Consider the following 506,984-nt stretch of genomic DNA (forward strand, 5'->3'; position numbering starts at 1 on the left):
TTGCTTTGCGCATTCGCTTCACTCTCTTATCAGATCCTCCTTTAGCTCCAGCGGGCGGCGCCTGCATGAAGACAGATGAAAAAGTTAATAGGGCCGGGGTCCGTTACCCATTTAATACAATGATGAAAATAAAAAGTTCAAATTAAAGTAATTGGATGTCTGTCATCCTGTGATGAAAAGGCTTTGCCGGCCCTTCCTAAGTCTGTACTCTTCTGGTTTCAAGCATCTCCATCATCTCTGTTGAAAACTGGCTTGTCGGTGAACATCAGTTCCCAGCAACATCCCTCTTTTTTTTCTTTTTTTTTTATATTTTTATTTTATTAATTTTCATTGTAATCATTCCATACAAACAGATCAATTTATAACCCAACAAAATTGAAGACAAATCAAACCCCACCCCTGAGAAGGAGAGCTTAGCTAAAGGAAAATTGCTTAGGGCTTTTTAATAAGGCAACATTAAACAAAAGAAAGGGAGAAGTAAATATATAGGTAAATAAGAGATGGAGAAGGGAATTAAATGCGGTAATAGTTATTTCTCTTATTCCAAAATAATATTGATTAGATCCTGCCAGGTTTTGAAAAAATTTTGTACAGATCCTCTAACTGAGAATTTGATTTTTTCCAATTTCAAATAATATAAAACATCGGTTTCCCACTGACTTATCAGAGGAGAGTTAGGATTCTTCCAATTTAACAAAATAAGTCTGCGAGCCAAAAGTGTAGTGAATGCAATCACCGTTTGCTTGTCCTTCTCCAATTCAAGTCCATCTGGAAGAACGCCGAACACAGCTGTTAATGGGTTAGGAGGAATTGTGACCCCAAGGCTGTCTGAAAGGCACTTAAAAATTTTTGTCCAAAATGATGTTAGTTTGGTGCAGGCCCAAAACATGTGACCCAGTGAGGCAGGAGCCCTGGAAACATTTTGGACAGTTTTAAGCGAGACAGATGAGCTTGATATATAATTTTTAGTTAAAAAATTCTATGCTTTGCGCATATAGAACTCGAGTGAATTCTCTGCTTTGCTACCTTCCACTCCTTTTCTGATATATTGATTAAGAGATCTTCTTCCCAATGTCCTCTTGGATCTTTGAAAGGTAGGGACTCTAATAAGATTTTATATAATGCGGAAATAGTGTTTAATTCCTCGAAATTGAGCAGTATTTTTTCCAGCATTGTGGAGGGTGTGAGGTGGGGGAAATTGAGCAATTTCTGTTTAACAAAATTTCTAATTTGAAGATAGTAAAAGAAATGTGTAGCTGGGTATGTTGTCTATATAAAGATCTCTGAGCATTTTAATCCCAAAACTTTTCCAGGTATTAAAAACTGGATATACTTGCGAAGGTTGAAAGAGGTGGTTCTCTTGCAGAGGTGCCACCGATAAAAGATTTTCCATCTTAAAATGCTTTCTAATTTGGTTCCATATTCTGAGTGAGTAAAGCACAATTGGGTTATTGGTATATTTGCGATAACTTGCATTTATTGGAGAGCAGAGCAAGGAGTATAAAGAAGTACTACAGGATTTTACTTCTATTGCGGACCAAGCCTGTGTATGTTCATTTATTTGTGTCCAGGTTTTTATGGCTTGTATGTTTGCTGCCCAGTAATAAAACTGAAAATTAGGTAAAGCCATGCCACCTTCTGCCTGAGGTCTTTGTAGGGTCGCTCTTCGGATACGTGGGTGTTTTGAGTTCCAAATGAATGAGGTTATTGTTGAATCTAACTGTTTAAAAAACGATTTATTGATACATATTGGAATGTTTTGAAATAAAAAGAGAAGTTTAGGAAGGATATTCATCTTAACAATGTTAATTCTTCCGGCTAAAGTGAGATGAAGAGTTGACCATCTATGCAAGTCTTGCTTAATTTTTTCCATACAGACGGCAAAATTGTGTTGATAAAGAGCTTTATGTTTACTTGTGATATTTACCCCTAGGTATTTAAACTGATCTGCTATGGTAAAAGGTAGGGTGTCTAATCTAATATTATATGCTTGTGAATTCACTGGAAAGAGTATACTTTAATTCAGATTAATTCTAAGACCAGATATCTTTTGAAATTCTGTTAGTACTGTTAAAACAGCAGGGACAGTGTTTTCTGGGTCTGATATATATAAGACCATATCATCTGCATATAGAGAAATTTTCTGTTCCAGTCCTTCTCTGACAATCCCTTTTATCTGATAAGAATTTCGGCAGTGAACCGTCAGTGGTTCAGTAGCGATTGCAAACAACAGTGGCGACAAGGGACATCCTTGTCTGGTACCACGTTCTAGTTTAAAGTACTCTGAGCAAATGTTATTAATACAAACTGAAGCTTCTGGATTGGTATACAGTAGTTTGATCCATACACAAATATTCGGGCCAAACCCAAATTTCTCCAATGCAGTGAAAAGGTAGTTCCATTCAGTCATATCAAATGCTTTTTCTGCGTCTAATGATAGTAATATCTCTGGGGTGTTTGATTTTGCTGGTGAATATATAACATTAAACAAGTGTCGGAGATTGGAAGATAGGTGTCGGCCTTTGATAAATCCAGTTTGATCCTGTGATATTATCGAGGGCAGCACTTTCTCCATCCTTCTAGCTAGGATTTTTGAGAGTATCTTAACATCATTATTCAGGAGTGAAATTGGTCTGTATGATGCACATTGTAACAAGTCCTTATTTTGTTTAGGAAAGACGGTGATTAATGCTTGTCGAAATGTTTGAGGTAGTATTTGGTTGTCTGTAGCTTCTGTAAATGTTGCCAATAAGAGGGGAGCTAGCTGAGTGGAGAATTTCTTATAAAATTCTACGGGGTAGCCATCAGGGCCTGCTGATTTCCTGCTTTGTAGTGACTTTATAGTAATTCTGTTAGTGTTAGAGGTTTATCCAGTTCCTCAGCACTTAAAGCATCTATTTGTGGTATCTGTGATGTATCCAGAAATGCATTAGATTGTGTGTTGTCTTCTTTGGGCTCAGTAGAATATAAAGACTTATAGAATAATCTCTAAATGTGTGCATTATATTTTTATGGTCAATAATTTCTTCTCCATTCTTGTTGGTGATTACTGGTATTGCATTGCGAACTTCTTGTTTGTGAATTTGTTGAGCTAAAAGCTTATTAGCTTTTTCTCCGTGTTCATAGTAATGATGTCTAGACTTATAAATAAGTTGTTCAGTTTCTTTAGTTGTTAAGATGTTAAGTTCTGTAAGTTCTGTATGCAGGGCCTGCCTTTTCCTGTGGAGAACTACGTTTGGATGCCTGGCTTGTTCTTCATCTATTCTCGTAATTTCACTTCTTAGCTCTGACACTTTCTTGGTTTCTAATTTATTTCTGTGGGAAAGATATGAAATAATCTGTCCTCTTAAGAAGGCCTTTAGAGTTTCCCAGAGTGTTCCTGCAGAAACCTTTGTGGATGTGTTTGTCTCTAGGAAGAAGCTGATTTGTTTGGATATAAATTCTGTGCAGTTCTCGTCTGCCAATAAAAGAGGGTTAAGACGCCATCTACGAGGTGAGTGTGAGGGGCTTAATGATTTTAGCTCCAAGACTAGAGGGGCATGGTCAGAGATAACAATTGTGTCATATTTGCATGATTTAATTGTAGGCAGGAAATTATTATCTATAAAAAAATAATTAATTCTTGAGTAGCTATAATGCACTGGTGAGTAGAACGAATATGTTCTTGAGTTTGGGTTAAGAAACTTCCAGGGGTCTGATAAGTTGTGATCATTTAAAAACTGTGTAATTATCTTTGCAGTATTAGATGTCGTCCCCCCTGTCACAGGAGTCCTATCTAAGAGTGGATTTTAAACACAATTAAAGTCCCCAGCCATTATAATTTTATGAGTGTTCACATTGGGAATGGATGCAAATAGATTTTGCATGAATTCCTTATCATCAACATTGGGTGCATAAACATTTATCAAAATCATTTTACTGTTATATAAGTTGCCCATGACCATCACATATTTCCCTTCAGGGTCCGATACTACATCTGATGCTACAAATGGAACTGTTCTGTGTATGAGAATTCCCACCCCTCTAGTTTTCTTTATAAAGCTAGAATGGAACATTTGGCCAGTCCATTCTTTTTGTAGTCTGAGCTGATCCTTGGTTAGTAAGTGGGTCGCCTGTAAAAATACTATTTTAGCGTTTAAGCCTGTTAGGTGTGAGCATACTTTCTTTCTCTTTAATTCATGATTCAGGCCTTTCACATTCCAGCTCACAAAGTTAACTGTCCCATCATGAAGACATTGATTCTGAGTTTTTAATGTTATTTTATAGTTTTAATTGGTAATGAGGCAGTCTTAATCTTAGTTTCAAGATTCCCCATGAGTTATTGCATTTTAGCCTGTTGTTGCATTGATATTTATAATTATAAGGATTACAAGAATAGATTAGATATAACCTGCTCTCCTTCTCTCCCCCCTTTATCACCCCCCCCCCCCCCCCTCTTTTAATGGGTCCCAGAATAGAAGCCTCATCTGTAACATTTTCTTACTCTAAATGACAAAAAAACTGAAATTGTGTGTTTTGGACCTTCTGATCATTGTGCTACAGAACTTAATCTTGGCCCCTTGACAACCTACTGTAAACCCTATGCAAAAAAAAATTGGTGTGATTTCTGATCATGCCCGCAAATTTGATAAACAAATTAACTGCGTTGTTAAAGCCTGTTTCTATCAGCTCTGGGTATTGGCTATCGTCAGGCCCTTTCTTTCTATACAGTGCATGATTTTGAAACACTAATTCACTAAGAGACTAATTGTCTCTTCTCAGCTTGACTGTTGTAACTCATTATACATTGGAGTTAATCAGTCATCCCTTGCTTGTCTTTAGCTCATCCAGAACGCTACTGCCAGACCTCTAATAAGCACACGAAAAACAGAATCACATCACATCACACCAGTCTTAGCTTCTCTTCACTGGCTTCCTGTTCACTACTGGATTGAGTTTAAAATTTTACTGTTTGTTCTTAGGCCCCTGAATGGTTTAGCCTCCTTTTATCTTACTGACTGGTTATACCCGTACTCTCCTTCATGATCATTGAGGTCCTCTGACCTGAAGTTATTGGTCATGCCAAGATCTTGATTTTAAATTAAAGTGGGCCGTGCTTTTGCAGTAGCTGCCCCTAAGCTTTGGAATGGTTTACCTTTTCATATTAGGTCAGCACCAGATTTGGTCATTTTTAAATCCCACCTGAAAACCTGTGTTTTTGATTTAGCTTTCTAAACTTGCATGCAAGTATTTATTTTTGTTATATTTATTTACTGTATGTATATATATATATATATATATATATATATATATATATATATATATATATATATATATATATATATATATATATATATAAATAAAATGTGGCAGACAGCTGGGTCCCATGGGGGACTCCCCTTCTGCATCTGTTCCAGGGGAGCAACCATGGGCAGCTCAATACCTCCCCCGGAACGCTTGGTGGCAGCCTCCCTGTCGGACAGTGATCCCCCAACTTCTCACATGGCTCCATGGGAGATGGAGTCCTCCACAGCCTGGTTGGTGGCTCGGATGGCCGCTAGGGGGAGCTGCATGGAGTCAGCAGCCCAGCTGGATGTATCTTCAGCCCCACCTGGAAGGGCAATTAGGACCAGGTGGTCAAGCACCTGGAACGCTTCCGGGTGGGATATAAAAAGGGCCAGCCACCACCACTCGAGGAGCCAGAGTTGGGAGGAAGGAGATGAAGCTTGAGGAGGAGTGGTGGTGAAGGGAGAGAAGAGTGTTGTGGTAATTGTGCTTGTGGACTGTGTATTGCCTGTGGGTAACGGGGAAGACGTGTGCCCACGGGTGAAGAAAAATAAAAGTCTTGTTTGTTTATACGTGCCTCTGTGTACATCTGTGTTGGGTCGGGCACCTATACAGAGCCTTTGTTACAATATACTAGTAAGCCCGCGATTCGCCAGCGAATCGGAAATCCAAGAATGGCAATCAGTTTCTGTTCCGTCCGATATCTGGATGGATGACATATCATGGAGGGTGGGTGCGTCTGGGGAAATGTCATTTAATTACATACGCATATCTGTAGTAAAGCGGTCTCGTTTTGTGGAGACGTGATTCCGTTGCCTTTGCTGATACCGACTGCTGGCAGAGTGGAGCACAGCAAGTTCAGCCCTGCGCCCTGAGTCCATATCCGGTTTACGCCGTGTAGTTTGGACGTCTGGGGATTCCGTACTGTAATACTGTAATGTGATTCACATATGCGCTGAATCCTCTCGTTTTTGTTTTCTCTGTGGACGCCACTGCATTTGACTCTGGACTCTGGGGCAGGCGCCAAACTGAATGACCGTTGTGTGATCTACATTACTGGCACAGTGGATTAGAACAAGTCTAGTTTACAGGTGGCGGGCTCATTGCAGTGCAGCAGTGCGCGTGAAATCCGGTTTACAACCTTCTCGTTTCTGTGTTTTCTGTGCAGTGCGGCAGTGCGCGTGCGCCTCGATGTGCCCTGCGCCCAGCGCCCTGCGTCCATATCCGGTTTACAACCTTCGGATAGTAAGATGGATATATATATATATACTGTATATACAGGTAAAATTCCATTACAAATACAAAGAATATCTTTACAATGAAATTTTCATTACAACAAAGTATTTTTATGGTCCCGACTGTTTCCCCATATGACACGAGTCTATAGAAATCTCGTTACTACAAAGTACATTAAGCAGATACTTTCATTACAGTGAAGTGACCTTGAAATGCTTGAATGAATCATCCACCGAGCAGTTAGTTCAGTGGCCACAGCTCAGTTGTGCACAACGATCCCCAAACAGAAACATTGTAAAAAAAAATTCTTTCTTATAACTTTCCTTGTACTGTTTTTTTTTTGCTGTTTTTGTTTTCGGTGGTTTTCAGTGATACTTTTTGCTTATTTCTCGTCAACATTTGAAAAACATCCATTGGAATTTAACTCATTGTCACCCTCCTATAGAAACGGCAGACACGAAAAAACGACAACAGTTCATATTAGAAAAAAAAAAACTTTACATTTTTGCAGCTCTCGATTGCGGCAAAAAGAAAAAAGACGTTGCCAGTGAATTCAGAATTTCGCCATTGACACTGTCAACTTTCTTGAAAGACCGAGCAAAAAAAGAAGAAAAATCTCGGGTTGCAAACATATGCGAACTGCTGCATTTGAAGATGCCGAAAAGCCGTTTTTATGTGGTTCAGTGACACTCGTTTAAGAAACATTCCTATTAATGCGGCACTCATTCAAGAAAATGTAAGTTTTCTAAACTCTCTTGGGACCTCCCTCAACTAGGCAGCAAGCTGAAGAGCGTCCCGAAGTGCGATCACCGCATCTGTGGAAGACTGTTTATCTGTTGCTGGGGCAACAGTAGGCTCACAGCTCTGCTGCGTCTCTTCACTGAAACAAACAGAAAAGATCTCAATGGGTGATGCAAGGAACATTATAAATACAGGGAACAGTATTTCTTGGCCACTAACCTGGCCACGACTCTGCCTGATTACTGTGTCTGTGTATAGCAGAGTGGTAGATCCTGCTACAATAAATAACCCTGCTGTTCCTGTTTCAAGCTGAATAAAGTTGTTTTTGCTAAAATACTGAGACTCAGCCTCATGTTTTGGGGTGCAAGACAGGGTCTCACACGTCACAATATATATAGTGTGGCGTATGGCCGGGGCCTTTGCCCTGCCGGGATACCTCTGCGCTGGAAGGAGCGGGGCTTGGAGCATATCCAGAGCATTACCTTCCTCGGATCACTAGGTGGCAGCCCCCCTGGTTTGCAGCAGTGCCTCGGAATCCTGCAGGGCTCCATGGGATTTGGAGTTTAATGCAGCCCAGTTGGGTTCCGTGGGTACTGCCTGAGGGTGCTGCAGCTGCTGCTGAGCCCTTAATTGCAGCACTTCTTCATCACATGAAAGTCATTTTCTAACCCGCTTAGTCCTAAACAGGGTTGTGGGGGTCTGCTGGAGCTAGCATAAGGGTGCAAGGCAGGAACAAACCTTGGACAGGGCACCAGACCATGGCAGGGTGAACACACACACACAGCAACCACACACTGTTCCCAATTTAGGATCACCAATTCACCTAACCTGCATGTCTTTGGACCACGGGAGGAAATCTTAGCAGCTGGAAGAAACCTATGCAGACATGGGAAGAACATGCTAACTCCATGCAGAGAGGACTGAGAACACCAAATCCTGGTTTCCTTGATGCGAGGCAGCAGCACCACCGTGCCTCCCCTAAAGTGAAGCTCTTCCTATAAATTTTGAAAAATATCTTGCCCACTCTGACAACTTACCAAACACATCCATTTTTTAAGCCAAGACAGTTGACAAGTATCAATCCACCCTACTGTGTTTTTCCGACACACCACATGGTATGAAAAGGCTATTGTGATTTGGTGTGTCGGGAGAAGACGACCTCCCATTGAGGTGAAAGGTTGTTGCGGAGGGAGACCAAGTGCATCTTCTTTTAAATCTCATAATATTTGTGTTTTTTGTTCAAAAATGACATGTATAAACTATTTTACAATGTATGTGTGATTGCAAGACGAAGATTGATACTGAGCAACTGTCTTCGTTTGAAAAAATTACGTTTTTAAGCTTTTCCTCCATGCCCAGCTATTTGAACTGTTGACTCGCCAGACACAAAACACGATTCCAGTGAGCTACTCAACTTATCAGATGAGACCGAGCCCAGAGAAGTTGACAGCACTCCTGGACTGTGTTGATTGATGGCTTCTGCTTCGCATTGTAAATGAAGCCTCAACTTGCATCTGTGGATGGTGTTGACTGACAAAGGTCTACTGAAGAATCCCCGAGCCGATATCATGATATCCATTACAGATGTTGATGATTTATAGCCTTCTTAGTAATATGTTTACCCTGGAAAAACAAGTCAAAAACTTTGAATTTTTTTCAACAATAGAAAATGTTATTATGTGTATTATGTAAATGTCAAATTTCAACCTAATACAGTAATAAATGTATGTCTAGTGTCCACTAGAACTTTAGTGCATGTCCTGCTTATGACATGCTTTGAAACAGTCAGCAACGCACAGCTCGACATTGCAATTGGGACAGTAAGTGTGTTTTTTTTGCACTTTCTTATGATATATTAATAGAATGATGCATGATTGATGTGCCCTGTGTGTTATTGTAAGCTATTACTGTACAGTGCAAGGCTTAGTGACTTCCACATTTCCTCTGACACGAATGTTGACAGTTGCGACATTGTGAATGGTGCTTAGGGGGCTAACGTCTTTCTTCTCCTTCTACTTGATTGAAGTCATTTTGCCTTTTTGCCAAGAACCTTCTCGCACCACAGTGAACCCTCAGGTGGCCGATTTCAACAGGCATATCACTGGCCACATACATCAGTTTCACTGTCCATGTCCACGTCTGATGACCAATTCACATTATGCTTGGCTCAGCTAATGGTTCAGTTTCAGTTTGTTCTAAAACTGGCTTTACATGCCATTGTGTGTTGGCTGAAGGTTCCGCCCCACTCATGAATATTAATGAGTTACCTTGGAGTGCAAAAATCCTTGGAAATATTTGTGATTTTTTGTAGCCTAAAGTTATTTCATCCACTCGATGGAAACAGAATACTGTCCTGAGAGTTATTTGGGCTTCACATTGTAAAGCAGATCATTACACGTCACCTCGAGTCTGATTTGGGCTTAACAACAAACATTTATTTATATAGCACATTTTCATACAACAATGTAGCTCAAAGTGCTTTACAAGATGACAAAGAAAAACTTACAAGAAATGAAAAACAGAATGAGTAACAACAATACAAAGTAAGGTCAAATAGCAGGAAGGACAGATAAAACAATAAAAAAAAACTGGAGAAAAGGATGGAGAAAAAAAAAACAAAATCTGCAGGGGTACCAAGGCCAAGGCCCCTTCTGGGAATTCTACCTAACATAGTGTGAAGGACAGCTGGGTCCCATGCCCGGCAGGGACGCCCCTGCTGCATCTGTTCCGGGGGAGCCACCATGGGCAGCTCAATACCTCCCCCGGGACGCTTGGTGGCAGTCTCCCTGGCGGACGGTGATCCCCCAGCCTAGCTCATGGCTCCATGGGAGACAGAGTCCTCCACAGCCTGGTTGGGGGCTTGGATGGCCGCTAGGGGGAGCTGCATGGAGTCTGCAGCCCGGCTGGTTGAATCTTCAGCCCCAATGCAATTAGAACCAGGTGGTCAAGCACCTGGAATGATTCCGGGTGGGTTATAAAAAGGGCCAGCCACCACCACTCAGAGAGACAGGGTCAGGAGGAGGAGGACTATGCTTGCGGAAGAGTGGTGGGAGAGGAGAAAGAAAAGATTGTTGTGTGGAAAAGAGTGCTTTTGGGACTGTGTATTGCCTGTGGGTCATGGGGAAGACGTGCGCCCATGGGTGAAGAAGAAAAACAAAAAGTCCTTGTGTTTTATACGTGCCTCTGTGTCCTTCTGTGCCGGGTCAGGCACCTATATAGCGCCTTTTCTACAATAGATATTCCTAAATAAATCATCTTTGTTTTCATGCTTCACATGATAGGATTTGATGAAGTTAGTCTCATGGACAGCCAGCTGAGATATTCGCCTTCATTCCATCATCTCAGGGGGCTGCATGGTGCCTTGATCAGGTGGTGATGGTGCAGATCACCAACTGAGTAGAACCAGATAAGACAGCAGAGAATAGTAGGATTGAGGATCCCTGAAGAATATGATAATCCTGCACCCATACAGTTTATTAGGAATACGACTGAAATGTAGCTACAAAAAAGCAAAATTAAAATAATGTGTTTTTAGTATTTTTTTTAATGTTCCACAGTGTTAGCCTGATGAATTTCTGAATTTCCACCTCACCACCTCTTTTAATCCTGCCTCTTGGAATTATAAGCAGACCACCATTTGAAGATCTAAAGTTACAACTTGGGGTTTAGGGGGGTAAGCATTCCAAAATGTCTGATGGAGCAGGATTATTTAAAGCTTTATAAACCATTAGTAGTATCCATCCATCCATTTTCCAACCCGCTGAATCCGAACACAGGGTCACGGGGGTCTGCTGGAGCCAATCCCAGCCAACACAGGGCACAAGGCAGGAACCAATCCTGGGCAGGGTGCCAACCCACCGCAGCATTAGTAGTATTTTAAAATCAATTCTAAATTACACAGGTAGCCAGTGTAATGACGCTAAAACTGGTGTGATGTGCTCAGATTTTCTTTTTCTAGTTAGATTGTGGCTTCTGCATTCTGCACTAACTTTAACCGATTGATATCTTTCTTAGGTAGCCCTGTTAGGAGTGCATTACAGTAACCTAGTCGACTAAAAACAAAAGTATGAATTAATTTTTCAGCGTCTGATAAAGTTTTAGGTGATCTATCTTTTGCTATATTCCATGGAAAAATCCAATCCTGGTAATCGTGTGATTAAAAGTTTAGGTCCAAGTCGATGATTACCCCTAAAATTCTTTACCTCTGCCTTAATTTTTAAACTTAAGAGATCAAGTTTATTTACGTAAATACCTTTGATATTTCCATGTTTGCCAATCACTAAGATTTCTGTTTTCTCCTTATTTAGTTTGAGAAGCTACTACTCATCCATTCAGAACTACTGCTAAGACACTGGATCAGAGAGCCAAGAACGTCATGGTCATCAGGCGCTAGCAATAAATAAAGCTGTGTGTCATCTGCATAGCTGTGGTAGCTCACCTTGCGCTTTGAGATAACTCTAATTATATAGAATTCCAAGCCTGAGTGTCACTTGGGGTTAACATCAAGGAAGTGAAGATAGCACTGTTTGAGGGATTGGATATCATTGACATTCATAAGTGGTTTTTGGCCTTGTCCTTTGACAAGATTCCTTGAAACTTTTAACTATATTGTGTACTGAAAAAGGTGAAACACCCAAAATCCTATCGATTTGTCTTTGGCGGGTGTTGTTCTTGAAGTGCCGGATTATTCACTGATGCATCTGTTGGCAAATTGGCAAGACTCAACCCATCCTTGCTCTTTAAGGACTAGACCTGTTTTTGGAGGCCCCTTCTATACTACAACAGCTGTTTCACATCACTTTGTTATTTCTCATCATCCTAATGCTAATGCTAATTTGGCCCTCAATGTGTGCGTATTTAGCTGTGCTGGGAAGGCTCCAGGTCCAGGGATTGTTCCTGATTTGTTCTCATTGGTTCATGGGACAGAAAACAGGATGGTTAGACAATTGAATCTTAAAGATTGGTATTCTTATTTTTGCAGACTTTAATATTTTGATCAATATTGCTCTCATCATAAATTTGACAGATACACTAAGTATGAGAAGATGAAGTGTGTTTACATACATTGTCCTGATAAACGTTCATTAAACATTGTGAGGGATTGCCGGCCATATATCCCGGCCAACACCCCCAAGCCGCCAGATGGAGCCATCCCTGCAACATGGAAGGGCCCCGAATTCCAGCAGGGCATCATGGATATTGGAGTTTTCCTTCACAGCCCTGCTGGATACCTTGGGGGCCAACAGAAGACACTGCAGAGAGGCCCAGAGACTCTAACGTGCCCTATAACTCGGAAGTACATCTTAGTCACAACGACAGGAGGAATGACGTGCTTCCAGGATGAAGAAAAGGACTTTTTATCTGACCTGGAAGTGATACGAGGTCACATGGACTGAAGGATTGAGAACACTTCCGGGTCAGGGATTATAAAAGGACGATGGGAGATGCCAGATGTCGAGCTGAGTTGGGAGGCAGGGTGGCTAAGCGTCTGGGAGTGGAGGATTGAGTATTGTTTATTGATTAGTGTTATTGTGGATTTATTGAGTATTGTGGAGAGGAGTACGCTTTGTGCACTTATTTATAATAATAAATATTATTATTGGACTTTTATCTGGTGTCTGGCGTATTGTCCGTGGGTTCAAGGGAGCGAGAGTGTCCTAATCTGTCACAACATAAACGTGGAGATGAATGTCCAATGTAAATGATCTGTATATGCACATCAGTAATATGTGTGGCTGAGGGGGGCTGCAGATTGAGAACCCTGGAGCTGACCTGATGTTTGACGATTTCATTTTCTTAACTGGCACCACCACAGATTGTACAGAAAGCAGGTGCCTTTTAAACAAGCCCCCACTTCCGGACTTAAGACTTATTTTATTTATTTATTTTTTGTGAGTGCTTTTGTTTGTTTTTAATTGTTTCTTTGTGATCCCACCCACAAATGCAGATAAGCTTGTCGATCCATCAGGATGTTTGTAAAGTGTGAGTCCGTTGTTTGGGCTTTTTAATACAGTTAATCTGGCATTGCCCATGGCAACTAATGTAGGGGTTGGCCACCAGGGACAATGGATAACTTATTAGAGGTCAACAAGCGGGTGCTTCTGTGTTATAAGTGGGCAGACTCCAGCTCCTTACTAGTGAGGGTCCTCACTAGGTGGGGTTGCATTTCTGAGTGTTACCATTTAGTGTTCTCGGCAAGCCCTAACCTTCCCTCCTAAAGCTGCACTGACTTCATGGCACTGCGCCTCCACGGATATGATATTTCTAGAGCGGTAAGGGATGAAATTTACCCTTGAGATGAATAAATAGACAATGTCATTAAATAAATAAAGTACAGCATTGTGAACAAATTGATTAAATACAAATATATCATCATGCATTCTTTATATGCTTACCTGTATGCATTGCGCAGCCAGCGGAGGATTACTAGATAATGAGGGATGCGTCTGATATCTGACCCATCAGTCCCCGCCCCATCACATGTTCTGCAGCGAGGGGAGGAGTCTCCTTTCTGTTGTTCTTTTTGTTTTCATTAGCAATTTTAGTGAGTAAAGGTTTACTAAATACGGGAGGGGTCTCACATCTGAGTCTACCTACACAAGTCCCTACCTCATCACATGTTCTGCAGTAAGGGGAGAATTCTTCTTCTTCTTTTGCTTCTTCTTCTTTCATTTGCAGTTTAAGGGAGGAGAGGATTAATAAATACAGGTGGAGCAACTTTAGCAAAGTTCCCTGGGGAAGATCTATACCAAAGTTGTGCAATGGAGGAGCCAGCTTTTGGTCGAGCCTTGAATTTAGGAGAAACAATACGGATTTCATCCCAGTTATGGAACGCTGGAGGAGCTTTTTACCCTTAGACTCTGGAGGGTTCATGGAAGTACACCCAACCAGTCCATGTGTACTTTGTAAACATGGAAAGGAAAACGACCATGTCCCGTAGGTTGTCCTTTGGGGATGCTTTGGGAGTTTAGGTTACTATGTCTGCCATTTGGTCCCTGTACAGCTGGAGCAAGATCTTAATTTGTATTACCATCAGTAAGACAGACAAGTTCTCGAGTGGTGTGACTCTACCAGGGTTGCCATTTGTCAACAATTCTGTTCATAATTTTTATGGACAGAATTTTTAGGTACAGCCAAGGGGTGGAGGGTGTCCAGTTTAGTGACCTCGGGATCACATCTCTTTCTTTTGTGGATGATGCGGCCCTGCTGGCTTAATAGTGCTATGACCTCAGACACACACGGGTGATGATTACAAAAGAGTGTGCTACAGTCAGAATGAGGATCACCACTTCCAAATCTGAGGTCAATGTCCACAGCTTGAAAAGGGTGGAAGGGATTCTCTGGGTTGGGGATGAGGTGCTTCCTGAAGTGGAGGAGTTTAAGTATCTTGAGGTCTTGTTTATGAATGAAGGAAGGAGGGAGTAGGAGATCGAAAAGCAGATCGGAGCAAAGTCCACAGTCATGCAGACCTTGTACCGGTCAGATTGTGGTGAAGAGAGACCTGAACCAAAAGGCAAAACTCTCAATTTAACAGTCGATCAATCAATGTTCAAACCCTCACCTATTGTCATGAGTTGTGAGTAGTGACTGAAAGAACTACAGTAGATCACAGATCCCTGCAGCAGGAATGGGTTTCCTTTTCAGAGTGTATGGGCTCAGTCTTAGAGACAGTGGAGGAGCACAGACATTTGAGTAGAGCCTCTGCTTCTCTGTATCAAAAGAAGCCAGTTGAGATAATCTGATTGAGGTGCCTCCTAGACGCATCCCTGGGGAGTGTGTTGGGTATGTCCAACCAGGAGGAGACCTTATGACAAACACAAGACATGCTGGGGAGATCTCTGTTCTCCTGGGAATGCCCCAGTATATCCCCCAGGAGGAGATGGAGGGGAAAAAGGGAGGTCTGGGAATCTTCACCTAGACTGTCGCACCCACAACTTGGACCCAGATAAGCGGCAGAAAATGGATTGAGGGGTAGACGGTTATATATAGTGTAAGCTGGTTTACTCAGATGCTATATTTTTTAATCAATAAATTAATAATATTAGAAATAATATAGTATATCTCCCCAATACTGAACCTCTTAAACCCCGATACTCCATTTTAAACAAATTTAATTCTTTCACCAGGATAGATTGACCTGATTTATATAAAATAATTTTTCAACTGAGACCCTCCATCTGCGTCCTTGACCCAGTACCAACAAGTTTTTTCAAAGAAGTATCGGGCGTGCTAATTGATAGTATTCTTGACATAGTAAACTCGTCATTAGATACGGGGGTCTTCCCAGACTGTCTTAAGACTGCTGTACTTAAACCAATGCTCAAGAAAAATAATCTCGACTCCTCTGCTATTGAAAATTTTAGACCTATTTCTAACCTGCCTTTCTTAAGTAAAATTCTAGAGAAGGCAGTCATTATGCAGCTTAATGATCACCTAAATAAACATGCCATTCTTGATAAGTTTTAGTCAGATTTCAGAACAAATTACCACACTTACTGCACTCGTTAAAGTAGTAAATGACTTGCGTGTTAATGCAGACAGAGGCCGTTTATCTGTTCTCATCCTCCTAGATCTGAGTCCTGCATTTGATACTATTGATCACAATATTCTTAGAAATCACATTAGTCAATGGGTGGGCCTCTCTGGCAGTGTCTTAAATTGGTTTGAGTCTCACTTAACAGGTAGAAAATTCTTTGTTAGTTGTGGTAATTATACTACAAAGATACATGATATTCTATATGGTGTTCCACAAGGCTCTATCCTGGGTCTGCTGCTCTTTTCGATTTACATGCTTCTGTTAGGTCAGACTATCTTGGGGCATACGTGAGCTACCACAGCTATGCTGATGACACAAAACTGTATTTATCAATAGCGCCTGATGACCCCGACTCTCTTGATTCACTGACACAATGTCTCACTTGTGTTTCTGAATGGATGAGTAGTAATTTTCGCAAACTAAATAAAGAGAAAACAGAAATTTTAGTGATTGGCAATGATGGATATAATGAGGTTATTAGAAATAAACTTGATGCATTAGGATTAAACGTCAAGACAGAGGTAAAGAACTATTGACTCTGACCTGAATTTTAAATCACATATTAATCAGATTACTAGGACAGCATTTTTTCACTTAAGAAATATAGCAAAAGTTAGACCTCTTATAACATTGCAAGATGCTGAGAAATTAGTTCACGCTTTGTTTTCAGTCAGCTAGATTACTGTAACACCACCCAAAAAAGTCATCAATCGATTGCAACAAGTGCAGAATGCAGCTGCTAGAATCTTAACTCGGAAACGAAAATCTGAGCACATCACCCCAGTTTTGATGTCACTACACTGGTTACCTGTGTCATTTAGAATTTTTAAAATACTGCTTATGGTTTACAAAGCCATATCTCGCTCCATCTTATATTTCGGAATGTCTTACACCTTACACTCCAAATCGTAACCTTAGATCTTCAAATGAGTGTCTGCTTAGAATTCCAAGAGCTAAACTTAAAAGAAGTGGTGAGACGGCCTTCTGCTGTTATGAACCTAAAATCTGGAATAGCTTGCCAATAGAAATTTTCCAGGCTAATACAGTGGATCACTTTAAAACACTGCTGAAAACACATTATTTAATTTAACATGGCTTTCTCATAGCTTCATCTTAGTTTAATCCTGATTCTATTTATGGTGGCTCCAAAATCCATACTTTCTCTTCTGTTCTTTTTCTGGTTTTCTGTGGTGGCAATCTGCGCCACCTCCACCTGATCAAAGCAGCATGATGTCCCTACATTGATGGATTAAAGGCCAGAAGTCCACATGACCGTCATCATCAAGTTCTTCCATGTGAACCCTGAATACCATGAGGACTGATTGTGAGGTCATTTATGTTAGGTAGAATGCCTAGAGGGGGCTGGGTGGTCTCGTTGCCTGGAACCCCTGCAGATTTTATTTTTTTCTGTTTTTTCTGTCCTCCCTGGCCATCTGACCTTACTTTTATTCTATGCTAATTAGTATTCCCTAATTTTAATTCTTATTTATTTTGTCCTTTTTCTTTTTCTTCATCGTGTAAAGCACTTTGTACATTCATACATTCATTCATTTGTACATTGTTTGTATGAAAATGTGCTATAGAAAAAAATGTTGTTGTTGTTGTTGTAGTAGGATGTCCATAAACGCTTGTGGAGTGCACATCCGACTCTAGTGTGGAGTGTGAAGCCATCTCTAATTAATGGAGCTAATTGAGCTTTGGCCTCAACTGGCAGGAGGTGAAAGGGCCAGAGCAGAAGAAGGGAAGAAGGGGCTTGGTGGTGACCCATGGAGTCAAGCTTCATAGTTTTCATTTTCCTTGTCTTCATTGTTGTACATTGAGTTCCTCCTATTGTTCATCTCCATCCATTGTCTTCATTTTTAAGACAGGTGCCTTTTTGTGTTAGAAATTTGGGCTCCTCAACGGCTCGGGAGCACCTCCAATTGATCACACATACCAAGTGCTTATTGAGTTGAGTCCTAAAGCTTGCAGAAGACCAGTTGAATAAGTGAACAGATGGATGGAGGAATGGAAGGCAAGAATGGCATTTGAGGGTGGCAAGTGGGGCGACTGGCCCAGGCCCCACACCTAAGGGGGCCCTGCTTTTGATGTCCCATTTAAGTGGATTTGTCAAGTTATATTCTCCAGTATACAGTATATATATTTGAGATGCTTCTAAGAGGAACCCTTTGAAAATCCCTCTTCAAGGTTAAATTCCGTACATATACGTCTTTGAAAACATTCCATAGTCCACTTTCATCGCCCAAAAAGGGTTGCCAGTATAATCCCTTCCTAAAATAGGTATAACCCATTAGTCGCTGGGTTGGCTTCTTCTATCTATAGAAAAAGACATTGCGTCCAGATTAGACTACGAAGATGTCATCAACGACTTTTCCAATCGGAAGGCCTGAAAAGTGGATTTTCGTCTCTGAACCTGGAAACCGGTAAGAGATTTCATGATGATACCTCTAAGTTAATTTCACACTTCCTGATGAAACACTGAAACTCACATTAACATAAACATGTCCGAATATTAATGCACAAAAAACGTGTATCGTTAGTGATAACCGGCAGACATGACATCAACGTCAGTTGTGACTACGACATCCTGTGTTTCGAGACTCAGAGTATACTTTGCAATTTGGGGACTTTTCTAGAAGAGGCCCAGCTAATTTCCGCATTACACCACATCACATTTCGCACTGTCGTGGTATTATCATGAATTATTAATTGCACTTTTTAAATAGATTATATTGTTATATTTTGATAAAGTCTGCATGTTATCTTGCTGAATTTATCTTGCTGAATTCTGTGATGAGAAAATCTGGTGTATGTTAACATTATTTTTATTAAATTCACGTGAAAGTTTATACAGTCCACACATACTGGTAACAGCGTTTGATGTTACTGGCCCTGCGTGGGGTTAATCAGCCCAAGACCCCACACACCTCGAAGGCCGCCACTGATGGAAGGATACAGTAAATGGATGGATGCCTAATTCTTGAACTTCTTTGAAAGCAAAATGAGTTGGTCCTGAGTGCAACTCAGTGGTAGCCGGGATTAAAACAGTTGTCTCAGTTGGGACCACCCACATTTTTTAGCTATTTCAGATACACTTTATATTTACAGTGCTGTTCTCTTAAGGCATGGCTGTCAAGCTGAAAAGCAGAAAGCTCCAACGTTCTTCACAATCCTGGGCTGCCCGCGGAGGTCACATACCATGTGCCTCTTAGGGGTGTGTAGTAGCAAATGCTGTAATTATTCTCTTTTGAAAAAGCCATGCTGTCCTTTTAAAGACACATCAGTCCCATCGCGGAGAGCAAAGAAGGCGCTGTGAATGCCAGGCACTTAAGCTCTCATTATAAATCTGGTTTCACAACATACTGTAACAGTGGGCCAACTATGCTGTGGCGTCTAATGGTATTTGGATTGAAGCGTTAGTGACCCACCCAAAAAAATACATAAAATAAATAGTGTAGCAGACACAACTGTTGACTGGTTATAGTGGATGTGGATTAAAAAATTGGGATGGGAAGATGTTCACGAAGCTGGGATCTTTTTAGAGGGATGATGCCACATTTTACAAATCACAATGAACGTGTTGCATCCAGAGGTCTAGAAATGAAGTGCAACGTAACACCCCTAGGGTCCTTCGTCGTCAACAGAATATTATCTTAAAAGTTTCACAGACATGGGACTTGTTCTTGTGCAAACATATAAAGGCAACGTTTATAAAATTACTCAGTAATAACAAGAAGAAGAAATGAAATTACCCTGAGAACTGACGGGGTGTGTTTTGTATCGAACACACATTCCTCAGGTTCTGTTGGCAAACACTGACCTTCAGGTCCTCCGCAGGCGTGTTTACATACAAAGCCCATTTCAGGTGATCCAGCTGAGGATTTCCACTGTGTTGATGGAGGAAACATAAAACATGTGACATCTGCTAACATTATTATGTTGCGTTTCTTAACCCTTGGGAAATATTTTGCCTGTAAGCGCTGACAAGTTGAGTCTTGTGGCCAAGATAATTGAAGAGCACCCACCTGATTAATGATCTGATTTAATTTCACCTTTAGGGCGCTTTCTGACTCTGATGAGAAAAACACACTTAGAGCTACCGTGTGGGTGAACTTGGTGGAGTGACCATGAAAGTGAAGGAGTTGGGGTCTTGCCGGGCTCCTGATTGCCTCATCGGGACTTCACAAGTGCAATGAGCACCAGTCGATATAAAAAGAAATGGGGGGTTAAAAGTTAAAAGGAGAAACATACAGAGATACTTATTAGGAGTAATAGGCCTGGGATATGGGCTACAGTCCTCAGCATTCCAGCTCAACATGGCATTATGGGGCAGTCAATGGGGTACAGTTAAGTGGGAGCTACAGCATGTGGGGGACTGGCAGCCCCTGCCAGTCTTTTTAAAATCTGATTAAAGGTCTCAGGTACAGTATGTGCCACGGTGATATCGTTGATATATAGTGCTTTTCACATCTATCTATCTATCTATCTATCTATCTATCTATCTATCTATCTATCTATCTATCTATCTATCTATCTATCTATCTATCTATCTATCTATCTATCTATCATATCTGCCTGTTATATAGTGCCTTTTCATGCCTATGTGTACCTTTTGTGGCTATCTATCTTTCCATTGTATAGCAGTCTCCATATTTATCTTTTTATAGTGCCTTTTGGGCCTATCCATCATTAACACATTACCTTTCCTATCTATCTATCTATCTATCTATCTATCTATCTATCTATCTATCTATCTATCTATCTATCTATCTATCTATCTATCTATCTATCTATCTATCTATCTATCTATCTATCTATCTCATAATGTGCCATTCATATCAATCAATTTAACTATCAATTATATAGCGTCTTTTGTGTCTATTGTATTGAATATATTCTATCTATCTATCTATCTATCTATCTATCTATCTATCTATCTATCTATCTATCTATCTATCTATCTATTATAAAAGTTTAGTCAAATATTTTTAATTAATACATGATAATGGTTACAATTTAATAAAAGTATATACTTAGATTAAGTTGTAGCAATGGATTTTTAAAAACCATGGGAAATAACTAAAGATAACTAAAGGGTTAACTAAAGGCTGTTGTAAGCCGAGTCACGTGTGGCTTTTGCCTTATTTAGAGGGGCCACCAATGTAATTACTAAGGTGAAAATGAAGTAAATGAGTAATAAACACCCCCTTAAAAAGGTGAGGACAAACTAGTGGGAAAGTCTAAACACCCCCTATTATGAGGTGGTGATAAGATCAATGGGAACACCCGTAGGACACCCCTACTAACGAAGCGATGTTTAGAATAATGGAAGAATCGCTATGTACGCAAAGTTACTGGTGGCTGTAGTTGATTGGCTAAGATGAAAGAATTCTGCATATTTAGATAAGGTAATTGTAATAGAAAAATATAAAAGAAAATTACTTGTATTATTGATTTCTCACTTCATGGACTGTGACATTTGTGAATATCTTCGTGCAAATTAATCATTGTTCCGCATTTCCATCTTGTCTCCGAGAATAACTTCTTTGAAACTAGAGGAAAGTTTTTTCCACAACACTATCTATCTATCTATCTATCTATCTATCTATCTATCTATCTATCTATCTATCTATCTATCTATCTATCTATCTATCTATCTATCTATCTATCTATCTATCTATCTATCTATCTATCTATCTATCTATCTATCGCAGCTTTCACTTTCTTCTTATTTGCTGTCCCATACAAGATGCCACCTGTTTAGTTTTGGTCGCAGGTGTCATTGTGGGGAACATGGTCATCAGACACAGTCAACATCCTGCTTATCTCTCACAGCCTTTGCATGTGTGGGGGCTACTCAGATAAGAGGGATCTCGGCACTGAGCAAATCTGCATTATGCATGATACAGTCATATGAAAAAGTTTGGGAACCCCTCTTAATTCTTTGGATTTTTGCTTCTCATTGTCTGAGCTTTCAAAGTAGCAACTTCCTTTTAATATATGACATGCCTTATGGTAACAGTAGTATTTCAGCAGTGACATTAACTTTATTGGATTAACAGAAAATATGCAATATGCATCATAACAAAATTAGACAGGTGCATAAATTTGGGCACCCCAATGGAGATATTACATCAATACTTAGTTGAGCCTCCTTTTGCAAATATAACAGCCTCTAGACGCCTCTTATAACCTTTGATGAGTGTCTGGATTCTGGATGGAGGTATTTCTGTCCATTCTTCCATACAAAATCTCTCCAGTTCAGTTAAATTTGATGGCTGCTGAGCATGGACAGCCTGCTTCAAATCATCCCATAGATTTACGATGATGTTCAAGTCAGGTGACTGTGACGGCCATTCCAGAACATTGTACTTCTCCCTCTGCATGAATGTCTTTGTAGATTTTGAACTGTGTTTTGGGTCAATGTCTTGTTGGAATATCCAACCCCTGTGTAACTTCAACTTTGTGACTGATGCTTGAATATTATCCTGAAGAATTTGTTGATATTGGGTTGAATTCATCCGACCCTCGACTTTAACAAGGGCCCCAGTCCCTGAACTAGCCACACAGCCCCACAGCATGATGGAACCTCCACCAAATTTGACAGTAGGTAGCAGGTGTTTTTCTTGGAATGCAGTGTTGTTCTTCCACCATGCAAAGCGCTTTTTGTTATGACCAAATAACTCAATTTGTGTCTCATCAGTCCAAAGCACTTTGTTCCAAAATGAATCTGGCTTGTCTGAATGAGCATTTACATACAACAAGCGACTCTGTTTGTGGCGTGAGTGCAGAAAGGGCTTCTTTCTCATCACCCTGCCATACAGATGTTCTTTGTGCAAATTGCGGAATTGTAGAACGATGTACAGATACACCATCTGCAGCAAAATGTTCTTGCAGGTCTTTGGAGGTGATCTGTGGGTTGTCTGTAACCATTCTCACAATCCTGCTCATATGCCGCTCCTGGATTTTTCTTGGCCTGCCAGACCTGCTGGGTTTAACAGCAACTGTGCCTGTGGCCTTCCATTTCCTGATTCCATTCCTTACAGTTGAAACTGACAGTTTAAACCTCTGAGATAGCTTTTTGTAGCCTTCCCCTAAACCAGGGGTGGGCAAATTCAGTCCTGGAGGGCCGCAGTGGTTGCAGGTTTTTGTTCCAACCCAGTTGCTTAATTAAAAACCAATCCTTGTCAATTATTTAATTGCATGGCTTGCTAGTGCTTTAACTCTGCCATGTCAGGTCATTCTCATATCCTAGATTTATTTTCCTTTCTAAGGATATCATCCAAATGATTTGAAGTCTAAAACAGATGAGTAATTCTCAGTGCTTCACTTTTTTCTCTTCACTTTCCTTCCAAGTATTTAATTAAACCAAATAGTGCGTGATAAATACACACAGGTGTAAATGGTAACAAGCTAAATGGAGAAATGCTGGTCTCTTTTGTCATTTGCTTGTTATTGCTAATTAGGAACAATTAAAAACCAAGAATACAGCTGTTTAAGACTAAAATAAGCAATAAGGGTTCAAAATCTTAACGAGCGAGACAACTAAAGTGAAGCTGAAGTGTTACTTGAGCAATAAGGTTTCTTATTAAGCAATTGGGTTGAAGCAAAAACCTGCAGCCACTGTGGCCCTCCAGGACTGAATTTGCCCACCCCTGCCCTAAACCATCGTTTCTCAACCTTTAAGTATTTGCGACCCGAGTTTTCATAACAGTTTTAATTGTTCCCCGCCTAACGTGTTTTTGAGAGGAGCCCAATAATACCTATTTGTTCTTTTTTAATTAATGATATATCATAGATGCATATTTTATTATACCTACTTAACTTTTATCTACATTTATCTAACTCTATATTTATTTTTCTAGTATCAGAATGTAGTTTAAGTTAATTTGTTTTGGTTTCAATAGATGTACTTTTCATATTTTTGATTCTTGTTTTCTTTTTTTCACATCTTCACGCCTCACGTTTTGTTACTTCACACCCGGGGCCCGCCCCAGAGATTGAGAACCACTGCCCTAAACCATGAGACTGAACGATCTTTTGAGAGTTGCTTTGAGGATCCCATGCTGTCACCTTTTAGAGGAGAGTCAAAGGGAAGCACAACTTGCAGTTGATCACCTTAAATACCTTTATAACTCCTGATTGGACACACCTGTCTATGAAGTTCAAGGTTTAACCAGCTAATCCAACCAATTTGGTGTTGCAGGTAATTAGCATTGAGCAATTGCATGCATTCAAATCAGCAAAATTACAAGGGGACCCAAATTTATGCACAGACAGTTTTCACATTTGATTTAATTTCATACAACTAAATACTGCTTCACTAAAAATCTTTGTTCCTAAAACACCCCAGTAGTCAGATGTACCTAGGAAATGAAAGACATACCACTGTTATCTTTTTTATTGAAAGGAGAGTCAATTATTATGTAGATTGAGAGGGGTTCCCAAACTTTTTCATATGACTATATATATATATATATATATATATATATATATATATATATATATATATATATGACAGAGAGAGAGGATATGTAGGCCCAGTCGTTGCTAAGACTAAGTGGCCAGAGTGCACGAGCACGGTTGTGTCCCGGAACCCTCCAGGGTGTCTTGCTTTTCCAAGGGCAGATGTCCGATATTCGCTCCCGCTTGTGAATACAACAATCCAGCGCTTGCAACGATCGGCTGTCCGTTGTGTATGCACTGGATGTGTGGGGATGTCCGGTATGGTCGGTGATATCTTCGGAGGCGTGCAGATTTGCAGTGTGTTTATGGAAGTCCGTAACGCGTGGCCCCGCATTCACCGGCTGCAAGTCTGGTCCCGTGTGCTGCACTGCGCTGTCACAAGTACTCGCACTGTTTGAATGCGCCCTCGCAGTGACGCTCCAGTGTCGGTGATTCCACATCCCTCCCTCCCTCCTTTCGCTCGCTCGCTCGCTTGCTTGCCCCCTCCCTCTCTCTCTCTCCCTCCCTCTCCCTCTCTCTCTGTTTCACTCTCACACTCTTCCACGGCGCGTCTCCCAGCTCTTCCTTTCTCCGTCTTCGGTCGGATCTCTCGGTGTGCAGGAAGGAGCGCAGCAGTAGCAGCAGCACCAGCTGGGCGGTGGCGATCTGGATTGCAGGAGCCCGGCCAGGCAGCGCGGACCGCTCGCTCGATGAGCCACATCTGGAGAGCCTGACAGTCCGATCCGTCACCGAGGTAAGAGTTCGCAGCCTTCCGGGAGTTGACTCGCTGCCTTTGGCAGGGACGTGAAAGCAGCACCGAGTACAAGAAGTTAAAAGGTGGATCAGCAACAGCGTCGGCCTCCTCGTCCTTATTGCACCTTACCTGCGCCACCTCCTCACGGAGCCCCCCGCGGTGCGGGCAGGCAGGTGCAGGCTGAAGGGGGGTAGGGGGGTGGTGGTGACGCAGGAGCAGTTTTGGATCTGGCTAGCTGTCAAAGACGTTCAGCCAAGATTGGGCAAGGTGACTGGTGCTGTGCTGAAGCAGAATGGAGGGCATGGGTGTGGGCGCGGGCGCCGGAGTGCCTTTCGCCGTAATCCCGCTGTGTTGACTGAATTTGGTCGCACCTCATTTTTCTTCTTCTGCCTGGCTGTGTGCGAGTGCTGAGGCCTGCCATGCCGAGTGGGGCACTTTGTCAAAGACAACAGAGCTGGCGTGTTGTCTTCGTGTTGAAAATGAATTAAAAGTGAACATCAATTATGAGCAGCAGATGTGGTTCATCATGGAATGGGCACCTGGCTTTGAGGTGTGGGGGGTCCTGATTGACATAATCAAGTAAGCCATTAGAAGATTGTAATGAAGTGGAAGGACAGGGCAAAAAATAAAAATCCCCACCTATCTAATTTAACACCTTCTCCAAAAGCTTTTTTTTTTTAATTCATTTTACGACTTGTGCAGGGCGGGGGTCTCGAATGTGCTTTCAAAACTGTGAAGGAGGTGGGTGCATATCTGAAGGCCTCCGAAATGTTGAATGCCAGGCTCAGGGAGACCCACATTGATCATCTTTGAAAAGGCAGATGGAAGGTTTGTTCTTTTTGCAGAATTGGTTAAAGGGTCTATCGAGCAGACTCCCGTCGCCGTCTTCTTCCTCCTCCTCCTCCTCTTCTCTTGTGTATTCTTCATCATCTGCTCTGCCTGCCAGCCCCCTGTGATTTATAGACGCCCTGCCCGTTCGCCTTTCTGATGAGACAGAGCTGCAGCACCCCGGGAATGAGAGTCGGTGGGCGACAGAGAGGCACCGCCGCCGACTCTTTAACCCTTTCCCTGTCCTGAAAGCTCATTCCGGAGCTTAGGAGCAGATTGATCATCTTGACGTTAGCTCTGGGAATTGCAGCTCGGGGTTCTCTTTGAATTAAAAACAAATAAATAAATGCATCCATTTAGAGCGATGCCCACTTTGCACCCACCTTTAGCTATCGTAGAGCACTGGCATGTCATGCTGCCCTCCTATGTTGCTCCTCTGAAATCAAAGCTCAGTTTGATAACACCGTCAGAGGTCTGACCAACCCCCAAGAGGAAGACCCAACCTTCCCTCCAAACACACACTTCCCCGGTCCAGCAGGAGCCGCGTGCTTCCAGTCCTCCGTGAAAGGTCCGCTGATCACAGGCTCCGCAGGCCCGGTGTGTCAAACCGCGCGGTGTCACAGCACGCCTCCCTAGCCTGCCAGCCAGTCTGACAAGAAGGTGACAGGCAAATCCGGGGCTTGGCAAGGAACGACGAGGCACAGATCTCTGTGTGTGTGTCGGCGCCTAGGTGTGCGGACACATCGAGCGAGCGCTGCTGGCCACAGGTCTCGTCACCAGGGTGCTGAATGCCTCACACCTCGGACTGGCCAGTCGGAGCCGCAGTCCGCCACCCCCCACCCCCCCTTAGTAAAGAAACAAAGCAGCAGTGAAGGCAGGCGCCGTGCCCGCGGTCAGCCCCCCTGCACTCCGCCTTTTTGTGTGTCGAAGGTTGGAGTCAGCAGTGCGGACGAGACATCGAATAAAAGTTGGCGGAGAAAGAGGCGAGCGCGTGCTGGCTAAGCGCTGAGTGGGCACGGCGGCGTAGCGCGTGTGCGGCTCTTTAGGGTTGTGGGTGCTTCTCGTGTCTTGTTTGTATGGGGGGCTGGGGACTGAGGGACCCCAAAGGGCCTGAATCTGTGCTATTTGTATCCACTTGACGTCTTGCATTTGCACTGATGATGTTGTCGGTTGTTGTTCTTTGTGTCATTGTGTTCCTGTCCTGCATCTGTGCTGCGTCGTTGTGTATGTCGCCGTGTCATTGTGTGTCTCTGTTGTGACTGCTTCTGTTCTGAGTGCTTGTGCATCGTGCGGAGCTGTACGTTTTGTTACGTGTGTGCGCGCCTGAGTCTTGTTGGTGTGCCAGCTGACGTTTGTGTGAATCCCACGTCCTGACTGTGCTGCCTGCTCTCTTTGTGTAACGATCTGAGTTTTTTTAGAGCGCAGGTACCACTGTGTGTTGTGTTTGTGTGCGTCCACCTTTCAAACTCAAGTGTTGTGTGTGTCTGTTGTGTTTGTTTGTGTGACGTTGTGAGTTTTTGTAGAATACGTGTGCGTCATTGATGGGGTTTGTGTCCTGCATCTGTGCTGCGTCTTTGTTTGTCGGTACTCCATTGTGTGTTTCTCACTTGTGAGGGTTTCTGTGCTGGATGTATGTGCAGTGTATAGTTGTATGTTCTGTTTTGTGTGTGTGTGTGCACCTTGGTTTTCGTGGAGTCTGCTGGCTGAGTTTGTGTGTGTGCGTGCAACGTTCTGACTATGCTGTGTGCTCTGTTTGTGTAACGTTGTGAGTTTTTCCAGGTTATACGCCCGCCTGTGTTTTGCATCCAAGTTGCTGAATGTATTGTGTGTGTTGTGTCTGTTTGTTTGTGTGATGTTGTGAGTTTTTGCAGAGTATGTGTGCGTCATTACGTAATTGGGTTTCTGTCCTGCATCTGTTCTGTGTCTTTGTGTTTGTCGGTACTCCATTATGTGTTTCTCACTTGTGAGGGCTTCTGTTTTCTTGGAGTCTGCTGGCTGAGTGTTTGTGTGTGCGTGCAGCATTCAGACTATGCTGTGTGCTCAGTTTGTGTAACGTTGTGATTTTTTGCTGAGCATAGGCACACCTGTGTTTTGTGGTTGTGTGTGTCCACGTTTCTGACTGTATTATGTGTGTTTGTGTGATGCTGTGAGTTTTTGCAGAGTGTGTGTGTGTCATTGATTGGGTTTCTTGTCTTTGTGTTTGTTGGTACTCCATTGTGTGTTTCTCACTTGTGAGGGCTTCTGTGCTGAATGTTTGTGCTAGGAATGCTTGTGTGCCTGTGTTTAGTTGTACGTTTTATTTTGTGTGTGCGTGCGCCTGGGTTTTGTTGATGTCTGCCAACTGAGATTTCGTGTGAGTCCAATTTTTTGACTGTGCTGTGTGCTCTGTTTGTGTAATGTTGTGAATTATGGCAGCACACAGGCACAGCTGTGTTTTGTGTCTCTGGGCGTTCAACTTTCTGACTCTGAGATGTGTTTGCCTGTTCGTTGTGTTGTGTCTGTTCGTTTGTGTGATGTTGTGAGTTTCTGCAGAGCACGTGTGTGTCATTGAATGGCTTTCTGTCCTGACTGGGCTGTGTGCTCTGTTTGTGTAACGTTGTGAGTTTTTCCAGGTTATACGCCCGCCTGTGTTTTGCATCCAAGTTGCTGAATGTATTGTGTGTGTTGTGTCTGTTTGTTTGTGTGATGTTGTGAGTTTTTGCAGAGTATGTGTGCGTCATTATGTAATTGGGTTTCTGTCCTGCATCTGTGCTGTGTCTTTGTGTTTGTCGGTACTCCATTATGTGTTTCTCACTTGTGAGGGCTTCTGTTTTCTTGGAGTCTGCTGGCTGAGTGTTTGTGTGTGCGTGCAGCATTCAGACTATGCTGTGTGCTCAGTTTGTGTAACATTGTGATTTTTTGCTGAGCATAGGCACACCTGTGTTTTGTGGTTGTGTGTGTCCACGTTTCTGACTGTATTATGTGTGTTTGTGTGATGCTGTGAGTTTTTGCAGAGTGTGTGTGTGTCATTGATTGGGTTTCTGTCTTTGTGTTTGTCGGTACTCCATTGTGTGTTTCTCACTTGTGAGGGCTTCTGTGCTGAATGTTTGTGCTAGGAATGCTTGTGTGCCTGTGTTTAGTTGTACGTTTTATTTTGTGTGTGTGCGCCTGGGTTTTGTTGATGTCTGCCAACTGCGTTTTTGTGTGAGTCCAATTTTCTGACTGTGCTGTTTGTGTAACGTTGTGAATTTTGGCAGCACACGGGCACAGCTGTGTTTTGCGTCTCTGGGCGTTCAACTTTCTGACTCTGAGATGTGTTTGCCTGTTCGTTGTGTTGTGTCTGTTTGTTTGTGTGATGTTGTGAGTTTACGCAGAGTACGTGTGTGTCATCGATAGGGTTTCTGTCCTGACTGGGGTGTAACGCTGTGAAGTTTTTATGGACCACACGCATGCCTGTGTTTTGTGTTTGCGTGTTGTCCAAGTTTATGACTGTATTGTGTGTGTGGTGATGTGAGTTTTTGCAGAGTATGTGTGTGTCTTTGTGCTTCTGTTTTCTGGGATTGTAAGTATGGTTGTGCTTTATCTTTTGCATTATCTATTTCTGTGTCGTGAGTGCTTCTGTGCTGCTTGTATTATTTTTTTGTGTTTTTCAAAAACGCAGTTGTGTTTTATTTGTGTCTGCAGGCTTGGGGTTTGTGAGCATCTGAGTGTGTGACTCTGTTTTGTGTTTCTCTCTGTGATGCTGTGGGTTGTGGCAGGTGGCATTGTGTTTATGTCTTGTTTTTCAGCACTTGTGGTACATCTTTGTGTGCGTCAGTGCACTGCTGTGTGTTTCTCAATTGTACGTGTTGTGAGTCCCTGCGCGCTCTATTTACTTGTACGTTTTATTTTTATGGGCGCCACCATTTCAAATTGTGTCAAAAGCTTCAATGTTGATTGCACCCAGGATTCAACAGGTTGTGTGACACGTGTGACATCAACGGAGCGACAGGATGAATCCCTGTGTTAGTGTGCCTAAAAAACTTTATTTTATACTAGCTGTGTAAGCCCGTGCCGTGAAAAGCCTGGGGTCCTAGAAACTACTGAAATGAAATGTAGACATGTCAGGTAACTGAAAGGAACTACTCTGGGCATCTCTCTCCTAGGAGGTTTCATTTTGCTAACGTGCTCACATCACTTGTGTATTAGCGGCGGGAGGAAAAGTTAAAGGGATACCTTTTTGCTGATGTGCTTGCCTCGATTCTGTATTAGTGGTGTGGAAATATTCAGACACAAACAGGCAGACACAGAATATCCCAAAATACACACGGTTTATTCTTAGGCACCTGCACAACACAACCGCAGTGCATCAATCACTAACAACAGTCTTTCAGACTTCCTTCCTCTTCTCTCTACTGCCTCCAACTCCTCCGTCCTCTTCCACCCGACTCCGGCTCCCGAGTGGAGTGAGGCGGCCTCTTTTATACGTCACTCGGATGTGCTCCAGGTGCTTCCTGATCTTTTTCCAGTAGCACCTCGTAGTGTGGCAGAAGTGCTGCTTTCCAGGGCTCCATAATTGTCTGGGCGGTGACCACGGGCCTCAATAGGGATGAGCTTCCAAGCTCTGTTCCTGTGGTCCCCACGCAGACCAGGGCTGCTGCCCTCTCGTGGCCTGGGGAAGGTATTGCTCCTCTCCCGGTTCCTCCGGGTGTCTTGGCTGGGCAGGACCGCCACAGTGGCTAAGCGACTTTGTCTTTCTTCTGAGGTTTCATTTTGCTGATGTGCTCACCTCGCTTGTGTTATTAGCGGCTAAGCGAGTTCTCTGTTTCCTCGGAGGCGGAGCCTTCACCCCGACTCCACCTCTCACTTCCGGGCCGGACAGACAGACAGACAGACACACTTCCACGCGTAGACGTTTATTTATAAGATTATCCTCATGGTTATGAACTTAGAAACTTAAAGCCCAGGGTTAGCGGATTTCATTTTGACAAGTGAGTGGGTGGATTTTTGGCTTTGTTGCTGACTGCGTTTCATCCCTCGGTTTTTACCACTCAGACATCAATATTGTCTCACTCAGTGTCAGTACGTTTGGGTTATGTTGTGAGTTTTGTGGAGTATGCATGTGTGTGTGTGGTTGTGGGTGTCAGATTCCTGTTTTTCAGTGTGTTCCATTGCGCCTTCCTTTGTTGTGAGTGTGTCCGTGTTATGTTTCTGCTTCTTTTGTATATTTGTACCCTCAATCTTGGTGTGTGACTGTGTGATTGGGTCTGTTATTGTGCTGGGTGGGTGTGTTTGTCCTCGCTTTTGTGTATCTTGGTGCGTTGTGTCAGCGTGTGTCATTCCGTGTTGGGTGTCTATGTCACAGTATGTGTCGTGCTGGTGTGTTTGTGTGTCTCTGTTTCTGTGTGTGTTTTGACACTTTTAACACGGAATGTGTGTCTACTTCTTTTGTGTATCTTAATGTTGTGTCAGTGTGTGTCATTTCGTGTTGTGTGTCTGTGCTCTGTTTTAGTGTGTGTTCATGCTTTTTAACACAGAGTGCGTGTCTACTTCTTTTGTGTATCTTAATGTCGTGTCAGCGTGTGTCATTCCGTGTTGGGTGTCTGTGTCACAGTGTGTGTCGTGCTGGTTTGTGTCTGTTTCTGTGTGTGTGTTGATGCTTTTTAACACAGAGTATGTGTCTACTTCTTTTGTGTATCTTGGTGCATTGTGTCAGCGTGTGTCATTCCGTGTTGGGTGTCTGTGTCATGCTGTGTGTTGTGCTGGTGTGCTTCTGTTTCTGTGTGTGTGTGGATGCTTTTTAACACAGAGTGTGTGTCTACTTCTTTTGTGTATCTTGATGTTGTGTCAGTGTGTGTCATTCCGTGTTGTGTGTCTGTGCTCTGTTTTAGTGTGTGTTCATGCTTTTTTATATGGAGTGTGCGTCTGCTTCTTTGGTGTATCTTGGTTCCGTGTTAGCGTGTGTCATTTCGTGTTGTGTGTCTGTGCTCCAGTGTCACAGTGTGTGATGTGCCGGTGTGTTTGTGTGTCTCTGTTTCTGTGTGTGTTGATGTTTTTTTACACTGACTACGCATCGAAATCTTTTGTGTATCTTGGTACTGTGTCATGGCGTGTCATTCTGTGTCCTTTTGTGTGTCATTGCAAGTGTTTCTGTGTTGTGCAGGTGTGTTTGTGTGTTTTGCTGCCACTGTGTGTCTGTATGTCACCCCTGCCTTCTCCAGCACTTTGACTGTCACCTCATTCACAAACACGACATGTGGATGTTGCCGGTGAGGCGTTTTCCATCTTGTGAGGTGCATCTTTGTGTGCGTCAGTCTGTGGGGGGCACCTCTCCCTCTCCCTCTCCGTCTCCGTCTCCATCTCCCATCTTTCTCATTTATTAAGCACTCATCTCCTTGCTTCTGCTCTGGTCTTTGCCTTCAGTGTGCTGCTCTTTCAGACTGCAGGCTCCTGGTTGGGGTCCCGAGTGGCGAGAGGATTGTAAGGGAATGCGCGCCCCTGACAGTGTGGAGATGGGGATGTGTGCATTTGAACTGAGGTTTGGGGGCCGTCCTGCCTGCCTGCCTGCCTGCCTGCTTTGTTTGGGTTGTTTGTGCCATGTCTGCTGCGCCCGTGGGAGCCTGGTGGGGCTGAACTGGGTGTGGCAGTCTGTGACTGAGTGTACCAAGCAGTTGATCAGATACAGTGTCCCTCCTGAGTGGAAACACAATGGAGCACAGACTCCCGTGGTACGGCAGTCCTCGAGGGCGGCAGCGATTGACGCCTTTATTTTTAGGCGTCTCTTTTGGGTGCCGCCGTGTGAATGAAGGATCGTGAGGATGACGCAATAATCCGAAAGCCGGAGCAACCAGACTGAGCTTCTCATGGCGACCATGTAAAGTGCGCCAGCGGCACAACCCCCCCTACACCCCCCACCAACACCTCACCTCGCTGTTTGTGTTAAGACAAAGCAGAAATGTAACCGTGGGGCTTTGTTCGGGTGCGTGGGTTTGGGAAGGCACATGATGAAGTGCATTATTATTATTATTAGTATTATCACACACTGTGCTGACATTTGTTAAGCCACAGCTAATCATTAAAGCACAATTCTGGGCATCTCCATTGTCTGTGCCAGCTCCAGAAAGCATGGCGCCAGCTATTGAGAAAGCGCATCAGGTGTGACACACCTCAATGATGCACAAAGAGATGCCAGTGATCTCTAACTTTGTCCTACCTTCCCATCCCTCCATTTCAATACTAATTTAAGGTCGCTAGGTGGGAAGTGGGTGGCACGGTGGCACAGTGGGTAGCGCTGCTGCCTCACTGTACGGAGAAATGGGTTCACTTCCCAGGTCCTTCCTGTGTGGAGTTTGCATGTTCTCCCCATGTCTGCATGGGTTTCCTCCCACAGTCCAAAGACATGCAGGTTAGGTGCATTGGCATCCTAAATTGTCCCTCGTGTGTGCGTGTGTGTGCCCTATGGTGGGCTGGTGCCCTGCCCGGGGTTTGTTTCCTGCCTTGTGCCCTGTGTTAGCTGGGATTGGCTCCAGCAGACCCCTGTGACCCTGTAGTTAGGATATAGCGGGTTGGATAATGGATGGATGGATAGGTGGGAAGCAACACCAGGTGGGCACCACTCCACTCCTATACATTTATTTATTTATTTATTGTTTGTTCGGTGTCCTTGAGTTCTCTGAAAGGCGCCTTGTATTAATAAAATGTATTATTATTATTATACCGTTTCTTCATGGGACCAGTTTAGAGCCACCAGTTAGCATTACCTGTGTGTCTTTGGGGTGTGTGGGGAGAGCATGACGACCCCACATTGAGAGTAGTGCAGGATTTGAACCCAGGACTCTGGAAGTGTGAGGCAGCAGGGTTAACCGAAATCCAGCAAAGGAATAAAATGAAAGATTTTTAAATTGACAGGAAACAGACATACTTTGGAAGGTATCAAAGGCCACGTGTGATAGCACATTTAAAATGCTCATCAACCTCCTTAACGTTGTGTTTGCCCCTGAAAAAATGAGTCAAAAACATTAATTTTTATTTAACAAGAAAAAAATGTCATTATGTGTAAAAGAAATATGTACATTTCAAAATGTCAACGTAAATACAGCAGGAAAGGTATGTCTGGTGTCCACTGCTGTACCGATGCAGATTTAGTACGCGTCCTTCGTGTGACTGTTTTGAGACAGTCACTAACGCACAGCCCGACGTCATAATTGGGACATTAGAAGTGTGTTTCTTTGCACACTCTCTTTTAGAATATTTGTTTCTGTTGCTTGTACGTGAGAGAGTAGAATGGCAGTTCCTGATCCACACGATCGACTTACCCCCTCATGTTATTGTAGGCTACCACAGTGCAAGGCTTAGTGACTTGCACAAATATTGACAGTTGCCGCATTGTGAACGGTGCTTAGGGGGCTAACGTCTCTCTTATCGTTGCACTTGATTGCAGTCATTTTGCCTTTTTGCCGCGATGACTGAATTCCCCGGGTTCGGTGGCGTTTGCATCAGTTTCAGTATCCGTGTCGACGTCCGAAGACCATCACGTTGCCATCACTATCGTTTGATTTGAGCAATGGTTCCGTTTCAGTTTGTGCTTAAACTGCCTTTATGGCTTTTTGTTTGCCTCCCCACTCATAAATATTCATGAGTTACTTTCGAAGAGGGTTTTGTAAACTTTTGTTTTCTTGCGACCTAATATTGTGCCTTTCAGATCTATGATTGTTCTCCTTGAACAGCTGCTGCTAGGGTGTCCCTTCGTGAATCGTGGACTGCTTTAACGTCGATTGCTTTAACGTCTACAGTGACCCACAGTGACACACTTTGCAAATCGTACAATACCCATTCCCATTAAATAAAGCAGTGACTTGCGACCTTATGTAACCCAAAAGGCAACAATTTGCGACCGATAGTTTCATAAACTCTGCCTTAGACTTGGCGTAAAGTGACAGAAAGCACATGTATGATGTTAATCTGCATCCAGCCCTGCAAGCAGGTCCTCCAACTTACAAGTTAAAACCTGGGGGTTGTTGGCAGGATTGGCACTTCAGCCACCATAAAAAACTTCACACTGTTCCAGTGTGGTGCTGAGGTGTCGCCCGCTGCACTCGGGTCCCAATCCAGGTGGTTCGTTGTGTGGTGGGTGCGGCAGTGCACTATCAGTGGGATTTTATTTTACCCACTAGATGGCAGCTAGATACCGTCCTGAGAGTTATTCAGCCGTAACAATATAAAGCGTATCATTACATGGCTCCCTGAGTCTGACTCGGGTTGACTCGTAATTGCATACAATTCCAAGCCAGAGTCATACCCAGGATTAACACCAAGACGGTTAAAGTTTTTTCCCTTTAAATAAAATAAAGGATCCATTCTTAACAGACCGCACCTATCACCTACAGTCCCAACAGGGCACATTGTGAAAACCTGAATTCCTGATGTGGTCGACCTTGTGTGGCCCACACTTCTTTTAAATTGTCTCTTTCCATGGCTGGGACTGGATGGCAGCTTTTGTACAATATTCTTTAATGAGTCAGCATCATTTAGCACAAATCACAGTTTTTTGATTGAGCAATGTAAATTAGTTTTTTTTAAAGAAATGAGGAATATGTCCTCTGATCTTTGTGATAAATGAATGTGAGGGCTGCTGCACTTTTATCAAACATGGTGGCACACGGGATGGACGGGCATCCTGGACAGGAACCAGGAAAATCCCTTACCCAGACGGCAGGCCCTGAGGGAACATGAAGGCATCCCGGCCAAGAGAGGGAAGGAAGTCTCACCAATAGATGGACAGACATCCCAAACAGAACTGATGATTTCTTACCTGGTTGGGAAGCCCCAAACAAGTGGACAGGTATCCTGTCTGGACATGGGCTTAATACTTTCCCTGGCCATGACTAAAGAAGAGGACAGGGAAAGATGTTTAATCCCCACCAGGCATTACATGGCAGTGGCTCTACATATCAGTGCCCATTTGGGAACCAGCAGGGAATGCTGGGAGTTGTAGTCCGGCAGCAACAGGCCTGCTGGGGTCCATGGGTGCTACAAGGGGGTACTGCAGGGAGATGTGCTCCCCAATTTATGGGACTTCCATATGACCCGGAAGTACTTCCATCGGGCAGTGGCCCTGGCACCAGAAGTACTCCCGGGTCCTCAATAAAATGGGGCCGAGTCAGAGCTGGGAGGACGTGGAGCCACACTCAACTGGAGGAGGGCAGTGCTCTGGTGAAAAGAGAGGTGATTTCTGGAGAGAGTATTGTGAAGACAGAGAGAGAGAGATAACCTGTGCTTGTGATTTTGCTATTTGTGGCGGTATTGTGTGTAATAAACACACCCTTTATTTGAACCCGGGATTGTGTTCACGTGATCATGTTTGGGATTGGGGCTTGCTGGACAACCAGATCCATCACAACCCATAGTCCAGCATCAGCATAGAGGTGATCTGTAGGGCTTGACCTCGCCATGTAACAAATAACAAATTTGTGTTTTTAACAAGAAACACCATTTTTTCATAATCTCTTTTGTGAGAGAGAGCAAGTCGTAAAAAAATTGCAAAACAAAGTGCAATCATACGAGTCGGTGGTGGTGAGCAAAAGGGCCGAGTTTTATTTCACATACAGTTTTGTGAAATTGACACTGAAATTGGGGAATGTGAAATTTAACTAAAGAGGATTTTTGGGGGGTTTCAAAGGTGCATTTACTCCCGAAAGTCAGCTTCACACGTCTGCAATTTCTGCAGCTTTGTAATGCAGGTTCTCTGCAGTAAAATGAATTGTATTTTATGTGTGTGACTCACACCATTATGGTTGAATACAAAGAATTTTTTTAAATTGCGACATGTCGTATATGAAGATGCACCAACACATCGTGTAGGAAAACACACTCGACGGGACTCGCTACTTGTTACTTAGCTAGTATTACAATGGTAATGTATCCCACAATGCAGCGGAACAGTGAGATAATCTCATTATCAGCGTGACTGTATAAAGGTTATTTGAAAGTTAGAAAATGTGATTTATTAGAAAATGTAACGAACCTTAACAAAACTGATCACGTCATTTCTCAATGTTGTCTCCACTCTTCTCAACCTACCTGCTTTTTCAGCAGAATCAAAGGTTTTATCTTGTCCTCGCCACCACTTGTGCACCCGAGTTATTGTCGAACACGACATGCTGAGGGGTACTCCAGTCACGAGTGCAAGTCACTGTGACTTGCTGGAGACCAATGTGACGCCTGCTGTTCGATCCAAGAAGCAGGGACTGCGGTCTCAAGGAGTGACACACACTGCCAAGAACACCAAGGCTTGTCTGGAGAAACTGAAGTTTGAGGTATTGCCACATCCTCCTTATTCGCCACATTTGGCACTGTGTGATTTCCACCTTTTTGGACCTCTACAAAAAAAAAAAACATCCGGGTGGTTGTTGATTCAACATAGACGACGACGTGAAGAAAGCGGAGCACAAGTGGTTTGCGAGGAACGAGGCCAGAGCTTTTATTCTGCTGGGACTCAGGCAGGTGGCGCAAGTGCATTGAGAAGGGTGGAGATGACATTGAGAAATGACGTGATCAGTTCTGTTAAGGTTCATTCCATTTTCTAATAAATCCCATTTTCTAATTCTAGCTTGAAAACCACCCTCGTATTTGCAAACCATGTGCTTTCTTTTGTGAATTGTCAGGCCCTGGAGTTTGATTTTGAGTTTTTGGGTCTGCGTTGCTATTTTTGTTGTTTGGTTTTGACTTTTGCTAGTTTATTTCTTGACCTCATCTTTACTCCCAACCTTTCCTCATAAAAGTTTTCTGGCTTTCATTTTGAAAGAAGTGCAATCCCACAGTGGAAAGTCATCAATGTGGTACAACATATGGTGATTTTTGATTGGTTGTCCTAATTAGAAGGTCTTCTGCTATAGTATTACATGAGACAGAACACACTATATATATTTGTTTTGATAAAAGCACAATTTTTTTAATATTAAATATGAAAAAATGCCCATATTTGAGCAATGCACACAATTACTAAACATTAATCCATGTCCCAGGATGCCATAGGTCGCAGAGATCTCCTTAAGGTGGGACCTGTGTCACCCAGTGGCATATCTAGGGGCGGGCGGAGGGGGCAGCACATTTTTTGGGGGCGGCATTATTGGCCAAAAGGCTCAGAACACTTCATGTGTAAGCAGCAGGGTTCGGAAAAATATCACTCATGAATGGAAAAAAGTCAAACTCTCTGATTTTCATCCACAAATGCTTCAAAAATCATTTTCAGACGGTCCTCCTGTGACGGCATCAGACACGGCAGTTGAAATTTTTTGAGGCAATAACAAAAATAAACAGAAATATTACACCGATAATAATTTCTAGGAAGATAAACAACTAATTCACAATGTATAATTTCGTTTCGTTATCAATCCAAATGCATGCTTGCTCATCCCCACCACACCGGTTCTGGTTTTCGCAGCGTAATTATATCTTAATTCATAATTCGCCAGCCTCCTCACTCACTCACTCACTCACTCACTCACTCACTCACTCACGTCCGTCCGAAGCCGAATGCGCAGTCGCCTTCTGTGTAGCTGCCTGAAAAACCTTACGAGACTGACATCGTGGCAGGCGGCGGATTTACGGTCATGAAAATTCAAAGAGAAAGGCGACTTCGATTAAAGCTCTAGAGGCCTGAAAGGCGATTTCGACTACAGTTCGAGGCCTAATTACGCATTCTGATTCAATTACGCATTCATTCAATACACCTATATCAGGTTTGTGGTGCTTATACTTATTACTATTCCACTCATGCCCGTTTCATCTTACGTTGTCGAAACAGGCTCTTTGTCTAGTTAACCTAATAATCAGAACACGGCTTATCTGTGCGTCTGTACTATATTCTTGTCTAGTTGATGCTTATAAATAATTATATGTGAAAAAAATATTGCTGTTTCTCTATATATAAAGAAAAGCCAAGCAAAATGACACCTTTTATTGGCTAACTAAAAAGATTACAATATGCAAGCTTTCGAGGCAACTCAGGCCCCTTCTTCAGGAAAGATATAAGATGATTAAGATGATTACATCTTGCCTGAAGAAGGGGCCTGAGTTGCCTCAAAAGCTTGCATATTGTAATCTGTTTAGTTAGCCAATAAAAGGTGTCATTTTGGTTGGCTTTTCTCTACATTCATAATGGCTAACACGGTACAACACCCTAGTACTACTCTCCTATATATAAATAAATCTATGCAAAATGTATATTAATTTTTCTCAATACGTCATTTTAATTTTCTATTTAAATAAGGTAACATATTCAGGTACCTTGGAGGGCGGTAAATTGAAGCCCCGCCCGACTGGCGCGAACTCGAGCTACGCCACTGGTGTCGCCTTGTGATTCAATGAGTATTGATGAATATTGACTGGCCTCTCAGTTTGTTGATATACTACCGTGTCACTCAGAGCAGACAGTACAGCTCATATTCCAAAATTTATTGAAAAAACAATCATTCTGCTGTGTAATTGTATGCATTAAGTACGTTAATCCAACTACAATGTCCCAGAATGCAATTATGTACCATCCTACAACACCACAGTGCCATTTACTGATTGACCGTACAAGTACACACGTAAAGATCTCTGCTTGTCGCCTATGCATTGACTTGAAACATCACAAGCCGCTTGATGTTTGTTTGACTTATTAATTAAATAGCGGAACTGGCACAGAAGTGCAGCAGTTAGGATTGCCAACTCACCACAACAGATGCCAAGCTGGGTTCCTTCTGTATATAATTTAGGGGTTCTTCTTCCTGTGTTTGTGTGCGCTTCCTCTAGAGGTGTCAGAGTGGTGACTCTAAACTGGCGCAGTGTATATAAAAGTGAGAGGGTCAGTGAATGGGGTTGCTCTGTGATGCATTGCCATCTTTTCCAGGAATGGTTGTGCCATGGATATGCCCACCTGTAATCATGTCGCTGCAGAGTATCCTGTATGAATCCCCCTTGGTTTTCTGTATTTTATCAGTCAGTCATTTTCTAACCCACTTAGCTGTGAACAGGGTCGCGTGGGTCTGCAGGAGCCTATCCCAACTAGCATAGGGCACAAGGCAGGAACAGACCCCGGACAGGGCGCCAGTCCATTGCAGGGGAGAGACACACACACACCTACACCCCAACTACACACTAGGGCCAATTTAACATCACCAGTTCACCTAACCTGCATGTGTTTGGACTGTGGGAGGAAACTGGAGCACCCAGAGGAGACCCACACAGACACGAGGGAGAACATGCAAACTCCACGCAGGGAGGACCCATGATGTGAACCCTGGTCTCCTTACTGCGAGACAGCAGTGCTACCACTATGCTGCTGTGCTGCCCATTCTGTATTTTGTGCTTTGTACAATTCACCAATATGATTCGATATGTTGTAGGTTCTTATTAGGTTAGATTAGATTTGATTAAATTAGATATACTTTATTTTTTCCCAAGGGAATGTAAAAAGCATTTTAAAGGGCAAACATGCATTTCCTTAAAAAAAAAAAAGGCACGACAACAAGTTACATTTTGCTAAAGTATCCCCTGTGGATAAATTCTGAATTCATAGAATAAGTGAAGATTCTGGAAATGAGGTAAATATTTAAGCAAAGAGGTTACTTTAAAGTAAAGAAACCCAGCAGCTGGGGCTTTTGGGACCAGGCGTGGAGACTCTCACCATTTTCTTTGACCGCGTTTACCTGTTTAGAACACACAGCTCAGATCATTTCTGAATTGTAGAAGGAAACCAGAGTTCTTGGAAGAAACACCTCATAAACACATCTAGCAGACACCCCAGGCAGGAACAGATCCAGTATCCCAACTGTGTGAGTAGTCAAAATTAGAAAAGGGACTCAAGTCGCAACAGAAGCTTTTCCCCGCTCTCACGGTAGGTTTCTGCAGCCCCTTCCGTGTCCCTTCAGCCGGCCTGACTGTAATTACAGTCATTCACTTTTAGTTCCCTCCCGTTTTGGGAGCAAATGATAAACTGCTGTCTGTGGAAGGACTGAAAGGGCCCTGAAGATCAATCAAAGGTGTAGCCAAAGCAGGGAGGAGGGTAATTACCAATCATTAAAAGTGCCAAAGTGACTGAAAAATGACCAGCTCTGTGAAGAGGCTAGCCTCTCCAGCATCTCTATCATCCTGGGAGTATCACAGAAAGCTCTGAGTGGCCAAACCATCTTCTTCACAAATGACACAGACATATGTCTGTTGCGCATGTTTCTCGGCGGCTGCCAAAAATTCTTTGTGCCATCTGAAAGAAATAATGAGTTTATATAAATTTCATTGCTTGGTTAAAATTATGTGTAACCCCAGACAGTCAGCCCCCTGGGTTATTCCTCCGTTGGCCCCTCTTGCCAGTGAATATCTCTGTGTGTTGATTGATCATCATCTTACTTTTTATTAGGCCTTTCTTGAAAGTTCTCTGAAAAATTGAGATTGCTTCTAGAATGTAAGGTCACAGTCATCTATATTACTAAACCACAGTTAATTTATGCACGGCGGACGCACCGAAGCGCATGCGCACTGCGGCGTGGCACCCCAGAGTCAAACGCAGTGGCTTCCCAGAGTCAGTAGGTGGCGCCCAAACAACACAACCTGTAAACTACGACCTATAAATGAGCCCGTATGGATATAAACAATGAACAAAAGTGCCCACACAAAGAAAACACTTTAGTTCAAATAGGGTTATTGAATTAAATGGAAACTTTACCATGCCTACGACCTGTGAACTAAACCTGAGGTGAAGCGTGCACGCCAGGTTGTACAGCCGCCCGGACGCGACCACCCACACCACCGCATATATATGACGACACAGCCAAAAAAAAACAAACACGAGACTGCATGAAGAAAACTAATAACAGAAGCGCGTTGAATTGAACTGTCCCAGGACGCACCCACCCTCCATGATATTTCATCACGCAGCGGCTTCCCACCGAGGCGCATACATTCTACGCCGTGGCGCATGCCCCAGAGTCAAACACAGCGGCTTCCCAGACTCCGTGGCTGGCACACGAACACCACAACCTGTACACTAAACTTGCTGTGCTCCACTCTGCCGGCCGTTGGTGTCGGCAAAGGCAACAGAATCACGTCTCCACAAAGCGAAACTGCTTTAGTACAGATATGCTTATTTAATTAAATGACATTTCCCCAGACGCGCCCACCTTCCATGATATGTCATCCATCCAAATATCGGACGGAAAAGAAACTGATTGCCATTCTTGGATTTACGATTCTCTAGAGAATCGCTGGCTTACTTGTTATTACCTAAAACCCCTGTGGTCGATGGGCATTGCGACTTGGAGTCAAACAGGCGGAGAATGGTGTCCTGCGGCACATCTACACAAGCCACACGAATGTTTACACCTCACCCTAAGAAGGGCGGATTGAGAAATGAGAATGACCCGGAGAGGAAACAAGAAATGAAGAAACAGTGGAGCCCATAGGTCTGTCCTTCATTTGCCGCTAATAAAAGGCCAACCAAAAGAATCGTAGTAAGGGGACAAAATAAAAGGTCAGAAACCAGAGAATCTAAACCACAAGAAATAAACACGCACACACTTAAGATTGTTTGAGAATATCCACAAACTCAAATAATGATTTACTCGTATCGACCCATCGATTACGTAAATTATGGTGTGTGCAGAGATGCACTCTGTAACAACCGAAACTGTGTTGTAATGATGGCAACTTAACATAGTGGTGTCCATAAGAAGAACAAAACTGGGACAGAAATGGCACAATTATTATTATCATCTCTCTCTCTCTCTCTCTCTCTCTCTCTCTCTCTATATATATATATATATATATATATATGAAATTCAATGTCTGTCTGTCTGTCTGTATGCCTGTCCGCTTTTCACGAGAGAATTACTTAACGGATTTAAATTAGGTTTGTTGCTATAATTTTCATGAACATTCCAGTTGATTTTGCGACTTCTCTCATATCGCTAAGCATCATAGTTCCCTCTCGGTACCGGTGTCTTTGCACGAATCCGAGAGACACGCAGGGGGCCGAGGAGAGGGGAGCGGGGATCTCCTCACTCACGCGCCAGCCTCTGAGCGTACCTTGCCTCTGCTAAGCTAGTGAACGAGAGAACTACTTAACGGATTTTTTTCTATAATTTGCTTGAATATTCCGGTTGATTTTGCGACTTCTCTCATCGCGTTAAGAATCATAGTTGGCTTTCAGAAGCGATATATTCACGCTAATCCAAGACAGAGGCTGCAGGCCGAAGGGAGGGGGAGGTGTGACGTCAGGAGTGGGGAGCCGGGCAGGGCCCCCCTCACTCACTCGCCAGCCACCGTTTGAGTCGCTCTACCTCGGGCCACATTTTGGTGCGTACCTTGCCTCCACTTAGCTAGCGACACCTGTTTGTTCAGGAGATATTATCATCTACAGATGGTTAAGGAGTAACGTTTGACGTTTTTGAGAGAGAGATCAGAGCTACGTGTGTTTTAGAGGGTAACTGCTGATTGCCAGAGATATCACGGCCATGTGCTTTTCTCCCCACGTGGGGGACGCTCTCCCACCAGAGCTGAACACGATCAGATACAGTGCCGACGTTTGACGTTGGAGTGTACCTACCTTCTGCTTGGCCAGAATTGCATTTCTTTTTATTTTTTTTTATTGATTTTTAAAGTTGACAAGTTTCACTACTACTGTATATGGGCAGAGCCGCGGTGGACAGCTAGTTAGCTATAAACATTAAATATTAAAGCATGCAGAATCATAACAAAATGTTCTTCTCTAGGTAGTGTGCCTTGGTAAGCACTGGTGTGTCAATACAGTTAAGTCTGGGCAGCATGGGAGTCGTATGTTCAGGGATATCAGTGGCACTCCTACTGTTATAGACAGATTGACATGGCGTCTCAGCCCTCTAAGCTAGTTATAGTTCATATATAAGTCAAGTTTTATAAAGATGTGGGTAGGACATGCAGGCTTGACGTGTGGGTGGCGTGAGCATGCAGCATCAAGACCGTCCACATGGACTGTGGTAAGTGAAAGGCAATCTTTACGGACGGGTCCTGATGTGATGATTCAGCCCCAAAACACAAGCATGGCTCCATCTCCATCTCCCGCTTTAGTCGTTCTGGTGTAATTACGAGCTTGTTAAGACTCCGCTGAGGACTTGGTGTTATCGATTTTCTGTTTGCTCTCTCCTTACTTCTTCCTTCCCCTCAATCCTCGTGCTGACAATAAGAGAAAAAGGGAATCTAACTGATTCATTTTCAGCTATTCAGCAACACAACAATTCAAGGTCACTGATAAAAGCTAAGTGGAAAAAGTGCAATTCAGGCTGAAAACGTGAAAAGTCACAACGCCTTCAGAAAGGACTCAGACTCCGCTGTTTTTACGTTTTGTTACGTTGGAGCATTGTCCTAAAATTGCTTGGATTCGTTTTCTTCCCACATCAAGCAACACTCAATACCCCAAACTAACAAAGTAAAAACAAGATTTCAGGAATTGCAAATGTATTAAATGTAGAGTAGATGCCGGAATTTTCCATTGGCAAAAGCATTCAGACTCTGCTATGACATCTCTGAGATGTTTCTACCCTTTGTTTGTAGTCCACCAGTGGTCAATTCAATTTATTAAATATGATTATGAAAGACACACACCTTTCTATAGAAGGTCCCACAGCTGACCATGTGTTTCAGAGGAAACAGAGGAATTACCCGCAGGCTGGATTGTGTCAAGGCACAGGTCTGAGGAAGGCCACCAAAATAATTCCTGCAGCATTGAAGGGTTCCCAAGAGTTTGACTGCCTTCATAATTCTTAAATGGAAGAAGATCGGAGCAACCGCAACTCTTCCTTTAGCTTGCCGTCTAGCCAGACAGAGCAATCATCAGAGAAGGACCTTAGTCAGACAGATGACCAAGAACCAAGTGGTCACTCTGGCTGAGCTCCAGAGAACCTGTTTGAAGATCAGAGAAACTCCCAGAAGGACGTGCATCATTGCAACTCTCCACTGACCTGGGCTTTATGACAGAGTAGGCAGACAGAATCCTCTCCACAGTAAAAGACACATAAGAGTGTGGATGGAGTTAGCATAAAGGCGTCTGAAGGACTCCAGACTGTGAGAAACAAGTTTCTCTGGTCTGATGAGACCAAGATAAGCATCAGGACTAGAGAAAACCAGGCACTGCTCACCAGCGTGCACCATGCCGTTTCAATAGTGAAACCTGGTGATTGCAATATCATACTGTGAGGCTGTTTATCAGTGGCATGAACTGTCAGAGTTGAGAGGAAGCTGAACAGAGCAAAGTACAGAGATATCCTTAATAAAAACCTGCTGCAGAGAGTTGTGGGCCTTTGAATAGGATAAAGGCTCATCATCCAACAAGACAATGACCCTAAGCACAAAGGAGAGACAACAAAGATGTGGCTTAGGGACACCTTTGGGAATTACTCCAGACTTGATCCCCATCGAACATCTTCTGGAGCTGCCCACTGACGGTCTCCATCCAGACTGATGGACCTTGTGAGGTTTAGCATAGAAATATGAAAGAAAATCCTCAAAGCCAGTGGTGCAAATCTTCTTACTTTAGGCCCAAGGAGACTCCTGGGAAGAACTGTTACCGAAGGGGCTTCAATGAAGTAATTAATTAATAATAATAATTCTTTGCATTTATATAGCGCTTTTCTCACTACTCAAAGCACTCAACAATTGCAGGTTAAGTACCTTGCTCAAGGGCCCAACAGAGCAGAGTCCCTACTGGCATTTACGGGATTCGAACTGGCAACCTTCCGATTGCCAGTGCAGATCCCTAGCCTCAGAGCCACCACTCACACAAGTACAGAGTAAAGGGTCCGAATTCTTGTGTCAATGGGATATTTCTTTTTTCCGTTTTTAATAAATTTGCAAATATTTCTAAAGCCTTGGTTTCACTTTGTCATTCTGGGATATTGAGTGTTGCATGATGAGGTGAAAAATTAATTTAAATGATTTTAGCACAAGGCTGCGGAGTCCCATAGCTGTCGAGCAAAAAAAAAAAAAAGAAACAGTTTGGATGAATTATTAACTCGTTCGAATGAATTAGTAACTTGTTTTTATTTTTTTCTCTGACTCTTATTTCATTAGTATGGAGCCCCATTCCGTATTTATTTTTTCGAACAGAGTAGAGAGAGGTTAAAAGCATGTGCTGCACCCTCCACACAACGAACCACCTGGATTGGGACCCGAGTGCATTGGCCATTTTCATGTCCCTCCAGATATTCTATGTGGTTTAAGTCAGGGATTTGGCTGAGCCACTCAGGGACACTCGGAGACTTGTCCTGAATCCACTCCAGCGTTGTCTTGGTTATATGCTTTGGGTCATTATTCTACTGAAAGGTGGACAGTCACTCTAGACTAGGGTTGTGTACACTCTGGAGCAGGTTTTCTTCAAGAACTCTCTGGGTTTGGCTGTATTCGCCATTTCCTCAGTTCCAACCAGTCTGCCCATCCCAGCCATTGAGACGCATACCCATAGCACGATCCTGCCACCACTATTCTTCACCATAGAGATGGGATCAGGTAGGCGATGAGGAGTGGTATTTGCCAGACATAGTTCTTGGAGTTCAATTTTTGTGTAATTGGACCATCGTCATGTTTTGAGAGTCCCTTAAATTTAATTTGACCAGCTTCTGTCTAGCCATAATCACCTTATTGAAAGAGGGCTGCTGAGGTGGGCAACCTTCCAACAGCTTATCCCATTTCAGCAGTGGCCTTGTAAAGCTCTGTTATAGTGACCATTAGCTTTTTGTCACCTCCCTAGCTAAGGCCCTCCTTGACTGCTTACTCAGTTTGCCCAGATGGTCAATTCAAGGAAGAGTCCTGGTTGTTCCCAACTTCTTCCATTTTACAATTATTCAGGCCACTGAACTCTTAGGAAGACACAAAGCTTTAGAAATGGTTTTATCCCCTTGCCCTGATCTACAGTATGTCTCACCACAATTTGATCATGAAGGTCTACAGAGAGTTCCTTGGACTTCACAACTTGAGTTTGGACCTGACGTGCAGTGTGAATTGTGAGACCTTACATGCACAGGTGTGACTTTCTAAATGATGTCCAGTCAATTCAGTTAGCCACAGGGGGACTCCAATCAAGTCCTAGACACATCTCAAGGAGAATTAGAGCAAACAGAGGATGAACCTGACCACAATTTGGTGTGCCACAGGAAAGGGTCTGAAAATTTAAAGGAAAGAGAGATTCCAGTTTTTGATTTTTAAGTAAACTCGCTTTGCTCGCCAGCCTGGGCTACGTGCCAGCCACTTCAAGTCTCTGCCACTCGCGCATGTGGATTTCAATTTCACCAAACAACAAATCTTTTAATTCTTCTGGATACGCCTCTTCATTGGAAACAAACATTACTTTTCCCTGATGACAACACGAATTAGACGACTTAAAGTTTAAATCCAAACAATATATTTGATCTCTTTTCGCTATTCCGTTATTTCACCGAGTAGTAATTTCCATTTGTTTGCACTAATGCGATCTTTACTATCATTTTTTTGTGACTTTCGAATTTTAGTACTTTCATTATCTCTAACCTGCTCTGCATGTGTAAAGCGCAAATGTTTTTGAATTCTTTACGACGTTCTACTTTGTCATCTACTCTTTGTCTTTTATTTCCCGCCCCGGGTGTGGTTAAATCGCTTGGCACAAAGTCTCGTCTCATGGGACGTGAAAGTGTCTCTCTGAAAAAGTCACATCTCGTCCCAGGCTAAAAAGTCTTGTCTCATCCCAGGATTTTTTTTATTATAATAGAGAGATTTGTAAACTTTTCTGAAAACATGCTTTTACTTTGTCATTTTGGGTTGAGTGCAGATTGAGGGACAAAAATGGCATATGTAAACATTTAAAATGAAATCTGCAACACAATAAAGTGTGCAGAAAGTGAAGGGTTCTGAATCTGCTGTATACAAGCTGGACCTGCAGTCCTCTTTAATGGGATAATCCAGTTGGCAGCCGGGCAGGACAAAGGCATTAGGTGTAGGCACCCCCAGTCTGCCTTGAGCATGAACAGTCCAGCTGTAGTCCTTCCTTATATTCTGCATTTCTCGAGTCCCAAATTAGCAGCTGCAGCCGACTCATTACCCCATTAAACAGCAGCCCGTCCTCATCAATTATACAATTAAGGACTCTCATACCTTAAAATGTCTGCAGTCGGCAGCAGCTAGAATATACTGTGAAGACATGATGTTGCAGGCACCATTTTCTCTATAAGCAGGTTGATGTTTGCCATGGCAGTGGAGGAACTGATTACAAATCTCGTGACGAGAAAAGACCATTGAGCCCAAAAAGCTCGCCAGACCTATTCCCCCTAAAATAACATCAAATCGAGATCTGAGGGTCCCTAAAGTCCTACTCTCTGCCACACTACTTGGTAATTTGTTCCATGTGTCTATAATGAAGCATGTGTGATTGTAATTTTACTTTGATGAGTCCTTACTTTCCAAGATTTAAAATTTGACTTGATGTTATTTTGGAGAAATTAGGTGAACAGGATTGGCGAGCTTAGTCAGGCTAAATGGCCTGTTCTCCTCAAGATTATAGTAATGTTACTGTGAAGATTGTAGTACTAGGGTGTTGTACCGTGTTAGCCATTATGAATGTAGAGAAAAGCCAAGCAAAATGACACCTTTTATTGGCTAACTAAAAAGATTACAATATGCAAGCTTTCGAGGCAACTCAGGCCCCTTCTTCAGGCAAGATGTAATCTAACCCTAACCCTAACCCTAGCAGAATATATAGATTATTTCCTCAATCCATTATCACAATTACATAATAGTTATATTAAGGACACTTATCATTTTTTACAAATAATTAAAAATCTCAAAGTTCCTTCTCACTCCCTTATGTTCACCATGGACGTAGAGTCACTGTATACAAACATCGATACCACTATGGGTTTGGAGGCGGTGGCCCGACTGTTGGCGGATAATCCGGCTCCGGAGAGGCCGGATCAGGCTATCTTGGATCTCCTTAGCATCAGTCTTTTGAGTAACGATTTCGTCTTCAACGAAAGATATTATCTCCAGGTGCACGGGACCGCCATGGGAAAAAAATTTGCTCCTGCATACGCCAATATTTATATGGCTTGGTGGGAGCAAACAGCGTTTCGTAAGTGCCCCAGGCTTCCATTTAGATATTTCAGATACCTGGATGATATCTTTGGCATCTGGACCTTCCCTGCAAAAGATTTTGATCAGTTTGTTAGGATTTTAAATTCACACCATCGTTCAATTAGATTAATACCGACAGTAAGTGAGACTTCTTTAAACTTTTTAGACACCGAAATTTATTTTGATATGGAATCCTCAACAACTAAAACATTAAAATCCCGTATTTATTTTAAACCTACAGATACTCACGCTTTATTATACAGGACTAGTTTTCACCCTAAACATACATTTAGGAGTATAATCAAATCTCAATTAATACGATTTTACAGGATCAATACGGATCAATTGGATGCAGAGAAAGCAACACACTTACTTTTTCAGACCCTCCGTAAAAGAGGGTATACACGTCGGTTTCTTCGGGAGGTCCGGGCAGAAGTCAAAACAACTGTCTCCAGGTATCTGACAAGCAGGGGAGTAGCATTGAACGCTAAAACGGGTATTCCACAACTTCCTCCACTGAATGATTGGGACATCTCCAGGCTGGCAGATGCCTTATCAGTTTATTCCAATTCCTCTTCAAATATTTCAGTGTATTTTGATTCTGATTCTTTCTCTTTCCAGTCTCCCGTAGTAGATAATCCCTTCAATTCTACAGTCACTTCTGTGGATCAATCAGTGAATAATTTAGGGATTACGGACTTACAGTATCTTCCAGTCAGGGAGGCGGAATTCAGGTCGTATCATAATATCTCTGAAATAGATACAATAGACCCTTTTACAGACAAAATAACAGATTATTTCTATAAATCTCAACAAGTTAAAAATTCATTTACCAGCTCTTACTTACCTTCCTTTTTACTTACATTTCAGGATTCTTCTTCCGCTACCTCTTCATTTTTCTCCTTTTTCCGTTCTTTTATTCCGGTCCGGGTATGGAATCTGCAATGGGCATCCTGTGGGCAAAACATCAGGGATGAAAAAATTTTATTTGGCCATGACCCTATAAGCCCAGTGTGGGGCAACCCGGAGGGTGAGAAATTCTCTCTCTCCGGACTAATAGACCAACTAGCCCCCCCAAATCCTTATCTTAACTATGGGGGGAATTGGGGCCCTCGGGTTAAGGACTTTGGCCCTGGGAGCCGCGGGGACCAACCCGGCCCCCCTGGACCTAACTTTAATTTTGATTGGAAGGGGGGCTCCGAGGCTAATAATCTTGGCCCCGTGGCCCTTGAGGATCAACTTGTCCACCACGGCCCTAACCTTAAAAACTTAGGGGTGGGGGGCTCGGATGCTAGGACTCCCACTCGTTGGGCAGCTATGGATCTTCCAACCCTCCCTTGCCCTAACCCTAAGAACGTAGGGGTGGGGGGCCCTGATGTTGAGACTCCCACCCCTGGGGCAATTATGGATCTTCCAACCCTCCCTTGCCCTAACCCTAAAAACTTAGGGGTGGGGGGCCCTGATGTTAAGACTCCCACCCCTGGGGCAATTATGGATCTTCCAACCCTCCCTTGCCCTTACCCTAAAAACTTAGGGGTGGGGGGCCCTGATGTTAAGACTCCCACCCCAGGGGAAACTAGGACTCCACCAACCCTCCCCTGCCCTAACCCTAAAAACTTAGGGGTGGGGGGCCCTGATGTTAGGACCCTCACCCCTGGAAAAATGGGGGACTCACTAACCCTCCCCTGCCCTAACCTTAAAAACTCAGGGGTGGGGGGCCCTGATGTTAAGACTCCCACCCCTGGGGCAATTATGGATCTTCCAACCCTCCCTTGCCCTAACCCTAAGAACTGAGGGGTGGGGGGCCCTGATGTTGAGACTCCCACCCCTGGGGCAATTATGGATCTTCCAACCCTCCCTTGCCCTAACCCTAAAAACTTAGGGGTGGGGGGCTCTGATGTTAGGACTCCCACCCCTGGGGAAACTAGGACTCCACTAACCCTCCCCTGCCGTAACCCTAAAAACTTAGGGGTGGGGGGCCCTGATGTTAGGACCCCCACCCCTGGAAAAATGGGGGACTCACTAACCCTCCCCTGCCCTAACCCTAAAAACTTAGGGGTGGGGGGCCCTGATGTTGGGACTCCCACCCCTGGGGAAACTAGGGCTTCACCAGCCCTCCCCTGCCCTAACCCTGAAGACTTAGGGGTGGGGGGCCCTGATGTTGAGACTCCCACCCCTGGGGAAACTGGGGCTCCACCAACCCTCCCCGGCCCTAATCCTAAAAACATGGGGGTGGGGGGCCCGGAGGTTGAGGATGTGGGAATTGGGACAGTTGGGGTTTCCCAGGTTGTAGGGCGGGGGGGTGGGTGTTGAGGGGTCCCCGGGTCGGGTTCTGGTGGAGGGAGAGGGGGATCGGACCTAGGTCGAGGGTTCGCGGGTGGAGCGGACATCAGATATGGATCCCAGTTGCAAAATCCCGGTCGTCATTACATTTTCACACTATGCTAGGACAGTTATGGGTGTCCTGCGTTCAAACTTTGTGGGGGCACAGGGCACCCATTTACCATTAAAACAATTTCAAATTATTGCTGCGTACAGGAGGAATAAAAATCTAAGGGACATCTTGGTTCATGCAAGGTGTCCTAACAAAAAACACAAAAACAGAACTGCTTGGAAAATCCCCTTTGCCAGGAAGAAAAATATTTACAATAGACTGGCAAAGGTGGACAAACCAATTCTTCAAACATTTCACCTTAATTACAGAAATTGTGTATATGGGATCCAATGCTCCACCTGCGGATTAATTTATATTGGGGAGACCAAGAATGCTCTGAGGGACCGATTTGTACAGCACCTCAGACTCATCGACAACCAAAAAAAACAGATGGTGTTGTACTCCCACTTTGGGATGGAAGGTCACAAACCAGTGATGTTTGGCCTGGAGCAGCAGGGGAACTGGAACAAGACAAGACGGTTGAGGGCGGAACAAAAATGGATGGAGGCTTTGAATACCTGGGTCCCAATGGGGTTAAACGAAAAATGAGTTTATTTATTTATTTATTTATTTATTTTTTATTAACATATTTATATATTTATTTAATTATTTATTAATGAATAGGGGGAATCAGGGATTATTTATTTATTTATTGACTTAGATATAGGTTTTTAGGTATTTATTATGATAGGGATAGAATTTTTTTTAAAAAATTCCTTTTGTGGGGGGAATTTTTAAAGGGGATGATTAGTTTTAAAGGGTTTTGTTAGTGTATTTATTATTTTTTAATATGTAAGGTTTTTTTATTCAAAATAAAAGATTTTTTGAATCTAATTTTCTTTAATTATTTATTTATCTATTTATTTATTTATTTATCCAGTTTTATTTTCTAGTAGGGGGTAGATTAAAACAATTAAAAAATTAAATAATTTTTAATATCAAGAATTGTTGTACCTGGGCGTGCCGTAATGGCCATATCCCCTACCCTAAGCCTAACCCTGAAGAAGGGGCCTGAGTTGCCTTGAAAGCTTTCATATTGTAATCTTTTTAGTTAGCCAATAAAAGGTGTCATTTTGCTTGTGAAGATTGTCATATTTTATCACTTTTTGTAAATTTTGTTATTTTTTTACCATCCCCATGTTTATCCTCTTTTTATATCTATTGTAATATTTTTAGTTTTAGTTTAGTAACTTGCGTGTGATTAGGGTCATCAGGTTGTTCCGCCACCACGACTTGTAGTGGTACGATCAAACCCACTGCTTTAATAGTGACAGGTACATGGAGAAAACATAAATAGATAGATAGTTGGTAACTTTTGTTTATTTTTTTATAAAATAGCTTTCCGTCTCATCCAGTTTAACTAGCTTGAGTCATAACCCTCGGGCCCTGAAGAAAGAATTTTAGGAAATGTTTTGGCCCTGGTGATAGATTGTTGACTTCTATTTCAAATTTCCATTATGTAGTGTGTTGCTGGTCTGGGGTTCATTCTCAACCAATTTACATTTCCATAGGGTCCTGCAAATCACCTGCCAGGAAAACCTGCTGACTACGCCAGTTGAGACCACCAGGGGATGTAGCAGCATCCCAAACCCCCAGAGACAACTACACGACACAGTCCTGGACTGAAATTTAAGGGTGAACAATACCCTAAAGAAATGCAAAAAAAAGTTGTGGATGAGACTATGTGGGTGGTGCGGAAGAAGAAAAACTTAACTTATTACTTTGTTGTGTAGCCTGAAAAAGAGGAAATTTGAACCCTCTGGAGGTATTGTGTGGAAAAAACACTTTATATTTGAACCTAGGACCGTGTTGTGTAGTTGCGTCTGGTTGCTGCTAGGCCCCCGGTGGGTCACAGTAGTCTTGGGAAATACGTCACTTTTCTGAATGTGAAATTGTAGTACTTGGCTGATACCAGAGACATTAAATCGTGTTTTTCACATTATCTGCACAGATCTTTTACTTTGTATGTCTTTCTATTCTTGTTGATTTTTCAACTACCTTTGTTGAACAATTTGCCTTACCTGTTTGTAGCACCTTGTGTGACCACTGCTGAGCATTGCAGCACCTAGAACCACAGACACAACCACAGCGACACAAGTCCTGAGTTCAAAAGTAAGGTTTTTATTTCAGTAAATTATCCTAACAAAGGCTCCATTGTAATAGTAGTACCAGCACAAGCACAAACACAACTCTCTTCTTCTCTCTTTGTCCTTTGCTTTGTCCTCTTCCACCCGACTCCAGCCCCCTGAGATGAGGTCAAGCGGCTTCTTTTACCTTAGACCTGAAAGTACTTTTAGGGCATGGTCCGTTTGAAGCATTTCCAGGTCAAGCAGTAGTCCCCAAAGCAAGGATGACAAATCCTCACAGTAACCCCTAGCAGCACACTCATGGAACCCAGCAAGACTATTGCATGACATTATAGTACCCAGCATGCCTTGTGGGTGTCCATTTGGGTACTGAGGCCCAGGGCTGCTGCCATCTAGCGTATGAAGTCCTCCCTGATCGCTCCATTATGTTGTCCTCCTGGCTGTGTAACGGTCCTTTATCCACCACTCCTCCCACTTCACAAATTGTTGGCTTCTCATGCCAACCACTTGGCAAAGACAGGAAGTGTCCTGCCATTTCTTTCTAGTGGCTTCCCAACCAGGTAATGGACTGGGACTCATCCTGACAGGGACGCCAGCCCAGAAGTGCCGTCCATGACACTTGTTATATATTTTTTGTTTATTCAGTTATAATATGTCTTACTGCTATTCGATATATAAATGATACTTATTGTCTGTTGTGTTGATTGTTTGTACATAAAATAATTATACTTATATATGTTTATAAAGATTTCTATGTTTTTAATGGACAGGCTTTACTGATAGCTACACACCTTAAGGCTCTATAGTTGTGTTCAGCGCCTTCTATTTAACAGCCTCTTTAATATGTTGTAGTTCTCTTTATTATTTATGATTATTATTTGGTAACTGCATAGGCAGTTTAATAATAGTTGGTCTCCTGTTCCATTTTTCACAATAAATAAATAAAAGAGCCTGTGACCAGCACTTCACTCTATACACAAAACAAATCTCAGATCTCAGCCCACACAGCAATCGGCTTGAGACAAACAAAGTGTATTGAGGGGTATTATCATTCAGACAGCTATACAAATACCCACACTGCAGTGCTCCCACCCTCGAACACACATCACATAACAGATAAAACATCAAACCCAATGACTCAATTTCATGCCACATCTCGTATATCTTCAAAAATGCATAAAACATTCACACTGTCCCATGACTCATAGGTTTTTATGATTATCGAGTGAAAGCAAAGGGTCCATCATCAATCTGAAATGTGCAATTTTACCCACCGTGAGCTCTCCGGTTTAACAGTTCGGATCTCCTGGGCTGCCAGCAGAGATGCGTCTCCATTTGATTTGCCTTGTTAAAGAATATCTATGCTCACAGTGTTAGAGCATCCTTGGGAGTCTGCGTCCGCTGCGTCCATTTCCACCGTCCCTTTCCACCCAAACAAAGACTCTGTTTACCTTTGTTGTTTACAAAATGAGATCCCAAGTGATGATGGAAGCAGCAGAGCAGAGGAGAAGAACATAAGAGACGAGCCTTTTGAATTCAGTGCATATATTGATCGAGCGCCTCAGAGTTAGAAAACAGTCTTAACTGGCTCAAAAAAGTGATGCAAATTTGGTCCTACATTTAGGAGTCAAAGCATTGTATAAGTTTTTCTAATTTAAGGAGCTACTCCTAACTTCTCCAGGACTGAGGAGAGCTCATGAGCTGCCAGAAGATGGCATTCAGGCAGGGATCGGCACACACATCCTGGGAAAGGTTGAATATTCTGGAAACAATGGACAACAATGAGCTCATAAAAAACATATTGATTTGACAGAGATGGACTAATATTCCCAACAAATCTTGTATGTCATGTGATCAGCTGAAATTTGGTAACGTTACATTTTTTTAGGCAGAAGGAAAATACAGCTTTACAATAGCAGCAATTTGGATCTCTCACAACCAACCATTTCTTGAACTTCGCACCAAACTTTGAACATCTTTATAACATGTGAGGAAATATGAAGATTTCTATATTTTTCTCCACCATTCCACAGGTGGTAATGTTAAAAGCAAAGCTGCATTCATGCAAATCGCTAGGCCGCACACACATCAAGATCATTGCCCCAAGTGTGGATGGACATACATTTGTAAATCACAAGCAATATGAGAGTATTAACTCACAAGTGCTCATCATGGATGTAAACTTAGGAAGCCAGTAAATTACACTGAAGATACGTAGGTGGGGCTGGATGGGTGATTGACAGTAAAGTTTCACAGAACTACACTGAGCTTTGATTTCCACAAACCTTTCCATGGCCTTACAAGATTTGGAAAGTTCAAGAAGGCGGGGGAGACTACCAGGTTATTAGATGAACGGAGCCTCACAGAAAATAAGGAGGATCACATACAGTAATCCTTCACTTATCGCGGGAGATAGGTTCCAAGGCCGACCGCGATAACTGAATTTCCGCGAAGTAGGGACACCATATTTATTTAATTATTTAATGTGTATTTGGACGTTTTTAAACCCTCCCTGTATTGTTTACAACCCACCCTTTACTCTATTAATAACAGGGACAACTGCTAAGCAATATGAAATCGGTAGATAAGTTTACACTCACTGTATAGCGAAGTACACGTAGCTATATATGACGTGATGATGGTGATGAATATGCTGCGCAGTAAAAATGATGACAATGAAGGTGATGATGACTTTTACTGCGCAGCCGATGACTGTATTTAACGTCTCTTCAGACGGCAGTGCCATTTCCTGGGGCACCTCCTCCACGGTTTCCGAAGGTGTATCCATAGTAGTAGTAGTAGTAGTAGTAGGAACTGGCTCTTTTTTGCGAGGCTGCAAAAACATTGTGATCAGCAGTTGCTGCCGCTGCTTCTTGTTCCAGTCAAAGAGCAGCTTGTAGGCGGTCATGACGTCGTCGACCTTGTTGCAAAGATTCCTAAAGCAGATTCCATCCAGACTACTGCCTTATCACGTCCACTTGCAACTCGTTTTGCGCCCTGGTTAAAGGACACTGCGGCCGTAGATCTTATATGCTTTTCCTCCTTTTTAAATAAAAAGAATCGGGGACTCATTGATGCTGTGATGGTGTCCTGCAGCGGTGTAGCTGTTCCCTTCCTTCAACATATCCAAAACTTTTACCTTTTCTGCAATCATTTGCATCTTCTGTTGGCGCTTGGACACGGCCCCTGAAGCAGGAGCACGTTAATGCTGAATGAGTGAGATGAGACTTCCTGGTTAATGCAGCACTCCGTCACTGAGCCAATCAGCAGCACACAGGAACTTAACTGCGTGCTCTGATTGGGTAGCTTCTCAGCCATCCGCCAATAGCATCTCTTATATGAAATCAACTGGGCAAACCAACTGAGGAAGCAAGTACCAGAAGTAAACAGACCCATTGTCCGCAGAAACCCACGAAGCAGCGAAAAATCCGCGTTATATATTTAGATATGCTTACATATAAAATTCGCGAAGTTGTGAATCCGCAAAAAGTGAACCGCGAAGTAGCGAGGGATTACTGTATAGGGGGATGGCACAGCATTGTGGAAGGTGATCGGGGAGGGTGAACCTGACTTCAGAAACAGAGCTGAAATAGCCATGGCTAGTTTCAGTAACTGTTATTTTATTGTAACAGCGGGAAGGTGATTGCTTTGAAAGTACGGCTAAATAAACACGTCCGTTACTGGGCTTTACTCTCATTCGGCGTGTGTGCACCTTGGTCTTTCCATCTTAGTGCTCGTTACAGTATTATTCTTGATGCTGTTGTGAAGTGGCAATTATGTACAGCTCAGAGCAATAACCTAGCTTATTATGTTTCCATCTTGTTCTTCTTGTTCTTCTACATTATTATTATTAAATTTATTATTATCTTTGTGATGAAGCCTTAGCTTTAGTTTTAGAAAATTACAAAATATCATCCCAGGAAACACCACATCACCTTCCTGAGATGCAGCTCGGGGTGTCGTAAATCGTGAGGTAGTTCATTCTGAAATGTGAATTCCTGCTCCTTGATTGGAGTGGGAGTAGGATTCTTTGTAACTGCTTCTCGTGTCCTATTCTGTGGTAGGACAAGTTATTATCCTATTCTGATTTTAAGTGCAATTCCTAGGAGTAATTCTGAGATGTTTGATAAATACAGGTTCAGATCTCCTTTCACATGGGGTAAGTTTCTTAGTCAAGCATTTGAACATTAGAAAACTGTGAAGAGAACAGGCCGTTCAGCCTAATAATCTCATCTGTCCTGTTCACCTAGATTGTTCAAAATAACATTGAGTCGAGATTTGAAGGTCCCTCAAGTCCTAATTAGAAGGTCCCTAAAGCTGAGTTCTGCTGCCAGAAGGTTTTCTTTTGTGATTTTTAGGGAATAAATTGTACCTGCTAGGTACTCGAAAGTTTCTACTTGTGCTGGAATTGAAGTCTATCCATCTGTTTTTGAATCCTGCTTATTTAAATACAGATAGTCATGGAGCTGGAGCCTGTCCTGGCAGTATCAGACATAAGGCTGGGACAAATCATGGACCTGTTGCCATCCAGTCACTCTTTTTAGAGGCTCTCCTGGTAAAAGAAAGACTATGCTGGAATGGTGCAGGATGCTATTTTCAAGGTTGTTCTGTCATTATACTTCTTTAAAGTTGTTAACTTGTCTCTTGACCACAGGTCTGAGGCAGCTGTGTGAAGGAATTTTCATTCATCCATTCCTTCATTTTTCAGACTGATCCTACCACAGAGTTAAAGGTGTTCGTCTAATAATGACAGTGGGCAGGAGTGGCACAGTTATTAAAGTTGCCTAGGTTAAAGTCTGATATGAATTCTGTATGTTCTTAGCCTTTGGTTTGTCTGGGTATCCCTTAGTTGCATAATAAGTCCAGTACCAGTGAATGTGCCATGTGGTGTTTGTTTTTGATTTGTTCCCGAAGCTGGGTGGTTTCATGCAGAAAATGTACACATAGGGGAACACTCCAAATGTGAACTGAAGAATCTGGATATTTGAGACCACCTGAAAGAATTAAAAAAAGTGGATGCTGGAGGACAGTGGTGGTCTAGTTGCTGGACCTGTCAGGTGAAAAGACGCCACCCCACTTACTAAAAGAAAAGACAGAGAAATGAAATGCCTTTAGTGAGGCCTCATTTTAGAGAGCTGACAACAGGGCAGCATTCTCCCACCATCTACAGTATGTCCAGAATAAAATACAAAGCTGCCCATCCCAGTTAAGCCATGGCCATCTTGTCTACTTATTGTATAATATCAAGTAAAGGCAGACCCCTCCAAACCCTGCTGACAATGAACAATTCCACCCCAGTGCCCATCTGCCTCAAAAGTGCTTGACAGTTTAGTGTTCCATGAAGTCCTGGCACAGTCCCCTGCTCCTCGCCCAGAATGTGCCAGTGTAATTCCCATCACTGACTCAACGTTTTCACTGACGCCTTTCAGGCGATCTCAAGGTCACATACTGCCATGTCATAGTGAGATGGCCTGCTTCAGCAGCGCCATCCTGGATTTTAAATACTTGAAAAATAAGGAAATACTAGCACAGTGGTTCTCAATCTGTGGGGCGGGCCCCCCTAGGGGGGCGCGAAGATGTGAAAAAAAGAAAACAAGAATCAAAAATATGAAAAATACATCTAATGAAACCAAAACAAATGAACTTAAACTACATTCTGATACTAGAAAAACAAATATAGAGTTAGATAAATGTCGATAAAAGTTAAGTAGGTATAATAAAATATGCATCTATGATATATCATTAAATAAAAAAGAACAAATTGGTATTAGTGGGCTCTTTCAAAAAAACGTTAGGAGGGCGCAATTAAAACTGTTATGAAAACTCGGGTCGCAAATACTGAGAAACGCTGGACTAGCAAATGTTCAGAAGGATCAGAATTTAAATTTGCTTTGTAACTGCTGAGCTCAGTTCTGCCTGGTAAAGGTCCATGGCTGGGCACGATGACTGCTTCGTGGCTGCTTTGGCATGTGTAATCCTGTGCTTATTTACAGTCCGCCTTGGGGCCAACAAAATTCTTAATGCGCATTTTAATGATAATTAAAAACATTGGCATTCCTCTGTTCCCCCAGTGACCCGGAACAAATTGCAGGGCATGGCAGTACATGACGGCTCTCTGGGGACTTTGTAATGGGATTTTCACGCTGCAGTGGCAGCTCATCCCGGATTCGGCCGGACACGACTCCCCCATGAGCCTGAATGGGAGCATGAACGTTCCTGACCTGAGTGGGATGGACGACTGGCCACCTCAGTGCTCTTTACGGACACTTGCGAGAGAAGATAAGTCCTTTGTGCTTTATTAGTCGAGGAGATGCAAACAAACACACAACTTTTATCTTGTATAGTGCCTTTACTCCAGTGAAGAGCATTGCCTGGTGATATACTGTACATGTGCCTACCTATCCACCATTTGATCTTTTTTTCATTTTACCTAATCCACTTCAGAGTCTATTCTAGTCTATAGATTGGGATGCCAGCCCATCATAGGCTAACCTAAATTTCGTATCGCACCTCTGTGTAGGGGTGGTGCAGTGGTAGAGCTGCTGCCTCGCAGTAAGGAGACCTGAGTTCACTTCCGGGGTCCTCCCTGCGTGGAGTTTGCATGTTCTCCGCGTGTCTGCGTAGGATTCCTCCCACAGTCCAAAGACATGCAGGTTAGGTGCATTGGCGTTCCTAAATTGTCCCTGGTGTGTGCCCTGTGGTGGGCTGGCTCCCTGCCTGAGGTTTGTTCCCGCCTTGCACCCTGTGTTGGCTGGGATTGGCTCCAGCAGACCCCCGTGACCCTGTGTTAGAATATAGCGGGTTGGACAATGACTGACTGACCTCTGTGTAGTAAGTACCGCGCCAAGGGACTTTATAGATTTACAGGTACAATATAATTGTTTACTTGTGCTTCTTTTTTAAAATGCACATACAATTAAACAAATTACAATGTTCATTTTACATGATGAATACAATCCTAAAACACTTTATGATTACAGAGCTGTAGAACAATTATTCACTTACATTTGTAGTACGAGCCAATTAACAAGTCAGCAATCCTTACTTGATATAGTGCCTTTCTGCAGTGAACACCAGCCACTTACACTTTATGAGTACAGAGCTATAATACACTTATTTATGTCTGTTTATTTTTACACCTTTGTTTTATATGGCGTCTGCCTGTAATGAATGCAATCCCACAAAATTTTGAGTGTGATATGCTGATGAATTGTGTGCCATCTTCTTATCTAATACGCTACCGTGGCCAGGCCCGCACCTAGGGGGGGGACAACCATGACACTTGTCAGGGGCCCGAGCTAGATAGGGGCCCGTCCTTTTTCGAGTTTTTTTTTTTTCTCGAAAGGTCCTTTATTATCAAGAAGGGGCGCGTCGACGTCATACAGCGGTTGCTGGTGGGTACGATCTCGGATCTAGCTGCTTTGAGTTTGAACTCCATTTCCGTCATCCGTCGAACCGTGGAATAATGCAAGACCGAGAACATCAGAGGCATTCTCATAAAGGCTGTCCCATGTCCGTCATCAAGATAACATACGCAAGTCAGAATGAGTGCCGGTGATGATGCGGCAATGTTTATGTTTAGTCTCCACCTTTTGCCTTCGCGAATCGCGGAAGTTATTCATTCAATGCTGGACAATCACACTCGCAATCATGTGAGTATTAAGAGTTAGGGCCTACTGTTCCGTGCACGTTTAGAGTTAGACTTTACAAAAGCTTATAATTTGGCATTATTTAATTATTATGTGAACAGTGAAGAGAAGCACCTATCTGCGTTAATTTTGTATTTGGACGTTTGGTCTTAACAGCGGCTGTCATCAGACTCACTCAGCAGTCAGAGACAGGTACGCACGCTATTGTGCAATACATACATTGTAATTTAATTTTGTTTAGTTCACCAGTCCAGTAACACGGACATGATATAAATTGAACTAGCGTGTTTTGTTTACAATATATTTCTAATACCACCATCGCTTATCGTTATTTTACATATTCGAGTCCTGCGGAATTTTGATTGCCAAATACAATACAATACAATACAGTTTATTTTTGTATAGCCCAAAATCACACAGGAAGTGCCGCAATGGGCTTTAACAGGCCCTGCCTCTTGACAGCCCCCCAGCCTTGACTCTCTAAGAAGACAAGGAAAAACTCCCAAAAAAACCTTGTAGGGAAAAAATGGAAGAAACCTTGGGAAAGGCAGTTCAAAGAGAGACCCCTTTCCAGGTAGGTTGGGCGTGCAGTGGGTGTCAAAAGAAGGGGGTCAATACAATACAATACAATACACAGAACAGAACAATTTCTCAATATAGTAAGAAATAAAAAATGTAAATTTTAGAAGTACAGAGCAGAATTTAACAGTAGATGATATATCCCATAATAAGATTTGGATTTGTGTAGAGTCCTGGAGACCTCATCCTTCAAGTTGCCTCCCCCATTTGGCCATTCCACGGCTGAAACAGTGCTGGGCCAGCCAATCCGATGAAAGGACCCCTCTTTCCCACGATTCCTGCGATCCTCCATCTGGGATGACTTTTCCTTAGGCAGGCAAAACAACTTGGCAGGTGGGCCGTGGCACCAAGTGCCACATTTGAGTACCGAGAAGAAAAACAGAATAGGTGAGGGTTAGTATCCAATTATAACTGTCATGTTACTTATGTTTAAGTGCTAATGACTAACAACAGAGATGCAGTCTGTACAGTTAATCAGCAGCTCTAGTCAGGATATGCTAAACTGAAGTAGTGAGTCTTCAGCCGGGATTTAAAAGCTGAGACCGAAGGGGCATCTCTTATAGTAGCAGGCAGACCATTCCACAGTTTAGGGGCCCTGTAACTAAAAGCTCGACCTCCCACTGTTATTTTATTAATCCTTGGAATCATAAGCAGACCGGTATCTTGAGATCTTAATGTGCGCTCTGGTTTGTAAGTCATGATAAGTTCAGACAAGTAAGCCGGACCTCGACCATTTAATGCTTTATATGTTAAAAGAAGGATTTTGAAATCTGCCCTAAACTTAACCGGGAGCCAGTGTAAGGATTTAAGAACTGGAGTTATGTGTTTGTATTTTCTTGTTCTTGTAATAATTCTTGCAGCCGCATTTTGGATTAACTGGAAGCTGTATAAAGAACAGCTTGAACATCCAGTGAACAAATACTCAAGTGATCTGACTACTGACTTGAAAGGAGAGTTGCTTCACATCAAAAATGTGTATGATGTGACTTTCAAAGATTGTGGTAACAGTTGTCTTGATTTACTAAACTCGATATTTGAGCTTGGACTTGAAGGCATATATCCAGAACTTTGCGTAGCATTGAGGATATTTTGTTGTCTCCCTGTCTCTGTGGCACAAGGGGAAAGATCATTACAGCAAACTTGCAATTATAAATAATCATTTGCGGTCGACTATGACCCAGCAGAGGCTGAATGGTCTCGCAACGTTATCCATTGAACATCAACTTGCAAATACCATAAGCTTTGATAAAGTCATTGATGATTTTTCAAATATTAAAATTAGAAAATGGTCAGCAAAGCGTTAAGGGATTAACCCACCAGCCAGTAACTGCTGATTACCATGATGTTTACACCATATGGAGAGATATTTTATATTCAGAATGAGTTTTTCAGAATAAACTATTCCTAGTTAACCATTGACTTTCAAAACCCTTCGTCAAAAACCAGGTTTTCGAAATTAAGTGGCGTTTTAAAATATACGCACATATTTGAAACACGAAAGGGGCCCGGACTCTGTCAGCTGCCTGGGGCCCAGAATTTCCTAGGTGCGGGTCTGCCGTGGCTGTTCACTTGTCTGTCCAGGATTTTAAATCACCTGTAGCTCACAAACCGTGGGACCCATTGACCCGAAATTTGGCACACATATACCGGGTGGCGCACGAAAAACCGAACTATCTCCGACTCCAACGTTGATGTACATTTCTTAGCCCGTACATGAAACGAAAGATATGCAATACAAAAATCCAATTGCAATTGTTTGGAGGAGCCACGTGCAATAAAATAAATACGTTTTTCCTTGTCGTCGTCCTTCAGTTCTTGGACACAAGTCATTCTGTACGGCTTCATTTGTAGTGAGTGCAACACACGTTAACAAGGCTTGCGCAAAACATTTGCTTGTTGTGCCAATTTATGTGTCGATTTCCTAGGGGTTCTGGCTATCCGTTCCTGAATATCTGTTACGACCGCAGCTGTACAAACGGACGGGCCCCAATTCTTTTTGCAGTTTGTAACTGACCCAGTCTTATGCCACTTCTTCACCAACTCGTGAATACTGCTCTTTACTGGTAGGTTTACACCAGGAAACTTCTGTGCAAAAATATTCCACGTTTCCTTAAAAGAACCGGTAGACACATACGCCTCCATTATTACAATCCTCTGTTGCAGAGAAGACATCTCCCGGATCTGTTTCACGCACGTCTGTACCCACTGGCTCACAGCTTCCTTACTAATGTACAGTTAGGGCTGGATAATAACTCGAGCCAGCTGGTCGGAGATGGTTCGGTTTTTCGTGCGCCACCCTGTACTACGTGACGTCTACTATCCACTTTCGGGGGTGATGATTGACCTCCAAGGTTATTCCTCTTTTTATTTTAATTTTATTGTAGAGTGAACTCTGGGCAGCAGGGCGGCCGTGTGGCACATGTGTATGGGCAGTGGGGGTTCCAGACCAAATTTACCAGGGGGGCCAGGGTGGGGCCAGTGTTTTTTCATGGGAGCACAGAACAAAAAAAAAAAAAGGGGCAATATTTAATTGTTTAATATATTAAGTGAATTTATTTGGAGCACAAACAAAATGAATTGAACATTTAACAATAAAACATACAAATGAATTTCAAACAAAAGATTTCACATACTGTACATATGCACAATAAACCTTTAAACAAATTTGGACTTTTTGTACAGTAACAGTTCTCTTTTTTGCATGCAAGATATTTTTCTTTTTATGTAGGTATGTATTTATTTTGTTATCAAGTGACCTTTTTACAGCATGAAACTTCAATGTACACTCACATTTTCTGTTCAGTAATCTCTCATCTACTAGCACTGGCAGCACAGTAGGCTGTAACATTATAATAACAGTATTCTGCATTTGTGATTTCTTGCATCAAGGTTCAAAGCCTTGGCTCTTCTGGATTCAATGCTTAGCACCCCTAGATTGCTGAGACGCACATATCACCGTAAGTAATTAATTAAAATTTTATCTCTTCAGCACAGGGGCCATAACAGGGGCCAGGGACAGTTCTACAGGGGCACTGACCCCTGTTGGCCCCTGTCTAAAACCGCCACTGTGTACGGGCGCCGTTCTCATCTCTACCACCTTCGCCGTCACTTCCCCTACCTCTTCATATCTTAAATCATTCTTGAGGCAGATTGAAGACTTAAGTGCCAGCTTAAGTGAAAAATGAAAGAAAACGTACTAAGTAATTGCAATACAGTAATCCCTCGCTATGTCGCGCTTCGCCTTTCCATCGCGGATTTTATATGTAAGCATATTTAAATATATATCGCGGATTTTTTGCTGGTTCGCGGATTTCTGCGGACAATGGGTCTTTTAATTTCTGGTACATGCTTCCTCAGTTGGTTTGCCCAGTTGATTTCATACAAGGGACGCTATTGGCAGATGGCTGAGAAGCTACCCAACGTACTTTTCTGTCTCTCTTGCGCTGACTTTCTCTGATACTGACGTAGGGGGATTGAGCAGGGGGGCTGTTCGCACACCTAGACGATACAGACACTCGTCTAAAAAGTGCTGAAAGATTATCTTCACGTTGCTACCTTCTGTGCAGCTGCTTCCTGAAACGACATGCTGCACGGTGCTTCGCATACTTAAAAGCTCGAAGGGCACGTATTGATTTTTGATTGAAAAACAAACTCTGTCTCTCTCTATCTGTCTCTCTCTCTCTCTCTTTCTCTGCTCCTGACGGAGGGGGTGTGAGCTGCCGCCTTCAACAGCTTTGTGCCGCGGTGCTTTGCATACTTAAAAGCCAAACAGCCCTATTGATTTGTTTGCTTTTCTCTATCTCTCTGACATCTGCTCCTGATGCGCACTCCTTTGAAGAGGAAGATATGTTTGCATTCTTTTAATTGTGAGACGGAATTGTCATCTCTGTCTTGTCATGGAGCACAGTTTAAACTTTTGAAAAAGAGACAAATGTTTGTTTGCAGTGTTTGAATAACGTTCCTGTCTCTCTACAACCTCCTGTGTTTCTGCGCAAATCTGTGACCCAAGCATGACAATATAAAAATAACCATATAAACATATGGTTTCTACTTCGCGGATTTTCTTATTTCGCGGGTGGCTCTGGAACGCAACCCCCGCGATGGAGGAGGGATTACTGTACAAACACTAACTTAATCAGTTTCAACGTGAGAAGATGCCAACGGAAGAAGAAGAGAAAAAGCGGGCCGCTAGGGTGGAGAAAAGAAGAGCTGCTCAGGAACCAGCAAGCGCATCAACCTCTGAGCAAATGAATGCTAAATGTACAGAGAAAGAGAATGAGACTAGGAACGCTCAAGTCAAGTGGATTCACTGCACGTTATCGTTATAGCAGTGCGCCATTACTGGTATTTTTACATTTTACTAAATCACAGAACAGATTCTGGCACCCTGTCCAGGGATTGTTCCTGCTTTATACCCAGTGCTTGCTGGGAAACTTCTCTTAACTGTTTATCTCAACAGTTTTAGAAAATGGATGGATAGTACAGAGTTAAAAAAAAAATATATAGCATCTTTCACTGAACTTGACCATACTAAGGCACTTTATACGTTCATAACTACAGGACAATTGCCACATATAAGTCTGTAGAATTAAAGCATGAGCTGGCTAACAAAATTTTTTTAAAAAGCAATAATGTTTATTTTATAAAGCACCTTTCAGTAGGGATTTGCGCCACTCCGTTGGCCCTTAACCTGCAATTGCTCCATCCGAGGTATGACGTTAACCTGCACCCAGCCCTGCAAGCAGGTCCTGCGACTTCCAGTTAAAACTCAGGGGTTGGTGGCAGGACTGGCACTCCAGCCACTGTAAAAATAACTCCCACTGTTCAGCGTGGTGCTGAGGTGTCACCCGCTGCAATTATTTGGGATTCCGAGGTGGTTTGGTGTGTGGTGGGTGCAGCGATGCTCTGTATCAGTGTATGCTCCCTATCTACTACTTTCAGTAGTCAGTGCTGCACAGCTCTAGTACACTTTTCCACATGCTGATTTATTTAGTTTTTTTTAACAAGTGTAAGGGTAGCGTAAGCAGGTTAGCAAAATATAGTGCCTTTCCATAGTCAGCACTGCTGCAAGGTGCTTTATAAGCTGGTATGAGTAAATTTCCGTTTTTCTTATCAATGGTAGCACATGCTGATTAACAAACTAACAGTAATAACCTGTGTTTTTATATAGCGCCTTTCTGTAGTCAACTCTAAACCAAGGCACTTACTGTATATCGATATGGTACAATTGTTCACATGTATTTTTTTTACAATTAAAACACATATAGATAGATAGATAGATAGATAGAGGGTGAGGCAGAAATAACTCCCACATTTCAAAGGGGGATTGAAAAAAAATGGTACGAGGTATCACCAACAACTTTTTATTTCCCAAATGTGGATATAAAAAAGTTTTTTTACTTTAAGTTTTAAAAATGATATTGTCCAAATGGTGGCCTTGACGGCTGATACACATTTGGAGCCGTTCTTGGAAGTTTTCCATCACTCTCACTAGCATGTCGGGCAAAATTCCTTCAATTTCTTCTTGAATGGCCTCCTTTAGTTGGTCCAAGGACCGAGGACGATGTTTGAAAACCTCGGCCTTGAGGTACCCCCTTCAGTGAAGATCCAGTTGCCCTTACTTTTTGAACCCATAGCAAAATCATTTTCCGGTCTGGAGCACTTTCATTAGCACGTAAACGGAACCGCGTGCGAAACGCCCTCTGCGTCGCAGTTACAGATTCACCATTTTTGAAAAAAGCCTCCAATACAAAGCCTCGATGCTCACCCGACCACGGCATGGTGACGACTGAAAACTTTATTATGTACCCTACCTAACGGAACGGACCGCACCCCTCTACCTGCTTTGGGGAGCCCACAGTGATTTTTCGAAATTGAGTTATTTTTGCCCCACCCTGTAGATAGATACTTTATTAATCCCAAGGGGAAATTCAGAATTGATTAACAGAGTAATATTGTTTTGCTTTATATTGTACCTTTCCATAGACAACACAATTCCAAGGCATTTTTGCTATAGTCTTATTTTATTTTTTATCATTATTATTTTTTTAATTGCATTGCACATTTGGATACAAATTATAAGTGTCCTGTTTTCCATATTCAACACAACACCAGGCTGCTTTAGCTATGGTTCAGTTTTCACGGTTTGTGGATTTTTAACTTTAAAAACTGGTTCATTTTTTTTAATTGCAGTGCAAGCTGGGTAATAATCTTTATTTTTTGCAGCATCTTTATAACACCTTTTTATAGTCAACACAACATAAAACATTTCTATGGAACATTTTTTTATATATAACTGCACTGCACACAAAATAACAAAACTCTTTATTTTCTATATCATCTTTATAGCACCTTTCTGTTATCATCTGAACATCAGGGCATTTTGCTGTGCTTCTATTGACAACACATATTTAAATTTTTTAATTTTGTTTTTTTAGAGTCAGAAAGAGTGCATGCTGGGTACAAATGCAACGCTAGTCTTTATTTTTTATAACACCTTTCTATAGCCAATTAAACTGAAGACATTTTTGCTATAAAACAGTTTTTAACATTTTGTTTTTATTTTATAATTGCAGTGCACAAGTGGGTACAAAACGGCAATGCTCTTTATTTTCTGTGACACCTATATAGCACCTTTCTATTCTCAGCTCAATGCCAGGGCAGTTTGCTTCACTTCAGTTGGCAAAATCTGTATTTTGTTTATTGTTTTTTTTTATAATTGGAGTGCATGCTGGGTAATAAACTAACAACAGTCTTTATTTTTGTAGCACCTTTCTATAGCCAACACAACACCAGGCATTTTTGCTGTAGAACAAATTTTATTTTTTTTATATTTATTATTATATTTAATAGCAAAATATGAAAATTGCAAAATAGCAAGAAAATCAATTATATTTTATATAGCACCTTTCTATTGTGAACACAACAATAAAGGCATTTTGCTACTGAACAATTTTTAACACTTTTATTGGTAATTTTTAGTTTCTTATTGCAGTGCAGACTTGGTAACAAAATGTAAATAACTTTTATTTCATTTAGTCAACCCAACACAGAGGCATTTTATGCTATGGAGCAATTTCATTTTTAATAGATGTATTGTTTTAATTTTTATAATTACAATGCACACTTGGTAGCACAATAACAATAATCTTTATTTTAACACCTTTATAGCACCTTTCTATAATCGATGCAATGCCAGGGCATTTTGCTTCAGTTCAACTGGCAAAATGTTTTTTTTTAATTTTTAATTTTATTTTTTTACAATTGGAGTTACAAAATACCATATTAATTACTTTATCATCTATATTGCACCTCCGAAGTGTTTTTGTTGTAGCAGAATATTCAGCACAGCATATGTGGTTTTTAAACTTTTTTTCTTTTTCACTACTGCAGTGCTCTGAGTAACAAAGTAACACTAATCTTATTTTATGTAGCACCTTTATAGCGCCTTTCCATGATCAATGTGACAGCTGACAGCATTTCCAGGTTGTTGACCATGGTGCTATTGTTCAGATGTTGTTTATTAATTTAAGCGGAATAATCTTTATTTTGTAGCCCCTTTCCACAATCAGCCACACACGGCCTAGTGTTTACCCACTAACTCGATGGCTCCAGTGCTCTTGTCCCGTTTCCCGTTGTATTTGCTGTTATCATGATTGGAAGCACAGGCTGCTCTGGTCTGTCGTGCCAGGAGGACTGTGATAGCCGAGGCTGCTGTTTTCTTGTGTTTGTCATAGCAGCTAGTTCTTGAAGCTCAGTGCCATCACCAAAATCTGTGCCACCACCTTGCCTGGCTCCCTCAGTCACTCTGGCCAGTGTGAAGCCTTTGCATTTGCCCGTCTTCAGTTCCTCTCCAGAGTTTAATTAAAGATGTGCCAGTCACTCCAGCCTTATCATTTCTTCATGTGGGCGGCCGCCCTTTCGGTTAACAAGTTGGCCGTTGCCCTCCACCCTCGATTTCAAATGGCAGCTCTGTCAATCAGTAACCGCTCATTTCAAGGACAGGGCAGGTGCTGACATCAAAAAGGACGTCAGATATCAGGAGAGGATGCCGTTCTGTGCAGTTCTTGCTCTTTTATTCGTTGGCTTCTTAGGGAGAGCCTGGACACGTCTGTGGATTACGCTTCATGTCTTGAGCTTCATTTTGTGACAAGAGTTTCAAAAATGGAGAACGGTACAGCTGATCAAATGAAGTATACTGGAAATCAAACGAATCCAAGGAAAAAGCCAAATACATAGCGAAAGCCAAATGTCAAAATCCAAGGAAATTCAGTAACACACACACATATATATGTATATATAAAACGAAAGCCAACAAACAGGAGATAAATGGCAAGATCTGCTCCTTCCTAAGTGGCATTGAGGAGGTGTCAGAATGAAAACTTACACAATGAGAAATTTTTCTCATATTAAATTCAAGACTTCCTAGGTTCCTGTTATGTCAGGGTTTATTATTTTATCCTCATTTCTTTATAAAATCATATCATTAATTCATAAGGTATTATTTGCCATTTTGCTGCAATACTATTGTGAACTTTCGTCATCTAAATGCAATCACAGGTAGCGAGGGGGTAGCGTTTATTGACAGTCATGCCATTCTAACGTCTCTGATTATCATGGTGTTCTTTTTTGCTCCACACCTGAATTTCTCGGTTTACGACCTCACGCTCCTTTGACTTATGATCCTTGATTCTTGTTTATTAGCTTGCACTTTCTTCTTTTCCCTTTTTGACGCAGACAGCTCCTTAGCTGCCTCTTTGAGTGGTCCTACCCCCTTCGGTACAAAATAAAGGACATAGGGCATAAGAACTATTAAACATACTACTATTGTCAAAGAATGATTTTTTTATTTGTATACAATAAGAATAAGAAGACCTGAGGTGTAAGAATAAGAAAATACCAAATAAATTCCCTTAAACCCTAATCATGACGCCCTTTGGTAGAACAAAATGAAGGTGCTTGACAGGTAGGATAGTGGGTCTCTGAGCATCTCTGGGGTTCCATAGCAATTTTCATTTTGACATTGGTGTGTGTTTTTAAAACTGGCAATGTGAGAAGATACTCTGTGTGCTCTTAACTGAATGTAAATGTAGACGTATCATTTGAAAACAAGCAGTGTGAGAAATTGCAGTGCCTGCAGTAAGCTTGCTGCCCATCAGTGTGTTTACACAGCCTGCATGGTCATTTGGGATAGGAAAAATACTATTTCATGCCACCAAATTTATCCTTCAGTGCATTATTGTTTCTGTGATAAGCTTTCCTCCCCATGTTTTCATAACATTTCAAGTACTGAAAAATAATTTATCTGTGAATGGAAAGAGATTTCTTGATATTTGTAAAGTGTTACTGCTAATTATTGTTTTCATTGACAAACATTTTGAAACATTGAAGCATTTTTGCATTAATTTGTCAGGTGAAAATAACAAAAAAAACCCAGGAAAGTTTAAATAATTATATGGAATTAATTGCTAATGATGGTGATGGTGATCAGTAAATAACCCCTTCTTCTTCTAACAATACAATACTATACAATTTATTTTTGTATAGCCCAAAATCACACAAGGAATGCCACAATGGGCTTTAACAGGCCCTGCCTCGTGACATTCCCCCAGCCTTGACTCTCTGAGAAGACAAGGAAAAAAATCTTGTAGGGGGAAAAAAATGGAAGAAGCTTTGTGAAAGGCATTTCAAAGAGAGATCCCTCTCCAGGTAGGTTGGGCGTGCAGTGGGTGACAAAAAAATAGAATAAGTACAAAACAATACACAGAACAGAACACAAGTAATCCTCAATATAATAAAATAGTGCAATAGAAATATTACAAGTACAGAGCAGAATTCAACAGTAGATGATATCACATAATAGGATTTGGATTTGTTTAAAGTCCTGGAGACCTCAGCCATCAAGCTGCCTCCCCCTATTGTCCATTCCACAACTGAGTCAGCACTGGGGCAGCCAGTCCAATGAAAGGACCCCTCTACCCGATGATTTCTGCGATCCTCCATCAGAGATGATTTTACCTTAGGCAGGCAAAATGAATTGGCAGTAGTGCAGTTGGCACAAAGTGCCACATTTGAGTACCGGGAAGAGAAACAGAATAGGTGAGGGTTAGTAACAAATTTTAACTATCATGTTATTTATGTTTTAGTACTAATGACTAACATAAGACATGCAGCATGCACAGCAGCTCTAGTCATGGTGTGCTAAACTAAAGTAGTGAGTCTTCAGCCAGGATTTGAAGATTGAGACCGAAGGGGCATCTCTTATAGTAACAGTCAGATAATTCTACAATTTAGGGGCCCTGTTACTAAAAGCTCGACCTCCCACTGTTATTTTTATTAATCCTTGGAATCATAAGCAGACCAGCATCTTCAGATCTTAATGTGCGTTCTGGTTTGTAAGTCATGATAAGTTCAGATAAGTAAGCCGGACTTTGGCCATTTAAGGCTTTATATGTTAAAAGGAGGATTTTGAAATCTGCCCTAAACTTAACCGGGAGCCAGTGTAAGGATGTAAGAAGTGGAGTTATGAGTTCGCATTTTCTTGTTCTTGTAATAATTCTTGCAGCAGCATTTTGGATTAACTAAAAGTTGTATAAAAAACAGTTTGAGCATCTTCTTCTACTTCTTCCGTACCTATTCCTATTTTTATATGGGGTCTCTATTTTTCTGACTACACTTCTCCAGTAGAGGTTTCATCATGATTTTTATTGCCGATGCCTTACTTGATGCCAATCCTCACCATTTTTTGATCTAAATGACCCCATCAATCTGTAGATGGTGGAAAACGTTGATTTCAGCCTCACTGGTGGAAACTTCATTGGTGTTTTAAAAATGCATAGACATCATGACAGTGACAGGGACACTGGATACAAGAACCCGTCCCAGAAGGAGATGACCCTGAATGGAATGCTATTCCTTCGTGGGACATGCCACACTGGATTAATTTAAGACGCCAATCCAGGTAATGCTTCATGAAACTTGGTAGGAAGCCTTCAAGGACCCGGTGAGAACATACACATTCCTCAAAGACTGTCTAAATAATAAAGCAAATGAGCTCGACTGGACTGAACCGGCGTATACAGGTAGTTGGTGCGACAGGCACTGACGTGTGACTCAGAGGTGCCTCATGGGTAGCTGCTGATAAAAATTCCTCCAAACATATATCGATTTAAGAGAAAAGATTTAGGGCATGGGTTTCAGCTCCAGAGACAATAGACTTGTGAAGATGGACTCATCCAAAGGCTGTGCAGTGTAGCGGCTGTGGGCTGTCAAGCAGATGTGGTGGTCAGTTTGAAGCAAAGGCAGTATTTAAGAAAGAAATGAAATTACTAGAATAGATGAAGAACAAGCCAGGCGTCCAAGTGAAGCTCTTCACAGGAAAAGGCAGGCCCTGCATACAGAACTTAACATCTTAACAACTAAAGAAACTGAACAACTTATTTATAAGTCTAGACAGCATTACTATGAACACGGAGAAAAAGCTAATAAGCTTTTAGCTCAACAAATTCATAAACAAGAAGTTCACAATGCAATACCAGTAATCACCAACAAGAATGGAGAAGAAATCATCGACCATAATAAAATAATGCACACATTTAGAGATTAATATAAGTCTTTATATTCCACTGAGCCCAAAGAAGACAACACGCAATCTAATGCATTTCTGGATAATTCACAAATACCACAAATAGATGCTTTAAGTGCTGAGGAACTAGATAAACCTCTAACGCTAACAGAATTACTAGACGCTATAAAGTCACTACAAAGCGGGAAATCATCAGGCCCTGATGGTTACCCCGTAGAGTTTTATAAGAAATTCTCCACTCAGCTAGCTCCACTCTTATTGGTAACATTTACAGAAGCTAAAGACCACCAAATACTACCTCAAACATTTCGACAAGCATTAATCACCGTCTTTCCTAAACAAAATAAGGACTTGTTACAATGTGCATCATATAGACCAATTTCACTCCTGAATAATGATGTTAAGATACTCTCAAAAATCCTAGCTAGAAGGATGGAGAAAGTGCTGCCCTCGGTAATATCACAAGATCAAACTGGATTTATTAAAGGCCGACATCTATCTTCAAATCTCCGACGCTTGTTTAATGTTATATATTCACCAGCAAAATCAAACACCCCAGAGATATTACTATCATTAGACGCAGAAAAGGCATTTGACTTGATCGAATGGAATTACCTTTTCACTGCATTGGAGAAATTTGGGTTTGGCCCGAATATTTGTGCTTGGATTAAACTACTGTATACCAGTCCAGAAGCTTCAGTTTGTATTAATAAAATTTGCTCAGACTACTTTAAACTAGAACGTGGTACCAGACAAGGATGTCCCTTGTCGCCACTGTTGTTTGCAATCGCTATTGAACCACTGGCGGTTCACTGCCGAAATTCTCATCAGATAAAGGGGATTGTCAGAGAAGGACTGGAACAGAAAATTTCTTTATATGCAGATGATATGGTCTTATATATATCGGACCCAGAAAACACTGTCCCTGCTGTTTTAACAGCACTAACAGAATTTCAAAAGATATCTGGTCTTAGAATTAATCTGAATAAAAGTATACTCTTTCCAGTGAACTCACAAGCATATAATAATAAATTAGACACCCTACCTTTTACCATAGCAGATCAGTTTAAATACCTAGGGGTAAATATCACAAGTAAACATAAAGCTCTTTACCAACAAAATTTTGGCGTCTGTATGGAAAAAATTAAGCAAGACTTGCATAGATGGTCAACCCTTCATCTCACTCTAGCCGGAAGAATTAACATCGTTAAGATGAATATCCTTCCTAAACTTCTCTTTTTATTTCAAAACATTTCAATATATATCAATAAATCGTTTTTTTAAACAGTTAGATTCAATAATAACCTCATTCATTTGGAACTCAAGACACCCACGTATCCGAAGAGCGACCCTACAAAGACCTCAGGCAGAAGGTGGCATGGCTTTACCTAATTTTCAGTTTTATTACTGGGCAGCAAACATACAAGCCATAAAAACCTGGACACAAATAAATGCACATACACAGGCTTGGTCTGCAATAGAAGTAAAATCCTGTAGTACTTCTTTATATTCCCTGCTCTGCTCTCCAATAAATGAAAGTTATCGCAAATATACTAATAACCCAATCGTGCTTTACTCACTCAGAATATGGAACCAAATTAGGAAGCATTTTAAGATGGAAAATCTTTTATCAGTGGCACCTCTGCAAGGGAACCACCTCTTTCAACCTTCGCAAGTATATCCAGTTTTTAATACCTGGAAAAGTTTTGGGATTAAAATGCTCAGAGATCTTTATATAGACAACATATTTACATCTTTTGAACAATTACGTTCAAAATTTAACCTCCCAGCTACACATTTCTTTTACTATCTTCAAATTAGAAATTTTGTTAAACAGAAATTGCCCGATTTCCCCCACCTTGCACCCTCCACAATGCTGGAAAAAATACTGCTCAATTCCGAGGAAACAAACACTATTTCCGCAATATATAAAATCTTATTAGAGTCCCTACCTTTCAAAGATCCAAGAGGACATTGGAAGAAGATCTCTTAATCAATATATCAGAAAAGGAGTGGAAGGTAGCAAAGCAGAGAATTCACTCGAGTTCTATATGCGCAAAGCATAGAATTATTCAACTAAAAATTATATATCGAGCTCATCTGTCTCGCTTAAAACTGTCCAAAATGTTTCCAGGCCAGGATCCAACCTGCGAGCGCTGCAACCAAGCTCCTGCCTCACTGGGTCACATGTTCTGGGCCTGCACCAAACTAACATCATTTTGGACAAAAATTTTTAAGTGCCTCTCAGACAGCCTTAGTATCACAATCCCTCCTAACCCACTAACAGCTGTGTTTGGTGTCCTTCCAGATGGACTTGAATTGGAGAAGGACAAACAAATGGTGATTGCATTCACTACACTCTTGGCACGCAGACTTATTTTGTTAAATTGGAAGAATCCTAATTCTCCTCTTATAAGTCAGTGGGAAACTGATGTTTTATATTATTTGAAATTGGAAAAAATCAAATTTTCAGTTAGAGGATCTGTACAAAATTTTTTCAAAACTTGGCAGGATTTAATCAATATTATTTTAATATAGATATTTACTTCTCCCCTTCTTTTGTCTAATGTTGCCTTATTAAAAAGCTTAAAGCAATTTTCCTTTAGCTAAGCTCTCCTTCTCAGGGGTGGGGTTTGATTTGTCTTCAAATTTGTTGGGTTATAAATTGATCTGTTTGTATGGAATGATTACAATGAAAATTAATAAAATAAAAAATATTAAAAGTATTTAAGAAATTTTATTCACAAATGACAGACAGCAATCTGAAACGAATTCCTGCTTGGATGTAAGAAGGAACAAGCTCAGTCGTTTTCAGCTCTGCTAATTGCTCTTTTTTTTCGGCTCGACGTTTCTGTGGCAACTGAGACAAAGCCGACTTTTCAAGTCAAGGAATGCAATTCTGTACTTTTAATATCAAGCACATTCTCTGATCGGATTAGACAGGTTTCCCAGATGTCGCTGTTGCGTTTGACACAGTAATGACACTGTGGTTCAGCAGAGCTGCCCCTTGGGGATTAACACAACCAAACTTTAAAGGGGGTGGGGGGGGGGGCATATGGTTCTCATTATAAAAACGTGTATCACTGTCTGTACAGCTTCAGCAAGCAAGCTCTGCACCGGGCGACCTTGTGTATCTGCCACCAAACAAATGAACAGACATTGTGATAGCTTTTTAATATTTTTGTTTTCAAACATCTCCTAACCTTCTTGTTGGTCTGATTTGCAAGGAACTTGGTTAACACAACAGGTGACATGTGGAAAGAAAAACACTGCAAAGAAAGGATTCATCCATCCGGAATGGGCGTACTTGTTTGAGGGGTGTTAGTACCAGGTGAAACTCTCACGGTTGGTCATATACTGTATCTAACTAGGAATTCTTGTAGGTGCCAAAGACTGTCCTGTGACGCCTCGCACCAAGGACTGTGCGACTAGTTCTGGAGGGAGACAATTAGTTGTGAAAGATATGGAGCAGATTCCATGTTCCACATGAGGCGTAGTTGACGACAGGGTGCTGACATCATGTAGCCTTCCTTTGATAAGACGATATTGAAAGATGTTTACTCCACTCTAAACTAGGAAAAGATGAGACTTCTTATGATGGAGACAGCACTCCCCACTGCCATGATTAGTGATGGGAGAAACAATTCACAGGAAAAATTTGTGAAGCATCATTAAAATTTGGACCATTAGCACATATATATTATCCTCTTATCTGCAACCTTTTTCTCCCTATTGCAAAAGCACAGTAAAAAATGTATTCTGGTACAGAGAATGGAAACAGGGATGTGGTTAGACAGTACTTACCTAGAAGAACTCTAGAGGCACTTCTTCATTGCTAAAATCCCTTTGGCGGTGTGCATGAGTGCCAGCGAGTCTCTAACGATCCTGGTTTGGATCAGCTTAAAGAGTTGGGGAAAGTTGTGTTACCTCATACCACAAATGAGTGGTGTGTGGTGGAAATGGTGGCATGTGTAATTGAGAGTGCATAGAACCCATGGAAGAAACAGTGTAAGACTGGGGCAGTGGCAGCAGCAGTGGAAAGTGGCCGAGGAAGGAGACAACAGTTTCAGCCATGGAATAACCCTTAGGTATTATGAGGTAACGGGTTAATTATATTTTGCTGTTGTTATTTTAATATTAGTATCAAATTGAATTCCATTTTGGTCCAAGGAATAAATTTCTCTTAACAAAATGATGTTTAATCACTTTGCTTATATTTTGTATTTTTAATTTGGAACCATTTTCGCTGCTATTTTGTCATTTGCAGGAGTTGCTATTCTGTGTACATGTTGTCTGAGATGCTGTCGCAGTTACTGTGGGCATGGTTGAGAAATTTGTGACCCCTGAGAAAATTCACAGTGGGTTAAAAGTGTGCAGTTTTGCTTTCTAAAAAATCCCTTTGAATCTCCTGGTTAATGATCTTGTTTTCTAAGCTTTTTCACCTTGATTTTTGCCTGACGTCTCAGCTTTGGTTGCCTGTGCTTTCGATCTCCCAGTTTTTAACTTTTTCTGATGTTTGAATCCCATCTTATGCTCTGAACAGCATCACAAAACTTGCCTCTGCTATTTAAAGGCAGAATATCATGGAGTAGTATTGCTTGATTTCCAGCTCACAAAGCTTTAAAATTTTCTACTGTTTATTCGGGTCCAGGTTGTGGGGTAGCAGTCTAAGCAAAAATGCCCAGGCATCCAATTTTCCCTGTAACCTTCTCCAATTCCTCTGGAGGGATACTGAGGTGTTCCCAGACTGGGCTAATCTGTCCAGCGTGTCCTGGTCCACCCTGAGACCTCCTCCTGGTTGGACATACCCAGAGTACCTTCCAAGGGAGGTGTCCCATCTGCATCCTTATCAGAAGTCCAAACCACCTCAACTGGCTTCTTTAGATGTGCAGGAGCAGCAGCTCTACTTTGAACTCCTCCTGAGTGTCTATGCTTCTTACCCTCTCTAAGGATGATGCCAGGCACTCAGAGAAGGAAACTCATTTCTACCACTTGTATTCACGATCTAGTTCTTTTAGTCACTACCCACAGCTCATGACCATAGGTGAGGATAGATCAACCAGTAAATTGAGAACTTCAGTTTACTGATAGATGGTTCCTCTTTCACCATGAAAACGTTTTACAATATCCACAAGACTGTAGACACTGCTCTGATCCACCAGTCAATCCTTCATTCCCTTCTTCCCTCACTTTTGAACAAGATCCTGAGATACTTAAGCTCCTCCGCTTGAGCCAACACCTCATCCCCAAACTTGGCGAGGGAACTTCACCTTTCTCCAACTGAGCACCATGACCTCGGACTTTGAGATACTGATCTCCATCCTGGGTACTTCACACTCATGTCTAAGTTCACAGTCTGATGAAGCCAGCAAGGACCACATCATCCACCAAAGACACAGATGCAGTCCTGAGGACACTGAGCTTTAAAATCTCCTCTGAACATTTTTGTGCAAAGCGTATGCAAAATTAATTTGAAGGTCAATTTTACAAACCCGTATGTGAAGTGAAACTTTGCTATTTTGCTCATCAATAGTCAAGATTGAAAAATTGATTTTGTACTTTGTATTTTTTATTTTCTTACCATTGTTATTGATCACAATTGCCTCCAATTTATGTGCTGGTTGATATGACATTGCATGCTGTCAGGCATGTGATCTGTGCAATGTGTTACGTGTCATTCATGGCACCTGGCGATCTTAGATGGAGCCAAGTGTTAAAGGGCATCTGAATTTAGGTTTTTAAAAAAAGGAAAGACCCCATTTGAGAAATTGCTTTTTAAAAGCATAAAAAACCTTTAGGGAAGTATTTCAGATTTAGACTGAGCTAACATTTACATCATCAAGATTTGTTTCATGCTAAGCAAGTTTGCTGATACCAGATGTGACCTGGGAAAGAAGAGTAGAGTCGCTTTGAATGTTGGGGTGACGCCACTTATTAACTGAAGTAAACAATGGCACAAACACAAAGAAAAAGATGGCTAAGTGACCCAAGCAATGGGAAGTGCACGGACTGCTAAAGAGCGATGTCCAAGTCAGGTTCCAGGTCCAAAGTCAGACACCATCCTCTGGAACATTATGATTGTATAGAGCGCCGACTGGAAGGGGTAGGGGGCCAGCTCTGGGCACTGTGACCGAGGTTAGTTGACATCACTGGTGGGTTCTCAGACCTGTGGGCATAAAAGGAGAGACTTTTAGCGTGAAAACTCACTTTTGTCCGGAGTGGTATTGCTTACCTTTGCAGAGCCAGGAACGTGATTCCTAGGTGCACAGGCATGACATGGACCTTTTTGTGTTTTGACACTTGCTTCTGTCTGGCTTTTCTTTGTGGTGTACCACTCAGATCTCACGTCCTGATCCTTCATCTGAAAGTGGCATGATGCTGATCAAGCCAACCGACTTGAGAATTCTATCTGGTCGTTTCTGTGTACAAATCAAGTATTCAGTCAACCATTATGGAAGACAGAGACTCATTGTTTAAGATCACATCATAGTTTGTGATGGCAAGCAGTCAATGGTCTGAAGTGTTACCTGACATTCTGTATAAATGGTGGAGACTATCCAAGCATATTCCATGATCTATAAGTACAATGCGATTGCTGTCGTCGTTTGACCCATGCAATTACTTCTTGACTGGGGTGAATGTTGTGTAGCCATCATCTGCGTCCTCTCACAGCCAAAATCAAAGCCCAACATGTGCCTTCATACGCTGAGATGACCTTCTGTCCTCATAAGTACCGTTGATTCATCCCTAGCAAAATTAATTCAGCCATATATTTTGATAAAATGTGGTAGAATATAAAAGTGATGCCATTGTTTGTAGATCTGATGAGGGTGTGATTATACTGTAGTGACCTCCCCAGGTCACCATTAGTCAGCCCTGTCTGGGCATCACCATTTTCACAATGAATCAAGTATGCCTCCCTCTAGTGGTAGCTGTAAGCCTAACAGATATTTAAGCTTGATTATTTATCCTTCCACTGATTCATTACTGTCCCCACTGAATCCAGGTCAAGGCCCACAGGGAAGCCTGATCAGGTGAGTGTAACGTCTCTGTAAAAGTCATTTTCAGGTTAGCTGCCCCATATTGAGCTTAAAAAGAAGAGAAAGGTTTTGAGTCCTTACACCTCAGCGCTATGCAGGTTATTCATTTTCATGTTGGTGTCACATGGGATCAGTCGATTGTGCTGCTTTAATGGAATAACTTGACAATGACGGTGTTCAAGGTGCAGGCATGGAATCAGTTAACCATTTCAGAGGTCTCAGTTTTGGTTTCCCATTTAAAACTAACCTAGAATGAAGTCTAGATGTTGATGTGCCTTTTGAGGTGACAGATTGGGCACAAGACCTCTGCATGAGGGTAGGTGTTTGATAATACACTGGCAATAATACATTTTGCCTTGTTAGGCTACAGCAACCCTGATGTGGGTGTTTTAGCCTCTCTGCAATACAAACTCCTTCAGGGTGGAGTAGGAAAATAGAGAGGACATGTGTTGGGTAATTGAGAGTCTACTTACATTCTGTTGTCCTTGTCAATATGGTGGACCTTTAGTGACTGTCAGGCATGAAAATAAATGAAATAGAACAAGATGCACAGAACATCTTCCCTTAAACCCTACTGCTTAGCTTCCATGGCATGTCCATGGATGACAGTCCATATATCCAACCTGTATACAAACGTCCACTCGCTCTTTGTGCAAAACTCCTCTGTCTGCCACCTTTTCAAACAACAGGACCCTGCCACTTAACTTCGGGTCTCCCTAGATCCGTTAAGAATAAATGTCAATGACTTTCTCATAATTTCCTTTGCTTCTTTGAGGGCAGTGAGTCAAATCCCATCAGATTCTGTTGGTTTATTAACTTGCAGTGCGGGCTCGTCATGACTAAATGAGATATCAGTGAAACACTCCTGTGTTGGGTTTGTAATCTGCCTGCCGCTCTCAGGTGAATACCTCAGCAAAGTCATTACTGAAAAGTCAGGCCGCTTCCTTAACGCCGTCTCCCAGCACAGCCATTCAGGCTTCTCTTAGCCTCTAATACCCTTAATGCGTCTGGCAGAAAACTTTCAATCTACATAACTTAATCTAACAAATAGTGCTGTTCATATCTATCTATCTATCTATCTATCTATCTATCTATCTATCTATCTATCTATCTATCTATCTATCTATCTATCTATCTATCTATCTATCTATCTATCTATCTATCTATCTATCTATCTATCATGTAGTGCTTTTCACATCTATCTATCTATCTATCTATCTATCTATCTATCTATCTATCTATCTATCTATCTATCTATCTATCTATCTATCTATCTATCTATCTATCTATCTATCATATAGTGCCTTTCATATCTATCTATCTATCTATCTATCTATCTATCTATCTATCTATCTATCTATCTATCTATCTATCTATCATATAGTGCCTTTCATATCTATCTATCTATCTATCTATCTATCTATCTATCTATCTATCTATCTATCTATCTATCTATCTATCTATCTATCTATCTATCTATCATATAGTGCCTTTCATATCTATCTATCTATCTATCTATCTATCTATCTATCTATCTATCTATCTATCTATCTATCTATCTATCTATCTATCTATCTATCTATCTATCTATCATATAGTGCCTTTCATATCTATCTATCTATCTATCTATCTATCTATCTATCTATCTATCTATCTATCTATCTATCTATCTATCTATCTATCTATCATATAGTGCCTTTCATATCTATCTATCTATCTATCTATCTATCTATCTATCTATCTATCTATCTATCTATCTATCTATCTATCTATCTATCTATCTATCTATCTATCTATCATATAGTGCCTTTCATATCTATCTATCTATCTATCTATCTATCTATCTATCTATCTATCTATCTATCTATCTATCTATCTATCTATCTATCTATCTATCTATCTATCTATCTATCTATCTATCTATCTATCTATCATATAGTGCCTTTCATATCTATCTATCTATCTATCTATCTATCTATCTATCTATCTATCTATCTATCTATCTATCTATCTATCTATCTATCTATCAATCATATAGTGCCTTTCATATCTATCTATCTATCTATCTATCTATCTATCTATCTATCTATCTATCTATCTATCTATCTATCTATCTATCTATCTATCTATCTATCTATCTATCTATCTATCTATCTATACTGTCTTGCTGTTGGTGTGTCTTTCGATTAGTATGGTCTGGGGTGGGCGTGTCTGAGTGTGGCGTTGGCGGTCGGAGTTTTCTGTCTTCAGTAAGTTTTTTTGTTTTTCTTTTTTTCTAACTCTAATTTCTTATTTTTCTGTATCAGGGGGGTTTTATCGAATAAGACGCGGCTTTGGCGTTTTAGCCATGGCCGTGTCCAAAGGGTCCTTACCTGGTCTAATGCCTCAGTTTTATGAGAATCTTTCCCGCCGACATGGGGCTAAAGTATTAGTAGAGCCGCACGTTTCAGCTGAATAGTGTGTTGTGGCTGTCGGTAAAGTTGTTGGTTATAAGAATGTCCGTTCGGCCTCAAGAATGAATAAGGCGGTGGTGTTTTTTCTTAATGAGGAATCCCTGGTTGATAAACTTGTAGAAGAAGGGGTTATTGTTAATGGCGCTTTGGTTCCTGTTTTACCTCTATCGGCACCTGCAAAAAAGATTATAATTTCAAATGTCCCTCCGTTCTTAAAGAATGGTGTTTTGGTGCAGGAACTGCGCCGCTATGGCCAGGTTTTATCAGACATAGTGATGATTCCGTTGGGCTGTAAAATGAAAGAATTGAAACACGTTGTTTCATTTAGGAGGCAGGTTTTTATGGTATTGAACAACATGAATGAGGACTTAAATGTTGCTCTAAGATTCAAAGTTGATGGCTGTGATTATGTGGTTTTTGTTACTTCGGACTCGATGAAGTGTTTTAACTGTGGGAGGGCCGGACACACGGCGTCTCAGCGTAAGAATGAGACTATTTCCTCAGTGGGCCGAAGCGCTGCCCCTGCCTCAGAGAGCGATGAGACGGAGTATGAAAGTGGTGAGGAGGTGGACAGTATGGAGGATGAGGAGACTGCAGAGGTAACCGAGCTCGTAGCCGAAGCACAGGTTGTGAGTGATTAGCTCCCCACTGCAGTGTTAACAGTCGCTCCTGAGACGAGCCTGCTGACTACTGAAGGGAATGCGTCGGCTGAGCCCGGCGATCCTGTTAAACACGAGTCTGTTCAAAGTGCTCAGTGCGAGTCTGTGGATACTGAACCGACTAAGGATAAGCCGGAGACTGCAGAGGTCAGCAGCGGTGGGGATAAGACGGCGATGGTCAGCACAGAGACTGCCGCGCCAGTCGGCCCCGCTGTGAGTGAAGCTATGGCTACTGACGTGGCTGCAGAAACACCGGTGTGTGTTGACGGGCGCCTGGCTGAGCGCACCGAGACGGGCGCTATGGAAGGACAGAGCAGTGAGACTGCAGTGGGTGTGAGTGGCGAGACTGTTCAGAGGGAGAGTGAAGGAGTGGGGGGGTGTGAGGAGAAATTTACAGTTCGCACTCGAAAACGTAAAGAAAAATCAGACACTAAAACATCTGCAAAGAAAAGTCACGTAGCTGGCGAGCTATCTCAAGGGTGTAGCTGGACTCTTAGAAGTCAAAGTGATTGTCACAGCGACCTGAGTGATCGTGAGCACGACGGTGGTGACACTGACGTCTCAGTAAGGAGTACGACCTCGTCCCAATACAGACTCAGTGGCGGGTATGACACTGAGAGTATTAAGAAGTTTTTGGACTTCATCGAAGGCAGGAGGGGTATCAGAGTAGAGGATCACTTCCCTGACCTTCCATTGTTTGTGGTGTCCGCTCAGAGAGTGATGCGCAAAGCGGCGCTTCTGGGAATGGACCAAAAAGAAACTACCAGGCTAAAAAATGTGATTAGCAGGGTGCGAAAGTCCATTTTTCAGAAATAATGTATAGTTTCTTGAATCTTCTTTATTTGTGGTTGACATGTGCAGTACTGTTCACTCCCATCTGTGTCTCATCAATGCAGTCTTTACACAGTTTAAATGTGAATGGCTGTAGGGCGACTGCAAAGAGAGCCGCTCTGTTTGACTTTTTAAACCAAAAGGCTCTTCAGGTCACTTTCTTACAGGAGACTCACTCTGATGTTAGAAATCAGCCGGACTGGTTGCGTGAGTGGGGGGGTCAGGCTGTCCTGAGTCATGGCTCACACGTCAGTGCTGGGGTGGCCATACTAATCTCAAAAATGGCAAATTTACAAATCACTAACATTAGTGAGGTGGTGGCTGGGCGCCTTTTGGTAGTTCAGGTGAAGGATAAGAACCAAGATTTAGTGTTTATTAACACTTACGCTCCAACAAATGGAGGAGAGAGACTTTGTTTCTTTAAAGCTCTGAGGAAGGTGCTGGAGAGTTTTGTTAATGGGGAGATCCTGTTGGTCGGAGGAGATTTTAATTGTACGGATAATAACTTAATGGACTGTAATGGTGCTGAGCCTCATCCAGCATCTGTCCGAGCGTTACGCTCCTTATTAGGACCACTCGGACCTGGTGGACATCTGGAGAAGTAAATTTCCATCAGATAGGCAGTACACCTGGGTTAAGGGGGGGCGGTGGGTGCATTTCGATGGCGCGTTTGGACCGTTTCTACTGTCTGAGGCACCTACTGAACACAATCACAAAGGCATATATTTGCCCTGTCGGATTCTCAGATCACTCTCTGGTGGGAATAGATGTCTCTGTCCCTGTTAAACCTTTCTCTAAATCTCTTTGGCACTTTAATGTCTCCCTGTTAGAGGACTCTCATTTCCTCAAGTGTTTTGAGTTTTTCTGGCTGCAGTGGACACAAACCAAGTCCAGATTCCCATCTCTTCGGCAGTGGTGGGATGTGTCGAAGGTGCAGATAAAAGCCTTTTGCCAGCAGTACACTCAGCATGTGACCAGGCGGTGTCTTTATGAGATGAAGAGCCTGGAAGAGGACATCACAAATCTGCACAGCCTTTTACAGGACTGCTTTAGTGAAGAAACGCTTGCTGTTTTAACATCCAGAAAAAAATCTCTTTCTGAACTCCTGGAGCTCCGTGCCCAAGGTGCCTTGGTGCGCTCACGTTTTCAAACTTTAAATCACCTGGACGCACCTACGAAATTTTTCTTTAATCTGGAAAAGAAAGAGGCAGAGAGTAAAGTGATCCACATGCTGCAGGATGCTGAAGGTCGAGAGCTGCACACCACAGAAGACATCAGGAACTTTGCGGTGTCTTTTTACTCGGGTTTATTTAAAGATGGTGTAATTGATGATTCGGCCATGTTGGACTATTTGTACGGATTACCCAAACTTTCAGACACGGTCAAGCTGAAGCTGGAGGCTGACATCAGTCTTCAAGAATTCTCAGATGCACTGGCTGGTTTAAATACTGGAAAGGCACCAGGAATCGATGGCATCCCAGCTGAATTCTATAAACATTTCTGGTACCTGTTGGGTGCGGAGGTGTACGCGGTGTTCTTTGAGAGTTTACAGGACGGGGAACTGCCGTTGAGCTTCAGAAGAGCAGTCGTCACTCTGCTGCCTAAGAAGGGAGACCTTTGCCAAATAAAGAACTGGCGCCCTGTGAGTTTGCTGTGCACGGACTATAAGATCTTCTCGAGGGCCCTGGCCAGCCGCCTGAGGACTGTGATGGACCTGCTTGTTAGTCCCTGTCAGACATACTGTGTGCCCGACAGGACTATTTATGACAATATTTTTGTATTGCGTGATATCATTTCAGCCTCAAATCTTTCTGGGATGGCTTTAGGAATCTTATCCATTGACCAGGAGAAAGCTTTTGACCAAGTAGATCACCGGTTTTTGTTTAAAACATTGAAATGTTTTGGGTTTGGTGATACTTTTGTTCAGATGATTGCAATGCTGTACACCAATGTCTTTGGGATTTTAAAAGTTAATGGCACCCTGAGTGCACCATTTCCAGTCAGGAGGGGAATTCGGCAGGGCTGCCCCTTGTCCGGCATGCTCTACGCTTTGGCCATCGAGCCGTTTCTTTTTCAGTTGAGGCAGAAACTACAGGGGGTGACATTTCCGTCCTGCCCAAATATTAATTTCAAATGTTTGGCCTACGCTGATGATATTATTGTTTTTATCAAATCAAAGGGTGACATTGAAGTTTTGATTTCTTGCCAACAAATTTTTGAGAGCATATCATCAGCAAAAATCAATTGGACTAAGAGTAACGCCTTCTTACTGGGCTCCTGGTCTGGATGTCCTTTACCAGACTTGCCTGGTGGCCTGACATGGAACAGGAAGTGCTTCAGGTATCTTGGTGTGGTCATGGGCAGTGAGGGGGTGGACGAGAGTAATTGGGAGGGACTTTTAGAGAAAGTGACCTCTCGTCTGAACAAGTGGAAGTGGATTGTACTTAAACTGTCATACAGAGGGCGGGTGATCGTCATCAATAATTTGGTGGCCTCAATGCTGTGGCACAAAACTCATGTGTGGTGACCCCCCCTCTGGGGCTTTTGAAGAAGATCCAAAGAGTTTTGGTTGATTTCTTCTGGGACGGATTGCATTGGCTAAAGCAGAGTGTGCTGTTTTTACCATTGGAAGAAGGCAGTCAGGAACTTCTGGATATCCCCTCAAAAGTCGCAGCCCTCAGGCTCCAAGTCCTGCAGAAGCTTTTCTGTGTTTCATATTCCCTGAGTTGGAGGGAGTTAGCACTAAGTTTCCTTCATCGTGTGGGTGGGCTAGGGTTTGATAAAGCACTTTTGGTAATAAATCTACAAAAAATGGACCTTTCTGTGTTGCCAAAATTTTACAGAGGTGTCCTTTTAACTTGGCATTTGGTGTTTAGGAGGAATTTTAACACAACTGGCTGGCTACAAAATGAGCCTTTAATTTTTAATTCTGTCTTTTCATGCTCTCTCTTGCACAGTGAGAGTTTTGTCTCAATTCTTATTAAGCATCAGGAACTGAAACTGGCACAGATTTATGATGCCAATACCAAGTTATTTATTGATGCTGAAGTCTTGGCTTCTCTTCTTGAAGTAAATTCAGTCAGGACGATTCAGCACCTTCTCTCCTCTGTTGCTAAAGACTATCACTTGCTAAGTGACTCCATCAGCTCCACTGGTAATAGTTTGGATGTTTGCCCCGCTGTGGACCTCTCATTACTGCCAGTCCATTCAGTTGTTAAGTTCACCAAAGGAACAGTGGTGGGCTTTGACTCACTGACCAAAAGAGAGCTTTATGAGTACTGCGTTAAGGTGACTCACTTCCATGCATTGGTGTCTGTGCTGGACACTCCATGGAGGGAGAAGCTGGGAGTGGAAGGGCACAGGGGGCCTGCATGGAGGGAGCTCTACAAGCCACCAAGCAACAAAAAAACTGCAGATTTGCAGTGGAGAATTGGGCACGGGATCATTGCCACCAACTCCTTTTTGAACATTATTAAAGAAGCGGATAATGATTCTTGCATATTCTGTGGACAAAAAGAAACAATTTTTCATTTGTTTTTGTATTGTAATCGATTGGCGGGATTCTTCAGGTTCTTTGAAGCTTTGTGTACCAATTTGATAGGAACTTTTAATGAAGTCCTGTTCATTTTTGGAAGTAAATATAATAAGAAAACTCAATGCAGGATTCAGCTGTTTAACTTTCTGTTAGGTGAAGCAAAGCTGGCCATTCTCAAAAGTCGAAATAATAAGCAATGTGGGTCAGAACCGACGGATATTTGTTTAATTTTTAAGTTGAATGTTTATTCAAGAATAAGACTGGAGTTTGCTTTTTATAAACAGATAAATAGAATGGGGGTGTTTGAAAATGTGTGGGGGGTGAAAAGGGTGCTGTGCTCAGTCGATGAAGGGGAGCTGAAAATGAATTTCTGATTTCACTGTGGTGGGCAAGAGAAAGAAATGGTGGGCAGCAATACCATGTGATTATTAATGTGTGGAGTTGGAGGAGCGTAAAGGGGGAGTTATGGTGGTCTTTGTGTTGTAATGAATTATTAACTGTTGCTTTTGTTATTAATGTGCGGAGTAGGAGGGGCTCTGTTGTTTATTCTGAAATTTGGTTTTCTTTTCTATTGATTGTGTATGTTTATGTTTGAGTTTTTTGCTTATGTTTACAATAAAGGTTACTTTAAAAACTAAACTATCTATCTATCTATCTATCTATCTATCTATCTATCTATCTATCTATCTATCTATCTATCTATCTATCTATCTATCTCTCTATCTCTCTATCTCTCTATCTCTCTATCTATCTATCTATCTATCTATCTATCTATCTATCTATCTATCTATCTATCTATCTGCCGTAATTGCTGTGCACCTTTCCATTATTCCAGTCTGTTTTGCTTGGATGACAGACCATGATGTAGTGTAGTCAGGTGCGCCACCACCATCTACCCAAAGCACCATGATGTTCCAACAATGATGGATGGATTAAAAGCCAGAAATCTGTATGACCATCAGCATCAAGTGACTCCGTGAAAAACCCGAACTACAAAGAGGACTATTTCATTTATGTTAGGTAGAATGCCCAAAGGGGACTGGGTGGTCTCGTGGCCTGGAACCCCTACAGATTTTATTTTTTTCTCCAGCCGTCTGGAGTTTTTTTTTTGTTTTTTCTGTCCACCCTGGCCATCGGACCTTACTCCTTTCTATGTTAATTAATGTTGTCTTATTTTAATTTCTTATTTTGTCTTTTATTTTTCTTCTCTCCATTATGTAAAGCACTTTGAGCTACTTTTTGTATGAAAATGTGCTATATAAATAAATGTTGTTGTTGTCATTTATATATCTGCATGTTTTTCAAACTACTATTATTTCCTTACTTACTACTAAAATTTCTGTTTTTTCGCCACTGGCAACTGGAGCTTATCCCATCAGTATGGAGTGTGGGACTTTGCCCAACCTTACATGAAATGCCAGTCTGCCGCAGGGCACAGTCACACCCACACCCTCTCTCGTTTGTAGTAGTTGCCTAACGTGAAGCTAACCTGCTTGTCTTTGTCTCGTGGGAGGAAACTGAAGCAGGGAGAGAGAAATCTACCAAGATAGACAAAGCCCACACAGACCAAACCTTTGACCCTGCATGCTTTTGAGAAATGAGAGGAACTCGCTCTTAAACTCAGGTGCCTGTATCGGGGTCTTTCTGGTTTTCCTCTTCCTCTGATTTTCTGTGATATGCATTGCAGCTTCTTTACGACATAAACCCGTCTCTTCACGTGCAGTTGCTTCTCTCCTTTGACTCCTTCCAGACGGCACAAAGTGAAGAAGGCTGAGTCTGGAATGGTGTCACTCATGCCATTGTCGTCCACTATCATCAGCTGATTGGTTTCCTTAGACACAGCTGCACTAAAGAAGCACTAAAAAACAATTTGTTGGCCATTGTCTTTTAAAAAGTCACAAAAAGCCACAAGGCATAGAAAATAAAAGTGGCAGTTTAATTACACTGTTGTCGCTCAATAATTCATGGGCACCACACCTGCTGCTTTATACACAAGCTAAATTAAGAAAGGCTTTATACAGCAGTTTCATGTCTTAGGCAGACCTCTGGAGGGCGCTAGTGTACCCAGAAAGAGGCCTCTGTGTGACAAACTCTTACAATCTCGTTCCGTCTTCTTTATTGTTTTTATGCATTTTTTCTTCCCATTTGGGGTTGTATTGTCCTGTTAAAGAAAACTACAGAACTAGAGAAGGATAATGAATGGACCAGGCAGAATGGACCAGGCAGCCCATGATCGGAGGATCAATGTGTGTGTGTGGGGGGGGGGGGGGTTTACAGACCTCTGTGATTGAGGAGCTCTGCTGGACAGCCAATTGGTGGACACATTTCTGTCGCTTGACTTGAGTCAGATAACTCCCACAATCCGAATCTTAATCATAGTGTAACTCGGAGTATTGTGTGACAGCACTGACAGGGAATATAAAGCAACAACCTTCTCAACGGAATGGAGCAGTAAGATTCACTTGTGGGCACGATTGGGGTATATTGCTGTTTCACAGAACATCAAATTAACGTCATTGACTGTCACCTGTTGTGATCATTTTCCATTAAGGACCAGAGAGATGGCTTCAGGTAAACACCAGTCAGGAGTGCAGAAAAGAAAAACATGAAAGCATGAAGAAGCAGCTTGTTCTGCACTTGCAGATGTGTTTAGAGGTCTAAATTTGTCCAACTTCCAGTAAGCTACCTAACATTAATTCATTTGCTAGTACACTAAAACTAGTGGTTTACTGGAGTAACAATGGAATAACAATACATTATGTGTAATTGTTTTAGATATCGGATGATTTAACAGGTATAATCGGATATAACAGTTCCTAGCTGACACACGGCTGTGGATTATTTATTATCACATTAGCTGCGTGTGGTCTGTGGGACAAAAAGACAACCTGAAGACTCCCCCCCTAGTGGGCCGGGATGGGGCGTATCTCGTCCAAGGGGGACGTGTGGTCGAGTGCAGCTGTGGCACAAATTGAATGGAACAGGCTGGAACCCGTCACAGTAAAAACGTATAGTAGCTCGTTGTGTGAACGTACAACATGTATGTACCACAAAACTGAGTTTGTCTGCTGGGGTTGAATGAGAAGTGAGGTGCATGCAAGCGCCAAAATATTTAAAAGCGCACACATATGCCATCACACCAAGTTCAAGTCACACTTGTGTAAGCTTCTAGATCTTCCATAGACTTCACACCACCTCCTGTGCCTGTGGTTGAATGTGAGCAGAGCAGACTGCTCCATAATCACTCACACACACACACAGGTCTTTCGTAGTGTAGAAATAAAGAGACAAAACTGCACATAAAGGTTTGGGGTTTTCCGGCCCCGTATACTGTACAGAATTTGCAAAAGAATTATAAAGTCCAGAGTACATTCAAATCCACTACTGAACGACCAGATGGTGTGATGGGGGAACATTTATAGAGGGGACTGGAAATAAACAGAGGAATGTTGGGTAACGAGTTGTGGTGCATTCTGGGATCCTAACATCATCAGAGGGAAGGATGATGCGGAAGTGGAGGAACGGGAGGCGGCTCAGGGTGTCGGCGTTTCCTTCTTTCTGGGAAAATAGAGAGAAAAAGGTTAGTTGCCTGTCCGTCCCGTATGGCTTTTGGTTTTTGCGCTACTTCCCGGGTCGTTCTGCGACTCCCCCGTGCGTGACAGTAGTGAGAACAGAGGTGCATACAATCATCAAAAAAATGTAAAAGTGCATACATGTGTGCCATCTCACCAAGTGCAAGTCACACTTGTATAAGCTTCGGTATCTTCTGTAGAATTCACACCAACTTCCATGGGTGTGGTTGAGCTTGAGCAGAGTGGATTGCTCCACACATCTTTCATAGTGAGAACTGAGCTTCATGCAAGTGCCGAAAAATTAAAAATTGCATGCATGCGCCAACTAGTGGCTGTAGTTCAGCATTAGGAGAGCGGACTGCTCCATATGCACACACACACACAGGTCTTTCATTTATCAATGGCTAAAGTCACAAGTGATACAAGTGTTGGCTATGTCAAGTAACACAGAGTAACAGCACATTGATTCTCTGGACCATTATTATTATTATTATTGTTATTATTATTACTAATTAGGTCTTCATATATAAAGGAAACAAATCAATTGGTATATCATTGCCATTAAATACCATTAAAGTAAAAAGCTAAGGGTTGCCCACCAGATTTCGGTAACCCTTCCAGTTTTTCCAAACTTCAGCTCATCGAGAAGGTCTAAGCAGCTGAGCTATCATCAGCTTCCACATCTGACCTCGCAGAGCAGCACTCATCATTGATGACTTAGATATACTGTACCCTGGAGGTGCTGCCTGAACCTTCATCCACAATGGCCAACATCACCTCAGGGGCAGAAACCGTCAGAAGATGAGGGAAGCTGGGTAGGTTACTACACACAAAGTTTGTCATTTGTTTGGAGGATAATCTTTCATGGGACACAATTACGTATCAATATGGAGAACACTAAATGTCACTAGGTCTAATCGTAGGTTGAATACTACATGGCTTAAAGAAGGCAGAATGAGTTATCATGCCACTCTCTGTCTTGCATCACTTCCACGTCTTTACTAAATGGAGAACTGATAGGAAGTTGATGGTATTTAGTATTGTGTGGCACACAGACCAAATCATACAAAGAGGAATTTTGCTCTTTCTAATGTTTTATTTTGTGAAAAGTGAAGTAGAACTGAAGGTTAGGTAGTGCCGTGTGACCTTTTGCTTGGGATGTTTGCAGAGTCACCTTTTTATGCATTTCTATTTTAACTTTCAGATAAATAATGGTATCGTTCAGTCAAGCTTCTGAAGCATTTGATAATACATATTATGATTGGTATTCATTATTAATTATTTGAATCTATTTTGCTCTTCTTGTTATTGTGAACAGTAAAGGACAAAGCCAGAAGAGGGTTGGGGTCCCAAAGTATGCCCTGTTTAATGAAGGTGTCAGGAGGATAAAAGAAATGCACGAAATGTGCCTGAACAAAAGTATAGCTAGTAGCCGAGAGTGGAAAAGGCTTTGACTGGAGAGGTTTTGTCGTGTAGTGATGGATGATTTCATGAACAATTCACTATTTTTGCCTGACTCTTTCCAGTGAATTATATGAATTGATTTGTGAGCAGTGGAACTCAATGGGAATGCTAAAGTGCCTGTGTCTCCTATGTTTGGCAGATGTATAGAACGCATGTTCAAGAATTGCATCATCTGAGTCGTGGGTAACCAAATCACTACCCGAGAACCTGTCTTATGATTCTCGTTCATTTGCATTGAGAACAAATCACTACCCGAGAATCAATCGTACGGTTCTCATTTATTTGATTTATAAATGAGCCACTACGTGAACACCGGTCTAATGATTCTCATTCATTTGATTTGTGAATGAATCATTACAGGTGGCGCAGTTCTCATTCACTTGTGATTCTGTAATGCAACATCTTATATTAGTTATTCATTCTAAATGTGTTGCCATCCTTTGTGTATGGAAACAGGATAATAGCATATTAATTATCATGTTAAATATATAATTAATCATATATTTATAAATAATTGATTATATGTACTGCAGTGGTTTGGCACCCTGCCCGGGATTGGTTCCTGCCTTATGCCCTGTGTTGGCTGGGATTGGCTCCAGCAGACCCCCGTGACCCTGTGTTCAGATTCAGCGGGCTGGACAATGGATGGATGGATGGATGATTATATGTAAATTAATAAACCATGATATTTTTATATATGTGTTGTGGCGGTCCTCACCTGGCCGGGACACCCTGATTATGGAAGGACCAGGGGAGAGAGTATTTTCAAGACCGTTACTCCCCCGGACTGACAGAGGGAAACCCCCTTGGTTTACAGCGAGGCCACGGATTGTGGGCATAGAAGCTCAGCCCTGTTGGTGCCCGGGGGCTCATGGACGTTTTCAGGGCTCTGTTTGGCAGCATTTCAGCCAAACACAGATGAGCTACTGGAAGAAGTTTGCTGAGCACCTGGAGTTTTTCTGGGTGCCCTGTAAAAAGGGGCCAGTCACCAGGAGTCAGCATCCAGAGTTGGGAGGAAGAGGATGGACAAAGCCTGTCAGGAGGACTGGAGATGGCGGCAAAGGGACTGTGTTGGTGTTTTATCTTGGTGCTGCCCCTTGTAAATAATCCACATGCTGTGTGGCAAATAGTGTCCTGCCTGTCAGTGTCGGGGTTAGGGCGGCTGTACATGCCTTTCGGCATCACAGTATATACACATATAATAAAGATGACAAGACAAAAGACAGAGTTGAGGCAACACCGCAACCTCATATATTATCAAGGCAAACATTTTAAGGCTTTTCAGCAAAAAAGAATGTCCATCAGGACGCGAGTCTCGGATTAGACTGGCTAAGATGGTGACACTTCCCGTTAAGTACAGGTCAGGCAGGAAGTGACGGGTCCAGGGGGATGGACACCGGATGTGACGTCAGAGGTGGTCAGGTTGTCAAATCATCCAGTCTGTAGCAGGAAGAAGAGAAGAGGCATTGGTATATGCTGCCATCTTGTGGATTGGCATTGAATTACCACCCACAGAGCCTTTAAGCTGTCCCCAAGGTGCACGTGTGTGACAACATATTCCATTATATATATAGTAACTAGACAAAGAGCCCGTTTCGACAACGTAAGATGAAATGGGCACGAGTGGAATAGTGATAAGTATAAGCATCACAAACCTGATTTAGGTGTATTGAATGAATGCGTAATTAGGCTTCGAGCTGTAGTCGAAATCGCCTTTCAGGCCTCTAGATCTTTAATTGAAGTCGCCTTTCTCTTTGAATTTTTGCGGCCGTAAATCCGCTGCCTGTCGCGATGTCGGGGTTGCATGTCGGTCAAAGTCGCCTTTCTCTTTGAATTTTCGCGGCTGTAAATACACCGCCTGCCGCGATGTCGGTCTCGTAAGGTTTTTCGGGCAGCTGCGCAGAATGTGACTGCGCATTCGGCTTCGGACGAACGTGAGTGAGTGAGTGAGTGAGTGAGTGAGTGAGTGAGTGAGTGAGTGAGGAGACTGGCGAATTATGTATTAAGATACGACAAAAGGAGACGGTGAGAGAGCTGGGGCATCCGTAGGCAAACCCCGTATAAGTGAAATAGATCAGAACAAAGGAAAGCAAAAATTGAGTCTTCTCAAACTGGAGTCCTATTCCGACTGTCCAAGATTGCAGTTCTGCCGGTCAGATGGCTTCCAGGCAGGAAGAGGTGGGTCCAAGTGGGAGGATACCAGAAGTGACATCATTAGAGACGAACTTTCAATCTTCTGGTCTGCAGAGAAAGGAAAAGAGAGAACATTATCACACACCCCCACCCCCTGCATTGGTGGGGAACTAACATCACCGGAGCCCTTCAACTGTCTCCCATGCACACGTATGTGACAACATATAAATAACTTACAAATTATGAAATTGCATATTTATGATATGAGCAGAAGGACCCCATGGACTTCCCTTATACACCAGACTACGTGCATCAGATGAATCAATTCAGTTAAATGGGTATGTTCAAAGGAATCGAATTAGTAAAATGAATCGAGACTGGAAAGAGAAGCTTGAGGTGACTCATGTGAAATAACGTGTAAAATAAAAGCACAAGAATACAATATTAAGGGTTGGGGAAACCGTCCCTGTGTACTGTAGATGAAAAGGTTTTTTATCATGGGCGGTTCACAAAAGGTGCAACACAGACATTGAATGGGAGACAACACAGAACATTTATGAGGTGGGAATGGAAATGGGATAGCCAGGAAAGGAGGCGCTGGGGATCTTGGAATGCGTGATGTCATCAAGGTGGACTGAAGGCAATAAGGAAACCCGAAAGGGTTTAGCAGAACAAATTAGAACATATATTATCCTTCATCGTATTTTCCTTTTTCCCAAAGCCCATAAAACACTTCCCTTTCTGACACTGTGCACACATAGATTTTTTTGGAATCCAGAATTCAGTTCTGTTGTTTGTTTTCTTGATAGAACATTGTTCTCAGATTGTTTGGAATTTTTGTGTCATTTTGTGACACCATCTTTCATTTTGCAGCATTGTTGTGGCTACGTTGATAGTGATGTAGCGGCGCTACTGGGTAAAGAAACTTCAACTCCCAGCCGTTCCAGCGGTGGCTGTGATTGGTCGTCTGCTGAGGGTGCAGGGGCTGCTGGGGACAAGGAGGCCGGCTCAAGATTTAAAAGGAGGCCAGTTCTACAGAGAAGGAGAGTTTTTTGTTGTTTTGTGTCTTGAGTTGCCTGTCTGTTTGCCTTCCCATTTACTACCGGTGGGTTCTTGATTTGTCCTGGATCATCTCCTATGCATGTGTATGGACTGTCTGGTGTCTGTCTGCTGCGTGAGGACTGATTTGGATTCTGTGTCGATCATTCGTCCCATCTTCAAATAACGGTAGGACTGTCTTTACATTCATGTACAGCGAGCTCATCTCTGGACTATCCTCCTCCATCATTCCATCAGTTGCCGTTTTCCATGGACTTCATCGTGTGTGGTTTTTGTAAGTGGCTTGTTATTGTTGAATTCGTGTTTATTGTATATTGCCATAAAAGGACCTGAGGTGGGATCGTTTGTAGTTTGTGTAGTTATATTTAATTTATTATTGTTTAATACAGTCTTCCATTTATATCTTATCACCGGTTGCTTTTTTGTCTCTGTGAGAGAGTGTGCATGATCGGGACAAAGCTGGGTGCGTTTCTGAGATGCCCACTGAAAAAAGTAAATAAATCACCACCCTATCGACGGTGTGAATCTTAGCTGGGTTTTAGTCTGCTACAGGTAAGTAAGTCAGAAGTGTGCAGCCGTTACATCTGAGATCGTAGGCATAAAGTTCAGGACAAATGCTTCCTGTTCATCGGAGTTTGCGGATAACTCCAAAGAAACATCTGAGTGATAGTTGTTGGTGCTCTTGAGTAAAGTTATAGACCTCTTTTTGTGTTCGACATAGATAGATAGATAGATAGATAGATAGATAGATAGATAGATAGATAGATAGATAGATAGATAGATAGATAGATAGATAGATAGATAGATAGATAGATAGATAGATAGATAGATAGATAGATAGATAGATACTTTATTAATCCCAAGGGGAAATTCACATACTCCAGCAGCAGCATACTGATAAAGAACAATATTAAATTAAAGAGTGATAACAATGCTGATAACAATGCAGGTATAACAGACAGTAACTTGGAATAATGTTAATGTTTACCCCCCCCCGGGTGGAACTGAAGAGTCGCATAGTGTGGTGGAGGAATGATCTCCTCAGTCTGTCAGTGGAGCAGGACGGTGACAGCAGTCTGTCACTGAAGCTGCTCTTCTGTCTGGAGATGATACTGTTCAGTGGATGCAGTGGATTCTCCATGATTGACAGGAGTCTGCTCAGCGCCCATCGCTCTGCCACGGATGTCAGACTGTCCAGCTCCATGCCTACAATAGAGTCTGCCTTCCTCACCAGTGTGAAGGTGTCTTTGGTGTCTTTTTATTAGCTCCTTCGATGTTTCCTCTCCCGGTCACCTCCACTCTTCTGAAGTTTACTCCATGTTGGCAATCTATAACTGTAAAGAGATAGAAGTCTTCTGTGGGATATTCACTTTGTCCGCTACTGATGCTTACAGCCCAAGTAAGATGGAGGGAGGACCATCGATTGATATGTTAATATCTATAGTTTGATGTTACCAATCATTTTATCGAAATTTTGCTTTTTAAAAAGGTGTCCTTGTCCTCTTGTGTCATGCAGATACATGAGATGAGCTGCCACGCCACGCTGTTGCAAAGACTCTGAGAAATATATTGAGTGACAGAATTGCCTGAGGCTCATCCATTTTAATTGTTAAGTCCGAAAGATTTCCAATGTGAAGAAGATTCTGGGAACACATTGGCTTCCTAGCCATGTCCAAATTGCAGAATGATTTATTTTTGTTGGACTCTTTTTTTTTTTTGTTGTTGATATTTATATACCTTTTTTTTTTCATTTCTAGAGCCCTCTCAGTAATTTGTAAACTGGTCTCCTGTCTGCCGGCTCATGTTGACTGTGCTTTCCAAACAGCTGCTGCGGCTCGCACTTTCTCTGCTCCTTCGCGTTTCTTTTTATTCGGGCTTTTCCTGATTTGCCGACATTAAGCTCTCGCTCTGCCTCGCCGCAGCCGCTCTCACTTTATGATGGATGCCTGGCACAAAGGAGATGCGGCAGGCGATGATTGATTGGCTGACGGAAGGCCCGTACATCTGGGAATCGGTCAAAAGCGCTTTGCTGTGTCAGTGGATGGAATAATTCCAATTTATCTTCCCCGAGTCCAGGCTGCAGGGTCACAGCGCACACGGCTTCTGCACTTTTCGATCCATTAAATAGCCTATATTTCAATTTTTTTTATTCTAGTGTTGATATTGGGATGAAATGGCTTAAAAAAAAAAGGCTGCGATGCTAGAAAAGTTGTTAGTTTGGTTGATTTACCATCCTGTAACGGGACACCGGGTGAGCGCAATTAGAACGTTTGACTTCCACAGCTGCTTGGGGTGCAAACGCATGACTTCATTTTAGATTAGACGTCCCTTTGGTGAGCCTCTTTAATCCAGTTTTAAAGAGCTGAAGTCTAATTGGTAGCATCAAGGTCAGGGCAGGCACCAAAACTACTGTAAGAAAGCACAGGGCAAGTAACAAAGAGTTGGGGGTCCACCCCGTATATTGTAATGAGAACAAGTAGTCAATTGAGACTGTCGAGTTCCAAACCAGGACTGACTGAAAGGAAAAATGGCAGGCTTTTATAGTAGGGAGACAAGAAGGGCATGTTTGAGGAAAAGGAAGTGGCAGGAGGGCATCTCTGGGTGCCGGTAGTGATGTCATCAAGGGGCTGGAAGTGAGGTCAGGAACAGGTGGAAGTGACGTGTTTAGTTAATAATAAAAAAATAATACGTTTTATATGGGTGTCACGGTGGCACAGTGGGTAGCGCTGCTGTCTCGCAGCGTGGAGTTTGCATGTTCTCCCCGTGTCTGTGTGGGTTTCCACCGGGTGCTCCAGTTTCCTCCCACAGTCCAAAAATATGCAGGTTAGGTGGATTGGCGATCCTAAATTGTTCTTAGTGTGTGCCCTGCAGTGGGCTGGTGCCCTGCCCAGGGTTTGATTCCTGCCTTGCGCGCTGGGATTGGCTCCGGCAGACCCCCGTGACCCTGTAGTTAGGATATAGCGGGTTGGATAATGGATGGATGGATACATTTTATTTATATAGCGCCTTTTCCATGCTCAAGGCACTTCACAGAGTTTAAGAAAGAGCGGCAGGGTATACAGTATTTAGCATTGTACTAAACCAGATAAATAAATAAAGAAGAGTAAGGTAGTAACTTCAGAGAAAAGCCTAACAGACAACATAACTGATGGTCTCGCACACACACACACAGATTACATGAGCATCTTGACAGAGACGTAAACTGAGAGAAGGGTAATAAAGTCACGTAGAGCTAAAAGCCTTCCTGAACAGATGAGTTTTGAGTTGTTTTTTAAAACAATTCATGGAGTCAGCTGATCTAATTAATTTCGGTAGGTCATTCCAGAAGGCCCTGCTGTCACCCATGGAGTGTAGATTAGTGTGGGGCACAACAAGATTGGCAGAATCAGAGGACCTTAGTGGGTGGACAGGCACATAGTGATGGCGGAGGTCACTTTCTTCGAAAGGTCTGTAGTAAGAGGAGAAGAAGCATTGAGGCATTGAGTTTTGCGACTCAGCACCCCGATTTGAACCCTCTCACTGCCTCCCAAGTGCATGTGTGTGACACCACTTATTCAAGCAAGGGGCTTTAAAACGAATGTAGGCCACATTTCATATTAGCAGGTGGGGCCATGCAGCTTTTCTTTTCCTCTGATTATTGCTTTAGCAGTCAAGATATTAAATCGGGTGCAATTTATGTCACTTGTGTGCCTCCCGGGTACGATAAAGTAATTACACAAGCAAGGGTGCAAGGGGCTTAATCATGTACAAGACAACGTGTAATAAAATAAATGTACACTGGGGTTACAACAAAAAAGCGTTATGTTTTACTAAAATGAAACATCAGTGCTCATAGTGTACATTACATTTACAATGCAAGTGCACAAGTGGTCTGCGGTGGGTTGGCACCCTGCCTGGGATTGGTTCCTGCCTTGTGCCCTGTGTTGGCTGGGATTGGCTCCAGCAGACCCCCGTGACCTTGTGTTCAGATTCAGCGGGTTGGAAAATGGATGGATGGATGGAGTGCACAAGTGGTCAGCACTACAGCTTCTGAGTTCTGGGTTTAGATCCTAGTCTGGGAACTCTGTGTGTGGACATCATGCCTTCTCTCTGTATCCTCCCACATCCCAAACATGCGAGTGCTCTCTTCATTGGCTGCTCTGAATCACGCTGGTGCACGTGACTGTGTTTACAAGTGGACCCACCCCACCCAAGGGGGTTTCCTGCCTTCCTCATGATGCTGCTAGGATAGGCCCTGCGCTCCTCTGCTGCATACGAGCATAAAAGTGTTTGCTGGTGGATACTGGGATACATGGACACAACAATGACCATCGTACCAGTGCCCCTCTTTCGATTCCTTTTGTGTGGCTTGCTGACTAACTGAAAAACTCTGAAATGCGGATGGAGGCGCACATTTCACAACTTGTAGCTGCTGCTCAAAATGATCCCAGTGAACCTTTTAGTTCATTTTCATGCAGCTGGGTTTGTCTGTGGTGTTGCAGGTTTGCTCCCTCATAGCAAAGATGTGCTTTGGCAACTCCAAAGTAGCCCAGTGGGATTGAATGGGACTGATGCCCCCTACCCCCCCACCCCCACCCTGGGGATGGCACAGAATCTGCACCATGGGCTGCTGGGATAAGCAGTGGCTCCTGACATCCCTAACCTGGATATACAGGTTCAAAATGGTGGAACATATATACAGTGGACCCCTGACTTACAAACTCAATTCGTTCGCGAGGGCTGGTTGTAACTCAAGTTGGTTGTAAGTCAAGACTATTTTTCCCATAAGAAATAATGGAAATGCCCTTAATGTGTTCCGAACCGCCCACAGCAGCACTTACTTAACTTTTTTTAATAGAAAAGGGTTGTATAATGTGCATAATTTACCAAAAACACTAATGATTTTTCTAATGTAAGTGCCTAGCCTACCAGAAACAACAATTTCATACTGTACTCACCATTTAAGTTGACATCTTTGGGCTGCAGGAAGGGAGTAGGAGGAGAATGAAATGGAAGGTGGTTATTGTTTGGAAGGAGTTTCCGTATACAAATCTTTTCTTTGTAAAATTGTCGAGAGGGTGGATTTCGACATGCTGTACATATTAACGAGATCGGTCACATGAACACCACTCTCATATTTCCACACAATTTCCCTCTTCGTTTCGATTGTGATCGCTTTCTTTACTTTCGTTACCTTCGCTTCCTTCCTTAGTAATTATCGAAATAAATTATATAAATCACTGCACTGACCAAAATTACGTCCACAAACACACGTATCTGGGCTCCGACTGACGCTTACAAATGCTCTCGGCTCTTTGTTTACAATCGCACAAGCGAATACACGTGACCGCATTCGGGTTGTAACGCAAGATGTTGGTCGTAATTTAAAACAAACATTTTGGTCGTAAAGCACGTTGTTCGCATGTCAGGCCAGCATGGAGGATCGCAGGAATCGTGAGAAAGAGGGGTCCTTTCATCGGATTGGCTGGCCCAACACTGTTTCAGCCGTGGAATGGCCAAATGGGGGAGGCAGCTTGATGGATGAGGTCTCCAGGAGTCTAAAATTATCCAAATCTTATTATATGATATCATCTACTGTTAAATTCTGCTCCGTACTTCTAAAAAATGTTTATTTTTTATTGAGGATTTGTTCTGTTCTGTGTATTGTATTGTATTGACCCCCTTCTTTTGACACCCACTGCACGCCCAACCTACCTGGAAAAGGGTCTCGCTTTGAACTGCCTTTCCCAAGGTTTCTTCTATTTTTCCCTACTAGGTTTTTTTGGGAGTTTTTCCTCGTCTTCTTAGAGAGTCAATGCTGGGGGGCTGGCAAGAGGCTGTAAAAGCCCATTGCGGCACTTCCTGTGTGATTTTGGGCTATACAAAAATAAACTGTATTGTATTGTATTGTATTGTATTGTCATATATCAAGGGTCGACTGTATACAGTATATGTGAATATATATAAATATTTATATATATATATCTTGTATATAAACATCTACGTGTGGAAGTGTGTGTTTCTGTCTGTCCGAGGCTACAGCATGAAGCGGCCCCAAGTTGACGAGTCGGAAGAAGAACGAAATACGAGGCTACAGCATGAAGCTGAAAGAAAGTAATTCTGTCACCAAACTGAAACTCGCTCAGCTGCTGATAGATGAGGGGGCGAGTACGTCTGCAAAACGAGACCGCCGACTCTGCATTTCAGTTTTTTTTTGACGATTTCAATAGTTTCTAGGAGCCCGGGCTCTTTACCGCACGGGCTTACACAGCTAGTATATATATATTGTGGACACCGGGGGGCGTATAGCTCCCCAAACCCCTAACAAAACATACGCAGAGTCCACAAGTTCAGCACAGCACACGTTTAATTCAGTGGGGAAGCGCTTTTCTCCTGCTCCCCACAACACAGCACAGTACAAAGCACCAAGCAGAATAAATAAATACGCAGCCCTTTCTTCTCTTCACACTCCTCTTCCACTTTCACTCCTCCCCCAAGCTTCGTCCCCTTCCTCCCAACTCTGGCTCTCTGAATGGAGTGAGGCGGCTCCTTTTATAGAGCACCCAGAAGTACCCCAGGTGTCCCATGATCTCCTTCCGGGTCTGATGGTAGTCCTGCTGAGGAAGACTCTGCCATTCCCACTGTACCCTCTAGTGTTGAACTTTAACCCCGTGGCACTGTGGCAATGTAGCAAGCCAGGGGGGCTGCCCTCTGTCGTCCTGGGGGAGGTATTGCCCAGTGCAAACTCCTTTCCTCCATCCTTGCCTTAATAAGGCGCTTGGCTGTCCACCACTCGCTCGCCAACCCCTTTCCCCCACGCCCCCACCAAGCGCTACACGCCGTTCTGAAGAGGGGAGCTGAATGCACCCCAAGGAGACGCGGTTGCTCTTCCGAAACCCCCTCTTAAATGGTTATACAATGGGAATCCAAATTCAGTTGTTTTTTTATTTAACTCCTCTTTGCTCGATCAGCTGCTGGCTTGCTGCTGCTGCTGCTGTGCCGCGTGATCTGTACTTTGCTCGCCTTTGTCTTCCCAAAACACCGCTAGCGCTATGTGCCGTTGTGAAGAGTGGGGCTGAACGCACCCCAAGGAAATGCGGTCGCTCCTCCAAATTCCCTGTTTAACGGTGATACATCAATCCATCCATTATCCAACTTGCTAAATCCCAACTACAGGGTCACGGGGGTATGCTGGAGCCAATCCCAGCCAACACAGAGTGCAAGGCAGGTAACAAACCCCAGGCAGGGTGCCAGCCCATCACATGGCGCACACACACACACACACACAAAGTACACACACTAGGGACAATGCACCTAACCTGCATGTCTTTGGATGGTGGGAGGAAACCAGAGCACCCGGAAGAAGCCCACACAGACATGGGGAGAACATGCAAACTCTACGCAGGTCTCCTTACTGCAAGGCAGCAGTGCTACCCACTGTGCCACCGTGCCGCCCAATGGTGATACAATGGAAATCAAATAGCAGTTGGTTTCTTTACCTCCTCTTTGCTCGATCAGCTGCTGGTTTGCTGCTGCTCCTGTGCGGCGTGATCTGCATTTTGTGTGGCGCTTCAAACGTTTTAAAGTCACTGCCTTGTCTCTCTTCTCCCCCAGCCATCCTCCAGCACTATTCGATCTCTTTTCACTGTTCCGTTATTTCACCGAGTAATATTTTCCATTTGTTTGTGCTAATTTGAGCTTTACTCTTATTTTCTTGAGACTTTCGAATTTTCCTACTTCCATTATCTCTAACCTGCTCTGCATGTGTATCACGCCCATCTCGCGGGATGTGAAAGTGTCTCTCTGTCTGTCAAAGATCACATCTTGTCGCAGTCTCGTCCCAAGTTTTTTTTTATAATAGAGATGTATATATTACTTTATACTTTATTCTTAGTGCTAAAGCACAGAAAGACATTGTAAAGAGTTGAGGGCAAGTGACCCTTTTTAACTAAACAAATAACACTCCGTTCAATTAGAACGCCTTTTCATAGAGGGGGTCTTCTATTGACTCTCCAGCTGTGGGACCTGTCCTAGGCCTAAACAAATCTGTGAAAGCCTCCATGTTAATGTTGAGCCATTGTCATGGCTCAGCCAGGGTTCCTCCTCTGTCTGGGGTTTTATGTCTGTTATGTCTGTTTTGGATTATGTGTATCATTGGTTATTTTTTGGATTTTTTTTGCATATATATATAAGCTGCTATTGTTACGTTCCATGTGTTTTGTGGGTGGTTCCTCAAGAGGCGGGGCCACCTGCCAATCACTGCCAGGAACTGCCCTCCAGCCTATAAATCCAGAGGGTCTTCCACAGTTCCTGATTAGTTCATTGTGAATGCGCGTGGGAGTTGGTGAGTGTACTTGTGTTTATTGTGAATTATTGGATCTCTGGCTTGTCGACTTTTTTGAACTTGCGTGTGATTGCGTTGTGATTGGAATCCTTTTTGTGAAGAATAAATCTTTTATTCTATAAAGATTCAGTGCTTACCCTTATTTGTAGCCAGGGTTTGAAAGTGATATCCCCCTAACGTGTGCCGTATTGGAAGAGTTTGCGACTACGTGCTCCGTCATGACACCTTACAGACTCCTTCTTTTGGGTAGAGCCTGTTTTCTTTTTTCAGGTTTGTGAGTCGGCAAATCATAATAATAGATAAATTTGTGGATGGTGGAATGTCGGAGGTGGGCATGCTGACTGTTTTTTGGTTCTTAACCAGAACATAAACAAAAACATTGTGAAAATATAATAAGAATAATAAATCTTACAACAAAGAAGAAGCTATTGAAAAACAATTAAATCTACAAGGACCCAGATGAAGGTTACAACAGGTAGATGGATTGGCTGATGTGGCGCCACAAGCCTATTTTTTGTAATAAATGTCTGGCAGCATCACTGACAAAGCAATTCAGCTGAAGGGATGGCAGGTTTTGAAATATGGGGAGGTCTAGAAAAAGTGACACCGCATATGAGGAAAACGTTTAGATGAAAAACTAAGAACAGCAGCATCTGTTAGTATCTGCGTAATGTTTAATATATGTAACCTTCTCAATCACTGCGTGTCACTGAGTTTAGGCTCAGTTACACCACCTAATCAATTATTACAGAATTTTACATCATTTGCTGATCAGTTCACAATTTTGTATTAAGTCAATCAATTTGTTGTATTGAAAGTAAAAGAGCATCACGACCAGGAAATTGCTGAAATATCAGAGGTTAGGCTAGATGTAGTGTTAAGTCTTTAGTTTGAATTTGATAAGAATGGAGAAACAGACATGCAGTATGAAGTTATTGGTTAAGAAGGAAGGTGATGATTAGTGAGCAGTAGTATGGTTTCATGCCAAGAAAGAGCACCACAGATGCGATGTTTGATCTGAGGATGTAGATGAGTTTAGAGAAGGCCAGAAGGAGTTGCATTGCATCTTTGTGGACCTGGAGAAAGCATATGACAGGGTGCCTCAAGAGGAGCTGTGGTATTGTATGAGGAAGTTGGGAGTGGCAGAGAAGTACGTAAGAGCTGTACAGGATATGTACGAGAGAAGTGTGACCGTGGTGAGGTCTGCAGTAGGAGTGATGGATGCATTCAAGGTGGAGGTGGGATTACATCAGGGATCGGCTCTGAGCCCTTTCTTATTTGCAATGGTGATGGACAGGTTGACAAATGAGATTAGACAGGAGTCCCCGTGGACTATGATGTTTTCTGATGTCATTGTGATCTGTAGCAATAGTAGGGAGCAGGTCAAGGAGACCCTGGAGAGGTGGAGATATGCTCTAGAGAGGAGAGGAATGAAGGTCAGTAGGAACAAAACAGAATACATGTGTGTGAATGAGAGGGAGGTCAGTGGAATGGTGAGGATGCAGGGAGCAGAGTTGGCGAAGGTGGATGAGTTTAAATACTTGGGGTCAACAGTACAGAGTAATGGGGATTGTGGAAGAGAGGTGAAGGCAGGGTGTAAAAGAGTGTCAGGAGTAATTTGTGACAGATGGGTCCAGCAGGAATGAAAGGGAAGGTCTACAGGACGGTAGTGAGACCAGCTATGTTATATGGGTTGGAGACGGTGGCACTAACCAGAAAGCAGAAGACAGAGCTGGAGGTGGCAGAGCTAAAGATGCTAAGATTTGCATTGGGTGTGACGAGGATGGACAGGATTAGGAACGAGGACATTAGAGAGTCGACTCAGGTTGGACGGTTTGTAGACAAAGCCAGAGAGGTGAGATTTTGCATTGGTTTGGACATGTGCAGAGGAGAGATGCTGGATATAATGAGAGAAGGATGCTAAGGATAGTGCTGCCAGGTAACAGGAAAAGAGGAAGACCTAAGAGGAGGTTTATGGATGTGGTGAAAGAGGACATGCAGGTGATGGGTGTAACAGAGCAAGATGTAGAGGACAGAAGAATATTGAAAAAGATGATCTGCTGTGGTGACCCCTAACGGGAGCAGCCAAAAGAAAAAGGAGAATCAGACATACAGTGGATTCAGTGAGTATTCAGACCCTTCCACTTTCTGCCCACTTCATTGTGTTTTAGATCTAATTTTTAAAAAAAAAAATGAACATAAATAAAATAAATAATAAATAGAAGTAAGATTACATAATCACAATGAGGAAACCATCAGTGTTACTGAAGGTCACAGAAAGCAAGTGAATAGAAATGAGTCTTTAATCTTGTTTTAAACAGTTCAATTGTAGACGACTCCTTTATGTGGTGAGGTAAAGAGTTCCACAGGCAAGGAGCAGCAGCTGCCAAAGCCCTGTCTGTCCCCCTTAGTTTTACACTTGGTATGAGGGACAACAAGAGACAACTGACCAGAAGATCTAAGCTCTCTAGATGACTGGTGTAAAGCACACAATTCAGATAAATAGGCAGGAGCAAGCCCATGTAAAGATTTAAAAACTAGCAACAAGATTTTAAAATCAATTCGAAAACTGACAGGCAGCCCTTGTAAAGAAGCTGATATTGGAGAAACAGAATCGGACTTTCTTGCCCCAACCAGAAAGCGAGTGGCAGCATTCTGGACCAACTGTAATCTGCATATCAGGGATTTGCTAATCCCAGAATACAGCGAGTTGCAGTAATCAAGGCGAGAAAAGATAAAAGCATGAGTAGCTTTCTCAAGATCCCTAGAGGATAAAAAAGGCTTGATCTTACCTAAAAGACGAAGCTGGAAAAAGCAACTCTTGACTACAAAAGAGAGGTTACTGTCAAAGATAACACCAAGATAGCGGACTTGAGGTTTGCAGAAGACAGAGAAAGAGCCGAGAAGTCCAAGACCAATTTGGGCTTTAGCTGATGGACCCACCATAAGGATCTCCATTTTATTTTGATTCAGATCAAGAAAATTATTAGCCATCCAGGATCTTAATTCAAAAAGACAGTTGTGCAGTTGGGAATATAAACCGGTGTATCATCAGCATAGCAGTGAAAAGAAATGTTAAATTTCCTAAAAATAGACCCAATTAGGGTGAAGGTATATAGAGAATAAAATAAGACCCAAAATGGATCCCTGAGGAACACCACATTTAAGAGGAGCAGTAGACGGAAAAGAGGAATTTAAAGTCACTGAAAAGTGTCTACCAATTAGATATGACCTGAACCAGTTAAGAGCAGCCCCTTTAAGCCCAACAAGATGTTCAAGCCGCAACAGCAACATCTCATGGTCAATAGTGTCAAAGGCAGCGGACAGGTCCAGGACGACAAGGACTGCAGCTCCGCCTGAGTCAGCAATAATAGAGATGTCATTGAATACTTTCAGGAGAGCCGTCTCAACACCATGATAACACCTAAAGCAAGACTGGTAGATCTCAAATAAATTATTGGAGTTATGGTGATCAAACAATTGATTATATAAGTAATTCTTTCTAATATTTTAGCCAGAAATGACAATTGGGAAATCGGGTGAAAATTGGCTAAATCTCCAGGATCTAATTCTGCATTTTTTAGACATGTTTAAAAATGAGGGCACAACCCCCTCACTAATAGAACCAAGTATTTAAGTATTCAGTATCTTGTAGAAGCCCCTATGGCCACACTTACAGCTTTGAGACTTCTTAGGTAAGTCTCTACAAGCTTTGCACACCAGGATTTGGGCAGTTTATCCCATTCTTCCTTGCAGATCTTCCAAACCTCCGTTAGATCGGATGGGAGGTGTCAGCGAACTGCCATTTTCAGGGTTCTCCACAGATGTTTGATGGGGCATAGGTCTGTGCTTTGGCCAGGTCACTCAAGGACCATCAGAGTGTTGTCCCGATTGCACTTCAGCATCGTCTTGGCTGTATGTTTCAAGTCTTTTTCGTGCACTCTGGAGCAGGTTTTCTACAAGGTCCTCTTTGTTTTTGGCTGCAGTCATTATTCCCTCAATTCTTTCCAGTTATTCTTTCAAGATGGTAGTAGGTAGGTTATGAGCAGTGCCAGCTCTTCACCAGACTTTGAGCTTGAAGTTCTGCCCAGAGAGTTTACTTTTTGTCTCATATAATCAGAGAATCTTTTTCCTCCTGCTCTCTGAGTCCTTTAAATGCCATTTGGCAAACTCCAAGTGGACCATCATATGCCTTTTATCCAAGAGGGGCTTCCATCTAGGCACTATCCCCTAATTGCCTGACTGATGGAGTGCTGCTGAGATCCTTCCAACAGGTTCTTCATCTCAGCAGAGGAATTCTGAAACTCTGTTAGGGTGACCACTGGATTCTTGGTCACCTCCGTGACTAAGGTCCTTCTTGCCCAGTTACTCAGTTTGGCTGGATGTTCAGCTCTAGGAAGAGTCCTGGTGGTTCCAAACAGCTTCCATTTCACAATTACTGAGGCCATTGTGCCCCTAGGAACACTCAAAGCCTCAGAAATGGTTTGATCCGCTTACCCTGATCTGTTCCTTACAGAGGCCTTGAACTTCATGGCTTGGTCTTTGTCCTGCCATGCAGTGTGAATTGTGGGACCTTCTATACACAAAAACATGTGAGCCTTTCTAAACTGTCCAATCAAGTTGCTTTGCCACAGGTGAACTCCAATCAAGTTCTAGAAACTTCTCAAGGAGAATTAGTTCTTTGAGGTCTGAATATTATTTTCCAAAAAACACATTTTTTTTTTAAAAGCACACAAAGCAATGGTTTCACACATAACTCAACATAAAACATCTGTTGCTTCATGCTGCGCCTTCTCTTGTTACTCTAGCCGTTCAGCAGGCCGGCTGCCAGACTGACTTCACATGGCGGCGGTTCAGCGGCAGCAGTCGCAGTGCAGCACAGTCTGGTTTGTACCTCTTGTCATTGTAAGTGGTAGTCCTCCCTGGAGAACATTGCCGTTGGCACGTCAGCTACACAAACCTGCTCAGCACCATGATCAACTATGGATGAATCAGCTGGGGACCTCACATTCGCTTTCGATCACTGGTGTCAACATCGGAGTCCAACAAGTCAGAGTCAGATTCAGCAATAATATGCAAAACGTCGTCCACGGAGTATTTTGCTTTACACATTCGCTTCGATCTCTTGGCAGATGTCGATGTCATTGTTTCCGTCACTTGCTCCACGCTACTCACGAAAGCACAGGGAATCTTGGTCAAACCAACATAGCTAGCATTCCTTCTACCAAAGAGAGTGGAACAAAAACGTAACGATGAGGTTTGTCACCGTTTACAGTTGATAACCGCCGTCAGCCACTCCTGTTGACAAACGTCGACAGCCGTCCTGAAAGGGTTAAAGCAAACAGGATACACCTGAGCGCAATGTGGAGGGCCGCAGCAAAGGGTCTGAATACTTCGAGGAATATATGAGAGATTTTGGTTTTTGGATTTTTAAAAATTTTGGAATCCTTTTGGAAAATATGTTTTCACTTTGTCTTTAGGGGTTATTGAGTGCAGATTAATGGCAAGTGTATCAATTTAAAATGAAATCTACAACACAGTAAAGTGGGCAGAAGGTGAAGGGGTCTGAATCCCTTCTGAATCCACTATTGATACAAGTCCCAGTTGGAATGCTTCATTTTTGGCTTATAATGTTATAGTGTTTTTGAAATTTCGGGTCGACATCAGGACACCTCCTCTGTATGTCAATATTATGGGATGACTCCATTGAAGCTCTGTGCTTCCTGATGCTTCAACTGAACTCTCTTCCACAGTCCCAATGAGGTTTTCTACAAAGGTAGTCAGCTGATTTTGGACAGCTGGTGTGTTGTATCAGGAAGCTCAGGGTTCACCCAGGGAGCTCTGGTGAATTGTCATGTACACGATAAAATATTAAAATGTGTCTCTCTGAAACAGATCATCAAATCTTTGAAGTTTGCCTCTTCACTGTTCCATTGTTTATTGAGAATGATAAAATAGAAAAGTACCACAATGTCAGAGTAGCCACTGTAAAGTCCCAGTGTCCGTTGGAGTCAGTTGGTTCAATTCTCATACCAGCTTCCTGACACCCTCAAAAGGATACCTAATCACGCCATCAGAGTCATTCATGGGGTCCCAACACCTTATGAATTTCAGAGGCCAGTGTAGAGCCTTCTAGGGCCAGTGGCCCTGAGCTGACGCCACGGTTTAAGGTTGCACAGTCTGTATTGGACAGCAGAGTCCTGACTGTACTTTTGCTTCCAGATGCAGTGGAGCTACCATATCATCCTAGCAAGGGGAGATCCAAGATGCGAAATCATCAGTCACATAGCAGCAACCCCCTCACTTCTGTGTATCGACAAAACACAAAATAACTGTGCTTACAAGACAAAATGCTGGCTAAAAATAATACAGAATGATAATAGTAATGTAACAATAAAAATAAATACAAATTAAACGGATACAATTTAATGAATTCTTAGTGAAAAATGAAAATTGGTCTGCAAAATAAACAAAATTATGACTAAACCAAACTTGTACCCAAAAGTCTAAGAACATTTGTGACAGGTGACTCTGTTTACCTAGTCCGACAGGACGACTGTTCATTTTATCAGGAATACTCAATGTCTCCTCATCTTTTGAGGGTATCACAGAGCCACCACCAAAACATCACCTTGGACAATTGGTCGGCAGAGATGGCATCTCCACATTCCCAGTATCTGTCACTCTCTGACCATCCTGCTACCTGCTGTGGAGAACTTTTCACCCTATAGGCTTGCAGGTAGGGATCAGAACTTTAAATAGTAGATACTGTAGAGTCATTCCTGGGGTCCCAACACCCTATGAATTCCAGAGGCCAGTGTAGAGCCTTCTAGGCCAGGGGTCCCGAGCTGACGCCATGGTTTAAGGCTGAACAGTCTGTGTTGGACAACAGAGTCCTGACTGTATCTTTGCTTCCAGATGTAGAGGAGCTACTATATCATCCTAGCAACATTAGGTTTAAGGGCTCTAGATTTGGGATGGGGGGCGGGGGTTAAATTAACCTTCTGATCCATAACAGGCCTACTTATGGCGTCTGTGTGTTTCTAATACAGAGATCTACCTTTGGTAATTACTTTATAAATGCACAAGGGGGGCTCCGCCCCCTGCTCGCTTCGCTCGCCTACCCCTGGCGCTGGGTATCCTGAAATACATTAGTCGAGCTCGTTCGTCTTGGAGCCGTGCCCGCTTTGCTTGCGGCATTTCAGACGCGCGCTGTAGACACCTGCGTTCATTGATTTTATCCTGCCGGGCTCGTGTTTGTATATCCATCAGTCGAGCTCGTTCGTTTTGAACCCGTGCCTGCTTTGCTTCCGCAGTTTCAGACGTGCGTAGTAGGCACCTGTGTTCATTGATGTTATCTAGGTGGGCTCGTGTTTGTATCGTTGAGCTGTATTGTGTTTGAATTCGGTGTAAAGCGTTCAGCGGTCTGTACAATCCCAAGCAGCACATTATTCCTAACTTCACTCCGCAGTAGTGCCACTCACAATATGGCGGTGACGCCTGCGCCTTCTGTACTTTATGGACCCGTGGGGCCTCCGTAGCCTCTTCCGTTTGAATCTGGGCTGCAGCGCAGTGTCCTCTTTTTTGTTTGCATGTGTTGGTAGTCGTTACCTATGGGCGCGTTGTTGCTTCATTTCTCATTCACGTCAGTTGAGCTCTTTCGTTTTTGGGCCGTGACTCCTTCGTGCGCGGTGGATACGACTTCGCGTGCGGTTTATGAGACACATGCTGTACGCGCCTGCGCAGTACGTCTCATGGTCCCATCGCCGTGTACCTACGTCCATACCATCCGGTTTACCATTCTTGGTTAGTAATATGGATGCCTCTCATTACTCTCATTTCCCTCAAAACTGGATACTCTGCAGGTACCTCTATCTGTCCTTTGACGTGTTATCTCCTGTCCAATGTTACCCTAGGGTCACTTTTTCACAATCCTAACATATTAATGATGTTCTACCAAGTACAGTAAAACCTTGATTATCCATCACTCGATTAACCGTCAGGGCCAATGGAAAAAAAAAATTATGCACGCCAGCGCCTACCTATTTCTGTACTGCTGTGTGGCACACTGTGAGCCATGCTGCACTTTGGATCAACTCTCCTTTCTGCTAGCACGTAGTGTTCTTCCCCAGCACCACTTGTCGGGCCGCATTTTGAAATCAGTGTCGGTTATATGCCTTTAGTTTTAATATCATTTTGTAGCTTTTCTCTTTTTGTTATTATTAATCTACTATACATTGTTACGGCTGATAAACACAAGGGTGTGATGTTGGAATTGTCACAAAAAATTGAAATTATTAAACGTTTACAAAATGGCAAAAGCGCTCCAAGTATTGCTTCAATTTACAGAGTAGAAAGAACAACAGTGAACGATATAAAGTGTGATGGCGACAAAATTGAAAAACGTGTTGAAAATGGAAACCACTGACGGTAATGTTATTCTGTTTTAATGTTAATGTTTTGTAATATATTGCGATGTGCAGGCAGCTTGTGATGTGCTGTTGGGGAGCAGAAAGTGTGGAAAGAATGCTGTAAGTGATGGGACTGGGTGAAGGGCTTTTGTTCTATAAGAGGTGGACAGGAGAAGTTAGGAGAAAAAGGAAGGTACGGCAGAAGGACGTTTTGAATAGGGAGTCAGGAGACAATTAGCAGGTATAGAGAGAGACAGAACATGAGTGGCAGAAGATAAACTGGTTGGTAGGGAAAGCTGTCTTGTATTGTTTTGTCGGTGTGCTGTGTAACCCAGATAACAGGGCACCGTCTGCTACAGAAGTAAACCGTAGAAAACTTCAGTACCTCTGAGTTGTGTTTGTTTACTGTATTACGCTGGTCATTACAATATTATATGAATTAATTAATTTTGTTAATAAAGGGTGGTGCAGGGAAACGAGAAATGTTCAAGTGATGTTCAATGCATGAGTAAACACATTACAAAATACATTTAATGATGAAACGTATTGTACAGGATATGCAATTAATGATGGTAATCAATATTCATTTTCTGTTTTGAAGAAAATATCATGAAGGTGTTGTCCATTTCTCCGTACACATTCTGACAGCCTGTTGTGGAAATTCTGCATTGCTCGACATAACATGTCAAGAGGAATGCCAGCGATTTCCTCTTCAATCTTCCTTTTTAGTTCAGCAGTGGTTGCAGGACGTGTGTGGTACACTTGGCTTTTAAGATGTTCCCACAGAGAATCACAAACAGTGAGATCTGGGGATCTCGGAGGCCATGGATTATCACCGTAGCATGAAATGCACGCCTTCTAAACAATCGTCGAATAGTTGCCATTGATTGTTGGGCTCCACCTGGAAACTTCTTTTTTAACCCGTTTCTTTGAAATTACACACCCATGTTATAATCGCATCAGCAGATGGAACACGATCGTGATGTCCTAACTGGTAATGATGCTGAAATTCCCTTTGCGCAGCAGTCATGCTATCACCGTCCTTATAAAAGGCTTTCACATCACACCACTCCACCTCTCCATTATAACTAATGGCAAGGGGTTCTAAACGAGGCAGCATTCGTCCCAACCAACTGCAGACACCCCAGGGTCGCCAACACCTAGTTCCAAAATTTCCCATTTCCCTGTGCCACCGTGTAGTATATTATATTTTGTTTTGTAAATAAATATGACTATTCACTAATCTACAGTATAGTATATCATTTTTAAAGTAGCTGTTCCATTATCCATCTTTTCTCGTATCTGTCATGGCCTTAGTCCTGAACCCTGATGGATAATCGAGGTTTTGCTGTTATTCTGTTGCAGGAAGTCTGACTCTCCTACATGCTTGTTGGAACTCTTCAGCATATTTTTAGTGACTGTTTAAGAGCTCTGGATGAAGTGTGCTACCATTAGCAGCATGGACAAGTTCCGAAGGTCAGAGATGATACCATCTCTAGTAGAATTAGCCACTGTATTTGCCTTCACTTAGAGAAGAGCACCATCCCTTCTAGAGGCCACTCTTGCTGCCAGACCCACTGCCTCTGGCCTTCTTAGAACTAAGATTGGCAGCTGAACAATTTAAGTTCTCCGTGTCTGTTGTGACAGCATCACTGAGGACAAATATGGAGGTTATCATCTTGGAATTTACCATCACCTGGGAAGATTGAATCAAGGAGGCCAAATATGCAGAACTGGTGGAACAGTGTTGTAGCAAATGGTGGCAAGATAGGTATGAGCTCATCAAAGTGGGACTCAGGGGGCTCACTGGCAGGTTCCTTTGCAGAGTCTGCCACATGCTAAGCATCAGAGGGGCCAGCTGGAGAAGGGTCATTAGGGAAGTGACAGGGTAGCAGAAGTTGCCTCCAGGTGGTTGAGGTTCACGAGTTGGTATCCATGGGGGGAGTTAGTGGTACCCTTGCATAAGCCAGAGTTGCCTGGTGAGGGTGTCTGATGTCGTGAGACCAAAAACACTCATTGACCCCAGAAAGCAACACTGACATCAGAAGGTGTGTGCTTAAACATGGATCTTTGAAAATGGCCTTTTTTTAGGTCAATTTCTTATTATAATAGAAAGACTAATATAAAATGTCTATGAAATAGAGAGAACTATCTTAATACAGCATAGTAACTAGTAATGGTAAAAGTATAAAAAAACGATTCAGCGCTGAGTTGTGTCATTTTTTAAATTTTGCTTGTTCCAGCTCAGGGGGTACACGGCAGAGTTTGTCCTTGCATGGCTCACCAGTCCTGGAATATGAGACCACTGTCCTGAAGATGTGAGGCCTCAATTATAGTAGAGATGTACTCTAAATGATCATTATAATAATCGATACTAAGTGCAGCATGTTGAGACAGTGGTTAGCACTTCATCTTGAAGGAGATGGGTTCAAGTTTCATTCCAGTGATCGTCTCTGAGGAATTTGTGAATTCTATCTGGTTTTTGTTCCCAACATCTCAAACACGTGTGTGTGTCTGTTTAATTAGTGACCCTCGTGGGCTGATGTGAGTGAGTATTATGGACATGTTAGTGATGCTGCCTCCTAGCGCTAGAGTCCTGAGTTCAGATCTAAGCGGAGATCTCTCATTCTCTGTGTGTTTTTTGGTTTCCTTCACCTCATGTTTATAGATTAGCTTGATGTTTTCTATGGTGAAATGGTTGACAACATGTTAATTGGTTTAAATTGAAAATGGAATAGTAGTTTATGATATTTGTAAAACTTGCATGTGGAGAAAAATTATTAAAAACATGCAGTTTCCTTTCAATGACAGCATTAACATCTGCCAGACTTCAGGGCCAACCGCAGGAATGCAGATCTGACCCGAGGATGCCGTGCCGCTCACATGGCTGTTACTGTGGTATTGATTTCCTCTGCTACTGCCTTTCACCTCAGAGTCCAATCGTGGAAATTTGCTGTTAATGATCCGTAAAGGCCAGGCCACATAATCTCGTGTACAGCACTAGGGTTTAACTTGATTGGACGTTCCAGAATGCTGCCTGAATGTGTCCCTTGTTGAGCAGCATGGCAGCTGACTGGCATTATGCCTTTAGCCGGCAAACTTCAGCAGCTAATATGTTCATCTCAGTGAAAATCTGCCCTACAATTAGTTCATCACTCATCTGGAATGATACTGTCCAAGGACCTCGGTCCTGCCCGGCATCCATTGTTAGCTTCAGTGACCTCCAGTCCTCTCACAGATGTGCTGTGCAGACTGTGCAATACTGAAACAGCCGTCTGGGCATGCTTTGGGATGGTCCTGTCCTATGCCCACCACTGAATCCAGTAACACAAGACAAAAGGCAGGAATGAAGAGTGAAGAGTGGATGCAGGTAATGGATAGACAGGTGTGAAAGGCACGATAGATAGATAGATAGATAGATAGATAGATAGATAGATAGATAGATAGATAGATAGATAGATAGATAGATAGATAGATAGATAGATAGATAGATAGATGTGAATGCTAGGTGGCACTGTTGCCCCTTTAAACCCAACACACAGACACTCAGGACACCAGGTAAAACACTAAGAAGATCTTTAATTCTTTTTCTTCTATAAACAGTGCCTCCAAGCACCACAGCCACACTAAACAGGCAAGCAATTCACAATTCTCACTAATCATTACAATTCTCTTCTCCTCCACACCTCCCAGCAAGCTTCGTACACCGCCACCTGACTCTGGCTCTCTTGCTGGGTTTATATGCAGTCCCTTATATAGTGTCTGACCCGGAAGTGCTTATGTTCTTCAGTTCATGTGACTTGCCAGCACTTCCAGGTCAGATGGAGAACTCACGTGTTCTTCAGCCCAGAAGTACTTTTGGATTTCCATCCTCGTGATTCACTAGTACTTACGGGCTATGAGGGAAGCATGACTCCCCAGGTCCTCCTGCAGCATCTCCTGGTGGCACCCACAATACCCAGCAGGGCTGTGAAGCTGAACTCCAAATCCCGTAGTGCCCTGCGGGAATCCAGTGCACTGCTGCACTGCAGAGTAGGTTGAGCTGCCAGCCACCCCTTAGATAGATAGATAGATAGATAGATAGATAGATAGATAGATAGATAGATAGATAGATAGATAGATAGATAGATAGATAGATAGATATTAGATTCTCTTCCCATTTCTTTTTCTTCTCCATTTATCTTTATCCGCCTATCGAACTCATCAGTTTATTTATTTTTATTAGCTTTAAGTTTTACTCCAATGGCTTTGCTCTCTTTCTCAGGGGTGGGGGTTGATTTGTTTTCAATCCTATTTTTTGTAAAAATTGATCTATTTGTATGGAATGATGACAATAAAATCGATAAAATAAAAAAAGAAAAATCAGCTCTTGCATGTACTGGTAACCAGTGGTGGGAAGCTAGAATGGGTGTTATGTACTCAGATCTTTTCATTTTTGTCAAGATTGCAGCACTCTGAATGAGCTGAAGACTTCCATCCATCCATCCATTTTCCAACCCGCTGAATCCGAACACAGGGTCACGGGGGTCTGCTGGAGCCAATCCCAGCCAACACAGGGCACAAGGCAGGGACCAATCCCGGGCAGGGTGCCAACCCACCGCAGGACACACACACAAACACACCAAGCACACACTAGAGCCAATTTAGAATCGCCAATCCACCTAACCTGCATGTCTTTGGACTGTGGGAGGAAACCGGAGCGCCCGGAGGAAACCCACGCAGACACGGGGAGAACATGCAAACTCCACGCAGGGAGGACCCGGGAATCGAACCCAGGTCCCCAGATCTCCCAACTGCGAGGCAGCAGCGCTACCTACTGCGCCACCGTGACTTGCAGTGGCAAAATTAGGAAGACCGGAGAAAAGGGCAATACAATAAGTTATCATAAGTTATTATAAGTTATCAACATTGGCCTCCGTATCTTCTGATGTCTTCTTCTCTGTATAAAATTCACCTCTCTCTGTATGTGTCAGTTAATGGAATTCATGAAACCAAACGTGGCCAACATCTGGACATCCCTACAAGCAGACTTCATTCTAAGTCTACATGCCCACACCATGTGAGAATAAGTCAGTAGACAGAGAGCTTAAGCGCACTAAGACTGTCGGCTGCCCATTGTGAAGTTACAGTATATCGTTTATACCCAACTTGCTTTATCTTTTTGTTTTTTTTTTACTGAATGTGTTTCTGACCAAAAACCTAACTTTTGAAGAGCCAGTGTTTGTGACGTGACTGAGTTGGTGTTGTTGGGGTCTGGTTCTGTGCAGAACATCAAGAAAGCAGCCCACGTCACAGTGGGAGCCACATTTCCATGTTATTATTCTTTCATGTGGGTGTAGTAGGCCGGCGTCTCATTCCATGTTCAGTTTTTTACTGGCGTGGCCGCATCTCCTTACAGAGTCCATCCATTCATCCATCCATCCATCCATTATCCAACCCGCTATATCCTAATTACAGGGTCACGGTGGTCTGCTGGAGCCAATCCCAGCCAACACAGGGTGCAAGGCAGGAAACAAACCCCAGGCAGGGCGCCAGCCCACCACAGTCTTACAGAGTCTGACCATGAAAAAGAAACATCGAGAAAAGTATGCAATTACAAGATCACAGACAAAACCAACAGAAATAACACAAAGACATAATAAATACCTGCGGTGGGTTGGCACCCTGCCCGGGATTGGTTCCTGCCTTGTGCCCTGTGTTGGCTGGGATTGGCTCCAGCGGACCCCCGTGACCCTGTGTTCAGATTCAGCGGGTTGGAAAAAAGAAATGAAAGAACATAATAAATACTAGCTCAGAATTAGCAAACACAACAATAAAACATAAAATGCACCAAACGTCAAGCTGATCCATAACTGTCTGCCTGTCAGTCCGTCGATATGTCTGTTCACATGAAACAACTCGACTCCCAGTGGACCGATTTTGTTGAAATTTGGCTCCCTTGTTCTTCTGTTTTTTTGATCCTTTGCTTTATACTTTCATTTTGATTTTTGCTTAATGCTCCGTTTTTGTTTTTCATTTTTTTCAGTTTGATCCTTTGGGTTCTCACAGTTTCAACCCTCATTTTTTTTTTGGATCACGTTTCATCTACTGGTCATTATCTTTCTTTCCGCATGACAAATGCTTTCTGTTTTGATAGGTGGTGTTTTGAAAATGCCTTTCATAGTCTGCCGCATTTTAAGTATTTTACATGTCTGTGACAGTGGTAGCTCTTATCAAGATTAGAAGACTGTTTGGCCATGTAGGGGTCTAATGTGACCCTATTTTTCCCCTTTATATTCTTTATTGTGTTGACCTTAATAAAATGCCTCGGATTCTATATATTTGACACTCAAAGTCAAAGTCAAAGTGAGCTTTATTGTCATCTCAACCATATACAAGTATACAGATAGATGAAATTGCGAAGCTCAGGGTCCGCAGTGTAACAACATGACGTGCAAATAATAAATAAAAAATAGAATTCAAATTTAAGTTTAAAATTAAAACACTGTGTGGAGTTTGCATGTTCTCCCCGTGTCTGCGTGGGTTTCCTCCGGGCGCTCCAGTTTCCTCCCACAGTCCAAAGACATGCAGGTTAGGTGGACTGGCGATTCTAAATTGGCCCTAGTGTGTGCTTGGTGTGTGTGTGTGTGTCTACCGGTGGGTTGACGCCCTGCCTGGGATTGATTCCTGCCTTGCGCCCTGTGTTGGCTGGGATTGGCTCCAGCAGACCCCCGCGACCCTGTGTTCGGATTCAGCGGGTTGGAAAATGGATGGATGGATGGATGGATGGATGGATTAAAACACAAACAAGACAAGACATTGTGCAACGACAAGACAAAGAAGTAGCAGCAATATTGACGTGTAATTAACAATATGAACATTGATGCAATGTATGGTATTTGCAATCTAGATACATAAATATAGTCAATAGATATGTAATATAATAAATAAAAAATAAATAATAGATATACAGTGCATCCAGTTTTTCCACATTTTGTTATGTTACAGCCTTATTCCAAAATGGATTAAATTCATTTTTTTCCTCAGAATTCTACACACAACACCCCATAATGACAACGTGGAAAAAGTTTACTTGAGGTTTTTGCATATTTATTAAAAATAAAAAAAACTGAGAAATCCCGTGTACATAAGTATTCACAGCCTTTGCTCAGTACTTTGTCGATGAACCTTTGGCAGCAATTACAGCCTCAAGTCTTGTTGAATATGATGCCACAAGCTTGGCACACCTATCCTTGGCCAGTTTCGCCCATTCCTCTTTGCAGCACCTCTCAAGCTCCATCAGGTTGGATGGGAAGCGTCGGTGCACAGCCATTTTAAGATCTCTCCAGAGATGTTCAATAGGATTCAAGTCTGGGTTCTGGCTGGGCCACTCAAGGACATTCACAGAGTTGTCCTGAAGCCACTCCTTTGATATCTTGGCTGTGTGCTTAGGGTTGTTGTCCTGCTGAAAGATGAACCGTTGCCCCAGTCTGAGGTCAAGAGCGCTCTGGAGCAGGTTTTCATCCAGGATGTCTCTGTACATTGCTGCAGTCATCTTTCCCTTTATCCTGACTAGTCTCCCAGTCCCTGCCGCTGAAAAACATCCCCACAGCATGATGCTGCCACCACCATGCTTCACTGTAGGGATGGTATTGGCCTGGTGATGAGCGGTGCTTGGTTTCCTCCAAATGTGACGCCTGGCATTCACACAAAAGAGTTCAATCTTTGTCTCATCAGACCAGAGAATTTTCTTTCTCATGGTCTGAGAGTCCTTCAGGTGTCTTTTGGCAAACTGCAGGCGGGCTGCCATGTGCCTTTTACTAAGGAGTGGCTTCCGTCTGGCCACTCTACCATACAGGCCTGATTGGTGGATTGCTGCAGAGATGGTTGTCCTTCTGGAAGGTTCTTCTCTCTCCACAGAGGACCTCTGGAGCTCTGACAGAGTGACCATCGGGTTCTTGGTCACCTTCCTGACTAAGGCCCTTCTCCCACGATCGCTCAGTTTAGATGGCCGGCCAGCTCTAGGAAGAGTCCTGGTGGTTTCAAACTTCTTCGACTTATGGATGATGGAGGCCACTGTGCTCATTGGGACCTTCAAAGCAGCAGAAATTTTTCTGTAACCTTCCCCAGATTTGTGCCTCAAGACGATCCTGTCTTGGAGGTCTACAGACAATTCCTTTGACTTCATGCTTGGTTTGTGCTCTGACATGAACTGTCAACTGTGGGACCTTATATAGACAGGTGTGTGCTTTTCCAAATCATGTCCAGACAACTGAATTTACCACAGGTGGACTCCAATGAAGCTGCAGAAACATCTCAAGGATGATCAGGGGAAACAGGATGCACCTGAGCTCAATTTTGAGCTTCACGGCAAAGGCGGTGAATACTTATGTACATGTGCTTTCTCAATTTTTTTATTATTAATAAATTTGCAAAAACCTCAAGTAAACTTTTTCACGTTGTCATTATGGGGTGTTGTGTGTAGAATTCTGAGGAAAAAAATGAATTTAATCCATTTTGGAATAAGGCTGTAACATAACAAAATGTGGAAAAAGTGATGCGCTGTGAATACTTTCCGGATGCACTGTAGATAATACAGAAATGATCAGTGTATGCTAATAGTTGTTTAAGACGTGTAAACAATGACAGGTCGGAATGTTTCACAGCAGAAGGATATAAAGATAATCCTTAAAGATCAGTAGCAGATTTTCAGTTCTTCTCCACATGCACACTCGTCTTTGCAGGACAGTGGCTCACATGTATAAAAGTTCTGTTTTTCAAGGTGGTTGAGGCCGTGTTGAAGATCTCAGGGGGCAGCCTGGTGTTAAGGAGTCTAACAGCTTGGGGGTAAAAACTCTCCTGCAGCCTGGCAGATGTGGCTCTGATGCTGCAGTATCTCTGTGGTCAGATACACGACTTTAGTTCAGCACTTCCTGGCCCCTTCCCTTCTTTACCAAACACCTCAGGTAAATAGACAGAGTGAAGGAACAGGCAGGACAAACAGCGACACTTTCAACTATATAATACAGCTGATACGTTTTATTGTGACTAGTGCCATACAAACAAATAGAATGTGGCTTTGTAAACCAAGACCATACAACCTGATAATCATACTGTAGATGTGAGGTGATAGCAGTAACTTCCTGGTCAGCTCATCATCTGCACAGGCCCAGGTAGCCTGCGTTCTTCAGGTCACCATCTGGTCCACTTTCATCAAGATGCAACATGGCGGAGCGAGGGAGAGTAAGCAGGCCTTGGTGAGCCTCTCTCTTTATCGTCCTGACACACACCCTGTCCTGGGCCTTTCACCAATGGAATAGCTCAAGTGTGGCTTGTAACGGTGCGGGTCAGCTTCTTGCTCCCTCTTCGCTTTTGGGAGCCTCTTGAACCTGACACCGTCAGTACCGTAACCAAGATGAGCTTAGCAGATGAGGAAAAAAAACACACTGGGAGCAAGGGGAGGGTGTAAAAGTGATCAGTGCTTTTATTAAAAACAATTCTCAAAGCAAGGTGTCCAAAATTAAATAGTGCAGTGCTTCAAAACTGTCCATTAAATAAATAATCCAATTAAAACAAAGGTGAGGTGGAGGTTTGAAAACAAGGTTAAAAATCAACTGGCGGGAAACTGTCTTAACTAAAAAGCTCGGTGCCTTCTTCCTCAGTGGTGGCTCCCCTGCTTATCCCATACGGGGCTTGCAGCAGAGGAGTAGTCTTACTGACAAACACACCTGACCTTCTGCAGGTCCAAGTCCCTGCTTTCCCATGGCTACAGTAAGGCTTGGAACCCCAATCGCTGTGGCACTTATGTTGAAGCATCCTCGACACCTGCTGCCTTCCCGTTCTTCCACAGCGAGTCGCTCCTTTTAACACAGCCAAGAGCAATCAGCCCTTCAGCCCCTGGCGTCAGCCTCTCGCTCCGCTCTAGGGGCTCGCCTTTCCAGCTGCCTGCCTTCTATCCATCAAGCCTGCTTCCTTCAGCTCACTCGCACCGGTGGCTCCTTCCACCTCCTCCCTTCTCTCTCTCTTTAACCTCCATTCATTTCTTGTCTTTTTTGATTGTTGATTCCTTCCCTCTCTCACTCGCGCTTCCCTTTTAAAATGGGGACGTGGCACAGCTTTGGTAATCAGCACAGCTCCCGGCATCAATTGTGAATTTCCCCTTGGGATTAATAAAGTATCTATCTATCTATCTATCTATCTATCTATCTATCTATCTATCTATCTATCTATCTATCTATCTATCTATCTATCTATCTATCTATCTATCTATCTATCTATCTATCTATCTATCTATCAATCAATTGGACCGTCCGCGCCTGCATCATGAACAGGAACCTCTCTCACCGCACTGCTAAACCCCACCACACAAAGACAGGAGTGTCACGATCATTTATTTAAAACACCAATCGGCTGCGGACCCCTCTTTACGACATGGTCCTCCATCTCAAGTCAACATCCTTCAAACAAACATCTCAGAAAGGAAATGCAAATAAGGAAAAGCAATAAAAACAGGCTCTCCCTGTCACAGATAGCCAGTGATTCAGTCATTAAAACCTGCATTCTTAAAGTTCTGGAGATGGAGAAAAGAAAAAATGGGGTTGTCCAGTTTCCTTGCTCTTTAAACATTATAACAAGCAACATGCTAATTCTATAAATAAAAAAGTGCACAATATTTATCATCTTCCATCCATCCATCCATCCATTGTCTCCCGCTTATCCGAGGTCGGGTCGCGGGGGCAGCAGCTTGAGCAGAGATGCCCAGACTTCCCTCTCCCCGGCCACTTCTTCTAGCTCTTCCGGGAGAATCCCAAGGCGTTCCCAGGCCAGTCGAGAGACATAGTCCCTCCAGCGTGTCCTGGGTCTTCCCCGGGGCCTCCTCCCGGTTGGACGTGCCTGGAACACCTCACCAGGGAGGCGTCCAGGAGGCATCCTGATCAGATGCCCGAGCCACCTCATCTGACTCCTCTCGATGCGGAGGAGCAGCGGCTCTACTCTGAGCCCCTCCCGGATGACTGAGCTTCTCACCCTATCTTTAAGGGAGAGCCCAGACACCCTGCGGAGGAAACTCATTTCAGCCGCTTGTATTCGCGATCTCGTTCTTTCGGTCACTACCCATAGCTCATGACCATAGGTGAGGGTAGGAACATAGATCGACTGGTAAATTGAGAGCTTCGCCTTGCGGCTCAGCTCCTTTTTCACCACGACAGACCGATGCAACGCCCGCATTACTGCGGATGCCGCACTGATCCGCCTGTCGATCTCACGCTCCATTCTTCCCTCACTCGTGAACAAGACCCAGAGATACTTGAACTCTTCCACTTGGGGCAGGATCTCGCTACCAACCCTGAGAGGGCACTCCACCCTTTTCCGGTTGAGGACCATGGTCTCGGATTTGGAGGTGCTGATTCTCATCCCAGCCGCTTCACACTCGGCTGCGAACCGATCCAGAGAGAGCTGAAGATCACGGCCTGATGAAGCAAACAGGACAACATCATCTGCAAAAAGCAGTGACCCAATCCTGAGCCCACCAAACCGGACCCCTTCAACACCCTGGCTGCGCCTAGAAATTCTGTCCATAAAAGTTATGAACAGAATCAGTGACAAAGGGCAGCCCTGGCGGAGTCCAACTCTCACTGAAAACGGGTTCGACTTACTGCCGGCAATGCGGACCAAGCTCTGGTACTGATCGTACAGGGACTGAACAGCCCTTATCAGGGGGGCCGGTACCCCATACTCTCGGAGTACCCCCCACAGGATTCCCCGAGGGACACGGTCGAATGCCTTTTCTAAGTCCACAAAACACATGTAGACTGGTTGGGCAAACTCCCATGCACCCTCCAGGACCCTGCTAAGGGTATAGAGCTGGTCCACTGTTCCGCGACCAGGACGAAAACCACACTGTTCCTCCTGAATCCGAGGCTCGACTATCCGGCGGACCCTCCTCTCCAGGACCCCTGAATAGACTTTTCCAGGGAGGCTGAGGAGTGTGATCCCTCTGTAGTTGGAACACACCCTCCGATCCCCTTTCTTAAAGAGGGGGACCACCACCCCGGTCTGCCAATCCAGAGGCACTGTCCCTGATGTCCATGCGATGTTGCAGAGGCGTGTCAGCCAAGACAGTCCTACAACATCCAGAGCCTTGAGGAACTCCGGGCGTATCTCATCCACCCCCGGGGCCCTGCCACCAAGGAGTTTTTTGACCACCTCGGTGACCTCAGTCCCAGAGATGGGGGAGCCCACCTCTGAGTCCCCAGGCTCTGCTTCCTCATTGGAAGGCATGTTAATGGGATTGAGGAGGTCTTCGAAGTATTCCCCCCACCGACCCACAACGTCCCGAGTCTAGGTCAGCAGCGCACCATCCCCACCATATACAGTGTTGACACTGCACTGCTTCCCCTTCCTGAGACGCCGGATGGTGGACCAGAATCTCCTCGAAGCCGTCCGAAAGTCATTCTCCATGGCCTCCCCAAACTCCTCCCATGCCCGAGTTTTTGCCTCAGCAACCACCAAAGCCGCATTCCGCTTGGCCTGCCGGTACCTATCAGCTGCCTCCGGGGTCCCACAGGACAAAAGGGTCCTGTAGGACTCCTTCTTCAGCTTGACGGCATCCTTCACTGCCGGTGTCCACCAGCGGGTTCGGGGATTGCCACCACGACAGGCACCGACCACCTTACGGCCACAGCTCCGGTCAGCTGCCTCAACAATAGAGGCACGGAACATGGCCCATTCGGACTCAATGTCCCCCACCTCCCTCGGGATGTGGTCAAAGTTCTGCCGGAGGTGGGAGTTGAAGCTACTTCTGACAGGGGGCTCTGCCAGACGTTCCCAGCAGACCCTCACAACACGTTTGGGCCTACCACGCCTGACCGGCATCCTCCCCCACCATCGAAGCCAACTCACCACCAGGTGGTGATCAGTTGACAGCTCCGCTCCTCTCTTCACCCGAGTGTCCAAGACATGTGGCCGCAAGTCCGACGACACGACCACAAAGTCAATCATCGAACTGAGGCCTAGGGTGTCCTGGTGCCAAGTGCACATATGAACACCCCTATGCTTGAACATGGTGTTCGTTATGGACAATCCGTGACGAGCACAGAAGTCCAATAACAAAACACCGCTCGGGTTCAGATCAGGGGGGCCATTCCTCCCAATCACGCCCTTCCAGGTCTCACTGTCATTGCCCACGTGAGCATTGAAGTCTCCCAGCAGAACGAGGGAGTCCCCAGAAGGTATGCCCTCTAGCACCCCCTCCAGGGACTCCAAAAAGGGTGGGTACTCCGAACTGCTGTTCGGTGCATACGCACAAACAACAGTTAGGACCCGTCCCCCTACCCGAAGGCGAAGGGAGGCTACCCTCTCGTCCACCGGGGTAAACCCCAATGTACAGGCTCCAAGTTGGGGGGCAATAAGTATACCCACACCTATTTATCATCTTGTACGCAACATATCACTCAACTACAAAGACAAAAGAAGTGCAGTCAACTCTTATTATCTGCAGGGGTTGCATTCCTAAAAAAAAAAACCAGTTGATATGGAAAGCTCAGATACTGAAGAATATATGGTGGTTAGGGGATGTGGACTTGGGGTGAGGAGTATTGGGTGGAGACAGGATTGGGCAGACGCACCAGCACTCCGCTCTCACCTCTTCTTCCACACCTTGATACGACTTCTACTTCAATAGTCAAGTTCGATCGACAGCGGTTGACAGCAGCAGGGGGCCAATTTGAGGACCTCACAAAACCCTTCTATTATCAGTAGCGACGAGCAGTGTTTATAAAGGTCACGGACTTAATCGGTGCAAGCTTACAACCCATGGTTACTAGGAATTCCTCATTTGTGGTGAACAATTGCAAGCAGTGCTCCCCATCACGAATGGCGTTCAACAGCTTAACCATGCTTCTCTGTCCCAGTTAGACACACATTCTGATCCATTTCGCATAGCTTGCATGCCACCCTTGACATCTCATGGCACCACCAACCTGTTTTTGCTCAATTGTTCTGTTATTGCTCAATTTTAAGGTGCTGTGCAATAAGCATCCTAGAATTTGTCTGCTACATATGACAGCAAATTGTTGAGAGTAGACCGCAGGTGTCGCAAAATAGGTTAAACTTTTGTAAGAGTGGGATTAGAATCCATGGATAGCGATGATTCAGCATATATTGCTTTATTTAAAAGTGTTGTAAGTGCACAATCCCAACCTCACCTCTGTCCTACCACAAAAATGTGCTTAGAATTGAAAATGATTCTATAACACTAGGATACAAAATGAGAAAATGAATCATTTTAATGCTGCAATGTTTACGCTATTTTCACCTCACCAAAAAAAAAAAAAAGCAAAAATAGAACAAGAACGTTTGATATTAAGCCAAGACAGTGCACTTTGGCATTGGCGCACTCTACTTATTTAACCACACACTCTCAGTGGAGTGGCTAACTGATCACTAGAGACACTGTGCCGCTGAAAAGGAGCTTGAAGAGGGCGGGGTCAACTGCAAGGGTCATGTGGTAATGGAGTTAGTGGGTGGAGTCAAATGAAAAGTCCCATTGATTTACACCTCACTCTCTGTTTCTACACATTTCACATCTCCATCTCTATATATATGAAACCCAACGTCTGTCTGTCTGTCCGTCCACGTTTCACGAGAGAAGTACCTAATGGATTTAGATCCGTTTTTTTTCTATAATTTGCTTGAATATTCCAGTTGCTTTTGCGACTTCTCTCATTGTTCTAAGTATCATAGTTTGCTTGCAGGAGCGATTTATTCGTGCTAATCTGAGACAATGGCTGCAGGCTGAGGGAAGAGGGAAGCATGACGTCAGGAGTGGGGAGCCGGGCAGGGCCCTCCTCACTCACGCGCCAGCCTTCATTCAAGTCAGTCTTTCTTTGGCCACATCTTGGAGCATACCTTACCTCAATGATACCTGCTTGTTTATTGATTTTTAGAGTTTGTCCTTATTCACTATAATGCGGGCGGAACCACGGGGGACAGCTAGTATTTAATAAGTAGAAATTAACCATGAAATGTATGTCGCTTTAAGTAAGGGCTTACTAATGTATATGTATCTGCTGTGTGCAGTGCCAGTAGATGCCATGTATATTTTAAACACTGGAAGATGTTTCATGATGTTTTGTTATTTCCTCAAAGTGGCGTTATACATTAGCTTCACTTTAAAAATTAACGTGACTCAGAATTTCCTAATCTCTTCATACCCTTTCAGCATCTAAGTGATGGAAGCTCTAGGGATGACATAAACAAGGCAGGCTCCAGGCTCTGAGGTACTTTATTTTAGTTCTGCATTGCCATCAATTACTTTAGACAGCTTTCTTCTAAACGGACTGGGGGGTGTCTTCTCACTTCTCTAAAAAGAGGAAAGTTAGTTAAACTCTTTATAAAAGATATGGCATTGAAAAACACCACATCACTCAGGCGGCTCTGGATTAAGAGCAAGTGAAGCACTGCCAGCAGATGGCACTGATATGCAGAAATGAAATATGTAGTCTTCTCAACTATTTAACATATTGACGTACAAGTCAAGCAAAATGACACCTTTTATTGACCTACTGAATAGGTTACAATATGCAAGATTTTGAGGCAGCTCATGCCCCTTCTTCTTGTATTCCTGCAAACTGAGTGTTGTAATTGTGTATGGTTGGATTCCTTATCAAGATGCTTTCCGGGATAAGATTTTTCTTTTTGCGTTTTGTTAAGAAGATGTCACTGTCCAGGTGTGGTAGTTTCTTCCATCAGGTCTTTAATTCCATATAGAAGTGGTACATTTCGATGCTGTTTGTCTAAAATTACTAGGGTGTTGTACTGTGTCAACCATTATGGATGCAATGAGAAGTCAAGCAAAGTGACACATTTTATTAGCTAACTGAACAGATCACAATATGCAAGCCTTAAGAAGGGGCCTGAGCTGCTTTGAAAGCTACCCTGACAAACTGGGTGGCAGAATTCCTGGGCTAGTATGCCTATCTGTGTTCCTGCAGTGCATGCTGGGAGTTGCAGTCCTGAAGGGCAGCCCTGTTGGTTTTCTGGGCTCCCGCCTAACCTGGGAGTGCTTTCTCTTTGGCAGTGGAAGTACTCACAAGTCCAGCATTAAAGGAGCTAACCCCGTTCACCTGGGGAGAGTGTAAGAGGAAAGAAAAGGAAAAGAACAGAATGGAGATGCAAAGAAGAAATAATGTTGTATAGAGAGACCTGTAAAAAGGTATGTTGTTTAATAGAACAGTCATTTTGAGTCCGGGATTGTAGTTGGTGTAATTGTCTGAGGTTTGGGGGTCTGCGATGTCCCCTAGTTGCCACAATGGATATTTCACGGTGGCAACTTTTTGACACCACTATCTGACCATTACCTCAGTCGATTGGTATCCATGTGCCTCTGCCATAGCATTAGCACTTCTTGCATGTTTTTCTAGACATTTGTTACCCCTCACTCTTCGAATACGTTGAGCATTTCATGCGTGTTGTGCAGTGAGCATTCCTCACTTCAGGAGTTTCATGTTGTCTCAATATCCATCACCACTCTTGGCCAGTTGTCCTAACTGCCTTTTGGTCAGGTCAGCCCTACTTCGCCTCATCCTTATGACGCTGCCACATTGTCTGCTGTCAAACCATTAATTGTGAATGGACAAGCACACAGAGAGACAAACACTTGTTGCTTTACATATATTTAAATTAATAATTTGCTCAGATACAGATCACAGGTGTTTCTTAAAAGTAGGACATGATTATTCTTTTTTTTCTGCTCAATGAAGTTTGGAAATTTTAGCAAGTTTTGTGGGTTTGCTAACTCTGAAGAGTGACCACTGGTTTTTAGTTATTATTTCCATAAATTATATCTTAGATTTAGCATAATGTCTATGACGATAGTCTGTAAACCAGATTTCAATCCCACCGCTGACACCATATCTATCTATCTATCTATCTATCTATCTATCTATCTATCTATCTATCTATCTATCTATCTATCTATCTATCTATCTATCTATCTATCTATCTATCTATCTATCTATCTATCTATCTACAGTATCTCGTTGAAAAAATGGCAGCGAATTTGTGATATTTTGCTAATTGTTATGGCCACAGGCAGTTGCTGAAAATTGATTTAGGAAGTATGGATATTACGAAATGACACAATTGTTTATTTTATTTTTCTGTTCCACAATGCAGGCCCAGTGAAGTTTCAAGCGGGAATGTCAGGGTGGTCTGTGCTCATAAGTGACATGATTACTAATCTTATTTCCTGTTAGGGTTTCCCCCTCACAATTGTAAGCAAGCAATGGCAGTGAGTTTATGATAATTTGCTAGTCACTGTGGCGTTGTGCCAACACAGAAAAGTGATTTAGGCATGATTACAAATGTTTCCCATCGTTACGGGTTGTCCCTGAAATGTTTAAGTGTAGCAATGGCTGTGAATTTCAGAGAATTTTCTAATCACCGTGACCACATACAAAAGCTGAACAGTGATTGATGGTCTTGCCGCACTTACTGATTTTCTCGTCTGCATCACAGGGCCAGTGAAGGCTTAATTGAGGAATCAAAGTGGTCTGTTTATATTAACAACCTGCATGTGACAACTTCTGAAAAGTGCTGGCCGCATATTTGTAATTTACAAAAGGCAGTGGTGACGCTAAGCCTAGCAAAGGTTACGGGGGGTATGTTGATAGTCTCTGGGTTGACTGATTCCTACACCTCAAGCCTGGTGTATCTTTTCCCTCTTTACTATTTTACGCATGCGGCTTTCCGAGTGTTCCGCCCCGGATCCTCATGTCATGGATGTGCTCATGCCTTGCCTTTAGTGATGAGTAAGTAATCCATTTCCATGCTGTGCTGCTGGCTACGTTTCCATCAGTCTGGCTCTGTGTGGCACAGATAATGTTTAGGAGCAGGTGCTCAGATCCAGTAGGAGTAGAGCGCTGAGACCTGAAGAGCAAATCATTCCTCATTGTTAAAGCATGCAGTAGCACACTAAATGTCATCATGGAGTTGATATATTTTGATTAATCATTCAGTCTATTTTCTCAATAAGCTTTTGCTTTTCAGAGTGCCAGCGTTCCTGCTAGCACTGAGCTCAAGGCAGGAATCAACTCTCCATGACACTCACACTCGCTGTTAGGATTTTTAGGACCACCATACTAATACTGGGGGGTTTGGGTGGTGGTGGTGGGGGGGGGGGGGGGGGGGGGGGTTATGGGTTCTAATTTTGCTCTCCAAACAGCCTTAGTTCTTCATGGTATGGATTCACAAGATGTTTGAAATATGAGATTCTGGTCCATGCTGACATGATTACTTCATGTAATTTATGCAGATTTGTCAGCTGCATTTTCTTGCTGTGAATGGTCCATTCTACCACATCCCACAGGTGCTCTGTGACTGGGAAGGTCACTGAAGAACTCTGAATGCATTTGCGTGTTCATGAAATTAGTTTGAGATGACTTTTGCTTTGTGATGTGTTGCATTATCATGCTGGAAGTAGTCATTAGAAGATGGGTAAATCATGGCCATGAAGGGATGTACACGGTCAGTGACAAGACTCAAGTAGGCCGTGGCATTCAAGCAATGGTCGATTGGTATTAGCAGGCCCAAAGTGTGCCAAGAAAACATACCCCATTGGGTGCATTAATTCATGCTGTGGGCACCAAATTCTGAACCTACCATCTGTGAACCTCAGCAGAAATTGACATTCAACAGAGCAGGCAGCAGTCTTCAAATCTTCAGCTGTCCACTTTTAGTGAGCTGGTGACCACTGCAGCCTCAGCATTCAGTTCTTGGCTGACAAGAGTTGAACCTGATGTGGTCCTCTGCTGCTGTAGTCCATCTGCCTCAAGGTTACAATGAGTTTTAAATCCTGAGATGCTTTTCTGCTCCCCCCAGTTGTAGAGAGTGGTTACCTGAGTTACCGTAGCCTTTCTGTCTGCTCAAACCAGTCTGGCCATTCTCCTCTGACCTCCCATATCAACAAAGTCTTTCTGTCTGCAGACATGCCGGTTACTGGATATTTTGTTGTTTTCCACACCCATTCTGAGTAAACTACAGAGACTGCTGTGTAAAAATCCCAGGAGATCAGCAGTTGCACAAATAACTCAAACCAGCCCATCTGGCACCAACTATCAAACCACAGTCGAAACCCCTGAGATCACATTTTTTTCCCCATTCTGGTGTTTTGTGTAAAAATTAACTGAAGCTCCTGACTTGTAACTGCAACTGACAGGAAGTACATATGTGTTATTATGTGTAAATTATATATATATATATCCATCCATCCATCCATTTTCCAACCCGCTGAATCCGAACACAGGGTCACGGGGGTCTGCTGGAGCCAATCCCAGCCAACACAGGGCACAAGACAGGAACCAATCCTGGGCAGGGTGCCAACCCACTGCAGTATATATATATATATATATATATATATATATATATATATATATATATATATATATATATATATATATATTTGCAGTTGGAGATCCACGAAGGGAGAAAAAAACGAATCACGTATCATAAAATAGTTTTATTCTTGAGCTTTCAACCCCTGTCAGGGGTCTTCATCAGAGGATAATGCTTAGACTTACAAGAATCAAAGGCAATATATAGCAACACATTCAGTATGGGGGGGGGGGGGGTTTTGGAGGTGACTAAGTCAGTATGATCGGGGGGGGGGGGGGGGGTTGTATAGTTTAATCATTGTGTATATGTCCTTCTTAAGTTGGCATATGCTGGATTTATGTCCAAGTGTCTGTTGGTGGTGTTTTCATCTGATAGCCAAGACTCGGCCAACTCTCTGGCGCTTTTTGTACTGGCTTTAAATTTTACTTTTACGTTGTCCCAGTTGAATGTGTGTCCTGTCGATTTAGTATGTGCATATATCAAAGATAGTGCGTCCTTTCTTCTGATGGATAGGGGTTGAAAGCTCAGGAATAAAACTATTTTATGATTCGTGATTCGTTTTTTCTTCCTTCGTGGATCTCCAACTGCAAATATGCAAACCGTATCACAGACCTTCTCTTCCATTTATATATATATATATATATATATATATATATATATATATATATATATATATTGTGGAAGCTGGCCCGGACACAGACAGGCGGACACGTTGACGTCACCCACAACACGTTTATTATGCATATTTCTATTATTTACAAGTCAATAAGTGCACCACAACACCCTCAAATACTCCCCCAAAGTCCTAACCAACACAAATGCCTTTCTCTCCTCTTCAGGCTGAATCTTTCCCTCTGCACCCGAGCTCTGTCGTTCTCCTCACCCGACTCCAGCTCCCGAATGGAGGGAGGCGGCCCCTTTTATCATGTGCTCCAGGTGCTCCCCAGCAATCTTCCACCGGCACTCCCCAGTGTGGCGGAAGTGCTGGCTGCACACCCGGAAGCACTCCGGGTGTCCCCGCTTCTCTTCCCCCCAGCACTTCTGGATGTGGTGGAAGTGCTGAGGTCCAGGGCTCCAAAGGCATTGGGGCTCCCCCTGGCAGTGACCACGGGCCCCTACAGGGTCGAGCTTCAAAGCTCTATACCCGTGGTCCCCATAGCAACTAGGGTGGTCGCCCCCACGTGGTCTGGAGGAGGCGCAAGCCCTCCTCCGGTGGTCCTGGGCGTCCCGGCTGGGTACCACCCCCAGCCGTGTGCCACAATATATATATATATATATATATATATATATATATATATATATATATATATATATATATACTAGCTATCTCTGTGGCTCTGTGAGACAAGACAAACTTTAAAAATCAATAAAAAGAAATTGTAATTATGGCCAAGTGGAAGGTAGGTACACTCCAACGTCAAACACTGGCACTATTCAGCTCTGATGGGAGAGCATCTCCCACGTGGGGAGAAAAGCACATGGCCGTGATATCTCTGACAATCAGCAGCTTCCCTCTAAAACACACGACCTCTGATCACTCTCTCAAAAACGTCAAACTTTACTCGCTAACAATCTGTAGATGATAATGTCTGCTGAACAAACAGGTATCACTAGTTGGGTACACTCCAACACGTGGCGAGAGGTAGAGCGACAGGCAGTTTTACCACACAGCACACATTCATTTTAATTGGGGAAGCACTCTTTCTCTGCTCCCCACAGCACAGTACATAAAGCACTAACAAGCAAAGTACAATCGTTTCACCTCCAGGCCTGTGGCCCCAGTGTAACCCAGGAGGGCTGCCACCACGCGTTCTAGGGGACGTAGTGTGCATTATGGCTGCTCCCCCAGATCCAGTGCTAAAGGGACGTCCCCGGCCATAATATATATATATATATATATATATATATATATATACAGGGTGAGTCAAAATTATGTTAACATTAATGGTACTGTTATCTATATACTTATATACAATTTTTGTGGACAATGTATGTGCCACATATGGTACGTGTGTTGAACATGATGGCAGACAGGTTGAGACATTCCTGTAAATCATCTTACACATATAAAGTATGTTCTGTGAATAAATTGTTTCCGATATTCAAATGTTAACATCATTTTGACTGACCCTGTATATATATATATATATATATATATATATATATATATATATATATATATATATATATTTATATATATGAGTACTCTACATACAGTTTATACTGTATATACACATTAGATGTATCCAGCATGGATATTGCAGCTCATACTCACCCCTATACATATCTTCCATATATATATATATATATATATATATATATATATATATATATATAGCTGGGATGTCATGATAGAAGGGCATGGATGGACAGGCATCACGACCAGGTTGGTTGCCGTTACCCTTCTTGGTCGAGTGGCCATAACAGAAGGACAGTGAGAGACTACTTCCCGGGCCCGTATAATCGCTCATACACAAGATGACAGCATCCTTCTGGTGGAACTCCCATTTGTTGGTTAAGGATTCGCTCTCCATCCCAGTCAGGTTGCCAGTCCATCCATTGTGGCATTCCCAATATATAGGCTCATATACTCCCTGCCTGTTAATGGTGGAATGGCATATGTATGCCTATCACTGAATAATTTTTAATAAATTACACATTACAATATAGAACACAGTACCATAAACTTTTCTTTATCTCAGAAACTGAAATACGTTGTCTTAGTTTCCCTGTCCTTGTGTATCATTTTGACAGAAAAGTGGCTCAGACTTCTTGACAGCATTTGGTTGGAAACTTTATTGTATCGATTTACATTTACAATATGGTGGCACAGGTGTTAGTGCCCTGAGTCTTCACGTCTTCCCTGTGCTCAGCCAGTCCAGTTTCTAATCAAATCCCAAAGACCGGTGATTCTGATCTGGCTCTGTATGAAGGACTGGGTAGGTGGGTGGGATAGACTGGTGTCCTGTGTATGGTTGGTTCCTTCAATGTTTTTTTCAAGAGTTTGCTGTGTGAGTGAACTGTCACCCCATCCAGCACAAGTTCCTGCCTGGTTCAGGACGACTTATGGATGTACGGGTGTCTCAACTAGGGGTTCATGGCTGGTTCTTGCTTTATGGATGAATTGGCACCCTTTGCTTTACTGATGGACTGGAAAACCATCCAGGGATGGTTACTTCCTTGATGCCACCAGCATCATCTTCATTGTCTTGAGTCTGTACAATCTGATTCAATGAAATCAGCAAGCAAATGGCTGGATGGAAGTGGAGTCACCAGTGAAGATTCTAGTTCTGCACACCAAACAGTAGTCACAAACAATGTGAAACCACTCACTCATCTAAAAACTAAATTCCATACCGATGTCATTTCACAGAACAAACTCCCAGAGTTCCATTCCAGTTCACGGTAATGACAGTTGGTCCATGTCAGATACCACGGCAGAACTCCAGCAATGCATGTCCTTAAATCCATGGAGGGTGACATAGAAAGTGTTGATGCAGACTCTGTTATACCCAATCTCAGAACCCTTTCTGCAACCCCGTGGTGTTGATCCTCCATGTTCCTTCCTAGAGCATATAAAAGCTGTATAACAATTTCCCTTTCCAATATGCCACAATACACATGAAACTGACCATCCAACCATAGGAAGACCGATGTGTTGTCACTGATTGCTCTCTCCCTCTTGTTCTTATGACTGACACATGCATTGTCAAAGCATTTTGGGTGTCCTGTAGCCTCCTGAAGTCCCGAGGATTCAACCCAAGCCTGCTTGGTGCCCTCTAGTGGTGGTTATGATTGTCTGTCCATGTCTTTCTCTCTTGCATTTTTAACTGTCTGGTCTGCTACACACGCCAATCAGTGCACTCACTTTTGCTTATTTGTGTTAGTCTATCCAGAGAGCTCTCGTGGCTTTGAGTCAGCTGAGATCCTTCGAAGTGTAACGGGTTTATTTTCTAATTCATTTTTTTAAGGACATGCCAATGCGGGGATGGCTGCACAGGCACAGTAAAAGCATTGTGCTCGGGCCTTCATTCATTCTTTCCTTCCCCTTGCTTTCCTTTTCTCATTGCCACACTGTCTGTGAAAGGCTTGTTTTCATTTTGGGCTCGCCTCCCGTGTCGCGAGCGTGTCGACCTCCCTTGCGGGGCTGTTATTTCAAGAGTGAATGCCACTGCCATTATTTGCGCTCCAGTGTCATTGTTTCTGCAGAGCTGCTGGCGAGGCCTTGAGATTTTTTTTTATTTTCCCGGATTTGTTCCTTTTGTTCTGCTCTTCAGTTTTCAGCGCCTGATGTTTTTGCACCGTAGAACGCGAAAAGTGCCGTTTCAGAGCAGCAGACAAACCTCTGAGGGTCATCCTTAGGTGTTGCTATGGAAAAGTGTGTCGACTCAGGCGCCGTTAAAATTTCATTAGCAGAAGTGCTTGAACATTGAAAAGCCTTCATGTCAGCCGTGTGACCCAACTCTCACCGTCTCTGAACCAAAGTGGTAGAGCTTCTCTCAGTAGCCGTGCCATGGCCCTCAGCAGTGTACATATGCTCTAGACATATGGCAGAGCAATCTCTAATCTGCATTGGAATGGCCCCAGCACTCTAGATCCCCAGAGTTTCCTGGGTTTCAAGGTGTATTCTCTTCATTATATCAAAGGGAATTTAATTACCTCATTCATTGTGGTGATTGGCCACCCTTGAGAGGTGTAACACCATCTGTCACCACTGAAGATACCATCTGATAGAAAGCACGATCTGACCCAGAGCTTGCCTTCACTTTATAATATAATATGCAGTAAAGTCATCAAAGGAGATGTGTAACTGACTGGAATCCGTCCTAATCTGCATTGTGTGAGAAAGAAGCCAACTCAGAGGCACGTAGGGGTGACACAGAAGTTTATTGTGTCTCCCTTTCCAGAAACAAAAAAAAAAAAAAAAAGAAGGTCAGGGCATCAGTCAAAGAGCTTCACCCCTAATAAATTGAACTGATTGCAAATTCTTATAAACACAACTATTAGTACAAAATGAATAGAATAAGATCCATCCATCCATCCATTATCCAACCCGCTATATCCTAACTACAGGGTCATGGGTGTCTGCTGGAGCCAATCCCAGCCAACACAGGGCACAAGGCAGGAAACAAACCCCGGGAAGGGCGCCAGCCCACCACAGGGCACACACACACACACACCAAGAACACATTAGGGGCAATTTAGGGTCGCCAATGTGCCTAACCTGCATGTCTTTGGACTGTGGGAGGAAACTGGAGCACCCGGAGGAAACCCACTCAGACACGGGGAGAACATGCAAACTCCACACAGGGAGGACCCGGGAAGCAAACCCAGGTGTCCTTACTGCAAGGCAGTAGTGCTACCACAGCGCCACCGTGCCACATAGAATAAGATTTAAAATAAAAATGAAAACCGAAAATATATACATGGCCATGTTGTACACCATGCCAAATTCTGAATCAAAGTAAAATGGAGGTGCTTATGGTGGGTCCATCAGCTAAAGCCTAAATTGGTCTTGGACTTCTCGGCTCTTTCTCTGTCTTTTGCAAACCTCAAGTCCGCAATCTTGGTGTTATCTTTGACAGTAACCTCTCTTGAGAAACAGATTCATTCTGTAGTTAAGAGTTGCTTTATCCAGCTTCGTCTTTTAGGTAAGATCAAGCCTTTTTTATCCTCTAGGGATCTTGAGAAAGCTACTCATGCTTTTATCTTTTCTCGCCTTGATTACTGCAACTCGCTGTATTCTTGGATTAGCAAATCAATGATATGCAGTTTACAGTTGGTCCAGAATGCTGCCACTCGCTTTGTGGGTGGGGAAAGAAAGTCTGATTCTGTTTCTCCAATATTAGCTTCTTTACACTGGCTGCCTGTCAGTTTTCAAATTGACGATTGTGGGCAATCGTCTCCTATTCTCCGTCTGAGTCGGTGTGCCTCACTCATATAGTCAACATCCGTACGAGCGTATACTGTTTACTACAGCATTGTGACTGTGTGCGTGTGTTTGCACCCCAAAACACGAAGCTGAGTCTCAGTACTTTAGCAACACCAGCTTTATTCAACTTGAAACAGCAACAGTGCGGTTATTTATTGTAGCGGGATCTGCCACTCTCAAATACACAGACACAGCAGTCAGGCAGGGCCCTGCGCATTTATAATGTTCCTTGTTCCTTGTATCACCCATCGATGGCAGGCGCTTATAGCATGTCCGCGATCTTTTCGGATTCGCTTTTACGGCGAACTGCTACAGCACTGGGAGTGTCACAACACACAGAGTGTGTCACAACACACAGACGAATAACACATGATGGCACATGTGAAATGGTCCTGAGGTTTCTTGGTTAAAGTAGCCATAGAGAGAAGTTACAATGTGTGTTGAGACAGCGTCCCCATAAACCATTCTGTGAATCAGGGAGACCAGGAGATGTCACATCAGACAGGTGTGTAATGGGGGAAAAATGTAAAGATCAGAATCTAAAGGATAGAGATAACCAGCGAATCAAACACGAGGGCGAATTGAAAGACAAATCAGGGACAGAAGAAGGTTAAAACCAAAATTAAACCAAGCACTAGGCCTACTTGGAGGTGAATTAACTACAATATAAGGTTTTGTTTCAAAGAATATATCCACTAGGGGATGCTAAATTGTGGAGTCTCCATATTTACAGCAGAACTTCCGCAGATGTCTGTCGTGAAGTGGGAGTCTCACATAAATCCCATAAATACTTCCAAAAATTTCCTTCTGGAGGGGGATATTTCGCAGCACATTATCTGAGTTCAAGGGAGACCTTGTTCTCTGAATCTTTGCCTTAAAACTCAACATTGCAGTTTATGGCGCTGCCCGATCTGAACTGTGGATGTGGATAAGCAACTTGTAGTATTTTTACTTGAGGGGTACATTAGCTGACTGTAATGAGAATATTATGAAAATGCTTTGCTGTTCTGCCTACGTTCATCGTATGTTGTGTCTTCACTGCTAGATCAGGAATGTTATACTCTTCGCTAAGTGGTGCAGATTGAGTAGTGACACGGACAGCCCCCTGAGTATATAATGCATTGCACGCTGCGAAAGTGTTAATTAGTCGTACTGATAGGAGCTCAGGAGACACCGAGAGAGATGAAGATCTCCGAGTATAGTTTAATCTCAGGGAGGCATGGTGGTTCACTGGTTGGCACTGGTGCCTCACAGCTCAAGTCACATTTTTGGCCACAAATAGCAGTCCAGCATAGCAGTCAGAAGCTTCCCTAGCCCTACGGGACACTTAACAGATTTTTGCACTATTATAATCCACTCAAAACCAGTTCAGTTTCTTCTTCCCCAATAACTTCAATGCATCTCACTGAGTTTGCCAAAATTCCCAAATCTTTCCGAGTTTTTGCAGAATTCAGGGTGAGGCGAATTCAGGCAGTTTGCTCATTTCTAACGCGCACAAAACAAAATTTGGAATAATATCATTGAAACTATGCCCTTTTTGACTAGCGATTTTGGCATGAGGCAAGGAAATCAGCCAACCAGCTTCTAAACTACCCAGGTGACACGTAGTTGTTTAAGATAAAGGATTTATTGCTGTGGATTTATAGGTTCTGCTGTGTCCAATGACCTTTCAGTTATAGTCAGGTTCAGGTCAGGTCAGGTCATGTTGATGAGCATGCACTGGTATAGCACGTTGCCGCACCCACCAAATGACGAAAAAGCTTGGGATCCTGGTTAGCAGCCCCCCAGGCAGACACGCGGCCCAATCTCACCCTCCGGAAATGACCATCTATCTGCTGCAGCCAGGTATAATGTGGATGTCCCCTTTACCTGGTCCAGTCACTCAGGTCCTGAAGAAGGAGCCGCATCACCCTCAAAGAATCATGTCACATTGCCGTATTGTCGTAACTGACGCTCCCTCACAATGCACGTAATGTGCCTCATTCGGGACTCCATGAGCAGCACAAAGTCAAACCAGCGGTACCAAAGGATTCTCCGAAGAGACACAGCACTGAAGGAGTCCAGTCTTCGTCTCAGGTCACTGGATAGCGTCCATGTGTCGCAACCATATAGCAAGACAGGAAGCACCAGGACTCTAAAGACTTGGACCTTCGTCTTTTTACTGAGATATCGCGAGCACCACACACCCCTTTCCAGTGACCTCATTGACCCCCACATGCTCTCCCAATCCATCTGCTGACTTCATAGGAAGAGTCACCAGAGAGTGCCGAGGTAATTAAACCTCTCGACAAGGTTGACACTCTCTCCGCAGACAGACACACTGCTGATGGCTGTTCCCAAGTTATAATGATGACCAAAAATGGTGAATAAACAATTCAACCTGGTACCTTTTATTTTTTTTGGTGTTCTTGAGGTGTAATTTCAATTTAAAATTAGTATTTTTGAATTACACAGCACATTTGAAGACCTTAGTCAACATATACAGTACATTGAAAGATAAGGTGTATACAGCAGTGGCGACTGCTCTAAGACTACAAGGGAAGCTTTGCTTCCTCTACTATGTCAGAAAATAAATGCTCATATATGCACTGTCGTATTTATATTGGTTTTAATAAAAGTGCGCTAGAACGCGTTCAACTTCATGACTAGCTCGTTCAGAGTCAGGTATTTATTGTAGATTGTTTGACGCGATTTTCTTGTCATACATTTCCGTGCAGCACAGCGTGTTAAACCCTCCTGAAGCCCAGCTTCACTGGAGCTCTATGGGCAAGTACAGAGGAGTTTTTTTCACTGCAGAAAAGCTGGACGGTAATTGGATAAATGCACCAAAATCGTCACTTCTGGGAGTGAATGGAGCAGTGGGCGGGCCAGGACGCTGGGCTGCTGCATGATGATTGGAGGAGCTGTTTAAAGGGCGGAACCCCTTTTTTGATTGACAGCATTTGAAAGTGTGCTGAAAAGTTATGGCCATTTCTTTGACTCAGGGAGACTGAGATCTGAACTTCAAGTACTATATTCAGGAAAGGGTGGAGTGCCCTCTCAGGGTTGGTAGCGAAATCCTGCCCCAAGTGGAGGAGTTCAAGTATCTCGGGGTCTTGTTCACGAGTGAGGGAAGAATGGAGTGCGAGATCGACAGGCGGATCGGTGCGGCATCCGCAGTAATGCGGGCTCTGCATCGGTCTGTCGTGGTGAAAAAGGAGCTGAGCCGCAAGGCGAAGCTCTCAATTTACCAGTCGATCTATGTTCCTACCCTCACCTATGGTCATGAACTATGGGTAGTGACCGAAAGAACGAGATCGCGAATACAAGCGGCTGAAATGAGTTTCCTCCGCAGGGTGTCTGGGCTCTCCCTTAAAGATAGGGTGAGAAGCTCAGTCATCTGGGAGGGTCTCAGAGTAGAGCCGCTGCTCCTCCGCATCGAGAGGAGTCAGATGAGGTGGCTCGGGCATCTGATCAGGATGCCTCCTGGACGCCTCCCTGGTGAGGTGTTCTGGGCACGTCTAACCGGGAGGAGGCCCCGGGGAAGACCCAGGACACGTTGGAGGGACTATGTCTCTCGACTGGCCTGGGAACGCCTTGGGATTCTCCCGGAAGAGCTAGAAGAAGTGGCCGGGGAGAGGGAAGTCTGGGCATCTCTGCTCAAGCTGCTGCCACCGCGACCCGACCTTGGATAAGCGGGAGACAATGGATGGATGGATGGATGGATGGACTTGCAAGGGAGCAGGGGTAAGCTGTGTGATTTCTTGGTGTTTTTTAAAGACATGGAGTTGGATAGTGCAATGCCTCAGCTATACAAGCTGTTGTCGTTAGTGGCAACAATTGGCGCTACATCAGCAGGTGTAGAGAGGAGCTTCTCCTGTTTAAAACAGGTCAATTCATACACCCGCAACACGATGGGCCAAGATCATTTGGGCAGCCTTGCTCTCCTGGCCATTGAGAGGAAACTGGTTAAGTCCCTGGAAAAGACGGCCAATTGGTATGACAGGGTCACAGACCATTTTCTGCAAAAGGAACGGAGGGCAGGATTTACGTACAAATAACATAATGAATTTTATGATGAAGGCCTAATATGAGCTTCCCCTGTTTCAAAAGCTAGCAGCCGCCACTGGTATACAGTACGTAGCACCTCAGGCTTGGGCGATTGCAAAGGCGTCAAGTTAGCTAAAATCTCCTTTGGCTTTGTATCTTTTTGTAGCTTTCAAGAAAAAAACAAAATGTTAGCAAACACATCAACTGCAAGGGATTTTCCCAGTGACATTTGTGAAATGTTGCACGAGTAGAGCACAATCCCTGAGCCATACGTGGGGCCATACGTTTGTTCTGTCAGCATGTGACTTGAACCAGAGCTGTAGGAGCCATGAAGGCGAATGAACACGAGAAGCACCAGCATATTTTGTGTTCCTGTACACCCAGGCGCAACTACATCTAATGAAAAATAGAAGCTGAAACAACCACATGCCTTTGAGGAGACAAGCAAAATGGTTAGTTACAGGGAAAACAATTCAGGTAAACACACTAGAAGAAATGTCAGCAAACTGTAAGCAACGAGTGAAAAATGAACTTTTAAGAGTGGGCAACACATGAAGTGAAACAATGAGAGACTGAACGAGAGGCCTCAAGCCTATTTTTAGTCCCTTTAAACCTACCAGCAGATACATCTAATCAGGAACAGTATCTAAAACAAGAATGTACTTGATGATTCATAAGAAAGTAAAAGTAAAAAAGGAATTCACCTAAATATGAACCACTACGGCACCATCACTGTGAAATCTCGACCCCACAAATGTGAAGGGTCTATTGTATTTGCTGATGGGGCAGAATGATGGCACATGGGGTGTCACATTTGGATGGAGTGCCGTGGTGAAATTTCAAGTTGTGCCAATTAGTTTCTCTGGCAGCTCCTGGACCTTCCAGACCTCAAATGATAAGACAGTTTTCATTGGCCTTGTGTGATAACGGTTTGGGGTGTGTGAATGTGACCTTCAATGACGGCTTCTGTGCCTTTGCACTTTGTTAGCAAGATAGACTTCGGTTTATTTTATTCACGACTGGGAAGTGCAACTTTCCAAAATGCTTGTGACGAACCTGCAGGTCTATGCTGCAGTTCAAGTATTCTTAGAAACGTCAATGAAGAAAATCTGACAAAGACTTCCCATGGGACTTGACACGTCCAAGCTGGGCTTTGACAACTGCATGCCACTCTGCACTGCCAATTGACAAACTAACCAAAGCCTGGCAAAAAAAATCAATATTCGATTAATGTGAACTAGGCCAAGGTTACAGTAAAGTTAATCCTATGGAAGCAAATGTTGATTTTCAGATCAAAAATAGATTATTGAAGCCCACAACATTAATTTCATTGTGAAAACACATACATTTTGAGGCCTTGATGAGCCTCTGGTCATTACAGCAGAGTTAGGTTGTACACTTCCAACCCTCACTGAGGATGTAGCATGGCAGAATGCAGGCAGAGATTAAACAACTGGTGGGGTTCCTTAAGGGCCGCTGCAGCTCCCTAAATTCCCAACACAACACAGGCTCGGACACAAATTTCCAATGAATCAGGATTTTATTGTGTGAAACTCTTATAGGGAAGAGTTTCCCACACCAGCACCACAATTACAATTATAATGCACAGTAGCACTCTCTTTAACTCTCTGTCGTCATCTTCCTCTCTTAGCCTCCTCACAGCAAGCTTTGTCCTTCTCCTCCCGACTCTGGCCCCCGATTGAAGTGGGGCTGCTCCATTTATATACTTCTGGTGTCGCAAAATTGTGGCACAGAAGTACTTCTGGGTGAGGCTGGAGCCAGACAAAGTTGGGCTCACTGATCCTTTCCATGCCCCCTAGCAATCTCCACGGACCCTAACAGGGCTGAGCCGATGAACTCCAATTCCCAACGTGCCCTGTGGGAATCTGTGGTGATACTGCAGACCATTGGGGCTGCCACCTAGCATTCCGGGGGATTCAATGCCCTGCACAAGCTGTCTCCCCCTGTCCTTCCACACAATGGGGTGTCCCAGCCGGGAAAGGTTCCCAGTACAACTCCAACCGGGATGCCAGTCCTCCCATGGCATCCGTCACACTGGATGGTATCATTTCATATTACATACATTTCACACCTATCGCATATTGTAATCTTTCTAGTTAGCCAATAAAAGGTGTCATTTTGCTTGGCTTTTCTCTACACCTTATCACAGTAATTCAGTAGCAACTCCTTCAACCTGCTCGACATCCGTTACTGAGATTTGAAATCAAGCACTGTAAATGTGCACAGTACATTTTGACAGCTGGTTGCACCCCTCTGAGGGTTTACTCCATGTGCTCGAGGTCTATGAGAGTTAGTGGAAGAGTCACTGCCCTCTCAAGCACAAAGTTGGTGGTTCAGTCCTCACCCTGAGTGATTCAGGACACATCTGAAGTGACCAGGCCTCTTACTATAATGGCTTCATAGCACAAACATTTAATTCTTGTGAAACATCTCCCTCCTCCTCCGCCTTTTTGTCCTCCTTCTCTATTCCAAGTGAGATTCTATTCCTATTTCACTCCCATTTCCAAGCTCACCATCCGAGCTGGACAGGCTTCTCTTTTAACACCAGATCCAGGACTACCTTTGACACGTCAGAAGTGCAGCTCAGAAGCATGTCTTGATAAGATGGATTTTCATGCTGGCCTCCTAACAGATCAGTTGAGAGCTCCAGAGGTCCCCAACAAGCCAGCCTGTTCAAACTACATTTCCTATGCTGCCATGTGGGAGTCCAAACTGGAGTGTATGCTGCCAACCAGCATACCATGTCCACTGCCCACCTAATATTCTGGCTTCCACTCTAGGAAAGGTACCACCAACCACCCTAGCCAGTTTGACAGTCCATCATATTTCTCCCTCACCGAGACCCAGATGATGAGGCAGTCAGTCCCATGAGGTACGCAGACCACATAAAGTTCAGATTCGAGTACTGATGTCCACAGATGGCATCAACAGCCTCCTCTGTCTGAAGTAAATCAGACATGTCAGGTGCTTCAGGCTGCTGGTGACTTGGTGCCGTGCACTTACTGTCCCCGAGTTAGTGTTCTGAACTTCTCTGAACAGAGCTGTGCTGCCATTGATGACCCTCTTCTCTCTTCCCCAAGTGTTTTTATTCAGCTTCCTGAAGAAGAGAGGAACTTCTTGATTTTGGGTTCCTTTCTGCGGAGTCTCACCTGCCATTCAGACCTTTTGAGAAGGAAATGGCCTGTCTGTTTACTTTGGGATGTCCACCCCTCCCTTGTTTGCCATGGGGTAATGAGGCTGTGATTGCTGGAGACCCCTGAATTCATCTCCTAGGAGAGTCAATTAGATTGAACTTTCTACTGGGCATGTGGATGGTTTGGAGCACTCATGGACAACTTACTTTCTTCATGATCCGCTCACAATACCCATTATGCCCTGATTGCATAAGATTAGATGGGCCTTGCTCAGCACTCAGTGGCCCCCTGCTTACCTTGACCCATCCTCTAAGTTTAGCATCTTCTTCCCAGTTCACCCCGCTCACACTTGGCCACTCATATGGGCACCATGCCCCCCCAGCTTCTAGTCACTAGGGTGCCTGTATGCTCTCTATTCTGACTGTGTACCACCCCAGCATCAGATTCAAGATGGCATCTGTGACTTGAGTTCAGTAAAACGCCGTTCACTGAATCCCGCTTGTCATACGGCTCAACTGGCACTCGGAACTCTGAGGTGACGCTTCAGGTGTGGCGCAGCAGGCCGAAATCTCAAGCAGCCCGCTGTCTCCTATGCTGTTAATTTTTCTTCTGCACTCCCAGGAACAATGCGCCGTCACCTCCCACACTCCACCAGTTGGCGCGTTGGTAGAAGCGGGGCAGTGGGATGTGTTTGTGCACAGGGCCCTCCAAGCCAGCGGCCTTTGCCCATCAACGCCTCCCCTCCCAGCTGCCTTTTCCAAGCTTTCTGAACTTCACTTTCAGAAGAGTAGCAAGCCGCGACTAAGTGAATCTCTGTGGTCGTCTGGGAGAAGTCGGGATCCTAGTGCGAGCTAAGTGCGGCTTTAAAGCTCCTTCTTGGCGTCTCCAGTGCCCTCAGTGAACTGCAGTGCATTAGCAGGCCGGCTGGCAGATGCCTCATCTATTTTGCAGTTGTACCCTCGGGATGATCGAGCATCCGGCATTTCATTGCAATCTGCTCCTTATATCCTTCAGGTTGGCAGGCACTGTTTGCTGTGACCGTCTCCATTATTCTGTTATTCATTTTTTCTTTATTAATATTCATTACAAGCTGATTGTTTCATTCTGCTGTACTGAATGTATTGCCTCTTTTACTTCATTACACAGAATTCCATAGTCAATTTCATTTTCGGGATTACGAATGGGAGGCTTAGTGGTGGGTGTCTCTGCCTGCATGTCCCAATGATCCTAGGAGCTCTGTTGTCCGGGGCTTTATGCCCCTGGTAGGGCCACCCAAGGCAAACTGGTCCTAGGTGAGGGATGAGACAAAGAGCGGTTAAACAAAACCTCCTATGATGGAAAACAATTTTGGACGGCGTTTTCCCTTGCCCGGACGCGGGTCACCGGGGGCCCCACTCTGGAGCCAGGCCTGGGGGTGGGGCTCGATGGCGAGCGCCTGGTGGCCAGGCCTGCACCCATGGGGCTCGGCCGAGGCACAGCCCGAAGAGGCAACGTGGGTCCCCCTTCCCATGGGCTCACCACCTATGGGAGGGGCCAAGGAGGTCGGGTGCAGTGTGAGTTGGGTGGTGGCCGAAGGCGGGGACCTTGGTGGTCCGATCCTCGTCTACAGAAACTGGCTCTTGGGACGTGGAATGTCACCTCTCTGAAGGGGAAGGAGCCTGAGCCTGAGCCTGAGAGGTTCCGGCTAGATATAGTCGGACTCACCTCGACGCACAGCTTGGACTCTGGAACCAATCTCCTTGAGAGGGGCTGGACTCTCTACCACTCTGGAGTTACCCCCGGTGAGAGGCGTCGAGCGGGTGTGGGTATACTTATTGCCCCCCGACTTGGAGCCTGTACATTGGGGTTTACCCCGGTGGACTAGAGGGTAGCCTCCCTTCGCCTTCGGGTGGGGGGACGGGTCCTAACTGTTGTTTGTGCGTATGCACCGAACGGCAGTTCAGAGTACCCACCCTTTTTGGAGTCCCAGGATGGGGTGCTAGAGGGCATACCTTCTGGGGACTCCCTCGTTCTGCTGGAAGACTTCAATGCTCACGTGGGCAATGACAGTGAGACCTGGAAGGGCGTGATTGGGAGGAATGGCCCCCCCCGATCTGAACCCGAGCGGTGTTTTGTTATTGGACTTCTGTGCTCGTCACGGATTGTCCATAACGAACACCATGTTCAAGCATAGGGGTGTTCATATGTGCACTTGGCACCAGGACACCCTAGGCCTCAGTTCGATGATCGACTTTGTGGTCGTGTCATCGGACTTGCGGCCACATGTCTTGGACACTCGGGTGAAGAGAGGGGCGGAGCTGTCAACTGATCACCACCTGGTGGTGAGTTGGCTTTGATGGAGGGGGAGGATGCCGGTCAGGCCTGGTAGGCCCAAACGTGTTGTGAGGGTCTGCTGGGAACGTCTGGCAGAGCCCCCTGTCAGAAGTAGCTTCAACTCCCACCTCCGGCAGAACTTCGACCACATCCCGAGGGAGGTGGGGGACATTGAGTCTGAATGGGCCATGTTCCGTGCCTCTATTGTTGAGGCAGCTGACTGGAGCTGTGGCCGTAAGGTGGTCGGTGCCTGTTGTGGCGGCAATCCCCGAACCCGTTGGTGGACACCGGCGGTGAATAATGCCGTCAAGCTGAAGAAGGAGTCCTACAGGACCCTTTTGTTCTGTGGGACCCTGGAAGCAGCTGATAGGTACCGGCAGACCAAGCGGAATGCGGCTTTGGTGGTTGCTGAGGCAAAAACTCGGGCGTGGGAGGAGTATGGGGAGGCCATGGAGAACGAATTTCGGACGGCTTCGAAGAGATTCTGGTCCACCATCCGGCGTCTCAGGAAGGGGAAGCAGTGCAGTGTCAACACTGTGTATGGTGGGGGATGGTGCGCTGCTGACCTCGACTCGGGACGTTGTGGGTCGGTGGGGGGAGTACTTCGAAGACCACCTCAATCCCATTAACATGCCTTCCAATGAGGAAGCAGAGCCTGGGGACTCAGAGGTGGGCTCCCCCATCTCTGGGACTGAGGTCACCGAGGTGGTCAAAAAACTCCTTGGTGGCAGGGCCCCGGGGGTGGATGAGATACGCCCGGAGTTCCTCAAGGCTCTGGATGTTGTAGGACTGTCTTGGTTGACACGCCTCTGCAACATCGCATGGACATCAGGGACAGTGCCTCTGGATTGGCAGACCGGGGTGATAGTCCCCCTCTTTAAGAAGGGGGATCGGAGGGTGTGTTCCAACTACAGAGGGATCACACTCCTCAGCCTCCCTGGAAAAGTCTATTCAGGGGTCCTGGAGAGGAGGGTCCGTCGGATAGTCGAGCCTTGGATTCAGGAGGAACAGTGTGGTTTTCGTCCTGGTCGCGGAACAGTGGACCAGCTCTATACCCTTAGCAGGGTCCTGGAGGGTGCATGGGAGTTTGCCCACCAGTCTACATGTGTTTTGTGGACTTGGAAAAGGCATTCGACCGTGTCCCTCGGGGAATCCTGTGGGGGGTACTCCGAGAGTATGGGGTACCGGCCCCCTGATAAGGGCTGTTCGGTCCCTGTACAATCGGTGCCAGAGCCTGGTCCGCATTGCCGGCAGTAAGTCGAACCCGTTTCCAGTGAGAGTTGGACTCCGCCAGGGCTGCCCTTTGTCACCGATTCTGTTCATAACTTTTATGGACAGAATTTCTAGGTGCAGCCAGGGCGTTGAGGGGGTCCGGTTTGGTGGACTCAGGATTGGGTCACTGCTTTTTGCAGATGATGTTGTCCTGTTTGCTTTATCAGGCCGTGATCTTCAGCTCTCTCTGGATCGGTTCGCAGCCGAGTGTGAAGCGGCTGGGATGAGAATCAGCACCTCCAAATCCGAGACCATGGTCCTCAGCCGGAAAAGGGTGGAGTGCCCTCTCAGGGTTGGTAGCGAGATCCTGCCCCAAGTGGAGGAGTTCAAGTATCTTGGGGTCTTGTTCACGAGTGAGGGAAGAATGGAGCGTGAGATTGACAGGCGGATTGGTGCGGCATCCGCAGTAATGCGGGCGTTGCATCGGTCTGTCGTGGTGAAAAAGGAGCTGAACCGCAAGGCGAAGCTCTCAATTTACTGGTCTATCTATGTTTCTACCCTCACCTATGGTCATGAACTATGGGTAGTGACCGAAAGAACGAGATCGCGAATACAAGCGGCTGAAATGAGTTTCCTCCGCAGGGTGTCTGGGCTTTCCCTTAAAGATAGGGTGAGAAGCTCAGTCATCCAGGAGGGGCTCAGAGTAGAGCCGCTGCTCCTCCGCATCGAGAGGAGTCAGATGAGGTGGCTCGGGCATCTGATCAGGATGCCTCCTGGACGCCTCCCTGGTGAGGTGTTCCGGGCACGTCTAACCGGGAGGAGGCCCCGGGGAAGACCCAGGACACGTTGGAGGGACTATGTCTCTCGACTGGCCTGGGAACGCCTTGGGATTCTCCCGGAAGAGCTAGAAGAAGTGGCCGGGGAGAGGGAAGTCTGGGCATCTCTGCTCAAGCTGCTGCCCCCGCGACCCGACCTCGGATAAGCGGGAGACAATGGATGGATGGATGGATGGATGAATGAAAGATACTGTATTACAGACAGATTTGAATGATACCATATAAAATGATTCTTGAATGAAAGGCACTATATTAAATAGACAGATCTGATATAATTGGCTCTTCTGCTTCTTTTTATTTGTGTGTTGCTGGCCTTTTTCACATGAATGTTGTTCATTAGATTTGACACACAGTGTATAGTGCCTTGGTTTGCTCCCAATGCCTTTTGTCTGAGACCCCATGCTTGCTGGCTCACTTCACTGATATCCCCCCTTCATAGCCGCCTGCTGCGTCTTGAGATGTTTAGACTGGCTGAGGCTCGCTAGTCACAAGCATTTCTCGGTTTGACCTCCTTTAACTTCTCCCTATTTTCAGATTCTGTTTTCTGCTGTCAGTGCTGTTAGCTCCCTGATTGCCTCTGGAACTTGTTGGTCTGGCGCGCTGCCTGAAAAAACTAAAAACCTTATCAGCTTGGATAAAACGATTTTGTGTTTGCAAAACATTCCAGTTTGGCAAGGCGGTGAAAGGGAAACTCGAGTTTGTGCTCGGCTGCTTCTCAGTGCGTTTGTCTGGTGAGGTTGTTTGTTTTTTTTTTTTTTTTCGTATAGGTTTTCCTCAATTAAAAGCTGTTTTTAAAATATCAACTGTTTGTGGCACAGTGGTTAGTGAGGGTGGCATGGTTATGCCCCACAAATCCACATTCCTGGCTGTGAATCCCCCATCTGTATGTGTGGCGTCTGCATGTTTGTGCTTCCCTCAGTTTTCATGCCAAATCCTCCAAGACGTACAAATACAAATTTCTCTCCATTGTAGATGTGTGTGTGCCCAGCAAGAGACTGGCACGCTGTGCAATCCTGCCACATTGTACCTAATGCTGCCTTCTCCCTGAACTGAATTAAGCAGGTTTGAGAATGTTATGTTAAGCTTATATTTTGCAATAGCATTTAACATATAAAAATTATTGTGCTTACAAAGTAAGAGGGTGTATAAAATAAGAAATATGCAGGGTTTGGTAAAGAGCCCCAGAATAAAACTCACTTCTATGTTGTATAGTCTTTGGGTGTTTTTGAAAGGCACTATATTCAGCAACGTAAAACAGTTTTGAACAGCATTGGTATGAAAGTCATTTATGTAAGACTAAAGTTGTAACACTTGTTAAAGATTTAACATTCCATGAAAAGAACAGCGAGCCTGTTCTGCCAAAGCAAGGCGCTATATAAGGGATAAAGCACGTCATTTGTATAGAACAAGGTCACCCATTGAATTAAAGCACTTCTGGCACAGTATATGTGATGGCGGTCACTATGAACATCTCTAGTCTGATAGCGCTGTGATCACTGCTTGTGTCTCTCTTGTGGCTCCACACATCTGGGGTCACTTGCAGGTACCCCTTGTGATCAAGTGGCCAAACACATGAAGGGCAGAACGAGTGCCCCCTAAGCTGTGGTTTGGCAGATAGGTGTTTCGTCAAGGACTGCTTCCTGTCATGTTCAAACGCTTGTCCCTTGTTCACCTACGTCACTAAGTGACTACCGTATCATTTATTTTGAGGAGCAATGATGCCCTCCAGACTGGCATCAGAAGGTGGCCGCTGCTCGAATCTCGTGATGCCACCTCGTCCAAAATTTCAAGTGCCTTTCAGATTCACTTTGCATAATGCATGCCTTACCTTGCTATGAAGGTTGTTCAACATGCCCCTCCAATACAAGCCCCCCTGCTTCGACATTAAAGACAATGTTGAACAACAAGGGGTGACTCTGCAAAATGACACACAGTTTAGCACAGGCCCAAAAAAGAACCTAAAGCTGAGGTCTTCAGGTCGAAGGTTAAGAACTAAGCAATCGTTAGCTTCTTTTCCAAGTAGACCTGGCCTGGCGTCTGAAGTTCTCAGGATGGTGTCACCCTTCTTTCAGTCCTCAGTATTTCAGTATTCTGAATTTTTCTCAGTCCTTTGATGTTTGTCTTCCTGATTTGGAGCTGTGACTCTCCTCAATCTCACCCTTTTGCTGTGCTAATTGTCTTCTGGTTTACTTTCTTCTTGTAATCATTTTTCTGTATCTTATTGTAACTAACAGGTAGAAGATTGCCTCTAGAGTTTGGGGTAAGGCTGATTTTGGATGGTTGCTCCATAGAAGTCTACTTATGAAAACAAAGCCTGAAGTCTTGAGTTTTATAAGCCTGAGAATCAGAACAGCTGAAGAGTGTGGCATTTTATGGCAGGAGTTTAGAGAAAAAGTGGCCAGAGGATGACTTGAATGGAAAAAGTTGGGCTAATCTCATGTTTTATTGTGGGGGGTCCAAGGGAGACCCTATTTCCTTTAATTCCTCTTTATTATTTTGACCTAAAGAGAATGCCTCCAACTCCATACTCACAATCTTTGAAGGTTTATTCTTACCAGCCTGGCCACTGTAGTTCAGCAGTTCTCCATTTCTTTTATATCCATAATCCAATGCATTTAGCTTGAGGACAAAGACACGCTAATTAATCATGAATTACAGATAAACGCCCCAAATAGCAGAGTACAATGAGAGTTGGTTAACATAATACTACCTGATAATAGGCTACCAGGTGGCTCTCTGACTTTTTAGGTTGATTAGTCTCGGGTCTGGTTTGGTCTTTGCGTCCACATAGCCTTTGAACCAGGGGTGTAGACAGGAACAGATTTTACGGAGGGCCTGTGTCAAAATGGGTGGTCTAGTTTTTAGTAGGATATATAAGCATACTTTTCTAAAAAATACATCTATTCATACTGTGGTACATTCCCATAACTGAATTATTAGGGCCATGCAAAAACTGAGCACAAATTATCAAGGCAATCAAACATTTGGCCTTTGCAGAACATGACATCTTTCGCTATGTTGTATTCGATCCATTTGAATTGTTCCTACCATTTTTGCAGAGAAATGTCAAGCCTGTCCCGTTATCGTAGTTGTCGGAAATGAATGGAAATGATGGCTGGTACGTCAATGACTGACAAATCTTTGGGTGGTTCTGTCACACCATATTTTTGTCTTTTGGGACAGCTAAAGCCACAGTCTCCTCAGATGAAGACGCGATTGAAATGTTTCAGTCATTTTCTCAGCCGCACACTGTTGCATATTGTGTGTCTGATTTGTGCCCGGATGTTCCTCTTCATCTAAATGGGGCTATTTGAAAAACCTTGGCATTTTTGTTTGCTTCACCAATTAAGCAACTTAAAGTTCTGTGAGCTGTCTAATGACTATTACCAATCAGGTTACACATGCACCGTAACACTGCCCCCATTTATTTATTTATTGAAAATTTAGTAAACCAATAGGATTTGACATATTGCTTTGAAACCAAAGGAAAGATAAAATAACAAATACCCAATCAATTACAAAATTTTACAGAAAATGTCATATACAATGCACTGATTGACTGGGTCTGTGACCAATCAGGGTGGGCCTGGCTGAGCCCACGCCTCTGCTTTGAACTGAGTGTCATAAGCGGGCAGCATGGTTTGTCTGAATATGACCTCTAATAGAGATGGGCACTTCAGGATGGAAAACGGCAGAGAGAGAGAGAGAGAGAAGTCTCTGTATCAGCCTTAATTTAAAGGAATTCTGTCGCTTCTTGACACACCTTCTTGATTTGGGACGGAGGTGCATTCACCAGTGACTGAGCTCAGACAGATTGAACCCCCTGGTCCAGCCCACCCCTCAGTGCAGTCCATGAGTGTTCCTGTTCTCTTCAGTTTCAACGGATGTACACGTTTAGTTTCAAAGGATGTACGGACACACGTTTAACTGGGACACAATACTGAGGGTGCTACAGAGCTGCATGAATCGTGGCTATCAAATCAAAATGCCATTAACAGACACTTGAACTTGAGCCCACCATATGCAGGCTTAAAAAGAAGAACATCCAAATAATAAAAAAGGCCCTCCGAACCCCACCTTTTTAATCCACCCCTCTAGCACCCACCTACCCCCACTTCCTCATTTGCTATATATTGTCGTTGATTCCTGTATGTCAAATCATTTTCCTCTGATGATGGCACCTGATAGGTTTTGAAAGCTCAGGAATAAAAGACTATTTCATTTTCTACCTTTGTGGATTTCTAGCTATAACTATGGAAACCGTATCACAGACCTTCACTTCTACAGGTAATTAAATCATGATCTGCCTTCTAAAACCTGCCTTCCAGTCCACACTTTCTTCCTGGGAGTCATAAAATGTACTGTGACTTCCATTCCAGGCTATGCTGGCCTGTTAATCCCCTACCATCTCAGCCCACCTGTATTCCCCCAGGCCAGCTGACCAGTCAGTTTTTGAGATATTATATATACTAATTCTAACCTGTGGCAAGTACAATTAGTTTATAAAGCATTATTTTCAATGTACATATTTTTATTATAATTTTATTACACCATCCTAATGATAGTCCTGTAGCTCTCACTGCAAGGAGATTGCTACTGAACCAGATGGTGCAGGTTCATGACTGGGCACCAGCAATTACCATATTACAAATGTTTGAACTGAGATGGTTTGGGTTGTGAGTCAACAGTAATTCACTTGGCAACGAGGATGGGATTTTCACAGTGGATGGGTGGAGTGTAGTGGTGACACTCTGCAGAAAAGTAGAAGGCTAACACAGAAAGTGATCTGCTAATGTCACCAGGAAGTGCTCCCTTAGATGGTCTCTACATGGCTGACTAATGGAGTCACTTCTTTAGGTCACACTATAAGGATCATTTCTGACTCAGATGGTCACCAGCAGTTACCATAGTGCAAATCAATATCTAACTGATATGTTGTGTGGAGTGAGTGAGTCCATAGCAATTCATTTTGTTACCGAGGAGTCAAATTATTTAATGTTGTAGCAAAAAATCAAAGTGATTTCAAACAACATACGCAAAAGTTTTGTTCGGATCCACAACCTCTAATAACCAGGATGTGCACTCTGACCTTTATACTGTTGTGTCCATTACACTCGTTGTGCACTTCTGGCCATTACCACATAGTAATGTCATAGCACCCATAAAATTTAAATGTTTATAGCTATTTAAAAATGCCATTGTGGAATAATGTAAAATAAGTCTTAAGTACTTGAATATGAAATCCGAACTAAAAGAAATGAATACTGTGACCTGGAAACCAATAAAGAAGTCTTAAAATGTTCTTAGGGAATATGAAAAAATAAAACTGAAACTCAAACCATAACACTGAGTGTTTATCAGGATTCGATAAATACTGACTCGTCTAGACACAGCTGCTCAAGAGTCACCAGCCTCCTCCTTTGGGTCAGAATTAAGCTCTATTAAATTCAGTGCTTGAAGGGGGCTGGTACACACCGCTACTCCACACTGGCATTGCCCTGTTCTTACCTTATGAGCACCAGTAGTTAATGTATTTGTAATGTCAGTTCGGACCACATTAGCAACACTTATTTCTGAAAACAATAGGTCTATTCGCACGTTTAAGGTGCACCCAAACCCACACCCCCACCTCACCCTCCCCAATTATGATATAGATTGTACGCATTAGCATGTCTATGGACCTCAGAAGGGATACCCCATCCCCCATTTCCATTTCAAGTACTGTCTAATGTAATAATTACTGGAGGAATTCTGTAATTTTAATACGATCCAAATTGCTGAAATGATGGAATTTTAATGACAAGTTGATTCACTTGAGAGTAATGTGAACCGGAGGCTATTTTTTACAGACTTTTTATAAACGTTAAATGGCTCCTTAATCGCTAATGATATGTGAATATGCAATCTGTAAAAAGTGTGGTAGAAATTAAATTGGAAATATATTAAGCTAGGACCACTTTGAGTCAGGAATCAGGCAGGAGGAAACTTGTTCATTACATCATTTATTTCTCTTCAGCATCCTGTACAGCAATCTACTACGTGACAGTGCCCTGGGCAGAGGCTTTCAGCAAATGGTCATAGAATAAAAGCAAAATGACACAGTTATAGTCAATTGAATTTGCATTACAGAACTGAATTAATGCTTACACGACATCTGACATTTACTCTGATTGGTTCATTAACTTAACACATCCAAATATTTCCCAAAAAAAAAGTCTCGTTTCACTACATTCTTGTCTTTCCCAGTACTTTTAAATTCATCTCTTATTCTTTTATGGGGTGTTTTTGTAGATGTGAGACTATCAGAGCTTACTGGGTACATGACAGTCAGCCACTTTTGAAACCATCATCCAGAACCTTCTGGTTCCTTGTCATTCACTTGACCTTTATCTGGTTTTCCTGATTTGCTTAAACAAGTTTCTGCCATTTATTAACCCTTAATGCTACTTCTAAGACAGGTTAATGGTAGTTTGGGAGCAGACTACCAATTAAGAAGCAGGAAGGTCAATTGTCAAATAAGTATATTTAGTTAACCCAACCTGTATTAAACATTGATATTTACAATATTCAATATTTTAGATAACATTACAACTCGAGCACAAAGGCTTCCAACAATATATTTGAGCACACAGCTTCCAACATTTTAAACATGTTATATAAATATATACCAGGTCAGGTCAAACACCCTTATCTAGAAATGAAGCAGTCCAGAGGGACGAAGTAACCATAGTGTCCAGAATTAAAGCTTCTAGCAATGAATAGTCATATTGTTGTCCATCAGGCCAATGCATTTCGTGAATCAACTGGGATAGAAACAGGGGACATCAGTGTACTCCTAACCCCTGAACACGAGCACACAATGAGTTTCGGGTTCAAATACATTAAAGGTTTATTAAATTCATCTCCTCAAAGTAACAAAAGCACAACTACAGGTTGTCTCTCTCCACAAATCACAATTCCTCCTCCTGATTCCTCTCACCACTGCACTGCCCTCCTCTAGTTGAGTGTTTCTTATGTCCTCCCAGCTCTGACTCACCTGGACAAGGGAGTGCGGTCTCTTTTATTAAGGACTTCCGGTGCCCGATGGAAGTACTTCTGGGTCACATGGAAGTCCCATTTTAGGGAGCGCAGCTCACAACAGTGCCCCATTGTGGTACCCATGGTCCCCAGAAGGGCTGTATTGTTGGACTTTATCTCCTAGAATTCCCTATTGGTTCCCAAATGGGTGCCGATACAGAGGGCTGCTGACATCTCCTGTTCTGGGGGAATAGAAAGTTCCCAGCAATATCTTCCACTTCTGGTGGACTGTCCGTCCATCTGCTCTGGCTGTCACTTGGTCGGGATGCCCATCTGCCTGTTCGGATCCTCCCGTCTGGGTAAGGAGTCATCCCCTTCTCTGGTCGGGAGGCCCTTCCAACCCGTCTGGCATTCACACTTCTTCAGGGCTGGACCAACTGGAAACTGAAGATAAATAGATAATATTTACATCTTAAAACACTTTATAAATACAAGCTCTGAAAGGGGTATTAAAGGATCACCTATCAAAGGATACAACTTATAGAACACATCTCAGGCAGAACGTCTACTTTCTAGAAACATGGATCTCTCTCCTATTTAATGGGCACATAACTTGTAAATAGATTCAGGGTAGTTTGGGAGAATGTACTGATATAGCGCATTGCTACACCCACTACACAATGAACCACCTCAGGATCTAAATTAGGACCCGAGTGCCACCGTGCAATGGGTGACACCTCAGCACCATGCTACTGCAAGTGGAGTGGAACAGTGTGATGTTCCTTTAAAGTGGCTGGAGTGCCAATCCTGCCACCGACCCCTAAGTTGGAGATGGAGGACTTGTTATATTTTTAATATGAAAAGCATACCAAAACACTTCATACACAATAACTATATTACCCCTAAATGACTATGTGACCCTTACGTCTAATTTTTCTTCATGAGTGATTTGAATGAGACTAAGACTACAAAGCTTACCTCCAGTAATAATTATGTAATCCCTAACACATCCCTCATAGGTTAGAATGGGTGGAGAAAAGTATCAGGAGTGATTTGTGACAGACGGGTATCAGCAAGAGTGAAAGGGAAGGTCTACAGGATGGTAGCGAGACCAGCTCTGTTATATGGGTTGGAGACTGACCAGAAAGCAGGAGACACAGCTGGAGGTGGCAGCGTTAAAGATACTAAGATTTGCATTGGGTGTGACGAGGATGGACAGGATTAGAAATGAGGACGTTAGAGGGTCAGCTCAGGTGGGACGGTTGGGAGACAAAGTCAGAGAGGCGAGATTGCGTTGGTTTGGAGATGTGCAGAGGAGAGATGCTGGGTATATTGAAAGAAGGGTGCTAAGGATAGAGCTGCCAGGGAAGAGGAAAAGAGAAAGGCCTAAGAGAAGGTTTATGGATGTGGTGAGAGAGGACATGCAAGTGATGGGTGTAACAGAGCAAGATGCAGAGGACAGGAAGATATGGAAGAAGATGATCTGCTGTGGCAACCCCTAACAGGAGTAGCTGAAAGAAGAAGAAGAAGAAACTCTCTGATGAAGTCCCCAAATGTACCTGTCAGAGACCTTTATTGTGTGACCACAGTTTCTCGTTGCCAATGCAGTTTGTCCACGTGCTGTCATTATTTCTGAGACCGTTTCCCCAACACAAGTAACAGCTTTTGTAATGTTAGTTAGTGATGCACCAGCTATTTGAATTCTTTTAGCTGCCTTACGTGACTTTGAAAACTATTCGTCTTATTCTGCATTATTTGTTAATTTCATGTTATGTAATATCTCTGTGTGTTTCGGCAGTTCTCTTATGTTCCTTGCATTTTGTGGGTGACTCCCCAAGAGGTGGGGTCACCCATCCATCACTGTTAAGACTCCGCCCCCAGCGCTATGAAGGCAGGCTGGACATTTTGAATTTGCTCTAGTGGACATGAGTGGGATCTGCGAGTACAGGTATTTGTATTTTGTAGTGATGGGCGGATGCTTTTGAGGCTTATTCCTGACATTTCAGAGTTTCAAAAATAATGACATTTGGTAGTTTGCCGAAATTATAGCAGTCATGACCTTGAAACAGCCGACTGGGAAATCTCACATGCAGCCTCTTGTTGATTGTGTAGCCTCAGTCTGACAAGTGCACTAAAAGCCTAACATTTTGATCTTAGAATAAGTCATTAAAATGCTGCAATAAATGTATATGTTGGTATGTGCGACAATTTTCTAGAATAAAATAGCATTTAAATGTGTTGCCTACAAATGAAATTTACTGCCATAATAGCAACCATTATAAATACATTATAAGTCAGAACTGATTCGTAATTATGTGACAGCTTTTCCAAGCAAGGAGATTTTTGCTGTGAGGCAATGTGGAAGATTAATGTTATTCCAACACTTTTTGGAGAATAAAATTAAGTGGCACAGAGGATTATGACAGGTTTTAGAGAATATTGTAGTGGAACAGGGAAAGCCAAAGGGCCAGCGTATGAGGGGGTTTAGGGAAGTGCCGACAGCAGCCTACAGTACCGACGGCACATTATAAGTTTCATTACAATATTGTTCGATTAAAGGTCAGGAATTCCCCATACTCGCTCTTTTCCAGTTGTGGACTACATATTGTAAAAGATTAAGGTCTCCGTGACCCCTTGAACCCTCAGACTAGACGTCAGACACCAGATAAAAGTCCAAATATTGGTTTATTAATAATAATAAAGTGCACAAAGCACCCTCCTCTCCACAATACTCAATAATAAATCATTAATCAATACACAATAATCAATTCTCCACACTCCCAGACGCGTTGCCACCCTTCCACCCAGCTCTCCAACAATCTTCTGTATTGTTGCCACAATCTGCAAGAAACTGTGCACGGGCTGAAGCAACTTCTCCAGCTCGTGCACGTCCAAAAAGTTATTTAATTCAGTCGGACGTATGCTCAGGAGATTACTAGCCTTACCCTCCGACTGGGAGCCAATGAGCACGCCCGCTCCTGGCACGTGCTCTGACAGTTTCCGCAAGGGAGCCTGGGATTTGGAGTTTTCATTTTCCGAGGACCGGGTTGCCTTCTTCGGCGGACTGCGGTCTGTCTTTTTTAATTTGTCGGCAGACCGATCAGCAATTTCCCGGCCCTCCTTACCTTTTTGTGGGTCGAGCGGCACTTCGCTCTCCTCCCACTTCTCCTTCGAACAGGCCAAGACCGTCTTTTTACAGGCGAAGGCAAAAACATCAGGACGCGTACCATCTGTTTCCCCCACTCTTTCCGGGGTGGTCACGTGCCCTTCACCAGCACCCGACATGCGGAAGTCCTTTTTATTTTCAGGCAGTGACGCGCGTATACCATCGTCTTCAGGAGGTTTTCCTGCCCTCCGCAGAGTCTCCGGATGGACACCTGGGAGGTATGTGCACGGGACAAAATGGGTTATTTTAAAAAGGTTTTCAAATGCTTCCCCGGCACATACCTCTTTGAAGTCGTCCTCCTCCAGATGTCTCTCCCGAGATGCGTAACCGCTCCATGGCTCGTCTTGAGCATAGGCCATATTAAACATAGGACCTCCACTTGGGCTGCCGCTCTGCTTTGTCTTCTTCTTTCCCATGACGTCCTTGGAAACGGAAGGTTTTGGAGACGTTGCAGTGTGTCTGAACGTTGTCTTCTCAGGGTTCTGTCCACAGTAAAATTTATTTAAAGTCAGGGCCTCTGCCAAACCCGACGGCCAGAGAATCCTGCCGAGACTACGCCAACTGTAAAAGATTAAGGTCTCCGTGACCCCTTGAACCCTCAGACTAGACGTCAGACACCAGATAAAAGTCCAAATATTGGTTTATTAATAATAATAAAGTGCACAAAGCACCCTCCTCTCCACAATACTCAATAATAAATTAATAATCAATACACAATAATCAATCCTCCACACTCCCAGACGCGTTGCTACCCTTCCACCCAGCTCAGCTCGACGTCTGGGATTTCCCATCATCCTTTTATATTCCCTGACCCAGAAGTGTTTCTGCCCAATCAGTCCACAGTTCCTTATTCCTTCCGGGTCAGGGCAAACAGTCCTTTTCTTCAACCCGGGAGCACATCGCATCTTCCTGTCACGTGACCATGACGTACTCCCAGGTTGTAGGGCACATAAGAGCCTCCGAGTCCTCCTACAGCGACTCCTGGTGGCCCCCAAGGTATCCAGCAGGGCTGCGTATAAAAACTACATAGTCCATGAGGCCCTGCTGGAACTCGGGGGACGTTCACGCTGTTGGGAGAGCTCCTCCTGGCGGCCTGGGGGTGAGAGCCGGAATCGAAAGCCGGCAATCCACCACAATATTTAATTCAACCTCATCTCCGTATGAAACATGAGAAGTAGCTTCGCATTCTCTTTCATAGTATGTGGGATGCCGGCCTGTTCCTGGTTTTTCAGTGACGTTCAAAGGTCCATATGACGTCAGTCAAGTGAAAATGAGATTTCAGTGTAAGCTTCGGGACTCTATGTCAACACAGCATGTTTTATTAAAGCAATATAAGTTGGAAGCTTCAGTATCACATGCATGCACTGCTGTTTTTTCGGTCACTGCACTGCCATTTGCCGTAAGAAGGACCCAAAACCAAATTATGTGACTCAGGAAGCCAGCAGGTCCAATTCTTGAGTTGTGTAACAGCATAAGCTCTTGATTAAGACTAAAATGGATGCCCAATGGTTCGTGTGTTTTTGCATGACAGACAGACAGACAACCCTCAGCATTTCATATACATAGGTAAATACCTTAGGATTGGTTTCATTAGCATAATTTAAAATTCTTTGGTGTTTTGATTCTGCCTGTTCACAAAACTCAGAAAGGTCAAGACCTCAAATATGAAAGCTGGACCTGCACTCTCACACAAGAAGTGCACAAAGTTTACTCCTCGCCACTCTAAATGGGCCTTGCCTATAACTCTAGCGGTAGGCTTACAGCCTGCACAGGCCAAAAATGGGCAAACGCTTTAAAATCAAAAAAAGTCCACAGAGAGAGATAGGAAAAGTTGTAAGCAAATAAAAAACAAAATAGTCTTCCTTTCATATTGAAAATGTACTGTAATAATTGCAGGAGTAAATAAGGGTTGTCTAAAATGTAAGCCTAAAAGTGAACAATTCCAAATCCTAACACCAGAAACAATACCTTAAGACAAGAGCAAAGGTTTAAAACCAGGAAGTCCCAAAATGGAAAGTAAGTGCGAACCAAAGAGAAGAAAAACCTGAGTGCCGAAGCAGCCATTGTAAGCAACCTTTACTGCTTAGGAAGAAGCAGGGGCCCCGCCTCCCTAGGCACAGGAAACACAATTCAAAGAATCACTCGACATACCATTATGTTAATAAAATAATTAAACAAAACAATATCAATAATAACATGATCAAAGATAAAGTACATCAAAAAGAAGAAATTAAAGTCAGGAACAGAGAGAGTCCTGGTTAAACTGGAATAAACGGTTAAAAGAGAAAATCCACTGCCATAATGAATCCCTTTGCTCTCTATGCTAGCCACATAAAGGATGTATGAGTAATTAGAAGTGAGCACCGTAGAATCTCTTGTTCTGTGTTACCCCAGCCCCCCCATTACTGACATGACGTGTCCAGTGCAAAATTGAGTGGAATGAAGCCTGCATCCAGCAAGAGCATTAGCCGTCTTTGACATATGTGCCCACCTCCAGGTGTGTCATCCTAGCACCTACAACTACAACAATGGCTTTCTGAAACAAACAGATTGTTAGGCGGGGAGCGCTTGCATCAGCAATACACCCACTGGGTTAGCTATAGTCATGCCCAAATTGTGCCAACTAAATGCTAGGGTTGTTCCCACTTGCCTACATGCTGATTGCACAGATTTAGCAATTACATCTGTTGGAATAAGACATCATTGTCTATCTTGGTAGAATGTGTAGCATCAGTGAGTCAACTTTATCAAATTTTCTGCCCACTATGATAGTGTCACTATGTGTACTACCCAGGATCTTGAAAAAAAGGAAATACAAAAGAATTAATTCCTACAATAAGAGATAAGGTTATAAGGTAAGACACGGTACAGTTGTGTGTTCTTCAAAGAGGCTTAGTGGAGCAAAGTGGATGTGTGCCAACAGTGGGGCTGCCAACCTTTTTCCACACGTCCAGAAATTCACCTTCTTACCTTTGCCAATCTCTCTCTTTGCAATTACCTCTGGCCAGCAGCACCCAGATCCTTGGGTAAGGCCAGATATGGTACAGGAGTGCAAACATTTTGTATATATTGTAGAAAGGTGCTATATAGGTGCCCAACCTGGCACAAAGAGACAGGGAGGCACGTGTAACAATAACACAAATATTTATTTTTCTTCAGCTGGGGGACATGTCTTCCCCGTGCCCCTCAGCCATAGCATAGTCCCACAAAGCAAAACAAAAGGCACACTACTCTCTTCACCATCACACCTCCCAGGCAGCTTCGTCCTCCTCCTCCTGACTCTGGCTTCCGAAGTGGTGGCTGCAGGTTCCTTTTATCGTCCACCCGGAAGTGCTCCAGGTGCTTGATAACCCGTTTCCGGTTGCTCTTCCGGGTGTGGCTGAAGAACCACCCAGGCGGGCTCAGCACCCACTGGTGGCCACCCTGGGTCCCAACAGGGCTGTGGAGGACTCTATCACCCATGGAGCCCTGCAGGAATCTGAGGCACCATTGCCACCCAGGGGGGCTGCCATCTAGTGACCCAGGGGAGATATTGTGCAGCCCATGACTGTTCCCCTGGATTATATGCAGAAGTGGTGTCCCAGCCGGGCTTTCCATATAATATAATATATCTCATATATAAACGTCAATGCATGGAAGTGTGTGTGTCTGTCTGTCCGGCCGTGAAGTGCAAGGCTACAGCATGACACTCAAAGAAAGTGACTCTGTTGCCAAAGTGAAACTGGTGACAAAAGAGAAACTCACTTAGCCGCTAATACACAAGCGAGGCGAGCACATCGACAAAACGAAACCTCTGAGGAGAGTGAAAGTCGCTTAGCTGCTGATAGACAAGCGAGGCGAGAACATCGGCAAAACGAAACTGCAAAGGAATTAGAACCTCACTTAGCGGCTAATGCACAATTGATGCGATTGTTTGATTGATTGAAGTGCCAGAATCCATGATTTTTAGGAGCCCAGGCTTTTTACAGCACGGGCTTGCACAGCTAGTATATTATATATATATATATACAGTGGGTACGGAAAGTATTCAGACCCCCTTCAATTTTTCACACTTTGTCATATTGCAGCCATTTGCTAAAATCATTTAAATTAATTTTTCCCTCATTAATGTACACACTGCACCCCATATTGACAGACAAAAAAAAGATTTTTTGAAATTGTTGCAGATTTATTAAAAAAGAAAAACTGAAATATCACATGGTCCTAAGTATTCAGACCCTTTGCTCAGTATTTAGTAGAAGCACCCTTTTGAGCTAATACAGCCATGAGTCTTCTTGGGAAAGATGCAACAAGTTTTTCACACCTGGATTTGGGGATCCTCTGCCATTAAGGCCAAAAAGTTCTATCTTGGTCTCATCAGACCAGAGAATCTTATTTCTCACCATCTCAGAGTCCTTCAGGTGTCTTTTAGCAAACTCCATGCGGGAGTTGGCCTTAATTCTAAGCGGTATGTGTGGAGACAACCAGGCACTGCTCATCACTTGTCCAATACAGTCCCCACAGTGAAGCATGGCGGTGGCAGCATCATGCTGTGGGGGTGTTTTTCAGCTGCAGGGACAGGACGACTGGTTGCAATCGAGAGAAAGATGAATGCGGCCAAGTACAGGGATATCCTGGACAAAAACCTTCTCCAGAGTGCTAAGGACCTCAGACTGGGCCGAAGGTTTACCTTCCAACAAGACAATGACCCTAAGCACACAGCTAAAATAACGAAGGAGCGGCTTCACAACAACTCTGTGACTGTTCTTGAATGGCCCAGCCAGAGCCCTGACTTAAACCCAATTGAGCATCTCTGGAGAGACCTAAAAATGGCTGTCCACCAACGTTTACCATCCAACCTGACAGAACTGGAGAGGATCTGCAAGGAGGAATGGCAGAGGATCGCCAAATCCAGGTGTGAAAAACTTGTTGCATCTTTCCCAAGAAGACTCATGACTGTATTAGCTCAAAAGGGTGCTTCTACTAAATACTGAGCAAAGGGTCTGAATACTTAGGACCATGTGATATTTCAGTTTTTCTTTTTTAATAAATCTGCAACAATTTCAAAAATTCTTTTTTTGTCTGTCAATATGGGGTGCTGTGTGTACATTAATAAGGGAAAAAATTAATTTAAATGATTTTAGCAAATGGCTGCAATATGACAAAGAGTGAAAAATTGAAGGGGGTCTGAATACTTTCCTTACCCACTATATATATATTGTAGCAGTTAAGGCTTTTGTCCACCTCTTGACCACTCAGGTACCACTCGAGACACGAGGTAAAAGTATAACTAATATTTATTTTATAATTATACAGTGCACCAAGCACTCTCCACACTACACTCATATAACCAATACACTATTCTCTATAAACCAATCCTCCTTGCCCAGACACGTCGCCACCCTACCTCCCAGCTCAGCTCAGTGTTCTGGGATTCCTACAATCCTTTTATAGCCCCTGACCCGGAAGTGGTTCCAAGCACAACCCACAAGTCGATTTCCTTCCGGGTCAGGGCAAACAGTCCTCTTCTTCATCCCGGGAGCACGTTGTTTCTTCCGTACACGTGATGCTGACGCACTCCCGGGTTATAGGGCATACAAGAGCCCACTAGCCCCCCTACAGCGACTCCTGGAGGACCCCAAGGTATCCAGCAGGGCTGTGTCACAACACTACAAAGTCCATGAGGCCCTGCTGGAACTCGGGGCACGAATATGCTGTCCGGAGGGCTCCTCCTAGCGGCCTGGGGGTGAGGGCCGGACTGGGAAGCCGGCAATCCTCCACAATATATATATATATATATATATATATATATATATATATGTATATATATATATATATATGTATATATAGGTCTGAATCTCAATCTGATAATTTGAATGGTTACTTACTAGATAACATGTGTGGTTGGTCAATGTGGTTCTCTCAGTTGTGAGAAACAGATCATAGAGATATGATACATTACCTTCCAAATAATACAAAGAGTACACAAGACATGTTTTGCCCTAATTGGGGCACCTCATGTGTACACACCTTTGTTTCCCCTTATGGGGATCGAACTTAAGATGCCACAGCCTGAGGTGAAGCCTCTGATGTTAGCCCATATTGCATGGTTTTCTTACTTGACTTACTTGCGTACACCTGATTAGATGAAACACGTGTCAAGCAGTCTTTGTATTATTTGACAAGTATCATATATACATATATAATATACTATACTGGACAGAAAAGTAGAATACAAAATATCTCAAGGGGTGTTTAATCCTGATACCGGCAGGCAAGTGGGGCATGGAGAGCAGAACTTGAATCATAATGTGGACCATCCGTGTCAAGACCATGGTAAGGGCAGAGCTTACTGTCCCCTGGGAGGAAGGAAGTGGCTTTTAAAAGAAAGAAGGATACAGACACAGACCTGATGGCAAAATGCAAAGAAGCAGGGTGGAAGGCAACCATCCATCTATCATTGAAGTTGACTGTAGAAGCTTCACTGGAATCTCCACCCAGTGTTTGCCGAAGTCCCTGGGGGTTACTAAGGTTAAGGAAGGCACTAAGGGAATTGGCAGAAGAGGCAGAACAAGGCAGCTTCTGGCTCTGACTGAAACAGAAAGACAGGGTTTGAGGAAGACAAGGGCCCTAGGGTGAGCTGCAGGGTGGACGTACGTGCCGGTTCTCCACCATCTCGTGATATGACAGGAATAACGGACGGAAACATCAGTGAAGGGTGGCTCCTGGCTGGCAATACTGCAACTGGCTGTTTAACACTGTCAAAGGTTCATCAGGTAGAAATGCCCAGCAAGTAACTGATGCCCATGCTTATGTCTTTATAATTCAGTTTGTTTGTTGTGACGGGGTGCGGGGTGAAGTAAAGGAATAACATAAATCACCAAAGAAATTACCACATAGCAAAGCTGCACTGCGTCACTGGGTCTGTCCAGTGGGGAGGCCCCTCTACTTACCCACTCAATAAACACACAAAGCCCTCTTGTTGACCACCCTCCTCGCTCTCTTAGTTGTGACCTGTCCTCCTAATGTCATTTGGCTCCACGCTTGACTCCACTGACAAACCAGCCTGGACTATGAATGTCCCTGGGAAGCCCTGAAGCTGTCATCCAAAGTTCTGTCCCAGGTATCTACTGTATGCATCTCTGAGCCGCAGTGCACATATAAGGGATCTTGATGCCTCTAATATTACTTGATATTGAAATTTCAGGGCACCCATTAAAACCCTAGTCCCTGGAGTAGAACTGAAATAATGTTTCATTAGGGACCTTCCTCCTCTGTCATGGGGACAGAAGGGGAAGATTTGTTAGAGGCCGTGCATGACTTTGAGTCTCCCACGTGTTTCCCTAAATAAGGATCCCATAAGGCCTCCACACATATAGTCTATACAGTGTATTTACCATATAATAAATCGCTAAGGCCTGTGTGTTAGACCAGTCCTTTAGATCAACCTGATTGGTCAGTTTGGCTTTGGTAACACAATCGAAAGAGAAAGTGCGAGTGTGAGACACACAAGGAGTAGTAAAAGCACTAGAGGGCTCCGCCACCTGCTCGCTTCGCTCGCCAACCCCTGGTCTTGGGTAACCCGAAATACATTTGAAAGAGATTATTGTCTGTCTCGGTAATTGTTACATATGTATCATGTCCACTGTCACGATATCTGTAGGTCCATGTAATATATGTAAATGAGAATAGCAGTGTAATTGTTATGTTATGCAAGTATAGAATGTCTTTGAGTTTGCGCAGATCTATGTATGAGATATATTAGAGTGTAAAGGTGTAGACGACGTACATAGGATATCTTTATACACAACATTTGTAGTAAAGATGGCGTGTTGTCCTTGAATGAGTATTCCTTGGTATGGAGTTATTATAATCTTAACGTTAAAGTCACATGAATGCCGAACTCTTGAGAAGGCGACATAGAGTTGTCCATGTCTAAATACAGGCTCAGAGAGGTAAGGCCGACTCTGTCCATGGTCTGTCCTTGGGATTTGTTGATTGTCATGGCAAAATAATAGCATGACTATTGTCCTGACTTTAAGGTTAAGACTGTGTTGTGGTAATCCGGCCGGGTTAATGGTGTTTCTCGTTTTGGAGCCGTGACCGTGACTCCATTAGTTATACGTTGTTTACGGTTAGTAATATGGATAATTGCACTTACTTGTAAAATCACTTATTTACATTAGTTGAGCTGTTTCGTTTCTGAGCCGTAGCTCCTTCGCTTGCGGTGTATAGGCGCATGTGCCCTCCGTACTATCTCGGGTGTGACTATGCTGTGTTTTGTGGACGTTTGGGGACTCCGTACTTTCTCTGGTTTGACTGTGGGGCGGGACGACAAAGCCTCTTCTGTTTGTGTTTTTCGTGAGTACATATAGTATTGTATTACTGTAATGTGATTCACATATGCTGTGGAGTCCGGATCTTTGGGGCTTCTGTACTATCTCGGGTTATTGCTTGCGGTGCTTTAGAAGCGCATTGTAGGCGCCTGCACCTTCCGTACTATGTCGGGTTTGACTATGCTGTATAGCAGCTGTGCGCAACCTGCGGCCGTACGGCCGCATGCAGCCGTGGGCAAGGACTTTGGCGGCCGTGGACGTGTATATTAAAGTGTACGTAATGGCGGCCGTGCAGGTGTAGGGTCTCTGGACTCCAGCGAGTAAGGGGTCTCAACGCCGCGGAATCTTTGTCGGCCGGGTCGGTATGGTGACGCCGAAAGCCGATTTGCTTACTTGAATATTAAGTTCGGTTGAAATGGGCTGACACCCAGGAGTACATTTGAAGTCACGTGACTAGCGGCTAGCCAATATGGAACTGAGAAGGAAATGGGAGTGTACGCCTGTACGGCCTTGTGGCTAAGTCCATACACTGCCTATCGCCATTAGCAAACGGTCATCATATGTGCGAAGCAGCGTTTTCCAGAATGAAATATCTGAAAAACAAGTACCGAACCCGATTGGTAGACAGCAATCTAGAGTCTGGAATACGGCTAATGGTCTCCAGTGAGTCCCCTGACTTTGCAAGTCTGTCTGCAAACATGCAAGAGCAAGGAAGCCATTAATGGCGATGTTTTCCAAACTTCCTGAAACAATTGCTGTAAAGGTTTTTTGTCCTATATGACGTTTCGTAGACATTTTTTTACATATGTAGACCAGTAAATTGAATATTGTCAGATATATCATACTCTGTTTTAATGAGTAATCTGTAAATTTTTACATAAATCATAAAACATTATTAAGTTTACTTGGACTTACTGGCGGCCGTTATTAAAGTAAAAAGTCTGTAGTGCGGCCGTTATTAAAGTAAAAAGTCTGTAGTGCGGCCGTCAATAGCGGAAAGGTTGCGCATGCCTGCTGTATAGTGTGGACGTGTAGGGTTCTGTACTCTCTTTTTGTATCTCCGTCAGTCGAGCTCTTTCTTTTTGGAGCCTGCTTTGCTTGCAGCATTTGAGACGCGCGTTGTAGGCGCTTGCGTTCATTGATTTTATCCAGGTAGCTCCGTTAGTCGAGCTGTATCGTTTTGGAGCCGTGACCGTGTCTCCATTAGTTATACGTTGTTTACCGTTAGTAATATGGATATTTGCACTTACTGTTAATACGGAGCGTTTTCTGTGGTTGTACTGTTAGTAATGCATCACTGTAATGTGATTCACATATGCTGTGTAGTTTGGACGTGTGAGGATGCCGTATGTTTAATACGGAGCGTTCGTTTATTCTTATTACCCATCTGGTGTCGAGCCTGTGTTTTCTGTGGTTGTACTGTTAATATTGTATTACTGTAATGTGATTCACATATGTTGTGGAGTCCGGATCTGTGGGGTTTCTGTACTATCTCGTGTTTATGCTTGCGGTGTGTTAGAAGCGCGTGGACCATGCTGTGTAGTGTGGACGTTTAGTTCAGAAGCGCGTTGTAGGTGCCTGCGCCTTTCGTACTTTCCTGTGCCTTCCGTACTATCTTTCTGGACCTGCGGGGCCTCCGTAGCTTCTTCCGTTTGACTCTGGGGTGCAGCGCAGAATCCTCTTTTTTGTGTGGCTGTGTCGTTAGTCGTTAGCTATGGGCGCGTTGTTGCTTCATTTCTTATTTACATTAATTGAGCTCTTTCATTTTGGAGCCGTGACTCCTTCGTTTGCGGTGGATCAGACCTCGCTTGCGGTTTATGACACGCGTGCTGTAGGCGCCTGCGCACTATGTCTCCTGCGTCCATCGCCGTGTACCTGGGTCCGTGCCTTCCGGTTTACCATTCTCGGTTAGTAATATGGATAGGAGGCAAGCTGAGAGTCACCTTCAAAGACAAAGTATAAAAGACGACATTAGGCGAGCAAGGAGAATTGAAATGACTAGAGTCTGAGAAGCAGGCTTTATATGAAATACGAAAAGGGAGCAGCAGTCAAAAGAGGTTCTGACATGCGAGGATAAATATAATGTGTGAGTATATATTGTGGCCTGTTGGAGGTTTAGCGGAGCCCTAGGCACAACTGGACAAAAGACAGGCTAAGAAGCCTTGTTTATTTTTAACAAAATGCCTTATTATGGAATTCAGTTCCTCATAAGCACAAATTCTCTTCCTTCCTTCCTTCCTTCCTTCCTTCCTTCCTTCCTTCCTTCCTTCCTTCCTTCCTTCCTTCCTTCCTTCCTCCACTCCTTCCTTGCCTAAGAAGGGTAGAGCAGTTGCTTTTATGCCCGACCCAAATGTATTTCTAGCTCAGTAGCATTGCATTCATGAGACACTTGCATACGAGGGGGTACCCAAAAATAACCGGAATCCGTACCTGGCATGCAATCTCGACTTAGTTGCGAATTTCGCCTCCAGGTGTAGCACACTTACAGTATCCTGTGGCCGTCTGCCAAGTGGTGTTGCTCTTTATTGTTCGTATGGCATTCCGTGTCGGTTTTTCTTGGTGTTTATTAAACGTGTTCTGTGATTTTTGTGATGGGTGATCATACAGAACAGCGAGTCTGCGTTACATTTTGTTGTCTCTTAGGGAAAACAGCTGCTGAAACTGTAGTGATTCTTGAAACTGTTTTTAAAGAGGAAGCTTTAAGTAAAATACAGGTCTACGAGTGGTTTTTGTGTTTCAAACGAGGGGAAATGTCACTTGATCTTGCTCCATATGACTTTTTCTTGTTCCCACATATGAAAAAAGAATTCAAAGGAAAGTGTTTGTGTACTGTGGAGGAAGTCAAAGAAAAATCGCTGCAGGCCTTGGACAACATTCCTCTTCAGCAATTCCAAAAATGTTTCCAACGGTGGGAAAACCATTAGGACAAGTGCATTCATTCACATGGAGAGTATTTTGAAGGAAAAAAATTATTAAAACATTATTTTTTCAATTCTGGTTATTTTTGGGTACCCCCTAGTATAAGGTGGAACCACCATAAAATAAGGGAGTCCTCTCCTGGTGACACCTGTAGAACCCAACAACGCTGCCCTCCAGGACTACACGTCCAACGCAGCCTGCAGTGCCATACCAGAGGAGCACTGCCACTAAGCATACGGGGGAAACAGCTGTCATTGGAGGGCAGCCTCTCTCTGTCCATCCACTATTGTCTTCCATTTGAGGCAGGGAGCAGCACCCATCTAGGTTGGGATGCCCATCCATCCCTGGTGTTGACCCTGAACTGTTATGGCCAGGCAAGGGAGCATCATGCAATCCTGTCAATCCATCATTTTGTCCTTCCATACAAGCCTCCTGGCTGTGAGGAAGAATGTTGTACCCCTGTCTTAAGATGTGCTTCCATCTTTTATACACGTCCTACTTCATGGCCTCCCAGCTGGGTAAGTCAAAACCTGTCATCCTAGCTGTGGCGCTATCCCATTCATGACAATATACTGTATGTGTACAAGGGGGCTCCGCCCCCTGCTCGCTTCGCTCGCCTACCCCCGGTGTTGGGTAACCCGAAATACATTGATGAATGTATGAAATATATTGGAGTGTAAAGGTGTAGATGACGAACAAAGCAAGTATATTCATTAATCCTAATGAATGTCCACTAATAGTGGACTCATTACAGAATGCGTTGTCAGCTAATTGGTGGAATTGTTTATCGGCCGTCTGTCGTTCCTTTCTTTGCCGTTTATCTATTCACTCTGCTGTTTGAGAGGCACGTTGTAGGCGCCTACGTTCATTAATTGTATTCAGGCGGGCTCGCTTCTGTTTGTATCTCCGTCAGTTGTGGTTGTTCGTTTTGAACCCATGCCTGTTTTGCTTCCGCAGTTTCAGACGCACGTTGTAGGCGTCTATGTACATTGTATTTGTCCATGCGGGCTCGTTTTTGTAGCTCCGTTAGTCCAGCTGTTTGGTTTTGGAGCCGAGACAGTTTTGCTTCCGCGGTTTCAGATGCGCGTTGTAGGCGCCCACGTCTATTGTTTTTATCCATGAGGGCTCGCATCTTTGTGGACCTGTGGGGCCTCCGTAGGTGTGTTAGAAGCGCGTGGACCATGCTGTGTAGTGTGGCCGTTTAGTTCAGAAGCACGTTGTAGGCGCATGTGCCTTTCGTACTTTCACGCGCCTTCCGTACTATCTTTGTGGACCTGTGGGGCCTCCGTAGCCTCTTCTGTTTGACTCTGGGATGCAGCGCGGAATCCTCTTTTTTGTGTGGCTGTGTCGTTACCTATGGGCGCGTTGCCTCATTTCTTATTTACGTTAGTTGAGCTCCTTCGTTTTTGAGCTGTGACTCCTTCGTTCTCGGTGGATCACACTTCGCTCGCTGTCGGCGCCTGCGCACTATGTCTCCTGCGTCCATGGGCATGCCATGTACCTGCGTCCATATTTCTCGGTTAGTAATATGGATGTACCATGTATATGTATACCGCATGTATGTATATGTATTTGTACACTAGCCAGTGGCAGGGGACCCTTTCTTAGCGGTCAAAACATCCTTTCAAAAAGAAACCCAAGGATCTCACCCACCGCCCTTGCAATGTGTAAACTCTCCCAGATTTAAAAGACACAGAAAGACTTCAGAGAAGATCTACTCTGACTGGAAACAAACTCACTAAATATAACATGAACACTGCATTAACACTCTGCTGCCTAGTGAGGAAGAACTTTGTGAAAAAGGGTCCGGTTACACCTCCTTTTGAAGTGGAAGGGACCTAAACGAGAGACGTGAGCCTGGAGTTGGTTTTGCATTAAAATCTTCACTTGTGACCTGGGTTCGCTTCCCGGGTCCTCCCTGCGTGGAGTTTGCATGTTCTCCCCATGTCTGCGTGGGTTTCCTCCGGGCGCTCCGGTTTCCTCCCACAGTCCAAAGACATGCAGGTTAGGTGGATTGGCGATTCTAAATTGGCCTTATTGTGTGCTTGGTGTGTGGGTGTGTTTGTGTGTGTCCTGCGGTGGGTTGGCACCCTGCCTTGTGCCCTGTGTTGGCTGGAATTGGCTCCAGCAGACCCCCGTGACCCTGTGTTTGGATTCAGCGGGTTGGAAAATGGATGGATGGATCTTCACTTGTTATTTAGTTGGCGGGCTGTCCAAAAGGTGTGAACGGTCATGAAAATCCCCCTTTCACATGATGCACCACCATTGTCAGTCCCCACCATGACCAACCCAAACAAAATCAAGGATACGTTGTATGAAAATCTACGTTCTGTTATTGTGTTTATCTGTATATAGTGGGTGTATGTTCAGTAAGCGTGAACCATAAACCTCTGTAACCATGCACGCACTTTTTATTTAATGGGGTGCCTTTTATTGTAAAAGTCATCCCAACAATCTTTATCTTTGTTCACCAGGGGTGGGCTATAAATGTGAAATCCCATGTCTTCAAATCTAGCGCCTTACTGATTAGTCTGCACTGCCTATAAAGAGATGCCTTGCTTAAACAGCTGTATTGTGCCAGCTATCATTTCTAAACAGTTCTACTGTACAGAGGACTACTTAGCGCCACCTAGTGCCAGGCCGAGCCCCCCTCCTGCCTTTTCTTCTCCTTTCCACTGACAGGCCCCATTACATTTGATCTGCACAGGGAGCACATCACCATGGCAACAGAGCCTTTGTGCCTCGTGGAGTATGGAGGGCTGCCGGCAGTCTTCAGTTGCATCCGTACAGGGTGGTGGTGGTGGGGGGGTAGGGGGGTTTCAAAGACAGAGAGCCAGAGGAGCCGGAATGGCAAAGGGAATTTGCTACTATTCTCTTTTAAAAGAAAGATAGCTAAATTTACCAGAAAAGATCGAGTGGCGGAATGACGTAGCCTGTAAGAAAAGGCGTCAGCATGTGAAGACAAGAATGGAAGACACTTTTTAATGCTCAAATGACAGTACTGGGTGGATCACCCACTTTCTCAATTATTCTAGAAAAAAAACATGAAAAGAAATTGCAGTCCGAATGTTTGGCACCGAGGTTTCCCGTTTGTCAACATTAATTGGTTCTGTGAGCTGTGAACGTGCGGAGAGAAGAAGACCACCTAGAGCTCTGCTTTTATTCTCTGTTCTCCCGCGATGTGACAGCGATAAGGCCTCGTTGACGCTGAGTGTCAGTTTCTTCCTGACAGTAGTGTCAGCTGAGAGCTAATGTGACTGGTCGAGATCAACTCCAATTAAAATTTGTCAGAATTCTATATAATAGGATGAGACTTCACAAGTAGAAAAAAAAACCCCACGGAAAAGATAAAAAAAAAAAGCTTTTCATGAGGATTTCGGTAAAATGAAGGAGACGGGCTTTAAAACCGAAATGAGCCTGAAGCAACGAGAGCGAGAGAGAGAAGAAGATGAAGAATTATCATTCAGGTTGGAAACCTGTGGAGAGTGGGAGTAAGAGATTTAGGAGTCAAAGGAAGGAAAAATAAAACAGGTTTTCTAGGGTTTGTTGGTTTTGGACAGTGCTTGAAGTAGGACCACATTACTAGCAGTACTCTTTTTATGGGAATACAGGGTCAGTCAGTTAAAGAGTAGTGGCCACCCCCATGAAGATTCATGAGTTAGCACTGGTATGCCACAAAAAAAATGTGCCAGTAAGGTGAAAAGGTGAAATTCGAGCGGAGGTGGGTTTGTGCGTCCTACGAAAATTCAGAAAAAAGATGTTAGGAAAAAAGTTAGGGTTAGGGTTAGGTGCCAAGTACTTTAATTATTGCGATTTATTGATAGGTGATTAAAGAATATGGAGGGTGCATGGAGTCTTGTGAAGAATCACAAAAAAGGTTAGGAAAAAGTGCCCATATGGCGAAACTCCAATCATCGTGATATATTAACAGCTGATCAAAAAGCTGATCCCGAGAAGAATCACAGCAAGGTGTTACGGTGAAACTCCAATCATCGTAATATATTAACAGTCGATCAAAGAGCTGATTGTCCTGTGAAGAATCACAAATAGGTGTTAGGAAAAGGTGCCTGTATGGTGAAACTTTGATCATCGTGATATATTAACATTCGATCAAATAGTGGGTGAGTTTGGGATACCGTGAATATTCACAAAAAGGGTTAGGAATAGATGTTCAGTTGATGAAACTTGATCTCTATTTTAACAGTCGATCAAACAGTTGATTCTCCTGTGAAGAATCACAAAAGGGGTTAAGAAGAGGTGTCTGTCCATATGGCGAAACTCCAATCATCGCGATATATTAACAGCTGATCAAAAAGATGATCCCGAGAAGAATCACAGCAAGGTGTTACGGTGAAACTCCAATCATCGTAATATATTAACAGTCGATCAAAGAGCTGATTGTCCTGTGAAGAATCACAAATAGGTGTTAGGAAAAGGTGCCTGTATGGTGAAACTTTGATCATCGTGATATATTAACATTCGATCAAATAGTGGGTGAGTTTGGGATACCGTGAATATTCACAAAAAGGGTTAGGAATAGATGTTCAGTTGATGAAACTTGATCTCTATTTTAACAGTCGATCAAACAGTTGATTCTCCTGTGAAGAATCACAAAAGGGGTTAAGAAGAGGTGTCTGTCCATATGGTGAAACTCCAATCATCGCAATATATTAACAGTTGATCAAAAATCGGGTTGTGGTTTGTCCCATGAAGAATCACAACCAGGTGGTAGGAAAAGGTACCCATACGGCAAAACTCTGATCATCGCAACATATTAATAGTCGATCAAAGAGCTAAGGTGAGGCCGATGAATAATCACAAATAGGTGTTAGGAAAAGGTGCCTGAATGGTGAAACTTTGATCATTGTGATATATTAACAGTCGATCAAACAGTGGATGGATTTGGAGTAGCGTGAATAATCACAAAAAGGGTTAGGAGAAGGTGTTCAGATGATGAAACTCTGACCATCATAATATATTAACAGTTGGTCAAAGAGCAGATTGTCCAGAGAAGAATCACAAAAAAGGTGTGAGGAAAAGGGGCCTGCATGGTGCAAGTATGATCATTGTGATATATTAACAGTCGATCAAATAGTGGATGGATTTGGGGTAGCGTGAATAATCACAAAAAGGGTTAGGAGAAGGTGTTCAGATGATGAAACTCTGATCATCATAATATATTAACAGTTGATCAAAGAGCTTGTCCCGTGAACAATCACGACAAGGTGATACGACAAAACTCCGATCATCACAATATTTTAACAGTCGATCAAACAGTCGATTATCCTGTGAAGAATCACAAAAATGTTTAAGAAAAGGTGTCTGTCCATATGGTGAAACTCCAGTCTTCCAATATATTAACAGTTGATCAAAAGCGGGTTGGGGGCTTGTCCCATGAAGAATCACAACCAGGTGGTAGGAAAAGGTACCCATACGGCAAAACACTGATCATCGCAACATGTTAATAGTCGATCAAAGGGCCAAGGTGGGGCCCATGAAAAATCACAACCAGGTGTTAGGAAAAGTTGCCTTTATGGCGACACTCTGATCATCATAATAATTGATTCAGTTGTGGATTGTCCTATAAAGAACCACAACAAGGGTTAGGAAAAGGTGTCTATATGGTGAAGCTCTAATGATTGTAATATATTAACAGTTGAACAAGGAGGTTTGAGTCCCGTGAAGATTCATAACATGGTGTTAGTAAAAGGTGTTCATACAGTGAAATTCCGATCATCGCCAAACATTAACAGTCAATCAACTAGTGTGGAGGGGAGTGTTGGGTGGTCCCTGAGAAGAATCACAGATAGATGCTGTTACAGTAAAACTTTGATGGTCGCAATACACTAAAACTCATTCAAAGAGTTGGGGAGGGGGGGTCTTGTGAAGATTCATGAAAAGGTGCTAGTTCCACAGGTACACTAAGAAAAGGTGTTGGTACTCTATATTGAAATTGGAAGAGATGGGCACTGATTTTGGATAAGTCAAAGAGATCAAAAGGGAACAGTGGAGTAAGGGAGTGAGGACAACTGTGTGAGTGCTGGTCTAGCTAGAACCTTCATTCCAACAATAGACGTACGATATGTGCATAAAATTCATAATTTTGCATTCATTTTTGAATTTGCTACACTGATGTGAGGCCGTCTCTCACAGATGTTCTTCAAACAAATTTATACGTCCATCCATTAAGTTAACCGAGCTTGGTTTCTTCCGTGTATCCGACTCTCAGTATCATACTCAGTATCAATCAGGTTTATACTACTTTGTGATGTTTCAAGTGTTTATAAGCCTCTCTTCTGAACATTTTTTTAAATAAAGTAGGATAAAATTAGAGGTATTGCTCATTTGTGTATATTGTTAAAAACATTATTATTATTATTTATACCTGCAAAACCACTCGACTAGCTCAGTCATTAAGGCAGTTGGAGGTCTATCCTAGAAACAGTCCTTCTGTTTTCTGTTATTCCATGCAGTACCTTGCACAACTACGACAACACTGTATATCAATTATTTGACAAACTATCCTTTCTAACTCCATGTCCTTCAAAAGAGGAAAAAAATGTGAAGATTATGGAAGTGCTTTACTCAAATCCTTTTTAAATTCACCTGCAATACTTCTAAAACTGAAGGAAATATCTTTTCAATGGGAATAAGGCAATAAAGCGTTTTATTGCTTTGACTCTATTTTTTATTTTTCTAGAATGTAACTCTAAATTGTTGAGCTACACTAGGCCATTGTGGGAGAGTGTAGTGAAGATAGTCCTAATGGAGTCAAATTCAACAATAGTTGAAACATGACTGGGGTGTATCATAGCCCAATGACATTTCTCAACACTCTAACAAGCCTATGCATAGCATCATGTAACATTCTCAGGCCTGCAGCATTGAAAGGCAAGACAGGAACCATTGCCCACTCCCTTGGACATACCCTACATAGTCAAAACAATTGAGAATCGGCCGGTACCTTAACTGCACCTCTTTGAAATTTGGAAGAAGACTCGGAGTACTTGGGGAAAAAAATCTTCATACTGACAACATGTGGGCACAGGATTAAAACTGAAGATGCTGAATTCTTGCGGTGCCCACTGCCAGTTGGCGGAATGCTTGTCCAAGATTCATCTAGCAGTTTCCTGGTGGATAAAACTAAGAATGAGAGTGTATTGATGTGGGAAAGAACAGAATCATCATAACTGAATGTACAGTATAAGTAATCCACTAGTGTCTTACACCAGAGACGCTGTCTTCTTACAGATAACGAGTATGTGGACGCCTGCTTAATGTGAAATTGTGCCGTATTCACAGTACTTGCCAGCATAAGGACTAGAACTCCATCACTCCAAATATGAAGAAAATGAACCAAAGAATACATTTTTGGATGTGCTTTTGTGAATTGGAGTCAGAAGGACCATTCTTGGTAGACTCCTGAAACTGATAAATTCAAGTGGTAATTTGGGGGTATCACACTCACCAGCACATCAAAATAGATATAAGTGAAGTCAAGCAAAATGATATCTTTTATTGGCTAACTAAAAAGATTACAATATGCAAGTTTTCGTGGCGACTCAGGCCCTTTTTCAGACAACATGTAATATTATGTAATAATATGTTTACATCTTGCCTGAAGAAGGGGCCTGAGTTGGCCTTGAAAGCTCGAATATTGTAATTTTTTTAATTAGCCAATAAAAGGTGTCATTTTGCTTGACTTCTCATTACATCCATAATGGCTAACACGGTACAACACCCTAGTAAAACAAATATATAAACAGAAATCTGAAAGACCGGTGTCACAATTCAGAAAAGTGAGAATTTGCCAGGAATATTAATATACAGTTGTGGCTAGAGAGAACAGGATCACTTAAACACTTTCATAACAAAGAAAGAAATCTTTTGAGATGCCTCAAAGCTACAACAGAAACAAACAGTAATTAAAATAAATGAATTAACCAAATGTTAGCACAGATCCCCCCCCCACCCCATCACTATCAAGTTACAGCATGCCTACAACAACCAGCTATACCTGATCTTCACCTCCATCCCCATTCACTCCTGCAAGTTTAGCTCAAGCGAGTAAATACACAGGAATGATTTTAGTCAGTGAGGTGAGGCATTGGGTGTTATCAGCATTATCGTTGGAGGTGTGGGCAAATTGCTAGAGCATATCAAAACATGGCATACTAAGTGAAAAACAATTAACTCGGCAAAGCACACACTAACATACATTAGATGGGAATTTGTTACAAAATGGCAAAATGTTCAGAGACGAAAAACTGGAGACTGCTTCCACTTGCCGTTACTGTGGCTATTTGTGTTGGATCGGATGCGCCTAATTCCTTTAAGGCGGCCCACTGGTTGTATGTGAGGAATGTTATAGCTATTATGGAAAAGAAATAGCAAGCCAACAAGGGTTTTAGAAAAAAACAAAGAGCTGAACAACTTCAGAATATGGGAATCTATTAAATATGGAGGAGCAAAATTTATAACAAGAACAAGAAAAAAAGTGAAAAGGATTGGGAGATACGTGTTAGTCAAAAAAACAAGGACAACACCCCGAGTCAAACCAGGGCACATTTCGCTAACATTTTGTAATGCTAAGTCCTTTAATATCTCATACTTAAGATCATTTGTAAATTAGCAAGTGCTACCTGAAACCCTCGTAACTAAAGTAGTACTTTGAGTAGTGAGAGAAGCGCTATATAAATGTAACAAATTATTATTATTCAATTGACAAGTGAACCAACCCACTCATTATTTCTAATTTCTTTTCTTTATTTGGAGCTTTGCTTGCTGTCACTGACAGACAGAGGTTGCCCTAAGCAGATCTCAGAAACACTCTGACACCTTTATTTGGACAATTTAACAATAGCAACAATCTTATATATAAAAGTCTACTCATGGAAGTGTGTGTGTCTGTCTGCCCGAAAGTGCAAGGCTACAGCATGAAGCTCAAAGAGCCAGCAAGGCGGTCCCAAGTTAACAACTCGAAGAAGAAAGAAGTATGAGGCTACAGCATGAAGCTGAAAGAAAGTGACTCCATCGCCAAAGTGAGACCGCCGAGGAAAGACAAACTCGCTTAGCCGCTAACACACAAGTGAGGCGAGCACATCAGCAAAACAAAACCTCCGAGGAGAGAGAAAGTCGCTTAGCCGCTGAGAGACAAGGGGGGCGAGCACATCAGCAAAACGAAACCTCAGAGGAGAGAGAAAGTCGCTTAGCTGCTGAGAGACAAGGGGGGCGAGCACATCAGCAAAACGAAACCTCAGAGGAGAGAGAAAGTCGCTTAGCCACTGATAAACAAAGGGAATGAGCACATTGGCAAAATGAAACATCCGAGGAGAGAGAAAGTCGCTTAGCCGCTGAGAGACAAGGGGGGCGAGCACATTGGCAAAACGAAACTTCAGACGAGAGAGAAGCTTGCTTAGCCGCTGATAAACAAAGGGAACAAGCACATCAGCAAAACAAAACCTCAGAGAAGAAAAAAACTCGCTTAGCCGCTGAGAGACAAAGGGGGCGAGCACATTGGCAAAACGAAACCTCAGAGGAGAGAAAAACTCGCTTAGCCGCTGATAAACAAAGGGAACGAGCACATCGGCAAAATGAAACCTCCGAGGAGAGAGAAAGTCGCTTAGCCGCTGATAGACAAAGGGGGTGAGCACATTGGCAAAATGAAACAGCCAACTCTGCATTTCATTTTTTTTTCTGATGATTTTAATAGTTTCTAGGAGCCCGGGCTTTTTACAGCACGGGCTTACACAGCTAGTAATATTAATAATGATAATAGGTTGATGCTGCAATATAAAAACAAAATTATAATGTAGGCCATAGATTAGTGCAGCTTTATCACCTGTAGACAATTTGAGTACATAATGAGTTACTAATCAAACTCACTGTGTAATCAGTCACGTCCTTTAATGCCAGAAGATAAATCACTCCTTAGTGCCAGCAACAACAAAGGCATCTCCATAGAATTTTGCCGCTCATCCAGAGACGCCATTTGAGTCAGCATCAAGCAAAGGCGCTGGTCTAAATGCTCTTTTGTGGGCAGGCTTGAATCCCTTGGTCTATCCCAGTAATTAACAACTAAACAAATGCTGGCTTCCCAGAGGTGAAATATTAGCCCTGCTTGGACTGGTGCAGGACCAACTGGAAAGAAGAACACCCCGGAATTCTGCCGCTTCTGACAGCCCTCCGTTTCTATGCCACCGGTGGATTCCTTCAGATCATTGGTGATGCACGTGGCCTCAGCAAGCTGTGCCCAAATGTTACTGTTGCACCATGTAGTCCTACCCTCATAGCTCCTTAATTTTTTTTTTTTGATAATTTATAGTGGGAAGCAAACAATGCAGGGAGAGCTGCAAAAAATGCACAAAATCAGCTGTCTATAACACACAAATTGTGATCAAAATAAGTCTTAAAATTTGTAACAGTAGGGGGCGCTATTGCTCCCTTGAACCCTCAGGTACCACGCCCAACACCAGGTAAAAGTATAATTCTTCTTATTTTTATTACAATACTGTGCACTAAGCACCCTCCACTCCACACTACACATACAATACTCGATAATCAATAATAATACATACTCCTCCTCTCCCAGACACTTAGCCACCCTTCCTCCCAGCTCAGCTCAGTGTTCTGCTCTCTCACAGTCCTTTTATAGTTCATTACCCCGAAGTATTTCTCTTTCTCTGTCCATGTGACCGTGAACACTTCCGGGTCAGATAAAAGCTCCTCTTCTTCATCCCGGAAGCACGTCGTTCCTTCTGGTCATGTGATCAGGACGTACCTCCGGGTTATAGGGCATGTAGCATTCCGTAAGCCTCCCTACAGCGGCTCCTGGTGGTCCCCATGGTACCCAGCAGGGCTGTTTATAAAAACTACATGGTCCATGAGGCCCTGCTGGAATTCGGGGAGCCTCCGTACTGCTGGGAGGGCTCCACCTGGCGGTTTGGAGGTGTGGGCCCGAATATATGGCCGGCCATCCCTCACAATTTCAATTTGCCAAATAAGCTAATATTCCTCATCATTTTGAGTTGTCTATCTCAGAGATCTAAAGCTAGCATGCTAAAGCTAGTAAACTGCCATCTTACTTAAGCACTAGTTGATGACATCACACATTGGCGATCACATGCTTAGTAAGCATAAACAATACGATTGTGCTGAGAGTAAACCATGCAGTATATTGCCATCTGTAAATAAAACAATAATCTAAATGACGACCTGATAAACCTAGAAATAATACTGTAACAATTACATTTTGCACAAATGTTAGAAAGTTTTTCCTCATGCAAGGAACCATAGACACATGAAATAAACAAGCAAGTAGTGCAATGGAGGATGGGACTTCAGAGACCGTCAGATCTTGACTTGATGTCATTTTGGACAAGCTAGCATGATAAGTGCTCCGTGGAGTTGTGCCTGTTTTAAATAAATAATCGCATCCCAAGAGTGTGTGGGCTCAGAATGGGTGCAGATGTTGCTCATGACGGTGCTGCTCCAGGGTCGATTGTGGTGCTTGGCTGATTGCACATTCACACATGCAAAAAGGGTGCCTGGGCAGGGGGTCACGTCTGCACCCGATCAGAAGTCTGCATGGCAGAGGAAAAAGGGGAGAGAACAAATAAGAGAAGGAAGTTAAAGAGGGAGGAGAGAAAGAGAAAACAAACTTCGGCAGCAATGGGGAGCGCCAGGGTGTGGAGGAGAGGAAGCAGACAGCCATGAGGAGAGCCCCTAGGAGGAGCATGTTGCCGATGCTCGAGGTGGGGGCTGAAGAGGGCCTCTCCAACTGAATATTTCTTGGGATAGCTGGAGCGATCTGATTTTCACAGGGAGCTCCAACATAAGGCCAGGGAGTGCTAGCTGGATATGAAGGAGCGAGGTGAGGTGAGGCGCGGCGCGGCGCACTGCTGAGAGTCGGTAACGCCAGTGACTCAAGCCTGTGATAAAAGGCTGGCTGTGCCTGTCGGCAGGATGTCTCCTCAAACTGCAGGATCTCATCTGGGGTAAGAGAGGGAAGATGACCGGTTTTAGAAGGACACACCTAGGATTGTGAGTGTTTCAGATTTGATTCCTGCCTTGGGATTTTAAGTCTCATTTATTTACTGGATTGTTTTAACCTCCACATTCACTTTTTATGGATTATTTATTGAAGACTTTGATCACTGCACTGTTTGGACATTGGTTATTTGTTTTAATAAGAGCAGTGAACCTGCAATTGCTCCTTCCTGGGTATGATATTAATCTGCATCCAGCCCCTGCAAGCAGGGCCTCCAACCTGCAGGGAAAACTTGGAGGTTGGTTGCAGGATTGGCATTCCAGCCACCAGAGAAACCTCCCACTGTTCCACTCCATTCAAACTAGTGTGGTGCTGAGGTGTCACCCAATGCACAGCTGCACTCGGATCTCAATCCGGGTGGTTTGCCATGTGGTGGGTTTGGCAACGCCGCTGTAATCAGCGCATACTCCCCAACCAACCAACCAACTGGACACATTTGCACCTACCCTTTGCTATAAGTATGTGTCCTCATTTACCCGGCTCATCTCGGTTTATGACTATCAATGGTTCAGGTTCAAGAAGCTGCCAGAAGCAACAAAGGGGTTGAAACAGACCGCCACATCTAGATGAATAGGATTGATGAGCTTGTTGAGCTGAATGGCCGGTTCTCATCACAATTTTTCGAATATTCTAACTGTTCTAAATAACAAACAGGACAGAATAATCATACAGCTTTGTATGCAAATGCGCTTATCACACATAGATGTTCAGGGTTCAAGGCTCAAGAATAAGAGCTGCTGAAGAGTGCGGGTTTTTTCCAGGCTGTTTTCACCAGAGAGTCCCACAGAATGCTGGGATCCCAGGGATGTGATTCTGATTGAGAAGCTTTGCCATGGTCCATTCAGGTCCGACGTGGGTCTCTTTACTTCTTACTGGTCCATCTATTAGCAAAAGCATTCAACCATGAGCCCCGATCACACCGGCTAGGTGCTCTTGAAGATTTGTGATTTCACACAAGGGGCCTTGATGAGCTGGGCGCTCTGCTGTCATTTGCGTTCCGCTGTCTCTTGATTACTCTGACATTTCTGCCAGGCTGTTTTTTTTTTTTTGCCTTTTGATCCAAGTGCTGCAGCATTTGTAATGGATTTTCACATGTGATTAGCTTTTCTCATCCTCACTCACGCTGCTTTCAATGCTAAAAGGTGAGAGCAAAATCTGAGGGCAGAAATCAATACACATGGCATGGCGGATATTTCGGATATTTCGACATATCGCTGGCCAAAGCTAGTGTGTTTAACTCCATTGTTTAAGCTTTCATTCGTCTTACATGCACCCCACTCTATCTACCCAATTTTAGAGTTGGCTTATTTCGGTACAGTATTGGCAGCACTCAATTGTCATTTTTTTTTCTTGACTAAATCTACAGATGCCAAAGTGGACTGATGGTCTATCCAGGGTTGTGACCCTGTTTGATCTGTTGACTCTCTGGTGTGTTAGGAAAATGCATTGGCTTGATGATCACAAAAAAAGAAATTCCACTGATTGAAAAGGTTTTTGACAAATATGTTTTAGGAATCAGGGAATACATCTAAACCAAGCCTGGGGGCTTGACTTACTATCATATTTAAAATCAATTCTAAAAAAAATAAAAGAAGATCAGATCAAAGGGCAGTTCATTCTGACAGAATAAACTTCCTGCTCTGACGGCCCCCCTAAAGCACTCTGCTTACCGGAGGTGAGCACAGGTACAGTTCAGGTTGGGCCAGTGCAATGGACGTTTCTACAGAAACTTTATAATGAATTACTGTATACCATGTAAGAAATCAAACAAGAGATCATAAAGGTTTGGGGTTTGTGGCCCTGTATACTGTAAAGTAAAATTCTCAGGTCAGTGTTCCAAAATACAACAGACAAAAAAATGGTGGGTAGACGGACATTTTATAAGGGGGGGAATGGAAGTGAACTAAAGCGATGCTGGGAAAGTCGTGGTGATGGCTGGGAAGATGACGTCATCATGAGGGGACCAGAAATGGCTGGTTTCCCTAGACGTCCGAGAGAAGTTATGGCGGTGGTGCTTCATTCTCTCTGCGGAAATAAGGAAAGAGAGGTTAGTACCCCGTCGTTGTCCCCTGGGAGGACTTGTAGGGGTGCGAGTCGGGTCCTTAAGCTGCTCCCTATGCACTCGTGTGTGACAACCAGTAACGGCACACTACACAAATACACTTGAGCATTCCTAGTTTTCCTCCTCTTTTTCTGTATGTTTACCATTCATTTGCTCAGAGGTTGATGCGCTTGCTGCTTTCTGAGCTGCTCTTCTGTTCTCCACCCTAGCGGCCTGCTTCTTCTCTTCTTTCATCGGGCATCTTTACGCGTTAAAACTGATTAAGTCAGTGTTTGTGTTGCAATTACTTAGTAAGTTTTCTTTAATTTTTCACTTAAGCTGGCACTTAAGTCTTCAATCTGCCTCAAGAATGATTTAAGATATGAAGAGGTCAGAGGATGTGACGGCGAAGGTGGTAGGGATGAGAATGGCGCCTATATGCATGCGCCACACAGCCGCCCTGCTGGCAGCTGCTGAGAGTTGATTCTACAATAAAATAAAATAAAAAGAGGAATAACTTTGGAGGTCAATCTTCACCCTGAAAGAGCATAGTAGACGTCATGTAGTATATGTGTACCAAATTTCAGGTCAGTAGGTCAAACGGTTTGCAAGCGACAGATGATTTAAAATCCTGGACAGACAAACAGACAGCCACAGTAGCATATCTTTATATATAATCTTCATTTGGATCTTGATCTTTGTTTGTCCGCAAATTCACTGCCTTGTGTGGTGTTCCTGCTGTGTTCAGTAGAGGGAGGTAGTGATGGAGGAGGAGAGGAAGTGAGGGAGAGGATTGTTGGATGAGGTTGGAGTGTGGTGATTAAAGAGGATCGAAATTAAGGAGACTACGTGCTGTTTGTACTGGCTGAATACACAACACCTTGGTTGTTACTTTTCTTTACAAACACTGTCGATACCACTCTTTGTGTTTAGATCTGGCGTCGACACCTGCTTCGTTGTCGAGACTGTGGTTTTTTTGTATTTCTATCGACCGTCGTTGGCAACACTTCGTCCAAATCGAATGTTCACCCGCTTCTTCGAGTCGGCAGTCAGAGTATTTAAGTCGGACACACTTCTGTGATTTTCCATCAGTCGGCGTTTGGAGTTCAAGAAAGAAGCATTGGTTCTTCCTTACTCTTTGGATTGCCACAAAGCAACCTGCGAGATTGGAGAAAGGTTGAGAAGAGATCGTGAGAGGAAACGACAGCGCCGTGAAAACGAGATGGACTGTGAACGGAGAGAAGCAGAAATGCTCCTCCTCCACCACATAATTACTATTCGGACAGTGATTCCGAGTAGGCCGTTCCTATCGAATCAATGTCCAAGGGTTTTGTTTTGTAATTTTGTTTCCCTTTTAAAAAATCATAATGCTGTGTGATGAAGGGCCCAGTTCACGACTGGCAGCCGTGTTTAAACAGGGAGCAGACAACTTTAACACGCGCAACGTAGTTGGGCGCACATGGTTAGTTATATATAAAGATGCCCAGCAGAACGGGACGGGTTTATACTTCTTCTTTGGACTTCTGAAGGTTTTCCTTAGAAACATTTAATGACACTTTCTACTTTGCAACTGAGCTCATTTTGTTTGGAAATTGTCTTCCGTGACTTTATAATCTAAAGCTGCCACCATGTGCATGTGTGTTTATTTTGTTCTGCTAGAACAGAGCAGAAGGGTCCTGGTTCAGCCAGCATATTCCCCCAGGCTGATGTTCAAAGTTGCATTTCTTGTTTGTTTCGTGTTATTTTATGCCATTTGTTTGTGTTAATGTTTATGTTGTTTATTATGTACCTTTCTCTTTTTGTTTATTTGTCCTCGTGTTTTGCTGGTGGCTCCCCAAGGGGCGGGGCCACCTGCCAATCACCACCAGGAACAGCCCTCCATCCTATTTAAGGATTTATTTCATTTCATTCATTTATTTCATTGAACGCACTAAGGAGTGGTGAGTGTTTGTGAGTTTTTAGTGTTATTGCTTGTGTTTTCCAGAATTTCGACCCTGTGCTTTGTTTCTCAACTTCGTCTTTGGATTTCGTTTCGGGATTGTGACTATTGATTTTTTTTTTTTTAACCTTTGTTTTATGACCACGAGTTTTGGCTACTGTACTGGGACTTTGTTAGGCGTGGATCTCCTTGCATATTCAGGCAAATCTGGAGCTTTGTGTGTTTCAGAGCCTTTTGAAAATAACCCCTTTAATTTAATAAAGATTTGTCTTGGCCCTTTGGGATTCTAATCAGGGTTTTTCATGGTGTTTTCTCTCCCCCACTAGTGGGCATCTTTTATGTCTGTTCTTTCAGGACTCCCCAGATCACAACAGAAGGAATTTTATCGAGATAAAGATAAGACATTGTCTGAATACCAGCCTAGTTTGTGTGTTCTGTATTTCCCCTTGTATAATTTCTTGCATTAGGAATTTGTTAGTTTTCGCATACCATACAACACAAGCCAACATGGGAGTGAACAAGCCTTGTGTCAAACGTTTGAGTTTGGGACGTGTCAGTTGAGGTTTGGGGCATCTCCTGTTATGGGGAACTATTTAGATGTGACACAGCCTTTAACGTGGTCTGGAATGGAGTAGCACAATCCAGAGTGGCTTCCGCTCAACCTAACCTTGTGGTTACAATACTTTTTTTTTATTTTAAAAGAAAAGAAAAACGTACAAAAACATATGTTAAAACATCTACACCGATTTGAATTTGCATTTTGATTTCTGATTGTCTAATAATATGCAACACTAAACATACAGTACACTGCTTTTATGAAGTTTCCGTATCATGGAAATATTGTATTGCGAAGCTTGAATTGCAATATAAATTGTATCATGGTACAAGTTTATTGTCTCATGCCAAGTTCTTACCTTATAACTTAACATTTTGTTTACCTTTTTAATTGCTTCTGCCTGGAGGATGAGACTGTTCTCAGAATTTCTGACACACCACACGATTGTCTGTTTCATCTTGTTGCCTCATTTCTTATTTGATCTGTAAGTCCGGATTTATACTTCACGTGATGTGACGCATGCTGCAGCGGATGCTCCTGCTACGCAAGTATTGTAGTGTTTATACTTGCGCGCGTACTTTACGTAAATCTGGAGGAATCCGCCAGGTGGCAGTGTGAGATATTAAAACGGTGAGAACATGTTCGGCTTCTCTGTGTTGTGAATTGCCTAGAACAAGCATTAAATTCCAATGACACCTTACCCCAATATCTCTGAAAAGTATTTTTATTGTTTAAATCCAGGGATGTGTCCATTCCAACAAGCATTGGGCACGAGTGAGAAACAATCCCTGAGCATGGCCTCGGCTCATCAAAAGGTGAATACAAGCACTCACATACACTGGCGTCATTTTAGTGGCACCAAATCCCCAAATCTGCATATCTTTGGAAGGAAACTGGAGCACAGTGAGAAAAACCCAGCAGGAAAACGTGTAAACTCCAGGCAGGGAATATCAGCGACGTGACTCCCTGCAAGACAGCAGCGCTAACGCTCCGTCACTGTGTCACCCCCATGTGTGTAATTATTAACAGTATTCATTATTTAAACGAAATTACCGATTTATCTGTAAAATGTAATATACATACTTTAATGCTTTTCATCATGAAAGTGATATCAAGTATAAATCTAAGGATTCTAAATGTGCAGAGAGTTGGAATATCATACATTTAATGTGCTCAGTGTGGCGATCAATTGCTGGCGATTCGCTGCTGTCAGTACCGGAGGAAGCCCTAGAAAAAAAGACGGCACAGAAGATGAGACTTTTAAAACGTATCGTGTCATTATGATCGGGAATATATGACGCCTGAATATAAAAGCACCACGAATACATCTGTATGTCTGCATTTTGCTTCACCACATCAAACCATTTATCAAATACCGATCTCGTAGGATCCGCAAAGCGGCTTTCTGTCACATGTAGATAGTAAACAAAGACTCTGACGTCACATTCCAACTTTTAGCACACTGCGCCCCCCGACTTTTTGCTGGTACTGCAACTCGTGCACGTGTTAATTTCTGAGGACCTGCTCAGAGGATGCATCAAATGAATGCTCAGAACACGTGGCAGCCATGATGCGGGAGCGTACGCGTTCTGAGCGTGAAGTATAAATGAGCCCTAAAGCACCTTGTTAGGGTGTGCACTGTGAAGACCACCATATAAAATCAAACTGGATGGGCTTATTGCTTCAAAGTGATCGGGACTGCACAGTTTCAATACAACACCATCCACATGTCCTAATTGTTTGCAAAGGAGTAGGACCCTTCAGCAAGACCCGTAACCTGAAAATTGCTCCAGGGGATGCTGTTCAAAGGCTGACCTTGCACTCTGACCCTCAAAGGTCATGTGAAAAGATGATTTCCCCTCGGGGAAGGTTCCCCTCAGAAGGCTGTTCCGGGCCCTAGTATTTGTTCCAACTCATTCCACCACTGAATCAAGCTTCAGTCTCATTTCTAAAGCTTCTGGCTTTCTGGCCATTCATATTTACCATAATTTCATCTTTTTTGATTTCACCTCAAACATGTTGCCCAACTCGTATCTTCTGATAAACATTGTAATTCAACCTGAGGGGAAAAAAATGGGTACTTTGACCAAGGAAGATTCAGCTTGACAATAGTTGGGGTAATCATAAGAGGTGATGTTAGCTTTGCATCTGACACAGTGCAGGGCACCATGAGAACTGGACATATGAAAATGGGCAATGAAAGCTTGCTGTACATAAAGATTATAAAAATACTACCTGCCGCTCTTTGCTCTTGTGTTCATTGTATTGATTCCGACTGGCAAACTGGCCAGTTGTCCTTAAATCTTTCATCATTTGTCTCGCTCTCTAATTTTTTTTCTCTCCCTGTCGACAATTTAGATGACAATGATGTGCATAGCAGGTCTCAGATACAACGGTTGCCTTTGATGAGTGCCTCATTCTGACTTTGAAATAAATAAAATACCTGCTTCATCATGAGAAGAAAATAAAAAGCTTGTTAGGGCAGGACAGCATGATGAATCACCGGTGACTGATTTACAGGACTTGTTCATTAATTCAAAGCAACTGATGCCGGCGTTGTTTGATGATCAATGAAATCCTTTTCTTTGCAAAATTTTTAATGTGTGCGTTGAATATTTTTAAGGTCAGTGCCGGTCGAAGCCCATTTGGAGCCCTAGATGGGGTAGACGGATGTCGCTCCTCGCTGTCTATAGTGGGTAGTCAGTATTATTAGGCTTCAACTATCTGTGTGGCAGGGGGCCCAATTGGTGTCCGGAGCTTGTGCCCCTCTGTGTATATACAATGGACTTTAATGAGCATGCGCACCTTGGTGTATGGAGTGTGCGCACGTTTAGTTTCATACCCAGTGGGCAACAGTGCCTACTCTGTTTGTTTAAAAAACAACCAAAACTCATCTGTTCAGGAAGGCTTTTAGCTCTACGTGACTTTATTACCCTTCTCTCAGTTTATTTCTCTGTCAAGATGCTCATGTAACCTGTGTGTGTGTGCGAGACCATCAGTTCGGTTGTCTGTTAGGCTTTTCTCTGAATTTACTATCTTACTCTTCTTTATTTATTTATCTGGTTTAGTACAATGCTATATACTGTATACCCTGCCGTTCTTTCTTAAACTCTGTGAAGTGCCTTGACCATGGGAAAGGTGCTATATAAATAAAATGTATTGTTATTATTATTATAATTACTCTCTATCATCAGAGTTCAATGACCCAGTGTGGTACCACCTCATTGTCAGGAGTGTGAGCCCCTTTCTGTATATACCGCAGAGTTTAAGAAGTGCATGTCTCTTGGTGTACGGAGCATGGTACATTCATTAATGGCGTCCAACGGTTACCAGTGCCTACTTAAAATCATCAGCGTTTGAGGGCCGAGTCTCTTTACCCCTTAGATCAGCGAAAGGCAACCTTTTTCGAGTTGCGGCGCACTAAGTCCATAAATTTTATTTCGCGGCGCACGTGAGGGACTGCCCATAAATAAAGTCGTGACAACACAATCTATGGACAATCGCCAATAAAAACAGTTAATTTTACAAGTTTGAAAGACATTTTATTAATAAAGGAATCAAAGGATAAATCTTAAATTTAATTAATGTGAACGTTGAGATTGTTTTTCAGCACATATTTGCTCCGCCTTCTTCTATTCGTACAGTGAGCGAGATCTTCTAACGAGACTTTTTAAGTCTCCCGAGATGTGTTTTTGACACCGCTGGTGTTGATATTATGATGAATGGTGAACAGCGAAAATTTCAACTTGCATTCAAAATAAATACATTCGTTTATTCAACAATCTGATTAACCGTTATCTGTTTTTCCAACATAAAATGTTTTTTTTAAACATTATCTTTTTAATCAACCAAAAGTTCAAAAACACTAGCAATTTTAAATATTTTACAAAAGTTTTCGCTGCGCCCCTAGAAAATTCCGCGGCACACTGGTTGCCCGACATTGCCTTAGATGATGGCGCCCTGTGTCTCCTAATGTATTGACAGGTTCTACCTAAGGTCATTAGAAGAAAGTGCTGGAGAAAGCGTGTCATCATTCGATTCATCCAGGGTTTCTTGTAGTTCCTTCTCTAGTTGTTGTGTTGAGGGGGTTGACTCTTTCTAATAAAGGCAATGGTGTGTGTGGAGCTGCTGTGAGGTCTAAAGAGGGGCTGAGTCCACAGAAAAGAGCTTTGCTCTTCAGAAAGAATCGCTGGAATGGCAAACTCGCAAAGCTCTGAAGTCCAAAGGTTTGCTGCCATGAGGAGATCACTTGTGTGTGTGTGTGTGTGTGTATGTGGGTGGCTGCAAAAAGAAAATAAAAGAAGAAACCGCTTATTGAAAACATGGAAATAAGCATCAATGTTCATTCTTTTGCAGGCCATTGAGGGGTAGTGATGACGACAGAGACAGGCCAGGAGCTGGAGGTGAAGAACGCCACAGAGGAACCTCCGCAACAGCAGGGGGTATCAGCAAGTGCACCGGGAAGCCAGACTACTGATGGCAAGAGGGCAAAGCAGGTAAGAGCCCAGAATGAAGGGATGAGATTTAATCTAAGAGTGTGAAAGTTTTATTTCATCATCATCGAGATGCCATTTTTTTTTACTTGTCTTTCTGAAGTTGGTCACGGTTGATGACAGCGGCCCCATTGTTTACTCTTATTTGCTATATTGCCTGTCACGTGGCTATTGCGACAGATCATCACACTGCTGGTATTTAGGATGGGAGAGAGGTGTGTCCTGTGTCCAACTTCTTCTTCTTTCGGCTGCTCCCATTAGGGGTTGCCACAACAGATCATCTTTATCCATATCATATTATCTTCTACATCTTGTTCTGTCACACCCATCACCTGCATGTCGTGTCTCACCACATCCATAAACCTTCTCTTAGGCCTTCCTCTTTTTCTCTTCCCTGGCAGCTCTATCCTTAGCACCCTTCTCTCATTATACCCAGCATCTCTCCTCTTCACATGTCCAAACCAACGCAATCTCGCCTCTCTGAAGTTGTCTCCTAACCATCCAACTTGAGCTGACCCTCTGTCCTCATTTCTAATCCTGTCCATCCTCGTTACACCCAATGCATATCTTAACATCTTTAACTCTGCCACCTCCAGCTCTGTCTCCTGTCTCCTGCTTTCTGGTCAGTGCCACCGTCTAACATAGCTGGTCTCACTACCGTCCTGTAGACCTTCCCTTTCACTCTTGCTGATACCCGTCTGTCACAAATCACTCCTGTCACTCTTCTCCACCCATTCCACCCTGCCTGCACTCTCTTCTTCACCTCTCTTTCTTCCACAATCCCCATTACTCTGTACTGTTGATCCCAAGTATTTAAACTCATCCACCTTCACCAACTCTACTCCCTGCATCCTCACCATTCCACTGACCTCCCTCTCATTCACACACATGTATTCTGTCTTGGTGGTCCTACTGACCTTCATTCCTCTCCTCTCTAGAGCATATCTCCACCTCTCCAGGGCCTCCTCAACCTGCTCTCTACTATCGCTACACATCACAATGTCATCAGCAAACATCATAGTCCACGGGGACGCCTGTCTAATCTCCTCTTTATCCTGTATCCTAAAAGGATAAAAATTAAAAGGAAGCCTCTATTTGACTAGAAATCATTTAGGGAAGATTTTTTTAAATCTAATTTTAACTTCAACTTCGATTATCATTTTTTTTGTTTGGCCGATTTGCTCCCCTTCAGACTTCCCTGCTTATTCCATGACCACATTACAGCTTGAAACTTTATACGTTTTTTTTCATCTCCTGAGCTTTACTGATAATGTTATTCAGCTCCAGTCTCTTTTTTAGACACCACAACAGTGGGGAAGGAGTCAAGGTTGCAGAACGCTTTATGGCGAGGATGGGGAAGGTGAATCAATGCCAGGTGACTGCACTGCTCTCTTCACTTAAGCACGAGTTGCTGTGCTAAAAATGACTTTGAGGTCAATTACAAGAACCAAGGGCATAATGTGATGCACATACGGGGCGCTCTGTGATTTATGAATTAAAGATTGATGGAATGGGTAGAACTTACTAGTGGGAAGCAATGGCATTCATGATGCAGCACTAAAACAAATAAGAAGAAAATATACAAAAATAGCAGAATAAAACTGTTGATGGTGTAAATAATGATAAAGGCTGAGCTAGCTGTGAAATTATTTAGACTTTATATTTTTCACATTTTGATCTCATTTAGCTTACTTTTTCAGGCATTTTAATCACCCTGTTTACATCAACAACAACCGCATTTATTTCTAGAGCACGCTTTCATACAAATGATATAGCTCAAAGTGCTTTACAAGATGAAGAAAGAAATAAGAAAAATGTAAAAATAAGATTAGGCAATACTAAGTAACAAAGAATAAAGTAAGGTCCGATGGGCTGAAGGACAGAGAAAAGCAAAAAATAACTTCAGAGGGCTGGAGAAAAAAAAACAAAATCTGCAGGGATTCTGAGGCTACGAGACCACCCAGCACCCACCGGGCATTCTACCGAACATCAATGATCTCAATCAGTCCTAATGGTTTTCATTCTTCACGTAGAACTTGATGATGAAGATGATCTGCTGTGGCAACCCCTAGCGGGAGCAGACGAAAGAAGATGAAGATTGTTTTACAGAATTGTTAAATTTTCATCCTCACCATTCCACTGACCTCCTTCTCATTTACTCAATGCTGTTAGACAAAACTGATTTAAAAAAAGTGTACATAGGAACCTGAATGATAAATCAAAAATAACAAAACAGAACAGAAAACAGACATCAGCCCAAGTGGTAAGATAGCAATCATCACGTAATTAGGCTCACTTGATGAGCACCACCTCTGCCTAATTATCCATCCATCCATCCAAGGCAGGAAACAAACCCTGGGCAGGGCGCCAGCCAACCGCAGGTGTCTGTCTGTCTATCTATCTATCTATCTATCTATCTATCTATCTATCTATCTATCTATCTATCTATCTATCTATCTATCTATCTATCTATCTATCTATCTATCTATCTATCATATTGTGCTTTTTGTGTCTATCTATCCGTCCATCCATCCATTATCCAACCCGCTATATCCTAACTACAGGGTCATGGGTGTCTGCTGGAACCAATCCCAGCCAACACAGAGCGCAAGGCAGGAAACAAACCCCGGGCAGGACACCAGCCCACCGCAGGGCGCGCACACACACACACCAAGCACACACTAGGGACAATTTAGAATCACCAGTGAACCTAACCTGCATGTCTTTGGACTGTGGGAGGAAACCAGAGTACCCAGAGGAAACCCACACAGACACAGGGAGAACATGCAAACTCCACGCAGGGAGGACCCAGGAAGCGAACCTGAGTCTCCTAACTGCAAGGCAGCAGCGCCTCCACTGTGCCACCGTGCCTCCCGCCTAATTATCCTACTAGTTAATATAGCAGGGTGCACTTACTTTTTCACATTATTCTTCTGTATGTTGGTTTATTATTTGCATTGAATAAATAAAGGCAGATTAAGTGTGCTGTTGGTCAGTTGCCTGAAAAGGGGCCCTAAGCTGCCTCGAAAGATTGCATATTGTAATGTGCTCAGTTAGCCCAGTGGTCTCAAACTCCGGTCCTGGAGGGCCGCAGAGGCTGCAGGTTTTCATTCTAACCCTTTTCTTAATTAGTGACCTGTTTTTGCTGCTGACATTTCCAACCATTTCCATGTTTCCACCATAGTTGAAAAGAAGCAAATTCAGCTGGGTTCGCTCATAGCAATTTGTGAGTGTAACAATCTTATCTGAAAACTTCTATTTTGCTTATCTGAAGAAATTTCATGTGCAAGTCAACTGAAGTCTCCTTGAACAAAAATGCTTGTGGATACAAGGAGAAAGTGCAACATTCACGCAGATGGTTAGTAATGAGCAAAACAATAGAGTTCTGTTTCACACACAAGTTTTGCAAAATTGCCCCTATAATTGGGGCACCACTGCAGAGAAATTAGGGGTTAGTACGGATTGCAGAGCCACGATAAAAACGATAATTAAAAGCATATACAGAATATCGGGGTTACAATAAAATTAAGCTATGAGAAAGCCATGTTCAAATAACATTTATTATGCTGACAGCTTCCATAAAGAAGATTTTTGGTTCATTGGAATTTCTATTAGCATCATACAGTTTGATCTTTAGGCGAATTTTCTAGGATGCCATCTCCTGGGAAACCCTACAATTGCTCTTAATGTTCTTCTTCACTGTATAATCCTTCAGATTGTAAAACTATAGACTTCCAATTCTTGACCTCAATCAAACTAACCAGACTGATGAACCCTAGAATTGTTTCTCTGACATCCCTGCAGGTTGTGTTTTGTCTTTGGCACGGTGGTCCCACAAGCCTGAATGCTCCCGACTGAAATGTCCACAGTCCCTGCTTTTATAGCACTTCCTGATCACTCTTGTGAGGAGTCTCCGACGTGGCAAAACGGGTGTGGGGCCTTCAAAAAGAGTCACAAAGTAGGCTAACACCTTTACCAGCCTGCCCTGAAGAAACTCTACCAAAGCCAGCCGGCCTACCAACTGCTACTTGCAGGCTTTGGCCTAAGCAGATCCCAGAATGGAAAGCCGCTTTGAAAATTCAGAAAGACTTTAAAAGCCCCAGAATATGCAAACATGCCCTACAGGGGAGGGGGGGGGGGGGGGGTCACGATACAGCTCTGCGATTTACATTTACTTGCTTATTGGATGCATCTATCCAAAGCAACTTACAAAAGAGGTCAACATTATTGAGTAAGCATCAGTCTGTGAGACTGTTTAATAATAATAATTCTTTACATTTATATGGCACTTTTCTCACTAATCGAAGCGCTCAGCAATTGCAGGTTAAGGGCCTTGCTCAAGGGCCCAACAGAGCAGAGTCCATTTTTGGCATTTATGGGATTCGAACCAGCAACCTTTCGATTGCCAGTGCAGACCCCTAGCCTCAGAGCCACCACTCTGAGTTAACAAGTGTTATATAACAAGATTACAAATTGATCGCTACAAGTGAAAATCAAGCTGGTCAGAATCCTTAGGTTACAAAACCTAACAGTCAGTATCAATTAGACAGAAATTCACCAAACAAGAAGCCTTGAAAACACTTCTTAAACACATTGAGGACGTTAGCCATTCAGATGAAGGTGAGCAGCTTGTTGCACCAGCTTGGAGCTTCACATGAAAAGAGCCTGGACTGAGATTTGATACCAGACAGAGGTGGCATCACTAGATGCCATTCATGTGCAGATGTGAGTGGTTGAGAAGGACCATAGGACCTCACAGGTGTCTCCATATATATATATAAGTGCTGACCACCTGAATACTTATCATCATGAATGTGACTTTGATACAAGGTGTTACAAAAGCCAATGTAGTGACCTGAAAAGTGGACTGAGATGTGCCCACCTCAGCTGGTTGCACATGCCACTAGTCATGAGTGTTGTAGTAGTCTAGATGTGACAAGGACAAAGTCTGGACCGGGAGTTGTGCTGCGTATCTGACAAGAGACAGAGGTTGGGAGCGTGCGTTGACACAGAGCATTGACGCACCCACCACACGAAAAGCCACCACAAGATCCCAATTAGGACCCAAGTGCAATGGGTGACACCTCAGCACCACACGGAACAGTGTGAGGTATTTTACAGTGACTGGAGTGTCAGTCCTGCCACCAAACACCAAGTTTTCCCTGTAAGTTTGAGGACCTCCTTGTAAGGCTGAATGCAGGTAAACGTCACGCCCAGGACAGAGCAAATGCAGGTTAAGGGTCTTTCTCAAGGGCCCAAAGGAGTGGAATCACTTCCAAGACAACATTGAATCAGAATAAAAATGAAGGGTTGCCGACAGAAAAAGAAAAATACAAGAAAATGCGCCAAAAATGATTTTCCTTCCTAAAAGGCAGTCCACTGCAGGTAAGTCCAAATTCATGATCCAAAGCAAACAGTGCAAGAAATCCCGAGAAAACAGAACAAAAGCCTTACTTTATAAGAATGTCCAGACAACTCTCAATGACAACTTGAGGGGAACCAGAATATAAAGGTGGAGGGCGGTCCCTCAGGTGAGATGTCCTTGTGGCCCCGCCCCTTGGGTGTGACACACACAGAGCACATCTTGTAAGAGCTCAGAGTTAGTTAGGTTACGTTAAATTGATAGAAGTGTTTTCTTTGTTATGTGAAAATGTTTGCCTCCACGTTACTGAAAACTTTATGGGAGGTTCTATTATATCCCCCACAAGCTAAACTGAAAATGGAATATTCTAATTATTTCTTGTCATTCCGACTACAGACAAGTTCAGTTTATGATCGGCCTTGCAGTGGCTAAGGCATAGAAGGCATACTGTTTCAAACCCGGACGTACAGAACGTACTGAATGTACTGAAGTGAAGTCTGGTTTGCCGTTGAGAAGTAAGACAAGTTTTAAGTACTGAAAGTAATTGAAGTTTAACAAGAGGAAGGTAAGACTGTAATGAAACAGAGAAGAAACCTTTTTTATTCTGTGTGAATAATAACTTTTTGTGATTTGTTCCTGTTTAAATGTTCAAATGAACTTTATCGGACTGAGAAATTTCTTTTGTTATGCATTTAACTCATTCTGGATCCTGCCTTGCCAACTCAGTAGCTGCTCAATTCCGGGAATCTGGAAAAAATGCAGCTACACTCAGAATGGAGGAAAATTTAACAATTCTGTAAAACAATCTTCTTCTTCTTTCTGCTTCTCCCGTTAGGGGTCGCCACAGTGGATCATCTTTTTCCATCTCTTCCTGTCCTCTTCATCTTGTTCTGTTACCCCCATCACCTGCATGTTGTCTCTCACCACATCCATAAACCTTCTGTTAGGCCTTCCTCTTTTCCTCTTCCCTGGCAGCTCTATCCTTAGCATCCTTCTCCCAATATACTCAGCATCTCTCCTCTGCTCATGTCCAAACCAACGCAATCTCGCCTCTCTGACTTTGTCTCCAAACCGTCCAACCTGAGCTGACCCTCTGATGTCCTCATTTCTAATCCTATCCATCCTCATCACATCCAGTGCAAATCTTAGCATCTTTAACTCTACCACCTCCAGCTCTGTCTCCTGCTTTCTGGTCAGTGCCACCGTCTCCAACCCATATAACATAGCTGGTCTCACTACCGTCCTGTAGACCTTTCCTTTCACTCTTGCGGGTGACCGTCTGTCACAAATCACTCCTGACACTCTTCAAATGCCAGTCCGTCCTGCCCACACTCTTTGTTTCACCTCTCTTTCTCCCACAATCCCCATTACTATGTACTGTTACTTCCAAGTATTTAAACTCCTCCACCTTCACCAACTCTACTTCCTGCATCCTCACCATTCCACTGACTCCCCTCTCATTTACTCAATGCTGTTAGACAAAACTGATTTAAAAAAAATGTATACAGTGTTGCATGCGGCTAGGGGTGGTACCCAGCCGGGATGCCCGGAAGGACCGTAGGAGGGATTACGCCTCCTCCAGACCACGAGGGGGTGACCGCCCTGGTGGCTTTGGGGACCATGGGAACAGAGCTTAGAAGCTCAACCCTATAGGAGCCCGTGGTCACCGCCAGGGGGTGCCCAGATGCCAGAAGAGCCCTGGTCTTCAGCACTTCTGCCACACCCGGAAGTGCTGGGGGGACAAAGACCAGGGGCACCCGGAGTGCTTCCAGGTGCACGGCTGGCACTTCCGCCACATCAGAGAGTGCCGGCAGAAGATCATTGGGAGGCAACTGGAGCACATCCGGGTGAAGATAAAAGGGGCCGTCTCCCTCCATTCGATGGCCAGAATCGGGAGGAAGAGGACGAGGTTTCCTGGGAGGAGTGGTGGTGCCAGAGGAAGGATTGTGTTGTTGGTATTAAGGGCTTTTGGGACTGTGTATTGCCTGTGGGGTTCACGGGGAAGACGTGCCCCACAGGTGAAGTAAATAAAAGTCTTGTGTTTTTTACACGTGACTCTGTGTCAGTCAGTGCCGGGTCGGGCGCTATATAACGTCTAATTCACAACAGGAACCTGAATGATAAATCAAAAATTACAAAACAGAACAGAAAACAGACATCAGCCCAAGTGGTAAGATAACAATCATCACGTCATTAGGCACACTTGATGAGCGCCACCTCTGCCTAATTATCCTACTTGTTAATATAGCAGGGTGCACTTACTTTTTCACATACTTCTTCTGTATGTTGGCTTATTTTTTGCATTGAATAGATAAAGACAGATTAAGTGTGCTGTTGGTCAGTTGCCTGAAAAGGGGGCCTAAGCTGCCTCGAAAGCTTGCATATTGTAATGTGTTCAGATAGCCCAGTGGTGGCCAACTCCAGTCCTGGAGGGCCGCAGTGGCTGCAGGTTTTCATTCTAACCCTTTTCTTAATTAGTGACCTGTTTTTGCTGCTGACATTTCCAACCATTTCCATGTTTCCACCATAGTTGAGAAGAAGCAAATTCAGCTGGGTTCGCTCATAGCAATTTGTAAGTGTAACAATCTTACCTCAAAACTTCTATTTTCCTTATCTGAAGAAATATCATGTGCAAGTCAACTGAAGTCCTCTAGAACAAAAATGCTTGTGGATACAAGGAGAAAGTGCAACATTCACGCAGATGGTTAGTGATGAGCAAAACAATAGAGTTCTGTTCCACACACAGTTTTGCAAAATTGCCCCTATAATTGGGGCACCACTGCAAGTTCCAACACTGAGTCAAGTAGGGCTTGTCATGTCTGTGGCTTTGCAGAAGTTCTGTTGATTTTCTGATTTTTTCGTCCCCTTTATCTAGGATCATGAGGACAAGGAGATGGGAGAAAGAGATGATGCCTCAGAGAAGACAACCCCCAGTAAAATCCCAAAGTCACCCCAGAAATCATCCAAGAGGCCCAAAACAGTCTCCTTTAAAGTGACTCTTCTGGACACCTCTGAATATGAGGCAGAGATTGAGGTGAGTAGTGAACTTGTGCTTGATGTTTTGTTAATGGTGGCTTTGAGGAGCAAGATCTAGCAGAAGGGCTGGCCTGGCTTGTGGTTTTTTTGAGGGACGCACCCATTTTTAGAGCCTCTCTATGATGGGATCATAACAGACAGGTATGTGGTGACATGTCACAGAGTTGCTGTCGTGCAAATGTTAAACCACAGATGGCTTCTTGTAAATTTGGGCTGAACAGTAATGTTTACTTGCACTTTATGTGGACAAATACAGTATATAGAAAGGAAGGTAATGAACCAGAGATATTGTCCTTTAGGGGAAATACAGAAAATTAATATGAGCATGGGGTTAGGATTGTAACAATTGCTATATTACCCTGCACCCTTGTCTCTTCTTTTAGAATGTTTTGCTCTGGTGATGTTCATCACCTTCTTGTTTTATTAGGGCCTTCAGGGGTAATCCAAAGTACTCTATATACAGTATTCCTTCAGTATGCCTCAGGTTTATGCTGAAGTAATAGTTAACTTTTCTGGCTATTGTTTAGCTTCTGTGCTTTCTTCTTTTTATGAGTTACTGTTAATTTTAAATTGCTCTTTTAGTCTCGATTTTATTGAAGATAACTGTTCATCAATGGTAATGTCTGCCCTTACTTATAAGGCATGATACAGTTATGCGTAAAGTGTGCCATATGTAGCAGCAAAGCTGTCAGCTTAAGGAGAACACACAGGATAGTACATTGTGGACAAAGCAAGCCGCGAGTGAAGAGCTCAGCACAGGATTTTCAGACACTGCAGACCCGACAATGTATACAAATACAAGAATGAACAGTTGGACATCTTTCTTTGTGAATGTATCTGCTCTTATTATGTATGTATGTATGTATATATATATTGTGGAACGAGCCCCGGACACAGACAGGCAGACATGTTTTTAAGCACCACCACACGTTTATTTACACAGTGCTATTTACAATTCTTGTGCCACAAACCCCAATCTCCCCCAAAGTCCAGGTCAACCACACTATGCCACTTCTTCTGACTGCCTCCTTCTCTCTCTTCTCTGACCTCGTCCTTCTGCCACCCGACTCCAGCCTCGAATGAAGGGAGGCGGCCCCTTTTATCTCCACCCGGATGTGCTCCAAGTGTGCACCGGCAATCTCCCACAGACACGCCCCAGTGTGGCGGAAGTGCCGGCTGTCTCCCCGGAAGCACTCCGGGTGTCCCCTCTCTTCTTCCCCCCCCAGCACTTCCTGGTGTGGCGGAAGTGCTGGGGACCAGGGTCCTCCAGGCCTGGGGACGCCCCCTGGCGGTGACCACGGGCCCCTACAGGGTTGAGCTTCCAAGCCCTGTACCCGTGGCCCCCAATACAACCAGGGCGGTCACCCCCTCGTGGTCTGGAGGAGGCATGAGCCCTCCTCCTGTCTTCCTGGGCGTACCGGCTGGGTAAGAACCCCAGCCGGGTGCCACAGTATGTATGTATGTATGTATGTATGTATGTATGTATATGATTCAATACACATAATTGTACATGTATGTGATACCATAAGCGCACCAGAATTTCAATATAGCTGTTTTTTCATCTTCTTCTTCTTTCGGTTGCTCCCGTTAGGGGTTGCCAAAGCGGATCATCTTCTTCCATATCTTTCTGTCCTCTGCATCTTGTTCTGTTACACCCATCTACTTGCTTTTATTATCTTTTTCCCTCTTGATTTTGTCAGACTTGCTTTTGTTTATTGTTGGATTGTCTTTTTGGTTTATACAGTATTTAACCAGATTATTTATTGAAAACTATAGTGTGTTGGCCCACAACTTGTGGTCATCTGCCTCGTCCCCCTAAATGTCACCTCCTTTTAGTTGCTTCTGTCCACCTACTGCTCCCCAAACACCACAGAACCTCCAGCACAACTCATAAGGTTACATGGAAACCAATGAGGTATTGTGACCCTTACTGTTTTTCCTAAAGGTTCTGAATGTTTTTGAAGCATTTTTGGAACATGGCGATTCTGAATTTGTCATCTTTTTACAGTTTGCCTAAAACAAGTTAATTTTGTTTAAAATAATACAGTAATCCCTCGCTATATCGCGCTTCGATTTTCGCGGCTTCACTCTATCGCGGATTTTATATGTAAGCATATTTAAATATATATCGCGGATTTTTTGCTGGTTCGCGGATTTCTGCAGACAATGGGTCTTTTAATTTCTGGTACATGCTTCCTCAGTTGGTTTGCCCAGTTGATTTCATACAAGGGACGCTATTGGCAGATGGCTGAGAAGCTACCCAACTTACTTGTCTCTCTCTCTCTCTTGCTCTGACATTCTCTGCTCCTGACGGAGGGGGTGTGAGAAGGGAGGCTGTTCGCACACCTAGACGATATGGACGCTCGTCTAAAAATACTGAAAGATTACCTTCACGTTGCTCCCTTCTGTGCAGCTGCTTCCTGAAACAACATGCTGCACGGTGCTTCGCATACTTAAAAGCTCGAAGGGCACATATTGATTTTTGATTGTTTGTTTTTATCTGTCTCTCACTCTCTCCGACATTCTCTGCTCCTGACGGAGGGGGTGTGAGCTGCTGCCTTCATTGCAACTGCTTTGTCCGGCGGTGCTTCGCATACTTAAAAGCCAAACAGCCCTATTGATTTGTTTGCTTTACTCTCTCTCTCTGACAATCTCTGCTCCTGATGCGCACTCCTTTGAAGAGGAAGATATGGTTGCATTCTTTTAATTGTTAATCGGAATTGTCATCTCTGTCTTGTCATGGAGCACAGTTTAAACTTTTGAAAAACAGACAAATGTTTGTTTGCAGTGTTTGAATAACGTTCCTGTCTCTCTACAACCTCCTGTGTTTCTGTGCAAATCTGTGACCCAAGCATGACAATATAAAAATAACCATATAAACATATGGTTTCTACTTCACGGATTTTCACCTTTTGCAGGGGGTTCTGGAACGCAACCCCCGCGATCGAAGAGGGATTACTGTATTTCTCATTGTTTGCCACACCTCTTTATGGTACCATCATTAGGGTGCACTGTTCAGTTGTGTGAGATGTGTCCCCAGATGTCATGCTGAGTGACATCACTCATAAAAAACTATTGTATTCACTGCAGCATCGAAGACAGTGGATAAACTTTTAAAGGTTCTTTTGAATTTCAGTTAAAAGTTTCTTAGTTTCTCGAATCCTTGCTGTATTTTCTGACCTTGTTTTCCATCTGTCATTTTGGATTTGATGGTAGTTTTCATTTTGACTTGCTGGTTTTAATATTTGCTTGTTTTTTGACCATGTTTAATCTTCCACTCCTTGAAAACATTAGTTTTTGTGGCAGTTATATCACCTGTAGTCATGGCAGAATACTTATGGTTTGGCCAGGGTTTCATCCCTGACCTTAATGTCTTTTCTTTTTATTTGTTTATTTGTATGTGTGTGGTGACCCGCGGATTGGTGCTCGGTGCTCTCTTCTTTTCTCGATGCACCTCCTCACTAAGCTCCTCCATTCTGTTCCATGGTTTCTCTTATAAGGGTTATATCGATGATGTGCAGCTGCACTGCCGACTCCTCCAAGAAGCGTTTGAAGGTTCTTTTGTTTGGTGAATTTCTGTCTAACTGATAATGGCTGTGCCAGGTTCTTGTAATTGCAACAAGCTTGTGTTTTATTCTGAGCTTTTCACTTTTGATCAGCAGTTTTGTACTCTTGTCCTGTAACACTTGTTCTCAAACAGTCCCCCAGGCTGATGTTTACTCGATTATGTTGTCCTCTTCGGTAAGTCACGTTGGATCAAAGCATCTGCTAAGCAAAAAAATGTAACTGTAAATGTTGTGACATTTGTCAAAAGTATGTAATGAATTTCTTTATTGTTTCTGTATTGTGTCATTTTATATCTTGAACTGCTTTGTTTCTGAATCTTTGTCAATGCACTTTGACATTTTGCTTATCATTTTGTATGCTAAGCACCAGTGTTGTGCATGAACGAGTTCAAAGGAGCGCGTTCATTGAACAAGCTCATTTTACTAAGAACGGTGAACTTAACGTAACGTATTTGCAAGTGAAGAACTTGAATGTGAGCGAGTTCAGTTTTAGGTGACATTCTGGGTCTGGTTTAGGTCCAGATTAAAAGTTTTACCTTACTCTGTAATGTTGGGGTGGATCCAAATACGAATACGGTATTCAGATAAGCACAAATAGTGGATATTTACAAATATTTATTTTGTATGAATTTTCTGGCATTTATTTGTATTCGAAAAAAGTAACGTCAAATCAAATAGGCCCGGTCTGTGTCTGCCTGCTTGTGCTTAAGCCGCACCCCTGGTGACACGAGCACGCGGTGAAGCTCTGCTCTCGCTTTTAGGAAAACGTCCTTCGCCAGGCCACTTTATATTTTTCCCCATTGGACATGCAATATGTCACGTGAATTTTAACCGGAAGTGTAATCGGTTAGTTCACCTACACGCTGGTTCCACAGTCACACGGTTGGAGATAGAGCAGTAATTTATATTGTGGCAAGCGAATGGGGGTGGTATCCAGCCGGGACGCCCGGAAGGACCGGAGGAGGGATTACTCCTCCTCCACACCACGAGGGGGCGACCGCCCTGGTGGCTATGGGGACCACGGGAAAGAAGCTTGAAAGCTCAACCCTATGAGGGCCCGTGGTCACTGCCAGGGGGCGCCCCGATGTCTGAGGAGCATTGGCCCTCAGCACTTCCGCCACACCCCGGAACTGCTTGGGGGAAGAGTGCTTCTGGGTGCACAGCCGGCACTTCCACCACACCGGGGAGTGCCGGCAGGCACTCATTGGGAGGCACCTGGAGCATATCCGGGTGGATATAAAAGGGGCCGCATCCCTGCATTCAATGGCTGGAGTTGGAAGGAAGAAGGCAAGAGCTCGGGAGGAGAGGAGTGGAGGCGGATCTGAGAGAAAGGCATTGTGATTGAGAGGCTTGGACTTTGGGGGAGTATTGGGTTGTGTGCTGTGTCACTTGTAAATAGTATTGTGTAAATAAACGAGTGTGGTGCTTAAAACGATGTCTACCTGTCTGTGTCCAGGCCGTATCCCACAATATATATACTTGCATCTATGTAATTTCTTTTTTGACCATAACAATATTATCATATATGGTGTGACGGATGGCCGGGGCCCATGCCTGGCTGCGACACCCCTGAACCATGTATACCAGGGGGACAATGGTGGGAAACCCAGTATCTCCTCCTGGACGTTACATGGCAGCCTCCCTGGGTTGCACCGGTGCCTCAGACTCCCCCAGGGATTCATGGGGGTTGGAGTTCTGTGCAGCCCTGTTGGGTTCTGCAGGCACCGCCAGGGGGTGCTGCAGCAGGAGCTGCTGGCCCCTTTTGGGCACTGGTTTCGCCTTACCCAGAAGTGCAGCCATATGCCGGCAATCAACCACCTGGAGCACTTCCGGGTACCCAATAAAAGGGGCCAGCGACCACCACTCAGCGGCCAGAGTTGGGTGGAAGGAGGACAAAGCTTGCTGAGGAGGAGTGGTGGAAGAGAGAAGAAGAGTGCTTGGTGTTACTTGTATACTGCGCTCGGGACTGCGTTGTGTCTGTGGGTACGAGGAAGGTGTAGCCCACAGATGAAGAAAATAAATATTTGTTTTATTTTACCCGTGCCTCCCATGTGAATCTGTGTCGGGTCGGGCACAATATAGTGCCTTTGCTTACAATGGTTATACGTGTTTGTTGCTGGATATAACTCAATAAAATGTTTTTAAATAAAAACGTCTTCATAATTATTGTATTTTATTCAGGAACACTGTAACAGCCTAAGATAAGGCATGCAAAACTGAAAAAAAATAAACTCATGGGTCATTCATTCTCACTCTGAAATGGTGAACTATGAACGGGAATTTATTCATTTTAATCTGTGTGAACTGAACTATGAGCTGTGTGAACTTGCATAACACTGCTAAGCACTGTGGTTGGCTCTTCTAATTACTCAGCCAATCAGGCTGCTTGTTTCGGCTTATTTAAAGGTCAGAGATGCCTCAAGCCAGTTGTGAGCTATTAGCAATTCCTGCTTGTGCTGTGTTTCCAAATTTTTGTAACTTTTGTTGATATTTTTCTTTGAATTTCTGGTTTTAACATTTTGCTCTTTACTTCCTGATTTTGATTTTTCGAATTTTGGGTTTGGAATTATATGTTTTATTTGGGTTGCCTCTTTGTTTTGAAACATCTTTTAGCATTTAGACTTGTGTCATCCTTTTTCAGGATTAATGTTTACATTTTTGGTACTTTGGATTTACGTTCTGGTTTTGGTTTTCTTAATAGAATTATTAAAGAATTAATTACTTAGTGTGTCTGGGCCAGGGGTTGTATGGTTCCCCTTTTCCTTTAAGTGATCCTTTTTGAAGCCATCTTTTTGCAGTCGTGGCCACTGAAATCACCACCTTACCATTCTGTTACACATAATAACATCTATTTGTGAATTTCCCCTTGGGATTAATAAAGTATCTATCTATCTATCTATCTATCTATCTATCTATCTATCTATCTATCTATCTATCTATCTATCTATCTATCTATCTATTCTTATTTAAAAAACTGGAATATTTTTGCACCTTCTTTTTGGGGTGGAAATATAACACTAAGAAAGTTAAGACATCTTGTAATATTTTGAATTAGGTTATTATTTTCTGGCCAACCAGTAAAAGATCCAATGGACGTAAAAAGATGAGACGTAGCCTCTGTAGTAAAACTTAACACAATATTCATAAACATGTATAATACATCAGTAATAAATAATTATTATACACAACAATTTACAAAACATAAAATACAAACAGAACAACACCATAATTAATAATATAATATTCATCAAAAAAAAGCAAATATACTCGAGCCAGAGATAAAACTCTGGCTAAGCCATGACGGTGCCCCTCACTCCAGGCTCTCCCTTTAATTTTTCTACTTGATATCCTGGTTAAGAATCCTGCTGGTGTTTTCGCTTAGAATTTTTGTCAATCACTTACTTTTCTTGACCTCCGTCCCTCAAAGATTAACATCAATAATCCACAAGGCTTAAAAGAAATGATGAATGCTTCTGTTTCTTGTTTATTAGCCCGGCTGGATCGTGATAGATCTGTCCTGGACTACAGCTGAATGTTAATCAGACATTGAGCCATCTTCTAAATACTAAGGCAAACGAGGACCTCAAAGAACGTGAGGAGCTTGATATTCACCACATTAGATCTAGTGGTATTATACATTTGGCCAATGCCTTTATCCAAAGTGACTTATGACACATTACATCAGTTTACAGATGCCAAGTCAAGTCAAGTAAACTTCATCATTATCATAAATGACAGTGTTTTAAATATTTTATGGGTATTTTAAGGTATCCTCCTACACTCATGTTGAGGTTTATACAAGATGAGGAATCTGATTCTATACCAGTGTATCTCAACCTTTAAGTATTTGCGAACCGAGGTTTGCGCCCCCCAAAAGTTTTTTGAAAGGACCCCACTAATACCAATTTGTTCTTTTTAAATTAATGATATATCAAAGATGCATATTTTATTATACCTACTTAACTTTTATAGACATTTATCTAAGTCTATATTTATTTTTCTAGTATCAGAATGTAGTTTAAGTTAATTTGTTTTGGTTTCAATAGATGTATTTTTCATATTTTCGATTCTTGTTTTCTTGTTTTCACATCTTTGCGCCCCCCTTTTTGTTACTTCGGGGGGCCCGCTCCACAGATTAAGAACCACTGTTCTATACTTAGTCTTTTGAATCGTTGCTTCATTTTTTTTTTTTGTGGTGTAATATTTTGCACCACTGCCACCACCATTTTGCTTGTTTGTGGATGGTGCTATTTGTTTCCTCCGCCATTTAGTCAGTACCCACATTCTTGGGGGTGGTTCTTCGAAGGTTGTGACCTCCTGATTACAATACAACGAGTTAAAAGGTCATGTAGTTGATCTTTATTCTGAATTCTCTGTCGTCGTTTTGGTGCTGATCCTTTAGGCTTCCTTTTGTAGGTTCCCCACCGCGAAAAAAGAAGAACCCACAATTGGCTCTGAAATAACATGAAAGTAATTGGCACTCATCATTGTTTATTCTGTATTCAAGAAAAAATGACTTTGCTTTAGAGTTTTGAAATTTTGATTCAACAGAAGATTTCATATAATAACCCAGATGACAATGGCATGGAAAAAAATGATGGGACCCCTCACCTAATATTTGGTTGCACAACCTTTTAGAGGCCATCATTGCAAACAAGCGATTCCTAAAGCTGTCAGTGAGACGTCTGTACCTGTCCACAGCTAGTTGGGCCCACTCGCACTGAGCAAACTGCTCCAGTGGGGTCAGGTTTGAAGGGTATTCTCCAGACTGCATGTTTCAGTTCTTTCCATAGATGTTCGATAGGATTGAAATCAGGGCCACTTCAGAATAGTCCAATGTTTTGATATCAGCCATTCTTGGGTGCTTTTAGCTGTGTGTTTTGGCTCCTTATCTTGTTGGAGGGTCAATGACCTGTGACTGAGGCAGAGCTTTCTGACACTGCGCGGTACGTTTTACTCCAGAATGTCTTGATAATCTTGAGATTTCATTGTTCCCTGCACAGACTAAAGGCACCCCGTGCCAAATGCAGCAAAGCAGCCCCAAAACATAACCGAGACTCCTCCATGTTTCACAGTAGGTCTGGTGTTCTTTTCTTTGACAGCTTCATTTTATTGTCTATGGACACAGAGCTGATGTGACTTGTCATAAAGCTCCAGGTTTGTCTCATCTGTCCAAAGGACATTCTCCCAGAAGTATTATGGCTTCTCAATAAGCATTTTAGCAAATTCCAATCTGGCATTTTGTAATGTGGAGTCCTTCTGGGTCTTCTTCCGTTGAGCCCACTGTCACTCAAAAGGTGATAAATGATGCAGTCAGACTCTAATGGACCTTGGAGTTCTACTTGTATCTCTTTGGAAGTTGTCCTTGGCTTTTTGTCTACCATTCTTGCTATCCTTCTGCCCATTCTGGGGTTGATTTTTTCTCTCCAGGAAGGTTGCCTACTGTCCCATGTTGGAACCAATCCCAGCCAACACAGGGCACAAGGCAGGAAACAAACCCCAGGCAGGGCGCCAGCCCACTGTAATGTTAAGATCTTAAACTTCTTAACAATATTTGCAACTATTGTCACAGGAACATCAAGCTATAAATACCTGGGAGTGCAGCTGGATGATAAATTGGACTGGACTGCCAATACCGATGCTCTGTGCAAGAGAGGACAGAGCCAACTACACTTCGTTAGAAGACTGGCGTCCTTCAACATCTGCAATAAGATGCTGCAGATGTTCTATCAGATGGTTGTGGCGAGCGCCCTCTTCTACGCAGTAGTGTGCTGGGGAGACAGCATAAAGAAGAAGAACGCCTCACGCCTGGACAAACTGGTGAGGAAGGCAGGCTGTATTGTAGGCACGGAGCTGGACAGTTTGACCACTGGCTTTGTTTCATTCTGAAATTTACCTGGTGCCCCCACCAAGGCAGCGCTGGGTCCTCCTGCTCATAGAACATAAAAGGAAAGGATGGAGGCGACAGACAGAAAACCGACTTCTCTCCAAATCCCCATCACACTGGGTCTGTTGTTTATTTTCCCTTGACATTGTAATATATAAGATACATAGCAACTCACGTTATTTACATTAATATTCATTAAACAGAATTACATTTGACAAGCTTTGTTACAAAGATAAATAGCATATCTGACAACAAGTAGTAAATTAAATACCTTAAATATATCTATATCTACAGTATATCCATGTCTGTCTGTCTGTCTGTCCACTTTTCACGAGAGAACTACTTAATGGATTTAGATCGGGTTTTTTTCTATAATTTGCTTGACCATTCCAGTAGATTTTGTGACTTCTGTCATTGCGCTATGTATCGCAGTTCGCTTTCGGTACTGATTTATTTGTGCACATCCGAGGGAGACACAGCGGGCCGAGGGGAGCAAAGCGGGGCCCTCCTCACTCACGCGCCAGCCTCGAGGCGTACCTTACCTCTGCTTAGCTAGCAAACGAGAGAACTACTTAACGGATTTAGATTAATTTGCTTGAACATTCTGGATAATTTTGCAACTTCTCTCATCGCACTATGAATCATAGTTCACTTGCAAGGGTGATACATTCATGCTAATCTGAGACAGAGGCTGCGGGCTGAGGGGAGAGGGAAGCGTGAAGTCAGGATTGGGGAGCCGGGCAGGGCCCTTCTAACTGTCCTGTTTCACAACTACACGGGCGGATCTGCAGGGGACGGCTAGTAGTACATAAAAAGAAAGGATGAGGTTTCTCATAGAAGGCTGACTTCTGTCCAACTCTTATGAAAGTAAATCCCAAATTGGATATTCTACAATACATTTTAGTGTCAGTTTCACAAAATGGAATGAGAATCAAACTGGGAGAAGACCACGGGGCAGACCCAGGACACGCTGGAGGGATTATATCTCCCGGCTGGCCTGGGAATACCTCGGGGTCCTCCCAGAGGAGCTGGAGGAGGTGGCTGGGGAGAGGGAGGTCTGGGCTTCTCTGCTTAGGCTGCTGCCTCCACGACCCGACCTCGGATAAGCAGTGGATAACAGATGGAAGGATGGAAGGATGGATGGATGGATGGATGGAATGAGAATCGAAAGTTGCCTTTTCATTCATCAGTAGTGTTAACTGCACACCAAGTCTTCCCCATCCTCCATCCAGCTTGAATGGTAAGTAGACATTGTGCCATCTTGTAAATGCTGAGTAAAGCTTGAAAAAGTAAGCTGCAAATGAGGTGCACACTGACATAATCGTCATGACATAATCACCTGTTAGGATAATTGTTGCCTTGACATACAACGACTTTTTTCCATACGATCTGCAATGTTGGCAGTATGGACAGTAGAGTGTTGTTATGCCAGTTATGAGAACATAAAATGATGAGACATCACCACAGTATGGACGCACACTGCTCATCTTTTCCACAAACGAATCATCCTAGGAAATCTTCTGGTAAAGGCTATCTAATACATTAGACGACTTTCCTATCGACTTTCTGTCATAGCCCTGTAAAAAGAACACACTCGACACACGTGGAAAGGTTTGGGGCAGCCATCCGTATAATGTTCCTAGCTGCAAAGATTTTTCTTTTCATTCAACAGAGTTGTTGATCGTACTGAGTCCAAGACAGAACTAATGAAGGTTGGAAAAGATGGCGGTTTTAAGTGGTCAGACAGGAAGTGATATAGGGAACTGGAAGTGACATTCTTCTAGGCGCCGGAACAGGAAGTGACATTGTTGATTCAGATAGGTTTTCCTGCGGCTGGTCTGCAGAGACAACAGGAGAAGGTTTAGTGCACCCCGCCCTCCCCTGGCCTGGCGTGGAATTATCTTTACTTGGTCCACACAACGTCCCCCTACTCGCATGCGTGTGACAGCCCTCATGTACATAATCTTGGGTAGTCTGAGGTATTTGGCGACTAAGCACATTGTCTGCTCTGACATACCTAACGACTGAGACCATCTAGTCTGCGACTTGCTAGGATAAAGTCAAACAGATTGGATTTATCTGCTTGTGAGAGTTGAGAACCAATAAACGTTCAGCCAGAATACAATGAATAGAATGTGGCGATGAAGAAGGAATGAAGGAATACATGTGTTTTGTATGTCACAAATAGTAGAGAAGCTTGTCTGTCTGATGTCCAACGTTTCTTGTAACTAAAACAGAAAGGGAAAAAAAAGGGCAGAGACTGCAGCTGAAAGCACCACAGCTATTAACCGTACAGCAGCGCCTCTGTCTGGCAGCAAGCTATTGACTTTCAGAGAAGAGCAATAGAGTCCAGCTGCAGTCAGGACAGTTTTAGGCCTTGGACAGATTCAGCGACCTGAGACATTCTGAGGCCCATACGATGACGCCCTTGTCAGGTGCATTTCTTTCGACTATCACCCACTTTTCACGTCCCGAAAAAAATCAATTTGTTTCTAATATACCAAAACAACTGCTTCAGATGCAGAAGTGAGAGACCTCGACAGTTTGGAAGTTTAATAAATGCTGAATACCCATCTGAATGCAGGAATTAAAGGGAATTGAAATCGTCATTAGGGGAGTGTAATATATGTGTCAGTTCACCAGCGAAATGGGGGAATGGCTCTGGAAGGGGACGTCAATTTTATTTATAATTACTTTGCTACAATACTACATTTATAATAGTACATTTAGCACAAAAGTATACTGCTAACACAGGGGTGGGGGTGGGGAGAGTGGGTGGAGTCACAAGAAATGTAGCTGACAAGGGCGTCATCTTACTGGGCCTCAGAATGTCTCTGGTCACTGAATATGTCCAAGGCCTAAAACTGTCCTGACTGCAGATGGACACTTCTCGAAAAAAGGGGCGAGCCCAACTACGCTGGAAGATCGACGCTCGGTCAGTAAATGTGACATGAGCTGCGATTTTCATTCATGTAATTTGAATTAGTGCAGCGGCGAGATCAGGAACTGTAATGAGGAAATCTGACATAACCCAAGACAAAAAGTCACGGCTTAATGAGTGTGTTAGAGCAATTTCTAAAACTAGGGGGATTCACCCCCTGCTCGCTTCACTCGCCAACACCCTGGCCTGCGCTATGCACCAGCCACTTTGCGTCTCTGTCGCTTGCATATATGGATTTCACTTTCACCAAATTCTCGCAGATACGCCTCATCATTGGGAAGAAACTACTTTTCCCTGATGGCAACACGAATTAGACGATCTACAAGTCTCCGACTTAAACTTTAAACCTGAACAATATCTACATACTTCTGTCATATCACCTATGCCCATATATTCAATCTCTTTTTGTTGTTCTGTTATTTCACCGAGTAATAATTTCTGTGTCTTAGTGCTAATGCAATCTTTACTATCAGTTTTTTGAGACTTTCGAATTTTAGTACTTTCATAATCTCTAACGCCAACGTTTTTGAACCTTTTTAGGACGTTCTACTTTGTCTTCTACTCTTTGTCTTTTATTTCCGACCCTGCTTGGAGCTGAGAGCGCAGTGTCTGACAATAGCATTCACACGAATGAGAAGTGAGTGGACCGTGGACGCGGTTGTAAATGTTTGAGGGGAGGGCGGGACTTGTCAAAATCTCTTGGTCAAAAGTCTCATCTCGAGGGACCTGAAATTATCTCTCACGGGAGCTGAAATTATCTCTGAAAAAGTCTTGTCCCAGGATTTCCTTTTATAATATAGAGATGTTTTACAAAAGAGTTGCTTGTTTCTTGTGGGAATAATAATCAAAAACCAAAAGAAGTCTTACCGGAAGATATAAAAGTGAATCAAATACAGAAGGGAGCTTTTTCTAAAAGTTGTGAGTTGTTTTTCAAGCCATAATCTTAATTGTACAAGAGTTATTAATAATAATATTAATCCATCCATCATGCTATATCCTAACTACAGGGTTACGGGTGTCTGCTGGAGCCAATCCCAGCCAACACAGGGCGCAAGGCAGGAAACAAACTCTGGACAGGGCGCCAACCCACCACAGGGCACACACACCACGTACACACTAGGGACAATTTAGGATCACCAATGCACCTAACCTGCATGTCTTTGGACTGTGGGAGGAAACCCACGCAGACATGGGGAGAACATGCAAACTCCACGCAGGGAGGATCCGGGAAGCAAACCCGGGTCTCCTAACTGCGAGGCAGCAGTGCTACCACTGTGCCACCCAGTCTATATATATAATTCACTAAGCAGCCACCAGCGCAAGCAAGACACCCATGAAGCACGCAGGACGGAGCCACGCCCACCAACTCTAAGACCATTGGATACAATGACAACTCACAGAGCCATGCCCACCAACTCGGACGCAGCAACTCACAAAACACGGCGTCATTGGATACGACGACAAATCGCAGAGCCACGCCCACCAACTCTCAAAACAGGGCGTCATTCGCGTTCGTCTCTAGTACACTCCACATGCACCTCTGAGCCACGTTGACTTTTCATTATTCTTTTCGGTTACGATGCACAACCGCGTCCACCATCACAAACTGTTTTACATGCCATGGTCTTAGAGTTGGTGGGCGGGTCTCCGTGAATTGCTCTGGCGAGCGGGCACATGACCAGGTGGTGTGTATGCTTCGAGAACGAGGGTGGACGCGGCAGAACCATCTAAGAAGAGGCATGTTTGTCGTGGATGTGAATCGCTGCATGCAAAGTGTAAAACAGTTTGCGAGGGATATCCCATGGTCTTAGAGTTGGTGGGTGGGTCTCCGTGAGTTGCTCTGGCGAGCGGGCACATGACCAGGTGGTGTGTATGCTTCGAGAACGAGGGTGGACACGGCAGGACCATCTAAGAAGAAGCATGTTTGTCATGGATGTGAATCGCTGTATGCAGCGTGTAAAACAGTTTGCGAGGGGTATCCCATGATCTTAGAGTTGGTGGGCGGGTCTCTGTGAGTTGCTCTTCCAAGCGGGCACATGACCAGGCAGTGTGTATGCTTCGAGAACGAGGGTGGACATGGCAGGACCATCTAAGAAGAAGGATGTTTGTCGCAGATGTGAATCGCTGTATGCAGCATGTAAAACAGTTTCCGAGAGGTATCCCATGGTCTTAGAGTTGGTGGGCGGGTCTCCGTGAGTTGCTCTTGTGACCGGGAACATGACTAGGCAGTGTGTATGCTTCGAGTGCAAGGGTGGACGCGACAGGACCTCTAAGGAAAATCATGTTTGTCACGGATGCGAATCGCTGTATGCAGCGTGTAAAACAGTTTGTTTGTCACGGATGTGAATCGCTGAATGAGCGTGCGACGGTGGTCCTCCAATTGTCAGTCATGGACAATTGTATGTTGCCCTCTCCAGAGTTCCATCTTTTCATTCACCTACAGTCGTATCCTCAAATCCACCCCATTTGGACAACTGTGTCTTTCAGGAAGTGTTCACCCATCAATACATAATTATGCAGTGTATGCCACGGGTTGGCTAGTAATATTAATAATAATAATAATACATTTTATTTATATAGCACCTTTTCCATGCTTAAGGCACTTAACGAAAAGTGTTGTTAACAGGGAGGAGTGGCAGCAACGTGCGTGTGCCAGGGTCCCCTCACCTGTAATTGATGCAATATTCTACTATTTTATCAGATTCAAAATAATAAAATGAAACCGGAGTCGAGAGAAAAGAGCACTGAGTCAAAACCAGAACATCAAAATCCAGACCTCACGTGTTCACTGATTTCTGACAAAGGGGCACGTGTTCTGTACTGATATTTAATTTGTGACACAAGTCATTAGCAAATGAAGTTAATAGCTTGTTAACCCGATACTGGGCCATCTTCTCCAAATTGAGGCCAGTGGGCAGCACGTGTGGATGCTGGCTTGCCTTTGGCCTTCTTGTCACCGAGAGCCACAGCTCATGTCATTAGTGAGCCTTTTTTCTTATTTTGTGTGTTTTGTTTTCATTCATTCTTTACCTGACCAGGTGTGCAAGTGAACAGATTTCCAATTCCTAGAGTCTGTACTCTAGAATGCACGTGAAAAGCGTATGGTGCCTGCAACAAAGGTCGCCTATGGTCTGGTGCAGTAGTGTGGATAACAGAAAGATGTTGCATTGTATGTTTACACCCTTTGGGCTGGAAGGTGGCGATACCTACAGGAGGTGTTGAACTTAATAATGATAGGCTATAAGAAACAAGACGAGCACCTTCATAAAGGTGAGTTCGGGTACATAGAGCATGAACACACATAAAGAGGAAACTAACACACATGGCGTAGCCCCTCAGGCATGCAGTCAGGCCGATGAGTTCATTTGTGCCAGCTGAATTGGCATCCCTCTAAGGGTAAACAAGACTTTGTAATAAGCACATTATTAAAATTAAAGAAACACCCCAACTCGGCCCCCCAAGCGGCAAACACTCCACCCAAATAAGAATCCGGTTGCAGGCTGATTTGCACTCTTCTCTGTACATGAGACTAAAAGGACCCACCCTCTATGAACCGATTTCACTTTATGCTAAAAAATTCAAAAATGTATCCGTGTATTTTTTTTTCTGCCTACTTTTTCCATTATTAGTTCATAGAGTGCAAGGTAGGAGCCAACACGGAGTAAACCACCCGTCCTTTAAGGGTCTTCAAACTTGTCCTGCATGTCTTTAGGGAAAGAAGACCATCATAGTAAGTGCAAATTCAGAGAGTAACTAAATATGGAAATGAACTCAGATCCCTGAAGCAAAGTGACAGTGGCAGCATTAACCAGTATGCCACAATCCTGATCAAGTTGTAATAATCAGACTTTATAACACTGCCAGTGAATGTCACCTGCAAACTTTATGATAACATGCTAAACATTTACAACGGTGTTTTCTACCCTTGTCTCGGTGTAATTTCAAAATATTGCTCTAAATGCTGCTGGGGGAAGCAGCATAAAGAAGAGGGACACCTCACACCTGGACAAACTGGTGAAGAAGGCAGGCTCTATTGTAGGCATGGAGTTGGACAGTTTGACATCCGTGGCAGAGCGACGGGCGCTGAGCAGGCTCCTGTCAATTATGAAAAATCCACTGCATCCACTGAACAGGATCATCTCCAGACAGACTGCTGTCAATGTCCTGCTTCACTGACAGACTGAGGAGATTGTTCCTCCCCCACACTATGCGACTCTTCAATTCCACCCGGGGGGATAAACGTTAAAATTATACAAAGTTATTGTCTGTCTGTATACCTGCATTGTTATAACTCTTTAATTTAATATTGTTTTTTGTATCAGTATGCTGCTGCTGGAGTATGTGAATTTCCCCTTGGGATTAATAAAGTATCTATCTATCTATCTATCTATCTATCTATCTATCTATCTATCTATCTATCTATCTATCTATCTATCTATCTATCTATCTATCTATCTATCTATCTATCTATCTATCTGTCTGTCTGTCTGTCTGTCTGTCTGTCTGTCTGTCTGTCTGTCTGTCTGTCTGTCTGTCTGTCTATCTATCTATCTATCTATCTATCTATCTATCTATCTAAATGTTACTTTACACTGGCCACGCAGTGCGGAGTGTCCCATTTAAATGAAATCCTTTAGCTAAAACACAGGGCACAATCAAATGAGGCCAACCAACCTGGTCATCTCTAGGATGATTGGGAGTTTTTAATGAGGATTGTGGAAAAGAGGTGAAGAAGAGAGTGCAGTTAGGGTGAAGTGGATGGAGAAGAGTGTCAGGAGTGATTTGTGACAGAAGGGTATCAGCAAGAGTGAAAGTGGAGGTCTACGGGACGGTAGTGAGACCAGCTATGTTATAAGGTTTGGAGACGGTGGCACTGACCAGAAAGCAGGAGACAGAGCTGGAGGTGGCAGAGTTAAAGATGCTAAGTTTTGCATTGGGTGTGACGAGGATGGACAGGATTAGAAATGAGGACATTAGAGGGTCAGCTCAGGTTGGACAGGTGGGAGACAAAGTCAGAGAGGCGAGATTGCGTTGGTTTGGACATGTGCAGAGGAGAGATGTTGGGTATATTGGGAGAAGGGCGCTAAGGATAGAGCTGCCAGGAAAGAGGACAAGAGGAAGGCCTAAGAGAAGGTATATAGATGTGGTGAGAGACGACATGCAGGTGATGGGTGTGACAGAGCAAGATGCAGAGGACAGGAAGAGATGGGACAAGATGATCCACTGTGGCAACCCCTAACAGGAGCACCCAAAAAAAGAAGAAAAAATCTAGAAAAAAAACGGACATTGGGATTTGCCCCTGATCTTCAGGTACCGTATGGTAGCAGTGCTCACCACTGTGTGTCACTGCAGAATGCCACCGCAGCTGCTCTCTCCTCAGTGCCAGTCTTCAACAACAACATTTATTTATATATCACATTTTCATACAAAAAAGTAGCTCAAAGTGCTTTACGTAGTGAAGAAAAGAAAAATAAAGGACAAAATAAGAAATTAAAATAAGACAACATTATTTAACATAGAATAAGAGTAAGGTCCGATGGCCAGGAAGGACAGAAAAAACAAAAAAAAAAACTCCAGACGACTGGAGAAAAAAATAAAATCTGCAGGGGTTCCAGGCCACGAGACCACCCAGTCCTCTCTGGGCATTCTACCTAACATAAATGAAATAGTCCTCTTTGTATTTAAGGTTCTCACGGAAGGACTTGATGATGACTTCACAACTCATCCTGGCTGTCTGATGCTACTGGACTGTGTGTTTCACATCAGCCATGGCTGTGAAGTTTACTTTACTCCATTAGCTTTCTGTTCAATTTCATATTCTCATCACTGTGCCCAATTGTCATCATCATGTCACCTCTTTACTCTTTGACCCCATTGAGCCACTGCAGTGGTGGTTTCTCTCTCACACTGTATTGTTGAAGGTTCTCATTTGTACCTTTTATGTTACACGAGCAACCCAGTTTGGGTGTTAAGCCTGCTGAAAGTCCCACAAAGCAGGCCAGAGCCTTCACTTGCTTGTCTGGATATGGCCTCACCCTAGGCAGCCAGACCCGAACCACCACAGGCAGACTTTGGATTGCACAAGCCTAAAATTGGAGTTCAAAGTATACTTTAAATGTCTCATTAAATACATGAAAATGCCTTTTGAGGGAGAGGTACCATCAAGCCTTACTAAGACAACTTGTTATTCATAGCAGAGAAGCTTCAAAGCTCCATTGAAGAAAGTTAGAGTTGGTTTTACAGTGAAATTCCAGTTTTCACGATGTGTTACTTAAGTGCCCAGTGGGTACACAAGCTTCTGTAGAGTGAGTGTGTGTGTTGTGAACCCAGGGGGGCCTCAAGCTCTCCAGACAGACAGTAGGCACAAGTGCAGTACAAATAAAACTTTTATTCGTGGGAAATGCTTCCAGCAAGTGTTCCCACCACCAAAGCACAGTACACCCAAACACGAGTCACAGTCCTCAGGAGTAACACAGCACTCTGTCCTCTCTCTGTCACATCCTCCTCCACTACTCCTATAAACTTCGTCCTCTTCCTCCCGACAGTGGCACCCAGAATGAGATAAGGCTGTTCCTTATATTCAGAACCCCGGGAGTACTTCAGGTGTCGCATAATTGTGGCCCTGGAGTACTTCCGGGTAAGATGGATTGCCTATATAAAAGGCCTCTGCAGTTCCTGTAGCACCCCCTGGTGGCACCCCCAGAACCCAACAGGGCTGAGCTGACAAATTCCAATTCCCATACAGCCCTGTGGGAATCCAAGGTGCCAAATAGCAGCTCAGTGGAGTTAGCGCCCTTCATAAACCATCTGCCCCTGTCCTTCCATTAAGGAGCTGTCCCGGCCAGGTAATCCCAGCCATCCCTCACAGTGTGTAAGTGCTGCGTCTCTAAATCTGCCTGGGTACACAGTGCTTTACTAATAGAGCCCACAACCACCCACCTACACAATAATTATGGTCTTTTCTAAGCCAAAATTTAGTAAATTCATCTGGTGACTTTTAGATTTCATTGCTCTTAATAAAATCTAATTTAAAAACATGATTTTCACAATATGCCCTCACATTAGATTTTTCAAAGAAGACTGCAATTTGCACAGTGCTAACAAAGCAGCCGTTACTTTCTGACGTCAAATATAATATTTCAAAGGAATTTCCTTATCTAAATGTTAAAGATTGTGTTGTCAATCAGTGCTGCGCAGCCAGAATCTGTCACTTGATTGGCTGTTGTCCAGCCAAGCAACTCCCCAAAACCACACAGGTTTTTAATAAAGAAAAGGCGGGGGCCAAATTAACATTTACATAGTGAAAGGCTGCCAGGAGGCCAAAGCGCTAACCTTCTTTTCCTCAGAGTTGATGACAGAGTTGTTGATTCAGTAGTTTTCTATAATGGAAGTGACCTCCTTCCCCACCTTCACCTATTTTTCCATTTATTTACTGAAATGAGACTGAAGAGGTCACTGGAGCTCTCTGCTCCATCCACATTAAGCCTCTGAATGCTTCCTTGATTTTTTTTTTTTTAGTTTTTTTCTTTATGATTACTATTTTATATTGGAATTCTGGGCAAATGTCATCAAAATCATTTTGTAGTTTTTATATAAAATTATGGCAGGGGATTGCCAGGAGCAAAAACTGGCATGAGAAGGGAACAGCCCATCTGGAGAGACAATTGAAAATCTGCTGTGACAGATGGAGGGTTCCGAGTGACCAGATGATAGAGTGTGTCATGGAAGGGAATCCTCTAGGACCACCTGAAGAAAGAAAGAAAGAAAGAAAGAAAGAAAGAAAGAAAGAAAGAAAGAAAGAAAGAAAGAAAGAAAGAAAGAAAGAAAGAAAGAAAGAAAGAAAGAAAGAAAGAAAGAAAGAAAGAAAGAAAGAAAGAAAGAACCTGGATCAGGTTTTCTTGATTATATTTCTGTAAGAGCCATTTGTTAGTTTGTCACATTATACTAAATTGATGGAAGTATTTTCTTAATTATGTTAATATGTTTGCCTATGTATTAGTGCAGAGTCAATGGGAGATTCTTTTATAAACCCCACAAGCTAAATTAAAATGAAATATTCTAATTATTTCATGTCCCCTGACTACAGATTAGTCCCAGTTTATGATCTGCCTTGAAGCTGGTAAGGCATGGAAGGCAGTTTTCCATCGTATCGCATTGACCATATTGTATGTGCCGTGCGTATAGAACGTATGGGGTGGTCCAGATCTAATTATGCAATTTTCATTATGCTATAACTTAAGTTTATCCATCCATCCATTTTCCAACCTGCTGAATCCGAACACAGGGTCACGGGGGGTCTGCTGGAGCCAATCCCAGCCAACACAGGGCACAAGGCAGGAACCAATCCCGGGCAGGGTGCCAACCCACCGCAGAACACACACAAACACACTCACACACCCAACACACACTTGGGACAATTTAGAATCGCCAGTCCACCTAACCTGCATGTCTTTGGACTGTGGGAGGAAACCCACGCAGACACGGGGAGAACATGCAAACTCCACGCAGGGAGGACCCGGGAAGCGAACCCAGGTCTCCTAATTGCGAGGCAGCAGCGCTACCCACTGTGCCACCGTGCCGCCCTAACTTAAGTTTATTACATAGAGAATTCACAGCACCTGCCCTGCACATAGAGATTTCACTTAAAATTCTTTTTGTTGCCGATAGATGGCAGCACCTGCCCTGCAGTCCAAAATGGCGGGGAGATGGTTGTCAGTCGAACAGTTGCACAATTAGATCTGGACCACCCTGTATTGAATGTAATGAGTAAAGCCATAGAGGAAAAACAAACACCCTGTAAGTACAGAAAGTAACTGCAGTTTAAAGAGAAAAAGCTTCTTTCTAGAAGAAGCATTTTTTTCCTTTTTTGTCTTTTATTCTCCGTGGGTAATAATGTTTTCTCTGTTTTTTGTGTGAACTGTTTATCTTTGAATTTTCACTAAACAATTTTTAAATGAACTTTATTGGACTGAGAAACTTCTTTCGTTACGTGTTTGATTCATGCTGGATCCTACCTTGCCAACTCAGTAGCTGCTTAACCTGGAAAACACGCGGCTACACATTTCATTTCTGGTACTGCTGTTCTCCACTATGGGCAGACCAGAGTCACTAGGTGTCACTGAAGATTATGGGACGATTTTGTGAATTTGCACTTTGATGTGTTTCTTAGCCTTGGACAATGCGGTTTAAAAGCCGCAGGAACCAATGAGAACCTGCAGCTCAATGTAGAGAACAGATTATCCAAATGATGTTACCAGTGCCAGAATTTGTGAAAGCCAAGACTAGTCGTTTAGGTGTCCATATTCCCCCGATCCCAGATGTAACTCCAGGTTTAGGCCAGAAATTTCCAAGTATCATCGGAATGCCTTATTCAAGAAGTGACATTGATGCTTGCTACCAGGTGGCTGTCTGTCTTATGTTCTGGTCCTGCTTAGTCTTTGCTCTTCCATGGCCTTCAAAGAGAAACTGTAATGGCTTGGCCTCCTTCTGCATGAATGGAAAATGTCAGAGAGAGAGAGAGCAAGCCCCGATATAACTCTTTATTTAAGAGGTGTCTTGATGCATCTCTTGAATCATAGCCCCCAATCTAGTCCAATCTTGCTGGAGCCTGTTCATGTCCTCGCTGTCTGTATTTTCTCCTGTTTCAAAGGTTGCACAAATGTAGTTTCAGACAAACAAAGAGGAAAGGATATACAGGTACTTAAGTCATAGGCAGGCCTACTCTAATTCTCCCCCTGCGCCATCACAGATGGCCAGAACAAGAAATTCTTTTCAGATCTAGTACATTATAAATGTCGCCCCTCCCCTAGTAAAGACTGGCTAGGATGGATTCCTTTCATAAAATATGATATTCTTAGAAATGTATATTAAAAAATAATTAACCTATATGCTAGATATTATTCTCCATTACATGTTTGAAATCCTGTGTCTGCAGCTGTGAGCTAGCAGTGGTAACCTCAATAACATCACGCCTTACTCAGTAAATGTAATCAGATATTAGGCATAACTTCTGAGGGTTTATTGCAATGAGGTGAAAGTAGAGCGGTAACATGAATGACCTTTAGATGTTTTGCAGCTGCAAACCAGATTTGTGGATGGAGCGAATGCCAAATTGGCTAAAGAAATTAGTCCTAAAAAGGTTTTGCAAATGACTAGTTGACATAAAACCAAAACTGAGGAGTGGGAAATAAATCAGCCGCTGTGCACAGGTTGGCACATCTCGGTTTGGAAGTGCTTCTCCGACAGCCAACCGGGCTGCTCTGTTATTAGTAGCTCAGTCGGTAAGGGTGTCAGTTTTATATAAGGGTACCCCAGTTTGTATCCTTATTATTTGAGCATCTCTACTTTTGTTGTTTATTTTTGTGCAACATGGTGGTACAATGGTCAGTGCTGCTCTCTCACAGCATCATGGCCCTGTTTATTGTCTGTGTGTTCTCCTTAATTTCGTAAGGCTTTTATATACTAGACAGGTTGGTGTGAGTGAGTCAGGGTGAGATTGTGTGGACTGGCATCCTCTCCAGGTTTGGGTCCTGCCTGGTATTTCAAAGCTGCTTACCAGCACACTGGGATCCTACATCTGGATTACCGTATATACTCTCGGATAAGTTATTCCGCGGATAAGTTGAGACTTAAGTTTACAGTAATAATTGCTGGTATTTTATAATGTCGGTCGTATAAGTCGAATGCGGAAAACTGATGCTATTGGTACAAGGGATTATGCTATGCTAACACCCACCTGATAGAGTAACCACGGAGCACACAGCCTTTTTTTCCTATGTGGGTGCGGCAATGCAGTGTATCAGCGTGAGCTCCTAACCTCTCACACAATAATACCCCAACTATTCCGAAGCAACGTTTACACTGTTTTGTGTTTTGTGTATCTCACACCCTCATACACCTTTATCGTAAGAGCATCCCTTATCTACGATGGAGCGTTCGATCAGAAAATTATCGTAAGAGCATCCCTTATCTACGATGGAGCGTTCGATCAGAAAATTATCGTAAGAGCATCCCTTATCTACGATGGAGCGTTCGATCAGAAAATTATCATAAGAGCATCCCTTATCTACGATGGAGCGTTCGATCAGAAAAAAGTTAAACGTCGTTGAAGTAGCGAAAGAAATTGGTATCTGCGCTGCTGCAACAAAATTTGATGCGTCTGAGAAACTGCTGCGAGATTGGAGGAGGCAAGAAGAAAGAAAATACCGCAACCCAATATATTATAAAGTCAAAATTAAAGGCTCTTCAGCAAAAAAGAGTGTCCCCCAGGACACAAGTCTAAGGCCAGACTGGCAAAGATGGCAAAACTTTTTTAAACAATGTGAAAATTCTCAATCATTTATGTTTAAAAACACCATTTTAGTGGTGTGGACGTAGCCACAGAGCCTGGAGGCGATAAAACCAAGATCCACTACACTGTGCCTGCCGGCGCAAATAGACATCAGGATTTGGGTTACTGTTTGTTCATTTTCTGTTTTCCCGCTCCTTATGTTATATTCTTTTGGTTGGGTCGAATATTCTAGAACATTTGCCTCCTTAGGATTATTTCTCTGTTTGTGTTCTGTGCCAATGGTGATCTAACTCACTTTACTTACTAATTTCATTTTTAAAAATGTCACCCAAATCTTTAAGTGTAAAAGAAAATGTGAAAATGTGTTGGTGAGAATACCTGACCTGAAAATGTGTTAGTGTATTCACACGCGTTCATGGTTTAGCATGCAAGGTCGACCATCTTTACCGCAGTGGCTGCAGCGTTTTGGGTGGCCCATCAGTGAGCACCTCCGCAGCAGGCACTCAAAACTGCAGAGCAAACGTCAATGTTTATCCCTGGCACAGAAAATGTATTGAGACACTGCTGCTCTAAATATTTTAATTTGGCTTGTTTTTCTTCTTTAATTAAGGTGATTTATAATGTTTCTTCTTGCCACCTACAAGCTTTCAGTTGGCACATGATACCAAGCTGCTGGCACCTTCCACATTCTACCAGTTGTGTTTTTGTTGTTACTGAGGCATTTATTACTAGACTTTCTTATTTTTGTATTATCATGATGTACTTAAATTAAATAAATATGTAAATATTTACATTTACTAATTCAGAAAGAGCTGTCTGATCCCACCTTTATGCACATTTCATCACATGCTGCAGGTGCCTTCTGAAGTGGCCAACTGGCAGTCCCCATAAGAATTTCCTTGGAACAGTAGGACACTAGAACAATCTGGATGAAAACTGGCCATTAGGCCCAACAAAGCTCCCCAGTCCTATCCACTTAATTCTTCTAAAATGACATCAAGTCAAGTGTTGAAGGTCCCTAATGTCCTACTGTGCACCACACTTCTTGGTAGCTTATTTCACGTGTCTATGGTTCTCATGTGAAGAAACATTTCCTAATGTTTGTGTGACATTTACCCTTAACAAGTTTCCATTTGTGTCCCATGTTCTTGCTAAACTCATTTTAAAATAACAGTCTCCACTGGACGAATTCCCTTCATAATTTTAAACACTTCAATCATGTCCCCTCTTCATCTTTTTTTGCTTAAACTGAAAAGGCTCAGCTCTTTTAATCTCTCTTTTTCTTATAATTCATCCCCTGTAGTCCTGGAATCAGCCTAGTCGCACCTCTCTGGACCTTTTCTAGTGCTGTTATGTTCTTTTTGTAGCCTGAAGACCAAAACTGCACACAGCACTCCAGATGAGGCCACACCAGTGTGTTATAAAGCTTGAGCAGAACCTCCTGTGACTTGTACTCCACATATCAAGGCGCAATATAACCTCACATTCTGTTAGCCTTCTTAATGGCTTCTGAACACTGTCTGTCAGATGATAGTGACGAGTCCACCGTGACTCCTAAGTCCTTCTCATGAGGTGTACTTTTGATGTTCAGACCTCCCATTGTTTATTCAAACCTCACATTTTTAATTCTTACATATAATACTTTACATTACTTTCATTAAATTTCATCTGCCACAAATCTGCTCTGGCCTGTATGCTGTCCAAGTCTCTCTGTGAGGATTCAACAGATTCGAGATTATCTGCCGATCCACCTAGCTTGGTATCATCTGCAAATTTAACCAGCTTGTTACTTATATTCCTAGTCAAACCATCAAGTCAATATATGAATATATGTATTAAAAATAGCAGCGGCCCCAGCACTGACCCCTGTGGTACACCACTTTTAATGTCAGCCACTTCTGATGAGGTTCCTCGCACCATCACCCTCCTCTTCCTGACAATTCATCACCCATCTGCACACAGCACCCTGAACTCCCATTGCTTTTAGTTTGATGACCAACCTCTCATGTGGTGCCTTATCAAATACTTTCTGAAAGTATGTACTGGTTATCTATTGTAAAGATGAACAGATAATTTATATTCATTAAGTCATTACGTTAAGTGCCTTTAGCATCATAATATCCATACACTATATTGCAGCGTACAGTGGCATGGATTAATGTTTCCCAGAACTGTGGTGCAAAATACAAATAAACATAGGACGAGTACAAGATAAGTAAAGAGCTATACTATATTCAGTGGTGTAGCGTAATGGGGGCGGCAGGGGCGGCATGGGCGGCCCGCCCCGGGCGGCTCTTTTAGGGGGCGGCAAAATTCTTTAGAATTACTGTATATTTTAGTCTTTTAAATTGAAATACCTAAATAAGGGGGCGGCGGAATTTTCCTCCGCCCCGGGCGGCTGACACCCACGCTACGCCACTGACTATATTATAAATAAACCAGTAACGGCACACTGCACGATAATGTGCAGTGAATCCACTTTACTTGCGCATTCCTAGTCTTCATCCTCTTTCTCTGTACGTTTAGCATTTGTTTGCTCAGAGGTTGATGCGCTTGCTGCTTCCTGAGCTGCTCTTCTTTTCTCCACCCTAGCGGCCCGCTTTTTCTCTTCTTTCGTCGGCCTCTTTTCACTTTAAAACTGATTAAGTCCATGTTTGTGTTGCAATTACTTAGTACGTTTTCCTTAATTTTTCACTTAAGCTGGCACTTAAGTCTTCAATCTGCCTCAAGAATGATTTAAGATATAAAGATGTAGGGGAAGTGATGGCGAAGGTGGTAGGGATGATGGCCTGCTGGCCACTTCTGAGAGTTGATTCTACAATAAAATAAATGAAAAATAAAAAGAGTAATAAAAATCATCACCCCAAAAGGGGTCAGTAGAGGTCATGTAGTATATGTGTACCAAATTTCAGGTCAATAGATCAAACAGTTTGCGAACTACAGGTGATTTAAAATCCTGGACAGACAAAAGGACAGCCACAGTAGTGTATTGTATATAATTATAAATAAATAGATATATAATAGGTAAATGAGTAGATAATTGAAATTAATAGTAATCTAATAATAAAAAGAAATATTACAGATGTACTGAATAGAAGTAAACTACTAGCAGCTCATCTGAAGACAGGGGAGTGGCACAGAGTTCAGAGTTCACACAGCTAAGGGGTCAAAGCTGTTGCAGAACCTGGCAGAACAGGTTCACATACTACAGTACCTTCTGCCAGAAGGAGGTGGGACTAAGGAACTATGGGTGGGATGGGAGCAGTATTATACAAAGCTGCGGGCTTTGCCGATACATTACATTTGCTTAATAAAGATGTCTTTAATGGAGGGCAGAGCGGTCCAATTGATCATTTCTGCTGTGTGCACTATCTGTTGTAGGACCTTATGGTCATTGACGCTGTAGATCCCAAACCATATGGTGATGCAGCAGGTCAGAATGCTGTTGATGGTGCCCCTGTACAATGTGGTGAAAATAGGGGGAAGGTAGGCTCGCTTTCTTCAGCCACTGCAGGAAGTGGAGACACTGCTGCACCTTCTTGGCTATGGAGGTGGTGTTAATTGACCAAATAACGTCAGCTGCCAGGTGCACACCAAGGAATATAGATAGATAGATAGATAGATAGATAGATAGATAGATAGATAGATAGATAGATAGATAGATAGAGGTAGGTAGGTAGGTAGGTAGGTAGGTAGGTAGGTAGGTAGGTAGGTAGGTAGGTAGGTAGGTAGGTAGGTAGGTAGGTAGGTAGGTAGATAGATAGATAGATAGATAGATAGATAGATAGATAGATAGATAGATAGATAGATAGATAGATAGATAGATAGATAGATAGATAGATAGATGCTTTTGACCAATTCCACCACAGAACCCTTCGTGTGCAGTTGGGTATGGACAGCTTGAGCCTTCCTGAAGTCAGCAATCCTCTTGTTCATATTAAGAGACAGATTGTTGCACTTGTACCAGTCTCCCAATCTTCCTTTCTCTAATTTTGTAAGTTGTCTCATCCCCATTGCGGATGAGACCCACCACCATTGTGCCAACCACAAACTTAATGATGGTGTTCAAGCTATACACAGCCATACAGTCATAAGTCAGTAGAGTGAACAGAAGTGGGCTGAGTACGCATCCCTGGAGGGTGGTGCCAGTGCTCAGGGTGATGGTGTTGGAGACGGAGTTTACTACGTGGACTGTCTAGGGTCTCTCTGTCCGGAAGTCCAGGACCCAGTTTTGTGGGATGTGTTTTAGCCTAGCAGAGCCAACTTCCCTATGAGCTTCTGAGGGATGATGGTGTGGAATGCTATGAAATCCATGAATATCATTCTAAGTGTCTCTTTTGTCCAGAAGGGAAAGGCCAGATGAAGAGCAGATGATTTGGTCTCCTCAGTGGAACAATTTGGATGATAGGCAAACTGGAGAGGGTCATGTGATGTGGGAAGTCTGGCTTTCAGGGGGCTGAAGACAAGGATGTTCAGGTGTGTGCATTACAGCCACTTCTCACTGTGGATGTCACCATTCCCAAGACCATGCCCCCCTTCATTGCTGCTAGGCAACATGTCTCATAGCATATTATATAAACTTGTCATTTAACCCTTAACTACTCATGCTGGTGTATTTTGTACACCAATCTCAGTTATTTTTGTCTAAGGTCCTTTTACTTAAACCTACCGAGAGCCAGCGTTGTGCATGAACGAGTTCAAAAGAGCAAGCTCATTTTGCTGAGAATGGTGAACTTAACGTAGCGTATTTGTTAGTGAAGAACTTGAATGTGAGCTAGTTCAGTTTTATGTGACATTGTGGATCTGGTTTAGGTCCAGCTTAAACGTTTGCCTTACTCTGTAATGTTGGGGTGGACCCGAATCTGAATATGGTATTCGGATAAGCACTGTGGCGGATTGCCGGCTTCCTATTCTGGCCCTCACCCCCAGGCCGCCAGGAGGAGCTCTCCCAAAAGCATGGACATGCCCCGAGTTCCAGCAGAGCCTCATGGACTATGTACTTTGTATACACAGCCCTGCTGGATACCTTGGGGACCACTGGGAGTCGCTGTTGGGAAGCCTGTGGACTTATGTGTGCCCTATAACCTGGAAGTACGTCCTGGTCGCATGAGCAGGAGAGATGACGTGTTTCCAGGTTGAAGATAAGGACTGTTTACCCTGACCCGGAAGGGATAAGGAACTGTGGACTGTTGGGCAGGAACACCTCCAGGTCAGGGTGTATAAAGGACTCTGGGAAAGCCCAGTACACTGAACTGAGCTGGGAGGTAGGGTGGCTAAGTGTCTGGGAGAAGGAGGAGAGAGAGTATTGTGATTAGTTATTGTTTATATGAGTAGTGTGGAGTGAAGGGTGCTTTGTGCACGTGATTACAAAATAAAGAAGTCTTGTACTTTCACCTGGAGTTTGGAGTGGTACCTGAGGGTTCAAGAGGTGGACAAAAGCCTTAACTGCTACAGCACAAATAGTGGATTTTTATGAATATTTATTTTTGTACGATTTTTTTGCCATTTATTTGTACTCGTAAAAAAGTAACGTCAAATCAAATAGGCCCTCTCTGTGTCTGCCTGCTTGTGCTTAAGCTGCAACCCCACTGACACGAGCACGTGGTGAAGCTCCACTTTTGCTTTTAGGAAACTGTTGTCCTTCGTGAGGCCACATTATATTTTTCCCCATCGGACAATGCAATATGTGATGTGAATTTTGACTGGCAGTGTAATCGGTTAGTTCACTTACACGCTGGTTCCACAGTCACCATTTGTGTCACACGGTTGGAAATAGAGCAGTAATTTATATGTGTACTTTCATCTGTTTAATTTCTTTTTTGACCGGGAGGATATTAGCATATATGGTTATATGTGTTTGTTGCTGGGTATAACTCAATAAAGTGTATTGAAATAAAAAAGTCTTCATAATTATTGTATTTTATTCAGGAACACTGTAATAACCTAATATAATGCATGCAAAACTGAAAAAAGTAAACTCATGGGTCATTTATTCTCACTCCTTAAAAAATACAAAATAAATTAAACATAAACTAGTTCAAAATTGAAATGGTGAACTATGAACGTGAATTTATTCATTTTAATCTGTGTGAACTGAACTTGGAGCGAGTTCTTGTGAGGTGTGAACTTGCACAACACTGCTGCCAGAATCCACCATCCATCCATCCATCCATCCATCCATCCATCCTCGGCTTGATTCACTACAAGTCCAGCGTTGCAGTGGCTGCCCTCCTGTGTGCCCCCAGCAGGTTTTATGAGTTGATGCACAGTCGCAAGTCCTATGTGGTGAATTTGGTACACCGCACAGGTACTTATGTATGTATGACAATGATGAGATGTTCTTCTTACTGTAAAGAACATTCAACAACTGAAGTGGATTGTGATCCATGTACAGATCCTGCAGTGGATGAATGTGTGACCGGTGACGAGTGAGCCCTGGAGAAGTGGCTCAGGTATATTTTCAGATAGTCCTAGACTGTGCCATACTATTCAGTAATATGGTATTAAATTACATTAAAAACATCCATCCATTTTCCAACCCGCCGAATCCAAACACAGGGTCACGGGGGTCTGCTGGTGCCAATCCCAGCCAACACAGGGCAGGAACCAATACCAGGCAGGGTGCCAACCCACCGCAGGACACACACACACACCAGGGCCAATTTAGAATCGCCAATCCACCTAACCTGCATGTCTTTGGACTGTGGGAGGAAACCCACGCAGACACGGGGAGAACATGCAAACTCCACGCAGGGAGGACACGGGAAGTGAACCCGGGTCTTCTAACTGCGAGGCAGCAGCGCTACCACTGCGCCACCATGCCGCCCATTAAAAACATATACAATTTAAAATGATTGTAATATTTTATATTACAACCTCACAGCATGCATAGTATAGCGATTTTAACATTTGTGCATAAAGTACACCGCAGCAGTACTTGTGAGATGAGAAATGGTGTGCGAGTACTTAAGGGTTAAGCTGGCCGCTGGCATCCCATCTTGATCTGATTCCAGCCTTATGCCTAATGGTGCTGGGATAAACTTTAGGCCCCCATGGATGATTAATGACTACTATTTCCAGTTGGCCTAGACCTTGTCCTTATGCGATTCTAGCACTCCTAACATTTGTGCTTCTTAATACCTAAAGGCAGTTCTGCTTTTGCTTTTTTTTGCCTTTTCCCAGTTGCTATTCCAAATAGATTATCGGCTTGTAGCCAGCTTTTGCAGGAAATCATCAAGCCCCCCCATATCCAGACTAAAGTCAATGTTTAACAGACTGCTTCTGGTGGGCGTTACTGGCAGAAGGGAACATCTGTTGAGATGGTCAACGTCTTGCACAATGTTTGGCATCACAGCGGCTCCTTTAAATGGAGTAAATGGCAGTGAGAAGCACCAGATGGTTCATCTGGAGGCGTCAGAAAGTGCAAAAGACTCGTGGGGCATCTGTTGGGTGTCAGTCACAACATACTGGGGAGGAGATAGGGGCACCCAGAGGTGTGCGTTGTATTATTTGTATGATAAAATAAACAAATCTTGTCACTAATATACTAAACTTTATATTTATGGTATGTAAAGCAGCCATACGAAGTGGACAAGCAAGAGGATGACTAATTTAATAAATGGCCAGATGTTTGTGGACACCTGATCATCACATCTATATGAGCTTGTTGCCCAAGGCCACTAACATGGAACTGGCTCCCCAACGTGGCTATAACAACCTCCACTCTTCTGGGAAAGCCTTCCACAAGATTTTAGAAGGTGTATATAGGAATTGTGTCCATTCATCTAAAAGAGCATTGGTGAGGTCAGTTACTGATGCTGGATGAGAAGACCTGGCTCAAAATCAGCCTTCCAGTTCACCCCAATGGTGTTCAGTAGGGATGAGGTCAGGACACTGTGCAGGCCACTTGAGTCTCTCCATGTCTTTATGGACCTGGCTTTGTGCACAGGGGTACAGACATGCTGGAAAAGTAAAGGGTCTTCTCCAAAATGTTGTCATTAAGTTAGAAGCACACAATTGTCTAAAATTTCTTTGTATGAGGCAGCATTAACAGTACCCTACGCTGGAACCAAAGGGCCTCAACCAGACCCTATCCATCCCCCACCAAACTTTAGAGTAAGCACTATGCAGTCCAGAACTTCATGTTCTCCAGGAATTTGCCAAATTCAGATTCCTCCATCAGACCTGATAGATAGTGGACTGTGATTCAGCACTCCAACTTTACATTACTCCAGCCAATGCTTGGCGTTGCACATAGTAATCTTAGGAATGTGTGAACCTGCTCGGTCAGGGAAACCCATTTCATGAAGCTCCAGACATACAGTTCTTGTGCTAATGTTGCCTCTAGAGGCAGTATGGAACTCTGTTGTATGTGACACTATTTGCTTCAGCACTTAGCGGCCCAGCTCTGAGAGTTTTTTTTGTCTGCCATTTCATGGCTGAGCTGTTGTTGCTCCTCGACACTTCACTTCACAATAATATCACTTACAGTTGACCGGGGCAGATCTAGCAGAGCAGTAGTTTATCATACTGTGGCATCCTATGACAGTGACACGATTAAAGTCATTGAGCTCTTCAGTATGACCCATACTACTACCAGGGTGTGCAAAGCTTCTGTATGTGCTTATTTTGATGCACATGTTAACAATGAAACATCTAAAATCAATTATTTGGAGGGGCATCCACATAGTTTTGTCCATAGAGTGTACCTCTGTATAATGTCCATCCATTTAAAAGCCTGCATCTCAAGTTGAGAGTCAAGTAAAGTTGGTGTGGTATCCTAGCAGCTTTGGATGTTGGTGGGAGACAACCCTGGATGGGGTACTCACTCACTCACTCACTCACTCACTCACTCACTCACTCACTCACTCACTCACTCACTCACTCACTCACTCACTCACTCACTCACTCACTCACTCTCTCTTTCTGTCTCTCATTCACTCACTCACTCTCTCTTTCTGTCTCTCACTCACTCACTCGCTCACTCACTCACTCACTCACTCTCTCTTTCTGTCACTCACTCACTCACTCACTCACTCACTCACTCACTCACTCACTCACTCACTCACTCACTCACTCACTCACTCACCTTTTAATTGTCTTCTTCCATACCATTTTTTTGCAATCGCCTATTTTTGTGCTTTCCTCTCATATTCTAAGTATACATATACAGTACAACAGCTACAACTAGAAGATCAGTGGTCATCTAAAAGTAGCAGCACTGCTACTAGGAATGCAGATCAGATATATCAAGTCCTGTTATTTCATTTGGGAATAGGACAGCCATGCTAACAACTCTCATTACGCAAAAAAGAACTGGCCACTCTGGAAGCATTTGGTTCCTGGGTAAAACAGTGTTGCACATAAACTGCTCGTTGACCCAACAAAGATATTTTTGCCTCTTCTTCATATAAAACTTGGACTGATGAAACCTTTCATGAAAGCAATGAACAAGGAAAGTGAAAGATTTCAATATTTGTGACCGATGTTTCTGTGAACAACTGATGGCAAGATTAAAGATGTCATTTTTGTCAGTCCACAAAAAGGTCATCAGTGACAAGCAGTTTGAAGATCTGATAGTCAGGCCAAAGGAAATTACATGGAAAGCATTCAAGGATGTTGTTGAGAATTTTCTTGGCAGACTGCATCAAGCTGGTTGACAACATTCTTCAAGCATACAAAACCATGAAGTTTTCATGTTCTGCATTCACACTTGGACTTCCTCCTTGCTCATCTTGGTTCAGTCAGAGACAAAGATGGTGAATGGTTTCACCAGGACATTGCAAAGATTAAAAAGCAGCATTGGGGCCAGTGGAATCCATCAAACTGACCAACTATTATTGGACATTTAATGAGAAACATCAGATGCTGAGTGCATCCAAAAAGTAGCAGCAACACATTTTGAGCTTAATTGAACTAATGTAGCATGCCAGCAACATTAAGCAGTTAAACACACTAAATTCAACAAAAATTCATTTTTTTACGCTTCTCCAAAATCGTACATAATATACTCAATCTGAAATTATATTTCCGATCAGCTTGAAACTCTTTACCATAATCCCCAAACCTTCTTCAGAAAGGAAAACCTCTCAAAAAATTTGCTGTCCTGTCAAGTTAAACCCCAAAATCTGAGGTAGCAGCGTTAACCGCGCACCAACTGTTAATATGTTACCCCAGTCTGGCATCGTGATAAAAATCAGAAGATATTAAAAGACATCACTTAAACTTTATTTAAGGCAAAACACAAATCATCTGTATAAATGAAATATTTCCTAATCTTAGCTCTCACAGGCTGCTTATGCTGAAGGAGCCTCCTGGACTGACCTTCTCTTGTGTTGAAATGCAAGTTCACGTTCTTCGTCTGAATGAGAAGCGAGTCTCTAGAAGAAAGGCTTCTTTGATCAGAACTCTTCTTTTGGGCACCATTCACATTACTAGTCAAGGCTGACCTCCCTAGAGCCTTGTCAGGTTTAGGGAAGAACATCTTTGCCTTACTATATCTTCATATATAAGGTTCTACATCACAAAGGAAGGTCATTTCCAGGCCATATTTTGTTAGGAGATGCCCACTGCCTTCCTCTCAGCACGTAACCTCACTTAAACCATCTCAGCCACATTCACATCAGACAAAATGGCCAAGCCACCTGCGTGCAATGAGCTCAATTCAGTTTGAATTGGCCTATTTGCCATAGTAGACATATACATCATGACCGCATATATTTGTTAATTATTATAATTTGCCATTTTTGGACCTGTAAGTGACCATTAGACTTGGATATTACTTGCGTTGATGCCCTTTCATCAGATTCATGGCCCTATCAGTTGCTCCCGAAGCCTTATTATATTTCATACTATTAAAATAGTATTATTTCTATTTTCCTTCTTTTTCAAAAAACATGACCCATGTTTCAAAAATGCCCGGTTTTTATATTCTTATTCAAGCTTTTTCAATGCACTACAGCCATAAGGCAGCTTAATAGCACGCAGCAGATTATCTTGTAAGTGATCTTGTAATCTGCAATCTTATCTCATGTTGCTTTCATTGTAATTCTTGTTTCATTTGTAAAAGCAGCTTGCTATGAATGGTTTTAGATAAGATGAGTACATTGACTGGTTGGTGGTATAGTGGCACAGAGGCTGGCACTTCTACCTCACAGCCCTCTACAGCCCCCAGGCTGCTCACTGCCTGTATAGAGTCTCTTATGTTCTCCCTCTAAGGCTCCGCTGACTCTTCCTTGGCTCAGTCTGGATGAGAGTGAGTGTGTATATGCCCTGCTATGGACTGATGCCCTGGGCACAGTTGACTCTTGCGTTGCATTCAGTACTGCCAGGATAAACTCTGACCATCCATCATCGTATATTGCAACATGTGTAGGTGTAAAGTTAATGAATGAATAGATGACTGATTAACTTAGAAAACAAAGAGCTGCACCAAGTTTTGCTTAAATTTTACAAATATAATCAAAAACAGAGCCATACTGAAATTTCAAATGTGAGAATATGGTTACAGGCATAGTCATACGGAAGATTCAAATTCAAGAACAGATTTACACATTGCAAGGGCGATGACACCTAAAGATTGGCGTTACAGCCAGAGTTGACTTGGGAATCTTACCTGGCAGGGATGGCAAAAATATGGAAGGCTGAGGGAGAGCAGCATATTCAGGTTATCAATTCCCCCCAGCAAGCTAGATGGCAGAAGCCCTGGATATCGGTACCTGTTCGAGCACCAGCAGGGAATGCTGGGAATTGTAGTCCAGTAGCGCAGCCCTGCTAGGGTCCATGGGTGCATTAAATGGGTGCTGCAAGTAATTGTACTCCCTACTATTTGGGACTGACCCGAAAGTGGTTCCAAAGGGTGAAGCCCATACTCCTGGGTCCTCCATAAAAGAGACATGAGCTGCCTTGCCCAGGCGAATCGGAGTTTGGAGTGGAGACAGGCAACACTCGTCTTGGAGAAGTAGCAGTGCAGAAAGAAAAAAGAGAGAGAGAAAGGAAGAAGAGACCACTGGTTAAACTATTATACAAAGGTATTTTTTTGTAATAAAACCCCCTTTATATGAACCCAGGACTGTTTTAGCAATTTGTGTTTGAGGATCCGGGACTCAGTGGCACCCCCCTAGCCTTCACGACAGATAGTAGAATGGAGAGCAATTTGAGGAATATATTTACAGGTATAGATGTACATGCAATTCAAATTCAAGGATACCGTCACAGTTATAGCCATACAGAAGAGTCACTTTCAAGAAAATAGCACAAAACAGTAAACATTCATAACAAAGTCCAAACACAGTCCGACTTCACAAATGCACATGATGGAGAATAATGAAATGAGACCCCCAAGTGAGCACTTTCCAGAATGTTATGCAACATTTTGTCCTACCATGAAGCAGATGTAAGTGAAGATTTGTAGAAGTCGGGAGGGCTCCCTGGACGAAGATGTTTTCCATCCCAGTCAAAATCACACAAACAATCAGGCACAGAACAAGAACGCAAATCCAGCGATTGCTGTAATCCGTAGATGACGAAATTGCAATCTAGTTGAAAACAGCAGCGGTGATAGCTGTGACAATACAAAACACATAAGATGATCCTCTTGCTCGCTTCTCCCTTTTAAATCCAGCGCTGCATCACCAAGCAGCCCTCATGATTACTGTCAAAGCTATCCAATAGCCTGCTGGGAAATGTATTCCATTTTAAGTAGTGCTGCTTCAAAGTAGCGGGTGTAAGAAACGTCCTCCTAGTCCTCATTGCTGCCACATATTTATTTTGTTGATCGCTTTTATGAAAACAACTGCACATCCAAAAAAAAAAAGACAAGTCCTCACCACAGGCAACCTGACGCCAAACCTCACAAGAAGGCTTCAGCCTACTCAGGCCCAAAATGAGAAACTGCTTTCAAAGTTCTAAACATTGACTTTAATGTTCCAAAAGTTCCTGTTAGGAACTCCACTTTTATTTATTTGTTTGTATGAATCCTTCACCTTTTCACAAGGTTTTTGACTTTTTTATTAATAACATAAATTAGGAATCTGATATTAGTTTAGTGATTGCTAACTTGATTTTGATTGATTACATTTTTTTTGGCTGCCATCTTTGTTTATTGCACTTGCTCGCTTCTTATGCTCTCGCTACTAGGGAAACATCTCACATTGTTATGGGTGTGTCCTCGGAGGTCGTGACCTTTGGTAATGTCACGGTTGTTATGATGCAGGACTTCTTCACAATGGCCTCCACATTGGCTGGGGAGTAAGCAAGAGTCCTCACTGGTGCACCCAACAGAGGTGCGCTTGATTCAGTCAGTTCTCAGTCGAGACCTGTTGGCTTCAGGGGGAGCAAACCCTTTAACTGGGAAACCGGCCACAAAACTATAAGTCCCAAAAATATTTAAGCAAAGCTCTTAAAGGGATAATAAGTTCCAAAATTAACATAAATAAGTTCCAAAATTAACATAAAGGATTTCCAGTTATGGCCACTGGGGGGTGGAAACACTGTCAAAATCCCCAGTTAGAGGCGGGGGTGCCTGCTAATCACTGCCCGGGACTACCCTCTGTCCCATAAATCTGGAGGGTCTCCCACAGTTCCTGGCGGTTCATTTTGAATGTGCTAGCAAGTGGTGCGTTTTCCTGGGTTTGTTGTGAATTGTGTTAACATTTTGTCTTACTGCTTTGTTTTTTGACCTTGCCTGTTTTGGTACTTTTTTTTTTTGCTTTGGATTGTCTTTGCATTTCAGGCCTTTCTTTAGCCTTTAGTGATTGGGTTACTTTTTGTGAAGAATTTTATTAAGATTCAGTGCTTGCCGTAATTACTAGCTAGGGTTTGAGGGTGATGTCCCCCTCTAGTGGGCATTATTGAAAGTGCTTCAGAACTTTTTATTGCTTGGGACCCTTATATCACGAGGACCTCAAGCCCCAGAAAGAGCAGGGTCCAGCACCTTGATAAAACTGCTGCCCCCTGGTGGCCGCCTCACCAGGACAGATCCCAGGGTTGTCCATTCGCTGACTTTGGGGACAAACACCCAGAATGTGCCCCCTAGTGGTACTTTCCTGTTCTGGCTAGTTACTAAGGACCTCTCATTCTTTTCTTAACCCCTCTGTTTTTCGAAATGGTGGGTTTGAAGTCTCTTCTAAGTCAGAAGACCACCTCTGTTGTTCTGATGACTCCCCGTCACCTTCAAATGATTGAAAAAGAAGTTTTTTTTACATCCTGGGAAACTTGAGATGGTGTTCCTTCTAGAAAGGTGCTATATAATATAAAGTCTGTATGTTTGTGGAGTGAAATGTGTTGAAGGTAGTTAGAGTTTGCCCACCTGCCAGCCCACCAACAGCAAAAAATCTACAGTGCATCCGGAAAGTATTCACAGCGCATCACTTTTTCCACATTTTGTTATGTTACAACCTTATTCCAAAATGGATTAAATTCATTTTTTTCCTCAGAATTCTACACACAACACCCCATAATGACAACATGAAAAAAGTTTACTTGAGAGTTTTGCAAATTTATTAAAAATAAAAAAATTGAAAAAGCACATGTCCATAAGTATTCACAGCCTTTGAGCTCAGGTGCATCCTGTTTCCCCTGATCATCCTTGAGATGTTTCTGCAGCTTCATTGGAGTCCACCTGTGGTAAATTCAGTTGACTGGACATGATTTGGAAAGGCACACACCTGTCTATATAAGGTCCCACAGTTGACAGTTCATGTCAGAGCACAAACCAAGCATGAAGTCAAGGGAATTGTCTGTAGACCTCCGAGACAGGATTGTCTCGAGGCACAAATCTGGGGAAGGTTACAGAAAAATTTCTGCTGCTTTGAAGGTCCCAATGAGCACAGTGGCCTCCATCATCCGTAAGTGGAAGAAGTTCAAAACCACCAGGACTCTTTCTAGAGCCATCTAAACTGAGTGATCGGGGGAGAAGGGCCTTAGTCAGGGAGGCGACCAAGAAGCCGATGGTCACTCTGTCAGAGCTCCAGAGGTCCTCTGTGGAGAGAGGAGAACCTTCCAGAATGACAACCATCTCTGCAGCAATCCACCAATCAGGCCTGTATGGTAGAGTGGCCAGACAGAAGCCACTCCTTAGTAAAAGGCATATGGCAGCCCGCCTGGAGTTTGCCAAAAGGCACCTAAAGGACTCTCAGACCATGAGAAAGAAAATTCTCTGGTCTGATGAGACAAAGATTGAACTCACGTTTGGAGGAAACCAGGCACCGCTCATCACCAGGCCAATACCATCCCTACAGTGAAGCATGGTGGTGGCAGCATCATACTGTGGGGATGTTTTTCAGCGGCAGGGACTGGGAGACTAGTCAGGATAAAGGGAAAGATGGCTGCAGCAATGTACAGAGACATCCTGGATGAAAAACCTGCTCCAGAGCGCTCTTGACCTCAGACTGGGGCGACGGTTCATCTTTCAGCAGGACAACGACCCTAAGCGCACAGCCAAGATATCAAAGGAGTGGCTTCAGGACAACTCTGTGAATGTCCTTGAGTGGCCCAGCCAGAGCCCAGACTTGAATCCGATTGAACATCTCTGGAGAGATCTTAAAATGGCTGTGCACCGACGCTTCCCATCCAACCTGATGGAGCTTGAGAGGTGCTGCAAAGAGGAATGGGCGAAACTGGGCAAGGATAGGTGCGCCAAGCTTGTGGCATCATATTCAAAAAGACTTGAGGCTGGAATTGCTGCCAAAGGTGCATCAACAAAGTATTGAGCAAAGGCTGTGAATACTTATGTACATGGGATTTCTCAGTTTTTTTTATTTTTAATAAATTTGCAAAAACCTCAAGTAAACTTTTTTCATGTTGTCATTATGGGGTGTTGTGTGTAGAATTCTGAGGAAAAAAATGAATTGAATCCATTTTGGAATAAGGCTGTAACATAACAAAATGTGGAAAAAGTGATGCGCTGTGAATACTTTCCGTATGCACTGTATATATTTCAATAAATGTGTTAATATAATCAGCACACCATTTTTAATGGAACAAATCAACAGTCCCATCAAAATGGGTAGCAGCGTACTCAGGGGTGTCCTTTGGCGCCCTGACACCTTTGCCTTTCTCTGAGGACAGGATCCCGATCATTAAAAGTGACAGCCAGTCCCTTGACTCATAATCATTAGCGGGATCGATTTTTCTTTCCTCGGCAGCGCTTGTCAGCTCCCACTTACATTATTAATAATTCCTAGAGGGGCTATGCATATTTTTGAATGTAGGAAAAAAAGAAGGATGCAGAAAAAAAACAAGAGCCATGCGGCCTGAGTCAGCCTGCGGTGTTGTTAGGCTAAAACTAACAATTTGCCCTGCTTTGTGGCTCCAAATTGCAGGGCTGCCATATCTGCTCTGTTGCAATGGCCCATTGAGCGCTTCATAATAACAGACTGCGAGAAGGCAAAGCGGCAATTTGTGTCCTTCTCATTGCAAGGAGTGGTGCCGGCACGGATTAATTAGGGGCCTTTTGACAGCTAGCAGAAGAATGTGGATCCCTGGGGACCTTCAGCGGCAGGCTGCGGTCGTGTTTTACTGTCACCTACTTTGTTCCTGTTGTTTCAAGTAAGGGTCCTTATTAGCAGTCAATAGCAACTCAAGCTAACTCAACTTATCGTTGTAAGGCACAATTTTTCTTATATGTTCAGCACACTATTAATTAATTACGTATCCATCCGTCCATTATTGAAACTGCTTAATCCAGTTTTGGAAAGCAGGGCCCTAAATTTACACTGGCAGGTGTGGACGCTAGAGGTGCTGTTGCCCCGTTGAACCCACGGGACAGATGTCCAGGACACATGTTTAAAAGCACCAAGAATAATTTTTTAATATTTTCTTCAATAATAGTGCATAAAGCACCGCACACTCCACAATTCTTAAATCAATAATCAATACTACAAATCAATCCTCCACACCCAGCAGCTCCGTCATACTCCCATACAACTCCTGCTGGGCTTCCCACAATCCTTTTTAAAGTCCATGACCTGGAAGTATTCCGTCTCCGGGTCAAACACCTTCTTCAGGTGTCCCGGAAGTACTGCAGGTTTCCATCCTCGTGACTCCTACATACTTCTGGGTTAACGTCATGGTAATATTCCCCGGGTTCTTGGTGAGCTCCCCCTGGTGGCACCCACGGCACCCAACAGGGCTGAAGAGATGGACTCCATGCCACATACTGCCCTGCGGGAATCCGAGGAACCATTTCCATCCTTGGGAGCTGCCATCTAGCGTCCCGGGGGATGTAGAGCCCTGAAAAGGTTGGTTTCTTTGGTTGAGGGACGTCCCAGCCGGACTGAAATGCCAGCTGTCCTTCACACAGGTTCAGGCACAAGACATGAAGCAACCTCAGATGAGGTCCCTGTTAATTACTAAGGGGGTCTAGTTAAACGAAAACAACAAATCACAAGCAATTAAAGCACAGTACATTATGAAACTGTAACAAATGTTGAGTACAAGGCAATTGAATTCAATTTGGTGATTTTGCTCAAAATGTGCATTGTACGGGGCAGAGACATGGATGATGAGGAAGGGGGATCGGCAGATTGGAAACATTTGAACTCTGGTGATGGAGTAGGATGTGAAAGATCAGTTGGCTGGATAAACTAGCTAATGAGAAAGTGCTGGAAAAGATTTGCGAAGGAAGGAGCATGCTGGAAACGGTGAGAAGGCTACAAAAGTGAATGGGATATGTGCGAAGAGGAGAAGGATTGTTGAAAATAGAACTGGAGGGAATGAAATCAAGAGGAAGGCCAAGATAAGACATTTTACATTACCTGACAGATAGTTAAATCATACAGAGAAATGAAAAGAAGATCAGAAGACAAGAGTACAATAGAGGAACTGGCGATCAAAAGACTGGCCTTATGGCAGATACATAAAGAAGAAGAAGAAGAAGCTCAAATGCTTATACGTACAGTACATGGCATTTGCAACTGTTTATTTCTTTATATTTTTGATTCTCTCAACCTCTTATAAAAAGCACTCAACCTTAGTCCACACAAACATGGATAAATTGGAAAATGCTGGTATGTTTTAAATGTTTTCGATGCACCCTGGCATTTTTTTTCTGGAATTTTTTGAAATGTTTTTCATCGTTTGTCTTTCCTGTTGGGCAGATGAGGTTTGTCAGTCAGGGAATAACAACGATTTACCTTCAAATTGTGCACCAAAGAATTGTTGGGGTTCCAACCTGCCGATTCTCCATTTAATTATGAACAAAAGAATAAAAGGTTCTTGCAAGGCAACAGTATATAAATAGTGTAGTTCTTTTGGCCAATACGATTAGTTTCTATGAGAGCAGCACATAGGGATCCAAATGACGAACGCGTTCTTTAAATCCCCGGTTTATATCTGCCTGCTCCTGGCAGGGGCGTTGCCACCAGTGCTTGGTGGTGTCGGGGTCAGGCATTGTTTCCTGGTTGATGGCTCCATGGTGTAGAGCAGGGGTCGCCAACTCCGGTCCTGGAGGACCACCGTGGCTGCAGGTTTTCATTCTAACCCTTTTTAATTGAGTGGCCTGTTTGTGCTTCAAATTAGCTTCTTGTGAATTCATTTTAATTGAATTGCTTTTTTAACATTTGTTCCCCTGAATTTCTTCATCGTTCCACTGAATTGCTTCATTTCTTTCCTTAAATGGCACCCAAACAGAAATGAAAGGTGAAGCGAGTGACCCAACAGAAGAGCAACTAAGTCAGGGCCTCAAACTCCAACCCATTTCACTTCAAAAAGTTGCTTAAGTAGGCACCGATTCTTGTTGTTAATTAAACCCGTTCTTTAATTCCATGGCTTGTTGCTGCTCTCGTGGTGCATTAGCAGACATTTCTGTAATTGTTGATTTTCTCTTTTCTGTTCAAATGCTTTGTGGACCTAAGCAGATCAGCATTCCTGAGACGTTCATCTTTCTTTATTTTCAGATATTGTATGATGGACACCGGCTGTTTTGGCTCATTTTGTGTCTCATTATTGTTTGGCTGCTAATTAAGGAAAAAGAAACAATTAAGGGGTCTGAGTCTTCAAGAGAAAGTCAATTAAAATGTTAATTAACAGCAAAAACAGGTCACTGATTAAAAAAAGGGTTAGAATGAAAACCTGCAGCCACGGTGGTCCTCCAGGACCGGAGCTGCCGACCCCTGGTGTAGAGGATACCAGGGATATGGTTAGCGGCAGCGCCCTCTTCTGCCCGGCGGTGGTAACATTGCATGCACACATGACTAGATGCACCCATGACGCTGTGGATGAGGAGTCGGCCAGTTTTGATTGCAAAGAGATTGGATTGGCCAAATGTTTCACTCCAGCTGTACAGAGAAAACCAGAAGTGTGAGAATCTTAATACATAATCTCGTTTGTAGCACAAGATGTCATGTCTGACCCTGAAGTGCACTATGTCACGGTAATGGGCAATTTATTTAAATCTTAAGCAATTTTAATAAATATTTATACATCTAATGTTGATGACAGAGATTTTATCTAAAATGTATTTTCATCATTTCCCAATATGAGCACTCATAAAATCATAAGGGCTGGAGACTTTAATTGTGTTTTAAATCCAGACCTGGATAGATCACCAGCTACAGCAGGGGTCCTCAGTCACGGTCCTGGAGGGCTGCAGGTTTTGGTTCCAACCCAGTTGCTTAAGAAGCCCTTATTGCTCAAGTGACACTTCTGCTTCACTTTAGTTGTCTCGCTTGTTAAGATTTGGACCCCTTGTTGCTTATTTTAGTCTTAAACAGCATGTATTCATGGTTTTTAATTGCTCCTAATTAGCAATAACATGCAAATGACAAAAGAGACCAGCATTTCTCCATTTAGTTTGTTACCACTGTAATAACGAAACAGAAAACAGGTCAAGGTTTGGGGTTTTGAGCCCCGTATACTGCAACAAAAGGGTCCAACTTATCTTCAAACACAAAAATAACATTAGACAAAAATGAGTGGGAGGACGGATGTTTTATGGAGTCGGACTGTAAATGAAGACCCGTGGAATGCTGGGAAAGCGTGGTGGTGGATGGGTAGTGAACGTCATCAATGGGGGACCAGAGGGAAGAAAGGAACCCGAAAGTGTTGTTGTTTGGTCGCCCGGGCAGGATTATTGTGGCGGCGCTTCGTCTTTTCTATGGGAAGAGAGAGAGAGAGGTTAGTACACCGCCATCGTCCCCTGGCATGACTTGTCGCAGTGCGAGTCGGGTCTTTAAGCTGCTCCCCATGCGCTCGTGCGTGACACCATTTGCACGTCTGTGTGTATTTATCGTGCACTATTGGGTTTAATTAAATACTTGGAAGGAAAGTGAAGAGAAAAAAGTGAAGGACTGAGAATAACTCCTATTTCCGGCAGCAAGGTTCAAGATTCAAGAGTATTTATTGTCATTCCATCCATATATAGTAGTACAGCATACAATGAAATGAAACAACGTTCCTCCAGGACCATGGTGCTACATAAAACACAGGAAAACGAAGAATCCATGACACATAATATAAAGACACGTAATATATAACAAGGTGCTTGTGAGTCAAATGTGCAAACATGCACAACCATGTGCAGCGTTGCAGAACAGAACACATATATCAGATATCAGGATGCAGCGTGTGGTGTAAATGTCCATGTTGGAGGGAAGAGAGACTCTGATGATCTTCTCAGCTGTCTTCACTATCTGTTGTAGGGCTTTGCGATCCCTGACCGTGCAATTTCCAAACTAAACCAGACAGTGATGCAGTTGCTCAGGATGCTCTCTATGGTTCCTCTGTAGAATGTTGTTAGAATAGCTGGTGGAAGATGGGCTTTCCTCAGCCTACGCAGGAAGTAGATCCGCTGTTGGGCTTTCTTGGCTAAAGAGCTGGTTTTGTGGGACCAGGTGAGGTTGTCTGCCAGGTGGACACCAAGGAATTTGGTGCTATTGACGACCTCCACATTAGAGCCGTCAATGTTCAGTGGCAGATGGTCACCCTTAGTCTTCCTAAAGTCAACAATCATCTCCTTTGTTTTGTCTACATTCAGAGACAGATTATTGGCTTTACACCAGTCCATTAACCGCTGCAACTCCTCTCTGTATCTGACCCATTGTTGTTGCTGATGAGACCCACCACAGTCGTGTCATTGGCGAATTTTATGATGTGATTAGAGCTGTGCAGGGCCTGATTTTCCTATAGGCTGACTAGGCTTCAGCCTAGGGCCTCAAGATCAAGAGGGGCCTACATTCAAATTGTTAGCAAAATTTTATTATCTCTCATGTAATTTACAAACTTAAAAATGGAAGGTGAAAGGGCCTCATAACTGGAATAGCCTAGGGCCTCTTTTCATATAAATCCGGCCCTGGAGCTGTGCGTTGCTGCACAGTCATGAGTCAGCAGTGTGAACAGTAATGGACTGAGCACACAGCCTTGAGGGGCTCCAGTGCTCAGTGTGGTGGCTCTGGAGATGTTGTTTCCAATCCTGACTGACTGAGGTCTCTCAGTCAGGAAGTCTAGAATCCAGTTACAAAGGTAGGTGTTCAGTCCCAGCAGGCTCAGCTTTTCCATCAGCTGCTGAGGAATGATCGTGTTGAGCACTTCTGGGTGTGGTGGAAGAGCTGCTCTCCAGGGCTCATCAGCAGCTCTAGCACCCCCCTGGCGGTGCCCATGGATCCCAAAAAGGGCAGCACCAAACTCCAACTCCCATGAAGCCCTGCGGGAGTCCTAGACACCGCTGCAACCCAGGGGGGCTGCCATCTAGTGTTCAAGGGACGGTACTGTCCTGACCAGTCTTGCTGCCCTGGTCCTCCCAGAGAAGAGGCGTCCATGACAACCCTTTCTTGTGTCATAATGAAATTTATTTGATCTTGTAGCATTTTTATAGAATAAATGTTTGAAATGTGGTACTTCTTTTTGGCTCACCCTGTATTATCCCTTTGTTGACATACCTTAATATTTTAATGTTATTTTATTCAAATTTTGTTAAAAGTGATGTTGTTTGTTTTAATTTCTGTTTTTATTTGCTTATTTTATATCATGTATTTTTCAAATTTGCACTGTGTATTGGGACCATGCTGCATGGTGATTTTGCACTTTAAATAAAGTTTATTGATTGATCTCCTGGTCTCTCTCTTCTTTCCAAGTGTACACATTTTCTATTCAAGGTGCAAATTAAAGATATAAATATAGCAACACTACCATCATGGGGACTTTAAGGTTTTGGAGGCAAGGTGATCCCTTGTGACAGACGGCTGGGGCATCTGCGCAGCCGGGATGCCTGGAAGGTGGAAGGACCGGGAGAGGACCAATACCTCCCCCGGAACACGAGAGGGCAACCTCCTCGGTTTGTAGGTGGGCCACACATTCGGAGCTGGGAAGCTCCACCCGCTTGGGGCACATGGCCACCACCAGGGTCCGCCCAGATGTTCCCAGAGACGTGGACAGCAGCACTTCCGCCACAACAGGGAGTGCTGCTAGGCCAGGAGGTAAATACACCCGGTGTGCTTCCGGGTGCTCAGGCAGCACTTCTGCCATACCCATAAGTGCTGCAGGAAGATCGTCAAGAAGCACCTGGAGCACATCCGGGTACTGTATAAAAGGGGCCGCCTCACTCCAGTCGAGGAGCCGGAGTTAGGAGGGTGCGAATCGAAACTTACGAGAGAGGAATGGAGGCAGCCAGAAAAGACTAAAAGAGCGAAGGACTGTGAGTGATTGGTGCACTGTACTTGTCTTGGAAAATAAAAACGTGTGTATTCTGGACATCAGCTGTCTTGGTGTCTGTCCCCATCAAGGCTGGTTCTCACACCCTTCAAAAAATGCCCTAGCTGAGAGTAAGTGACACAAAATGGGTCATGTTCCTTTTTTTTTGCTATCCACTAAATCCCCCTGACACTAGAGGTGCACTGTGAATAACAACACAGAACCATTAGACAAAAAAAAGCAAAAATGTTGATTCTCCTGTGCACGCTGTGAATGTAACCTTATGGAGAGCCACACTGTGAATGACAGAAAAGCTGTGGGCTTTTAGCATTTGTGTCTGCCATTTCATGCAAAGCTCAGATTGAATTTGCATCTGATGAAGGTTTCTAGAAGGCATTTTCCTTTAATCCAGCTGAGGTGCCCAGCAGGCTGGAAAGAAAAACAGACGGAGAAATGAAATTTCTTTTATGTCAGTGGAAATGATAAATGAAGCACATCTGATATAGATGCGTGAGCAAGTTTATGTGTTTAACAATTTGCTGTCTTCACCACATATTAGAATTCCCAGCAAGACTAAGACTAACAATTTCCTCCAGTTGTTCAAGTGGCTAGTGTATCATTTTAACTTGTGCTTGTTTTTCTCTGATAGAAACACTCAAAGGGTCAGACGCTGTTCGACATGGTGTGTGAGCACCTCAATCTGCTGGAGAAGGACTACTTTGGATTGACGTTCTGCGATGCTGACAGCCAAAAGGTCAGTTCTTTTTCTGATGGGAGGGCTCGACCAGCTTTAATGGCTGGTGGTAGTCAGACTAGCTACACTGCCATGTGTCTTGTTTAAAAAGCTGCTTTGATCCACTGGTGCTTGTGCCCTTCACCCCTGCTAGCCCACTATCCACAAACAGCGAACGTGCAAAACAGTCCTTTTGGAACCCTAGCGCCTGAACCTAAAAACTTAGGATGCCCAGCTCTAATGTTAAAACCCTCCTCCCTCCCTTTAGCAGTTTTTAGACTGATCTGCCCCTACTAAGAACCCTAAATTTAAGGTCAGTGGGGGCTAGGGTTAAGTCCCAAAGGGGCTTGTCTTTAAATAGATAGTGCACCTAAATTTAAAAATCTTAAAATTGGCCATGGATTTTATCCTTTTTTAGTCCCTGAGATTAATAACCCTTTTAAATCCTGATTATAAGACTTTTTATACCCTTAGAGTGCTAGTTAGTTTAGGTTTTTTAGTGTTACTTTCCCTTTTCTTAATGTAATTTTATAGCTTCTTTTACGTACTTTATTTTATCCCGATTTGATTACGTGTTGTTTCAGATCTCATAGGAAGTTTTTTAGAAAAGATTATTATGACTGTCTTTATTAAACATATTTAAATATTTGATAATTTTTTATGTAAATTTTAGACAGTGTAATTTGTAATATTTATAAGAAATTTTTAAGGAGATTGTAAAGTAATTGGGATGTTTTAAGTATTTTATAAAAAGCTGATTTATCCATAGTAATAAGAGGCGAGGCACGGGAATAAAGTATTTTTATACAACCAGAGGCGTTGTACCCATGCATTTGTCCCCTTTGGGGAACATATATCTCCACAAACCCTAACCTAACCCTAATGCCTAACCTAGCAGTTAGTCCATGTTATTAGATTATCGATGACCTGCATTGGTCGCCCTCGGTGTCCTGAGCACACGTCCCTTCAGAACCACAAACAACACCCCTTTGTGTATACTTTAAGGAGTTTGTGCCCACTAGTGAACACTGGCATCCTCTTAGTATCATCAGACAATAACGATCGGAGGGATGGGGGGTTCTCCCTGGTATCCGGAACATGCATCCCTTACCTTTCATAAATGGTGCCCCTCAGATGACGACACCTTAAGTGGCTGCCTAATGAAGCATAAGTATTTGTCTTGAACGATTATTTTATGTCTTCTACATTAGCATGTCAGTAGAAAAGAGGTGAATTTTGAGTTCCAAACGTTCCTTTTGCAAAAAGTGAAGCAATACAATCAGATATCTGAATGTCCATAAAGTTAGAAATTAACACAGTAATAGAGCATTTTCCAGTTCCAAAATGTGAGATGTTTGTCAGCATACAGGCCCGGGGCTTGATTAAGGTGTTGATGATCAATGACATCACGTGTAGGATGGACCAAAACAATAAACTGAAACAGAAACAGCTATATAGAGGGGATAAAAACTGGACAGGGACAACCATACTAAGATATGAGGTGCAGGATTTACCTGCAAATCTTACGCTGTGGAAAATGAAAGCAAAGCAACAAGACATGAGGTGGTCATCCAGCATCATCAAGGTCTCTCCCAAGCAGACAGGTGTTCCCTGAGGTGCTCCACAAGTTCTTCAGCAAAGGGACAAGGCTGTGGACTGGAAACACAGTGGTCGGCTATGGAAACTTGAGTGCAGCAAATGAGAAGCACATCAAGCTTACTCCTCTTCAACATCAGAAGACGTCCAGCACTGCTATCAGCTCAAAAATGGCAGACGCCACTGGGACTGGGATGCACTCATCTACAGTCTGAACAAGTCTTAATCAGAAATGATCTTCATGGAAGAGTTGTGGCCAAAAGGAGCTACACTGGTATCTGGAATGTTAACGGTCCAAATACCATCACTGCCAGAAGGAACCCTACTCTACTGGGCAAGGTCTTTAACCTGAAAATTGCTCCAGGGTTGCTGTTATCATAAGTATTTTTAGGGAGTATATAAAGGAAGAACCCATAAGAAGAGAGAGAAGGTTCAGACTCAACATAGGCAATCCTCAGGTACAGGATTTGAATTGAGGACATTGGATCCATGAGGCAACACTCCTACACATGGGAAGCCTCCAGGCCACACTACTGTCAGTGATGACTATAAGAATGAAGTGTTTGATTGTTAAGAAGAATCAAGAAATTTATCTTCACACCAAATCCACTACCTTTTAACAAACTCAGTAGTAACCATGGCAGATACTTCATGTCACCCTACAAGTACGACAGTGGGATCAGAGCCCAAAGCACAGAAAATGCGTTCAGAACATTGTCATAAATAACCAGAAATCATAAAAATGAACACACACCATTTTTTCAAAAGCTTCTCGTCATGTGAGGCCAGTACTTGTTGCTTGATTAACTGGTGTCACAAAAGCACAAAACAAGATAATGCTGCGTTCATGTGCTCTCAGACAGACGGTAAATCCAAGTTGTTGAATCAGAAATATCACATAAACACTCAACAAACTCGAAATTACAAGTCGGACAATTCAGACAAAACAAAGCTACCAGAATCATCTGGGCTGCAATGTAATGCTCACCTTTCACCTTAGTCCATTGTTCTGGTCTGCCATTTTTTTGGTCGAAATACATTTGAAGCGAAATGATATGCATTCAATATGTTCTTCTGTTCATTTGAACAAAAAAGTAGTTTTGCTTGTTTTTTTGCAAATAACGTAACGCATCAACTGTGATCTCACAATTTTCCACATTTGCACCAGAAACGCACAATAATGCACTGAAGTGGGAAAGGTCACAACTCGCATCTTCAAATAGTCCACGTATGTGTGAATGCAAGAGTTGAGCCACCACTGGGTGAACCCTGTTTAACTGGCAGGTTGATTTGCCAAAAAATAACAGAAAGAAAAATGCATACTGGTCTTCCAGTAACGTCTTATTCGGACACATGTCTTAAACTGTCTACTAACCTCTGGTAGGGTCAGATCCTGGCACCAGAAGTGGTGAGACTGCTGCTGGAGGTGTAAACATGATGTCAGTGTTCCTCCAGCAATCTGTCTTCAGATTTGAATGCAAAAGAGGGATAGCGCTAAATGACAGTGCCGACCTGTGGAATTACAAGTACTGTAGAAGTCTTGAAGATACCCCCCTATCAACACGTGTATGACATGGAACACATAAATGCAATTTATTTGTATACACTGTATGGTTTTGTACATCACATGACCTCCGTCCATTCTTGTCATGAACCCAAATTGACCCACATGACTAACTGGAATGGCTCCACCTGACACTAGTCGCTCGGACCCCTGAGTTTATATGTTAGCGTGGATAGAGCTTTCAAAGCATACAGACTACCTGACGCTTTAGGAAGCGACTCGCCCCTGCTAAAGATTAAAAAGTTGTATGGATTGTGAGAGAAGCATCAACACGTTATATTAAAATGCAAGCTCGAATTATTTTTTGTTCAATCGTCATTCATGAAAAGAAGTCTCACTTTACTTTTTAATTAATACAGGCTGCAATGGTAAACCTCAAATGCATTGATTTGTTTTGACATTAAATTTTAATTCAGGTTGCTAGTACACTTCTCACATCCGGGGAGAAAAATCTCTAATCTACCGGAAAGCGCCTGCAATACGGAATGAATAAATGGCTTAAAATGAGCTGTAAAGCTGGCGCAGTACGCCGGTCAGGTTTGATGCGAGGAGGCTGCTTGTTTTGCTATAATGGCATCTGTCCACCTCAGCTGGACTTGCTGAGTCTGCTGCTTTCTAACAAACTGGCCTTTTTTTGTTTGTTTTTTTGCAGAACTGGTTAGATCCATCAAAGGAGATTAAGAAACAGATCCGCAGTGAGTATCGCCTGTTCATGCTGGCATCTTCCAGAGGGATAAACAAAATGCAACTCGCATGAGACTAGTGGGGCTGTGATTTGCCAAGAATGAAGTTAGAATTGTTGTGAAACTACACTGCTCAAAAAAATGAAGGGAACACTTATATCACACATTGGTTCTCAATGACATATTCAAGTGAAAAATCTTTACTGAGTAATGTGAATTTCCCATTGGGATTAATAAAGTATCTATCTATCTATCTATCTATCTATCTATCTATCTATCTATCTATCTATCTATCTATCTATCTATCTATCTATCTATCTATCTATCTATCTATCTATCTATCTATCTATCTATCTATCTATCTATCTATCTATCTATCTATCTATCTATCTATCTATCTATCTATCTATCTATCTATCTAACTGTAGTACTAGAGTGTTGTACTGTGTTAGCCATTCTAGAGGGTTAGGGTTAGGGATTACATGTTGCCTGAAGAAGGGGCCTGAGTTGCCACGAAAAGTTGTATATTGTAATCTTTTTAGTTAGCCATTAAAAGGAGTCATTTTGCTTGACTTCTCATTACATGAGTAATACTGTGTCATTCATTGAGCTAGTGCAAAATGCTGTAACAACAGTCAATGGAAACCAAAATCACCCACCCACTTGACGGCTGATTCAACATCATGTCGAAAAATCAAAGTCAGAAACTGAAATCATAGGCTGAGCCAACTCACGTGAATTTAATCACGGCAACTCCTAATATGACTTGGTAGTGTGTATGACCGCCACGTGCCTGTATGCACTCCTGACAACATCTGATGAGACAGTGGATAACATCCTGAGGGATCTCCTCCTAGATTTGGATCAGGACATCAGTGAGCTCCTGGGCAGTCTGTGGTGGTACTTGGCAGTATTGGAGGCACCAATACATAACACCCCAGAGGTTCTCAATTGGATTCAAGTCTGGTGAAGGTGCAGGCCAGTCAATGGCATCAATACTTTTGTCATCCTGGAAATGTCTACACACTCTGGCCACATGAGGCTGGGCATCATCCAGAACCAGAAGAAACCCAGTATCCACCGCACCAGTGTAAGGTCTGACTATGGCTCTGAGGTGTTCATCCCAGCACCTAACATCTGTCAGGGTACCATAGTCAATCATGTGGAGGTCAGTGTGACCCTCCAAGGATATGCCTCCCCAGACCATAACTGACCCACCTCCATACTGGTCCTGCTGGAGGATGTTGCAGGCTGCGTAACATTCACCACAGCATCTCCAGACTCTTTCACGTCTATCACATGTGCTCACTGTGAACCTGCTGTCATCTGTGAAAAGAACAGGGCATCAATGGCGGAGCTGGCAATTGTGTATTCTCTTGCAAATGCTAATTAAGCTGCACAATGATGGGCTGCTGTTAGCACAGGTCCTACTAGGGGATGTCGGGCCCTCATGCCACCCTCATGGAGTCTGTTTGTTAGAGGTTGGTCAAACACATGCAGACCACAAGCCAGCTGGAGGTAATTTTCTGGGGCTCTGGCAGAGCTCCTCCTGTTCCTCCTCGTGCAAAGGACCCAATACCAGTCCAGCTTCTGGACTGATGTCCTACTACCACCCTGTCCAGCTCTCCTCTTGAAATGGCCCGTGTCCTGGTATCTCCTCTATGCTCTTGAGACTATGTTGGGAGACGCAGCAAACCTTGCGATAGCATGTATGGATGTGCCATCCTGGAGGAGTTAGACTACCTGGACAACCTGAATCAGCTACAGGTACCGCCTCAAGCTACCAATAGTGACAAGGACACTAGCAAAATGCAAAACTAGAAAAGAATCAGTCAGAAAGGATAAGGAGAGAACAATTGTCTGTGGCCACCATTCCCTTGTTGGGGGTGTCTTGTCGTTGCCCCTCCAAGTCACCTGTTGTCACTTTCATTTGCACCAAAGTGGGTGACGTTGATTCACAATCGCTTCTGCTTCCTAACTGGATAGATTGCTATCCCTAAAACCTCACTGACTTGGCGTTAGACTGTGATGATTAAGTGTTCCCTTCATTTTTTTGAGCAGTGTAGTTAAAAAAATATGGAAAACAGGAAATTGGGGTTGGGAAGAATGTTTTAGCTGTCATTGGTGTGGAAAAATAGGAATTTGAAATTTAGGCTGGGTGAATGTTTTAGCCAAACAGCTTAGTCACTCACGTGGGAAAATGGGAATGTGTAAAATTGGCCTGGGATAAATGACTCCGCTGTCACTGGTGTGGGAAAATGGGAATTCGGAAATTTGGGCTGAGTAAATGACTCCGCTGTCACTGGTGTGGGAAAATGGGAATTCGGAAATTTGGGCTGAGTAAATGACTCTGCTGTCACTGGTGTGGGAAAGCAAGACTGATTAGAATTCCTAATTATAGTACGTGTACAAGGATTTCTCAATTAATAAGCATTTGATTTATGATCTTTTCAACTTGCTCTCCAAATAAATAAAGTACTGGGTGATTTTAGTGGTTGGGGCCCCGAGTTATGAGATATTACGGTGTTAATAATGAAGCAATCCAAACGAAATAAAGATCACAGCGTTTCTGGATAAATGTACGAACATGTGAGACATGGTGCTCTTCAGTTGAGACCGTCAGCGGGCAGAAGAACGTCGCCGTCCGTCTGAACAGGAAATTGCTGCCATCGCTCCTACAAAGCTTGTCGATATGGAGCGCCATGTCGATCTGTGTTAGCAAGAAGAAGGAGGCGACCATTTCCAAAACCGAATGTGATTGGATCGTTTACCCATCTATCAAGTTATGCACTGTATTTATTTCCATTCTATCGCTTCATTATTTTGTGAGTAACACATCATAACTCGGGACACCACCCATTCAAATCTAGCATGTGAGCTGGAGGGCTGGCTTTGGTCTGAGATTTCTGATTTAATCATCAGCAAGGTTTGGTCATTGCCATTATTCTCTCCCATGATTGTTTCAAAAATTCTGATTTTCTGTGTTTCTGTAGCTATGCCTTGGCATTTTGCCTTTGCGGTGAAGTTTTATCCCCCAGATCCTGCCCAGCTCATCGAAGACATCACCAGGTAGGTAACACTTCTCCATCACCTGTCGCTGGGTATCATGTTCACTTCCTTTTTACTTGTTTCATTTCCTTGTCTGATCTGTTTCTTCAGATATTACCTGTGCCTACAGCTCCGGGATGACATCCTCTCAGGACGGCTGCCTTGCTCTTTTGTCACACACGCTTTGCTTGGTTCTTATGCTGTGCAAGCAGAGCTGGGAGACTATGATGCTGACGAACATGGCACAGATTACGTGAGCGATTTCCGCTTTGCACCTAACCAAACTCGTGAACTGGAAGAGAGGGTCATGGAGCTGCATCGCACATATAGGTGAGACGGATACCGTCCATACATCATTGATGTTTTTAGTTTCAGTTTGTGTGAACATACACTGTATTGCTACGTGCACGTGGTCCACAAAAATTCACCGTTACGCACTCTGGTCTGACGATGTTTTCTGTACATTAAAATGTGTCATCTGCTTAACCCAGGGCTTTGACTATGTTTATCTGTACATTTTTCATATATAGTCAGGGAAAGATCTACTTTGAAACTAATGAAGCTTAAGCATCATGGCCCCTAATCCTGGAGGACCCCCAGAAGCAACTTTTAGTTTCATTTGCTTAAAAATGTTGGGTGTCTACTGTATGAGATGGGGTTTTTAAAACTCCTCCACGTAGTGGTTCATTTTTATTTTTAACTAGCTGATTACCCAGTGGCTTCGCTCACTGAGTGCAAGGGAAAAAAATAAAATGCAGTATTTATAAAATAAGTTTGTTAATTACCAATTTTATTTTTCAACAAATAAAGAGCATTTACAATAACATAGAAATCAATATAAACAACATTATTAACATCATTATCATATGAGAATGTAGAGTAATATACAGTATAAGAAGCACATTGCATATAAATATAAATTATTAAACAGTAAAATATTTTGATAAAAGAATTTGAACAACATACGAGAAGTGTAAAAATTATTAAACACTAAATCATTTCGATAAGAGAATTTGAATGACATATAAGAAGCGTATAAATTATTAAACAGTAAAACATTAACATTTAAGAAGTAAAGATACATTACCCAGACTCTTCGGTAGCAGCCGTGGTGCCAAACGATGTCATCTGAAAACACGAATTGTATTTCCTAATGTTCTGTAGAAAATGAGTTGAATGTGGATTTGCGCCAGAAATAAGAGACAACAGCGGTTCAGGTGGATGGCTTAAAGGTGTTAATTTCACCTTGCCGTCTGAACAACACATCCCACGTGATTCAAATTTAAACTTCTTTGCTTGGCAGTACTCACGCACGATGTCCATTTCTCGTATTGTAACTTTTGGATGTAGGCAATAATGTTTTTCAATGTTATAATTGAATCCCTCCATATACAGACCCTGACGCCTGTGTGACGTGGTAGCCTGTGAATACTGCATCTGTCGAATTCGATTCTGTTCAGCACGTTATTCGGGTGTTTGTGAGGCCCTCAATTGTGATTGTCGTATACGTTGATCAGCAAGCCTTCTCTCTCGATCTGCTTCTGTCTCACTTTTTCTGTGTAACCTGACTTTTGTTGTAGATATTGACAGTTCCCCAAGTTCCCCAATAAATTTTTTTTTGGTGGCATTGTGGGTATCTGAAATTTTAAAAAGTGTATTATAATATGTTCTGTGGTCATACGTAATTTACGTTTCAAACGCGATATGTTCTGTGGTCATACGTAATTTCCATTTCAAACGCTCATACATAATTTCCATTTCAAACACGAAAATAATTTAATATATTTAGATTGTCTTGATCTGTCGTGGAACAAACCCATTGAAGAAGATCACAGTGGTACCCTGGCCTTGTTGATGCTTGTGAAGGGGGACCCCATAACAGTTCAAGCTTCAGGGCCATAAAAATGGACTCTATTCAATAAGGGCGTGTACAAAAAGGCGAGCTTCAAAAGGGCGACCTCAATTGAGCGCGGAGCGAATTAAATCAATTGTCCTTGATTATGCTAATAGACTGCACATCGAATATCTACGTGACATTGCACATAATCTACAGCTTCAAGTGTAACACAACAATGAGTAAGAGCAGAAAACTACGAAATATAGAGAGCTTTAGAAATAGTTTGTTAGAAGTTCATACATTAATTAATTGGATGTTTTAATATTCTTGCTTTCACCTTTTTATACGTTCAATCATTGCCTTTATCTAATAAATTTTCTGTAATAATTTTGTTGCGTTTGCCTTTATTCTCTGCGCCCAATTGAGATCGCCCTTTTGAGGCTCGCCTTTTTGTGCGCGCCCTTATTGAAGGATACCATAAAAATGTAGGTCCACCACTGGACACAAGATTTTAAGAGATAGTTCTGACACCGGGGCCAACACATGGATGGCATGTCAATCCATCACATAACAAATTTAACAAATGAGAGGAGACATTTCAGTTCATTGAGCTCCTTTATTTAACTAATAGCTGAGCTTTAAAGGTTCTCATGGTTTCTACTTCAACTCCCTATCTTGGCAGATATTTCCACATCCCTTTGCACGAAGAAGAGCTTCCTGGCTTCAGTCTTAAATGCACTTCCCCTTAATTCCCATTGGTGTCCTTGAGTACGTGATTTACCGTTAAGTGGCAATAATTCTGCTGGATCAACTTTATCATTGCCTTTAAGAATTTTAAATACCTGGATTAGGTCTCCATGTAGTCTCCTCCGGAGGCTCGAGGTTTAATTCTCTGTGTCTGTCACAGTAGGACATGTCCTTAAGTCCCATGATGTACCTGGTTGCTCTCCTCTGCACAGCTTCATGTGCTGTTATGTCTTTCTTGTACCATGGTGATCAAACTGCACACAATACTCCAGAGGTGGTCTTACCAGTGCATTATATAATCTGAGCATAACATCCCTTAACTTACATTAAACAATTTTTATAATATAACCTAACATTTGATTTGACTTTTTAACTGCTTCTGTGCATTGCTTAGTCGATGAAAATGTTGTGTCAACATAAACCCCTAAATCCTTTTTAGAGGTTGCTTCCCATCTCCCAGAGTCACTCAGTTGGGTCTATTTAGATATTTCTTTGGAGGTCCATTGATAGTGCATTTATTTCTAAATTTATCTGTGATATCACTCCTTAAATATCTGACACTGTCTTATCTACATTACAAAATAATAATATTATTATTATTATTATCAGCGTTTAACTTATTCATATTGCCATTGTTCACTCACTTTGAATAATTTTCACCAGGTGCGATTCCCAGCATTGAATAAGTGCAGCAATTCTTTAGATCACTGCTTTGAATCATTAACCCTGTTGATCAACATTTGGCATAACTGGCACTGCATGTGTTCACCTGCTCTGGTTAACTGCTGCCCATGTATCCTTGGCGCTGAATAAAGTGTCACAGCAGATGATTGGCTCTGCCTGGTCTACTCCTATATACTGTGGTGAAGAGTTTCCCACAGAATAAAATGACTCTTTGTGCTTTTAACTTGTGCCCTGTGTCTGTTGTGTTGGGTCTGGGGAGCTGGAGTCCCCCTTACTGTCCATAACAGACATGAAAGATTCTAATTGTTTCTGTGTTTATTATCTTAGGCATATTGTGTTTATCAATACTAATGATATAGCCGAAGATCTGCTTATGGATGCCCGCATTGGACAAGCGTGCGTCTCCTTGAATTGCATATCTAAAATCCTTATACCTCCTGCACTGGATGGTTGATGTGCTTTGTGCATTTGTGTCTCAAATGAAAGACATCGCTTGTGGATTCTTGCTTTTCCAGTTTTCAGTGTGCTGACTTTTGTCTTTTTCCTCATTCATGTGCATCTTTACAGAAATGGATGTAGGGTCTACTCTTTTCCCAACATGTTAATATAAAATGCATCAATTAAGTATAAGTAGGAGGTCCCGTAATTAAAATTCAAGAGGTTGCTCAGCTTAACTTGGCAGTTATTTTTTCCTGTGGTGTCCAAGAAAATCGATGCGCATACAATTTTGGTATTAAATTATGACAAAAACCCTACGAGTCTTCACTTAATCTACAGCAATCCCATGACCACAGACTCATAGAATTCATTGTTGTTTTCCATTGTGGCTTGGTTGAAGAGCCACCTCAGAAGGACTGACAAATAAATGTAGAGTATTACACAGGTACGGAGTAAATTGTTAAATTTGAATACATAATTGGAGGTAAGAAACTCAAAAGTACGGCTTTAGGAGAAGGACCTGGGAGTTGTAGTAGATTCGTCACGTTCAACATCCGGACACTGGGCAGGAGCGATCAAGAAAGCTAGCAGGGTATTAAGTTACATGGCACAATGTGTTGAGTACAAGTCAAAGGAGGTCATGCTTACATTATCTAACACACTGGTGAGGCCTCATCTGGTGTTCTGTGGGCAGTTTTGGTCACCATATTAGAAAAAGACGTAGCAGCGTTGGAGTAAATCCAGAGAATAGCGACCAGGCTGGTTCAAGGACTAAGAGGGATGAGCTACTAGAAGAATTTGAGGAGTTGAACCTTTTCAGTTTACCACATTCACCGCTCAATACCAGTTAACTTGTAGTAGGAGATCTATAGATGGATGCCACCTATGAGTTATTTATCTGCTAAACCCTTGTTGGTCCTATAATGCCAAATTCAGGCATGGGAAATAGAAGTAAACAGAAAATGCAGACTCCATGATGGAACTTTAAATGAAAGAATAATGCGGGAAACATGATTAGCCAAGGAAAAAATGAGCTTGACAGGCCTAGGAGATCACAAGATTGGTACCATACCTTAACCACACTATGTACACAGCGTACATAGAAGCTGCCTGAGTTGTTCGGTGGGGTTAATTTTGTGGATGTCTGGTATTAGTTCTGAGGGAATAAGGAATTATCAGTATCCTGGAGGAAGTCCAAGTGGTGGCCACTGAGAGACTTACTTGTTGTTTGGGGCACACTTTTTCATAAATTCGTTTTTTGTAAAATTCTTATTTTTTCTTACTAGTAAAATGCAGGGACATCTGGTCCTAAAATAAAATGCAAATAAAAAACAATTTAAAGATAAGGAGCTGTTTTGTCCTAGAAGATTATCATTTGGATTATTGGGGACTGTGCTTTTATTATAGTAAGCTTTTCTGATACCCGGTTTCCTGCTACATACATTTTTTTTAAATTTCCAGAACATCTTAGTCTGCATTCCGGTTTTTGCTTGTCCTCTTATTCTTTTTCATAATTCATCAGTTAATCATTTTCTACAATTTGCTTGATGCTCAGCAGGTGCCGCTGCTCTTCATTTTCTTTCCGCCGTTGTGGTCATGTGGTATTTGATCACTGTGCCATAAACACGTGACCACAGGGCACATAAAGTCTAATGTTTAATGATCAGTAAACACAGTACTTATTGTACACTTGATTCTGAATTCCGAACATGTTTTTACCATGTCCTGGAGGATTATCAGTAGATGGGCTTGTGAGAACTGTGCGCTTTATAAAATAATCTTTTCTAGCCATTTGTAAAGTAACCATCAGGTTTCCGCTTCCTACATTTTTTTGAATTTACAGAACATATCAGGCTGTATGCAGTGCTACCTTTTGCTTGTCTGTTTATTTCAGCATTTTGTCTTCTAATCCGTCTTCATTCTTCATCACGTAATCATTTTCTGTGATTTGCTTGATGCTCAGCAGATGTCGCTGTGCTCCAGTTTCCTACTGCCATTATGCTGGTTATCATGTGATTTTTAGAACTCATTGCTGTAAACAGCTGACCGCAGGTCACAGGTTGACGATACCTAAAATATTTGAATTTCCAGAACATATCAGGTGATAACCTTTTAATTAAGACCAAGATAAGATTCTAGCCCCATTAGTTTGAGAGTATCAATCAAGTGACAGACAGATCTTAGTGTTTTATATATAGAAAGAGTAACTGTGCTACCCATCTAAGATGGGCTTAGATCGAAGTAGTCACCATAAATCTCAGTTTTAACATTTGGAGTGCACCATCTATTGGAATTATTTTGTAATGTATGTAGTAATAAAATGCATTGCATTTTTCATTGCAACAGATGGCACGTCACAAACATTTGTAGTAATAATATGCGCTGCATTTTTTTTCCAACAGATGGTGCATTAGAAACATTACAATTGCTTTTACAAATCCAAACTAAACTGAAAATAACAGAGACATAGCAACCAGATGGACACACAGACTCACAAACACAACCATATATTTTAAGACATTTGCAAATCCACCAAATAATCTGACAAAATATTAGATGCTAAATGGGATCATAGCAGCTGGTGTTGAAAACAATCAGAATAGGTGGGATGCACTCAAGGAGCATTTAGCATTTAAGACAAATAATTTTCACTTCTATGTGACTAATGCCTGTTACTGTTCTGAGTGTGACTTTGTGTTCTTTAAGGGGTATGACACCTGCAGAGGCCGAAATCAACTTCCTGGAAAATGCCAAGAAACTTTCCATGTATGGAGTGGACCTGCACCATGCCAAGGTAAAGCAATGGAACAAGTGAACCGCGTAAGCTTTTGTTTAGTAAAAACCTTTTTTGTGTGCAGTAGCATGTCATGTGCACACCATATACATATCAGAATAAACTTGACGATAAACACAGAGAATGGGGAGAGAGATGCTCTTAGGAATGACCTTCATGTATAGTGTGGTGCCACCAGCGTGAGCAAAACAAATATAACTGGCTCTGTGCAATACAGGTGATGTAAAATGAAAGCGTATAGAACTGCAGGTCCTGTGCTCATTGTGGTGTTTGTGAAGTCTTCTGCTTCCACTGGATAATCAAGGATAGTTCATCGATTTGGAGCTGCACGGTCTGAACGTGGAACAGAGAGGCTCATTGTTTTGGTGTCTCTTTTAGTCTAGCTAAAGGGTCACACATTTAACAAAGAGGTTTAATGTATTTATGTGATTCTTTTGACATGTCTACAGGACTCGGAAGGAATTGACATCATGCTAGGTGTGTGCGCCAATGGCCTGCTAATCTATCGAGACCGACTTAGGATTAACCGGTTTGCATGGCCAAAAATCCTCAAGATCTCCTACAAAAGGAGCAACTTCTACATTAAAATTCGTCCAGGAGAGGTGAGTTGGCTCTGTCAAGAATTAGAGTTCAGGTTAGTCCTGAGCTGTGTGTTAGTGTGCTGACTAGATAGATAGATAGATAGATAGATAGATAGATAGATAGATAGATAGATAGATAGATAGATAGATAGATAGATAGATAGATAGATAGATAGATAGATAGATAGATAGATAGATAGATAGATAGATAGATAGATAGATAGATAGATAGATAGATAGAAGTCACTTGTCCGGAAATAATTTCAAGGGGAAAGAAATTATGCAAGCGTATATAAGACTGAACAATATTATCTGCAGAATATTATTATAAGGAGGTGACATTATCAATCTATGACTAAATGGTGTTTGAATTAATTAATAACATGGTAAAGGCACAGCTGTCTTCACTGATATAAACTTGGGGTGGGTTTAAAAATGACAGTGAGAGTCAAGAGGTGGGAGGCTGCAGTGGCTTAAGCCCCGATTTTTCAGTCCCAGATATGCACAAACAATAGCAGCAAGCCCCTGATCTTCTTGCCCATCTTGTACCACTATATATATATATATATATATATATATATATATATATATATATATATATATATATATATAATACTACCTATATATACATATATATATTTATAGACAGTATAATATATCTACTCTATATATATAAATTCCTAAGCCTAAAAGTGCAACAATTTTATGTCACATTTTTATGTCACATTTTTTGTCACGCTTTTAATTCGGGCTTATTTTAAAACCTACATATATATGTTTAATATCATTCTTTTCAGAATTTATCAGACGTCAGTGTGATGTTGTGAGATTTTCAGGTTCTTATTCTGTTTTTAAATTATAAACTAAAAAATATCAAGAACTCACGTCCCGCGAGACGAGACTTTGTGCCAAGAGATTTAACCACACCTGGGGCCGGAACTAAAAGACAAAGAGTAGGACAGCTGCTGTAGAGATGAAGCGCCATGTGAGATGCGGATCACGTGGCACGGCAGCAGCAGCCATCCAGCAGCTGATCGAGCAAAGAGGAGGTAAAAAAAAAAAGGAATTTGTTTCCCATTGTAACACCATTTATGAGGGGGTTTCGGAGGAGCGGCTGCATCTCCTTGGGGTGCATTCAGCCCCCCTCTTCACAACACAAAGTGGGTGGCCCGTAGCACAGGCCGGGGGGTTGGTGAATGAAACGAGCAGGGGGTAAGCCCCCTAATATATACTGTCATATGAAAAAGTTTGGGAACCCCTCTTAATTCTTTGTCCTCATTCCTCGCATTCCTATGATTCCAACGGATATGCCATTTCAATTAAAGAGATTGCAATTCCCAATTCGATTGGCATTTGCAATCACCATCAACAAAGCTCAGGGCCAATCTTTAGAATTGTGCAGTTTAGATCTAGACACGGATTGCTTCTCACATGGACAATTATATGTTGCGTGTTCTAGAGTCGGCAAACCAGACAATTTCTATATCTGCACAGACAATGGAACAACACAAAATATTGTATACCCACAAGCATTGTGAAATTAAACATATTACAAACGTGCGCTTTCTCTTTTTTTTCTTTTCCATTTAACCAGACTGAGCCACAGCAACGTGTGGCCGGGTACAGCTAGTATATATATATATATATATATATATATATATATATATATATATATATATATATACACAGTATATATATACCACTGTCAAGCTTTCCTTGTACCTTTGCCTTCTGCTGTACATTTTCAAGAATTCTTCTAAAGAAGGAACAGATTGTATGTTGCTTTATGGGTCATTTTGGCCAATCTTTATATTATCAACATATATTGACTTGCTTTTTATTAATCTGACATTATAGTTAATTTTTAATAATTGTATAAATTGGGCTGTACTTGTTACAAGGTGGAGTGTTAGACTGTTTGTTTCACTGGAGTTTCGTAATTTAAATCTTGGCAATGATATTAATCTTTTTCCATTGGCCTTCCAAACATGAATCATCCCAACCACAAATGATCTGAACCCATCATTTCACCTCAAGCAAAAAATGCTTTTCATTGCCGGGTGGCTAAAATACCGACAAGTGTGACAAGTGCAGGCACATTAATCTCTAAAGAGTTACATTTGAAAATGACATTTTGTTCAGGTTGGCCGCTTGACAGTTTCTTTGCTCATTTCTTTTTAGTGATTTTAGTCATTTTTATAATCCGCTGGATTTTCCCTCAGCCCCGTCCCATTGCCTGCAGCTCTCCTGTAGCAATTCTCAGCAAGTGTTAGGCTGCTTCAGCCCTAAAAGTTTCAAGAAATGTCTACTTCTGAACGGGCCTGCCGCTTTCCTTTGTACCTTCTTCCGTAGTGGGATTTGCTTCTAAAGATTCTTAAATCAAAGCCTGAACATGAGAAGTTCCTCTTATGAATGAATTGCATTTCTTGATAAAGAGGTATGCAGAATCCTAAAACAAGGAACTGTCTTATTAGGGATCTTCCCTTTTTGCCCAAGCACAGTACCTTTATTTGGATTTAACACTGGCAGCGTCAATCCAAACTAAGATGCAAATCCAGTCAAACCAGTACTTCTGCCACCGACGGCTCTTGACTTCTTCATATAATAATGGAGCCCTACCAAACGCTGTTCTGTTTCCCCTTTCCCAATAATAACAGAACACCACATTTATAAAACTCAAAATGTGCCAATTATATTGAAAACAAAATCAAACACGACAAAGTCTCACAATACACAATGACAAGACAAGCATGGCACAACATAACGACATGAGCTGCAATTTTCAGTTCCAAAGTATTGTTTGTGAGTCAAGGACAGCTCAGTCCATAACCTGGTGAAGCACAGTTAATAGCGAAGTAGAAGATGGAGTCGCTTCATAGAAGGAAAATATCTCATAATCTCATATCACATCTTTCAAGTCAAGTCAAGTCAAGTGGCTTTGTTGTTGTATTATCCATGCATCATATTGCAGCACTCAGTGGAACAAAATAACATTCCGCAGGACCGCAGTGCAACACACACATTAACACCGGACACACCACACCCTGCACACAGTAGCGCATAGTTTGCATGAAAATGTTGGAGTAGGGCGGCACAGTGGCGCAGTGGGTAGCGCTGCTGCCTCGCAGTTGGGAGACCTGGGGACCTGGGTTTGCTTCCCGGGTCCTCCCTGCGTGGAGTTTGCATGTTCTCCCCGTGTCTGCATGGGTTTCCTCCCACAGTCCAAAGACATGCAGGTTAGGTGGATTGGCGATTCTAAATTGGGCCTAGTGTGTGCTTGGTGTGTTTGTGTGTGTCCTGCGGTGGGTTGGCACCCTGGTTCCTGCCTTGTGCCCTGTGTTGGCTGGGATTGGCTCCAGCAGACCCCCGTGACCCTGTGTTCGGATTCAGCGGGTTGGAAAATGGATGGATGGATGTTGGAGTAGGTGGGGAGCTACTGAACATTCGTTTCTTTACCTCTTGCCAGCTCATTCACCTTCAAGGATACTCTGAAAAAACGTACATCAAAATCAGAATTATTCAGATATGGCGACACATTGTGACACATTTAGTAGAAGCTGTTTTTACATATTAAACGGGATGTTAACATTTTGAAAGCCAAACCTTCATTTTCAACAGTTCTGTTTCTATTTTCCTCTATCATTCATCATACTGTACGTAGTGAAATGCTGTCTTTGTTCTACGCAGACAGTCATTGCCAGTGTCCTCTTTTTTTGCAGCCGTTTGTTGGGGAGGTAATATGACAGATAAGAGCACTAAGAGGGCTGGACAAGCTGGTGACGAAGGCCAGCTCGGTGCTCGGCAGGGACTCAATGGGAACTGTTGAGGAAAGGCGCACGGGGAGGAAGGTACAGGCCATCTTTGATAATAGCAGTCACCCTCTCCACCACATATTGGTGGGTCAGAAAAGTAAGCTTAACAGTCGGCTTCTCTCTCTGCGCTGCTGAACAGAAGGCTTTAGAAGATCATCTGTTCCTACTGCTGTGACAATTTATAGCACTGTTGTCTACACAAGTGATTCATGACCTGGTCACCTCTCTACCTTCCAACACTTTAATAATTGACACATTTGGACTTTTCACTATTTAACAATTTTTGTTTATGTTTGTTCTCCTTGTTTTTATAATAATTTTTAACAATTTTTGCTTTGCGCCCTCCTCCACCGTAACCTATCGTCTATGGGGAAAATGTGAACGCTTTAGATTCGTCAAAAAAATTTGATCTCTGGTTTTCAATGGATCTCGACGTTTTAGGGTCCCCTGATACCAAAAACATCAATATGTCAATGATGGGTGTGTGTCTGTCTGTGTGTCACATTCTCCTGAGGAAGGTCTAGAGCTAAATCTGCTGGACAGATAAATACCCAACTCGAAACTTAAGCTTGTTAGGGAGATGACAATGTGCTTATTAGTTTTTGAGCCAAATCGTGCAAGAGAAAGAGGCGCTCTAGAGGAACTGTCAAATACCGTAATTCTGCAATTAATTATGAATTCTTCTCGTTAGTTTCTATTGTCATGACTTTTTTTATGATCCCTTCCCATAGGCTCACCACCTATGGGAAGGGCCAAGGAGGTTGGGTGCAGTGTGAGTTGGGTGGTGGCCGAAGGCGGGGACCTTGGCGGTCTGATCCTGGGCTACAGAAGCTGGCTCTTGGGACGTGGAATGTCACCTCTCTGAAGGGGAAGGAGCCTGAGCTAGTGCGTGAGGTTGCAAGGTTCCGATAGTGGTAGATAATTACTGAAATGTGACAGAATAGTTCAGGTAACTACATTACTGTGGCGCAAAGCCTACTGATGCTCACGTCCAAATTTTTACCGATGTGTTTGAGCAAGTGGATCCTCGAATTTCCCTGAGGGGATGAATAAAATATCTATCTATTGTAGCAGTAGGGGGCGCTAGAGCTCCCTTGAATCCTCAGGTACAACGCCAGCCACGAGGTAAAAGAATAATTATTATTTATTAAATAATAATAGTGTGCACCAAGCACTCTACACTCCACACTACACATATAAATACTAATAATCAATTCTTCAATAACAATAACTAATCACAATACCAATCCTCCTCTCCCAGACACTTCGCCACCCTACCTCCCAGCTCAGCTCAGTGTCTGGGCTTTCCCAGAGTCCTTTTATACCCCCTGACCTGGAGGTGTTCCTGCCTAACAGTCCACAAGTCCTTATTACTTCCGGGTCAGGGTAAAAGTTCTTTTCTTCAACCTGGAAGTACGTCATTTCTCCTGTTCTTGTGACCAGGACGTACTTCCAGGTTATAGGGCACGTAAGAGTCCAACAGCCTCACTACAGCGACTCCCGGTGGTCCCCAAGGTATCCAGCAGGGTTGTGCATAGAAACTACAAAGTCCATGAGGCCCTGCTGGAATTCGGGGTACATCCATGCTGTCGGAAGAGCTCCTCCTGGCAGCCTGAGGGTGAGGGTCAGAAACATTCGCCGGCCATCTATCTATCTATCTATCTATCTATCTATCTATCTATCTATCTATCTATCTATCTATCTGTCTGTCTGTCTGTCTGTCTGTCTGTCTGTCTGTCTGTCTGTCTGTCTGTCTGTCTGTCTGTTGAAGGGTTCACAAATACCATCTAACACTTCTGTCATTATTTCCAACTTTACTAATTCATTGAAAGTCAGGAATGCATCCTCTACAAAATGTTCACTTAAGCCCATATTACATTAGATGGGCTTTGCAGAGATTTTCAGTCATAGCCTTCAGTTGGAGGCAGTCAGCGGCGCACTCCCATGAAGATGCTCACCTAATTCCTAACGGCAAAGACCAGCTAGTCAGTAACCAGCTGTGATAAAATACAAGCTTGATTTTCTCATTTTTGGAGGGGTGGGCTGTGTATGCAGGAGAGCTGACAACCAATGAATGCGCATCCAGAAGTAAAGGGACAGAATGTAGAATAAGGAACACATGTGTTTTGAACTTCTAAAATAGAAGAGAATCTCAGTTGACTGATGTTTCATGTTTTATGCAATAAAATAGAACGAAATAAAGGTTATGACTGTGGCTGAATGTACCTCAGCTATTAACCCTTCGCACGGCGCCGGCTCCTTCGGGCAGCATTGGGGCTGTGAACTCCAGAAACAAAAGAGAAGCTCGTCTGTCTGATGTCTCGTTTGTTACTTATCATAACAGAATTGAAAAAAGAAATTAAGGCAAGGGCGGCATGGTGGCGCAGTGGTAGCGCTGCTGCCTCGCAGTTAGGAGACCCGGGTTCGCTTCCCGGGTCCACCCTGCGTGGAGTTTGCATGTTCTCCCCGTGTCTGCGTGGGTTTCCTCCGGGCGCTCCGGTTTCCTCCCACGGTCCAAAGCATGCAGGTTAGGTGGATTGGTGATTCTAAATTGGCCTTGGTGTGTGGGTGTGTTTGTGTGTGTGTCCTGCGGTGGGTTGGCACCCTGCCCGGGATTGGTTCCCTGCCTTGTGCCCTGTGTTGGCTGGGATTGGCTCCAGCAGACCCCCGTGACCCTGTGTTCGGATTCAGCGGGTTGGAAAATGGATGGATGGATGGAATTAAGGCAAAGATGGATGTTGAACTCATTCCAGCTGTTAACCCTTCATATAAATTGGCTGTCAGAAAAGGGGCTAGCACAAGCACAGTCAGTAAATGTGACATTAACTGCAATTTTCATTCATGTAATTTGATATGGTGCAGCAACAGGATTGGCAACTGTGATCGACAAATAATCGTGTAATGTTGACAATTGGCTTTAATGCTAAATACAGTGGATTCAGAAAGTCTTCAAACTCCTTCACTTTTTTCACATTTTTATCATATTGCACCTTTGTGATAAATTCATTTGAATTTATTTTTTCCCTACTTCAAAATGATAAAGTGAAAACAGGATTTTAGAAATGTTTGACAATGTATTAAAAGTAAAAACTGAAATATCCCATTGACACAATTACTCAGACTCTTTGCTGTAACACCTTATATTTGGCATCCCATTCTATTGATCATTGTTAAGATGTTTCTGCACTATGTTTAGAGTCCACCTTTGTCTATACAAGGTTCCACAATTGACATTATGCATCGGAGCAAAAAACTTTGAGGCTGAAGGAATTGCGCACAGGGCTAAGAAACTGGTTTGTACGGAGGCACAGAACTAGGTATAGCTAAAAACAAATCCTGTTGCATTGAAGATTCCCAAGAGCACAGTGGTCTCCATAATTCTTAAATAGAAGGAGTTTGGGTCAACCATGACTCTTCCTAGCAGTGGTATCCAAGCAATGTGAACAATCATCGAGAAAGGGCCTTGGTTAGAAAGGTGACCAAGAACCTAGTGGCCTCTAGAATCCTTAAATAGAAAGAGTTTGGGACAACCATGACTCTTCCTAGCAGTGGTATCCAAGCAAAGTGAACAATCATGGAGAAAGTGTCTTGGTTAGAGAGGTGACCAAGAACCTAGATGTCTCCCTTGGTTAAAGAGGTGACCAAGAATCTAGTGGTCTCCATTATTCTTAAATAGAAGGAGTTTGGGACAACCAATACTCTTCCTAACAATAGTTGCCCAGGCAAAGTGAGCAATGATAGATAAAGGGAATTGGTTAGAGAGGTGACTAAGAACCTAGTGATCTCAATTATTTTTAAACTAGCCATGTGCGCCCAACTACGTTGTGCGTGTTAAAGTTGTCTGTGAAGGGCTCCCTGTTTAAACGCGGCTGCCAGTCGTGAACTGGGCCCTTCGTCGCACAGCATTATGATTTTTTATAAGGGAAACAAAATTACAAAACAAAACCCTTGGACATTGATTCGATAGGAACGGCCTACTCGGAATCACTGTCCGAATAGTAATTATGTGGTGGTGTAGGAGCATTTCTGCTTCTCTCTGTTCACAGTCCATCTCGTTTTCACGACGCTGTCGTTTCCTCTCACGATCTCTTCTCAACCTTTCTCCAATCTCGCAGGTTGCTTTGTGGCAATCCAAAGAGTAAGGAGGAATGCTTCTTTCTTGAACTCTAAATGCCGACTGATGGAAAATCACAGAAGTGTGTCCGACTTATATACTCTGACTGCCGACTCCAAGAAGTGGGTGAACATTCGATTTGGACGAAGTGCTGCCAACGACGGTCGATAGAAACACAAAAAACCACAGTCTCGACAACAAAGCAGGTGTCAACGCCAGATCTAAACACAAAGCACGGTGTCGACGCCAGATCTAAACACAAAGAGTGGTATCGATGCCAGATCTAAACACAAAGAGTGGTATCAACAGTGTTTGTAAACAAAAGTAACAACCAAGGTGTTGTGTATTCATCCAGTACAAACAGCACGTAGTCTCCTTTAGTTCAATCCTCTTTAATCACCACACTCCAACCTCATCCAACGATCCTCCCCCTCACTTCCTCTCCTCCTCCATCACTACTGCCCTCTACTGAACACAGCAGGAACACCACACAAGGCAGTGTCAGGGGAACATGAATTCGCGGACAAACAAAGATCAAGATCCAAATGAAGATTATATATAAAGATAGAAGGAGTTGGGACAACCATGACTATTTCTAGCAATAGTTGCCCAGGCAAAGTGAGCAATCGTGGATAAAGGGCATTGGTTAGAAAGGTGACCAAAAACCCAGTAGTCTCTTTGGCTGAGCTCCAGAGAACTTGTCTGTAGATGGCAGAAACTTCCAGAAAGACGACAACCACTGCAACACTCTACTGATCTGGCCCAGGACAGAGTGACCAGACAGAAGCCTCTCCTCAGTAAAAGACACTTGGAAGCCAGCTTGATGTTTGTATAAAGCCACCGAAAGGATTCTTAGATTGTGAGAAACAAGATTCTCTAGAGCAGGGAATGACACTCACGGTCCTGGAGGGCCACAGTGGCTGCAGGTTTTTGTTCAAACCCAGTTTCCTAATTAGAAGACAGTCCTAGCTAATAATAATGAAACTTGATAATTATGCATGTTACCTGTTAGTCTTTTCATTCAACCAAGTAAAAACTGAATTACCTTGTAGCGTTTGCTTTTCTGAGAGCATTACCCATAGATTTTGTTGCTCAGAACAGATTTGCACTTCACGATGCTCCCCTTTTCTTTTATTTCTGAACATTTTCTTAACACAGGTACTTCATAGTGCACTTTCAGCATTGTAAATGGAACCAAGATCACCTAAGAGCTGGCAGTTTCTTTGTTTTTGTATTTCATTAACAACTGTGGCTTATTAAGAAAACAGGAAACAATTAACACCTAAATGCAGCTGCTTAAAACTAAAATAGGCAATTAAGTGTTCAGAATTGTAGCAAGCGAGTTAACTAAAAATAAGCACACAGAATATCTTGATTTAGCACCAAATGAATAGAATCTAATTAAGAAATTAGTTGAGGTGGAAACCTGCAGCCACAGCCTCCCTTCAGTACCGTGAGTGAGGACCCCTGATCTATAGTCATTGCCAAAAGTTTTAAGAATGACATAAATATTAATTTTCACAAAGTTGCCTCAGTTTTTAAGATGGCAATTTGCATCTACTCCAGAATGTTATGAAGAGCACTCAGATGAATCACAATGAATTGTAAAGTCCCTCTTTGCCATGAAAATCAACTTAATCCCAAAAAAACATTTCCACTGCATCTCAGCCCTGCCACAAAAGGACCTGCTGACGTCACTTCAGTGATCCTCTCGTTCACACGGGTGAGAGTGTCGACGAGGACAAGGCTGGAGTTCACTCTGTCACGCTGATTGAGTTAGAAGAGAGAAGTGAAGAAGGCTTCAGGGCACCTAAGATAGTCCCAGCAAGAGCCAGGACCGTCTCCTAACGTTGACTCAGCTACGGGCACCACAGTGCAGAGTTTGCTCAGGAATGGTGGCAGGTAGGTGAGGCGAGTGAGGTGAAGAATTTTGGAGGATAGCCTGGTGGGTGTCAAGAAGGGCAGCAAAGAAGCCAATAAAAACATCAGGGACAGACTGATATGCTGCAAAGGGTACAGGGATTGGACTGCTGAGGACTGCTGGGGTCAAGTCATTTTCTCTGATGAATCCCCTTGCCGATTGTTTGGGGCATCCGGAAAAAAGTAAAGGTGAGCACTACCATCAGTCCTGTGTCACATCAATAGTAAAGCATCCTGAGACCATTCATTTCACGTGGGGTTGCTTCTCAGACAAGGCAGTGGGCTCACTCACAATTTTGCCTAAGAACACAGCCATGAATAAAGAATTGGACCAAAACATCCTCTGAGAGCAACTTTTCCCAACCATCCAAGAACAGTTTGGTGACCAGCAATGAACAATCCAGCATGATGGAGCACCGGGCCATAAAGCAAAAGTGAGAACCAAGTGACTTGGGGAACAAAATATCGAAATTTTGGGTCCACGGCCAGGAAACTCCCCAGACCTTAATCTCAGTGAGAACTTGTGGTCAATCCTCAAGAGGAGGCTGGACAAACAAAAATCCACCAATTCAGACAAACTCCAAGCATTGATTAAGCAAGAATGGGCTGCCATCAGTCAGGATTTGGCCCAGAAGTTGATTGACAGCCTGTTAGGGTGAATTGCAGAGGTCTTGAAACAGAAAGAAGGGCCAACACTGCAAATATTGACTCTTTGCATGAACTTAATATAATTGTCAATAAAAGCCTTTGAAACGTATGACATGCTTGTAATTCTACTTCAGTATACCATAGAAACATCTGACAAAAAAGATCTAAAAACACTGAAGCAGCAAACTTTATGAAAACCAACACTTGCGTCATCCTCAAAACTTTTGGCCACGACATTGTAATGTCATTAAATTTTGTCTTGGATGACTGAAAGCTCTAACAAGCGAAATGGTTGACTATGAAGCCTCATTATCAGCAAGGACTATCTTCTAAATAGGAAACCAGTTCAGAATGAAAACCTGCAGCTACGGCAGTCCTCCAAGACCATGCGTGAAGATCCCTGCTCTACTCTGATGAAACCAAGATTAGCATCATGTCTGGAGGAAACTAGGCCGCACTAATCGCGTGAGCAATACCATTCCAACGATGAGGAGTGTTGGTGCAAACATCATGCTGTGGGGTTGGGACAGAGAGACTACTCAGGGTTGAGGGAGAGCTGAACAGAGTAAAGTACAAGGATACCCTTAATGAAAAGCTGCTTCAGAGAGCTCTGGACCTAGGCAGATGGTTCACTTTTCAACCGGACAATGACCTTAATCACAAAGCAAAGACAACACTTGAGCAGCATAGAGGTAATTCTGGGAATGTCTTCAAGTTGGCCAGCCAGAGCGCTGGATGGTCTTTAGAAAACCTGTGTGGAGATGTGGGAAACTTCCAGAAATATAATCACAACTACAACACTCCACTTATGTATGGCTAAAGGACACATGAAACCTACTTGGAGTTTTAAAAAAATCACCTAAAGGACACTTCCCTGGTCTGATGAAATCAAGGTTGAAGTGATAGATAGATAGATAGATAGATAGATAGATAGATAGATAGATAGATAGATAGATAGATAGATAGATAGATAGATAGATAGATAGATAGATAGATAGATAGATAGATAGATAGATAGATAGATAGATAGATAGATAGATAGGTTGAAGGGGCGTCCCATCTGGGCATGGGACCTGGCCGCCCGTCACAATAGATAGATAGATAGATGGATGGATGGATGGATGGATGGATGGATGGATAGATAGATAGATAGATAAGATACTTTATTAATCCCAAGGAGAAATTCACATTCTCCAGCAGCAGCATACTGATACAAAAAACAATATTAAATTAAAGATTGATAATAATGCAGGCCTCCAATGTTACGCCTCCAATCTAAATGTCATGTCTACAGGAACCCAGGCACCAGTGCCATTTCAACAGTGAAGCATGGTGGTGGCAGGGACTGGGAGACTGGATAGTGTTGAGGGAATGCAACCTACAGAGCTAACCTTAATGAACACCTGCACCAGAGCACTCTGGACCTCATACTGGGCTGAAGGATCTCCTTCCAACGGGACAATAAGGACCCCAAGCACAAAGCAGAGACAATAACTGAGTGGCTTAGGGTCAGCTCTGTGGATGTCATCAAGTTGCCCAGCCAGAGCTTGGAAACTAAACCCAACTGAACATCTCTGGAGAGACCTGAACACCAACAGTCTCAAGAGTTTGAGAGGACCTGCAGAGAAGAATGGCTGAAAATCTCCAAATCCAGGGGCGTGAAACTTGTCGCTTCAAGAAAACTTCAAGAAAACTGCAGGCTGTAATTGCTGCTCAAATAAGTACCAAGTAAAGGGTCTGAACACTTGTGTCAATGGGATATTTCGATTTTTTTATTTTTAATAATTTTACAAAAATTCTATAATCTGTGTTCACGTTGTCGTTCTGGGGTATCGAGGGTTGCTTGATGAAGGAAAAAATAAGTTTAAATTGTTTTAGCACAAGGCTGCAACGTAACGAAATGTGGAAAAAGAGAAGAGCATGACGACTTTTTGAAGGTGCCATATTTGTTTATTTGCAGAATGACTTTTCATAACCAAGTAAACTTGTTAGTCATTTTATAACCATCCTTTGATTCTCACCTCTGTCAGGATGAGGTGCAGAAAAATGTCAGAGCAGCAGGGTCAATCCACTTGACTTCTTCGCCAGCTGCTCCGATGTGGCGCCATTCTCTGTGTGCGTCTTCTCCAAAGTACCAACCTTGTGCAATTTACATCCTCCAGAGTATGCAAGAATTGTTTGAATGGTTTCTTCTGTTATTATCATCACTTTTTCCAAAGTTACTTTGATTTGCAGTCTTTTAAAATAACAAGCGGATTTCATAAAAAGTCCGCACAGCTTTAATAATGCAGCTTTGCATGCCTCGTAGCTGCGTTAGATGGCCTTGTGTTCAAATCAGCAACAGCAAAGGACTGTGGGAGACCTGCTTTTGATCAGCTCTGTCTCTTCTATGAATAATACGCTTTGCCTGGTAGGGGAGTCCGTCTTGTTTAAGATAAAAGAAAAAACTGTTTAAGTAATTCAAAAATAACAAGATGAAATGAATCATTAGGGAAACACAAAAAGAAACAAATTATCTGTGCCCCCTTTGTGCCCACTGGGTTTGGGAATGCGTTTCTGAGTGACAATGTTATTTCCATCCTTACTTACTTGATTGTTATTTTGCCAAAGTCATCAAGCCACAATTTTGTAATCAGGTTTTCTAGCAGACGTCGTCATTCTTTATGTAATTTTCAACCGTGTTGTTGTCGGCAACGACACCCGTGCCATCATTTCAAAGTGCGTTGTAATAATGCCGGCTTCATGTTAGAAGACGACAATACACTCCAAATAAGGTTTGGATCTTCTTTTCAAAAACAGTGAATTCATAAAATATTCAGACCCCTTCACTTTCTGTACTGTATTGTCTTAAATGTATAAAAATGCCATTTGGGCTCGTCAGTCTACACTCAATAACCCAGCATGGCAAAAGGAAAACGTGATTTCAGGAAGGTTTGTAAATGTATTGTGACAACTCTACAGGGGCATGCCAGCCACCCAATCCGACACAGACAGACACAAGAGGCACACTTAGAAAAACTCACGCTTTTTATTTTTCTCACAGTCCTTTGCACAACACCGTGCCCAAACCAGCAACAATGCTCACTTTTCTTTTCTTCTTTTCTCTCAGTCCTCTCTCTCTCTTTCCTGCTGCCTTCACTCCTCTCCTGCAAGCTCTGTCCTCTGCCTCCCAACTCTGGCTCACTTGCTGGGTTTTCAGCAGTCCTTTATATATGGTCCGATACCGGAGGTGCTTTTGTCCTTCCGTCCACGTGACTTGCCAGCACTTTCAGGTTAGATGGAGAACTTGAGTTTCTCGTTAGCCTGGACTCCCGTCCTCGTGACTTGTGTAGCAGACCCGGCCGGGACGTCTCTTCTTTATATGTCCGGCGAAGCAAGCATGGACTGAACAGTACCTCCCCTGAGATGCTGGATGGCAGCCCCCTGGCTGGCAGTACTGCCTCAGATTCCTGCAGGGCTCCATGGGAGATGGAGTCCTCTAAAACTCTGTTGGGATCCGGGGGTGCCTCCAGGGGGCGCTGCAGTGGTTCCTGAGCCAACTTGTGTTTTTATAAGTGTGCCTCTAGTGTCTGTCTGTGTTGGTTTGGGTGGCTGGCACGCCCCCTAGAGTTGTTACACTTGATAGCACTTCCGGGCTGTGTAGGAAATAAGAGTCCCAAGGTCTTCTCATGGCCTCTCCTGGCGGCGCCCACAGTACCCAGCAGGGCTGTGACACCCAAACTCCAAAGTCCATGATGCCCTGCGGGAATCCGGGGCACCGTTAAGCTGTAGGGAAGCTGCCATCTAGCGCTTTGGGGGAGGCAGTGTCCAAGCGTAGCTGTCTTCCCCCATCCTTCCGTCCTCAGGGCGTCCCAGCCGGCAGCTCCCTTGCAGTATTAAAAATCAGAAACTTAAGGCAGTCATTTATTGAAGTATTCAGACCCTTAATGTAGTTCTCTGTTGAAGCCCATCTTGCAACAATTCCAGTTTTGAGTTTTTTTGGGAAAGCTTCTACAAGCTTTGCACAAATCGATTTGGACAGTTTATCTCATTCCTCCTGGCAGATCCTCTCAGGCTCTGTTAGATTTGATGGGAAGCATCTGTAAACCATCACCTTAAAGTTTCTCCACAGATATTCTTTTGGACTTAAGTCTGAGCTTTGACAGGACCACTCAAGGACACTCAGAGACTCTTCCCAAAGCCACTCCAGCATTGTCCTGGTTGTATGCTTCATGTCATTGTTGTGCTGAAAGGTAAACCGTCACCGCAGTCTGAGGTCTTGTGCACTCTGGAGAAGGTTTTTTTCAAGGTCCTTCTATCAGTTCTCACCAGTTTCCCTGTCCCTGCCATGAGAAACATGGTCATGGACATGCTGCCACCACCATACTTCACCATAGGGATGGCATTAAACAAGTGGTGAGCAGTGTCTGATCTTGGCTAGACATAGTGTTTGGAGTTCTGCCCAAAGAGTTCAATTTTTGTCTCATCACACCAGAGAATCTTTCTCCTCGGGCTCTCTGAGTTCATTAAACTGTTGTTTGCCATTTACTCAAGCGTGGCTTCCATCCAGCCACTCCACCATAAACCCCTGATTGATGAAGTGCTGACTGCCAAGATGACCCTCCTTCCGACAGGTTCTCCCATCTCAGCTGAGAACCAATTAAGCTCTGTGAGGGTAACCTTTAGTTTCTTGGTCACCTCCCGGACCAAAGCCCTTCTTGCCCAGTTACTCAGTTTGGCTATATGGCCATATCTAGGAAGAGTTCTGGTGGTTCCAAACTTCTTCTTTTTTTCAATTCTTGAGGTCGCTGTGCTTCTGGGATCAATCAAAGCTTTGGAAATGATTTGATCTTCCTGCCCTTGTCTGTGCCTCACCACAATTTGATTGTGGAGGACTATAGAGAGTCCCTTGGACTTCATGGCTTAGTTTTTGTCTTGACATGCAGTGTGAATTGGGGTCCCTTCTAAACTGCCTGATGAATTCAATTTGCCACCGGTGGACTCCAATCCAGTTCTAGAAACATCTCAAAGAGAATTGAAGCAAACAGGATGGACAGGAGCACAATCTGAAGTGTCACAGCAAAGGGTCTGAATACTTTTTGAAATGAGAAGAGTTCAGTTTTTGATTTTTATTAATTTTGCAAACATTTTCGAACACATGTTCACTTTGTCATTATGGGTTATTGAGGGTAGACTGAAGTGGCAAATTTATCCATTTAAAATTAAATCTACAACACAATGAATTTGTTATATTACAGACATGGTTCCTCCTCTGACTGGAATTGAATTCCCTATTTTAACTCCTTTTTGTTCTCTTTTGAGTCTTTGATTTACAGTGGAATCTCGGTTCACGAACGTCTCGGTACACGTACAAATCGGTTTACGACCAAAAAGTTCACCAAACTTTTGCATCTGTTCACGACCACACACTCGGTATATGAACAAGCCAGTTTCCCTTTCGGTTTATACGTGTTCAGTCTCTCCCTGTGCATTTCCTGTGCAGCGAGCAAGAGAGAGAGAGCGAGAGAGAGCGGGACACACACACACAGGCGTGCAAGAGAGAGAGACACACACGCACAGGCGCGCGAGAGGGACACACACACAGGCGCGCGAGAGAGACACACACACAGGCGTGCGAGAGAGAGACACACACACGAGAGAGCGAGCGAGAGAGAGGGCTGGACGCATAAGGTAGGAAGGCAGTTAAAGAATGCACTGGGCTTGTTTTTGTTCTCACTTCTGTTTACATCGATCGGTTTGTAGCGTGCATTGTTGCAATGTTACTTTTCTTGGTGGTTTATTAAATTACAGATTTTTCAAATCTTCATTTTTTTCCCTGTGCTTAAAACTCATTAAAAAAAAAAGTGTTTTTAGCGAGCGGTTCGTAGCGCTATAGCGCGAACTATTGCAGTGTTAGTTTTCTCTGTTGTTCAAGGTTTTCTCAGTGTTATTCAATGTTTTTACATTTAGTTTACTATTACGCTGTGCATTCTATGGTATTATTAACTATATTTGTGCTTAAAAACTTAAAAATATATATATATTTACATACAATTCGTACAGTCTGGAACGGATTAGTTGTATTTACATACAATCTTATGGGGCAAATTACTTCGGTTCATGACCAAATCGGGTTACGACCAGAGTTTTGGAATGAATTATGGTCGTGAACTGAGGTTCCACTGTATGTTAATGTTACTTTTGTCATTATTTGCATTATTCCTTGTTTGTGATTTTGTCTCTAAGCTTTTGCTATATTCCATGTGTTCTGTGGGTGGTGTCCCAAGATGCCAGATCACCTGCCCATCACTACTAGTGACTGCCCTCAGCTCTATAAACTGGAGGGTATCCCACAGTTCCTGACGGTTCATTTGGATGTGTTAGGGAGTCAGCGAGTTTGCTCGATTCTTTTGCTTGTACATTGTGGTTTTTGGGTTTTTTGATCATTTTGCCCTATTTGTTTTACTTTGTTATTTGATTGTGTGTTGAAACATTATTCGCCATGGATTTCCTTTGCTGGCAACTCCTTTGTGCCTTTTTGTGCTCCACTGATCTTCTCGTTGTTTCAGTCCATTTTCAGTAAGAATAGATCTGTTATTTTATAAGGATTCTATGTGGCCCTCTGTATTACTTGCCAGGTTTTTTATCAGGATTTCCCTCTCCAGTGGGCATTTTTCGAACTGTTCAGGATTGACATGTTTTTGAACTCTCAAGTGTTACAACAAAAGTAAGCAGAAAGCGAAGGGGTTTGAAAACTTCCTGAATCTACTCTAGAAGCAATTTACTGCAAGTATAGTTAGGGAAAGGATAACAGTTAGTTCTGAGGAGTCTGACATTGTTTCTTTGAGTTCTGGGTTTAGCTTTGGTTTTGAAAATTGATTTAAAATGACATTCTCATGTGTTTCACACAAAGCTTACTAAAGACAAATATTTTTGTTATTTCGTGGTGCTGAGGTTGTGGTGTCCTAAAATTGGGATCCTGAGGTGGTTTGTCGTGTGACGGGTGCTGCAACGCGCGGTATCAGTGCATGCTCCCAAACCTCTCTCTCTTTCTTATAAACATGTCCTTCCCCAATGGATAGTTTTTAATTTATTTATTTATTTTAATTAAATAAATGTTTTTAGAATTGCCATTCATCACCTTTGACATAACAACCGGGCTCACCTAAAATAGGTTTTACCTCTATCAAATGGTACGGATTGAATCGTTTCACACCTTCGCCAACACAAACATGTTTGCTCTTTTCTGTTATTCTTCCTGTCTCCTTTGAAAGCCCCTGTACCCTTGAGCCTTTGACGCAAATTCAAAAGTAACAGAGAACAAGACAAAATCAAGCAAGAAGGAGTTGTGCTATTACTAACTAACTAAGCACCCCTATGAAAAGGTGTGTTTACAAAAGACCCCTAAACTGGAGTAAATAGGGTGCAGTTCGAATAGATAAAGCAAGGTCATTCCACAGCTATGGAGCAAGAACAGGGAAGCCTTGTCCAGTCTTGGCATGGACAGTCAACAGAAAGGCAGAGACGAATGGAGACTTTGTGTAGGGATATACAGAGAGACCAAAGACTGGAGATATTGAGGAGCAGAACCGTCAATCAATACAAGAGTTTTGAACTGGATCCTTGTAGCAACAGGAAGCCAGTGAAGAGACCAAAGGAGTGGGGTAGGTGGAGTGAAATGAGGAACAGAGTACACCAGTCAAGCATTCTGGAAAAGCTGAAGAGATCTGATAGCAGTTGAAGCAGCATTGCAATAATCCAGCCAAGAGAGACCCAGCACCTGAATAAGGAGTTACATGGCATGATTTAGTGAGGAAAAGTCAAATCTCCCGAATATTATGAAGAAAGAAAAAATATGATTGGGTCACTGAAGAAAAATTTTCAATGAATGAAAGTGAGGAGTCCTGAGTCATGTCAAGATTCCGGACCATGCCTGATAGTGAAAGGGTAACATTTTCAAGAATCTGAAGATGAAGAATCAGAAGTGAAGTACAGGATATCGGACTTTAAAAGATTAAATTTAACGTGATGAGCATACATCCAGGAATCAGATGGCTGGAGACCTGGGCTGAAACCTGTGGCTTGTAAGAGGAAAATGAGAGGAAGATTTGTGTATCAAAAATAACATTGCATAAGGAGCGAATATATAGAGGAAAGAGAAATGGACCCAGCACTGATGAATGAGGCCCACCTGTGGAGAAGACAAGGAGTTAGACCAGGACACATAAAAGGATCAATTGCAAAGGTAGAACATGAACCAGTCCATCAACAAAAGTGATTGGAAATAATGGCTGACAGTGTCGAAAAATGATGAAATCTCAAGAAGGATAAGGACAGTGGAGAGAGAAGCAGCTCAAGAAGATCTGAGAGCATCTGTGACTGAAAGAAGAGAAGTCCCAGTAGAATACCCTTGAAGAGGATCTAGTAGAATGTCGTGAGGGAAATAAGAAGACAGTTGTTTGTGGACGTTGTGTTCTAGGGAATTGGACAGGAATGGCAGAAGGGAGACAGGATGGTAATTCTCAATGGCAGTTGGGTTGAGAGAGGGTTTTTTGAGAACAGGGATTTGGAGGTTATTCATGGCTGGAAAATTTGAATTTCCTCTCTATCTTATAGCTCATGAATGCTACATAAGAATGGAAGGAAAATATGTAAGAAGCCATGCCACAGCAATTCCATATCTTGAAATCAGACCCCATAAAAAACACATATTACACTCACAGCGTCTTGACAGCCTCGATTTGAACTTGTTAAAGATGGTGGGCTAAAGAAGAACAACCTAAACCGAAAGAACTGTTTGCATAACAATGCACTATCTTGAGCAGTTCTTCACTGAGAGCCCCCCCCCAACCAGATCATCAAATCTGCTGTCAGAGTTTCACTTTGTGGATAATTGGGTACCTGCAGCATTACAATTCTGCCCCAAAACATGCTCTGTTGTTTTCTTAACGACTGCAGCCAAACTCACACAAATTTAGTTTGGCTAACTGTAATAAATGAGACACTTGCGTAGGCCGGCCTGCAGGCCATGACAGACATCTTCCACTTGACAGCCAGGCTTGTATGCCTTGTAACCTTTAATTGAATTCTGAAATAAAGTGTGGAAGAGAGAAGAACAAGATGAGTTCATGCAGTGCTGCGAGCTGTTCATTTATTGAGCCCAGTTAACCGCTAGAATTCCCTAAAGCCAGTTTCCTGCCTATAGCCAAGAGCTTTATCTGTGCACCTGCTGTCTCACCACATAGTTGCTTCTTCACAACATGCTGCCCCATTTATCACAAGCCTGCCTTTCACTTCTGTTCATTTTTGCCTTACATATCCCACTTCCAGTGCTCCCCTTTATTTGTCATAAAAGCTTCCTGCCTGCTATGACATCCTGACTGGGACATTTAAGTGACGCAGCACTACTTGAAAGAACTGAACTCAACGGTTTCCTCTAAGTAATATGAGTAAGCTTCATTTCTATAGCATCTTTCATCTTAATGGCCCTAAGCAAAGAGGAATACTGTGCAGCACCTTCAGAAAGTCTTCACTGATTTCACGTTATGTTGCATCCTAGTGCTGAAATCATTTCAATTCATTATTTTCCAACACTCAATATCCCAGAATCACCAAAAAAATTGAAGGTTTTACAAATTTATTAAAAATGAAACGTCACATTGACACAAGTATTCAGACCCTTCACATAGTGCTTAGTTTGAGCCCCTTTAGCAGCAGTTACAGCCTGGAGTTTTCTGGGGTTTGACGCGACACGCTTTACACACTTGATTTGGGGGATTTTTCTGCCATTCTTCTCTGCAGATCCTATCAAACTTTATCAAGTTGGATTGAGATTGTTGGTGGACAGCCTTTTTCAGATCTGTTCAGAGCTGTTTTATTGGGTTCAACTTCCCAGCTCTGGTTGAGAACATTCACAGAGTTGACCCTAAGCCACTCCATTGTTGTCTTTGCCTTGTGCTTAGGGTCCTTATTGTCCTGTTGGAAGGTGAACCTTCAGCCCTGGACCAGGTTTTCATTAAGGATAGCTCTGTATGTTGCTTTCCCTCAACACTCACCAGTCTCCCAGTCCTTGATAATGGCACCACCATGGTTGACCGTTGAAATGGTATTGCTCAGGTGATGAGCAGTGCCTGGTTTCCCCTAGACATGATGTTTAGAATGGAGGCCAAATAGCTCAACCATGGATTCGTCAGACCAAAGAGTTTGTTTCTCATTGCCTGAGAGTCCTTTACATGAACCGTTTTTCTTGTCTTATTTAGCCACTCTGCCATAACGCCTAATTAATGGAGTGTTGTAGTTGTGGTTGTATCCTGGAAATTTCCCACATCTCCACATAGGTCTTCTGAAGCTCATCCAGCAGCTGTGGTCACCTTGATTACCAACTCCCGTCTCCCCCAATTTCTATGTTTTGGCCCAGCAGCCAGCTCTAGAAAGAGTCGTGGTTGTTCCAAACTTCTTCCATTTAAGAGTTATGGATGTCGCTGGGATCCTGCAGCAAGTTTTTGATAGTCTTCCCCAGATCTGACCCTGACACAAACCCAGTCTCTAAGCTCTGAAGGCAATTTGTTTGATCTCATGGCTTTGTTCTTGCTCTGCTGTGGGACCTTCTATAGACAGGTGGGTGCCTTTCTTAATCACGTATAATCAATTGAATTGACCACAGATTGGTCTACAAACAAGGTGTAAAAGTGTAGAAACATCTCAGTGATGATCAATAGAATGGGATGCACCTGAGCCAGACTTCAAGCGTCACAGCAAGGGGTCTAAATAATTGTGTCAATGAAATATTTCAGTTTTATATTTTTAATACATTTGCAAACATTTCTAAAATCCTCTTTTTCCTTTGCCATTCTGGGGTATTGAGTGTGGGTTTGTGAGGCAAAAAATTAGTTGGTTGTAGCATAAGGCTGCAACATATCAAAATGTGAGGAAAGTGGGTCTTTTTTTGTGAAGGTACTCGCCGGTATAATGTATCGGCACCTCGGCCACGACAACTGGACTACGGTTATCCAAAAGAGATGCGATTCACAGATTCTGTCAGCACCTCGTCGAAAAACAGTCTGAAAAACTGCAGCTTCTATTGCATACTCTTAGCTGTACTCCCATTTCATCAAATGTATGCAAACGTGGGTGGGTTTCCACAAATGAATCAAATTGCTACTCCAATGACAGTGGATATTGAGATAGCCTTGGTGTCACCATCACTCCTAAGCCATTAACAGTTGTGCTTGGTGGACTCCCAGATAGTCTTAAAGTGGAGAAGGACAAACAAATGGTGATTGCCTTTACTACACTACTAGTATGTGGACATATCTCGCTCAACTGGAAGAATCCCACCCCACCACTCTTAAGTCAGTGGGTAACCGATGTTCCATACTACTTGAAATTGGAAAAAAAATCTATATTCTCACTTAGAGGATCAGTTTAGAACTTGTTTTTAAATGAACAACATTTTAGAATAAGTTTCCATTTTGGAGGGGAAAGGACACCCTTCTTTTCTTGCTGGCTCTTTCTCTTGGGTGGTGGTCGAATTTTGCTTTGATTTGTTAAATTTGACTGTTTCTATTAAGATCAATAAAAATATATAAAAAAAACTTTTACTATAATGAGAGTCTCATTACTAACAAGCTCCGTCTCTTCATGCAGTCGTTTGGCCCTCCACTCACACATTCATTCTTGATACAAGGACGGCAATCAGACATTGACATCCAAAGCAAAGAAGGAATTAGGAAGACAGCATTTGATGAAAACATGCAAACAGTTTCTTTAAAACTCAATCAAATTAAGCATTAATTGCTTTGCGGGACTACATAACAACTTTTTTGTAGAATGTATAGCTCGATATTAACTTGCAATTGATATTGTTCGATTTTGGAAATTCTGTGTTTGGAATTTTAAACTGTCAAGTACAATATTATCCAGTGCATTACACTTGACAATTTGTCAATTTAAAGTTTTAAATGTTACATTTCACCAAATAAACAAAATATGTAGCGCTAGAACTTTGGGTTTCTATATAATAATTCTTTACATGTATATAGCACTTTTCTCACTATTCAAAGTACTTTGTGAGCTCCAAATAGAGAGGACGTGAGACGCAAACCCACAATCTCATTACTGTGTGGCAGCAGCATAACAACTGCACCACAGCACCTCAACCTTGATCCAAATGCAACCTATGTGTACTGCCACCTTTTTATTTTTACAAAAATCGGGTGTGGTCTTCCCTCGACTTTCTTGTGTACTCAGATATGGAGAAGGATATTTGAAGAGTAAACTGCAAGACAATGATTATATTTTTATATTATGGACATTAAAGAACCATCAGCAACAAATCAATCAAATTAGTAATATATCGAACAATTATTATATAAGTAAAGTTGAATAAATTCAACTCTGCAGCTGCATGAAGAAAAGGTAAAGTGCCCCTTCCAGTTAGCAGAAATAGCCCAAAAGTTTATAGAAATCTACTGTTCGTTTTGTACTAATACTTGTATGTAAAATTTGGTTCACCTAAGTGAAAGCGTACAGAAGTTATCGTGTTTACATACACACACACACAGACAGACACACATCCAAAAGTGGTATTTTTGGACTCAGGTAATTCTAAAACGTCAAGATTTATCAAAATCTCAAAATTGAAATTTTAGAGGATTGCAATACTTTCCCAATACTTCATATATAAGAAAGTGAGGGAGGTCTAAAATGTCGAGATTCATCAAAATCTCAAAATGGAATCTTTGGACGCTTACAATACCTTCCCTAAACTTCGTATACAAGAAAGTCAGGGAGGTCTAAAACGTCGAGATTCATCAAAATCTCGAAATGGAATCTTTGGACGATTACAATACTTTCCCTATACTTTGCGTACAAGAAAGTAAAAAAAAAAGCACTGGAGAAAAGTGAAAGTGTCTCAATACTTTGTGAAGGCAATGTATATTGTATCAAGTAACGCCATGGCCACTGGCACACTGGCACATGCTTGACATATTAAACATTAAAATGAAAAGTGGAACATTATAATTGTTCAAAGTGTGATACGCATTAAGTACCAGATCTCCATGTGCCTGGCTGGTCAACTTCAACTCACTTTCCTTTCTGATCTTTTTTATCTTTCTAGTATGAACAGTTTGAGAGCACCATTGGTTTCAAGCTGCCAAACCACAGAGCAGCGAAGCGCCTTTGGAAAGTCTGCATTGAGCATCACACATTTTTCAGGTGAGCCAGTTTTAAAACTGACTATAACAATATTTTAAAATCCCCTGTGTTTACATCTATGGACACTGGAGCTTTGCACCATTCATTCTTTAATCTTCTGTATATTGTAATATGGAGTAACTGAGAGGTGCAGGCTATCCCTCTTGGCTATCCCTTCTTCTGTAAATTTTTCTGATGTCCTAAAGATCTAACAACCCTAAATTTGGGTGAAGTAGGCCTGTAAATGTTAATTGTTTGTTAATGTTTATATATATATATATATATATATATATATATATATATATATATATATATATATATATATATATGTATATATATATTTGCAGTTGGAGATCCACAAAGGGAGAAAAAACGAATCACGTATCATAAAATAGTTTTATTCCTGAGCTTTCAAACTATTTTATGATACGTGATTCGTTTTTTCTCCCTTTGTGGATCTCCAACTTCAAATATGCAAACCGTATCACAGACCTTCTCTTCCATATATATATATATATATATATTATTCAATTTCGATTCATGCTTTGTGAACTGTACTTGTTTTCATGCATCCTTTTCAAAAACCTCATTCTACTCTTGTTTATTTGTATATTTGTTCTACACTATTTCTGTTTCACTAAATCATGGGTGACAGACTCTGTGTATTCCCACCCCTCCAAACAGGTTGGTATCCCCTGAACCCCCACCCAAAGGCTTCTTAGTGATGGGGTCCAAGTTCCGATATAGCGGCAGGACACAAGCGCAAACGAGGCAAGCCAGTGCTCTGATCGACCGCCCTGCCCCTCATTTTGAGAGGTCGTCCAGCAAGAGATACCTGCTTTCACGCAGCCTGGACGGAGGTGCGTAATGCCATTTCAAAGTCTGATAGAGCAATGTGATTGTGCTTCTCTTATTCATAGAGTCTACAGTAACATTTGGTATTCTAACAAACCTGGGCAAATGATGAAAACTGTTCTCTCCTGCTCTGAAAATAGTATGAACATATTGTCTGCTTTTCTAAGAAGCAAATACAAGCAGAATAAAAAATACATCAAAGGGTGTTGGAAGGTGACAGGTGTTTTAGGTGTTATTTGCAAGTAAAACCAACTAGCAGTAAAGGAAATGCTCCTGCTGTGTGAGAAATAGGACTTAGTGGGCAGCAGCCTGGTGGACTGTCACTGGGGTCTTTAAGATGAATTCATAAAGGCATGCATGGTGAATTAAATGTGCCGAGCTACAGGCATAGTGCCAGCCTTAGTTAATCTGTCTTCACGAGCACAGCAGTAACCTCATTATACAAAGAGTTTCTCGGGCAGCTCGCCCTTTTTAAATCACTATGGAAGCCAAAACAGTAATAACGGCTGGCGCTAACAGTAAAGCAGCACCCGCTGGCCTTTGGAACAATTCCTAACCTGAGTCAGGTGTGCTTTTGTGTGTCTGATCACGTCCACTTTCAGGTGTCACACTCATGAATTGACTGCTTAACTCTGTATGGTGAGATTCATCTTTTGGAAGCTGGACTGGCTTGATTGCGGAGGTGACAAAGAGTTGTAGATATAGTGGGTATAGACGGGATGCCTATCCTGATGAATTGGGACCTCTATATAGGGTCCATTAGAATATGTCAGAATTAAATATTTTCGTGTCATTTCCTGATGCCATTTTTTTATTATAAATGAATATTATATATTATTTTATTATAGATGCCACTATTTTGTGGTGCATTCACTTTTATGTTGCTGGATAGATAGATAGATAGATAGATAGATAGATAGATAGATAGATAGATAGATAGATAGATAGATAGATAGATAGATAGATAGATAGATAGATAGATAGATAGATAGATAGATAGATAGATAGATAGATAGTAACTTTCTGAGTGACCGTTCGTTCTACCACTTCCTCCAGCAAGTCCAGCCTGACTTTTAGTACACAGCTAGCCTCTGTGTTGGTACTACACCTCACTCCACCTGTCCAAAAACGCTACTGGGGTTGCTTTATACCAACAGTAATACAACCTGCACAATGTTTTACTGTGACTATGATTGCCAAGTCATAATTTTTCTTTCTTTTTAATTTTCTTGCTTTATACTTATTCAGTGTGTATTCAGACCCAAGTATGAGTATATATATTTATATATATATATATATATATATATATATATATGTGTTTTTTTTTTTATTTATTCATATTCCCCCTTAGAGGCAAAAAGTTTGTTCTTTCTATCTATCTATCTATCTATCTATCTATCTATCTATCTATCTATCTATCTATCTATCTATCTATCTATCTATCTATCTATCTATCTATCTATCTATCTATCTATCTATCTATCTATCTATCTAAGTCAGGTTGGACTTGCTGGAGGAAGTGGTAGAACGAACGGTCACTCAGAAAGTTACTATCTATCTATCTATCTATCTATCTATCTATCTATCTATCTATCTATCTATCTATCTATCTATCTATCTATCTATCTATCTATCTATCTATCTATCTATCTATCTATCTATCTATCTATCTATCTATCTATCTATCTATCCCAAGATTACATCTTGCCTGAAGAAGGGGCCTGAGTTGCCTCGAAAGCTTGCATATTGTAATCTTTCTAGTTAGCCAATAAAAGGTGTCATTTTGCTTGGCTTTTCTCTACATTCATAATGGCTAACACGGTACAACACCCTAGTACTATCTATCCCAAGGTACTTATATTTCCTCTCCCCCTCCACATATTCATCATCAATGAGAACCAGCTGCTTTCCTCATGTGGGACTTGGTACAGCTTTGAACATTGTCTTCAGTGCCTGTTCTCACTCACACCTTCTCCCCCAAAAAAAGAGAAAATAGCAATACCAATAAAGGCTTTGCCATCACCAGGGCTCAGACTGTATGCTGTTTGCTATACACAAGATGAGATGAACTGGTGCTTCTCTGGTTATATATGGCTGATGGTTCCCTGTTTCTTTCTGGTAGCAAGTTTCTCTCCTTGCAGCACCACTGACACAAGAAACCTCCACTGGGGGACGCATACATCTAATGGAGTGTTAAATGCTTGGAGACGATTAACAAGAGGCACCTCATGGTGTGCTCAGGGTTTTCGCTCAGTAGACTTGTGCTTCCAGACGTGATTCTAAAATGAGAATATGCGTCTAGGGACAACCTGTTCAAAAGTGTGTAGTGAACAGTGGCGAAATCCTGGGCTGCGAAGGCTACACACACAGGGCTTCTTCCATAAAACACCCAACCACAATTCCTTCAGTCCATGCACTGAACTAAATTGTAGAGGTTCAGGGAAAGTGCAAAGGAAACTGAATAAAAGACTTGAAGCTGAATAGAAATGAAAAGCTAAAATTACTGTTATCATTTCAGGAGCTTAGTAGCACAACGTAACTGAAGCAAAGTGATTAATTTGTACGTTGTAATGACAGAGTAGACAGACAGACAGACAGACACACAGCTACATGTGTTTGAGACAGATTCTGTCTGCTGCAATATCTTGTAATTTTGACTATTGCATCACTATGTGGCATAACAACAGCAAACAGAGTTTAGATACTATAGATGCACAATGTGTTAAAGCGTTGTGGCTATTTTGTAATGGCATGTAAGCATTTCCAGTTATACAGTAATGTTACAGTTCTTTAGTTATTTGTTTAGAAATGCAGTCAGAAGGTGGATGTTGTGCAGCCTCGTCCATGCTTTTCTGGTGTCGTTAGGCATATTTAGAGTTGGGTGTTTTGAGTCATGAAATCTGCATTTTTTGTAGCTCTTTTAATGGCGGTGTGACGCACCATTTATATCAAATGCACATTTTGCTGTTTTTATTTTCATGAATATAGCTGCCAATTCTTTCAAGCTTAAATCGACTCCTACACTATCATTGTAACACTGAACAACAGAGACCACACAACGACACCTGTAACAACGTATCATTCACGTTCACAACTCGTCCATAATCTGATGTTACAGAAATGTTTTTCGTTTCCAGCAGGGTATGTTTATGTTTAACATGTGCAATGTGCTCCTGCACGTGCAACACACACATTTATAGTTTTTTTAGGAGACTTTCCAACTGTTCATCATAATCAGAGCCTTGCTCTCTGTCGGACCAAGTTAGCAAGAGCACCGCAGTTTTGAGTGCCAGCTTCACGAGACGTTGGATTGGCTTGAAAATGTGACATTCAGTGTGCCGTCTAATTGTGCCAACCCACTTTTAAGCAATACTTGTTCATAGTTGTCCCCAGGCGTATGAAGTATATTATACGTCTGGCTTCAGCGAGACTAGAAGGTTGCCTGTAGGAAATCCAGCATTCTTAAAGGTGGCATGCACACCGCACCACTAATTAATGCCTGTGTGTGATAATAAATGTAAAATATTTGCCCACAATCCTATCACTTACGTGAAGAAGGACTGTAAACTGGTGTTTTATTCGTAAGGTTCTTCCTCCATAGTTCTGAGAAACAGATTGAAGAAAACACACTGAATTGTTTCAACCTTAACACACACACACTTTTTATCTAGATGATTTTCAGAAGAACTGGTAGAATTTTGAGCATCATCCATGCTATCTACATTCACTCACAGCTGTTTCTTCTTCGATTTTTGTTCCTTTCTTCCCTTTTTGTCTTATCTCATCCTGGCCAAGTGTGAACCAAGCCAACGTCTCCCACTATCAGGTTGTAGTATCTCAGTAACCTGTAATTTGTGTGATCAGTTATTGAATGTATAAAATCAGAGTTTTATAAAGAGTCTGGTATGCAGTTCTTTTATATCCCTGATCACTGCCCACCCACCCCAGCAAGTCTGTGTTCTTCTCCACACCTTCTCCACCCTGTCCCTTTCAGTCTTGTGTTGCCCTTGGGTTTTCCTATCACCGTTTCTGACCTGCAGAGTTCTCCCGTCCAGCCTCTGTCCTGGGAGAGAATCACGACGGCATGTCTCAGCGCAGCTCGAGTGAGAGGCAGCGGCGGGGATCTGACGAGGATCAAACTGAAGATCACAACGAGGAGATGAACAGCATTACCACCCCAACAAAAATCAAGGATCTCAAGGTAGAGTATGTTTGGGGAGGAAGGGACTGTATCCTCATTGATTCCTTGATGTTTGGAATGGTCTGTGATATGTGGGATATTTAACGTGTTGCTGAGGTTGGTAAATGAAGCTTCATGGAGGAGGAGGTTGGAGAGCATGCACTGATAGCACCACACCACAAACTACCTGGACTGGGATCCGACTGAAGCAGGTGACACCTCAGCACCATGTTAGAACAGTGTGAGGTTTTTTACGGTTGCGGGAGTGCCAATCCTGCCACCAACCCCCAAGATTTCCCTGTAAATTGGAGGGCCTACTTGCAGGGTTGGATGCAAATTAACGTCATACGCAGGACGGAGCAATTGCAGGCTAAGGGCCTTGCTCAAGGGCCCAGTGGAGTAGAGTCACTTCTGGTGTTTATTGGATATGAACCGGCAACCTTCTGATTGCCAGCGCAGATCCCTAGCCTCAGAGCCACCCAAGCTTCATTCTAGGAAGTTAAATGTAATTTAGCTTTCACTATACACCTGCTTTTAAGCCTCTTACTTTAGCTGTCAAACAGCTATTATAAAACCAAAACATTTAACTGCTTCTCCTGTGGTCCGATGGTTAGTGGTTCTGCTTCATGGGACTGTATTCCTGGTTTGGCCAATGTATGGAGGTTTGCACATTTGCTGGGCACTCTGGTTTGCCTACATTCCTAAAACATGAGTGTTAGGATTATCAGATACAATAAATTGGCTCAGGTACCACTCTGCAACTGCAGAGTCTTTGGTTTCAATCCCAGCACCAGTATGGTTTGCATGTTCTTCATGTGTATGCCTGGGTTTTGCTCCCACCTCTCTTAAGACTTTCATGTTAGGCTGATTGATGATTTGAAAATTGGCCCTGTGTGACTGTGACTGATGGTGTGAGTGGACCAACAGCTTCTCCATGGCGTTTCATGCCTTATGTCCAGAGCAGCTTGGATAGGCTCAGGCCTACTGTGACACGAAATTGGTTTAAGCGGGTCTGATAATGTGATATCATAAACCGGTCCACTGTACTCGTGCATATGAGTGAGTTTTACAGCAGGTTGATATCCCGTCCCAGTGTTGTGCATGTTAGATTCACTGGCGACGTTAAATTGGCCTGGTCGAAGTAACTGTGGGTGTATTTGTGTGTGTGATCTGTCTGGAAATGGCCTTTTGATATGTCTAATGCAAGTGACCCTGTGATAGAATAAAGAAGTTTAGAGACAAACACTTTCCATATTGTGAGCTAGCAGATTTGAAAATCTCTTTTCATTTAATGTTGTCCAATGTCAATTGCTTTTTAAAAATTATGAACCTTGGTGTATTACTTCCTTTCTAGTAGTCTAATTCATTAAGTAAGGCAGCCAAGTGGCATTAAAAGAATACTCCACCCAAAAATGATATTTTTTATATGCTAATGCAGTTTGTACAAGGGATGTCCAAAAAGTTTCTGCACTTTTTTTAACTCTTAATTATTAAGAATTTCAAAAACAAATGACTTCACTTTTCTACATAGTCACCTTCCTTTGCGATGCCATGTTTCCCAGTCACATGACACTCTCAGACACGACCAATTGCTACTCCTCCCACCTTTACCGTTTCCAACGAAAATATAAAAGTGCGGAAACTTTTTGAACGTCCTTCGTTTTAATGGCCACAAATGTTTTCATGCAAAACAGAAATAACAAAGCTTCTGATAGGATAGATATCTACGGTGACCAACAGCAAACAATATCAAAACGTCTATGAAAAAAATCTCACATTGCTTGTGTTGCATAATCCGCATGTCAAGTCATCCAGTCCTTTGCTCACGACATCCTGAAACACGGGGATTTTTACTAATATCGAGAACAAAAACCGAATGCACTTAAACACAACTGAGTATTTGAATTGCACACCCGTCTCCCGTCGTTACGTTTATATTCACCTCCACAGCTGGAGTACCTCACGGATGTTTATCGACAGTTTATGAATCTCCGCAGGGTGAGTTGAGTGACCTTCTGCTTGTTGAAGCATCTTGAATATACACAAGCATGAGGTGTATTCTCTTCCTGATCATGTTTTCGCTTTTAATTAACTTTAATCTTTATTACTCATCTCTCAATTCAATTTACAATCTTGTTATGGTGTGAAGCGAATGTTGGCCAGCGAATAAGCTGCTACTGAGCTGGATTTGTGACCAATTAATGAAGCGGGGAGGTGGGTCTTGGTTGTGTTTTTATGCACATTACATTTTTATTCACTAGAGTGTTTTCTAGAAATTGGTTTATTTAAGCATGTTTTAGTGCATATATGTGTCGGGGACGTTGTGAGCATATAACTTGATGACATGGCATGTGGATTATACAACACGAATTATATGAAATTTTTTCATGAATGTTTTTGATATTGTTTGCTGTTGTCCAGTTTTGGTCACCATAGACTTCTATTCTATCAGGAACTTTGCTATCTCCATTCTGCCAGGAAAACATGAGATTACATGTTTTTCTGTGTTAGGGACTCAGCCACACTAAGGTGACACTTTATTATGTAGAGCATAACAAATCACATACTGCTACAACACTGTCAGGGTAGTTCAATATTCCCCATATTCTTTTACATGCAGGTAGACAGAATACTAGAACAAGATGGAGAGAAAGTTACTACTCATCATGTATTATAATTAACTAGCTGTGTAAGCCTGTCCTGTAAAAAACCCCGGGCTCCTAGAAACCATGGATTCTGGCACTTCAATCAGTCAATCACATCGGTTATGTATTAGCGGCTAAGTGAGGTTCTCTTTTCTCGGAGGTTTTGTTTTGCCGATGTGCTCACCCCCTTTGTCTATCAGCAGCTAAGCAAGTTTCTCTCTCCTCTGAGGTTTCGTTTTGCCGATGTGCTTGCCTCACTTGTGTGTTAGCAGCTAAGCAAGTTTCTCATTTGTCAGCGGTTTCACTTTGGAGACAGAGTCGCTTTCTTTGAGCATCATGCTGTAGCCTCACACTTCTGGGCCAGACAGATAGACACACACCCTTCCACGCATAGATGTTTATATATAAGATATGCCCAAAATATAAGCAGAGTACAAATGTAAGTGTTGGTAAAAAAACAGAGTCTCAAAATCACTCCAAAATGTCCACTAGAGGGGAAAAACCATCATTCCCCGCTAGTAATGAAAGGTCAAACAGCGAACCTTTATAAATTAAACCTTAATTTTCAACAAAAATACTCTTGTGACAAAAAAAAGCTCCAAAGAGTACAAAAGGTAAAAGAAACAAGGCAAACAAATCCCAAGAATGATCAAAAATCCAGAAAATCATTAATCAAAAAGGAGCAATAAGTCACCAGTGAACTCGCCAACGCCAGAGACTGCTGGTTTACCCAGTCTTTATAGGGCTGAGGGTAGACCCTTGGCTGTGTTTTCAGGTGGTGCCACTTCTTGGCAAAGCACACTCAAGACACATAGAACATGCAGAAGATACATTAGAACATTAGAACAATCCGGACAAGAACAGGCCATTCAGCCCTTTACAAATCTCGTCAGTCCTATCTACTTAATTCTTCTAAAAAAACATCAAGTCAAGTTTTGAAAGTTCCTAAAATATTATTGTCTACCACACAACTTATTCTACGTATCTGTGGTTCTAACATTCTAATGTTTGTGCAAAATTTACCCTTTACAATTTTCCAACTGTGTCTCCATGTTCTTGATATTAAATATTAATTCCTTCAATCAGGTCTCCTCTTTATCTCCTTTTGCTTAAACTGTAAAAGCTCAGCTCTTTTAATCTTTCTTCATAATTCATCTCCGGTGGCCCTAGAATCAGCCTAGTTGCTCTTCTCAAGTTCTGTTGTGTCCCTTTTGTAGCCTGGAGTCCAAAACTACATACGCTACTTCAGATGTTGTCTAACACAGACACATAGAAACTAAATGATCAAATATTTAACATAAACAAAAGAATCAAAGACATTAAAAAAGGAATTTGAACTCCATACACAGGGGGATCCCTGGCTGAAACACAGCAATAATACAGTCTGATAATAAGCAGTTCATCTTGTATTAGATATGTCTACTGCCAGGTGGCTCTCTGTCTTAGTATGTTGACTTTGTCTCTGGTCTGGATTAGCCCTTGATGGCCACAACTCAGGATGGAAAATGTCAGAAACAGACAATAAAGTCTATCTGAATAAGGCTGCCAAGAGAGATAGGCCACATGGCTTTACAGGCCTCTTTTATCCAATTCTAATGATCCTTAACACACGTCTTACAGAGAGGGGATGCCAGTGATTCAGCTCAGGCAGACTCAAGCCCCATTTCAGCTCATGATTATGTCCTGGAGGATTAAGGAGTCCCATAAATTCTACCTTCCCCTTCCACCCCAGCCTTTCCTCCTCGGGGTATCGGCTCATAGAATGTAGAATGGCCCTGCATACCTGGTGCACTCTGGTCAACTCTCCCCATCCCCATCACAGAAGGCTGAAAAGCACCTAACAAAAGGTCTTATCTGATCTAGTAGGGTCATAAATGTATCAGAGCAACTGCTAATTATACAAATTTATTTACATTAAAATTAGATATTATTAGACATCCCAACCTTTACATTTATATTGTTAGACATTAAAAAGTGTATTAACTTAATATATATCAAGAGGTGGGGGTATGCACAGAAGAGAAGCAGAATCAGAGCCAGTAGGAGTAAGATGGAGTACATGAGCGTGAATGAGAGGGAAGGTGGTGAAAGGGTGTGAGTGCAAGGAGCAGAGGTGGTGAAGGTAGATGAATTTAAATACTTGGGATCAACGGTCCAAAGGAACGAAGAGTATGGCAGAGAGGTGAAGAACAGAGTACAGGCAGGGTGGACTGGGTGGAGAAGAGTATCAGAAGTGATTTGTGATAGAAGAGAACCTGTAAGAGTGTAAGGGAAGGAATACAAAATGATAATGAGACCCGCTATGTGGTGTGATTTGGAGATGGTGGCACTGACAAAAAGACAGAAGACAAAGCGATTTTCACTCAGAGTAACGAGGGCAGACCAGATTAGGAATGAGTATATTAGAGGGACAACACAGTTTGGTGACCAAGTGTACGAGGCTAGATTGAGATGGTTTGGGCATCCGCAGAGGAGAGATGAGGGGTACATCAAGAAAAGAATGCTGAAGATGGAACCACCAGGCAAGAGGAAGGCCAAAGAGGAGGACATGAAGGTAGTTAGTATGACAGAAAATAATATAAAAGGCAGGGGTAGATGGAGACGGATGATCTGCCGTAGTGACTCCTTAATGGGAGCAGCCAAAAGAAGAAGAAGATATTAACTTATATACTAGATATTATTTTCCATTCCACTTGGCCATCACTACAAACTACATGATATGTAAGTATGTAACATATTAAAAAATGATCATTTTTGGGAGGAGTATTCCTTAAAGCTGAAAACAGTGATGTGACCCAACTTGAGGTCCTATTGCCCATTTTCTCATACCTGTCTTCAAAACAGTTTGAACCACGATATCCCTGAACATGTCTAAGGTATTTGACTCTGCTCTAAAATTTGTAGTCTATGCATCTGGCTTATCTGTTCTGATCTCCTGCACTTTGTGACTAACGTTTCTCTCTTTTTAACTCCTGCTTGCCAGAAGGATGATGACGACTCACCCAGCGAAAGCAAACAGGTGGTAGCTCTCACGCTCTCTGTTGTGTTGGTCTTCTTCCCTTCTATCCTTCCTTCATTTCAATCATTTTTTTTAACTTTATACAGCTGACAAAACATGATCTCGATTTTCAAACCTACTCTCAGAACTGAGGACCCATTAGAACAGTGGCTCTGAAACTCCATCTCTATATATAATCTTCATTTGGATCTTGATCTTTGTTTGTCTGCGAATTCCACACATGCGTAGACCACCTTCCAGTTTAGTACGTTGTTGTTACTCACGGATGTTAACAATGTGTCGGAATAACGAAAGGGGTGGTGGACAGTGTTACGCTGGTTAGCTCCTGAGGCCTGGTTAGAGAATGAGATTGCCGAAGATAAAAGGTACGTGCCTACGTAACATATGAATGAAAGAAAGACAGTGGGTAAAATGAATGACAACGTAACAGCACGTTCCGGAAATTATTATTGTTACGTTGTAGCCCAGCGAGTGCTGCGCGTCTCACAGTTGTACTGTGGCTTGCTCACATGTCAGTGAAGTGATCCCTATTTATGCTTTAAAGAGCCTGGATACCTATGTGTCCCCCTTTTATAACCATAGCTCCGTGTATATTGCCTTATTCTTTGGATTGCCACAAAGCAATCTGCGAGATTGGAGAAAGGCTGAGAAGAGATCGTGAGAGGAAACGACAGCGTCGTGGAAACGAGATGGACTTTGAACGGAGAGAAGCAGAAATGCTCTTCCATCACCACATAATTACTATTCGGACAGTGATTCCTATCGAATCAATGTCCAAGGGTTTTCTTTTGTAATTTTGTTTCCCTTATAAAAAATCATAATGCTGTGCGACGAAGGGCCCAGTTCACGACTGGCAGCCGCGTTTAAACAGGGAGCCCTTCACAGACAACTTTAACATGCGCAACGTAGTTGGGCGCACATGGCTAGTTGAATATAAAAGGCTTAAACACAGATAATATGATTTGCTGCTTTACAAGGCCAATACTTTCTTGAAACCTCTTCATAAGGTGAATTTTTGTAACACAAACGGATAATTTGCATGAATGGGAAAAAACTTTGTGTTCCCTAGTACCAAAAATTGACCCTCAGTTTTTGCAGAAATATCATCAAAATGTATTCAAACGGAACTCAAAACAAGCCCTAATGAGACATTTTCCCTTCAGTAAATACTGTCTGATAAAGCTCTGCTCTATCATTTCAAGTTTGAAATTGGGCCTTGCAAGCTAATTCTTAGTGAGAAGTTAAACAAAATGGCACCTTTTATTGGCTAACTAGAAAGATTACAATATGCAGGTTTTCGAGGCAACTCAGGCCCCAAGGTGTCATTTAACTTCTCACTACATCCATATTGGCTAACATGGTACAACACACTAGTGCGAGCTGATTCTTGATCATTTTGGCCACTTTGTTACTGATGATAAGACACGTGAACAACACGTGTGATGAGTTTACCTCTCCATGGTATGTGAATGCGGCATCAGCTGTGAGAATGACTCCGTGACACCAACATCCAGAAGTGCTACAAACATCCCACCATGCCCCCAACATCATTCTTCATCCCAGTGGAGACAAACAAGTGTTTCTGCTACGAGAGCACATTTGAAAATCGACCCAGACTTGATCTTTGTAACCTCAGTGTTTCTGTTTATTGTGATAAAACGACTGTGATTAGGAGAGTGAGGGATGAGTCTCCTTTGGTAGAATAAGTGCAGTTAGAAATGGGGAAAATATCACACCACTCTGTTGATTCCTTTGTGGAGTAGCTGAAATGGCTTTTGTATGACTTCCACAGCAACCTGTGACACAAAAGTGGGCCGTGACTCAGTGGTTGAGAAGCACTGTTCTAAAGGACTTTCTTCGTATACCCGAATTTTCATAATTTGGTTCATTCTTGTCTGTATATGAAGCCTAATTAATGACAGACATTTCCGTTACCAAAAGACACACTTGTCATCCAAAAAATAGCATTGTTGAGGTGATGACCCTCATAAACCGCTGCTTTTCTTACACACTGCTCTCCCTTGTTAGGAGCTGTTGAATTTTTTTCCCCTTATTTTTCTCAGCCCAAACACCCCTTCTGCATTTTTTGATTAAGTTTTCCACCATCTCACCATACTTAGGTTGTGGTAGATGGTGGGCCGGTAGGATCATATGATTGGAGGGGTGCACTGTAAATGCAGTGAGGGTCACTCACGTTACATCTCTCCCTTCTTCACGCCTGCTAATTTTGATGGCTTGCTCATTGTCATAGTTTGTGGCCCACTGAGAACTGTCCCAAGAGTTATGATGGAAAGGGATTCTCTCTCATTAGGTTTCACCAAGGGAATCGCATATAAAATGGGAGTCAGAACCGCTGCCCCAGAGCTTTTTGTTAACCTCATTAGTGTTACATTTTTTCTTGAAAAATCATATAAAGAGCGTAGCATTTTTTGGCTTGAAAAATTTCATATTTATTAAATCTGATCTTTCTACTATAAAACGTGCAAAACACTAAAAGTGCAAAGTGTAGAAAGTATAATAATGATACAAAATGAATAATAATAATAAAAATAATGCTAATACCGTATATACTGTCAAAATGTGTCATTTGTGTGGTATATCTTGAAGCACAGTGAAATACACAATCCAACGTCCCACTCAGGACAATAGTAGCGTGATTTCTTGTCGATTTTCTTTCCGGACATACTAGCTTTTGAGCAGCGCACTGCACATGTGCGATTGACATGAGAGTCATTATTGGATTCATCAGAATCACTTTCGATTTCACTGTCTGTTTCAATTTCACGTGACTTAAGGCAGATAAACTTTATCTTCACTGATCGTATCACTGTCAAGAGCGTGCAACACCTGGGCTGCTGAAAAATGTTTCTTACAAGACACCATTATGAGGCTAGGAGAAGACATGTCTGCACCGTTACCTGTGTAACACTCTGGCCTGTCACTTGTGCAAGACGTGCCTGTATTGTTTCCTGAGCAACACTCAGTACTAATGCTGTTGGCACTTTTACAGCTCGAGTAATCCTCGGGTCTAACGTCTACACGAGTTGTGTTTAGACAGTTGCCCGAGTGACACTCAGGACTAACAGTTCTAGCAGTGTTTTCGCAGCCCATGTGACGCTCGGGTTTAATGCTAAGGAGGCTAAAGACACACTGAAGTGGCTGAGAAATGTTGTGAGCACTGAAATGACAGGACATGATAAACGAAAACCAAGATGTGCTCTGAGACAGGCAAGAGTCGAAACTATGACATCAAACGAGAAGACGGGAACCAGGAGCCATGGGGCAAGATGTTAGTTGAGAGTCAAAATCAAAATAACAAACTCCTTCAGAGAAAATCTAACTACTGCAGGAGAAATTACAAAGTTGTTTAATCCATTGAGACATGAAGGAAAATGAGTATGCTGTCCTATTTATACGTCACGCCTGGCAACATAATGACTCTGACCATCATGGCCATGTTAACTAAAAAAACCTTTGTCAATGCATAATAATCTAACTAACTACTACTTGTTTTTCTCGTCATACACATTTCATTGTATGTTGACCCTGTGTTAACCTATATATGACAAATAAACCTAAACCTAAACCTAACCTACTTAATAATAAATAATGGGACCAGATCTCTGGTGATTCAAATCCTAAAATAAATCCAGAACACACATATGGCATACAGGACACTCTTCTTTTACAGGCCGTTAATATGGCAATATCAGGATGCATTCGAAACACTAATTCAGTGTTGGCGGTGACAGCTGTGGTCACCAACATCCAACTCCCGCTCTCCCTGCCCTCTTCAGCATCAGCCAAGACAACCCTATCCTACCCATCGTTTTCTCATACTCTCTGGCACTGAGCCCCACCCCTGGATACAACTGACACACAGACTGTCATTATTATTATAAAATAAATCACAAAAGGTTTCTCCCAGGTCACACAAGCACAAGTAGAACCAATATTCTTCTTTCTTTCTTCCTTCCATCTCTTCTCTCCCCGTCCACCTCCCTCCAGTGAGTGTTGCCTTCCTTCTTCCCGACTCTGAGTCACTGAAGAAGGCTGGACAGCTTCCTTTTATGTCGTACCTGGGAATACTTCTGGTGTCAGGGCATAGCCCAAAGAAAGCACTTCCTGGTCAATCCTGAAAAAGCAAGGATTGTGAATGCCTGCAGCACCCCCTGGTGGCTCCCATGGGACCCAGCAGAACTGACTCTCAGCATTACAATTCCCATACTGCCCCACAGGGTTCCACATGGTTACCATGGTCCTGGGATGCTACCAGCTAGCAGATGGGGGATATAAATGTACAAAACTAGCCGTCTCCCGCGGCTCCACCTGTGTAGTAGTGAAAGAGGACAGTGAGGAGGGCTCTGCCCTGCTCCCTACTCCTGACATTACGCTTCCCCCTCCCCTCGGCCCGCAGCCTCTGTCTCGGATTAGCATGAACATATCGCTCCTGCAAGCAAACTATGATTCTTAGCACAATGAGAGAAGTCGCAAAATCAACTGGAACGTTCAAGCAAATTATAGAAAAAACACCAGATCTAAATCCGTTAAGTAGTTCTGTCATTCGCTAGCTAAGCGGAGGTAAGGTATACCCCGAGGCTGGCACGTGAGTGAGGAGGGCCCCACCCGGCTCCCTACTCCTGATGTCACACTTCCCCCTCCCCTCGGCACACAGCCTCTCTCTCGGATTCACGTGGATGTATTGCTCCTGCAAGCAAACTATGATTCTTAACACAATGAGAGAAGTCGCAAAATCAACCAGAATGTTCAAGAAAATTATGGAAAAAACCTGATCTAAATCCGTTAAGTAGTTCTCTAGTGAAAAGCGGACGGACAAACAGACAGATAGACAGACGTTGGACTTTCTATATAGAGAGATAAGGAGCTGTCCCTCACTGCTTCCTTATCTTATCCTCCCATCTTGGTAAGGGTCTCATTCTCATCCTGACCATGCAGCCAATTAATCCGGCTTGGCACTTACAGCTCCAAAACTCTACCTTGGATCCCTGAGAGGTTCAATCCAAGTCCTCGCTTAATCCAAGTCACTCATTCTCAGAGTGCCATAAACTGTGCTTCCTCTTCTGTGTTTACTTGCAGTCCATCCGTTCTGTTTTCCCTTGTACCACTCAGCCTCTCCTTTTTAAACTGTCACAATTACACCCCCCGAGGCGATCATCCCAACCTGTGCACATCTGTGTGTGAAATGATGAACTCCCGATTACCTCATCAACACCCCAGAGACACTGCGCTACACAACCTCAAACCTGCATGCTGCCCCTCGAGCTTGAAATTTTTTCAAAGGACATCGCCTTGGGATAGAGTACATCGTGTCTCATTAGATCAGTGCATTTTAAAATATCAGCCCCTAGTGTTTTTAAATGTTCTGTGTGTGGGTGAAGCACTGCATGTAATGATCTACCGCATAGATGAATCAACATAGAAGAACCATCTCAGGATAACTGACAGACTAACTGCAAATGGGCCTCTTTTTGGTATCCTTCATACTTTCCTTCATACTTTCCTAACCAAGGAGCTCCTGGGCTGTCTTCATTCACCCCTCTCCTTTGAAGTTCTTTAAGAATTGTGTGTATTTGTGATACCCCTTTCAATGTCGTAGTGCATGCGTGTTTGACACCTCGTATTGACCCTGCGTCTCTTTTTCCCTCCCTTGTGCTGTCAGTCGGATCAAGAGTCCACCCCTCGACATAAACAGGAGGTACCCCCTCTCTCCTTTATACCCTATGAGTTGTGTTAATGTTTGATGTTCAGTTCCGTTGTTCATGAAATGTGCGTTATGCCTGTTTACGGCACAAATGTAACCGAGGACCAAGGAAAATTGTCAGTAGCCCTCTGGATGCAAGAATGTCTTTTATGTTTATTGGGAATATTTTATTGGAAAATTTAAAATGAAGCAAAGGTGGTGACTTGTCCTGTGGTGGGTTGGCACCCTGCCCAGGATTGGTTCCTGCCTTGTGCCCTGTGTTGGCTGGGATTGGCTCCAGCGGACCCCCGTGACCCTGTATTCGGATTCAGCGGGTTGGAAAATTGATGGATGGATGGTGGTGACTCCCATCATGAAAGTACCTTCTGGCCAGAATGCCAATGAACTTTGAATTGGGTGGTGGCAGCTGACAAGGTCTTAACTGGCAGAAGAAAGGAAGAGGAGAGGGGTTGGTGTTAAAAGGTGGGCAAAGGATTGTGGTGTATGGTGGGTAAGTGGACGAGCCACCTCTATGGGGCCATTGGGACCTTATAATATGGGAAAGCCCCAACACTTAGGCTTTGTTGTTTAATCCTGATGGGTAACATCCCCCTTTCTCTGGCAGTTATGATGCCACCTTCTGTTAATAAATCACTTTTTGTTTGATACTTCGGTGTCATTGGTCTTGATTAGGTGTGTCACAGCATACGTGTACACATCACCTCAACGTGAAGGCTTTACTGCTCCAGTTGATAAGCATTTGATATGCAAAGATGTGGTAGAAATAATTAAGTTACATTAATAAGTCATTTCAACTAACTACCATTGCTGCCAGTTGACAGAATAATTTACACAAGAGTGTTTTGTGCAGAAATAATAGGCTATTATTATAATTATTGAATTCTTATTATTATCATTATTATTTCTTTTTTATTATCATTATTATTTATTTTAACTGTATCACCCCTGCTACTTATCTTCATGGAGGAGCTACTATTTGGATCTCTTCAATTTCATCGTCAGCTATCCAGAATGACATTTGATTAAACAGCAGTGCAAAAGTAACCCAGATTATGAGTTTATGGGCACGAAGGATGGCTTTTGGTCAAAAGTGTTTTAAAAAAATATTTGTGAAGTTCAGTGTGCTGATCATTTAGGTTGTAGTGTTACTTAAAGTTAGAAATGGAGAGGCGATGCCAGATGGGTTCTAACTATCAGCTTTACTTTTGGTTGTCAAAATGAGGATCTCAGCAGGTTTATTTGTGGAAGGAGGCGCTTTGAGAAAAGTTTCTGTCAGCCGCTCGATTCCATTGTTACCATGGAGATAGATAGATAGATAGATAGATAGATAGATAGATAGATAGATAGATAGATAGATAGATAGATAGATAGATAGATAGATAGATAGATAGATAGATAGATAGATAGATAGATATGGCACTATATGACAGACAGACAGACAGACAGACAGACAGACAGACAGACAGACAGACAGACAGACAGACAGACAGACAGACAGACAGACAGACAGATAGATAGATAGATAGATAGATAGATAGATAGATAGATAGATAGATAGATAGATAGATAGATAGATAGATAGATTTGCTGCAGGTTTTGGTCCAAGATGGCAGTCAGTGAAACTGTCAGAACAGTGTGGCGTGAACTTCTGATTTGTGTGATGAACACACTGCAGACATGTGCATATCTCTGTATTCATGTGCATGTGTATATTTGAATATGTGATTCCACTTGCTGTTTTTTGGCAGTTCCTGGACAAGTCTGAAGATGTCCTTCTGAAGCACCAGGCCAGCATCAATGAACTGAAGCGTACCTTGAAACAGCCCAACAGCAAACTGGTGCATCGGGAGAAGCGACTATCCAGCACGTCACCAGCATCCTCTTCACCTAAACACGATGGTTCTGTAGGAGGCACGCCGGAGAAGAAACCTGTGAGTCACATTGCACCGTGCAAACCGATTTTCACTAAGACAAGTAGTAGATGGCACTGTGTTTGCTTTGGCTCTCCTCACGTCAGGTAGAGCAGATGGAGGAAGGTGCCATATGGGTGAGTGGTATGGGCTGCACTTGAGAATTATATTGGTGTTTTGTACCAATACTGTTTTTGCATTGATGACTGTCAGGCAGCAGTAGACATGACAGAACACTCAAGTTGCTCCTTTGGAGCTGCATTCTTAATGTGTGGATCCACATTCTGTGTTACTTCCCGCTGCAGTGTCTTTTTGACAAAGTGAATCAATCACTGGCTCTTATAACATCTGCATAAGAGGAGCTGATGTATATCTGGGAGTATTGTGTTATTTTCTCTTGGCTCACAACTTGAAATCAGGGCACTGTCCCCAGTCCATTTGTGGTCTTGAACACAGTGGTATGGACATCATGAGCTGAGTGCTGCTCACATTTAATTGAAATTGTTTGGAGTCCTTGGTGTTGTTCATAATGAATTCAGGTTTGGGAGGTGCCTAAAGCTCTAAGACACTAACTAATGGTGTAGTCCTTGGTATGATGGAAACTGAAACCTATACTGGGAGTTATTAAAACTGCACTAAAGCCCTGATTGTGACTAGATAGATAGATAGATAGATAGATAGATAGATACTACAAATGCATCCAAGTACTGAGTGTCATAGGATGTCCCTTGGCCTGTGAATAAAACACCCTCGGGTATCTCTGAAAATCGCACCTAGACATGAGTGTGATGGAAATTGAATCCAGTCTTGGATATGTCTGAATAATGGGACAGATTAGATGTGGTGTTAATGTTTAATCAAACCAAGAAACAAGAACACTTCATGTTTGAGTCTTGGAATAACGCCACACCTGAGGGTATCTCAATGTCCATTAAGCCTGAATTCTTTTTTACATTATGACAGGGCACAGATGTTTCCGCCAGGTCCTCTTTGCCCCAGGCTATTCGTTCAGGTGCCCGTCCACAAGGTGCAGTGAGCTCCCCTGATGTAGACTTTCTACTAGATTTGGCTCCACAAGTACCTTGGTAATGGTGAGCTAATCTATGAGAACAGAGATGAGACCACAGAGTCGGGTTGAAATCTGTAGGATGTGCGGGCAGAAAGTCTGAGGTATAACGCTTGACTGTGTGGAAAGAGATCCTTCTCCATCTGGAACTTTCTCAATCTTCCTTGTCTCTCTTCTTTATTTGTCCCTCCCATTCTTTACTTTATATCCAATAAGGTGTCAGACTCAGAAGGGAAAGAGGGATCTGTTGCTGCTGCTGCTCTGGAAGGATTCACCCAGAAGACTGTGGTATCTTCTCCTGAGGTTACCCTTCAATTCATTCCTATACTAACACAATCATCTGCGAGGTGACCTGCTATCAGGATGACTGTTTAGAATGAAATTCCAGGCAGATGCATGGTTATGCGGTGTTATGAATCCTGGGTGGCAGGTGAGATTAGTTTTCTAAGTGCACAGTAAGGAGTTTAATGTCATGAAAGCAGTGGGAGAGAGCACACGGTGAAAGATCAGAAGCCTCGTTGCTAATTGAGAGTCTGTCTCCAAGGCTGGTGGGCATCTTGACAATCTCTGTATGTATAGACCTTTAAGGCTGGTAGAGCAATCGTGTCAGAACGTATAGGAGAAACAGCCCTGCTTGCTCCTATAATCAAATTGATGGGCATGTAGTGCTAATGATAAGAAGAAGAAAATTGAGTTACATCAACATTTCTGTAGCCACATCAAAAGCATGGACTCAGCAACAGCAGTTCATCTTGAGATATTGTTGCTATTTAATCTTTAAAAGAATGAAACACTTGTACCTTCTAGCTGTAGACACAGTTGTTGCTCAGCCACCTAGAACACACACTCACTAAATAGATTTTCCAAATTGTATTGGAAAGATCAACAGCTCCAACGATTAATTCCACCAGTCTTTGCTCTGCGGTCGTTATCAATTCAATCACTTTTGTAAAGGATTTAAATGAAGCGTCGGTTTGTGTTATGGTTCACTCTTATTTTCTCTTGAGTGCTCTGTAAAAAAAGTCCACATTTTTATTGGATGTATAGTGGTCTTCCCCAGTTCCAGGAATCCTTGAAGCTTCTGGTGATGGGTGATTTGCAACTGGTTTGTTCTTTCCGAATGACTCTGTTTAATGAATCATGGGAATCAATTTATGTGAAGCCATCAGCTTATTTTGTTTAGGTCAGGGGTGTCAAACTCCGGTCCCGGAGGGCTGCAATGGCTACAGGTTTTCATTCTAACCATCTCCTTAACTAGTTTTTTGCTGTTAATTAATTTCTTTTGCTTTAGTTTTAATTAACTTGACTCAGACTCATTAGTTGTTTCTTTTTCTTTAATTTGCAGTCAAACATTAATGAGACACAAAATGAGCCGTCCGCATGACCAGCTAATCATAATATCTGAAAATAAAGAAAGGTGAAGGTCTCAGTAAGGTTGATCTGCCCAGGTCTCCAAAATATTTTGACGGTGTTTTTAAAAAAAAAAAAAGAAAATCAACAGTTTTGGAAATGACTGCTGTGGCAGAATGAGTGCAGCAACAGGCCATGGAATTAAATAACGAGTTTAATTAAGAGCAGGAATCGGCTCCTTATTAAGAAACTGGTTGGAGTGAAATTGGCCTTGATTTAGCTGGTCATCTGTTGAATCGTTTCACGTCTTATTTCTGTTTGGCTCTCATTTAGTGAAGAAAAGAAACAATTCAGAGGACTGAATCCTTAAAAAACAGAGCTATGAAAATGAAAGGTAAAGGAGTTAATTGGCAGTGAAAACTGATTTCTGATTAGGAATGGGTTAGAATGAAAACTTGCAGCCACTGCGGCCCTCCAGGACCGGCGTCGGACACCCCCAGTTTAGGTGTTTAAAACGCATGTGAAAGTACCCCCTGTTGGTTTTATGATTCTTGTTCACTCCACTTGTGATTCTTTCTATTTAGAACATTATAAGTGAACTCTGTCATTGATCATTCTGTCATTCATCATACAAGCAACAACATGTTTATATTAGAACTAGCTATGTTACCTGTCGAAGATAAGTAATAGAAGACATTTTAAAATATTTGATATTTGATATTTCTTGTCTTATGTGTCTTAATCACTCTTGCCTGGCACTTCCTCTCTTAATCTCATTCCTATAAAGCTCGCTTCTTAGACTCTGACTTTTTGAGAGTCGTTGCTCTTCTCCTGTCCGCATTTTGTCTATTACCAGTGGTAGGCAGGTCCGCATTACCCACCATGAAAACATCATTCATATTCTTGCGAATGCTTCCCGTCATTGAAAGTGACTCTCAGAATTCCTCCGAAGTCTTTCCTTCGTATCCTTGTGTGTGTTAACTTTTCTTAGCATTTCCTGTCTTGATCATGTTTAACTAAGCAACTATAGCAAAACTGACCAATCAGATTGCTTGGAGGGACCGGACTCATACAGTATATAGATAGTTGTGTTTAATTATATAGTAGACTAGCCATGTGCGCCCAACTACGTTGCGCGTGTTAAAGTTGTCTGTGAAGGGCTCCCTGTTTAAACGCGGCTGCCAGTCGTGAACTGGGCCCTTCATCGCACAGCATTATGATTTTTTATAAGGGAAACAAAATTACAAAAGAAAACCCTTGGACATTGATTCGATAGGAACGGCCTACTCTGAATCACTGTCCGAATAGTAATTATGTGGTGGTGGAGGAACATTTCTGCTTCTCTCCGTTCACAGTCCGTCTCGTTTTCACGACGCTGTCGTTTCCTCTCACAATCTCTTCTCAACCTTTCTCCAATCTCGCAGATTGCTTTGTGGCAATCCAAAGAGTAAGGCAATATACACGGAGCAATGGTTATAAAAGGGGGACACATAGGTATCCAGGCTCTTTAAAGCATAAATAGGGATCACTTCACTGACATGTGAGCAAGCCACAGTACAACTGTGAGACGCGCAGCACTCGCTGGCTACAACGTAACAATAATCATTTCCGGAACATGCTGTTACGTTGTCATTCATTTTACCCACTGTCTTTCTTTCATTCATATGTTACATAGGCACGTACCTTTTATCTTCGGCAATCTCATTCTCTAACCAGGCCTCAGGAGCTAACCAGCGTAACACTGTCCACCACCCTTTTTGTTATTCCGGCACATTGTTGACATCCGTGAGTAACAACAACGTACTAAACTGGAAGGTGGTCTAATTCGTGGACAAACAAAGATCAAGATCCAAATGAAGATTACATATAAAGATTAGTTAATTTAAAGCACAACAATTTGTTTAGTTTGAATGTCTGTGTTTTGAGGTGTGACTGGAGTACTACAGTCTTCAGTAGTATAAGCCTGGAGGAGATTCTTAATACAATGCCTATGTTTTAGCTGTCTCTCTACTGCCATCTAGTGCTTCTTCTTCTAATTCATTCACGGACAAACAAAGATCAAGATCCAAATGAAGATTATATATAGAGATGTTTAATTGTTTGTTTTCCACAATTCATTGCTGAAATTGTTTTCAACAGAATATACAAACTTTAAGAGAAGAGAACTGATACTAAAAAAGGTTTGGGGCACATCCTCAACCACATACAATCTAAAACAAAAGAATTAGTTGATCATTTTAGAAAGATGATAGAAATGTTTTTATAGACGCAAGCTCAACTGAAAAAATATGGCTGACCTTCCGGTCATATGGATTCCAGGCAGGAAGGTTAAGGTTTTAGGGGGTGAACAATGAAGTGATGTCAGTAGTGGAATTGCCATCAGTCTTCTGATCTGCAGAGGGAAGAAAAGAGAAAGCATTAGAATGCAGTGCCAACACCTGGCCCGGCGGGTAACTACCATCAGCAGAGCCCTTAAGCTGTCTCCCAAGCACATGTGCATGAAAAAATTTAATATAATATTAAACTAATTCACTTATGTCCCTTTGTATATTCAACAAATTAGTTGTATAAAACTAAACCTTATTAGGGTTAGGGTTAGGGTTATTATTCTAATTTCTAGCAATTATTTACTTTTATTGGCTAATTGAATGCACGGAGCATATGTTATTCACCAGTTCTTATGAGTTCAAATTGAATCATTACCCAAGAACGAGTCACATGATTCTCACTCATTTGATTTGTGAAATGGTTTATTTATTCATTACCCAAAATGGAGCCACGTGATTCTCGTTCATTTGATTCATGAACAGATTCATCATTCAAGAACGAGTCACACGGTTCACATTCATTTGATTCACAAATAAGTCACATGATTCTCGTTCATTTGATTTCCAAAATTAATCACTGAATCAGGTATACAATTCTTGTTCACTTCTGATTCTCAAATTTGGTGTCTTCATATGCTTTTTCACTTAATTTTTCATGCTTCAAGCCTTAAAAGACGTTACTATAATACAATATGAATTACTGGCATGTTTATTTTAGCAGTTCATTCAAGGGGAACCTCCCTAGGTTTTTTTTTCTCATTTGTAAAGAATCAAACAAAACAAATGAATCACATAAGTCGATTCACTTAATCAGATTCTTTGAAATAATTGAACCAGCCAATCAAAATGCCCATCACTATAAGCTTCAGCTGCACTCAGTGCCAAGCAGAGTTCCTTCTTCTTTGTTAGTTAGAAGTGAACAGACTCATCTCACTCCTGCTCCTGCTTTTATCCACACTCTTTTGGGGAGTTTTGACCTTACTAGGCAGGGTCCACTCCCAGACGTTTGTCTTTCCCTTACTGAGCAGGTCCTGCTCCATTGAATTTTGGGGAACTGCTAAAATGGGAGAAGAACGTGTTTTGGAGTATCGTGAGTTCCTTACAATTTCTTACGGGGTTTTTCCTGTGCTCTCAACTTGTATGTCACTTTCTAAAGGTGGTGGGCAATTGAATATAACGAAGTAAACATCACTGAGTCTGAGATTTAAGTCCTTGTTAAACAGATACCGGACAGAATGCATAGTTATGTTGAACATAAGAAATGAGCGAAGATTACGCGACCCTTTAAATGTATTTGGTTAGATGAGTTAAGTTGTCTCCAATATCTCACTGAAATGTTTTTGAACAGCCATCACCTACAGTATATACCTTGTTAGTTTTGTCCAAATTTAAATAGTCTGTCTGCAGCACTCTTCCCTTTAGATTCCACTCTTGCCCTCAAGTAGGTGCATCACTGCTTACTTTAAAGGTGTATATTTTATTAATTGAGAATTTTGAAGACCAAGATTAAGTTTTCTTTTAACTTTAGAACTAAGGATGTCAGTTCCTTTAGCCACTCAGTCCAGACAATCCTCTTCTTCTCAGTGTTTCTACTAGAACTAAAGTGTATTTTCCAAGAAACAGAACATTTTATGCTTGAGCCTTGCAATAACGCCACACTTGAAGCAGGGCCATCTTAACATATGGGCACAATGGGCACTGGCCGGGGGGCCCCACGAACATTATGGCCCATGATGTTTCTGATACCTATGTATGTTTTTGTTTGGCTATCAAAACAGTTTGCCCGGGGGCCTATGATGCTGGTAAGATGGCTCCTGACTTGAAGGCATCTCGATGTCGTCTGAGCCCTAATCTTCTTTTGTATTATAACAGATGTTTCTGCCAGGTCCTTTCCATCAGGTCTCAGCCAAAATGCTCCAGATACAGTCTCACTGGATCAAAATGGAATTTGGGCATGGCCTCCTTCGATTTAAATTAGTTTAACGTTTCAGGGTATCTCCATAAAAATAACATTCACCATTTTAATGACAATTCTGCATTGCTGGAACAGTAAGAATTTGGCTTCAACATAAGCACATAGGACAGCACTGGTCATCCAGTGTCAATAATATATGGTCCCCTCAGTAACCCTGGATTAATCATGACAGCGTGAGGCTAACAATTTGTTGTGTTTATACCTCATGGAGAATTAAGGATAGACTATTTCTGTGGAAAAATTATTATTCATGTTGTTGATCTTTTTTTAGTGTTCTATCAATGATATCATTGAGGTGGAGAAGGGTCTAACTTGCGGCCTGCAATGCCTATGAGGTAAGTCAGGTCATGCCCACAACATCAGTCACAATGTGCCCCTTAAGTTCGATAAACCCTCACACGACCCTAAGCTTAACTGTAGTGTAATCATGCATGCGATGGGCATCTCGTGGCTGACGTTGTAGCCATTTTGTAATGTTGGGTCATTACACGACTGACCTCATAGGTACTGTGGGCTGTAATTACAGTACACTCTGTTATTGAGGTGTCATTTTGAGTACGCAATTCTTCTGCCTTTCATCGTTAAAGCTACATGTGACTTTGTGATTGTGGACATTATTTAGGGTGAACAGCTATTTGGTGGGGATTGAAAATCTTTTGTTTGTTGACCTTTGCCTTTTGTTTTGCATGTTGACCATTGTCGAATGAACATTTGACTCTTTGCCGTTTTCTGACTATAGTTTTGCTAGCCCCTCATGGCATCGGTTCCTGGTCCACACTTCAGTTTGATAGCCGTCCACCATTTTATTTGAAAATCACACACTGTCTTAATCCTGTTTTGGGCAGCGACTTTAGCTCAACTTCCAGATGTCACTAGGAATGTGAGGTTTTCAAGGGGTGTCGTAGTCTTTTCTACTTGTGACAGAAGTGTTCATGTATTGATTGCCATGGATGCACACAATCTCATGTTCTAGGGGCAGTTGGTATGTATCAGCAAATATTTGTTACAAGAATAAGTAATGATATTGTGCAGCAGACATTACGTTTGGGTGCTCACACATTAAATAGCACTTGTGGTCAATAATTTATTGCTATATCTCTACAGTGTTGGTTAATAACACCAAAAAGAACAAATTAATTTGCTGTGTACCCAGATAGACCTTTGTGTATAACATTTGATCCCATACTCAGGGGAAGGTTGGCACTTCCCAGAGTCTGTCACTCTCACTTACAAATGATTTCTGGATTACACTTACTGAGCAAATTATTAGGAACACCTGTACACCTGCTCATCCATAAAACAATCTAATCCTCCCATTGTGTGGCAGCAGTGCAATGCGTAAACTCGAACAGAAACAGTTCAAGAGGTTCAGTTAAAGTTCATATCAAACTCCAGAATGAGGAGTTTTCAACTGATGAATGGTTGTTGCTGCCAGACAAGCTGGTTTGAGTATTTTTGTGACTGCTGATCTACTGGAGATTTCACTCACAACAGTCTCTAGAGTTTGCTGAGAATGGTGCAAATAGAAATGCCTTGATGATGAGAGAGGTTAGAAGAGAATGACCTTGCTGGTCTGAACTGAAATAAAGGTCACAGTCACTCAAGTAACCACTCTGTACAATCAGAGCATCTTGGAATGCACAACAAATCAAACCTTGAGGCGGATGGGCCACAACAGCAGAAGACCACGTTGAGTTCCACTCCTGCCAGCCAAGAATGGAAAGCTTAGGCTGCAATAAGCACAAGCTCACCCAAACCGGGCAGTTGAAGACTGGAAAAACATAGCCTGGTCTGATCAATCCTGATTTCTGCTAAGGCACACAGATGGTAAGGTCAACAGCATGAATCTATGAACCCAACTTGCCTTGTGTCAACAGTCCAGGCTGGCTGTGCTGGTGGTATAATAGTGTGGGGAATGTTTTGTTGGCACGTTTTGGGCCTGTTAATAATCATCACTTGAATCCCATAGCCTTTTTGAGTATTGTTGCTGTGTAACCATGTGCATTCATTCATGGCCACAATTTATCCATCTTGTAATGGATAGTTCCAGAATGATAATGCACCACCGCATCACAAAGCAAAAGTCATCAAAGACTGGTTTTATGAACAGGACAATGAATTCAGTATTCTTCGATGGCCTCTCCAGTCACCAGAAGACTTTTAGGATGTGGCAGAACGGAAGATTTGCAGCTGACTAATCTGCAGACAGGACATCAGTGATTCTTAACCTTTTTTGAGTAATGGTCCCCTTTAAGAATCTGATGAAAGCTATGGACCCCCTTCCCCGGTAATATTCACATCAACACAACTTTGCATGAAATGAATATAATGTATTTTATTTATCAGGATTTGACTGCCTAATACATCTGTGACATACACAAGATATTATTAAACTTTAACAATCTAAAAAAACACTCCTTTAAATGTAAAAAGTGATGGGGATCTCATGATAATTATGAAATGCAATCCTCTTGTGAAAATTAAAATTGATCTACTACTTATACATTTTCTACTACCATTGCTACTATTACCACTACATCTACTCTAAATCAACAATACTGGGCTGTATAGTGAATATAAATGTTAATTTTTATCTGACCCTCACAGACCCCCTGAAACCCAGCCATGGACCCCCTAGGGGTCTACAGACCTCAGGTTAAGAAACCCTGCATTACATGATGCAATCATGTCAACATGGTCCAGAATCTCATAGGAATGTTTCCAACATCTTGTGAAATCCATGCCGCGAAGAGCTGAGGCTGTTCTGAGGACAAAAAGGAGGCCTTACCCAATATGAATATAGTGAACCTAAGAAATTGCTCAGTAAGTGTATATGACCAGCTGAAGCACAGTTATTTTAGGACCCTGGATACAACTGACTTGTACCATACAGAATCGTTTAATCTGCCATAGGTAGGCTTTTGGTTAAGGATTTGTTGTCCCGTACTGATAGTTGTTTACCATACTCCAGACAATCACTCTCCACTCTCCAAAGTCCAACATTGTATACATGAGTCATTTGAACTGCAGCACCTCTTAGAGGTGTCTAGAAGAAAGGTACATTCCCTCAGTATGTCGAGAATCTCACATTCTGGTTTTTATGGTTCCCCTTCCTCCCTAGCAGTACCATACACTAGCTACCTTGAAATAAGCTTCTCCTTGGCCCAAATACTTCACAAGTGTAGTGTTTACCTTCTGAAAGTCCTCACTTAACAAAGCACTGAGTTTGTAAAATTCCTTCCTAAAGTATTAATTGGTCAATAGCTTTCTTTTCCTTTACTGAACCTTGGTCAGGTTTATTTATATTAAACAATTAGCTGGTGTTCAAAATTACAGTTATTGACTTGTGTTTAATGTTTTATCACTTCCCTGTACATTGTATGCACTTAAGAGCAGCACAGATTGATGCTAACTTTGTTCATCTATACCAACATCTAGGGTTCTGAGGAATGGGTATTTATTGAAAAGCGTGAGGAGCTGGCCATTGAGTTGAAACATGGCAAGGATAGGCCCGTTCCTCTGAAATCAGTAGACCTCTCAAGCAGAGCAGCACCAGAGAAAGAAGCTGCAGATAAAAACAATCAGGAAATGGGCGATGCCTTGGAAGGGACGAAGATGAAGGAGGAGAGGGTCATCACCGAAAAGCGAATTGTTCTGAGGTCTGATTCTTTGGAAACATCTGATTCACAGTTTTTGTGGAAAGATCCTGGACCAGGCTTTTCTGATCGAAGTGGTGAAAGACACGAAGTACAAACCAAAGGGAACGAACCAAGAGCTCCAGGGACTGAATGGCTGAAAGAGAAATCGGGAAATGGAGGGAAACTGACAGGGGTTGGATCTCAAAGAAGAGTAAGATCTTGGGTATTGGATGTTGATGATCAAGAAGAGAATGTTGTGATGAGGCGTTCAAGAAGTCAGAGACCACAAAGTCTGAATCTGGGTAAACCAGCTACTCTGTCTTTTGAAACAGAAGACGAGCCTTCAGAAGCTTCTAACAGTGACGACACGCCGCTTAAAAATGAGCAAATGGGAGAATATGACTTTCAGATATCTATGTCTTCTGAGTCCTTTCTGCAGATGGATGAAGTCCAAAAAGAGAAGTGTCACTTTTCAGCTGCAGATTCTTCCTTGTGCCCCCAAGACACCACAGACATAAAACTCAAAATAGATCCTTCCATTACCAATCGTGGCCAGAAAATTGAAGATTCAAGTGAACAGAGTGTGCCAGAAGTGCTAACTCCTCCACCTGATGATGACCATAAAGTAATAGTGACACCAAAGGAACCAATGAATCATGAAGAAAAGGAAGACAATAGCCTTCCTCTGTGTAACTTCTCTGCTTCACAACTAACAGGTACTGTCATTTTCCAGAAGGGTTCTTCAACCCAGAAAGAATTTCAACAGGAAAGTCCCCACTCAGAGTCAACATCAGACGTTTTTCCAATTGAAAAGAACAGAGAAATGGAGCAAAAACGATATGTAGAGAAATTAAGAAACCGTCACGATTTTAATGTTTTCGATATTTGTCCAGTTAAGGCAGACACAGTCTATGAAACAGAACCAAAGAAGCAGCCAGAGTTAGAAAACCTTGGCCAAAAGGACAAAGGTAAGGAATGTCAGTCTTCTGATCTTGAACCTTTAATACAAACAGCCAGATGGGAGCAATCTGTGCTGGTCACCAACATTCATGGAAGGGCTCATTCTACTGGAATGGAAGAACAAGAAATAAAATCTGTAGATGTTATTGAAACTACGACTGTAGTTGTTGGAGAGTTTGTGGACCAGAGAGAACCGATCATTGCTACAAGTTCTTCAGAAGAGGACACTGTGATCTTAGTGCAAGGTGCAGAAGAAAGGCCAACAAGTGAAATGAGGAACAATGGACAGATCTCAACTACCCACTCTTCTCCAGAGGTATTATCCACAGACGGGAGCAAAACAGATCCTGAAATGCTTAGCCAGGGTCACATAGACAATAGGCCAAACAATTTATGTCAAGAAAGCTCATTTAAGAAGGACCCTGAGGAAGACAAGGCACAGGAATTATTAAATAACATTAAATGGAGAGAGGAGAAATGCCACCTTCCTGGTCCTCCTTTAGCAGTGAAACAGAAGAAGACCACTGATACCCAATCCTCCAAAACTGCAGACTCTTCTACTGAGTTTATTCCGGGGAAAATTAGAGAAGACAATCTAAGAGAATCCTCATTTATGGAAAAGCAGTTTTTTTGTTCAAAAACATCTGGAGACCAAAGTGTATCTGACTGTAGACACCTGAACAAGAAGCATTTTGACAACCAAGCAAAAGAAGCCAAAGCTTGGCCTGAGCCTATAGATGAGCCATTGAAAGACCAAGACCACGGAGTAATACATAGAGTCAGTCGCAGTTTACCAAGAGACCAGGCTCCCGAAGTTTTAAAGAAAAGACATGTGGTAAATCATCTTGGCATCTGCGCCCTTTAAAGAGTACTAAGGCAACAACCCTAAACGACAAACATGGCATGTGCTTCAAAGAGCTTTGCAATCCCATAGCCCTTTTAATTTATTCTCCGTGCACATATCAACACAGAATATGAAAGTGCTACGAGCACTTTTGGTGTTGCTCATCGACCGGTCCTGCTGAGGCTGCTGCCATCATGACTTGTGGATTTTAAAATGCATCATTACTGAAGCTCGCTTGTGTCATCATCACTCACCTTATGGGCTTGCGTCATGACTGTTAAGCAGAAATTCAGATCATGCTTTGGCTTTGCAGTATGCTTTTTTTGCTTCTTTTCTCCGCTTATGCTTGCTGGTTTGTTTCTGCCCTTTGCCATTTGTAACTTACATTTATTCATTGAGTTTGATCATAAAGGTGCCATAATATCAGATGCCAGCCCACATTATCATCTGACTCAGATTTAATCCCGTGTTCCAGTGCTATTTTCACCAGTTTTTCATTACTTTCACAAATGTAAACACGGCAAAGTATATCAATTGTGGATGGGATGGTGCTGCGGTGGTTAGACCTGCTGCCTCAAAGATATGGCATCCCAGGTTTGAACAGGGTGCCCAGTATGTGTAGAGTTTGCACTTTCCATCCGTGTCTGTGTCGGGTTTCTTTTGGGTACTTCAGTTTCATCCCACATTTCCAAAGACATGTTGGTGAGGTCGATCACAATGGAGTATGACTGGGGTGAATGTGCCAGAGGACCCTGTGATGGACTGGCATCTCATCCGGGGCTGTTTCAGGTCTTGTGCTCACTGCTGCTGCTGCTGCCACCTTTAATTAAAGTAAGCAGGTGTGAGAATAATTATATTCTGTTTGTTATTTGTGATTGTGTCATCTATCATCCTTACAGAACAACACAATTACAGTGGTGCTTTGACACTAAAAATATACGCCTGCATGTGTGTGTGTGTGCGTGTGTATGTGAACAGGGGAGGGCAAAAGTAAGTTTGCTGTTTTCCGTATGGAAAAAGACATGCAGATTATGATTATTACAATAGCTATATTAACTTTATTAACTGAAAAGAATGGCACAGTGCACTTAGGTACAATCTTGAAAGTGCTGATATTGCAGGCCTTAATTACTTACACATTCATGTAGTCTACTTGCTAATAACAATAATAATAATAATAAGATAATAAGAAGACAAATAATTAGACAATAAAAAAGACAAATAATACAAATAAATAATACAATAATTAATAATAAATAAATAAATAATAATACAAGAATAAACTCTGTGTTTTGCGTACTCACAACTGTAAATCTACTTTTGCCCATCCCATATATACACTATGTATATTTATATACAGTAAATGTAGAGAAACACCTAGACATGCATCACCATATATTATATCTTATATATAAACGTCTACGCGTGGAAGTGTGTGTGTCTGTCCGGCCCAGAAGTGAGAGGTGGAGTCGGGATAAGGGCTCCACCTCCGAGGATATGAAAGTGAGGCCAACACATCAGTAAAACGAAACCTCCGAAGGGAATGTCACTCGCTTATCTGCTATTACAGAAGCGTGGCGAGCACATCGGCAAAACGGTATCCCTTTTACTTTTCCTCCCGCCACGAATACACAAGCAAGGCAAAAACATTGGCAAAACGAAACCTCCGAAGAAAGATAAAGTCACTTAGCCACTAATACACAAGAGAGGCGAGCACATCGGCAAAACGAAACCTCCTAGGACAAAGACGCCCAGAGTAGTTCCTTTCAATTACCTGACATCTCTACATTTCAATTTTTTTCACAGGCTTACACAGCTAGTTATATTATAATAATAATAATATTTATTTATATAGCACATTTTCATACAAAAAAGTAGCTCAAAGTGCTTTACATAATGAAGAACAGTAAATAAAAAAAAAATAATATAACAACATAAGAAATTAAAATAAGACAATATTAGTTAACATAAAAAAAGAGTAAGGTCCGATGGCGAGGGTGGACAGAAAAAAACAAAAAAAACTCCAGACGGCTGGAGAAAAAAATAAAATCTGCAGGGGTCCCAGGCCATGAGACCGCCCAGTCCCCTCTGGGCATTCTACCTAACATAAATGATTATATTATATTATATTATATTATATTATATTATATTATATTATATTATATTATATTATATTATACAGTGGAACCTCGGTTTGTGAGCATAATTAGTTCCGGAAACGTGCTCGTAGTCCAAAGCACTCGTATATCAAAGTGAATTTCCCCATAAGAAATAATGGAAACTCAGATGATTTGTTCCACAACCCAAAACTATTCATATAAAAATAATTAATACAAAATATAAAGTAAAAATACATAAAACAAACTAACCTGCACTTTACCTTTGAAAAGAATCATGGCTTGTGTGAGTGAGTTTCTAAACTTTTGTGAGATTCCACCCAACGGGACGACACGCGGAAGAGCGTCCCAAAGCAATCGCAGTCTCCCAGCACTGTAGCAGTTCGCCGTAAAAGCGAATCCGAAAAGATCGCGGACATGGTATAAGTGCCTACCGTCAATGGGTGATACAAGGAACAAGGAACATTATAAATGCGCAGGGCCCGGCCTGACTGCTGTGTCTGTTTCAAGCTGAATAAAGCTGGTGTTGCTAAAGTACTGAGACTCAGCTTTGTGTTTTAGTGTGCAAGACGGGGACTCGCACATCACAGCACACACGCACGCGCGAGCACACACACATACACACACACACGAGTGCGCGCGAGTGAGCACACACATATACAAGCGCGAGTGCGCGCACACACAGTCACAATGCTAATGCTGTAGTAAACAGTATACGCTTGTACAGATGTTTACTATGAGTGAGGCACGCCAACTCAGACGGAGAATAGGAGACGATTGCCCACAATCCCACAGCGAGAGAGAGAAGAACCATCAGCTCAGTTGTGATCACATGACGCTCAGCAGACAGAGTATACGTACTACTCGTACTGCAAGACCTCGCTCATTTAACAAGTCAAAATTTATTAAAAATTTTTGCTCGTCTTGCAAAACACTCGTAAACCAAGTTACTCGTAAACCGAGGTTCCACTGTATTATATTATATTATAGTGTGGCACAGTGGCTTATCCATTAATGCTGCTGTCTCATGGATCCAGCTGCTCGAGTTCAAGTCCTACTCTCAGTCATTAGCTACATCCACACTACTGTGTTTTCATTTAAAAATGGTGTTTTTATATACTAAAACTAGCCATGCTAGACAAGTAATAGAATAATTTAAAAATATTTGCTATCTCTTGCCCTACATGTACTTTCAGCGCCTTTCCTCGGTATTCGTATGTGCCTGAATGTCTCTTCACTGACGCCTCCTCTCATATGGCCTGCTTCTCAGACTCTTTCATTGTTTTTGAGGCAGCGTTCTCACATCCTGGCCAGTTTTATACTTTCCATCTTTGAAATTGACTCTCCACTCGCCTCATGTGCTGTCGTGTGCCTCACGCTCGCACTTCCTCTGCTGTAGCTTCACTAAATCCAAACTGACCAAGCACACCTTAGCCAAACTGACCAATCAGATTGGTCAGTGGTACTGGGCATGCACACTTCAGTATTTTATCATATAGTAGATGATCTTCATCTACGCTATCATTTTCATATCATTTAGGAAAGTATCACCGTGCACACTGAAATGATTTGTGTATGAATATCTCTTCAACCACCTCTCCATCTCTTGAGCGTGTTCACATATAGCCTGCTTCTCAGACACAGTCATTACTTTTGAGGCACTTTTCTTGCTTCTTCTCTGGTTTTATACTTTCCTTCTCTGAAGTTGATTCTCTCAGCATGAGCCTTTTCTCCTCATCATGTGTCTCATACATACAGTACATATTTTATTCTATTCTATTTTATTATCCATCCATTACCCAACTCGCTATATCCTAACTACAGGGTCACGGGGGTCTGCTGGAGCCAATCCCAGCCAACACAGGGCACGAGGCAGGAAACAAACCCCGAGCAGGGTGCCAGCCCACTGCAGTGCGCACGCACACACACACCAAGCACAGATTAGGGCCAATTTATGATCACCAATGCACCTAACTTGCAAGTCTTTGGACTGAAGGGGGAAACCTGGAGGAAACCCACGCAGACACAAGGAAACTACCCACTGCGCCACCGTGCCGCCTATATTATATTATATTATATTATATTATATTATATTATATTATATTATATTATATTATATTATATTATATTATCCATCCATCCATCCATTTTCCAACCCGCTGAATCCGAACACAGGGTCACGGGGGCCTGCTGGAGCCAATCCCAGCCAACACAGGGCACAAGGCAGGGAACCAATCCCGGGCAGGGTGCCAACCCACCGCAGGACACACACAAACACACCCACACACCAAGCACACACTAGGGCCAATTTAGAATCACCAATCCACCTAACCTGCATGTCTTTGGACTGTGGGAGGAAACCGGAACGCCCGGAGGAAACCCACGCAGACACGGGGAGAACATGCAAACTCCACGCAGGGTGGACCCGGGAAGCGAACTTGGGTCTCCTAACTGCGAGGCAGCAGCGCTACCACTGCGCCACCGTGCTGCCCTATATTATATTATCCATCCATTCCATCCATTTTCCAACCCGCCGAATCCGAACACAGGGTCACGGGGGTCTGCTGGAGCCAATCCCAGCCAACACAGGGCACAAGGCAGGGAACCAATCCCGGGCAGGGTGCCAACCCACCGCAGGACACACACAAACACACCCATACACCAAGCACACACTAGGGCCAATTCAGAATCGCCAATCCACCTAACCTGCATGTCTTTGGACTGTGGGAGGAAACCGGAGCGCCCGGAGGAAACCCACGCAGACACGGGGAGAACATGCAAACTCCACGCAGGGTGGACCCGGGATGCGAACCCGGGTCTCCTAACTGCGAGGCAGCAGCGCTACCACTGCGCCACCGTGCCGCCCATATTATATTATATTATATTATATTATATTATATTATATTATATTATATTATATTATATTATATTATATTATATTATATTATATTATATTATATGGAAGCTGGAATGGGCTTGAAAATAGATTGATGAAATATATTCTATTCTATTCTATTCTATTACTCCTAGGAATTTTACTGATGGTGACATGGTGGCACAGTAGTTACTTCTGCTGCCTTGCAACTCCAACCTCTTGTATTACCAGTACATCTCTAGGGATGTAAGAGAATACCCCAAAAACACACGGAGAAGGTGCAAACTCCGCACAGACAGTGACCAGGCGCAGGATTCAACTCCAGATCACTGGATAGGAGAGGCGGCAATGTAAACCACACTGCCACTGCTTGGACTTTTAGAAATGTGTGAAAGTAGTAAAACCAGGTGAAAATAGCAGAGGATTAAATATTTTCACACCAATGGGCGACTGAGAGAAACATAAATTGTATTCTAATGCATTTATTCTATGGAATTTCAATTTTATTAAGTGTTATTGATGTGTGTGAAAAAAGGACTTCTAGTCACAAAGCATAGCTGCCTCCTTACAGATCCGCTTGCCTGTGCTGTAACCCAATGATTCTATGGCACTGGAGTGCTTGACTGCCATGCGTCAGAGGAGTGCCAGCCACAAGCAAATGAAAAGATAGTAAACACATCAAACATAATTTGTTGAGATGAAGTGAGTAATGTACAATTTCATGGTGCGCTGGAGTCTTGATGAGTCATTATAGTTTAGTGTCTCTTCCATCAGTATTGACTGGAATGACATGGAAGACAGCATAAAGTTTAGGTTTTAACACCTCGAATAGAGAAACCAAAAACTGAAGTAATAAAATCTTCAGCAGTGCTTTCCTCAGCAGGTAGACTGCTCTCAAATGCACTTTGAAGCTTTCCTGGAAATGAATTGCACGAGTTAATGGTGATTGCTAACTACTGTTGGAGACTAAACTGACTACTGACCTCAGCTCTCTCCAAAACACACCTTGGCCGAATCTCATGCAAGAAAAATGCTTCCAGTAATTCCAGGTTTATCCTAAAGATTGAGAGAAAAACATGCAGGCCATTTTCTTTCACATTATTCTTATTCTCCAAGACTGAAAAATGTTCAGATCCACCAAAATGCTAAAAAAATTCAGAACATGGCTATGATCAAGAGATATGCAGATATTAACATGTGTGAGAAACCCGCCCAGCCACAGACAGACAGACACCGAATGTCCCGAAAATTACACACGTTCATTTTACACAGTGCCAAAACAGCCAACTCAGTCTTTCTTTCTGTCTCTTCCTCTTTCTTTTCTCCAGCCACCTTCTCCTCGTCTTCTCCCTCCCGACTCTCGCCCCGAGTGGAGTGCGGTGGCCCCCTTTATACAGCACCCGGAAGTGCTCCAGGTGCTTCTTATTTAGCACACCCGGAAGTGCTGCATGCGGATTCAGCTCCTCTTCTGACAGCACTTCTTGTTGTGGCACAAGTGCTGGAGCTGTCCAGACACCCCCTGGCGGTGGCCACGTCCTCCCACAGGGTTGAGCGTCCCTGCTCCGTGGCACCCATGCAACCCAGGAAGGCTGCTCTCTCATGTTCCGGGTAAAATACTGCCCCTCTCCCAGTCCTTCCCGTCTCCCAGCATCCCGGTGAGGCAATGTCCCCGGACATCTGTCATACATGGCACGTTCAAAGGAATTGTGTTCATTCTGAGCCATTCTAGAGGTTGTTGAAGTGCCAGGTAACAACTGACTGCCTCTTTAGTTTTTGTCTCAAAGGACATCTGAGGAGATTTAAATTAACAGAAGGCTGCTGTAGATGATGCCTGCAATGTTTTATTATTTTCACAGGACACTGGCCATCCCCTCTGCCAATCCATTACATCTCTCGACACTGCACTGCCAGCCCTGGCTCACCCTTACATGACAGAAGAGAGCACAATGTAGTCCCCTCTTTATGGCTGTTTACAGGCAGACAAAATGCAAGCAGACCATTAGGACCATATTAACATTTCATGGATGAATGTTTTCAACCTTTATAAACTTTGAGCCCAACAATATTCTTTTTATTTTCTCACTCAATTCATCATTTTTCCCAGCTTGTGTCCCACAGTCCAGCGGTGGGACTAGAAAACAGCCTGGACGCACATGATCCCCTGATCCTTGCTTGCCCCTGCCTCTCCCAGAACATTGCCTGTCAATGATGGCTTTTGGCTGCTGTTTCTTGCTGCAGATGGACCTTGGTGTCAATTACACTGACAAGCACCTTTTCTGAGTATACAATTCAAAGTTTGCTTTCCCATATGAAACTCAAAAACAGGTTAGGATTCTGGCTGAGAACGGTGAAAAAGTGTGAGGAGACTGGTAATTCAGAATATTAATCAATAATTTACTTATTTTGTGTTTGCTTATGTATTTGAACAAATAATTTAAAAAAGGTTTAACAGGTTAAGGTCTTAGATTTTCAATCATGCTTTACTCATCCTCTCACAGATTTATACTAAATGGCCCTTTAAAGCTGATTTCTTGTTGTTTGTACCTTCTTGTGTTTCGGCAGACTGTCATAAAGTATCAGAACCTAAGATGGTTGTCAAACTTCAATTGGCCATAATAGATAGATAGATAGATAGATAGATAGATAGATAGATAGATAGATAGATAGATAGATAGATAGATAGATAGATAGATAGATAGATAGATAGATAGATAGATCAGAATCCCTCAGATTTTCGAAATACTTTTACGTCACATCAAAGCTGAGGAGGAATATGTTTGCTTCTTTTTCTTTTTTTTCTTATTATATTTTTCCTGTTGCTTGAGTACGAGAGTGTAGGATGTCAGTACTTACATGATCAATGCAGCGCTAGTGTTATTGTAGGCTACCACAGGCTACCACAATTAGTGACTTCTGCATTCTACGTTTTCCCTGACTTTAACAACAGTTACTACATTGTGAACAGTGGGGCTCATGTATTTCTTGTCCTTCTACTTGACTGCAATTATTTTGACTTTTACTGAGGAAACTACTTGTAGTACGTTGAACCTTTAGGTGACCAAATTCACCGGGCATATCCAGAAAGTTCAGTTGTACAATGCTGTATGCATCAGTTTCACTATCCGTGTCAATGTCTAATGAACAATTCACATTGTCATTACTGTCAATTCATTCCACTAATGGCTCAGTTTCAGTTTGTTCTAAAACTCACTTTACAGCTTCTGATTTAAGTTTAATTTACCTTAGAGTGGCAAAACACATAGAAATATTTTTTCAGCTTAATGTTATTTTATCCACTAGATGGCAGCAGAACATTGTCCTGAGAGTTATTCAGGCTTAACACTATAAAGGCAGATCATTAAATGTCACCCTGAGTCTGACTCCGGCTTAACTAAAATCACATAGAATTCCGAGCCCAAGTCATTCCTGAGGTTCAGGACTTTACTATATTGCATCTGGTAGTCACTTGCCAGGGCTGTGTTAAAGTCTTGTACCAGTTTACCAGTGAGTGACTAATAGATGCCCTTTTGTTAGGCCATAAAGTGGTCATTGGTTGTTTTTAAGTGTTGTTCAGACCAAACTAAGTGTTATGTATCTATAACTGACTAACAGATGCACTACAAGTTGCCCTTATTCTATAGGACAATCGTCATTGGTGCCTTTTAAACTTTATTAAGACCAAACAAAGATTTGTATAAGGTCTTGTTACATAGCAGTAACTGACTAAAAGTTGCTTCTATTCTAATGAAATAAAGTGTTTCATAAATTCAAAACTAATTTCAATATTTTATATGGATTAATAGCAATTTAACTCTATACCACAGTGACTCTCCTCCTTTGAACTGTTTATTGATTTTATGGTGTATTATCAATATTGTTGTTATAAGAGGGGCAGTATACCTACTCACAGAATCAGAAAGAAAAGCAGAAAGGTTGTGGATGGAAACATTCAACATTGAAAGAGTTCTCTTTTTTAACATTTTATTGAATTTATTAAAAAAAAAAACATTCCATACAAGCAAGTCAAGTTTTACAAAACTAGGTTTCAATCAAATCAACCCCACCCATGAGAAAGAGAGCATTGAAAATGTTCTAAGCCTCTCAGCACAAGAATTCAGATAAGCCAGTTTCGGCCATGATTTGATTTCAAGTTTTATTCTTTTCTTCTGGATTTTTGCTCCTGTTATGGGGTTGGGAGCATGACAAGTCCAAATTTGCCAATAGTTTTTGAATCGAAAAGTTTTCTTAGGTGGTAGATGCTGCTGTTCTGTGAGTCCTGTCGTTAAAATGTGACTCCTGGTTGCTAAGAGGTGTGACATCAGAGCCTGCGATGGGATAAAAGGTCGGCTCTGATGTCTCATCTCTTCTGTCTGAGATTGCAGGTAACTCAGAACAACTGTTAGCAAATCCTTATTCCAAACTACTTTTCCGGTTCAAAAACTTATTAATTAATGAATTACAATTATATAGTGCTTTTCTAACCTTTGCCAATTGCTTTACATAAACAGTAGGGAACCACTTCAACCATCACTAATGTGTAGCATCTACTTGAATGAAGTGACGTCAGCTATTATTGCACCACTATGCTCACCACACATTAGCTATTAGGTGGTGAAGGTGAGGGAGAGACAGGGGATGATTAGAGGGCCAGAATGACTAGGCCATGATGGGCAATTTAGCAAGAACATCAGGAAAAACTCTGCTCATTTCTATAGATCCTTCGTTTTATCTCTTATACAAAAGACGATGCCAATCAGGGCCGGAGTGGGACTCATTTTCAGCCCAGGAGTTTCATGCCTCAGACCGGCACAGTATATACAGTATACACCCATATATTATATTTAAAACTCTCGGCTCACCCTTTCTTTCACATGGGTGGTTGCATATTCACTTCAAGCTCCGGTTCTCTACCAGAGGTCTGGGAGCTTGAGGGTTCTTTGCAGTATCTTAGCTGTTCCTAGGACTGCGCCCTTCTGGACAGAGATCTCTGAGGTTGTTCCCCCTTGTACACACTGACCTAGCCAGCACACCTAATTTTTGCTATATATTGCCTTTGATTCTTGTAAGTCTAAGCATTATCCTCTGATGAAGGCCCGTGGTAGGGGCTGAAAGCTCAGGAATAAAAACTACTTTATGATATGTGATTCATTTTCTCCCTTTGTGGATCTCCAGCTGAAAATATGCAAACCGTATCACAGACCTTCTCTTCTATATATATATATATATATATATTGTGAGATAACCAGCCCGGACACCAACAGACTGACACCAGCAGTTCTAAAAAACACACACGTTTATCATAACACAGGTCCCAAAACCCACGTCCCACACACACACACAGTGCTTCCCTCACCACAACACCATTCTATGGACCTTCAATGTCTATGGGACGCCCTTCCTCTCCTCACTAGAGCCTCGTCCTACTCCAGCACCCGACTCCAGCTCGACTGTACCTTTATAGTCACCCAGACGTGCTCCCGGTGCTTGCTGATGTTCTTCCGGCGGCATTTCCTGGTGTGGCGGAAGTGCCGCATGAGCACCCGGAAGCACTCCGGGCATCCCTGGAAGGTCCTCCATCAACCCTCCCAGGTGTGGCGGAAGTGCAGATATCCTGGGCTCTATGAGGCTCGGGGCGCCCCCAGGTGATGGCCACGGGTCCCAGTGGGCTTGAGCCTCCACGCTTTCTCCCCGTGGTCCCTACACTATCAAGGGCGGTTTCCCCCTTGTGGCCCAGGGGATGTATAGTCTGCCTCCCCATCCTTCTAGGTGTCCTGGCTGGGTCTGGCCCCCAGCCTCCTGCCACACTGCCCCTCAGCCAGCAGAGACCCGTCGGGCGCAGCAGCCCGTCTCCCGAGGGCAGACCTCCCATGAAGCGAGTCCGAATCACGTTCATCCAGAGCCCGGTCCTGCAAAACAGAAAGCAGAAACAGGGGCAGAGATACTGCCCTGACGCCACTGCCTGGTGTCCTTCACTAAGCCAAAGGGCCAACACTCCCCTCTTCATCCGGCACCCTGACAGTTGAAACCTCGGCACCTGCTACACGGCCTTCATGCCCCCTTCTTTGGGTTGTCTAACGGGATCGCTCTCACTCCTGTCTTCCCCGCTGATCTCAGGGCTTCCCTCTGCCACCAGAGAGGGCGGCCCATCACCGTACGTGAGCACACGGGCTCACGTCTCTGTCTGTGGGCTTCACACCTCCGGTTCCTCCTTTTCCACTGTGTGTATATATATATATAGTATATATTTATATCTATATATAAAAAAAACAGTTTTTCTTAAATATCACTTACCGATTAATGGAAATAATACTTTACAAATTCTTATTTATTTTCACAAGTAAGCAAATGAGTCACAAAATGACGCAATGACACATTGTCTTTTATGACAACATAAATTTCTTCCTTCTATGCTTTACATTTCACATTTGATTTAATTTCATACAACTAAATACTGCTTCGCTAAAAATCTTTGTTCGGGAAACACCCCAGGACTCAGATGTTCCTAGGAAATGGAAGACATACCACTGTTATCTTTTTTGTTGAAAGTAAATTATTATGCAGGCTGAGAGGGCTTCCCAAACTTTTTCATATGACTGTAGTTAAATAAGATAGAGGACTGGTCTGTAGATTTGATATCCTGCGTTGTGTCTATCCCCTCGGGATTAATAAAGTATCTATCTATCTATCTATCTATCTATCTATCTATCTATCTATCTATCTATCTATCTATCTATCTATCTATCTATCTATCTATCTATCTATCTATCTATCTATCTATCTATCTATCTATCCTGCCTACTATACTAAAACCAGTATCTATCTATCTATCTATCTATCTATCTATCTATCTATCTATCTATCTATCTATCTATCTATCTATCTATCTATCTATCTATCTATCTATCTATCTATCTATCTATCTATCTATCTATCTATCTATCTATCTATCTATCCTGCCTACTATACTAAAACCAGTATCTATCTATCTATCTATCTCTCTATCTATCTATCTATCTATCTATCTATCTATCTATCTATCTATCTATCTATCTATCTATCTATCTATCTATCTATCTATCTATCTATCTATCTATCTATCTATCTATCTATCTATCTATCTATCTGAATAGAAAACACACCAGCCTGTCTAGCTTCCTCTGCTATTGTTCTCTTTATGAGTTGACTGATTACATCCACAACTTTGCTGAACATGTCCTTAGACTGCAGGGTTACTAAAGAGCCTCTGCCCCGCACGCCAGTTTCGTGCTGCTTTTTGCTACTTTCTATGCAGCCATTTACATGCTGCTGAAGGCAAACGTTATATTTGCTTAATAGCAAAATCAGTTCGAGGACATTTCCATGGTTAACAGCATGTTTTCTAAGCTATAAGCAGCCTCTTCTTTATTACCTCTGAAGCTAAGGCCACATTTGCCAATAACTTCTATAACATCAGCTACACGCTCCATCACCTGACGTTTCTTTTTAACTTGTTCAACATGTGATGACATTTGGTTGCTGATCAATAGGCTTCTGACATCTGCCATTTGTGCTTTCAGAAGGTAGGCATCTGCACTGTCTTTGTGCATCTTACTTTTTTCATGCTCCTCTATTCTTTGGTGAACATATTTCCATGTTTCCATGGAAAGGGCAATCACTAGAAAACAAAGCAAATGCCAGACATACAGTACAGTAGAGAGACTGATTGTTTTCACAGAAAGTCGACCATTTATGGTTGCTTCCATCTTTTCTGTTGTAAACTTTTGGTATAGGACAACTTAGAGATTGTTGTGGATGAAATGAAAAAAAATGCATTTATGTCCAGTAACTGAGGACGAGCAAAGTAATCAAAGTTATCAACAGTTTCAACTTCTAATTTCTGCTGCTGTGTTGCTGTGGCCTGTTTAATCTGCCCCTGAGTGGACTCTTCTTCTCTTTTATTCACACTTCCCTCAGTTTCCCTATCCCTATGAGACTCATCTGCACCTGCATTACAATAAAAAACAACATTCTGTAAGGCTTTAGCAAGATTGACAGGGAAATGACACGCTTTTAACAAAACAATTAAGATTTTTATCACTGCAAATCTCACATTCACTTTCAGTAGTGGATTTTGTGTATTTACAAACTTAACATGTAGAAAAAGTATAATCAGTCTGTAGTAATATGAGGCATAAAAGGTGGTTATAGTGACACTGAACTAATCCATCCTAGAATGAGCTCCTCACCTAAAGCCTTCACAGTGACAGCAGCACTTTCTGTGGACACACTAGGCCCACCCCCCCTTGGCTCGGCTTCTGATGGCACATAAAAAGTGTAAACATTTTTAGCCTAAATCGACCTTAATTAGAAAGTTTTATTTGTGATGCAAAATCATTCATAATCTCTGGGCACGTTTTATATAAGTAAATTTTACAGCATATAATACATAATAAACTTTATCACAATGTTCACTCAGAGAGTAATCCTACCTGCTCTCTTTGAAATGAAGGCTTTATGGCTGCTGCTGCTTGGTTCTGGCTCTTCAGTATCACCAGCAGCAAATTGGGATGGAGGCTGCTGCTGAGGGGCTAGAGGACCACAAAAGTGTCTCATTTAGGTGGCATCAGTGTCACAGTAAGCAGTGCTCTAAACAAAATACAGCACTGCTTGTAAATTACTGTTTTAAGTTTATGAATCATGTAAATTAATTATGTAGCGTTATATGGCATATAACGTAGTCTGTGTGATACGAATAAATGCTTTGCAAATTCGTAATTTACTTACTTTTTTCACCGTCTCCACTTAGACTTTTGCTCTCAAACCGAGGGTTTTTAATTAAAAAGCCACTCAGTTTGACACATTTGGCCGCGTCATTTTCAAACGCCTTCCGTTTTTTTATTCTCGCCTTTTCAGCACCACCTTTGCTTTTTTTTACCATCCATCTACTCTCGGGCGTCTCTCAGAGGAACGTAGTTCGGTAACTGCAGATCCTCTCTACTATAAGGCTCTGGGTAACAGGCAATCAGCCCTGCACACCAGCCTCTGTGTGATTGGCTGGTTGTGGTCACATGGCACACGTTAAAGCAGGTTTCACAGTGAGCGCTGGCTGGCTGTACCTGTGAGTGCAGAAGCAGTAGGTGCAGCATAGTATGTGACATGTATGTTGATTCTGATTTAACACCGGCCCTCGCGGCCCATAAACCCAGCCGGCCCACCGGGAATTTTCCCATTTCTCCCGATTAGCCACTCCGGGCCTGATCCCATATTTTTATAGTGCAGTGTCCCAGTCACTGCACTTGGGCATTGGGATTCACACACAAACCACAGGGTAAGCATCTCTTGCTGGCCTCACCAAAATCTCTTCCAACAGCAAACCAAGCTTTTACTAGAGGGTCTCCCATTCGAGTACAGGCCGGGCCTAAACATGCTTCAGGTGGTGCCAAAGAGCAGGTGAGATGGCTGTAGTCCATTGAATGAGATTCTTGATAAACGTTTTTAGTTTTGACAATAGTATATTATCTTTAACAATTGCAGTCTTTGCTTTTACATCTCTTAAGAACAGTAAAAACATAGAAAATTCGACAAAATGAGAGGTGACCATTTAGTCTATCAAGTTCACTCGAATGACTCAGCTGTCCCAGCATTTCATCAAGATACCCTATAAAGCTTGTCTAGGTTTCTGCTTTAACTCCATGTCTTTGTAGCTTTGTTCTAGATTCTTACAACTCTATGTGAAGAAGCGTTTTCTAAATGTACTTCCCCTTAATTTCCACTGGCGTCTGAGTATGTTAAAGAATTCTGCTGGATCTTCTTTATCGATGCATTTTGTAGACCTGAATTAGGTCTCCACACAGTCTCCTCCGCAAGTTTAATTCTCTGAGTCTGTCCCAGTAGAACATGTCCTTAAGTCCCATGATGCACCTGGTTGCCCTCCTCTGCACAACTTCAAGTGCTGTTGGGTCTTTCTTGCAGTGTGGTGACTAGAACTGCACGCAGTACTCCAGATATGGCCTCAGCAGTGCAAAATTATATAGTTCTTTGTTTTATGCTCAACAGTTTTTAACATTTTATTTGACTTTTAATGCTTCGATAATGAAAATCTCGTGTCAACATTAATTCCATTCCTGTTATGGTGCTAATTACAGTATCATAACTAAAAAAGAACAGCAAGGCAGGCAACTGGTTTAGAAGCCTGGCCTTCTTTTAAATCAAAAATGAGGTGACATCAGGGACTGCCAGACAATACGCTTACACTCTTAAAAAGGAAGGTGCCAGGGTGGCTCTTCAGAGCGCTGCCATAGGGTTCCCAAAAGACCGATCCATATGAACGTTCCAGAAAGAACCTTTATGTGTTTAGAATCATAACAGGCTCTGTACAATAAATAATCATGACTAGGTGGCAACAGTTTTTTGAAATGCCAATGGGTCGTGATTTTAAGAGGACCTTGGCTTCATTCAGTAAGAGATTTTCTTAAAAAAAAGCCTCCCATACACTAAACATTTCAGTTTTTTTCTGCATATTAGGAAGTTTTTCAAAGTACAAAGTTAACCAACTTCATATGCAAAGAACTGTTCTCAGAACAAAATGGTTGTTTGTCAAGAAATAGTTCATGGGAGGCCAACTCTGATCCTAGAGAGCCACAAGAACCACAGTGGCTACAAGTTTTCGTTCTAACCATTTTCTTAATTAATGACCAGTTTTGGTTACTAATTAACTTTGTTTAATTGATCTGCTATTTAAGGCTCAGACCCTTTAAAATTAGGGCTGAGCAACACTGCTGGTCCTGGAGGGCCACAGTGGCTTCAGGTTTTTGTTCCAACCCAATTGCTTCATGAGAAACCATTCATTGCTGAGAAAACACTTATTGCTCAAGTGATATTTTTCTGGTTCATTTTAGTGGTCTCGCTTGTTAAGATTTTGAACCCTTAATTGCATATTTTAGCTTTAAACAGCCTGTTTTCATTCATTTAACTACTCCTTATTAGCAATAAGATGCAAAAGACAAAGGACCCTGCAATTCTACATCGAGCTTGTCTCCATTACCACCATTGTGTTCTGTGTTCCAGAACACCCCGCGAAAGGTGAAAATCTGCAAAGTAAAAACCATATGTTTATATGGTTATTTTTATATATTTTAAGCCCTTATAAACTCTCCCACACTCTTATAAACATTTTCCACACAATTATACAGCATAAACCCTTTGTATTCTCTTAGATATTAGGTAAGATTCGTTGAAATTATGTATGTAAACACTCTGTTTACATACAGTAAAACCTAAATGTTATTTTAAAGATATCGAGCGTCTCCGATATCACATAGGTTACAGCCATTACGATAGACAGGCCACCAGCAATAAATACGTACAATGCAAGAAAAATTGTATACAGTAAAATGTGTGTACAGTTGCACTAAACGTACGTACATGTACTAAGTGCGTAGAAAATTAGTTATGGCTACTCACCAACAATGACACGACGACTTGTCCGATAACGATGAGCTTAATTTTATTGCTCAACAAAGGAGAACGTTACAGGGGATGTTCTTCTTCCAGCAGTCTTCAGTCCAAATCCCTAAGCAGATTCCATCCGGACTACCGTCTTATTACATCCACTTAGAACTCTTTTCACGCCCTGGCTAAAGGATAATGCAGCCATAGTGAATCTTATATTCTTATATTCTTCTCCTCCGTTTTAATATAACGAACCATGGACTCATTGATGCCGTAATGGCGTCCTACAGCGGCGTAGCTATTCCCGTCCTTCAACATATCCAAACCTTTTACCTTTTTGGCAATCGTTAGCATCTTCCGTTGGCGCTTGGGCATGGCCCCTGAATCAGAAACAGGAGCAGATCGTTTTGGAGCCATAACGAAGGGCTTGACTATGCACAAAGATAAATACAAAAGAGCACAAAAGTTAATGCTTTACACAGCGAAACACGTTGATGCTGAATGAGCGAGACGACATTTCCTGGTTAACTCAAAGCGGAATCGAATTCTGCGCTCTGTCGCTGAGCCAATCAGCACCCAGGAACTTAACCGCATGCTCTGATTGGGTAGCTTCTCAGCCATCTGCCAACAGCATTCCTTGTATGAAATCAACTGGGCAAACCAACTGAGGAAGCATGTACCAGAAATTAAAAGACCGATTGTCCGCAGAAATCCATGAAGCAGTGAAAAATCCGCAATATATATTTAGATATGCTTACATATAAAATCCGTGATAGAGTGAAGCCGCGAAAGTCGAAGCGCGATATAGCGAGGGATTACTGTAAAGTGAAGAGAAAGTGAAGAACTGAAAATTAGCCATCTTCACATCACTTGGATGATAAATGTATCATTAGAAAGGAAAAAAAATCTTTGATTTAAGACTGAACTGACATGGTAGAGTTAAAACACTAACAAGCTCTGAGACTAAAGATCTGCTCTGGTATCTGGAAGGTTGCTGATTCGAATCCATTTTATTGCCAAAAGAGATCCTACTCTGCTGGGCCCGTGACCAGGGCCCTTAACCTGCACTTGGGTGGTGTACTGTACAATGGCTGACCCCAAGGGGTATGCGAAAATAAGCAAATTCCTAATACAAGGAATTGTAAAAGGTGAATGAAATTAAGACAAAAGAAATTGTATAAGCCATGAAATTAAATAAGATCCATTATTGGTGAGGATTGGATTCTAATTAAGTAACTGCGTTGGAACAGAAACTTGCAGCTACTGCAGCCTTCCAGGATCGGAGTTGGCCGTCCTTGCACTGGGTCATCTTAACATACGGGCACAATGGGCACTAACCGGGGGCTCCAGGACCATAGGGGCCCACAATGTTTCTTATGCCTATTGTAAAAGAAACACAAAACAAGCATAAAGTTTGGGGGTTTTTCCAGCCCCGTATACTGTACTGCAAGTTTGTAGATCAAGTTCACTTTCCAAGTACAACAACAGACAGAATGAAAGGCGTATGGGGACAATTTATGGGGTGGGACTGGAAATAGGCAGATGGAATGCTGGGAAGGAACCGTGGTGATGGATGGGAGTCATGACATCATCAGAAGTGAACCAGAGGGAAGGAAGGAATGCGGAAGAGATGGCACGTGGTTAGGGAGTCCGTGTGAATTCAAGGTGGCGTTGTATCGGTTATTCTTTGGAAATAAAGAAAGATAGGTTAGTACCCTGCCTTTGTCCCCTGGCACGATAAAGTATGTTGCTCGTCAGGTCTTTAAGCGGCTCCCTATGCGTGTATGCGTGAGACTATGTATGCTTCTATTTTGCTATCATAACAGGGGTCTCAGCGCACTACTTTGCCTGGGGGCCTATGATGCTGTTAAGACAGCCCTGCGGCCCAGCAATAGTTCTATGAAGAACCACATGACCCAATAAAGTGTACTTTGTTGCTATGTTGGTGTACAGGATGTAGAGGGTTGCCACATATACTATACTTGAAGTAGCTCTGGAACAGGAATTGAAAGTTTGTCACTGGTAGAGCATCAACACAGTAGGAGTTGGATGAAGGCTTAATGTCTACAGACAGACAGACTGAAAAAGAGTGGTTAGGAGCACACACTGATACAGCACATTGCCGCACCCGCCACATGACAAACCAACTAAGGACCCCAGTGCAGCCATGCAACAGGTGACACCTCAGCACCACACTAGTTCAGTTGGAATGAAACTGGTGTGAAGTTTTTTATGGTGGCTGGAGTGCCAATTCTGCCACCAACCCCCAGGTTTGCGGGCCTACATGCAGGGCTGGATGTAGATTAACGTCATAGCCAGGACAGAGCAATTGCAGGTTAAGGGTCTTGCTCAAGGGCCCAATGGAGTAGAGTCAACCTTCCGATTGCCAGCGCAGAGCCCTAGCCTCAGAGCCACTACTCTGCCTTGTAAGAGAGGGAGAGAGAGGAGAATTGAAAAAGAGGAGCGTGTGGTACTTTGGGGGTGAACAAGTAGGAAAGCCACCCCACCAGACAGCCAGGGCAAGAACTTGTTCTTGAACTTGAACAGACAAATGCCACAGAAAAGTTTGGGGGCAGCCACCCATATACTTGAAAATAGGCTGTCAAAAAAAAGCAAAGATTGAGTTGAATGGTCTTAACAAACATTAGTTCAAAACAGAATCTGATTTGCAGGAAACAAAATGGCGGTTTTATGGTCAGGCAGAGGAAGTGAGGCAGCAGAGTTGGAAATGGAAATAAGGTAATTGGGGCCGGAACCGGAAATGACGTCACTGGGGTCAGGCGGAATTTCCTGTAACTGGTCTGCGGAGCAAGAGAGAAGGAGTTTATTGGACTCCACCATCCCCTGGTCTGGTGTGGAGTTGCCCTCATTCAAGCCGTTTCGTTGCCCCCCATGCACACGTGTGTGACAATATATATTCCACTGTTAATACTCATATTTTTGAAATTGTTGTCATTATTCCATGTGTGGAGGCATTCTTTCCTGCATGAGAAATCAATTAACTGAATACTTAGAACTTGTCAACGATGACATGAAGGCACAGCTAACATCCATCCATCCATCCATTTTCCAACCTGCTGAATCCGAACACAGGGTCACGGGCGTCTGCTGGAGCCAATCCCAGCCAACACAGGGCACAAGGCAGGAACCAATCCTGGGCAGGGTGCCAACCCACCGCAGGGCACAGCTAACATATAACATATAAACACATTTTCACACAATTTTTTTTTTTATATATATTTTATTGATTTCAATTTAAAGCAAATAACAATTCATAGAATCAAATCAAACTTAACAAAACCAAAATACACCCTCCACCCATAAGAAAGAGAGGAGAGCCAGCGAACAAAGCAAATCTATGAACGCAGCAAGGAAGGAAGAGTATCCATTACCCCAATACAGAAGATTATTCTAAAATGTTATTGATTAGATCCTGCCAAAAAAAATTTTGGACAGATCTTGTGATTGACAATTTGATTTTTTCCAGTTTCAAATGGAACATCAGTTATCCACTGACATAAAAGAGGTGAGGTTCTTCCAAGTGAGCGAGATAAGTCTATGTGCTAGTAGTGAAAGATAAAGACAATTAGGATTTGTTTGTCTTTCTCCACTTTAAGCCCATTAAGCTGTTAACGATGAGGAGGGATGGTGACACCGAGGCATTTTCACATAAATGAACAGAACCAGAAACATAGCGATGAGGTGCCATGTAGAACTTGGAAGGCCTTTTATGATGAACTCTCAATGCTCTTTTTGGAAATTTCATGAATTGATAAAAGTTGGTCACGAAGGCCTGCTCTAATTGAAAGTTTTCATGCTCTTAATCTTCTCTTTCAGAGACGTGTGTCCATGTGGTACATACTGTACTAACGCTTTGACCGATTGACGAGTACAAACAACCTTTTGAGTTGTGCCACGAGCTGATCATTAGCTCATGCTTTACAAAACAGTTACTGTACCTTTCTGTGACAATCCTCTCTTGCAAATGATCAGGGCAAAGAAGGAAGTCGGTGGACTTGCTGAATCAGTGAAATTGACAAGTGGTCTTTAAGCTCGATTTGCTCTTGTTGCCTGGGCTGTGCTTGATTAACTCTCACCCGCTTTCCATTGCTTCTGCAGGAGCCCTTCTCTGCACCCGCCATATATGAAGAAGCATTCAATGAATCGCAGGTTGCTGTATTTATCTTTTTTTTTTTTTAATTTGCAATGTCGCTGCTTTTCTCTGTCTTTTTCTCTCCCTTTGACCTTCTTCTCATCACCTGTGCTTATAGTCTGCCAGTCACTGTGTGTTTGTTCTGTATTTTATGGCTCATTCACCTTGCATTAGCCTAAATGGCTCTATGAGTCAACAATGTGGTTATAATGATTCATTATACTCGTGTTATTTTTTAAATAGATCCTAAGCTAAGATTTCTAGACTGTGTTATGTTGCTAAATGAATGTGACTGATGATGCTTAGTATTAACTTTGAGGCAGATAATGCTAATAACATGCTAATGATAACAGCAGGTAGTGGCACTTTGCTTGGTCTCAGCTCAAGGTCTTCTTTGCTTTGTCTGAGCTGCTCCATTACTGGACTATAGAGTCATGAGCATATAAAGCAAATCCAAAGCTAAGCAACAAAGGTACAGTAACTTAGCAATGCTCACGCTACACCGCTCTAGAAAGCCTAACAGTGATGATGGTCATTGTGAGCCAATCAGCTTTACCCCTCATTATCATCATCCATCACCCTCATTGTCTTCATTCTTGATCACCTCCATCCATCCAGATTGCAATGACATGGCGGTCTCGCTCACTTCCATGTTTCTTACTGTGTCTCGGTCTCTTGTTCAGAGGGAGCCGTGGGAGCGGCGTCCAGGCTCAGCCTCGGAGGATGACCAGGAGCGGGAGACGTTGTACCTAAAGGAGACTCACCTGGGTATCGAGCGTAAGTGCTCTAGCATCACCGTCAGCTCGACCTCAAGTCTGGAGGCCGAGGTGGACTTCACTGTCATCATGGATCTACACACTGGCGTGGAAGAGTTTTCCAAAGGCATGTCAGAACTGGGTGACCGGGACAGGCTGCCTGAAGTAGGCCGGGATGACTTTGAGGAGACCTCACATTTCTTCTCGGCTAGGCTCATGTCTTCTCAGGAGAAGCAGTTCCCTGAAAGCCAAAGCAAAGATGAGGAAGACCTTTCACAAAACGAGGTAGCAAAAATCGCTACTCCTCCTTTCACATTTGCAGAGCACTTCACTGTGCCTTCCACTGGTTACTTGGGCACATTGCCTGTGCATGACCCACCATCATCTGTTTTGCTGGCATGTACAAAGCACGTTAGAATGATACGCGGCTGCTTGGTCAACCTCGGTGATAACTGTGTCCCCATTCATTTACAAGGAAGGCATGCATCTCTAGCCAAGCTACATAATTTGCACCCTTTGTTTTTTTGTTGCGTAGTGTTGTTGCTGATTTTTGTTTTTTAAAGGCATGTAGGCTATGCCACCATCCTTTCACAATGAAGACCTGAGTTCTTGTTTGAATGAGTTAAACTGACTGTGGATACATCTCGTTCTGTTGGATTCTTGGTTTAGAAACACACTTCCAGATGTTAACAGATTTCAGATATCTATGCCTTTCACAACTCAGGTCTTCATGCTTTTATACATCTGAAAAATTATCTGTATCAGGGATTCCCAACCTCGGTCCTGAGGACTCCCTGTGGCGGCAGGTTTTTGTTCCAACCAGCATTTGTTTTTAATTGGACTCTTGGGATAATTAAGTGAACTGTTATTTCCCAGATTCTATAGAAATTAGAAAGCTAACTTTGGTAAAATATATATATATATATATATATATATGGTTGAAATAGTTTTACTGTCAAATAATGCAAAGAGTACGCGACACGTGTTTCGCCCTAATTCTGGGCTCATCAGGCGTACACACTCACTGCATCCCCTCTCGGGAATCGAATGTCAGCGCCAGAGGCGAAGCCTCTAACGCTGCGCTACGGCGTGTGGTTCGTTCATTTGACAGCATGTAGATCGGGGTAATTACATTCATTGCATTCGTAGTCTGTGTCACAATCTGATTGTATGGGTGGTTACCTACCAGGTAACGCTTGTGGTTGGTCAGCAAGTCGGCTAACATCCGCCACGGTGCCCTCATTTCAGTTGCGAGAAGCAGATCATAGAATGGTTGAAATAGTTTACTGTCAAATAATGCAAATAGTACGCGACACGTGTTTCGCCCTAATTCTTGTTAGCTGACTTGCTGACCAACCACAAGCGTTACCTGGTAGGTAACCACCCATACAATCAGATTGTGACACAGACTACGAATGCAATGAATATATATATATATATATATATATATATATATATATATATATATATATATCAAAATGTACTAAGCCAGGGTTTCTCAAATTCGGTCCTGGGGGAACACTGTGGCTTCAGGTTTTTGCTTCAACCAGATTCACAATCAGTGACAATTGATAACAATGATCCCAATTAATTAGCTTGTATTTTTTTTTCTCTTCTCTTATTCTATATTAAGAAAGCACAGAGGCATGATTGTTACATTCATAGGCGGCCTTAGGGGTGTGTGGGGCCTAGGGCTGACTAGCCGGTTACATCAAATGCTGTTACTGGAATGTGTGGACTGTATAAACTTGTGCATGAATTTAATAAAAATAATGTTAACATATACTGGATTTTCTCATAGCAGTATTCAGCTAAATTTTTGCAAGGTAACACGCAAACTTTATCCAAATATAACGATATAATCTATTAAAAAAGTGCAATTCATAATTCATGACAATACCACAACAGTGTGAAATGTGATGCGGTGTCATGTGGAAATTAGCAGGGCCTCTTCTAGAAAAGTCCCCAAATTGCAAGTGCACTCTGAGTCTTGATATGCAGGAACTCAGCGATTAATGGGTTATAAATATTTTAGGAAGGGATTATACTGGTGACCCTTTTCGGGCGATGAAGGTGTTGGAAAGTTTTCAAAGACGTACATGTACGGAATTTGACCTTGAAGAGGGATTTTAAAAGGGCTCCTCTTAGAAGCATCTCAAATATATATATATATATACTAGCCATCCCCCGTGGCTTCACCCGCGTATTAGTGAAACAGGACAGCGAGGACGGCCCTGCCCAGTTCCCTACTCCTGACGTCACTCCTCCCCCTCCCCTCAGCCCGCAGCCTCTGTCTCGGATTAGCACGAATATATTGCTCCTGCAAGCGAACTATGATTCTTAACGCAATGAGAGAATCAACCAGAATGTTCAAGCAAATTATAGAAAAAAAAAGATTTAAATCCGTTAAGTAGTTCTGTCGTTCGCTAACTAAGCCCAGTTAAGGATACGTCCTGAGGCAGACGCGTGAGTGAGGAGGGCCCCCCACCTCCCCGCAGCCTGACGAGTCTGTCTCGGATTTGCTCTAATAAATCGGTACCGCAAGCGAACTATGGTATTTAACGTGATGAGAAAGTCACAAAATCAAGCAAATTATAGAAAAAAAGCTGATCTAAATCTATTAAGTAGTTCTCTCGTGATAAGTGGACAGACATACAAACGGGTCTAAAAAACTATAAGAAATTTTGCGCTCGGACCATGACATTTTTAAAACTGTTTCTTAATGAGCACCTATGGGCCAAATTTCAATTCCTAAGTCCTCATGGTTCGGGAGATTTCGTGATGAGTGAGTCAGTGGTATTTGGCTTTTATATATATATATATATATATATACCAGTATATACAGGTAGTCCCCAGGTTACGGACATCCGACTTACGACTTACGAACGAGGACAAACCTGCGACGCATGCGCCTCAGTAACTGCCGCTCCGTCATCTTCAGCCTGGGGATGCTGCAAGAGGTGGCTGGAGGGGGGTGATTTTGCTGCTCACGCAGTGTTGTGGCCTTCGGGTGGCTCCCGACAGCAAGTGGTGACCCGTGGTCCATAGTCACCGGGGCCACAGCTATCGCTCGTGTGCAGGACGTTGGTTCGCTGTCCGCCCACTACACCGCCGCAGCTACTACTCCTGACTGGACGCAGGCTGGATGGAGTGGAGGGGGGCATTTCACTGCCTGCCCAGCACACACAGCTAGTAATGCTGCAAGCTGTGACCCAGTTGTGGCTGAATGGGGCGGCAGGGGTAGCATTGTAGTGTGCCTCGGATGGCTGCCTCTTGAATTGAATTGGTGATGAACCCCCCCTCGCCGGCCACAGTCATTCGCAATAGCAAGCCTGCTTGTACTGTTACGCACATAGCAGGACGTTGTCTCTTGTCAGTACATCAGATGTGTTGACGGGTGCCTTCCTGCTGTGGTAGCGTGTACAGTGCTGTGCAGAAGAGCTCATCTTAACCTTTTGTCTTCACCCTTCAAGAATGTCTCTAAAACACAAATCTGATGCAAGTGCTGGTGATACAGTAAAGAAGAGAAAAACCATCATCATTGAAAATAACGTAGAAATAATGAAAAGGTCAGAGAGAGGTGAAACTCCATCATTCATTGGCAGAGCACTTGGTTACAGTCGGTCAACAATAGCATTTATTAAAATAATGCACCTGTTCTGACTTACATACAATTTCAACTTAAGTACAAACCAACAGTCCTTATCTCGTACGTAACCTGGGGACTGCCTGTATACTGTATATACTGTATATACTGTATATACATATATATATATATATATACTGGAGAATATAACTCGACAAATCTGCTTGAACAGGACACGCAGCCCTCAAAATCAGGGCCCCCTTAGGTGTGGGGCCTGGGACGGTCGTCCCACTTGCCGCCCTCAAATGCCGCTCTTATTTATGTTTATAAGACACTAGCCATCCCCCGTAGCTCCGCCCGCACAGTAGTGAAACAGGATAGTGAGGAGGGCCCAGCCCAGCTCCCTACTCCTGACGTCACTCTTCCCCCCCCCCTCGGCCCGTAGCCCATGTCTCGGATTTGTGCAAATATATCGCTCCTGCAAGCAAACTATGATTCTTAGCAGAATGAGAGAAGTCACAAAATCAACCGGAATTTTCAAGCAAATTATAGAAAAACAAAAGATCTAAATCCGTTAAGTAGTTCTCTCATTCGCTAACTAAGCGGAGTCAAGGTTGAGCCCCAAGGCTGGTGTGTGAGTGAGGAGGGTCCCCTCCCCTCAGCCTGCTGCGTGTCTTTTGGATTCGCATAAATAAATCGGTACCGCAAGCAAACAGTGATACATAGCACAATGAGAGAAGTTGCAAAATCAACCGGAATGTTCAGGCAAATTATAGGAAAAACACAATCTAAATCCGTTAAGTAGTTCCATCCATCCATTTTCCAACCCGCTGAATCCGAACACAGGGTCACGGGGGTCTGCTGGAGCCAATCCCAGCCAACACAGGGCACAAGGCAGGAAACAATCCCGTGCAGGGTGCCAACCCACCACAGGACACACACAAACACACCCACACACCAAGCACACACTAGGGCCAATTTAGAATTGCCAATCCACCTAACCTGCATGTCTTTGGAATGTGGGAGGAAACCGGAGCGCCCGGAGGAAACCCACGCAGACACGGGGAGAACATGCAAACTCCACGCAGGGAGGACTCGGGAATCGAACCCAGGTTCCCAGATCTCCCAACTGCGAGGCAGCAGCGCTACCCACTGCGCCACCGTGCCGTTAAGTAGTTCTCTCGTGAAAAGTGGACAGACAGACAGACATTGGATTTTATATTTAGAGAGTTTTAAAAATATTTCTGTTTTTGCTATAGATTTAAATGCTTAACTCACTTTTGTTGTTTTCATTATATTTTATCCTTTCTCTGTGCAGTTTGCTCGCTTTGTTGTATCTTAATAATGACAATTAAAAACAAGATGAGCAGACCCCTGGGAAAACGACACTGAATAATCAAAGGCTGTAACTACTTTAGTGTCAGACCAACTCATTAGAAAAAAAATGGATTGATTAAACAATTAGAACACCCGGAAAAATAGAATGAAGATCAAAATGAAATTATTGTTAAAAAAAAATACATTATTATTACTGCTTAATACATTTTAATTTTTTTTTTTTTTTTTACCAAACTTAGTTTTCTAATTTCTATATTGTTCCCAAAACACAGAATTTGGGAAATAACAGTTCAATTAATTAGCCCAGGAGTCCAATTAAAAACAGAAACTGGTTGGAAAAAAAACCCGCAGCCACACACAGGGGATCCCCAGGACCGAGTTTGGGAATCCCTGCTCTGTCTGCCTAATACAGCTCTGTGTGTTTGTGTGTGACTAATGTTTCATTTTACTGTTGAGACATGAAGACGGTGTCATGTCTTAACTAAACAGTTTAGAAGTTGTGCTCCATCCCATGCTGATCATCCAAAGGCTTTTGCAGTCAAATGATATGACTGTTTGCTCCGTGCCTTGTCTTATTCACAGGCAAAATATAGAAATGGACACTTTAAGACAGTTTGCCGCCTGTCTGCTCCCATTCCTTTGGAACCTAAGCTTGTTTCTGTCTCTGCAGTTTCAGCTCTCAAAGAAGGAAACAACCGTCCCGGTCCAGAAGATAACAGAAGCCAAAGATATCGTGCCACCAGCAGAAGATTCTGTGATGGAGAAAACAGAGCAGGTAACTTTCTAGCTGTACCTGTGGGATCGTTACATCATAATTGAGATTGTTTTGAGCATAGAGGTTAGGAAGGAAATGTGATCCTGTAGTCGCAACTGCATATCATAACACATTTTAGGGTAAGGTAGTTCTACCATCTAATCACGGTGTCAGGGAGTGGTGATGTGTTGTATATTTTTAAGCAGATGCGAGTAAGAATTTCAGCGCACTCCGAACATGTGGCGATATTGATCCTATCAACATTAGAACAATTCTAAGCCCAAAAAAAGCTCAACAAGCTGTCATAAGCATGACCAAAGCCACACAAAAACAAAGTTTGGGGCAGCCACCCATTTATTGTTCCTTCCTGCAATGGACAGATTTTTAAGTACAGAGTTGTACAGGATTGAGTCCACAGCTGAACTGCCTTGTTGGCACAAAGATGGCGGATTTAAAGGTGACCAGAGGAAGTGGCGTCATCTGTCTGACCGGAACTGGAAGTGATATTGTTGAAGCCGTAACCGGAAGTAACATCATCAGTGGGTCCAGAACAGGAAGTGACGTCATTAGCAGGGGTGGCATTGGAGGTGATGTCATCAGGGCCAGGAGAAATTTCCCATAACTGATCTGCAGAGAAGTGAGAAAGAGAGCTAGTGCACTCTGGCACCCCCTGGTCTGGTGTGGAATTACTCTCATTCGGACCTCCCATGTGCACGTGTGTGACAAAGCCTATTCACCTAATTTCTCCCAAAAAACATCAAGTCGTCTTTTGATGGTGCATAAAGACCAACCCTCTGCTGCACTATCTGGTAACTTATTCAATATGTTGGTGGTTCTCTATGTGAAGAAAACTTTACAATGTGTGCACAAAATTTACCTTTAGCAAGTGTTCGATTGTGTCCATGTGTTCTTGTTGAACTCATTTTAAAGTTAACAGTCCAGATCCACTAATTCCATTGATGATCTTAAAAACGTCAGCCATGTCACCTCTTAATTTCCCTTTGGTTAAACTGAAAAGTTTCAACTCCTTTAAATCACTCCTCATAGCTCATACCTTTTAGTTCAGGAATCAGTCTCGTCAATCTCCTCTGGATTGTCTGTAGCTCTGCTAAGTCTTCTCTGTAGCCTGGACACCAAAGCTGTAGACAGCACTCCCAAGTGCGGCCTCATAGCGAGATATATAGTTTTAGCATAATCTCAGTTGATCAGGCTACACACTCACTGGCCACTTAGGTACTCCTGTTCAACTGCTTGTTAACACAAATATCTCATCAGCCAGCAGTTCAATGCATTTCGACATGTATACAATGTCAAAACAACCTGCTGAAGATCCAACTGAGCATCAGAATCAAAAAGAAAGGTGATTTAAGTGAATTTGAATATGGCATGGTTGTAGGTGCCAGACAGGCTGGTCGGAGTATTTCAGAAACTGCTGATCTACTGGGATTTTCATGCACAACCATCTCTAGGGTTTACATAGAATGGTCAAAAAAGGGAAAATATCCAGTGAGTGGCAGTCGTCTGGATGAAAATGCCTTGCTAATGCCAGAGGTCAGAGGAGAATGGCCAGACTGGTACAAGCTGATAGAAAGGCAACAGCATCTCAAATAAGCACTCATTACAACCAAGGTTTGCAGAAGAACATCTCTAAACACACAACACGCTGAACCTCAAAGCAGATGGGCTACAGCAGCAGGAGACGACCCTGGGTGCCGCTCCTGTCAGCTAAGAACAAGTAACTGAGGCTACAACTCGCACGGGCTCACCAAAACTGAACAACAGAAGATCGGAAAGATGTTGCCTGTTCTGATGAGTCTTGATATCTGCTGTGACATTTAGACGCTAGGGTCATAATTTGGCGTCAACAACGTGAAAGCATGGATCAGTCGTGCCTTGTATCAACAGTTCAGGCTGGTGGTGGTGGTGTGTAATGGTGTGGGGAATATTGGCACAGTTTGGGTCCCTTTGTACCAACTGAGTATCACTTAAATGCCACAGCCTACCTCAGTATTGTTGGACAACAGAAGATCGGAAAGACTTTGCCTGTTCTGATGAGTCTCGATATCTGCTGCGACATTTGGATGGTAGAGTCAGAATTTGGCATCAACAACATGAAAGCAGGTATCCATCCTGCCTTGTATCAATGGTTCAGGCTGTTGATGGTGGTGTAATGGTGTGGGGGATATTTTTGTAGCCCACTTTGTGTCCCTTAGTACCAATCGTGCATCATTCAAATGCCACAGCCTACCTGAGTATTGTTGCTGACCATGTCCATCCTTTTATAACCGCAGTCTATGCATCTTCTGATGGTTACTTCCAGCAGGATAACATGCCATGTCACAAAACTCAGATCATCTCAAACTGGTTTCTTGAACATGACAATGAGTTCACTGGACTCAAATGGCCTACACAGTCACCAGATCTCAACCCAATAGAACACCTTTGGGATGTGCTGGAATGGGAGATTCACATCATGAATGTGCAGCCGACAAGTTTGCAGCAACTGCGTGATGCTGTCATGCCCATATGGACCAAAATCCCTGAGGAATGTTTCCAGCACCTTGTTAAATCAATGCCATGAGGAATTACGTCAGTTCTGAAGGCAAAAGTGTGTTCAACCTGGTACCAGCAAGGTGTACCTAATAAAGTGGCCAGTGAGTTGTATAATTTAAGCATAAGCTCTCTTGAGTTATTCCACGCATCCTGCTATATAACATTCTGTTAGACTTCTTAGTGGCTTCTGTACACTGTCTGGTTTGCAAATAGTGAGGAGTCCACTAGAAACCTTGAACTTGTGACTTCCTATCTTCAAATGGCCCTCTGTAACCCTTGGTGGGAGTTTTTTTTAGCATCAGCTAACCTTGTGGTTCTTAAACTTTTCCATAGATGTCACTCCCTGGTTTCATTTATGTTGTAGTGCAGTTCAACTTGGACACATCATCAGTGGTCTTGAGGTGTTTCTTGTCTTTGATCATCAGGCTCACCCTCATCTGGGCAACCCAACTTGTGTCCAAGTAGTGTGCTACATCATGATGCAGCCCTTCTGAACCAAAACCACCTAGAAGCCATTTCAGCAGCTCATCTCATTATTGATTTCCCTTCTGTTGTTTAGTCCAGATATGCCAAGGAGTTTCTGGGTTCAATAAAGAGACTGGCCTGCAAAGTCTCTGACAGCCTACTTCCATAGACTGACACCTGGCCTCCAGTGCTTCTGCATTCTGCCATCAACCCTTCATACTTGGCCCACGTTGTTTTGTGTGCTTCTTCAATCTGATCTTCCCAGGGGGCCATGAGCTCCAGCAAAATAACTTCTTTACGTGTTCTCGTACCTCATGAAGGAATTCGGTTTATTTTCATCAAGTTCTAAATGCAACTCATCTCTGCAGTACACAAATGTGCCATCACTCATCTTAAAGAATACTAACATACTGTAGATGTTTACCTTAGATGGAACAGGACACTTTAAAGCAGAAAACTAACTGAACGACCGGCACTGAGTATTAAAAGAAAAAAAGCTAGAAAAGAGAAGAAAATAGAAAACTAGAGAAGTCAGCAAAGTGCTTGAACTCTGGGTTGATGTACACCCCTGGGGAGTTCTGTCAGACTAAAATCATCTGATGCACAGTCAGGTGGGTGAATTCATATTAATCTCCCAGAGAAGGCATAGCATGTCACCCCACCAAGTTTTGACATCATTGAAATATAATTTATATTAATTAATCAGTCAGTAATTGAATTGAAGTCTATAATTACATTTCTATTGGTATTTAAAAAGATATTTTTTAAACATCTCCAGAACATTGCCTTTCATCACCAGGAAAATGGGTCTCACACCCCCACAGGTGGATATATCCCAAGTTAAGAACCATGGAGTTAGATTATATTTGGTGAAGAAGCTCCATCATAATCCCACACATTAGGTTTGTTTATTTCGTTGCCCCGTCTTTGTTAAGTCTCGTTTGTTTCTCTCTGACTCTCTGTGCACTTATTTACGTGACAAAGATAAAGTAGCGTATTGTCTTATCAGAGGTGTGGGCTATACCTCATAACTTATGGATATGATTGTGAGGTCCACTATCTGTGGTTGGTAAATACAAACAATCGCCTTTTTACTTTCTCGTATACATCGAGATTTTGATGAATCTTGGCGTTTTAGACCTTTCATGAGTCCGAAAATACCATTTATAGAGAAAGTATAGGAATCGTGAAAATATTCGACTTCGAGATTTTGATGAATCTTGACCTTCCTGAATCCGAAAATACCATTTTTGAAATTTTGTTTGTATAACGCAAACACTAACCCTAACCTGGTCAGTGAGATTTTGTACACCTGTTTTAAATCAGAAATAAGGAATCCTAACAACTTTTGGGCAATCGGAAGTGGTAACTTAACTGAATACTTTCATGAATTTTCAAGTAAACTATGGTTATAAATATGGACAGATGATTCAAATTTTGTATAGATGTTAATAATGATAAAAAGCAAAGCAAATTTGAGAAAAATTACTCAATTGGAAGTATTATTTTATTTAAACAACCATCCAAATTATTTGATTCATGGAAATATAAATGTGTACATGATATTAAAAACTATATTCAATGTAACGCATATCTTTCAGTAACTGTTATTAATTTTATTTTAATTTATACATCATCAGTTTAACAATAACGTGTAAACATTGAACATGCCATGTAAATATAAAGACGTCATGGGAACAATAAGTTGCTACGTCCCCATCATGTTCCTGGTAATACATTTAATTTTACATATTTTTTTTTTATTTCCGACATCATTATCATAAAATTAAATGCAGCTAAATGCAGTTTTATCTATAGCAATTTATTGCAACAAACATTATATAATGCAAACACTTGTTCTATGTTAGGTGACTATAACTCTTTTTACTTTGCACGTAATCGAGGTTATGCATATGTAATCATGTTTTCGACCTCCCTAAGTGTGAAAATATCATTTTAATTTAAAGTTTAATTATAAATAGAGATAAATGATCGTGTATCGATATTATCAATTAGTTATGATGAGACACAAAGAGATGTGTTATTTCAGAAATATTGTGCAACTGGAAGTGGTTCTCATTACCTTTTCCTCTATCTCAGTATACGAGAAAGTCGAGGGGAGCACACTCCTGATTTTTCCTTGCACGTATTTTATTGCAATTGCCTATTTTTGTGCTTTCCTCTCATATTACAGCACATACGCTACGATAGTTAAAACTGGATCATCTGCAGAGACCAAAAAGTAGTGGCAGTTCTTCTAGAAATGCAGCTCGGATAATCCAAGTCCTGTTGGTTTATTTGTGAATGGAACAGCCATGCTAAAGAATCTACTTCAATTAAAAAGAATTGGCAGCTCTGTAAGTAATTTGGTTCCAGGGTAGAAAAGTGTGGCACATAAACCACTTGTCAATCCAAAAAAGATATTTTTGCTTCCTCTTCATAAAAAACCTGGACTGGTGAGAAATTTTGTGAAAGTGATGAACAACGGAAATAAAGGATTTCGATATTTGAGACAAATTTTTTGATGAATAATTGATGCCAGCATTAAACGCCGATTTATATTTCTGTGTCGAGTCCACGCCAGGGCTGGATTAACCATTAAGTAAAATAAACGTATGCTTATGGCATCAAGGGAAAGGGGGCACCACAGACATTTTCCATGTACTGTAGACCATGTGGTATCAAACTACAAATGGTGCAGCTGAACCAGGTTCCACAGAAAGGAGCTCCCACATTACTGTAAGTTTTCTTTCATTTCAAAAAATAACATTTTATTTTACAATGTATTATTGCTTATATTTTGAATTAGATATACAGTATATGGGGGCACCAAAATCTTTTCTGTGCTTATATCAGTGTTTCTCAAGCTTTATGGTCCTGCAACCGTTTGGCTTTTTTAAATTCAATGGCAACCTACTAGCAGCAATTGCAAAATATGGTGAAACAAGTTGTGATCGGGGGTCTCCCTTGGTGCAATAAACTAAGATAGAAATGGGGATTCATATTATGGAGGGCTTCCAAGTGACCCCCCTCGCAAACCAAGGACCACCAGCAGCACGACTCAGCAGTTGAGAAACACTCTGTGTGCAGACACTAAGACATTTTTCATCGGTTTCTGCTACCCCGTATCGGCAGATACGGCACGTGAACCGGTGACCCACACCAGAACCTTAGATCCTCCCAACGCAATGACCTGTACGCTTGGCTAATTTAACATACGCTCAAGTGAAGCCTTGAGTCTGCGCATGACTGTGTCTGCAAGATGGATGTGTAAAGGCAAAGGAAAAACTTCCGGGGGATTCTGCAACCGTGCGGTGTGTCACACTGAACGCTTGAACTATAAACAGTGCAGGGTGTATAAACGCCGAATATAAATGTGCCTTTTTCAGATTTTTAATACAATAGATTTAATGGCGGTCTGTTTGTTAGCATAAATTATCCTTACGTCGGGTGTTCTTAACCCGGGGACTATATAGATATGTGGTATACGATTGATACAGATGGAAATAAAATGCAACTGTGGATAGATCTTAAATGTATAGCTAACATTGAACAACAACAATATATTTTACATTATAGATTTTCATTAGGAAACTAGTAAATATGATTGGCACCAATGCTCACTTTATAAAATTCTATATTTTTGTTTATTTATTTTATTTATGTACAGTACTGAGCAAACGTGTTTGGCCATCCAAGGAAATTATTTACTTGAAGAAACACTGCAAAACACTAGAATAAATTTCAATACAACAACAAGGAAAAGGTTAACTTTCTAAACTGCTTTTTGCAGCTGCAACCTGAACCTTTCACATTCTTCAGCACGGCTCTTGTGGTCCTCATTAGCACGTAACAGCTTGAACCGCTCAGTACATTGCTGCGCAAGGGCAGAGAGTGACAGCTTATGAACCAAACTTTTTGTCTGTGGCCGGAGTGGTGGCTCTGAGGTAGGGATCTGCACTGGCAATCGGAAGGTTGCCTGTTGGAATCCTGTAAAATGCCAAAAGGGACTCTGCTCTGTTGGGCCCTTAACCTGCAATTAATTGCTCTGTCCTGGGTAGGACGTTAATCTGCATCCATCCCTGCATGTAGGTCCTCCAACCTGCAGGGAAAAACTTGGGGGCTCCAGCCAACATAACAAACCTCACGCTGTCCCACTCCATCTGAACTGGTGTGGTGCTGAGGTGTCACCCATTGCATGGCTGCACTTGGGTCCTAATCTGGTATCTCAAGGTGTGGTGTGGTGGGTGCAGCAATGCACTGTATCAGTGCGTGCTCCAAACCTCTATTTCTGTTCAAGCTTCTAATGTGGCTTTTTAACGGGCTGTCTTTTAGATTGAGGTTTTAATTCTATACTAATAACTGGTCTAAAAAAAGGAATGAAACTTGACGTTTGCTGCTGCTGACGGTCTTGCATTGATAAATCAGGCTTATTCAAATTCTTATTCTTAGTGTTGATCATTTGGTATTTGAACTTCAGTGTGATTTAACATACCTTTCTGTTTTTTTGTAACAGCTTGAAAGTGGTATCATCATCATCAACAAGGAGGAAGAGATGGTAACACCATCCCAAACAACCCCAGCCCTGGCGGATTCAGTATTACCGGTATGTTCTTCCTTTGGTTTGATGCCACGCCACATATGTCATTTATGCACTGTTGTTCTTGACTAACAGCTTCAATTTCCATTTGCCCCCCTGTTTCTAAACACTCTTCTTTCAGGAGTGGTTAGTGAGGACCTGCTGCCTGTCCTTGATGTAATGGGCCCAAGCCTCGATCAGAATCCAGTTGATCACAAGAAAGGCTTATACACACACCATCACTAAACCGCATCTGTTACGTCGCTGCGTTGCTCTCACTCATGTCTAGGATGCAGGTGGCATAGTGGTAGCGCTGCTGCTTTGCAGTATGGAGATTGAGGGTTTGCTTCCTGGGTCCTCACTGTGTGGAGAGTGCTTTGAGTAGAGAAAAAAGTGCGATATAAAAGTAAAGAATTATTAATTATTAATAAAGGAGTTCTTTCCCATTAACATTCTCATGTTCCTTTCACTAATGCAGTGGTTCGCAAACTTGGTCCTGGGGACCCCCTGTAGCAGCAAGTTTTTGTTCCAACCAGATTCACGATAAGTGATAATAATTGATCTTATTTAGTTGGCTGGTCTTTTTTGTTTCTTCTTCTCTTATTTTGCATTCAGAAAAGCACAGCAGTATGATTCTTACTTTATAAGACACTTAGAAATATTACTGTTGTTTGCTCTAGCTTTAAATGCTTAACTCTTTTTTGTTGTTTTCCTATTGTTTTTCCCTTATTCTGTGTAGTCTTCTGCCTTCATTGTATCCTAATAGTGATGATTAAAAAGAAGCAACGCAGACACTAAACAATGAAAAGCTGCAACTGCTTCAGTGTCAGACCCCCTAACTGGGCAATAATGGGAAATCAGAATGAATATAAATGAAAAGGGCGGCACGGTGGCGCAGTACACTGTAAAAAATGTTTTGTTGGATCAACCTAAATAAATTACTTCACAAGGTAACAAGCAATTTAATCGATTTCTTTCAAATTTGAAAAAGTATTTGAGTAAACTTAATTCATTTGAGTTTGTTTTAACCTTTTCAAAAACTTGAATAAAAGCAAAAAAATGTATTTAGCTCAAACCAAATTTCTTTAACAACTCAAATTAACTGTGGTGATCATAAATTGGCCCTTGTCTGTGCTTGGTGTGTGTGTGTGTGTGTGCGTGCGCACTGCGGTGGGCTGGCACCCTGCCTGGGGTTTGTTTCCTGCCTTGCGCCCTGTGTTGGCTGGGATTGGCTCCAGCAGACCCCCGTGAGCCTGTAGTTAGGATATAGTGGATTGGATAATGGATGGATGAACTCAAATTAAAATTTTGTCCATTATTGTATTCACTGTAATGCCAACTTAAATTCTTAATTGGACTCAACTAAATATGTTCTTTATATGGTGTTGAATTCACTGTTTGTTTTGGTGAAATTGTTTTTAATACAACAAACCACAACAATGTTTTGCTTTAAACAATGGAAGCAAATTTATTTTAAAATTAGTGTTACATTTTGTACAGTGCCTTCAAACATGAAACATGTTTTTTAAACTGATCTAATGGTGGTGAATGTTACTGAACCAGCTATAGCAGAGCTCTTTTAGATTTATTACTGAATATTTGCAACACAAAAATCAATTTTTTGGTCATTCCTTGAACATGTTTTTTCTGTAAATATTCAGAACAAACATTTCACAAAAAATACATATATATATACATATTAAATACACAATATATTTTATAAGCTTTTCACAAAAAATGTTTATAAATTATACATAAACTATCTATTTGAAATAATTATATATACATATATTAAACACACCTTATATTTTGAACATTATATAACATTATATATATATCTCTATATATAATCTTCATTTGGATCTTGATCTTTGTTTGTCGCATTAAGAATCTCCTCCAGGCTTATACTACTGAAGACTGTAGTACTCCAGTCACACCTCAAAACACAGACATTCAAATTAAACAAATTGTTGTGCTTTAAATTAACTAATCTTTATATATAATCTTCATTTGGATCTTGATCTTTGTTTGTCTGCGAATTCCACGCATGCGTAGACCACCTTCCAGTTTAGTACGTTGTTGTTACTCATGGATGTCAACAATGTGTCGGAATAACGAAAGGGGTGGTGGACAGTGTTACGCTGGTTAGCTCCTGAGGCCTGGTTAGAGAATGAGATTGCCAAAGATAAAAGGTGCGTGCCTATGTAACATATGAATGAAAGAAAGACAGTGGGTAAAATGAATGACAACGTAACAGCACGTTCCAGAAATTATTATTGTTACGTTGCAGCCAGCGAGTGCTGCGCGTCTCACAGTTGTACCCTGGCTTGCTCACATGTCCGTGAAGTGATCCCTATTTATGCTTTAAAGAGCCTGGATACCTATGTGTCCCCCTTTTATATCCATTGCTCCGTGTATATTGCCTTACTCTTTGGATTGCCACAAAGCAATCTGCGAGATTGGAGAAAGGTTGAGAAGAGATCGTGAGAGGAAACGACAGCGTCGTGAAAACGAGACGGACTGTGAATGGAGAGAATCAGAAATGCTCCTACACCACCACATAATTACTGTTCGGACAGTGATTCCGAGTAGGCCGTTCCTATTGAATCAATGTCCAAGGGTTTTCTTTTGTAATTTTGTTTCCCTTATAAAAAATCATAATGCTGTGCGACGAAGGGCCCAGTTCACGACTGGCAGCCGCGTTTAAACAGGGAGCCCTTCACAGACAACTTTAACACGCGCAACGTAGTTGGGCGCACATGGCTAGTATATATATATATATAGTCACAAACTTGAGATAGAGTCATATAAAGGTTTGGAGCAGCCACCCGTATAATTTGGTTTCCTGGCTGCAAAGTTGCTTTTCAAAATAATACAACACTGATCTGCACAAAACCGAGTCCAAACAGAACTGAGAGAATAGGGAAAAGGTGGAGGCTTTTAAAGGGGGAGACAGGAAGTGAAGTCAAAGGGGTCGGGCTCATGTAGGTCTTCTGCCATTGGTGCGAGCCCCGACATGACATCACAGGGGTCGGAGCCGGCAAGGTCTCCAAACTGATATTTTGCTTTAGACTAAATTGGAGTTACATTAAGCGACAGCAAGGTTTTTCAATTTGAAGTAAGGCACAAAATTACGTTAGGTGAACAAACATATTATTATAGTTCATTACAACTACTAAAATTACCTTAAATCAAAAAGAGCCCTTTTTCTCTTTTTAGAGTGTGGGCAGTGCTGCTGCCTCGCAGTAAGGAGACCTGCGTTCGCTTCCCGGGTCCTCCCTGCGTGGATTTGGCATGTTCTCCCCGTGTCTGCATGGGTTTCCTCCCATAGTCCAAAGACATGCAGGTTAGGGTCATTGGCAATCCTAAATTGTCCCTAGTGTGTGCTTGGTGTGTGTGGGGGTGTGTGTGCCCTGCCCAGTGTTTGTTCTTGACTTACGCCCTGTGTTGGCTGGGATTAGCTCTAGCGGACCCTCGTGACCCTGTGTTAGGATATAGCGGGTTGGATAATGACTGACATAAATGAAAAGCAAAAATATTATATATATAAAAAAATACTTTTTAAAAACCATGCTTATATTAAGTTAAAAGTGTACTAAAAAGTAAAAAATAAGTCTCTCATACATCACTCGTAAAATAAAAGTGTGGGCACTTTTGCTAAGATTTTAAGAAGTGTTTTTTGAATGTTGATTAATGAAAAGTGCCCATGCTTTTATTTTACAAGTGATGTACGAGAGATTTTTAACTTTTTAGTACACTTTTTAACTTAATATAAGCATGGTTTTTAAAAAGTATTTTTTATATATATAATATTTTCAACTTTTTAGTCTTGGGTTTGTTTTCAGTATAATTTTGTAGTCAATATTTTAACACTTCCTTTAATATTTCTATCTGTTACTAGCGCCATCTATTGGTGAAATCTTTAACTATTATTCATATGAAAATTTCATTTCTTAATTAACATGGATTAATTGATCACTTAATGAAACTGATGATTGATTCATGTATTGTCATCGGAAGTGAGTAAGTGTGCAAAATTTCAAGTCATCTGGGGCCTCATGTATAAACGGTGCGTACGCACAGAAATGTTACGTACGAACCTTTCCACGCTCAAATTCGAGATGTATAAAACCTAAACTTGGCGTAAAGCCACGCACATTTCCACGGTAACTCATACCTTGGCGTACGCAATTTCTCAGCTCGGTTTTGCAGACTGGCGGCACCCAGCGTCAAAGCAGTGCTACTGTTCCTGTGTGGTTACTCTTTCTTAGATCCACATCCACGGCGGCGGCTTTATCAAATACACTGAAATTAACCGCATATCGTTCATAAATTTAATGCATCTGATTGTAATTAACCTGTAACAATATAATGGTCCACAGAATGGTCAAACTACTGTTCCTGTGTGCTCATCCTTTCTTTCTTAGCTCCACATTCCTGACGCGGCTTTATAAATACACTGAAATTAACTGCATATTGTTTATTAGTGTAATGCATCTGATTGTAATTAACCTGCTGCAATATAATGGCCAGGGAATAGCCATAGTATTCCAAATACCATAACTGCTTTAGCGTTGTTACGCTCACTGCATCTTCTTCTTCTTTCAGCTGCTCCCATTAAGGGTTGCCACTGCGGATCATCTTTTTCCATATTACTCTCACTGCACCACTCGGAGTATTTATTATCACTATATCTGAGTGTGAATCACAGCAGCAGATGATCGGAAAGAGAATTATCGGTATACAGTTTCAAGTACACACTACCTCAACCACGGCAAAAAGCGTCAAAGCCTTTCCTGTACGGACCTCGGGTTTCAGAAACAGTTTCATCCCAAGAGCTATAAACGCACTCAATCAGTCCATCAAGTGCTCCTTGTAGAACTGTTTGTACTTATAAGTACAATCACCTCACTGTAAACTTACACTACAGTTATAATATTGCACAACCTGCGCTACTTTATAAAGCGCGTATGATGACAATATCATTTTTAAGATGAAATGCAGCAAAATATGTTGCTTATAGTATACAGATAAAACTTTAACTTCATTTAAATAATCTGGATTGTTAATAATTAAACATGTGAGGACACGGTGCCGCAGCATATAGCTAGTTCAAGGATAGCTCCTGCCTTGCGCTGTATTCTTGCTGGTGCTGACGCGACACTGGAAGGATAGACGAATAGAATAATTAAACATGTACTACGAAGATATTTCAATGTTCCTTAAAAGTTTTGAAGAATCGGCGTTCTAAGCTTACAAATGGCTTAACGTCTATTACAGAGCTGATTGTGTGGCGATTGGAGAAAGAAAAGTATGGACAGGAATTGGAGGTTAGTATGTTTGAAAGAGACAGTACTTCTGTAATAAATTATTTCATCGAAGGTCGCACATGGTGCAGCAAACCTCTTGCGTGAGATATGAACAATCACTGCGCCACCGTGTTCCCATGTTTAATAACATGCTTTGATTCCTATCATCATGAAAATGATATCACGTATACATCTCAATATTTTAATTATTCAGAGAGCTGTAATATCTCGAATGTAATGCATTCTGTGTCCTGTCGGAGAAAGAGAAAGAACGGAAGCACGTAGTGATTCACACACACAGAGCACATAGAAGATCAAACACAGAAGAAAGCATTTAACATGCTACTTGAGAAGCTAGTAAAATAAATGATTTTAAGATGAAGTTTATGATGTTCTACTTTAATGGCAAAATAAACTACGTGATTAAAGTGGAAATTTCAAGATTAAAGTTGACATTTCGTGCTTTTTTCCCCACTGTGTGCCTATGTTTTTTGTTTGTACCCTAATACGCTTTCTTATGACACTCAGACGGTGGGCTACGATTTGCCTTTTCACGGCGACTTTTATATGTGATTTCTTTTTTATTTCGGGCACTGTGCGACTTTGTGAATTTGATCTTTCGAGTTTTTCCGACACTCTGTAACTCGATCAACTTTCTTTTGTTGATTATACCACTGTATAAACCAACAAATAGTACGTTTTTCCTTTGCCTCCACTTGGTATTCGCTGAAATTCTTATATTTTCCCCTGTCCTTTTCCCATTGTCTTTTCACAGAAGGCTATTTATATTGATTTGCATATTCAAAGAGGCGTAATTCTGGGAGGAGTTGGGGCGGGACAGAAGGCGCGTGCACGTGCATTACTTTTCACAATGATCGGGATTTATGTAGTGGAAGAACGTGAAAGTATGCGTGCGCACAGATTCCTGCATCTGGATTTTTCTGTGCGTACGCACAATCCCGCTTTTGTGCTTACGCCATGTTATACTGTGAGTTCTACGCACGGTGTTATACATGAGGCCCCTGGACAATAGGACGTGGGTTAAATATCTTTTACAAGATTTGTAACAGACAACAAACAGGTGAAGTTGAAAGAAGCGTGGTAAAAATAATTATATATTATCCACGCAAATGCAATACTAGGGTGTTGTACCATGTTAGCCATTATGAATGTAGTGAGAAGTCAAATAAAATGACACTATGATTACATCTTGCCTGAAGAAGGGGTCTGAGTTGCCTTGAAAGCTTGCATATTGTAATCTTTTTTAGTTAGCCAATAAAAGGTGTCATTTTGCTTGAGTTCTCACTATTAAAATACTACATTAACCCACTTACTTTTGCAATTTGTTTATTGACCCTAAAAGACAAAAACTGGGAAATAACTGCTCACTTAATTAGGCTAGGAGTCCAATTAAAAACAGAAGTTGGTTGGAACAGAAACCTACTGCCCCAGGAGCTCCCCAGGACCGAGTTTGCGAACCACTGCATTAGTGAAAGAAACACGTGAATATTAATGGGAAAGAACTCTTATAATGATAATTAATTTGGGAACCACTGCACTAATGGATTCAGTTACTCACTGAGAGTATCAACACCTACTGGATATCAGAGAAGATGGTAAGCTCACGTTCTTTAAGGTACAGCAAAGTCAAAATGTTCTGAGCAGATAAGCGAACAAATTCAAAAGACAACAACTACTGGGCCTGTTTAGATTTCTCACTTCAGTTAACAGCTTGAATCCTGACTGCAGGAGGAAATGAATTGCTGGGGGGAAACCCACAGAGAGAATATGCAAGTTCCACTTTACTGAAAAATCAAATGACAATGTCATATGAGTGCGTAAAATGTCCATATGGAAAAATATTTTGACGGTCTATCTTAACAGTGCAAGAGTTCATTTAGCACTGGCCATTTTCTTGTATGGAATATGTCAGACATGTACTGTATTCACAAAGTATTCAATCCCAGTTGTAAAATGTGTGATTTGTCATCTCTTTCTCTCTCTCTTCTCTCACTGTATGTGAATTACGTTTTATTAATGGAACTGGAATAAAATGCTAAAACTTGGGGTCTAATAAAATGGGGGCTTTCTTGATAACCGCAGGTTGATTTAGTCAGATTTGCAGTACAATGGGCAATGCAACTGCTGAGGACTGGGCAGCAGACAGACTGTGCCCCCAACTAGACTTTGACTCAAGCTGCTCTAAAAGACCACAGACACCCTCTTCAAAATATGCCAGATGGAGTTTTTTTATTTTCTCTTTCTCTATTGCCAGGTGACCATACCTTACGTAATCTTACTGCATACTCTCCCAAATTCAAACGTTAGGAAATGTCTAAGGAAAATGGGTGTACAGTTTTACCTGGATTAACTTGTATGAATTGGTTTGAGCCAAGGTTATTATAGTTAATGAAAATTAAAATCAAAACTGAAACTATTATTAAACTTTTTTTTTCGTAAACTGAAATAAAATAATTAACTAAACCAAAATGAAAAACTAAAAGTAAACAAAACTATTAAAGTAGCTGGAAAGACTAACTGAAATAAAATAATAATTTACTAAAAATATTTTTAGTTTTCGTTTTTGAATGAATATTCTTGCCATTATTTAACCCTTGTAACTTTTAACTCTAAGACAGAAAGTAATCCACCACGACTTGCCCACAAATATTCATCCAGTGATCGGAGGCTGGTGACGGAGAGCAGCTGTTTCCACAGCATTTGCGGTGACGGAGGGCGGGTGAACACGGGAGCGTAAAATGTGTAAAATAGAAAGTGATGTACTGTGCCACCTTTCTTTGCGCTTGTTGTATATAAAGATGTAATGCAAACGCCTGAAATTGGAATGTGCTGGTCAGAGAGCCTTTACCATATGGACAGGAAAATCGCGAGTGAGTAACGTTTCCATTCATTTCTCAGGTGCCTGCATTTTGTTGACAATAATTCACCTGCCACTTTAGACATTTAGCGTAAAACACCCTCAAACCTTAAAATTCACCTGAATTTCATTACAAATTGGCCCATTGTGGGGAATAAAAGGACAAGATAAAAAGCGCCAACAGTCAGCGCACATTTGTTCAACACAAATGACATATAAAATATTTTAAAAGTTATAAAATTGTATACAATTGTTTATATTCAGTGTCCAGTTTTGATTATGCTTGTTTTTATCTGACAAAAACAAAACCAGATAGTAAACTACGTAGTGTGGTAAGCTTCCACTAATATTAAAGTCATATTATATCCAAATCCGTTACGTATACAGTTCTGTCTGATTGTGATACAAAATTAAACAATACAAAACTAATTACCGACACTAAAACTGAAACTAATAGATATAAAAATAAAATTGAAATGTATTTGTGAAATAAAAGCAAAATTTAAACTTAAAATTCACGATGAAGGAAAACTAAAACTAAACTGAATTTCCAAGTAAGGTCAGAAAAAATATAGAAATAAAAACGAATATGAAAAGGCAAAACTACAATATCCTTGGTTTGAGCAAGTCTATATAAAAGCATAAGAACGTATGAAATTTGACAAACATGAGGATACCATTTAGTTCATGAAGCTCGTTTGTTTAACAAACAGCTAACCTGTCTGAATATCTCATCCTGGCACTTCTTAAAGGTTATCAAGGTTTCTGCTTCAACTGCATGTCTCGACAGTTTGTTCCAGTTTCCTACAGCTCTTCAGTGCTTCCTGGCTTCATTCTTAAATGCACTCATTAATTTCCTCTGCTGTCCTTTTGAGTCTGATTTACTATTTAGTAGAAAGAATTTGGCCTGATCGATGCTTTTGATGAATTTTGAAGATCTGGATTAGTCCCCCAAGATCTCTCTTTTGCTTGAGGCTAAACCAGTTTAATTCCCTAAGCCTATAATAATAATGATTCTTTACATAGCACTTTTCTCACTACTCAATGTGCTTAGACAGAGGAGAGCCACTTCAGCCAATACTAATGTGTAGCATCCATCTGGATGATGCAAGGGTAGCCATTTTGCACCAGTACGCTCACCACACATTAGCTATTAGGCGATGAAGTGATGAGAGAGAAATAGACAGTTAGAGACAGGGAATGATTAGGAGGCTAGAAAGACTAGGACATGGTGGGTAATTTAGCAAGGATTACGGGATACACCATACTGTTTCTGAAGGATGCCCAGGGATCTTTTATGACCACAGACAGTCAGGACCTCAGTTTTACGTCTCATCTGAAGAACGGTGCCATGTTTACAGCACTGTGTCCCTGTCACTGCACTGGGACATTGGGATCCAAATTCAGACCACAGGGTAGGCACCCCCTTCTGGTCTCATCAACATTTGTTCCAGCTGCAACCTAAGCTTTTCCTGGTTGGTCTCCCATCCAAGCACTGGTCGGGCATGAACACGCTTAGCTTCAGGTGGATGACCGCTTCTGAAGTGAAGGTGGTATGGTTGCTGGCTACAGAACAGGTTGTGTCTTAATGTCCTGGGACACTCTTGGCTGCTCTCCTCTGCACATCTTCAAGTGCTGCTATGTCTTGTTTGTAGCATAGTAACTAGATCTGCACACAAACCTCCAGATGTGGCCTCACTAGTGCATTATGTAATCTAGTCGAAATCAGTGATTTGTTTATTTTATTTGTGGGGACCCAGAAACACACCCAGCCTTGACCCAGCATGCACACACTCACACACAGAGGCACTGATAAATAATAATGAACATATTAATCAAAGAATGGAAAAAGAGCACATAATACAAGCAAACCTACGTATGCAAAGGCACTCCCTCCCCAGATTCCTGACGGTGACAAAAAGTTACAACACAGCACAGCAAATACTAAAAACACTAACAACAATGTCCAAAACAGACCAGTATGCCAGGGGCAGTTGATGATGGATGAGTGAAAGAAATACCTTGTGAACAGCTCTCCAAAAGGAATGTGAAGTTTTGTCCTACCAGTTCCTGATGTGGTGTGAGGTGAGTGGGTGCACTCCCCAGATGAAGATGTACGTAAGATGAACTCACAGAGACAAGCAAGCACAGGACACCACATACTGTACATCCAGATGGAAACTGTAATCCAAGGGACAAGTCGTAATCCAGTTAAGTGTAAGAGGTGTATGAAAAAACAGACGATCCCCACGGTGTCTTTCAGGTTCCTTTTTAAAGGCACTGCTTGCATCCATCTTCTTCCCAGCAGTCCGTGTGCCCTATGAACCTCTCCAATAGCATTGTACTGCCAGGGCTGCTGGAAGATGTAGGACATTTAAGTAGCGCTGCCACAAGCACAACATCTCTCCAGGTTTCCAGTTTTTATGATAAATTGTAACTTTTTTTGCTTTTAAAATGCTTCTGCACATTAAATAGATAATGAGAACATTGTGTCAACTGTCATGGACACCAAGCATGGGCTGGAGTCTGGTTGCCTGTGGGATGGCTCAAGATTCCGTACCAAGTCAGGAGGCCAGTACAATGGAGGGACTAGGGAAAGACCACCTGCATGGACTGTTTACTCCCCCAGTACGCTAGGTATCAGTCTTCCTGGTCTACAGTGCCTGCATGGATATCTGCCATGCAGACTGGGAAGACTGCATGTCCCATGAGACAACCTTTCTGGGTACTGCTAGGGGAAGCTGCAGCGACAGATTGGCCTTACTTAAATGAACTTTCACCTGACACAGAAGTGTTTCCCACAGGCAACGCTGAAACAGCAGAATTACTCCTGGGTCAGGCATAAAAGAGGTCTGATGCCTTACCTCAGGGAGTCAGAGTCAGGAGGAGAGGGATTAAGCTCAAATGGAGGAGTGGAGGGAGAAGAAGAAAGAGAAGGAGAGAAGAGAATTGTATTTGGGTGCTACTGTAAGATATAAACAGAAGTTATTACTAAAGGTATTCACTAAAATAAATTATCATTTGAACCCAGGACTTGTGTTGGTGTGTTTGAAGGCTTGGGACGAATTGGCACCTCCTACTCTTCAAACAACATAAACTCCTAAATCTTTTGCAGAGGTTGCTTTTTGTAAGACAGTGTCTCTGATCTTGTATTTATAATTGACATTTCTTTAGCTCATATGGAGCACTTTGCTTTTTCTACGCTGAACTACATTTTCCTGCAAGTGTTTACCCAGTTCACAAACTTGTCCAATCCTTCTTGAATTGTTTCTGTTGCCTCCTCGATCAGTTATATCAGTTTGATATTCATCCACTACACTGGAATCTACACCATTAATTTTAATCAGAAAAAGTTAGCAGTCCAAGAACAGAGCCCCGAGGGACTCCACTGATGACCTCACAGCATAGGGAGCCTTCACCTCTTACTGTATCTGTACACTTTGCCTCCTGCAGTTAACCAACTTGAGATCCAGTTTTGTAGGTTAGCTCTGATGCCTGCAGCTTCTAGTCAGAATGAATTTTAGGTGTGGGACCGTATCAAAGGCTTTTTGAAAATCCGAGTGAATTATGTAACATGTCTCTTGAGAGGGGTGTTAATAAGAATTAAGTGAATTCAGCAGAACTCCAAGATCTAGCAAATCATCTGAGCTGTTTCTTGAATGTTCTTGTTGGCCACTGCTAGAAATTTCTCTTTGCATTACATCCATGCATACAACAAAGTAATAAAATAACAGCACATACATACAATGTATGGCACCATCACCACATTACATATAATACTGCTGAATAATAACATATTGCACAAAACACAAATACATACACATATTAATGAGAAACAAAATCTATATTTTTGATGGATACCCTAAAATATGACAATACAATGGAAAAGTTCCAAAATAAGTTGTTACACATGTTGAAAGTTTTTAAATAAGAGTCATCTCTACATAGTGTGGCACTTCGGTGGCCGCTGTGGCAACGATTTGCTCAGTTTCATTCCGTCTAGTGACCACATACTTGGTTAACTCACTTTCTTGTTTTTCTTCTAGAGTCACAGTAGCGGTGGTGACAGTATAAGAGAAGCTCCCAGTAGCCCCCAGCCTGTGGCCATTGACAGCAGCTCACCCGTGAGTATATTCTTCTATCAAGCAGATCACGCAAATGGCAACTGCCATCATTCATCTGGAATGATTTGCCTTATTACATTTGAAAGGTTTGGGGTTTTCCCTTCATCTGTTTTCTTATGAAAAAAGAATTTTGTGTCATGTGAGAAAGCAATTTGTCCTTTGCCTCAGGGTAGTGCATAGTGCAAGTGCTGCTTCTGGGTAAGGGATAAGTTGACATAAAGAGGATGTAACAATGGAGACTCGGGGGCAGAAAAGGGTGGAAAAAGACTGAAGGATCCAGGTGAAATCACAAAAAAGGCAATGGATTTTGTATATCGAACTCACTTCCTTACCATGGCAAGAAAAAGTAGGCAAATCCTTTAGAATTACCAGGTTTCTCTATTCTCTCTATTTCTCTATTAACTGGAAGCAGCAGAAGCCAACACATTACACCGATTTTAAAAACCCTACACTGGCTGCCGGTTAGCTTCAGAATTGATTTTAAGATACTCCTCTTAACCTATAAGGCACTAAATGGTCTAGCCCCTGCCTATTTGAGTGTCTTGCTCCATCGTCACAATCCCCCTCGTGTTCTTAGATCCGCAGATCAGCTGCTCCTAACCGTTCCCAAGGCACGTTTTAAAGTTCGTGGTGAAAGGGCTTTTTCCGTCTTTGCACCTAGGCTCTGGAACTCCTTACCTTTAGTGGTTAGGCAAGCCACTTCAGTCGCCACATTCAAATCACACCTAAAAACGCACTTCTTCACATTGGCTTTTAATTCTTAACCTGTCTTATTTCCACTTGCTTTTTGCTATTTCTCTGTTTTATTCGGTCCCCCTGACCTGTTTTTTAGTGTCTCTGTTTTAAATTCTCTCTTAATGTTTGTTTTTAATATTTTGCTTTTAGTCTTGCTTGTTTTAACTGTACAGTGCTTCGGTCAGTTGTAATGCTGTGTTTTTAAGCGCTTAACAAATAAAAATGGTATGGTATGGTATTAATTGGTCAAAAACTGGGATCTGATCTTCATCTAAGTCACACATATAAACAAACACAATATGCTTTTGCTAATGACACACACGCAGTTTTAATCTTTCATGTCCTTATAGAACACAACCATGAAACATTAACAGTCTGACCTCTTTGATTAAATAACTAGTCAAACTTCCATTGGCAGCAATAACCTCTAATAAGTGCTTCCAATTGCTACAGATCAGACCTGCTGAACGTTCAGGAGTATTTTTGGATCATTCTTCATTACAGAACTGCTTCAGCTCCACCATATTCTTAGGATATCTGGTGCAAATGGCTCTCATGAGCTCATTCCACAGCATCTGCATTGAGTTAAGGTTTGGGCTGTGACTGGGCAACTCCAAATGACAGATTTTCTTTTTTCTGAAGCCATTCTATCTATCTATCTATCTATCTATCTATCTATCTATCTATCTATCTATCTATCTATCTATCTATCTATCTATCTATCTATCTATCTGTCTGTCTATTATATAGTGCCTTTCATAACTATCTATCTATCTGTCTGTTATATAGTGCCTTTCATATCTATCTATCTATCTATCTATCTATCTATCTATCTATCTATCTATTTGTCTGTCTGTCTGTTATATAGTGCCTTTCATATCTATCTATCTATCTGTCTGTCTGTCTGTCTGTCTGTCTGTCTGTCTGTCTGTCTATTATATAGTGCCTTTCATAACTATCTATCTGTCTGTTATATAGTGCCTTTCATATCTATCTATCTGTCTGTCTGTCTGTCTGTCTGTCTATTATATAGTGCCTTTCATAACTATCTATCTATCTGTCTGTTATATAGTGCCTTTCATATCTATCTATCTATCTGTCTGTCTGTCTGTCTGTCTGTCTGTCTGTCTGTCTATTATATAGTGCCTTTCACATCTATCTATCTGTCTGTCTGTCTTACGGTGCCTTTCATATCTATCTATCTGTCTATCTCTGTCTGTCTGTCCGTCTGTCTGTCTGTCATGGACTTATTTTGATGTTTAAGGTCAACAGAGAGTGCATCAGAGAGGTGAAGAAGAGAGTGCAGACAGGGTGGAGAAGTGGCAGAAGTGATTTGTGATAGAAGAGTATCTGCAAGAATGAAAGGGAAGGTCTATAAAGTGGTAGTGAGAGCAGCTATGTTGTGTGGTTTGGAGACAGTGGCACTAACGAAAACAGAGGAGGCAGAGTTGGAAGTGGCGGAGTTGAAGATGCTATGATTTTCACTCGGAGTAATGGGGGCAGACAGGATTAGGGGTGAGTATATTAGAGGGACAACACAGGTACAATGGTTCAGTGACTGCGTGAGAGAAGCTAGATTGAGATGGTCTGGGCATGTACAGAGGAGAAATGAGGGGTACATCAGGAATAGAATGTTGAGGATGGAACTGCCAGGCAAAGAGGAAAAGAGAAAGGCCAAAGAGGAGGACAAAGGTAGGTCCTAGCCCCTTCTGTAATAGACGAAACAGGTCTAAAAATGTCATGGATTGATTTGATTCTGTTTAATAATATAACAATGCATAATCTGATTAAGTGAATTCATAATTGCAAAGGTGCTGGGCCTACCCATGCACCCTCACAGTCAGTCACCTAACATTCACATCCTTCAGATTGGGGAGGAAACCCACACAAACATGAGTGAGCAAGCAAATTTCACACCATTAAGGACTTTAAACCCTGGACTCTGGATCAGTGCCAACTACTCCATTGCCATACCAACCATGTTTTATAGCCATTATGACAATTCTATTATTTAAATTATCCATGCATCCACTTTTTAATCTGTTTAACTCAATTCAACATTGTGGGATGACAGAATTAATAAATAATAAATAACAGAGTACCATGCAGACTGTAAGTGTAAAAGACAGATGGCTGTTAAACACAAAACAAAACAACCTTATTTACAACATATACACACCTGAATGCTTTGTTCCCAGATTTTCTCATTATATATAATGTGAAGTGCCATTTTTAATTACTTTTTCAAAATTGATTTTAGGTGAAGATTACTCCCCTAGGGAAGGAGACTGGAGTTTTCTTACAGACGGTAACCACAGAAACTGTTACCTCAGCAACCACTACACATGTTACCAAGGTAACTGTCTTTTATGATTTGCATGGAAGCAGATTTTTAAGCAATATGTTATTACTGGCTTAGTTTCCTGTAAAAGAACATATAGATAATGTGTTGTGTGGGTAATTCTGTGAAATAACACTTGTTTCGTATTTCTTCATGTGGTATGTCATATAGCCATAAAAAGTATGTGAACCCGTTGAATTAACTGATCATAAAGGTGATCTGATCTTTGTCTAACGCCACAAGCATAGGCAAACACAATGTGCTTATGTTAATATCTCACAGACAATTGTAATCGTCTTTATGGAACAGTTACAGTGTGCTGTGGAAAAAGTAAGTGAACTCTGGGATTTAATAACTGGTTGAATGTCCTTTGGCAGCAAAATCATCTAACAAGTTCTTCCAGTAGTCAAATCAGATCTATACACCATTTAGGGGCATTTTAGACCATTCCTTATTACAGAACTGTGTCACAAAAAGCAGACACAAGAGTCATAAAAAGGTTTTGGGCAGCCACCCGTGTAATATTCTCTGGCTGCAAATGGGTAACTTGCTAGCACTGATATGCTCAGAATGGAGTCCAAAGCAGAACTGCCTAGGTTAGTCAAATATGGTGGCTTTAAAGGCCATAAAAGGAAGTGAAGTCATTGAGGGAGGAAACAGAAGGGTCCTCTTCCATAGGCTCAGACACGGACATGACGTCATCAAAAGGGACGGAACCGGAAGTCTCTTTGGTCATGGGTGACGTCATCCAAAGGTCTAGAACTGGAAGTGAGGTCATCAGGGCTGGAACTGGAAGTGACATCATCAGGGCCAGGCGGAATTTCCCGTGAACGGTCTGCAGGAAAGTGAGAAAAAAGATCAATGCATTCTGCCACCCTCTGGTCTGCCATCGAATTACTCTCATTTAGACCTTTTAGCTTCCTCCATGTGTGACAACTGCTTCCGTTCAACCTCATCGTTGGGATGTCTGGTGTGAATGGCTCTCCTGAGGTCATTCCACTGCACCTACATTGGGTTAAGATTTGGGCTGGGATTGAGCTACTCCAAAAGGTGGAGTCTCTTATTTTGGAAGCCATCCTGTAGTAGATTCATTTTGATGTTTAGGGTGTGCCAGCTACCCAACCCAACACAGACAGACACAGGAGGCACACTTATAAAACATGAGTGCTTTTATTTGTTTTACCTCGTGGGAAACGCCTTCCCCGTTCCCACAAGACACAACACAGTCCCAATGCACAAACACAAGCTGCACCATGGCTGCCACGTGTCTTCCGAGCACATTGTCAGAAATTAATGCAACACATGTGCAAGTTGCATTACTAGCAAAAATATGAGTGGCGTGTGTGTTCAAGTTTTGGTACGTGACATCAGCATCGTTGTTTACTATCAACATGTGACAGCAAGCCACAGTGTAACAGGATCAATATGCACACTTCAATGTTTGATGAATGGTTCCATGTGGTGGAGCAAATCATCAGACTTAAATGCTGACATGCGAATGTCTTCATGGTGCTTGTCTTCATCCATTCCTCGCATAGGCAATACAAAGCTTCACATACTCCCAATCATAACGACATTTAAGTCTCAAATACCATCTTCTGTGTCGCTGTTGCCGTCTATACTTTTGTAACAGCATCAGAAAGCAAAGAATTTTTGTCTTTAATATATTTTTTCCCTCAACTCACAATGCAGCAAAAACGGACGTTGTTTTGTCATCATGAGGATTTCTCGCATTGCCACCTGGTGGAATCCTCCATATTTACTTAAAAGTGCACAGACAGGTATAGACAGTACGCAGTGGTCTCAAGCACACATGTCGCATAGCCTTAAGTATATCAGTCCACAAAACATTTCCAAACAGCGCAGTGTAGTGTCAAGGTGGACTTGGTAAACTTTAGGTATGGAACGATTTTAATTTTGGAGAGCAGCAGCTTCCTCCTTGGTGTCCTGCTGTGTATAAAAGAAAAGGTTCCTGCAGCAGCATCTTCTATGGAATTATTCAACTCAATAAGATGAATTTTAACAAGAATGATGAGATGCGGATGGAAGCTGATGTGGGGTGAATTTCACCCAAAAATGTTAGGAAGCTTTTTCTTCAAATGGTGGAGTGGTGGCTCTGAGGTAGGAATCTGCACTGGTAATCGGAAGGTTGCTGGTTCAAATGCCGTAAACGCCAGAAGGGACTCTACTCCGTTGGGCCCTTAACCTGCAATTGCTCCGTCCTGGGTATGACGTTAATTTGCTTCCAGCCCTGCAAGTAAGCCCTCCAACGTGGGGGTTGGTGGCAGGATTGGCACTCCAGCCACCATAAAAAAACCTCACACTATTCCATTCCATCTGAACTAGTGTGGTGCTGAGGTGTCACCCATCACATGGCTGCACTCGGGCCCTAATCTGGGATCCTGAGGTGGTTTGTCATGTGGTGGGTGCGGCAATGTGCTGTATCAGCGCCTGCTCCTAACCTCTCGCCTCTCTCTATTCTTCAAAGAGAGAAGTTTATTGTAGTAATACACTTGAGAAAAGCACCCTTGCAACTTCCATATGTTTATTTTAATTTTTGTAGACATTGTAGGAAACATCCATCCAGAAAACGAATACTTTGGGGACCTTCAAATCTCAATTTGTGATATTTTAGAAGAGCAAGCCCCAGATTGACAAGCAATGTTATTCTGAATAGCCTGCTCTTGTCAAAATGTTTAGTAAATTACTGTACTTATTCATTTTCTTTTTAATTGGCGTAACTACAAATATGTCTGCCTTCCTCTCATGAATGTTGACACAAGGATTTTGACGTAAATGCCAATTGGCTGCTATTTATTATATGCATGCTTGCCCTTTTTATTAAATGTATGTTGTTAGACGGACAAGGGTTTTCTGTAGATACAGGGCCTTTAGAGAATATTCAGACTACTTCACCTTTTTCCCATTTGGTTATGTTTCAGTTCTTTTTTCCCTTATCTAGCAGCACTCTAAACACCAGAATGACAAAATGAAAACAGGATTTGAGGAATTTTTACAAATTTTCTACACCTTGTTTGGATTTCACATTATTTGGAATTCGACTGATTTCCCACAATAAACACACATACCTGTCTGTAGAAGGTCCCAGAGTTCACAATTACCTCTGTCAAACTGCGAGAAATTTTTTTCAGGAGCCAGAAACTTTTTAGAAACTCAGGGATATTTGTAGCATTCCTACTGCAGGAACTGCCATTTTGTAGATCCTGGTACTTTTCTGAGCTCCACCTCCAGGTTATGTTCCTTTTGTTCAAGCAGTAACTATCCTGGCCTGGGTGGGGCTTATGGTGATGAATTGTGCTGATTGGTTGACCACAAGCACTGCCAGCAGCTTACATATTTTTTAGTAGTTTGGGCTTTGGGGAGTTGTCAGTGAAGATGAAGTGCTGCACTTCACACCATATCACTCAATAATCTCCCCGGTGAAGTTACAATCGCTTGAAAACAATAAGGTGTGAAGGTCACCCTGTGATCTCCTGAATGCGTCTCACTTTGCACTGCATCACTCGTTTTTTTGCACATCACATATTTTGCATACAGGCTACAGTTCCTGTTGTGTGGTGGGAATGCAACACAAAGATGTGGCCAGGGACCACTAGTGCCACAGGTCCTACATTGTACAGAAAATCATTATTCCTGTGCTGTGGTTCCCTCCCTATTGTATGTGGTACTGAGGTCACTTGACCAGAAGGGGTGGTCTGCCTCTCTACTTTTCTGTTCTGACATTGGTGGGTTGTCCTTCAGGCACATCCATTGTTCATCCTAGACATCCATATTACTAACCGAGAATTGTAAACCAGATATGGACGCAGGTACATGCCCATGGACGCAGGAGACATAGTGCGCAGGTGCCTACAGCGCACGTCTCCCCATTGACACAGGAGACATAGTGCGCAGGCGCCTACAGCGCGATCCACCAAGAACGAAGGAGACACGGCACAAAAACGAAAGAGCTCAACTAACGTAAATAAGAAATGAGGCAACGCGCCCATAGGTAACGACACAGCCACACAAAAAAGAGGATACAGCCCCCTGCCCCAGAGTGAAACGGGACAGACAACAGAGTCCACAAAAGTCCACAACACACAGCATAATCAAACCCGAAATAGTATGGAAAGTGCAGGCGCCTACAACGCGCTATACACCGCCAACAACGAAAGAGCTCAGCTAACAGAAATAAGAAATAAAGCAACAAGCCCAGAGAATACGGAACCCTAGACGTCCACACCACACAGCAGAGTCAAACCCGACATAGTATGGAAGGTGCAGGCGCCTACAACGTGCGTCTAAAACACCGCAGGCAAAACCCCGAGATGGTGCAGAAGCCCCACACACCCGGACTCCACAGCATATGTAAATCACATAACAGTAATACAATATTATAAGTACTCACAGAAACAACAAACACAAGAGGCGTCGGCATCCCGCCCCACAGTCAAACCGGAGAAAGTACGGAGTCCCCAAACGTCCACAAAATACAGCATAGTCACACCCGACATAGTACGGAGGGCGCATGCGCCTACAACGACACACTACACAGCATAGTCAACCCCGACATAGTACGGAAGGTGCAGGCGCCTACAACGCGCATCTAAAACACCGCAGGCAAAACCCCGAGATGGTGCAGAAGCCCCACACACCCGGACTCCACAGCATATATAAATCACATAACAGTAATACAATATTATAAGTACTCACAGAAACAACAAACACAAGAGGCGTCGGCATCCCGCCCCACAGTCAAACCGGAGAAAGTACGGAGTCCCCAAACATCCACAAAACACAGCATAGTCACACCCGAGATAGTACGGAGGGCGCATGCGCCTACAACGACACACTACACAGCATAGTCAACCCCGACATAGTACGGAAGGTGCAGGCGCCTACAACGCGCATCTAAAACACCGCAGGCAAAAACCCGAGATGGTGCAGAAGCCCCAATGATCCAGCCTCCACAGCTTATGTGAATCACATTACAGTAATACAATAGTCTAAATACTCACAGAAATAACAAACACAAGAGGCTTCACACTCCAATGTATCTTATACATTGATCTGCGCATCTATACTTACATAACATAACAATTACACTGCTATTGTCAAACATGATACATATGTAACCGTTACCAAGAATGACAATTATCTCTTTCAACTGTATTTCGGGTTACCAACGACCAGGGGTTGGCGAGCGAAGCGAGCAGGGGGCGGAGCCCCCTAGTCTGAGAGAAGGAAGAAGAACAACCTCTGAGCTGCCTAGAATTCTTATTTCCCTGTATGGTAATTTTACTCCAAGCTCAGTTTATCTGGGGGGCAAACTGTGAAAAGACAAATGCATGAATGTGCTAATGAAAGAATAAACATGAAACACAAGCAATGTTTTAGAAGTTCGGCTCTCATTTTCAATCGGTGTGTTGACTTTAGGCTTTCATTTGATACCTTACAGACAGTGAAGGGTGGCTTCTCGGAGACCCGGATTGAGAAGAGAATCATAATCACTGGGGATGATGATGTCGATCAAGAACAGGTAAGACTGCTTTGGCAGGAGCGAAAGTAAGTGACGTGAATTTGCAATATGAGCTAGTGCCACACCCACATCTCCAACACCAGAAATTCCGTACTTTGTCAAACAATCAGATGGCGTCAAGGCGTGGTAATTTTGAAAAGTAACTAAAACTCAAATTTCGATTAATCAGAATGACAGAAGCATGTGTGCTGGTGACCAATTTATAGTTTTCTGTGTGTCAAAGTAGCTCGACACCAGTGTGCCCAAAATGCTGGATCAAAGTGTGTCCGTGTCTTCAATGGAGATAATGCCTGTTTCTGTTCAACCACCCGGACAAGTATTTAGGCATCCTGGGGGTGATATAAAAATAAATAACCAAACTTGATGTCAAAATTGGGTTCTGCAACCCCCCAAAGCCTATACTCAGATAGGCTATTTAATTAATGGGGCTCAAGGAGACCAATAAAAAATTAAAATGAGAAATCGTAATACTAACTTTCATCTTTTGGTCTCTTTCCATTAAATCTTCATTTTCTCATTTACGGCAAAACGATTACACCTTAAAAAAATGACAGCACGTGATGATCAAATAGTAAGCATTTACGTTTTGTAATTATCTATCTGACATTTGCTAACTTCTTCTTCCTTGTCATCTTTTCCCTCTTCTATCCATTGAATTCTGTCCTGCACCTCCACCCCAGTCAGACCCTTTTCCTTGAAATCTCCTTTTACTTTATCCAACCTCATCTATTTCTTCCTCCTCACGTTCTCTTCCCCTGCACTTCCAATCCCATCACTATTTTGCTCACATATTCATTGTCTCTCCTCATCACATGTCCATTCCACTTCGGTCTGCTTTCCTGTATTTTTGCTGTTCTTTTGATTGCCTCGTTTCCTATTTTTTTCTCCTCCTTTTATTGCCCACGTTTCAGGTCCATTGCTGGCCTTATCGCTGTCTTAAAAACCTCACTTTTGACCTTCACCTTAATTCTTCAATCAGACAATACTCATGATACTTTCTTCCAATTGTTCCATCCACACTGCACTCTATGGGTTATTTCTGCATCTAATTTTCCATCTCAAACTGTCATACTGGTGTTGTCCCTCTAATATACTCATTCCTAATCCTGTCTACCCTTGTTACTTCAAGCAAAAATCATAGCATCTTCAACTCTGCCACTTCTAGATCTGCCTCCTGTCTTTTCATCAGTGCCACCATCTCCAAGTCATACAACATAGTGGGTCTCACTACCATTTTATACTCCTTCCCTTTCATTCCTGCAGATGCTCTTCTATCACAAATCACTCCTGCCACTCTTCTCCATCTCTCTGCCACACTCTCTATTGCCCTTAAATATTGTAATAAGTGTATGATAGATAGACAGATAGACAGACATACAGAGAGACAGACATGAGGTTGAATTGTTTTGAAAGAATATGCAGCCGCGCATATACAACAGCACAGAATACCAACATGAAAATGGTGAAGTAAGGTGGAAGAAGAATTATGATTTGGGCTTGCTTTTGGGGCCTGGAAGGCTTGCCATGATCAAGGGCCACGTGGATTCCAAGGTTTTGTCAAGGAAACCTACACGATAATGTAAGGGTGGCTCTCTGCCAGCTGAAGCTCATCAGAAGGTGGATGATGCAGCAGAAAAATTACCCTTCTTCTTCTTTCTGGTGCTCCCAATTAAGGTGGATCATCAGTCTCCATCTAGCTCTGTCTTTTACATCACTTTCTGTTACACTACTGCCTTCGTGTCCTCCCTGACCACATCCGTAACCCTCCTCTTTGGCCTTTCTCTTTTCCTCTTTGCCTGGTGGTTCCATCCTCAACATTCTTTTCCCAATGTACCCCTCATTTCTCCTCTGTACATGCCCAGACCATCTCAGTCTAGCTTATCTCACTTAGTCACTGAACATCTTCAACTCCACCACCCCCTGCCTCCCGTCTTTTCATCAGTGCCACTGTCTCCAAACCACACAAAATAGCTGCTCTCTCTACCATTTTATAGATCTTCCCTTTCATTCTTGCAGATACTCTTCTATCAGAAATCACTCCTCACACTTCTACACCCAGTCCACCCTGTCTGCACTCTTTTCTTCACCTCTCTGATGTACTCTCCATTGACCTTAAACATCAAAATAAGTCCATGATAGATACATAGATAGCTTCTCCGTCTCGCGGCCATCTTGCCTAGGTATGAGGCAGGCGTCTGTTCTTTGTAGAAAGGACTCTGCAAAGCACGAATAAAAAGTCTCCGGCAGTTCGGATGCTTTCTTGGCACCTACCTCGGAACGTCGACGATCCAGTTCCAGCTCCTTATAATAATCTTCTGGAGTGGCGATTGTACAACGTTCCAGGTGCCGCCCCGCCCGGGGTTGCTCTGCTTTAATCTGTGCCTGCTCTTCCTCACTGCCTGTCAGGTAAGCCCACGTCGTCGCAGCATCGGGTTGGACGGACGTCTTCTGGAGAGACCCTGTCTTTTTCCCCGATTTTTTCCCCATCGTGGTCTGCAGTTCAGCACGGCTTGCCGTTGCAGCGCTCTCGGTAATGAGTGGTGTCTGTACCTCCATGTGTTCAAGAGGGACCTTCCTAGGGTTTCTGCCACCACAAAAGTTATTTTTAAATGCAGGTTCCGGTCCACTTGGATGAACCAGGCTCCTGCCGCCTACGCCAATGTAACAGTAGAGCCCTTTGTCCACTTCTTGAACCCTCAGGTACCACTCTGAACACGAGGTAAAAGTATAAATACTATTTATTTTATAAATATACTGTGCACAAAGCACCTTCCACTCCAAACTCATATAAACAATAAACTCTCAATAAACCAATACTCTCTCCTCCTCGCCCAGACACTTGCCACCCTACCTCCCAGCTCAGCTCAGTGTACTGGGCTTCCCACAGTCCTTTTACAGCCCCTGACCCGGATGTGGTTCCTGGCACAACCCACAAGTCCGTTTCCTTCCGGGTCAGGGCAAACAGTCTTCTTCATCCCGGGAGCACGTCGTTTCCTCTGGTCACGTGACTGTGACGCACTCCCTGGTTATAGGGCACGCAAGAGCTCACTAGCCCCCCTACAGCAACTCCCGGTGGTCCCCAAGGTATCCAGCAGGGCTGTGTATACAAACTACAAAGTCCATGAGGCCCTGCTGGAACTCAGGGCACCATCATGCTGTCCGGAGGGCTCCTCCTAGCGGCCTGGGGGTGGCGACCGGAGTCTGTAGCCGGTCGTCCATCACAATAGATAGATAGATAGATAGATAGATAGATAGATAGATAGATAGATAGATAGATAGATAGATAGATAGATAGATAGATAGATAGATAGATAGATAGATAGATATGTGAAAGGCACTATATGATAGATATGTGAAAGGCACTATATGATAGATAGATAGATAGATAGATAGATAGATAGATAGATAGATAGATAGATAGATAGATAGATAGATAGATAGATAGATTTTAATTTGTCCCCAGGGGGAAATTAGGCTCTCTTAATAAACATAAAGTCAACCTACTGTAAATACAACCCCAAAATAAAATGACCATGTAATATCATAAAATGATGTACATTTCCAGTACAGATCAGGAAACATCATAAAATTCAATGTACTGTACGCCTGTCTGAAAATAGTGCTCACATAAATAGTGTAAGTATGAACAAAATTTTTATTAATACAACCCCAAAATAAAATGACCATGTAATATCATAAAATGATGTACATTTCCAGTACAGATCAGGAAACATCATAAAATTCAATGTACTTTACGCCTGTCTGAAAATAGTGCTCACATAAATAGTGTAAGTATGAACAAAATTTTTATTAAAACTTTTGAGAAACCTAAATAACTGGCTAAAAATTAAAAACAGCAAGCTATCATTTCCTAACCTGTGGGCCGTGGTGGCATTCTCAGCTGACTTAAATAGCCTGATGGACAGGTCTGGAGTGGTGATGTCAGAGTGGCCTCATCTCCCGGGGTTCCACCCACAAACTACAAGGAACATAAGTAAACTTAAAGACACTGTACAATGAATAATAAACAAAAATTGTGAAAATAAAAAAACTGTGCAAAATAGAAATATTAAAACAACAATAAATAAATAAACATATGTTAATATATCACACCAACAACCGCTCCTGGTAATAGTCCAAAATGGTGTCCCAGGAACATTACCGACAAAAATTGCAAAAAAAGAATAATTATAATGAATTAACTAAGCACATTAGAAAAACTGAGGTGGGCTGGCAGCCTGCCCGGGATTTGTTCCTGCCTTGCGCCCAGTGTTGGTTGGGATTGGCTCCAGCGGACCCCCGTGACCCCGTGTTAGGATATAGCGGGTTGGACAATGATTGACTGATTGACATTAGAAAAATGAAAAAAAGAAAGAACAGCCGTGAATATTGATACCCATGACAGTCTCCACAGAATTCTCCACTGATTACAAACAAATCCTACCACAACACTGCAAGGTACTTGCTTTAGTATAATAGCCATTCTTTAGTATAATAGTATACTAGCCATTCTCAGAATGCTTTAGTATAATAGCCATTCTTAGAATATTTGCAAAAATAAGCCCAGCTTTAAATGACTTGTTGCGGTGCCACTGGTATCCTGTTCTCACAGTTTTCTCCGAGTGTTTCCGTGTTCTTGGTCTCTCTTGCAGGCCCTAGCTATGGCAATTCAGGAAGCCAAGCAGCAGCACCCAGACATGCTTGTTACCAAGGCAGTGGTTGTCAGGGAAACAGAATGCACTCCACATGAGAATCCCAGGAAATCTCAGGTAAATGACAACTGTTAAAAGAAATGAAAGAAATGTTCAAGGACTGGTATGTGTCAGTATACATTAACTGTTCATTGAATACTTTTCAATAGAAAATAACTGCTTTGTGGAAACAGTGTGATCATAATTAAAATGTATCTTGTTATCCTACTTATTATAATCACTGACAGTGCAGATATCCTTGGTGTTAATTAGGACTGCTTATCAAATTATGGAAAACACTGGAACTTCAGACAGCAGGGTAGTTCCAGCAGTGCCGAATATTTCTGTCCATAAAAATGATTACATACTGATTCATCCAAATAAACAGCTGGGTCTTCAAGGGCACTCTCAGCTCAGTAACAATTCTTAAGAATTGATTGCCCTTTTTAATCTAATAACAAGCAGACAAAACACAAATGGGAATGGATCTGAATTAGTCTTGTAGCATTAGGCACACAAAAGAAAGGAAATGAATATCGAGATGTACTACTTTAATTTCTGCAGTGGGCGGGGTTTGTTCCTGCCTTGCACCCTGTGCTGCCTGGATTGGCTCCAGCAGACTCCCGTGACCCTGTGTTAGGATATAGCAGGTTGGATAATAACTGACTGACTGACTGACTACAATTTTATTCTCTGTGTTACAGTTGCAGTAATGTGACCTTGCTGCCCTAAAACTTGTGAAAAAGGAGAAAATTTCCAATTATAAAATATGTTGTGGCTATGGCTGTCCATCTCCAAATTATTTAGGATATTAGGTGGATTGGCAATGCTAAATTGGCCCGTGTGTGTGTGATGTGTGCATGTGTGTATGTGTAGGTGTGTGTGTGTGTTCACCCAGTAATAGACTGGTGCCCTGTCCTGGGGTTGTTCCCACCTTGCTTGCTGGGGATAGGCCTCTGCCCCCAGTGACTCAGCTCAGACTTTGAAAATGATACGGTATGGTGTTTTTTTTTTGTTTTTTTGAAAAAATGCACAATGAGAAGATCCAGCTGCATAGTTTGTCATCCTTTCTGCCCCCAGCTGTGCCTTTAGGACGGGAGTTCATTCAGTGCTACATCCTAAAAGCAGTCCCTGTGACATGAGAACTAAGCAGGGAGAGCACAGAGTGCAGTGATGTGCCATTACACTCGGCAGACTGGGTAAACCAGGACATTCGGGATGGGCAGGCAAGAAAGAAACCACAGAGAGAACACAAAAATAAACATAACAAAACGGAGGAAGCCTAATACATACACAAGATACACAGAGTTATCCAAGGTCAAATGCGGGTTTTGCAATCAAAAACCCTGAGGAAAATGGGAGCTTGCGAAAATGCTTCCTCCTTGTGTTTCCCTTACCCTCTCAATCACGTAACTGAATTTGAGATTCTATAAAATATAACCGTTAGAGATTGCTCCCATTGTAATATTGACTATTCAGAATGTAACTTAAAGACATCTACTGTTTAATGTACCTAACAAAATAAACAATTTAGGAACTGTGTGTGTCAATTAGCAGACTAAAGTAAGAATTTCACCGTACTATGTACATATGACTGCGGTGGGTTGGCACCCTGCCCAGGATGGGTTCCCTGCTTTGTGCCCTGTGTTGGCTGGGATTGACTCCAGCAGACCCCCGTGACCCTGTGTTTGGATTCAGCGGGTTGGAAAATGGATGGATGGATGGATGTACATATGACAATAAGGACTCTATAAACCTATAAATTTAACGCCCCGATTACTATGGAGCCTTGAATTACATTTACCATAATTATATTTTGATTCATAATTCAAACTAGTTTTATGTGTAATTACATTTTCAGTTTGTTAAATTGATGATTAGATGAACCATCAGTGTACTTAGCAATCTACATAGTGTATATACAGTGGCAGACGACAGGGGACCTTGCGCTACCGGGACACCTGGAGAGTGCAAGGACCGGGAGAGAAGCAATACCTTCCCCAGGACACGAGAGGGCAGCCCCCCTGGTTTGCATCAGGGCCATGGGACTGGAGCTTGGAAGCTCAATCCTGTTGGGTACCATGACCACCACCAGGGGGAACTTGGACAATCCTGGAGCCTTGGACGGCAGCACTTCCGCCACACCAGGAAGTGCTGCCGGAAGTTCATCAGGGAGCACCTGGAGTACAGCCGCGTGAACTATAAAAGGGGACTCCTCACTCCAATCGAGGAACCAGAGTCAAGAAGTAGTAGACAACGCTTGCTGGGAGGTATGGAGGAGATCGAGAGAGAATTGTGTGAGATTATTTTTGTACTTACTTGCCTGTGTATGGTGGCTGTGGTGCTTCGGAGCACTATGTATAAAAGAAGAATGCCTGGTGTCCTGAGTGTCTGTCTGTCAGGTTAGAGGAGCGACAGTGTCACAATACACATAACTGAGCCGCTAATTTGAATTAGAGTTACCTGTAATTTTTGACTAGTTAAATAAAATTGGAATTAGGCTACATTCACACTACTACATTTTTGTTTAAAAATGCAGCCATTTGTCTCTATTTTCGTCTATCGTCCACACTATTGAAGCATTTTTAACTACTTAAAACAGAGATTTCTGAAAAGAGAACCATATACACTGTATTCTCAACATTGCAGTGCAGATGGTTGAAAACGGAGAGCTTTGAAAATGCAGACTCTGATCACTCCCTGATTGGTGTGTGCTTATTACTTGGCCCAACTGCAACAACAACGTTTATTTATATAGCACATTTTCATACAAGCTATGTATATTTCTAGGCAACCTGGAATTACAGATATTTTTAATTTTGGATCTGATAAAACCTTAAGAGGCCCATCCTGCAAAGCGTGTGTCTCAATTTAATTAGAAATCATCCTTAAAGCACGCCCATCAGATAGAGGGAAGAGACAATAGTAGTTTGCAGAATGGTTGGTATTACTTGCTTTTCATGTGATAATATAGTACATGTATATTTGTATGTTCCTTATCAAGCCCTTTCTTCTTTGTGTGACTGCGATAATTTAAACTAACCTAAACTCTCAACTGAGGAAAGAGCATTTTTAGTAGAATCTCTGGAGCAGTGATAAAGTTAGCAATCCGCCCTTTACGGAAATTTAGGAACAACGTATTTGGTACACACATACCAATAAAATACACTGCTTCTATATTGCAGTACACTGTACAAATAAAGCCAAATGCTTTTCTTCAGTAATAATGAAGTATAGTGTTACACTTGAGGTGGAATTAGGACACTACAAGGACTAAAAGATAAGGGATCATTAGAAAGCTGGAAGTCATGAAACCAAAAAAAAGTGGTAACACTAAAAATCAGTCAAGCCTAGCGTCAAAACTAAAATAAAATTCTGACTCGTAGGTAAAATTCACAAGTGGTAGTTGAAGAGCGAAACAATAAACACATGTACTGAGATTTTAGTTTGTATCCACAAACTTGGACAATCTGAATGTCTGGCTGAACTTTATAACCGACAGACCGATGGCATTGTGAGAAGACGCAAATATATTTTAACCTTCAAAAAAATGGAAAAATTCAAAAGAATTAATGCCAAAAAAACTTTAATAGAGTTAGAAAAGGAATGAATATTCTGGATAAGTGTTACAACAAAAGAAAACAAATATGAATCACAATATATAGGTACACACATACTGAGATTTTAGGTTGTATCCATTACAAACTCGGACAATCTGGATGTCTAACAGGCTGAACTTTATACCGACTGATCGATGACATTGTGAGTAGATGCAAATATATTTTAACCTTCAGAAAAATGGAAGAATTCAAAAGAATTAATGACAAAAAAACTTTAATAGAGTTAGAAAAGGAATGAATATTCTGGATAAGTGTTACAACAAAAGAAAACAAATATGAATCACAATATATAGGTACACACATACTGAGATTTTAGTCTGTATCCACAAACTTGGACAATCTGATGTGTAACAGGCTGAACTTTATACCGACTGACAGATGGCGTTGTGAAAAGAAGCAAATATATTTTAACCTCCATAAAAATGGAAGAATTCAAAAGAATTACTGCATACATTTTTTTACAGAGTTAGAAAAAAAACAAATAAATATACAGGAGAAGTATTACCAAAAAAAGAAAACAAATATGAATCACAATATATAGGTACACACATACTGAGATTTAAGTTTGCATCCACAAACTCGGACAATCTGTATGTCTAACAGGCTGAACTTTTTACCCACTGATCGATAACATTATGAGTAGATGCAAATATATTTTAACCTCCATAAAAATTGAAGAATTCAAGTGAATTAATGAGAAAGAACTTTAACAGAGTCAGAAAAAGGAATAAATATGCAGGGTAATTGTTACAAGAAAAGAAAACAAATATGAATCACAATATATAGGTACACACATACTGAGAGTTTAGGTTGTATCCACAAACTCGGACAATCTGGATGTCTAACAGGCTGAACTTTATACCCACTGATCGATGGCGCTGTGAGTAGATGCAAATATATTTTAACCTCCATTAAAGTGGAAGAATTAAAGTGAATTAATGCAAAAAAAACTTTAATAGAGTTTGAAAAAGGAATAAATATGCAGGAAAAGTGTTATAGAAAAGAAAACATATATGAATCACAATATATAGGCTCATCGGGTCAATATTATCATATGTACATAATACAGTGAAATTCTTACTTGAATATGCAAACTGACATTGAGAGATCGTGGCAAAAAATTGTACAATACTCTACTGGATACATTCCCCTTTTCATTATGCAGATAAACTATTACAAACTGCTGTCCTTTTCACCACAAAAACAAAACTATTCCTGCTTGGCACAAGCCTAATGCTTTGTTCCTTTTACCTCGGAAGTTGGATGTTGGAGCTGGCAGTGATGTCACACCCGAGTTGGCTGCATTCCAGTAAAACATTCAGAAAACCAATATGGATGTGTCCAGGAAAACCCTTGTTGAGGTTGCTCTATCTGAAAAAATCCCACTTGATAACAACACATTACGTGGTATTTTGCCTATCTAAACACTGTAGCACCATGTCTACAGATAGATGTTGGAAAGTACTGTGTGTACGACTGATTTAATGAGAGACAAAAAGACATATTTATTTCTATAGCACATTTTCATATAAACAATGTAGCTCAAAGTGCTTTACATGATGAAGCAAGATAAAAAAGACAAAATAAATAAGAATTAAATTTAGGGAACACTAATTAACATAGAATAAAAGTAAGGTCAGATAGCCAGGGAGGACAGAAAAAAACAAAAAAAAACTCCAGATGGCTGGGGAAAAAAAATAAAATCTGCAGGGGTTCCAAGGCCACGAGACCACCCAGCCCCCTCTAGGCATTCTACCTAACATAAATGACCTCAATCAGTCCTCATTGTATTCAGGGTTCTCATGGAAGAATGTGCTAACAAACCCTATAAAGCTTTCACTAAAGCTCGCAGTGTACGGTGCCATTTTGGATTGACTCTGACTTGACAGATCATGTCTGAATGTCCGAGTTGATAGATCTGGCTTGCAGTTGACAATTTCAATTACCAACTTGGTCAGCGGTAACTTGTTTAATGACAGTAGATTTAATCCTAGCCTTAAAGACTGAAGAACAGTCGTAGACTACTAAGCACTGTTGTAAGTTGCTCTGGATAAGAGCGTCTGCTAAATGATGTAAATGTAAATGTATCTTGGAAATTCCGACTTCTGACTTCAAATGGAAAGCAGCATAAAACTAGGTGTTCTTTTAAATCTTTGTTACTTATGACTTTCTAATTCTTTTAATCAGAAGTTCTTGTAGGAGTATATCTTTCTTGTGAGAAATGTCACTTATAAACGATACAGTAGGCAGACTGATGGACAAATATCTAAAATATTTTACAATGTTTACTAACACATGTTTTCTAAATGCAGTCTTGATCTCTGGCGATGTGGTCTGGGGACCAGGGCTTCTCATGGGAAAGGGACCAGAGGGATTTCTTGCCTGCTATAGCCCACCTCTGCCTTCAAGACCCCACGGCTGCTTCGTGACATCACAACAACCTGGCGGCAAGGAAAAAAAAGATAGAAACTACACAGAACAACCTGACTGCTATGCAAGAGGATGACAATAAATATACAAGTGAACAAAAAAAAAAACCTAATGAATAAAACACAACTCTATCCAAGCACCACTCTTGCTACTTTGCCTGATCTCACCCGCATCAGCCCTGTGGAAGCCTTCACTTTTATGTACAGGAGCTCCCAAGTGGCCAGCCCTTCTTCACAGCTTCAATGGATTTGCATGTGCTGTTTCACACTGTGCTGAAAAGATAGTCTAAAAAGCAGCCTTGAGTACTGATGGTATGGTTTATAACCGCTGTCCTTGGCAAAGATGCTGGCAAGGTGCCAACTGCTTTCGAGGTGTGCAAATCGTATATCACTCTTTTCTTCAGCTTAGTTTGGGTTTTGACACTCAATGAGAATGAACGACCCTGCTGCCTTTTCAAATGGGATGTAATGAAGTTGGAGTAATTTCCTGGTAAGCGATCTATAAAAAAGCCATCAGCAGCGACGGATCTGCTTTGCCATCTTGTTTTCCTTTGGTAACTACAATCAGGGAAGGCAAGCTCAGGATGGAGTTTATAAACCTGTGCAAGCTGGAGAAACGGGGTGACTAACAGCATCATCGTCATCATCAGCAGAAGCAGCAGCAAGGGATGGTGTGAACCTCTTGCGTTGGGGGAAAAGAAAAGCATGAAAAAACAAATTCACCATCTAGTTCTATCAGCCTAATCTGTATCAAATAAACTGCATAGAATACAAGGGTTTCCAGCGGAACTGTTGGCAAATTCTATCCTGTAGCCACTGACAGCAGCATTCCTTTAACTTCCACATCAATGCACGAGTCTCAATGAAAACAACCTTCTTCTATCTGAGACGCATGTTTAGAAGGCTGGTAAAGTGTGACAAGACGGCTGCTTCGTGACAAACGAACTAAATAGACAAGTCAGCCCCGTCGGCTGTTAAGATCGAACACTGCAAGTTATTTCCCCTCTCCAACAAGTCCTGGTCTGTTCTGCATAAAATAATTACCAAAACAAATATGGGGTCTGGTCTCATCTATAGCAGGTCCCAGAGCAGGAAACTCAAAGGGAGTTTCAGGAATAAGGTTTAAAAAACTGGGCTTGGTTCCAATCATCTGGATTTCCATTCCCTGGTTCCTAAACCCATTTCCCACCCCTTTATATCAATGAATTAATTAATTGCATAGTCTTGTTAAAATTAATTTGAAGCAAAATGTTTCTAATATATACAATTTATCAAAAAGTGAGATTTTCTTTTTTTTTTTGTTTTGTTTTTTTAAGTTATGTCGTTTGAATTTGCCTGTGTATTTATGGAAATGATGAATGTAAGGCTGTGACTTTCTCTTCCAGAAAAACTGAGTGCATAATCTGATCAGGACCCGAGAGATGAAGCATGAGGAACAAGAATGTTCTAACAAATTCTTTCGAAAATCCCAAAATAGTTTCCAAACAATATTTTTTGAAAAGGGTTCATTATATGCTGTATTTTTCGCACCGTTTTTCACATGATCTGTTTTTTACATTTCTCACATCTGATTTTATTTTTTTCTAATTTATAATTCTGACTATTTGTTTTATTTAAGTAGCCACCTACTAAAGGTCGCTTATGCCTTACAGTCCACCCATATGTTCCGAGTGCTCCACTTGTAATGCTGCAATCAGTCAGCCATCACTTATAAAACCTTTTCAAAGTGAGTACTGTCACATAGCTATTTACAAAGCTTTTAACGCAATTGAAGTGAAATTCATATCTTAGGGTATAGCAGTAGAAGTGCAGAATTTAGAAATTAAATCAACAGTACATCAGGAGGGCAAGAAGAAGGGGAAAGGAAATTGGCAGCATGAGATAAAGGGTTTGTCTTCAGCCAAACTTTGAATGGGACACCAGAATCTTCATTCCAGACACGGGGAGCTGTTTGCAGAGAATAGCCGCACTCCCTGGACTATCTTGGCTTTACGCTTTTTAACTGATATATGTAGTCACAGGTGTTACTATCAAGCCAATAACACAGCCTGTTTATCCTGTCAAATGGGTTACCGTATATATATGTTCATGCACACACTCCATAGTGGACAGCCACAACCTCAGATCAGAGGAAACTTTAGCAATAACCCATTAGCAGTATTGTCTTATCGATTTGTGTAGAACTCCCATAAATATGGCATTCCACCTGCTTGCCAGCAAGGCACCAAATACTGCCTCCAAGTGTTTCAAACAGAATCTCTGTGGTGTACTCTGGTTTGGAAGGGAAAGGCCAGCTTTAAACCACTGGAATAAAATGACGGGAAAGATGAAAGTGAAACCCAATGTTTTGACCTGCTGATCAATTAAGACTGTTTTTGGTCTCGTTTAATTTTTTAAGTTCCATCTGATAACGCTGGAGTCTGTAGTTCATGTCAGTTATGAGTTCAGTACCGTGTTGAGATGCAGTCACTGCCAGCATTGGTAATCTCTGCTGTTCCACCTTACCCACATTGCCCATTTGGGTAACACAAAAAGCATTCTGTTAATGTCGATGTCACATTGCGCAATGTCGCCAGATTTACACAATTTAAACAAATGGAAGTCACTGGCCATGACACATTTACTGACTGCGTGACGACTTTCTAGCACAGTCCCTAATAGCCAATAGCGTGGTGCCTGGCCGAGCCGGTGCTGTACGAAGGGTTGACAGCTGTGGTGAGTTCACCTGCAATTTCTTCCCTTAATTTTCTTTTTCTTATTTTGGTATGTAGAATATGAGATACTAGACAGAGAAGTTTCTCTTCTGTTTGTGAGGTCCAAAGCACCCATGTTCCCAATTCCTAGTTGCTGGTTTAAATACATTGTACTTCTTGATGAGCATTTATTTGTTGTCAGCTCATATGCACATAGAGAATTTCCCACTATGTCTAAAGACACAGTCAAACCAGGGGAGTTGTACATTAGTTGGAGTAAGTCGTTGGAGTTGCCATTTTACAAGACTGATATCAGAGAATAGCAGGACTGACTGTTTCAGACTCTAAAAATTATGACAATGAAAGCTACAACTGAAAAAGTCACGTAATGTGACATTGTGTTGATGCTCAGCTTATCTCCATGAAATGTTATGAGTCACTGAATATAAAAATATGTATAATCTCAACCTTCATCCCTACTAATCTGGTACAGTAGCAACTGCTCACTGACCAGCACAGTATATACATGAATAATCGATCCACTTTCTAAATCCATATATCCAGAGCAGGGTCACGAGACATACAGTTTAGGTGGATTGGTGATGCTACATTAGCCCTAGTGTTTGTGGGTGTATTCACCCTACGATGGACCGGTATCATTCCTACCTTGCACCTGTTTCTTTCTGAGATATGACCAAGAAAAGAAATTGTGAGAATTCGGAAAACCAAAAGTCATTTCAAAATTTCAATAGTACTACAAGATGAGTTCACATTGCAGTAATAGTTAGTGTTAAAATCCTGACGGCTAGATTTCAAATATTTTTCCCTGTGCAAAATTGGTTCCTTCCTTATTTCAAGAAGATCAAGGAAAAGATTCCTGAGATAGTGAAATTGGATTGATTGTGGTCAGGGTTTGCATAGCGGCAGGATTTTCGAATATAGTGTCTCGCATCACGCACCCCAATGACACCCATGCTGACAAAAATAACTATAAATATCTCAGAAATACACAAAAAGCTCCTCAAGAGGAAGGATAACCGTCAACCCTTGGTTTGTATTAACAGGGCAAACAAATCTTGCCTGAAGAAGGGGCCTGAGTTGCTTCGAAAGCTTGCATATTGTAATCTTTCTAGTTATCCAATAAAAGGTGTCATTTTGCTTAACTTCTCACAACAGGGCAACCAAAGAATTTAAGAAAACAGACATGAAATATTCAAAACCAATACATCTAAATGGTACAAACACCCGTGGAAGCGAATGGGTCCCACTCCTAAGCCTTCTCAGCCAATTTAGGGAGGGAGGGCCCAGGAATGGTGACATCAAGGTGGTCCCACCTCTTGGGGAACCATCCACAAAAAGCTTGCTATCAGATACACAGTAAGGCCGAGTTTCCAACTTGGAAATTCCACGTGGCTTCACTAAAAACTCAGAGCGACAAGTCCATCAATTCAGAGAAAACAAAATTACAAAAATTCTCAGCTGTGATGAAACACTGGCCCTTCACCTCAGTCGATTGTATAAAATAAAAAATACGAACCTGGTCTGCCAAAAATTGCCTTTTTTTGTCGAACTGTGTTTGTAGCAAAGTGATACCCATTTAATATGATTATTTTGCTTTTAAATGTCCCCAAAACTGGGAAGGTGAAACTTCACAACTAGTAGTTCCGAATAGAACACATGAACGCAGTACAGATTTAAAGGGACAGTACATAATTATAACAGAAACTATATAAGATATATATATATATATATATATATATATATATATATATATATATATATATATATAATAATTTAATTACTATTTAAATAAAATGTATTTTTAGCATTCATTTTAGTCATTTCAACTTGCAACACTGTACTTAGGAATTCAGGTTTTTGAAAATTTACATATAAATAAATGACAAAATCCTACATTTAAATGAAAGAAATCTCATGGATATTATATTTTATTAGAAGTATTTTATTTGTCTAGTTAAATTAAAATTACCATTTTTAAATTATAATAATTATAATTAAGTCATTTAAAATACTTGAAATTGCTATATAAAGAGTTTTACTGAATTGCACCCATTATTTCCCTTAGCCCTGTTATCAAAAAGGTAGATTCATCATATTGAATGAATAGAACAGACCTGTTTTTAAATTAAAGTAATTACAATCAATCAAATCTACATTCATCTGATTTTCTTATTAAATTAAATTTAGTTTTAGTTTTAGTCTAACATTTTTGCCTTTTTTATTTTATGAATGATTTATGAAATCTAACATATTTTAACATTAAAATACCTGCCTGTGCTCTAATTGGAAAAACAACAAAAAGCTACAAATGTAACCAATTGTGCCTCAAATTTTGAAAGTCAACCTGAGCATCTGCCAAATAAGTAAATAATAATAGATTTAATTCTGCGGTGGGTTGGCACCCTGCCCGGGATTGGTTCCTGCCTTGTGCCCTGTGTTGGCTGGGATTGGCTCCAGCAGACCCCCGTGACCCTGTGTTCGGATTCAGCGGGTTGGAAAATGGATGGATGGATAATAGATTTAATTTATCTGATGTAGTCTCCCTATATTAGAAAAAACATACCATTTTCCATTCTTCTCTTCTTCACTACTGTCCTTTTATACAGAAAAGCACTTTTGACATGGTAGTGGAAACTTACAAATCAGCTCTTTACCACCCATCATCTACACACATAATATAAAACTTGATATACACTGAATTTTTCCCCTTGACTTGTTTCTGCAAAAATATTTTGACTGTTTAGATTTATTTATAAGGAATAAAATTGTGTACTGCTTCTTGTGATTTCATCCACTATGAGTGACGGGGGAAAAAAGAGAATTACGTCTTTGTCTTCAGACACAAGGGGCCTGAAACATTCTAAATTATTAATAAGAAAATTGATTTATGTATAAACTGTTCATCATCTTAGTTTAAAAATATACATTCATTCTTTAGTATATTGTATTCAAGGCACTTTTGCATGTGTTGCTCCACTCAAGACCTCTAAATGGTACAGAAGAGGTAGGTAAATGAACTAAGCAGAATTACTTAAATGTGTTTAACATGAGCAGCTAGGAAATCTGAGGTGTATGTAAACCAGAAATGCCTTCACAGGCTTACAACCCTGCCGCTGATTTTATGGCTGGCTGTGTGTAAGTTTCCTTTGGTCAGTGACCACTTCGTTTTGCTGTTTCTCCCAGACACAGACAATGGTCGTAACACTTTGTTGAGATTAACCCTAAACCTTTGGTGGGTGATCACTTACATGATACCTTGTTTACACTAAATAATATAATTTTCTAGCTGTTATACCAAGCCAGGATGGTGTTTTAGTTGCAGGTGAATTGACCCCATACTTCTTGACCTTCATTGTTCATCTAAATTCAATTCCAGCAGTCAACCTCTTTAATAGCTCCACTCTGTCCGTGGCCCACCGCCAGGCACACTTGCCATTTCTGACAGTGACAACTCAATGCTTAGTGTACTGTACTGAAAGCAGGAGCTGTGTGAACTGCGCCTTCAAAGACATGGAAATGCAGTTTGACCCTCATTGCTCTCTGCACGGCTAGTAGGAGCATTTAACTCTTTTAGCCCTCCCCCATCTTGACCTCTTCCTCTTGCTCTACATTGCCCCTAGTGCTTGGTGGTGTGTGTTTGCTGTACTTGCATTCGGTCAAAGTGAAATAAATGTCTCAGTGCAATACAGCTCCGATGTATGAGTCTTTCTTTACTTTTGGATTTTTCATTTAAAATAATTGTCTTAATTGTTCAGTCTTGATTACAGAAGGGCCCAACCATGCTTCAATACACAGAGAACAATGCCAACAGTGGTGCCTCAACAACTTCTCTGTAAACACAGGACCCTGCTCATTAGGTTACCTGAAATTCTATGATGCTGACCATTAACATTATGTGCAAAGTATTAATGTAAGAACATGGAGCTGGTGCAGCCGGGCAGATGTCCACTTCTTAGCTGTCTGTCTGGAAATACACTTTAAGGTTTAGAGTAAGACTGACCACATGCTGATTTTACTTTTTTCTTGTATTTTTTTGCTTTAACAAGTTTTTCTCACCACCAATCATTTTCTCTAACCTAAAGTGGATAACCTACCAACTGTAAAGGGGACTACTAAGAAGGTACTGAGTGATTTGGAAATTGTAGAGGGAGAAGTGCTGCGTAGATTAAATAAGCTGAAATCAAATAAATCACCAGAACCAGATAATATTTATCCTTAAGGAGATTAGCCAGTCCATATGTAAACTCTTGCAAGTCGGGGCTTAATTTCCAGTATTTTATAAAGACTGTGATATAAGTCGAATACAGAAAACTCACGCTATTGGTTCAAGAGATTATGATATGCTAATGCGCACCTGAGAGAGTAGCCACGGAGCACATGGCCTTTTCATTTTCTATGTATTGTGCCTACATGACAACACGGTAATACCCAAACTATTCCGAAGCAACGTTTGCACTGTTTTATGTTTTTTGTATCTCACACCCGCATACGTCTTTATCGTAAGAGCATCCCTTATCTACGATGGAGCGTTCGATCAGAAGAAAATATGAATCTGGTTTTAAATTAAAAGTCGTTGAAGTGGTGAAAGAAATTGGTAACTACGCTGCTGCAACAAAATTCGATGTGTCTGAGAAACTGGTGCGAGATTGGAGGAAGCAAGAAGATGTAAAAAAAAAATGTGTCACATATTTGAACAGGCGTATGAGTCGGGGTCTGATTTTATGATCGATTTTTCGGCTTATACATGAGTATATACGGTATTTAGGAAGTCACTGTCGCCGAAGGACTGGAAAATGGCAAATATTATCCTGTTTAAAAAAAAAAGGATGATCGGGCAGATCTAAGCAGTCATGCCAATGAGGTTAATGTGTATCACAGGTAAATTAATGGAAGGAATTACTAATGAAAAGATTTAACAACACATGGCAAGAACAGTAGATTTACAGAACAGTCAGCAAGTGTTCAAAAAAGGGAAGTCGTGTTTTACCAATGTAGAAAAGGCGCTATATAGCGCCCGACCCGGCACAGAATGACACAGAGGCACGTATAAAACACGAGGGCTTTATTTTCTTCTTCACCCGTGACCCACAGGCAATACACAGTCCCAAAAGCACCTCTTTCTATACCACACAATAACACACTCTTCTCTCCCACCACTCCTCCGCAAGCTTCGTCTCCTTCCTCCCAACTCTGGCTCTCTCGAGTGGTGGTGGCTGGCCCTTTTTATACCCCACCCGGAAGCATTCCAGGTGCTTGACCACCTGATCCTAATTGCATTTCCGGGTGGGGCTGCAGATTCGACCAGCCGGGCTGCAGACTCCATGCAGCTCCCCCTAGCGGCCATCCGAGCCCCCAACCAGGCTGTGGAAGACTCCATCTCCCATGGAGCCATGCGCCAGGTTGGAGAATCATCGTCCGCCAGGGAGGCTGCCACCTAGCGTCCCGGGGGAGGTATTGAAGTGTCCATGGCTGCTCCCCCGGAACAGATGCAGCAGGGGCGTCCCTGCCGGCATGGGACCCGGCTGTCCTTTACACCAACATGCTGGAATTCTATAAGGAAGCAACAAAAGGATACGATGAAAGTGGAGCATGTGATATCATTTATCCTGACTTTCAGAAAATATTTGATAAGGTGCCACATGAGAGGTTGGGCCTCAAACTAAAAGAAGTGGAAGCTCACTGTGTTTTCTGTGGATGGGTGCAAAATTGGCCCAGATACAGGAAGGAGAGGGTGACGATGCAAGGAACCCTATCAGAATTGGCTGACATTAAGAGTGGTGTACCTCAGGGGTCAGTGCTAGAGCTACACTATTTTTAATAAATATATGTTTTAGATAGGAATATTAGCAAGCTGGTTAAGTTTGCAGATGATACCAAGTTAGGTGGATTGGTAGATAATCTACAGTCTGTTGAATCATTACAGAGGGATTTGAACAACATACAGGCTTGGTGAGATTTGTGGCAGATGATGTTTAATGTAAGTGTGGATAGCGCTTTGAGTACTGAGAAAAGCGCTATATAAATGTAATGAATTATTATTATTATTATTAAGTAAATTACATGTAGGTAGTAAAAATATTAGGTATGAATACATAATGGGAGGTCTGAAAAACAAAAGTACACCTCATGAAAAGGATTTAGGAGTTGTAGTGCCACGGCCCACCTGTCAAGTTGTTTTGCCTGCATAAGGTAAAGTCATCCCTGATGGAGGATCGCAGGAATCATGGGAAGGAGGGGTCCTTTCATCGGATTGGCTGGCCCAGCGCTGTTTCAGCTGTGGAATGGCCAAATGGAGGAGGCCACTTAATGGATGAGGTCTCCAGGACTCTAAATATATCCAAATCTTATTATGTGATATCATCTACTGTGAAATTCTGCTCCGTACTTCTAAAATTGTTATTTTTATACTGTATTGAGGATTTGTTCTATTCTGTGTATTGTATTGTATTGTATTGCATTGACCCCCTTGTTTTGACACCCACTGCACGCCCAGCTTACCTGGAACTGCCTTTCCCAAGGTTTCTTCCATTTTTCCCTACAAGGTTTTTTTGGGAGTTTTTCCTTGTCTTCTTAGAGAGTCAAGGCTGGGGGGCTGTCAAGAGGCAGGGCCTGTTAAAGCCCATTGCGGCACTTCTTGTGTGATTTTGGGCTATACAAAAATAAATTGTATTGTATTGTATTGTATTGTAGTGGACTCTATGCTATCAACTTCCCGACAGTGTTCAGAAGCCATTAAGAAGGCTAATAGAATGTCAGGTTATATAGGACCCTAATGTGTGGACTACAAGTCACAGGAGGTTCTTCTCAACCTTTATAACACACTGGTGAGGCCTCATCTGGAGTCCTGTGTGCAGTTTTGGTCTCCAGGCTACAAAGAAGACATAGCAGCACTGGTTAAATTCCAGAGAAGAGCGACTAGACTGATTCCAGGGCTACAAGGGATGACTTATGAGGAAAGATTAAAAGAGTTGAGTCTTAAGGGGATTAAGAGATGGCATGATTGAAGTGTTTAAAATTTTTAAGAGAATCAGTACATTGGATCTAGACTGACTTTAAAATTAGTTCATGAGGAACACAGAGACACAGTGGCAAACTTGTTAAGGGTAAATTTCGCACAAACATTAGAACGTTTTTCATTACACACAGAACCAATAAGCTACCAAGTAGTGTAGTAGACAGTAGGACTTTATGGACCTTCAAAGCCCAACTTGATGTTATTTTGGAATAATTATGTGGATAGGGCTGGCAAGCTTTGTTGGACTGAATGACCTGTTCTTGTGTAGACTTGTAATATTCTAATGTTCTAACACTCGCTCCACACCTTGCACTCTAGCAAAAAGCTAATGTCCGCATCACCTTCAAGTTAAATTTCAAATCAGACAAAATAGAAATAGTCCTACACTTCCATCAATGGATGATCCCTTAAATCCTGGCTGCTGGCCTTAACAAACACCTCTCCTCTCTGCATTCCGGTACCAAATTAAAACTTGAATCCTCTCTTTGTGAAGTATCTGCACCAGCATGCAAAATCTACATAGACTGCATACCTTTGTGTTGCCATTAAACCTCTCATCTGTTTTCCAAGGACAAAAGAGTCATTATCTATAAAGTTTTCCTTCAGTGTCATTGAGTTTCTTGTTCTCTTATCAAAACAACAGCATCTAACAACTTTTTGCTTGAGTGTTCCTCTTAAATTTCAAGAATATTATAATGACATTTTAAACTGTTTATTATGATCTGGAGTCTTCCACAAAGGCTAAATGATGTAAGTACTGCAAAAGCTGCTACTCAGGTAGGCCAAGAAATTCACTGGTCTGTCCACTGGTTTCAACTTAACCCATCTAGGCCTCATATACTGTACTGCTGGTGCAGGACAAAATATTGGAAGCTGGCAAACAAGAATAAATACTGTAGTGCCCATGTCAAGTATTGATATAGATTCTCACTCATTATATACAGTAGCTGTTTTGGTTAGCATGTAGTCCTTAAAAGGATTGTGTATTGTTGCCACACTAGCTGGAAATCTTCTGTAACTTTGGCAGGCTTGACTTTTTTACAGGCTCCCCTGCCAATGGCTCTGACTCTGCTTGTTCTCATGATGGAATACCAGCTCAAACTGGCTGATTACACTTGTCAGCAATGTTACATAGCCGACCATTTCCCATCCTTGAACTCTTTGAAACGGCCAGGCAGTTTTTGTTTCTGCTGCAGTTGTATGGCTGGCGACAGAAGTACATCAGCAGGGGTCTTGAGCGCTTCGTTGACAGGTAGCACAGCAGGGTTGTTGAGTGCTGCACTGTCATGCCGTGCAGCAGAATTTTAAACACACTGCGCAGTTATCTGTCAATTATCAGTGAGCAAACGTAGTGGCACGTAAAATTAGTCATATTTAGCATACAAGTTGATTAACTATTTTGTATGTCTTTATTTGTAATGTTAAAAGAGCCTGGAAGCTGAACAAATCAGTTTTCATCAGAAATCCAGAATTTCTTTGATAAGGAAAGCTCCATCTGAGGCAGTCTCATGACTTAAAAGTTTCATTTCTTGCTTGTTTATTACACCCACACTGTAATGTAGCTGAACTGGGAGAGGGGTTGTGTAGGAGCCATTTTATTGGTGAATGACCCAGGAAGGGACAAATAGACTTATTCCATTGGTCATTGGAAGTGTATTGTGCCTGAAACAGGACTGGAAGAATCAAGGGAGATGCCCATTAGTCCAGAGATATACTAAAAGAAGTTGGACCAGTGTGAGACAGGGCTCGCCCTCCCCCCATCTCTCTCTCTTTCACTCTTGCCATGTTGCCATGAAGAGAAGACCACTTCTCACTCTTACTATTTCTCTGTGATGGAGACAACTCTATCTCGGTAGTCATATTGAGACAGGTATGCTGCCCTCTTTCGATACTCCACTCAAAGGCCATGTGGTAGCAAAGACCGAGCTAGACTGAAGATAAGAAGTTTAACATACACGGGAACACATTATTTAGGAAGGACAGACATAACCAAAAAGGTGGGGGAGTCACCATGTTTATGAAACAGAATTAAATGTAAGGCTTTGGGTGAACAACAGCTTAGTGAGGATGTTTGGATTCGACTATGCATCATTTGGGATCGAGGCCTCACATCAGGAGTATATTATAGCCTCCCCAATCCAGACAATAGTTTAAGTATACATCTTTTTAATAATATAAAAAAGGTAAGTTTAGAGGGGATATTATAGTCAGGGGGACTTTAATTACCCAAATTTTAAGTGGACTAACCTTAAAAATAGCGGAACAAAGGAACAGGAGTTTTTAGATGTAATCAGTTACTGTTTTTAACAGATTATGTTAAAGCATCAACAAGGGGGAAGGCCTATCTAGATTTAGTACTCTTTAATAACCAGGACAGAACTGAAGGGGTAAATGTGATTGAACCATTAGGGTCAAGTGACCATGATGTTATATATTTTACAGTGTTTTGGCAGAGTGTGTGTTCTTAAACAAGAACAGTTTAATTTTAGTAAGGCAAATTTTGAGCCCTCACTATAATAAATTTGGAGGAAGTGTGGAGACAGTTGAGAAGGAGTGGAACAGTGTTTTACATATAATGCAGAACAAGTTCATCCCAAAATTTAGAATACTATCAGAGAGGTGCATATGATATTATTAACCTTGACTTTCAGAAGTTTGTGGTACCACATGAAAGGTTAATGATTAAACTAAAAGAAGTGGGAATTCATGGTGCCTTGTATATGTGGGTACAAAACTGGCTCAAATACAGGGAGTAAAGGGTAATGCTGAGGGAACCTTTTCGGAATTAGGTGATGTTGAAAGCGGAGTCCCTCAGGGGTCAGTGCTGGGGCCACTGCTCTTTTTATTATACATTAGTGATCTGGATAGGAATATAATCAATAAGCTATAGATGATGATAAACTAGGAGGAAGGGAATATTTGGAATTAAATTTTCATCAATATCACTTTGAATTTTGATTTTGTGTTTGGAGTTACATCGTGACAACACAATACATAAATGCCCGTGAGTGAATATCGTTTCTTTCTCTGTAATTAAGAAACCGACTTTTTCGAATGTTTGTACATATGATTTGTTAATTGTCATAGCAAAAGCTATGCACTGTAACTGTAAACGTTTTAATACAAATGGCATATCAAGATCTCCTTTGGTGTCTAATGTTATCCGCGGAAGATGTACTACATTACCTTTCTTGTCGCCTGTTAAAATTTTATATGTGAGAATTGTTCGACCAATTTTAAATACAACTAATCTTGTTCCATTGCATAGTCCATTACTCATACATAAATTACGAAATAACATTACGAAACATCCTCCTTTCAACAGTAATTCGGCCGGTGGAAGTCCAGATGATGTTAACAGTTGTAGATATTCTTCAGGATATTGTAAGCTGATGTTTTCATCTTCCGCACCATCACCACCAACTGTTTCAGCATAGTCTATTGATATGCATTTAACCAATTTGCAGTGTAATTGATCAACAATTGTCGCGTTAATTCATTTGACTTCATCGTTTCTCGGTGCTTGGATTGCCCATATACTCATTTCTTCTGTTGATAACCCTTTGGGGTGAAGTTCTTCATTAAGATTTGGAAATAATAAGTCTTCTTTTTTTGGGAACTTAAAGTGAGGAGAATGTAAAAATTTATGAGACCTGAGAGTGCAGGAACTGTGTCTGCCAAAAGTATTCCTCACGAATGAGAGGTGAGAGGACCATGGACATGGGCCGTTAACCGGAAATGGTTGAGAGGAGGGCGGGACTTGATAAAATCTTTTGGAAATAGTCTCATCTTATCTCGTCTCAAGATTTTTTTTTATAATAGAGAGATAAGGTATTATACATAGGAAGCAGAAATGCGAGATTTGATTATGCAATGGAAGGTCTGAAACCTGAGATGGACAAATGTTACTGTCATCTTCCAAATCAGTACAATAAGGTTTACAAATAAAGAAATACATTTATCTTCCATTGGTTCTGTTCATTTCTGAATATTCGGTCCTCTTCTCTGTGCAAATGTTATGTCATAGACAGTGAGTTTGTCCATTAATCCAGCGATGATTCCCTGTTAAATAAATACAGGGCAGTATGGAATTATTCCTTTCATTGGTATTGTACATGTTTAACGAGAGAAAGCACACCTTCTGGTGGATTCCCATGTCCCAGATGAGTAATGTCAGAGCTCATCTGAGTAGATGTACAGCACTAACATACAGTAATACTCCTTATGGATTGAAAGGTGCTTCATCTCTGCTGGGTGGCTGAGTCACTTAATGTGTCAGGTCTTTGAGAATTAACTGCTCAAGCCAGGCAGAGTGATGAAGGACTGTGGAAGAAATTAACTTATTAATTAAAAAAAGAAACATCCTCTACTATGACAAGTTTAATAAAACTTCTTTGAGTCGGAAACCAGGCAGGAGGAAACCTGTTCTTTAATTATTATCATCACAGCAGTCTGTTACAGAATGATCAAAAATAAGGGCAGAGGTCCATTATATAAACAACTGAATTTACATAACAGTGCTGATTAATGCATACATTTACTCTGATTGGTTTGTTGGCTTACATCCAAATAACGTATCCAAATAAAAGCCCATTCTGCTGCACTCTTGTTCTTCTCACGTCTCTTAGGTTTTCAGTTATTATCTTTGAAATCTCTGTGTATGTGACAACTGTCCAGTCTTGCTGTTTACAGGACATATGCTGATCTCTTAATCATCTCCTAGTATTTGGTGCATTACATCAACCATTCTCCCAGTACATTCTTTTCTTTTATGTATTTAACCATTTCAGTAACTCTCTTTGTGAAATTTCTAAAACAATTGCTTATATTTTTCAACGTGCACTGCAAACCAAAATACGTTACTGTTGTTACCTCTAAATTATTCTCTCACAAAACCTAGAACTGCAATCAAACAAAATTAGCAGCAACAGTACAGTCAACGTACATAAGCTTTGTTATTCTGCACATGGCATTATTATTGGTTTCATTGTGGGATAAGAAAATAGGCAATTGGGTGTGAATACACGAATGCCAAAAAAGAAACCTGAGGTGTGCCATGTGGCCCAAGTGTGGTATTAATAAACCAATACTGGTGTGTTAGTGGGAAAAATCAAGCAATGGAAATCATAGCAAAAGTGCCCCATCTAATGGTGTCGTTATATACCACATGATACAATATATATTCTGCATTTGAAAATAAGAGTCCTACTGGAGCCACAGAGACTACTATGACAAAAAAGAGGGCAGGAGGAAGCCCCAAATATATTGAAGGATCATTCATCAAGTATTGAAATGATAACCCTTCCCAACTAACTCTGGTTAACTAAGGAAAGTATTCTAAAATGTACGGAAATAAAAGTGGAAGTAGGCTATGCTGAGAGAGCTGTACATTATGGGCAGACATAGAGACCATAGTGTACAATGGTAAAGCTTACAGTGTGGGTGTCTCAGTGGATAAAGTTGTATTTTCTGGTGGAGGGCAATTTATCATATCTATGTATGCAACCCTTAAGTGGATTAAACACGTTTGAGAATATCATGTTATGTAATGCTTTACGCAGAAAACAACATAGCAACTTATGGTCTCGGTGACATTCACACAGTGCCCTGTATGGGTACAGGAATAAGGGATCATGGGAACATTTTGAAACACTTGCCTAATCCTATAAGAAATGCGCTTTTATTGCTATATACAAGCCAAAAAACTCACAGTACAGGTGGTTAAATGATCCATGCCCTCTTATTAACAATATTTTCTGCATCACAAATTCACTACTTTATCATATTTTTTTGGCTGACATCTTTATTCAGCCATTGTAAGATTGTACTATTATATGGTACTGAGGATTACTTGTGTTCTGTTCTGTGTATTGTATTGTTATTTACCCCCTTTTTTTTGACACCCACTTCACACCCAACCTACCTGAAAAGGGGTCTCTCTTTGAACTCCCTTTCCCAAGGCTTCTGATTTTGGGCTATACAAAAATAAATTGTATTGTATTGTAATGCATTGTATGGGGAAGTACAAGATTAGTATTCATTAGAATTATTTGCACATACAGAGGATTCAGAAAATATTTAGATCTTTTCCACATTTTGTTACATTTCAGCTTAATGCTAAAATAATTTAAATTCCTTTTTACCATCATGACACACCACTCAGTACCTCATAAATGGCAAAGCAAAAACAGAAATTTAGAAATTTTTGCAAACTTAAAAAAAAAACTTAAATGTCACATTGAAACAAGTATTGAGAACCTCTGCTATGACACTTGAGATTTGGCTCAGGTGCATCCCATTCTGTTGATCATCATTGAGGTGCCACTACACTTCACTTTGTTTAGAGTCCACATGTGGTTCATTCAATTGACTGCACGTGATTAGGAAACGCACTCGCCTGCTCATATGAGGTCCGACAGTTGACATTGTATACTAAAACAAAAACCACGCAGTGAAGTCAGAGACTGAATTGCTACAAAAAATTCCTACAGCATTAAGCGTTCTCACGAGCACAGTTGCCTTACTAATACTGAAATGGAAGATGATTTTGGTACAGTCAAGACTCCTGAGTCTTTGGATACCTGGACAAACTGAGCAATCGTGAGACTACAGCCATGGTAAGAGAGGTTGCCAAGAACTTAAACAACATTTATTTCTATAGCACATTTTCATACAAATGGTGTAGCTCAAATTGCTTTACAAGATGAAGAAAGGAAAGTTTTGATGAAACAAAAATAAGATTAGGCAATACTAGGCAACAAAGAATAAAGTAAAAAATTTTAAATGGTTTTAGTACAAGGCTGCAACAGAACAAAATGTTATAGCAAAAAGTGAAGTGGTATGAATACAGACAGGTACCAAATCCACTGTATAGTCAAGTCAAGTGGCTTTATTGTTAAACCATCCATACAGCATATTGCAGCATACACTGGCATGAAATAATGTTCCCCAGGACCGCTGTGCAACATATACATAAACACAGGACAAGTGAAAGAGAAGAGAAAAGAAACAAAAGCAACTGTACTATACTATAAGTAGATAAATAAATAATAGGTAAACTAATAGATTGTCATGGCATGTCATTTTCTAACCCACTTAATCCAGACCAGGGTCGCTGGAAGTGACTGGAACTCATTCCTGCCAGCATAAAGTACAAGGCAAGTACAAACCCTGGACAGGGCACCAACCCATTGTAGTAATAATTTGAAATAGATAGCAATGAATAAATAAATAAAAACAACAACTAATAATAAAAAACACCAGTGTTAATGTATAACAAATGTACTGCATATAAATAAGCAATTAGAAGAGGCAAGAGGGCAACACAGTCCAATAGCAAGGGGCAAAAGCTGTTGCAGAATCGGTTTGGGTGTTACAGTACCTTCTGCCCGATGGAAGTGGGACAAAGAGAACATGGGAGGGATGGGAGTGGTCCTTCATTATGAAACAGGCTTTTTGGATGCAATGCTTTATAAAGATGTCTTTAACGGAGGGCAAAGAGGTCCCAATGTAGGTCCCAATCTGTTGTAGGGCCTTGCAGTCAGAGACACTGCAGTTTCCAAACCAGACAGTGATGCGGCTGGTCAGAATGCTCTTGATGGTACCCCTGTGAAATATGGTGAGAAAAGAGGGAGGTAGGCTTGCCTTCTTTAGCCACCAAAGGTTGTAGAGATGCTGCTGTATTTTCTTCTTTATGGAGGTGGTGTTAATTGACCAAGTAAGGTTAATTGCCTGGTGCACACCAAGGACTTTGGTGCTCCTATCCAGTTCCACTGCAGACCCCTCGATGTACAGTATTGGCCTTCCTGAAGTCTACAATCATCTCTTTCACTTTATCCACATCAAGGGACAAATTGTTGCACTTGCACCAGTTTGACAATCATTGTATCTCCATTCTGTAAGCTGACCCATCACCATTGTGTCATCTGCAAACTGACAATCATGAGTCAGTAGAGTGAATAGAAGCAGGCTGAGTCCATAGCGCTTTTTGGGTTTGTCAGTGCTCAGCATGATGGTACTGGAGATGGTGTTTCTGACATGGACTGTCTGGGGTCTTTCAACAAAATGCAGTGAATGAACAAAACAGAAATCTAAATCAAATCAATATTTCATGTGACCACCCTTTTAGGTACACTTGCACACAGTTTTTGAAGGAACTCGGCTGGTAGGTTGTTCCAAACATCTTGGAGAACTAACCACAGATCTTCTGTGGATGTAGGCTTCCTCAAATCCTTCTGTCTCTTCATGTAATCCCAGACACACTCGATGATGTTGAGATCAGGGCTCTGTGGGGGCCATACCATCACTTCCAGGACTTTGGCTGTATGTTTAGGGTCGTTGTCCTGCTGCAGAATAAATTTGGGGCCAATCATATGCCTCCCTGATGGTATTGCATGATGGATAAGTATCTGTCTGTATTTCTCAGCATTGAGAACACCATTAATCCTGACCAAATCTCCAACTCCATTTGCAGAAATGCAGCCCCAAACATTCAAGGAACCTCCACCATGCTTCACTGTTGCCTGCAGACACTCATTATTGTACCGCTCTCCAGCCCTTCGACGAACAAACTGCCTTCTGCTACAGCCAAATATTTCAAATTTTGACTCATCAGTCCAGAGCACCTGCTGCCATTTTTCTGTACCCCAGTTCCTATGTTTTCGTGCATACTTGAGTCGCTTGGCCTTGTTTCCACGTCGGAGGTATGGCTTTTTGGCTGCAACTCTTCCATGAAGACCACTTCTGGCCAGACTTCTCTGGACAGTAGATGGGTGTACCTGGGTCCCACTGGTTTCTGCCAGTTCTGAGCTGATGGCACTGCTGGACATCTTCCGATTTCGAAGGGTAATAAGCTTGATGTGTCTTTCATCTGCTGCACTAAGTTTCCTTGGCCGACCACTGCGTCTACGATCCTCAACGTTGCCCGTTTCTTTGTGCTTCTTCAAAAGAGCTTGAACAGCACATCTTGAAACCCCAGTCTGCTCTGAAATCTTTGTCTGGGAGAGACCTTGCTGATGCAGTAGAACTACCTTGTGTCTTGTTGCTGTGCTCAATCTTACCATGACATGAAACTGTCTTCCACAACCTCACCTTGGTAGCAGAGTTTGGCTGTTCCTCACCCAGTTTTAAGCCTCCTACACAGCTGTTTCTGTTTCAGTTGATGACTGTGTTTCAACCTACGTGTGACATTGATGATCATTAGCATCTGTTTGGTATAACTGGTTGATCATACACCTGACTAGAATCCTACAAAATCCCTGACTTTGTGCAAGTGTACCTATAAGAACTGATGCTGGTTTGAAGGCAAAAGGTAGTAACACCAAATATTGATTTGATTTAGATTTGTCTTTTGTTTGCTCACTTTGCATTTTGTAAATTGATAACAATAAACAATCATTATTTATATTTCTGAAAGCATTCTTTGTTTACAGCATTTTTTCACACCTGCCTAAAACTTTTGCACAGTACTGTATATACAGTATATATATATATATATATATATATATATATATATATATATATATATATATATATATATATATATATATGACTCGATATTAACTTTATTTCTCATTCCCTAGTATTAGATCTGAGAATAACTTGAGCTCTGAAAACAATGTTAAAAGTGGTAGTCCCGAGTGTTACCCAGGCAATGGTTACGTCGTGTCTTCTTCTCTCACCTGTAGGCATGCCTAGTAATAATAGAGTCTCGTAAAAAAATGTTTTTCAGCATCCCGAGTGTTGCATACATGTGACAGTGATACGATCAGTGACATTGAGGAGCCTCTCATCAATAGTGGTGACGAAGTGAATCTGTGTTCAGGCAGTGAAATTGAAATGGACAATGAAACCGAAAGAGATTCTGATGAATCCGAAAGTGACACTCGGATGGTATTTGCCTCATTATTACACTTTTTTCCACTTATGACTGTGTACGTTCAGTGTTTAGCACATTTTACAGTAAAAAATAACAAAGTGATTTTAAGCCAAAAAGATGCAAAGCTTTTCACATTTTTTGAGAAAATAATGTAACACTAATGATTGTTGTTCCACAAATTGTTTGCAAGCAGGCCCGGTCTTAGGTATTATGGGGCCCTAGGCGAAAGGGGGGTCCAGGGGCCCCCTGGAAGCTCTGTGAAATGCGTGAAAATTACATCAAGGAGTCGATCCGGGGCCCCCCATCGCCTATGCCTAAGGCTGGGCCTGATTGGGACAAATAATGCTGTAGTATATTTAAGTATATATGACAATTGCTTACTCGGACAATTTGTTTTGGGGGCCCCCAAGAAGGCGGGGGCCCTAAGCTATAGCTTGTGTAGCTTATACGTAAATCCTGCACTGTTTGCAAGAACTGGACATGTTTAATAATTTCTGTTAATAAACAAGCTACATTCGAAGCTTTTAGTATTTATTTCTAATTTGTAAAAACAAATAATAAATAAATAAATTATTACTGGATATTAACTTATTTCCCATTAATTTAGTTTGTTGTTGTTCCACATATCATTTGCAAGAGCTGAACATGTTAAATAATTTCTATTAATAAACAACCAAAAAAGTCTGATCTATCGACCTTATATGTAATAGTCTAATAATGCAAAGTCTTTAAAAATGTGACTTTTTGATGTTCACACATACTGTACGTTTTTACAGAAGATTAACCAATATTGTAAGACGACACTCAGTTACTGCAACAGTACTGGTATCGTTAATATTGGCCTCATCGGGCCGAAACCAAAATCAGGAGTATCGCCGATCACTATACAAACCCAAGTCGAGCACTTATCGATCTGCGCAGAATCAGAAATGTCTACGCGCCTTCGAGGTAGGGGCGGGCGCGGTTTTGATGGACGGAGACAATAGCCCAATCATAAACAGCCACACTTCTTTATTCGGCTTGTCCGTTTTCTAGCTTTCAAAATCCCTTTCTCTATAATCTCTCAGTTGCATTACTGTGATAGTGAAAGAAAAGCGTGATTACGAATGCCTTTTATTCATTGATGACTACCTTATTTTAAATTATATTCGTGCATCTTTAAATACTACTTAGGTTATTGAATGAGGATTAGTTCGAATATAGGGGTGTTAAAATATCACAACATTCGCAGGTATGCTTTTATATCAAATGTATTTATTTTACAGTAGATATTAAATTAAAAAATATAAAACTATCTAATCTCATGTACAATATTGATAACAATTCACGCAGGTAGCCTGGCTTTATTATCCCGTAATCTACTGTTTACCTACGGTCCCATTAGGTGGTACAATCCAACAGACCCGGAATTGCTCTCTTGCATGGTGACGTTACACTCGGAGACATGGCGCAGCCCGGTAAGTGAATGAAATGGGAACGCTTTTCATTTTAGATGCCCTACTTCTTCCACACAGAAGCATTTTCCTAGTTTTCATGCGCTAAATTACGAAACGCTTTGTATTAAATCGGTTTGTATAGTTTGGATTATCCAACGAATCAAGTTGTATTATCAATTGGTATGCTCGTAACAGGAGTAAAGTGCATATTTCAGGGGTAATACGACATTCTAGATTTCAGAGAGTATATATTCCGAAGTACAAAAGTAGAATAGTAAAACCACAAATTAAGGAGCATTAGAAAATACTTCGTTCACAGACGATTTGACGTGCACGTCCGTGTTCCTGTTTACGCGAGTGAACAGTCACTCAGTTTTTCACGTTTGTCATCCTTTGGTTGCATTTTTTGCAGGAGTGCACCGATTAGTTTTGCTGCACCTTATTTACTTCATCGCCACAGATATTGCAGTCATCTCTTTTTTTGAGGTCATTTTTGAAGTAGATTCTTACTTAGACATCGCTATGAAAGCTGCTAGGTAACGTATGGTATACGAATAAAGGACCTATCTCTCTGTTTTCTTTTATACTGTAACGTGAATTGTTTCACCCCAATTAAAATGCTTAAATCTACGGAGAAATATTTAATGTTCAGGTACTAGACTGGTCTCGGTTTGTATGAATAGCCAGGTCATTGCATGGCAGATTCGACCACACGCCCACATTCGCTCATCGTGCTTTAGACTTTAGCAACCATTCGAATTCACCCAGTTTTGAAAAAAAGTTGTTGCTGTATAGTTTTCAAACATTTTGAAACTGCACCGATTAATTTGTTGGCCAAGAATAACTAGTTTGTTTTTTTTTTTTCGCTAGCTCTCTTCTCACAATTTTTAGCATTCGGAAGATTTTACAAGATGTCAAGTATCTCCTGAAGCAATAAAGAAAATTAAATAATTCAAAAATGTTTTTATCCGCGTAAACTGAGGAGTTTCTTTCGTTTACACAGGGGTGTGCAAAGTCATTCCTGGAGGGCCGCAGTGGCTGCAGGTTTTTGTTCTAACCCATTTGCTTAATAAGAAGCACATATTGCTCTAGAAACACTTCTGCTTCATTTTAGTTATCTCCCTCGTTAAGATTTTGAACCCTTATTGCTTATTTAAGTCTTAAACAGCTGCATTCTTGGTTTGTAATTGCTCCTTATTAGCAATAAGATGCAAATGACAAAAGAAACCAGCAGTTATCCATTTTGCTTGTTACCCTTTATGCCTGTGTGTATTTATCAGGCACTATTTGGTTTAATTAAATACTTGGAAGGAAAGAGAAGAGAAAAAAGTGAAGGATTGAGAATTACCCATCCGTTTTACACTTCAAAATATTTGGATATCTTTAGAATGGAAAAAAAAATCTAGGATTTGAGAATGACTTGACATAGCAGAGTTAAAGCACTAACAAGCCATGAAATGTAATTATTGGCAAGGATTGTTTTCTAATTAAACAACTGGGTTGGAACAAAAACCCGCGGCCACTGCGGCCCTCCAGGAATGACTTTGCACACCCCTGGTTACGATATGATCTGAAATAAATCATTTTTTAAAAATGATGACCAGATACTGATTTCCGCTAAAATGATGTAGGTATTATCTATCATATAGTGCCTTTCATATATATCCATGCATCCATCCATCATATAGTGCCTTTCACATCTATCCATGCATCCATCCATCATATAGTGCCTTTCACATCCTATCTATCTCTATCATATAGTGCCTTTCACATCTATCTACCTTCCAACCTATCCCAATCTTTTTAAAGTTTATTTTCAATTAACTTACCTGTAAGGCAGAAATTTAGCAATATGAGTAATATGCTTCTTAATTCAAGTCTGGAAGACTGAGTAAAGGAGGCTGCTTCACCCTGCTGTCTCTTTCAGATTCCAAATCTCTGGTTAGCTCATTGACTGCTCCTGCGTTTTAATAGTATGAAGGAAATCAGTGCAACAAGACTTGAAATTTGCATAAAGGCAAAGCAGATACTTTAAAAACCCTTTAACATGATGAAAAAGCAGTTTATGGAAGATATTAATTCCCAACATATGATACTTTTAACATCCTGTAAATGTTAGCACATACTGAAGATCAACATATTCAATTTATAAAAAAATAAAAGTTTAGCATAACAGCTTAGCATGTGGTATGTTTTAAAAGGTGTTAACCATATTTTTCAAATGTTTTTCATATTTCCTCTTTAATTTTTTTCTTTAAGATGTATATCTTTAGAATATAATTTAGAATATCCCAATAACTGTCTTTGAGCTTAAAAGACCAGCTATACACAAAATGTGCAGGAAATGGTATTACCTTTCTTTTATTGAAAAAAAAAAAAAAAGTAAGGCAAATTCACAGACATGCAGTATTAAGTTCAAACAACATAATGGAAAATTGGGTTGAACTAAATGTTCTAAGGCTAAAAGCAATTGACTCTTTTTTTCCTTGCATTTATTGTGCCCAATCATAGACTAACGCTCTATCCAGGGTTATTTTCTGTATTTCAAGCTATGCTACTTAGAGAAGCAGCAGTCCTTGTAAGCATGAGTTGAATTTAACTGGTTTGAGTATACCTGTATTAGAGTATGTTAAACTAATACTGATAATTGCAACTTGTGCTGTCAAATGGCACTGTGCTGAAGTGTTTGTTCCCTGACATGTTTAAATACAGGCAGAATGAATGTGTGACTAATTGTGAACGAAAAGTCTTAATTTTAAACAATGTAGTTAGCCACCACTTTGATTACTTTTTAAAATGGATGTTTGCCCAAGATTGCGTTCAGAACAGTTTCATAGGACATGAAACAAATTGGAATTTTAAGAATCTGGGTTAACAACAGAAAAGCACATCTAAAATGACCACTTGTTCTTCATGTTTTTTTTTCCTTGCTCCACAGTATTCACCTCTTTTCTGCTCATTGCCCTGGCAGTCAGTGCGAAGGCTCTGACTCCTACTCACCATTTGTCCAGCACTGACGTTACCAGACTCCAGGCTACTTTGGATCAGCCTTTTGAAGACTTGCAGTCTGCATTTTACACCATTGTGGGGTTGAATAAACTTGGGACCCGAGTGTCAGATGAAAAGGTAAGTTCAGTGAATTAAAAATTTTCCAATAGTCAGCCACCCTCTTTTAATATGGACTAGTTTGCAATTACACTTCATTTGCATAATGTTTTCTTTACAGTATTTTTGTGGGCAATTCAATATTTATGTATTTATGAACAGTATGTCTTCTGGTTTTACCTCACTGTTCAGAGATTCATTAAAGTTGAAGATTGTGGGTTCGCTTCCCGGTTCCTCCCTGTGTGGATAGCGTTTTGAGTACTGAGAAAAGCGCTATATAAATGTAATGAATTATTATTATTATTACAAAGTTGATTTTGCTACTAAGAGTTACTTTTAAGCAAGTGTGCATTGAGTTGAATTTCTCTCATCCCCAGTGAGTTCCTATCATATTCATGTTGCTGTTTGAATAATCTTTTTATGACCCTCATCAGAGCAAATTCACCAGGATAGGTGACTGGTTTGATTTAATGCTGCAAAAACACTTGATAATGTATTTAATATGTGAAAGAAATGCTTTTTAATTAAACAGTGATAAATCAAAAAGTCATTGTGACATGGATTTTTAGTAAATTAAGTTAGTTTGGAGACAAGGTCAGAAAGGCAGGATGGCGTTGGTTTAGAGATTTGCAGAGAAGAGATGCTGGGTATATTGGGAAAAGGATGCTAAGGATAGAGCTGCCAGGTAAGAAGAAAAGGGGAAGGCCTAAGAGAAGGTTTATGGATGTGGTGAACGAGGGGGACATGCATGTGATGGGTGTAACAGAGCAAGATGCAGAGGACAGCAAGATAAGGAAGAAGATGATCCGCTTTGGCAACCCCTAATGGCTGAAAGAAGATTTTTATGGCAGTTTTTTCTTTGTGCTTTTTTCAACTTCACTTTTAATTTATTTTTTAAGAAAGGATACATCCACATTTATACATTATATGCTATACAGTTTTGGAAATACAGTTCTTAAAGCATATTTATATGGATCAGTGAGACAAAATAGTACATTAGAACAATATAGATGAGAACAGGCCTTGCAGCCCAACAAAGCTTGCCAGTCTTATCCACTTAATTCTTTAAAAAAAATAGTTTTAAAAGTCCCTAGAATTCTACTGTCTACCATACTACTTGGACACCAAAACTGTGCACAGTACTCAGATGAGGCCTCACCAGTGCATTATAAAGCTTGAGCATAATCTCCTTGGATTTATACTCCACACGTCGTGCTATGTAATCTAACATTCTGTTAGCCTTCTTAATGGCTTCTGAACACTGTCGGTAAGTTGATAGTGTTGTCCACTCCGATTCCTAATTCCTTCTCATAAGGTGTACTTTCGATTTTCAGACATCCCATTGTGTATTCAAACCCAACATTTTTACTTCCTCATGTAATACTTTGGGGAGGCACGGTGTAGTGTAGTGGGTAGCGCTGCTGCCTCGCAGTTGGGAGACCTGGGGACCCGGGTTCGCTTCCCGGGTCCTCCCTGCGTGGAGTTTGCATGTTCTCCCCATGTCTGCGTGGGTTTCCTCCGGGCGCTCCGGATTCCTCCCACAGTCCAAAGACATGCAGGTTAGGTGGATTGGCGATTCTAAATTGGCCCCAGTGTGTGCTTGGTGTGTGGGTGTGTTTGTGTGTGTGTCCTGCGGTGGGTTGGCACCCTGCCCGGGATTGGTTCCTGCCTTGTGCCCTGTGTTGGCTGGGATTGGCTCCAGCAGACCCCCGTGACCCTGTGTTCAGATTCAGCGGGTTGGAAAATGGATGGATGGATGTAATACTTTGCATTTACTGACATTAAATTTCATCTGCCTCAAATCTTCCCAAGCCTGTTTGAGGTCCAAAGGCCTCTGTAATGATTCCATATTATCTTTCAGTCCATCTATCTTGGTTTCATCTGCAAACTTAACCAGCTTGTTTCTTACATTCATATCCAAATTGTGTGTGTGTGTGTACGTATATAAAATATTAGCAGTGTCCTTAGCACTGATCCCCGTGCAACACCACTCTTAACATCATCCAATTATGATAGGGTTCCTTGCACTGTAAGCCCAGCCTCTCATGTGGCACCTTATCAAATAGTCAGTATAAATAATATCATACTAGCCGACGCCCGCCGTAGCATACGGCGGTGTAAGAATAGGAACGGAAAACGGTGAGAAAGGAATTCAGAAATCAAGAAGAAATAAATACTTCTTGAAAGATGCAGTGTGCATGTAGAATTTCCAGCCAAGCAGGATTACATATGAAAGTGATAAATGAGGCTTTCCAAATTTACGTACTGTGGCCATGGCATCCTGATAGTTTTGTTGCATGTATCTTGGACTTCCTGGAAATGTGGACGGTAATATGATCATTTTGCCTACACATACGTTGTTATTTTCAGCGTTTGTTTGCAGTGCGTCTGAAAGTCCTTTGTATTGTCCGACGCGTTGATCTTGTTGATGTAATCTGAGATAGTTGAGACGGACACCCTCTGTTTTAACATGCGCATCTACGACGTACTGTTGGAATAGTTTGCCGCTGGAGTGCAAAATACTAAATGTATTCCTCATTGCTAATCTGTATGCATAAAATTGCCATTGAGTAAGCCTTATTCGCTTGGCAGTTCTTTTATCGGGAACATGTTGTAAATCTTTGTGCCAGCCAATGTCTCCGCAAGGGAATAAAAGCAGGTAAACCATAGGATCGCAATTCATATTGAGCGCGGAAATCTGTTTACAAGAGTTGCCTATGGGATATATGCAAATGTCCCTTTCGGCAGGCGGTTCGCCGCCTTCTTCGATGAAAATCGCTGCAACATCGGTGTGACATGTCGAGGCATTGTATCGTTGTAAATCCTGCCTAGGGTTTTCAATGAAAACCATTCGTACAGATGCTGTTGGATTGGACTGAGCGATTTTATGCATGTTGTTTGTATGATTTAGCGAAGGGGTTGATGGTTCTGAGCATGGAATCTAGCTGGAGAAGTAAATTTTCGCTGCATACAGAGTTTGCTTTATTTTGTAAGCGTACTTCAGTAGCTTGTGCTGTGTCAAAAACATACAACTGTCCATATCCTGGAGAGGTAGAAGTGTTAGCGTATAGTGGAGAGATTTGGTGATAAATTTGCCCGTGTATTTTAAAACAGTATGGTCCATGGCGAGGAGGTTATCTGTGCACCCATGGAAGCAAACACTAGAGAAGAGATGTATTCTTGAATGTGTTCACGATAATTTTTAGCTTCTGATGTTTGCTGTGTAAGAAGCTGTTGTAAAGACACAGGTGGCTCCCGCAAAGGTGGTAAAGCTACTTTACCGTCGTGGCAGCACCTCGAGTACTTGTTGGATATATTACACTCAGCAGGCCAGTATAGTGCACGACATGGAAGAGGACGAATAGGAATCGAGAAATGCCGTGTGGGTGGGACCAATTTTGAAGTGGAAGCAGGACGAACCAGAAGAGAGATATATATGAGATGCTTCACTTTGATCATATACATTTGTTGCTTCTTCATAGAATTCCGGAATGCTGGTTAAACATGACCTCTCTCTTCTGCCATGTGTTGCTTAATCTTATCTTCTTATATAATACACTACCGTGGCAGTCTGTTTGTCTGTCCAGGATTTTAAATCACCTGTAGCTCACAAACCATTTTTTGACCTGAAATTTGGTACAGCTACAGTCATATGAAAAAGTTTGGGAACCCCTCTCAGCCTGCATAATAATTTACTTTCAACAAAAAAGATAACAGTGGTATGTCTTTCATTTCCTAGGAACATCTGAGTACTGGGGTGTTTTCCGAACAAAGATTTTTAGTGAAGCAGTATTTAGTTGTATGAAATTAAATCAAATGTGAAAGACTGGCTGTACAAAAATTAGGGTCACCTTGTAATTTTGCTGATTTTAATGCATGTAACTGCTCAATACTGATTACTTGCAACACCAAATTGGTTGGATTATCTCATTAAGCCTTGAACTTCATAGACAGGTGTGTCCAATCATGAGAAAAGGTATTTAAGGTGGTCAATTGCAAGTTGTACTTCCCTTTGACTCTCCTCTGAAGAGTGACAGCATGGGATCCTCAAGGCAACTCTCGAAAGATTTGAAAACAAAGATTGTTCAGTCTCATGGTTTAGGGGAAGGCTACAATAAGCTCTCTCAGAGGTTTAAACTGTCAGTTTCAACTGTAAGGAATGGAATCAGGAAATGGAAGGCCACAGGCACAGTTGCTGTTAAACCCAGCAGGTCTGGCAGACCAAGAAAAATACAGGAGCGGCATATGCGCAGGATTGTGAGAATGGTTACAGACAACCCACAGATCACCTCCAAAGACCTGCAAGAACATCTTGCTGCAGATGGTGTATCTGTATATCGTTCTACAATTCAGCGCAATTTGCACAAAGAACATCTGTATGGCAGGGTGATGTGAAAGAAGCCCTTTCTGCACTCAGGCCACAAACAGAGTTGCTTGTTGTATGCCAATGCTCATTTAGACAAGCTACATTCATTTTGGAACAAGTGCTTTGGACTGATGAGACAAAAATTGAGTTATTTGGTCATAACAAAAAGCACTTTGCATGGCGGAAGAAGGGCATATTCCAAGAAAAACACCTGCTACCTACTGTCAAATTTGGTGGAGGTTCCATCATGCTGTGGGGCTAGTTCAGGGACTGGGGCCCTTGTTAAAGTCGAGGGTAAGATAAATTCAACCCAATATCAACAAATTCTTCAGGATAATGTTCAAGCATCAGTCACAAAGTTGAAGTTACGCAGGGGTTGGATATTCCAACAAGACAATGACCCAAAACACAGTTCAAAATTTACGAAGGCATTCAAGCAGAGGGAGAAGTACAATATTCTGGAATGGCCGTCACAGTCCCCTGACTTGAATGTCATCGAAAATCTATGGGATGATTTGTAGCAGGCTGTCCATGCTCGGCAGCCATCAAATTTAACTGAATTGGAGAGATTTTGTATGGAAGAATGGACAGAAATACCTCCATCCAGAATCCAGACACTCATCAAAGGCTATAGGAGGCGTCTAGAGGCTGTTACATTTGCAAAAAGAGGCTCAACTAAGTATTGATGTCATATCTCTGTTGAGGTGCCCAAATTTATGCACCCGTCTTATTTGGTTATGATGCATATTGCATATTTTCTGTTAATCCAATAAAGTTAATGTCACTGCTGAAATACTACGGTTTCCATAAGGCATGTCATATATTAAAAGGAAGTTGCTACTTTGAAAGCTCGGCAATGATAAAAAATATCCAAAGAATTAAGAGGGGTTCCCAAACTTTTTCATATGACTGTATACTGTGTGATGTCTACTGTCTGTTTTCAGGGTGATGATTGACCTCCAGGGTTATTCCTCTTTTTGTTTTTATTTTATTTTATTGTAGAATGAACTCTCGGCAGTGGCCAGCAGGGCAGCTGTGCGGTGCATGCGCATGCGCGCTGTTCATTCCCTACCACATTTGCAGTCACTTCCCTTACCCCTTCATATTTTAAATCATTCTTGAGGCAGATTGAAGATTTAAGTGCCAGCTTAAGTGAAAATTTAAGGAAAACGTACTAAGTAATTGCAACACAAACACTGACTTAATCAGTTTTATTGCAAAAAGATGCCGATGAAAGAAGAGAAGAATCAGGCCGCTCGGGTGTAGAAAAGAAGAGCAGCTCAGATAGCAGCAAGCGCATCAACCTCTGAGAAAATGAATGCTAAATGTACAGAGAAAAAGTATGAAAACTAGGAATTCTCAAGTCAAGTGTATTCACTGCATGTTATTGTATAGTGTGCCGTTACTGGTGCTTAATAATTCCTTCAATTAATTTTCCTGTGATTCATGTTAAGTTTACTTGCCTGTAATTGCTTGGATCTGCCAGGCCACCCTTTTTTGTGTAATGGGATATTTGCTATTTTTCCAATATGCAGTGACTTCCTAAAAATATTTTGTCAAGGATTTATAAATATTTACTCACTGACCTTAAGAACTCCAGAGTAAATATTATTTTGTCCTTTGTTGGTGATTTGTTTGATTTCATCCTATTCAATTTAAGCAGTACTTCTCCCTCTTGAGTTTCTAAATCCCTCAGCACCTCCATAGTAGTCTCATTTACCACTGGGAGGTTATGTACTTCCTTACATGTGAAGACCCACAAAAAAAAAGTGTGTTAAGAGCAATACAGTGCTGAATAAATGCAAACATGACATATCAAATTACAGACCCTTTTCACAGCACTCTGTATTTTCTGGGATGGTGAGAGGGCATGTTGTAGGTACCTCACATTCCTAGATAGGCAGTAATATGTTTTATCTTCAGATGTACTGCTTAAACTGTCATCCCAGGTAAAACCAACCAATTTGCAAACATCCACACTAACTCTACATATTCTAAACCTAGATGCCCAACTCCAATCCTGAAGAGCCACAGTGGTTGCATGTTTTCATTCTAACCATTTTCTTAGTGACCAGTTTTTGTTTTTAATTAATGTCTTTTAATTGATTTGATTTTTTAAGACTCAGACCCTGTAAATCAGGGATGAACTGTATCAGCCCTAGAGGGCAGCAATTGCTCCAACCCAATTCCTTAATTAAAAAACAATCATCCATCCATCCTCTTCCGCTTATTCGAGGTCGGGTCGCGAGGGCAGTAGCTTGAACAGAGATGCCCAGACTTCCCTCTCCCCGGCCACTTCTTCTTGCTCTCCGGGGAGAATCCTGAGGCTTTCCCAAACCAGTCGGGAGACATAGTCCCTCCAGCATGTCCTGGGTCTCCCAGTTGGACGTGTCCGGAACACCTCACCAGGGAAGCATCCAGGAGGCATCCTGATCAGATGCCCGAGCCACCTCATCTGATTCCTCTCAATGTGGAAGAGCAGTGGCTCTACTCTGAGCCCCTCCCGGATGACTGAGCTTCTCACCCTATTTTTAAGGGAAAGCCCAGACACCCTGCGGGGAAACTCATTTCAGCCGCTTGTATTCACGATCTCGTTCTTTCGGTCACTACCCATACCTCATGACCGTAGGTGAGGGTAGGAACATAGATTGACTAGTAAATTGAGAGCTTTGCCTTTCTGCTCAGCTCCTTTTTCACCATGACAGACCGATGCAGAGCCCGCATCACTGCGGTCGCCACACCGATCCGCCTGTCGATCTCATGCTCCATTCTTCCCTCGCTCGTGAACAAGATCACGAGATACTTGAACTCCTCCAGTTTGAGCAGGATCTCGCTCCCAAACCTGAGAGGGCATTCCACCCTTTTCTGGCTGAGGACCATGGTCTCGGATTTGGAGGTGCTGATTCCCATCCCAGCCGCTTCACACTCGGCCGCGAACCAATCCAGAGAGAGCTGAAGATCACAGCCTGATGAAGCAAACAGGACAACATCATCTGCAAAACGCAGTGACCCAAACCTGAGTCCACCAAACCGGACCCCCTCAACACCCTGGCTGCGCCTAGAAGTTCTGTCCATAAAAGTTATGAACAGAATCGGTGACAAAGGACAGCCCTGGTGGAGTCCAACTCTCACTGGAAACGGGCTCGACTTACTGCCGGCAATGCGGACCAAGCTCTGACGCCGGTTGTACAGAGACCGAACAGCCCTTATCAGGGGGTCCGGTACCCGATACTCCCGGAGAACCCCCCCACAGGATTCCCCGAGGGATGCGGTCAAACGCCTTTTCCAAGTCCACAAAACACATGTAGACTGGTTGGTCCAACTCCCATGCACCCTGTAGGACCCTGCTAAGGCTGTACAGCTGGTCCACTGTTCCGAGACCAGGACGAAAACCACACTGTTCCTCCTGAATCCAAGGTTCGACTATCCGACGGACCCTCCTCTCCAGAACCCCCGAATAGACTTTTCTAGGGAGGCTGAGGAGTGTGATCCCTCTGTAGTTGGAACACACCCTCTGGTAAAGAGGGGGACCACCACCCCGGTCTGCCAATCCAGAGGCACTGTCCCCGATATCCATGTGATGTTGCAGAGACGTGTCAACCAAGACAGTCCTACAACATCCAGAGCCTTGAGGAACTCCGGGCATATCTCATCCACCCCCGGGACCCTGCCACCAATGAGTTTTTTGACCACCTCGGTGACCTCAGTCCCAGAGATGGAGGAGCCCACCTCTGAGTCTCCAGACTCTGCTTCCTCAGTGGAAGGCATGTTAGTGGGATTGAGGAGGTCTTCAAAGTACTCCCCCCACCGACCCACAACATCCCGAGTCGAGGTCAGCAGAGCACCAGCCCCACCATATAGTATTGACACTGCACTGCTTCCCCCTCCTGAGACGCCGGACGGTGGACCAGAATCTCCTCGAAGCCATCGAAAAGTCATTCTCCATGGCCTCCCCAAACTGCTACCACGCCCGAATTTTTGCCTCAGCAACCACCGAAGCCGCATTCCGCTTGGCCTGCCGGTACCTATTAGCTACCTCCAGAGTCCCACAGGACAAAAGGGTCCGGTAGGACTCCTCCTTCAGCTTGACAGCATCCCTCACCGCCAGTGTCCACCAACGGGTTCAGGGATTGCCGCCACGACGGGCACCGACCACCTTACGGTCACAGCTCCGGTCAGCCGCCTCAACAATAGAGGCACGGAACATGGCCCATTTGGACTCAATGTCCCCCACCTCCCTCGGGACGTGGTCGAATTTCTGCCGGAGGTGAGGGTTGAAGCTACTTCTGACGGGACTCTGCCAGACTTTCCCAGCAGACCCTCACAACATGTTTGGGCCTACCAGGCCTGACTGGCATCCTCCCCAACCATCGAAGCCAACTCACCACCAGGTGGTGATTAGTTGACAGCTCCGCCCCTCTCTTCACCCGAGTGTCCAAGACATGTGGCTGCAAGTCCGACAACACAACCACAAAGTCGATCATCAAACTGAGGCCTAGGGTGTCCTGGTGCCAAGTGCACATATGAACACCCCTATGCTTGAACATGGTGTTTGTTGTGGACAATCCGTGATGAGCACAGAAGTCCAATAACAAAACACCACTCAGGTTCAGATCAGGGGGGCCATTCCTCCCAATCACACCCTTCCAGGTCTCACTGTCATTGCCCACGTGAGCATTAAAGTCTCCCAGCAGTACGAGGGAGTCCCCAGAAGGTATGCCCTCTAGCACCCCCTCCAGGGACTCCAAAAAGGGTGGGTACTCGAAACTGCTGTTCGGTGCATACGCACAAACAACAGTTAGGACCCGTCCCCCCACCCGAAGACGAAAGGAGGCTACCCTGTCGTCCACCGGGTAAACCCCAATGTACAGGCTCCAAGTCGGGGGGCAATAAGTATGCCCACACCCGCTCGGCGCCTCTCACTGGGGGCAAGTCCAGAGTGGTAGAGTCCAGCCCTTCTCAAGGAGATTGGTTCCAGAGTCCAAGCTGTGCATCGAGGTAAGCCCAACAATATCTAGCCGGAACCTCTCGACCTCGCGCACTAGCTCAGGCTCCTTCCCCTTCAGAGAGGTGACATTCCACGTCCCAAGAGCCAGCTTCTGTAGCCGAGGATCGGACCGCCATGGTCCCCACCTTCGGCCACCACCCAACTCACACTGCACCCGACCTCCTTGGCCCCTCCCATAGGTGGTGAGCCCATGGGAAGGGGGACCCACTTCGCCTCTTCGGGCTGTGCCCGGCCGAGCCCCATGGGTGCAAGCCCGGCCACCAGGGCTCGCCATCGAGCCCCACCTCCAGGCCTGGCTCCAGAGGGGGGCCCCGGTGACCCGCGTCCCGGCAAGGGAAAACGGCGTCCATATTTTTTATTCATCATGGAAGGTCTGCTGAACCGCACTTTGTCTCATCCCTCACCTAGGACCAGTTTGCCTTGGGTGGCCCTACCAGGGGCATAAAGGCCCAGACAAGAGCTCCTAGGATCACTGGGACACGCAAACCCCTCCACCACGATAAGGTGGCGGTTCGAGGAGGGGTCATTAACATTATTAAATAGGGCCTGTTATTGGCAGTGTTTTAACTCTGCAATGTGAGATCACTCTTAAATCGCAGATTTTTTTCCCTTCTTATGATTGTTTCAGAACTATCATTTAAAAAAAAATTCAAATTAACAATATTTTGTTTTTTTAAAAAAAAAAAACAAGCTAATGGGTGGGTGGTTTACATTTATAGTGAGGAACATAAGTATTTGAACACCCTGTGATTTTGCAAGTTCTCCCACTTAGAAATCATGGAGGGGTCTGAAATTCACATTGTAGGTGCAGTCCCACTGTGAGAGACAGAATGTAAAAAAAAAAAAAAAAAAATTCAGGAAATCCCATTGTATGATTTGTACAGAATTTATTTGTATTGCACTCCTGCACATAAGTATTTGAACACCTGAGAAAATCAGTGTTAATATTTGGTACAGAAGCCTTTGTTTGCAATTACAGAGGTCAAACGTTTCCCGTAGTTCTTGACCAGGTTTGCACACACTGCAAAAGGGATTTTGGCCCACTCCTCCACACAGATCTCCTCTAGATATGTCAGGTTCCGGGGCTGGCGCTGAGCAACATGGAGTTTCAGCTCCCTCCAAAGATTTTCGATTGGATTTAGGTCTGGAGACTGGCTAGGCCACTCCAGAACCTTGATATGCTTCTTACGGAGCCACTCTTTGGTTATCCTGGCTTTGTGCTTCGGGTCATTGTCATGTTGGAAGACCCAGCCACGACCCATCTTCAGTGCTCTGACTGAGGGAAGGAGGTTGTTGCTCAAAATCTCACATTACATGGCACCATTCATCCTCTCCTTAATGCAGTGCAGTCGTCCTGTCCCCTTCGCAGAAAAGCACCCCCAAAGCATGATGTTTCCACCCCCATGCTTCACAGTAGGGATGGTGTTCTTGGGATGCAGCTCCTCCTTCTGTTTCCTCCAAACATGGCGAGTGAAGTTTAGACCAAAAAGTTCTATTTTGGTCTCATCTGACAACATGACTTTCTCCCATGCCTCCTCTGGTTCATCCAGATGGTCATTGGCAAACTTCAGACGGGCCTGGACATGTGATGACTTGAGCAGGAGAACCTTCTGTGCAATGCGTGATTTGAAACCATGACAGCATAGTGTTCTACCGACAGTGAACTTTGAACCTGTGGTCCCAGCTCTCTTCATGTCATTGACCAGCTCCACCTGTGTAGTTCTGGGCTGATTCCTCACCTTTCTTATCATCTGTGATACCCCACGAGGTGAGATCTTGCATGGAGCCCCATCCCAAGGGAGACTGACAGTCGTCTTTAGCCTCTTCCATTTTCTGACAATTGCTCCAACAGTTGATCTATTTTCACCAAGCTGCTTGGCAATTGCCCCGTAGCCCTTTCCAGCCTTGTGAAGGTCCACAATTTTGTCTCTGGTGTCTTTTGACAGCTCTATGGTCTTGCCCATGGTAGTAGTTGGAGTCTGACTGACTGTGGGGTGGACAGGTGTCTTTAAAGAGCTCAGACAGGTGCTACTAATTAAGATTACTAAGTGGAGTAGAAGTGGACTTCTTAAAGGCAGAGTAACAAGTCTTTGAGAGCCAGAATTCTTGCTGATTGCCAGGTGTTCAAATACTTATGTGCAGCAGTGCAATACAAATAAATTCATACAATGTGATTTCCTGAATTTTTTTTTACATTCTGTCTCTCACAGTGGGAATGCACCTACAATGTGAATTATAGACCCCTCCATGATTTCTAAGTGGGAGAACTTGCAAAATCGCAGGGTGTTCAAATACTTATGTTCCTTACTGTATATGTAATGCCTAATTTTAATAGATAAGGCATAGAGAGGAATGATTGTCATTTAATCTTCCCGTTCTGTTCAAATTAATTTTTTTATTTCAGCTACCCTTGTTGCTGAAAATCATTCAATTTGTATTTCATTGGCTTAATTTTTTTTGTTTGGTTATGACAGGCTTTTGGAGCATTTATTTATTTATTTATACATACATACATACTCTGATCTAGAAAGAGATCAAAATGACATCATAGAATACCATACATTTATGTTGATATTAAATTAACCCATATTTCAAAATTTTTCAATCCTCAATAAATACAAATTTCTAGTAATCACAAATCCCCAATAACAATGCAATTGTATATACAACAACAGGAATAATACAGTAGAGAATAGTAGATCACCTGAATAATGCAATGCATAATCCAGTCGTTCTGTCAGTTACTCTGCATGCGTACTCTTTGCAGATTTACTGCTTTCCTTTCACACAAGTGCTTCTGGTCTTAATATTTTATTGTGTACATACCTGACATATTTTGTGACTCTTGACTGTGTCTCTGGCAGAGTTGTTTGAGGAGTTGATGCCCAATTCCTCTTGGCTGGTGTCATCTTCTATCAATGTGAGGTGCCATACAAATTTTTGCCCAGCTAAGATTATCATTCTATTCAGTTTTCCACTGTTCCAATCTTTGTATATTTAATTTCATATACCGTAATGAAGGCACTAGGCACTGGTATCAATAATGTTATAAAAAAGATAAAGTGGCCAACGGGCAGCCTTGAGCTGGCAGGTGTGAGTGGCTTTGCTCAGGTTGTTAACATCTATTGCACGGTGATCTATGGTAATCTGTGGCTTCCTGTCTTCTGTGCAGCTCAGCTTGTCATGATTGTGCAGCATACTCATCAGTGACACATTTTTGTTTTTCGTGCGGCAATAGGATACAACAGAAAGGCTTTAAAGTGAAGGCTAACTTACAAAAAGTTACCTTCCTGTTCTTTTAAAGGTGATTTTAATAGAATAATTACAGAAGAGAGTTAAGATCATTATACTATGACAAAAACAAATTTTTTATTAATGTAAATGTAATATTATTTCCCTGTTCTTAGGGTTAGAGAGAAAGAAAATGATAGGTAAAGATGAATTAGAGTGACTCATTCATTTTGAAACTGGTTGGAACAAAAACCTGCAGCCATATTGATTCTCCAGGACTAAACTTGGAAACTATGTTCCCATACTATGCAGTCCTCCTTTTTAGTAGAGGAGGAAAACTGTGGGAATAATTTTAATTTGAGAAAACGTTTTTTTTTTTTTTTTAATAATGTGTACATGTATTAAGAGTGGAAACATGCTACAAGAAAAACATTTATCTTAATGTAATCTTTTTTTTGTTTAGATCCCAGAGTCCTATATTAATAATATGCAGTTGGCACAAGGTGGAGCTAAATGTACCGGTTTCTTATTTAAAAAAAAAAAAAAAAAAGTACATTTACTAGTCCACATTTAAATGTTAGAGTAATTTTTGTATTCATCACATGGATTGAGGTAAATCTATTACCTTTAGATATATGTTGATTAAATAAGCAGAACATCCCCAATAGGTATCACCTTATGATAAACTGAGTAAAATGATGGTACTATAGGTGTTTTGTTTTTTGTATTTTCTAGAGCGCTTGCCAGTTCCTCAGGTCTAACCTTGATTCCTCAAGCATTGATTCTCTCTTCTACGCTTCAGAGGCTAGTCAGGCGCTGTCAGACTGTGAGGTAAGTAAAGATCTACCAAAGTAACCTCCTAATGAACTGGAGTTTTTTTTGAAAGAGTAGGGTTTTTTTTTTATCCCGTTTGTATTGATGTTTATTTTTACCCATTTGTGCATAATTCGTCTTTTATGGTCTCTTGAAGTTTGTAGGTTTTTCTGATGCAGTGTTCAACTTTCTGTCCTGGATGGTTGGCTTTGGTAAAGTTGGCTTGGCTTGAGGTATTGGAAGTGGTATAGAACTTCCAAGCTTTCTCTGGATTGCTTGGATTTAGTTACTTGGCCAAAGACAATTTCATAGAGGTATTTGATTATTTTTATTTTGCTAGGCTGTCCTTAACTCTTGTGAGTCTTTGCAAAAGAGTTCAGAGAGATTTTTGAATTCTTCTGTTCATCTTGGTTGTTTTTGTATTAGCATTAAGATAATATGAAGTACTTTTATATCAAGAAGAATCAGATGAAGTGGAATGGTGAAAAGAGCCATAGTATTGAGAAAACCCTGTTTTAAAATTGTTCAGAATATGTTTGGATTTGTTTTCATTTAATTGCAAAGGGTATTAGCAGTCACCTGGGGTTAAACGGCCACAGTATAGTGATGCATTTGGTAGGACATCCTAGTTGAGACAGGATTTTATAGAGAGTTTCCAAACTGATGAAATTAAAGCCTTCATCGGATTTATTAAAGCAGTTTTTGCTGTACTTTCCAGCATTTCTCTTTGATTTGTCAAGTAACAAATATTTTGGCAGTGTCTCAGGATAGTCTGAAGCCACCCTGGAACTTGGAAAAGATTTCCTTAGTAAGAGGGACTGGTGATTTAGGAGCACATATGAGATATAGTGTCCTCTAATCACCACACACACTGATTCATTATCTTTATTAAAATGGTTATAATGTTAGAAGGTGTGGTGTGTTTGTTTGTTTATCCAGATGTTTCCAGAGGCCTTTTAGATCTTGTGTTCCAAGCCTTCACAGCAGCTTTGAATGTCTCTGCAGGATTGACAGTGGGGCCACAGCTCATATCCTACTAGAATTGGTGGCTCTCCCAGAGGTGGGTTTTCTGAATGTTGAGGAACTGCTGAAATGGTGGTGTTTGTCACTACGCATACACAGTTCAGCAGTTGTTCAAAGTGATGTTTTGGTAGCATTGTCTTTTGGAGGACTTCATTTTTTTTGTACCTGAGTAGACTCTGTCCATTCCAGATTGTTGCATGTAATGTCTTTGTCACCTAGAAAGAACTTGGCGTATTGTGGCCTTTAGCAAAACTTTGAATGTTCTTTACTTTTTCCTTTCACCATTTGCTTTTGAAGTAATGGACGTCCATCATTGTTTCAGTTTTGCTTCATACTTCTGTTGTGATATAGCACAACTTTACCACACACAAGTATAGGAGGTCTTTGGATTCTGTATAGTTTTTATCAATTCAGTCCTGGTAGTGTTGTGGATATTACTGGTGCCTGTTTTTATGGATGGCAATAGAGAGACCTCTGCACTCATGTTCTAAGGATTTTGAGCATGGGGAAGGTGCTATTTTAGTGAAATGTAATATTAGTGTCGGTGTTATGAAGGTTTTTGAGTTTAACAAAGAGCTTTCCTTCTTCAAAAAAACATCTCAATCAGGTTTGTGAGAACTTCATCTTTAAGGAACCAAGCTAGAGGTCTGTGAAGTTGTTTTCCATCAATACTCATATGTACAGTAGATAAATCTTAAGATATCCACCTAACAACACTTAAGATTATATCAGTGTTGTTGCCTTTAAAACATTCTTCCTATCTTCTGGGAGGATTGCTACACCAATGTCAAAATACTCACTGAGACAAATAAGACCATCACTGGAGCCCCGATCTCACAGAAGCAACTCCAGTAAACCAGTCGGCACAATTCATCACTCTACTAATTGAATGAAAACTTCATTCCCTGAAGTATGGAGCTAAAGAAAATGCTGGGAACCACCTGGGAATATTATGTGCAGTTGTGGTGACCGCACTTCAAAAAAGACATAGCAGCACTTGAAGATGTGCAGATGAGACCAACTGAGTACATCCCAGAGCTTAGGGACATGTCATGCTCTTGGATTCTCGGAGAATTAAACCTGTTTAGTCTCCGGCAGAGCAGACTGCATGGCAACCTAATCCAGGTCTTCAAAATCCTCAAAGGCATTGATAAACTAGATATAGCTGAATTCATTCAACTAAATAGTGAATCACGTATATGGTGACCCCATGGAAATTAAGAGGAAATGCATTTAAGACTGAAGCCATTGAATATGTTCTTTACTGAAAATTGTGAGAATCTGTAACAACCTTTAAGAAATCTCCGGGTGAGATATTGGTACAGCTTATTGATTAGCTAAATAAATGAGTTTTACGGACCGAATGATCTCTTCTTGTTTGTTAAATGTCTTACATTCTTGTATAATAGACACGAAACAGATCATCATTGACTTTAGAAGAAAAATTTCATACAACCAGTAATGTACCATAGATTGCACCATATAAGGGTTAGTGGAATTGTTTGAAAATGAGCAGTATAACTATTAATAAAGTGATGCAAAGAAAACTGTAGTGTTTCACCACAGGAAATCCTTACTCACAAGCAACCTAGTCCGTGGCCTATAGATGCTTTTTCTTCACTAAACTAGACATGGGAAAGCTGGAATTGGGCAACTGTGTAACTAGCTCCTTTGAAAAAAAGGAAAATGCCACCATGAACAGTACAAATAAACACTACAGATAAGGCATGAGGAGGCCCCAGGCTGCAATAGCACACTAAATAAATGCTCTTACACAGAGAAATTCAATCAACATTAAATTGTTCATTCTACAATTGAAGAAATCTTGATAGTTTACTTTATGATAGGCTCCTATTTACTTAAATGCTTGGAATTAAACAAGCTGACATCTGTGCAGTCCCACTGACTGTGGAATGAGCAACAAAATTACCTGGCCATTGGGATAGATCAAAGAAAACCTACAAATAACAAGCAGGTAATGTGGGAAAAAATTCAATGCTAAATGATCCTGCTTGTTCTTTCCACCGAAATTCTGCTTTAGCAGTCCCTGACAAGTTGTAGAGTCCTACAGTGCAGAATAAAAACAAAATGAGATCATTTGTTCCTTCAGGAATTAACCTATAGTGCTAAAGTGTAGCACAACTGGTTCTATAAAGTATATTTTGGGATTTCAAGTAAGTGTATTTTTTTATTTGTTTCAGCATGTTGTCATTTGTTTGTTATTCCATAGATGAAAACTTTAGATTTTTTTCCCTGGAAAATAAAATTCACCTTGAGTTGTCTTGACATTTCTTTTGGACTTTTGATACTTGACTATTACAGTTTATGTAGGTACAAAAAAAATTTGATACTCACAATGAATCTATACATATCCATTTAGCTTTGTAGATTAAAAAAAGTGTAATTCTGGATCTAGATGTAGCTTACTTTTATTTATGTCTGTATTCAGGTGCCTGTATCAAATGAAACTCGTGACTTACTTTTGGCAACTATAAGTGAAGATTCATCAGTATCTCAGATCTACCATGCTGTTTCTGCCCTCACTTCTCTTGGACTACCTCTTTCGTCCCAAGAGGTAGTGAGCGCTTTAACAGCTCGTATCACCAAAGAAGACAATGTTCTTGCGTAAGTTTGTTTTTGTATTGGGTTTAGCATCTCTTTTAACAGTTGAAGGCTGTATATAGTTGTGGCATTTAACAACAATGAGCAATAAAACATTAATTGATTTAAGGATAAATACTGCTTATCAGTGGATCAGTTATTAAATGTCTTAATATCATCCTACAAATGGATGTTGGAATATAGAGAATATAAATTAAATATAAAATGTAATTTACATTTTTGACCATTTTGCTTATACAGCGATTCAAAGTAAATACTTTTAAGTATTTGGATGGGCTACCATTCTTTCTGAAAACACAGTCATAAGTTTTATTTAGCACAATTTCCTGCATTTAAATTTAGTTGTTAAATAACAATAAAAGCAAACTACATGCTAATAGCTGATAGCATTACTAGAGGAAGCATTAAGTAAAAAAACCTTTTACTATCAATTTAAAAAAATAAAACCTTGGGAGTTTCTTTGATGAAAATATTATCAATTTGAAATGGTAAAGTTTATATGATCTGTTCTATCCAAAGTGTATTTTCTTCTTATATAATACGCTACCGTGGCTGTCCGTTTAGGATTTTAAATCACCTGTCGCTCACAAACTGCTTGACCTATTGACCTGACATTTGGTACACATACTGTATACTACGTGACGTCTACTATCCGCTTTCAGGGTGATGATTGACCTTCAAGGTTATTCCTCTTTTTATTTTATTATATTGTAGAATCAACTCTCGGCGACGGGTGTGTGGCGCATGTGTAGGGGCGCCATTCTCATTCCCTACCACCTTTGCCGTCACTTCACCTATCTCTTCATATCTTAAATCATTCTTGAGGCAGATTGAAGACTTTAGTGCCGGCTTAAGTGAAAAATTAAGGAAAACATACTAAGTAATTGCAACACAAACACTGACTTAATCAGTTTTAATGCGAAAACATGCCGACAAAAGGAGAAGATGCGGGCCGCTAGGGTGGAGAAAAGAATTGCTGCTCATGAAGCAGCAAGCACATCAACCTCTGAGCAAATGAATGCTAAACATACAGAGAAAGAGGATGAAAACTAGGAATGATCAAGTCAAGTGTATTCACTGCACGTTATCGTGCACTGCGCCGTTACTGGTGTATAAATATTACAGATTTCCCATTTATAACTTCAGAGCACTGTGCACAATACAGATAATTATAATTTTAGAAAATGCCATTTGATTAAAATGCAAAACAATGAGAAATAAAAATTAAACTTGAATTGTAATCTTCCTGAAATATTTTTACAATTATTGTGGCATATTTTATCAAAGGAATACTCCTCCCAGAAATATCCATCCATTATCCAACCCGCTATATCCTAACACAGGGTCACAGCCAATCCCAGCCAACACAGGGCACAAGGCAGGAACAAATCCTGGGCAGGGCGCCAGCCCACCGCAGGGTACACACACACACACCCACACACTGAGGACAATTTAGAATCACCAATCCACCTAATTTGCATGTCTTTCGACTGTGGGAGGAAACTCACGCAGACATGGGGAGAACATGCAAACTCCACGCAAGGAGGACCCGAGAAGTGAACCCAGGTCTCCTTACTGCGAGGCAGCAGCGCTACCACTGCACCACCATGCCGCCCCCACCCAGAAATATTTTTTTTATATGTTACTTACCACGTGAAGTTTGTAGTGAAGGCTGGAAAAAAATTTTAATGTCATATTTTCATACAGAATGGAGAGTTGAAAAAAGTTTATGATGTAACAGAATCAAATGGCTACCAATGCTGTACAAAGGCAAACAATATGGAAAAACATCCATTGATCATTTATCCCATCACTTGCTCAAAATGTAATGCATGCTGCCTCTCCCACGCATTCATTGGTTGAGTCTTCAGTTCAAAAGTGCAGTATTATGGCAATGTGTTTTTATATTTATAATGTGCAGTGATAATTCTGGAAGTATCTGTTTAACAACACAAAAGCATGTGTTTTAAACACATCTTGAGTTTACTTGATCTAAAATTGTTCCTTGTCAACTAATCTATATAATAAAAGCCCAGCGTGGTGTCCGTGTCCGGGTCCTGGTTCCTTTTGGCTGTATAGCCGCCCCATAGAAAAGCCCCAGTCCTTCCCCTCTCAGAATTCCTGCTTACCCCCCTCCGTTCTTTCCCCTTTGCTTTTATTTTTCCTGTTCCCGAAAATCTTTTCAAAAGAAAAGTAAAGAAATAGACAGAGCGTCACATTAACGTCTTCTCCCCTCTGCCCCTACAACGTCCACCGCGCTTCTCGCGTTTTTATTTATACAAACACATTACATATAAAAACTATTTACAAAAAAAAAATTAATCCAATTTTCCACAGAACTATTTACAATACACATAGACTTTATACAAAAAAAATCCTAATTATATATTCTCAACAAGTGAAAATTAAAGAAAATATATTTTATATATATATATATATATATATAGAGCATACCTTTTCAAAACAAAAGTAAAGAAAATAGACAGAGCGTCACATTAACGTCTTCTCCCCTCTGCCTATTAAATAATAAATGAAATCGATTATAAATTATTAACACAAAGTAAATGAAATAAAAAAAATCACGAAAGAAACAGAAACCACAACCTACCCTTACAGCATCCCCCGTGCTTCTGGCGTTAGAGCCAAAAACATGGTGTATGCAGGTTATGAGGTGTGACGCTAATTAACGCTCGTACTACAACAGATTATATTGTTGATATACTATTAACTATTTACAGGGATCAACTCTTTTGGGGAAGTTCATAACAAAAAAAAAAAAAAATTATAAATAACATTTACACTTTGCTACATGTGCACTTGAGTATTTCGAGCCCCGCGTCTGAGTCGGATGGGTGTTTCAAGCCGCGATTTTCTATTTTCTCCCTTCCAGCCCACTATGCCTTTCCGTCTTCAGCTACCCATGTGCACTTGTACGGAGGAGACCTTATCGAACAATGCCGAAACGAAAGGCAACTGAACCTGCTCCTGCGAGAGAGGACACATTACAGCGTGATCACGAAGCAAACAGGCAAAGGCGTGCCAGTCGCTCGCAAGAAACGGACACTCAGCATTCACACAGATTAGCTCAACGACGTGTCTCTGCCACACAACGAAAGGCAACTGAAACCCTACAGAGAGAGAAGACAGATTACGCCGTGATCACGAAAGAAAGAGGCAAAAGCGTGCCAATGAGACACCCGACGAGAGATCCTTACGATTGCAAAACAACCGTAATATACAGAAATGTACGGTCTCCCAAGAAACTCCGAGTGAACGCTCTCGCCGTTCCCGCTCGCAACAAACTGACACTTAACCACTCACAGACATTACCGCAATGACGCGTCTCCACTCCTCTTCCTTACAACCATTTACACAATGTATGCGATTCTGATTAGTCTGCGTCCCACACTTCGTGAATCATGGGTTTTGTTTTGAAATTTTGTTTCCCATGCAAAAATCAAATGCGGTGCGATGAAGGATCCAGTTCACGACTGCCAGGCGCGTTTAAACAGGGAGTCCTTCAACTGTGGTCATCCAACGCGCAGCGTAGCGCGCGCCAAGTCGATAGTCTTTGTAATGATATTTCTTCAGTAATTGTTACAGATTAAGTGTTACTGCTTTACGAAATCCCCTCTTGCACTGTATACATTGTCATATTAATTTATTGTCAAAAACAGATAAAACTAATTGAATGCAAGTGTTAATTGAAAACACACAATGTTTCAACATGGAAAACTTGTTTGGTGAGCGGTGTGGAGATTCATGACCTGTTAATAAACAAATAATGCTAAGAGCATCTTTTCATAGCTAAAAAGGAAACCCTCAATTTTTTGATTGAACTGCAATAAAATCATTCTCGCATAAAAGACTTGCATCCAAATTCTTTGTTTCATTAGACTTGTTTTGAACAATTTGTAAGCTTCATGTAGGCTTAAATGCAAATATCAGATTGAGTTTTTGACTTTAAATTGCTGTTCTAATCTTTCTGTATTTCTGTAGTATTACCTTGGCTTTGCACACAGCTTCTCGGCTTTCACAGCAGGCAGACCTCCGTGGGATTCTGGAAGAGATTGAGGTGAGGAGCTAATTCTTTTAGGCAATCCCAGTTTTTGCTTGATTTTTTTCATTAACTACTATATTGATGCTAAAACAAAAGGAGTTTTATGTGCTTCTTGTTTTCATTACCTATAGGACTTAGCTGCCCGTTTGGATGATCTGGGTGGAGTTTACTTACAATTTGAAGAAGGGCTGGAGGCGACTGCTCTCTTTGTCACAGCAGCATATGAGTTGTCTGACCATGTGGGAATGGAACCACCCCTTAAAGAGGTGATTGTGCTGATATCATCATTACCTTATTTTATGTAGCTCATTTTCCCTTCAATTTTTTATTTAAGGGTTTTGGAAAATGATACAATTATTGGGCACCCTTGTGTATTTAACCTGACAAACTTAGAGTTAGTAATGTCTATTGACCCTGCATCCTGTTAGGTGTTAGTAGCATTGAGGATTCTATGCATACTGTACCTATAGTATATCAGTGGTGTTTATTATCTGATAGAAAATACGTGGTGTTGCCTTTGTTTTCCAAAATCCCAACTCAAATTTGCGCCAGTAAGGAACATTGTCATTTTTAAACATTTATCAGACACGTTTTTTTGACACGTTTATTTTTAAATTGAACCACATGACTAAATATGTATTGGATAAGTCATTTCATTGTTATGAAATTTTGTGTTTTTTTTTTTTTTTTTTTTACTCTCTAGCACATTCTGACCTGAAGCTTTTTTAATTTGTCACTTAATGAGTCTTGTATTTTTCCTTTTGCCCTTCCATAGTCCCTGTTGTCAAGTATTTAAAAGATGTCTTCATCATTGGAGTAAAAAAAATGTTGATTTTAATTAAAATTTGTTTTTATCTTGAGACTTACATTTTTTTTCAGATTACTTTTGCATAAGCCCTTTTTCTGTTTAACTTCTGTTTAACTGCAGGATCAAGTTGTCCAATTAGTGAACTCTCTCTTCAGTAAGAAGACTTGGGGCTCACTGGCAGAAGCCTACAGTGTAGCGTGTGCAGCAGCTGTGCTCTCAAACAACCGTTATCACATTCCAGTCATTGTTAGGACTCAAGGCCCAGCCACAGTTTCACACAGAGATCCAACTTTAGAGGTATTTTATAAAGCATACTATTTTCCTGATACCTAGATATGTACAGTGCTATTGTATTTTATGTTTATGAACATTTGTAAAATAGACCTTTTTGACACAACTTTCTTCACATACAGTACCTTTTATATTAAAATGTTTCTATAAGAGTATACTGTAAATATACTGTATGTACCCCTACACAGTTTGATACTCTACCAGCTGAACTGAAAACAGTAAACAGAATCCTTTGTTGTTCTTTTTAAGTAGTGGTTGTAATATAGGACAACCACTGTGATAAAACCCAGTTTATAATGGTTCTTTTTTGTTCCTCTATTTATGTATGGATGACACTTGAGATTTCACAAATTTGAATCTTGCGCGTATATTCCCAAGCAGCACATAGATTAAAGCTGATGCATTGCGTTTTATTGGTACATACGTGACAAAATACATTGCAAATAGCAGTGCTCGTGTTTATTGGAATGAAAAGTGCTTTGCATTTTATTGTTGTATGCATTACAGAATATAAGTATGCATCGCTGACATAAATGCTTAATATGTCCAACCGAATGTAACTGCCAGATGGACAGAAATATATATAAATTCAGAAAAGAGATAAATAAGCATGTACATGTATTTATGCAGCAAGCTTTTAAGCATACAAGTTACATCTAAATATAGAAGCGTTAAAGTGTACAAATCTATCCATATGTTTTCTCATCCTTCTTTTGCATTTATTGCTATAAGCACTTTGCACCTATCCATTATTACAGTCTTCTTTGCTTGGCTCGCAGGATGTACTGTTACAGCTAGCTTTAAAATAAATAGTTAAAATGCAGAGAAGTTGTGGATCTTTTGAACTGACTGAGTAGAAAGCACATGATTGCAGGCAGGGATATATTGATTGACTAGCCATCCCCCACGGCTTCACCCACATATTAGTGAAACAGGACAGTGAGGAGGGCCCGGCCCAGCTCTCTGCTTCTGACGTCACTCTTCCCCCTCCCCTCGGCCTGCAGCCTCTGTCTCGGATTAGCATGAATATATTGTTCCTGCAAGCGAACTATGATTCTTAGTGCAATGAAAGAAGTCACAAAATCAACAGGAATTTTCTAGCAAATTATAGAAAGAAAAAAAAAGATCTAAATCCATTAAGTAGTTCTGTCATTCGTTAACTAAGTGGAGTTAAGGTTACACCCCAAGGCAGATGCGTGAGTGAGGAGGGCCGCGCCCCCCTCCCCGGCAGCCTGATGAGTCTCTCTCTCTGATTTGCATTAATAAATCGGTACCACAAGTGAACTATGATACTTAGCATGATGAGAAACTCGCAAAATCGACGGAATGTTCAAGCAAATTGTAGAAAAAAACCCGATCTAAATCCGTTAAGTAGTTCTCTCGTGAAAAGTGGACAAACATACAAACGGGTCTAAAAATCTATTAAGAAATTTTGTGCTTGGACCACAAAATTTTTAAAACCGTTTCTTAGCGAGCATCCATGGGCCAAGGGTAACCTACATTCCAAATTTCAAGTCCCAAGTCCTCATGGTTCGGGAGATTTTATGATGAGTGAGTCCGTGGCATTTGGCTTTTTTTATATATAGACTAGCAAAATACCTGCGCTTCGCAGCGGAGAAGTAGTGTGTTAAAGAGGTTATGAAAAAGTAAAGGAAACATTTTAAAAATAACGTAACATGATTGTCAATGTAATTGTGTTGTCTATAGCTAAGTTTCCATCCAGTTTTTTGCGACGTTTTGTTATCGACAAACAGAATATACGTAAAAAAAAATGTGCGAAATTTGCTGTCTCCAGCCTGTTTCCATCAAACTGGCTTTTTATCGATAAAATGGTGTGCGTGATGACGTCATCCCCCCCCCAAAACGAACTGTCGCATAAGTTTTGTTGTATCGCGAAAAAAATCTGCCCTTGAGCCGTTTCCATACATAATTTTGTGTATGTCGCAAATTATCTACCTTTTATTTTCCACGTTACACCCCCTCCACTAAACAAAGAAACAAAGAAATGGAGAGATTATTCAGACAGTTTTTTGAAATTTGCCAGCTTACTGTTATTTCAGTTTCACAAATAATTGGAATTGTACATAATATCCGAAGACGACAGCAGAATGAAGCAGTTGCTTGTCTGATAGCCCTAGAGCTCAAAGAAAGTACCAGTGCGACGAAACCCACGGGTATGGGAGAGACGACGGAATAAGACCTTCTGGGAGGAGGTGGTGGAGAGACACTTCACAGAAAATCTCTGGCTGCAACATTTTATAATGACACGGCCGACGTTTGAGATGTTGTGTGGATTCATCAGTCCTGATGTTGCGCCCATCACAGGTTGCCACCGACCACCGGTTCCAACCCAAAAGCGGATTGCCATCGCCCTTTACAAGCTGGCAACCTGCGCCGAGTAGTAGTTGGAGAAACTTTCGGGGTTAGTAAAACTATCGTCCATCGATGTGTATATGCTGTGTGCACCGCTATTAAAGAAAAATTAATGCGCCGTTATATCAGACTTCCGACTGTAGCGGAGGCCAATGAAATTGCATACCGCAATTCCTTGGTGCATCTTGTGCCACAGATTTACGGTGCGCTGGATGGCACGCATGTGCCTATTCTTCTCCCGACGGAAGGTTACCGCGATTACATTAATCGCAAAGGGTGGCCATCTATTGTTCTTAAGGCCCTTGTTGATGACAGGTGCATGATACAAGACATTTGCGTTGGCACTCCTGGAAGTGCCCATGATGCAGCTGTGTTTGCAGCATCGGATCTGTACAGGTGAGCCTACCTTTCAACATCCCTTCTCAGTGCGATAACAACTGAATTAGTACTGTAACCTGCTTCCCTTAAGGTTTTTAATTAAAACTGAATTTTGAATTAATACAAAATAACGACGTTTAATCAAAAAAAAACTCTCTTCATCAGACTATGCGAACCGCTCCGCCATTCTCGTTTTGATTGCACGTGATGAAAATGTGACACATTTATTTGCGTTAAAGCCCTTTTTTCCGACAAAGTGTTTCCAATGTAGTTTTTGCGACATCTGAATTATCGATATGGAATTTATGCGCTAAAGTTAAACGGAAAAATATTATGTCGACATGTACAACATTTTATCGATAATTAGCATTTCCATCAGCTATATTGGTAAAAAAATTTGAAGCGCTAAATATTTTTTCGCACGAACTCCTTGGATGGAAACCTGGCTATTGTTATGAGTGTTGCTGTCATATATATATATATATATATATATATATATATATATATATATATATATATATATATATATATATATATACATATACATATACATATACACATATTATATATATATATATATATATATATATACAGTGATCCCTCGCTATATCGCGCTTCGCCTTTCGCGGCTTCACTCCATCGCGGATTTTATATGTAAGCATATTTAAATATATATCGCGGATTTTTTGCTGGTTCGCGGATTTCTGAGGACAATGGGTCTTTTAATTTCTGGTACATGCTTCCTCAGTTGGTTTGCCCAGTTGATTTCATACAAGGGACGCTATTGGCAGATAGCTGAGAAGCTACCCAACTTACTCTTCTCTGTCTCTCTTGTGCTGACTTTCTCTGATCCTGACGTAGGGGGTGTGAGCAGGGGGGCTGTTCGCACACCTAGACGATACGGACGCTCGTCTAAAAATGCTGAAAGATTATCTTCACGTTGCTACCTTCTGTGTGCAGCTGCTTCGTGAAGCGACATGCTGCACGGTGCTTCACATACTTGAAAGCTCAAAGGGCACGTATTGATTTTTCACTGTTTTGTTTTTCTCTGGCTCTCTCTCTCTCTCTCACCCTGCTCCTGACGGAGGGGGTGTGATCTGCCGCCTTCAACAGCTTTGTACCGGCGGTGCTTCGCATGCTTAAAAGCCAAACAGCCCTATTGATTTGTTTGCTTTCCTCTCTGTTTCTGACAGCCTGTGCTCCTGACGTGCACTCCTTTGAAGAGAAAGATATGTTTGCATTCTTTTAATTGTGAGACAGAACTGTCATCTCTGTCTTGTCATGGAGCACAGTTTAAACTTTTGAAAAAGAGACAAATGTTTGTTTGCAGTGTTTGAATAACATTCCTGTCTCTCTACAACCTCCTGTGTTTCTGCGCAAATCTATGACCCAAGCATGACAATATAAAAATAACCATATAAACATACGGTTTCTACTTTGCGGATTTTCTTATTTCGCGGGTGGCTCTGGAACGCAACCCCCGCGATGGAGGAGGGATTACTGTATACACATATTATATATATATATATATATTCACGGCATTCGAAGTCTGTGTCACAATCTGATAGTATGGGTGGTTGCCTACCAGGTAACGCTTGTGGTTGGCCAGCGATCTGCTAACATCCGCCACGGTGCCCTCAGTTTGTGAAGAGCAGATCATAGATTGGTTGAAATAGTTTACTGTCAAATAAATGCAAAGAGTACACGACACGTGTTTTGCCCTCCCGAGAGGGAGTGCAGTGGAGTGTGTACACCTGATGAGCCCAGAATGAGGGCGAAACACGTGTCGTGTACTCTTTGCATTTATTTGACAGTAAACTATTTCAACCATATATACAGTGCATCCAGAAAGTATTCACAGCGCATCACTTTTTCCACCTTTTGTTATGTTACAGCCTTATTCCAAAATGGATTAAATTCATTTTTTTCCTCAGAATTCTACACACAACACCCCATAATGACAACGTGAAAAAAGTTTACTTGAGGTTTTTGCAAATTTATTAAAAATAAAAAACTGAGAAATCCCATGTCCATAAGTATTCACAGCCTTTGCTCAATACTTTGTCGATGCACCTTTAGCAGCAATTACAGCCTCAAGTCTTGTTGAATATGATGCCACAAGCTTGGCACACCTATCCTTGGCCATTTTGGCCCATTCCTCTTTGCAGCACCTCTCAAGCTCCATCAGATTGGATGGGAAGTGTCGGTGCACAGCCATTTTAAGATCTCTCCAGAGATGTTCAGTCAGATTCAAGTCTGGGCTCTAGCTGGGCCACTCAAGGACATTCACAGAGTTGTCCTGAAGCCACTCCTTTGATATCTTGGCTGTGTGCTTAGGGTCGTTGTCCTGCTGAAAGATGAACCGTCGCCCCAGTCTGAGGTCAAGAGCGCTCTGGAGCAGGTTTTCATGCAAGATGACTCTGTACATTGTTGCAGTCATCTTTCCCTTTATCCTGACTAGTCTCCCAGTTCCTGTCACTGAAAAACATTCCCACAGCACGATGCTGCCACCACCATGCCTCACTGTAGGGATGGTGCCAGGTTTCCTCCAAACGTGATGCCTGGCATTCACACCAAAGAGTTCAATCTTTGTCTCATCAGACCAGAGAATTTTCTATCTCATGGTCTGAGAGTCCTTCAGGTGCCTTTTGGCAAACTCCAGGTGGGCTGCCATGTGCCTTTTACTAAGGGGTGGCTTCCATCTGGCCACTCTACCATAAAGGCCTGATTGGTGGATTGCTGCAGAGATGGTTGTCCTTCTGGAAGGTTCTCCTCTCTCCACAGAGGACCTCTGGAGCTCTGACAGAGTGACCATCGGGTTCTTGGTCACCTCCCTGACTAAGGCCCTTCTCCCCTGATCGCTGAGTTTAGATGGCCGGCCAACTCTAGGAAGAGTCCTGGTGGTTTCGAACTTCTTCCACTTACGGATGATGGAGGCCACTGTGCTCATTGGGACCTTCAAAGCAGCAGAAATTTTTCTCTAACCTTCTGCAGATTTGTGCTTTGAGACAATCCTGTCTCAGAGGTCTACAGGCAATTCCTTTGCCATCGTGCTTGGTTTGTGCTCTGACATGAACTGTCAACTGTGTGACCTTCTATAGACAGGTGTGTGCCTTTCCAAATCATGTCCAGTCAACTGAATTTACCACAGGTGGACTCCAATGAAGCTGCAGAAACATCTCAAGGATGATCAGGGGAAACAGGATGCACCTGAGCTTAATTTTGAGCTTCATGGCAAAGGCTGTGAATACTTATGTACATGTTCTTTCTCAATTGTTTTATTTTTAATAAATTTGCAAAAATCTCAAGTAAACTTTTTTCATGTTGTCATTATGGGGTGTTGTGTGCAGAATTCTGAGTAAAAAAATGAATTTAATCCATTTTGGAATAAGGCTGCAACATAACAAAATGTGGAAAAAGTGATGCGCTGTGAATACTTTCTGGATGCACTGTATATATATATATATATATATATATATATATATATACACACACACACACATACATACATGCACTTACAATAACATAGAAAAAATAAAATAAAATTAACATCATTATCATATGAGAATATGAAGTAATATATAAGAAGCACATTTCATATAAATCTAAATTATTAAACAGTAAAATCTTCTATAATTTGCTACCGTGGCTATTCGTTTGTCTGTCCAGGATTTTAAATCACCTGTAGCTCGCAAACCGTTTCACCTATTGACTTGAAATCTGGTACACATATAGTACGTCACGTCTACTATCCGCTTTATGGGTGATGATTGTATTACTCTTTTTATCTTTATTTTATTTTATTGTAGAATCAGCTCCTAACTGCGCACACCAGGGCGGCCGTGGGTGGATGCGTATGGTGTATTCACTCCATGTTATCGTGCATTGCGCTGTCACTGGTATTTTGATAAAAGAATTTGAACAACATATAAGAAGCGTATAAATTATTAAACAGTAAAACATTAACATTTAAGAAGTAAAGTTACATTGAGTACTACTGCAGTGCCTTCGGGTATACCTCATTTTTTGTTTGCCCATTACATGCTTAAATGTATACATTTTTTGGTGTACCTACCCGAGAACACGCGACATATAACCGACCGTGGGAGAAGCATGGATTTTAAACACGCATTGAGTTCATCTGCTTGTCTCCCTCGTGGAATAACTGGTAATGTTTGACTAAAATCTACAGCGAGTAAAATGACATTACCTCCTATTTTTTTTTTTTTTTACGATCTCTGAGATCTTGCTTTTTTCGGTTCAAGGCTTCATAAGCTCTTTTATGTTCCATGGTGTACTTATCCCAAACCATCATCTTTGAATGTTGCAAGACTTTCGCCTTGTATGTAGATCGGGGTAATTACATTCATTGCATTCCTAGTCTGAATCACAATCTGATTGTATGGGTGGTTACCTGGCAGGTAACGCTTATGCTTGGTCATCAAGTTGTCTAACATCCGCCACGTGCCCTCTTTTAATTGCGAGAAGCAGATATATATAGCCAAATTCTCGCTCTTTGTTGCGGCGAAGTACTGCTTTTAATTTTTTATTAAGAAGAAAAGAAAACCTTTTTAAACGGATCGAAAATATACCAATAACAATTTGTTAAGGATCTGTTTTTTTGTGAACCTCCCTTTTCACAGCTGTCGCGCTACTGCATCTGTTTCGTTTATTTGACAGTATGTAGATCGTGGTAATTACATTCATGGCATTCGTTTTCTCAATCACAATCTGATTGTATGGGTGGTTACCTGCCAGGTTACGCTTGTGGTTGGTCAGCAAGTCGCCTTACGTCCGCCACGTGCCCTCTTTCTGTTCCCAGAAGCAGATCATAGAATGGTTTTAATAGTTTACTTTCAAATAATGCAAAGAGTATGCGACACGTGTTTCTCCCTAATTCTGGGCTCTTCAGGCGTACACACTCAGTGCATCCCCTCTCGGGAATCGAATCTCTATCGTCAGCGCCAGAGTTGAAGCCCCTAACGTTGCGGTCAGCAAGTCGGTTAACATCCGCCACGTGCCGTCTTTCAGTTGCGAGAAGCAGATCATAGAATGGTTGAAATTGTTTACTTTCAAATTATGCAAAGAGTACGCGACACGTGTTTCGCCCTAATTCTGTGCTCTTCATGCATACACACACATTGCATCCCCTCTTGGGAATCGAATCTCGAACGTCAGCGCCAGAGGTGAAGCCCCTAACGTTGCGCTACGGCGTGTGGTTCGTTTGTACCTCGTGTCTTCATATTAAACTTTTATCTCGCGAATATGTTATTGCAATCCGCAGCGGGAGCGTTTCTATAAACTTAATTTAAACTTACGTTTTACACCGTACTTTGTTTCCCTTATGAAGATGCTTGTATGCTTCAGTCGCTCGCTTCTTATTGTTTCGCTCCCTTCTCAATTGTTTAATGAATTTTTGTTCTTTGCTGTTTGCGGCTCTTCCTTCATTTCTTCCTACTGCGTTCACAGTCTTTTCACATGATTACGTGGGAGGCGTGATGACGTGACACTCAACTCCGCCTCCCATGGCCATCGAGCTGCCGTCCATTACAGTATATTGTCAAAAAAGAGGTTCCAGTTATGACCATTACGCGTTGAATTTGAAACCTGCCTAACTTTTGTAAGTAAGCTGTAAGGAATGAGCCTGCCAAATTTCAGCCTTCTACCTACACGGGGAAGTTGGACAATTAGTGATGAGTGAGTCAGTGAGGACTTTGCCTTTTATTAGTATAGATATATAGATATATATATATATTTTTTTGCACATGTATGTTTTACTAATTTATAACCAACTGTTTACGGATTTGTATTTTTAAAATGTAAGTCTGGTTAAGCTGCTTACTCCTCAAGGTAAAAAAATGTGTTACTTTGTTGACATTATTGTAGTTCCCAATAAAGACAGCACTGTAAAAATTTGACTTAAACTGTCTGCCTCTCACTGTGCACTCGGGGCATTGCATTGTTAAAACATTGTGTACTTGCAGTATACGAAAAAATCATAAATTCCATCATATTAACATCCATCAATAAACCCAATGCTTTTAAAGATGATGGAAGTATGAATGTAACTAATTAAAATTATATTGCATTTTGGTCTGTGTACTTTCTGGTATTTGAAATTCCATTTTAGAAGCAAAAGCGAAAAATGAAAATGAAAGGAATTTTCAGATTTTGATTTTTGATTAAAGAATAAAATGACGGAAAATAAGGTATTTTTTTTTTAATTCTATGGTAACCAGTAGCAGTCCATCCATCCATTATCCAACCTGCTATATCCTGGCTACACGGTCATGGGGGTCTGCTGGAATCAAACCCAGCCTCTGGATTTATTTGTGATTCAAATAATGAAAGTGTAATAGCTCAAAAACAACAAAACAGACAAATTTATAGCTTTTGTCACCTATCTCCAAATAAATGTGTGTCAGAGAGTCGACAGCCCGAGATTTGCTCAGCCCGAATCTTTTTAACATTTCTTGCAGAAAACCCTCTCACTTCTCCATATTCATATGACAGACGCTCAGATACAATTTTCGATGGCAAACCTTGTTTTGCTACAATCTTAATCAAGTTTAAGGAGGCACCAGTGGTATCTGAATTCATTGTTAGTTGATCAGCACTTTTTTGGTTGTAAAAAAATTAAGTGGTATTTTGTGTCCGATTAACATCTACAGTGCCACTCCCAAAATATGTTTGGAAAACTTTTGAGGCTATTCTGCATAATGACAAGCAAATTCATTATCTGTCAATGGGGTGGGGGCCTGTGAGACGGACGACATTTTGTCTATGCATTATTGGTAATGTTAGTTTCCACACTTATGAAAAACTATTAAATCTTTTTCCAAGGAAGAAAAAAGATCTTGTCAATTTACAAGCCTGTTTATTTACAGGGCATTCAAAATGCAGAAACCATTGGGGTTAACGCACAGCACAAGTGTTTAATTGCTGTGTATAAGAAATCAAAAGAAATAGACCACTTTACTTAGAACTGACATAGAGAAAGCATTCTTCAAAATTATGATTAATTTGTCCATTTAATAATTTCATATCGGTTCAGTCTCGCCATGTTCACATCTAGTCCCTGGCAACTTCAGATGTTCTCTACAATAATACTGGGTCAGGCAGTGGTATCATTTTTTGTTGTTGAATGCTGTTATTTAAAGTTCTTTGAATAATGCCAAATTGTTTTAAGAACTATTGAATGAATTAACTATTTTTTTTTAGATGATTAGATTGAAAATGTTTATTTGTTCATTTGAAAATACAGTATATATTGTTTGTGTGTATTTAATACTAGCAAAATACCCGCGCTTCGCAGTGGAGAAGTAGTGTGTTAAAGAGGTTATGTAAACATATATATACATATACATATATATACATATCTACATATACACATATCTACATATACATATATACATAGTGCGTTGTAACACGGGCTGTGATTGTTACATGGGAGGGAGACGACAAATCACAGCTTCCCGCTTTCTGATCGGGCCTGTGATTGGTGCTTTGACGGATGCCCAGATCCCACAGTATCTCCCCTTAGGAGAGGCGTTAGGCAAGTGTAATTGAATAGCGGTGCTGCAAGTTTAGCTTTACACCTGTTTTTAAGGCTTATTGACTGAAAGGGGCTTTCATGAAAAAAGTTAGGGCTTTGCTACAGGATACACCCTCCACAAGTTAAGGAAGTAAAAATAAAGGTATATATTTCTGTTTTATTTAAACCTTTTAAGTTTGTATGCGGGCGGCATGGTGGCGCAGTGAAAGGTGCCAGATAGGAGTCCCGGGTTTGCTTCCCTGCGTGGAGTTTGAATGTTCTCCCCATGTCTGTGTGGGTTTCCTCCGGGTACTCCGGTTTCCTCCCACAGTCCAAAGACATGCAGGTTAGGTGCATTGGCGATTCTATATTGTCCCGGGTGTGTGTGGGTGTGTGCACCCTGCGGTGGGCTGGCACCTTGCCCGGGGTTTGTTTCCTGCCTTGTGCCCTGTGTTGGCAGGGATTGGCTCCTGTATTTAGGATATAGCGGGTTGGATAATGGATGGATGGACATTTGTATGTATAGCCCCATTTGCCCGTTTTAGTTTTTTTTCTTACTTCAGTAATATTTCAGCAAACCCGGAGCTTGTCAGTTCAAATCCTGGTACTGACACCACTGTGTGACCCTGAGGAAGTCACTTCACCTGCCTGTGCTGCAAAAAACAAAAGTAATGTAACAAATTGTACCTCAGATGTTGCAAGTTGCTGGAATAAAGGCATAAGTCAAATAGATAAATATGTATTATACACATAGGAACTATTCATTTATTTTCAGTTAAGTCATCTGCAGCAAACCTTTATAAATGAGTTTCTCCTTTTTAGATAGTGCAAACTGTTTCTTCTTCATTGCGGTTTTGTCTTGGAGAGCTTTTTTCATTTCATTGAAAATTAAAGCAGCAGCTGCCAAAATATGTAGCTTTCTTATTAATTTTTCAACATTGTGTAAAATAACTTTATAAAGTAACATAAAAGGTTTAAATACTGGTTATCCTTTTACACTAAAATATTACTAAAGAGATACAAAAAAAGTAAAATGCATATGTTGTTTTTCTTTAAGGAGATTAAATATTACTGAAGAAAAAAAAAAAAAAAAACTAAAACAGCCAAATGGGGCTATGCATACGAACTTAAAAGGTTTAACTCTTTTAGGGCTAATTTTTTTTTTGTTTCTTTTCTCCCAGGGCTGAATATTTTTCCAAAAACTAACATTTTTTAAAAAAGAACACAAAGCAATTGTTTAACATATCAAATCAACAAAAAATATTTACTTTTGACAAATGTTACTGTCTTGCATGTTGTATGAGCCTGAATTCTCTATGTGTTGTTTTGATGCCTATTTTTCAATTGTCTGTTGCTGCATTTTCTAACATATATTGTTAGTGTGTACTGTAGAGAGACAAGTCACCCATTTGCCATCGTGCCATGCCACTGCCACCAAGTTTTCTGCCTGCATGAAAACCGTATTGTCACCTCTTTTCATCTTCTGAAACTTTATGAACTTTATGTATGGCATTATAGCCTGGCTCACCCCATGGGATTTGCTTCTGTTTATTACAGAAGTGAATAAAACTTTGCAGCAGCACGTACCTAAGCCACCAGGGGACAAAACACGTTTGGACCAATGCTCCCTGAAGTTATCTCACCAGTTCTGTCTCATCTCTATTTGTAATGCCACAGCGCGCTTCATCTCGTCTTTCGTTGTGGGTTTCCACTTTGAATAACGAGAATGCGATGCAAACGCAGCCTGCGATTCAAAAAAAATCTCTGCCTACCTGTTTGTCTCGTCTGACAGTAGCTGAAAAGCAGCATCAGGAGAGAGCAGCCTGAAGTACAGCAGCTGGTGATCTGTCGTGTCCAAAAGCAAGCCATGCCGTCTTGTAAACTCCGGTAGCCATATCGGCTCTCAACGGATCAATGTATGTGTATTTATCCCATGCGAACCTTGCCGTAGATGCATCGGCTGCGCGAAGGCACTCAACTGGCAGCAGATCCGCTCGCGCGGCATCGGCTGGTGTCTGATCAGCTGATGCCTGCTTCTAACTCTCTTGCTCGATCTCCTGATCACTGCCAATAAAGTCCGATTCTGAAAAATCAAGAGTCCGACTCCGCGGTAATGCGCAAAACAACGTCTACCAAGTGTTTTCTTTTCTGCACTTGCTTCGCTGCCTTTTCACATGTCGGTACCATCTTGCCATTGTTTACATTTCGCAACTCACGCACACGCAATGTTTATTTGCCGAGTCAACGAGTCTAGCATTCCTCCAAGCACAGAGGGAATGCCTGTGACGTGACAGTGAGATTTGTCGCCCTTTATCCCTGGATGTCGACTTTTGTCGACATTCGCCTTCAACCCCTCCTGTCGACAAAAGTCGACATCCGCCCTAAAAGAGCTACATAAAACAGAAATATATAACTTTATTTTTACTTCCTTAACTTGTGGAGGGTGTATCCTGTAGCAAAGCCCTAAGTTTTTTCGTGAAAGCCCGTTTCAGTCAATAAGTCTTAAAAACAGGTGTAAAGATATTGACAATAAGCTACGCAAACCCACCAAGACATGGAATCGTTTAAATCAAGGCGCGAGTCGAAAAAACACCATCCGATACTATTAGTTAACGATTAACACATTTCTATATGTATTGTAAGCATACAATACAACTGATAATATGTTGCGCTTATTTATCTGGTGTACCGACATTTTTGCGCGTTTAACGGCTGAAATCCAACGTGGTTTTGTGCCCTTCAGAATGAAAACAGTTTGCATTTACCTTTTTAATTAAAGGCGAGCTTTTCAGCCTGAGAAATCACCCCGTAAATGCACACGTTTAATTGCACATGTGTTAATATGTATGCTTACACACTGTTTCTTCTTCATTGAGGTTTTCTCTAGTATGTAGATCGGGGTAATTACATTCACGGCATTCGTAGTCTGAATCACAATCTGATTGTATGGGTGGTTACCTACCAGGTAACGCTTATGGTTGGCCAGCAAGTCAGCTAACATCAGCCACGGTGCCTTCAGTTGTGAGAAGCAGATCATAGAATGGTTGAAAATAGTTTACTGTCAAATAATGCAAAGAGTACGCGACACGTTTCGCCCTAATTCTTGGCTCATCAGGCGTACACACTCACTGCACTCGCTTACGGGAATCGAACCTCAGAGCTAGAGGCGAAGCCCCTAACATTGCGCCATGGCGTGTGGTTCATTTATTTGACAGCATGTAGATCGGGATAATTACATTCACGGCATTCGTAGTCTGAATCACAATCTGATTGTGTGGGTGGTTACCTACCAGGTAACGCTTATGGTTGGCCAGCAAGTCGGCTAACATCAGCCACGGTGCCTTCAGTTGTGAGAAGCAGATCATAGAATGGTTGAAAATAGTTTACTGTCAAATAATGCAAAGAGTATGCGACATGTGTTTTGCCCTAATTCTTGGCTCATCAGGCTTAAGGCAAGTGTAATTGAATAGCGGCGCGTCATTGAATAGCGGCACTGCAAGTTTAGTTTCTTTTCAATAAAGTCAGGCGTTAGGCAAGTGTCATTGAATAGCGGCACTGCAAGTTTAGTTTCTTTTCAATAAAGTCAGGCGTTAGGCAAGTGTCATTGAATAGCGGCGCGTCATTGAAGAGCGGCACTGCAAGTTTAGTTTCTTTTCAATAAAGTCGGACGTTAGGCAAGTGTCATTGAACAGCAGCACTGCAAGTTTAGTTTCTTTTCAATAAAGTCAGGCGTTAGGCAGGTGTCATAGAATAGTGGCGGCGCTGCAACTTTAGCTTCTTTTCAATAAAGTCAGGCGTTAGGCAAGTGTCATTGAATAGCGGCGCGTGATTGAATAGCGGCGCTGCAAGATTAGTTTCTTTTCAATAAAGTCAGGCGTTAGGCAAGTGTCATTGAACAGCAGCACTGCAAGTTTAGTTTCTTTTCAATAAAGTCAGGCATTAGGCAAGTGTCATTGAATAGCGGCACTGCAAGTTTAGTTTCTTTTCAATAATGTCAGGCGATAGGCAAGTGTCATTGAACAGCAGCACTGCAAGTTTAGTTTCTTTTCAATAATGTCAGGCGTTAGGCAAGTGTCATTGAACAGCAGCACTGCAAGTTTAGTTATTTTTCAATAAAGTCAGGCATTAGGCAAGTGTCATTGAATAACGGCACTGCAAGTTTAGTTTCTTTTCAATAATGTCAGGCGATAGGCAAGTGTCATTGAATAGCGGCGCGTCATTGAAGAGCGGCGCTGCAAGTTTAGTTTCTTTTCAATAAAGTCAGGCACGCTTTACAGCGGCGAAGTTCTGCTTTTAAATTTTTATTAAGAAGAAAAGAAAACCTTTTTAAACTGAGGGAAAATATACCAATAACAATTTGTTAAGGATCTGTTTTTTTGTGAAGCTGCCTTTACACAGCCTGTCCGCTGTTTTATAAATGAACGCCATATAAGGCCGTCCTTTCTCCTTCACAGTCAGTTCACGTGATTACGTGTGAGGCGTGATGACGCGATACGCAACCCCGCCTCCCACGGCCAGCGCGCTGCCGTCCATTACTGTATATGGACAAAAAAGAGGTTCCAGTTATGACCGTTACGCTTTGAATTTTGAAATGAAACCTGCCTAACTTTTGTAAGTAAGCTGTAAGGAATGAGCCTGCCAAATTTCAGCCTTCCACCTACACGGGAAGTTGGAGAATTAGTGAGTGAGTGAGTGAGGGCTTTGCCTTTTATTAGTATAGATAGATTAGTGATGAGTGAGTGAGGGCTTTGCCTTTTATTAGTATAGATATAATATACATAGAGCAGTTTCTCTTAAGAGTATTATATTGAGATTTTTCCAGAAATGCAATCTAAATTTTTTTAAATTCTTATGTCAAACTTCCAAGTTAATTTAACTTTCTTTTTTTCTACAGCTCCAAGTGACAAATGTGCTGTCTCAGCCTTTGACTTCAGCTAGTGTGCTTCTTGAATCCGCTCGCTCTGTCTCTTCCAAGAGTGTTGTCCTAAAACAAGCATCCTTCTCACTTAAGGGGTAAAATATTCTGTTTTCTTTTCCTGTACAACAGTTACTTTTGCACAATTTCTGTATTGAGTAGACCTGCTATTAAATGGTCATTTTGTATCTAATTTTAAAACTTAAAAAATAGTTTTCAGTCTTGAGCTTAGTAACTCATTTGAAAATGTTATGTCTAATTTTAAGTCAAAATATTTCAAATAAATGTAACACATTTCTTCTACAAATATTAAAATACCAAGTGATGCACAGTTGGGCAGCATAATCTTCTGGTTCTTTTTTTTTTTTTTTTCACGAAATGAGTTAGTGGATACAAATTACAGTTTTGAAAATGCTTATTGAGCCTCTGCAGAACATCAAGGAGAAATTTTTTTTTTCTGTTAACATTGTGTTTTACTGTACATGTCTGTCAATACTGCTGTAGAGATGGTTATTTTTTTTATTTTTCCCTCCACCCCCAGAGAGACGTTTGAGCTGAATTTTATGGACAGCCAGGCAGCAAGTGGCTACTATGATTTCTCTGTGACAGTAAGAGGAGATGATCGCTTTGTTGGAAACCAAGTTGAGGTACCAGTGACATAAGAATTTTTTTTTCTAGATTGGTTTTGATTCAGTAGCAGAATTCATGTAAGCTATGTAAGGTGTTGAGCCTTTTTGGACCACTGGACCTGAAAAACACTCATTTAGACAAAGAGTAAATCAATAGGTGTCTTCAGCAAAAACAGAATGATTTGAGGTTGTACTTGATACATCAAACAAACCCAGGGTTTCACCCCCTAATGGAAAACAAAGGGTCAAAGTTGCTAATTTTCACAAAATTTCAATAAAACGGGGATTGGTACTATAGGCATTTGGAATGTCATTTTATAGTAGTTTTTTTAGGTTGCTGTTCATGAATGTGATATTTTTGATATTTAATTTTTATACTGATAGTCTTTACCCTCTAAAAGCCACTCCCAGAAAACTGAACATTATAAATTTGAAACTTTAGTATGTGGAGTATTGTTTTTGACAATTTCAAGGTTGGTAATAATGAATGTGGTTTTATTTTCAATCATTGATTCTGTACTAGGGATCTAGCCCTATGTGGTCCTCTACCAAAGGGCGAAAAATGATAAATTTCTATTACAATTGAAAATATTTAGAATCTAAACTTTTTAAATTGAATCACACAGTTTAATATTTTAAATATCTGATGCAGCTATTGTTGCCTATTATGTACTTCTACCACATGAAGTAAATCTTTTCATTTCTTACTCACTGAATTAGGGTAGCTGACACTAATTTGTACTCTTTTGTCACTAGATTAAGAAATGTCAGTTCTCTTGCTTAACTTTGGTTTGCTGTATTCAGTTTTTTGTGGCGGTATTTCTAACTTGTTCAAACAACCACAGAAAATGTTTAGAAATTTACATTCTTTATTAGATAAGCAAATGCTGTTTTTCGCAATGTGCAGAAATCAGCTACAATGGAGATACGATAGAGAGGCAGTACTTTATATAGAATTTCTTATTCACTGTAACCTAATTTTTATACTCAATTTAAATTAAGCACAGAATGCAGTTTTTCAGTTGTTTCTTACCAAAAAGAAAGTAGCTGTATGTATAACAGTGTGTTGCGTTGAAGTTAATACTCACAAAGCCAATTCTAAGATAGGGAAAATACCTTTATTGACAAGCACATGGAGGTACAGCATTACCATGAAGGAAATTACTAAATTATAGCTGTTAATTGTATTTCTTAAATACTCGGGTAACTACCAGGAGAATGAGATTAGTGGGCATTTCTCATGTTCTTGCAAGTTACTGATAAACAAACCCTCGTAGTTTGAACATCTGCTGCTCTGGCTTACTCTGGTGTCTTTCCTGTACTTAACCTTGTATGTGGAGTAACAGTGCAGCATAGCAGGACTGGGTCACAGATCAAAACACTTTAATTTAAAGGATTTATATGAGTGTTATGGACAAAAGCTAAAATTAGAGAAGTTACAATAATTGATATGACAATTAAATAGTGAAAAGCATGTTTAATAATAACAATCCATCCCCCCCTTCTGTTCTTTTAGAATAACAGTAATAAATGAACAGTTACCTTAACCAATTGACTAATGTAGATCCACATTTAGCCTAAGGCAGTTCAAGTGATAAAGCAACGTAACAGGTATTGTCCGGAGAGAAGCAGAAGAGTTTACCATGATGTTGGTGACAGGTGACATAAAGGCTCGCAGGGTACATTTAAAAATCCAGTAGCATAATAGAATAACAATGATTTTTAAAGCAACAAATACTACCCCTGTAAGTTTAGCACAGCAGGACAGGGTTGTAGATGACAGGGTTTCATTAAAATGCTCTCTAACAGTGATAAGGACAAAAGATAACAATAAAGATTTTATAATAATCAGTGCAACGATCAAATAGTGAAAATCACGTTTAACAGTAAAAATCTTAACACTTGAAAGCATTGTAAAATGTTTATGCTTTATGTCTACATACATATTTTTGCTAGAAACCTTTAAGGCTGTTGTGTTCTAAGAGGAGGAATCAGTTGATTTTTATAGGTTATGAAGTTAAATCTGTCATAGCTTAATCCATAGTGGTGTGCCAAAAGTTGCTACTGGGGCTTGCAGCCATCATGATTGTGTAATGGGCTCCTCCCATTGTGCTGGAGTTCACTTTAGCCGGTTATACCTGACAGACTGGAATAAAAACAACTTCTCTCAAGACACACTATACCAATCATTTAATGTATTAAGGCATAAGTACACTTTTTGTATACTTTTGTTTTAGTTCTGGCTCTCACAAACATGTGCATATATTGTGTGTTGCTACTACAACATACTGTAACAGGTTGACTTCAGTTTCTGTAAATTACTGTCTATCTAAGCCTCACCAGCAATGTTGTCATTGTTACTCCAAATATGTTTCAGTGATCTGTGTATGTAATGTGCAGAACAGTGGTGCAGTAATTAGATGTGGATTAAGTCACTAACGTGGAGTTTGTACATTCTACCTTGTGTCAGTGGTTTTTGCTTTTCATTCGCTCATGGTGAGCTTTTTTGCAATCACGTACTCGATATGCACTTCTAAATATGAAGCAGAAACATTAAATCTTTCATATATTTGGTTTAAAAAAAGATGCATTGTAAAAAATAAATTTTTTTGTAGTGGCAAAATGACATTGCTAATTTCTTTTTAGTGTTATAAGATTCTCATTTTGCACAAAGGCACAAATATTTTCAAAGTTCAATTTATCAGTGATTGTTTAACCACTGCTAGTCATTGAAATGCTGATCTGTTAATGTTACTAAATGCAAGTTGATCTTATAATTGGGCAATGCTGTCAGATAACAACATTCAATTTTTTCTTTGTCAAACATTGCCTAAAAAATTGTTTTATAGGTCATAATTTATACATTTTTTTTGAAAGTCTCAGCATTGCCTACTTGTAATCAGTTTCTTTTATTATTTTGAAAGCATATTATTGATTGAAATAAATGTGCATTTAATGTTTTTTAGTCCCTTCTAAGTGTTAGTCTTGCATGACATAAATTGTAAAGGATTTTAGGTAACCCACTTCAAATTCAGAATTCATCAAAATAAGTATGTGACTTTCCGGATAAATGGGGAGAATTACGTCAGGAAGGGCATCTGGTGTAAAATTTTGCCAAATCAATATGCGGACAAAGATGATCTGCTATGGCAACCCCTAACAGGAGCAGCCGAAAGAAGAAGTGGTGTTCGGGTGTACACCTGATGGCTTAGCTGAATCTCTAAAGGGTATCCAGAACCATGATTATATAATAGCCTTAAAAAACACTTGATTACTTTGAAGAGTGGTGATGTTGAATACAATCGACTAATTCAGGAATGGAATTTTGGAACTTGAGAAAGATTTTTAAGTAGTTTTGTAGTTTCAATGTATTGGTAAAATAGTATATCCTTTGACAACACAAAAATTACTGTTGTCCTGCTGAGACTTCTCTGCTGGTTTAATTGATAGATTTCCCCTGCTTTTTAACTGTTCTTACAGCTTTTAATTAAAGCGAAAAAAGTTGATAGGCATATGTAAGTGTTCTAACTTGAAGTATGCTCTTGCACAAATTAATTATGTGACTTTCACATTTTTTGAATTTCCTGTGCATGGAACTTTTGTTACCAGTAATATTTTAACAGTGTTCAATTATTTTTGATATTTAAGGTGGTTTTAATATATAGTACTCTTAACTTCTCATGGCCCATGATATTAAAAAAAATGGTAGAATTGTTTTCAAAAAGTTTTTTGGGTATTTTTGTAGATCATCCTCTGCAGAAAGCAGTGATATTTTTTCTTTATTTACCAAACCCCCATATACTTTGAAGTGGCGTCAGACAAAATAATCTGCAGAATGGGGAAAAAGTAGTTTATGTCATAATAGAAGTTAATAATGACCAAAGCCGCAACGGCAAATGTAAAAAAATGTCTGTAGTAGTGTTGGGCGGTATACCGGTTCATACCGAAAACCGTTTATTTTTTTTATGATATGGATTTTTCTTATACCGCAACACTGGTTTAAATTGCCTAAACGACGTTCGGAACGTGGCGCAGCGGGAAACTGTTCACGTGGGGACCTTTTTCACTGCTACACCGCTAAACACAGATTTGTTGCACTAGGGCTCTTTTTCACTGCTACACCACCAAATAGTGGGCGGTAGCATAGGAATGCTGCGTGGTGAAAATGGACAGAGAGCCTGGAGATACTTTAGTTTTAAAAGGTCAGATGTGTAAATACTGTTTCTATACTACTGGATAATACTGCAAGCCAAGTTGTACTTGTTTTATTTGTTTTTAATACAGTGTAATGTACCTGGGTACTGTGTAATAGTGTGATGACGTTGACTTTATTCTCGCCGTTTATGTCAAGATTAAAGTCGACATGTTGACTTTATTCTCGTAATTTGTCATTAAAGTAGAACATCGTAAACTAATCTTCATCGTAAAATGAATATTTAATTTACTAGATTTTCTCAAACCCCGCCATAAGTTATATAGTACATTAAATGCTTTGTGTTAAGTGATTCTTAAACTGACTTCTTCTTGCACTAAGAGGAGGCGCCGGCAGCGATCTGTAGTCAAGAATACATTCACTTCATGATCTTCCTTCTCTCCGAACATTTAGAATGCTAAAATAAATACTTAATATAATTTTCATGGTGAAATGCATTAAAGCATGCATTAATCATATGGGGGCACGGCGGCGTGCCTGCCTTGCATTTGCATGTTTTTCTGGTGGGTTTACTCGGCGTTCAGTTTCCTTTCAAAGTCATGTAGGATGTGGGGTTTTGTTATGCTATATTGACCCTGCTAGTGTATGTTTTGCTTATATTCATCCTTCGATGTGCTGGCGACTCGTTCAGAGATGGGCGCAACTCTGAATGGATGGCATAATTAAACATGTATAACAAAGATACAGTATTTTTAAAGTTCTGAACACTCCGTGGGCTAAGTTTATAACTAGTTTTAATTTCACAAAGACGTTTATCGTGTGGTGATTGGTTATGTGGTGAAAGAAAAAGGAAGGATAGGAACTGGGGTTTTGGTAGCCTACATCAGATAGAGACAGCATGCATGCAATAAAGATAGCCCGCTCAGAAGAACATGCATTGAATTCTGTGTTCGTGTCTCCGACCAGCAGATCACAAATCCAACATTTACACAATATTTAAGTTAAACCTGTGCGATACCCATTCATACATCCAGTTTTCTGGAGCCTCGTCACACCTGCCATAAAGTTCTCTACACTGAACATACACCTGGGGACCCCTTACTGCGAAGGAGCATCACTACCGCCTCACTACCGTGCATGTGTAATACCTGCTTTAATGCATTTCATCATGAAAATGATATCAAGTATTTATCTTAGCATTCTAAATTTTCAGAAAGCAGGAATATCATGAAGTGAATTGATTCTGTATGGTGATCGCTGTCTTCTCTTAGTGCGGAGGAAGTCAGTTTAAGAAGCGCAGTGATTAACCACTGGGTCGGGGAATGTAACACAAAGCATTTAATGTGCTGCATTAATTTATGACGGGGTAAATTAAGTAATTGATTAAACATTGATTTTAGGAAGAAGTTTAGTTTACGACATTCTACTTTAATTATGAAGTAAACTATGAGAATAAAGTGGAAATGTCGACTTTAATCTCAACATAAACGGAGAATAAAGTGGAAATGTTGGCTTTGTTCTCGACATATAGTTTGTTTTTTTCTTCCCAGTATAGCTTAGCTTGAAGCAAGGTCCATATTAATGCAGTTTGCCTAAATGATGGTTCAGCTGGTAAAGATGTCATCACCAAGTTGCACTTGTTTTATTTTATTTTAATTTGGTGAATAATGTGTAATGCACCTGGGCTTGAAGTCTTGAAGTAATAGTGCAACTATCAGTAATAATACTATTATGTATTTTATTGTTATTATTTATTAGTTTAAATATTATGCAGTTTAATGATGATAAAGTTGTTTAAAAAGTCACTTTAACGTGTCAGTGGACAGAGATTGTTAACATTAACAGAAAGTGTAGTTGGTTTACAAAAAATATTTACTATTTATTCCTTTTCTAAGACACATTCGGTGCAATACAATTTTTGACAAGCACTTCTGGATATTTTACTAAGTCTAAATGCCTCTTTGTATGGTTGAAAATATGTTGTCAAAATTATAGTTTGTTTTTGCAAAATTTGTTCAATAAAAAGGTTCTATATTTTGACTGCATCTGTCATGCAATGTGATTTCCTTCTCTTCATTAGTGCCACCCCCTTGAAAAGTATCACTTTATGGGGCAATGCAAACCTGGATTAATACTTGTGTGCACATTAAAATGTTTTTTTTGTACAATGTACAATGCTCTTGACAGTGGAATAGGTTATTCTTAGCCAGTAATTCCAGTGGAAAATGTGGTTAACATCCACTCATGCATGGGGAAAAAAATACCGTCGAATACCGTGAAACCGGGATAATTTAGAAAAATACCGTGATATAGAATTTTGGTCATACCGCCCACCCCTAGTCTATAGGAAAAAAGAAAAAAAATGTAGGTCAATTTACTCGTCACATAATCCACATGTCCATTATTCAGTCAAATGCCCAACACATGCAAAATGCATGCTGTTTTGCTGAAATATTGTAAAATACTTATTTCTGGAATTATCAGCTTGCACATAAACAGAGTTATGGAGAGAACTTTTTGAATTAAACACCTGCCTCCCCTTCATTCGTTTGTCAATTGTCCTTTCATTTGCAGTAATCTGAAAATGAGACTTCTACAGATTATGCTCCTTGGCTAACTTGGCCTCAGATTATCATAAACTAGCAAAATACCCGCGCTTCGCAGCGGAGAAGTAGTGTGTTAAAGAGGTTATGTAAACATATATATACATATACATATATACACATATCTACATATACATATATATATATACATATACACATCCACATATATATATATATATATATATATATATACGCATATCAACATATATATACACATACATATACACACATACATAAACACACACATATACATATATACATACATACATAGTGCGTTGTAACACAGGCTGTGATTGTTACATGGGAGGGAGATGACAAATCACAGCTTCCCGCTTTCTAATTGGGCCTGTGATTGGTGCTTTGACTGATGCCCAGATCTCACAGTATGTCCCCTTAGGAGAGGCGTTAGGCAAGTGTAATTGATTAGCGGTGCTGCAAGTTTAGCTTTACACCTGTTTTTAAGGCTTATTGACTGAAAGGAGCTTTCATGAAAAAACTTAGGGCTTTGCTACAGGATACACCCTCCACAAGTTAAGGAAGTAAAAATAAAGGTATATATTTCTGTTTTATTTAAACCTTTTAAGTTTGTATGCGGGCAGTATGGTGGTGCAGTGAAAGGTGCCAGTTAGGAGACCCGGGTTCGCTTCCCTGCGTGGAGTTTGAATGTTCTCCCCATGTCTGTCTGGGTTTCCTCCGGGTGCTCCGGTTTCCTCCCACAGTCCAAAGACATGCAGGTTAGGTGCATTGGCGATTCTAAATTGTCCCTGGTGTGTGGGTGTGTGCGCCCTGCGGTGGGCTGGCACCTTGCCCGGGGTTTGTTTCCTGCCTTGTGCCCTGTGTTGGCAGGGATTGGCTTATGTATTTAGGATATAGCGGGTTGGATAATGGATGGATGGACATTTGTATGCATAGCCCCATTTGCCCGTTTTCGTTTTTTTTCATTCTTCAGTAATATTTCAGCAAACCCGGAGCTTGTCAGTTCAAATCCTGGTACTGACACCACTGTGTGACCCTGAGAAAGTCACTTCACCTGCCTGTGCTGCAAAAAACCAAAGTAATGTAACAAATTGTACCTTAGATGTTGCAAGTTGCTGGAATAAAGGCATAAGTCAAATAGATAAATATGTATTATACACATAGGAACTATTCATTTATTTTCAGTTAAGTCATCTGCAGCAAACCTTTATAAATGAGTTTCTCCTTTTTAGATAGTGCAAACTGTTTCTTCTTCATTGAGGTTTTCTCTTGGAGAGCTTTTTTCATTTCATTGAAAATTAAAGCAGCAGCTGCCAAAATATGTAGCTTTCTTATTAATTTTTCAACATTGTGTAAAATAACTATAAAGTAACATAAAAGGTTTAAATACTCGTTATCCTTTTACACTAAAATATTACTAAAGAGATACAAAAAAAGTAAAATGCATATGTTCTTTTTCTTTAAGGAGATTAAATATTACTGAAGAAAAAAAAAACCTAATACAGCCAAATGGGGCTATGCATACGAACTTAAAAGGTTTAAATAAAACAGAAATATATACCTTTTATTTTTACTTCCTTAACTTGTGGAGGGTGTATCTTGTAGCAAAACCCTAAGTTTTTTCATGAAAGCCCGTTTCAGTCAATAAGTCTTAAAAAGAGGTGTAAAGATATTGACAATAAGCTACGCAAACCCACCAAGACATGCAATCGTTTAAATCAAGGCGCGAGTCGAAAAACACCATCCGATACTATTAGTTAACGATTAACACATTTCTATATGTATTGTAAGCATACAATACAACTGATAATATGTTGCGCTTATTTATCTGGTGTACCGACATTTTTGCGCGTTTAACGGCTGAAATCTAACGTGGTTTGTGCCCTTCAGAATGAAAACAGTTTCCATTTACCTTTTTAATAAAAAGCGAGCTTTTAAGCCTGAGAAATCACTCCGTAAATGCACACGTTTAATTCTTTATCACTTCAAACAACTGAACTATCCATAACATTTCAGGCATACATCCAGCATTCAAACTATGTACAGTATAAAAAGCACAACTGTTAAAGGAATTCAGCATTTCTTAATTGAAAATGTTCCTTTAATCCTGAACATGTCTCAATGAGTCGTTCTGGTGGTTTTACTTGACATTTTGATATTCTGGTTAATTGTGTTTGCAGTTGAGATGTTCTTTCCTGATTTATACTTGTTTTCTCGTTAATATTTGTTTCGCTGGTGTTAGTGTTCTGATTATAGGTTATTGGTCCTTTGTTGTCTTGACGGTTTCTTCTTAGAACAGCTCCTATTACGCAATTCCGTCACATACTGGTCTATTGTTTCTCCGCTTTTCTGGAAACGTAAAAAAACTTGTGCCGCTCAAACGTCACATTGCGCTTTGGGTTGAAATACGTTTCGAATTTTTCAACTATTTAGTTCAATTTCATATTGTCTCCATCTTCTTCAAACTGAAAATTGTTATACACCTCTAGCGCCACCTCGCCAATTACATGTAGAAGCATAGACGCTTTCATTTTTTCACTTTTCCTATCTGCTTCAATCACAGCAAGATACAACTCGAATCTCTGTTTAAATCTATTCCAATTTTCAGCTACATTTCCCTTTAACTGGAGATTTGGTGGGGGCTGTAATCCTAACATATTTTTTTTTCTCTTTTGCTAGAACGTCTTAGCGCTTTCTGATCACGTTTTTGGGTTACTCACAGACATGCGACTCGTTCAAAAGCTGAACCTCTTCTTCAGATTCCTCTTCCAATCCGCCACTTCTGACACCATGTAGTGATCTTGTTAGGTTCGTAGTTTAATCAATACACAGGATTGAAAGATATAATAACTTTTTAATAGACAGACTTTAGAGACATTTAATGTACAAGTTACTAATCGTTCTTTAGTTCACGCCCATTCTCCTACTTGTACCGGCATTCACAGGCAGTACTAATCATTCTGTAAGTATCCCTTAATAGACCTTACTAATCAACTATCATTACAAAATCCAACGTGGTTTGTGCCCTTCAGAATGAAAACAGTTAGCATTTACCTTTTTAATAAAAGGCGAGCTTTTAAGCCTGAGAAATCACCCCGTAAATGCACACGTTTAATTGCACATGTGTTAATATGTATGCTTACACAGTATTAAAAGACACTCAAAAATTAACGTCATTTACCTTCGTTCCCGTGTATGACTCGTGCTGTAAATGTCTTCCTTGTTTTTAGTTCACGTGATTACGTAGGAGGCGTGATGACGTGATACGTGACTCCGCCTCCTCCATTAGAGTATATGGACAAAAAACAGGTTCCAGTTATGACCATTACACATAGAATTTCGAAATGAAACCTGCCTAACTTTTGTAAGTATGCTGTAAGGAATAAGCCTGCCAAATTTCAGCCTTCCACCTACATGGGAAGTTGGAGAATTAGTGATGAGTGAGTCAGTCAGTCAGTCAGTCAGTCAGTGAGGGCTTTGCCTTTTATTAATTAGTATAGATGAAGGCTTCTCTGCAGATAATGTAGGGTCAAACAGACACCTTGATTAGAAGTCACTAAAAATGTTTCTTCTTGAGTGCTGCATTCTGGGACATGATTGAAACACAATACTTGCACAAATAGGATTTGCTTTAATTGTTCAGTTGTTTCTGCTCTCCCCCTTAACCTAAACAGGCTTGCCCCATGTGACTGCAGTATATGCTTTGAGATATATCCATTGATTAGTTGTATGTAAATAGTATATAGTAAATATGACTTGTATGTAAATAGTAGAATATTAAAATCTCATCAGAAATGAAGGTTGAGTACACTACGTATTTATGTGTGTATGAACTTTGCTACAATATTTTGAATCGACTCAACTACTAAGTGGTCAATTTTTGAATAGTGTATCAAAGCATAAGTCATTTTTATGAATAGCTACAATTGGCAGTTGAAGTTCTTGTTTTTTATTAAATTATAAACACTGAACTATAAGGACCTCGTATTTAACGGCAGACATGAATAAAATAGTGGTGTCTTTAGACTACTTTATGTACTGAAAGCAAACTAAACATCTAGCGCACCACCTAAGAATGGTGATTGAAGTCTCCCCTAAAGTCTGTGTAGTAGGATGTTGGTCAGTGGTATCAAAACTGAATTTAAACCTTGTTAATTATGACTAAAAAACATTTAAAACATTTACAGTTTCTGTGCAGTGACATGGATAAACAGCAGACTGAAATTTTTTCTAAAGCTTGTACTTTTGAAGTGATAATTTGCATTGCGACATTAGTTTCTATAAAGATTCAGGGGAAAATGGTCAAATAAATTTGTGTTCTCTAATTATTGAACATTTGTATCTACATCTGATTTCTTTAGAAAAGGTCAGACCATAGCCATTTAAAAAGAATAAGATTTGTGCAATTACCACAACTTAGTTTTTCAACAGGAAACTGACATAAAAAGGATTACATATAACCTTTAACATTCACATAAAGCATGACCCCTAAAAGGCATGCAAATTTTTAATTTAGTCACATTTTCAGTTTTTTTTTTTTTTGTTTTTTTTGTAATACATAGAGGGTTAGAACGCTGTTTGCTTTGTATCATAAATTAAATTGCTGGAAGCGTATGATATTTTCAGGAATGCATTTGCTTTGTGGGCTATGGGGATCATATTTTAGATAGATAGATACTTTATTAATCCCAAGGGGAAATTCACATACTCCAGCAGTAGCATACTGATACGGTGGTAGATTTAGCTTTACATGAAAGGCACATTACAAGTAAGGATTGAAGTTACTAATGTGCCACTCCTCAGTGACTGGAGCTGTCATATTAAGTGAATCACAGTGTGTAACTAATTACAAGATTTATTTATTTATTTTTGCAATTTTTGTTTCACACTGTTTCCAAAGGTGAGCATTACACCATGCATTTAAAGGGTGTGATTTTTGACCAGCCATCCTCTTTAATAAAACCCCTCTGTGCATCCAGTGTCCGTGTGTGTGTGTCTTCTGGTGAAGTGCGCATGCGCGGGGCACGGTGCGATGCTTCAAAGGCCGCCTGACGCGTCACACAAGACAGAGAGGGCGGGACCTATAAAATATCGCACGGCAGATCCAATCGGATTTCGGTAAATGAGGTAAGACCTAAAACATAAAACACAAAAAATCCAAACGGGTACCAAGACGTGGAGACCAGCTTCCCCATTGTTGTGCAAGTGTTCACTCTGAGGATGTCAGATTTGCGATTAAGAAGCTTGACTCGGTAAAGTGTAAAGTGTAAGTCGTTGAAGGGGTTTTCCTAAATATACGAATTTTCATGATATTACAATACGATGACTTTTAAAAGTAGATTTATTTTCGCGCACATTACATCAGTTGCTGGGGAGAATCTGCTGATTGCCCACCGTTGTGACAGAAAATTAAACGCATATTACGGACAGCAAAGCCAGTATTACTGTCAGAGAAAATCACAGGCATTTTACGGGAAAAATTTAATGAGGTAAAAGGTCCCTTGCCATTTAATGTACACTGTTCCTACTAATGTTTATGGACTACTGTTCTAGCGCCTGTTATTGTAACGGGCTTAATGCCTACTTCAATATAAAGAACAACTGAATTAAAATAAGAGCACCACACAAAAGTAAACATTCATTATAGACAGCTCGGTTGTAGTGTTCCCCACCTTGAAGATTCACAGCAGATTAGTAAATTAATTTTATTCACTTCCAGATTGAATGCTTCAGTGTTTTTTGAACGGGTACCTACTGGGTGCCCTGCCACTAGTTTTAGTGGTAGCTAAACTCCTAAGTAAGGATGTTATACTGTTATGCCAGTTATGAAAATGCTAAACATCCAGAAAGACCCACAGTTTGGATGCCCACCACCTATTTTGTCCTAACTACTTGCCCTGGTTGACTCCTGGGACAATATGTTAAACAGCAGTGCTTGAATGTTAAAAGTAATTTTACCAGAAGAGGAAGGCTGAGCACTGAAATCTATTTTTCTAAACTGGAAGACATAACCATAATCATTCTTAGGAAAGTATTGCTTTCAAGAAGTTGTTCACCGGAATTATATTTGCAGAGCCAAGCACCAAGATAAACCCTGAGTCAAAATGAATGGGCAAGAGTCCGCACCAGAATACAGAAAAAAGGACTCTGAGAGCACTTGTTTACTGATTACGTCTGTAACTCAGACAAAGCAACTGGCGCTACTGCACTGAAATTTATCATGTCACATTTGGAAGGCAAACCATAGTAACTGTTACCTGCTACTACCAGCTTTCACAATGTGACACAGTTTAAGTCTCTCTATTATAATAGGAAAAATCCTGCGATAAGACGAGACATTTTGGAAGATTTTTTTCAAGTCCCTTGAGTTTACACCTTGGCCATGAGATTATTTCTAGTCACCCCCTCCTCTCAACCATATTCAACCACGCACACGGTAATCTCACCTCTCATTCGTGTGAATGCTTTTGACAGACACATTTTATTCTGTCTCAGCTCTTATAAAGTTTAATGTTTTCCTCACTTTAAGTTACCAATTAAAGAAGATGTATTATGTCCAAATCCTATTGAATTTCATCACGAAAGGTTATCAACAGAAAAAATGAGTACACGGGCAATCCTAGCAGCGAGAAACGATGAAGTCAAATGAATTAACAGCAAAAAGGTTGATCGGCTACACAGCAAATTGGTTAAATGCGTATCGATAGACTATGCTGAACCAGTTGGTGGTGATCATGCGGAAGATGAAAACATCAACTTAAAATATCACGAAGAATAAATACACGACCGCACGAATTTCTGTAGAAAGAAGGATGTATACAAGAAAGGTAATGTAGTAATCTTCCGCGGATAACATTACACAACAAAGGAGATCTTGATATGCCATTCGTATTAAAACTTTTAACAGTTTCCCGTTAGAATAGCTTTTGCAAAGACGATTAACAAATCTCAGAGCCGAACATTTGAAAGAGTCGTTTCATTTAATAGAGAGAAAGAAATGAAATTCAATCACGGGCAGATATACGTTGCGTTGCCACAATGAAAGTCCAAACACAGAATCAAAATTCAGTGCAATATTGACGAAAATGTAATTCAAAAAATTGTTTTTACTGAAGTTTTACAGCAAAAGTATACGTTTAGAAAGCATTTCGTTTTCATTTCAAAGCCAAACAGAATAAAATCGCATTATCAACGATTAACTCTAATGCAACATAAAACATAATTTACTTTTAAATTTTTCCGTTATACTTTTTTTTTTAATATGGTTAATTACTCGCTGTAATGTAAAATAGTTGTATTATGCATATGTAACAATTCCCATTAAAATAAAAATCTGTTTAAATTGTACAACCGCATCCCCATATGCAAGCGACAGAACCGCAAAGAAGCTAGCGCATAGTGCAGGCACAGGGGTTGGTGAGCTAAGCAAGCAGCGGGCAAAGCTCCCCTAGTTAAGACAAAAAAACGAAAACCTTCTTCAACAAAGAATTAAAAATCAGATGCATACATGAAAATAAAGCTCCAAAATGAAACATTCAGAATATAAACTCTTGTAAACTAGAAAGTGTATTCAAAGCAGAAAAAACTTCTTGACCAATCTAAACGAATTTCTCAATGCATAACATAGATATATCTTTTGCCAATTTGCACTTTTTTATCTGTTAAATTCTTCAAAACATGGATTTATTAATTTACATTAAAATTAGTACTTTGGGTTTTCTGTTCAGCTCATTACCAGATCTGGCAACCACAAGGGAGAGACTTAATGCCTTGTAGTTAACCTCCATTAAACTTGGCCTCTTCTGTCCATTTTTGTATTTGGTCAAGTCATTTAGATATTTTTTTCTTTTTAAAAGAGAAAAGACAAATGAGCATTGCTGACTTTGTGGGGGTGGAAAAATAAAGTGATGTAAAGACCTTTTTTGGATTTTATGGGTACACATACATGGCCAATACATTGGTTAGGTCAGGTTAGGGAGCCTGCACTGGTACAGCGCAGTGCTGCACCCTCCACATGACGAAACAGCTCGGGATCCCGGGTAGCAAAGGCAGACACGCAGTCCAGTCCCACTCACAGAAAATGACCATTTATCTGTCACAGCCAGGTGTTACGTGAGCGTCCCCTTGGCCTTTCCAGTGATGTCATGACCCCCCCAATGCTCTCACAGTCTGTCTGCTGACTTTGTAGAAAGAGTCATCAGGGACATGACTGTTGTTGCCAAGGTTAGTAAACCTCCCGATGCAGTCAACACTCACTCCGCAGACAGACACACTGCTGATGGCTATGCCCTAGAGGTCTTGGGCCAATACATTGACAAAATCAAAACTATATGCATGATCTGCAAGACTGAAGTATCTTGCACTGGTAACACAACCACAGGCGACATCTATGCGAGTCAGGGGAGCAACTGCCCCCTCAAACCTAAAGTTGCCCCCAGTTTCAGAGCAATACCAGAGGAAAGTCCTGATGGTGTAAATGAGTTGAATATCGGTACAAGCTTTGTTTTACGTCAAAGAGCAACTATAGCTTATTAAGACTGCAGTTAAAAGTGATATTGGTTTGCATCAAATCTTTTTTTGATTTTTGTGATTTCAAATCAAATTTAGAAGCAATTTAACTCTGATATTACTGTGTACCAGTTTCTACCCTGAATATGCAAAATAACAAAAAATGAATTTATAAGAAAGACCTATAGATATTCGTTTCCACTTAAAAATGAAATGGCAATTACAGATTCGCCCATTTACATTCGTGATGATAAAAGTTCATCAATAATACTTGGGCCCTTTTAACTGTGGTGAAGCGTGTCATAGTGAAATGTTTTTGTAGTTTAATTTACTAATTGCTTTGATTTTTTTTTTTGTTTTTTTTTTAAACTTACCCCAACAGTTAATAGACACTAGCAAACACATCCACTCACCTTGATGAACTGATTGTTGTTCAGTGGTGTGGGGAGTGCACAGCATCCGCTGGCATTAGCTGCACAGATTTAAAAAAAAAAAAAAAAAGGCGCAAAAAAAAAACAAAGAAATCAAGAAACGAATGAGAAAGGCATAAGTGGAAAAGGATGGCTAGAACTCTTTGTGGGTTTCTGGTACAGGCGAGGGAGAGCGAGTGGAATGTGAACCAGCAGGAGGAAGGAGATGTCCTTATCTGCTGAATAACTAAGGAAGCAGTGATGGCAGAATGTAGCTGGCATAGATCCCACAGTTTTTTTTTATTTTAAAAAAAAAAAAAACCTCACACTTTTTCAGTGAGGTGTCACCCACTGCACTCAGGTCCCACACTATGTTGTTTCTCTTGTGGTGGGTGTGGCAACGTGCTATCAATGCATACTCCTGACCTAACAACATAAATATTTTATATTACTTGATTTTATGTGATACAAACTATTTTCGGTAATGTTTATATTTTTTTTTGTCTTGTGCATTGCCTGTGAGTTTCTATGATCTTGCAGCAAACTATAAAAATATTCCCATTTAATTGTTTATGGCCAAATCGCGATTTACTTAAATGGTGAATGTCAAATTTGGGAATCGGGTGAGCCAGTTATAAACATTGGAGACTTTTTTTGAAGAAGGAAAATCAAAGACCTGCATGAATAGCAGCTTCAGTAAATTCTGACTTAAATTTGTTTACAGAAAAGAACACCCACAGCTTCATCAGGTCATGATGGCAAGTGCTCAAAGATGCTTTGAGTGGCATCAGTACTGCCATATTTGTACATAAGAACCAGTGGACGCACACAAGAGGGGAGCCTAGGACTGGGGGTAACAGAGTGCGGAGGGATGTTGATTCAAAAATGGCAGTTTGACAGTTTTTCAGAATGACAAGAGGTGTGTCTACAAGACTCTTTCAGAAAAACGTGGGGTTGAGACATGACTTTTCAGAAAACTGATAGTTGTTTTTCTTTTGTTTTACATTAAACATTTCCCTAGAACATCATATCTGTGTCGCATGTCACAAAAAAACTCCTTGGAGCACCAGTATAAACGAATACCCAAATAGGTAGCTCTGTATTTGATTTGGCATCCTAAAAGATAGCTTACAGGGATGATGATAGTATGGTCATAACCTTACAATGCAGCCCCATAAACATACAAGTTAAGTTTAGATTCCTAAAGTAAACTGGCCATCCTGTGAGAATCATAAAGTTCAATTAATCTGAAGTATAAATGTTACCTTTAAATATTTACCCGTGGTTCTTGTTTACGTCACCAAAGTATGCAATAAATGTGATATTCGGATTCAATCAATTTCAGAAAATTTTTGCAGCATGAGAGACATGAGAACTTGTTTAGGATACCAGGAGCGAATGGTGAGGAGTGTAAATCAGTCAACTCTTAGATGTTGATAAACAACAGTGGGTGATGTAGCAAAGTTTTAATGCAAGTTTTTTTTTTAACATAAGTCCATTTGAGAGGTTAGTGTATTTTGAATTAAATCAACCTTTAGCAATGCATTCAAAACCTAAAATTGCAGTCCTTGTTGCCATGTTGATTGTTTAATTTTATTTTTTTCATTTCTGTCTCCAATACTATGCCAGTATGAGGATCATCATAATTAATAATAGTAATAATAATGATTATTGTTGATGTTGTTGTTTGTGTCATTATGTTTGTTTAATTATCTATGTTGTAGCCTATAATTTTTGACACCTCCAGTGTTTATGATGTTTGTGGTCATAGATGCTGATTCAATTATTGATAAACTAGGGGGCTTACCCCCTGCTCGCTATGCTCGCCAACCCCCCTGGCATCTTCTTCGTGTCTCTGCCACTCGTGTTGTGAAGAGGGGGGCTGAACGCAGTGTAAGGAGACGCAGTTGCTCCTCCGAAACTCCCTCTTAAACGGTGATACAATTGGAAACAAATAGTTTTTTTTTTCTTGTCTCCTCCTCTTTGCTCGATCAGCTGCTGGCTTTCTGCTGTTGCCATGCCGTGTGATATGCATCTCGCGCAGCGCTTCGAACGTTTAAAAGCCTATACAGCAGCTGTCTTTGTCGTCTACTCTTTGTCTTTTATTTCTGACCCCGGGCGTGGTTAAATCTCTTGGCACAAAGTCTTGTCTCACGGGACTTGAGTTCTTGATATTTTTTAGTTTATAATTTATATAATATCTCGGAATAAGAATCTGAAAACCTAACAACATCACATTAAACTTTGATAAATTCTGAATAGAATGATACCAAACATATTGGTGAAGTAATCCACTGCTAAAATCTTATTCCTTGAGTTTGAATAAACATGAACTGAGATTATATTTTGAATTATTAGAATGAAAACTCCCACAAGCTGTTTTGTCTTAAGTATGGATTTAATCAGTAAACATGCTCTGAAAAAGTCTTGGGTGGGTTTTGTTACACACACTTGTCATTCTGGATGCTTTTGCTGCACTTAATGACAAAAAATTAAAATGGCATTCTAGTCTATTGGAAAGTTAGCATTTGAGATTGAGGGCAAATTCAACTCCGACTATTAAGACAAAATATGTAAAACTAAGCAACATTTGTTCAAATTAGGATTTAAAAATGTCAACAGTTTAGAATTAATTCTAGAGGAAAGCACAGATTCATATTTCTGAAAACATTTCAGGACTCGGATCAGAAAACTCAGTTATTTGAAGGAAGTGATTTCCTGCAACATACCTTGAATTTTCAAGGGAAGATTTAATGCCCCTGTATATCAATTATTTATGGGAAAAAAAGTGTTTCTTAAATGAAACAAGATTATTATGTTCTTATCCAGTTCTTAAAAAATTACTAGTGAAGGTAAAGCTACTTTCATGGCTGGTATTTTGGCTTGTTCAGTCACATCATTTGGTGGTTCTTGACCTAATTATTTCTGTTTAAGTTCTGTTATTTCTATATACTCCAGAAAAAGACTGATTTTTAGTTTTATTGTAGTTCTCCTCTGGTGAATAAACAATTTTATTTTTTGGACCTTAACAATAATAGTAATGTAAAAGTTAAAAAAAAAAAAAAAAAAAATCAATAATTGTAATTTACAGTTCTGTGTTTATTTGTGTTGGCATTTCTTCTGCATAGTCGTTTTTTATTTTTATGGTTTAATTCAGTTTTGGTACAATTTTTAAATGAGAGAAAATATGTAAAAGGTTAAAAAAAATAATAACATTTTGTTCCCCCAATCCACTTCTGACTGTGGAGACAGCAGTAACACAATTTGCATTTCAGATGCTGCTGTTTCTGTTAAAGAAAGTGCCTTTTTAAACATAAAAACCATTAACACTAATTGTTGTAGTAGTTCTGCAATGCCTGACACTAATGAGTCTGACTAGGCTTGTCCACAGTTGAAGGAAGCGCATTTCTTAATGCTTGCGTATACAAATTCACTTCCTTACCTTCAGTGTAAAAGTAGTTAAGTACTCTAATTGTTGATTTTTGAAGTCTGTAGCACCGTTTTCTATTTCGGTTTATTTATATAAAAAAAAAAAAAAATTTGACAGGCAAACAATGCATTTGAGTTTTTCTTTTTTTATTTATCAATTTATTTTTAATAGAGTGTATTTTAACCATATTAAATTATGTCCTTCAAATATTAATTTTATGTTAATGTGAATATTCTCAACAGTGATATGTTGGTGTTTGCACATTGTCTACATGCCTCCTTGGATTCTTCTCCAAGTTTTCCAGATCCTAAAGACATACAGATTAGTTTCATTGGCATTTCCAAATGGACCTTACATGAGGCAGCGTTCAGATGGAAGATAGACTGGAATCCTGCCCTCAGTTGGCTCCTGCTTAGTACTCAGTGCGGCTGAAATAGGCTCCAGCTTTCTTCTACCTTTAGTGAAATATGGTGGCTTTAGGAAGTAGATGAATGGGTTTATGTGTTGACTGTACTAAAGTGGAAGTTTAGACTGCATGACTTAATAAATATACAAAGTAAGCTGAATCATTGAATGAACCATGAGGGGGGGAAAAAACATTCTGTGAAATGTACGTATTAAGAATTCGTTTGAATGGCTTAATTTATTTGGTTGCATTGGGCCTTTTATGAGATGACTGTCGAACCTTTCCAGGAACATATTAATGCAGCTGTCATTTAAAATGTGCTTTTCTGCCAGTCACCTCTCTAAACTTGAGTGCATCGAAATCTGTGCCTGGCTGTTCTCCACATAGTACAGGAGAAACTTGAAGCAGATTATTAAGCAATGTATGGTTGCACACATCAAGATAATTTGGACAGTGCAATTTTGAAGCACATAATTAATTTAAGTAAAAGTAATTGTTATGAAGTCTGATTATTTAATTGTATAATTTTACAGAAGTACCTAGGAGTCTGTGATGCAAACAATGATAATTGCAGCCATAATTGAAACACTCTACGACTACAAATTATAGACTGGCCATTTCTGTAAATGTCATAAGTTAAAAATGAGTCGCAGTACAATTATAAGCTTTGGATCTGTTCTTTATTCACATACTTATTCTGATTTACCATTATATTTGAAAGAACGTTAAAGCAGTGTTTTAACAAGCAAGAAAATAGTTATGACTACCTGCTTATTTCACAGTTGTGTTTCAAGTTTCTTATGCCCTTCTAGAAAAATGTTTTTACTTTTATTTCTTTCTCCTTTTATTTCTGCTATATATTTCAATTTCTTGAGTATCCAAAACTAGTGGATGTGGAGATTATTTATTCATTTGTCGGCATATAAGTAGAGGTTCTGTATATAGCCATTCATTTCTGAAATATTGCAGTAATATTTGCCAATAATGTATTTGCCTTACAATTCCAGACACCTGAATTTGTTACCACCTGGTGTTTACATTAAATTATTCCTTCTGCTCAAAAGACGTCCGTTTTCGGGATAGTTGGCATCCAGGCTTTTTAAGAATGCTTGTGTGAAGATAGATACCCATAAGTGTTCCCTGTAACAAACTGGTTGAGGACTTGTTTTTTTTATATCTGGAATAGATCTAGACAGCATATAACATTTGAAGTTTTGTTTACTTTATAAATTATCACTTCATTATTGTGAAAAATGAGTTTTCATCCCTTATTCATTTTCAGTTTATTCCCAGCATTGCACTGAGGTACAAGTGTGAATTAGCTTGATGCTGTTCAGAATTATTAATTATGATTATGCCAAAGTTTACCCATTCATCTGTCACACACTGCAGCTTTCTTCATTTCTGGGTAAAGGTAAAAAAAAGGGTTTAATTACTTGGAAATGGATTAGACATGTCTTTGTTATGTTGATTATTAAAAAAAAAAAAAAAAAAACTATTAGCACTAAAGAAGTAATTTTCCAAAAACTCAGACATATTTCTAACCCTAATTCTATGTTCTTAAATTTCCATCCGGATCAATAAAGTTCCTGTCTGTCTGAAGTTCTCCATGGGATTAATAAAGTTTCCCTGCTCAGGTCTAAGTTATACAGTGCATCCAGAAAGTATTCACAGCGCATCACTTTTTCCACATTTTGTTATGTTACAGCCTTATTCCAAAATGGATTAAATTCATTTTTTCCTCAGAATTCTACACACAACACCCCATAATGACAACATGAAAAAAGTTTACGTGAGTTTTTTTGTAAAATTATTAAAAAATAAAAAAAAATATGGAAAAAGTGATGCGCTGTGAATACTTTCCGGATGTACTGTATCTTTCTTAAATATGACAGTTTTTTCTTTTGTCTTACACTACAAATTGTGAAGAAAGAAAGATTATTTGGGATGTCAGAAAATCTAGCATAAATCATTTTGTTTTACATGATAAGCACACAGCTTTAAAATGAAAATCTTTTTGTTTAAATTGTAGAAACCTTTATGAATTGATCAGTGTATTGCCCATCATCCTTCCAGTTTGCAAAACTATTTGCTATAATTCAGAGTCCTGAATAGTTAGTGCCAACTGCTTTAATCCTTTTTCATTTTAATGTTATTTTTGTATTTATTTATGAAATGGCATTTTCATTCTTTCTTTCTCTGTTTAGCTCAAAGTGAAAGTGTCCACAGAAGTTGGAATTGCCAATGTAGATCTGTCTGTAGTAGACAAAGACCAAAGTATTGCACCTAAAACTACCAGGTCAGTATGAATGAATAAACTGAATGCAATAGTAGAAATTATTAATTTAGCTGACATCTCCAGGCACTCAAGTTAAATACTTGTTCCAATTATGTGGAATGTAGATGATCTAATATTTACTTGACAAATATAATAATAAAAACAAACATATTGTGGCCAGGACGGACAGTGAAAGAGGTCAAGACCACTCATTATTAATAGCTTCCACTTGAGATATCTATGTACAGTCATATGAAAATGTTTGGGAACCCCTCTTAATTCTTTCAATTTTTGTTTATCATTGGCTGAGCTTTCAAAGTAGCAACTTCCTTTTAATATATGAAATGCCTTATGGAAACAGTAGTATTTCAGCAGTGACATTAAGTTTATTGGATTAACAGAAAATATGCAATATGCATCATAACCAAATTAGACGGGTGCATAAATTTGGGCACCCCAACAGAGATATTACATCAATACTTAGTTGAGCCTCCTTTTGTAAATATAACAGCCTCTAGACACCTCCTATAGCCTTTGATGGTCTTTTTGACCATTTTTCCATACAAAATCTCTCCAGTTCAGTTAAGTTTGATAGCTGCCGAGCATGGACAGCCTGCTTCAAATTTTGGGTCATTGTCTTGTTGGAATATCCAACCCCTGCATAACATTAACTTTGTGACTGATGCTTGAACATTATCCTGAAGTATTTGTTAATATTGGGTTGAATTCATCTGACCCTCGACTTTACCAAGGGCCCTAGTCCCTGAACTAGCCACACAGCCCCACAGCATGATGGAACCTCCACCAAATTTGACAGTAGGTAGCAGGTCTTTTTCTTGGAATGCGGTGTTCATCCGCCATGCAAAGCGCTTTTTGTTATGACAAAATAACTCAATTCTTGTCTCATCAGTCCAAAGCACTTTGTTCCAAAATGAATCTGGTTTGTCTAAATGAGCATTTGCATACAACAAGCAACTCTGTGACCTGAGTGCAGAAAGGGCTTCTTTCTCATCACCCTGCCATTCAGATGTTCTTTGTGCAAATTGCACTGAATTGTAGAACGATTGTACAGATACACCATCTGCAGCAAGATGTTCTTGCAGGTCTTTGGAGGTGATCTGTGGGTTGTCTGTAACCATTCTCACAATCCTGTGCATATGCCGCTTCTGTATTTTTCTGGGCCTGCCAGACCTGCTGGGTTTAACAGCAACTGTGTCTGTGGCCTTCCATTTCCTGATTTCATTCCTTACAGTTGAAACCGACAGTTTAAACCTCTGAGATAGCTTTTTGTAGCCTTCCCCTAAACCGTGAGACTGAACAATCTTTGTTTTTGAGAGTTGCTTTGAGGATCCCATGCTGTCACTCTTCAGATTAGAGTCAAAGGGAAGCACAACTTGCAATTGACCACCTCAAATACCTTTTCTCATGATTGGACACACCTGTCTATGAAGTTCAAGGCTGAACGAGCTAATCCAACCAATTTGGTGTTACAAGTAATCAGCATTGAGCAGTTACATGCATTGAAATCGGTAAAATTATAAGGGAACCCAAATTTTTGCACAGCCAGTTTTTCACATTTGATGAATACTGCTTCACTAAAAATCTTTGTTCGGAAAACACCCCAGTACTCCGATGTTCCTAGGAAATGAAAGACATACCACTGTTGTCTTTTTTGTTGAAAGTATATTATTATGGAGACTGAGAGGGGTTCCCAAACTTTTTCATATGATTGTATCTTCAAGGGATTCACCATTTATTATAGCCACACTGAAATGTTAAGATCAAGTACTCTGTTTATTAGAGAGGCTGTTGCATCACCCAGAACAATCATTCAGACTGTTAGTACAAGTAGTCTTACAGTGGAATTGAACTGTCTGAGATCAGTCCCGGCCTCCCTTTTATTTCTCCCCTGGGTCATCTGACCAGAAGTTGCATTAATCCTTCGAGGGATCTTACTGGGTGGGGCTTTTAGAGATCTACTGTTGTTGGCCTTCCTGGGCAATACTTCTTTCTTGGGGCTCCTGGTCCTTTTCTGTAATAATCAAGAGTGAAACATGTAGCATTCATTGTGCTTTCCTACTCTCACAGTTCTCCACACCATGCACCCTTTCCTGTGTGTTACGGGCAGATCCAATGAACTTAGACAACATGTAAAATGTGTATATAATTAGGTTTTCCTAGGGTATCGGACTCTTGTAATAGAAAGAGAAGGGTCTCCAAAGGAAAGGAGATAAATTTGTTTTGAGAAAAGTTTGTTTAGAGTGCAAGTCTGTTTTTTTTTGTCCTGGTCATACTTTACTGTGTGGATATGTGCTTTGTCTATGCATGTCTCTAAATTAAGATGTGTCTTTTCAGAGTGGAATATCCTACAAAAGGAAAGGGAACCTTTACTGTTGACAGCCATCAAAATTTTGCTCTGTCTTTCCAGTTAGTAGATGTGAATACTGGAGTGGAGTTGATCCCACATCAGGTAATTATCAAATGTGATTTGCTCCTTTTTGAACCTTAGATACTCTTGTTTCAGTGTGTGTTAATTGCTTTTCTGGATGATTTGTGTATTGTACATTCAAATTACTGTCTTTTTAATTTATTTACTTGTATCAGTCACAGTGTGTGTGATGGTTCTGTAACTGAGTGTTCCCTGCTTCATTGTGGAGAATGCTTAGATACTTGAAATAGATTTCACCTTTAATACAAAATCTGAGCAGGAAGTTAAGGATGTAATTTCAAGTTTAAGTTAGTCAGATACAGGATCAAATAATACATTGCAAAAATTGAAAAATATAAAAAAAGAGACAATATTGTGGTTTAATGAATAAAGTACACTAATATTATGTAGTCCTTGGCAAATTCTGTCTTTAATTTTGGCTTATATGTACATTATATTACCATAGTCCAGGCTGTGTTCTTTATCAAGAAAAGCATGTAGTTTACAGATATTTCATAACTACCCACTTTTGGTAACAGAGATTTAATTTTAACTCTTTTTTTTAATCTGTGAAGGAAATTTTGTGTTCCATATATATGACATAAATTAAGAGATGCATCAGTGGTTTCAACTGATGATAAATTGGAATTCTAAAAGTGCTTCAAAGGCTGAGAAGCATCCATATGTACTTTTCGTTTGATCTTTTATTCATTTACATATTATAAAGAAATTAGGCAGGGTGATGAGATAGATGGTTAAGGTTCACTAAAATGTTCCAAGTAATCATTTTGTTTTGGTATGTCTTTTACAAATTCTTTTTGAGAACTACATTTAAAATCTTTTAACAGACCTTTCTCCGATTGCATAATCAAAAAACTGGCCAAGAGGTTGTGTTTGTAGCAGAACCCGACAGCAAAAATGTGTACAAGTTTGAATTGGATGCATCTGAAAGGAAATCTGAATTTGATTCAGTGTCTGGCACTTACGCACTGTACCTGATCGTTGGAGATGCGACATTGGAAAACCCCATCCTCTGGAATGTGGTATGTATATTAAAAAAGAAAAAAATGAAACAATTCTTTAAATTTAAACAAAAATTATTTATCCTTATTAATTCCTTCTTTTATATCCGTGAAGCTGATATTAATGATTTAGTTGAAATCGTATTATTTGGGTTTTAATGATAAACACAGTCAAGTATTATAAGCATACTAGCCAACCCGCGGCATAGCATACACCGCATAATTATTTATTGATGTGTGAACACTTCCTGAACGACACAGTTGTCCAAATGGGGTGGGTTTGAGGATACGACTGAGTGAATGAAAAGATGGAACTCTGGAGAGAGCAACATACAATTGTCCATGACTGAAAATTGTGTTTGGCAGATACAGGCATATCATTTTGAAAGTGTGTCCCTGTGCCTTATTAATTGTCATTGCAAAGGCCAATCTAACAGGAAATTGTCTGCGTGTAAAAGTAAAAGGCAAATTTGAATCTGATGGGGTCAGGGATATCCGGGGAATAAGGACAGTTTGTGAGGTAGGAGCTGCGATAGTTTTACACTCCAGTACATTGCGGTGAATGCTGGTAACTGTCTGTCTAGTGCCATCACAGAGACTTCTTGCTGGCATGAGGTTTCTGAGAAGCATGACGACTGAACCAATTTTAAGTTTGAGTTTATGTGGAGGCATGCCAGTGGGAGTAAGACTGCTAAGAAATTCTTCGGGGAATGAAAGTTGATGTGCGGAATCGTCTGTGACGATGGAGTCAACGCTGGTGAAAGTTACTTCGTCGGTAGTGATAAGTTTCAGTACCTGTTCATTAAGGTGTAGCGAGTCTTCGTTGGTGACGCTTAATATAGCTCGCGTACTGAGTTGTTCTGGAGTCACAGTTGAGAAGTCGATGTCGCCACATAGTTGTTGAATGGGATCAGAAATAAAATGAAAACAATGTGAAGATAATGTTGCAGGTGTTCTGTTTTTCCAGTCTTGCGAAATCTTGTTCGTGAGGAAGAGCTGTCATATTTGTCGTCAGTGTAAGTACAGTGGAACCTCAGTTCACGACCATAATTCGTTCCAAAACTCTGGTCGTAACCCGATTTGGTCGTGAACCGAAGTAATTTCCCCCATAGGATTGTATGTAAATACAATTAATCCGTTCCAGACTGTACGAACTGTATGTAAATATATTTTTTTTAAAGATTTTTAAGGACAAATATAGTTAATTATACCATAGAATGCACAGTGTAATAGTAAACTAAATGTAAAAACATTGAATAACACTGAGAAAACCTTGAACAGAGAAAACTTAACACTGTAAGAGTTCGCGCTATAGCGCTACGAAACGCTCTCTAAAAACAATTTTTTAATTAGTTTTAAGCACAGGGAAAAAAATTACCATTTGAAAAATCCGTAATTTAATAAACCACCAAGAAAAGTAACATTGCAACAATGCACGCTACAAACCGATCGCTGTAAACAGAAGTGAAAACAAAATCAAGCCCGGTGCATTCTTTAACTGCCTTCCCTGCCTTATGCGTCCGGCCTGTTTTGTGTGTATGTGTGTTTCTCTCTTGCGCGCCTGTGTGTGTCTCTCTCTCTCTCGTGCGTGCCTGTGTTTGTGTGTGTCTCTCTCTCGCGCGCCTGTGTTTGTGTGTCTCTCTCTCGCGCGCCTGTGTTTGTGTGTCTCTCTCTCGCGCGCCTGTGTTTGTGTGTCTCTGTCTCGCGCGCCTGTGTTTGTGTGTCTCTGTCACGCGCGCCTGTGTGTGTGTGTGTCTCTCTATCGCTCGCCTGTGTGTGTCTCTCTCTCGCTCACCTGTGTGTGTGTGTGTGTCTCTCTCTCTCTCGCTCGCTCGTTCGCCTGTGTGTGTGTGTGTCTCTCTCTCACTCACCTGTGTGTGTGTCTCTCTCTCTCTCTCTCTCGCGCACCTGTGTGTGTCCCACTCGCTGGCTGGCTGCACAGGGAATGCACAAGGAGAGACTGAACATGTGCAGAAATCATTGGCGCGCACAAACCAAAAGGGAAACTGGCTTGTTTGTATACCAAGTGTGAGGTGCATGTGGACTGTAGCAGAGACAAAAGCGACTGAGGCGGTGTTTGGTGAGGTGCTGCATGCCTCGAGAGCGAGGGTGGACTTGGGAGGAGGGTTAGAGTTGGCGGGCGGGGCTCTGTCATGCGTATCCCATGGTCTTAGAGTTGGTGGGCGGAGCTCTGTGAGTTGGCGGGTGTGGCTCTGTCTTGCGTGCCATGGTCTGCTGCTTAGTGAATTGTTGGAGGGCGGGGCTCTGTCTTGTGTGCGTCTTGCTTGCCATGCATGGACTTAGTGAGTTATATATATAGATGAATAGAGTGTTGTGTTTTATTATGAAAATGTTGAGAAATGCCAATTAGTCTTAGCACCAAACCCTGAAAGACAATATGACAAACTGCATAATAAAGTTCACTATCTATCGATCTATCTAATCACCAAGGTGCCAAGCCTAATCCTGAAAAACCGCCTCCTCCACCAAACTTTATAGAAAGTACTATGCAATCCGGAAAACACCTCTCTCATGGCATCTTCCTATCCCACATTACTCCATCAGACTGCCAGATAGTGAAGCATGATTTATCCCTCCAGAGAACACATTGCCATTGCCCCAGAGTCCAAAGGCAAGCATGTTTGTGTAGCTTCTTGTCCATGTAATCCCATTTCATAAAGCTCCCAACACAATTTTTCTGCTGATGTTGGAACTCTGTTGTGAGTGATTCAGCACAGGATAAGCGATTTTTTTATTATTATTATTTATTTATTTTATTTTATTTTACATGCTTATGCATCAGCACTCCACCATCCAACTCTGTGAGTTTGATTGCTACACCACTTTGTGGCTAAGCTATTGTTGCTCCTCAATGCTTCTACTTCATAACAGTAGCACTTGCAGTTAACTGGGGCAGGTCTAGCACAGCCGAAATTTCATGTACTGTGACAAAAGTAACATCTAGGACCGTGCCACACATTCTCCTGACAGTGTTTGTCAATGGATATTGCATGGCTGTGTGCTTGAATTTATGGGTCTGTTTCAGCTACAGTCATTGTTAACACCTGAAGTCAATAATTTGGAGGGCTGTTCACACACCTCTCCATATAGTATTATGACAGACTTGTGCAAAGAATGCTGAAATAATGCATCTTATCAAGTTCTCATTGCAATGCAATCTCCATATATTAATTATAGTGTAGTCAGAGGTGGGAGGATTGGATTTGTTTATTTGCCTACTTTTCCTATTCCCAGGAATTGTTTGTTTTCTGTTTGTTCTGGAATACATTCTTCTTACTAGATATAACTATTGCTAAAAACCTTTCATTATGGATTGTCACTTTGTTTGTATATTGAAACTAATTCTTTCTCTCTGTGTTTCACTTTCATTGTAGGCTGATGTTGTTTTGAAGTTCATGGATGAAGAAGGTCCTGCTATTGTTCAATCAAAGAACATTTATGTTCCTAAGCCTGAAATCCAGGCAAGGAAATTTTATAAATCTTGCCAATGCTATGCCCTGATATAACTTTGACATAACTTTTTTTTCTCCTTCTGTGGTGGTTTTGTTGTATTCCATTTTGTCATGTTGGAAATTTGTAAATATGATCCCAATACAACAAAAGTGCTATTAAAACGTTCTCCTATCTGTCAGGAAAAAAATAGCCATTATGCCGGTGTTTCTACACACTGCTGAACTTTTCTAGGTGTGTCTAATTTTACAGCTACGTACCGTATTTACTGAAACAGTTTTATAATATAAAGTGTGTAAGATTCTTTTAGCTGTCCTAGATTTTGGATAGAATTCTGTATGCTCAGTTTAAACCTTTTCTCCATTTCATTCCCTTTTAGCATCTCTTTAGAGAACCTGAAAAGAAACCACCTACAGTGGTGTCTAATACCTTTACAGCACTTGTGTTGGCACCACTCCTTCTGCTTCTTATTCTGGTATGTATAGCTAGAAGTCAAAATTTGTTGAGAAAGCCATCATTGTCATTTAAAAATTGGCAAATTGCCAGGTCTATTCAAAACAGAATGATACATTGTGAGGAATCTTGTGAGTTTAGTCTGAATTTGTGTAATTCATTCTTTTTTCTGACATTCATAGTTTTTCAATGTTCTGTTTTTTATTTCATCAATAGTTTAAAACTATGCCATTCAATGGTTACATAACAGGCAGCACTTGTGCAGTGTTGTCATCTTTTTTTTTCTATTCCAAGCAAGATATGAACATTTAAACTCTTAATGTCTTAAATGCCGAGGCTGAGTGCTTTAAGACAATTTTTTGCATATAGACCTTTTTTATTGGATGATAAGCATAGACTAACCATAAACTTTATTATCTCCCATAAATTAACGACTTAACTAATGTCGGATCCAGAAAAATTGGATGAAAGCTAGTCAGCTGAGCTTATATTGTATTTAGTCTGATACATATGTAGCCTGAAAACTTGACAAGACACCTTTCTTAGGCCACTCGTAAGCAAAATCAACATTAATTAAAGCTGAAAGAATTTTTTGTTTTGTCTTTGCCTGATGGCTGGTCTTTAACCTCTTTAGCGTTAGACCTGAGTATCATTCAGGCAACTGTATAGATGTGTCTCATGGAAGCCTTACATCTGGGGATTACTTGGGCTGTAAAAGTGCCAACAGTGTTAATGCCGAGCGATGCTCAGGATACGATATAGGTGTGTCTTGTGTAGGTGACAGGCCCAAGTGTTACTTGGGCAACGGTGCAGATATGTCTTCTCCTAGCCTCATAATGGCATCTCATAAAAAAACATTTTTCAGTAGCCTAGATGATGCACTCTGTTGATAGTGGCGACAAAGTGAATCTGTCTTCAGGTCGTGAAATTGAAAGTGATTCTGGGAATCCGAAAGAGATGCTCGTGTCAGTCGCACATGTGCAGTTTGCTACTCAAAAGCTGATCATTCTGGAAAGAAAATCCATCAGGAATCATGCTACTATTGTCCCAACTATGACGTTGGATTGTGTATTTCACCGTGCTTCAAGATATACCACAAATTTTGACAGTATATATGGCATTTGCATTATTTTTTTAATTTTCATTATTATTACTATTATTTGTATCGTCATTATACTTTCTACACTTCTGACTTTGTCGTTTTTAGTGTTTTGAATGTTTTACAGTAGAAAAATCATAAATCAAATTTTTCAAGCCACAAAATGCAGCACTTTTTACACACATTTTTGAGAAACAATGTAACGCTAAGGAGGTTAATACGTTTTCAAGGTTTTTTTTTTTTTAATTTGATCAGTTTGCCTAAAATGTGTGATGCACCTACAATCATGCCTGTCTTTCAGTGTAAAGCAGCTTGGCTCCAAGTAAGATTGATTTTGTTGCACTTTGGTACACATGTTCTTCAAGTTAATTTGTCAGAAAGGTACAATTTTTATTGAGATATCGCAAATAAACACACTCTACACATTTTTAAAAAAAACTCCCATTTAAAAAGAGGTGGTGACATTTTTTCCTCAAAATTGTCAATCATAAATTGCTACTCAGTTACTAACTAAATTACTATTTCAAATTTAAATTGTGAAATGCTCTTTTATCTTACATATTTTCTTCTTTTACGTGCCTTTTAGCCACCCCTGGAAGATAGATCTGTGTGTGCAGTGTTCGTAATTTCTTCTAGTAAGGACAAATCAATCCAGTGCAAAATTGTTTCAAGTCTCCCACACAGGAAAAAAAGTTATTATTTTGATGGATTTTTTTTTACATTTGGTTGTTGTGTATTTACTTATCTCAACTGAGTTGGTTTACTTTCAAAATGATGACCGAGTAGTCGGAGTTAGTATCTGTATCTTGAACTATATGAGGTTGGTTGAGTTGTTGCACAGCATAGATTTTACAGTATACATATTCTTGTGTAAAAAGATGTTTTGTATTGTTTAAGCAGAAATGAAATTAAAGGTTTTTCTTAACATACACATTATAAACAAGTTCAAGCAACTGTTATTATCAGGTTTGCAAACCCACAGTTTGACAGTCAATACCAGAGCGAGTGATGAAATTTACAAGAAAATGTCTGAGAAACTCTGCTATTTGTGGAAGATAGTTTACAGATGCATAAAAATTTAATAAATATATCATGTGCATCGTTAATTCCCCATCTGAATGAAAATTCTCTAAAGTAACATAACTGACACAACAAGTACAGCTGATCAATTGCACCCCTGGTCTGACATGAACGTGAACCCACAAATTAAAGGCACAGCCCACAGCCTCTATGATGTAAGACTTAATCACGAGATTCATACCTCTGCACACCACTGAGAGGAAAGGCCAGGTGCGAGGAATGTACAACATCGCTGACACGTCAGTTACGGTCGAGCAGTCACGCTGCAGGTCTGACATGAAAGCAACCTTGGCAGCATAACACCATTACAGCCATCTCCGTGGAGCGACTGAAAATGCTGTGTTTCATGAGAGGTGCATGTGCCACCCGCTCCAATGCGCATGCACACCTCATATCTGAAAGTAACTGGCTGACATGTGCTGATCCTTTTTCATCTTTCGTTATCATGCATAATTTGCAGAGCCAGGAAGACCACCCAAGCCCAAGCCAGAGTTATTTTTATCCTATAGAGATCCCAGGAAAACTTGCACTGTTTCTTCACCAGTCAAATGTACACAAATAATTCAGAAAGAAAGGTAGTTCATATGTACTGTGTAACACAGCCCCATCTGTCCCATGTATTCATTTCATCAGCAACTTTGTGGCAATGCCAACACAGGTAGGACAGTTCTAGTCAGGCACTGCACCAGACAATTTTATCAGCATCAACAAACTTAATATTCGCATCATCAAAAGCTTCATGTTATTAAAGATAGCAGCTTCTGCATTTTTTTTTCGTTGGCTCAACCACTTTGGAATAAAAAATCCATTGTTTCATTGGATTACAGCTTTTATCACACTATACATCTTTTTGCCTCATCACGGATTGTGCACATTGCATTTATTCTGGACCATTTTCTGAGAAATCTATGAGTCCAAAAGTGGCTTATGGAGTGTTTCCAAATCTAAGCTTTTGTTTCTATCAAAAAATTTAAACATAAACAACTTAAACTAATTAAGTGATGTACCTAAGCCACTATGGAACATAATCCACTGCAATTTTCCCCTGGTACATAGTGCCTATGTGTTCAGAATTCATAATCAAATTTTATCATTATGTTGGTTGACTTCCAGACCTTTCAATTCCCTTTTGTTTCAGGCCCATAGGTCTGCCAGTTCACCTAGTTTCAATTGTCTTCTCTGATTTTTCTGTTTACTATGAAGCCCATTAAGACATCTTTTTATTAATGCAATTTTTTTTTATTTCTTTTAGTGGCTTAAACTTGGTGCCAACATTTCCAACTTCAGTTTTGCCCCCAGTACTCTATTGTTTCACCTTGGACATGCTGGTAAGTGCCAAAGGAAGTTTCCCATTATGGTTTCACCACTGTGCTGAAATACATTATTTAAAATTTAATGTAGAAATACTATTACTTTGAGTTAATCATGTTACATTAGTGACCTTTCTCCACCATCATTATCTCAAGCTAATAGCTTTAATTATTGTTAAGCTTTGCCAGTTTTCAGACTTCTACATTTTTTTTTTCTTGAATTCCATTTTTTTATATGTCAAGATTTGTTTTCTAAACGCATCATAATGATGATCAATGTAAAAAGCATGAAATGCATTCAGTTTTTCACCCTTAAAATAGCATAACTAAAAAATAATTTGTATTTTTTCTTATTTTAAATATGTCACATCTTATGCTTAAAATTTATTAAAATAATCAAAAATAAGAATTCAGACAAAGAAGAAAAAATTGATTTAAAATAAATATATTTTAGTGTTTTGCATTAAGGCTGTGTAAAAGGAATAACTGCTTGTAACTTGTTGGATGTCAAGCAGATTGGTTTAGTAGATATCTATATAACTGACAAATTCAGAAACATGTCCTCTTTCTATCCAGTTTACTGATATGTAACAAGTAGAGCAGGCATATGGCTGTTCTTTCCACTGTTAAATGCAAAACTTGTTTAGCTTTTCTTCAATTTTTATTACTTTAAGGTTAAAACTGAGTTAAACTCCTTTCCCACTATACAGAATTAGCATGGACTAAAAAAGTAACATATAGTTGGTATAGATAAGAGTCACCCCCTTTGAAAATATTCACATTTTGTTCCTTAACCATTTAAACTGAAAACACACAAGAAAATATTTTTTCAGCTTTATTTACTTGATGCAGCCTGTAACATCCAAGTCACAGATGTAATAGCAGCAGTTTTGAAAAATAATAAAAAAAAAAAAAAAAACAAGAATCACTGAGAATAACAAAGAATCACCCCCCTCCCAAAAAAAACAATACAGTAATCCCTCCTCCATCGCGGGGGTTGCATTCCAGAGCCACCCGCGAAATAAGAAAATCCGCGAAGTAGAAACCATATGTTTATATGGTTATTTTTATATTGTCATGCTTGGGTCACAGATTTGCGCAGAAACACAGGAGGTTGTAGAGAGACAGGAACATTATTCAAACACTGCAAACAAACATTTGTCTCTTTTTCAAAAGTTTAAACTGTGCTCCATGACAAGACAGAGATGACAGTTCCGTCTCACAATTAAAAGAATGCAAACATATTTTCCTCTTCAAAGGAGTGCCCGTCAGGAGCAGAGTCTGTCAGAAAGACAGAGAGTAAAGCAAACAAATCAATAGGGCTGTTTGCTTTTAAGTATGCGAAGCACCGTGGCACAAAGCTGTTGAAGGCGGCAGCTCACACCCCCTTCGTCAGGAGCAGAGAAATAGAGAGAGAGAGAGCCAGAGTAAAACAATGTCAAAAATCAATACGTGCCCTTTGAGCTTTTAAGTATGCCAAGCACTGTGCAGCATGTCCTTCAGGAAGCAGCTGCACACAGAAGGTAGAAACGTCCCTATCGTCTAGGTGTGCGAACAGCCCCCCTGCTCACACCCCCCTACGTCAGCGCGAGAGAGAGAAAGTAAGTTGGGTAGCTTCTCAGCCATCTGCCAATAGCGTCCCTTGTATGAAATCAACTGGGCAAACCAACTGAGGAAGCATGTACCAGAAATTAAAAGACCCATTGTCCGCAGAAACCCGCGAAGCAGCGAAAAATCCACGATGTATATTTAAATATGCTTACATATAAAATCCGCGATGGAGTGAAGCCGCGAAAGGCGAAGCGCGATATAGCGAGGGATCACTGTACTTATAAATTCAATCAGGTGTAAGTAGTCACCTTCTCTATTGCACACCATGTAATTGGCTTCCACCTGTGATTGTAATCATAGTGATTAGTTTAGCATAAAAACAGCTTTTCCTGTGGCATTCCAGTTCTTCGTAGTGCAAGCAAACAATTGACTCTGGGTGACAAGGGACTTTCAACAGGGATGAACTTGTGGACAGGTGCAAGTCAGGAGATGGATACAAAAAAGATTTCCAAAGCTTTATCATCCACAGGAACACAGCAAAGTCCACAATTAAGAAACGGAAAGTGGTTGGTACTACTAGACCCTCCCCAGAACAGGCCATTCCACCAAACTGGATGAAACAGTGATGAGTAGACTGGTCAGAGAAGCTACCAAGAAGCCAGTGGCAACTTTCAAGGAGTTACAGGACTTTGTTTGGCAAAGAATGGTCATTGTTTGCATGTGACAACAATATCATTATCACAAGTGCTTGTGACAGTCTAGGTCAACTCCACGCTCCCTGGTTACTTCTGGAAATCTCTTCAACCCATAACCATTGATAGTCATAGACTGAGATGAGCTGGGCAAATGAGGACACATACTGTACATTCAGCAAGGGGTTCGTCCAAAAGTGGTTCAGTGCTTTTATTAAAATTAAACAAAGTGCTCCAAAGTGCAGTACAAAAATAAATACTAATTAACTAAATAGTCCATAAAATCAAAGTGGTTGTGGAGGTTAAAATATTCCAAATATTTCAGTAAAAATTAGTTTTAATTAAAGGGCAAACATATTCTCTTGGAAGCCTTGGTGCTTACTTCTAAAGTCTGACGTTTCCCCAGCTTATTCTGTTCAGATTGCTAAGCAAGAGGAGACATCCACCAGCAGTTCTGGACAACCATTTAATTCAGCTCGGACCCCTTTTGCCAGTCTGTCAGTGCTCAAATTAATTTTACAACAGTTAAAACAAGAAATACTGAAAAATTATGTTGCCAAGTTTGGTGGTATAGGATTTTTTATTGTTGTATATAAATGATTTTGAGGGTGAGTAATTTCCAATTTCTTTCAGCTTTGCTGGGTCTTATGTATGTGTACTGGACACAGCTCAACATGTTTCAGACTTTGAAGTACCTCGCTGTCCTGGGTAGTCTCACCTACTTAGCAGGCAACCGAATGTTAGCTCAGAAGGCAGTGAAAAGGTAAGCAGCCCTGCTGTATTTAATATTGACACTTGCTTTTGCTGTACAAGCATATTTCTCTTGGAGAAAAAAAGATGCCCAAAGTTTTATCAATCCACGGGAACACAGCAATGTCCATAATTGAGACATTGAAAGTGTTTGGTTCTTGGAAACAGTAAATATCAGTAGACATGGACTTCTATATTATTCTGCTCAGATACAAAATAAGAAATACTGGAAATGATTATGGTTTATGTTTCATAGTTCTCTGACACTATGTTTTGCTTCCTTTAGCAATGCAAACTATTTTGGCAGTTTATATACATCTGCAATGGCTTGGCCGAAAATGAAATAAATTCTGTCTCTTTAAAATCTTCATTACAGTGTACACTTTTTTTGGGTGTATATGAAATAATTCCTGCGTTTTATGCAAGCCATTTTGACATTTCACAACACTCTTTTTTATATTGAAGCTAAACAAATGTTTATGGACCAAAGCAATATAAAATAAGAATGCATAAAATGCAATAAACTGCATTATTGTTTACTCTTAAAAGCGACATAGACCTCTGCTGTACCAATTTTTTAAAAAACTTGTTTAAACCTACCTGCAAGGTACCTTTTAACAGTAGTGAGTGATATTTTCAAAAGAACCCATAAACTATTGTGTCTTGAAATAATTTGAGGAGATTTTTGTGTTGGACAGCTAGCTTGAGTTTAAATATGGAACTTCTCTTTTCTGTGGGTGTGTTTGCTGTGGTGCTAGTTTCTTATTTCAAAATGTTAACTTCTATAGTATTGCTTGCGTTTATAGTATTGCTAAGATGGCAACTGGAGCTGCATTGTTCTCTTACACCCCTCTCTTACTCCTACAGACACTTTTGTAGGAAGCTGCCACTGATCTTGACTTTCAGCAACAAGACTGTGTTCCATTATTCATGTTCAGTTCATCCTCTTTTACATTTTTAAATAAATATTACCTATAATTTGCATGATATCAGCTATATGCTAAAGATGGTCATGTATATTCCTATCTGTAAAGGCTTTGTCTGAACAAAGAATTGTTAGCACATCTGTGCTTATGAAACACAATGCTCCAGAGGAGTCTTTGTTGAATATAATTCTAGTATACTTGCTGGAGTCCTCTGAGCCTTTCTATTGATTCAACGAAGTGAACAAGTAATCTGAAGAAGTTTAGAATCAGGAATTTATCCCTGACATCTGCTTCATGTCTTACCACACAATTAGGTGTACATTTGGACTAATGTTGCATTCCATTTGAAGTGGGAAGTTGGAATTTTCAATTGGGACAACCTCTTATGTCGGAGTTACAACTCTTAAACTTGGAGCTGGGCTGTCAAGTTTGTCCGATTTCAGATCGTGACGTCAATCCAAAATGGTGATGCACACTATGAACTTTAGTGAAAGGTGTAATATTATACTGTTTATTATCACTTCTATTTGTGTCTCATGAGGTCAGTCGTATGCAAAATACTGTCCAACCTCTATCTGTGGACAGGTTGCTACTGCATTTGGATATGAAAAATACCACTTAATGTGGTCTTATCAACTACTGATTATTCCAATGGAGGAAGCACAATTTAGGTTTTAATGGACACATGCTGGTTTAATGAATATTTTACTGGAATGCGATCAACTTGGGTATGATATCATTCCCATCTCTGATTTCCGAGGTAAATTTAATGCAGCTTATGACTTGGGCTTTCAAGAAGATTCATTTTTATCCAATTAATTAATTTTTTTATTACATTTGTTAAGAATGCTTTAGTCATACTGAGGGTTCCATTTTTGGCATAACTTAGTCATAGGCAGGAAAGCCTTGCATCGTCCTCCAGAATCGTTCTGTATGACTAGGAAATTTTTGGCTTCATCATGAAGTTAAGATCCATTGGCACAAAAGCACCCCCAAACACCAACACACCTCCTACCATACTTACAACATTATTTTGGGTAATAAAAATTAGCACTACAAATTCACGTAGCTTTTTTTAATAAAGATTGATGTTTGGTATAGCAAAGCAAAGTACATATTTAAAATTGTGCTTCATTGTTAATAATGCGGTCATGGTCTGTGGACTTCTGCAGAGCAAAATTGTGGTGAACCCCACAATCCTCTCAAGAAGTGTCAACACTGATACTTGTTCTCAGTGTTTTATGATTCATCTGTCCCCCAGGATATTTTGTTTTATTGTAGTCCTTGTATAAAAAAAAATTCAATTACTACTAGACATTACAAATGAAAGTTGGCTCTTTTTTCATTTAGTACTATTGCAACATCATACCAAGTTGCGTGACAGAGTGCCTGTTGCTCAAACACTAGATTTCAATCCTGTGAGGATTACACGGTTCCTTTTTAGTTTGTGTAAGCCTTAGTGAAATCTCTTTGCACAATAAATTTTATTTGGACAGTTTTTTTTTCTATGAATTAAGTTAAAGGTATAATGATGTCACTTGACATTTTCATAGGATACTTGTGATCTATCAGACTGAACATACAGCTAGAGCTAAAAATGTGTCTGCAAATTTAAAATGTCTGTGTTTCTTTTCATTTCAGCATTACTGCTTTAGTTGATAATGCAGTCTTCAAATGTTATGTATAATTTTCCACAGTCAGTGTACCACTTATTTTACATGACTGCTTACTCCATTTCATTGAGCTTTGGATGACCAGCTCCTATCCTGCTGTGGTGGGGCACCACTCTATTGCTCAAGCAAAAACACACAATAAAATGGGGTCAATTTAGAAGTGAGTAATGTATGTATGTATGTATGTATGTGTATATATATATATATATATATATATATATATATATATATATATATAATATACAGTGCATCCGGAAAGTATTCACAGCGCATCACTTTTTCCACATTTTGTTGTGTTACAGCCTTATTCCAAAATGGATTAAATTCATTTTTTTCCTCAGAATTCTACACACAACACCCCATAATGACAACGTGAAAAAAGTTTACTTGAGGTTTTTGCAATTTTATTAAAAATAAAAAAACTGAGAAATCATATGTACATAAGTATTCACAGCCTTTGCTCAATACTTTGTCGATGCACCTTTGGCAGCAATTACAGCCTCAAGTCTTTTTGAATATGATGCCACAAGCTTGGCACACTTATCCTTGGCCAGTTTCGCCCATTCCTCTTTGCAGCACCTCTCAAGCTCCATCAGGTTGGATGGGAAGCATCGATGCACAGCCATTTTAAGATCTCTCCAGAGATGTTCAATCAGATTCAAATCTGGGCTCTGGCTGGGCCACTCAAGGACATTCACAGAGTTGTCCTGAAGTCACTCCTTTGATATCTTGGCTGTGTGCTTAGGGTCGTTGTCCTGCTGAAAGATGAACCGTCGCCCCAGTCTGAGGTCAAGAGCGCTCTGGAGCAGGTTTTCATCCAGGGTGTCTCTGTACATTGCTGCAGTCATCTTTCCCTTTATCCTGACTAGTCTCCCAGTTCCTGCCGCTGAAAAACATCCCCACAGCATGATGCTGCCACCACCATGCTTCACTATAGGGATGGTATTGCCGTGGTGATGAGCGGTGCCTGGTTTCCTCCAAACGTGTGACGCCTGGCATTCACACCAAAGAGTTCAATCTTTGTTTCATTAGACCATAGAATTTTCTTTCTCATGGTCTGAGAGTCCTTCAGGTGCCTTTTGGCAAACTCCAGAAGGGCTGCCATGTGCCTTTTACTAAGGAGAAGCTTCCGTCTGGCCACTCTACCATACAGGTCTGATTGGTGGACTGCTGCAGAGATGATTGTCCTTCTGGAAGGTTCTCCTCTCTCCACAGAGGACTTCTGGAGCTCTGACAGAGTGACCATCGGGTTCTTGGTCACCTCCCTGACTAAAGCCCTTCTCCCCCGATTGCTCAGTTTAGATGGCCGGCCAGCTCTAGGAAGAGTCCTGGTGGTTTCGAACTTCTTCCACTTATGGATGATGGAGGCCACTGTGCTCATTGGGACCTTCAAAGCAGCAGAAATGTTTCTGTAACCTTCCCCAGATTTGTGCCTCGAGACAATCCTGTCTCGGAGGTCTACAGACAATTCCTTTGACTTCATGCTTGGTTTGTGCTCTGACATGAACTGTCAACTGTGGGACCTTATATAGATAGGTGTGTGCCTTTCCAAATCATGTCCAGTCAACTGAATTTACCACAGGTGGACTCCAATGAAGCTGCAGAAACATGTCAAGGATGATCAGTGGAAACATGATGCACCTGAGCTCAATTTTGAGCTTCATGGCAAAGGCTGTGAATACTTATGTACATGTGCTTTCTCAATTTTTTTATTTTTAATAAATTTGCAAAAATCTCAAACGTTTTTCACATTGTCATTATGGGGTGTTGTGTGTAGAATTCTGAGGAAAAAAATGAATTTAATCCATTTTGGAATAAGGCTGTAACATAACAAAATGTGGAAAAAGTGATGCGCTGAGAATACTTTCTGGATGCACTGTGTGTATATATGTATATGTGTATATATATATATATATATATATATATATATATATATATGGAAGCGAAGGTCTGTGATACGGTGTGCATATTAGCAGCTGGAGATCCATAAAGGGAGAAAAAACGAATAACTTATCATAAAGTAGTTTTTATTCCTGAGCTTTCAGCCCCTGCCGGAGCCTTCATCAGAGGATAATGCTTAGACTTACAAGAAAAAAAGGCAATATACAGCACAATTCGTTGGGGGGGGGTTCGGGCTATCAGACAAAAACGCCATTAACAGACATTTGGACATAAACCCAGCATATGCAAACTTAATTGGAACATGTTCATAATAAATAAAACGTTATGACCTGTACCCCTCCAACGAATTGTGCTATATATTGCCTTTCTCCCTTTATGGATCTCCGGCTGCTAATATATATAATATATAAAATAAATTTTGGGGGACCTAAATGTCTAGACAATAATCCATAGACATACAGAGAGGAGTTTGCAGACTCTACATGGATTGACTCCTCAGGCATGTGAGGTCTGAACAGCCAAATAGTTAACTTATTTCACTTAGTCTCCTAGAATTCTGAGCTGTCTTTAGGCAAGGCACTTCAGCAGCCTTCAAAGTATGCCACGAGATGACTTCACTTAATATTATTCACAGTGAAGGAGTTAATACACATCTGCATGAAAGTTTGTTTACCTCCACATGCTTTTATATATATATATATTGTTATTTTTGGCTCGCATTTGCATTGAAACTGTAAATTATGGCAGCATACATGCATGTATTTCTTTTTCTGCTGCAGCAAACGTACTTTTTCAGAGTTCTGGAAACATCGGAGCTGCACCACATGTTGTAGTATACAGCTTGCACACTTACACCTTACATTTTTAATTATTTTTCTGAATTAACTGGCTTTTGCATCATTTTATTATTAGTTTCATTTTCTTGTCCCGACAAATGAGAAACAGGGTTTTCCAAACTCCAGTTGTGTGTTTTCTGTCACTTTGACCGAACGTATATAGAGACTTTGTAGTTGAAAAGTTTTATCGTGGGAAGACTTTTGAGGACACATTTCCTGAAAAGTCCCTATTCATCAAATGCACAGATTCTTTTTTTCTGTAGGCTACAGTTGTATGTTACATCTCCATTGCTACTCCCATTTCTCTATTCATGCACTTAACCAACCTTTAGAGATACCATTCACAGTTGCAATGCACTTGCACCTAAAACTATAATCTACTTAACTGAAGACTTCACCCAGGTACACTGTACTGTAGCTTATCTCATACACCCTTGATTGACCTAGCTGAGAAAATAACTAATAAGTTAATATACTAAGTTTTAAAAATTAGAACTAATCCAATAAAATGATATCAAAATATAGAATGTGACTTTTCATACCAATCAACCTTGTCTGCATCTTAACATCAGCAAAACCAAGGACCTGGTTATTGACTTTTAACAGTACCAAAAAGCCTCTATGTCTGGTCACTGTTTAAGGATTGAATGTGGAAGTTGTCCACTCCTATTAGTACTTGGGTGGGGGGGTTGGGGAGGGGGGGTCCACATTAATGACAGGTTGAATTGGTCTCAGAAAACAGAGGAACTATATAAGAAAGGGAAGAGGAGTCTCTTTTTTCTTTCTTGGAAGACTGTTCCTTTAGTGCGGGAAGTGACATCTTTCACATTATGTATAACTCTGTGATGGTCAATATGATTTTGTGCCCTGTGGTGTGCTGGGAAGGTAACATCACTTGAAGTGCAGGCTCTTTTATAGGACACTCTCTGGACCCCCCTGTAGGTCATAGCAAAGGAGAGAATGAAAACAAAACTGAGTGCCATTATGAACAATGATGTACATCCTTTCTGTGACATGCTAACACTGAAGACTTTCGGCCAACAAATTACTCAGCAAAAGTGTCAAGAAACACAAGTACTCCTTTATACCAACAGCAATATGTCTGCATATTTTCTTACTATAAATGTGAAAGCCAAATCAGAACTAACGTCCTTGCTTTATATTTATTCTGTTGTTTATGTATGTGTGTGTGTGTGTGTGTGTGTATATTGAGCTTCTATAAAAAAGGCACATTTCCTCCAGAGAATAAATAAAGTTCTATCTATCCTAAACTGTTGTGTAGTTCTGAAAACATACAATATTAGCAACACATTCAACATGTGTATGTCTATTCCAGGCCGTCTCCAGTCAGGTTATCATTTCTGTTCACCTCTTTCTGGATACTTCCCTTTGTAGCCTTCTTGTCTTTAAGCAGCTTCTTCTGTGTCTGTCCTTAGCTCTCTCTGATGTCTGTAGCCAGCTCATTGTCTGACTTTATACCGTTCATTATTGCTTGAGGCTCATAAGATGCCTGTCCCTTTCTCCAGGCTTTCTTCCTATGTGGAAGGGCTCAGGTGTCTAAAGGACTCATGTATTGGAATAATACATACAATTAAATGTATAACTTGTACAATTTTTATTTTTATATTGTATTGAGGATTTATTCTGTTCTGTGTATTGTATTGTATTGACCCCCTTCTTTTGACACCCACTGCACGTCCAACCTGCCTGGAAAGGGGTCTCTCTTTGAACTGCCTTTCCCAAGGTTTCTTCCATTTTTTCCCTACTAGGTTTTTTTTGGGAGTTTTTCCTTGTCTTCTTAGAGAGTCAAGGCTGGGGGGCTGTCAAGAGGCAGGGCCTGTTAAAGCCCATTGCGGCACTTCTTGTGTGATTTTGGGCTATACACAAATAAATTGTATTGTAATTACAATAATGCTAGATATTACAAATACACAACAGCAAAAAATATTAAGTAAATCTTTTGCGTCCATTTTGCATCATTAGCCAGCAATAAACTAGGATTAATATACAGTATATTTTTAAACACTTCAGGCAAAAATCTTACTGGCAGAGAAACCTTGCTTTTCTTTTAACCTTCTCTCTTTCTTCCTATTGTATTTGTGTTCCCTTTTTTTTCTCTCCAGGATTGCAGCCGAGCAAAGTAGTAGGCTGGCAAAGTATAGAAGCCTGCGGTAGAGAGTGGTTTTCTAAATAAATAAAAAGCTTGATGTTCCTGGCTAAAGTAAGGAATCGCTTGGAATCCTTGCATTATCATACCACTACCCCCCATTTTGCATGGCTTTATGTGATTACGAAACGTGTTCCATATTATGTGCCATAAAACATTGCCTGTGTTCTTTACTATTACTTGATGTCACATTTCTAACGATAAACTGTTCCAGAACTTGTGTGTAGACTGTGTTTGAAGCACAGTCCATTTTGAGTATAATCATAAAGCATGCTCATCAGAACATCTCTCATGTAGGCTTTGTAAAATCACGCCTCATCGTTTTAAACTTAAGCTTGCAACCACACAAGCACGTCCCCTACATCCCCTCTGAACATTGTTATTAGTGGTCCTTGGTCTTCAGTGATGTCTGAGCAGAATCCCACTCTCCCTCAATGTGGAGAATGGTGACGTGTTGCATGTTAGTTGAGCATTTGAGTTAGGATTAAACTGTAGTTGTAATAGTAATGACATGTGTCACGTGTACCATTGTATACCACAGGTGACATGTTAAGCATTTTCATTTACTTGAAGAAATACATCAGGTCTGTACTTGTTTGAGGTTTACGCCATATGCATCTTATGTTGTGTTTCTGTTTGTTACCCGTCAGTTTCCGCATGTATCCTCAGTGACCAGCTTTATCACAGTGTCCGGGCTTAAGAGTTTTATAAATGTAGCAAGTTTGGTTTCACTTTATGCTGTGCTTATTCTCCACTCAAAAGGTTATGCCATTTGTAAATGTGTAGCCTAATTTTTTTATTTTATTTTTTTTCCTAGGACTGGACGGCAGTAAAGACTACTAAATTACAAAACAGAAGACTTTTTTTAAACTGAAAAAGTGTACATTTTCTAATTTGAACAAAATTTGGACTTTTTTTGTACAGATTAAATTTCAGCAGTTTCACGTCCTCGACTTGCTGCAGGAAGATTTTCTCTTGTACAGTACATATGACCGCCAGCATTTTGTTGACCATATTGAGTGGCAAGTTAACTGTTTAGGCAAAACAATACAGGGTGGTTTATTTTATGTACATGTAACAAAAGAATGATGAGTTAATGATTTTTTTTTGTGTGTGTTCGTGGGTTCCCAACTGATAAGTAATAAATACTGGCTTTAGTGAAAGGTCTTCATTGTGAATTCATGTAATGACCCTTCACTTGGAATAGTTCAACTGTACGCTCAGTATAATTTTTAATTAGAGGCTGCCGCCTGACACAGTCTAACTGTTTTGGCCAGTTTCTTGGAGCAAAAAAAAAATATGAAGCGTCAAATATGAGGATCAAATTTTCATGTATGAGTGGCCTTTGATAAACTTACAGGAGTTACCCATGTTGAATAACAAGAGACATTGAATCCTCCAGCTGTCAAATTTGTTGTTTGTAAAATGGCATTGATGAGCACAACAAAAGTATTGAGCTTGTTTGGAGTTGTGTTTCAAAGAATTTGGGAATAAAAGATTGGGAAAAGGTAATTGTGTATGGTGTACACTTCATTTGTTTCTTTTTGTAATAGCATACGCATTCTGTCAGCATTTCAGGGGATTAGTGAAATGAACACTGAATATCATTGGTTAATTGAAGAAGCAAGCCAAGTAATTCTTTTAATGTTAAGGGGTTTTATAGTAACCATGCTCATTTAACATGTTATTTACTTACAGCAGTACTTGTATACAAAGTGGTAAAATTGTTTAGTCTCACTGGGCCAGCAGATAGTTGAAGAGAGTGGAAAGCGCGTCCCCAATTCAGACCTTCGCCTCACCTTGTCATGTAAGTCTGAAACTCAGTGTGGCCTGATGACGAATCTTATTATTTCCATTTTAACTCCAAGGTTTATCTTTAATTTTGTATTTGTTGTCCTAGCTGTCAGTGTATTCATCAATTAAACTGTTTCTATGTCAGTGGTATTTTCTAAAATCACTCTTAATTGGGAACCAAAAATCAAAATGTAACAGTTTAGCGTGCAGCCTCCACACTAAATATCCTTGTTTTGTGTAACTGCCACATTATACAGAATGTGTAAAAATTCTTACTTGTATTTGTTGGTCATGCACGTACAACTAATGCTATTGCAGGCTTTATTCATGGAAAGAGCTATATAGTTTTGAAAATGAAAACATTAGAAATTAGCATTTAGGATTATGGTGCTTTTCTTTATGGTTTTTGAATTTCTTGTACACTGGAGGTCAACAAGAGATTTTATTTGTAAAATTTAGTATTGTCAAATTGTTCTGTGTTCTTTTACAATCAGAAAAGTGGGCAATATGTTAATGGAAGCCACAGCTGCAGCTTTTTGGAAGGTCTTCAGGTTGTCAGGCTGTCACTGGATCTGCAAAGATTAATGGAAAAGAAATTACTGCAGGAATACCAAATATATTCATATTCACTGTTTCGAGAAATGCTTGAATATTTTGATAAATTAAAGACCATTGAAAATGGAAATGAGCTTGATCAGAATCCATAAATAAGAACACATATACAAGAGATGATCAAAGTATTGTGAACCTGAACCATAAAGGGCTGTTCTACCGTGTTAACTTTGTAAGTGCCCAAAGACCAGCTCCCGTATACTAAAATATATGAATTACAAGATTCTGGAATTTGTCTTTTATAGTGCAGAAATAAGTCGAAATGCACACCAAAAATGGCTAGATCAAGTATGTTGCTGTCACTGAATTTCTAGCTCTAAGAACAAGTTACGTTCTTGCCTAATCACATAAACATAAAAAATGACACAGATGAGAGAGACCATTTAGTCCATCAGGCTCATTTGTTTAGCTAATAGTTATCCTGCCAAGTATCTATCAAAGATAACTGAAGGTCACGCCGGCCTCCAGCATGCAATTTAGAAGAAAATGTTGCCATGAAACAAATGCGTATGGTGAAATAAAATAGTTATAGTTCATAAATAGCAGGTGCTTTAGGAAATAGTAATAGGTCCGCTAAATCCACTCTAAATTAATGAACATGAGTGAGGTTTGCGCACATTTGGTGCTGAGAATGTTGACTCACAGTGATCTCACATGGATAAGATATTAAAGGAGATTCTTAAGGTAATAATACATTCAGACTGGCAGTGATTTAGGAAGTGTTTCATAGGTGAGCATGAAAGTTGGATACATCACTATTAGCCAGAGCCCAGACAGCAATAGAAAGACTGTAATTATGCTCATTTTCCAACAAAAAGTTGCTGTAAATATATGCACGTTCTCCGATGTAAATATTGACGTTTGCATTTAAAGATGCATATGCACATGCACATTTCAAGCCTCTTTTTCAGCATATGAAAGCTTTATAAATGAGGCCCCTGGTGTGTACCAGGACCCCTATCTATGTCCATGACGAAGGCTGACGCCACCTTTCTACACCAAAGGGTAATTAATCTAGTGCCATACCGAAAGAGCAGAAGACCCTCCCTAACTGAGTGGGACATGAGTACTGCATTGAGCCTACCCTCACTCACGGACCTCAAGATGCACAAGTAGGAGAATATCCTACACGCAGAATATCTGTCTTGCTGATCATCAACTGCCCAGTCAACATACTTTTTCGTTACATTACCAAAAGCAGACCGTAGTTGGGTGAAACCTCGAAATTTGTAACTGCAGTACTGTCCCCAAATACAAGGTGCAACCAAAGCCAAGAGAAAAAACATCTGTACAAAGAAAGACAAAGCACATTCGGCATCAATCCATGTGTGCTGGAAAAGGTGACCAAAAGGAATCGCTTCCATCTTAAAGAACTGGGATCAGACAGGTATGCCTTATACTTTTGATTTGAGTACATTTTGGTTCCTTTGTAGCTGGCTAAAGCCAGAAAATGTATTAGTATAACTATTTCCTTTACAGTGATCCCTCGCTATATCGCGCTTCACCTTTCGCGGCTTCACTCTATCGCGGATTTTATATGTAAGCATATTTAAATATATATCGCGGATTTTTTGCTGGTTCGCGGATTTCTGAGGACAATGGGTCTTTTAATTTCTGGTACATGCTTCCTCAGTTGGTTTGCCCAGTTGATTTCATACAAGGGACGCTATTGGCAGATGGCTGAGAAGCTACCCAACTTACTTTTCTCTCTCTCTCTTGCGCTGACTTTCTCTGATCCTGACGTAGGGGGTGTGAGCAGGGGGGCTGTTCGCACACCTAGACCATACAGACGCTCGTCTAAAAATGCTGAAAGATTATCTTCACTTTGCTATCTTCTGTGCAGCTGCTTCCTGAAGCGACATGCTGCACAGTGCTTCGCATACTTAAAAGCTCGAAGGGCACGTATTGATTTTTGACTGTTTGTTTTTCTCTGTCTGTCTCTCTCTCTCTCTCTCTCTCTCTCTCTCTTTCTCTCTCTCCCTGCTCCTGACGAGGGGGTGTGAGCTGCCGCCTTCAACAGCTTTGTACCGGCGGTGCTTCGCATACTTGAAAGCCAAACAGCCCTATTGATTTGTTTGCTTTCCTCTGTCTTTCTGACAGTCTGTGCTCCTGATGCGCACTCCTTTGAAGAGGAAGATATGTTTGCATTCTTTTAATTGTGAGACAGAACTGTCATCTCTGTCTTGTCATGGAGCATAGTTTAAACTTTTGAAAAAGAGACAAATGTTTGTTTGCATTTTTTGAATAACGTTCCTGTCTCCCTACAACCTCCTGTGTTTCTGCGCAAATCTGTGACCCAAGCATGACAATATAAAAATAACCATATAAACATATGGTTTCTACTTCACGGATTTTCTTATTTCGCGGGTGGCTCTGGAACGCAACCCCCGCGATGGAGGAGGGATTACTGTATTGGTATTGTAGTAACTGAAAGTAGGGATGTCACATGAACCAATATTTCCATGCTAATTTGATACCAAATTTACAAAAACATTTTGTGTTATTTCCACTTTAATCCCATTATGGAATTGGTTCAGAAATATTGAAGTGTGCATTTTAACCCTGGCATAGCAGTGTGGCACTGACATTTTGCTAAATCTCCTTTTGTTTCCAGTATGTTAAATGGTTCCAAACCAGGTTGTTGAGGTGATTTATACTGCTTGTTGTCAGTTCTAGGATTCTGGATTCAAGCATCAGTCCACATCCAAACTAGATAGATTTAAAGTCAACTAGTTGTTTTAATAATAATAATAATTCTTTTCATTTATATAGCGCTTTTCTCACTACTCAAAGCGCTGAGCAATTGCAGGTTAAGGGCCTTGCTTAAGGGCCCAACATAGCAGAGTCCCTTTTGGCATTTACTGGATTCGAACCGGCAACCTTCCGATTGCCAGTGCAGATCCCTAGCCTCAGAGCCACCACTCTGTTTTCAGCTTTACATTCTAAGAACTTCCATTTAATGAAATCGGTTGAATTTGAAAGGTGTTGATATCTTACCCAGATGTTTGCCCAAGAAATGTCGAGTAGTAATGTCTGCGGCCATCTGTGTGGAGGCCGTTCTGCTGCTTGTCCAAATGTCTGGAGTCCTCTGTGTTGCCGGACCTGTGCAAAAACCCACATTAATGTTGATAATTTTATGGTGTAACAAAAGCTGAGGCATCATGAAAGTATGATGGTCATGCAAATCTAATAAGAATGTTGGAATCGACAAGAAATCACCGATTGTTCAGAAAGTGTGATATTTGTTAGAATGTCTTGTGAGGAAGGAATTCCCTGCAGCTTACGTTCATGAATGTCTTTGACCTCATGTAGCCAATGGGAACACAGCTGTCACCAAACAGCCACACAGCGGTCGCCACTACCAAGAGCAGTAAAGAAGGCACCATTAGTGAGGCCATTGGAGAGAATCGCCACATGACAGTCCATTGTGGCAGCATAGATTGGAACAAAACACCACACTGTCGGAATGGTCAGCCATTTTCTTGTACAGAACAACATGTTTCAGAGGCAGTTGATGACATGTTTTTCATTCGTGTGTGAGCTGAACCACTAGTTTATAGTATGACAAAACTGTGCATTTTTTGGTAAAATACTGTACAGTAGTTCTACAGTTAATAAAGAGAACAGGTAGATGGTGAATGAAAGTTTCATTTTGTGTGATGGTGTTTGAGGTATTATGGGGTTTGTGAATTGCTACCATAATTACATTTTTTACTTCATTTTTAAATTAATAAGTCTTAATTAATGGTGCTCATGTCATTGCATTAAGTGAAAAAGTACAGATACTCACCCTATTCGTTTTCCCATAATGGTTTGGAGAAATTTTCTTGCTGAAATCTGGCCGAGTACCTTCCTGTAACTGTTTGTAAAGATGGCATCCGCATGTCTTTCTGCTCTGAAAAAGAAACAAAACTATTTTCTTAAAATTAATTTATGTGAACACTTCCGTTGAAGCACTTAGTCCAGTGAACCGGAAGGTGACCGGAAAGAAGCGCACGGGGAAAAAACGCACGTGGATAAATGCGCAAATGGAAAAATGCGCATACGGCAAAGAAGAAAAAAAAAAAAGGTAGAATAAGTGAGATTAAGTTTTCGACCAGTCAGAAAGGGAAGCAAATTCTCAGTTACAAGGGATTTGAATATCTGCATTTTCGCACAACAAATGGAATAGATACTTGGAGGTGCCGTGAGAATCGATCAACAAAGTGCCATTCCTTAATGAAAACGAAGAACGGAGACATTGTACAAGAGCCAACCAGTCATTTTCAATATAACAAAACTGAGGACAAATTGTCTTAATTGAGGAGAATAGCTAATTTACAAGAATACTGTTAATTAGGGTGTGTTACTCTTAATATTTTATTATAATAAAAAATATCTAGCAGTATAGGTGGTGTATATTTTATATTTGTAATAGTTATATGTCACCGCGTGTGCTTTTTTCTGCGTGCGCACTTTACCGTATGCGTATTCTTCCACGTGCGAATATTTTACCGTGTGCCGTTATTTCCCGTGCTCTTATATGACTGTGTGCTTTTTCTATGCGGATATTTCCTGTGCTTTTTTTCCTGTGCACTTCCTTCCGGGATTTGAACCGGAATTGCACATTCAGGAGGTGACGTCAGCTGGTAACGGTCTAGAGCAAGAGCTAACTCTCTTATGTCTTAAAAAAAAAAAAATAGATACCTCTGTGCAGTGGGGATTTGGCGAGGAGAAGACCAGTCAGTGCTTGGGAAACAGCTGAATTCTTCAGCAAGGAGCCGCACTGTGAACGATGAAGAGGAGGCAGCTTTATGGTCGTACCTGTGTGAAGTGGAGGGAGTTTATGTTAAGAATTACAAACACTGGTGATCTTTCTCCTGTGGTGAACCAACAGCCAGGCCTGACTTCCCCTCATGTTCCACCACTTGTGAATCGTCCAGTAAACGAAAAGGAGAAAAAATATGTGAACAGAAATGCAACAAAGCAATATAGAATGTAAGTTAGACAGATAAAATCATAATATTGCTTTTGACGAGGCATTAATGTAATATATTTTTTATTTGCTTTTTATTACATTTTACTATGTTTTATTATTCATTGGTATTTAAAATAGTTGTAGTGAAATACTTTTTCAAACAGAAATACACAAACTTCGACACTAAGATCAGCACACCACCATCTTAAGTAGGTGCTGAGCAATGGCAAAGTATATCACATGACCAGCAGCAGGCATATCCACCATCAACAATTTGGATAAGGCCATGCAAAAAACATAAAATGGTCAATTGTAAAACAAAAAAAGGGCATGAAAATAACAAGAAATCTATGTGCCGAAAAAAAAAAAAAAAAATTCAAATGACCAGAAACTTTGGGAGGAAATGGCTGAGGCACTCCATGTTAACAGCACTCTGATATTAGAAGGGGTGGACCGTTTCAGATACCTCGATGTCCTCATTATGGAGGGTCTGACCTGTTCGAAGCACGTTGACACCTCGGTGAAGAAGACACGGCAACATCCGTACCACCTCAGGGGTTTCAGGCTGCCCTACCAAAAAATTTCCTTTGACTTTTATTTCATTGCCAATGGGTATGAACCCAAGACATTACATGTTTTGTCTGGTCAGCTTAATTTCCTTATGTTAATATGCATCCATTCCTGCATTTCATGTAATAAAATGAATGATGTTGGGTTCATGGTGTCTGCAAAGAAAATAAAAGTCACAGTAAATTTTAAGAATCACTGCGTTTTTATTTGCATTTTCCATACCGTCCCAACTTTTTCTAATTTGGGGTGGTAGACTGTACCAGTGTGGTCAAAATTTACCATCTTATTAAAGAAAGAAACATCCTCTAACAGGACAATTCAGTAATCAGGCAGGATAAAAGCTGTTCATTGTATCTTTTAATTACTCCTCGGAAAAATGCCTTGGAGGGAGCACAGTCTGTTACAGCCTGGTTCAGAATGATCAGAATGGTCCGAGAAACAAAGAATAGAGGTTAATTTTATAAACGACTGAATTTATATGGAGTGTCAATCAATGCATACATTTTACTCTGGTTGGCTCGTTGGTTTACACCCAAATAATTTATATAAAATAAAAGTCTATTATATTATATTCTGGTTCTTCTTATACCTTTTGAGATGAGCCACCACCCCTGAAATGTCTGTGCATATGACAAGTGTCCATTCTAGTTTACAAGTAAGCCCGCGATTCGCTAGCGAATCGGAAATCCAATTCAGTACGCATATCTGTACTAAAGGCACAGTGGATTAGAGTAAGTCTAGTTTACAGGTTGTGTTGTTTGGGCGCCACCTACTGACTCTGGGAATCTGCCGCGTTTTGGGAAGCCGCTGCGTTTGACTGTACAGGTTGTGTTGTTCGGGCGCCACCTACTGACTCTGGGAAGCCGCCGCGTTTTGGAAAGCCACTGCGTTTGACTCTGGACTCTGGGGCGGGCGCCAGGCCGCAGTGCGCATGCGCCTCGGTGTGTCCGCCGTGCATATATTAACTGTGGTTTAGTAAGATAGGACATCTGCTGATTTCTTCGTCATCCTTCAGTGCATTTTGTATATTACATCAGCCTTTCTTCTGGTACATTCTTTATTTACTTGACCATCTCAGTATTTTTCCTAAACCAATTCTTATATTTCAGTGTACATTTTGTTGCTCACTACACCAGACATCTGTTTTTCACCTGCATTATTATCATTCTTTAATATTATTTATTGTATCAGTATGCTGCTGCTGAAGAATGTGAATTTCCCCTTGGGATTAATAAAGTATCTATCTATCTATCTATCTATCTATCTATCTATCTATCTATCTATCTATCTATCTATCTATCTATCTATCTATCTATCTATCTATCTATCTATCATATAGTGCCTCTTGTCTGTCTGTCTGTCTGTTACATGGAGGTCATTTGATGATTTTAAACTTGGTGTTTATGATCAACATCATCATGATCTTCGTTGTTCTGTTTTTTTTTTTTAATTTTTTTTTTATATAATATATCTTTTACTAGTGAGCGCGTCTGACGCTGCAGTTGTTGCAGCCGTTCAGCATTTGCCGTTATTTCCCAGGGTGTCTGCTCTGCTCTGCTCATCATTAGGATACGATTCATGGAGCTGTATCTGTTCTGACTTCAAAAAGAAAGACAGAAAAGTTTTATTAGGAAGAGCTGAGGTCAAAAAGAGAAATGAGCAAACCAGAAAGGCTAACCCAAAAATCAAATTCAAAATACGTAACAAGAGTCAGTGACACTTTAGGTACTGATAAAATGCATCTGTTAGTCATGTATTCTGATGTAACAAAGCCGTAACTTTTGGTGTTCATAACACACCAGTAAATGGGTTACTCCTCTCTGTGCAGTGTGGTGTGCTGACACGACAGTCAAATGACGGATTCACAGGCCTTATACTAAACTTGGAATATCTAGAGAAATGTCCAGCAAAATTTGTGCCATTCACACAAGAAGAAACGAGTTTAATTCCTACCTGGATTTGTTTTCATGGACAATTTTCCATGTTGTCTGCTTGTCATTTAGTATTTAAATAAAAATCTGTACTGGAAATCCAAACTACTTAACTTGAATAAGGCGGTTGCTAAGTAACAGCATTGGGGGCTTTGGGTGAGGGGCCGGGATATTTGACGGCGGTGATATTCTGTGTGGAGCAAACAGGTAATGTGCACCAAGGTGCATTGTAGTGTATTTGAGTGGATGACTGGCATCGGTTGCATTTTTACAAAAACCTACTGCAGTCCTCCATGGTGATGTGAACAAAAGGCATACAGAGAATTCATTTTTGAACGATCTGGAACAGATCGCTTATAGTGCCCTCCATGCTTTGGACAGACACATTTTATTTCTTGATTTACACATCTGTTCCACAGTTTAAAATTACAAATCAAACAATTCAAACATCATGATTAAAATGCATATTGCAGACTTTCATTTGATGGGATTTACAGACATTTTGGTCACACAACACTTTTTCTAAACAGTCCCCCCCATTATGTTTAGGCCGATTGGCGTCCCAGGTGTTTGTGATTCCTCAGGTAGGTTTCATGGCTTCATAAGATACCTCAGCCTGCTTCTACCCTTTGGAGTCTGTAGTTGTCGTTGTTCAACATGAGGACAAGAGCTGTGCAAATGAAAGTCAAAGAAGCCATTATGAGGTTGAAAAACAAGAATAAAACCATCAAGAGACATCGCTAGAGCTTTAGGACAGGACAATAAACAACCATGAATAAATAAAGTCTATTATCGACCAAATCCTGGCGATGAGGGTTCTCACTGAGTGCAAATGCAAATATTGGTAAGAGTTTCTTCACAGCCTTTTTCAATTTTCGTAAAGCATTCGACTCAGTTGATCGAGTCAAATTCAGTTGACTGGACATGATTTGGAAAGGCACACACCTGTCTATATAAGGTCCCACAGTTGACAGTTCATGTCAGAGCACAAACCAAGCATGAAGTCAAAGGAATTGTCTGTAGACCTCCGAGACAGGATTGTCTCGAGGCACAAATCTGGGGGAGGTTACAGAAAAATTTCTGCTGCTTTGAAGGTCCCAATGAGCACAGTGACCTCCATCATCCGTAAGTGAAATAACTTCGAAACCACCAGGACTCTTCCTAGAGCTGGTCGGCCATCTAAACTGAGCGATCGGGGGAGAAGTGCCTTAGTCAGGGAGGTGACCAAGAACCCGATGGTCACTCTGTCAGAGCTCCAGAAGTCCTCTGTGGAGAGAGGAGAACCTTCCAGAAGGACACCCATTTCTGCAGCAATCCACCAATTAGGCCTGTATGGTAGAATGGCCAGACGGAAGCCACTCCTTAGTAAAAGGCACATGGCAGCCCACCTGGAGTTTGCCAAAAGGCACCTGAAGGAGACAAAGATTGAACTCTTTGGTGTGAATGCCAGGCGTCACGTTTGGAGGAAACCTGGCACCGCTCATCACAAGGCCAATACTATCCCTACAGTGAAGCATGGTGGTGGCAGCATCATGCTGTGGGGATGTTTTTCAGCGGCAGGGACTGGGAAACTAGTCAGGATAAAGGGAAAGATGACTGCAGCAATGTACAGAGACATCCTGGAAGAAAACCTGCTCCAGAGCGCTCTTGACCTCAGACTGGGGCGACGGTTCATCTTTCAGCAGGACAACGACCCTAAGCACACAGCCAAGATATCAAAGGAGTGGCTTCAGGACAACTCTGTGAATGTCCTTGAGTGGCCCAGACTTAAATCCGATTGAACATCTCTGGAGAGATCTTAAAATGGCTGTGCATCGACGCTTCCCATCCCATGATGGAGCTTGAGAAGTGCTGCAAAGAGGAATGGGCGAAACTGGCCAAGGATAGGTGTGCCAAGCTTGTGGCATCATATTCAACAAGACTTGAGGCTGGAATTGCTGCCAAAGGTGCATCGACAAAGTATTGAGCAAAGGCTGTGAATACTTATGTACATGGGATTTCTCAGTTTTTTTATTTTTAATAATTTTGCAAAAACCTCAAGTAAACTTTTTTCATGTTGTCATTATGGGGTGTTGTGTGTAGAATTCTGTGGAAAAAAATGAATTTAATCCATTTTGGAATAAGGCTGTAACATAACAAAATGTGAAAAAGTGATGTGCTGTGAATACTTTCCGGATGCACTGTATTTGTGAAAGACCAATGGCTCGTGATTTTAAGAGGACTCTTGCTGCGTATCTACAGTAACACAAGCCAAGTTCAGGTCTTCTTAATGGGTTAGTGCTCTAGTAGGACATCTACCATACACTTAAGATTTCACTTTTGTTCTACATATTAGGAAGTTTTTCAAAGCACAGAAAACCAAAGTCATATGCAAAGAGCCCGTCCCTGAATGAAATGGTGCTTTGTCAAGCAATGGTTCTATGAGGAACCACACAGCCCAGTAAAGAACCATAAAGTGGCGTTAAAGAACCAGGACTTCTGAGCGCAACGTGGGAAACGGTTTCCATCCTTACCGTAACACTAGTTTTATACAGCCAAATCATAAAAAAATTGGTCATTATTATTACTTAAATTGCTCCATCATGGGAATTATTCCATTTTGAAAGACATTTTCTTGACTACATTTCTAAGTAATAGTCAGAGAGAGGAGTTCTTCGGGGGTAAACTCTAATAGGTCTCATCCTTTTAACACCCTGCTGTGGAGCAGCTTGTTTTGTTTTAGCAATTCTGTTTATTCCATGAATATATTAAATATGCATTAGGAGGGGCGCTGAGAGAGAGGAGACCTTGCTGATTTGGGATCGCTTATCCAGGCTCTCCTTTCCATAGCCATTTCAATGTAGTTGCAGTGGCATGCAAAAGTTTGCCCCCACTAACCCCGCTCCAAATGTCTGTTACTGTGAATAGTTACAGTGGTGTGAAAAACTATTTGCCCCCTTCCTGATTTCTTATTCTTTTGCATGTTTGTCACACAAAATGTTCCTGATCATCAAACACATTTAACCATTAGTCAAATATAACACAAGTAAACACAAAATGCAGTTTGTAAATGGTGGTTTTTATTATTTAGGGAGAAAAAAAAATCCAAACCTACATGGCCCTGTGTGAAAAAGTAATTGCCCCCTGAACCTAATAACTGGTTGGGCCACCCTTAGCAGCAATAACTGCAATCAAGCGTTTGCGATAACTTGCAATGAGTCTTTTACAGCGCTCTGGAGGAATTTTGGCCCACTCATCTTTGCAAAATTGTTGTAATTCAGCTTTATTTGAGGGTTTTCTAGCATGAACCGCCTTTTTAAGGTCATGCCATAGCATATCAATTGGATTCAGGTCAGGACTTTGACTAGGCCACTCCAAAGTCTTCATTTTGTTTTTCTTCAGCCATTCAGAGGTGGATTTGCTGGTGTGTTTTGGGTCATTGTCCTGTTGCAGCACCCAAGATCGCTTCAGCTTGAGTTGACGAACAGATGGCCGGACATTATCCTTCAGGATTTTTTGGTAGACAGTAGAATTCATGGTTCCATCTATCACAGCAAGCCTTCCAGGTCCTGAAGCAGCAAAACAACCCAGACCATCACACTACCACCACCATATTTTACTGTTGGTATGATGTTCTTTTTCTGAAATGCTGTGTTCCTTTTACGCCAGATGTAACGGGGACATTTGCCTTCCAAAAAGTTCAACTTTTGACTCATCGGTCCACAAGGTATTTTCCCAAAAGTCTTGGCAATCATTGAGATGTTTCTTAGCAAAATTGAGATGAGCCCTAATGTTCTTCTTGCTTAACAATGGTTTGCGTCTTGGAAATCTGCCATGCAGGCCGTTTTTGCCCAGTCTCTTTCTTATGGTGGAGTCGTGAACACTGACCTTAATTGAGGCAAGTGAGGCCTGCAGTTCTTTAGGCGTTGTCCTGGGGTCTTTTGTGACCTCTCGGATGAGTCGTCTCTGCGCTCTTGGGGTAATTTTGGTCGGCCGGCCACTCCTGGGAAGGTTCACCACTGTTCCATGTTTTTGCCATTTGTGGATAATGGCTCTCACTGTGGTTCGCTGGAGTCCCAAAGCTTTAGAAATGGCTTTATAACCTTTACCAGACTGATAGATCTCAATTCTGTTCTCATTTGTTCCTGAATTTCTTTGGATCTTAGCATGATGTCTAGCTTTTGAGGTTCTTTTGGTCTACTTCTCTGTGTCAGGCAGCTCCTATTTAAGTGATTTCTTGATTGAAACAGGTGTGGCAGTAATCCGGCCTGGGGGTGGCTACGGAAACTGAACTCAGGTGTGATACACCACAGTTAGGTTATTTTTTAACAAGGGGGCAATTACTTTTTCACACAGGGCCATATAGGTTTGGATTTTTTTTCTCCCTAAATAATAAACACCATCATTTAAAAACTGCATTTTGTGTTTACTTGTGTTATATTTGACTAATGGTTAAATGTGTTTGATGATCAGAAACATTTTGTGTGACAAACATGCAAAAGAATAAGAAATCAGGAAGGGGGCAAATAGTTTTTCACACCACTGTAAGTGAGCAGAAGACGAACGCATCACCGAGACACCGTGTCTCCTAACCCATCTCGCCAGCCCCCCATTATGTTTCCTTTATACCAGTACTTGTAATTCATCACTTAAGCACGCAGAGGACGCTGTTTACCCACCCTGGCGGTGTTCTGGGGTTTGGGGGGGGCTATCTTGTCTTGTCCACCTTTGAATGCCCTTTTCACAACTGCCAGCTGGGCAGTGTGCCACCAAACATGCAACGTATGCGAATGCACGGTTTTGTGTGCGTGAGGGTCCACTGATGTTTTTGGGAATCGTGCCAGCAGATGTATGACAGCCCTGTGACATTCGATTGACGGTCAGAGAGCAGAGTTCAGGGAAATAACGACAGCACACCACTTGAAAAGGTTTTAAAAATGGGCAATTATGCTGATTGTTGGACAAAATGGCATTATTACAGGGGTGAGAGTGCGTGAGGAATAATGGAGTTGCATCTACTTAGAGAGTTGACAGCTACCAGCCCGTTTATATGTATTTGAAATGCTGATTGGTTCGAGTAATTTAGCTCCCCTCATTGAGACGAGAAGAACGCTAAAGTGAGGAGAAGTGAAGGAGTTGTCAGCTGTTTCAGGCGGTGCACTTCAATTCACGTGTAACCAGCTTTGTTCTCTTCTCTCTCACTCCCTCCTTACTATGCATTTGAGAAATTACACAGGAGAATTTACATGTGGGGGTCTACAAGATCTGTGGGACTTGAGGGTCCACCATGACCTGCATGCGGCCCCCCCATGAAGAAGCCGCTCCTCTACGCCATCCACCAGCTCTTCCTGCCAGGCAGCACGGACGGCCATTCACTTCATTGTGTCATTTAGGCGGCTCGGTCATTTGCCACACACCTCACACCACCACATTTGTTACTGATACTAAGACCTAAAGGAGGGCTGATTGGCTGAATCAAAGCTGGAAAGAAATGCTGCTGAGCCTTCAGTGAAACACAAACTGGACGTGAAAATAAAACAAGAGGCCCACAGGCCTGCCGCCCGTCGTTTACAGGACCTACCTTAAGGTCGGGTGGAGGGGTGAGCCGATGGTGTGCGCCGTCAGGCAGCAGAAGACTAGCAGAGCTCCCTTTTCAAACAGCATCGCTGCTCTGTGGGCACAAACAGAGAGACAGACATGGAGTTGTGGACGTGACGAGCTCTGCCCTGTGCTGGCGTCTGGTCAGTGAGGCACACCGGCGGGGACGGGCAGAACTTCAAGGACCTTTCTATACGCCAGGTTCTCATTATAAAGATGAGCTCTGTTTGCCTTTCATTGTGTTACGTGGACGTTGGAGCTGAAGCCTTTCCAGAGAACACTGGGCACAAGGGAGGAACAAAACCTGGATGGGAGGCCACTCTGTCTAAAAGTACACTCTACTTTATAGTGCCTTTATCTATCTATCTATCTATCTATCTATCTATCTATCTATCTATCTATCTATCTATCTATCTATCCTGCCTACTATACTGAAATTAATATCTATCTATCTATCTATCTATCTATCTATCTATCTATCTATCTATCCTGCCTACTATACTGAAATTAATATCTATCTATCTATCTATCTATCTATCTATCTATCTATCTATCTATCTATCTATCTATCTATCTATCTATCTATCATATAGTGCCTTTCATAATTCTGTCTGTCTGTTTATCTATCTATTATATAGTGCCTTTTCTGTCTGTCTATGATAGAGCATCATTCATGTGTATCTATATACGGTGTCTAACTCCTGTCTTTTTCTTTCAGTGCCTATCTATCCACCATTATTACACAATGCCTTTCATTCCTAGCTATTATTTTTATACAGCAGATTTCATGTCTATATATCTGCCTACACTTTGCATGGTGCTAGAGAGTGGTGGCTTGTTCTACAGGATGTTGGTCAGACGTATCAGTAAGAGATCCACTGTACTCTGTAAACATGACAATACTGCATCTACTGACAGTAATTTTCATATCTATCTATTATTCTTATATTGTGCCTTTCAAAACTTTCTATCAATTATAAATATAATTTTTCATATCTGTCTGACTGTCCTGATTATCAATGAAACAGTGCCTTATATGTCTATCTGTAATTTTTATATATGATGCCTTTCACTCCTATCTGCTCTTTTTGTCCAGTGCCTTTCATATTGCTCTATTATACAGTATAGTAACTCCTCTCTATCTATCTTATCTTTCTATCATTGTTATGTAGTGCCTTTCACTCTTATTTTTTCCCTAGCACCTTTTTATATTTATTTCCCTTCATATCTATCTATTTATTTATAATACAGTGCCTTTACTCTCCAGCTCTCTTTTTAGTAAATCACAATATCACTGGAACGTTACTGAATAACAGGTATTATTAATTTATATCCATAGCTCTATAATGCCTTTCCTATCTACTTATTATTGTAATATAGTGCATTTCACTACCATCTGACAATTTTTATAGTGTCATTCATTTTTAACTACCTTTCTATCTGTTACTCTTATAGTGCCTTTCACTCTTGTCATTTTTATAGCCCTTTTATATCTGTCTATTTTGTAGTGCCTTTCCTATCTTTCATAATGTCATTTCATATCTGTCTTTCTGATGAGGGACTTTCCACTCCTATCTCCTTTTTATATGGCGTCTTTTCCTTCAATCTATCTATCATTTTTATATAGTGCTTTTCACTCTTATTATTGTATTTAGCTCTTTCATATTTGTCAGTCTTATATAGTACCTTTCAATTTTATTTATATGTCTATAATGTTTTTTATATCAATCTGTCATTTGTGTTTTCTTATATAGTGCCTTTCATTCCTATCATTTTTATTTAGCTCTCTCATATCTGTCAATCTTTATATTGTGCCATTCACTTTTACCTATCTCTTTCTATAACATATTTTACTTCAGTCTTTCATGTGTGCCTTTTATATAGATCTTATATAGTGCCTTTCACTCCTATCATTTTTCTATAGCTTGTTTATCTGTCAGTCTTTATATAGTGCCTTTCAATTTTATTTATATACTGTATGTCCATAATGCTTTTTATATCAGTCTGTCATATGTGCTTTCTTATATAGTGCCTTTCATTCCTATCATTTTCATTTAGCTCCTTCATATCTGTCAATCTTTATATATCCATCCATCCATTCATCCATCCATTTTTCAACCCGCTGAATCTGAACACAGGGTCACGGGGGTCTGCTGGAGCCAATCCCAGCCAACACAGGGCACAAGGCAGGAACCAATCCTGGGCAGGGTGCCAACCCACCGCAGGACACCCACACACCAAGCACACACTAGGGCCAATTGAGAATCGCCAATCCACCTGACCTGCATGTCTTTGGACTGTGGGAGGAAACCGGAGCGCCCGGAGGAAACCCACGCAGACACGGGGAGAACATGCAAACTCCACGCAGGGAGGACCCGGGAAGCGAACCCCGGTCTCCTAACTGCAAGACAGCTGCGCCACCGTGCCACCCCAATCTTTATATAGTGCCTTTCAATTTTATTTATATACTGTATGTCTATAGTGCTTTTTATATCAGTCTGTCATATGTGCTTTCTTATATAGTGCCTTTCATTCCTATCATTTTCATTTAGCTCCTTCATATCTGTGAATCTTTATATAGCACCTTTCAATTTTATTTATATTTGTCTATAATGCTTTTTATATCAGTCTGTCATATGTGCTTTCTTATATAGTGCCTTTCACTCCTATCATTGTATTTAGCTCCTTCATATCTGTCAATCTTTATATAGCGCCTTTCACTTTTTTCTCTCTTTCTACAATGTCTTTTATATCCATCTATCACACGAGCCTTTCCTATCTGTCTTCCTAATGCAGTGCCCTTCACTCCTGTCTGTCTTTCTCTAGAGTGCCTTTTGCATCTTTCTGTCTTCGTAGCAAAATCTATTCTGGCATCCCAGATCACACGACAGTAACCTGCCCATAACAGTAAAGCCCAGTCTGAAGGAATTCAGCATTAAAGTGGCTGCCATTGTGAAAGCACCAGAGACCTGTCAGCCACATTTGTAATGCTGGTGTTTTATTTTTTCTGTGACACCCATTAATTGTGCCTTAGGCTGCCTTTGCTTTGGATCAACTCGTCTACAGCCAGCTATACTTTTGATTAATGTAGCTTAGCCCCAGTGCCTCAAAGCCCACCCCACAAATGCTTTAATTTGCCAGTCCCCCATTACTTCTTCTTCATTAGGGTCCCCTTTGTACCTCTTTATCCTGCATGTTCCAGTAAAACCTGCAAGAAGTTTTAGTGATGAAAATCCACCGTCAAGAACTGAAGTCCGACTTGAGCACACCTGGCTGAAGAGGATCTGTCCGTCTTACCCCTCCGACATGGGCCTCTCACATGCCAGTGGAAACAAATCAAGTCATTTCAGTGTAAGGCACTATATCAGCACTGCCACTGTGTCTCTTCTCTAAATGTTTCAAACTGCCTGCCATTGATCGGCACACAACCCGTCTCAGACGCTCTAAACAGAGAGGCACTTACCGTTCAGAACTCCGCCTGCTCAGATGAGTCTCCTGTTTCTCTTGCTGAGTTTAATGTTTTTATATCCTTCTCACATCCACATAAGGCTGAGGCAGTGCAGTTCTCCAAATGGCGTCCTGAGCATTTCAGGGAGTGCCCGCTACTGCTCGGGTGGCACTAGTTTAATACCTGAATGGCGTGTGGAGGTGGAGGGGGGGGTGGGCTGCAGAGTGACGTCTCCCCCACTTCTTCCCAATAACAGCTGGCCTCAGAGACTGGGTGGTGGTGGGGGGGTCTGAACTGTCTGTTAAAAGCACACATTAACAGGCACTTTGAACCTGGTGAACCACACTCACGAGTTGGAGTCTTTAATATAGAAATGAAGCAATAATTAGTATTCAGAATCCATTAAGTCTGGTTTTGGTAGCTGATTTATCCAATACAGGGCCCTTTTAGCGGATACCATGAACATCAAGCACAAGGGAACTACACTCCCAATTAAGAGTCATCAATCTATGGAAACTGGTCCACAGTGAAAGCGCACCAGACAGGAGCCAAACTGAAGGCTCTGTGGTGTTGGCGTAGCCCATTGCAGAGCTACTCCACCCATTTTAATGCCCGATGCTATTATTTAGGGTGTAAGGTCGAGACTGGCCGGTCAGACGAATTTTGAAAAATGTGGACTGGGAGATCGTGATTGCATTTCGATTCACTTTACTGATTTGATTCTTTTGAAGTACCCATATAAGTGAATCAATTATTTCTATTGTTTTATTCAGTACTAGGATTTTAAGTCGGGATACTCCTGGGAGTCCCTTCTGATTACACTGCAAATATATAATTAAATATTTCATGCATAAATATATCATTTATAACATATAATAATCATTTTGATAATTCACA

At 41.6% G+C, this 506,984-nt stretch overlaps 3 protein-coding genes across 19 annotated transcripts; 2 read left to right on the forward strand and 1 right to left on the reverse strand.

The window, feature by feature from the left end:
* The first annotated feature begins 24,627 nt into the window (after positions 1-24,627).
* LOC114659554 (band 4.1-like protein 1) lies at positions 24,628-381,984 on the forward strand. Of its 16 annotated transcripts, none has more exons than XM_051932518.1 (25): positions 24,781-24,977; positions 191,892-192,031; positions 200,266-200,424; positions 247,386-247,490; positions 251,282-251,324; positions 254,306-254,381; positions 254,472-254,690; positions 260,773-260,860; positions 261,310-261,462; positions 285,035-285,132; positions 285,796-285,971; positions 290,007-290,167; positions 295,775-295,810; positions 301,491-301,526; positions 303,281-303,463; positions 304,725-304,811; positions 313,599-315,593; positions 336,144-336,194; positions 342,527-342,631; positions 350,142-350,234; positions 362,441-362,518; positions 365,514-365,609; positions 371,056-371,136; positions 375,789-375,905; positions 381,760-381,984. In XM_051932518.1, exons 2-25 carry the CDS (start codon positions 191,909-191,911, stop codon positions 381,763-381,765), a joined length of 4,365 nt encoding a protein of 1,454 aa, XP_051788478.1. In that variant the 5' UTR covers positions 24,781-24,977; positions 191,892-191,908; the 3' UTR covers positions 381,766-381,984. The 16 variants fall into 16 exon arrangements, 14 of the variants coding, with proteins under 14 accessions (XP_051788484.1, XP_051788478.1, XP_028667945.1 ...); XM_028812112.2 differs by having other exon boundaries at positions 350,145-350,234; XM_051932519.1 differs by having other exon boundaries at positions 290,022-290,167.
* Positions 381,985-402,850: 20,866 nt separating this feature from the next.
* rpn2 (ribophorin II) lies at positions 402,851-488,710 on the forward strand. Of its 2 annotated transcripts, XM_051932565.1 has the most exons (18): positions 402,851-402,939; positions 405,857-406,044; positions 419,364-419,459; positions 422,914-423,089; positions 427,086-427,161; positions 427,278-427,412; positions 428,075-428,251; positions 443,425-443,543; positions 443,987-444,092; positions 465,768-465,859; positions 468,194-468,308; positions 469,115-469,309; positions 472,684-472,770; positions 473,139-473,234; positions 476,644-476,719; positions 479,578-479,707; positions 487,155-487,252; positions 488,016-488,710. In XM_051932565.1, the coding sequence occupies exons 1-17, from the start codon at positions 402,927-402,929 to the stop codon at positions 487,204-487,206; spliced, it is 1,929 nt and encodes a 642-aa protein (XP_051788525.1). In that variant the 5' UTR covers positions 402,851-402,926; the 3' UTR covers positions 487,207-487,252; positions 488,016-488,710. The 2 variants fall into 2 exon arrangements, with proteins under 2 accessions (XP_051788525.1, XP_028667949.1); XM_028812116.2 differs by lacking the exon at positions 487,155-487,252 and having other exon boundaries at positions 402,867-402,939.
* A 555-nt stretch (positions 488,711-489,265) lies between these two features.
* Positions 489,266-506,217, reverse strand: ghrh (growth hormone releasing hormone). Its single transcript, XM_028812117.2, has 6 exons — positions 506,103-506,217; positions 502,623-502,712; positions 494,291-494,407; positions 493,395-493,499; positions 492,602-492,706; positions 489,266-489,564 (listed from the first exon to the last, which is right to left on the reverse strand). Exons 2-6 carry the CDS (start codon positions 502,703-502,705, stop codon positions 489,540-489,542), a joined length of 435 nt encoding a protein of 144 aa, XP_028667950.1. The 5' UTR covers positions 502,706-502,712; positions 506,103-506,217; the 3' UTR covers positions 489,266-489,539.
* Positions 506,218-506,984: the final 767 nt, after the last annotated feature.

The sequence above is a fragment of the Erpetoichthys calabaricus genome, chromosome 10 (assembly GCF_900747795.2).
Source record: "Erpetoichthys calabaricus chromosome 10, fErpCal1.3, whole genome shotgun sequence".
NCBI lineage: Eukaryota > Metazoa > Chordata > Cladistia > Polypteriformes > Polypteridae > Erpetoichthys > Erpetoichthys calabaricus.

Excerpts from the sequence above, each read along its gene's own strand:
- ghrh (XM_028812117.2), bottom strand. The coding sequence starts at position 502,705 with ATGCTGTTTGAAAAGGGAGCTCTGCTAGTCTTCTGCTGCCTGACGGCG. Across the intron at positions 493,500-494,290 it reads CAAATCCCCACTGCACAGAG|AGCAGAAAGACATGCGGATG; the intron begins GTATCTATTTTT and ends TTTCTTTTTCAG. Across the intron at positions 492,707-493,394 it reads ATTATGGGAAAACGAATAGG|GTCCGGCAACACAGAGGACT; the intron begins GTGAGTATCTGT and ends GTTTTTGCACAG.
- LOC114659554 (XM_051932518.1), top strand. The coding sequence starts at position 191,909 with ATGACGACAGAGACAGGCCAGGAGCTGGAGGTGAAGAACGCCACAGAG. Across the intron at positions 350,235-362,440 it reads TGGCGGATTCAGTATTACCG|AGTCACAGTAGCGGTGGTGA; the intron begins GTATGTTCTTCC and ends TTTTTCTTCTAG. Across the intron at positions 362,519-365,513 it reads CCATTGACAGCAGCTCACCC|GTGAAGATTACTCCCCTAGG; the intron begins GTGAGTATATTC and ends AATTGATTTTAG.
- rpn2 (XM_051932565.1), top strand. Across the intron at positions 465,860-468,193 it reads ATTGCACCTAAAACTACCAG|AGTGGAATATCCTACAAAAG; the intron begins GTCAGTATGAAT and ends GTGTCTTTTCAG. Across the intron at positions 472,771-473,138 it reads TTCCTAAGCCTGAAATCCAG|CATCTCTTTAGAGAACCTGA; the intron begins GCAAGGAAATTT and ends ATTCCCTTTTAG.